The sequence below is a fragment of the Bacillus rossius genome, chromosome 11 (genome assembly GCF_032445375.1).
Source record: "Bacillus rossius redtenbacheri isolate Brsri chromosome 11, Brsri_v3, whole genome shotgun sequence".
NCBI classification, from domain to species: domain Eukaryota; kingdom Metazoa; phylum Arthropoda; class Insecta; order Phasmatodea; family Bacillidae; genus Bacillus; species Bacillus rossius.
The window spans coordinates 13230233-13751308 of record NC_086338.1 but is presented as its reverse complement, the minus strand read 5'-3'; the positions used below and the strand labels follow the sequence as shown (position 1 = coordinate 13751308).

Genomic DNA, 521076 nt, shown 5'->3' with positions numbered 1-521076 from the left:
GAAAATACAGTTATTACAATTACATTAAAACCAGTTTAAGATGTACCCGCATGATAAAATTTCCCGTTCAATAAGTCAAATGTTTCAGTCTCGCCATTTTCTCAATAAGATAAACTTTATTTGTTCCCATGTAAGATGTTGCCCAAAAATTTCATTTCCAGTATAAAACAATGTATTTTAACATTTAAATATATATATATATTTTTTTGGATATTATTTCTTATTTAATTAACTGAAATACGAAGCTGTCCAACGTGTAAATTTTGTTTTAAAGACGTTTTTGTTAATTTTACACTTTGTGACAGCGAGTTTTTAACTTCTATTGCACAGTAGCAGAGGTTCCATCTTGTACTAATCTTAGTAACACTGCGCATGCGCCAGTATAGGGTGTACAAGAGCACAGTTAACATAATAAACACACACTGTACCATAAGCAAGTACATTAAATATTTCACACCCCCTCTCAATTTCAAGTCCTCTGCAAGATTCACCAATAAATTCAGTCTTCTGTAGTCATTACTCACTTGCTATGACTCAAATACTTAAAGTTATCGTAACTGAAATTGTATACATAAGTTTGCTAAAGATAAAAAAAAATTATAAATGTAATTAGAGTTTTTTTTAAAAATGTATATTAAAAAAAATTCTCTTATTAAACTAAACCAAGATACTGTCGGCACTGTATGAATTTTTGCTTTCCCATTGGTTTAGTGAAGAAGTTTGCTATATTTCTACCAGATTCCATATACTCAATATTTATCATTTGTGTGGCTACCATATCTTTAAGAAAATGATACTTTATGTCAATGTGTTTAGATCGTCGTGTGTTCTCATAGTTGTTTGACATGTGAATTGCACCCTGGTTGTCTACTAACAATGAGCCCTGCACTTGCACTCTTGTGTCTTCAACAAACTCTGATTAGAGACCTTTCATAAAAAAAAGTTCAGTTGCTGCCATGCTACATGATGTATACAGTGAAACCTCTCTGAAACGACCCCTCACGGTTCCCAGGAATAGGGTCGTAATAGAGGGGGGGTCGTAATAGATTTTTCCCGAAATTTTCAGTTGATTTCGACCCCCCCCCCCCCCTTCCCCCACCATCAATTACTCGTCAAGAAACCAGCCGTACAATGGCAGGATGCTGTCACTCACAATGCCAGTCGGCTTGCTTTAAACCCACTTCAACCTTCATGACAAGTCCGTCGCCCTACAGGCCACCTCTAAAGAAAAGACAGTTTATTTTTAGTGATTAGTTTACATGTACGTTTTCTTGCTTTCCGTAGTTAAATAGCTATGCAGCAAGCTTTAAGGTCAAAATTATTAAATTAATAAGTTTCAAAAAGATGGTATTTTCAATGCGCTGGATTTAAGAGATGATATTCTAATGTAGAACACAGCTTGTCTCTGGAATGAACAGCGCTTTTATACGGCTGCAGTGACTCATCGGCAGCATACGTCTTAGCTTGGTTTGAGGGAGGGAAGGGGGTGGCTTGCTGCAGTCTGCTGTTCCTCTGCCAACTATTAATACTATTAATACCCAATTTTATGAACCCCGGATTTTACGAAGCATCAAGATTACGAATATATTCTCAAGAACCGTAAAAAAAAATCGGAAATTTTGACACTAGGTACAACCAAAATCTGTAAAAAAAAAAACTCATAACAAAAGCTTTTAAAAAGATATTATTTACCGCACAGCGTATATTTTGTAAGGGCTTTTCATATTCTAATGTTCGTATAAGAAGAACAAAAAAAATCGGACATTCCTTTTAAAACACGACGGCCGTAGCTTGTACGACGTAAGTGGGAGCGCGGGAAATTCGTCAAACAGGCTGGCTGCAGCTCTCCTTCCTTTGTTCATTCAAGGTTCATCCCTCCCAGATTCCACAAACCATCCTATCTCGCTCTCTATCTCTCTCTCTCTCTCTCATCCCCCACCCTCCTATTTTAACTTCTCCCACCTTCTGCGTGAGAAACTGTGTACAACCTTATCCCCTCGACCCTTCCCACCCCCTCCTCCCCCCTCGTCACCTCTTCCTCACTCCGTTGCTTTGTGCGATGAAAGCCAGGTTGTATACTCCATTCCCGGTAAAATAAAAACATTTTGAAGACCCCTCGGCACCTACTCACCGTTAAGACTGTATGTAGTTATGGTACAATTTGTTTATAAGTCACAGAACAGTATTTCTGCTGGAAAATCACCGAAACTTAAAAAACTTCTTGTATGGAAACATTTAGTAGGACCATAAAAGTATTTATTTACCGCAAAAGAACTATACTCACCATTCCCTCCGTTCAACAATACGGGTGGGTGACGCATGGCTACGAAGCGTTTCCCTGTCAACATGTTTCACACTTCAAAAAAAAAAACTTTTTTACCTTAAAAAGTGTCACTTAGGGTGGCTGGATGGATTCAATATTCACCATAACATCAATGACCATAAAGCGAAAGTAATTCTGTTCGTAGGGTTAACTAGCCACGATGTTTTTTTTTTTATTTAAATAGTTTTTAGGCTTAGTAAATATGTTTATACCAATTTTTTTCATAATGTTAAATGTATGCTGCAGTGAATGGTGGAAAGTGTTTTAAATTTGGCTTCTAAGAGCACAATGTACGGTAACAGCCTATAATCCCCTCAGTAGTAAACTGGCACGGTAAAAATAAAAATAAAGATAGCGCCCCTCAGTAGCAAGCTGGCATGGTAAAAATAAAAATAAAGGGTCGTATTATCTGCTCTCCACAATCTACACCAGCCACGGCAGCAGAGTAAAAAATAAATTCTGCCTGGACAGCGGATAAAAGAGGCATAAGTGACACAGACTGGACTTGTCAAACTTGTACTTTTTGCTCTACAATGCTGTTTCAAGACCTAGAACCACAAGGACCGCAGTTTAAAACATAATACCCCACAAAAGCAATCTAAAACATTCTTGGCCACCTACCATCTCCCCTCTAATTTATCAAAATAAAAAGTGGGTGGATGTATTACGTGGTTGTATACGGTAAACAAAGATGTGATAATAAGTTAAATTTGTTTAACTTCAAAAATAATTTACGATTTTGAGAAGCGGGATAGTATATTTTACCGTGCTGTTTAGATAAAACAGCATTTATCTTTTAAATATTCAGTGCAACCGCCCCATCATTGTTTTAAATAATTTAATTTATTTTAAAATTTACACAAGTAAATTCAGAATTTTTTTTAGCAGTAGACTAATGCAATGCAAACTTAAAGAGTTCTGCTTAACGTTTAACATAAAAGTAGGCCTTTTTACAAAACCATCACCCATACAATGGCAACATCCAGCACTGAATATAACTCACCCGTTAAGTCATAATATCCAACAACGTAATTGACGTGACAGCTGGTCATTATGTTGTAAACACTAATACGTGCTCTACATACGTAACACACCAACGTATGTTTTAATGAACATGTAAGTTAAGTTACATATTCCACACTGTTAACTTTCACTTCAACAAAGAAATGTTTTAATGTACGAGGGGGAAAAAATATACATGTAAACTCATTTAATGAAAAAAAATCAAGTTATATTAAAACTGCCCTACTTTTTAAAAAAGTCCTTAATTGAGGTCTGTTTCTGCTTAATGGCAGCTTTCTCGACAAATTCTTTCAATTTTGTAAAGTGAGACCACATCTCCTCACTTGCACCATGATGTCGTAGCATTGATGCATAGACGTCTCCAGCTTTGAGGACGTCTCTCGTTGTGGGAACGTCTTCGAGTTCTTCCATTTCTCCTTCCCCCTCTTCGTCACTGGAGTCTTGCTGTAATTTTCCGGCATCATCAAGGGCACCGCAAACTGCGACGTCATCGTCCACTCTCACAAATTCCTCAAATGTACAGTCTGGGGCCAAATGCTGCCACATTTGATCGTCGCAAGGCCTAGTAACAGTGCAAGGGGAAGGTGTCAACACTGTCACAGGGCCCAGCTCCGGTTCCGTTGAAGGGCCTGGCTGGGGTTCGGCATCCATTGTCGGCGGGTCGTCCGGGTCTTCAGAGTTGGCAGCAGCAAGAGGCACATGGACGGTAGCCTCTTTGTCGACTGGTGTGACAAAGTGGGCATGTCGGAAGCAGTTGGCGATAATTGTAGGCTGCACGGCCCTCCAACTAGCAACAATTGCTTCTATCCCTCTAAATACATCCCACTTCTTGACATCTTTGCCAATTTCCATTTTTAAAACCATGCTCCGCACGAGCATTTCGCGGAACTTCAGTTTCACTTGCTGTATTATGCCTTGATCCAGAGGCTGAAGCACACTGGTGGTGTTCTTTGGCAGGAACACCAGTTCAATGTTCCTGAGGTTGTCGACAGCAGGATGTGCTGGGCAATTGTCGACAAAGAGAACAACTTTTCGGTTGGCTGCGCCCATCTTTGCATCAAAGCCGCGAAGCCATCTCATGAACACCGTTGAAGTCATCCATGCCTTTTTATTAAAATCGTAATCACATGGAATTACATTGCCCTTGAATCCTCTGGGTTTCTGGAATTTTCCTATCACGAGAGGCTTCATTTTGTCACTGCCGTCCATGTTGCAGCACAGAAGGACGGTGAGGCGCTCTTTGCTTCGCTTTGCACCCTTGCACATGTCACCTTTCATAGCTAGAGTACGATCTGGCATCAGATTATAGAACATCCCCAGCTCGTCCGCGTTGTAAACATCGCGAGGCGGGTATCGGCAAAGGATGTTTCCAAGCAAGGGCAACCATTCGTTCACAGATTGTGGGTCGACTGACGCACTTTCACCAACGATTTTACGACTCGATATGCCATGACGAACTTTAAAACGATCCAGCCAACCGTTTGAACATTTGAAGTTCTCAATGCCTAACTTCAAGCTTAATTCGTCTGCCTTTTTCAGCATCATGGGTCCGCTTACAGGCAGGTTTTGCGCCCTAAGCTGGCCAAACCACTCCAGCATTGCTTCCTCCAGATTCGCATGTGTCACGCCCCTCAAATTCTTCAGCTGGACGTTGCGGCCGTCCTTCAAAACGGCATTTACTATTTCTTCCCTTTTTTTTATTATTGTGAAAAGAGTTGATTTCGGAATGCCATGTCGTCGCGCGATATCCGTCTTCGACAGCTTCTTCTCATCCACTTCCTGTATTATCTCGTACTTCTTAATGAGTGACAAGCTGGCTCGTTTAACACTCATTTCGTCAAAACCGCAAATCCGTATGAAATAAAACAAATGTGTAAATCGCCAACAGTCGTCACAAAACCCAACCTTTCAGGTAACCAAATCGGGGGGAAAAAATTTGCATAAGTCGTCAACAATAGTTCACAAATTCAAGCCAGAAAATATACCAAGTCGCGACTTCAAAAACTAAACATTGTTAACCAATAGTAATTAAAATCAAGAGAAAGCCAGCAGGTAGCTTTGCCTAATTGGGTATGACATTAGACACTCGCAAAAAGCTAAACGTAAAAACGTCGCCACAAAAATCTTTAACTGCGCACCCTGCCAGCAAAAGGACGTGGAATGGGGGTTGTCAAGTGCTGACAGCGGTCGACAGGAAGTGGTATCTATTTTTAGATACGCGCTGCCTGCAGCAGTACAGCACTCGGCAAGAGAAACGCAGTAACACGCTACTAACTACAAAAAATTTATTTTCCATCCGATTTTCTTCGGATTTTCGGCAATTTTTTCACGGTTCCTCGAAATCGGGTTGTAATAGAGAGGTGGTCGCAATAAATGGGGTCGCAACAAAAAGGTTTTACTGTACTCTACTTCTGCGGTACTTAGAGCTACAACTTGTTTTCTTCAGCACCAAGAAACCGGGTTGCCATAGTGTAATGTTACCATGCCACTGACACTCTTCCTATCCACCTTGTCTCCTGCCCAGTCTGCATCTGTGTAGGTAGTTATTTTTGTGAATTCATCAGGATTTCTCTCGTACACTAATTTCTTGTCCCTTGTTGCCTTCAAATACCGGAGTACTTTTTCGCAGCGGTCCAGAGTGTTCTGTTTGGCTTATCTAGATATCTGCTAAGGAAAGATGTAGCAAAAACTATATCCAGTCTTGAAGTCTGGAGATAGATAAATCAAACTTCCTACAAGTTCCCTATATGATACATCTATTATGGGCTCTGACTCATCTACATCTATCCTATCTTCCATTGGAGTGTTGCATCCTTTACAATCTTGAATATTAAATTTAGCCAACATCTTATCAATGAGTTCACCTTGGCTGATTTCTATCTTATCTGTGGATATTTCTATGTCAGTTCCAAGGAAATGCTGTACACTACCCATATCTTTGGTGTTGAATTCTTTTTTCAGTTTCTGAGCAACCTCTTCCATTTTGCATTTCTCTCCAAATAACAGGATATCATCAACCCATATTACAAGCCAAACACCTTCACCCACATACAGGCATACATCGTACTTTGATCTTCTTGGACCGATGTCTTCAGCAAACTCATTGAATCTTTGATTCCAGCACCTAGGTGATTCTCTGAGACCATATAATGGTAATTGAAGCTTCAGTACTGGTTCTCCTTTCACTCTTTCAGGTCTGTGTATGTATATATCCTTATCAAGGGTCCCATTGAGAAAAGCTGTGGGAACATTCATTGTTTTGTGTCCCATTGTTTTTGCAGTGCACATGACAGGACTAACCTAATGGTGGACAGTTTTGCCACAGGTGCATACACATCATTTGTAGTTTCTTTTTGGTAACCTCTGGCCACCAACCTTGCCTTTTTTGTTCCATCCGATTTAGTAGTAAATACCCACTTAGTTTCAATTGGTGTTGTACCATGTGGTGGATTTTTAACTGTTGTCCATGTCTGAAAACGGTCGTGTGCTTCCAGTTCCTTCTCAACTGCTTTTCTCCAGTCATCACTCCTTTCCACAGCTTCTTTGTATGACTGGGGCTCACCTCCACTTAGCAAGCAATAATTTATGTACAGTCAAACCTCTATCTATCGAACTCGCATGTATCGATTGTCCGTGTTTATCGTATACTTTCTACGGTCCCGCCAAAATTGCCATACAACTAAGGTTAAAAAAGTCTGCTTGTACCGATGTTCGAATTATCGTTTTGTCCGCATTGATCGTACAAAATATGTGGTCCCGTCACTATAAATTATAATAAATGATCGTTTAACCATAAATATTTTGCAGAAATAACCATTTCTTAGACAGAAACCGTCATAAAAACAGTAACGATTGTATAAGTAAAAATCACCTTAAATCTGCAGCCGAGTAATGGAGCACGTAAACATGAAGAAAAGACAAATGAACAACAAACTACGAAGAAATATGGATGATGTACCATAACTACAGTACAAACCCAATTGTTATCTTACGATAATTACCATAAAAAGAACAACAGATTCTTTGTTGATACCATAATACTACAGAAGCACGATAGCTACCACATTTGCACTATAGTTACCGTAACAACCGAAATGTATATTTACCGTGATGGTAATGTACGTATTTATTTAAGACATATTAAAATTAAAGAACATTACTGAAAAAAAAGCATGTTAAATATTTATATGTACGGTTAGCACATGTTGCGAAGAAATAATGCGATCTGAAAGAATGCAGTACTACTACGAAAAGTGAAAAGGGTACTCGTGGATTTTTAGGTTATGGCAGTCTCTCACGTTTTTTCAGTAATATCGGCCGAAAATTAACAAGCGTATCGGAAGTAGGCAGAAATGCCGATTCAACTAAATATTGGCAAAATCGGCTTCTTCAGTACACATCTATATTTGATGGCATGAGTAAACATTTCAGACTTCAGGATATTGAAAAAGACTTTAATTTCCATGTAGGTTTATTGTGTGTATGTTTTTTTTTTGCAAGTGTAAATTGAATTAAGTAAAATGCTTCCATTTTTATTTTTTTCAAATGATTAAACTTTAATGACAAGTAACTGATATATTTCTGACACTAATTTTGAGGTTGAAATATTTTTTTTCAAAATCTAAGAGTGAAGTCCACATCTATTGAATGTCCGCATCTACTGAATTTTTTTGTTGGTCCCCTGAAAAACGATAGATAGAGGTTTGACTGTAATACAATTCAAAGTTGTCTAGATGTCTTGGTTTTGATATATTTCTCTTTGGTTTGTTAGCATCTACCTCTTCGTTATCAAAACCATGAAAATCTTCACCTTCATTGGTGCTACCATCCTTCGATGTCATATCATTCACCACTTCTTCATTTTCTATGTTCTCCCTGGACATCTGTTCTCCAACCACACCATCTTTATAATGTATTCCCTCTTTCGCTTTTTCTTTAACTCTGTCTTCATTATCTAGACTGCTTTCTTTCACATTGTAGGTGGTATTGGTCTCATCAAATGTTACATCCTTGGAGATTACAACCCAACGAGCATACAATCATTCTGAAAGAGTGGAAACTCCCATGTTAAACGCGTGTCACGATAAGCAGACTGCTATCATGGCTGCTATGGAGCGTTTGCAGCGAAGTTGACGCTGGCACGGACAAAATAAGAACTAACAATTTGCGCATGCGCAGTGGGAAGCTGTCACGCACGCACACATTCATGTTTTTTTTGTTTGTTTATGTTTGGTAGCGGTAACGTAACCATGAAAATGTTTTTTCTTGTCAAAGCAGAATGGAGTTTGGATCAGCTTCGGATGTAATACTTATTTGCTGCTAATCTTATGACGTGATGTACATGTGGGTTCTAACATGTTACATAATTAATTGCTGCCGCCTCCGTATATTAAAATTATTAAGACGCATCGTGACATTGTTTCAAGTTGCAATAGATTTGACATAGGATATTGATATATTCCTTTTGTAAAAACTTGTGGATATCACGAGAATTTTGCTTAAAATGTAAATTACATGCCATAACATAGTAAACGAAATTATTATTAAATATTCTAGAAACTCTCATACAAAAGTACACAACTTTTTATCCCAGATTTACAACTTTAATTTACTTACAAATGCTAATTTTAAGGGGAAAGGTTTGGGGAGAAAATAACACCTCTGTTAAAAAGTTTCCCTAATGAATATAAAAACATGTTTACAAACATCAAAAGGGTATACCATATACTAAAAAAATATGTTCTCATCTGGGAATATGAGTTAGCATTCTAATTGAATTGGTATGTACACTATTTAATTAATTAGTATTTTTATGAGTTATATTATCTTGTTTTAGCAGAAAAACCTATATGTGCTATTATTTTAAATATTAATTAACAGAAGTTTTTAACAAATTAGTGGAGCAAAATATTCTGCTTGTCAGGTTACACTACAGGATGATAAAAAAAGGAAATTAGATTAATCAAAAAGTTTTAATGCATGTGTAGAGAAAGTTTATTTGCAATGTGACACATCAACAATGTAAGAATTTCTGACAGCTATATTTGTGAAGCACCATGGTCACCAATGCAACTACAGTTCAGAAACGACTTTTATCACTCTGATAAGACAAAACACAAATATTTTTAGTCAGGCAGCAAGACACTGAAATAAATAACATCTTCATAAGTCTCTGTAGTATATACACTCATTTAACAAGTTCTATTAAAACATGAAAATGCAAGCAAAAAAAAACCATAAGCTCTCACAAATGAATAATATGTTAAATGAAAGAATAGATTTTACAAAAGTGGCTTATAAAAGTTAACATGTGAACATATAAACTTGACAAATTTAAGCAACCAATATTACACATAATCAATACATGTGTAGGGAAACATGTTGAATATACAATCTCAGAAACAGGATGGTAACAATTAAGGATATGATTCCAGAATAGCAACCAAATAACCAGCGTCATCTTTACCCCTCTTCATAACACAAACTACGTAACCACAAAAAAAAAAAATTTTTATTTTAAAAAATATATTAACACCAATGTCAAGTTATAATAAATGTTGATCAATGTCATAACCTACAAAAACGTATAAAAAATGACAAGTGACTTCAATTAAACTTTAGTAACCAATTGAGATTTTTGAAAAAATAAGTTTAGTTTCAAGTGACCTACTTGGAGGTATGTTATACGAAAAAATAAGCATAGAAAAAAACCAATCTTCACATAATTGGGCCCCTACTTAGAACCTGTCATAATAAATCCTCCATGTTAGTGAGGGCTGGGTTGTACATGAACTACAATTTAAATTTCAAATATATTACATTTGTTTCTGTGGTTGGCAGTGTCGAACAGTTTCTTAAATATTAACAAAACAAAAGTTATACTGGGAATTTTTCTTTACCTACTTAACATTAAATTGAATACGGACTATTCCATTGTTTCCGCAAAACACAATCCATTTTCCATGCTAAATATTACAATAAATGTGTCAAAATATCATGGGGCTGAACTATAGTGGCAGGCTAATATAGACTATGCACATTTATCTGTAAAAAGGTATACCTTTTCCGAAATTTTAAATAACTCTCAATTGTCCTGTTACATACAAATTTTGCACAATTATAATCGAGTGTGAAAATAACGGTATATGTTTTACCCATATGTATCTCGCAAACCTATCCTAAATTTCTGCCCTGCACATAGGCACATGTGGAAAGTATCATTAAAAACAAAAGTCACCAATAAAAATCCACATGTGACAAAAAGTTATATTCTCAAAGATCTTGATATATATGTACATTGATTGTTTCGCAGAAGCTGCTAAATTAATGTCTACAAAATTACTCCCGCAACAATTGCCAAGAACTTGTACATAAAAGTTATCATTTTTGTAGTTACTATGAAATTGGAAATCTGTAAACATTTTTATAAATGTTTGTGTTTTCATAGTACTTTCCTCAAGAATTAAATTTTACATATGCAACATAGGATAAAATTTTTCCCAGCACTAAATGTAATTTCTTTTCATAAAGGTCAATGGAATTTTTCATTTCTTGTCCGTAGGTATCGTCTATCAACAAGAGCAAAGAAATGAATACGAATGGAACTATTGGATCATTCCCCTTGAGCTAGGGTCGCAGACCGTGGCTCGCAAGCCGCATGCGGCTCTTTTCATAGGATATTACGGCTTTACAATTCACTGCTCTGCCAGAGCACAAAAAAAAGCCTAGCCAAACCAAACGGCACAATCACAACGCATGTCCTCAACCTGCATGCCACTGCACTCGCCTCCCTCTCCATGCAAAGTCTGGCTTTAGTTTCATGTTTTATCAGTAGGTATATCTCCATTAATGAACATAATTTTTTTACAAAAAAACTGTTTAGTGTAGAATGTGAGAAATAAATATTTTAATTTTGTCATTTTTTATTACTTTAATATTCTGTGTAGACACAGATAAAATATAAGGTTGCCGCTCACTAAAAAAAAAATTGGAGAATATGTTTACTTAATATTTAGCTCATCTCACTTGAAAGTCTGCCAACCCCTCCCGTAAAAGCGTCAAGAATACGGCCCCAGAAGAAGCACATGCTTCACACAAAAACATATGTACCATGTTCAATTCCCCTAAGAAACATACACAAATGTGTAGAGGAACTAGGATTCACAAGTATCTCCCTAAACTCCTACGCCGGTATACTGGAGCTTCTACATTGCTTTTATCACATTCATCTGCTTAGAAATTCTAATAGGTTATTGCTTCAACAAAAATAAGTGATATGCTTATTAAATAGATGTACGTTAATTCCAACTTACAAACACAAACAAACACACTACTATGACTACATGTGTCAAATATATAATTACAAGATTACTTATAACTTAAGTAAAACATAGTTTTGAATTTAAAAATAAAAATTATTAATATTTCTGTTAAAAGCTACTTATTTACGTTAATATGTAAAAATATAATTGTCAAAAGTCTCCAGTATGACCTAATATGTTACAACTAGCGATAGTTTCCGCTGGCACGGGAATAACAGAAACTACCAAAAAAAAGGCTACATAACATTGCAACCGATTCCTATACCAGTTTCCTCCCCATGTTACAACCTCATCTGTAAGTGGATCCCATATTCGATAACCTCTAGGACTGTAGCCTACCATTCTTCCTGGCCTTGCTCTAGGTTCCAGTTTATCCTGTTTTGGGAGTTTCACCCACCATGCTTTTGCACCAAATACCTTCAATTTATGAAAATCAGTTTTTCCCAAAAATATATCTGCTGGAATACCTTCGTGAAGTGCTGCTGTTGGCGATCTGTTTAACTGGTAGGCTGCTGTCCGAATTGCTTCCCCCCACAATTGTTTGGGTAGATTGGTCTCAACAAACATGGTTCTGACCTTATCCAGTAGTGTCCTATTCAGTCTTTCGCATTTCCCATTACTTTGGGGAGAATATGGTGCTGTATACTCCAGTTGTATACCCTTAGTCTTACAAAAATTTTTCAACTTTTCACTCTTAAACTCGCCACCATTATCACACCTCACACGGTTGGTACAGTTCTCTCCCAACTTAGACTCAAGGTATCTTTCAAAGTCAATCAAATTATCAGCAGCTTCACCTTTGTTTTTTAACAAATAAACTACACAAAAATGTGAATAATCATCCATGATGGTTTGATAATATTTTTCATTTTCACCTTTACTGGTTGGGGTGCTTACAGGTCCACCAGTATCAGTATGAAGAAATTCACCAATCCTAGTTGACTGTATGGATGAGCTCCTAGGAAAATGTTGTCTACTGGCTTTACCCTGATGGCAAGAATCACATACTTTATCTGAAAAAGGGAGACCCATCAACTTCAGTCCTTTCCTGTTCAAATGCCCAAGCCTATGCCATAGGTCATCTATTGAGGTTAGGTTACAATTCTCCATGTGAAGATTGAATTGACTAAAATACAGTTTTCCTGAACTGTTAAAAATAATTCACAAATTATCACTTCCTACTATCTCTGCTCTATTCTCAGTAAATATTATCTTTTTTCCAGAATTAACTATTTTATTTACAGACAACAGATTCAGTGTAAGTCCTTGCACAATGAGAGCTTCAATCCTAATCACACGTCCCTCCGTATGTACTCTTAAAGTACCCTTTCTACCTGAAACCATCTCTTCACCATTGGCTACACTAATTTTCACTGGGCTAGCCATTACATTTATATCAGTCATGAATTTTTCAATATCTGGTGTCACAGGATGATCTGTACAGCCCGAATCCAAAATCAATTTAACTCTCCCTTCGTGCATTTCATCTTTCATAACCGCACTATTACATGTTGTCGCAATAAACATAACCTCACTCTCATTGTCACACATATGACTAGACTGACCTCGAAATCCGAAATTATACTGTCTGGTAGTGACTCCTTCCCCTTCATCCTCGATTGGTACCTCTCGTAAATCTCTTGGGACAGTCAGCTATAAAGTGTTGACTGTCTCCACATTTGTAACATCTTCTGATAGGTCTGTTGACATGATGCATTGTTCTTGATGTGCCGAAAGATGTTTCTCCTTCTTGTGTTTCTTGCAAACTACATGTGTTTTTCTTTGATGCTCCGAACTGTTAGAATTCAAAACCCGCTTTAGTTTCACTACTTAATATTTATTTTCCACAGAATAAACAGGCATTAGTTATTTATACAAATACTCCAGCATCTTTACTTGAACATACTAACTAGACACGGACGCCATACTTTTTCTATCTTCTTTTGTTTTGTCTTTCAGAAGTACAATGTAAACAACACGAAAAACATAACCTAACACAAGTCTCACGATTGAGAATTATTTTTCATTACTTTTGTTTTCCAACACTCCCCCGTAATTCTCATCATGAAACTATCTCATTTGCGAGAAGTCCAAATCTTACTTTTGATAATGGTTTTGTAAAGATATCTGCTATCTGTTTTTCACTTGAGCAATAAATACTTTCAGCAAGCCTTCTGTTACCTTTTCGTGAATGTAGTGAAACCTAACATCAATGTATTTTGACCTACGGTTGATCACCCCATTCGTCACTAGAGTTCTTTGATTATCAATTAACAGTTTAGTTACTATTTCTTGACCTAGAATTTCTTCAAGGATAGTTTTCAGGTAGGTACATGAGTTCTTTTGTTCATTCAGCGGCCGCAGTGTACTCGGCTTCTGCAGTAGAGAGAGCTACTACAGGTTGTTTTCTTGTGCCCCAGCTGATTGGTCCCCCACAGTAGTAGATGACATATCCAGTAGTACTTCTTCTTGTCTTTTTGTCGCTTGCAAAGTCTGAGTCACAGTAGTCTATCAGTTCTGTTGATGAGTCACCTGCGAATCTAATTCCTAGGCCAGCGGTCCCTTTGAGGTATTTTATTACCCTCTTGATTGAGGTTACATCATTGTCAGATGGTTTTTCAGTTTTTCTGCTGCAAATGTTCACTGCACACGAGATATCTGGTCTTGTTTTATTTGACAGGTAGAGAAGTCTGCCAAGTAGTTCCCGATATGGAAAAACCCTATTTAATTCTGTTTCGTCTTCATCCACTGCATTCATAGCAGGTGTGGATACAGCTTTGGCATCACTCATATTAAAATCCCTCAGCAGTTGAGTTATTTCCTTGGTCTGGTTCATGTGTAGACTGTCTTCTGTTCTAGTTGCCGTCGTCCCGGTAACGGAGCCTGCGTTAGCGGTTGAGCCTAGTAGGGAAGTCGGCTGGTGTACTGTTCGGTCTGGATGGTCGCCAGGCTAGCTTGCAGCTAGGCCACGGTGGGTGTGGGTCGTCAGCCCCTGTGCAGCTCACTAGGCTCGACGGCGGTGCAGAGTTCGCGTTCGGAAAACACTCACATATGTCACTACTCACGTCTCACATCTCACGTCTCACGTCTCGGGGTCTCACGGTCTCACGTCTCCCGGGGTCTCACAGGGTCACACGTCCGTCCTGGGTCACGCGCGGGCGAAGACTGGCTCTAGCGATGGTGACTGCACGGAGGAGGAGTGTGAGGGTGCGTTCCGCCAGTGGGGGCTGGTGCTGGTGGGGTGGGGACCGGGCTTTACTGCCCACGGAGGTACAAAGTCAAATGCCCCCCCCCCCTCTGAGAAGCCCGGTCTTACCCCGCGCTCGGGCCCCCGCGGTGTGTTTGCACCCTCACTGCTGGCAGCAGGTCCAGGTGGGAGGCTCCTGTGAGAGCTACCGCTGGTAGGGTCTGCACTCTGCTTCCCCCTGCGTCCCTCGTGGTGTACCTGGGGGCGGCATCTCCAGACGAGGGCCCCTGGGATGTTTCCCATGTGGTATGCCTCCAGGTACCTGGGTGGCCGTCGTACTCGGCGGGGGTGGTCAGGTTGACCGTCTCCTGCCCGACTCCTCAGAGGTTGTGGGCTGTCATTGGTCTTTACGGTGGTTACCCCATTTTCAGGTTGCCCCCGCGTTTGTTGCAGATGGCATGGACTCCTTTCCTGCTCTGGGATTCCTACCGAGGGGCCCATCTGTGGGTCCATTGATGCAGCTGTTTCTCTCTCCGGGCCGATTTGAACTGACGATGACTGGTAGGGCACCCTCTCCCGCTCAGGGATACCTGGTGACATGTCTACATTGTTGGTTTCACCAGCCTGATAGCGCTGGGGACTCCCTGTTTTGCCACCGTTCGCGAGCCTCGGGCCTCGCCATGGGCAGCTCGGGTTTTGGCCTCTTGGTGCGGCTGTTGTGGGCCGGTCTCCTGCATAGTTCTCCACGAAGGGGGAGGGGGGTGCGGTGACTGTCGGTGTTGTCCGATGGGTGGTTCTTCATCCGGGTCGCTCACATACATTGTGAAGGTGGCTCCTTCTAGGGGCGCAAGGTGGCCCCAGGCACCACGAGTTGGCGACTCCAGTTTTTCTGGGTCTAGCTCCTCCGGCTCAGTCACGACTGGTAGGGTGGGCGGCGTGCCATCAGCTTCGGGCTCAGATTACTCTGCTGAGACATCTGTGATGCTGAATTGCCCCAGGTTTTCTTGTTGAGACGACGATCGGCACGGGGTTTGTACATCGGGTAGTTCGCTATTCCTCCCAGCGGAGGGTGTTTGCGGTTCATCCGTTTCCCCCTGTGACCTCGTGTCGATGGATGGGCAGTTGGGAGTCGGTGTCCCCGGGAGCCTGTCTCCTGGGAGTGGGGCGAGTCGTAGGTCATCCCGGTGTATTTTCTTCACTCGGCACCCACCTAGGCATACCTGGTATGTATTCTGGCCGAGCCGTTTCTGAACGGTGTAGGGCCCGCCCCATCGCGGGGCTAACCCCGCGCAGTAATTGCGAGGGGCAGCTAACAACGGGTGGACCCGGACATAAACTTGATCGTCGGCCCGCACCCCAGGAGGTGGTTGATTTGTTATAGGTGTGATCTCCTACGCGTATGCCCATTGCCTCTGGCGTGCGCCCTCGTATGCGAGGTTGCGACGCTGGGCCCGTTCCTCTAAATTTTCCGCTGTATACGAAACCCCATGAGTGGTCCACTCCCCGGGCATTGGCAGGGTGCGCCCCTGGACCATCTCGGCGGGTGTCATACCGGTGGCGGCGTTCGTCCGGCGCCGGACACAAAAGAGTGCGTCTGTGAGGTGTTGGTCCCACTGGGCATGGTTCTGGTCCAAACGGATGCGGAGTTGCACTCTCAGCTCCTGGTTCCTGCGTTCCGTGGGGTTGGCCCGCGGGTGGTAGGCAGGTGTAGTGTGGTGTCGGATTTGTTGCTCTCCACACCAGGCCTTCCAACACCGGCCCAGGAACTGACTGGCATTGTCCGTGAGAACCGACTGTGGGTAGCCCCAACGTGGCAGAACTCTGTGCTCAAGATCTTGGTGATCGTGGCCGCCCACATGTTCCGACATGGGTAGGCCTCTGTCCAGCGTGTAAAGAGGTCGGTTACTACGAGGATGAAGCGGTGTCTTCTAGGAGTTCGTGGGTAGGGACCCATAACGTCGAGCGCTAGTGTTTGGAATGCCGTGGTGGGCTCGCGGGACTGCTGTTGTTCCTCCCCGTCTCGTCTTCGAGCCTTCCACGACTGGCATATCTCACACTCACGCATGTAATCTCGTACATCGCGGGTGACTCCGGGCCAGTGGTAGAACTGACCCACTGCCCGTCGCCTGTACCTCAGAAGTGTCAGGCCACATCACTGTTGGAATATCATTCCTCACATTCATCACACTCTGACAAGCTTGTCATTATGTATTTAAATAACTTACTCTTTTGCATTAGAATTGACTCAACACTTTCATTGTGTGCCTATCTGCGACAATACAATTATATGTGACATTGCACTCTTAACCTAGCATTACTGAACTGTCGTTTCAGTTTGAGAACAAAATTCTCTCAGTCCAGGTCTGTTACTTCTAAACTCTTACACCAAGGCAATGCATTCTTTTGTAAATCTGCAGTCACCGTCTCCCAGCTGTCCATCATCACTCCAGCTCAATGGAACCTGTCTCACAAACGACATTGGGTTCTCATATGTCATCAACTTAAAACTCGGTAGCAACACAGGGCTTACTTGCTATGAAAGGGGTTGCGACATGGCTGTGTGTATGCTTGTCACAAATTTCCCCATCAAAACCAATATCCTGCACCCTGACAAAATACTTAGTTGTATTTAAATTATTGACTGTCAGTTGCACCACACCATGTTGCATTCGCCTATGCACTAATTTTACCCCCTAGGACATTTATGGCCAATTTCCGTAACTTACTTTCTCAAATCACAGGTTTCTACAACAACAAAATTCCTCCAGTAAATAGTCTATGGAAGCATGCCCTGACAATCTAATTCACTCATGCTATGCCATGACTTAGCTTACCTTTGAAAAGTTCAACAGTCATGACTGAAGCATTATCAACCATATGCCTGGTGTCAAGTGTATGTGCGTAGGAGCGAGGTGTCGAACACCCTCTTCTGATTGGCCATGACGTAGGCCAGTCGCTGGTACGCCACCACACAATAAACGAACACATGGTATTAAGTGTGGAATGACAGGCATAACAAAACAGACAACTAACAGGACTTTCCCTCTCCGCGCACTCGAGTCCAACTAACAGATTTTGCATGACCAAAAAATCACGGTGACAATTCCACTGCCTATGCGAAGTATTCCTTCTCTCCACAGCTGAGTCACCATGCATCGCTTCACTGTCTCTCGCCTCCTCCTACTACAGGGATAGGAATGATAAGAAGCCATTCACAGGTGGGAAAAGAAGGCTGAGGGGTGGAAAAGAATATTAGTAACCGTAAGGAAAGGTTGTATTTACGAAATTAGTCATACATTACACCCAGCGAGGCAGGATGTTAGGATAGTATCGAAGGACAGATAACGCTGGCATTAAGAGAGCAGGTCGCACCAAGATAAAATTGTATCGCTGCGTCATTATGTCAGCTGCTGTTGCCACAATGTATTGTCATATTGCTGTGTCCTCTTTCCAAGCCGCCATGCGAACACTCGTGCATATTGGGTTACCTGCACCTTGAACCTGAGCTGTTGCAGCAGTGTGTCACGCCAAACTATTCTACTGCTAATTAAGCTTGTTATTAAATTCTTGAGTGACTAAGCCTAAATTCTTTCATGTATTACCTTAAAATAATAAAAAAATAGCATTTTATTTACCGTAAAACAAGGCCTACCGGGATGAATTCATCATAAACAGATTCTTACTACCAATGATGTTGTTTCACTCTTTACCTCGCTGAAACCAAGCATTTCAGATACTTAATGAAGATCTTCTAAAGGAAAGAACTATAAATAGTGAAACACACTAATTAAGAAGATGCTGCTTGTGACCAGAACTTAATTAAAATTCAAAAATAACAAGATGGGTGTAGTGTATAAGTGTAGGGAAAGTGACTGTGCAGAGATACTGTAAGGAGGGCCAGGTTGGCAGCACTGTAGAGGGTGGGCAGTAGGCATGATGGTGGACAAGAGCTGTGAATGTGTGTGGCTAGTGTATGAAAATAAATAAAGAAAATACAAAATTGGCGACGAGGATAAAAACAAACGTTATATATAGGTCAACAAAAAAAACTAGCATAAACGATGGGGTTGATAGGAAACATCGGGGAATTTGATCCTGATAATGAAGATTTCGGGTCATACATAGAACGAATAGAACAATTCTTTTTTGTTTACAACACAAAAAACCCTGACAAAGTGCTGTTGTTCATCATCTTGGTAGGTTCAAAAATGTACGAAATTTTGAAAAATGTGCTTCTCCCGGCAGCTCCGACATCAAAGTCGTTCGTTGAATTAGTGGAAGTGCTGACCCGCCATTTTTCGCCGGCGCGGATGATTATCGCTGAACGCTATAAGTTCCACAAACGTGACCAGCAGGCAATGGAATTGGTGTCGCAATACATCATGGAACTTAAGAAGTGTACAAAGCCATGTGATTTTGGAACGTTTCTGGACGATGCGCTGTGTGATCGCCTTGTTTGTGGGTTAAGTTGTGACATGACACAAAGGAAACTGTTCACTGAGCCAAACCTCAACTTCGAGAAGGCATGTACTATTGCACGCAGCATGGAGTTAGCTACTTCACAAACGAAACTACTACAACCAGCAAATGCAGTAAACAGTATCAACGAGACTCCAGACGAAAACAACGCACGAGGCATCTATCAACCGAACATCCATGCCTTAGGCCATGGCAAGGCAACGAGGCAGGTAAAATCGACAGAAAAACCGCGGTGCTCCCGTTGTGGTCGGAAACACGCACATGAGCGGTGCCCAGCATTAAATTGGAGTTGTTTCCAGTGTGGAAAAAAAGGACACATAGCCCGTGTATGTCGGAGTAAACAAGTTCATAAAGTAATCGAAACAGACAGCTCTGGTGAAGGATCAGTGGTAATAAAACACCTGCACAGACAGGTGCGTGGTAAAGGGGCGCAGATGAATGCTGTGAATAATCCGCTCACAGTAGTTGTCCCGGTTGATCACCATAGGTTAGAAATGGAAGTCGATAGTGGGGCAAGTGTGTCCATTGTGTCAGTACCAACATATAAGGCTATGTTTCCCAAAGTCAAGTTGCAGCACTGTGACTTGACACTTAAAGCGGTCACTGGAGATTGTTTGAAAGTAGTAGGCAAAATCCAAGTAAATGTGGTAGGCGAAAATGGACAACAGCACAGTTTGCCTCTTGTAGTGACAGCATCGCGCCAAAAAACGGCCCCACTTTTAGGTAGAGACTGGCTAGATAAAATATTACCCCATTGGAGAAAACAGTTGTGTATGGGTGCAGATAAGATCATTAGTGAAGAAGCACTGACACCTCCGAATAGCAGTGCCAGTGTAAACAAAACTGTAGGTCTAACATCGAAGTCCTGGGAACAAGAACTACAAGAAAAGTTTCCTGTAATATTTTAAGAGAAGTCGACGAGTGCTATACAACAGTTCCAGGCGCACCTAGTGCTAAAGAAGGATGTAACACCTGTCTTTCACAAAGCCTACTCAGTACCTTATGCATTGAAACAGCAAATGGAAGACCAACTGAGGGAACTGCAGAAGTTAGAAAAAATTGTGCCAGTGAAACACAGTCAGTGGGCGAGTCCAATTGTAATGGTGAGAAAGAAATCTGGGGCTTTTAGGCTGTGTGTTGATTGCAAGGTGTCATTAAACAAAGTTTTAAATGTAGATTCATATCCACTGCCAAGGCTAGATGATGTTTTTTAAAAGTTGGCTGAAGGACAGATATTTACTGTGCTGGACCTCAGTAATGCCAATCAGCAACTATAATTTGGGCAGGAATCTAGGAAATACCTCACAATAAACACACACCTGGGTCTCTTTCAATGGACTCGTCTACCATACGGTGTTGCAAGTGCACCTGCAATCTTCCAGTCTGTGATGGATAGGGTGTTACAAGGGTTGGATGGGGTGATGTGTTATATGGATGATGTCTTGATTATAGGTTATTCATATGAAGATTGTAAACATAAGGTAGAACAAGTGTTAGAGCGTATCAGTAGCTTTAACATTAAGGTCAATATGTCAAAGTGCCAGTTCTTTAAGGAATCAGTAGAATATTTAGGGCATAGATTGGACAAAGATGGTGTGCATCCAACCCCTCAGAAAATTGAGGCGGTGGAAAGGGTAGCGGTGCCTAAAAATGTAGAGTAGCTAATATCATTTCTAGGACTGATACAATTGTACCACAAATTATTTTCAATGTTGTCAAGTAAGCTAAACCCCCTCTACGAGCTGACACAATCAAACAGGGTATGGAATTGGACTGAGGAAAGTCAAACAGCATTTGAGTGGTCCAAACAAGCACTAACATCTGCAACATTGCTAACGTACTTGGATCCGACCCTACCGATAGTAGTGGCTTGTGATGCCTCACCTTACGGAGTAGAAGCGGTCTTGAGTCACCGGGTAAACAGAAAAGAAAAACCAGTAGTATTTGCTTCCAGCACCTTATCCAAGGCAGAGCAAAACTACTCCCAAATAGATAGAGAGGCATTGGCCATTATATTTGCCATAAAACGATTTCACAAATATTTGTATGGACAGAAATTTACGTTGCTCACAGACCACCAACCCTTATGAAGGCTTTTGGGACATGATCAGGAGATCCCTACATTAGCCAATACTAGATTACAGCATTGGGCGGTCATACTAGCATCATATAACTATGTGATAGAGTATAGAAGGGGGTCTCTGATGGCAAATGCGGATGCCCTGTCCCATTTGCCAGTGTTGAATGCAGCAGAGGAAGGGGTGTATTCGTTCAGTGTAACCTTGACTAGCCCGGTTGATGCGCAGGCAGTGGCAGAAGCCACAAAAGTTGACCCAGTACTGTCCAGAGTATTGAATGCAACAAGATCAGGTTGGCCTAATAGCGTTGTTGACCTAAACATGAAGCCCTTTTTTCTAAGGAAGCTGGAGTTAGCCTGTCAAGAGGGATGTTAAACCTGGGGTGATCGGGTTGTTATCCCATTCGGGCTCCAACACGAAGTTATGAAACTCCTACATGCCGAACACCCAGGTATCGTACGGATGAAAATGCTGGCTCGTTCTATGGTATGGTGGCCCACTTTAGACGATGACATAAAACAAACAGTGGAGAGATGTGAAGCTTGTCAGTGTGTGATGAATGTGAGGAATGATATTCCAACAGTGATGTGGCCTGACACTTCTGAGGTATGGGAGAGGATCCACGTGGATTTTCTGGAACATGAATGAAGTAGCAATGTTGATTTTGTGTGATCAGTTTTCCAAAGGATTGAAGCTTGGGTAATGCAGAATACAACTGCAGGTTGTGTCAATGAAAGGCTACGATCTTGCTTCGCCATTTTTGGAATACCATTGACTCTAGTGTCTGACAATGGGCCACCGTTTAATTCGGGAGAATTTAGTACCTTTTGTCGAGAAAATGGCATTCGGGAAATGAAAAGTTCACCGAACCACCCACAATCTAATGGGTTAGCCGAAAGGGTGGTGCAAACCCTTAAAAAAACTTTAAAAAACAGGTCATCGACAGCAAAAAATGCAGTCAAATAGTTGACATGCAACACAGATTGCAAAATTTTATATTTGCATATCGGAATACTCCATGTTTCGTAGCCAAGTAGAGTCCTGCAGAAATCATGTTCAAACATAAACCTCGCACACGGCTTACGATGTTAAAACCACACAGGAAAATGGCGGCAAAGGAGACAAAAAGGCAAAAGAGTAGACAGGGATCTCGACATCCAGTGCCACTCTATGTGTCAGGGGAAAAGGTCTGGGTACACAAGGTGTAAAAGCAAAAGGATAAAAAATGGTTTCCATGTCGGGTGGTGAAAATCTTAAGTCCCATGACATACATAGTGTTGCATAGAGAACAGCGCCAGAGAGTGGTTCATGTAGACCAACTGCGGAAGTCACAATTGACAGAGGAGCGTCGTCCTGGGTCTCCGTCAGCTAGAGGCCCGGTTGGCCTTCCCACAATAGACTTGGCGGGGACTTGTGGTACTGGGATGAAAAAAACTCTCCTCCTCACAGTAGTGTGTTAGAGAAGATAGGGAGCAGTGAGTGAAGTGGTAGCAGCTCGCCCACTAGAGGAAGGAGGTCAAGTAGTAGGGCTGCTTCGCCCTTCCGAGGATGGGGTAATGGTAGCACACCTGCTCCACCTTCCCAAGGATTCTCCCACGAGCTACCACAAAGGGGTGTAGTCAGGCGTTCTGGCAGGATGGTCAAGGCTCCGTATAGGCTTGATATATAAGTAGGGTATTTGACATGATAAGGCGTGAGTTCTGCATTGGAGTTGCTGGTATTAGTGTTGTACTGTGTTGTTAAAGTTTTAAGAGAAGATGGAGTGTGGTGTGTAAGTGTAGGGAAAGTGACTGTGCAGAGAGACTGTAAGGAGGGCCAGGTTGGCAAAACTGTAGAGGGTGAGCAGTAGGCATGATGGCGGACAAGAGCTGTGAATGTGTGTGGCTAGTGTATGAAAATAAATAGAGAAAATACAAAAATGGATGATATCTAGGCAGACTCCCATTCACTGACACGAATGAGCTAGGTAAATATCCGCTTCAGGCCACAAACAGTCCAGGAAAATTTCACCATTTGGAGCATTGGTTACGCTACTACTCTCAATTCTTAAGTTACTATGAAACATTAGGACACTTAAAGCATCTAGAACATAATCGTAAGTCACCACCTTAGTACTTTATTCCCCACCATTTACACCAAAGAAGTAGTTCAACCACCACATTGCAGGTGATCTATATAAAACACAAAAATTTAATTCAACTTTAAAAAGAAAAACGAAAACCATGAGTTGGAACTAATGCATAACTATCATCGTAGCAGGGTCGGAAAAAACCCGGGCTTTTTTAAAAAAACCTAACCCAACTGGGTTTTATAGGGTTTTAATAAAAAAACGGGTTTTATTGGAAAACACTCGGGTTTTATTGAAAGAATTTTTGGATTTTTTTTACGTGTTGACAAGTAGTGTTTTACACATACATATCATGCTTTGTGGTTGCACCATAATTTTTATTAGTAAAATTATATAATTTGAGAATAATTTTTAACATAATTTAAGAGTTTTTAACTCACAATGTCCTACTTTGAAATCAATATTATATTGTGGAGATGTGACATGTGAGAGTTACTGATAACACTCCATGTTGCCAGAATCATGTGTCATCAGTTATCTTATATTTCCTTTTGTTTGTGTGGTTTAAAAATAAAGTTTCTGTAGCTATCACCTTTCACCTTCACCTGTTGTAGTTTATTTCTAGACTCCAGTCAGTCAGCAGCTAGAGCCTGCTGGTGTTGGATCATTCAGTACTAGTTGGTGCCATATTTTTTGTCATGTTTTGGTGTATGCTGGTAGGTTCAGGTTGAAATAAAATGCCGTTTGTAACAAATTCGGGAAGAAAAAGTGCAACAGAATGGTCTGAAGTGCTGAAAATTGACGGCATTAGTAAAGTTAAGTGTAAACATTGTCTGGGTGAAATTTCTGGGAAGGTAGAAAGAATTCGTGTTCATCTTTCTAAATGTGTAAAGAGAAGTTCTAATTATTTAGCAGCCCTTGAGCTAAATAGTGAGTTTGTGGATGATGTAGGGTTTAGATCTACTTCAAATCAATACTTTTAATTTTTAAATAAATAAAAAAAAACACTTCAATAAAACCCGCCTGGGTTTATTCAAGTGGGTTTTATCAAAAAAACCCTACCCAAAACCCGTGGGCTGGGCCCAACACTGCCAACCCTGCATCGTAGCTTTGAATATATATACTGTATAGAAGTCGCGAGTGGATAGGATTTACTCTTCGTTTATCAGAAGCGTATAACAAGCAGCTTGGGAACTTCACCGCTGCAGTGCGCTGCCGTAACGCCCTGTATCGTCTTAGTTGTTATTTATACGTTAGAGCGCAGCACTGTCGCCCGCTGTCATTCCCCGCACCCCTCAACCATCATTCACTGCAGCTCAACGTCGTTCAACGGGAGGGGGAAGGGGTGTCTGAAGAGTTGGACACTTGTCCGCTAGGGACCACCACAAGTCGATGCCCTAGAGATGGTGGCGATTGCGGCGGTGAATTAACCAACTACCTCAAAACCGTATTAGAATTTTTAACCTGGGCTGGCGACTTCTATACAGTATATATATTCAAAGATCGTAGTCATACTAACCACGAAATGGAACCCGCGGGTTGCATACAACCGGCGAGATATTAACATTCGATTACGGACGCACACTCTATACGGGCATCAACTTAACTGAACATGAATGATGCCAACTTGCACTGGCTACATTTTTGTACATGCTACACAATGGCAACAAAGACAAATATATAAAGGTTATAATGTTTTAAAACTGTGAAATATTTAATGTAAGGTACCTGAGGGTATTATGGCCCGGCTGGTAATATAGCCCGTTTGTCATTGCGGACATAGTTTCCGTAGAAACCGCTAGATAGCAGTCCAATATTGTTGGGGAGGCACCCAAGGACAGATGTAGGCGGAAGGCGGCACCAGCGATTGCTCCTTCTCATCGTAAGCGGCCATTGTTTGACAGTTCTTCGTCGTGGGAATAAAACTTATTATTTTTCGAACAGAAAGTAACATTAAATTAATGCAGCTAACCAACATATTACTTAAAATTAATTTTTATAGTGCTTTACTATTTAATGAAGATTCGAATGGAAGTATAGTAGTTTTTGTAAATGTTATATTATAATACCATTATGAAGGGTTTTTGTCTACATCAACATTGTGGGTAATATGGCCACGTGTGGGCCATATTGCCCACACATGGGCCATATTGCCTACACTTACAGAAATAATTTCTATATTGCTTTATTTTTCATTTTACTCTTACGGAAATAATTGTTATAGTATTTTCTCTTTGGTTTTACACTTATGGAATGGATGTTTATAATGCTTTCCTTTTTTCGTTTGACATTTATGGAAAATATCGTTATAATGTTTTATCCTTCTTTTTAAACCGAGCCAACGGAGCCGGCCACACCATCACATCATCACCACCAAATGTAAATAGACACTTCACCTCACACAAATCACCTGCCCCCAAGGACTTGAATGTTGGAAGGGACAATTTATGTATGTATCTATAATTTATTGTAATTCTTTTTGATGTAAATGTACCAAATGTTCCCCTTCATGTAACCATTTGTATTCTCTTTTTAAAATAAAGAGTCTTTTTTTTTGGCGGGGGGTCCCCCATTCAAAAAAAAAACCTACAGAAATCATTGCTTTAACATTTTGTCTGTTTAGACTTGCGAAAATAATTGCTATAAGGATTTCTTTTTCTTTTCAGACTTCAATATGGAAAAAAAAGATGGAGTTAAGAAGCGTTGACTATGGAATCAAGAAGCCTTGTCTGAAGCTGTCTGTGGGGTAAAAGAAAATGGTTTGTCTGTTCGTGAAGCGAGTCACAGGTATGGTGTACCCAGGCGAACCCTTCGCCGCTACATTTTTGAAGGAAAAATTTATAAATCAAAATTGGGCTACAAGCCAACCCTTTCAGCAGAGCAAGAACAAGAACTGTGCTTGCGTATATTTTGTTTATGTGACTTTGGTTACCCATTAACTTCAAAGGTGCTTCAGCTGAATATTTTTTGATACTGCAGTAATATAGGGATTCCCAACCAATTTGTCAAAGGCAAAGCTGGTCGCTGCAGGTTTTTTTTTAAATAGGAACCCCGAAGTTGCAAAACGCAAGGCTCAGAGACTGAATCCTGCTCGTGCTGAAAAATTGAATAGGTTCATTGTAACAGATCACTTTGAGAAATTGAAAGAAATACTTCTCTGTAACAATTTGTTGGATTTTCCTTAGAAAATTTATAATGTAGATGAAAAAGAGTGTAAGTTGCAACTTCGCAAAGAACCTACTGTGTTTGCTAAAAAGGGGGTGAAACGTGTTCATGTGGTTGCTAAAGAACATGGCGAGAGTGTCACAGTTGTAGCATGTGGTAGTGCTACAGGGTCTGTCATCACCACAAAACTCCTATTCAAAGGAGTGAGGAAAAACTCGGCTTGGGAAAAATATTTGGCCACTGGATCAGTAATCGAGATGACTTGGAAAGGTAGCATGACGGCCGACACATTTGTCCAGTTTTTGAAACACTTTACTCGATTCAAGCCTAGCGGAAAATGTCTTCTAGTTTTTGACAGAACCAAATCTCACTTGGACTATAAAATTTGTGATTATGCTGGATGGATGACCAAAGCCGCGGTGAACCAATTCCACCAGACCCACTCTTGGCTCACCCAACACCAGGCACCTCCAGGTAGTCGCAGCTACCCCTCTGCCGAAGTACACCAGTGACATTGTCATTCGAATGCCGTAAACGTCATCGCACTCTATCGACATCATCAACTGACTCTGATGTCTTCTCCAGCAGATTCTTCAGATTCTTACGGCATCGAGGATCATGGAAAATCCCTAACGCCAGATTCGTCAGCGAAGTCGTCTTCTCGTAGCTCCTTTATCGAAATGTTACCAATGCCATTGAGGAAGAGGAAGACAGCTGTTAACAGGAAAGCAGCTATGAACTCACGTGGGCTGCTGTTGAGCACAGTGGCGGATTTACAAATTTTCCAGGTATAGGCTGCAAAGTTTTTGCCGCCCTTGCCTCTACAATTTTCATGTCCTAGATTAAGTTCGTTACAATCCCTTTTTGCGCGATTTTTTGTTGGCAAAATCATCGATTATATCGTCGTAAGTAATATTGTTCATTAATTCCGACTCTATGCACAAAAGTGCTAAAGCGTTTAATTTTTCTTGGCTCAAGGTCGATCTCAGATAATTTTTTACCCTTTTTAGACAAGAAAAACTTCTCTCACCCGAACAATTTGTCGCTGGTGTACATAAGGCCATACGAAGGGCTATGTCCAAGTTCGGATAAACGTTCTGCAAACTTTGTTTTCGCAGAAACGAAGATAGACTCTGTAATGATGTAAAATCTGGTTTTACCAGAATGCTTTGCGAAGATATGTGGCTTTGAAAATGTATGCATTCTTGAACCAACTCAGTCTCTAAATCATTAGGATACATTTTTTCTAAGGACAGAGCCTTTTTCGTAAGGGTTGATAATGATAACTCGCTCATTTTGGTCAGAAATGAAAATTTTTCATTGAAATTGTCGTATGCCTTCTTCCTTTTTTCTAATTCGGATACGAGTCTATCAATGATGACGAGAAATGTATTAACCCTGAAAGTATCGCTAGTATCACTCGCTGTCATACTCATTTCTTCATCGGGTGTTTCATCAGCAAATTTTTTTCTTTTCAGTTGTCTTTTTCCCAAGTCTTTTGTGTACTGCTTCGACGCACTTAATTCCATTGCCATTTCTTCGAAATACTTGAAGTTTTCTCGTTGCTCTACGAAAAACTTGCGAAGAGATTCATAAAGATCGGCTACAGTAATCAAATCTACGGTAGAAGCCTGGATTTGAACATTTACTTTGTTTATTCTTTCCAAAAAAAAATTCCACACAACAACCATTAACGCTGTTTCCAGTTTTTTTAATTTTGAAAGAATTCCCATTGCTTCATTTCTTGTGACAGGCTTTTCGGTGCAGTCATTCCTGATTGTTTCCAAAGCTTTAATTACTTCGTGCCACGAATCTCTCAAACTTCTGCATGCATCTTCTCTAGCTGACCAACGTGTGAGGTTTACTCTCTTGACTGTTTTGCCTTCTCCGACTTCAGTCATCAATATCTTCCAGCGTTGTGTTGAACTTGAAAAAAAAACGTATATTTCTTGGAGCAACATGAAGAATCGACAAGCTTCTGTGCAAGATTCAGCAGTCGCAGTTGCCACTAAATTTAAAGAATGGGCAGAGCAAGGAACGAAAAAAGCAAACGGTGCTTGACTTTGAATTTTAGCCTGTAAGCCATTGTATATGCCAGACATATTTGCGGCATTGTCATACGATTGTCCACGGCAGTCTTCAGTGTTCAAACCCAAGGTTTTTAGTTCCGAAGTAATGGCAGCAAACATTTCTTCAGCTTTATGTCCCACTGAGGGCAAAAACTTGAGGAATCTTTCACAGGGTTCTCCTGTTTCTAAAACATACCGAATCACGAAGGTGAGCTGGTCCACATGTGCTATATCCGGTGTTGAATCGATGATTAAGGAAAAGTATTTCTCCCTTCTTATCTCGTCTCCAATTTGCTTCAAGACTTTATGGCACATCAAAAGTATAAATTCATCACAAACGGTCTTCGATAAGTAACTGGTACTTCCGGATCCTTGATTCCCAAATCGTTCAATATGACTGGCTAAGAAAGGATCAAACTCAGCTAACAGTTCCAGAATCATAAAATAATTTCCGTTGTGTGGATCACCGAACTTTTCACTTTTTCCTCTAAAAGCGAGACCTCTTGAACACAGCCGCTTCACTACAGCAACAACCCTTTTCAGAACATTTCTCCAATAAGTAATTTCTTCATCAATTTGCAAATGCAGTAAATTGTCGATTCGACCATCAATCGCACTTCTAGCTTTCAGACTAAGGATACTGGATTTATGACGCGCAGAGTTTTCATGCTGAGCTACTCGGTGTTCTGCATTTTTCCAGTCATTAAATCCTTCGTTCTCGAACTGAGTTTTATTCTCCAATGGACCGAATGCTAAACATGGTCCGCAATATACGGAACTCTTACTTTCAGAGTAAACCAGCCAATTTCGGTCCTTCACTTCATTGTTTTTCATTTTTCTTTGAAAGATACTCACTGGCAAGAAACGACGTTGATCAGCATATAGTTTTCCACTTTTAGAGAAGTCAGAAGACTTGTTTTGATAAAAGCCGCATCTTGCAATAATTTCCCTTAAAGTATCGTTAATTTCCCATAAAGCTGGATCTTTGTTTTGATATACAGTTGTTTGCTTTTGGTCATCATTTAACGATTCGGTCTGAGAGGCATCTTCAATTTTGGAGCACTCGTCGTCAAGAACATAATCATCAGTTTTTTCTTTAGTCGATAGTTCAACAGATGACAGTTGGGCAGCAGAATTAAAGTCCGTTTCATCCTTTCCAGATTGCATTGTTGAAGTTCCCGTTTTTTCGACCCAATTTTCATTTTTAAAAAAACTGTCAATTTTTGTGGTTTTTCGTATAATTTGCTCTTGTTCTTCTTTTTTTATTTTGGCCTTCTTTTTGTACTCCGCTCCACTAAGTCGCTTTCTCCCATCACTCATTTTCACAATTTTTTCTTCAGGAACTGAAATGAAAAGGATTAAATTAACAAGTTTATTTTTCGTACACAAGCAGCGATAGGGGAGGGCAGGGTAACGTAGCCAGAGCGAGCAAAGTGGCCATTGGCTGTTACTCAGCTGGAGAGTGATGAAGTTTGGTAGCGAGGATGTGAAACATTTGTAAGAGACGCCATTAGTGTTCTGAGAGCACCCGGTCTGTTTGCAGTGAAAGTTATTTGTTTTATTAAGGTTTTACTGGTTTTACTATTTCTGATGTAACATGTAAGGTAAGTAATAATTACTGTTGATCATTATTAAATACACAGTAATGCCATAATTATTTAATATAGCCTATCCAAATTAGCATGTTTTAAACTTTAATACCACATATTAATAACTGTAGAAGATGTCTTTTTTTTTGCTAGTTTTTTTGTAATGGCGTCTCAGAGGGCAAAGTGGCCAGCCACCACCGCATGTTCACTTTGCCCGAACTGTATATACTTAGCTCTATTTATGTATTACTAAATAATAAAACAAACTATTGAACATTTTACATTTTTTTTTTAATCTACACTGTAAATTTCTAACGTGTTTTGCAATGTGTGTGTTGTTTTCGTGTGGGGAACGACCTTACACAAAAATTTGCCAGCAGGAGAGGCTTGGCAGATAAGGTGGCAGTATCTCAAGGACGGCTCATATTTCACAAACAAGTGCAGGTGGCCGGAAATGGTATCCCGTGATTTAGTTTCCTTAAGATAAAAGAAAAATGAAAAAAAAAATGTCATATCATTTACCCGATTAGTGCGACGGGCAAACAAAAAACAAACATGAGTCGCTCCAATATTTACATTTTAATGGTGTTTTGATTGTACGAAAACTATATTATTGAAGGGTTATTTTATATTTTGATTTTAATTACAATATACAATTTATGTATCGTTTTATCTTAGGATGGCCACGTTACCCTGCTCACCCCTATCCTTCATTCAGAATTCACATAATAAATAGTTAACGTAAAAACGTATTTTTTTAATGCTATCATGAAAAAATTAAAATTTCTTTGCATGGTTTCCGATGAATTGTTTATTGTGAATTATTATTTCTATTTTTTGATGTTTGCTTCATTGAAAAAGACAAAATGACAAGATAACCATGAGCAATCTTTTAGAATACTATTTATAGTTAATATGAAAATGTTCTAAATTTAACGTGACCATGTTCCAAGCTTCAAAATGAAAAATATTATTGCAGGGCTTTTTCAATAAATTTATTCGTTATCGTTACAGATGCTTTATTATAATGTATTATGATTATAAAAAGTTTTTACTTACCGGTGCTGTGAAAATATTCATACAATGATACAATTCACGAAACACTTCGAAAAATAACAGTCCACACGACACACCTACGTAGAAATATCAATTCGTTATGCAATACACGCGTAAGACAACTGTGGTCCCGACTCCCGAGGTAACAGCTCTAATTGCCGCCCCACCCGCGACATGACGCGGTTCGACCCTTGAGGCGGACTAGGAGAAGGGAGGGGACAGTCTGGCGGAAGGGATAGCGGCGGAGGGAGGGCGGAGGGGCCCTTCTGACCTTGGGTAGTCACATTTTTCCCGGGACCATAGTTGTCTTGGGCGTGTAGTGCCAACCGAGGCCTTGTCCATTAAAATTCGCATTTACTGACTAGCGAACTAGCTGTTTTACTCTGGAATATGGAAGTTTGCTACACGGATTCACGGAACGTACAATGACAAGGGAGAGGGGAAAGTCATCGGCAAAATTTGTTGCAGACTTCTATTTGTAAAACATCAGAAAACAGAAAACCGTCATGCAGAAATATTTTTGATTTCTATGAGGTAGCAAAAAAAAAAAAAAAAAATCGGTCCCCAAATTTGCCGCCCCAAAAATCTGCCGCCCTAGGCTCAAGCCTACTCAGCCTACTGGTAAATCCGCCACTGGTTGAGCAAGCAACTTTTTTCAAGATATCGAAACCAGCAAAAAGAAGAACAAGACCAAGAAGAATGCCAAGAGAGGCAAAAAACCAGTAACCAAGAATAAACCCGATGATTACAATAAAAATGGAGGAAAAATTAAGGGAAAACTGATTCCAACATGAACTGAGAGCTGGTACTGTACTGTGTGCGACGAAGACGAGGTGAAAGACATGAGGCGTTGTGCAGTCTGCAGTGAATACATTCACGAAGAGTGTGTAGGTTTGACGGAGATGGACAAGGAGGTGTTTGTTTGCCCTAAATGCCATTTGTGATGTGAAATTTTTATTAAGGTCGTTCAGATTAGTGTAATGTAATGTGACTTGATTTTAAATTTGTATTCTTATTAAAATCTTGCATATTTTATTTATTTTAATGAACTTTTTTATCGCAATATTTTTTTTTATACAATGCTACTTTAAAAACTTGGATAGTTTCGCCAACAAAGTGCTTTATGTTACGTAAAGTTTGAACCATTTTACTTTATAAAGAAATATAAATAAGTGGGCCATATTATATACATATGTTGGGAATATGGCCCGGAGGTAGAGATTTGCAAAACAGTTATTTCCAAAAAAAAAAAAAAAAAAAAAGCATTATGATTGGAAAACATTGTAATATTTTTTTCCCCTGAGAGTTAAGAAACTGTACCATAATTTTGTACAGTTTTTGATTATTTAGTTTACCAAAATTTCTGTTGTAATAACTGTCAAACCTTAAGTGGGCCATAATACCCTCAGGTACCTTACTTGTTTATGGCACAGTATGTGTTTATTATGTTAACTGTGCTCTTGTACACCCTATAGTCGCGCATGTGCAGTGTTAGTAAGATTAGTACAAGATGGAACCTCTGCTACTGTGCAATAGAAGTTAAAAAAACTCGCCGTCCCAAAGTGTAAAATTAACATGTTATGGACCCAGACTACGAATACACCATAAAGAAAATAAAAATCGGAAAATGGAAGATTGATAAAAATATATATTGACGCGAGCGGTGAGTCGGGAGATGTTTACGAAGATTTAAGAAAAACAACAGTGCTAATGGCGACGAACACAAACGTTTGTCCCTTTCCTCAATTAACAGACATAAATTTTATAAATTGGAAGTTTCATGTTTTGGCCTTATTGGAGGAAAAAGGACTCAAGGTAATTGTCGAAGATGAGACATGGAAAAGTAAAGAGGGTAAGGAGTTGGAAAAAGCAATTAAGATGGATCGAAAAGCAAGGAATGTAATTATTAACTGTGTTACAGATCGACACATTGATTATGTGAGAGATGCGAAGACAGCATTTCAGATGTTATCGTCACTGCGGAATGTTTTCGAACGAAAAAGTGCAATCTCAAAACTTTTTGTGCGCAATAAACTGCTGACATTAAAGTGTACCACATCGCTACAAGGTCACTTCAACAGATTCGACTGTTTAGTGAGGGAATTAGAAGCAATGGGTTCCACACTGGAACAAGATGATCTCGTGTGTCATTTATTGTTAAACATACCAAATCAATATGAAAATATTGTGACTGTTTTGGAAGCATTAGACACTGACCTTACACTTGAATTTGTGAAATCAAGGCTACTGGATGCTGAACTAAAGGCAAGTCATGTTCAAGACAACAAGGAAAATGAAGCAAAATCGTTCGTGTTGGAAAACAAATGTAATGAAAAATAATTCTCAATCATGAGACTTTTGTTAGGTTATGTTTTTCGTGTTGTTTACATTGTACTTCTAAAAGACAAAACAAAAGAAGATAGAAAAAGTATGGCGTCGGTGTCTAGTTAGTATGTTCAAGTAAAGATGCTGGAGTATTTGTATAAATAAATAATGCCTGTTTATTCTGTGGAAAATAAATATTAAGTAGTGAAACTAAAGCGAGTTTTGAATTCTATCAGGTTATGGGCCCAGAGACAAAAGTGAAAGTTTTGGTTAAAATATAAACTCGTGTGTGCAGTGGTGCAACAAATGTCCTTCAACTTTTGAAGAGGTCAAAGGAAACAACTAAGAAGATGGATTCTCGTGAGATAAGTGAACTTTCAATTGTAGATAAACTTAAGGAACCTGATGACTTTCAGTTATGGAAATTTAAAGTTAACATTTTGTTTAAGTCCCAAGGGAAGAAGGCACAAGTGAGTTTTCCAGTTTTGCAGAGAAAGATGCCAAAGCTCAGAAAATTATAATCTCCACAATTGACGAAAAAACCATCACACTCATTCTGACCTGTTGCAGTGCCTCTGAGATGTATACCAGACTTTGTGACATATATGAGCTTGATGCTTCACAACAGAAATTTGACTTGCTGCAAGATTTCTTTGACTATAAGTACGCTTCTGGTACTGATATGGCAACACACATAAGTAAACTAGAAAACCTGGCATTCAGACTGAAGACATTAAACAATGACATTCCTGAACCTATGCTCATCTCTAAAATTCTGACAACTCTGCCTGAAGCCTACAATCATTTTCACACTGCATGGGAATCTACTCCACTGGTTAACAAAACATTGGCAAACTTGACTACAAGACTGATCGCAGAAGAGAAAAGATGTGCCGCCAGCAGTTCAAAGGACGAAAGTGATGTTCTTGCATTCAAAACAACCATCAGGAAATGCTTCCAATGTGGATCTGATAGACATCTGTCCAACTTCCACTTGAACACTAAAACAAACACTGGACACAGTAACTCAACCATTAAGTGTTTTACTTGCTCTGGAATAGGTCATGTTGCAAGAGAATGTGCAGCATCTGTAAGAAAAATAATCATGAGGACAGGGACTGCTACTTCCGTAAAAGGAAAGAGACATCATCGGCCGTGTCCTTTCTCATGGGCATTTCGACTCCAGGTACAAGCGAGTGGATTCTAGACTCTGGATCAACGTGCCACATGACCAATGATGACAGCTTCCTGTTAAATGTGATATCTATCAATACAGACATTGGACTGGCAAATAGGATCGAGTATCATGTTAGCAGAAAAAGTGAGCAAGATTGTTACTGATTGCTGTGATCTAAAAGAGGTTATGCATGTGCCAGAGCTTAGTAAGAACATTCTTTCTGTAGATGTCATCACTCGCAATGGCGGTGAAGTGAGCTTCACAGAAAATGATGTCACAATCGTAAAAGACAGTGAAATTGTTCTTAGAGGTAGCAAGACAGCAAATGAACTGTATACTATCACAACTGGCTTAAGGGTCTTGCGTCCCACAGGGTTTCCCGTCAACCTTGTGGGATGAAGAGCGGACCTATGAAGTGTCGGAGCTGTAGTCGGCTCTAGTATCTGAGTGAAGCTCTCAGTAAGATCCAAAAAAGGGCGTGCGATGCGAATATATAGCCTCTCCTGCTTACGGCAACCCATAGCCTTCTCGTGGCGCCAGTGTTTAAAACAAATATGGGAAATGCCGGGGGTGTCCACTCCTCAGACTTCCTCGGTGTGTCGGAATGGGAATTCTGGTGGATTAGTAAGCTGTGAGTAGGTGACTACGACTTTCTCCTGCAGAAAGTCCACCGGGGGGTTTTGGACCCCCAAACCCTAGGTGGTGTCGCAAAGCATTGGATTCAACGTGAAGAATCCAGGATGCATATGGAATAGCGAAGGGCGGTAGCGTGGCGGGGTTTCGCTCCCTGTCCGGTCACCCGGGCTCTGGCAAAGCTGTAACCTTCGGGCAGTGGATAGTCTAAGGGATGGTAATTAAGGCAATCCTTGGTTTGGTGTTACCATACCTACCCGAGCTCTGGCAAAGCTGTAACCTTCGGGCGGGGGATATGCTGGTATTGAAGTACCCAAGGACATCCAAGTCCGGATTAGGGGGTGCTCTCCCGCTATGAGGCTGCCTGGGAAAGCACTATACCTGAAGATGAAGGGTGCCATGGGACTGATCCTTTAATGTGATAGTTCCCTGCTGAGATTTCCTCTAATGGCTCAGGATCAGGATTGGAGTAGGAAATGTGGTGGTAGTGGTCCTCCTATGCTTGGAGAACACTCCGAAGGGTCCCCGCCCTGTTGACGAGTGGAAGTGTTGAGCTACTTAAGCTCGGGTACTAGCCTGCTGAGCTAGTAGAGGTTGGATAGGCCTCAGCTGGATCACGAGTAACTGGGTGACCGAGGGGTCCCAGGGATGTGAGTGGTATGGTTCCGTGTCGTTGCTACTCAGATCCCTCAGAGGGGGCTGGCTCTGTTGGAGGTCTGGGGGTGGACGGCGGAGCTGGGGGTGTATCGGTGGGGCCGAAGTTGGGATGGGTCTCCTCAACCTCTCGACCTAGCCGGGCGCTCTCCAGTAACATACCGCGATTGGAAATGGCGAATCTATTTCCCGGTTCTAGGAACCCATGTTAGGCTCTGGTAACAGTGTCTGGCATGTAAAAGACCCATCTTTCTTCTAACCAGGATTATGCCCTAACAGGATTACCTGCCTGGGGGAGTATTGATGCAAATTTTGAGGTGTGAACCTAATGTACATGTATACTATTACACTTGACTTAAAGCCCAAGCCAGAAGCCCTAACCATCGACCATGCAAAAACACAACATATATGGCACAGAAGGCTAGGTCATATAAGCCATGATTACCTGAAGAATCTGTCTGGAACAGTTGATGGTATCAACTGGTCTGGTGAGCATCACGTGAGTCCACCTTGCAAAATTTGCATTCAAGCGAAACAAACAAGGCTTCCATTCAGCAGCGAACGAACAAAGGCCAAATGGCCTCTAGAAATATTTCATTCTGATTTCATTGGCCCCATGACTCCGACTTCGTGGAATGGAAAGAGATACATTATGTCTTTCATCGATGACTTCACTCATTTTTCAGAAATATATGTTTTGGAGTCAAAAAACCGAAGTCTCAGCATTGGTTATTCAGCACATTAAGAAAATAGAACGAAGTCAAAACATGAAGACTCACAAACTTCGGATTGACAATGGCAGAGAATATATAAACGACAGACTCAGGAGATGGGCTCACAATGAGGGAATAGTGCTTGATACTTCCTCACCGTACACTCCTCAGCATCAGGGAAAAGCTGAACGCTTTAACAGAACTTTGATGAACAAGACAGGGACACTGATGCTCGATTCTGGTATGGATGAAAAACTTTGGAATGAAGCAGCACATACAGCCACATACCTCATCAACAGAAGTCCAATGAAGGGGATTGAAACAACACCAGCTGAACTCTGGTATAACAAAAAACCTGACCTGAGCAACTTGAAATTTTTTGGCTGTGAAGCATATGCAAAAATAAACAGACACCAACCAAAACTGAAGCCAAGAAGTGAAAAGTTGATCTTTGTTGGATATGCAAACACCACACATCGACTCTGGGATCAAACAAAAAGAAGTAGTCATCCGAAGGGATGTAGAATTTGTGGAAAACTGCAAGGGCCACAGTGAAGAAGATTTCCCGGTCAAAGTTCTGGTATTAAAGCAAGAAAGCAAGAGTGACAATGAAACAGTGAACTCCCAACAGCTGCCAAAGTTGCAAGGAGGAGATAATATGGAAGATTCAAGATACGGAAAAGAAACTGTTGACGACTCTGATGATGAAATGCCATTCCATGGTTTTGAAGAAGCTGGAAACATATCTGAGACAACATCTGCTGGTGAAAAAAAAAACCAAGACCTCGAAGAGACAAGAAACCACCACAAAGATACGAAGACTATGTAATGCTGACCTACAAAGAAGCATTGTCAAGACCAGATGGGGAAAACTGGAAAAAAAGACATTGAAGAGGAGATCGCATCACTTCTCGACAGTAAAACATGGACTACAATTGCAAGGGATGAAATTACTGAAGGAAAGAAAATACTAACAAGTAAATGGGTTTTCAAGACAAAAGAAGATGACCACCGCAAGGCAAGACTTGTCGTGCGAGGCTGCTATCAGGAAGCAGGTATCGACTATTAAGACACATACAGGCCAGTGCTGAACAGTGGACCTATGAGAGCTCTGCTTGGTATGGCCCAAAGTAAAGGCTATGTTCTGCAAACCTTTGACATAAAGACAGCATTTCTATATGGTCATCTAGAAGAACCCGCATACATGTATCCACCTGAGGGTATCAAGATATAAGGCATCTGTCAACTCGATAAATCTCTGTATGGTATGAGGCAGGCTCCTCAAAGATGGAATGTCAGAATAACAACCTTCCTAACAAGTAAAGGACTTAACTTAAATCAGAACCCTGCATCTTCATAAACAGTGATAGTTCGCTGATTCTTGGGTTGTATGTGGATGATGGCATAGTCATAGGTACAAACCAAACAAACCTTGAGAAACTGTTGAAAGATCTTCAAGGGGAATTCAAGATCAGGAATTCGAGAAACTCTTAGAGAATTCCTTGGAATGGAGCTCACTATGACATCGTACCTCCGTGGGCAGTAAAGCCCGGTCCCCACCCCGCCAGCACCAGCCCCCGCTGGCGGAACGCACCCTCACACCCCTCCTCAATGCAGTCACCATCGCTAGAGCAAGTCTTCGCCTGCACGCGACCCAGGACGGACGCGTGACCCTGTGAGACCCCGGGAGACGTGAGACCGCGAGACGTGAGACGTGAGTAGTGATATATGTGAGTGTTTTCCGGACGCGAACTCCGCACCGCCGGCGAGCCTAGTGAGCTGCACAGGGGCTGACGACCCACTCTCACTGTGGCCTAGCTGCAAGCTATCCTGGCGCCCATCCGGACTGAACAGTACACCAGCCGACTTCCCTACTAGGCTCACCCGCTAACGCAGCCTCCATTACCGGGACGACGGCATTTGGCGCCCCTGCGTGTGGCCAAAATCAAGAAAATTTCAGTGTTCTACAGCAACTTTTCAACATCCAAGCTGAGCGGTATGCGGGAAACGGCCATTTCGTGCGCGCGACGTGATTAGGGTCAGACAGGCCGGCGCGACCAGCGCAGCGAACAAAGAGCACCCCTCCCCACCCTCGCAACATTCCAGCGGAGCGAGCGACGCAGCTGGGTGATGTCATGACCCAACACCTGTCGGAGCTATCGCCCTTCTCTTTGTGTGGTTATCCGGGCAGCTTTAACTTTTTATTAAACATTTCTTAAACATTTTCGACTGACCATCTCACCTCAGATCTGATAGTAACACCAACACAATGTTACCCCACACAATGACCATCTTCTGTGCGAAATGCTCCTTGCCAAAAAACATGGATCTACTGACGGGAACATTACCATGGCACATGTGCCTGTGTGCACCGGACATGGGAAAAGTCTCAACCAAATGTGAGACCATGGCCAACGCATGGGACATACCAGGGAACCCAATCTGGAGAGGGGAGACAGAGGTGAAGCCACCACTTCCTTGGCAACCAACCCAAGGAAACTCAAACACTGGTAACCCCTCCGCCGGGACACCACCCGTCGACACGAAACCAACTCTATGTAAAAATTGTGCTCAGTGTGGCTCCGAACAGATGCCCGTGCAACAGTACTCACCACTGGTCGACCTGAGCCCACCATGGGTAGCAGCACCACATGTGGAGATTAGTGCCGGAAGGACCACGCTACCGGAGTTCAGCGGACTATCACACGAAGACACAAGGGCCTTCCTGCGACAGTGCAACACACGCTTGGTGCGAGCGAGAGTACCGGTTGACGAGTGGGCACAATGGATGGGCGAACAGCTACGAGGCGCCGCACAGCAGTGATGGAGCCTTTCGGGCCAGTTCGACATGCCGTGGCACGAGTTCGTGGACCGGTTCACACGGCGGTTTAACACCGGCCAAGCGGTGGTACTCTGCACATCCCAATTATACGGGGAACAGCAGCAGGACGGGGAGCAAGTGGTGATGTTCATCGCCCACAAAGTACAGTTGTTCCGGCGGATCGCCCCAAACACGGATCTGACATATGCGCTCCCGACCATCACCACACTGCTACGTGACGAGCTCCAGCCTTTTCTCCACAGCAGCCAACACCTCTCAGTAGAAGACTACGTGCAGCAGGCAGTGGCCACGGAGAAGAACTTGCAGAAAGTCTGGCGGCGAGGTGGGCCAGCCCCAGAGCGGGCAAACAGCAGCCACTTCACAACACAGTGCAGCCGGCCGACAAACCAACCAGTCAGGGCAACCAAGTGACAAACCGCGCCCAGACAACAGCGGGCCATCGAGGGCATGACAGCACCACCAATGGCACTCAACCCACAGGGCTACCGTGAACACTCGCAGCCACGTGAATATGACCGGCCACCACAGTGCCAACGAGGCTGTCCCAGCGGAACATACCACTGGCATTCTGAGTGCCCCCTCCCTCCATCGCAATGCCAGCACCAGACGACACCCTCATCGGGAAACGGGCCACCGGGGGCATGGAACTGAGGAGCCCACCCCCCACAAGACCACCATTCGCACCACCAGCCATGCTGGCACCACCTACCACAGACCCAGCACCATTAACATCATCGGCACCACCTGCCACAACACTCTCCCAGACACCAACTGCCCCACCACTGGAGGCCCCGCTGGCACCACTGGAGGCCCCGCTGGCACCAGGCCAACCCTGGGCCAGCTGTTCCAACTGCAAGACCGCCTGCTGCGCATACCGGTGGAGGTGAATGGCCGGCCGCAGCGCTGGTGGACACAGGCGCCAGCCATGTGTTCATCACCCTGAGCCTCGTACCGCCAGGGGCGCTCTGGCCTCACCGTGCGGAGCTGCGCCTAGCGATTACCACACGACCAGGAGTGATGGTGGGCCAGGCGGAGATTGAGGTAAGCCTTCGGGACCTTACGACCAGTGACTGCCCTTGTTGTGGAAGATTTACACAAGGCCCTTGTCCTGGGACAACCTTGGCTAGCAGCACATGATGCTGTAGTGAAGCTAAAGTCGGGCCGCATCCATGTGGGAATACCGAAATGCTTCACAGTGTATGGCATAGGCTTCACACCTGAACCACCTAGTGAGCCGCTGACTCTGAGACAGTTACACCACTATGTCCCCCTACAGTATCAAGCTGCCATCGAACAGGTACTCTGCGAGAGGCAGGGTGTGTTCGCCATGGCCAGCCCACTCCGACGCACCACAGTAGTGGAACACCAGATCCCCACCTCCCATGATCGACCTATCCACCAGCCACCTAGGGGGTATGGCTTCAGTGAGCAGCGTGCCATCCGGGAGCAGGTGTCAGAGATGCTGCAAGATGGCGTCATCGAACCATCCAGTAGTCACTACAATTCCTGTGTAGTGTTGGCCCCCAAGAAGGATGGCTCATTACAGTTTTGCGTCGACTTCCGGCCCCTAAACACCATCACTGTCAGTGCTCCCCCCCCCCCTCAGATCAGTGTCAAGGCCGCCTTAGCTGGGCTAGGATGGGCCAAGGTGTTCAGCACCCTTGACCTGAAGGCCGGCTACTGGCAGGTGCCCATACGGCACGGGGACAGGGAAAAGACGGCCTTCACCGTCCCGGATGGGCGGCGCTTCCAGTTTAGAGCCATGCCTTTCGGCCTTAAGTGTGCGCCTGCAACATTCCAGGAAATGATAACACGAGTGCTGGAGGGCTATTTGGGGCAGTTTGCCATGGCCTACCTGGACAACGTCATTGTGTTTTCTGAGACATGGGAAGACCATGTCCAACACCTAGCACTCGTCCTGGAGCAGCTGGCCACTCACCACTTAATGGTAGCCCCGCTCAAATGCCACATCGGTGCTTCAGAAGTCGAGTTCCTGGGACATGTCGTGGACACAGCGGGCAACCGCCCACAGCCCAGCCACCTGCGGAAAATCGCAGAGGCCGAGGTTCCCCAGACCCACAAGCAATTGCAACAGTTTATCTGCCTCATCAACTGGCTGAGGAGTTATGTGCCGAACTTCTCTCACGTCATTGCCCCCCTGACTGACCTCCTGTCCCCACAACACCGCTACCCGTGGGATGCAATTGCTCAGAAAGCATTCAGCCAGGTAAAAATGGTGTTCACACAATGCCATACTCTGGCACGGGTCGACCCAGAGCGTCATTTGTACTTGCAGACCGACGCCAGTACCCTGGGGGTAGGGGCCATACTGTTCCACCTGGACCAGCATGGGGGTCGGCAAGTTATAGATTATGCCAGCGCGAAGTTCGGCTCGGCAGAACGTCGTTATCATAGTAATGAGCAGGAGAGCCTGGCTGTCGTGTGGGCGATGAAGAAGTACCACCCACACTTGGAAGGGAAGTCCTTCACACTTCGCACAGACAACCAGTGCCTAACCTGGTTGCATACAATTCAGGGAAGGAAGGGCAAACTGATCCGGTGGGCATTGTTCTAACAATCCTTCGACTTCAACGTCGAACACGTCCCCGGAGCAGACAACCAGCTGCCCGACCTGCTGTCCCGTGAGCCGGACAAGTGCAATGAGCTGGTCGACCCAGAAGAGTGGAAAGACATGTTGCCCCCCAACAGCCGAGACAGGCTACCTCACCCAGATGCGACTTGCACTCGGATCACAGCCGACACACTGGAAGAGGGCGATTCTCTGTGTACCTCGAACGACATCCACCGACTGGTACTAGAGGCACAAGAAGTCTCACCAGAAGCTGCCCGTCGGTGCCAGCAGGTGACCGAAGGAGATCAGGAGACCTGGAGTACCCAGGACGGGACATTGATGAACTGAGCACCCGGGGAACAGGTCAAGTGGAAAACCTATGTACCACCCGAAGCACGGGAGGCTGTGCTACGTTTCCACCATAACCATGACTTGGCCGGCCACCCAGGTACTGCGGTACCCATCGTCATTTCGTTGGTGCAACCACAGATGTGTCCATTTTTGCAGAGTGCCATTATGTGTGACTGAGACATGTTTTTGATGTGACGTCTAATAAATGAACGCCGGCTGCACGCACGAAAAATTGTCCAGTAACACACATTGTCCCATTACGCTGTGTCCTGTTACGCTCATTGTACGCTTGCGCCGCATCTATCTCTCTTCCACTTGATTGGAACAACCATCGATTTGACTTTTTCGAGGCACATTAAACTTGAAACACTCCCATTCGTTTCCTACTTTTCCTATCAGTGTCCTATCCTTGCAGACCCGGTCAACGACACGCTGGCCACCCCCAGATGACACAAAGGGGTAGTCTGCAACAAAGCCAGCTTGATGACCGGGATCCAGATCGGTTTCCACCAACGCATGGAGGGAGTAGAGGGTACCAGAGACTGGACAGTCAACCATACAGGTGCCAGTATTGTTTGTCATCAGGAATCATTGGCACAACGACAAGCAAAAGACAGCCCAAGCAAGAGGAGCAACCCATCCCGTAGCTGTTGGGAAACGAGTAACAAGGTGTAAGGGCTGGTTGTCTCACGCCTCCTGCACACATACCAGCCAGCGACTTCAGCCTTCCAGAGTCTTCCACAAGCTACATGTCGCACACTGGCGAGTGCTAGGGACACGTCGGATCAACTGACGATGGTCCTGCAGAAGGCGTCAATGGCGGCAGCTCATGTTCCATATCGAGCCAGGGTGGGTGGCCTCTGCGGAGTTGTTGGTCCTCATGAACCCTTTTACCAGAAACCACACAGAATCGGGTTACATATTGATGGCACCTGGTCTTTGTGACAAGTTTAAAATGTCAAATGAAATGGTGACAACCACTTTACTTGGTGTATTAGGGGTTTTGGGAAGCTGTTTAGCCACGTTATAGTGAGGATGAATTTTGACAACAAAACAACAGACAGTGAATACGAATGCACTGTCATTTTTGCAATTGGCGGTAAGTGATTATTACTTAGATATAGGAAAATTATCAATAGCCAAATGTGTAGTAACTCTACCAAGGAGGATTGGGTGGATGTGAAACACATTAAGGTTTATGAAGTCAACTGAACACCTGAAGTTAGTGTATGAAAAAACGGAAGATCAAATTCAAGTGTACATAGATGTGGATTGGGCAAATGGTAGCAGTGATTGCAAATCAATCGGTGGTTTGGTCATTTTGCTGGAAGGGGAAGTGTTGGGAATATGTTTTTGTTGAGTATCACCAAATGCTTGAAGGGTATTATTTTGTGTATGTGGTAGTATGTTATTAATGATGGCCATGAAAGTATACCTTGAAAGAAATGATACTGTTAACCTTGGTGGAGTTGTTTGTGTTTGCGAGATGAAAGCATGCCGCAGAAGAGAAGCGATTAAAAAATTGGGTTAGAATATATTATTATTATTTATTTTACTATATTATTAAAATGTTGCTAGCTTGAGAGTCAATAGCGCAGGAAAGGTTGTCTTCTATAGCACTGCATTCACCTCATCTTTGATGTGCATTCCTTAACATGGTTTGAATTGAGGCAGTTAAGAGACAGATTCATTGTTTTCATTAGTTCACATCTTTCAACCAGAGATCCGCCTAGCAAGGCTGGGCATGATGAGTTCTTTGACATCCTGTTCGAAGTTACAATAAATAGTTTTTAACATTAGAAACAGACCAAATGAGAGGATGCTTGTTCCCAGGAGGAAAGCCTTGCACTGACCCTCAAGAAAATATAACAGTGGGTTAGTTGTAAGCATCTGGACATGCTTATGGACCAGTGAACTGATTATAAGTTTCTTATCCAGTTTGGGAAGTACAGTATTTAGAATAACATGGCTTCATTTACTCACCCGAAGCTTTAATACCCTCAGCGCATCTAAGATTTTATTTTATTTATTCACCATGTTTCTAGCTTTTCCGGGATGTTACCTGGCAGTTTTGAGAGGTGCGTAATATTGTCCCAATACATAGTCGCTGTAGCTCTCACATCTTGATAACATTTCCTTCAATGATGTCTATGCTAAACTATAATCCTCTTTTGTGCCGGGAAGTGCTTTTATTAGGCTGGTTTTACGGACGGCAAAGACAAGTGTGTATTCATTGCTAATTGTGAGGTCTTTTGGCGCACAAATGACTGTAAGTTCAAACAAATGACCAAAAATAGACAGACCACTCTGTAATTACATCCATTATTTGGTTGGTTTCTGTTATAGAGGATTTTGTTGTTTTCAGTTGTAATTTAGTGACTTCTTTGTGTTCTGTTGGTTTTTGTTAGAAAGAATTTCTTTTGAAGTATTTTTTATGGGTTTTCATTGCCTTTTCTTGGTTTATATTGGTTTCTGTTGTTTGCTAGTGTTTTTGATTGTATTGTGTTGGTTCTTGTTGTAAGTCACTCTGTTGTGATCTGTTTTTTACTAGTGTTTCCAATTGTCTTCTGTTGTATTTTATTGGTTTCTTTTGTAAGGAGTTCCATTGTTTCAAGCTGTATTTTAGTGAAATCCATTGTTTTTGCTGGTTTCTATTGTAAAGCATTCTGTTGGTTACTGTTGAAAAAAACACTCTGTTCGGATCTGAAGTTTTCTAGTGTTTTCCATTGTATTCTGGTGGTTTTGTTTTTGTTGTTCTGTTACAAGCCCTTTTTTATATTTATAGTATTTTTTATTCTATTACCTGGTCATTTGTTTATTCTGTAAAGCATTGTGTTGTTTTGTAGTTTGTTTTCTATTTTTGTTTTTGTTGGTTTATGTTGTAATACATGCTATTAGTTTGTGTTGTAGGCATTTGAGTGTTTTCATTGTAATCTCTTGCACTTTATTATTTTTTTCTGTTGGGATTTCTGTTGTTTCTTTGTTAATTTCACTGATTTCTATATTAATTTTTATTATTTTGTAATGTTTTTGTAAAACTATTTTTAGTTTTCTATAATTTTTATAGTATTTCTATTGGATTGAGTTAAATATTTTTTGTTGTGCAAATAATTGTTGGATTGTCTTTAATTTTTGTGGGTTTCATTGGATTATTATATTATTATTGGTACCTATCTTACCTAATAATTTTTATATTACTTAATAATAAGTAATAAGCTCAAATGAAACAATAACAAAATTTATGAAAAATAAATTAAACCAGAAAATCTAACCGAATCCAGAAAAACATAAGAGAAAACAAGAATAAACTAGAAAACTAGTGGACTGTTTTACTTTGCAAATGCATACATTGGTATATCTTCTGTTTACATTGTTTGGTTTTGTGTACGAGCGGTGCTGTAGTGAAACTCAGAAAAATGAGAAGCTGTTTGAACTAACTAAATATGAAAACTGACCAAGGCAGATTGTATGGGCTGATTTATTAATTAATTGTGTTGTATTATGAACAAAAAATTATATATTACATATTTAAACAAATAGAAAAGTTGATGTGGGAAAAATGCACAGTTATTTCAGTTGATTTTGATTGTACCGCATCAACACACAGCAGGGAATTGTATTTTGAAAAATATTTGTTATCTTGCAGAGATTTATGTAGGCTATAACACCGTCTGAGGAGGCAAGGTTACACCAAAGTTTAATAAGGTTAATACACACATTCTTCTTTGTAAGTATGTATTTTATTTTATCACAAGAACACATAAACAAAGCATTTCTGTAGTTGGATTACGATCACATATGCAGGTTTTAAATTAATTGCATTGAAAAAGAAAAGTTTCTAAAATAATGCATAACAAAAAAGCAATAACAATCGAGGAACATTTTATGCTAAAATAAAATAATTATGTTGACTGATTTTGTTTAAAAATCACAACACTAGCAACTACTATCACATTATGTGTATCACATACAAAATATTCTCAGAAATTTTAATTTAATTTTTTTTATTTCCATGATTTATATAAATTATTAATTCAAGTATTACTGAAAATACTTTTCAAGTGTGACTTTATATGATTTACAGTGTTTTGCAAACAAATAATATTACTTAATTTGATTTGATTGGAGGAATAGTTTTTATTTTTTGTGCTTAAGTGGATAATTTTTGAATGTATTTCACTGTTGTTGCAGTTTTAACTGCTGTTCCATTACGTAACGTGCATGTTCTTGTTCCAACACGAGCTACGTTAGGCTGTGTCAGTGTTCATGCTCATTGACAATCTCTCTGGGCCAATGTCGTTGCGAGCTACTCTGGCCCGCGCTGCGCCAGGCTGCTGCTAGGCTTCAGTGCTAGTGTTTATGAACACAGTCGTGTGAATTGGACACCACTAGTGTAGCCTGAATGTGTTTCATTACCAGGCAAAATTGTTGGATCAATTACTGCAAATATTAAGTTACAGCTAAACAGAAGTTAATGCACCATTTAACATTAAAATAATTTTATCGTAAATTTTTTATTTAATAGGATTGAAGCACCTATAGGAACTAAAATATTTGTTTCACTACGTAGTTATATCTAAACTAAAATAAATATTATTTGTGAAAACTTTTATGCTATGGTAGCACTGTAAACTTTTCTATGAAGTTTCTGAGTTTCCTAGAAATTTTGACTACTAACTAGGAAAAGTTATTTTAAAGGTACAACTACTTGTCATATTTATAGGCCATAAGTGTACATTGTTTTTTGGTTATATTACCATTCCAGCAATAATCACTGAATACAAAAATAAAAACAATGACACCAAAATCCTTTTATTTTCAGATAACTTTTTAAAACCCTAAAACGTATGATGTATTTATGATTTGGTAGTTTCTACCCTGCTTGAAGCTCATTCATAATTTATAGTACTGACTTCAATAACAAATGAAAATATCAGCCATTTAGAAATGGATATCATTATTTACATCACTGATTAGAGTTGAGAATTCAAATGGGGGTGTGTACTGCCACACATCACTGTTGATAGATAGATGATGCAGCCTAACTCTTCTTGTACATGTCTTGATTATTGTTTTTCTCACATAGGATGTCTCACCACTCACAATCCATCATGTGGGAACATGGAATGTTTTTTTTCTATTATACAAGTAGGATCTAGAAAGAGTTATTTTTCATATTTTAACAGCAGTGTTCTTGAGTTTTTTTTAGGAAAATAAACCATTTTCATTATTTTTATTATAATACAATTTTGGTGGTGTAAATTATTTTAAATTATTAATTTTTTATGTTTGATATTTACAATAAGTAACACTAAAAATGTCATAACATTTTAAATGTGATTTTTGTCTTTTTGTGGTAACAGCTGCGTGGTTTTAACTGTGCTTACTCAATTATTAATAACTTTACTAAATATTCTTTGATGTTGTTTTGGTTTGTAAAGATAGTCTTAGTTGTGCATCGGTTTTATTTCCGAACAGAAACTGTTCTTAGAGTTTTGGTTCATGTTGAGTGAAGGAAACTGCAGTTTGCCCACCAATAGCTTAGAACAAAATACAGTTTTGTTATTTGTTATTCTTAGACGTATATTAAACTTTTACTTTTAAATTATTTTCCAACATTTTTTATTGTTCAGTTGATCTGGTAACATATATGTAGGTAAAGTATATATAATTTAATAATTTTATCAAACATTCATTACAGTTAACCAAATACACATGTGCATACATAAAACTATTGTAAACATTTACTTTTATACATATATTTATACTGGTATTCTTTAATTACATGAACACATACTATTTAGGTCGGTGTACGTACAAGCTGGGAAATTTTTATTCTCCCTCATCTTCCATAAACTATGAGGAAACAGCTATTGTTTTTCCTTATCCTGTTATTTTTTACTCAACCTTTTGGGTCTGAATCTGTTTCGGTATGTGCTACTGTCACGTGAAAGTTGCTGGCAACTGCATTGAAAAACAGGAGCACAATGAAGTGTGCGGCAGGTTTCAGGATTGATTGAATGTAAAACACTGTCAGCAACATGTTAGCTAGAACCATAGACTAATGATACAGATGGCACGTGCAAAGCTGCATGGTAAAATATTTTTGATCTCAACATCGTACTGTTCAGGTATATGGCGTTGCTTGGATCAGCTGACTCGAACAGTCCTGTTAGCCCTGTCAGCCAAGGCCTCATGTGTAGAAGACAGAGTATGGTGGATATCCATCATTAGTAGAGTCACGGAATTTTCGCGCATTCATTTAGTCTCAAGCTAGAATGCAAACCTCCACACTGTCGCACTGTGTTCATGATTGGACCGCAGTTATCTGGACACGCCCCTCTACGACCGTGAGCCAACGATGTCCAGCTAGGAGAGAAGTAAGCGAATCAGGTAGTGCCAAATAACAAGTAAAAAAAATGTTCTCGCTAAGAAATCAACCAAAGGGAAAGTAAACATGGGTCGAGAACACCTATAACTTTGAATTCTATCCTGAGACCAGAAGAATCCGCGAAATCTCCGGGACTCTAATCAGTAGTCTACGGCAGTAGGAGTCCCTCGGTGGACGGCCGGGAGCTCGTGGCGTGCTGGTCGCGACTGCAAGAAGAGGGCGGTGGCATCCCCGGGAGGAACGCTGCTCGCAGTTAAGCCCTTCTATCCGCTGGAGCCCCTCAGCTGGGGCGAGATCACCGGCTCCCCCAGGAACGGTGAGGCCACGGTGCCAACCTGCAGGGCCGTGCGCTGAGCCCGCGCCTTCTCAAGCTGCAACACGCACCAAGTAGCAGCAGGTCCGTGCCAGACACGTAGCTCGGTCTCGCTTCACTCACTTTCAGCTCAACCAAATATTTTTTTTTGAAGTTAGTAAGGGCCGACATCTTGCTTTCAATAGTTTTTATGTCATGTCAGTTTCCTTGTCACTTATTTTTTAAAATTTGTGTTCATCGAAGCATTGTTTACATGTCAATGGAATGTTGAAAGAAACTGGCTACAAAAAATTTTACCCTGTGAATTAATTGGCCTTTAGAACTGAATTAATTTTTTTGAGAATGGCTACAATTGCCAATGCTGTAAGCTATGGGCACAATTGAAAAAATAACAGTAACAGTAGATCGTGTGCACAATATTTGACCACTGTGTTTTTGAACATGATGTGTGGATACTTCACCTTACTGGTAATAATCAAGCAATACCATATTTAGAAGTTTTTAAGAGAATTTAAATATCTTTTAACAGAAGCTCTGTTCAACATTTGGTGACCAAACCAGGCAGCTATCATAGAATCAAGTCATTTTCAGGCAATAAGTTGGTATGTAAGCTTCAGTTTTGGAATCGTGAGTTCTAAACCAAATCTAGGAAAAAAACATTTTTGGTTTTCAAATGTGTGCCCCACTGTACCTCATAAATGAAAGCCTGGAGATTTTTGCAGACCAAAAATTATACAATAATCTTCTCCTAGAAATAAATGTTTGTACAAAATTAGCATTGTAGAAAATTTATAGAAATTCTAACACTTAAAAGAGATATAAACTTTAAATCATTATTTTTTTATACCTACTGCAGTGTTTTAGTGAATATCCTAAGAATATTTTAGTGTAGAAAAATATGAAGATAGGATCATAAGTAATTCTTCTAAGAGGCAATAAATTAATTTCAAATCCTAACAGTGGTATTTTGTAATTATTTGCAAGGCATGTCTAAAATTAATCCATTAAGCCTCACATGATTTGCTTGATCTGCACATAATAGGAGTTAAAAGCCCATGTCAAATGATTTATTAAAGTGCAATAGTTATGACAGAGTACCAAACTGGAGTTAAGAAGTTAGTGAGAAGGTGTCTGGCGTGGTGCTGAAGCCATTATCGTTTGGGGACACGCCCAGCCAGGCAATGTAAACAAACGGGGGTTACAACCTTCATATAGTGATTTTTAAGAAATAAAAGATGTGAACAGTAAAAATGCTATGTTGGGCTTAATAAGGTTACCTGAAAACAGAGTGGAATTATATTTGACACACAAACATTTTTTCAGGATATCACAGTGTAATAAACTGCTGATTGTATACCTACACAGTTTATGGAAACTTTCATATAACGTGGTTTTCGTTAATTAATAAGTATATGCAGTTTCTTCAGTACTTCCTGTTTTCCAGTTGTCTTTCCCATGATTTAAAACTAGCATAAATGTCCTCAACTTATTTATTAGTACAATCATGTGCTAGTTAGGTACTTGTTTGTGTTGTACCAAAGCCTGAATATTGATGAGATTTTTTTCATATAATATTAATATGTACTTCCTTCGATGATCCCATAATGTTTATTTTTATAACTACGACTGGAGTCTTAAGAAACTCGGAACTGAGAAAGTTAAGACTAGGTACCTGAAAATTTAGTAGAATAAAAATTATTAAAAAAAATTAAATTTTAAATGGAAAAGTACTTTTAAATCTTTATAGTGAAATACTTCTTACCATGAAATAAGATACCTGACAAACTTATTCATAAATTTATCTTGCCCTACATTCATTAATAACAGTTATTGATTACTGAAATTACAGTTATATATTCCAAATTTGGTTTAATTAACGTTTAATTATTTTATCGTATTGTGACTAATTATAACATGAAGTTCTTAAATAACTGAAATGTAAACACAAATGTTATAGTATAAAAATCATTATGGAATTGGCTTTATAATGCTAAAGCAGCCTGGCTAAATACTGATTTGAGTGGTAAGTGATAAGTTTTCTAATCCAACTGGTCAACACATATTTCATGATTTATTGCTGTTTTTGTATAACCAAAAACAATTTATCATTTCGAAGAACAACATTAAAGTTTCATTTCATCTACCCAGCAAGATAAAATAGCACATGCACATTGTTTCCTGCCAATATCGGACAAAAAAATTACCGCTTTCTGCATTTAACTACATTGTAGTTCATTGTGGTCGTTCTCATTTTGACTTCCATTTGTAAACACGGTTAAGATTACAAATACCCACTCCATAATTTTTTAACTCCATGATAAAATCATTAAAATTAACTACATATACAAAATAATATACCTATTTATGTACACTTTTCTTTTACTACTAATGAAAATCTTGAATGAGAGAGAGTCGGGTGGGACAGCTAACAGGACTTTGCTCCTTTGACTGTAAAATTGGGAATCAATCGGTTAGCAGGCGCTCTGTATTTACAGCAAATTTCAATGCTAACCGGTAGAGACCTGAAAAATTCTCGGATTCATTTCGTGTTATGCTAAAATTAAAATAATTATACCTTAGTGCTGCTTCTGCCATTGGTTCATTGTTAATCTGGAGGACTGAGGGCCAATTAGAGACCCTCACTCATAGAAGTGTCGAATCACCGGCCACCCAGTCGAGACGACTCACAAGTCAGCAGCCAGTGGACAGTTGGCATTTGCCCGAGTGTGTAGAGGATATTGGAGTCTATCCTGAAGGTCATTGAACCCGCGAACTTTTCCGGTCTCTATTCACCGGTCAGCAGTTTCGTGGCTGAACTGGGGAGAGAGCACCACGGGAGGGCAGGGTACAGGAGGCAAGGGCCGGGGTGAGATGTAGACTGCACCTTCCTGCGCCTCTGCCTGTGCTTGCAGCGACACTTGCCATTGCGCCGCTTGCCCTTGCCCTTGCCCTTCCTGCTGCGCGGCTTCTTGGGCAGGTCGCCGTGGCGCACCCGGCTGTAGGCGGGCTGCACCTGGTTCGAGTCTGCCGCGCTGCGACACACACCCACCCGCGCAGCTGTTCAACCCAGCATCTTTACAAATGTCTCGTCTAGAATCAAAACTGGAGGTTATGGGCCGCATTCCGCGGGCCTCGGGGTTCGATGCCAAGTCCAGGCACTCGGCCCTTAGGCCCGCCGTGGCGATGATGAGATCCCGGTCAGCCGGTCAGCAACGACTGCTGGGGATTGCTTCATTGAGCGAGAATTCTGAGCCTACCGCCTCAAGGTGCTGCATGCATTGCCATGTTCCTGCACTGTTTCAGACACACGTATTAATAACGTGGTGCTGTTTTGGCATGAGCAACTAACTAAATATTTTCTCTGTAGAAGTGAAACCTATTATTATTACTACCCTAATGAAACACGTTGCATACATTAATCTTTACTGTACTCAAATCTCATGACAATAATACAAATGAGGCTGGTATTGGATGTTCCCATAAGGATAAGCCTAGTAACCAGTGAAAGGGAAAAGGAAGGCTTGAGACATGGGCATAAACAAGGTTTATGTGGTGTGTGTGTGTGTGTGTGTGTGTGTGAGGGGTGGGGGCAGTTAGATGAAAGACACAATAAAAATGTATTTTTGATGGTCGGGTTTGTTGGGGCATGGAGTTTCCCAATTTCAAAACCTGGAATTCTCAGATAAAAGTGTTACAATTGAGTGGTAGGTCCTTCCACTGATAATGTCCTAATACATATTTAAAGAGAAGGCCGCATAGTCGGCAGCCATAAATTGAACATTATTTTAGTCAGTTTATGCATACTAATGAAGTGCATTGTTGTTGAAAAGAAATATCGAGCTGTAGGGGCATGACCCGCCCCTGACAGTGCACTTGGCACGAGGTTGCACAGATGTGAGCCATGTCTTTTGTAGGGGAGAATGTCGTACCTAGGGCGTAGTGTACCCAGGAACACTTTAGTTTTCTGAATAGTGCTGCATTCTAGCCAACTGTCATTAAAGCACGTTGTGAAATCATCACTAGAGCGCAGCACATACTAGTGATTGTTTTGGCAGTTGGACATGCATTGTGGTTTTCAGAAATAATTTGTAATTCTACTCGTGGTTTTTTAAAATTAATATTAATGTTAAGTATTGTAAATGAGTTGAATTCAGTGTAATGAATAACATCGTTGATTACACATCTGAAATATGTGTGTATTGGTGAGTACAATTTATTGTTTGTATGCCGATATTACAATTGTCCGTAACCTACAATGAATTATTTATAAAAAGTGGTAACCTATTGTACCTAGGAATATGTTCCTTGGAATCACATTCAAATTCAATACGTTTTTATTAATCACAAAATTTTCACTTTATAGATTTGGTATACCTATTTACGAGACACTCCAGCACTCAGTGTTCTTTACATATATATACACAGTTTCTATTGGGGTAATTTTTAAACATGATTTGGATAAAAGGAAAATTATAATATGTACATCATTTGTTATTTTAACCATGTTTTCTAATGATATGTAGTGTTATTGACACGTAGTTTTATCCGTATGTACTAGCAATGTGTGTATGTAAACCATTGGTTATACAGAAGTGCTATTCGATACATACTCGGATCCATTTTGTCCTGTCTTTCAGTTTTTAAATCGACAAAAGTATATTATTTGTTCTTATGTCACAGCTAAAATAGATTTTTCCCCTATTGTTTTTTCTTTGGAATCTGATACTACCTGACATTTTAGGGAAAGTTTGAACAACTTTTAAATGTTGGCTACAACTTATCAATAGCTAATAAATGTTTTTTTATTTTATTTTGTATACAGTGCATTTTCATGTAGTGTATAATTAATTTCTTATAAACATGAAACTTCTCCGTATTTGTTAGACCTACAATTATAATAATTAACAAAAAAAGTGGGCAATTTAAATTACAATGTAGGAAAGTAGGCAAAATTGTGTGTTCTGTCTAAACTTGTTGTTTCAGATAAAATGCCTCGCTCAAAATTTGGTGTGAAAAGAAAGCCTGCTGATCCAGATGCGATGAAAAAGTCCATCGAATCAGTCACTGCAACTGAAGTTAAAAGAATTTCTTTGAGAGAGACTTGTAATGTTTACAATGTCAAACTCACAACCCTTTCAAGAGCACTAAGTTGATTTAAAAACTCCTAGGTTAATACCTACACCTACTCATTAAATTTTGATGTGAACAGAGTTTTCAATGTCAATGAAGAAAATATTCTCGTTGAATACATTCAAACCATAGCTAAAATGAACTATGGTCTCTTGAAAAAAAGGTGTATGTCAGCTAGCTTACAAATTTGCCAAAGCGAACTCAAAAATATCCAAAGAAATGGGAGCAAGAAGAAATCGCTGGTGGGCAATGGATGCGATGTTTCATGGCAATATATCGAGAACAATTATCTATCAGGAAACCTGAGGCCACCAGCTTGTCTCGATCTACAAGTTTTAACAAAGAAAAAACATATATATTTTTTTTTTTTTTTGGAAATTTGGAAGATGTGCACAAAATATTTGGCCCCATAACCCCTAACAGGATATGGAATGTAGATGAAACAGGATTACCTACTGTGCACGTACCCGGCCCTACAGTGGCTCCTAAAGGCATCAAGCAAGTAGGTGGTTGTACTTCAGTGAGAGGGGGAACTTAGCGACAATGATAGCCGGTGTTGATTTTTCCACAGGTGTATTTCAAAGACAGAATGTTAACTGATGCTCCTGTGGGGACTATTGGAGCCGTGACACCAACAGGATGGTCAAACGAAGATGTTTCTCGAGTTATTGAAACATTTGATGAAACACGTAAAAAGCTCAATGGAATAATGTGTTTTGCTCATCATGGACAAACATGAAACTCATTTGTCTGTGGAGGTCTTATAACGTGTGACGGCTAATTGCTAACTAAACACTGACCATATTGACCACTTAAAAGACATGTTTTTGTATGAAAACGAGTGAATACATTTAGCATTATTAGAGGGGAGAAAAACTATAGCTACCGTGCAACTTTTTAAAACATTTGTAATAAATCTTACATTCAAACGCTTCAGCACTACCCACTGAAGAGGCTTAATTTGCTTGTTTTTTTTTATTTTCATGTCGTTGAGAATTTTTTTTTAATTTAAGCAATATTATATTCTAAATGTTACGACAGATGTTTCGAGTTGAGAGCATTTATTGGCAGATAATCTTGTACAGTAAATTCGTTACCGTGCTTTGGTGTCAAAGGAAATTTTGATTGAACATAAAAATGAAAAATATACAGGTTTGCAGTTAATTATTTACAAGTGTATATAATCCATGTGTTGCCATCTTTGAGCTTACATCCCGGAGTAACAGCTAGCATTACCGTCGGTTATTAATGTAGAGTATTTAATTCTTACGGAACGAGTGTTGCGTACAATCCAACGAGACGTGACTTATGCGCGCACGGATACCGGAGATGGCTACACGCCTGTGTTCACGAGAGCGGGCATTGTAGTCGTGCCAAGAAAATGATAAATTAATGAATTTATCAGAGACGGAAGCTTACCGCGCGTCTGGAAGAGAACTGTGTACTAGGGGTCCATGGAAGCCAAGGATTAACTGGCTCAGAAACTACTAGACACTAGAGTCACATAATACCGCAGAGAAAATAAGATCAAGACTGAAAGTGAAAGGGGATATATAATCAACACTTGTATCAGAACCTATAAATAAAAATAGACATAACGATTTTTATTGTGCCTTAGAGTTTATTATTTATCGGCACATTAGATTCCAAAGCCTACATACAAGCTTAGTGGACCACGCTGGCGCCGTCGAACCACGACAATCACTGGTTAGACGCACTGAGCTAGCCTGGTTTCCCCTGGACATTTTAAACTGAAGTCATATCCAGTAGAAGCACTAGGCTCATTTCGAGCCTCGTACATAAAACCTTGGGTGTTGGTGGGTAGATTTTCTGATCGCGGATATTTAGGAAGAAATATCTCGGGAATGGTATTAAATAAGACAAATTTTATACATTTTTAAGCTATTGCAAAAAAAATAATAACTAGTTTATATAATTTTTTTTTATTTATACATAGTTATCTTGATTCAATCCAGCTATGGGTCGTGAAACCTACAATAGTAGTAGTAGAATTAAGTCTAGAAAAATACCAGCCAGAGCAGCATAAAGATTGCAGGCTTGTTGCGGCCAATGTCGTGTAGCCTACAAGGGAAAGGAAATGGATGATACTATCCGACACGACATGTCACTTACCTCTATTAATAACCGTCTTGTTAAATCAATGTAAGTTCAACACCATGTTATAATGATCTATTTTAAAAATAAATTTATTAATTTAATTATTTATAAAACAAATATTTCAATGTATTTATGGATTGGATTTAAAAAATAACTTCCACCTCAAAACATCCAGAAAACGACTCTCTTCTCATTTTGGATGGTTACTTCATTCATGCTTAAAGAATTGATCTGTTTGTCCAAGCCAGAGAGTAGCCTGTTATAATTTTTTTTTGTTTGTATTACCACACCTATCACAAGATGCACTACATTGATTATTTATAGGTTCGCACTTTTAAAATAATTGTCCTTTGGCTCTTATAGCAGGGGTTAAATGTACCTCTAAATGGTATCTAGGCAAATTCAAGGCACGTTCTGTACTTTCAACATTCACTAATCAATCTTTATCCCCTTAACAATTGTTTGGCCCCAACAACCTACAAAGCTCTTACAGAGGGTTCAGCTGTACAAGTCCTCCTAGTCTTCTTTCTACGGAACCTATACACTTCCAGCCATCTAGGATTCACTGTAAGCAACTCGTCTACATTCGTATACATTAAACATCAACATCCTCTTCAGCAATAATTTCCCTTTATTAGGGGCAAAATCAAAATACTCAGTTGTGTTTATATGCACTAGGTGTAAACCAGTCATTTGAAACATGTTATGTGCATTTGTTGTTATCATAATTTAGCGATTGCATTTTGGTTCGCCGCAACGATCTTCTCCCTCACGATTTTGTTCCCCTGAAGGCAGATGAACCGTCCGACATCCAATCGTTGAAGGTGGCCTAACCCCTCGGCAAGCTTGTGCGACACATGACATGTGACAGGTCACTTCGTCACCTTCCGCCCGCCCGCCGTCTGCAATGTTGCGGAAAGGCGGAGGGAAGTGGGCTGGACAGTACATATAGGCCACTCGGGCGGACGACAGGCAGATCAGGCGGACCATCAGCGAGGAACAGACCAGCAGAGAGAGAACATGTGGCCGTGCCGCCGCTTGATACTACAGCGTCACGCTGCCGGACCACGCGCAGCACGAAGACATTGGTCTTAGCCTCTACACCGGGTAAGAAGTTGAACACTTATATTCTCGACTTAAGGCTTAGACCGATCGAGGAGGACAAAGCAGTGCCAGTCATAAGGGACTAAGTGCAGCGGTGGAGCAAAGTGTGCCGCGAATCAATAACCTCTTGGCATAATTAAATGTTTCACATCAATTGAACCGACGAGAACGGCTGTGACGAGTCGCGTCATCCTGGGCCGACCCGACGCCCGAACAGTCCAGAAAAGCAGCGTCAATTCGCGCCACTACACGCGGCGGTCCGCAGAATTCCCGAGGCCGCTCAGCAAGACGATGCATGGACGGGTGCCGGGGGGGGGGGGGGCAGGCGGGATGTGGTAGCGAAGACCCTTGTAAGCCGGTCTGGCACACGTGGCATGCCTTACGTCAGTAGACGGCACACGACACGGCGCGTGACGCCAGTGGCCGTGCTGGCCCGCAACCCGGCGCTTGTCACGTCCTGCGTTCGTAACACTATGATATACAGGTTTGATCTATATGACATTAATTAAATACAAGTACTAATAAAAGCTATTTTCGATTTCCACAGAGAAAACATTTGAAGTCTGTGAGCTCTTTAAGGATGTACAAATACTGGCCAAATTGCAGCAAGAACCTTGAAATATTAGGATTCTCAGAAATCAGTAAAATTTGTCACTGTGACAGTGCATTATTATTGCCAAATATGGCACTGTTCACAGAGAGCAAACTAACGAAGGTTAAAGATCAGGCACTGGATCACACCAATTGTAAAGTATATTAGAAGGTATCTGACATTCCTCGCCCTTACAATGTGAAATTTTGGCAACTATAACACTCTACAGCATCTTTGTGGTGCCCAAATTGGTAACAAAACACAAAATATAGTACTTAAAAAGAGAAAAATCTGCAGAAATTGTCATGATGAAAATAAAGTAAATGAAATTTAGTTAATGAATGATTACAGGCGTGGCGGATTGCGAGATGGAAAGCTGGAGGGCTCACCTGTGCGCCTGCGCACTGGCCGCCGGCTCGCAGTACTGCTCCAGTGTGCTGTAGGGGCACACCGCCTTGCAGCACTCGTCCACCACGCCTCGCCGCGCCCTCGAGCCTCGCTGCCCCGCCGCCAGGGGCGCTGCGCACAGTCACAGTGCACCTGCACTCTCGCGTCTTCAATAAGTGTCATTATAGATGTTTTTTAGAATGTTGTATATCTGAATTTGGTTGTTATAGGTGTTCAAGCAGGAGAAACCTTTAAAGACTTAATAAATTTTGTATATAAAGTTTTCAAATACTATTTTTTAACTAAAAAGTTAATTATGGATTAGATTTTGCATACAAATAAATAATAATTATGATATTACTCTCTCAAAAAACCAATAATAACAGGTATACGTTTAGTAAAAAATTTAAGTAAACCATAAAGATATTTCTCCTATAAAAGTAAACATATTAGATCAATATTTTATTAACTAGTTAAATGACACATCTTGTTTTGGAACTTAAATTTTTTTTATAAAATATTTCATGTAGGATTGTTATAATTATTATTTTATTCGTACAATATCATTTAATTTAGATCAAACTTTTTGAAATATGTTTATAGTTATGATTCTGACGAAACAGGAAGATATAGAATGCAGCATCCTGGAAAAGCACACCAGAACACACCCAGTACTGCCTGGGACTCATGAGGGTTTCCTGCTGAGCGACAGCCTCTTCAACCAAGGAGTGGGTCCTGTTATCACACCACCCGCCAGTGCCACTCTGTCCTTGGGCACATGGACGATGTCGTCATATGTCCTGCAGGGTCTCCTGGACTCTGTGACCCGAGTGGTGCACTGAGCGGGCCACTCTCACAAGTACCAGAGGCGTACTGCCCTTCCCATCGACTACCGGGGATAATGACACATATTTAATTGTTACCAGTATGCCCATCTGCACGCTGGCAGAAGGAGGCACATACTGTCATCTTGGCGTCCCCACCAGCTATCGAGTTGAACAAACTCTTTAGACAGAGCTGGTGCGCCTTGCTAATGATCTAACCAAGGTGACAGAAGCCTATTGGCCCAGTGGCAAAATATCGATATGTCTCGTGTATCCAGCCTTTTCTGCAGGGCAATGATGACAGTTTCACCAACTTTAAACGATGCCTGCACACTGTGGATGAACCTGCCTCACAGAGAAACTCCTCGCTTGACACAGATCGCCTGTGCCATTGATTGGTACCAGCCTCTTTCATTACTGACGAGGCGGACATCACCATGGTGGCACAAACCTTACAATGACAGGCCATTTTATTTTCCTGACAGATGGTTCGTCCTCTACTCCACGCACCCGCCCGAAAGAGAAGTTAGTTCTCAAGAGAAGTTACTTGCTTGCACACGTTTCGAACATAATACAATCATAAAAGATTTAAAAGCCATTTTTCTGTTACCATCGAATACACTCTGTAAAAGCTGACACAGTTAATTTTATGCTTATCCCGGGCATCGCACCCAATCCAGATGTGGCTCGCGGTCGTGGTGCCCCTGAGAACGATGCTCTGAGGACCCGAGAGTTGAGACAGAGCATGCTGGCGATGAGCGTATGAGACCGAGACTTTTGCTCATGTCCTGAACTACTGTTATCAACATGCTGCGGCTTGGAAGCAGCATCACAAAGCAGTGATAGACGGACTGCATAAAGCCGCTCACCCATAAGAGGTCATTGGGGTTCGAGTGAACCAGCAGGTACTTCGCAACACCTCGGCTCTCTGACCCGATCAGCTCCTTCTCAATGCGCCATGTCGATCGGCCCTTCTCGGGACATCACAGGGACTTTTTATGACAGACACATGTCACCGGAGGTTACCCAGGAAGAGTAAGAAACAAACTCTTTGATAAGCTCTGAATGCGTGGCTACAGAGCTGAGGAAGAGGCCTTTGTGATTGCGGCCCTCCATTGTTAGGATTCTGTGAACGAGAGCACAATCTCCGTGCTCTTTATTTCAGCTGGCAATACACCAGCATGATGAGTTACCTAATTGTCAATGACACTGTTCGGTAGATATCTCTTGTTTATGTGGAGCCCATCACCGCGACAGTACGCCTTTGACATAATCAAAAGAACGGGTTTTCGGATGCTGGAGAACAATCGGCATTTCTCCACTCCTTAGCGGATCTAGATGCAGAAGGTCGTGTCTTACGTTGAGGAGATGACTGATTTCCCGATAACCGGTGATAGCCACCACCTAGGCGACTACAAGATGGCTGTGGTCAGCCTGCGACGCGACCCAGCACCTATAGTGGCAGCCTTGATGTGTTTGCTGGAGCGGGGAGCCTGCCACAATGTGGTTGCATCGAGTGTCCGCCTCTTGGTCACTCGCATGAGGCTCTGCTCTTGACGAGAGCTGAGCGAAAAAGGTAGTCTTCTCGATGGAACCTGGCTTGCCAGAGCGCCACCAATGGACCAGTTGGGGAGAGGGAAGGTCTGAAAACACCTACAGCTGTAGCCAACTGGCGCACCAGCACCTCACAGATGGGCCAGCGGTGGAAGGGACTCCTGCTAAAGCTGCCTGGTGGATCAGCAACCAACGCTAGATCAGCCATGTAATGAGGGCTGTTAAACCCCTCCTGCTATTGTTTGCTGGTGCACAAGAACTTCACTGCTATAAAAGCAGTGAAAAAATGGGCTGAAAAATGTGCCACATTGACGGTGCCTGACACCCTAGCGTCCCACCGCTATACCAGTAGTGGTCCCCTGCTACAGCTGCCTAGCGCACCAGCATAGCTTCGATAGACCAGCAGTGTTCGGGTATTCATGACCTCAAAACAGCACTGAAAAGCAAAAAGCATTGAACCAGGCTGGGGTTTAAGTTCCAACCCAAAATATCTTAAAAATTAGAAAGATAAAATTATTTTAAACTTATTCATTATCAACGTCGAAGCAATGTCATAATTAGCAAAGACAACAACAAAAAATAATGTGAATTCTGTTATTTAGGCAAAGAAAAAAGTTTAACCCAAAAATTTATTCGTAAAATCAAAAAATGTACTTTTTTAAAACCACTTAAAAAGCTGTGCTCAGCAAGGCACATATCCCTGCAAAACGCTAATATTGTATTACTATGAATACCATAAAATTTTTTAGGCGATAATGGGAATGATTATCAAAAAGAATTTTGACAATACAATATCATATAAATGTACCATATTCATATATGCATTTTCCTCTGAAAAATATTATGCTCTAAAAAAAGGATACTGTTCCTTACAAAAATTCAGTACACAGAGAGATAAAAAAAACACACACACACCTCCTTAAATAATGCAAATCAAACACTCCAGAAAAAAATTATAAAAATTTGTTAAAGTTCGCGAGCTCCATAATTATCCTCTTGCAGTTGTAATTTCTTCGCTACGTGTCCAATAAAGATATTCAAAAGTTTGGAAATTTACCAAACCTCAAAATTCACTTCAAAAATATACTTGATTAGTACTTGCGAAAGTATTACTTTGCATTATTATCATTTACATCCAACGAAGTCACCTAAGTTGATTTAGCTGAAATTCATTTTCATAATACAGCATGACAGATACTGATAAAGGCTCGGTCATGACTGACGAAAACCCTTTTACACTTCATGCCCTGAAAACTAATTGAGGGAATGTTTGAGTTCAATCAACATTTCGTTAAAAGTCAGGTGTTTATTCCCCACGCCGATTACTAAAAACCTTTGCCGTAATGAACTTAATAAAAGTTCGTGCCGAAATTCAAATAGTGTCTTTGCGAACAAGACTGCACGCTACAGCTCAATAAAGTTTATCTATTCTATGGTAACCCATCAAGAGGATACTATCCTTTTGCATCATATTTGTTAATATTTACAATCATAAACATAGTTATTTAAGTTATGATGGATAAGGGATTAAAAGTTTATTCTGTCTCATTACATTGGTGCTAAAGTGTGTTCCTTGTAGGATATGAAAAATTAACTCCTTTTTACAAGTTCGGTATTATTTAATTATTTTAATAAACTAATTAATATTTACTTATCGACGAAGATTCTGATACGTCCTACATCGAAGGACAGCTATATTAAACAATTTTTTTGGAACAGGGTGAATTGCTATGGGCTTTCTCAAACTCTGATGCAAGTGAGCCTGGTATTTTAGTACAACCAGGATCAGCCCATCAAAAAAATATAACCAGTTAAAAAACTAAACTAAGAAATTAATAAATTCTTTAAATATAAGTAGTTGTGTTGCTGACTTTTTGTGGTGCCGTGCCACCGAAACAATGACAAAGTTTCTAAGAGTATATTTCATAAGTGTAAATTGAGTTTTTTATTATGTTACCTATTTGTTAGCCGTGTACGTATAAAGTAAGAAACTTATAGTTAAAATTTTGTTTCATAAAAGCATGTGCGACATGGGTGCCAGGTATTGCCATATGGGTGATGTTACAGATATATTTGACGCCACAGTTTCCTTGTAACAGGTATCAAGCTAGATCTTAGAGCGCGATGGTGCTATTTAGTGTTCTTACAGATATATCTGACAACACAGTGTTGCCAAGTGGGTGAACTTAAGCTATATCTGTCGGCAAACTATTATTATAATAGTGAAATCACAGGTAGATTTGAAAGACCGGTGTTGTCATGCAAGTGTTCATAGAGTGAGAACTGGTAGACACGACTTTTTCACATAAGTGTTCTTACAGCTTAGAACTGGCAGTCCAGTGTTGCCACATGAGTGGCCTTACAGCTATATCTGGCAGCCTGGTGTTGTAATGCAGTAAGTTTACAGTTAGATCTGGCATTCCGGTGTTGCCACATGAGTGGCCTTACAGCTATATCTGGCAGCCTGGTGTTGTAATGTAGTAAGTTTACAGTTAGATCTGGCATTCCGGTGTTGCCACATGAGTGGCCTTACAGCTATATCTGGCAGCCTGGTGTTGTAATGTTGTAATCTTACAGTTAGATCTGGCAGTCCGGTGTAGCCACATGAGTGGCCTTACAGCTATATCTGGCAGCCTGGTGTTGTAATGTAGTAAGTTTACAGTTAGATCTGGCATTCCGGTGTTGCCACATGAGTGGCCTTACAGCTATATCTGGCAGCCTGGTGTTGTAATGTTGTAATCTTACAGTTAGATCTGGCAGTCCGGTGTAGCCACATGAGTGGCCTTACAGCTATATCTGGCAGCTAGGTGTTGTAATGTAGTAATCTTACAGTTAGATCTTGCAGTCCGGTGTTGCCACATGAGTGGCCTTACAGCTATATCTGGCAGCCTGGTGTTGCCACATGAGTGATCTTACAGTTATACCTGTTAGTCCTGAAGGTTCTGCAAATGCAACATTACTGCAATAAGTAATTAGTGAGATCTGGATATTTTTGTTTTGTTTTTAACTGTTAATTTAGGGTGTTATCTTTAAATTTGATGAAACTTTTCATGGATTGATTATGTTGGGCAATACACATTTTGAAATTTTTACTTACTATGAATGTAAATGTAAGCTACTTTTATATTTTATCTTAATTAGCTGATATGGTGAATGAAGCACGCGGTACAACAACAACAACAACAACAGAAACAACATCTTATTAGGTTCCCTGTCTTTGCTGTGTTACTGAGTTGAATTTAATAAGATGATAATTTTATAGAAAGAATAAATAGGCTAACCTTATCTTTATTTTGAGTAATCGATTATTATGCTTTATAATTTATTTGCTTTATTCTTGTATATGTTTCTTCATTTTTTAAATTTATATATTTAAAGCAAACTTGCTGACTATAAGTCAATAATTTTTTTTATAATTAATTAACACACACATACATTTTTTGAAGAACAGTTGTAATTGTACAAGAACTCCTTAAGTTCGCTAACTTGATTTGCCTATCTTGGAATGCGATACAAATTGTTATTTATTTTCCACAGCAATTGTTCAAGGTTTATGAAGATTGTTCAGGTGCAGTAACAAGCCATGGTATAGGTATACTGATCTGAAATGCAGTGGTATCCGGACAATGAGAGAGAGAGAGAGAGAGAGAGAGGTGCAGGTGCCTGTGAAAGCAGCCAACGCGTGAAGGTGAAAGTGGGGGCCTCGCACCAGACACGCCGAGCCACTGACCTTGGCCCGGTTGCGCGGGCAAGGCGAGGCACGCACCTGGGTGCAGGGGGTTGTTGAAGCCGCGACCCTTGCACACCACGGCCAGCAGGTCGGCAAGATGGCGGCCGCAGCGTGGCGCGGCGGCTCCCAGGGTTCCGCGGGTCGCCGCCGCCAGCAGCACCAGCGCCAGTGCTGCCACGGACCGCATCGCGCGCAACCTGCCGCACACCAGCGCCATAGAGCAAGAGGGCGATATAGAAGTGCCTTTCTTACAGGGGGGCCCATAACTACTAGAAACTAAATATTGGTTTAGAGGTTCAAATCCAAAGTTCTAGGTTTGTAATGTTAATCTAATTACTTGACGACTAATTGCTTAGTAAAAAATTTTAAATTATGTGAAAAACAATTAACGCTCTTTTGTTATAAAGAGGCAAGTTTTATATAAATGAGCAGGGTATGCAAAATTTCTGGTATTTTACACCACATAGTATGTGGTCACCAAAATTAAGTGAATTAATTTTCACTGTTTTGTTTGCCTGATAATAGCGTATGCATTACTTCTCACAGTCAATGTAGCTGTGCTAGAAATTTATTGTGAAAAATACTATCTAGCAGATGGACACAAAAGAACTTGAAAAAAAAATCTAGGTCTTAGTTTCGGCAATTAGAGTTCCTCCCCCATGGACAACACCGCGTCAACACAGCATGTCTGCTCATGTGTAACTCTTTTCTTCACTTTCCATGCCTCCACTGTTCCAAGTATATTTTGACTTGAAATATAAAGCTTTTTTAAAGCTAACTTTGGTTATTATAAAACATAATTGCATTCGCAAGTTTGCAGGCATTCTTAGTTAGCTCGTAATGGCTATCTTGATTCAGCCCATGATGCAAGCTTTATTCAAGCGTGCAGGCTTGAAATGGCTGGCTATGATTGCTGGAACTTGAAGTATTTTGCTGGCGATTGTTACGCAATGGCGTGCGGGGGTTTGCCGAAGTACGCCACGTCGCGAGGCGGGGAGAAAGCCGGCTCGGCTCAAGAGGACGAGCAGAAGGGAAAGCGGCAGCCGTCTGCTGCTTCTGGATGCAGCTTACGAAATATCCGGCAGCTGCAGGCGTTAAAATCTGCTTCAACTCCTGATCCAGAGGATTCGCGACCCAGGAATATTGTGGATTTGTTGCGTGATAGAGCAAAATTTCCAATTCTCTGCATAATTTACCGATATTTTTGTGACGACTTCTTTAGCGTCGTAACTGGATTGAGTGCTGGTGGCGTCGCTGCGAGATCGGGGATGTTCGGGTTAGTTCGTGTATCCTCGGAGCATTGCACAGGGAATGCCGTGTTGTGAGGTTGGTAGTGTAGCTGCTTGTTTTTTTTCTGCTCTCCTTATGGTCGTTGTTGTGATCTAAAAGACGACTGTGTGATGTCAGGCGAGAGGGATTGAAATATTGTTCCCTGCCGAGTAAAGTGCCTTTTTAATATTGAAGATGTGCTATTTTACGCTGATTTGTGCTCGACAGGTTAGCATGGGGAAACATGCACGAAGAATTAAACAGTGATTATTGACGTTTACTCCGGTATAAAATGCGAGCACAGGCGTATGAAAAGTTCGACGTTTTACTGCTGTTTTGCCAATTGTAATTATTTTCCTTTTGTACACATTTGCATGCTAAAAAGACAGAATTGACAAGATTATTGTACAGGCCAATATGAGAAGCTCAAGTATTTGATACAGTTTGTTGTGGTGCAGCTGTTGAGCTAGTTAATGAACGAAAGGGGGAGGGGGGTACCGAGGCAACGTCGAGGCCCTCCAGGTCCTTGGCACAACCTAAGGGTCATGTCTAGTCAGGGCTTCCGTGGTCGCCGCCGGTGGGGTCCAGGCACGTTCGGACCTTAACCGACTGTAAACCTGTAAAACTGAGTATTTATTAAATTTTTTAAAGTTTGATTGAATGTTTATTTCACCAACATTATTTATAATATTACTCTGGTCATTTTACAATTTTATTTTTATTAGTTATTTGCATGTAAAACTAAAGTTGGTTTTTTACTACACCAGGTAAGTGTAACTTCTAAGTGTGTACATAAGTACACGAACTGACTTTTTTTCATCAACGTGCTCGCATCACGCCGCATTCGCGATGGATGGTTTTCGCGCAGCCCGCGACCGCACATGTTGGGGATGTTATTCCTGTGCATGACTCTAGGCGCCGCGAGGCAGAGACCGGGGTTCGTTTCCCAGCGAGACACACGGGCTTCCAACACCCGCTGTGATCAGTGCTTGCGTCCAGAACTGAGACCTCTACTTCTCTTGGTAGCTGCAAATTTCGCCTCAAACGTTGCTGACAGATTTATCAGGATCAACCCGAAGGCCCACGTTGCTTAACATGCAGATTTACTGGCATATGCTCCCTGGTGTGGGCTGAGTCCTACTGCACGAGCTACCTAGAGCCATACATCAATTCAATGCGGTCCGGTGGCGTCGGAGAAGGACTATGTCGAAGAGGCTCAGGAGACCCATTCCAGCATCGACACCACCCCACCCCTAGCCCATTCCGCAGCCAATAGCTTCCCTGGTGGCTGAGCCCCTCCGGCAGACAGTGAGGGCGACTATCCTGGGACTCCTCAGAACACACGGGGAGCCCGAGATCCGGCCGAGGAACTGCGCGGTCTCTGCTAGCTCCAGTACGCGGCTCACAGCGGACTCCGAGCTACCACACCAAGTGCGAGACAGACTCCGCACGGCCCTGGCTCTCGAGGAACTCCAGGGAGAGTCTCCCAGTCAACGACTGGCTGCCCCGCTCTGCTACCACTAATGTACATATTCTTTAAGTACATATCTGGTATTTTGGATAAACCATTATTTAACTAGGAGCCAATGAGAAACTCATAGCAAACATGTGATCGAACCGTGAGCGACCCTGAGAGAAATGAGAGGTGGCAGCAGCCAATGAGCACAAGACATCGACTTGATCATGGAGTCTAGTCTGGTGCCGGAAAATAAATTCTCATTTCTCCAGTCATAAAATACACTGAAATTCAGGCCAACATGCGATTGAAATGAAAAAGGAGTGTCGCACTGAAGTGACAGTGAGTGCCGAAAGGAATATGCTGGACATGAGATGTTCAGATAAGCATGTGACACTAAGTCCTTAAATAAATCTGTAAGGTTCAATTGACTGAAGCAATCGTCATTAAATGGTTGTTAAATAATACGTACTTGGAGCAAAGTGCGATAATGTTAAAGTAGGCATTTTTTAATTCAGCTTTAGAAAATATCTCAAAGTGTTATATAAAACATTTTAATGTAAAAATAACTGTTTATGCATAGTTAAGGTGGAAAACTAGTTTTATTTGTTGATACGGAAGTTAAAAACATCCCCTATTAATACATATTCATTGGAGCGTTGTTAAAATTATACTTATAATAATTATCTGGCTTCTATACATTATTTATAATTGTAATAAAAAATATTTATGGCTTGGCGATTTCAATACATGTTTATGTTGAATGGTAATACTTAGAGAATAAATTGGTTTGCTTAAGGTGGCTATCGTTGAGTTGATATATAATCCACGTGAGCAAAGATAAACGATACATATGGGTGGAACAAGACCCTTTGTGACGCTCATGTATGACTTGTTCGCGCTTTTCACAGCAGAAACTACAACTTATAACACGATAATAGTAGGATTTAGTTTGGAAATAAATAAACACCCTCACATACATTTTGTTTCTCGGCGTAATCTGACCAATATCTTTAAAGATAAAAAATTATATATTTTTTATCTTGTTTAATTATTATGATTATTTAAGTGCGGAAATAATTTGTTGTTAATTTTTCTTATTTAAAAAAATTACCTCAAAATAAAAATTTAATATAAATCGACGCGGCTTTCGAGGATGTACAACAAGAAAATCTCATATTTATAAAATTCACAAATCAAAATTTTGTCTCTCTTGAAACACCACGTGCCTAAAACAGGATAGCGCTGAAAGAAACCACGTGTGGGAAAGAGACTACTATCCATTACACTGCACATAGGAATCAATACAACAACAACAACAACAACAACAATCGTAGTTCATGAAAACAATGCATGTGTTTCGTACATATCAACTTCGATAACAGCTTAAAAATTATTCGTTTTACCCAGAAAATATAATTTTACAATATTGTTTATGAAAAAACAAATTTTCTGATTCATTTGTGATTTCTTTTAAGGTTTTACATTAAAATTTTATTTTTAAAACACAAATAGTTAAATCAGAGCTGCACACCAGAGAATTGGTTTATTTATATGAAAATTATTGTGCCGCAAATTCAGGCATTTCTATCGGCACCATGACTCAACCTTTTGTACTTTGATCAGTATATAGAGGCCCTTACTTTTTTTTTTGACTGTTGTATCCTATGGGAACATTTTAACTTAAACTTTAGCTTGGTAGTAACACCTCAGGGACCTGCCAAGGTTTCTTCTTCACAAGCTGTGTTAGCAGCCTATTTTCCTGCAAGTCCCGGAGTGTAATATCTCCCGTCCTCGCCAACAGCAGCGCACTGCTGCACTTGAGCGCCTGCGACTGTCTGTCTGTGCACTCGGAGTATGGGCATGGCTAAGACATCGGCTGGGCTCTGCATCATTCGCCAGGGCACTCATTTCCTTTGTCGGCCTGTAAGAGCAATCAGGCATTGCATGTCTGTCAGTGGCAGCATTCTCCCCACACCCCTTCACCACCTGTGTTTTCCGCTGTGCTGCTCGGAACCCAGATCTGGCCAATGGCCGGATCCCCTCCTCAGCATCTCCCTTTCTTGGATCTTCTAACTCACCCAGATGGCCTCCGAGCGCAGCTATCTCTCGGTGCCCTCCGGAACCAATGTTAAGCTCTTTAACTCCGCTTTGTCCCGCCAGGCAGTGCCCTCTCCTAGACCTCGTTATTCAAGCGGTATTATATACCGCGGCATCTCTGAGCGCCACCTAGCAGCATGGTTGCCAACTATGGTTCGGCGATACTAAGTTTAGTTCGTCTTTTCCGCCACTGAGCGCCACTGCACAGACGGTCCTCTCTTAACCCTCCCACCAAAAAAAAAATGCCCTTCAGGCTTGGAGGCTTTTCATGGGGGCCCTACCTCCATAACGTTTCGCTATTCGACTGTCTCCTGGCCGGCCTACTTTTATACCTCCGTGGACACACTTCTATGTAAATTTGCCCCTCCCCCTTTTTTTGGCCTACATTCTGGCAATGCATGTACATCCAGCCCTCCGGCACTAATTTCACGTCTAGGCGGAATGATACACAAGACCCTCTATTCCTCTCGGCCCTCGGCCGGATCTCAGGAAGAATCCTCCGAATCTCATGTGACCGCCGCTCTCGTCTGAACTGCTCTTCGCGTATCAGTGCTCAGTGATGAGTTTCGATACCAGATGCTAGAAAACTACGGGATAGGCTCCCAAAAGCTAAGTCTCTTTTAATATGTAGTTTTCGTATACTGGTCTTTGCTATATTTTTCTCCTTTTGGTAATCTACCCACGTGTCGTGCTATGCAACTGAGCATGAACTTTGTTGTGTTTCACCATCTCTCATCATGACTTGATCACTCGTTTGGCTACCCACTTATTTAGTAAGTGGAATGATTTTTTTATAACCCCGACATCCCTTTAAATTTGGTTCAGTTACAAGTTTGAGTTATAGCAATTTTAATTTGTATTGTCGCTAATCACACTGCATTGTTTTTAATGCTGTGTGTCCAAGTTTCAGCCTTCTGCAATGGTCTCTCCGGTATCCTGGCCTTTTGAGGGATTCTCTGGTCGGCGCGTCCTGAGGATGTCGCCTCCCAGGACATCCGATAGACTTAGTGTTTATAAAGTTTATCACCTTAATTTTTAATAACTTTCACATGTCTCTCAAACTCCTTAAACTCAGTATGTTTTACAACAATTTATTAATAAATACGATTCAAATAATGAGAGATGTGACGATATTTCATTGCATCTATAAATGAACATATTGTTGCTGAAACTTTCCATAATTAAAAATTTAAATTATAAATAACGATTTAAATATGTTTTTGAAAAGATTTCTTCAGAAATTTCTAGGTTGGATGCCCCATCTACAAAAGCATATGACAGACGTTTCGACGTACATTGTTTAAATCAAAGTTAGTGACTGGTGTGGTATACTGGCACAGACATATTAAAGGTCATCCAAAGAAAGCTTTGATTATTCCAAGTGGAAGTCCATGCTTGGAGGAGGATGTGACCAATCAGTATGATCAGTACAAAATAGTTATTTGTGACAAAATTTTAAAAGGTGACCATTCGTGGTTGTGGCAAATTACCTCGTGACTTCTGCATTTCTTAGAGAGCTTAATATTTCAGCTACATTGTAAATTGTATAACTTATCATAACAATAGCAGTAACCCTAAAAAAAAGAATACTTTCCCGCGCATACTGCCGAGTTGTTCCTCGCGTGAGGACAAGGACTCGTGGCAGATGCGCGCTATTGTTTACCTGAGCAGGGCGTGCTGGCGTCCTCCAGGTCACGCGGGGTCACTACGTCACTCCTCCGCCTCCGCACCGCCTTTATAAGGCGTCTGAAGGGCGCCACGCCACGCCACGCCCAATCAGCTGCCGTATCACTGGAGCCCCTTCCCCCCAGTGACGCCTGCTAACGACCCCTGAAGCACGTCGCGTCGCACTCGCTTACGGTAACAGTTGTGACGGCGGATAACAAGCCCGCCTTTCTTCCTCGCTGATCGATGTGGCGCCGTGGTCTCCCCTGCATTGTTCCCGCGACCCACCATTTCCTGTTTACTTTATTGAATAGGCTCGGCTTCCTGGGGCAATCCAACACTTTGAGAAACAATTACCAAATGTCGCCCATCTTTGCAAACCAAACACTGGATTGAATTCATTTACTCGAGGTTAATGTTTGGACACGTTTTATAACATGGCATTATCACAGGCCTCGATGTGCACTGTTTGTCTCGATGTTAGCTGTAATAAATTTCTTAAACACGATAACGTTATGTCAAATACAATTTCATTCATCGTAAAGAGTATTTTGGAAATTTACAAAGCAATTCTTTGGTAAATAAAAGTGTCAAATTTTATATTGGTGAAAACTGAGCAAGGAATACCTGTCGAATACACAAACCAAATGGTTCATCTGGGGAAGACGGAATCGTAGTCTCCCAGATTGTGACAAGCACCACTGTTGGGGTGCGGCCATCAGGAACAGCTCGCCTGTTCTGCAGCCTACAGGATATACACCCTGCTGATTGGCTGCTGACTGGCGAGAGACTCGGTCTGTGATAGGCAGCAGACATCCACTATAGTTGCAGATGCATAGGGACTGGAAGAATTAACTGTTACAAAGATATATAGGGCGGACTCCAAAGTCCTATGCACACTTGGGTAAGAGTCCCTGCTCATCAGTCGCTCACTTGAGAGATCACTAGGGGCATGCATATTTCGCGAAAAGATTCCGAGACCAGTTGAAAGTTAAAACACTGTAGCATCATCTGTGTTTCGTGATTAGGTAGTTTCTTTCCAACTTATGTCGATAGTTTCATAACCACGCACAGTAATTCAGTGCACAAGAAAACGCGTCCTGAGTGGCTCGGTCAAATATGGCAATGACTTCTCTTGCAGACGGCCGCCAATCACAAGTAAGAAACCGCTGGTGCGGGTACACCTTTTTGCAGTCCATTAGGCGTTGAGATTTTTCCGCGAAAAATGCCTGCCCCTAAATATCACTAACATGGATGGCCTGTGATTCAATAATTTTATTGTTGAGAGTACTGGCCCAGAGTCCTTAACATAAACTGTGGACCAATCATAGCAGCCGGTCTAAGGTGAAACGGTTTTCATTCTGGTCTAACTTGAAATGAATCCGTGAATTTTTCCGGTCTCTGCAGATAACAGCATTGTAGAGGCACAAGTATTTCTCCTGTTAGCTCGGTCCTCTCGTAGACCTGAAGAGCTCACGGCCGGCCCACAGCGCAGAGGTCACGTGGTGGACCCTGAGTCAGTGAACAGGGAGAAGCGGCGTGGCCCAGCCTCATGTTCCTGATTGCGGTGTCGCCCAGTGAACACTCTGCAGCTGCTAGAGTCTGCTCTATGTGCTCTGCCGTGGCCAGGCATTCGTGAAGGAGACAGTCTGGTTTACTCATTATATTATAATTTATGAATACGTTTTCATTATAATAGAATTTTAAAAGATAATTGATCGTCACAATAAAATCTCGGGAAATATTGGTCTTTTAGAGCTCCAATGTTTACATAAAGAAATTAAATACATAATTTGGCTTGAGAAAAAAAACGGAACATTTTATATTTTGGTTTTTATTTATTTTTTAATACTCTGTTCTTAAGTCTAATTTTTTTGAATATTTCTATAAAATAACCAATAAATACATGAAACACTCAAGCCAAGTTTGTATGAAAAATAAATGCTTACAAAAACACGCGTGCAAACCGGTATTAAATATAGAATACTTAGAAAAACAATTTCTACCGCTTTTGTGCGTGTGTGTGAGGCATATTGGGTTGCTCTACACGCAACACAAACATACTGTTGGAATATTGATCAGATTTTTAATCTTCGCGAAAAAATGAAGTCTTCGGCAAGTAGAAATTCCACTTTCGTGCATATTCACAACGCAACAAATTTCTAACACAAAACGTCTTGTGCGCAAACGGCACTTTGCTTGGAGTCAAGTCATTGTAACAAACTTAAAATTATTTGTTCACTTCACTATTTTCATCAAGTAAAAAGTAAGAAAAAGATTCTTGATACATTTGTTGCGAACATACCTATAACGACAGTTTGAAGCCGGAATAATGATGAGAAATTTATCTTCGCCTTAATTAGGTGTTTATTTTTTATGTCCTCTTTGTTAAGTTTTGCGCTGTGTTACTTTCGCGGTTGTTTTTCACATGCCCAAATGGTGCCAGTGGGTACCCTATTGGTACCAGTGGGTGCCCAAGTTGTGTCAGTGGGTACCTTATTTGTACCAGTGGGTGCCAAAGTGGTGCCAGTGGGTGCCCAAGTAGTGCCAGTGGGTGCCAAAGTGGTACCAGTGGGTACCCAAGTGGTACCAGTGGGGGACCAAGTGGTGCCAGTGGGAGCCCGAATGTTACCATTGGGCGCCTGAGTACCTGAGTGGTACAGAAGAGAAGTGACGCAGCAGCTGCTGTGCTGTCTTCCAGCAGCGCGGGTCGGACTGCGAGGATCTCCCATTGGTCGAGACTGCTCCTGGCGAGTCCAGGCCTGCGCGCGCACCGCTAGCGACTGGCTGTAGGTCAAAACACTGTGGCTCGAGACTGACAGGGCTCATTAATGTGTTCTGTTTAATCAAGCCGCTCCGTGTCTGAAGGACGCGACCTTGCAGACGGCTGCAGCCTAGCGGGCGGCTCGGGCATAGCGTGTTGCAGTCTAGCGAGAGTTTAAAGAGCTTCACGAGAAAACACGGGCCATATGATTGTCAGAGAATGGAAACATTTCTCGTGTTTCACGTTCTCCACGATTGACTTCAGCAAACGTCACCAGTTCATTGGCTGCTGACTAGTCACACATATCAACTAGGTTGTCTATGATTCGACGCTTCTTTGGTTGAGAGTTTTTCATTGGCCCAGAGACCTCCGGATATACCGTGAGCTGAGTCTCGGAAATGTTGCGTATTAGTCTGGCCTCAGGGTAGAGTTCAATTCATAGATGTGCCCAACCCGTGTTTTGCTTCCCCATTGGTTGGATTTCTTAAAGAGAAAATTTTAATTCTTGATTATTAACATTACCTGATTCGCTTACTTCTCTCCTAGCTGTGCATCGTTGGCTCACGGTCGTAAAGGGGCGTGTCCAGATGTCTGCGGTCCAATCACGAACACAGCGCGAGAGCGCGAGGTTTGCATTCTAGCTTGCTACTAAATGAATGCGCGAAATTTCCACCGGAAGCAAAATCAACTAGAGTAGTCGAGGTATTTGAAAGTTAGCTGGGGACATTTTTTTTTCTCTTCCGTGAAATAATCTGATCGCCTGTTGGGCTGCAATAAGGCGGCCGTCTGCAGGAGGAGACATTGCCCTATTTGACCGAGCCACTCAGAATGAAGTTTATTCTGTACTGAATTATTTAGAACGGTGTTCCAACAGAAGACAGGCAGGTACCTGGAAGAAACTCGCCCAATCACGGAACGCAGATAATGCTGAAATGTTTAGACTCTCAGCAGTTCTAGGAATCTCCCTGCTTCAGTACAAGGCCCTGACGCCAGTCCACGGCTAAGTGAGGGAGTGAGGGGGGGGGGGGGGGCTACGCCACCAGGAGCGGGCACAATGGCGGTCTGGGACCGAGCCAGGTGTTCGTTACGCGCGTATCGCGAGCCTGCTCCTGTTTCCCTCCGCCTGGCACCGCCCCCTCCCCCCCACCCCCTGCAGCCCTCCCCCGCGGCCCGCGACTGTTTTCAATTAGCGCTCCACTTACACCGCAGATACGCGTTTCTTACATGCAGCTGATGACTTGCGCGTCTATAACCAACAGTAAGATTATAAATTACTACAAAACTACCAAACGAATCACAAAATACAATCTGAGTTGAGTGTAATATGGAACAACACATTTGATTAAAAATAAATAAATCCTTAGACTATAATTAAATTATGCTTAATCAAGTTTTTTCAATGATTAAGAAATTATTTTCTCTTTTATCACTGGAATCATTATTATGCATACGTATAAAAATAATATTTGTGTTTACGCGATAAATAAAATACAAAATGGAAAATGTAAGTGAGACTTTCAGTACTTGCCAATGATGTGTAAATATCTAACCTCAGTAACGAGGAAATTATTTTTTTTTTCATGTTGAATATATATATATATATATATATATATATATATATATATATATATATAATTGGATGTTGATATGTATATATGACGTCGATAAACTCCAACATCGTTTGACCGATCGCCATGAAAGTTGGTACATCGAAGTGTTTTATTTCATGGAGAAGGTTTTTATCAATTTTTTGTAACTCGCCGCTAGATGGCGCTGCAGCGCACCAACTTCTAAACCGTTCACCCGGTCGCCATGGGTAAACAGAAAATCATAGGTCGTAAACATACAAACAACAATTGTGTGTAATTTCTCTATGTCCTTCACACTGTCACATAGCGCTATCACCCTGTGTTCAGCCCGGGCAACGCCGCTCCGTGTACTGCAGCTATGAATAACTATTATTGTTTTATTTGTAGGCAAATTACATTTGTGTCACACGCGATTAAACTATCTTTGAAAGTCTTATAATGTCAATTACTTATACAATATCTATTTCGCTATAACTCAGGGAAAATAAAATATAGCAATAAATAATAACAAATACTGATTGTGAGTGTTTAGTAATTGGTTGGTAAGTAGAGGTATTAATAACAAACAGTGATTGTGATTTTGATTAATGATTGGAAAGAAAGTATAAAATGTAAGTGCTATATGAATAACCATGATTATTTTAATTGTAGGAAAATGAGATTTGTATCACACGCAATGAAACTATCTTTGGACATCTTACCTGTCAATAAACATTAAATACTAGCAATTATTTGAAAATAAAATAAATATATATGGGCAGGACGTCACGGACAAAAAATTTATCGCAGAATTATTAAAAATAATTCCGAGAGTTATAAATAGAGGGAAAAACGGTAAATGTTTTGCCATTTTTAAAATCTAACTATAATTCTATTTATCAAGATGGTAGGCCTACTATTGCCTAACAACAGGAGTACCGAACGCGTCTCAGGTAAATGCCTCAATACTAGACACGTGACATTTACCCCTAGACCGTAATTATCATCGCCTGTGTTTATGAGGTTATGCTTCTTTAGACGCTTTGAGAATGAAATTTCAGTATGCACCAGAAATGCAATTAAATAAGCGCACGTTGCAATACGGAAATTTTAGCACGTTGAAAGTCCAATGCGCACGCATGCAGGAAATGCTATAGCTACGAGCCAAAGTCGTCTTATAATCTTAACAAGTTATTGTCAAATATTATATTTACCAGGAAAATTGTGTTGGAACAAAAAAAATGTAATCACAAGCACGTTAGTTTGCGTTTCAAATATGGAGACCACAAAAAGTTACTGTAAATTAAATCGTTCTTAAAATCCCTTATGTGTAAAAACAAAAATAGTAATGACATCACACCAATTTATAGAATATTATCCTTTATACAGCTACGATTTGTTATTCTGTCTAATTGCTAACCAGTTGACTTCAACTGCAGAACAGACAACCACCCCATAGACTAATAACTCCATAACTAGGCACGGGTTTTATATAAATTTTATTGCATTCGTTAATTACATTTTTACGCATTAAAAAACTAATGAAAGTAAAATGGATACCCAAAAACTTGTACTAATATATATATATATATATATATATATATATATATATATATATATATATATATATATATGAAGAGTGGAAATGTCAAACGTTCTAAGTGCCATCTTAATAATTTTACAGGAGAAGCAAAAAAACCTTCTGAGTCTGTTAATACTTAACATTGTACTGCCACAATATGAAGGAAGATTCTTCAGCATTACAAGTAATAAGTTGTATAGTGCGCCATTACCAGAAAAGCAATGCCATAGAGCAAAGAAAGCAATAAAATAAGAACGTTATATGTGCCAAATGAAGTGATCATCGGGTCCAAGTGCCATTATGATTGCCGTATATATTCAGGGTTGAATAATAAGTTAATTCGATTATTAGTGTGAACACATATTTAAACGCAAAACTTCATTTGGAGAAACCAAACATTACTGGTAACCATTAGAAAAACATTTTACAGGTAGTAGAACAAACAACAATAGGATAATACACGAATGCTGTGTAGTCACAGAAGGGTAGGCTGTAAAATATCACTTTATGGAACATATACTAATGTTACATGTAACCAGTGTAACAGAATGCGTATTCCATTTTTACACAGGTGTACCAACTAACTGTCTATAATAGTCCCTGTGTTCTTCAGGAAGAAATGGTATCATTGTTAACAGGTCTTTTTTTTTCTCAGCTGACACACTGGGTAGCTCTTTCACAGTAAGCACAGCATTCTGTAAATCAACCACGGTTTTTCCTCGCTTTAAAATAGGGAAAGCTTGCCACTCTTCCAATTCAGAGTAAGTGTTTTTGATAGCTATTTGAGTTGGATGGGTTTGAGCAACCTTAATCATTGTGGACTTAGAAATGTTAAATTTACTCAATGTCAGCAATGAGTTTGCAACATTCTTCAAATCAAAGAAGTCACATTCATCCATTGCAACTACATGAAAAGTATTTACAGCTTTCGCTGACTCAACAATCTTATGTAAATCGTGGGGAACGAAGGCGTTGCTTACCTTCCTTCGTTTATCTATAATAGCGAAGTTTCTATCGCAACTCAAATAACTATGACCACTTACCAAGAATTTGTGTACAATTTCTTCAAACCACCCTAGACTCACTAGGAACATAATTAAAAATACAATCGTGCTGTTTTTATTCTGGCCAGCACAGTTGTCTGACCATATTATAAATTTTTTACGTTTCAGATGTCCCAAGTTGAAAACTTTCAGTAAGCATGACGCAACCTTGGAGCTACCGCGTGAAGCAATGCTTTCGTTCCACATAAATATGAAAGCATTATTGTGGTCACTGACATGAACCCCGAAATTGTAACAACTCAACTGCCTGCAGTAATACATATTGCCGTAAGTTAATGTCGGTACCGACAATACTTTCTGCATGTCAATGGACATTACTGTGCTGTCGCAGGTGGGCAGTTTGGCATTAGCTGAGTCAATGGCCATCAATCCCATAGCACGTTTGTATTTTTTGTGATGTACCTGCTGTAAAATTTTAGCTTTTGGTGAGCATTCATTACTAGCCTGAATCTGTAAATGTAACATGTCACACTGTTTGCATGTGTCTGTGCGAGGTTTATGAAACGACACGTGTGCAAACGATGTTTTAAACACTGACATGTAAAGTTTGCAAGATACGAGGCTGTCTGGATATAAAGATTTGTAGTACTCATAAAGACGTGATACATTCAAATCTGGGCTCAAATACTCTTTACATGACTTAGCGCGACCGTAGTGACTTTGGTCACGTGGGAAACTGTTTATGTGATCTTTAATGTTTTGTCAGTCACAGTCACTCAATGTGTTTCGACGGGGATTCTTACCGCGGTTGTCTATGTAGATGGATACCCCATCTTTTTATCTGGCTTGAAGTGTTTGTAAAAATCTGTGTCTAACCCCAAAAATGTCTTCGAATGTAGTTTTACAAACCGGTTTTGCGGTACCATTTGTGTCCGGTATTAAATAGCACAACGTGCACTGACGACGACTGTTTGCTGGATCGTCATACTTATCATGTCTGCGTCTACCTATTTCAGTTACCTGCATTATTCCTAACAAGTATGTTCCTTGTTCGTTTTCACTTGGTAATCCATGATAATCATTAAACAGTTTTAGCTTCCACTGCCAAGGTATATTACTGCATTGATAACTGCATTTAAAGGTTGTCTAAAACAATATTACATACACAATTAGAATGTTTCACGTAACAGCATAAGCTGTATTACACATAACATTGTAACTTAACTGAAATGTAGTAGTCTTAGTGATGCATTAAAGTTAAGCCCCAAATCATTATTCTTGTATCACTCTGAATGATTACTAATCTCATTCTTCGGCGATGGTTTCTCAAGAATTACAGTTTTTGTTTTCTTCCTCGCATAAGATTGTCCCGATATTCGCCTTTTGTTTTTATCATCTCTCCAAGTGCATTTATTCTTTCCCGTACTGCTATTACTTACTTCCATTACAAATTATTCAATTTGCATTCACTCAAGCACATATAGACACAACAAAATATCATACATGCTTGTAACTACGCATAACAACAGAACGGTAATGATACACTAACAATCCATGCTGTTTGGCACTTAGAACACCGAACGGCAGCACCGCTTGGCACATAGGCCGGCGCTATTTTTGTTGTCGAGTGTTTGAACTACTTCCAGGGTGTATTGGCACTTGTAACATTGCTGGGATACGAAACTAGGCACATAGAACAGTACTGTGAGATAAAACTATTTTTTCAGAAATCGGCACTTAGAACGTTTGACATTTCCACTCTTCATATATATATATATATATATATATATATATATATATATATATATATATATACATCTCTAGGTGCAGCTGATGTCACCAGGATTACTTGTCAGCGACATTCATATATTAACCTACTACAATATTTGACTGTAGGCTATCCTTGAATCACGATATTATATATACATATATGTATGTCATTTCCCTTGGCGTGACCCGACTGCTGAGTGAAGCACGTGGTGACAAGCGAACGGCAAATATTGTAGTAGGTTAATATAGGAAAGTCATCGAAAATCCGCGAGACAAGCGATGCTAAGCGATCCTAGTAGAATGAGCTGTACCGAGCGTTGTAAACAATATTTTAGTACGAGATTTTTAAGTTTTTATTTAACTGCGTGAATAGATTACTAACAAATGCATTATAAGTGTGTAGAAATTTGTTTATACGAGCGTTTTTTTTCAAACTCCGATGTCCTATGAAAGAAAGACATATTAACATAACATTATAATTTTACTACCAAATGTTCAGTCGGGCCTTACTTAATTTTCTACTTAATCGCCAAAACGATCGAGGCATTTCGAAGAAGTTAGCCGCTAGTAAGAAGAGACACAGGGCCAGCGCCTGGACTCCCTCTCCCTCACGACGCCGCTGTGAGGCGGGTGGACTAGTCGCGAGGGGCATTCTGCCCCCATTATTCGCAAATCTTGCGATAAGTGTTGACCCCGGAGCCAGTGCGCCGAGCGACTAGTTTTTATAGTATCACTCCAGTCATTTTATTATTTAATTTATATTAATTATTTACATGCAGACTTAGAGTTAGTTTTTTTTTACTACGCCATATAAGTATAACTTCTAACGCGCGTACATAAGTACACGTACCCTCCTTTTTTAAATTAATTTGTTGAGCTTGTATATTAATTAATTATTTTAATTTATCCAAATAAAAAAAGTGATATATTGTAATAAGTGGGAATAAAGGGTCCGGAAAGAATAACCGAATGAAGCGAACTGTAGTTATATTTTTGGCGTAGGTTGGCAGGGCTAACTGCACACGTCTGCGCCAGGCTCAATGCCTTCTTCGCGCAAAGCCACTGGACACCCCTGCGCTAGGTACGCGCGGCGTCCTAGCCGCTGGACACCCCTGATCGCGACAGTCTGTTCCCACCCTCTGCTCGGGCCTAGACTTAGCAGGGTTCCGCTCACGGCATTATGTTCCTTAAGAGAAACTGCTGGTTTTAGCATTCCCTGCCACCCATTCAATTTACGTCCCACAATTTCCGAACATTCTGTACTCAATAATTTCACACCATATGTCACGTGAATTTAAATGAAGCCAATAATACTTCTATAAATATATTTTACTGAGGAAGTTCTAATGAAACACAAATATAAGATTTTTTTTGTTAATCTGTTGATAAAAACAAGAATAAATTTTTATATGAATATTTGATATTTGTGTTTTATTTTCCATGTTTCTATCATAAAGGTTTTTTTCACACTAATTTGTAGTTCATATTAAACAAAATGATGATTATTTGTATAGTTCCTTAAAAATGGGGAAAAAATCTTTTCCACAAAATCCAGGATCTTTTAATCAGCTACAGCTTCTCTTCAATGAAATGAAATACAATCTCTTAAGTCAATATCACTCACTAGCTTCGTTAATTAATCAGAATTCTTAACACAAGCTCCGTGACGCTTCACGGGATATCAATACTGAGCTCAAACAGCACCCTCCGAAGCAGCATATGGCAGTATTGAGCCGAATATCTATGGGCTATAATAGTCCTACTTACAATTATAAATTCGCAAATGTGTTTGTTAGTTTGTTCTTCTCTTACGTAGCAACGAAACGGATCGACATGATTTCTTGCACAGAGATAGTTTATAGGCCGGAGACTGTCATGGGCTTCGTTTCATCCCGGGAAAACACTCAGTTCTTGTGGGATAGACCTGAAGCGTAATTATGTAGCGTTGTTGAAGCTGTAATTGTATTCACGGTAACGGGCTTTTGCGTTGTTGATGTCTCCATGGCAACCGCCATTGCATAAGTTGGCTTCAGTTTGGGTTGGATTCGTCTATTATTTAATACTAGCTGCCCGACCCGGCTTCGCACGGCTATACTAATGGAAAAAAATTAAGCCCCATCTCCCATTTACAGTAATGGTAAATAAATAAAAAAATTCAGTGAAAATTTATTACAATGCTGTATAATGTACCGGAGAGAAAATGAATAGCACCGATGGTTTCCCGACTCGTGCACGCAACGTACAACTGATGTACCCGTACTTCGCTACGGCAGTCTACAGGCAGATCAATCTTGCGCCGCTCATTATACATGCCCCTCCTTGTGGGTACGCCCCTGCCGCGCGATGCCCGTTGCCATGGAGACGCAGAAGGCATGAACAATGCAAAATCCTGTTCTCATGCAAAGTACCCACTGTTGCCTGGTTTTAACCACCCATGGGATATAATTTTCGAAAAATTTCATCCTGCGTAACATAAGAATCATTACTGTGAAGTTGCAAGTCTGTAAAATATATATACTTGGAAAAAAGGGCAATTTTTGATATTTAAAGTACCCGCAAAATTTCAACGGTGATGACTGCACTAACAATGAAATAGTCGTTGCCATAGAGACGAATGAAGCATCACAGCCGTTGCCATGGTGATTTCCTACCAAAAACTGTAAATTTTGATATATTACGCCCTCGAAACTCACCTTGGGATCGGATTTACGCAGAATCCGTTCTTAGTGAGCGTCTGCATCACAAAATGAGTAACTATGCTAAATTTCAAGTCAATCGGGTGCATAGTTTTAGAGGTCTCGTGATGAGTGAGTCAGTGAGTGGTATTTCGCTTATACACACACACACACACACACACACACATATATATATATATATATATATATATACATACACATATATATACAAGTCCTTGTCAGAATTGTAACGGGAGAGGAAAATTATTGATGGTCTAAAAAATGAAAATTAACTAAAAATAATAAAAATAATTCTAGTAAAAGAAAAAAAAACAAATTAAACACAGAGAGAGGAAAAAAACAATAATTTAGGTTTGCGATTTAAAGTGATAAAAAGTATTAAAATACTAATTGAATTCTTATGAGGGTACTGATTGCTTCGTTGTTAATATCACACGGGTGTTTTTTACTTGTATGGGAAAATTAAGAATGATAAGGCATCTAGTGCGTGGCAACAATGTTAATAGGCAATAGGAAATAAACTTCTAGCGCCTGCGGCATTGTCAATACACACTTCGTACGTGTACTGCATGTTGTATCTAACCCCCTCCAACGCATTTGATTCTAAATTGGACTTTTAGTAAGGATCCCTAATGTTATTGATAATATAATATAGCCTATAGCCTTCCTCGATAAATGTACGATCCAACACTGAAAGAATTTTTGAAATCGGACCAGTGGTTCCTGAGTTTAGCGCGTTCAAACAAACAAACAAACAAACTCTTCAGCTTTATAATATTAGCATAGATTCTTAGTCAATTTTGACTTTCAATGCCTCTCAAACATAAATGAAGTCTTTAGAGGGTGCCATCCTAAGGACAGGTAAAAAAGACTTGCTCGATCGCTAGAGTCTATGGAAGATACTGAACATATACGTTGTCAATATGAACATTTGCTAATGCGTTGTTGATGCTGTCTCCGCGTCCCGGCGACGCATATTGCATTGTTTCATTTTTTCTCTTCATTCGTGGCCTCGGCAGTGGCGTGCTTACAAAGAGGGACGTGTGTGATGAGCTGTGTGTGTTCTGCCTGTGCCTGCCGGAGCGAAGCAAGGGTACTTCAGCTAGTCAGTATCAATGATATCAATGTGAAAGTGTATATGTTGGTTTGTTGGATTGTCCTTCCACGCAGCAATAGATCGACATGACGTGTTGCATATAGTGTGGGTAAATATATATTAGCACATATGCTGATAGATATAAGCAACATATCACTCACTGACTCACTCCTCACGAACTCTCCGGGACTATTAGACCTACAGACTTGTAATTTAATATGTATATTCCTATTTCTACAAAGACATTCGCTAAGAACGAACTTTACGAAAATCAACTTCCATTGGGCGTTGCGAAGGCTTTAAAGATCAAATATCCCGATTTTCAAGTATACCTTTATGTCCTACCGACTCGTTATGGATGTTTCTTATATTACATAGTTATCAACTAAGAACGTAATTTTCAAAAAATAATCTCGCAAGGTGTTTGTGAGGGCGTAAGAAATCATAATTCCACGTTTTACAACAACTCCATTGCAACGGTTATTGAATTGTTGTGTTAAAAAACCTTTATTTGATTTATTTATTTGAAAAAAGGTTCTTGACGCTGGGTACTTCAGCTGGTCAAGAATAAAGATGAGAGCATTATGCGAAATTATTTGAAGTATTTAAAAAGGAAACTAAAACTTATGTAAAACAAAAATGTAAAATAAAAAAAATGGTTGTCTGTTAAGTTCGTTTACGGACGATAGTTTAACGTGAATACGTCATAACAAAACATTGATGAAATTATTGCATACTCATATGAATAAAATTGAATCATTTTTATTGAATTATCACTATTTTGTACGGATACAAAGGAGTAAAATGAAATCTACAGTTATTTAATTGATAAATTTACTTTTATTTGCACTCATCAATTCAAATATGTTTATTATTTTAACGAAGAGATTATTTTAACTATAACTTTTATACATGTTTGCTATTTAACTTCTTCCAATCTGTGTTATTCTGTTAAGGATATGACGATGATAGGAAAAGTAGGAAACGAATGGGAGAGTTTCAAGTTTAATATGCCTCGAAAAAGTCAAATCGATGGTTGTTCCAATCGAGTGGAAGAGATATAGATGCGGCGCAAGCGTACAATGAGCGTAACAGGACACAGCGTAACGGGACAATGTGCGTAACGGGACACTTTTTTCGTGCGTGCAGCCGGTGTTCATCGATTTATTAGACGTTGTCACGTCAAAATACGCTGGTTGTGATATTTTTCATGTAGAAAACGGTGGTATTAAACTTGCACTAGATATATTAGTTAGATAAATTAAAGCTTTTTGGTTAGGCAAATGAATAAGATTTTTTTGAACAAATATAATAAGTTGTATAAGTGCGCACGCATGATACAAGTTATTTAAATATATAAAAGAGAGTAAGAGATTAAGTGATATATATATAGAGTGAGATAGAGATGGAGAGATAAGTTGAGATAGAGCGAGGTATAGAGAATAAAATGAGTTAGATAAAGAGATATACCGATAGATGTATAGAGCTATATAGAGACTTATATATAGAAGATATAGAGATAGTGGGAAGTATATATGTAGATATAAAGAGATAAATAGATAGATACATAGATGTATATAGATGTAGATAGAGATAAATATATATAGAGAGATGGATAGATGATTTGTATAAGTGGAACTACTTCAAACTTATTACAAAACAAAACTGAATGAGGCATTGCAATGCAGGCCGAGCATTAGCTAGATAATGGAATCTTTTCAATATTAGTAATCTTTTATTTTTCAGCTTTTTTCTATATTGCTTTGTAAAGTCTAAATTACATACAGACCAGGTAAATAACTATAAACTGGCAGAACAACGTCTGTCGGGATCTGAAAGTGATATAAATTAATTTCCACACTTGACATTCAAAATTAAGAAGACAATTACTAACTACATCTGATTTCGAAAAAGGTCCCCTTCACCCTGTGTTCAGCCCGGGCAACGCCGGGTATTGCAGCTAGTACATAAAAATTTCCTTAAGATTAGCTAGCCGAGTTCCATAAAACAAACATCAACTCCCTTTTTTTATTTGGCTGTCCAATCCTTTGTACCTGTAATCATTAATGAAAAAATATGTTTAATATTAAATGGGTTTTCACAAATACTAGCATCTGAATTAATTAACATAAATGTTTTCTGCACCCAAACTAAATACGATCCAAATTATTTCCGGTTGCTCCTACATGACAATTTATGTTTATCGTAACATTTTTATACCTAGTGTTATTTTAAGTGTATGGACGCCGTATTGGCGATGTACGGCCTGGCATTTATCTTCGAAGCCTGCGAGGTAGACTTCCGGCGTCGCAGTTGATGCCTGATGTTTAGACCACCTGACGTACGGGAGCAGAAGAAGTTATCCGCTGTATAAAAAACCCTCCAATGGCAGAAAGCGACGTCATAATAAGTCGGCCGGTTGCTTAAACATTCCAGATTGTTTGAGGTTTGCGGAGCTCGCCTGAGAGGCACGGAGCAGTCTGCCTCAGAGGAGAAGCCAGGAGTCTTCTTGAGGCCCGACGACCGACCACCAAGAGTCACTCTGCCCGTCATCGCCACCACGTGACACTGAGATGTCAGCCAGAAGCTAAGTCCTCTGGAGTTAGAATTTCTTTAAGGAAAGCCACTTGGTGATGGAATATTTTCAGGGGATAGTCTCGCAGCCCTAGCTATAACATATTCAAAGTATGGAGCGGACTTAAGCTCTGGACGAGAGCCGTTTGGTACTTGTGAAATTGTGATATACGTGGGGAGATAGGAAAGTTGAGGATGGCTTGTAGTGACTATTGGGGTGTCTGGTCGTTGAGCTTGTCGGGGGTCGGTGTTGCTGTTGGTGATGTTCATCCTGGCTCGGACTTCTTTTCACGGCAGAGACAACGGCGCTACCATGGTTTACGTAGTTTACGTAACAGCACTTACGGTTACGTTTTTTTGAAAAACCACTATGCTGATATGGCTCTAGCATGAAGGGGCAACATGGCAAAATAATTTTGGGTTGGGGAGGGGGGAATTCGAAAGCGCACACTTGTGTTTACGATTAGATACGTAGATACGTATCGTGTCACGCCCAAGGGAAACACATGTTCTGTACTCTTTTATCACTGGGGTATATATGTGCGTGTGGTTGATGGACGTTGCACCAGGTGTTGCGATGCCTTTTTAAGGGGCTGAATGCAACCAGATCCCTCCCTACCAGACTTGAGACATCGAGGGGCGACCCCGTACGAGTGCCGCAGCGAGTCTGCTCCACACTCGCTGCGCACCTCGCCGGGGGAGCGAGTAGTTCTGCAACTCGCCCGCCGAGCCGCGGACCGCAAGGCAGGGCCAGTCACTGCTGGCCGCTGGTGACGAGTACCGCTAACTCACTCGCCCTTTCAGTTTTGGAGACTGTAGTTGTAGATCACTATTCTTTTAATACTTGATGAGACATTACAGCCTGATAGTGCACCTATAATCCGTGCTTCCACAAACTATGTTCTTAGCTTTAAGGTTACTAGGATAAATTATTTAAAGAATTTGAATAATGATGCAGTGTAAATTCTTAATTTTGGTCGGTAAGGCTTAACTTTTAAATCATTATTGTTTTTTTTGTTTTGATACCTTCATTTGTGGTTAATTATAAATTTTCTAGCTTGATTATGCCTCCTAAAAATTTTTTGGGTGTATGATAATGTTAGCAGATATATTTTAATGTTATAAGCATAGATATGAGGCTGGCAAATGATTTTGGTGCACAGCAATAAAGTAAAGTGCAGGGAAACAATGTTTCATTACATTGTGTTAGTGTAACAGATACGTTAATGTTTGCAATCTTTGTTACAGTATCGCTTTGGACACATCCTGACGTACAAGCAAATGTAATAGTCAGAAACTATAAGAAATTTGTGAAGCAAGAGTTTTATTTTGTGTTTTGTGTGATAAACTACACTCTTTGTTTATCGATGAATAAATTTGTGCCTGTACATAACGCGTACTTTTTTTATTTTGAGGTTTAAGTAAACCCACCCTGTTACCGGGCTTGGTAACAATATTTTGCAGTAATATATCTGTTGTTAATGATGATTTTGCTACTTTTCGCTATTTTTTGCTTTTTTCGTTGATATTTTGCTCATTTGTGCGTCTTTGTGGTCCGTTTGTAATTTATATGTTCATACAATTTTTTTAATTTTATAATTTCATGCCTTATTGTATCTCCATCTCTTCTTAGATTTTTTCATTTTGTCATAAGACAATTTATTCCTTCCTTTTGTCTTGTCTTTGTTCTTTATGCTGTCTCATGTTTTACATTGAAAAAAGTCAATTTAATTTCACGTATTATCCACACCATGTAGTGTTATAACCTTGCACAGTTAGGTTCTGACACTTCTACTGAACCAGGGGCTTATTGGTACAAACAAAGCCTTCAGACCTGATGTGATTGGCCGGGAGGGGAAGTCCCGGTCACCGACCTCACGTCTGATTGGCAAGGTCGAGTTCCACAAGGTCTGCTTGTTTGTGGGCTGGTGCCTGGCAACTTAACTGCAGAGTGCAAACACTCATTGCCAGGTGAATGCTGTCGTTCAGACACGCATTCGGCTGGCTATGGCTTGACGGAACACATTATGACCTTTTCTGTTTTCATCCTCCTATATCCTGTTATAATTAGCTCCTCTTATTCCAGGGATTGTTAATATTTTAAAATATTTTTACTTCTATGACTCTCCTAGTATCTAAGTTAACCGATTATGAATACCTTTAATATGTTCAACCAGTCGATCACACACACACACACACATAAGCGATTATTTCAGTGCTTCAGTGCAGTATTTCAGTATTCAGATGTGTCACATCTAGCCTCGGTAACGAGTAAATGCATGTGGTCTCATGTTGCAAATACACTTGTAATACGAAACTCCAACACCAAATTTAACGTAGGATTATTTACAATAATGCCGAGCGTGATACAAATACGTATACGAAAAATGTGTTTTGAGCTACATTTATTGTTGAGAATCACACGTAGTTACCGCACCAGCAGCTAGAATTCTGGTAAAATCGAAAAGGCCTGAAGGAATACTAAACAACGGCTTTATACCTAATTTCCGACCAGAATTTTTTTTAAATATTGCCCAACTTGTTAAAATTCAATAAACAATTAATACTTTTAAGATTTCATTTGGCTTTGTGAACTTTGGTTCACGCCATCCGCCACAGATGGCAGCACCTTGGTTACACATTTCCGTTTCATGCAACTTCCGTCCCATTCACTAAATTACTCTTACCAAATGACGTACCTATATCGAGAGCTAAGATATTTTACATAAAATGTATTTTTCCAGAAACTACTACTCTTCCTACAGGTACTGGTACTATTTTTGTTGCCCAATTTACTGAGAAAAAGCATCCAGAATAGTTTAACTACCATAAAGTTTACTTTGGCACACCAATACGCTAATTTTTATTCCCTGATTTCGCGAAAGCTAATATATACTGGTGAATGTCACCACACGTGGGTTCACCATCTTGATGACTTCGGCTCGTGGTTATAGCAGTTTTGCATGCATGTCATTGGACTATTTCAGTGCATTTCTAGTGCATTCTAAAATTTCACCCTCAACGCACCTAAATAAGTATAATCTCAAAAACACAGGCAATGATAATTCCAGTTTAAGGGAAATGTCACAGGTTCACCGTTAGGGCAATTACATGCAACGCATTAGGTACTCCTGTTGTTGGGCTAGACCTGAGAAATAAATAGTACCATATTGTCAAACAGAATTATAGCACGGTTTTAAAAAGAGGATTTTTTTTAAACGTTTTTCTTTCAAATAAATATGTTCGTAAATTTATCACGCTCGGCATCATTTAAAAGAATTCTACGTTAAATTTCATGTCCGAGTTTCGTGTTATAAGTTTACTGGCAACATGAGAACACATGAATTCGTTCGTTACCGAGTTTAGATATGTTTACACATCATTGAAGAGTATTAAAAAACCGATTTCATTTTTTTACGTGGAATGTCTTTGAGCGTGATGAGAGTAAAATTTCAAGGCCGAATTTTAAGCAACGCTTTCGTGAAACATTGTTGTAAAACATTTCTGAAACGAAAAGGATCGAACATAGGTTCTTGGCCAAAGAGATATAAAGAGAGCACTATGCTATATATGTTGCTGGGGTCGTTTTCGTTCTTCTCTTTGTGCGATGATTCATCCTAGGTGCCCCTCCCCCCCCCCAAAAAAAAAAAAGAACCGAGAGAAATAGATGAACGAAAACATAAAACGGAGAGTGTGCGCATAGCACTAGTTTCATTATATATATATATATATATATATATATATATATATATATATATATATCCTAAACAGTCAGCTGTAAATGCCTTGAATGTTATATTTGCTACCAGCGCGCTCGCGTTCCTCCTTGTTCAACCAGCAGCGTAGAGAGCGCTGTTGAGACAGTCCCTGCATTTCCCGCATAGATAGCACTACCTGTTATGAATTTCATATTTCGGTCAGAGATTTGAGGTGTTCGAAATGGCCGAATTGTTTGAAGAAACAGTAACATGCACAGTTTTTTTTACGGTATATTTCAACAGTGAATAATATTTTTTGTTAGTTAATCATTACTGATTGATCAATATTTATTGATACCATGAGCAGTTATTTCGAAGTGAATGATAATTTTGTAAATTCATATTTATTTAGCAAATTGTCCACTTTCGTTTTCTCTCTCTCTCTCTCTCTCTGCCGTTTTACCCCTCATGATATACTTAAGAATCGAGGTTAGAATTTCTGACGAAGTTTTACTTCTATCACGAGTACTGAGTTACAATTTTTTTTTAATTTTCTGGTTTTTTTAAGGGCTTATAAATGTCGCGTTTTCGTTATTATATTATTATATTTAATGTCTTCGCTTTCTGATATAATTGAAGACGGACATTTGAAAGTTTGGAGGTGACGTAGCAGTGGTAAGTGGACGCCATTATTAGTTTCTTATCACCATTTGTTTTTGCTCTTTCTTCATTTCAGTGTTATTTACCATAATTTATGTAATAAAATGGACCTAATTATATACCTTCGAAAGATTTTTTAAACTTGTTACAATCTAATTGTTTTCAACCGGCTCTAGTTTGTAGCTCCTAGGAGGTAACAGTACAGTATATCATAGAGGTAGCGTGACGGTAAATGTAAAACCCGAGTGTTCGCAGCTGGCTGTGTGCCTCGGTGATGCACGGCAGCTACCGGCACAGCCAGAGTGGCTTCATGTTTAAATGTATCGGCGGCTGCTAGAGGCCAGGGCGGCGCCTCGGGCAAGGCCGTGAGGTCGCGCACCCCTCAAGGTCGCGCGCCTGTCGAGGAAAACCTCACCCTCGAACAGACAATCCCGCCTCCTGACTTGTGAGGTGCCGCTCGGCGCATTAGAGCTTGCAATCCGACACACACTTGGTACCGATAGAGTGTTCCCTTGCCGCGGTGTCTCTGTCCTCTTGGCATGAGTATACCCGAGCCACGGTGTCTCTGTCTACTTGGAGCTAAGTATACCCAAGCCACGCTGTCTCTGCTCAATTGTCTTGAATTATACCAGAGCCGCGGCATGTCTGTTCATTGTTTGTCGAGTATATTCGAGCTGTGATATCTCTGACTACTTGGCGTCGATTATTCCCGAGCAGTCATGTCTCTGTTCACTTGGTGCCCTGTATAATAAGCCACTGTCTGTGTGTCTGTCTTGTCACACTTGTGCCAAGCCTTCGTTCTCGAGCGATGCGCAGACATTAGTGCGTAGTACTTCTCGCTATCGTCATTCTTCCCTTCATCCTAGTTACTGTAGTCCCAGGGTTGCTCTTGGTCTTAACGCGTTACTTCCATTGTATTTGCTGTTCTGCAGTAAATATTTTTAAAATATAGTTTTCACTTAGTGTTTTATAATGACTGTGGATTTTTTTTGCACAAGTACAAATAATTACGAAATTTTGTGCGTCGTTTTACACCCATTAAATGTTGACTTATTGAATATCTGTTAAAAATATTCGGGGAAAATCATTATGTACAAGGGAGGTATGAATTAAAAATATTCAGAAATAATTGTTTAATGACATGATGACTAAAAAAAATGAAAAAAGAAATGTATCAAAAATCCGTGTGACACTGAGACGTAAGGAAAATAAATGCAGGGTCGCTTGGAGGGGATCTTTCCACAAAACGAATAACCTATTAAACATAAAGAGTCCCTTAAAATATAATATAAATTACAATTTTCATATTTTGTACGTTGTTTTCCTATATTATGTAAACTGATTTTATTGAAGACTTTGGTATGACATCTTTCGAGCAGACTGTCCTTATTTACCACGTGTAGCGTCACGTGGACGAGGGACACTTGCGCCTCTACCTGCCACCTAATTCCTGTTTCGTGCCACCACGAAGTACACTAGAACAATACACGGCATCGTGGCACCAAGCGGGGTAGCACCTTATCAGGTGACGGTGTAGCTGCGAGTCTGCGGCGCGCACGCTCCTCCAGTTGACCGCGCTTCAAGGCATCTAGCGACCGAGAGGCGTAACACAGCGTCTTTAAACAAACATGAGCGATTCCTCATCATTAGAGACAGGAAAAATTCGCCTATTCAACGACCGCCAGGATAGACTCCACGATCCTGTGCACACTCGGGCAAACGTCACCTGTTCATTGGCTGCCGACTTGTGAGGCGTCTCAACTGGGAGACTCGTGATTCGATACTGCTTTGAATGAGGGTCTATAGTTGGCCCACAGTCCTCCAGTCAACAGTGAACCAATAGCAGGAGTTGCACAAGGGTACAATTATTTGCATTTCAGCATGTCGCGAAATGAATCCCCGAATTTTTCCGGTCTCTACTCATCATTGCAATAAGTAACCTGTTGACTTTGCATTTGCCACGAACTCGTGAATAGGAACGATGTTTTCAGAACCATCAAATAAACTGGAAAATGCAACCAAATGAAATGCAAAGCGGCGTATATGGGTTTTGCATGGAATGGTCGTGCCTCAGACCTCCAGGGTCTCACGGCTTGTTCCTACTCCCGTGGAAGCTGCTCAGTGCTCATATATTCCAGTCTCGCCGAGGAGTTTGAAATGAGCACAACACACTCGCCTCGTGGCGGCCATTAAGCGCTGCAAAAACCTGATGAATTTTAACGACTTTCTAGGCTGGTTTAGGGATGATAAAAATTCTGTATCCATTTTTAAGCTTAAAAAAAAAATTATTAATGATCGTTTTTTCTATCGAAAAAAGTATAATCACATACTATAACTAGGGACTTAAAGATTTCGATTAAATCAATAATTAAATTGACGAAGAGTAAAAGAATTGAAAGAAAAAAGATCATCAATACAAAAATCTCCTAATGAAAGGCTTGTCGTGTAAGACGAGATGTTAAAAAAAAACCTTCCCCAAAAATATCACTACAAACGAGTGCATCATCTGTGTGGCTGGCGACACGCATTGCAGTCAACTGAAGTTTCTTACCGAATACGGCGCAGAAAATCCGAAGCTATGTATATTAAAGCTAATAAACTATATGTGCTCTTATAAATCCATGGTGTGATAAGTAGTTCAGTCACAGTATATAAGTATATTTGTTTATCAGAAACACAACTTTAACGTATAACATTTTCACCTATTTCAACAACCATAAAAGTGATATTGTTTACTGAAAGGACATTTAGGATAACCTGACTTTGTCATTTTTTTAACACTTAAGCTATGTGAAACAAAGAAATTTTAAATGTTCACGTGCGTGTATACACATAATGTGTGTGTGCATATATACATATAAATACACACACTTACCACTGTGCGTTTGCGGACTACAAACCGTCCGGGAGGTGATTACTTATGAGAAAACAAGCCAATATTTCTTTATAAATTGAGATTAGAGAAAGTAATTAGTTTTATAAAATTATTTTTTTTGAAAATAAATTTCGAAGAAATATCGTATCTTACTTGCAACAAAACAGCAAGTTGGAAAATAATTTTTTAATGACTAATATGTTACTCTAATGTAAAAGCGGTTTCCAACGTAATTTGCCTTAAGGCAAATTTATCTCAATTTTAAAATTTATCTCAAGTAATATTTTAACATTTTAAGGCGGTTATCAAATTTATTTGGAGTACCACCAACATCAGACCGTCGATTCTGAACACTAAACAGTTTTTGCGAAATCATATCCTACTAATGTATGAATACGAAGGTTTAAATATTTGCTAGTTTGTTACGCAGTCACGGCTCTGTGGATGTTTCTTGAAAAATAAACATCCCACGCATAGTACCTGTATGAAATCAGATAGTATATACTTTTCATCCCTTATTATTTTCCTTAAGAGTAGTAGGTATATAAAAGTAGGTACATATTTCCTACGGCATGGTGCAGGTACCGGTGACCGCCATATTGTATTGCAACGGCACAGTGGCCAGCCTAGATGATTTTGACCTTGACATTTCACTCTAAATTTAAAATTTGCAAGCATATGCAAAAAATTCCCAACATTTTGCAAAAATCCGGAAAAATTAATTAAAATTTCCATTTTCTAGGAAATCATCAAAATATCAACATAGAAAAATTCTTAAAATGATTATATTTTTATTTTCAAGAAAAAATTTCTCATTAAAGATTCAAAAATTCTCAAATACAAAATTCTTAAAGAATTTTTACCTATAAAAGAACTAAATTTCCCAAAGAGACTTAAATTCACAATTTACCAGTCTACAGTAAATCTCTGGAAGGAACCTTTGACTATGACATTGTACCCTGCTTACATTTTGAATTAAGATGTCTCGACCACCATTTTGGTATCCGCCAATTTTTTTTTAGAACTTTTCACCTTTTTAAATTATAACACAATCTTGATTTCAGCCTTTTGGTATTATGATTTCATGTCCGCCATACTGAAAATCCGTTATTATAATAATTTAAAAAAAATTAAATATATATTTTAATACAATTTTAATAAATAAACGCACTAACGTCATAGTACTTAAAGTCCTCGGTTCTAACCCGGTGAGGCAAATATAAATAATATTTCCACCACGGAGGCTAAAAGCAGACTGACCCCCGACCACTAATAACAAGGAATATATATTAAATACCACAACCAATATGACAACATGAAGACCATCTAGTTTCCGTTATTTTATTTTCGTCTGCTAGAGTTCAATGCTACCATATTCGTTTCATTTTTACCCGCTAGAATGCAGGACCCTCTTGTCGGCCATCTTGGCAGCCAAAATGTAAATATTAACATTAATTAATTAATTAATTTTGAATCTAAAATATTGAAAAAATATCATTAAAAATATAACATATTAATATGAAAATTGATTTGATCGATTCCTGTCGTTGTGTGATCTTTGGCCGGGGCTAGGAAATATATATTTAGACTGAAATACTTACATTTATATTTTATTTAAATAAAATAACTTATATTTATTTATTCACTATAAAAGTCTGTTAAGTGTATACATAAAAAACTTAGAAATATTATTTTTTACATGAATTATATTTTACTACCCTAACACTTGCAAAAGTAAGTAGTATAATAACAATTTAATTCTGCATTCGCTCGTGGATTTCCCCCCACATTATGTTCTATAATAATGTTTTTAAGATGATCAAAATTTTTGTATTTATTTTTTTGGTTACAGAATAATTTTAGATGATTTTGCATCTATTTTAACAAATTTTAAAGTTTATTACAGTTTTTGTTCCTGATTGGCTGATAGGCTCTGTCCGAAGGCCACCGCTTCCAGAAAGTATTAGCTGTCTCTAGAATTTGGATCAAGTGTAAGCTTGTAATACCTAAAATGTTGGCATTAAATTTTATTGATTTTTTTAGTAACTTTACATTTGTAATTTTGTGCTACGTATATATTAGGACTTTAAAGGTTTGGACAGTTACGATAAATTAATCTGACTCAGAACTTTGAGTTCGCCGATGGCGGTTAGAGGGCGTGACGTCAGTGGCGGTTGACCGCGGCAGTGCAGACAGCGATGGCTGGGCCGGCGAGCTGGACGCGGCGACTTGTTTTGGCGCTACCAAATATTGAGAATAAATTTTATGTGAAAGTTGATGCGTTGAGCGTGGAGTTAGAAGCTATGTTAATTCAAGAAGATGTGAAAGGATTCCAACCGGCCATGTTCGCCAGTAGGACCCCTAATCTTCATGAGCGGGCTTATAGTGTATATGAAAAAGATGCTCTATACTGTGCTCGCGGTAAAACGCTTTGAAAATATCAAAGAACACAACTCGTTAGAACTATGAACTGATAATCAGGCACTCGCCTTGTTATTCTCTCACCCCCGTCAACTAGGGAAGATTGGGAGTTTGGACCATGCGGCTAACACGGTTCAAGTTTACTATCAAACACATCAAGGGTAGTGCAATCGTAGTCTCTGATGCCCTATACGTATGTTTCAACCGCAGGAATGTAGTGAAGAGGAAGTAAGCATGTTTCGAAGTTTTGGGGTCCACGATGGATGATAGGGAAATTGGAGAATTGGAGGAACTGGGAATGTATAACATGTTAACGGAGTTTTCGAAAGGATTTAAGAGTATACAAGAGTGGCAAGAAAAGGATGCTAGGATTTGTGACATCAAGGGGCAGATGCAGCAGGAAGGAGTTGAAAATTACAATTTGGTAATAAGGTTCTTATACCTGGTGACGGATGAGATAAAGAAGGTAGTAGTTCCAGAAGGAGTAACAGAAATGGTCATTATATATTTTCATGATTATTTGGTAGGGGTCTATGGAGGGATATAAAAAACCTTGAGCAATATATCTCACACATTCTTTTAGCCGACAATGAAGAAAAATGTTGCAGAATATGTAAAACATTGTCATTTAGGCCAATTGGCGAAGCAACCTGCCAACACTAAACTAGAGATGTACTCCATTGAAAAAATTAATCGTCCGTGGGAACGAATATACAAAGATATATTTAGCCCTCTGCCCCGATCATTGAAAGGGAAGAATTGTTTGTTGGTGTGTGTTGATGGGTTTAGCCGTTTCTGTAGGTTATTACCATTAAGAGATATAAAGAGTGCCCCGGTAATTCGTGCCTTGGTGGAAAATGTGTAGTTCCTTTTTGGAAGTCCCGAGCAATTGGTGTCAGATAATTACAGCTATTTTACTAGTGCAAGTTTTCAGAATATGTGTTTAGCATACGGTGCCCGTATTTCCCGAATCCCAATTTGATGGAGAGGCTTAACAAAAATATCAATGTAGCCCTTACAGTTTTTCATCAGTGGGACCAGGGGATATGGGATGAATTCTTATCTTTTTTGAATGTTGGTATCAATATGATGGTGCATAGTGCCACGAAGTTTACCCCTGCCCAGATTTTCTTAGGGAGAGAGTTGTGCCATCTGTTCTTAAATGTTTGGGGGGGAGGAGGGGGTTGATCCCGCGAATTTGGAGGTATTTAGCCCCAGGAGTTTGGAGAAGATTTGCATGGATGCTGCGCAAAATTTGGATAAAGCGCGCAATGAAGTCTGCGCTCAATATAATAAAAGGCGTATTACTAACCCATTTGAGGTGGGGCAAGAAGTACTATGTCGCCAATATTGTGCGACGCTCTAAAACTGAGAGTTTCATACCAGGTCGCTGGTTATCAGTGTGAGTTGTTAACTCTATACGTCTTCTCTCGGTTAGTCACCTGTCTTTCCCACTCGGTGGAGTGACGCCTAGTTTCATGCGGAATTCAAATTTGTTTGCTTCTGTTTGTACCTGCAACTTTGCAGGTTGCGTTTCTGAACACATATCTCTGTTTATGGGCTTATTTGTCATATAAAATATGCCCATCAATTTCCGAACACTCTTTTTATGTCATGGCTCTATAACTTCGCGGTATATTAGACAACCGACCTGCTTTTAATGTGGCAGTACAGCCAGAACTTTTACTGTGTAACTCGCAGCAACTGCGTTCTCATTGGCCAGCGAGGTGCGACACGACACGAGCTTCTGTCACTAGTGTCGGACTCACAGTCGGTTGCGGAAGTGAAGCTGCAGAAATGAACCAAATGTTTTGATTGTCAACTAACAGCGAAATTAATATGCAATAAACTTGTTTGTGTCTCTGAATTTCAGCTCAAGTATTTAGATAACTGTACAGTCCGGAATTTAAATCACCGAAACAACGAAATATTCCTGTCTTTACAAATGAAGTTCATAGACTATTTTTCGAAGTATAAAAGGCTTATGAAATCATCATCATGCCTCTGTGTTTATGTATTAGTGTGAGTACGAAGGATTGTGTGTTCCTCCCGCTTAGTTATGGGTTCTCCCTTTCAAACGATTGCGATACAATTTAATTTTTAAGAATTATTCAGCATTTGGACTGACATTAATTATTTTGGCTGGTTCATATCAAGAACCCTTTTCTCTAAATTAAAAAAAACAATAACTCGCATACTATGCATCGCATTGAAAAAAGACACGCAATTAATTTATTTTACAAAATTTACTCTATCAAAATATAATTAAATGTTTGTCGCATGTTCTAACCATTTACTACATCTGAACGAAACACGGAGCTTTAACAATTTTCAATTTTATTACTTTTAATTAAATGTTTCTTAAGATTTTTGATGAAAATAAACATTCTTAAGTTTTGGTAGGCATATAGTTTTATTAATAACTACATTATTTGAAAAAATCACTGAATAACTAATATTTATACGAGGAAATGTATTGATATTTATATCATAATTTTATTATAATATTTCAAAATTTTGGTTTTCAATAAAAATTAAATATTAATATTTTCTTAGTAAAAGTTTTATTGCAATGTTGTAAATACTGCTGTACCTTCTCAGCCGTACAGGTGTTATATAATTTGCAAAACCTCTAAATATATTCATTGCATCAAAATACATTATCCAAAATAATTGGATATTCGGTACCATTTTAGAAAATCTAATGAACGTATTTAATACTTAAATTTAGTAAAATATCGTTTGCTTTATTAGCTTTTTATTTTATACATAGGTAAAGTTCTTAATCAGCTAATCTCCATAAATATTCGTAGCATCGAAAAATCTCATAGATAAAATGTAAACAATGTAAATTTTTTGTGATAATATTCAACATATTTTATAGTGGATTGAAAATATTTATCCTTTTAGAAATGCGGTTTTTAAACTACCAAACCATTTTAATTTATATTTAAATATTACATGGTCAGTCTTAAATAATTGTTGGTATAAAACGTATGTTGCTGAATGTTAATTGATTATAACTAGCATTGTTTTAAACTGCTAAACTTTAGATTCGAAGGAAACGTAGTCTAAAATTTTATATTAATGTTTATGTTGTCAGTTGGCAAATTTTTTAGTGCAATTAATTATAGTTACTTGAAAATTTTAAAATGATTATTACTGAGAAAAAAGAACAAAAGATTCTTAACAGAGGAAACAAAAATAAGATATTCAAATAACAAACTTAAGAAATGAATAAGTATATCTGAAAGAAGTTTTAACAGACAATATAATAAATCCCCGTTTTCCTTCAATTAGCCAGAAAAATTATTTTAGGTTTTCGAAGACAGGCTATGATGTAGGGTACACCATTATACACTTGTTAGAAATTATCATCAGATCATTATTAGTTCATCACGTCATGAACGCAGGGCCGCCGCAACCAGGTCTGCCACTCTAGGCACCTGCCTCCACTCCCATAACTAAGGTGACCACCTTTGTGAATCCAAATTACCGACAACTGAAGACAAGAAAAAAGTCACACTCTCTCATACTAATTCATATCCCCACTTTCGATAAAAATGCTAACTCAGATATCAATTAAAATACGTAGAGCTATATAATTTATTGTGTAGCCAAAGACTATGAAAATATATAAAATTCAAATATCATCAATTAATAAAAAAATATATATATTTAACTAAAATAATATGACATTATAGTGTTATCAACTACCGATTACTTATACATACTGCACTAGTAGCTACTGTAATTTATCAATGACAGCTAAACAAGAATTGATATTTTCGTACCACGCCACATTGAAGTCAATCACATTTGTTATAAGAAGCGAAAAGCATTTGTATTTGTTCCCCTGCCTGTTATCCGCCCGACTCGACCAGTGGCAATGAGACAAGAGGACAGCCGGCGGTGCAGTTGCTACGTCCAGCCACGCGGCCGGTGCGGGCCGCTCGGAAGCAGCTGTACAGTCGCGAGTCGCTGACCCCGGGAAGTGTGGTCGTGCACACGCGCCTTAAGGAAGGTTAATTGCGGCGGTCTCAAGGCCGCGAGGCCGGACATGCCGACGTGACGTCACTGGCGGGGTCGCGGCACTGCTCCCGTCTCTCTCTCTCTCTCTCTCTCTCTCTCTCTCTCCCCTACTTACTGGAGTCGATGTACGGACCCACTGGTGCATCTGTGCGTCCGTGCACTCAGAGAAAGGCTTGTTTGCCTCAACAAAATATTTGTTTGTATATGGCGAAATAAATATATTTTGTTAATTCAAACAAATATTTTGTAGTAGGAAAGATTCTGTTGACCCAACAAAAAGATTTTGTCAACTCAAACGTATATTTGGTTAGGTGTAACAAATCATTTTTGTTACTTACCGAGTTTGGCTAAGCTAGCAAAATATTTTGTTCCACCACGTAAACATTCGTTTCGCCATATATAAACATATATTTTCCTCTGTGTGCCGCCATCGTCACTGTGTTGTCCAGATTATCCGCGGGATTCGTCCGTTTGACGCCGTGTCGTCTGCATTTACTGCTCTCGTAACAACTTGTCCCGTCCTTGTCAACCACCTGTGTTTGTCAGCCGTGATATCCTTCCGCAACATTTTCTGTGCTGTTTGTGAATTTGACTTTTGATATCGGCTGATTTTCGCTTGTTTATTCCGTGTGTTTGTGTGTGTTCACGTTTCTTGTCCGTTCTTGTGGTTTCTCGGTGACATACGGTGAAAATCAGCAAAGACGCGTGTCCATAAAAGGGCTTTGATTCATTTGACTGATGCACTCTTAAAACATTCACCTTAATTTACGAAGAACACAGGTTACAAACTATCGGGTATTTTCATTAGTTTACGGATATCAAAGCAGCGGTTACGGGTACTGAAGTTACTTATTCTGATCAAAAATCATAAGAACAATGTTACAGTTATATCATATATATATATATAAAATTCTAAAAATATAAAACCAATCACCGATTTATGATATAATTGATTAGATTTACTTCAGTACTTGGTTCAATCTATGGTTGATACAAAAAAAAATTATATTATAAATATTAAAGAATTCACCCTCTCTGCAAAAAAAAAATCCCTTTCCTGACAGCCTACAGGCGCACGTAGATTTCGAAGTACATATGAATTATGGTACAATTTTGGTATCTTCTATAAACTTCTGGAACATTTAAATACATTAATGTACTGTTACGATTTACCGCGGGTTCGTAAAGGATAGCCCAATTAAAGATTTTATTACACTACACAGCTTTATTTATTGCCACTACTAATGTTACTTACAAAAATCTTCTAAAATGTCAAATAATTAATTACACTTAAAGAAAGGTCTATCCCCCAGTCACTCGTTTCACACACCTCGCTGGGCCGCACCTCTGGTGCAACTCTCGCCGCAGCACCCCTCGTGGGTCTCCGCCGCGGGACTCCGTCGCCGCACTCCGCCGCCGCCGACGCACTTCCTTTTCGCCGAGGATCCGCTCGACTCCTCGCTCGCAACTTCACTCGGGACTCCGCCGCGCCCGCGACTCTATCGCCCGGAAACTCCGCCGCGGGAGAACTCCCGACTGAACACTCTGATCTGACTCTACTCCGGCCGGCGTCCTCGGGCATATATATATAGGCCCCGGCGCAATTCCAGAACTCACGAGAGCGGCCGGGGCCAGTCGCGTCATCGCGAGCCGTCCCGACGGCAGAAATCTCTCGAAAACACGTGTCGGCGGCTCGCGTAACTCCGCAGCTGGCAGGTTTCGGATGTCAAACTAACAGTGTCGCGCAGGGTGAGCGGAGGGCTGGAGGGAGATAAAGCGGTGACCCAGGTGCGCACAGCACATCTCATGTTACGGTGTCATGTGATGCAACCCAGCTAGCTCTGCACCCGCGCGTGACGTGGCCATGCTAACGTTCGTAACATTACATACAATATTTATGTTCTCAAATATTTCAACCTGATGGATTAAATATTTGCTCATTTTCCATGCTGAGATAATATTACGAAATTTTTAATTATATGTATTAACCATTGAATAGCTCAGAACGAATTTCATATTATATGGCAACTAAGATAATTAGTATTCAATTTTTTTGAACTTCAAACACCAATTTTTATCCCTTGCACTAATAACGTGGTTGTATGTAAAACATTTTTGCACCATGGTTTAAGATAATATTAAGATGGTTTAAAATAAATTCAAACAAATTTGATAATAAGAAAGTTTTTTTTTAATTTCAACCCATGCATTTACGGTAATAATTCGTTTAATCAAAAATTGTTTTAGCCAAAGTTTTACATGAAGTTTAGGATTTATACAATAAATTTTAACGGATATGATATAATACATATTAAAAAAGTAATGATTATTTTTTTACTTTCAAGCATTGTTATTACCATCCCTTGCAATAAACAATTTAATTTAACAATAGTTTTAGTTAATATTTTGACAGTTAAACAAAAATATGAATGGATTTGATAGTGTACCGGGCTGGAAAGTTTTATTTATTTTCTCATTCCAACCCAAGGTTTTTTCAAACCCTTCTAATAATATAATTTTTTAGACAAATATTTTAGAAAAAATATATATAAGATTTACAAACAATTTGAACGGATTTTATAGTGTACCTACTAAGGGAGTTATGAATTTTTTGTTATTCAACTCCTGTTTAAAACACCCCTTGCAGTCATGTAGGTCGTATAAAAAATATTTCAGACAAAAGTTGTTGACAATAATTCAAGGTTTTACAATAAATTAGAACGAATTTGATAGTGTACATGGTACGGATATTATTATTATTATTATTTTTAAATCCTACCCTTTTTTTCCACCCCCTGCGGAATTGTTTTAAACAAAAGTTTTAGATAAAAATTATAATATTAATACACAATTTGTACGAATTAGATGTTATGCCTACGAAGGGTGTAACGATTTTTTTTGTCCTCCAAACAACTCTTGTTTTTTTCAACCCTCTGCAGTTATGGCAGTTATGCGGGAACTATCAGGCTGCCAGTTACTGGCTGGGCTGCTGGCTCTTGTCACGTGCCGGCTCCTGGATGGCTTCCGGCTAGCTGTTGACTTGTGGCTTCTGGTAGGTGCCAGCTACAGCAGGCTTGCCAGTTACTGGAAGGCCGCCCGCTACTGTAAGGAACGGCTACTGGTCGCCCGCTGGCTACTGGCAGGCTGCTGACTACTGGCAGTCTGTCGGCTACTGGAAAGTGCTGGCTACTGGAGGACTACCGTTACTAGCCGGTGCCATCTACTGGAGGTCTTCTGGCTACTAGAGAGCTGCAGGCTTTAGTTGGGCTGCCGGCTGCTGGAGTCCTGCCGGCTACTGGAGTGTTGTGGGCAACTGGTTTAGCCATTCGGAGGGTCCCAGATTTTTGCGAGTTTTTTTGCTGCTGGCTGGCTGCTAGCTACTCACGGGTTGCCAGCTTCTTGCAGGCGGCCGGCTACTGACAGGTTTTTCGAATTTGGGAGAGCCAGTTACAGATGAGCTGCCGGCTAATCCTAGCGAGCTGCCAGATACTGGGGGTTGCTGGCTACTGCCAGTTGTCGGCTACTGTAGGGCTGCGGCTAGAAGCAGGCGGTTGGCTACTAGCGCGCTAAAGGCTATTGGCAGGCTGACGGATACTGGTGGGTTGCCTGCTACTAGAAGTTTTCTGACTACTGGCAATTTTTTGGCTACTGGCGGGATGTTGGCAACTGGTAGGTGCCGGCTACTTGAGGGCTGCTGGGTACTATTGGGCTACCGAAAATTGGCTGTCTTCCGGTTTTAGGCTACTGGTATGTGCCGGCTACTTGTGGGTTCCCAACTACTGGCAGGTTTCAGGCTACTTAGGGGTGCAGGCTACCCTGGCAGGCTACCAGCTACTGGGGGTTTCCGGCTACTGGCTCGATGCCAGCTACTGGCAGTTTTTTGGTCACTGGGGAGGGGGGGGGGGTTGTTGGCCAACTACTTGTGGTGCTGGCCACTGGTAGGCTGCCAGCTACTTTTTCCGACTAGTGGTGGGTTTCAGGCACTGGCTGGTGCCAGCAACTGGCGTTATGTCTGCTACTAGCAGTTTTCTGACAATTGGCAGGCTTCAAGCTGCTGGGCGGCTGCCGGCTACTTACGGCCTACAGGCTACTTGGGAGTGCCGGCAACTACTGAGTGCCAGCTGCTGCGTGGCTGCCGGCTACTGGGGAGTATCGGCTGTTGAGGGATGCCGGCAACTGGCGGGTGCTGACTACGGGCGGTTACTCCAGGTGTCGCGTGGTCGCAGGAGGGTGACTACTGGGTCCCTCTCTGCCTGCGGCACCCTCCGAGGCCACCCCGCCTCCTGTCTTCGTGCGAGCTACAGGCCGTGTGCGGCGCGGGCCGTTAGTCCAGCATCACCCATTAGCTTGCACAGGCGAAACTGCGAAGAGGTTGTCGAGGCAGAGCGCGGGCCAGTCTGTGTGGCTAGCACCAACCCTGCCTCAAACACATCTGCGGTGACACAGCAGTTGCCTTATTGGTTTGAATCACTTGTGCCCACGGAGGAAACTAGGTATGGTAACATGACCGACCACATGTTACCACGTCTATAGGTAGACACGTCAGTGGTGGATTCATCAAATTTTTTTCGGTTAATGGGAAGGTGGATTATGTACTAAAATATAACATACATAAAATTTGAAAATGTGTACTGATAACAAGTACCTTAATTTCGACACTGACACACTGAAACATGGGTGCACAGTATAACCCGTCAGCGATGTGGCATCCCACACTGATATGTTGCAAATGTTGTCATAACTGCGGCCCTGCGGCGGGAAGGGGGAGAAGACGTCACGAGGACGGCTGGAGGCGGCGCCGGGGCGTCGCGGCGCAAGGCGACACCGCCGCCTCCAGCCGGCTATGAATAGCCGCGGCGGCCGCGCGGTCTGCAAGGCGACACCACGCGACGGGCCAGAGGCTGCGGTCGAGTTGTCTCGGCGCGGTCACACCCCCTCCACCCCTCCCCCATCGCTCTGCCAGAACACGGCCACAGCTACTTGTTGCCTGCAGCCGGCCACACGCACATGCCAGCACCTCGCATATCAAACACCCATTACACCATATCAGTTCCAACCACAACATATATTTAACATGCCATCATTAAGACAAGAGGTCATACACTAAGCTATTTATAAAGCTTTACCACAGTAATACAGGATGTCCATACAAGAATATCCCAGTTTTAATGGTATATTATAACAGTTAAATTTAGACTATACATAAAACTGAAGGTTAACTAACATAGTTTTTCGAACAAATGTTAAATATGAAAACCTTTAGTTATACGGCACACATCTAACCTAAAGTCCATTTCTTCCCACACTTTGATTAAAACGTCCACCTTTAGTTATACGGCACACATCAAACATAAAGTCCATTTCTTCCCACACTTTGGTTAAAACGTCCGGAGTAATGGAAGCAATAGCCTCTTCAGTTCTGTGTCTCAAATCATTTATTATGTAGCGACGAAACGTAGACAAGATCTTTCGTAAAGCCCCAAAGGAAAAAAAAATCGCATGGCGTTATGTCAGTTGAAGGTGGAGGCCAAAGAAAATAATATGTCTATCGTCTCGACCATTACAACTAATTAAACGGTCAAGGACTTCGACGTTCAACCACTCTCGTACAATGAGATTCCAATGGGGAGGAACTCCATCCTGAAATTACAGATTCACTCTTAGCAAATTGCAGAACACGAAACGCTTTACGCTCAGGAGTCGTAATTTTCGTAGGTGAGGCTGTATGTGAAAAAACATCAAAGCATTACTCAAGCATGCGCTTATCTAAAACTATTTGAGTTACTTTTTAGTTGTGACCATTGAATTAAAATTCTACAACGCTTACAATTGATAGAATTAAAATTTATAACTCGGACATTATTTAATGAACATTCTGCATTACAGTTTTTTATTCCCAAACATCAAGTATTAAGAGCCAATAGTTTCACAACGTAAATAGTTTGTAGTAATTAGTCAATAATACATGAAGAATTGTATTATACTATAAACTAGCTTAAACTGAGTCAAAATTTTAAAAATCAAACGATGGTTAATTGTTGTGGCAATAAAACTGTTGAGAAAAATATGAAGTTTTTATATTTTTACCTTTTGCACTTTAAGCACGGGATCATGGCATACAGACCATTATGTGGAACAAACACCACGAGAATTGATTTGGCTGGAGGTTAAACTTAAAACATGTGTAATATTGCTACGATTGCAATTTGACCATACTGTAAGCTGCATCCAAATCCACATCTGGGCAGATAACATTAGAGGACAATGCCCTGCATGTCCTACGATTCACGTGACAGCAATTACGTGAATGATGTATCTGTGATTATGTCTGTTCTTCACGTGATGAAGGGGCAGGGAGGCTCAAACGCTCCGAAGGTTCCAGACCGAGCCATGCAGTGTGTCGGGAAGCACCTCAGTAGTAGGAACTACCAGTTTCAGGTAGTCGATGGCTAGTTGTGGCCTGTACACCCCTACCCCCGACATTTTCTCTTGCTGTGCGCTTTTTCCTTCTAGGTTATGCGGGAGCACAACCCGAAGCCACTGCGACTATGCAAGTCTACAGCCAAGTGAGCTCATTCCACACGAGCGCCCGGAGCACTATACTGCTGACAATCATTCTAGGCGCCAGTTTGTCGAGAATGGATTCGGGTACGCCTGCAGCATATGCGATAGATTATTATTAAAAAAAAGAAATAAACCTGAATGCGTGCTCGCCGTGTGCTAGCACATCAGCGGATTGCTGTCAACCTTTTAGCGTATACCTAAATAAACAATCCAGGCTTGAGCTTAACAACGACCCACGTGAACACACTTCACTCGCCGAGACCTGAACGGGATCTGACCTGTGCGCGCGACACGCTTCTGATTTGCAAACCATACGTGTCATATTTCTCATTTCACTACTTCGTTTTAAATCTATTAAATGCGTAATAAACTAAATGTTCATTTACTCTTGATAAAATATAAAATTTTGTTACGCTTTATATAATGTTGTGGGGAAGACTTGGTTCGTAAGGGATAGCCCAATAATGTTTTTTTTTCTTCACAGTTTTATTGATTACTAATAATTATATCAATAATAAATAATCTTACTTAAAAATGCCTAATCACAAATTAATCGCACTTAAAAATGTTTATCCCCGAGTCACTCAGTGTCTGTCAGGTTCTTAAAGTCCACACTCCTCACTGGGCCGCACTCTTCACGGAACTCACGCAGGACTCCTCGCGGGCCTAGGGTTCGATGCCCAGTTCGGGTGCTCGGCCCCTGGGTCCGCCACTAGTGATGATGATGTCCCTGTCAGTCAGTCAGCAATGGCTACTTGAGGTCGCTTCATTCAGCTGTTGATCTGAGCCCCGCGGAACTTTGTCACCAAACTCCGTCGTCGAACTCTTCGCCGCACTCGCGGCACTCTCGCCGCCCCAAGAACTCAGTCGCCGAGGCCGGCATCCCAGCTCGAGTAGTCTCCGGCGCCCTTCTAGAACTGACGAGAGCAGCTGGGGGCCAGTCGCGTCATCCCGCGCCGACACGACGCCCGGAGCGTCGAGAATAGCGGAATTCTCAAGGCCGCTCAGCGATAGATAACGGCGCCGAGCAGAAGGATTTTAGTTGATTGGAGGGGGGTAGGGGGCATCGATGGCACTTGTAATCAGGCCAGGAACGCGTGGCAGTGCGGGGCCGCCAGCGTGCTCCGAACCTGGCATCGCGGTCTGGTCTCTTGCGTTCGTAACAATATCATTTAAAAATAAAACTGAAAAAAAAAAAAAAATAAATACATTCATAAAAAAGTGAGTTACATTTGTTTCCACGAGAGACATTTTCACGCAATAAAGAAAAGCTAACACGGTAGTGTAACAAAACTACCCACCACGATTTTTTTTCTTCTTTTTGCTAGTAGTAATAGACCCACCCAACAGATAGCGTCACATTTTGCGCAAAACAATGGTTTCAGTTTCCACTGCAAGAATGAAACTTATATAACTCCCTCCTTGTTCAGTGCCGTCCAGGAGACTGCTGCTTCATAGTACGTAACATCTGCCGCCCCTTCCCCCCAGAAACCAGGCCATGCTTCCTCGCGCGGTCTCTCGGCCAATAGAGTGGCGCGTCATGGCTGGAAGTTACATTTCTGTTCGCGCCTGCGACATCACAGGGTTACTTTCCCGAACATGTGAGTAGCATGGAAAATGGTTTAATTCGGGAATCCTTGCAAACAATTAAATATATGCCTTGTTGTTCGCGAACCTTTGTATGTATGTATATCTCAAAGCTAAATGTTTTTAGGTGATTCATAATTACTCTGTAGATCTATTGTTGTTTTTCGGTAGGCTTGCAAAACACCTACTTGCAGAAAAAACGCAAACTTACCTGAGTATTATAGTAGAGGAATTATCCGTGTGGCTTTGGTTCATGTGTCTGGAAAGTCGCATAAAAAATAATCGGAATGTGTAATTACAGTCAGAGTCGGGTAGAAAGTGACGTTATTTCAGCGTGTAATTGTATAGCGATCCAATACATACTTTGAGATTTATGACGACCATGAAGTCTTTCCTTTGGAACAACAACAGCCTAACTCTAAGACTTAGCAACGGTTGCTTGGCTGACTAAGAGAACACACACACACACACACACACACCTACACACACACATATATATGTATATATATAATTCCTTTTTGGCACAACCTACAGGCGTAGGTAGATTTCGAAGTACCTATTTGTTCTGGAAATATTATGGAAACTTATATACACTACTGTAAAATTTTAAGAACTTAATGTACATAACATTTTTATGTTCTCCAATATTACAAAATGATCAATTAAATATTTTCCCATTTTTCCATGCAGAGAAAATATAACGAATATATTTATCTCAATGTATCCAGCATTGAACAGTTTGGAACGAATTTCATATTATATGCCAACTAAGGTAAATATTTAATTTTTTTTTGACTTTCAAACGGGTCTTCATCCCTTGTACTAATAATGTGATCGTATAAAATTTGGTTTTGAACCAAGGTTTAAGATAGTTTTAAAAAAATTGGAACAAATTTGGTACTAAGAAAGTTTTGAATTTTTTTTAACTTTAACTCCTGTTTTTACGATAATAAGTCATTTCATCAAAACATTTTCCAGCCAAAGTTTTAGATGAAGTTGGGGATTCATACAATAAATTTTAACGGATTTGATAGTACACAAATATTTAAAAAAAATGTAATCATTACTTTTACTTTCAAACCTTGTTATGTCCACCCATTGCAGTAATGGATGATTGAATAAAATTTTATTTTAACAGTAGTTTTAGACAATATTTAGAAAGTTAAACAAACATACGAAAATAATTATAGTGTTCATGGTGGAAAATTTTTATTTATTTTTTTATTCTAACCCTAGGCTTTTCTGTCTATGCAATAATGGATCGTATTATCAAAATTGTTTCAGACAAAAGTTTTACATAATATTTATACTGTTTACAAACCATTCGAACTGATTTGTTAGTGTGCATAATAAGGGAGTTATGAATATTTTTTCCTCCAACTCTTTTTTTACACCCGATTCCATTAATGATTGGTCATATAATAATAATTACGGATGAAAGTTTTATTTACAATAAAATGGAATGGATTTAATTGTGTACAAGGTACGGATTTTATGATTTTAAAAAAAAATTGTACCCATTTTTCCACCCCCTGCAGTTGGGCGTATAAAAGATTTTTCAGACAAAAGTTTAAGATAATATTTAAACTTTTTAACAAAAAATTCAACAGATTTAATATGGTGCATATTAAGGGAGTTATGAAAATTTTGTCATTCAAATCTTGTTTTTTCCTCACCTTGCAGTTTGGTTGGTCGTATCAAAAATGTTTTTAGACAAACGTTTTTGGTATTACTCCTACGAATTATAATATGTCCAACGGATGCGATATTCATCATATTATAGAAGTTATAGCTATTTTTCTGTTTTTTTTTTTTTTTTTTTTTTAACCGTCCCCATTTCTACCCCTTCAGTCGGATATTGCCCGTTAACGAACTTGACCGAGATATTCCATGTTTATTTTTTATGTATCAGTTTGAAGTATTTGTGAAAAATTACGGCAGTTATTGTGTCCACAAAAATGTTATATATATAATGTATATATACATATATATGTATATATATGTGTGTGTGTATATATATATGTATATATACATATATATGTATATATATGTGTGTGTGTATATATATGTATATATACATATATATATATGAAGGGAGAGAGAGAGAGAGAATGACGACGATGGTTTTGGGGTCTATGAACCATGAAACGAAAACTGTATAAATTTTTCCCGAAGTCGCACCATGGTAACGGCAACTATAGGTAGTGTTTCTTCGAAATCTACATACATATACATATTAACCAATAAAAAGCAAATAGACTTATTTAATAGGTTATGTTGTGTATCTACATGCATTTAGTAATAGTTTGGTTTTTAGAAAACTTTGTATAATTTTTACCAATGCTTTTACTAATTTCAAAATATTTCCCTAGTACTACAGACTTGAATTGCCCTTTGTCAGCTTTAATTGGAATATTTCATGGAACTCCCAAGTGTGTTTAAACACTTGCAAACTTAATATAAAAGCATTATTTAAGAACTGATGTTTAAAATATGTTGGCATTAGGTTTTATCTTTTCTCTTAATAATGTTTTTAGCGACTATCAAAATAATATCTAACCTACTGGACTTAAATTGTGCATTACATAGTTACTTCAGTTTCTATCATATCTTTACGTTTTTGATATTTTAAATGATAAAGTTTTTTTCCTGTTTTCATACACACAAAATTAGGAAATTATTTTAATGACTAAATGCATTGTTAACTACGAAATATTTCGCTGTAGTTTTCGGTCAGCTGTAAGCTATCAAGGCTGAGGAGAAATGTAAACACTGAATAAATGCTACAAAGATATATTTAGGTTTACACAACGGTCAATCTGTACAGAACTTGGAGTTAATATAGCGATGATTTATGTTCGAATATTTAATATCCGGGCCTCAATAGGGTTGGCAAGACATAATGCTCTACTTTTACCATACGCAAGCATGCCCAAAGTCCCAAGAATAAACTTGACGGATTGCCTCGCTTCCTGTCAGATGTCAGGTTCCATCGGTCCAGCAGCTAGCATACTGGAGATTCCAGTTCCAGCGTGACCCTGGCTCACCAGAGTCGCGCGAGTTCAGATTTGTATCCAGCAGTGTTCATGGCAATCGGCTCTGCTACATTCGAACAACATGCCCTGACCATCACAACAACCACATACACTGGTTGGATTTGTTCGTTTACCTCGGGCTGTTCCCCGAACTCAACACAGCTCACGAGCGTCGAGTTTGTACCCGCGTGTTTTGGAGCTTGCTGTAGGCTTGGCGGCGTAATCCTCACTGCATTATCTTGAGACGTAAGGACCCATATGTATCCTTGTTTACATCACACATAGCAGTCAACTCCATTACATGCACACATGATGAAATATCGTTGATGAATTATTGATCAATCGCTAGAGAATGTTTTACTTATTTTTGTTATCCGACTTGAAGTTTTCACTTCAGAGTCTCCAAAATACTTATGATTTGATAAATTCAGTGGTTACTGTGGAAAATGATCTCATCTTTTCGCAGTTATGTTTGGTGGTTGTTGAGAGTTACAACTGTAGTCATGACGTAAAGTGTGGTATACTATTCTTTGGCCTAATGCCGTATTAAGTATCGAGTTTTTACCACGCCCAGATATTACCAGGAACTAGAAAAAATCGCGCGTTCACGGAACTCTTGGCTCGACTCCCAAACCTTTCACATACTTGGGCACTGGCTGCTGACTCGCGACACACCTTCGCGGTGTTATCTGTGATTGATTGTTTCACATCGACCCACAGACATTCAGTTCAACCGTGGGCCGAACACACACCGCAGCAGAGTGAACGTGTCTGAGGTTCGGCCTACCGGGGATCAGATCAGCCGAGACGATAAGCGATGCTGGCGACGTGTGACGGCGGCGAGACTTTCACGTCACCGCACTGGCTCGAGCGACCGTCTCTTGGCCAATGGGGTTTCCCGCCTCCCGTGACGCGCCGGCCCCGCCTGCGCACTGGGATTCGGGCGCGGAGTTCCGCTTGTCGTTCCTGCTGAGTCAGCGGCGCCGGGCGTGACAGCCTAGCGGCAGCTGTCACTCGCCGCCGACTGCCGTCACAGTCCTTGACAGGCGCTACCGTCACGGTCCACCGGCGTAGTACGCATTCCCCACCAACACAGTGGTTCATGTACATTTTTACTTGAAGAAAACTTAAAAACATGGACTTAAAGCACTTGCCTGCATGCAAACATAAGTAGACCTAAATACGCGCAAAAATAACCCACCCGTTATTAAAATTTGCATATATACATACGTAAACATACATACATTTATACGCGTATGTATACTGAATTCCGTAATCTGCAATAACACACATAAATATAGTCTTCATTTAACGGGAAACTTCATAAAGCTTTTAATCAAGCCACCCGACCGTCCGATTATGGAGACAACACGTGTTAAGGGGGATTAGTACACACCTTTTTGGAGTTTTTCTTCTTTCTTCTAGAATTTGAACTATTTATCTCAATTTTTGGCATGTCAAGCCATGAATCATATCTTCCAGACCTTCTATACCTTGTTGCAACCACATATTTACTAACAGGCTCTAGTGGTGCGAAATAATAATTTATTATTTCACGTGGGAACTACAACTGTCATGATATTCAGACCAGTTCACAAGTGTTGACTTCAAAAAGTAGCCAAAGCTAATTGCTTTACCTGATTAAATTAAAAATTTATCTACGGAAGCTTTATTGCAAGCACTATCAAAATATTTAAAATTGCAAGATGGCTTGGCCTAATTCCCTTTAAACAAATAAGTTGAAAACAATCATCATGTTACCTGTGTCCCCTGTCACAGTAACGGAATCTTACTTTTACTCTATACACCTATTCAAACTAAGTTACTGGAAATGACCCGAGTCCCGAGATCCGTGAGCCGGGACCGATGACTGGTGACTCGTGAAGTGACCCGGTAGAGTAATGGTTGAGACCGAAGTCGAATGAACTGGAAGCGACCCGGTTCAGTGTGCCGTGACCCGTGACCCGGATCACCCGAACCAGGTTACACGCATCTCTCCCAGGAACAACAGTGACCCGGTTCCGTGACAGCTGGGACCACTGAGACCCGTACACACATGGATACACATATGGATTGTGGATATAAGAAATGCCAGTGTAAGTACTGTATTGTTATTTATTTTCTGTATTGACGTGTAAATGTAAACTTAAGTTGAAACCCTAACATACAACTACCGAGTTGCATACTTTTATAATTGTGGAGATAATGACATACCTGCCTGGCCAATCAGCCGCGGTCTACTTGGAGGTCTGCGAGTCGGCAACATATGAAGATGAGGAAAGACTGTGCGAGCGATTCTCGGCTTGTTTGTCGTTATTATTTGTTTAGTTGCGTGCGCGTGTATGTTATTACGAGGGGAAAAAACTGATTGCGATCATAACATCAGGGGTTATGCGGTGAAAGCGAACTCGTGATTACAGTTCTGTTCAGAACCGTCGATCTGACGATCATAAACGTTGGGTAGCTACGGGGACATGACATATGAGATCTCGCGGAGGAGAAACAGCTCGGAGGATCCTTGATGAAGTTACCCGGCTGCTGATTGGCTGCAGCTGTAGCCTCTAGTCCGCGCGACGGTAGCTCCCGCCTATTGGCCCTGACAGGAAGGTCGCTTCTCACAGCGCTGACCCGTGTCACTAGCGGCTGCAGTGGTCTAGGAATATGCTAGTTCCGCTTTCCAATGCTTACGCATTCTTTGCTATAGTGATGTCGGCTACCCAGTAGGGTGAGAAATACAGGCAATAACTGTCAGTAGAAGCGATATTCGTGGTTTACTTTCAGAATATTCATACTGTAACATCGAAAGACTTCATACTTGCCGACTGTGAATGTATAACTCGAATAATAGTAATAAGCTTTGTATTCGTTTGCTGTTTTACCATCGTGCATGTCAGTCCTGAACAAAGAGCGAAGAAAGCTTAAATCCTATACGTAGTTACGCCCATCACTGACTTGATCTTGTAACGCTGTGAGACGGCGCCTGCCTGCAGAATGCCAGCGTGCGACGGGAAGTCTACCACCAGGGGTCTGAGGCCGGCACTCTGCAGGTAGCCGCACTGGCTGTTCTACACACAACAACACCTTCATACTTATTATATCTTTCAAGAAGTGCATTTGCATTTTTCATCAAAAGTTGGTGTTAGAAGTTAAAGAAGAGCTTTTATTTTTATTTAATTTGTGAGATTTTATTAATACTTTTATAATTAGAATAATTAACTTCGCAAATTAAGTAAATATTCAATTTAACACTGAAAATCAGTTTAAATTATGTGAGTATGTCGTTATAATTTATTAAAGATTATTGCATGAGACGATTCACACGCAATGTATTTTTGACGTGACAACGTCTAATAAATCGATGAATGCCGGCTGCACGCACGAAAAAGTGTCCCGTAACGCACATTGTCCCACTACGGATGTCCCACTACGGATGTGTCCTGTTATGCTCATTGTACGCATGCGTGGCATCTCTCTTCCACTCGATTGGAACAACCATCGATTTGACTTTTCAATCATATTTTCGTCGTTTGAATTATTAATATTAGGTATGTAATTTAACGATCGTCCACCGATTTTTAGCACAATCGGTACGGTTATTTAAAAGTAATTTTGGATATTCAAATACGTTTTTAACGAACAGTGGTGTTTTACAGTTACACATAATAATTCAAATTACACCCGGGATCTTTTGCACGATGTTTTAAAAAAATATTGTAACACATTATAAATAAGTTTGGTGTATTTGGGATGTGTATTTGTTATAAAATCGTGTTATAAAAACGGGCGGACTACATACGTTTTTAAAATTTCCACAAAACAAAACAAAATTTTTATAAATAAATATATATATATATATATATATAACATCTGAAACAATTGTTTTCAATATGGCCTCGTGTCCGTGCGGTTAGCATCGCTGACTATCAATCTAAAGGTTGACGGATAGAATCCCGGCCGCTGCGATATCTTATTTTTTGTACTTGTAAAAATAAATACGGCGCGCGTGACAGTACAAAAGTAATAAATTAATTTGAATTAATGAATGCAAATAAAAGTAAATTTATAAATTAAATTGTAGATTTCATTTCACTCCTTCTTTGTATCCATACAAAATAGTGATAATTCAATAAAAATGATTTAATTTTATTCATAAAAGTATGCAGAGGTAAATTTTATCATACAAAAGATAGAAAAATTAAAAAAAAATTTCTTCCTCAAAGAATATAATATTTTTAATGCCTAAATGGTTTGGTTGCAAAAAAATATTACGGCTTAGTCTCAGGCCGAATATGATATTTCATTTTCTTCTGGATCAATCATTTCATCAATGTTTTGTTATGACGATGTCACGTTAAACTATCGTCCGTAAACCGACTTTACAGAAAACCAATTTTTTTCAAGAGGTTCTTCATTGAAAACCATTTTTCGTCAAATACATTTTTTATCACTATAATTATATGTAAATCTGAAATAATTTTCATTTGGCAAAATATTAAAATAAATTTAAATTTTAATAAATATTTCGTGTATATTAAATTGTGCCTTAGGCGCTTTACAACCAGCTAGTATTAAAGTACTAGCTGAAGTACCTGGCGTTGCTCGGGCTAAATACTTCATAACATAAGGATAATCACACCCGATTTTCAAGTACATATGTAGGGCATGCACATAAAAATGAGAATATTTGATTTTAAAGTCTCAATGATTGCACAATCTAGATGCAACAAGGCTACGCATTAACAAAACCTAGACACCAATCTTCAGCTTCATTTTGTGGGAAGGCAGGTAACCTCTAGGCAAGACGTGACGGACACACCAAACGATAGCGCGTTACTAATTCCAGTCACCGCAATATATTGATAAGTTCTAAGATAAACTACTGTTATTATCAGAGCCTTTAGTTCGCTAGCAGCCGCGAGCTTCAATAAGCGAATGGGTTTCACTAAGAAGGATAGGAAGTTGCCAGACCTTACTATGTGACCGTATGGCGGACATAGAAAAATGACACAATCTCACTTTTTGTGTGCGCGTGTGACCTACTTCCTACAATTTTCTATTATAAAACTGAAAGTACCCCTTTTTCACTCACTTAGAGATTACATTTTATAGTTACATGAAGTTTATGTCACTGTCTGGCCCATAAAATATCTATATGCAAAAAATTCTTGTTGATCCGCTGCTCTGTTGCTGCGTGAAAGAAGGACAAACAGCCAAACACACTTTCTCATTTATAATATTAAATACTAGTGGGTATAGAGTTTATATTCCTAGCCCCCAATTAGCAGTATTCTACTGTCACGTGTTAACAGTCTGTCCTGTCCTGTCCTGTCCGGGAGTAGTTACTAGTTACAGGCTTGGAGAGTGTCATATGGATGTCGAAGACAGACAAGTCACACGAGAACCCAAAAAGCGACAAACTCAGCGACGGAATCGAGTTTCCAAGACGTCGCGTCTTCGTTTCGTGAACATTCATGACTACACATACCACTAAAGAGTACCTAGGTGCGAGGATATCCTAGGTCTACCATAGTCGTAGAGTGAATTTGTTTGGTTACCGGTTGAAACACGAGTTGGAGAGTTGGTAGCAGTGGTCGAATGTTCAAAAGTTTGCATTTTAACATTAAATATTCCTGGAGTAAACAATTGTATGGAAACTCGGTCTATACTAATGATGAAAAAAATATCTTTATCCGTAGCAAAATACTAATTGAAAAAAATTTTCAAATCATGTTTATCGGGTTGCCATTCACGGTATTTAACTTTTAAAAAACTAAGTACATTGCCATGTAATATCATTGCACACTGTTACACTAGCTACACGTAACCTGATTACAGAAACGTGAAGAAACTTCTGTAAATGTTTAATTTTTACGAAGTGTCTACAACAGTAGGTACACATAATTAGGTGTACATAAATTTATTGTGAATTTTGTAGAATGTTTGATCATTATTTCATGTAAATACGGTGATATTTAAAATTTTTGGCGAGAGGAAGTGAAAAAAGGGGGGGGGGGGGGGGGGGGGGAGAGGAATTCGGATCAGAGGCTGTTCTGTCACCCGGAGTATGTTACTGGTTGAGACTTCAGGTGCAGGTAGGTAATCACCTTTACAGTTTGGTGCAAGTTTTATTTTAACAGAGAAAAAATATTTAAGATAGAGCACTGAGCGTTTGCATTATTTTATTTATTTATTTATTTAACAAACTTATTGAATCGCCGTGAAACTCGTCACTGTCTTAAATTACTTCTTGTGACTGCTGAGGGCGGGAAGAATGCTCGGCGATGCAGCGACTCCGAGACGACTGTCCGAGAGACACGCAGATGCGTGTGACGTCAGCGCTGCCACGGCGACCTTGTGGTCGGCGGGACGGGAACACAACAACACCACGGCTAGCTTGTGTCTTTGCACAATACACCATGCTGGGCAAGGGCGCCCATACCCGGGGGCAGGGGGGGGCCGTGGCCCCCCCCTAGCTTTCAGGGAAGGAAAAAAATATAGTGTAGTCAGGTGTTTTACTTTAAAGAAAATTATTTAAATTCGGTATTATGTAGAAGTGATTCAACACGAAGATATTATTGTATATCGTTTTTTACATGTCTATTTCATTTGTTATGTTAGTTCAAGCATTAGTTTCTGCTGCTGCGATATAAGGTGTTGTGTACAGGGAGAAAACGCTGTTCAAGCGCAACGCCCGTGGCGAGTCATTCCCCTTCGTATTCCTACCCAAGCTCGCGCGATAACACAACACAACAGATTTAGACCAGTCAGAGTTAGACGACGCGACAGTTGACATGTGCTTGTAGACGGCGAAATGTTTTGCTACTTTTTCGTCATAATAATGTGTATGTTCACAAATAACATCTCAAAACAGAGATTTTTCAATAGTCTTTAGGTCTACCTACAGTTTTATGCATCTGGTCTAGATTTAGTTTAGTGTATTCAGTCAGTATAAATAACTTAAGTGCAAATAAATAAGTGAAAAGTGTAAAGATAAAAACCATTGTTATTATGTAGTGTTTCTTAGTTTTCCTCATTCGTCACATCCGCTCAGAATATTCACAATTTTTAAGGTAAGCTAACACCTTTAAAGTTACTCAAATAAGAATTATTGTTCAGAAAAGTCTACAACGTAAAATTTATGTTGGAATTTTTAATTTAGAGGAAAACCACTTTTTCCCTTCAAAAGTGTTTAAAGGGATAAGGATTCCGCTACCTTCAGTAGACTCGAAAGCAATTTACACTGGAATCTCGATTTTACGTATGCTCACAGTCGCTTGGATTGCATTCGTAAAATCGTTATCTTCATAAAATTTCAAACACCCCACCCTGTGAAGATACATGTTATAATTTATTGAACGGAATATATATAATATTATATAGTAAAAACAATGACTGCTGTCTGCCCTCTGCCCTCCCCTTATTTTTTTTTTTAACATTCCACAACTTGCTTCATTGCACGAGTGATATAAAAGCGACATCACAGCGACTAAACACAGTTGCACCACGCATTGCATCATGTTAACTTTTGTGTGGTGACAGTAGGTTGTCCGACATGCCTTTCTTGGATATCTTTCCTTTTCGTAAGACGCGTGTTACTAAAATAAATTTATATTTGAGTTTGCAAACTTGTCCACTCCTTGCCAGAGACGACTGAACACAGACGAGACTATCCAGGGTCGGGTTGATGAGCTGGAAGAATTCCCTGCCTTGCATTTTTATGGACTTCACCTTATCATATTTATCAGTTAATCTTTAACAAATCAGCTTGAAAAATATTAATGAACGCACTTTTAGTAACATAATCGAGGAGAACAAGCACACAGTTCAGTGTACACCTGTACTGTTTCATAAAAGTGATCATAGGTAGGGACTGGAAAAATTCGCGGTTTCAATGACCACTAGGATAGACTAAACGATTCTCCTATGTACTCTGGCAACTATCACATGGTCATTGGCTACCGACTCGGGGAAACTGTTTACTGCGATTCTTATGATTCGATACTTCTTTTGTTGAGTGTTTGCCATTGGCTCAGAGTCCTTCAGGTAAATTGCGGTCCAATCACTGACGCAGCATTAAGCTAAACGAGTTTGGATTCCAGCCTGTCTCGAAAGGAATCCGCGAATTTTTACGGTCTTTAATCATAGGCTTATTTGGTGAAAAAAAACGCTGCTCTTTAACGACAGACATTCATTAAAAACACAGTACATTTTAGTGCGAGAAGCCCTTGAATTTGTGATAGCCATAGGGAATTATTTGTTTGTATAGTAAGTTAAAAAAAAGCTTAGTTGAAAATCCGCTCGTCACGTCTACTTGCTGCGTCACATACCATTTTTGAGCGTTTTTTACTGGGAAACCGATGCAGCGAAGGTAATTAATGCGAAAATTGTCAAGATAATGCCTAATGGCTTGGGTTGCTGGATATTAGCGGAAAGGAGAGGAAGTAGCTACTCAATATCGTTTCTTTCTCTCACGCTTCTCAAGGTTTCAAGCTCAGTTGCTATGTTCACGAGCTGGAAATGTTGGAATGGGTAAGGAATGTTGAGTATAGTTCATTTGCGGTAAAATAAATATTTTTACAGCCTTGGCATAATTTTTCAATCTAAGAAATTTCGAACTTTGCGACAAATAAAGTGTACCTAGTCCATTTTTTCTTTTCGATTTTGAGTTTGATGCCGCAATAACTTATACAATATTCACTAACGGTAAATGGCTGTTGTATTAGCTTTAAAATATGAATACGCTGTGCATTAAAAATTAATATCTTTATATGTTTTCATAGTGTTTTTTTAATTTTTTTAAAAATATATTTTGGTGTCAAATTTTCCGAATTTTAGATGGTTCCTGAAAAAAATGTATTCGTAAAATCGCGGCTTCGTTCAGTCCGGGCTCCGTAAAATCGAGGTTCTAATGTACTCTTAATTCTGAAGTTAAGTTCTGAACATGTTATTTAAGGGTTTATCAATGCCGTATTTACGCGCAGGCTATCTAGGCTGTAGCCTATGGGCCCGCACCACAAATGGGGGCCCGCACCACACGACACGAAAAAAAAAAATTATACTGCGATGTGGATCTTCTTATATTCTTAAAATACGCGTCGACATAGTATGTCCAGTTGTTTTGTGTGGATTAATTGCGCCGAACTAAACTCTTCTGTGGAAAGCTGATATATGAGTTATGTCAGCATTTAGAAATTTTCGATTATTTTCATTGGTTTTGGTGTCACTTAATTCCTTAACATCTAAATACTGTTTGGTTAAATAGTCTAGTTTAATAATAAACTAATTTTTTCTGTGCTTTACTACTGAATCCATCTGTGCTAATTTTAAATGATAAGCAATTATGATTCATATCGAAACATAGTAATATTCATTTAATTGTGAAACAATTTTTGACTGTAATTATAAGCGTAGTTCAGGTGTTACATTTAAAAACAACTGTTTTCTGACTGTGATAACATACTCAAATCGTTTCTCTCCCAAAGTTGAATATTTTGATCAACACGTTTTAAACTTTATAATTATTTTAATTTAATTTGTACGCGACATTTATTTAGGGGTAAAGAGAGCAATTAGTTGAAGGACTGTATTCTTGATATCCGTGTACCCGAGACGCTTCAAAAGTATAAGGACTCTATTCCTGCATTTGTGTTTCTAAAAATTCATTTGTTTCAATAAAATAGTTAATATTTAATTAATAAAGTAGCCAATAAAGATTTTTTTATGGCGAATGAGTACTGTGGTCTATTATTTTAGTAACAGGACAAAAAATTTTAACAGGGTCAGAACTGGAACTATTTTATGGCTAGTAACAAGCCGCAGTTAAGTCTTCCAAAATATTAAAAATACTTCATACCCCTAAGTCTGGCCCCCCCCTACAAATTATCATATGGGCGCCCTTGATGCTGGGGGAAAAAATAATATATTTTCGTACGTCTCTGGTTTGATCTAACAATTGGTTATCGTTTGCGATTTCGAGTGGAAAATAAATGCGTGCTCACAATCATATTAAGTTGAAAATGGTTAAAAATAATCTAAAATTTTTCGGGAAATATAATGCAGACTTACTTTAAAAAAAATCCAAATTCCAATCGGAACACAATTTTTTTCGATAGCTAAAGCAATAATTCTTTACCAGTGAAACCCGTAAATGTTCGGTCCCTTTTCAAATCACTTGAATCTGCATTTTGAAGTACATAAAGTGCTACAAACTCTCGTCAATTTACCATTCATTTGGTTTAAGAGTCATAGACTAGGTGACAATTTAACTTTAAATTTCAAAACCTCATCACATAAAATTTAATAAATATTTCTGCTTATATGCATTATACATTTTTTTTTAGCCTTTTTGTTTCTCAAAATTCCACCATATCAACAATATTAATGATAATAATTTTAATAACGAGATCATGAAATGAGAGTGTCTTTCATTTTAGTAACATTTATTGTAATATTACAGAGTTACCTGAAGAAACTGTCACGTAGTTTCACAGATACATGAACCTAACCACGCAGTGCCAAACCTTATTCCCTCCAACAACTTATATAATGCACACGCGCAGTGGCGAGTAGATCCACTGTTGGAAAATACAATAAAATTACGGGCTTTTCGACGAAGAATTCACTTGAAATAATTGAAGATTTTGAACTGAATTGTCGTTGAAACTAGTCCGTGTTCTGACTTTAGAGACCCGTGCTCTGTCCTGACCGAGGAGAGCAGGTGGACGCGAGCAACTAGGCCGTTCTTGCTGCTCACTTAACAAGTTTGGCTTCTGGGTTGTAGCCGCGACACGGCTACTGCTCAGTAGGTAACTGCTTCCTGATGATGGCGACTGCAATGTCGACCGAAACGTCGGTGAATTATCCGCCAAGGACACGGCTACAACCCAGAAGCCAAGCTAATTCAGACAATGGGCGTGAAAGCCTGCGCACAAGTTTCTGAACGCTCATGTTGGTTTCGCGGATTCGACAAAGATGACGGTAAATATGTGAAGATCCCTGTATTCAACATTCGTGACATTGCAGGAAGGACCGCAGGGAACCGAAGTGGCACGGCGCACTCTGCTCCACTTGTGGCGACCTACACTTGCCACATGTGGAGGGGTGTGGGAGAGGGTGCCGCCTACCCTCCTCCATGCAAGTCACGTGTGGGCCAGCGTGGCTTTCGCGCTCCTTTCAACAACTACCTACACTGCTAGGACATGCTCTTTAACCAAGTATCAACCTGAAACAAACTAAGAGCTCTGCTTTGTTTCAGATAACAACACGCCGTAATTCGGCTCCCGAGTCCCGATTATCGTAATAAATAGAGTTAACACACAGGGGGAAGAAATAATAGAGTTTTGCAGTAGTCTTACGAAGTTTTCGAATTTTTTTCTTATATGTCTAGATTATATTTATGATGTCATTTTTGAAGTGAATTTACTGCCAGAAAATCTACGATAATAACCATAAATTTACAAATGATTCCTGGATAATTTGTAACCATTCTTATTCGTAAATTTAAGGTGAAAATTTTAACACTGTACAGGCACAGGTAGAGTCCGCAGGTAATCTTTCGGTAAATTTCAAGTAAAGCCGCTTTTCCTTAAAAAAAAACTCTGTTTCCAAACTAATTATGCACAATAAAGGTGGTAAAAAGACTATGGCTGAAACGGACGTAACGCACTGATATTAAACATCCCTGTATTTTAGAAAACAGCCTTGGCTACGGTAATATTTACTAATTATATAACTGTTTGAGGTAAAAAGTCTGTACATTGTATGGAATTTCGAAGGAAAAAATACTGGTGAAGGCTAAAAACATTTTTAAGGACTCAAAAACAATGTTAAATTTATTTTGTATTTTTGTATGTCTGTTTGTTTGTCCGTCTGTTTGTTCAGGCATCACTCGAAAACTACTTGACAGATAATGATGAATTGTTTTATTATTAAGGTCTTTGACTATCTTAAACACTAGGCTAAATTATTGAAGAATTCCACCACTAAAAGGATGAAAATGGGAAAATATGTTTTTAAGATAAATATCTTCGAAGTTATTCAATAATGATAAAATATACTGGGTACCACCAGCAACAATTTTACATTTTTGTGAAATAGAAACCTAAGCTATAAAAAATTGATAAAAGTTTTCTAAAATAATTAATTATGTCTCCAAATAGAATCATTATAAGAAAAGTTATAGGGTCACAAAAATAATCGAAAACTCCCAAATACAATTTCACCATTTTGCAAAATAAAGCTCCTAAGGGATGAAAAATGACGAAATAAGGTTATAAGATAGATAATTAAATATCCTCACTAAAAAAGAATAAATATATGTTAAGGTTCATTAATAAATATACAAAAATACCAACAACAAATACACCACTTGGCAAAATCACCCCTATGGTGTGAAAAAAGAGTATATCTGTTTATAAATTAATTAAATCTCCAAAGCAAATCGAGATTATAAAACGACATTGGGAATAAAAAAACATATGAAACTACTTACCACAATTTTACCATTTTACGCAATTCTATCCATAAGGGAGAAAAAAATGGGGTGAATATGGTTTTAAGTATATACGATAAACTATTACATCTACGAATCTAAACCAGTATAATAGTTATTTAGTACCAATAATTAACATATTAAACTACTAATTAAAATTTTATCAATTTGCTAAATACAACCTTTAAGGAGTGTAAAAGGGGTACACGTAGTTTAAAAATATAAAATGAACGCTTAGAATCAATTAGAACTAGAGGAAAGAAACTATAGGGAACAACTTGCAACTTACAGAAATTTAGAGACCATGAAATGCAAACTAGGTAGGAATGTTTCGAAAGACGCGCGATGCCAACGACTTCAGTAGATGGTCTTTCTTCAAAATCAACCAAAAAATTTAGAAATAAATTGACCTACTTAACTTTAAGCAACAAATACTACATATACATGAGAGAAACCCCAAATTACGAGAAACCAGAGTTACGTAAGACTTCATTCAGGCAATGTGATGGGCAAACGAAGATATAGGCAGCCTCAATATCTGTTCAATAATCTGTTCATACCAAAGTGATTAGTAGTTTGTTTCGTCAAGTCAATCTGCCTTCAATACAGGCCAATCGTAGTTTAACATTACAAAAAACTAGTAGTCGTTTTTAGTATCGTTCCCTATGTGTTTGGGGCGGTGAATCCGAATCTGGAGTTATCCAACAACATTTCCTTGTACGTTTTGAGATATTCGCAACAAAAAAAAAACAGAAATATTTGCACTTTTTGGTTTTGTTTTTCACTTATAATTTCTACAGTGTATTTGGTAGCGAAAAACTCAAACTTTATTTTTAAGAACTTATACTCTCACGCATCTGTCATTTACGATTCGCCACGAGCCAAAATACTTCTCTCCCGATCCTCGGGTTATCGAGTCCTTTCAAAACCTGCACAGACTTGTTTATAATTATTTTTTTGCAGAACAATAATGAAACACAAACAAATGACTCTAATTACACACAATTAGATTTTTCATGGCGAAAACTTCGAGAAATTTACTCTTAGTTTCTTGACCTCAGCTCATACTTCAGGAAGCCAAAAAGCATATTATAACCTCCGGTTACTTTTAGATTATTTTATCGAGACAAGTACGGAAATTAACTTCTTTTTTTTTCGAAACTAATAAACAGCTTTTCAAGTATCCCGAAATGAGACGCCAGCACTAGTACAGTATGTCTCATGTAAAAGTCTCAAATTTTAAAATTCTAAAAAGTAAAATTTTTCCTGGTGTCACCTACAAAGCAACACATTATGCTTGTTTCCGAGCACTGACATCCCTTGACAACGCTGCTGACATACCGCAGTGGCAGCTGCATTATTATCTTTGAAAGATTTGCGCAATGGGAGTGCATGACTTGATGTAAGCTTTTGGACATACGCCATTGCTAAGCACTTTTTCTGTAGAAGAAAACTAAAAAGTACCCAAAAGACAAAAACACAAATTAAGCAAAAAATTTCTGTTGTCAACAGGATATAAACACCACATAATATTCCATAACAGGAATATGGTCAACAAAAAAACAAACAAAAAAAAATGGACTAAGAGAACGAAAAAAAAACCACAAATGATGACAGCACAAAAATATTGAACCCAAAAAAATTCAACACAACAGTTGAAACGAGACAAAAAACACGACAAAACGAAAAGACGAAACAAACACAATAATTTTCCAAAACAGAAACAAGCAGTTACATCGCTACTACTGTTGAGAACTGTCAGATGTCAGCCCGTGCCTGAGGCCTGCCCGCAGCTGATCAAGGCGGTGACTCAGACTTAGCTGGACAGCTGCACCGGAAGTGGTTTCCTAGCACCACGTGACTAGGACTTCCGCTCCACGTGAGCTGTGCAGGAACGAGATGAGCAAGACGCCGGAGTTCGTCCCGATGCTATGCCTATACTGACCTCATTCCCGACAAGACGTACCCGCTGGCTGTAGCGAACCTACCAGCCGCTCTGGGCTCCAAGCACCAAACCTGTTCAATTTGACTGATTACCAGAGGAAACCTGTTCTATTTATTTTATTTTAACACGTGAACTCACTTGGTTTAAAGTTTTCTCTATTCATATACGAAGAAAACTGCCTAAACAAAATTGTGAGCGAGTCTTTCAGAGCTCGCCAGAGATGAGTGAACATATGACGTCGGTAACGAGAAAATTCACGTGTTCTCATGTTGTTCATGATGCAAATAAACTTGTAGGAAGAAACACAGACACAAAAATTTTACGTAGAATCCTTTAAAATAATACCGGGCGTGATAAACATAAAAATTGATTAATTTTAGGGGAAAATACTAAAAATATTTCCCCTTTTTCCTTGTACTTTATGCTTTTCGTGCACTGGTGTAGGCAGAATGGCTTAAAGAACAAAAAGTGGAGTTAGTGCACTTGATCTGCTACAGGTAATTTCGGAACAGCTACGATGCATTGGTGTGAACAGAATCCAACCCAACCTAACCCAGGTTAGGTTAGGCAAAGTTTTATTTATTTCCTACTATTTTTCTACAACAGTTATGATGATTTTATTTAATAATATGTACCATGAACAATTATCATGTTCAATTTTGAATCACACTCTCATTTTTCGTGATTTCCTTTTGATCACACATTATGACCAACTGACCAACTGCAAAATCTTAAGAATTGTACATCACATTTTTTAAACCAATTTGGCTTCCTTCGGTTTCTTTATAAAAAAAAACAGTGTTTGTGTTGTTTCAAATGTCATGGGTTTGGCAACATTGACCATTGCTTCTCTCGTGAAGTACGTTGTCATACATAACCTAAAAATTCGATAAAGATTTTTACGTCCGTAAAAACTAGGAATTAATTAATTAAAAATATGTTTGATAACATTGAATACTTTATTTATTCAGATGTGTTTTTTTAACAGCGTTTAGTAACGAGTGTTGAATTTACGTTTCATGTGTGTTTTTGTGATATCTTCGCGCTTTGTCTGTCCATTACATGTACAAAGTTGTTGTTTGTTATGTGATAGCATTTAATATTTTTATAATAAAAAAATTAGTTTGCCGGAGGTTTTTATTATTAAAAAAACATTGTTTTTCCCGAGGTGTTATCCCAAGGAAAAAAATTATTTTCTTGATGTTCAGGAATGATCTCTTTCCAGACTCTTATCTTGAGCTTCGGGATTCCGTCCATCTCTCTCACTCACTCTCTCTCTCTTCACACACACACCTATATATATATATATATATATATATATATATATATATATATAGACTCTTCGAAAAGATGATGGACCCGCGTAATTCATTCGTGTGTGTGTCTATATATATATATATATATATATATATATATATATATATATATATATATATATATATAGACACACACACGAATGAATTACGCGGGTCCATCATCTTTTCGAAGAGTCTGAGACTTCTGCGCAGGCGCACCGTTGTTACTCATTTGTTCCATTGTTCCATTCACGAAATTAGTCGTACCAAATGCATTATGCGGAGAGCTAAAATGTTTTCACAATAATAATATCCAGGTTTTTTTTGTATATTTGCTGATATCTTCACCAATTTTCAAATTTTCAGCGGAATAAATTTGAACACGAACTCACACGGATTATCATGGAGCAAACACAATATCTTTGAGTATGTGTTAACTCTACAGCAAATACACACGTGCGTGGTTACTTTGCTTACAACTGCCCACACGACACGGCAGTTGGGACCAGTGTGTCTGCGGAGATCTGGTCACCTGGAACTGCGAAGAACTGTTGGTTTATTTGAGGCGAATACTTCTTTGAACACTCCGTAGATTAATGGTGATTTGTAACATTGTTCTGATTTACAGTGCTTCGAAAATAATTATCAAATCACTACATGAGTAGCCTACTTTAAAAAGTCATAAACTATCATTGCGAATTAATTTCTCCGTGGAGTGCATCATACATCAAACGAGCATAGGCTTGAGGCTTGATGACTTATAATTGAGCTAGAGTTATTCTAACTCGCCTTCTAAGCCCCACCCGACCAATCATTTCAGAGCGAGCAACTGTGGGGGAGCCAGACGGACGTGGTGTCACTACATGAGTATTATCACGTAAGGTTTTATCATACTTGTGCGAGAGAACAAGCCTACCACTACCACAGTTTTTACTGCATTTAGAAGGTTATGGAATTGTGTGGGTGACCCTCTCTTTGGAATAATAAGACTTACAAACTTAAATGTGGGCAGGTATTTTCTGATGCTGTGTGGGCATCCACTAACAGTTTTATTTGCCGGAAATCCACTTCCAAGGGAGTGAGTGAATGGGTGTGGGTTAGGATTTATTTTTAATTATATTCAATTTACTTGAATGTACGAGCAGGACGATCTGTTCTGCCTGTAGACTCCTGTAACGAACCCTGGGTAACCAGCTTTTATTTATACGTATATAAACATACATACACATATACCTGCAAGTAAGCGGATAAATACTTAGCTTGGTGTAGCTCTGGTCGCTTCTCTGTTCATATGCATTACAACAGACATTTGCAAGACTTGAAAAAGTTTTGTGTCAAGATATTTCTAAAATAAAATGGTTATTTAGTTTGCATATGTGGTTGGTGTAGTTATGTTTAGCAGAGCGAAGTAATATATAGGAAGATCACAAATATCTAGTATTGCAGCCATCCCGACCTTTTCATCCCAGTCAGGTGCAAAAACAACTTCTCTATCATTTAATGACCAACGAAGAAAAAAGAATCATTAGTTAATAACAAAGCGTGTTAATATCAAAAGAGCAGTCAAATTTTCCAGTGAAATATAATAAGTAGAGCCACTATAACTGTTACTCTGGGCTAGACGTAGCTAGCTATCGTATACACAATCCAGCCACTACCTACTCCGATTCCATTAGCCAATAGAAATTCAGAACCCTTCAACCATTTGAATTAGGCTAAAAATGGCTGGGTCAAGCTACTTCTCCCTATTGACTACAGGCCTATGGTCTACCAGGGCGACACAATAGTATTGAAGTATTGCCGGATTATGTGCGTTTCAAATCTATATAAGTATTTAGACCGAATGCATACCCAATAAGGTCGAGCACCTAGGATACCAATACGTTATTTTCTGGCTCCTGGTTGGTCTCCTCAAGTGTATGAATAATCAGGTCGATAAAAGGTGCTCGTCTGCTAGTCTTTATCTCCTCTCCGCGTAGCATGATTTTTTAATGTTAATTTCTATTATTTTAGGTGTTTGGCATTGATTCTAGTTGTTCAGGGTGCGTCTAGTAGCCTGTGAACAAATGTGATGACGATTCATTTATTTTTTAAACCCTGAAAATATAGACTGCTGCAAAATAATACCAGCAATTATGCAGGTAAATGCCATTAGTGAATGAAGGCAGAAACAGAGGAGACCACTGTGCAGGCGGGCGGACCACTCACTCAGTGTTGTCATAGCGGCGGAGTGCGAGTGGGCAGGGCCCAGGTGACGGACCGGCCTTCAGCAGTCCGTCACTGCGGAGTGGTCGGCGCGCCCACCGCCAGAGGTCGGCCGTGTCCCAACACGCGCCGCCTTGCGACTGCCGCGAGCCGCGCCACTCGGGGTCCAAGGCCTCGCGCCACTCTCAGGGCCTGCTGCCTCCGGAACACTCCCGCTCGCTTGTTCGTGTGCATGTCAGTCTCCGTAACTCCAGAACCAACACATCGATAGGGGCAGGCATTTTTCGCGAATAAATCTGAACGCCTACTAGACTGCAACAAGGTGTACCCGCACCAGTGGTTCCTTCCTTGTGATTGGCGTCCGTCTGCAAAATAAGTCGTTGCCTTTTTTGACTAAGCCACTCAGGACGCGTTTGCTTTCGCACAGAATTACTCTGATTGGTGTTGTATCAATCAACATGTACCTGAAATGAATTCACCCAATCACGAAACGCAGACGGCGCTACAGTGTTTTAACATATAACTAGTCTCTGAATCTTTTCGCGAAATATGCATGGCCCTATTCATCGAGTATAAAGCTGGGAATTATTGATCGCATTCGTTAATGGATGACAATCGGACAAAGAGTGTAAAAATGGGAAAAATATTATGAAGCCCTTAAAAAAAACTATAAAACACATTTAATATGAAAAAATATTGCATATGTTCAAAGTTACTAAAAGTAAATTTGTGTGGAATTCTTTTTGGTAACACCAACCATTACCTCAAGAGGTATAAAAAAAAAAAAGGAAGTTAAAGAACGAAGAAATTCATAGCTCTGTTAGTAGGCACAATATCAAATCCTTTCTTAATTTTGAAAACCTGCTAACATTTACTTAAAACTCTTTCTTGGTAAAATATTTGATAGGATCAACCCTTACTGCAAGGGGTTACATTGGTTAAAGTATACTTTGGTTCCTTCCGTTCCAACATACAGAAATAATAACTTCAAAAACTAAGTCGAGATTATTTGTGTGAATCTTAGAGTTATTTTTATTTGGTGGTCTATATGAGATTCACATCTTTTACTGAGAATTAATCATAATTTTTTTCTCACAAATGTGAATAATCATGTAGATATAAATAATCTCAACCTTATCCATAACTAAATGCAAAAATGCAAAGGTTTGTAACTATATACGACCAAACAATCTGCGAAATCACCAGGTCTTTGCATCACCGTGTTACGCACACAACGAAACTATCTACGACACACAGCACTAAGACGATCACTGAGGATCCTTGAGGGGTTATTGAGTGAACTATTCTAGTTCACCGGTGTTTAGTTTGAGGCACATGTAGTTGCTGGATTAATTTAAAGGTTTGGAAGCACATTTATTTACACTTACTATGCTGATTGGTTCATAAAAGTCTGTGTCACGTAACTCGTGTCAAATTGGACTGTTCTCAACAGAAGTACCGATGGTAACCAGTTGTTAACTATCACTAGAAAAAAACAAGTGTGTTCGTGGAGTGCACGTGCAACATAAGTGAAACTTCTTGCTTATTAGGTGTAGATAGAGGTATATTATTAGTATTTCTTTATTGACACAGGGATAATAATTTTGAGTAGTAAGTAATGTAAAAAAAAGTCAACATGTTTGCATTAATCATTAGCTGTTACGAAAACTGAGGAGTAGACCAACACAAGCAGCGTTACAAGATTTACGTAGCATCACTGCTGCGTCATTTCTGCCTCTCCCCTGCCGTTTCATCAGGCCGTTAAAACTAGCATATAGCATGCTACGCTACGTACCTATCTGCCTACCCCTATGTTCCCATCTTCCATATCGACCGCCATTGATGTGTTGTAGTGGCGTCGCCGCTGACGCACTCTCCTCCTCTACCGGTTCCCCCACCACGTACATAACAATTCCCCTCATAGAATCGCTATTTTAGAACATTGTAGCCCCCTCATCAAAGAAGTTTCACTTCAGAAACACATGATGTTGGTTTACGAACACTTGCAAAAACACTGTTGGCAGAAGGATTGTTCGACCTAGTGGTGTTTGTGAGAACTGTCAAAGGTGAAATCAGTGCCACGGCGCAGTGACAGGTCTGGTAGACCCTGAGCCAAACAACTAACGGGATAAGCTGTGTGACACGAACCAGCGGAACTCAGCACAAACAAGATAATCCTTTCACCTCGGCAGCTGCCAGTGAGCTCGAACGTTGTAAAGCAACTGCTCTAAATGAAATACAATTCACCGAGTCTAGCATGGAGCCGGAACATAAATGTGCAACTATCGCTAGAGTCCAGTAGTTTTATCGCTCCTAGCAATATTCTATGTTGACTCAACCCACTACCGCACATACCTGCATTGGCCGATACCAAGGTCAGATGTTAGGTTTTGTCAACTCCTACGAATGTGTTCTAAGCATCTAAAGTGGTAAGAGATGATCTGGCTCCCATAGTGTAATATCAGCGCAGTGTAGTTTGGGTGGCGGCCCGATGGCCAGAGAGTTCATTGGACGTGTTACGTGAGCGCCACTGGGGAGGTATGTGTGAGGGACCCGGCCAACAGAAGTCGTGATGAGGAGAGAGGGAACTACTCGGCAAGCGAGTTGTCGCACACTCGCTCCGAGCCAGCACGAGAGCGCCGAGCGAGTGCCGAGGCAGCGGCTGCTAGGGAAGCAGCGAGTGCGGACGGGTGAGTCACGCACTAGGTGGAAGTCAAGGCGACGAGTCGCGAGTGCAGACTCGCGCGCCGACAGCGAGTGACCCTGGCCGAGCGTGCAGGCCCTGAAGGCCTGAAGCCTGAAGCCCTGAAGCCTGGAGCCTGAAGCCTGAAGGCCTGAAGGCCACGACAAGGCACTGCAGCCCACCGAGTCGCTCGTCTGCAGCGAGTCGTAACTTCGTTTCTATGTTATGTTTGATAGCAATATTGATATAGGACCGCAGCATGTCCGTGGATAATTTTGATAGAGACCGGTTTATTGTAATCTTGGTTGTGCAGTGATAAATATGTATGCGAGGCTCATTGGTTATTTTTATGTGTAATATAAGGAGAATGTGTGCAGCGGAATGTGTAGCCATTGTAACGTCAACATCACGTCGATGATAATCAATTTAATCATCTGTAATATTCTGTAATAAATCTTTGTTACCAGTGAAACAATTTCCGCTGTTCCATGTTCCCAACATGGACTTACTTTTTTGGCTTCACTGCTTCTACCTGTGCTACTCATTAGAGTAAAAAAAAAATTATGGCGAATATTGGTTCAAATTATCCTTCCCCCCCCCCCCATAATGGACCTTCTACTCACTACTTACACCATCAAGATACTTAAACATTATTATTTACCCCGGCCTTATGCCTCTCACTCCACGGGCCGCGGTTCTTATACGAAGTGGCTCTTGTTCTCTTGACAAGGTTCACGGCGATACAGCCTCTTCATTTCTTGTCCTTTCAAGTTTACAGTTGCTGGCCGTGACGTGTGAATGTAACACAAATTGCGTTCGTTGACCCTTCACTTCCTTCCAGGGCCGCTGCAAGGTAAATTGGTGCCCTAGGCGAAAAACCTTAATGCTGCCCCCCCCCCCCTCCCCCTTTCCCCGCCCGGACACCCAAAAAAAAAATTTCCTTGCCTCAAAATACATCACGTAAGCCTAAGATTTTGTCAACAATCAAATGTAAGCAGGCTTGTGTTATTTTTTACTTTTTTACTTATTACTATTACATATCATAAACAGGTCAACGTGGACTTTAATAATTACTTATATCAATATAAACATTCCAAACTGTTACAAAAATCCATTTTCATCTAGTTTCACTAATCGTTAAACATATCATATGGACGCGCCGGCCCTGCTTCCTTCCACATCTAAGTAGCCTCACCTTCTGCGCGTGTTCGGAGAGAGAATGCTCAGGAATGGAGGGACTCCAAGTCCCGTAGCGACGTGTGACGCCTGTTGTGGCTCGAGAGTGCACATAGTAACGTTTCACCTCGGTCGAATGGAAATGCTAGATTCTTCCACGGGTTATCGTATGAATCAAAGAGTGAGAGTAAAATTTTTTCATTTATTTTTAGGGACAATATTTTTTTTTAAAGCTTCAGAATGTCGGATGAATTATTTATAACTCCATTTCAACATCGCTGAACTAACAGTTACCTTCAGTAAAATAATATTCTGTCCGAAGAACACTAATGGTTAGTTGTTTGAAGTAACTCGGTGGTAATGGAGATCTGTGACACTGAGGCAGGGTGTGTACGCAGCCACAGGCCACGCGCTAGGAACTACGGAAGAATCTCAGGACACAGAAAGTTCAACAATGAAGTTTTCAAATAACTTTATAAATTATGCAACATACGCAACACGCAAAATAGCAACACAAGTGATAGCCAACTTTCAAATTCTTGCGTTTCGGTTTGCGAGAGGTGAAGTGTTCCGAAAATGTTTTTAGACATCGACGTTAAGTGCATGAAAGGAAACGACAGTACTGTACATTGGTTCCTCCTGGCCGTAGAGTCGGAGTGAGGTACTGGTGCCGGTGTCCACCATCTTGGATTGTGACGTCACGACTGTCATCATGGATGATCTTGACCTTGAACTTTGACCTTGAGCTTAAAAAATTGCCAAACATTTGACAAAACTGTGACAAAGTTTGCCAAATGACTAAAAAATTTCCAGATTTTAAGAAAGTGAGCATTCAAAAAATATTTTAAAAATTTACAACTTTTCGGAAAAATTTTCTTTCCCAACTTAGTATTTTTGTCTTTAGAAGAACTAAAAACATATAAGAAGCTTAAATTCCTTAAAATGGTAAAAACTAAAGCCTCTTACGTCATGGCCTTTACCAATTGGATGATGTTATGAGCACCATTTTTGTATAACACACTTTTGTTTTTTAGACACTTCCGTAATTTTCTTTTCTATGAAATTCCGTCATCTTTGATGTTGACGCAAGTACGTGTTTTTATTCAAATTGGGGTTGAATAATTTTTTATATTAATTTTATTTTTTTCCCGATTTTCGGAATAATGTTTACCGATTTTCAATATGGCGGGCGTAACATGGTAAATAAAATTGGCGAAATATAAAATGGCAGAGGTGAAGTCATAATACAATATGGCAAAATCCAAGATAGTATAAATATTCTAGAAAATAAAACGGAGGCAATTTAGAGAAAACAATATGGAGTAATAGAAAATGGCGCTCATGATATTACCCAAATGGTCAAGGTCATGACCTAACAAAGGGCTTGAGTTTTACCATTGTAAGAAATTTAAGTCTCGCTTAGATTTATTAATTCTTTTAAAGGCAAAAACATATAGAATAATTTACAATTTTTAATTTTTTTTTGTGAAAAATTTACCCTCGAAAATTGAATCTTTTTTTAAAAAAAATGTTTTGATTTTTATTAAATTAAGTTTTTCTTAAAAACTGAAATATTTCAGCATTTTGGTATAATTTAATTCAATTTGGGGAATTTCGTGGAAATTTTGAAGTTCAGCGTCAAAGTTAAAGGCCAAGGTCATCTGTGATGGCCGCAATGACGTCACAATATAAGATGGCAGACAACAACACCTACACCTCACTACGACTCCCGGCCCAGGATTAACTATTTTATACTACTAACGATGTAATTTGACTGTTTTATATGTTTTCATGATAAAATTAATTTTGATAAGAAGTTTCGAGAAGAAATCATTAATGTGCATCTTGTTAGCTCTCGGTATACAGCATTTAGTAGGAGTGATTTCGTGAATGGAACGAAAGTCGCATTGCATGAAAATGTGTAACATTGGTGCTGTCAGCTGTGGCTGATGGTGCGAACCTAAGTTCACAAAGCCAAAGGGAAACTTAACAGTATTACTGTTTAATGAATATTAACTAAAAGGTCAGTATTTAATGAAATTCATTATCGAATATCAGGTCCAAAGGCGGGGTTTAGTATTATATTCAAGGTAATTTTACTTTTATAGGAGCTGTTTCATAAATATGTTTAAAATTTCGCTCTGCAAATCGAATGATTCGATAGTCGATGTAGCTGCGTCGGCAAAAAAAAAAAAAAAAAATCTAGCAGCGAGTGCAGAAACTAAGTGTATTCGTGCCCAGAAATTTATTTGGAAACATAATTTGCGTGTATTTATCACGCACTGCATTATTTTAATAGAATTTTTACTTGTGATTTCGTGTCCGAGTTTCGTATTATAAGTTTATTTGTGACATGAGAATACAGGAATTTGCTCGTTACCGAGGTCAGATTTTTACACATCTCTGGCGAGTACTGAAATACGTATTAACAATTTGAAGTGAAACTTCTAATACGACTTCCAACAAGGTTGCGTTAAACGTTTAACGCTCCTGGGGAGGGGGAATAGAAAGAGACAGAGCGAGAGTGAATGCGTGGCGCTCGAACGAATGCGCGAGCGTTAGCAACGAGTAGCGTCCAATATTCCAACGCAAGAGGGAGAGAGACAGAAAGATACACAAAGGTAGAAAGTAGGAGAGAGAAAGAGAGAGAGTCGGTAGATCCCAAGCACATGCGCGTGGTATTCTTGCTATGCAGCGAAGTAAACAGTGTGAGCGTCGTGAAAACCAAAGGGGGAACTACCATTGATGCAGTTTTTGCAAGAAATATTGAAAAAATAGAACTCAAACATTTCGTATCTTACTTTAGTTATCATAATCCCATTGTAAATGTTATAGATTTGGATATTTCTCCACTCGAAAATGATAATTAAAAGATACGATCAATTGTGAATTGTAAGCAATGTTAATAAAGTTTGTCTTAAGGAAACAATATGATTTCACTAAAAGCAATTTCTACCCGTTCCTATTTTCATTTCCACATTAGGAAGTTTCACTTCTTCCGCGCGGAGAGACTCCACGCACTATTTTTTTATATTAAACTTCAGGCAGTAAGGGTAAGGCTCTTTTGCGTCTTTCGTGCCTTATGCTCGACCATGATTTCCTCGCGGTGTTTGTTTGCGCGTTGCGTCGTCGTGTTTGTTGCGCAGGTTTTGAGCCCGGGGCCGGTGCGGCTCGGCCATACGCACGTCGCTGGGAGTGACGTGACTGGCGTTTATCGCGCACGTGGTCGGCCCCTACCCCTCCTCCTGACCGCGTGCACTCCGGCGGGGACGCACCACAACGCCCAACGTACAATAACGCCGAAAACCATAAAGCCGAATGCCAAATTGACTACAACGCCGACAGCTAGAAAACTGCTGTATACCACAACGCCGAAAAATGTCATTGCAGGACTGCCACAAAGGTTAGGTTAGGTAAGGTTAGGGTAGGTTAGGCTAGGTTAGGCTAGCCTAGGTTAGGTTAGGTACACAAATACATCCAGTTGTTTTTCATTTCGCTCCTGTGGCCCTCCCCCCCTTCCCGCAGCAACATTTTTCGGCGTTACTGTATTTCGGCGTTGTTGGTACACAGCAGTTTTCTAGCTGTCGGCGTTGCGGTCAATTTGGCATTCGGCGTTATTGTACGTTCGGCGTTGTGGTATCTCGGCGTTGTGGTAACGACCCCACTCCGACACACTTCACCTTCCGCTCGGTCCGAGCCAGCGAGGAACTACCACTTCCGGGACCGCCTCGCGAGTATCTGTCAGCTGCCGCCAGCTGCCTCCAGCTCGTTCAGTATAGTTTATTGGACATACGCCACTGCAGTTTTGCACTGTTTGTCACGGAAGAAAACTTTCAAGGACGCAAGTTAAGAAATAAAAATGAAAACAAAAACCCACAGATAAGCCTGAATCAGCCATGTCCAACGGATAAACTCAACGATGTACCTAAACAGGTATTATGGGCTACACAACGACGACAGTACAGACAAACAGATTAAAACTTAATATCAGAAAACGCAAGAACTCCGTGGAAGGAATTTAGTGATGAAAAAATAATAAAAGCACAGACGAACGCGGTATCTTAGCAACGACAGAACAGCTTCAACAATGGCAGTAAATGCAGACGAACAACAAACCTGGACAACGCAGCAAATATACGAACACAAAAATGAAAATTAACAGATATTATTGAAACATAACGATGACAACATCGGTGAACACAGTATGTTACCTTTGAAGAAACAGTGGCGGTGTTTCGAGATCTTGTATATGTTTCTAACATCAAGCACAAACAGGCTGTAATGTCGTAAGTCCAAGAACGTGCCTCGATCTATTGCACGTTATGGGACTCGCTCTTGAACACTCCCGGCCAATCTTACTCGTAGCGTTTAGATGTCTGGTCTGTCGAGGCGAATAAGCACGCCAATAGCAGGAAAAAAAAATAATCCTAGGAGGTTATCACATCTGTATCTGTGAAAAGTAGATACATATTCCAGTATAAAATATCCAAAGAAATATATTTGTTTAAATAAATACATTAAATCAATGATAATGTAACTAGTGCTGTGAAATATAGTTTAAAAAGTTCTTAATTTTAAGAGTTTACAATAATTTGTCTATTTATTTGTACTTGTAAACAGTTTGAGTTTGAATTTGACGCATACATTTTGGCTGCAGGATCAGTATAACAAAAAAACTTGGAAACATAATACGACTTAAGTTCTAAAGACCGTTCGATGTCTGGTTTACGTATTTGAAGATGGAGCTAAGCAACATTTTAATTTAAATGTGAGTCTGGATTATGTTTAGTTAAACGAAGTTCTACAACCACCGTAACTATGGTCGCAAAACCAAATAATTTCATTTAAATAATTGGGGGCAACACATTGATTTTACACATATATTTGTGAAGTGTAATCCTCCCCAAATTTTTCAATGAAATCATTTTACGACAGTGACAAAATGCGGGGTATTTGAACAATTTTGTTTAGTTAAACATAATCCAGACGCTTACGGGTCTAGCTTAAAAACATAATCTACTATTTATAATAAAGCTTATGTTCAACTTCAACATCAAAGACCTATACCAGACTTGGGAAGCACTTTATAATAAGTCTTATATAAGTTTCAACTTATTTTGTCATGATAAAACTGCAGCCGAAGTTTATATATATATACCAAGAGTCTGGCTTCCACCTATAAACTTCGGCTGCAGCTTTATCATTTTATATTTTAATTTTAAAGGAATATTCAACTGTCAAATTTGAAACATCTGACAAACCAGTCTCTAACCTTATCTTGAAAAAAGTGAACATTGTTGCCATGGAACAAAGTTTTACCAGTGGCAGTCCTATGAGCAGGGGCGAAGGGGGCAATTGCCCCCTCTCTTTACACCTCTAGATCTATACAACAAAAATCTATTTTTGGCCACACCTGACTTTTGAAATTAGTTAATTTTTTTTTAATAAAAATAATTAATATTTTACATTTTTTAGTGCTTCTGTACTGTGTGTAATATTTTAAAATTTTTGGGCTCTAAAAATTAGACAAAATCACAGTTTTGATAAGAAATTTTCAGGATGTCAGAAACGGGTTAAAATTAAAATTTTTTTGGGGTTATTATTTTTTCTAAATTGCAAACTCCCCATTAAAGTAGGAGGTATTCACATACTACCCAAAACCCTTTGGTACCATCCATTTGCTGCCCCCCCTCCCCCCCCCCAACCCAAAAAAAAATTTGAGAAGCCGTGTCCGCCACCAAGTTTTACAAGCAATAAAGAAAATTAAACTCACTATATATATATATATATATATATATATATATATATATATACACATATACATACACACACACACGCACTAGCTAATATCTGGCATGCGTTGCTAAGCCTCTTTCAATTTTTCAATTTGTTTTGTAATTTGTTTGAAGTGAGTACACATTAACAAAATATCTCTCTCTCTATCTTTATGTATCTCTATATACCCCTCTATAAATCTCACTATATTTCTCTTTATATATCAATCTTTCTATATTTCTCCATATCTCTATCTTCTCAATCCATCAATATAACTTTATCAATATCTCTCCATATCGCTATATTCTCTTTATATCTTTATATATGTTTATATCTTTATCTCTCTGTGTATATATGTTTCTATCTATATCTAACTCTATCTCCCTATCTACATTTATATACATCTTTATATATATCCCTCGCTCTATCTTTCTATATCTCTGTATATGTGTGTATATCCCACTTTCTATATCTATTTATTTAGCTTCCCAAAGTTGGTATACGTCTCTGAAGTTGGAGCTGAACAAAAATTTTAATTCTAAAAAATAGAGAACTTGGTTGAGATAGAACACGAAGCTTCTGGATCGTGGTTAACTGAATGAAGTTCTACAACCACTGCAAATTTTGTCAATGTTGATAAATGATTTCAGTAAAAAAATTGGGAGTAGAAACACGGCACAAAAGTATGTTCAAAATAAAGGTTATTACCCCCATTTATTTCAATGGAATAATTTTTCCAGCGAAAAAACTCACGACGGTTGTAGAAGTTTACCAGGCGACGTACCACGGTATACCACGTGCGAGGGAACATGTTTGCTATGCCATAGAAGGCACACACCGTAACTAAACACAATCCAGCCTCTATATCGGATGCGAAAATTATTTTAAGTCCAATATACATATTTGAGGGTTGCTCTTTCCCCACTTCCACAGAGTTTTAAAGCACTCTATCCCTTGGATACTAAAAATATTAGGGGAGAGAGGGGGGTTTGAATTATGAATGAAATATTTGTTCTTGAATAATGAGTTTGATTAAAGGGCAATAAACATCCTGAAATGTCTTAACATCACTGAAAAGATAGCCTATACGTAGGGGCAGGCATATTTCGCGAAACAATCTGCACCCCTATTAGACTACAACAAGTTATACCCGCACCACCGGTTTCTTCCTTGTAATTGGCGGCCGTCTGCGAGAGTTTAAAGTCGTTGCCTTATTTGACCGAGCCATTCAGGACGAGTTTGCTTCCGCACTGAATTACTGTGATTGGTGTTGTAACAACTGACCCAATTGCGAAACACAGACGATGCTACAGTGTTTTAAGTTTGAGCTAGTCTCGGAATCTTTTCGCGAAATATGCACGACCCCACCCCTTAGCTATAAGTAGGGACTAGAACAATTCGCGGGTTCAATGACCTCCAGAAAACTCTCCTTCATCCTCTACATACTCAGGCAAACGTCGCCTGTTCATTGACTGCTGACTTCTGAGGCGTATAGACAGTGATTCGATACTTCTTTGATTTGCCAAGATTCATCCAGATTAGCGGAGAACCAATCGAAAAAGCAGCACAAAAGTATAATTATTTGAATGTTAGCACATCACGAAATTTATCCGCGAAATTTTCCTGTCTCTTCCTCCTTTTTGTTATTTTTTTTTAGAAATGCATTTTTTGGATTTCTGTTACAATCACTTAAACTTTGTAGTTTAACACATGCTTGCCGGACCTAAAATGCTCGATCATTGATTGTTTTGCAGTGAGACGGTACTTGTGTCTTTGTCATGAGTGGGGAATCAGTAACCACTCTAAAGTAATGGGCGGTCTCTTTCCCATCTCTCTGTTCTCACGCCGCATGACCTGAGTCGGTGATACGGTGTGCTTTAGTTAAGAGGCATACATATGATCTTAAATACTTAACTCTTGTGTGACAGGAAAAAAATTTTACGCTTTTCAGTTTATGGTTATTTTTATTTATATCAGAATCCCCTTAAAAAAATTGGTAAAATTGGGGCAAACAGATTTTCGACAAAATTAACTATTACTGTTCATAGTAAAAAAAATATTATCCTATAGTAGGTTTATTCGGTTTAACTCCATTATTCTCATTTACAAAATTTTAGTTAGATTTAAAATTATAACGCATAAGTTTGATTATATATATATATATATATATATATATATATATATATATATTTTTGAAGCAAATGAGCAGAGACTGGAAAAATTCGCGAGTTCGATGACCTCTAGGGTAGACTCCACAATCCTCTACACACTCAGGCAAATGCCACCTGCTCATTGGCTATTGACTCGTGACACCTGTCAACTGGGACGCTTGCGTTTCGATACTCTTTTGGTTGAAGGTTTTTCATTGGCTCAAAGTCCTTCAGATAAACTGCGAGTCAATCACAGAAGCAATATAAAGATACAGTTGTTTGTATGATAGTATATCATGTCATGACTTGAACCCGTGAATTTTTCCGGTCTCTACAAATGAGTAGAAACAAATAATGTTTTTTTTTCTCAGCGATTAGATTATACATAATCAACTAGACCTCTGGGCTGGTTCTGTTACTGGCTCACAATTATAAAAAAAAGCTGTAAACACAAGTTGTAGAGAATTATATACTTCTCAGTTAAGAGGTCTCACCATTCATTCAGCATATTGCATGACATTTTTTCTAGTTATAAAGAAGATGGTGGAGTCCATCCTGTAAGTCAGTAAAACCATGAATATTTACAGGACCTATACAAAGAGACCGGAAAAATTCGCGGGTTCAAGTCATGATATACTATCATCCAAACAACTGTATCTTAATATTGCTTCTGTGATTGACTCACAGTTTATCTGAAGGACTTTGAGCCACAGGCTGCTATGTTGGGACGTCTCACAATGCAGCAGACAATGAGTGGGTGACATTTGACCGAGTGTACGTAGAACTACAGAGTTCATCCTGCAGGTCATTGAACCCGCTAATTTTTCCGGTCCCTACACATTGCACTCCCACTTCAACTATCTTCTCTGACGATTCTGACACTACCAACCACTTAGCATAAAACCAATTTTTTTTTCCAAGATCTAGGCTTTCAACGAATTCTTAGGATTCAGACTCTAGGTCCATAAAATAAAATTGTACATTTTAATAAAATAAATTCGAATTTTTATTTTTATGTCTTGATATTATTTACATTAATTATTAAGGATTTTCATTAGAATTTATTACATATGGAATGTAGTGTTCTTTTATGACCTGAAAGAATGTTATCTTAACTTAGTTGTTTCACAATACTTAACCATTTAGGCTCGAAGATCGCGATATTCATTTACGCTAATGTCCATCTAATGCAATACATACAATCTGGCTCTATAAAATATGGTAGCTATAAATATCGCAAATACGCAACAAATTAAAGTACTATTAACTAGTGCCTTCAAGAAAGAACTGATAAATTCAAACATGCATGGACATACAAAAATTAACATAAGTGTTGGTGTTTAAACACAGACGTTTACTGAGGTCTCCGAATTCCTTTACATTTAGGCGCTACTCATTTTAATACAGCTATGCATCACATTATTATTTTAAATACTTCATACAGGCATATTCAAAACACAACGATCTTTTGACGAGCGCGATTTAAAATTTCAAGGATGCCAACCTGACGGTGTAAATTTTTATTCACTACTCTAGTTAAATAAAAATTTTTTTAAATGGTTTTGTCAACACTAGAACTTTTTTGAGTGTATAATAATCATATTAAAAACGTAAAACAACTTATTGTTAGAGACCAGAAAAATTCGCGGGTTCAATTACCTCCGGGGTAGACTCCATTATCCTCTACAAACTCGGGCAAATGCCAACTGTTCATTGGCTGTTGACTTGGGAGTCGTCTCGAATGGGTAGCCTGTGATTCGACACTTCTATGAGGGAGGGTCTCTAATTGGCCCTCATAACTCAAGATTAACAAAGAACCAATGGCAGAAGCAGCACTGAGGTATAATTATTTAAATAATAGCATTTCACGAAATGAATCCGCGAATTTTTCAGGTCTCTACTTGTTGTTCAAAAGCCACGGTATTAATAATGACTTATAGTTCAGTTGAGAATGTGAATAACATGCAGGTGTCGGCACAGGCTGAGCTACCCGAGGTACCTGTCTAGTGACAGCCCCCGGGCACAGACGGGAGGGCGACCTCCCAGCATGACGCGCTGTGACGCCTGCGTCTGGCCGGCCACAGCGCGGCTGTGTCATGTCTGCGCGCCGCAGCCCGGGTCAGGTCGCCACTCGGCCGATGTGCAGGACTACGAGCCAGCGTCGCATGCACGGGACTGTTCTTCCAGGCCCTCGTAGCGACTAACATCTCTGATTACTAGCTCCAACACATGCAGTCCACAATCTCTTACAATCTGATGCACACTCAACTAGGTGTCATTTGTATTTTGGCTGCTTACATTATTTATCTTTTGTCTGTGTTATTTAGTCTGGCTGACTTCTAGACCACATTTGAGCATAAAAAGAACTATCCAATCGTATAAAATATTTAAATGTTAGTCCAGATTGATACAAAAAAATATTTTTACGAAATTTTTCTAGTCACTTTTAACACAACTATGCGATGTTAAAACATATTTATGCTACACAAACGAGTGGGAAGTGATACTGTTTAACAAACTTACTAGGTACAAAACGATTCCCGATGAATCGCCATCTCTAGGCATATCTGATTCCTTCGTGAATACCAGTGCCTCTGTTCGGTGAGACCGCCTCTTGTTCATTGGCAGCGACTCTCGTGAGGAACATGGTTCAGTCTTGGCTGGTCGCATGCGACTGGCTTAGAGTAACTCATAGTGCAGAAAACAAACACGATTATATTGCTGAACTCACATACCCATGCAGGTGTTTCGAGTTGGCCTTGTTAAATGAAGCTGCGAATTGAATTGGTAAACCTGCGAGATGAGGGTTATCATCAGTGCAGTCCCGCTTGAAGTTGTTCGCTACACTTGAGCAACACTCCTCATTGGCCGACGGGCCGAGTGACCAGCGCTGGAGAACTAGCGACCAAACACCAACTAACAAGGAAAATAAATACAAGACACGGAATCAAGCCCGACTCGGAGTAGGATAAATGAACACATCAGGGGACAACTTTGTGGAGTCCAACCTGGGAACGTTCCAAGTTCCTCCTGTCAGGGGACTGTGTCCAGATACCCTGCAGTCCAGGACGAGCCACGGACGCCCTCACGAGTGCAAGTATGCGCGCTGTGTACTCGAGCCCCCGACACCACCACTGTTACCTGGAGGGGCGGCCGGCTGGCGGAGCGGTGCGTCTGGAGCCGGCTGGAGTCTGCTGGAGACTGGCGGTGGCGCTACGAGCCCGCCGCACTGCCCCACACCCCCCTCCACGCGAGAGGCGGCCTTGGCCGCGGGGCTCGCCGTAGGGGCGACATCAGCGCGCGCGTCGCGCCACACCTCGCCCTTAACGCCCGGGGCGACGTGTTGTCCGAGTCGGTCGCTCTGCTCGACGCGGCCCCCGCTCTCTCGCACTCTTGCACGCTAGCACTCTTGCACTCTCGCACACTCGCACTCTCACATTTTCGCACTCTTGCCTTCTCGCACTCTTGCCTTCTCGCACTCTTGCCTTCTCGCACTTTCGCACTATCGCACTCTCATACTATCGCGCTCTCGGACGCTCGCACACTCGCACTTTCGTAAACTCATAATCTCGCACTCTCGCACTCTCGCACTCTCGCACTCTCGCACTCACACTTCCGCAATCTGGCACGCTCGCACTCTTGCACGCTCGCACACTCGCACTCTCACATATTCGCACTCTTGCCTTCTCGCACTCTTGCCTTCTCGCACTTTCGCACTATCGCACTCTCACACTATCGCGCTCTCAGACGCTCGCACACTCGCACTTTCGCAAACTCGTACTCTCGCACTCTCGCACTCTCACATTTTCGCACTCTTGCCTTCTCGCACTCTTGCCTTCTCGCACTTTCGCACTATCGCACTATCGCGCTCTCAGACGCTCGCACACTCGCACTTTCGCAAACTCGTACTCTCGCACTCTCGCACTCTCACATTTTCGCACTCTTGCCTTCTCGCACTCTTGCCTTCTCGCACTCTTGCCTTCTTGCAGTTTCGCACTATCGCACTCTCACACTATCGCGCTCTCGGACGCTCGCACTCTCGCACACTCGCACTCTCGCACTCACACTCCCGCAATCTTGCACGCTCGCACTCTTGCACTCTTGCACGCTCGCACACTCGCACTCTCACATTTTCGCACTCTTGCCTTCTCGCACTCTTGCCTTCTCGCACTCTTGCCTTCTCGCACTTTCGCACTATCGCACTCTCACACTATCGCACTCTCGGACGCTCGCACACTCGCACTTTCGTAAACTCGTACTCTTGCACGCTCGCACACTCGCACTCTCACATTTTCGCACTCTTGCCTTCTCGCACTCTTGCCTTCTCGCACTTTCGCACTATCGCACTATCGCGCTCTCAGACGCTCGCACACTCGCATTTTCGCAAACTCGTACTCTCGCACTCTCGCACTCTCGCACTCTCACATTTTCGCACTCTTGCCTTCTCGCACTCTTGCCTTCTCGCACTCTTGCCTTCTCGCACTTTCGCACTATCGCACTCTCATACTATCGCGCTCTCGGACGCTCGCACACTCGCACTTTCGTAAACTCATAATCTCGCACTCTCGCACTCTCGCACTCTCGCACTCTCGCACTCACACTTCCGCAATCTGGCACGCTCGCACTCTTGCACGCTCGCACACTCGCACTCTCACATATTCGCACTCTTGCCTTCTCGCACTCTTGCCTTCTCGCACTTTCGCACTATCGCACTCTCACACTATCGCGCTCTCAGACGCTCGCACACTCGCACTTTCGCAAACTCGTACTCTCGCACTCTCGCACTCTCACATTTTCGCACTCTTGCCTTCTCGCACTCTTGCCTTCTCGCACTTTCGCACTATCGCACTATCGCGCTCTCAGACGCTCGCACACTCGCACTTTCGCAAACTCGTACTCTCGCACTCTCGCACTCTCACATTTTCGCACTCTTGCCTTCTCGCACTCTTGCCTTCTCGCACTCTTGCCTTCTTGCAGTTTCGCACTATCGCACTCTCACACTATCGCGCTCTCGGACGCTCGCACTCTCGCACACTCGCACTCTCGCACTCACACTCCCGCAATCTTGCACGCTCGCACTCTTGCACTCTTGCACGCTCGCACACTCGCACTCTCACATTTTCGCACTCTTGCCTTCTCGCACTCTTGCCTTCTCACACTCTTGCCTTCTCGCACTTTCGCACTATCGCACTCTCACACTATCGCACTCTCGGACGCTCGCACACTCGCACTTTCGCAAACTCGTACTCTCGCACTCTCGCACTCTCACATTTTCGCACTCTTGCCTTCTCGCACTCTTGCCTTCTCGCACTTTCGCACTATCGCACTATCGCGCTCTCAGACGCTCGCACACTCGCACTTTCGCAAACTCGTACTCTCGCACTCTCGCACTCTCACATTTTCGCACTCTTGCCTTCTCGCACTCTTGCCTTCTCGCACTCTTGCCTTCTTGCAGTTTCGCACTATCGCACTCTCACACTATCGCGCTCTCGGACGCTCGCACTCTCGCACACTCGCACTCTCGCACTCACACTCCCGCAATCTTGCACGCTCGCACTCTTGCACTCTTGCACGCTCGCACACTCGCACTCTCACATTTTCGCACTCTTGCCTTCTCGCACTCTTGCCTTCTCACACTCTTGCCTTCTCGCACTTTCGCACTATCGCACTCTCACACTATCGCACTCTCGGACGCTCGCACACTCGCACTTTCGCAAACTCGTACTCTTGCACGCTCGCACACTCGCACTCTCACATTTTCGCACTCTTGCCTTCTCGCACTCTTGCTTTCTCGCACTTTCGCACTATCGCACTCTCACACTATCGCACTCTCGGACGCTCTCACATTCGACTTTCGCAAACTCGTACTCTCGCACTCTCGCACTCTCGCACGCTTGCACTATCGCACTCTCACACTATCGCACTCTCGGACGCTCGCACACTCGCACTTTCGCAAACTCGTACTCTTGCACGCTCGCACACTCGCACTCTCACATTTTCGCACTCTTGCCTTCTCGCACTCTTGCTTTCTCGCACTTTCGCACTATCGCACTCTCACACTATCGCACTCTCGGACGCTCTCACATTCGACTTTCGCAAACTCGTACTCTCGCACTCTCGCACTCTCGCACGCTTGCACTCTCGCACACTTGCACTCTCGCACACTCTCTTACTCACACTCATACTTTCACACTGGCACTCTCGCACTCTCACACTGTCACACACTCGCACTTTAGCTGCCGTCGCGTCGGCGAGAGATGCCATTATAATTTTTGGTCGGGGATGTTCAGAAATTCTTTCGTTTCCAAACTGCGTTGCTGTAATTCGTGTGTTGACACTAGACATGCGCTAGAAAGTAACTCAACCAATTACGAAACACAGAACGCTACAGCTAGTATAGAATTATCTTCGCGAAAAATACATGCTCTCACAACTATTCAGGCTTTAAATCCCCGAGAGTTTAAACAATTAAACTCTTTAATCTACGAAATGCTTTTACGTTCGGTCCATAGCAAATGTTGAGGACTCTGTCAGAACCAAACCGAATTAGAAACAGTCAACCAAAGATGTATTATGTAATGGTTCCATATAAAAAATCTGTCAAGCGAGCATACAGTGAACAAGTAAACATTGAACGATTGGAGTGTGTACCAATATTCATAAAAACATCGCAAGCTTGTCGTGACAAACTCGATGCAAGATTACTTACTCTGCTATGAGGGCAGTGTCGTGCGGACAAGACCGTGGATTCCGTTACAAAAGCGAGTTAGGGCTCCATTTATGAACGACGAGCCAGGTACTACCTCATCTGCGAACAGTCACACGACCAAGGCCTTGCCTTATTCACCATTATCCTGCTCCACACAGACACATTTATTTATCATTCTCTCATCTTGACTGAGTAATTGAATAACTGGTGTGTTCGTGAGTGGGAACATGGCGGACGTTTCCGTTAGCAAGTGGGTTTCAGGAGGTTGTCTCTTGGCCCTCCCATGAACCTCGCCACTGCTTCACATTTCGTCATAGTAACTTTCATGTCGACGAGACCTTAAACCATTAAATTGTATTCATTAATGCTCGTACTCGAACCCAACATTTCTACAAACCGAAGTCATGAACAAAGACATCTCATGCAACTGTCTATTTGACCATAATATATAAATCAAAGTAAGATGAAGGATGGTAAGCTGAAAACTGCATGTCAGGGGTTGCATTGCTATTCCACATGGGATTCGTATGACTTACAACAGAATAACTGCCATTAGCTTGAATCAAGCCCGTCTCATACTCCAAAAATAATCACATGCTTCAGTCGAACGAGTCGTAAGAAAACACTATCATATGGTAATTTTTTATAATATTCGCAACTGAAAATAAAGTGAATTAATCATGCAATATTAAAATCACTTTTGCTTTTTAAAACGAAATTAGGGTTAATACAGGTTATATTATATGTGTTTAAATATGCTGAGGAAAATATAATGGTGCAATAATAGAAGAATTACGATCGAACTTCAGTAGTAGGCTACATAGAAAAGACTATTTTAAGGTGAAATCTGTGATACTACATCAGATCACAGAACACTGAAACTTTAATTTAAAATAATTTATTTATGTTTTTCAGTATTTTTTTACATTTTTGTTTGTCACAAATTTATATATATTTCACGTTAATTAACTTCTATATTTGTTTTGGATAATTGCTTTGAGCTTCGCAACCTTTCTCTATGTTAATAATGTTAAATGTAATATATTTTAAATGCTTAATTCAAGGCCGGTGATTGGCCGATAGATCGGCGGATCTTTTAAAGACATTGTTGGTTATAGACGCTATTAATTTGGTAATAGAAGAGAAAAAAAAGCTTCGGTGTGCCATCTTGTGGATTGTGTGTGTGGTCGCATCGGGCTTTGCCGACGTGACATTTTAAATATTATATAGCATCGTTACGTCTCTCAAATTGGCGAGGAAAATACGCCCGAGCTTCGGCGAAGCTCTGAGTGGTTTTATTGTTCAGGTATGACTATATGCTATGTTGAATCCTGGGCAGTCGCGTCACCGAATCATAGCACTATTTGAGGTAGTGATCATCTGCTGTCTGATTATTCTAATTGTTTTAAATCTATCGCCTTTGAAAAATACTAAAGCCTCTAGTTTTCTTGGAATTATGGCACGATTAATATGTTGTACGACTTCACTCAGAAGTCTTGAAGGATATTGAATTTCATGCGAACCGACGAATACTGAACTAGCTAAATTTATTTTTATCTCCTAACAAATGAACTTTTGTATCTGTTGTGCCCAACGTAATATTATTAGCTACTTAATATGTTGTTTTCTTTTTATTCGCAAGTGTAAGCAACCGTCTTTGTCATTTTATTTTTTAAATGTTAAACAATAAAATTATTATAATTAGTATTAAATTTATTTTTCTATCTAATAAATAATTAAGTTGGGTACCTTCGGGTACTGGCGCCCATTAAAGATTCAGAAACGCATGACAGGGAGAATTTATTAATCTGTAACTGTGAAAGGGCTCATTTACTGTGACAGTAAATTGTGTACTCAGCAGGGGGCATTACAACTCAAAAAAGGTAATAGCAGCAGGAGGTAGTATATCCTAGGTGAAGATGCTATCAAGCTAACCGCAAATACACAAACGGAAGCGCCTGCTATGTGCTCAAGGACACAGTGGTAAGAACGACAGCAGCAGACTAGCACCTAGTCTGACATGGAAGTCAGTGATCACTGGGGATAAAGGTAAGCACTGCAGCAGCAGACTAGCGCATAGTCCGACCTACAGGTCACTGAACCCCAGGCACAGAGTCAAACACTGCAGTACATCCCACCTTACAGTTCAGCGAACTCTTGTGGCATTGCAGCAAGTTTAGCGAATGAGAGGACGTTTCTACAAACATTTCAGCCTCCAGTCAATTTTACGATTGGTTAGCAGAGTTTTATATTCCTTGCAGCGCTAAGAGTTTTATCGTTATGTTTTTAGTTTTTCTGCTAGGTATATAGTAACTTTATGTTCATTTATCTGCAACTGCTTTATTGGTCGTTAACAGGCAGTCTTTTATTATGCTATTTAACTTTCTAATACATTAACGTGAGCGGAATGACATTTACAGCGTGGTTACCTCTGATTACTTCCTTACGAGCGGCATAAAATTAATTACATTTAACTGAGTAGTTACCTGTGATGAATACTAAAAGTAAGGGTGAAACATTTTCAGGTATTTCTCAGTTCAATAACTTCCACATATCCCACTTATTAAAAAAGTCAATATATTATTTATTAAACACGATATCAAACTTGGATATAAATACTTTAATCCTTGTCATTAACGTTTTTAATACTCAAACATAAGGATTAATGCTGCAAACCCAAATGAAAATACTCTTTTACTGATAAATATTATATTCCACTTAGCGCAGAAAATCATTAAGCAAAAATTTTAATATAAGTAACTTTCTTATAAATAAATTTGATCAGCATAAAATAATTGTCTATTCCTAGATGAATATGTTACTTTTTAGTTAAGGATCAAAAACATTCTGTGGAAATTATAATCCTGCAATGTCAAAGAAAAGAATTACTATCGAACCTCAAGAAATGGGCTAACATAAGAAGACTATTGAGACATTGATAATGTCAACTCAAACAAGTATAAGTACATCAGGTGACTGTAACCTGGGTGATGCTGTCGTAAGTATAGCAGCTAATCCTTTTAACAACCGGCAAATAGGTTAATTGATAAAAATATTAATAATTGACAAAAAAGTTGATATATTTAATAGAATGCTTAGTAAAATACTATATTTAGATTTTAATAAAAGAATGTTATATACATTTTAAAATTATGAATCAGTTTTCTGAGCCTTTAAAATATAATAGTGATATTTCAAATAGAGTCAAACATTAAAGTGTATTCTTAGGTATAGCCTAGTCTTTTTTAGGACCACATATATTTCAGATGAACTTCGTTGTTTGGTGAGGCTCACTTAAGCTTGTCCTTTGACGTAGGTGTTAATACACTAGACGATAAATGTTTATTTACATTTATTTACTAAGCTTCGGTAGCTTGAAAGTTATAAAATGTAAATTCAATATAAAACGGTACAGATGGCTGAAAATAATTGATTATTTTTAATGGGATCTTGGTTTCCCTACTGGTGAGTCAGTTTCAATAGTCACTTATTTTAATTTTTTTTAACGTATGAATATTTTTATTGGAAATAAACATGACTACATACAGCGACATAGAAATATTGTGTTAAAAAATATGGTATAAATACATGTTTATAAATTTAATTTGCAATGGATCTATTGATAAATATCAAATTTATAAATGAAATATTTGAAATTTTATTAATGAATAAAGTTTTAGGTTTCTAATGCGCTTTGTTGTTAATGTTGGTTAACTAACGTTGAGAACTAAGAATAAATGAAAATAAATTATGAAACACGCCTGCACAGGCATTATTGTCGGCCGGAACACATAATATCTTGCATAGAAGTTCTGCGGCGCCTCAGCTTGTGGACGTTCGGAATGGGAAACAAAGGTGAATGTAAGAGCGAACAAAAAAAATCTGTGTTGTGAGAGACGCTACTTTTACTATCAGGATACTGCAATAGAAAAAGCTAATTGTGATGCATTCACAGCATAATTTCGAACACTCATGTATTTTTGACGAAAAGGACATTCTTCGGATAAGCGCAGTTACTCTAAGACAGCGAAAAGCTATTAAAATTATAAAAATATAAGTTTCAGCCTTAGATGAGATTAAAACAATTGTTTAGAGAAAACATTTACATTCACCAGGTATATTATACTGGAGCTCTTTGCAATACAAATAATAACTCGCTCCATGTATTGAACAACAAAATGAAGAATTGACTTCATTTAATAACAACCATTTAACAACATTTAACACGGTACAACTGAATTGAAAATTATGGTAGCCTTTAATAAATAATTTAAAAAACTCGCCCCAACTAAATCAAAAGTTCATCAAGATTAAATTGTTTATTCTTGGGTTACATTTATTATTATTGCAATATAAACTTTACGCATTATGGCATTAAGTATGTCAATTGGTAAAAAAAATGAATTAAAAAAAACTCTCGGAAATATGTACAGTGACTGGTGGAACACTCGCCTAACAGTTCGTCAGTGGTCGCCCAGTCCAGGGCCCCTGGCAGAGTTGCCTCGTGGAGTTGACTCGCCCGCCGAGTGGTGCTCGCCTTCCCCAACAGCACTCGGTCAGGACTTCGAGGGCGGTCATGAAGACTGGAACTCCAGCTCCCAGTCGCGATGCAGACTCCTGGGCGAGAGACTGGTCACTGGCCACTTTACCAACTCGTCGGACGTCCACCCTGTCGCACTCGTTCGCAGGTATTTATGGTTTAATATAATAATTATTTTAGTAAGCTATTTGCAAGAGATCACCAACATGCAGAACCGAAGACTCTTTAACAGTTGCGATGAAACATAAGAGACGGTATGGGTTCGTCACTGTTCGGCCATGTCGACAAAAACTCGTTGTCGAAGTCAAAATCAGGTTAAGTTACACTGCCACCTCAGCCTGCCTCTGTTCAACTGCACTAACAAAACTGCTTGCAGGTTACCAACGACCTGTGCCCTTCTTGTTTCGACCAACTTACTCGCTCACTCGCGCTCGCCCGACGAGTAAAATTGTGAAAGTCGTTAGCGGGTGTTTTATGACCTCAGGCCTTATTACCACAAAAATTAAAGGTCCAAATTCCGCATGGTTAGTTTCTAGAGACTACCCGCTCAGCGAGTCCCAACACGTGGAACGAGTTCCTTGAGCGAGTACACTCACTTCATCTCTGGCCTGTAACCTCTTCGACAGCCACAGGTCTCCCAGTGCTGATCGTGCCAAGTCCGAACTGAACCAGAAATAATTAAAGTGCACATTACTAGTTTGCGAGGCTAACAATAAGTCTGTGACGATCTTACAGCGTGCGTCACTCCTCCTTCCTACTGGGTGGAGGGAGAGGGAGGGCAGGTCATGTGATCGGTCACACTTCCGGCTGCATGCGCACAACACCAGGTAGCTGCATGGTAGTCTTGCTGGGAGGATAGGCAACCAGGCACACCTCCACGTCTAGCGGTTGAACACTTTTCAGGGGTTAAATCACTCATTGTCCCGAAAACTGCAAAACGTCGCGGGCCTCAAAAATACAACCGCAACAAGCTTACAATAATGTTATCTGCATTAAAAAAGTGGGGCCATTAGGGATAAAACCACCTGTGCAGGCTTCGGAGATAAAACCAAAGCCCTTAGAACGAGTCAATAATGATAATTTTCTCAGGCATTCTGAATGCTGCTAGTTATGTTTTAATATAATAATTTTCTAGTAGACTTTTACATAACTGCAGCAATTTTCGGAAATATGTTTGAGCTGTTGTGATCACAATAGTAACAATTGCTTCTACACGATGCATACATAAGTGATACCCACGAGTCAACTGATGAAGAGTAAACATTAATTACATTAATTATGCTAAAAAATTATTTCACTAAAACAGTTCTACAAGAACAATTCTATAAGAACTAAGAGCGTGTTTTATAATTAACTTAAACTATTCTCAAAAAGAATACGTATTTACTTGAAATAAATTTTTTGATAATAGGTTTGGTTTTTTTTTCTAATATTATGTTTTATTAAAATAAACTTCTCATTTGTTATTGTGTAGCATCAAAATAAACAAAAAAATATTTACAACCACAACATGTTGGATATTTATATGTTAAATATGTTAAATTATTAGTTTAATTATAGGCAATTTAATTTAAAAAAAACAATCTTTCAGAGTTTTCTAATATGAATACCACAAATGTTAATTCGAAAGTATATCCATTTATCAACATCACGATTGGTTTTCTTGATACCAGTACAATGTGAGTAGTATAGTTTGGGGGTTCCGGAAACTGGGTTCTGGGTGTGGAGCTGTGTGTCCGATCCGCGATTTTGTATTGTGACGTCACGGCGGCCATCTTGGATGGTTGTGACCTTGACCTTTGACCTTGACCTTGAATTTGACCCTCAAAAATCGCCAAAATCCGCCAAAATTGGGCAAAATTTGCCCAAAATTCCTCAAAATTCGCCAAAATTTCCATTTTTGTGGAAAAAAGTTCCACCAAAAAATCTCAAAAAATTCCACAAATTAAAAATTTCTCTTTTCGAGGGAAAAATTTCCCGTTTCGAGGGAAAAATTCCCGTTTTTAATCCTTAAAAATCCCAGGGGCTGAAAATTCCTAAAACTGGTTTAAGCATCCTTAACTCAAGCCTCAGTTAAGCCATTTCTAGGAATAAGGATACCATGATCGCCATCTTGGATTATGACGTCACCGTTGCAATTTTCGTTACGGTCGCCATCTTTAACTTTTTAATTATTATCCGATTTTAATGAAAAAAGTTTTTAAAAATTATAAAAAAATTTAAATAATAAAATTTTAATAAATTATTAATAAAAAATTACTTTTTCGACACGGAGCTCGGAGTCCTCAGTTCGAACCCGACGAGTGCAAAAAAATAAAAATGACGACCAATCCTTCCCTCGTGGTGGGTGCTGGCAGACTGACTCCCACCACTTTTTTTTAAAGCATATATATCGTCAGCTGGTATGACGTCATGACCGCCATCTTGTCTTCGATGCTGGAAGCCATCATCATTGTATCGTCGGCTAGAGTGCACCGACGCCATGTTAGTTTAATTCGTATCCGCTAGAGTGCAGTAATCATTTATTATTGCTGTGACACCCACCATATTGTCATTTGGCCGCCATCTTGAAATCATGTAATAATGTAGCTAGAAATTCGGGAAAAGTTCCAAAATTCATTAAATAAATCACTCATTAATTTACATATTGATTCGATCGATTCCCGTCCTCGGTTCGATACCCGAACGTTGCAATAATGTTTAATTTTATGTAAAAAATAATTTCAATAAACCATGTTCCTCATTCGTTAAGAGACTCTAAATCCTCTACGACCACCATCCTATCAGACATCAAGACCACCATCTTGGAAAATTCGTAATATATTGCTAGAGATCCGGGAAAAAGTTCAGAAATCATTAAATAAATTTCCGATCAATATACTGATTAATTAGATCGACTAAGGTCCATGGTACGATCTAGGATGATGCAAAAAAAATTAAATATAACATCAATTTAACATAATAGTAACAGGTTCGAGGAATTAAACACCGCAAGTTCTTTTACAAACATAATATTTATTACATAATTTCTATTCTACTACAGGATCATTTACGAAAGCCAGCAATCTTATAATCATTTAGTTCCGCAGCGGTGTGAAATGACTAATTCTTAGCTCCAATCGGTTTATACTAGACAGAGTCCAGCCAGAACCTTTACAGACATAGTCCACCTCTTCTTGACAGAGTTTCTGGATACCGTTTTTAACAGTTTGCTTCACATCGTTAGAACTGTAAATTACTGCAGCCGATTTCTTGAATGCACACTTCTTCACTTTGTCATCGAACGGATATGGCTTTCCATATATACAGTCCAACCACAAGTTATATTTCAAAGGTCCGTTTGTTGCTACATCATCAGTAAGCTGATTGATTATCTTCTGTCTGATATCGTCAAGAAAATTACAAATGTCCTTCGACTCACCGAACATATTTAGATAATAGTAGTCTTTCAACGTTCCACGAAATGCAGACTGCGCCAAGTAGAAGCTATTATCGTTCACTTGTAATGCTCCGAACACAGTCTTAGGTTTAGTTCCATGTTCAGACGTCATAACAATCGGTTGCTGGGCATCTGTTTTTTTGGTTGTACGCTTTCGTGTCTCCAATCTAAAGCGAGGAGTCGAAATGTCGGCAGGTAGTTCAGCAGTAGGAGCACAGACTCCACCTTTACATTTTTTCGCATGATGTCGCAAACTGTCAATTCGAGTAAACCATTTAAGGCACTCATCACATCGAAACTTCATGCGAGAAGGATTCTTCGTGCATTTTCTCCGCTCATGTCTTCGTGCATCATGGGAAAATGCGAACGACGTATCGCAGTAGCTGCAAGGATACCGTGGTGATGAAGACGATCCTTTCAGACCTGATCCAGATACAGGCGTTGCAACAGTAGTACCATTTCCAGGCATTCTCTTATGCACATCGATGCATCGTTGTTGCGCCGAAACCTTTACTTTCTGCCGCACAGCAGGACCTTTGCATGCCTTCATGTGCGATTTCATATTATCTTTTCTGGCAAACTGCTTATGACATTTCTCACAAACAATCGTTTTACGATATAGGTTCTTGGCACATTCGCTCCTCTCGTGTCGCCGAGCATTGATTTGTTTGAGAAAATCTTGTCGCAGTAACAGCACCGGTGTTCGCTAGTTGTCAAATTAGCATCCATTGAAGTCTCCATCGAGGTCGTATCGTCGATCGTCGTGGTTTCCTGCACATCCAGCTCTGTAGTCATTAAGCTATCTTCTGCTGGTGGTATCACATCTGTTGAAATCTCCTCCAATGTTGACGTCGTCGTCGTTGCCAACGGTATCTGCTCCACCATTGTCGTCGCTGACGTCAAGGTTCCCGTAGACGATGGTACAACGTCCATCGAGTTCGATGTTAAAGTCGGTAAAGATGCCATCGAGTTCTCAAGAACAGGTAATTACGCGACTTATGCACCAGATGAAATAATCTAGGCGATCCTTACACCGTCGACGACAGTAACAAACTGAGCGACCTGCTGTCTAGGACTCACTTATATACATGCACCGTATGGAATAATACGCAAGTCAAATCAAGAACCATTTACAATAATACTAGAGTCAAATATACAAATTAAAAAAGAGGATCATTTGATCGAAAAAAAATTCGATCTCTCCAATATACGCCAGGCTCCAAGAGCTACAATTAACGTCATCAGATCCATCTACATTTTGCTCATATGCTTCAATTGACCATTAGCTTCAAGTGCTCCAACAGCTCCATCAGCTCCAACACATAATGTACGCAATGTACGCACAATACATGCAATTTACGTGCAATAAAAGTAATGATCACACAGTACACACAGGAAACTAAACGGACACACAGTACACACAGGAAACTAAACGGACACACAGTACACACAGGAAACGGAACGTACACACAGTACACACAGGAAACAGAACGTACACACAGTACACACAGGAAACGGAACGTACACACAGTACACACAGGAAATGGAACGTACACACAGTATACACAGGAAACGTAATGATCACACATACAGTAGCGGAAACACACACAGGCTTAGTTGGAAATCAGAATACAAGAAATAAAAACATTAAATTTTTACTTTCAATATTTTATTACTTCTCAACATTACACAAATACAAGTAAAAGAAGCCATTATTGTATGTAGCCAGCTTTCCTCAGTTCTTTGAGTCTGAAGGATATTTCTTTGATGCACGAATAGTTTCCTGCACAAAGCGAGCCATGTAGAAGTCTTAGCCGGTCAACCAATATGTTTGGATCTTTCCATGATGTGTAATCAATCTCTTCTACCACCATCTTACTTGCTTGTTTATTATAAATACTGTTAATATCACAATCGTCCCAGTGATCATAATAAGCATTATCAGATTTATTTATTATAACACGACGTTTCCATCGTTTCGGTCTCAGGACATCGACACATTCTTCGATCTTGTCAGCTCTAGGTGCTTCATTACAGTCTATGCCTTTGTCAACAGCCTCAGAGTCACTGTTACAATCACTGTAGAAGACATCCTCTTCACCCAGATTACCGTATGAATTCGCTATCGATGATGTCGAAGTGTCTTCATCGTCTTCATGCTTCTTTTTTAGGAGTCCATCATTTTTACAAAGAATGGAGGATCTACTGAATATAGGCTTGAATGTATTCTCACTTTTCACGGTGTTGATACTTCCATTAGTTTCAGTCTTCCCGAAGCCATTAGCATCCTTCAATTTATGTTCTTCCTCACGATCAGGTGAGCTAATACCATCACGCGCAGGACAAGAAAAATTATTGTCGTAATGCAGATCACTCTTCTTTAGTCTAGTGGATCCATCGGTGTCCTCTATGCCGTAAGTAGTCTTGACTTTACATGTTCTACCATGTCTTTTTAAGCTGTCAATTCGTGTTAACAACCTGCTACAACGATTACAGCTTAACATGTTGCGTAGTGGGTTTCTAGCACAATCATTCTTCTCATGACGTCTAGCATTCCTTCTCATGGCAAAATCCTTGCCACAGTATCTACAGCGGCTTCCTTCCGATTCAGCTGCAGATAACAAACCACGATCCATGGTAGCTTCGGTGACTAATGTTAGATACAAACTGTCAGTTTTCTCCAATTGGAACCATTTCTTAAATAGAGTTTTTGAAATATTTCATCAGCGAGAGTTAAGTTATCTAATGCAAAGCAAATTGATGCAAGTAGTTCTGGCTGTCGTCAACAGATGTCGCCGCGTGTTGCTTACAGGTAAATAATATCTATTTCATTAATGTGGGATGCGGAACGCTCACTATCGATCGCAAAGGAAGGTTGGCTTCGATAGTCTCCAAGGAGAAAAAAGTTCGTCCTTCCTGCTAGTGCTTCTCAGATTTCTCACGGTCCGCCATCTTGGATTGCGACATCACGGCGGCCATCTTGGATGGGTGTGACCTTGACCTTTGACCGAAACCGCAGGAATGATCGCAAGCACACGGATTAACCATCAAAATATTGATAAGAATAATCAGGAGCACACGGAGAAAACCATCATAATATTGGCAAGAATAATCAGGAGCACACGGAGAAAACTGCCACAAGTTTTCTTTGATATCAAAAAAATACAAAAAAAAAAATTAAAAATTAAAAATAAAAACGAAAAAAAATTCAAACATTCTGCTAGCTTGTGAACTTCTCATTGTTGAGCAATGATAGAGTTCCAGTACAAGCCAGAATGTTTGAATTTTTTTTCGTTTTTATTTTTAATTTTTAATTTTTTTTTTTGTATTTTTTTGATATCAAAGAAAACTTGTGGCAGTTTTCTCCGTGTGCTCCTGATTATTCTTGCCAATATTATGATGGTTTTCTCCGTGTGCTCCTGATTATTCTTATCAATATTTTGATGGTTAATCCGTGTGCTTGCGATCATTCCTGCGGTTTCGGTCAAAGGTCAAGGTCACACCCATCCAAGATGGCCGCCGTGATGTCGCAATCCAAGATGGCGGACCGTGAGAAATCTGAGAAGCACTAGCAGGAAGGACGAACTTTTTTCTCCTTGGAGACTATCGAAGCCAACCTTCCTTTGCGATCGATAGTGAGCGTTCCGCATCCCACATTAATGAAATAGATATTATTTACCTGTAAGCAACACGCGGCGACATCTGTTGACGACAGCCAGAACTACTTGCATCAATTTGCTTTGCATTAGATAACTTAACTCTCGCTGATGAAATATTTCAAAAACTCTATTTAAGAAATGGTTCCAATTGGAGAAAACTGACAGTTTGTATCTAACATTAGTCACCGAAGCTACCATGGATCGTGGTTTGTTATCTGCAGCTGAATCGGAAGGAAGCCGCTGTAGATACTGTGGCAAGGATTTTGCCATGAGAAGGAATGCTAGACGTCATGAGAAGAATGATTGTGCTAGAAACCCACTACGCAACATGTTAAGCTGTAATCGTTGTAGCAGGTTGTTAACACGAATTGACAGCTTAAAAAGACATGGTAGAACATGTAAAGTCAAGACTACTTACGGCATAGAGGACACCGATGGATCCACTAGACTAAAGAAGAGTGATCTGCATTACGACAATAATTTTTCTTGTCCTGCGCGTGATGGTATTAGCTCACCTGATCGTGAGGAAGAACATAAATTGAAGGATGCTAATGGCTTCGGGAAGACTGAAACTAATGGAAGTATCAACACCGTGAAAAGTGAGAATACATTCAAGCCTATATTCAGTAGATCCTCCATTCTTTGTAAAAATGATGGACTCCTAAAAAAGAAGCATGAAGACGATGAAGACACTTCGACATCATCGATAGCGAATTCATACGGTAATCTGGGTGAAGAGGATGTCTTCTACAGTGATTGTAACAGTGACTCTGAGGCTGTTGACAAAGGCATAGACTGTAATGAAGCACCTAGAGCTGACAAGATCGAAGAATGTGTCGATGTCCTGAGACCGAAACGATGGAAACGTCGTGTTATAATAAATAAATCTGATAATGCTTATTATGATCACTGGGACGATTGTGATATTAACAGTATTTATAATAAACAAGCAAGTAAGATGGTGGTAGAAGAGATTGATTACACATCATGGAAAGATCCAAACATATTGGTTGACCGGCTAAGACTTCTACATGGCTCGCTTTGTGCAGGAAACTATTCGTGCATCAAAGAAATATCCTTCATACTCAAAGAACTGAGGAAAGCTGGCTACATACAATAATGGCTTCTTTTACTTGTATTTGTGTAATGTTGAGAAGTAATAAAATATTGAAAGTAAAAATTTAATGTTTTTATTTCTTGTATTCTGATTTCCAACTAAGCCTGTGTGTGTTTCCGCTACTGTATGTGTGATCATTACGTTTCCTGTGTATACTGTGTGTACGTTCCATTTCCTGTGTGTACTGTGTGTACGTTCCGTTTCCTGTGTGTACTGTGTGTACGTTCTGTTTCCTGTGTGTACTGTGTGTACGTTCCGTTTCCTGTGTGTACTGTGTGTCCGTTTAGTTTCCTGTGTGTACTGTGTGTCCGTTTAGTTTCCTGTGTGTACTGTGTGATCATTACTTTTATTGCACGTAAATTGCATGTATTGTGCGTACATTGCGTACATTATGTGTTGGAGCTGATGGAGCTGTTGGAGCACTTGAAGCTAATGGTCAATTGAAGCATATGAGCAAAATGTAGATGGATCTGATGACGTTAATTGTAGCTCTTGGAGCCTGGCGTATATTGGAGAGATCGAATTTTTTTTCGATCAAATGATCCTCTTTTTTAATTTGTATATTTGACTCTAGTATTATTGTAAATGGTTCTTGATTTGACTTGCGTATTATTCCATACGGTGCATGTATATAAGTGAGTCCTAGACAGCAGGTCGCTCAGTTTGTTACTGTCGTCGACGGTGTAAGGATCGCCTAGATTATTTCATCTGGTGCATAAGTCGCGTAATTACCTGTTCTTGAGAACTCGATGGCATCTTTACCGACTTTAACATCGAACTCGATGGACGTTGTACCATCGTCTACGGGAACCTTGACGTCAGCGACGACAATGGTGGAGCAGATACCGTTGGCAACGACGACGACGTCAACATTGGAGGAGATTTCAACAGATGTGATACCACCAGCAGAAGATAGCTTAATGACTACAGAGCTGGATGTGCAGGAAACCACGACGATCGACGATACGACCTCGATGGAGACTTCAATGGATGCTAATTTGACAACTAGCGAACACCGGTGCTGTTACTGCGACAAGATTTTCTCAAACAAATCAATGCTCGGCGACACGAGAGGAGCGAATGTGCCAAGAACCTATATCGTAAAACGATTGTTTGTGAGAAATGTCATAAGCAGTTTGCCAGAAAAGATAATATGAAATCGCACATGAAGGCATGCAAAGGTCCTGCTGTGCGGCAGAAAGTAAAGGTTTCGGCGCAACAACGATGCATCGATGTGCATAAGAGAATGCCTGGAAATGGTACTACTGTTGCAACGCCTGTATCTGGATCAGGTCTGAAAGGATCGTCTTCATCACCACGGTATCCTTGCAGCTACTGCGATACGTCGTTCGCATTTTCCCATGATGCACGAAGACATGAGCGGAGAAAATGCACGAAGAATCCTTCTCGCATGAAGTTTCGATGTGATGAGTGCCTTAAATGGTTTACTCGAATTGACAGTTTGCGACATCATGCGAAAAAATGTAAAGGTGGAGTCTGTGCTCCTACTGCTGAACTACCTGCCGACATTTCCACTCCTCGCTTTAGATTGGAGACACGAAAGCGTACAACCAAAAAAACAGATGCCCAGCAACCGATTGTTATGACGTCTGAACATGGAACTAAACCTAAGACTGTGTTCGGAGCATTACAAGTGAACGATAATGGCTTCTACTTGGCGCAGTCTGCATTTCGTGGAACGTTGAAAGACTACTATTATCTAAATACGTTCGGTGAGTCGAAGGACATTTGTAATTTTCTTGACGATATCAGACAGAAGATAATCAATCAGCTTACTGATGATGTAGCAACAAACGGACCTTTGAAATATAACTTGTGGTTGGACTGTATATATGGAAAGCCATATCCGTTCGATGACAAAGTGAAGAAGTGTGCATTCAAGACATCGGCTGCAGTAATTTACAGTTCTAACGATGTGAAGCAAACTGTTAAAAACGGTATCCAGAAACTCTGTCAAGAAGAGGTGGACTATGTCTGTAAAGGTTCTGGCTGGACTCTGTCTAGTATAAACCGATTGGAGCTAAGAATTAGTCATTTCACACCGCTGCGGAACTAAATGATTATAAGATTGCTGGCTTTCGTAAGTGATCCTGTAGTAGAATAGAAATTATGTAATAAATATTATGTTTGTAAAAGAACTTGCGGTGTTTAATTCCTCGAACCTGTTACTATTATGTTAAATTGATGTTATATTTAATTTTTTTTGCATCATCCTAGATCGTACCATGGACCTTAGTCGATCTAATTAATCAGTATATTGATCGGAAATTTATTTAATGATTTCTGAACTTTTTCCCGGATCTCTAGCAATATATTACGAATTTTCCAAGATGGTGGTCTTGATGTCTGATAGGATGGTGGTCGTAGAGGATTTAGAGTCTCTTAACGAATGAGGAACATGGTTTATTGAAATTATTTTTTACATAAAATTAAACATTATTGCAACGTTCGGGTATCGAACCGAGGACGGGAATCGATCGAATCAATATGTAAATTAATGAGTGATTTATTTAATGAATTTTGGAACTTTTCCCGAATTTCTAGCTACATTATTACATGATTTCAAGATGGCGGCCAAATGACAATATGGCGGGTGTCACAGCAATAATAAATGATTACTGCACTCTAGCGGATACGAATTAAACTAACATGGCGTCGGTGCACTCTAGCCGACGATACAATGATGATGGCTTCCAGCATCGAAGACAAGATGGCGGTCATGACGTCATACCAGCTGACGATATATATGCTTTAAAAAAAAGTGGTGGGAGTCAGTCTGCCAGCACCCACCACGAGGGAAGGATCGGTCGTCATTTTTATTTTTTTGCACTCGTCGCGTTCGAACTGAGGACTCCGAGCTCCGTGTCGAAAAAGTAATTTTTTATTAATAATTTATTAAAATTTTATTATTTAAATTTTTTTTATAATTTTTAAAAACTTTTTTCATTAAAATCGGATAATAATTAAAAAAGTTAAAGATGGCGACCGTAACGAAAATTGCAACGGTGACGTCATAATCCAAGATGGCGGTCATGGTATCCTTATTCCTAGAAATGGCTTAACTGAGGCTTGAGTTAAGGATGCTTAAGCCAGTTTTAGGAATTTTCAGCCGCTGGGATTTTTAAGGACTAAAAACGGTAATTTTTTCCTCGAAACGGGAAATTTTTCCCTCGAAAAGAGAAATTTTTAATTTGTGGAATTTTTTGAGATTTTTTGGTGGAACTTTTTTCCACAGAAATGGAAATTTTGGCGAATTTTGAGGAATTTTGGGCAAATTTTGCCCAATTTTGGCGGATTTTGGTGATTTTTGAGGATTAAATTCAAGGTCAAGGTCAAAGGTCAAGGTCACAACCATCCAAGATGGCCGCCGTGACGTCACAATACAAAATGGCGGATCGGACACACAGCTCCACACTCAGAACCCAGTTTCCGGAACCCCCAAACTATACTACTAATGTGAATTTAACCAGTTTCGCCAAAATAATTGTTATGGTCAAATACTTCTTTAAAAGAAACATTTTTGAAGTTAGTGGTGAAAGCAAATGTAATCCGAATTGCTATTATCAAGTGTTCACAAGAATAACTAATTAATTTTTAAGACCTTAATTAACTTCATTAAATACATAATAATGCCCAAATCATTCTGAGGTATTATTAATCATGAGATAGTCCAAGAAAATCACCTGAAATCTCACCAGATCTGCTATGAAATGCACTATGAAATGACGGAAATCTTTTGAAATTTAATAAGAGAAGTAATTTACGGATGAATAATAAAGTTCTAAATTCTTTTTATTTCTCTGGTCTCAATTGATATATTTGTTAGTTTTAGTCTCACTGTATTTTAGAAATATTCTCCTCCGACCTTTCTGTAGACATTGTAATCTTTATCTCCAAGGAAACAGAGTTGGTACTTAAAATAGTTACTGTAATTTCAGTAGAAAAGTCGGAGATTATTGAACCAAACTTGATGCAGCTTAAAATTAAGTCAATTATTAACAAATATAGAGTTACGTTATTTTTGATAGCTTAGAGCATGCACAAACCAAGACCATTAACTTTTAGTGTTTGACTTGCTGATATACCCTTGATATGATACGGATGTCAGCAGGCAGAAAACTCTCGTACTGCCTATTATATATATGAATAGCGCGAAATTCCCCTTGTTAGTGCTGATATTCAACCTGCGATGAACCTGTGTACCTATGTTAGCAAATTAAGCATTTTGTGTTTATGTAAATACTGAAATTAATCATTGAGTAAGTGGTTTTTGGATTTCATAGTTAGCCTATAAAATTATACTTGGTCCTTAGTGTTACCATGTTCTCAAAACATAATTCTATAGTAAATTATATTTTAGTTAACCAAAATAATAGAAAAAGCTTCATTAGTTAGTTTAGATAATTACTACTTCAAAGGCTAGACTTCCCCTCCATATTCTGTAATATTTTCAAGACGTTCTTATTCTGTGATTTTGTAATGCGCTTTAATACATAATAGAATGGCGAGAAGATAAAATTAAAGAAAAAAATTCAAACTAAAAAAATCAGTAAATATATTAATCAAATTGAAATTTATTTAATTGTACTCCCCTAAACGAGACATACATAATTATGTAAATATCGTCGTTTGAAAATTATACAAGTGGAGATAGTTGGGAAATTGTGGGTGCACCACTGTTTGTCGTAGGTCAGCTACTGCAATGTATAAAATGAAAAAAAAAAAAATAATGGAAATTTTAAAAACCAACACATGGAATACAATAATTTAAACTATGATTAACGATAGTGAATAATATAAATATGCCATCCTAATAGAAGACATTTTTTTGAAATGTTTAAATGTTATTTTTAAAAGGAAAAACAAAATCAACACAAAAATAACAGATGGAATTATAACGTTAAAATACAAACTATTTTATTCTAAACCTGAAATAATGCTGAAAGTTTAACCTAACACACGACTGCAGCAAAGGAAGGATTGAATGTAAAAGTGAAATATTCTGCAAATAAACTTTCACAATCGTAACAAACATGACGACAAATACCTGCATAGAATTTGAAAGTATCGTTTTTGCCCGGATACCTAACCGTACGTGCCGTAGGTGACTACACAACTATTTCAGCAAGTCATGATATTTTTTAACCTCGGTCACCATGAGTTGACATGTTTCGGAGACTGTTCCTGTAAGGTTGCCCACTTACCCAGCCCAATACAATCCCACCCACGGTATTTTGTTGTAAATGCTGACGAGCACAACCTTATGCGCAGTCGCTCATGAGCACACTCCTTTCTCAGGGTCCAAGGGAAGCTGTGTGGGCTGTCGCTCTCCCTGGAGCCTCGTGACTCAGGCCGCGAGAGCTGGCCTTCTGCACGAGTCGTGGCGCTTACAGCGATTCTCATATCATCAAGAAACATAAGGTTCGTTTCATTATCTGCTGCAGATATGCTCGTTTACTATATACTACACACAAATGAAGATTAGATATCTGCCGATTCGCATCTATTCGGAGCCAAGTTTGCCTGGAAGGTTTATTCATTCTGCAGCTCATGGCAGAAAAATAGCTCGGGGCTCTTCTTACGAAACAATTACTACATGTCGAAACCATTTTCTGTCCTGGTGATCGCTAACTTAATAAGAACTGACAGTGACAAACAACTTTACTTCCTCCAGGACATTCACAATACTATTAATGTTTAAATATTTTGAAGAGAATGATTGCACAGTTGTAATGTTTACCCTTTTTTGTGTGCTAAATTTACGTTTTCTCATAGCCTATAAAATATGTTAGTTTGATAAACATAAATCAATAATTAATAACTTTTAATGAACATTTATTATAGTTTTATTTCACGTATAAGTGATATTATTTTTGACGTGATAACGTCTTATAAATCGATGAACGCCGGCTGCATGACTCATTGTCACGTTCTGCCTGTGCCGAGCGTGCAAGCGAGAGCGCGGAACAAGCGATAGAGAGGCAATGACAAGTTGAACCGGCCAACCACCGTGCGGGAAAATCTTCTATAATATCAAACAGTTTAAGGCGGAATTTTAAAAACAGCAATTCAAAAAATTTGTTTTATTTGTCCAATTTCGTAATTTCAAATTAACAATTTATTGACATTGATTTGATTTCAGTTTATTTCTATAATTAATTGTTCGTGATTATATTTAAACAAATTATTTAAATTAAATTTGAAAAAAACTGTAAATAATATTTGAAAATTAAAAAGTATGCAATTTTTCATCAATATTTTCTTAAGACGTTATCACGTAAAATTATCGTCCGTAAACCGACTTAGACAACCCCTTTTTTTTTTAAGTAAAAAGGGCTTAAGCGGTGGTTTTCTGTATCGTTTCAAGGCAGCAGACCGACAAGTTTTATCTAGCACTCTACTATTGCAAGTGAAAAGTCACCAGAGATACTCCTCACTGGTTCACAAGGACGATGAATGGCCTCCTGCGCGGGACAGAGTGGTCCTTGCAACCACACGCTAACACACTCCAGCTGAATGTCTCGCGAAACGCCTGGAGTAAAGGCAACACGCCGTCCACGTGTGCGCTGCAGGGTGCCGACACGAGGCCTCTGGCTCTAGAGGCGAGAGACACCCACGACAGGAACACTATTATTGACACTGTCGGAATAATTCCGCTAGACAGCTATGAGCGTGTTCTTGAAACAGCTGTAGAGGGTATTAGAATCAACATTGTCAAGTTAAAGATTATTCTATGGAAGTGTGGCAACGTTGCTTTTAGTGTTGACTTCACTGGTAGAAGACCAAACTCAATGAAGGAAGGAGAAAATCTCTGGAAAGTGTGTTATTTTTTTCATTATGTTTATCTATTTTTTCTAGTTGAAAGACGTGAGAGTTATGTGTATAAATTAATAATTAATAATTAAAAATGAGTTTTATAGTTAAGCCCAAGAAACGGAAAATTTGTATGACTTAATGATAAAAATAAATACTTTTTAAGCAGGGAGAAATTTATCATGCAATGCAAATGTAAACTATCTTTCTTGTAGAAAACGTACTAAAAAAAACAACAAATATTTAGGAAAATGTTTACATATTCATGTTCTTTTTAAGCATTCAAATAACATTTTTATTATTTAAAACACACTTTTTTGTATATAGGTTTTGCTTAACTGGCACCAACTCGTATCATATTTTTGTGTATACTTTCAGGGTAAAATTAATTTTATTTAGTATTTGTTGGTTCAGCAAATCATTTATGTATATGCACATTAACATTTTCATAATCACTGAAATATATTACAAAATGATAAATTCATGAACAATTACATGACAATTATTTCGGGAGGAATTTTGTAATTATTTGGAAACAATCAATGTATTTATCAAAATATTCCAGCAACTGTATTTTATGTCATTTATTTAATAATATTTGTGAGGGTTTTTATTGTTGTATGTGTCTACCTACATGGTAGGAATGTTGATTACAAGTGCAAGATAGGGAAGGGGAAAAGGATAACATTTATTTTCAATATCAATTGTAATCGAACAAATTCATATATAACTGGACTAATTTTGAGTGCATTTCATTTTTAAAATAGATATACTTTTTAATAAATGCGCATAGTATATATAAGCCTACCACTATAGTTCTGATCCAATAAAAATGATCCATTTTTGCAATATTGAGGGTCTAAAACGAATGATGTTATACAGAAACTATGTAAAAGTACTTAACATAAAACACAATAAATATGTATCAGACCTATACACAGCAAAAACTTCCACATTTTGCATGTAGGTACTGTAGGTAAAATTTTAAGTAACGAGAAAATGCAAAAAAAAAAAAAAAATCGCTAAATTTATAAGTAGGTATGTTTGACATTGCCAATCATAGAAAAAATGTAATAATATTGGACTTTACATTGCAGTTCAATTACAAGCTATTTCTCACGAACGAAGGTTGGAATGGCACTCGTGTTGCAATTTTAAATGCAGTAAATTGGACATATTTTTAAACCCATGGTTTATGAGTTTATATAAGTAATGTTTTTGTTTCATTTAGGATTAAATTACATTTCAATCAAATAAACTACGACTCGGTGATAGACCTACCAACAGTATCACCATTCGTACTATTTTACAAAATTTAAGTGTAGCTAACCTAACGTAAACAACCATCCACATGATTTAATGTATTTTAGAAACACAACAGAGTCTCCATTCTCAACAAATCAAAGTTCCGAAGAACAATAAACTCTAAATTTTCGAACAAAATTGAAATTCCGCCAGGAAAGGAAGTCACGGAATAATTCTGACAGTTTGTGATGAATATCTATACATATTTCCGCTAACGATTGTTCAAGAATAGGGCTTAGCAAATCTCTATCGAATTTCGGTCATTTCTCTAGCGGAATTATTACAAGAATAGGGCTCCTGGAGTCGGCTGTAGGTTATCGATCATAACAGTGGTGTTTTTATTTATTTCGACAGTAGTATATAAAAGGGGTACCTTTGCAAGTTACAGGTTGAGGTGTGAGGTGGGGTCAGTGACCGATCGACGTCTGACGTCATGATGACCATCTTGGTGTCAAAAAAACATTAAAGTTCCTCAAAAATGACTCAAAATATATGAAAATTCCAAAAACAATTCCCTATTTGGACGGAAAATTTTCAGTTTTAAGTAAAGTTTCTCCTTTTTTCCCTCAAAAAATCCAGAGGGGCCAAAATTCCTGATTTTCCTGATGAAGGAATAGTTATCCTCAGGAAGGGGCAATTTTTCTCAAAAGCCCAGACCTGAATCTCATAAAATATTTTTTATTTTATGAATTTCTAAATAATCCTTAGAAAAATATTTTCCACATTGAAATAATTATTTTACGTTCTTTAACTTATAAAAGCTTCTTATATATTCAGTTTTGAATTTTTTTACAAATGCTTAAATGCTTATATTTAGTATATATTTTTGTTTTGAAAAAACAAGCAAATTTTTTTTATCTCTCCACATTTTTTACAAATTTTTATTACATCTTTTTATTTTTTTGTTGTAAATTTATCAAAAGATGTTTTTTTTAACTTATGATTTTCTTGTTTATTTTTTGATTATTTTATGATTGTCGTTATAAAACTTTATTTGTTATTATTAATAAAGAAAATTGAGTTAATGCTCAAAAAATTAAACTTTACATTTGAATTTATTAAAATACATGTGCTTGAAAAAAAAATTAAAAATATAAAGCTAATGATTATCCAATGATTGATTTAAATTTGGATTGAAACATAATTGTATTTTAAATGAGAAATATAAAATTTACATAACCATATATTTATGTTAAAATATTTGATGAAAAACTTTTAAAAATGAATGAAAACAATTTATTCTAAAATATAAATTTTTAAAACAAATATAATATCGAAAATCTATGCAATATAAAAAGCGCTTAGTGCTTCTAATTTAAAACTTAGTATATTAATTTTCTTACTTTTGTATCAACCTTACTCCCTATTTTGGTAGATTGTATTTTTTATTTTAAATTTTTAAATGGTATTTTTTGATAACATTCCAGAGCCTTAAGAACTAAGATATCTGATATACGAAATTATTGCAACATAGAAGTTTATTAATAAATACACTTTATGTAACAAAGAAATTACCTCAGTTCATTTCATGATTGTTATGAAAATAAAATAAAAATATTAAAATTAAAATAACTTATCCTATTAAAAAAATGTTTATTATTTAGATTGAGGTGATGTCTGGGTAAATGTGAGCTAAAATATATATGCTTCAGATAATACTATATATATATATTTATATATACATATATATATATATTTAAATTGTTATTGTGTTTAATATTAAATTGAATAAAATTGAAGTTAATTGATTTTTGTGTGGTTTTTAACTCGTTGGCTCACTTTTGATCAATACGTGGCCTTATGAAGAATTCGTTGAGATTGAGTTTTAGTCATCTTTTGTACCATTTATAAATTTTTATGTTAACTTATTTTGATTTTCTATTTTCAAGTGAAAAAAACGTAAAACCTTGCCGTAAAAGCGTTACATTTTACGTAAAAAAAAGAGTGAAATTTTGAGTGTTTGAATTAACAATTTAGTGATTTTAAAAAAAATTAGTTTTTCTTGTGTTTTTTATTTTAATTTTTTTTTCAAATGTATTTATTTTGATAGTGAACCAGATGTCTCAAATATATTTAACTCACATGAATTTTAATTTAATAGTATAACAACTTATTTGTGAGATCTACTGCATCTAATAAGTTATAAGTTTTGAATATGTATGATTATTTTTACTTTGTGATGTCAGCAAAAAAATAAATATATAGTTACGTAAAGTATCGCTTCCAACTCGTAGCAATCAGAATGTAAGTCTGATTATCAATCAAATGAAATTTATAATGGGCAACTATTAGGTTAGTTTGCCAATAATTATCATGCTTTAGATAAAATCTAGGGGAGACAAGAAAATAAATTGAAAATTACAATGAATTATTTTTGTTTTATACTGTAATTTCAATGTACTTATTAAAGTATTCTACATAGTAAAAGTAATTAAATAAATTTTCAATTGAATACATATTACAAATATTAATAGCATATACAACAATTATAGAAAATTATTTAAGAATTCGAAACATTTAATGATTTATATCATCAAATACATGCTATGTGTTCTACAAAATTGGTTGACATTTGTATACAATTTGAAAATATATGTATCTTTTAAAAATTTAACTCTTTACATATACAAAACAAAAATACATTTTGTAAAGTGTTTGGCTTGTTATTAGGCCTGAAATTGGAGTTACATGTTTACAATCATTTATCGATTATCGATTATCGATGTTCTTACATTATAAAGCTTTAGTTCAATGCATGCAAATAGTTAAATACTATTATTCTGCAAAAGTTTATACAATATCAATATATATTCACACTGTAAACATTCACAAACAGAAAAAAAATAATATCCTTACACTTAACAACAGGTACATATTGAATAATAAACATAAGTGAGATATTATATTATTCAGGGAGTCTACCTTTTGGACTACACATAACCGTTTAAACTCTGACCAAACTGTTGGGATTGTTAAAGAGTGCGACGTAAGTGGATCCATCACTTTAGAACAATCCAGCTGTTGTTAGTCAGACAGGAATGATTGGTTTTCGAAAGTATTATTAATTGCTCAAATAGCAACCACCCAGTACGTTGTAAAATGTTCCTGTTTTCATAGGTGTGCCAGATATATATATATATATATATATATATATATATATATATATATATATATATATATATATATATGTCCTTAACTCCTAGTTACGACAGTGCTCAGTTGTTTAATGTATTGAAAAAAAATTTATTTATCATTTGTCTGGTGGTACACAAACGGATGTCCCAAAAATTAAAATATAATAAATTTATAATTGGGATAAGAAAGTTTGTAGTATAGTCAAGGAAAATACTACTGAGATAGGCATGAAAAAATTGCTAATATTTTTTTGCATAAAAGTTGTTATTGTCTTAACAAAGGACTCTTTTTTGTGAGCACATAGGGTCTAGTTAAATAATTATAATTTAAGTTAAAATTTACTTTAAAAAATATAATTAATTCGAAACTACAATCTACTTAGCCTCCAAACCTACAGGTCAATAACAATAAAATGCATAAATACTTCTGTAACTTATTCACGTGGAATGCTGTAAAGTATGATTAAATTGTCTGTAAATACATTACAAAATATTTAAGTGTGCATTCAATATTATTTAAAATAATTAGTAAAAATATCTGCAATCTCCAGAGTAAAACAAAGAAGAGTCATAAAATATATTCACAAATATAAGTAGCTGGCGTTGCTACAATGCGGCACTCTGTGCAAGCATGGAGTGAGTACTGCAGCTTAGAGGACAGCTCGCTGTGTGTGTACTTCTAGTGACAGTGGGCAGGTTACAAGGGGACTGTACGGATATGCTTGCGACTGCAGTGGTTTTGAGCGCTTCACATGGCAAGAATTAGAGTTTGCAGCGGGCCATCAAGTAGCTGGCATTGCTACAATGCGGCGCTCTGTGCAAGCATGGAGTGAGTACTGCAGCTGAGAGGACAGCTAGCTGTGTGTACTTCCAGTGACGTAGGCAGGTTATAAGGGGACTGTACGGAGATGCTTGCGACTGCAGTGGTTTTGAGCGCTTCACATGGCAAGAATTAGAGTTTGCAGCGGGCCGTCAAGTAGCTGGCATTGCTACAATGCGGCGCTCTGTGCAAGCATGGAGTGAGTACTGCAGCTGAGAGAACAGCTAGCTGTGTGTACTTCCAGTGACGTAGGCAGGTTACAAGGGGACTGTACGGAGATGCTTGCGACTGCAGTGGTTTTGAGCGCTTCACATGGCAAGAATTAGAGTTTGCAGCGGGCCGTAAAGTAGCTGGCATTGCTACAATGCGGCGCTCTGTGCAGGCATGGAGTGTGTCCTGCAGCTGAGAGGACAGCTAGCTGTGTGTACTTCCAGTGACGTAGGCAGGTTACAAGGGGACTGTACGGAGATGCTTGCGACTGCAGTGGTTTTGAGCGCTTCACATTGCAAAAATTAGAGTTTGCAGCGGGCCGTCAAGTAGCTGGCATTGCTACAATGCGGCGCTCTGTGCAAGCATGGAGTGAGTACTGCAGCTGAGAGGACAGCTAGCTGTGTGTACTTCCAGTGACGTAGGCAGGTTACAAGGGGACTGTACGGAGATGCTTGCGACTGCAGTGGTTTTGAGCGCTTCACATGGCAAGAATTAGAGTTTGCAGCGGGCCGTCAAGTAGCTGGCATTGCTACAATGCGGCGCTCTGTGCAAGCATGGAGTGAGTACTGCAGCTGAGAGAACAGCTAGCTGTGTGTACTTCCAGTGACGTAGGCAGGTTACAAGGGGACTGTACGGAGATGCTTGCGACTGCAGTGGTTTTGAGCGCTTCACATGGCAAGAATTAGAGTTTGCAGCGGGCCGTAAAGTAGCTGGCATTGCTACAATGCGGCGCTCTGTGCAGGCATGGAGTGTGTCCTGCAGCTGAGAGGACAGCTAGCTGTGTGTACTTCCAGTGACGTAGGCAGGTTACAAGGGGACTGTACGGAGATGCTTGCGACTGCAGTGGTTTTGAGCGCTTCACATTGCAAAAATTAGAGTTTGCAGCGGGCCGTCAAGTAGCTGGCATTGCTACAATGCGGCGCTCTGTGCAAGCATGGAGTGAGTACTGCAGCTGAGAGGACAGCTAGCTGTGTGTACTTCCAGTGACGTAGGCAGGTTACAAGGGGACTGTACGGAGATGCTTGCGACTGCAGTGGTTTTGAGCGCTTCACATGGCAAGAATTAGAGTTTGCAGCGGGCCGTCAAGTAGCTGGCATTGCTACAATGCGGCGCTCTGTGCAAGCATGGAGTGAGTACTGCAGCTGAGAGAACAGCTAGCTGTGTGTACTTCCAGTGACGTAGGCAGGTTACAAGGGGACTGTACGGAGATGCTTGCGACTGCAGTGGTTTTGAGCGCTTCACATGGCAAGAATTAGAGTTTGCAGCGGGCCGTAAAGTAGCTGGCATTGCTACAATGCGGCGCTCTGTGCAGGCATGGAGTGTGTCCTGCAGCTGAGAGGACAGCTAGCTGTGTGTACTTCCAGTGACGTAGGCAGGTTACAAGGGGACTGTACGGAGATGCTTGCGACTGCAGTGGTTTTGAGCGCTTCACATTGCAAAAATTAGAGTTTGCAGCGGGCCGTCAAGTAGCTGGCATTGCTACAATGCGGCGCTCTGTGCAAGCATGGAGTGAGTACTGCAGCTGAGAGGACAGCTAGCTGTGTGTACTTCCAGTGACGTAGGCAGGTTACAAGGGGACTGTACGGAGATGCTTGCGACTGCAGTGGTTTTGAGCGCTTCACATGGCAAGAATTAGAGTTTGCAGCGGGCCGTCAAGTAGCTGGCATTGCTACAATGCGGCGCTCTGTGCAAGCATGGAGTGAGTACTGCAGCTGAGAGAACAGCTAGCTGTGTGTACTTCCAGTGACGTAGGCAGGTTACAAGGGGACTGTACGGAGATGCTTGCGACTGCAGTGGTTTTGAGCGCTTCACATGGCAAGAATTAGAGTTTGCAGCGGGCCGTAAAGTAGCTGGCATTGCTACAATGCGGCGCTCTGTGCAGGCATGGAGTGTGTCCTGCAGCTGAGAGGACAGCTAGCTGTGTGTACTTCCAGTGACGTAGGCAGGTTACAAGGGGACTGTACGGAGATGCTTGCGACTGCAGTGGTTTTGAGCGCTTCACATTGCAAAAATTAGAGTTTGCAGCGGGCCGTCAAGTAGCTGGCATTGCTACAATGCGGCGCTCTGTGCAAGCATGGAGTGAGTACTGCAGCTGAGAGGACAGCTAGCTGTGTGTACTTCCAGTGACGTAGGCAGGTTACAAGGGGACTGTACGGAGATGCTTGCGACTGCAGTGGTTTTGAGCGCTTCACATGGCAAGAATTAGAGTTTGCAGCGGGCCGTCAAGTAGCTGGCATTGCTACAATGCGGCGCTCTGTGCAGGCATGGAGTGTGTCCTGCAGCTCAGCGGGTACTGCAGCTTGGTGGGCGGGCTGGAAGGGGACATGCGACTGGAATGATGCCGGCAGGTCCACGCGGCGAGGAGCGGCTAGTAGCTGGCGTTGCTGCCGCGCATGGAGATGCTCATGCGGCGCTCGGCGCGGGCGCTGAGCGGGTACTGCAGCGGGGCGGGCGGGCTAGAAGGGGACATGCGACCGGAATGGCGCCGGCAGCTCCACGCAGCGAGGAGCGGCTAGTAGCTGGCCTTGCTGCCGCGCATGGAGATGCTCATGCGGCGCTCGGCGCGGGCGCTGAGAGGGTACTGCAGCGGGGCGGGCGGGCTAGAAGGGGACATGCGACCGGAATGGCGCCGGCAGCTCCACGCAGCGAGGAGCGGCTAGTAGCTGGCGTTGCTGCCGCGCATGGAGATGCTCATGCGGCGCTCGGCGCGGGCGCTGAGCGGGTACTGCAGCGGGGCGGGCGGGCTAGGAGGGGACATGCGACCGGAATGGCGCCGGCAGCTCCACGCAGCGAGGAGCGGCTAGTAGCTGGCGTTGCTGCCGCGCATGGAGATGCTCATGCGGCGCTCGGCGCGGGCGCTGAGCGGGTACTGCAGCGTGGTGGGCGGGCTGGAAGGGGACATGCGACCGGAATGATGCCGGCAGGTCCACGCGGCGAGGAGCGGCTAGTAGCTGGCGTTGCTGCCGCGCATGGAGATGCTCATGCGGCGCTCGGCGCGGGCGCTGAGCGGGTACTGCAGCGGGGCGGGCGGGCTAGAAGGGGACATGCGACCGGAATGATGCCGGCAGGTCCACGCGGCGAGGAGCGGCTAGTAGCTGGCGTTGCTGCCGCGCATGGAGATGCTCATGCGGCGCTCGGCGCGGGCGCTGAGCGGGTACTGCAGCGTGGTGGGCGGGCTGGAAGGGGACATGCGACCGGAATGATGCCGGCAGGTCCACGCGGCGAGGAGCGGCTAGTAGCTGGCGTTGCTGCCGCGCATGGAGATGCTCATGCGGCGCTCGGCGCGGGCGCTGAGCGGGTACTGCAGCGTGGTGGGCGGGCTGGAAGGGGACATGCGACCGGAATGGCGCCGGCAGCTCCACGCAGCGAGGAGCGGCTAGTAGCTGGCGTTGCTGCCGCGCATGGAGATGCTCATGCGGCGCTCGGCGCGGGCGCTGAGCGGGTACTGCAGCGGGGCGGGCGGGCTAGAAGGGGACATGCGACCGGAATGATGCCTGCAGGTCCACGCGGCGAGGAGCGGCTAGTAGCTGGCGTTGCTGCCGCGCATGGAGATGCTCATGCGGCGCTCGGCGCGGGCGCTGAGCGGGTATTGCAGCGGGGCGGGCGGGCTAGAAGGGGACATGCGACCGGAATGATGCCGGCAGGTCCACGCGGCGAGGAGCGGCTAGTAGCTGGCGTTGCTGCCGCGCATGGAGATGCTCATGCGGCGCTCGGCGCGGGCGCTGAGCGGGTACTGCAGCGGGGCGGGCGGGCTAGAAGGGGACATGCGACCGGAATGGCGCCGGCAGCTCCACGCAGCGAGGAGCGGCTAGTAGCTGGCGTTGCTGCCGCGCATGGAGATGCTCATGCGGCGCTCGGCGCGGGCGCTGAGCGGGTACTGCAGCGGGGCGGGCGGCTCGCCGGGCGGGTACCTCCAGCGACGCGGGCGGGACAGCAGGTGGCCGTCAGTGGACGCGCGCGCCCGGAACGGCTCTGCTCGCTCCACGCGGGTCGCCTCGCTCTCGCCCGCCTCGTCAGCCTCGTCCAGCCCCTGCTCCGTCCACTGCCGACCTGCGTCAGTGTACACGCTGTAGTATTAGTCTGCACGTGTTACCTTAATAAACCTGAGTTATAGATAGAGACCCGGAAAATTCGCGGGTTCATTTCGTGTTATGCTAAAATTCAAATAATTTTACCTTAGTGCTGCTTCTGCCATTGGTTCACTGTTAATCTGGAGGACTGAGGGCCAGTTAGAGATCCTTACTCATAGAAGTGTCGAATCACCGGCCACCCAGTCGAGACGACTCTCAAGTCAGCAGCCAATGAACAGTTGGCATTTGCCCGAGTGTGCAGAGGATTTTGGAGTCTCTTCTGGAGGTCATTGAACCCGCGAATTTTCCGTGTCTCTAGTCATAGATAGAGACCGGAAAAATTCGCAAATTCATTTCGCGACAGGCTAAAATACAAATAGTTATGCCTCAGTGCTGCCTCTGCTATTGGCTCACAACTCACCTGGATGACTCTGGACCGATGAGAAACACCCGACCAAAGCTTTATCGAATCACAGGCTGCTATGTTGGGACGTCTAACAATGCAGCAGCCAATGGGTGGGTGACATTTGACCGAGTGTACGTAGAACCATGGAGTTCATCCTGCAGGTCATTGAACCCGCGAATTTTTCCGGTCCCTAGTAAAGGATCATTACTGCTTCAATATATTTCTCCGTACACCTGGTGATTTTACACTTGTTTGGTCTACATCTTGCTATTTCATATAATCCCTGTCTGTTCAAAAATAACAAAACCACTATTTTTACATCCCTTTTTTTAAGTCACCCATATTTAGGAAACATAAATGTTCAGTGCTAGAAATATCCCAATAAAAAATATTTATTCCTCACATAATACAATTTGTGTGCATTCATTCTTTATTTAGGTGAACTTAAATTGAATGGAACATATTAATTCAAATAAATGCCATTTACAATTACACAAAAAAAAACCACTGTTTGTATAAGGACATAAAAATGAAAAAAAAATCAAAGTACGTTTGAAAGTATAATACGCACACAAATATTCATTTTCAGCATTTAATTTAGCTAACAATTAGGTCTTTACATTCTTCAGTAGTCTATTAATATGTCAAGAAAACATACACATTTCTATATTTTTATAATGCACAGTAAAAGTATAAATTTTTCAATTTTTTAAATACCTTTCAAGTTTCATTTTTTCAGTCAAATAGCTCAAGATTTTTTCCCAAGAACTATTTAAATTTGGAAGATAGATAATCATCAAGCTATCTAACACTTTATAGTGCTAAGATTATATGTTATTAATGTTACGAGGAAGCTAGCTACAGGGCTTGCCAGCCAGCGGCCGCTACTCAACAAAGGTTAGTAGTGGAATAAAAAGATTTTATTTGTAATTCAAAATTGCATCAAAAAATCGTGAAAAAACTAACGAGAGGCCACATTTAAAATTTAAGCTCCTATATTAGTATATAACCATGCCTCTTAGACAATCCTAAGCGTGGTTTAAGCGTTTTTTTAAAGAGGCGAATATGCACTGAATGAATACAGCATTAACAAGTAACAATAATTAGAAGCTGTGTCTCATGGAATACAACTTGTAACTATTTTGCCAGTTGAACAGGTGAACGGCAGGTTCACGGCGCTGGCACACACATCAAATGTAAGGAGCCTGTGATAGTCACCGATGGCGGCGACGGGCGAGGCGCGGTGCGAGCCGTTGCCGCAGGGCTGGGCGGCGCTGCAGTCGGGGCTGGGCTTGCCGTTCTGCAGGTCGCTGGAGGAGCGCCGCAGCCGCGGGTACTTGCTGTGCACCTTCCAGAAGCGACACACGTCGCGGAACACGGACCACACCTGCGCACCCGGCAATACTCACACACTCGCAACCTCAGCGACACTCTCTACGTAGCATCAGAAATCCTCACAAACTCAACCTAAGCAAACCCCACACTCGAAACTTCAGCCACACTCTCTATGTAGCATCAGCAATCCTCACAAACTCAACCGAAGCAAACCCCACACTCGAAACTTCAGCCACACTCTCTATGTAGCATCAGCAATCCTCACACACTCAACCTTAGCAAACCCCACACTCGAAACTTCAGCCACACTCTCTACGTAGCATTAGCAATCCTCACAAACTCAACCGAAGCAAACCCCACACTCGAAACTTCAGCCACACTCTCTATGTAGCATCAGCAATCCTCACAAACTCAACCGAAGCAAACCCCACACTCGAAACTTCAGCCACACTCTCTATGTAGCATCAGAAATCCTCACAAACTCAACCTAAGCAAACCCCACACTCGAAACTTCAGCCACACTCTCTATGTAGCATCAGCAATCCTCACAAACTCAACCGAAGCAAACCCCACACTCGAAACTTCAGCCACACTCTCTACGTAGCATTAGCAATCCTCACAAACTCAACCTAAGCAAACCCCACACTCGAAACTTCAGCCACACTCTCTATGTAGCATCAGCAATCCTCACAAACTCAACCTTAGCAAACCCCACACTCGAAACTTCAGCCACACTCTCTACGTAGCATCAGCAATCCTCACAAACTCAACCTAAGCAAACCCCACACTCGAAACTTCAGCCACACTCTCTACGTAGCATCAGCAATCCTCACAAACTCAACCTAAGCAAACCCCACACTCGAAACTTCAGCCACACTCTCTATGTAGCATCAGCAATCCTCACAAACTCAACCGAAGCAAACCCCACACTCGAAACTTCAGCCACACTCTCTACGTAGCATCAGCAATCCTCACAAACTCAACCTAAGCAAACCCCACACTCGAAAGTTCAGCCACACTCTCTATCTAGCATCAGCAATCCTCACAAACTCAACCTTAGCAAACCCCACACTCGAAACTTCAGCCACACTCTCTACGTAGCATCAGCAATCCTCACAAACTCAACCTAAGCAAACCCCACACTCGAAACTTCAGCCACACTCTCTACGTAGCATCAGCAATCCTCACAAACTCGACCTAAGCAAACCCCACACTCTAAACTTCAGCCACACTCTCTATGTAGCATCAGCAATCCTCACACACTCACCCTAAACTAACCCCACCTCAGCGACAGTCTCAACACAGAACCAGCAACCCTCACACGGCAGTAGCCAAGATATTCACGTCCAAGTAAACAGGAACCAAACACCCATAGAAACGCACATATCACATATTTGGTGATGATGCAGCTTAAAATATATTGTGTGCATCAAATAGAAAAACTTTTATTTTATATTTGGTTTTTAATTTGTCTTAAATTTTAATTTAATGTAGAAAGTTAAATTTAGCAGTTAGAATACTTTTAATAATTTCATAACTGCAGTAGAGAATGTTTTTTCATTTATATGAAACACTTTTCGATGCCCTGTAAAGATACAAATAATTTCGTCTCAAGAACTATTACTTTGCTTCAAAACATTATTTAATTAATTTTGAAATAATATTTTAATTAAAATAAACAATTACTTGTGTAAACAATTAAATCATTGATATCATATAATGACAATAGTTATTATTTCTTTTAAAAATTTAACTTACCAACTTAAGTTCAAAAAATTAACACATTAATGCCCTTCCTCAAAATAAAATAATTAAAAAAATATCATTGTACAATTTTTGTATAGATTGTTATAAATTTATATTGTTTAGTTACTATATTCTAGTTTTAATTTTTGAAAGATTTTTTTTTGGCTCTAAGATGGATTTTATAAGTTTTATATCTTAAAATGCCTTATTTTTTAAAACATATTATAATTAAGACCAAGAAATGCATAAACATTTTTTATAGTCTATGGAATAAATAGTTTTAAAATTAATATTCATGAATAAAACAAAATTCTCTTATACAAAATCTTTAAGTATATCAGTTTTCTTAGCTTTTTGCAAAAAAAAAAAAAATCAGTTATTTATAAATTCTTAAATATATGATTCCTACACACCAGTACACAAACATACGCTAATTTTAAACTGTACACTACACGAGTATGCTGTGATTAAATTATAAAATGTGTATTGATTTTATCGAAACATTTTAATAATACCTTATTATGCAACTAATAAAATAATAAGAAATTAATAAACTATAACAATAATTATTTTAAATCAGAAAAATCCCATAGTTTTCACTACTTTATAGAAACTCTCACTTCACTTACCGACACGATAATAAGGTTGGCACCGACGTACCTGCTCGACGCTCTCGCGCACGGATATCTCGTGGAAACAGACACAGCCGATCTCCTTGCTGCGCCGCTGTCCGTCCTCGGCGCTGACCATGCGCTCGCCCCATTGGTCGGTCTTGTTGCCCACCAGCACCACAGGCACCTCGGCCAGCCCCTCCTGGCGACACGTATCCCGTGGGCACAATGGCCAGGAAATACAGGAAAAAAAATTGGTTGTCTGTAAAGTCGGTTTACGGACGATAGTTTAACGTGACAACGTCATAACAAAACATTGATGAAATGATTGCATACTTTTGTGAATAAAATTGAATAATTTTTATTGAATTATCACTATTTTGTATGGATACAAAGAAGGAGTGAAATGAAATCTACAATTTAATTGATAAATTTACTTTTATTTGCACGCATTAATTCAATTATGTTTATTACTTTAACGAAGAGATTATTTCAACTATAACTTTTATATGTGTTTGCTGTTTAACTTCTTACAATCTGTGTTATTCTGTTAAGGATAGGACGATGACAGGAAAAGTAGGAAACGAATGGGAGTGTTTCAAGTTTAATGTGCCTCGAAAAAGTCAAATCGATGGTTGTTCCAATCGAGTGGAAGAGAGATAGATGCGGCGCAAGCGTACAATGAGCGTAACGGGACACTTTTTCGTGCGTGCAGCCGGCGTTCATCGATTTATTAGACGTTGTCACGTCAAAAAATGGTACCCACTTCTTTGGCACACGTCCACACCGAGTTCTCGTGATGGAATACACAAGCCCTCATCTTGCTCCACCACTGTTTAACCTCAGTGTTACCATGCGCTCTCCCAATTGCCCACCAGCACCAAGGACTCCTCCGCTAGCCACCACTGGCAGCACAAGGTTCACACTCACTTGCCACATGTCCACACCTGGATCTCGTGGAAGCAGACAACAAGCAATCCTCTTTGCCATTCCACTTTCTGACCCCGTCGATGACCATGAGCTCGCCCCACAGGTGGGTCTTGTTGTCCACCGGCACTACCGACATCTCGGCACACGGCTCACATTTACTCTCCACGTCCACGCATAAAACTTGCCTTCCTATTTCGTACGCAAACATTCCCTTGTTGGCGTTTGTCCCCACGAGATGTCTTAATGCGAGGTCTTAATGGTCTGTAACGAAGTGGCCGGGGATGGCTGGAGTAGTGCGATGGTTGCGATTATCTTTGGGGAAAATCCAGACCTCTCGAGGAGCAGGTGCCACGCTGTTGACTCCCATTCCATCATCTACCACTACCTGGACCCTCCATTAGTGTCAACACGAACCCCTCCGCCAGCCCGCTGAGTTCGGGTAGCAGGCCGTCCAGTTGATTCTGCGGGTTCCCAGGTCACTGTGGCGTGAAGTGGCGTAACTAGGACTCCATTGTTCTCACAGCTTTGAGTATTAGGCCGGGGATATTTATTACGCAACACTACGGAGGGCTACGGGTTTTATTCATGGAAGGATCGTACAGATGTTAAAGACGGGCCCCTACCTGCTGCTGGGGATAGAGGCTGGTGGTGGTGCCAGCGGATGCTAGGAGTGACACAGGATTGGAGTGCGCTCGCGAGGTGCACATGGCGCAAACGGCGTGCGACGCAGTTGAGTGTGCGCGTGAGGTTGCGAGAGGTCCGGGCGGTATATTTCCTTAACCTAGGTTGACTCGCCGACTGCCCCCTGAAGCGCGCTGGGGTTTGTTACGGCTTTGTTGGATGAAGAGGAGGGGGTGTTGGCAGTTTGGTTGACCGCGGCGGGGGAGAAAGGTTACACCATGGCCCAGATTTATGATGTTAAAGGTTGTTATGAATTGGAGGGGGACGCGAAGAAAGATGTCGCCATAACCTTGTGGAGAAGCACAAGCCAAAGGAGACTGGGGGGAAAAAAAATACAAGTTTACGTATCGATTGGAGTAGTATAGTTTGGTATGCCCTGGGACACGGGTACTGGGTGTGGAGCCGGGAGCCGACCGCCATCTTGGATAATGACATCACGGCGGCCATCTTGGATGATCTTGACCTTGAACCTTGACCTTTATGTAATATAACATAAATTTAGCTTAATAGTGGCAGGTTCGAGAAATAAAACACCACAAGTTCCTTTACAAACATAAATTTTATTACATAAATTCTACACTACTACAAGTACAAAAAAGTTATTAAAGTCTTGAGCAATTCTCGATTTAAACAGTCTTCTTAGAGTACGAAGTAAGTCCTTGACATATCTTTGAATGATTTTTCAGTTTATCAGGTCGACTCATTGGTACACCACACTTTTCACACAGAGACGAATTATTGATTTCATTTAAAGGACAGTGGCATATTTCATGCTGTTTTGCACTTGGAATATTTGCTAATGTTTTGCCACAGAAGATACAGCTTGATTCTGATGAATGTTCAACCCGTCCTTTGCAAAACCACATGTGTCGTTTTAATCTTCCATTGTCTATAAACTGGCTACAACACCTGTTACATTGATATTTAATACATTCAGAGTTGTTATTATTACAATTATGTATTACATAATCTCGTAATTTCAAGTTTTTGATTTTTTCACAGTATGTACAGTTGGGTGATGGAACACCGTTGGATGCTCCTTCCTTCATCAATGTCACTGGCACTGTTGACAACCATTGTAACACTGCTGAAATGTTAACTACAGAAGACTTCGAAGTCTGCTCTGCGGAATATGTTGCACGAGTTGAAATCTCCTGCTGTGCTGAGAGAGTAGGTGTAGCTGTTGACGACGTTGTCATCGGGCTCTGCACTGATGATGGTAGGCCTTCCATCCAGGTCAGTGTTAATAATGGTAATGATGCCATCGAGTTCTCAAGAATAGCTAGATACTGGTTTATTATGTTATGCAAGTCTAACTATACGATCCGCACGACACCGCGGCCGGAGGTGAACTGAGGGTCCAGTCGTCAGAACCTCACTTATATATTCTCATTGGCTGGATCAATACATGTGTCAAAACAATAACTATGATCATTATTCTTGCACTTAAATTTCTCGGAGCATTTTTTATAATGACGATGTAAGCTATCGAGACGTGAAATTAGTTTATTGCACTTGTTGCACTGAAATTGTATTCTTTGAGCATTATTAGAACAACCGCTTTTTTAATGTCTGCGAGCATTTGAAGTTATAGTGAATGATACACCACAGTATTTGCACTGACGCAATGAACGCTCGTCATCCATTGAAGTCTGCAATGTTGCTGGCGGAACAGCACATATCGTTCTCTCCTCTGCAGTCGATGGTACCGATGTCGTCAAGATCTCCGCGACTGTCGACACCGCTGTCATTGAGCTCTGCACTGATGATGGTAGGCCTTCCATCCAGGTCGATATTGTAACAGCAACTAAACTCGCGAAACTAACTGAAGATAGCCGGTCCGTACTGCACCGCGGCCAGAGGTGGACTGAGGGTCCAGTAATCTGAACCTCACTTATATATGCGAGGCCTACTGGTATACTACATGAGTCAAAGTATTGACTTTATTTAAATTAATTATTTTATAGAAAAGGAAGCACATTTGGAAGCACCATCTAACGAAAAGGAAGCACAAGCAATGAAAAGGAAGCACATTCGGAAACACAATCAACCAAAAGGAAGCACAATCGGAAGCACAAGCAATGAAAAGGAAGCACATTTGGAAACACAATCAACCAAAAGGAAGCACAATCGGAAGCACAATCATCAAAAAGGAAGCACATTTGGAAGCACAATCGCAAAAAGGAAGCACATTCGGAAGCACAATTACAAAAAGGAAGCACATTTGGAAGCACAATCAACAAAAATGAAGCAGAATTGGAAGCACAAACAACCTATGGAAGCACATTTAACGAAAAAGAAGCACATTTGGAAGCACAATCGCAAAAAGGAAGCACATTCGGAAGCACAATCACAAAAAGGAAGCACATTTGGAAGCACAATCACAAAAAGGAAGCACATTTGGAAGCACAATCGCAAAAAGGAAGCACATTTGGAAACACAAACAACTAAAGGAAGCACAAACGGAAGCAAATTCAACAAAAAGGAAGCACATCTAACGAAAAGGACGTACATTTTCACGAACATTCAACTCAGTAGGTTGCGTTCGTTAATTTCACGTTAGGATACAATACCTTCATCAGTCATTGGCTACAACAGTGTTTTGGCTCCAACAATCAATGACGTCAAACTTATTCGACTCCAAATAGTCTTAGGCCTAACTCTTTTTGACTACAAGGCTACGTGGCTTCGAAGATTCGTGGCTCCAAACTGCTACAACAGCATATGTTATAAGATTACAAGGTTACTTGGTTACGTAGCTACAAGTCTACGAGGCTCAAAGACATCATGACTACGTGACTACGAGCCATGAGGTTACGAGACTATGCGATTGCGAATCTACAAGGTTACATGATCGCGAGGCTATAGGACTACGAAGCTCCAGAACACAAGTTTACGAGACTGCGAGGCTACAGCACTACGAAGCTTCCAGGACACGAGGCTATGTGGCTACGAGACTACTAGGCTCTAACTGACTACAATAGCACCATTAAGTGGTGAGATTTAATTTATCTCACGCAAAATAACCTGTTTAAAGTAGTGTCGATTCTTGTCAACAGATGTCACCACATGATGCTTACAGGTAAAAATTATTTAGTTATTTTATGTGGGATGCAGGATGCTCACTAACGATCGCCAAAGAAGGATGGGTTCGCTAAGCACCAAGGAGAAGGAACTTCGTCTTGCTTATTAGTGATTTTCAGATGTCTCACAGCTTATTATATATATGACTGAGTAATAGTATTGTTGTTTGAATTCCACCTGATAAAATTATTGCAAGTGATGATTTGGTAGCATAAATTCAATTAATTAAATTTAACTCTGAATTAAATGACATGTCTGATTAATTAAAACATCATTCATGCAGATATATATTTCTTACACATGACTAGAAGCACTTGGAGAAAACCATCAGATGTCTAACCAGGAATAATCAAGAGCACTCGGAGAAAATCATCAATAATATACTGTCAGAAAAAAATCAGGAGCACACGGAGAAAACCTTCACACATATTTCTTTGATATCAAAAAATCACAGGAAAAATAATAATAATAAAAATAAATAAAATAAATTGAAAGAAAAAAAAATACAAAATATTCTGGCATGTACTGGAACTCTATCCTTGTTCAACCAACGAGAAGTTCACAAGTTGGCAGGATAAAAAATCACAGGAAAAAGTAATAATAATAAAATAAAAAAATTGAAAGAAAAAAAATGACAAAATATTCGGACAAGTGTATAGTGCGTAGTAGTTGGTGTGTTACACCGAGTAGCGTGAACCACTGATGGGAAAGTAAATAGTGGATCTAATAAAGTGTTGTTAACTTGTAGACAGCCATTAGAATGTTACAACTTAGTGAAAAATTGTATATACTATTAAATAAATATACCTTTCATAGTTGAATGTTCATGAAAAACATTTGCGTGAGAATTCCTTTTGTAAGACCTGTAGTAAACGCTTTTATAAGTTTTGTCTACATACATTAAACTATATACGAGCTGTATTTACAGTACACTTCAACATCGTGGGAAGATATGTAGGACGTTTAGAAGAGGTTAAAATGCATCAAATGTCAATTTACCATGGTAACATTATGATTCCATTCCTTTCTAAATTCGTAATTGTGTACAGGTTCAAAGAAGAAGGAATCACCCAGAGCTTTTATGAGGAAGTATCATATGAAATTGAAGAAACTATGGACATCTAAGGCATAGTGGCCAGAACATGATCTATACCCGGTCTCTGGAATGCTAGGGCAGTGCCCTAACACTGTGTCAACTCACTCCATACAGAGACACAGTCGATACCTGTCATGTGGGATGTCATTACGGCCAACTGAACTACTGACTTATGTCAGTAAACTTGCCGTAATTGATATAAACGCCTTCTGGTCTTGTGCACCGCACCTAAATGTGGCAACCCCAGGACGGAATTACTGGAGACTACAGACACTAATGGACATGACAGCCTGGTGAAGACTGGCCCAACTCAGTCCCAGCACTCAGACTATCTAGCACCGGGGCGCGGCCAGGAGTTTGTTGCGGCGGCAAGGTACTTATTACGCTGGCATACGTAAATACTTGTATGTAGCGTATTGTAAGACCACTGAAATATTTATTGGAAAATCATAAATTATAAAATTTGGCAAATGTAGGCAAAAAAAATTGATTTCGCAAAGTTTTTAATAGGAAAATTGACTGAAGTTTTATTATACATTAATTATATAACCTTTTTTTTTGATGTAAAGACCTATTACTTACTAGTTGTGAAATAACTGTTTGGTAAAATTTTTAAGAATTAATCCGGCAGCCATCCAAGTTGGATGTATATTGTGAGTGCTGCTAATTTATCTATTCCCAGTCCGTCAAATTATTGAACAGTGGTAACCAAAGTCATGGTTGTTTTACTACGTGAAGTATTATGAAAATCATCTTTGAAAATTGTTTTTTGAAATTGTATATGAATAGGAAATATTATTAACAATAATTATTTATTAACAAAAATTGTTAAATAATTTTTATGTCAGCGAAACCTTTATTATATTTTTTAATTAATCAGTCCTCAACTTATAAAAATAATAAGGAATACCACACACAATATTGTTGTATATAAAATTCGTGGTTCCCTATTATAAGTACATTTGATTACGCTTTATTGAGATTCCCCTCTGATTGCAAATGCTGGTGCGCACAGTTTCGGGCTACACAGGGAGACAGGGAGAGAGTGGAGTACCACAGAGGGTCGAGCGCTATCTGTCCCCTGGCCCCCCGCCATGCCTCTAGTATCCTCCTCACACTATGAGCACACCCAGCCTACCAAATCATCCATACCCTTTTCTGAAATTATTCGCCTGAAAGGGAAAAATGGGTAGGTGTAAAAAAATTAATAAATCTCATATTACTGAATAGAAAAAAGCTGAACATGAACTCTCAACACAAGGATTCACATTTTGAGTTTTTGACGTGACGTCTAATAAATTTATGAACGCCGGCTGCACGCACGAAAAAGTGTCCCGAAACGCACATTGTTCCAATACGATGTGTCCCGTTACGCTCATTGTACGCTTGCGCCGCATCTCTCTTCCACTCGATTGGAACAACCATCGATTTGACTTTTCAATCATGTTTTCGTCATTTGAATTATTAATATTATGTAATTTAACGATCGTCCACCGATTTTCAGCACAATCGGTACGGTTATTTAAAAGTAATGTTGAATTTTCAAATACGTTTTTGTACGAACAATGGTGTTTTACAGTTACACATAATTCAAATTACACCCGGGATCTTTTGCACAATGTTTTAAAAAAATATTGTAACACATAAATAAGTTTGGTGTATTTTGGATGCGTATTTGTTATAAAATCGTATTATAAAAACGAAATAATATTATTCCCCTACATTGCTTCCATCTACGGTGACGGACGCGAACCGAACGAATCGCGATATCTAGCCGCTTCCGCGGCAACCAGGAACTCGTTAATACATATTTTCCTTTGTTTATCGTGAGGGGCGTTATTATTACTGAATTATAAATAAAATTTCGTGCCCGGGGCCACAATTGCATATCATTTTGAGCACTGGAATACATAAAAACGTAAAATATTCTCAAAGAATTTTAATGTGTGGTTTTCATTGCTTATTACAACAATTTCGGCAATAAAGGTTAACTATTCTTGCATTTAAAAAATCTGATTACTAGTATAATTTCAAGTATTTATACTTTTATTATTAAAATAAAAATGATTCAATTTTATTTATAAAAGTATGCAATCATTTCATCAATGTTTTGTTATGACGTTGTCACGTTAAACTATTGTCCGTAAACCGACTTTAATGACAACCAATTTTTTTTATTTTTATTTTATTTTTCAAATGTCAACCTCTTAAATAATACAAAATTTTAGAGTTTTATAAAAACATGTACATATATTTCTGAAGTTATCTAGCACATTTTAAGATATATCATATACTGAATTATATCATAATATTATGCAAAGTTACGAAAATTTATATAAAACCATAAGTTAGATTCACATGGACCGCAACAGCGATCGTATGTAGCGAGTGTTTATTAATTTATATATGTAGCCAGTTGGCTGTGTTAAAATGTACAATTAACTTCTTTGGTATTAATGTTTTTATTTATTGATATTGAATAAAGACAATTACGAACAATTTTATTTCTCCCTACATTTAAATTGTGATGATACTGCGATAAAAATTATTTTTATAGTAATATATGCATATATAACTGAGTGTATCATATGGCCTTGTGACGAAACAAAATCTAGCTGTCAACAACGGGTGCCACAGCCACAAATATAAAAATGAAGTGACATCAAATTTATTGTTTGGGTTATTTGGTATTGAGTTGTTAAAGTACATTCTTCTAGGTGTAAAATATCGAAGAAACCCAATTTACTTTATGTAACTCTGTACTGACTTTACTAGTAGGTAATTGGTTATGCTGTTCTTTAAACGTGAATATACAAAATTACATATACATAATCCGGTTCTTCTGCCGGGAGGTATTTTCTGACATGGGATAATGCAAACACTGCATTAAAAAATGAAAATTATAGTTTAAATGTTAACATAAACATACTATCTTGGTTTTGTATTATTTAAGTAATCATTTACCAGTATTAAGCTATAACAAATTGCATCGTATTACTTGTGTGAGAATGCGTGTGCTTGAAAGATAAGGAACTGCAGTGATTTGTGATTTCCTGGGAGTTGAAATGATGTCAGGCGTGTGGCTATATACTTCAATATTGCGCGGTAAACCTTATCGACCGTTTCATGTAATAAACGTCTCGATTAAAGCTTAAGGATAGTTGTTATCACACTGATGGGGGTTATAGGCTTTATACACTATCTAGTTGGCAAAACCGATACCACTCTGACGTTACAGACTACACGCAGGAATGTGAAGCTAAATTTATTAAAAGAAAAATGTTTCTCCTATAGAACTTATTGTTTGTTGGTATTTTGCAAAGTTTTGATTGGAAACGTGTGTACTCAGGGTTACTGTAGTTTAACGTTTATTTGTGTGATAAGTTCTTTTTACAACCAAAAATTTAACTTTTTTTATTCATCGCAGATGATTTAGTAATAAAATATGCTTAATTAAAATAGGTTATTTTTGCAGTAAGTTAGTTTGTAAGCTCATTATCAGCGTTTGTGTCTATCTATTGTTAATTTACTAACCTATTTTGAAAATGTCATTCTACACTTCTATACCAAGACTGTAGTGCTGAATAAATAAGTACGCTATATATTAGTTTATTTTGTAAAGCATTGGTTTGTGCGGAATGTAACTGTTGTGGGAGCTAAGCGCCCCCCAACGAACCGGTTTACTTGAAGTGACTATTGCACCTGAAGTGACCACGACCCGCGCTACTTCCCTGTGTAGCGGGTGTACAACCCAACAGGCGTTCCACATTGTACCCAGTGCGCACGGGGCAACATAACTAAAGCAATGTTTAAATAGTAGGATGAACATTAAGTACTTTAAATATACAATCAAAAAAAATAATTTAACGCATGTTGCACAAAATCTTATAATTTTTGAACGTATACGTTTTTAGGCACGTTGAAGGAGAAATTTTAGCGTGAAACGAAAATGGAAAGATCTGCGCACGCACCAATGACGGAAGTTCAAAAAGTTGAAGTCTATCAGGCGCATGCGCATACAAGACGAAGTCGTCCCGATAGCCAGCTAACTACATGTGGCGGCATTAACATGCATATATTCATTTTGATGACGTCTTGGGACGTACCTTTCGTATCGGTGTACCGAATAAATCTTTATGGTAGCCAAACTATCATGGTACACATTTGATGCGTTCAAGGTCAAGGATCAAGGCCAAAGTCATCATATATGGTCGCCGTGACATCCCAATCCAAAATGGCGGACCCCATCCACGATTCCCGTTCCAGCACCAGAGCAGTGAGGGACATCCATACATTACTTGCGTTAAATAAGATTTCACAGTAACAAATAAAGAATGTATCTCATTAATAATAATATATGCAATTGATATAATTTATATATTTTATATTCGGCAAATATTTAACACTTCTTAAGAAATTGAAAACATTTTGTATTTTATACAACGTGTTTTGGTTCTAATTGGCACAATTTTAACTGCCAGACCAATGTAGTTTATTCCGTAAATGTGTCACTGTAAAAATATTTTGAAAAATTATTTTTCTTAGTCTTGTCTATTAAACAGTTACGTATTAGATGTGTTGTTCTGAATCCACGGTTTAAACCTTTAAGTATATATGTTTGGAGCATCGTAAATAAATTATTTAGAGCATTATTTTAATTTTAATATATTAAGTTATAGCCTATCACATTACTGCAAATATTTTTTTACAGAGAAATATTTTTTTCTTAGTTTTTAAAATCCACCCGTAGACAACTCATATTATCTACCAACACTGATTAAAATCACTTTAGCTAAATATTTATTTATAAACCCTCCACTCAGAATAATGGAGAAAACAGTTTTTTTTTTTGACGTGATAACGTCTTATAAATCGATGAACGCCAGCTGCACGCACGCAAAAGCATGACTAATTATCACGTTCTGCCTGAGCCGAGGGTGCAACCACCGTGCGGGAAAATCTTCTATAATATCAAACAGGTTAAGGTGGGCTTTTTAAAAGCAGCAATTTAAAAAATTTGATTAATTTCGTCAATTAAAATTAACAATTTATTGACATTAATTTGATTTCAGTTTATTTCTATAACTAATTGTTCATGATTATATTTAAACAAATTATTTAAATTCAATTTCAAAAACTGTAAATAATATTTGAAAATTAAAAAGTATGCAATTTTTCATCAATGTTTTCTTATGACGTTATCACGTAAAATTATCGTCCGTAAACCGACTTTACAGACAACCCCTTTTTTATTTTATAAGTAGTATCGTTTTATCTAAAAATAGGGGGGGGGGGGGGGTTTGTCTGTAAAGTCGGTTTACGGACGATAATTTTACGCGATAACGTCGTAAGAAAACTAATGAAAAATTGAATACTTATTAATGTTCAAATATTATTTACAGTTTTTTCAAATTTAATTTTAATAATTTGTTTAAATATAATCACGAAAAATTAGTTAAAAAGCCCGCCTTAACCTGTTTGATATTATAGAAGATTTTCTCGCACGGTGGTTGGCCGGTTCTTGCACGCTCGGCTCAGGCGGAACGTGACAATTTGTCGTGCGTGCAGCCGGCGTTCATCGATTTATAAGACGTTATCACGTCAATAAAACTACAATGGTGAAAGTAAGGCGGAGGTGTTCTTGAGACGCTCACCCCAATAGTGGGCGGGGTGTCGAGAAAGAGTTGCTTGGATTTAGTTACACACTATTTGGCTAGTGATGAAGGGAACCACCCTTGATATCTCGTCCAATCTGACTAACACGTATGCTTGTTCGATGTGAAAGTTGCGTGTCGAAGAAGAATAAAGTTGTAGTGGGGACCTAACACATCCACCTTGGTTCTGGGGAGAAGGGAGTTAGTTGTTGCAACAGGAGGAGGGGTGAGAGGGGTTAGATAACTTAGAGCAGATAGTAAATGGGAAGGGAAGAGGGAAGAAAGATTGGGAAAGTGGGAATTGTAGATGTTTGATGAGGGTGGAACGGAGAGAGGGGGTATACAGAGGGGTGAAGGGGCCAAAAGAGGAAGAGGGGTGGGAGTAGGGGGAGAATGGAAGGGCCTGAGTGTGAAGAGTGCAGAGGGGATAGTGCAGAAGAAGAAAGGGGAAAGGACGGGCTTGGCGGATGGGGTGATCATGGGGGGCACGCGGGGTACCGACCTTGGAGACATTGGAGCCGAGTCGCCGCCGCCGCTTGTTGTAGTTGATGAGGAACTTGAGGCGGTTGCACTCGTCGAAGGAGCACTTGTCGGTCACCGAGTACATCAGCACGAAAGCCTCCGCCCAGCGGATGTTGGCTTCCAGCGTCAGGCACTCGCTCTCCTGCTCACACACACACACATGCTGCACTCACAACTAGCATTGGGAATGTCACTGTGAGGGATGCACCAGAGGCCCCAGGCACGCATCCCGGTTTGCCATGATTTAGTTCCAGTATTGTTCGCCAGAATCCCTCCCGACAGTTACAGGTGTTGTTACTTACCGCAGTCCATGACTGGTTTCTATCCCAACATCCCCGGCTCTGAGTAACCTACTATTTACAACCTCGCAGTGGACTGGAAGTTCAACTCCAAAAAAAAAATTGTATCCAAACGATTACAGTACACTTGTCACCTTACATGGTTCTTGCATGAATATCATATGAACTGCAGCAAGTCGGACAGGTAATGACGCTCCTAATATGTGCTATTCGCCACCAGCTTGTATCTTTCAGATATGGAGCAACAGCTACAAAAAGCTGCTTGTTGGATCAGTTTCTTGCAATTGCCGGCGATGAGTCACCTGATGAGTGAGTGTAGCGCCCGCCCAAACATTGCTATCACACTAGTCATGCAGCTGACAGCTTATTAAAGTAGTTTTGTATCTCATCATAGTGAAAGAGCAGATGGTATCAAATAAATAAAAGCCTTAACAGTTATAAAGTAGAACTAAGACAATTTCCTTTATTTCACATAAATTTGTTCTTGATAAATGTGATTAGGACTACCTGAATCAAACTGTTAACATCCAATGAAAGAATACAAAACTAAATGAAACTATTTTTTGAACACAGCTCTCAAATGACGGGAACATTTTCTGCTAATGGCGATATCGATTTCTCAAAACTAAAACTGATTCACAAGTGACGTCACGAACCTGGAGGGACTTTGGAAGGTAACTGGGTGGTGGTTCACCAATCACTCCGCGGTGTGGAGGTGTGGAGGTGAAGGGAGCACAGAAAGCTATTATTAAGCTATAAGGAAAACATTGTTTTATCTGTAAATCCACAACCCAACTTGCCAGAATGCATTAAACACCGTAGGTATTAATTCTGCATCTGGGCCACATCAGTAGGAATTGAAAGGAGTGTAATGTTTTCCCAAAATCAATTCTCGAAAAATCGGCTTGGAAAACATTCGGTATTCACAACCTCCCGATCAATTCCACTGGCAAATATTCCATTCGTGCATCTGGACACTGGCTTGTTAGTGGTTAGCCGCCTACCTATAGTACTGACAAGCCTCGTGTTTGACAGATCGTTCAGTGGGATCAATGGCAGCTTCTTGGTTATTACCGTAAAAGAGCTCTTGGCACAGGCGTCAGAGTATGAACTGTCGATTGTCTTAGCTATCCTAGATAGTAACGCTGTGGCGGCCATTTCAGTGTCAAAAATTACTCAAAAATTCTAAAAACTTACTTTTGTCAAAAAAATTTCCTTTTCGAGGAAATATTTTCCATTTTATTCATCAAATATGCCTTTGGCTTTTAATGACTTAAAAACAGCTTAAGACTCCTAAAAAAAGCTGCCAGTAACAGCTGAGGACCATTAACCTTGACCCGGCGGACATATTAGATCACCTTCATCCCAGTGGCCATCTTGCATTCCGGAATACATTTTTAAGAACTATTTCATTTTTCCTAAAGAAGCTTATTTTAATCTATATGTAAAAGTTAAAACACCTATCACTATTATATTTATTCAAAGCAAAATTTTACTGTATTAAATATATTATTAAATAATAAAATAAAAATTCACATTATAAGCATGTATTTCGGGTACCTACACCCTTGGTTTTCAATACTTAGCAAATATATAAAATTTAAATACCACTTTAAACTTAAATATTGTTGTTTGTCCTTTTCTTTGAAAATATATTGCCAATAGTTCCTCTGTATTATTTTTTTTATGTTTGAGGTGGAGAATTAATTTATAAGACTGCCTTATTCTAAAATGTTTTCCATCATTCTTTTTATAAGAATTAATGTTTTACTTTAATAATTTTTATAACTACTGTATTTGCCCGTAGTCATTACGAAAGTTGGTATCAGAGTCATGGTTACATTATAAATTTTGAGTTAGCAGTCATTTCAAATTTGGTAGCAGAGCATGGCTACTTTATACGATTCTTTATTGTTTGTAATGATACTGTAAGTAATTATATTTTCAGTATTTGCCCACAAAGTTTATGTGATGAAATAATATTTTTATACATTTTGATACAAGTAAAGATACAGTATTATTAATTTATATTTTATTATGTGTATGTTAAACAATATATTTTATTGTTAATTTTTATTATTTAAAATCTTTTTGTGTAAATGTGACAAAACAACACATTAGTTAAATCTTAATTAATTTAGAAGTGCTGTGAATGTTTTGTCTTGCATGTAGAAGTGCTAGGTGTAGGTTCTTATCTCAAAGCATATTGAAGGTCGCATTGTGGCCATAGGCGGCATGGCCACTTGATTTTACATTTATTTTAATTAATTAGAATTATGGCTGTTACGTAATTTAGTTTTAATATTTGCCCCTTTCCTTTTTTTAAAAGAAAGTATTGGTTTGTTATAAGTTTTGTAAATCTTATTTTTAAAAATGTTTTATATTATGTTATTTTTTACGTTAATGGTTTAGTTTCTTAATATTTAATAATAACGCTTTGGACTTTTAATTAAAATACTGTGTGCGACGCTTCCCCGCGGTGAACATGCAAATGGACTGTTCCAAGGCTATAAGGTGGTGGGGGAAATACGTCAAGGGAGGACAGAATGAGCTGTGCGGGACTCGTCAGCTGATCGCCGGGTGACGCGTATGCGCTTCGGGCGTAACGAGCGCGATGATGGCTTGTGGTATTGGGCCGGCGCGGACTCGCGAATACTTTTTAAATAAAATCAGCTGACGTGTATTGAGCATTGGGAAATACTTACGTTGTCACGGGTGCTGCCAAGAAGAAGAAGAGTTCACGCTACATTTTCCGTTGAATGCCGAGTTAATATGAAGCATTTAGCACCTCTGCTAAATTACAGCCCGCTAAACTCCGGGCCAGGAGGTGCGGGGTGTGATTCGACGTACATCGTTCATCCAAGTAAGTGATTCCGGCTCCGAACTTTTGCCCCTGTAACCCCGGGGCGTTGATTTAGACTTTGCCAAAATAAGAGTGAATAATCCGAAAAATAACTTCTGCCAAAAGACCCTGATCACAACTTCGAGTGTATGTTCCATCGTGGTACCCATTTTTAACGAACCTTGTATCATGCTTGCCGCGAAGCGTCGTAAATTAAAAATCACCCGGGTGTAATTAAGACATTTTAGAGTGACGTTTATTTTTATTAACTTTTATTTAAAAAGAATTGTAATTCATTATTTATATACATATATATATATATATATATATATATATATATATATTTGGAGCTGCTTGTCATTAATGTTTGATTTTATTACAGTATTTATTTATTGGTATATACTAAAACGTGGCTCTATTAAAGGCCTCTGTAGCACTATAGGGCAAAAGGTTATAGGCATTATTGTAATCTTTTTGAGATTTTGTTTTCAATTAAATTGCCTGCCATGTTCATGCGCAAGTAGTCCCATTAAAGTTGTTGGCATTGCAAGTAATTACGTGTTTTTCGTTTTAAATACTATCACTCTGTTCTCTTCCTTTTCCAAAAGGTCTTTGAATAATTTACTTAAGAATTTTGGGGCACTCGTTTATTGGAGCAGCGCGCAAAATAATAATTTGAAACGTGGAGTTTTTAAGTCTGTTCCCAGACGGGTGTCTGACTTGTGGTGGTGTGACACAGGGGGTGTCAACCACGACAGCATCACATCTGCATGCGCATCTGTTTTTGTTATGCTTAACAGTTAAGTGTTGCATGGCTGTCTGTAAGGTTTAAAAAAATTATTTTTATAAAAGAACAGTAATTGTTTATCAGTGATCATTTTTATCTTTTTATTATCTCGCATTTAAAGCAGTTATTCTTACTTTTTGTTTTTTGCTTATTTCAAATGTGTTATCCCCTAATATGTGGATTACAATATCAGCTATTGAAATAATTTGAAGGTGTATTAGAGTCAATTTTTGTTCTGCAGTAGATATTTTATTTTTAGTTGTCTAATATTTTTATCTGACATGTTGTGTCATTATTTTGTTTATTGTATTCATTTATTTACTAGGGGATCTATAGAGATCTAATATTTAATTATTAATTTAAGGTGAGCACAAATATTCATTAATAAAAATTGGTTTCTCGCTGTTTGAATTCCTGGTGAATGTTTATGTTCTTCATGACAAAAATTTCCTATCCAAAATGTCATCCTTCGTAGCACAGTGCTTCCAACCTTCATTTTTTGTACTATCATGATGTCCCAATTTTGCAATTTTCATGTGCTTTTTGCCCAATTTTTTATTTTTATGTGCTTCAGTGATATTTAATTACATTTTTTAAATTTTCTCATGTAAGTAGTGTATTTATCTTTATTTTAATGTTTGGATCATGTGAACATCGTATTAAGATAAGTTCAAGAAGATTATTTCATACATTTGTTCTCTTCTGATAAGTTTTTGATCAGGTGTGGTTATCACTATCATTTGTGGATGATAATTTTACGTGTGTTTATGTTAATATAATTGACCATGTTTTATTAATATAAAATAATGTAAATATGTATTCTAAATTACTGAAACTACACGAATTAGTAACGTCCACGGTGATTGGTTGGAAGTTAGATAACAATTCTGAGTCGGTCAGACTAGCAGATGTATCAAAGTATTGATCGCCGCTTAGAACGACCAACCAAGAACAACATCAGGAAGTTTTATTTTTTGTCAGGACTATGTACGAATAGGAAGCTTTGAATTTAAGGTCCAATTTGCATCAGTAAAATAGGCAAGAAGAAATATGAAATTGACGACTGCTATCATGTTCATCAGAATCTGGAAATACATCGGAGACAGGAACGTCGATAGTATTATTTTGAGATTTTAACATTTTGTACTGAGCAGCTAAGTCGTCGATAATTGGAATCAAAATACGATACAAGTCGTAATTGACTACCAACTGCTGAAACCAACAACGGAAAAGGAGAAGAAGCACAAATCCAGAGTCGCCAGCTGATGAATGCGAGAGCAACGGTGATTTCCCCTGAAGGAGCCCACGTCGACAGCTTATCATTTCGGGATCAGTAACGACTTTCCCGAACGAAGGAAGGAAGGACGTTACTATCATCGCTGATTCCACAGTACGTCCAATTACGGCTCGTCTTCGCTGGTGATATATCGTTGGACGAGATTCGTCTCCTTCGGTACGGTTTTGTTACGTTGAGGTCAGTTACGTATAGACAGTTGCAAACGTGTTACCTATATATAACAAAAACATTCTGATACTTTATATTTTTACCGCAAAGTCAAATCCGAGGGTAGTTACTAATTTGTTGTAGTTAATTTCATGTAAAACATAGGTATTGTATGTCAAACTAATGATATTACACCGTAAAAATGACTCGACATAGTTTTGCTGCTAAAACTTTATGTAAATATTAAATATATTTGGTACTTGAATTTGTTTGAATATTCACTAACATGTAACTTTAAACCTAGTGGTAAATGCTCTACCTTTTGAAGTCTAGTCAATGTATTTGCATGAACCAGTGGTATGACTTTTATACTACTTGAAGTAATTTTAAATTTCACTATTCTTCCTTATATTTGATGATTACATTTTGTTTTTACAAATAATATTTTGTAATATAAATATAATAAGTAATTGAATTTAACATTTTTGAACTCTTATATGTTGTTGATTAATTGTTGCGCAGCATTACTAGTTAATTCATTCTAACTGCACTGAATATTAGAGTCTTAAGCTGGCATAAAATTTTGTGAAATTAATTCATTACATGATGTTAAAGTGAATGTTCATTACATTGAAAATACATATTATAAGATATGTATGTGACTGTTGAAATTATTTAAGATTATTAGTTGGAAAATGGCACCACCAAGCATAAATAAATACCTTAGTGTAATTTAAGAAATGCCAGGATTAATTCAGGTAAACATTTGTTCAGTAAAAGATACAGTTACTAGCCGTAGAATAAGCATAACTATGGAACAGTTACTATTGAGATAAATGAATTTATAAGCTATTTGATATAATACTAAGTAGTCCCATAAATCTGTCGTCTAACGCGATAGCTAAAAAGTTACATATCTATTCTCGTAGATCTAGCGAACATGTTAGTGTAGTTACTACAGATCTGACGACAAAGTGAGAGGCAGTTACCTCTCACTTTATAGCAAGGACTTGAGAAAATGACAGGTATTCAGTTCAATATTTGTAAAATACTTACCGAGAATCAACAACCAAACTTCGGCTAAATATTTAAAGTTATTTTTTATAAGTAGATTTATATTTCTATTAGATTTGTTCTTATTGTTTCCATGGGGCGGCTTCCAGAAAATATTTGAATAGATTTTCGTTTCATGGTTCACCGAAACCACCGCGAACACAAAAGTTTAAACACACACACACACACACACACATATATATATATATAAAATTCTTATGGACACGATAACTGCTATAATGTTTCACAATTCGCTTCCAAACTGATAGGTAAAATAAAATAATTGAAAATCACGTTCGAGATCTTTAATGGGTAATATACGACCAGAGAGGAGACTTTTTTTTTGAAAAACAGAAAAATTGCTATAAATCCTTTAGTATGACGAACATCACATGAGTTTGAAGGATTTATAACTCGTAGGAGTAATACTAAAAACTTTTGTCTAAATAAATTTTTCATATGACGAACCATAACTGCAAGGGGTGGGAAAAATAAGGTTTGGAGGACAAAAACCTTGTTAACTCCCTTCGTAGGCACACCATCGAATCCGTTCAAATTGTTTGTAATCTTACAATATTTATCAAAATCTTTTGTCTTGAAACATTTTTAGATAAGGAGAACGATTGCTGCAAAGGGGTTGAAAAATACAGGTGTATAATTAATATATATATATATATATATATATATATATATTATATCCATACCCTGCACACTATTAAAACCCTTATTAGTTACTGAGATATTTAAATTGGAAACATTACTTAAATATAATTTTTTTTATTATTTCATCCGGTAAAGTTAATTAATCTCATCCAAAACAACTTGTTGCAAGTAGTCCCGATTCTTGCCAACAGATGTCGACTCGTATTATGTTGATGTAAAAAATATTTATTTCCTTTATGTGGGATGCGGGATGCTCACTAACATTCACAAAAGAAGGAAGGCTTCGCTATACAAAAAGGAGAAGGAAGTTCGTCATGCCTGGTAGTGCTTCTTAGCTGTCTTGATTTAATTCCACTTGATAAAAAATATTTTTAGTGATAATTTGGTAGCAGAAAATCACAATTTAAATTTTACTCAAAATAGGACTGCGTGACTCTTTAGGTGAAAAAAAATTCGTGCAGAGATCTATTTCGCAGAATATCGGCAGAAGTTTCGACAGGAATAATGAGCACACGAAGAATACCATCAAAATATTAGCTATATTAATATACTGATCAGGAGCACACGGAAAAAACTAACGCACGTTTTCCTTAATACCAGAAAATCACAGCAAACAATCAAAAATAAAAATAATATAATAATAAAAAAATTGAATGAAAAATTACGAAAACATCTTCTGCCAGCTTTTGAACTTCTACTTTGTTGACCAAGGATAGAGTTCTAGCACAAAACAGATTTTTTTTAAAATTTTTAATTCAATTTTTACTTTTTTATTTAAAATGGCGGATCCAAGATAGCTACCGGTGTCATGGTCAAAGGTTAAGGTCAATGTCAAGGTCAAAGGTCAATGTCATCCATGATGGCTGCTGTGACGTCACAATCCAAGATGGCGGACCCCGGCACTGGTACCACAAGTCGAAGCCAGGGCTTGGAGCCTCTATTTTACACTACTGACTATATCATAAATTAGTGATGGAAAATATATTACAAATCATATTGTTATTACTGATAGAAAATGTAAGACAAATTATATCAAGCAACCCACGTTTTTATTTATATAGAGTTGTGGTACATTATTCGACGGTTGGACAAAATACTTAAATTTAAAAATATTTAATTTTTTATTTATTTATTTTTAATTATACGAAAAAAGTGACTTTTTTATTTTTTAGTTGACATCTGCGGTAAAAAAGAGTGTTGAGTTTGGTTTTATTTGGTTAAAGTATATTGCCATATTTAATTAGCTCTGAATTTATTCTTCGGCAACCCTGTGGGAAAAGAGGTTAGGGTTAAAAATTAAGAAATTTTTTAAAAGTATTACAAAGCATAACAAAGAAATAACTTAAACTTTAGTTTCGAACATTTTATCTGTTATCTTCATTACAAACAAAGATTCGATTGTAATAAATCTTTTAAAATAATGGAAGTATTTGTAATAAGGGGAAATTATTTAATTATTCTAAGTTTATCTTTAACCGTAATAATTGAAATTTTTTCGTGTAAAGATTGTATAATCTTATTTAAAAAAATATAATTTTGTGTTTAATCATTTTTTAAATTGTCTACCGCATGAAATGTAAAGGATGCAATTATGAGGTCATCAATGTAAAATATATCCTCGAACACAATAAAACAAAAGTTTATACAATATGATAGTTAATTTTTACTAAAAGTTAAAAAGGCTATTGCAAACGTTTTTGAATGAAATATTTTCTTCACCTGACAATGTATTGTGTATATATTTCTTTAGTAAAAATGTTTGGAATAATCACATATGTACATTTATTTCGACGGTCAGATATCAGTAATACCATGAATTTTCTCGAGTAAAGCCGTGAGTTATTAGATAGTATGAATAAAATATTAATCGATTTAAATGTAAAATATTTTTTGTTACAAATACTATGTTACAATAGGGATAATTTTTGTAACTATTTATTAAAACAGATTGTAATGTAATTAAATAAAAAAAGTATAACTTCTTATTAGCGCACATAAGTACACACACAATTGTTTGTTATTTTATCATTAAATAAAAAAAAGTAAATTGGTTTACACATTCCTTAACGACGTTTTTGTAAAATGTTCACCATTCATGCTTTGTATTTTATTTAAAAAAAATGCATATAGTCTAACAAGACATGTTTACAAACATATAAGAATTGGTTACCTGATCTGTAATGGCATTTCAATGCAAATCCACCCGGCCTCGTGTGAACTCCTAGGAACTCTACAGTCATCTTGCTACGCCACGCTGCAGCCTGCTCAGGCGTGCCTCAGCCTTGAGGCGCAGTCAATTACCCTCAGCGAGCCCAAGCTGAATAATGCATAGCCACAGAACCTATTAGCCTGAGGAAGAGTTCACGTTAGCGGGAGAGGCTGATTTTTTAATAAATTATTCATGCCAGACTAAGCATTTAAAAATGCCATTATTAACGCCTGTCGCGTAACATCTAAAAAAAAAAAAAAAAGGGCCAGGAATATCTAATCGCTAAAGCGCTCTGTGATCTATGAATTCTGCATACTATTGGTTTAATTTTCTTTGCTTATGGGATTTAGCCTCGTCAAGGGCGAATGATCAACCAACGTTTCGTTCGACATTGCAGTTGTCATCATCAGGTGCTGCTCGCCAATCAGTAGCTTCCTATATGATGTTTGGCTCGGCCATGTTTCCTGTTTATATTTGATGTCTGTTATAATATTGTTACGAACGTTAGCAAGGCCACGTCACGCGTAGGTGCAGAGCTACCTGGGCTGCATCACATGCCGCCGTAACATGAGATGTGCAGTGCGCACCTGGGTCACCGCTTTATCTCACTCCAGCCCCCCCCCCCCTCCTCCCGCGCGGCACTGTTCGTTTGACATCCGAAACCTGCCAGCTGCGGAGTTACGCGAGCCGCCGACACGTGTTTTCGAGAGATTTCTGCCGTTGGGACGGCTCGCGATGACGCGACTGGCCCCGGCCGCTCTCGTGAGTTCTGGAATTGCGCCGGGGCCTATATATATGCCCGAGGAAGCTGGCCGGAGTGGAGTCAGTTTGGAGTGTTCAGTCGGGAGTTCTCCCGCGGCGGAGTTTCCGGGCGATAGTGTCGCGGGTGCGGCAGAGTGGCGAAGTCCTTGGACGAAGGTTCCAGGGCAGGGAGTGAGTTCAGTGGAGTCGGGAGTTTTCCCGCGGCGGAGTTTACGGGTGATAGTCGAGGGCGCGGCGGAGTCCCGAGCGAAGTTGCGAGCGAGGAGTCGAGCGGATCCTCGGCGAAGGGGAAGTGCGTCGGCGGCGGGGGAGTGTGGCGACGGAGGACCACGAGGGGTGCTGCGGCGAGAGTTGCGCCAGAGGTGCGGCCCAGCAAGGCGTGGCCCAGCGAGGTGTGCGGGACGAGTGACTGGGGAATAGACCTTTCTTTTAGTTTAATTAATTATTTGCCATTTTAGATTATTTGTAAGTGACATAAGTAGTGGCAATAAATAAAACTGTGTAGTGTAATAAAATCTTTAATTGGGCTATCCTTTACGAACCCGCGGTAAATCGTAACAATATTTTCATTAATTCACGAATGTATCTTGTACCGGGGGAAGTAAGCTATTTTATAATATTGATCATATTCAACGCTGTAACTTGTTTACGCATAATGTTCTCCTACGGGTAAAGTGAGTTTTTAATATTATTTGTAGTCGTTGATGTGTTCTATGATCCTGCCAGTTTGTCCTCTGCACATTTGCTTCATGAACATGGAATTCTGTAAACACCAACAAGATTTTCATCGGAAGTTTGGTATTTTAATGCTGTCAGAGTCACCCCAGTATTATTAAAAGCAGACCAGTCATTATTAGGATCCAAGAATACATCATTAACTTCAAACATGAAAACTTTGGATTTTAGAAGAACACTCCATGTGAACCATTCACAGCATTGAATTGGATTAATCCCAGAATATACCCAATGACAAAAATCTATACATTCGTGAACATATAAAAAAACCACCAAACATTAACGAGGAGGATGGTTACAGATTAAGCAGAATTTGGTAACCTCTTCTGAAACCTTCAAAACCAATACACAAAAAAACAAATAGCTTTTAACTAGCCAGATAGATGGCGGATCATGGGGGTGGAGGCGCAGCATGGTGGTGGAGGAGTGACCTGACCACCACACCACCAGTTGGTGGACAGCCGGACAGGAGAGGGCATATTGGAGTTCATCAGAGGATTAAACTGAAATATGAGCTGCCTGATCAAGTGCCAGGACTATATCAAACAGCTTGTTACCGTTTCACGCGAACGTGGCGCGAATCGGAAACTGTCTCGCTTTAGTTAGGGTTTATTTTGTTAAGTTGGTAATTATTTTACTTTGATTTATTTATTACTACTTTATTTGGGTTATTTCTTTATGTTAAGGATTAATAATTGTATAAATATTTTAGGATGGTTAATTTTTTTTAAATCCGTTATTTTGCGTGCGAGTGCTGTCGGTGCTGGCTCGGGTGTTTCCGGACTGGGCAACGATGCGGGCCGACCGGCCGAATGGAAACAGCTGACAATCGCGCGAGAGTGAGGGCGGGACTGCTGTTCTGACTGCCGACGGGTCAACATGGAACTCCTGAACTTCTACAAACACCAGCCGCCGTCACGGGCCTTGACGATGGTGGAGGGGGGGGGGGAGGGGGGGGGGGGGGCTCGCCGAATGTCTCAAAGTAAGGAGTATGCTTCCCGTCTTATTATTTGGGGCCTAGAGGCCGAAGAATTTTTAGTACTTTTTGGATGATAGTACAGAACTGAATAGGCACTTCCTCATTGTGATATTCATCAAAATAGTCAATGAATGGATTGTCGTGCAAGCTAATTGATTTTGTGTATGTAGCCCCACGCATAGTTATATGAAGAGGCGTGTGAGTATAAATACGTTGTGCAACACTAAAGCTAATATTTAAAGGATTTCTTGAAGTGATTTTTGTGCACAGAACTTGTACTATTTTTTTTGAGTAACTACTCTTTGTAACTTACCTTGTTGGAAACGTTTACGCCCTTTTCGGACTTGTGAAGTGAGAACTGATTGCCAGCACTCGAACGATTGATTTTTATTTAATATTTTATGGGGACCCCTTTACCTATTTATGAACTTTAAATAAATCTATATATTTATATAGGCTAGCTTTTCTATATGTATTTATTGTTAGGTAATATTTTTTGTGTTTAAAATATCAGCTTTTGGTAGTTGGTTATTTAGCTGGAATGAGTCATAATCCATATCATAACTATTTTGCACAATAAATAAGACAGTATGTTTCCGTTTCTACTCTATTATTTTTGCTCTGCTAATTTTCTTTTTCCTTCAGCACGCACCGCTGGTAAGGAGGGGGGTTGGTTTACTGACAGGACAGGTTTTGATGTTTTTGATATAAAATGATATTTGGCCCTCTCTGGCGAGCGTGTGCACGGTTGTCAGCCCTGGCCTTGAACGTAGAGGCCAGCCGGTGACAAGACTACTCTATTATCATCCAACTGACTTCCGAAATGACCTTGCGGTGAACAATTGACTGAACAAGTTAGTGGATAGATAAACGTTTTAGCATTTATTCCACCTACAAACCGCAACGACCATCATATTTAGTAGTATATAATAGAAGCTCCGACGGCAGGCTTTAAGGCTGTGGAGCTGTGTGTCCTTTCCGCCATCTTGGATTTTGACGTCACGGCGGCCATCTTGGACGAGCGTAACGGGACACAGTGTAACGGGACACAGCGTAACGGGACATAACGTAACGGGACAAGTAGATCACGGCGGCCATTTTGGATCCGACATTTTGGATCCGCCATCTTGGATGACGTCATTTTTTTCTCGAACTTTCCGTCATTTTGTTTTCCGCCATTTTGAATTATGACGTCACCGTTGCAATTTCCGTTACGTCCGCCATCTTTAACTTTTTTATTTATTATCCGATTTTAATGAAAAAAAATTTAAAATTTATAAAAAAATTCTATTAATAAAATTTTAATATATTTTTTTTTAAAAAACGTACTTTCTAGACACGGAGCTCGGAGTCCTCGGTTCGAACCCGACGAGGTCAAAAAAAAAAATTAAAAATGGCGACAGGCTCCTTCCTCAATGGTGGCTGCTGGCAGACTGACTTACCCCCACCACTTTTTTCAAAGCATATATATCGTCATCTAGTATGACGTCATGTCCGCCATCTTGTCTTTGATGCTGGAAGCCATCATCAATGTATCGGCGGCGAGAGTGCGCTGACGCCATGTTAGTTTAGTTCTTATCCGCTAGAATGCAGTAATCATTTATTACTGTGACACCCGCCATCTTAAAATTTGGCCGCCATCTTGAAAATATGTAATTATTTAGCTAGAAATTCGGTAAAAGTTCCAAAATTCATAAAATAAATCACTCATTAATTTACATATTGATTCGATCGATTCCCATCCTCGGTTCGATCCCTTGTCGATACAAAACAAAATTATTATTTTAAAAAAGTACCACTAAAGTGTAAGGTTTGAGAAAATAAAAAACACCGCAAGTTCTTTTAAAAAAACTTTTATTACATACATACTACACTACTACAAGTACAAAAAAAATACACAGACATAGAACTAAAGTCTTGTGGATTTCTCGATGTCTGCCTCTGCCACCCACGAATTAAAGCGAGGTGGAAAGCCCCACCACTTGACGTAGGACAGTCCGTTTCTTCGTTTTATAATCTTCTCCACCAAGTACATATCAGGATACAACGTAGGCTGAATCTCTTCGGCATAGAAGCCACCACGGATAGGTTTGTGGTCCAAATCTTCGAGGTAGTAGGTCCTAGGCTCTGATTCACGAACATGTGTCACACGGAAAAGTTCGGGACTCCAGTTCGCAGTGAAACCTTTCTCGAAGATACCTTTCTGCTTGGAGATTCGCACAATGTCACCGACGTTAGCTTTACGCTTTCGTGGATCTTTCTTCTTCATGTTGGAAAACACTGTTTGAAGCAGGCGATTGTCCCTTACGTCCTTTGGCTTCATTTTCGTGGTAGAATGCACCGCGGAATTATACTCGTTTATTAGTTTCGGCAAGATGTCAAGCCACTTGTAATTTCCGTTAGCCGTGAACTGCCGCCACATCTTGGAACGCAAAGTTCTGTTAAACCTTTCGACAACGGAGGCTTTGACGTTACTAAATGTAGAGTAGTGTTTGATGCCATACTTCATCAAAGCCTTGAAGGTTGCATTGTAGAATTCTTTCCCGAGGTCCGTTTGCAGGTGCGACGGTACACGTCTATCACGCAAAATATTGTTCATGGCCTTGGCTACTTCAGTTGCAGTCTATGATTTGACAGGTCTAGCCCAAGCGAACTTGCTATAAACATCGATGACTGTCAACATGTACTTGAAACCTTTATTCAATCGGGAATACGGTATCATCTCAACAAGGTCCGCCTGGATTAAATCATCAATTCCACGAACTATGACTTTGCGACGAAGGTATTTATGTCTAGCAGGAGCATGAAGTTCGTGAGCGATTCCGGTTCGACTCATTGTATGTAGCCGGCTTCCCTCAGTTCTTCAAGTATGGAGACTATTTCGTTGATGTGCGAATAGTTTCCTACGCTAAGCGAAGCATGTAGAATTCTAAGGCGATCAACTAATTCATTAGGATTGTCCCAATATACATAGTCAAATATCTGACCACTTTCTAGCTTTTTTAAACCTTCGCCATGTATTGTTAGTTCACTGAAGAGATTAGCGAGAATGTCGATTTTTTCATGATCTTCGTCTTTATATACACCACTATCTGGATCGTTATCGCGAAAATGTGCATTGGTTAGCTCTAGCAGTTTTATGTACTCTTGTAAGTCTTTGTGAGAATATCCTTTAGGCTCCCTGCGAAACAGCAATTCGTACAGACCCGGAGTCCCGCGCGTTTTGAACTCTTCTACGCGAACGATATTTCCTGGTAGAAAGTCTATTTCTTTAGCACCGAGGAACCATTTATTATATTTTATGTACACTCCGTAGGTCGTGTCATTATTCCGACTCGTAAATGATATCAGGTATGGTCGGACCATTGCATTCACTTGATGTCCCTTTTTCGGTATTTTTTTCTTGTGCATGGTCTCTGTACTTGTTAAGTCTTCTTCTTCTCGATCTGGTTCATACTTTCTCTTCTTTACAGTTGGCATTTCATCTTCAACTTCTGTCTTCAAAATGATAGCTGGTTCTTCCATGTTTTTAAGTTCGTCGAGGCGACTAGTGATTGGTTTAAATATCTCCTCATTTTCCATCTCACGTGCAAGTCTGGTTCGTCTAGCAAGTAAATATTTTTCACGAACAGACTGTATAGCTCGATGAAGGTCACTGGCCAGGTCCGACATTGTACTGGCTGAAAACTTATTGCAAGACCTCCTTATATACGTTTTTATTCCTTCGCAGAAACTTCTTTCTTGTGTGTGGCAAAATCTGAAATGGTTGACAAGTGAGATAGTGATGCTTTCAGACTACTTTGAAAAGTCCTCAAATCGTCACGTCTTTGTGCATTCGATACTTCGATCATGTCGCGAATGCGAGAATCCGAGGCTTCCACACGCTGGTCGATGGCAACGAGATACTCAAGTAATTCCTTTTTCACACTGTCTACTTTTTGAGCCAGTAGCGAAATGTATTTGCAGATATCAGAGTCGGGGCATACAGTATGTCTGCTGCTACGACCGAATTTCGAAATGCTATGACTCATGTTTGACGATAAACTGATCGAAACCTCGTCTGTACCTGCCCTTATATAGAGGCCAGTCCTTTACGATGACTATGAATCCGTGCTCGTCTTTCCAACACAAGGAACACATGTCTTTGAATTTCTGAAACGACATGTCGGTGTTTACGTGGTCGTCGTAGGCGTGACGTAAATTAAGTTCGTCCATGCGGAAAAGCACTATAACATTCGCATTATCTCGTAGGAGATGTTTGGGTATTCTACTGTACGTCTGACACAGGTATACGCAGTCTACCTTGGCGTGCCTGCCCATGGAAAAGTACTCTTGTATAATGCCCTGCTTCTCGCACATTACATCGTCGAACACAAACACGGAATTAGGCTTTGCTTCGTCGGTAGACACCACATCGGTATTATCGCTAAACGGAAAATACTCCAGTCCTTCCACCGAGCGTAGAACAGTTGCTAGGCGCTTGTACTTTGGCTGTTGCAACGACTTGGAATACAAGTAAACGTTCTCGAACCGAAGACCGTTTGGCTCCTCCAGTAAACTCAGTAGAACGCACGTCTTGCCACAGTTTGACGGTCCCGCCATTATGCATCGTACAGCAGAAGGCAACAGTAAGCCATGTCGTGATTCGCGACCGCTAGTTTCATTGTCTTGCGTAATGCGCACGGCCAAACAAACATCTTGCTTGACGACCTGCATTGTACTAAATAAATTGTATAAAATCAAACACATTTATACTTTCTGGTCAGTTGCGCGTAATGACTCGAACAGGTAAGAACAAAAAACACAGCGGTGCAGGACTCGTGAACTCGCTGATAAACAATCTGCCATTCGAGCTACACATTCCCGGCTACAGATTTTGCGGCCCCGGCACCAAACTAGCGAAAAGGTTAGCTCGCGGTGACGTGGGCATTAATTCTCTCGACGAAAAGTGCAAGCAGCACGATATTGCGTATTCCCTCAGCAAGGATCTGGAATCCAGGCACCGGGCCGACGAGATATTGGCACAGGAAGCTGAAGATATTAGTAAATCGTCGCACGCGGGTCTAGGAGAAAAAATCGCGGCCTGGGGCGTATCTAAAATAATGAAGGCAAAGACCAAATTAGGACTGGGTGCTCGTCGAGCCAGCTCCATCAAGTCAAAGACTAACTCACGCAAGACCAAACGCAAGACTGGAGCAGGCATACAAAAAGCCAAGCAAAAATTACAGACTCTCGACAAGAAGATTATAGGAGGATTTCTTCCTTTGCTTTTGCCTGCATTGGGTGCTCTCGGCGGTCTCATCGGTGCAACGAGCGGTATAGTGCGGGCAGTCAACACTTCGAAGAATGAGCGAAAGCAGTTAAAAGAAGCACAGCGACATAATGCAAGCATGGAAGCCATTGCCATGGGTAAAACTAACGGCGCAGGACTGTACTTACGTCCTCACAAATCAGGCCGAGGCATGAAAAAGAAACGAAAATCCTAAGTTCTCTGCCAAAACGACCGCTCACCAACGTAGATTTAATAAAGTACGCACGCAAACTGAAAATACCAAATTTCCGCGGCGTGTTTATGCGAGACACTTTGCCCAGTAAGCCAAAGACACGTGAGTGCGCCATAATTAATTTAGACACGTCAGCGGGTCGAGGCACGCACTGGGTAGCGTATATAAAGTCTGGAAAAAAAGCTACTTACTACGACAGTTTCGGTAATTTGAGACCTCCGCCTGAACTTAGGCGGTACCTGGGCCGGACCACTACACTGTTCTACAATTACGAAACGGAACAGATGCCTAATCAAACCAACTGCGGACACTTGTGTCTTCGCTTTTTAACTAAAAAAAAAATTTAGCTGACAAATAAAAATTGCTACTTAAAGGATGTGCAGTGATGATAATTTATTAGTCATGTCGATGACACTTACATTGACAGGTCACGCATCTGAGCTGCGGGCGGTTCATTTCCCGCCTCTGGATTTAGACGGAGAATGGTGTATCGGTCTCGTAGATTTTCAAACGTATAATGCCATACCGAATATCGACGAAGAAAACTGCAAGATCTGCTTCCTGAAAAGCGATGGGACCGCTCATGAAATACAGTTACCTGTTGGATCTTACGAAATTGACGACATTGCAAATTACATCAGGGATATGTTACCACAGGATGTAGACTTTCAACTGCGTGGAAATCCAAACACTTAAAAAAGCATTGTAACATGCAGTGAAATTGTCGACTTTACGAAACCTGGGCACATAGGTTCGATGTTAGGATTCGAATCAAAGGTGTATGATGCAGGAAGAACGTACGAATCTACGCGCGCAGTAAACATTTTGCCTGTGAATGTCATAAGAATAAACTGTAATTTGGCAAGTGGAACGTATCTCAACGGAAGACTAAGCAACATGCTGCACGAATTTTCGCCGATGGTCCCGCCAGGATATAAACTGGTCGAAGTACCGCAAAGTATCATTTACGTTCCAGTCGTCGTGAAATGCGCACACGAAGTCGTCGTCAGAATCGTTGACCAGCGAGGACGATTGGTGAATTTTCAAGACGAAGAAATTACATTACGGCTGCACTTGAAGCGATGGGCATACAGTTCGTAACACCAAACAGTTATAAAAGAAGTCGTATTGACGTGAATAAGAACAGTTCTCTACCAGACATTGGTGCATTAACAGCTGACAACATAAAGTATCTTCTTAGTATTGGGCAAGTGCCGAATAAATATGGAAGACGAAATCCTCAACGTGGAAGAACCGGTCATTTTTGATGACAGCATTACGAAAATGGAATTGCACGAGTACCAGCCTTTCCTGCTCGGGCCGTACGCACTACCATCGGAAGTACGCATTGCAGTACAGCACCAAGATATTTGTACTTTACCTTCGCAGTCATTTCTACGTATAAGAGGCACGCTTACAAAAACGGATGGTACGCACCCGACAACGACATCAATATCCTGCAATGGTATTCTTCACCTAATCGAGCGCATTACATATGTACTCAATGGCGTCGAGGTAGACCAGACGAGAGATGTAGGCATAACATCTGCTATGAAAAATTACCTTTCGCTCACGCCAAATGAACTGTCTGCTGCAAAGATGGCCGGTTGGGCTCTCGAGTATGAATATAAGCTTCCGGTTTATGCCGAAGGGAAGTTCGAAGTTTGTGTTCCTCTGTCCATTCTTCTTGGATTCGCTGAGGACTACAAGCATATAATCATTAATTCGAAACAAGAGCTCGTACTGCTTCTAGCCAACACGCACATTAATGCAATTGTCGCCGCTGCAGAAAACCCTCAAGATGTCTCGCTAACACTACAGTCTATCGAGTGGATGCTGCCCCACATCCAAGTGAGCACCGTTGAACGAGTCAAGATGTTGAAGAACATAGAAAATGGCAAGAACTTCGATGTGCCATTCCGATCCTGGAGCCTGGAAACTTATCCTGGCTTGCCTCATAGTCAGCGTATCAATTGGATAGTAAAGTCCAGCTTCGCTGCGGAAAAACCAAGATACATCATCGTCGGGCTTCAGACCGGAAGACAGCTCAATGCAGGAGTAAGTCGCTCCTTATTCGATAACTGTCAATTACGTAATGTAAAAATATTTTTAAACAGCGAAAGTTATCCGTACGTTGATATGAACATGGACTTTGAAAGTGGAAGATTTCTTCTCGCATATCAAATGTATGCCAAGTTTCAGCAAGCTTACTATGGTCGGAGACAGTCACCGATACTGAGTCCCGACAGTTTCAAGAACAAGGCTCCGTTAATGGTGTTTGACGTTTCCAAACAGGATGATCGTATAAATTCAAACATCATCGACTGTAGGATCGAGATAACGACTAGCGGAAATATTCCACCAAACACCTATGCTTTTTGTCTGATACTTCACGATCGGCTTGCATCGTACAATTGTAGAGACAAACTTGTGAAAATTCTGACTTAAATACCGTTTCGTTTGCGATAGTAATTCAGTTACGATCGAGCATTGCTAGCGACAAGATGTACTGCAACCTTCAAGGTTTCCAGAGCCAAAACGGCTTTGTTCTCAAAGAAATTGCTGTTACCTCCGGAGACAAGACTCGAACCCGCAGCTTCCGACCTCCGTATCCGTGGAAACTACTAGACGAAAAAAGTAAACGGTCGAACGAATGGCTATGTAAATATTATCACGGACTAGAGTGGGACGAAGTAAAAATCCCATACCACCAAGTGAAAAACACACTGCAAGATTTACTAGTTCAAAACGAAATAATCTATGTTGCCGGACCCGAACAGAAGAAATGGCTACGAGATCTGTGTGATGCGTCAGTTGTAATTGTAGACGTACAGACCGACTACGGCTGTCCTTCCCTGCGCGAGCTTAGTGCAATATACGATGTGCAGCCAAGTGACAAGTTTGAACGTGTCTGTGCCTGTACAAACTCGCAGTTAATGCAGAAATGGCACACACAGTGTTAGTAGGAGCCTGCATATATAAATGTCGTACATACGTATGTGCCTTCAGTTGACGTTCGATCTGCAAGAAGATGTTTACGTTTCATCCTGCTAACGTGTACGTGAGCGCAAGTCCTAGCTTCAGCAGTGTCGAGTACAGCTACGTACATATACAGAAACCTGTGATGGAGGCGCTCAGCATTGGCGGTTAGCGCACTTTCCTGTGTCCTACGAACCGACTCAGCAGCTGGTAGATTGTTGCGAACCTGGAAACTGTGCCGTCTATCACATGAGACCACACACAATCCTTCCTGCTAGCATCGCTGAGGTAGTCGCCTCGTCTGCATATGCAACACCAAACATGGACGTGTTGCAACCTGTTGCGACCTGTGATGCTTCTACGCAGATTTCCAAACGGCGTGCATCTCGTCGTCGCAGTTCAGGCAGTGAATCTGTCCCAACTAGCACTGAGCCTAAGCCCAGGCGTAGACGTGGTCACAGACGTCACCGACCATGTCTTGTCGGAGTTGACGATGTCGCAGAAGATGACCAGCTGGAAACCTGTGTTCCTGATACCATGACCGGCGAACCAGTTGGAACCGGAACAACGAACCAGTTGGAACCTGAGTCGACGAGTCAGTTCGTGCGGCATTAAAGACTTTGCTTGTGAAAATGCTTGATTCCTTAACCTAATATGTATTTGTGTACTCTTTATAAATAAATGTGTAAAACTTAAACTCGTGTGTTTTTATTTCTACAATTTTTAGGTACCTAATAAAAAAAATTTAAATACAGACAATATTTTGACTCATGTAGTATACCAGAAGACCACGGGTATATAAGCGAGGTTCAGACGACTGGACCCGCAGTTCACCTCTGGCCGCGGTGCAGTACGGACTTGCTCTCTCCATTAAGTTTCGTGAGATTTAGTTATGTCGACCGGGATAGACTGTTTACCGACAGCAGCAGGGACTCGATGACAGCAACGATGATGGAGTCGGAGATTCCGATACCGGATGCAGAGGAGACCACGACAGCGGTAGAGATCCCGATACCGACTGCAGAGGAGACAACGATACGTGCTGTTCCATCATCAGCTGAAGTATCACCATCTGCATTCCAGACTTCAATTCATGAAGATCGTGCATCGCATCAATGCAAATATTGTGACGCATCATTTACTAGAACTTCAAGCGCTCGCAGACATGAAAGAAGCAGTTGTCCGAATAATTTACTGAAACGAATACAATTTCAGTGCAATAAGTGTAAAAAACTAATTTCACGCCTCGACAGCTTACATCGTCATTATATAAAATGCTCCGATAAAGTTAAGTGCAAGTATAATGAACATGGTTATTGTTTTGACTCATGTGTTGTACCAGCTGATGAGAATATATAAGTGAGACCCTGGTGATATGAACTTTAGTCCGTCTCTGGCTGCGGTGATGACTGAATCGGATAGACATTTAAAGTCATGTAAAAGGCTTAGTCCGTACAATAAGAAGACTGTTTCAGTCGAGGAATCCACAAAACTTTAGTTCTATGTCTGTGTATTTTTTTTGTACTTGTAGTAGTGTAGTATGTATGTAATAAAAGTTTTTTTAAAAGAACTTGCGGTGTTTTTTATTTTCTCAAACCTTACACTTTAGTGGTACTTTTTTAAAATATTAATTTTGTTTTGTATCGACAAGGGATCGAACCGAGGACGGGAATCGATCGAATCAATATGTAAATTAATGAGTGATTTATTTAATGAATTTTGGAACTTTTCCCGAATTTCTAGCTAAATAATTACGTATTTTCAAGATGGCGGCCAAATTTCAAGATGGCGGGTGTCACAGTAATAAATGATTACTGCACTCTAGCGGATAGGAACTAAACTAACATGGCGTCAGCGCACTCTCGCCGCCGATACATTGATGATGGCTTCCAGCATCAAAGACAAGATGGCGGACATGACGTCATACTAGATGACGATATATATGCTTTAAAAAGTGGTGGGGGTAAGTCAGTCTGCCAGCAGCCACCATTGAGGAAGGAGCCTGTCGCCATTTTTAATTTTATTTTTTGACCTCGTCGGGTTCGAACCGAGGACTCCGAGCTCCGTGTCTAAAAAGTACGTTTTTTAAAAAAATATATATTAAAATTTTATTAATAGAATTTTTTTATAAATTTTAAATTTGTTTTCATTAAAATCGGATAATAAATAAAAAAGTTAAAGATGGCGGATGTAACGGAAATTGCAACAGTGACGTCATAATTCAAAATGGCGGAAAACAAAATGACGGAAAGTTCGAGAAAAAAATGACGTCATCCAAGATGGCGGATCCAAGATGTCGGATCCAAGATGTCGGATCCAAAACGGCCGCCGTGATCTACTTGTCCCGTTACGTTATGTCCCGTTACGCTGTGTCCCGTTACGCTCGTCCAAGATGGCCGCCGTGACGTCAAAATCCAAGATGGCGGAAAGGACACACAGCCTTAAAGCCTGCCGCCGGAGCCCCTATTATATACTACTATATTTCCCACACAAGTACTTAGCTTTGACCTTATCCGTCCGCTTAAATGTATTTTTTTGAGACTATTTAAGCCAAAGCCTATTTAAAAAGTGGACCAATCAGGAAAATAAAAACGGTTTAAAGTTATTTTATTATTAGAAAGAAAAACTTCTAGAGGCGGGAACCACACCTATGGCACAGAGGCGCTGCTTCAGACACTCACATGCGGCTGTCCGGCAGTGTCCAGGATCTCGAAGAACACCATCTCGCTGTCCATGACGGTGTGGAAGGAGTACATCTTCTCCAGCGTGGGGTCGTACTCTCCGATGTAGCGGCGCGTGATGAAGCGCACCACCAGCGCTGCCAACACACAAGCACCATCGCTGCCACAACCTGCACGGCTCCTCCACTGTGGGGTGGTACTCGCCGATGTAGCGGCGCGTGATGAAGCGCACCACCAGCGCTGCCAACACACAAGCACCACCGCTGCCACAACCTGCACGGCTCCTCCACTGTGGGGTGGTACTCGCCGATGTAGTGGCGCGTGATGAAGCGCACCACCAGCGCTGCCAACACACAAGCACCACCGCTGCCACAACCTGCACGGCTCCTCCACTGCGGGGTGGTACTCGCCGATGTAGCGGCGCGTGATGAAGCGCACCACCAGCGCTGCCAACACACAAGCACCACCGCTGCCACAACCTGCACGGCTCCTCCACTGCGGGGTGATACTCGCCGATGTAGCGGCGCGTGATGAAGCGCACCACCAGCGCTGCCAACACACAAGTTCCATCGCTGCCACAACCTGCACGGCTCCTCCACTGCGGGGTGGTACTCGCCGATGTAGCGGCGCGTGATGAAGCGCACCGCCAGCGCTGCCAACACACAAGCACCATGTGTACTTTTCTTGACGATATCAAGTAGAACATAATCAACCAACTTACAGATGAAGTAGCAACGCACCAATCTTTATAACTTGTGGCTGGACTGTGTATATGGCAAACCACATCCTTTCGAACACAAAGTGAAGAGTGCGTATTCAAGACAGTGAATACTTCCGTTTAAAATTCGGACGACTACGAGTAGTAGTCTGATAAACATAGTATTGAGAAACTCTGTCGGAAAGAAAAAGACTAGGAAAAGGATATGGCTGGTCTCTGTCTATTACCACGTTTAGGGTAAAATTTCAATCCAGATTGAACCTGGAGTGGAGTGAACTCGGAGTGAATGTGTAACGAACATAGACTGACAAAATGCGTTTATGGTAAATATCACAATCCAGATTGAAATGTAAACAAGATCGAAGTTGGAGTCAACATGGACTGAAAATGTTGTCCTTTCCATTTAATTATTATCTGTTCTGTTGTTCTTTTGAACCCCGCACTGTCTATTTCTGCCATCACCAACTTAAATATCTCACCTTTCCTATACTTTTTTCCTTCCAGCAATCTTAAAATATGTTTTTCAATCATTACGTCCAAAAATAACCCTACTTCCATCTCTGTACACACATTCCTCTGTTTTTTTTGTTTTTTTTTGCCATTTTCACAAATTATGCTTGAAATGCAACGAGACCAATAACAAACAATGCAATATGGCGGCGGCTTGCTCGTGCGTATTTTCTTTTCACTCCAGTCCGTGTTTAAAGTAAAATCTCAATCCGGAATCTTCAGTCCAGTCCACCTCAACAAGTGGAGTGGATTATCTCACTTCACGCCAACTTCAGTCCACAACAAAGTGTTTTAAGTAAAATTTCAATCTAGATTCCTCACTCCACTCCAGGTTCAATCCGGATTGAAATTTTACCCTAAACGAGGTATATATTAAACCGTTTGGAGTTGAGAATTAGTCAGTTCAAGCCAATGCAGAACTAAATGTTTATTAGATTAATAAGTTTAGCAAGTGTTTCTGTAGTTTAGAATTTATGTAATCATTTTATTAATAAAAAAGTTTTATTTCTAGAACCTGATACTTTTATGGTAAATTGATGTGATATTTAAATATATTACTTTTTTGCATTGACCGAAAATTAAACCGAAAACAAGTATCGAACTAATTAATCAGTAAATTAAAGAGTACCTAAACCATGATGTTTGAATCTTTTTTAAATTTATATATATAAATTACGGAATTTCAAGTTGGTGGTCAGTATGTCATCATTGACTTACTGGAGGCTGGTAGTAGAGGAATTGAACCCCCTTTTAGGACTTCCACCATATTTATAGAAATAATTAATTTTAGTGTAAAATTAATTTTTTGCATAGATAAAGTTTTGAACCATGGGCATGAATATATCTAATCAATCAGTACATTAATGGGTGATATTTTGTGATGATTTTTGGAAGGTTTTTTTCTCGAATTTCTAGTAAATAATTACGAATTTTTAAGATAGCGACCAATAAGACCGACAAGGTGGCAGGCACATTGGTAATAAATACTAATGCACTCTTACGGTTTAAAATTAAACCAATATGGCAGCATTGCACTCTGGCAGACGATGTGCGTACTACGTGAAGCTAGCGCTCCTTGTATCGAGTACTGAAACCAAGATAGTAGCAGTGCTCTCCAGCAGACTATGTGTGTACTACATCACACTAGCGCTCCTGGTGGCATGTACTGAAAATGAAAATGGCTGCTTCCATCAGATGAAAACAAGATGGTGGGTATGATGTCATAATCCTAGATGAGACCTGTAGAAGACGAAAACCAGATGGCGGCTATGATGTCATAATCCATTATGGCGGCCTCCTGCAGACGGTAACATGATTATGATTGTGATCTTATAATCCATGATGGTTGCGTCCAGGAGATGAAAACAAGATGGCGGACGTGACGCCATACTAGCTGCCGTAATATATGCATTGGCATATGTGCTGCAATGTTAGTGTGTCGGTGGCCTCCATGGGAGAAAGGATTAGTGGCAATTTTTAATTTGTCCTCACTGTGTTCGAAATGAGGACTCCGTGCTCTATGATGTGAGTACGTTTATTAATTAAAATTTAATTGAATAATGTTTATATATTTTAACATTTTTCCTGATAATCTATTATAATAATTAAATATTTTTAATAATTCGGGCGTAACGAAAATTGTAACGATCATGTGTCAATTTTATATGGTGAAATGTTTCTTATTTAATCTTTCATTAATTAATTTTTTTTTGTGTAAATTATATAATTTTTTCAACTTTTTCTTTTAATAATAACGGATTTTCAAGAAGATGATTTTAACGATAATAGCAACGGTTACGTCTCAATTTAAAATGGTGGCCATGACATCCTTATGGTCTAGGTCATGACCTCGGTGGCTTAGGGCGGCTTGTTTTTGGGAGTCTTAAGTCATTTTTAGGAATTTTCAAGTCTCGGACTTTTTTTAGGACTAAAACGGGGAATTTTTCCTCAAAACGGGATATTTGCTTAGAAATAGGGAAGTTTTAATTTTTTGAGATTATTTAGCGGATATTTTCCTCCAATTCTGTACATTTTGGCGAATCTTTTGTGAAAGTTTGACCAATTTCAGGTAATTTTTGTGCAATTTGTGGCTTATTTTGAAGGTAAAGGTCAAAGTCATCCAAGATGGCCGCAGTGACGTCAAAATAATAAGATGGCTGACCGGCACCTTGCACCTCGCTCCGGAACCAGCCAAGAGACATAGATTTATATACTACTGGGATGGATAGTTCATAATTATAATTATAGCAAAAAGACAAAGAAAACACGATGGCGTTGAGTGAGGAGTCGAAGTGAAGCAGAAGAAGCGACCTCACGGGGCTGGCCACAGTTTCAACAATGAGAGGTCAGAGTAAACACACCCACACCATGAACTGGCATCACTGAAGGGCGACAGCACAGTAGGAACTGGCCTCTGAAGGCACCCGGCCCGAAAAAAACATTCACCGTGATAACTAGGGACCGGAAAAATTCGCGGGTTCAATGACCTGTAGGATGAACTCCATAGTTCTACGTACACTCGGTCAAATGTCACCCACTCATTGGTTGCTGTCTTGTGAGACGTCCCAACGTAGCAGTCTGCGATTCGATACAGCCCTGGTTGGGTGTTTCTCATTAGCCCAGAGTCATCCAGGTGAGTTGTTAGCCAATAGCAGAGGCAGAACTGAGGTATAACAATTTGTATTTTAGCAGTAGTATGTAAATGGACATCCGGGCACACGGCTTCTGGCTGTGGTGTCTGTGGTGTTTTCCGCCATCTTGGATTGTGACGTCACGGCGGCCATCTTGGAGGAGTGTAACGGGACACAGCGTAACGGGACAAGGTTGACCTTGACCCCGGCGGCCATATTGGATCCGCCATCTTGGATCCGCCATTTTGGATGACGTCATTGTGTGTTCTTGAAAATTCCGGCGATGTGTTTTCCGCCATTTTGAATTATGACGTCACCGTTGCAATTTTCGTTACGGCCGCCATCTTTAACTTTTTTATTTATTATCCGATTTCAATGAAAAAATTTTTAAAATTTATTAAAAAATCCATTTAATAAAATTTTTAATAAAAAATATTTAAAAAATATACTTTTACGACACGGAGTTCGGAGTCCTCGTTTCGAACCTGGTGAGGGCAAAAAAAAATTAAAAATGGCGACCGATCCTTCCCCCTAGGTGACTGCAGGCAGACTGACTCCCACCACTTTTTTTCAAAGCATATATAACATCATCTAGTATGACGTCATGACCGCCATCTTGTCTGCGATGCTGGAAGCCATCATCATTGTATCGTCGGCTAGAGTGCACCAACGCCATGTTAGTTTAATTCTTACCCGCTAGAGTGCAGTAATCATTTATTACTAAGGTGTCCGCCATCTTGTCATTTGACCGCCATCTTGAAAATCCTCAATTATTTAGCTAGAAATTCGGGAAAAGTTCCAAAATTCATTAAATAAATCACTCATTAATTTACATATTTATTAGATCGAATAAGGTCCTTGGTTCGATCCCTGGCCGATACAAAACAACTTTCATTTTAAAAAATACCACTAAAGTGTAAGGTTTGAGTAAATAAAAACACCGCAAGTTCTTTTAAAAAATACTTTTATTACATACATGCTACACTACTACAAGTACAAAAATAATACACAGACAAATTACTAAAGTTTTGGTTAAGATTTATTTCCACATTTAATCCTGTGCTGTTCAAGACACTGTATAGCTGTGAGTCCTGATTTTCGAGGTCGATTAGCGAAATACTTAAAGCACATCTTACACATATAAATCTTCTTTTGATGTTTTGTAACCTGGGGTCTCACAAGTCGGGAGAAGTTTTTGATGTAGCAGTAGTGTGCAGAACCGCTTTCATTTGTCACAAGCAACAAATCGAAATTATTTTTTCTTTCTTGTTTGGTTACCCGAATCGGACACACCTTATTATCCTCATTTAGCGCATACACATTAACTGAGACTTCAGAGTTATTTTTCTCAAAAACTTTTATCTGATTTAATGGTGTCGGATAGCACAGTCCATCGAAGTTGTACTTATTCTCCAAAGCATAATACCTCTTATCAACACGGTTTTGATGACTTCCCTCGACAAATCTTGCCAAAATACTCCATTTAAAACAAAACTGGTCCTTCAAGTTTTGGCAATTGACTACTGCTCTTTTGTTGACTATCGCCTCAGGTAAGGCAATAAATGATGATGTCTGATGGTATGGAAGCATACTATCCCTTGATTCGTTTCCTATACACATAATCTTGTGACTGTCCAGACTGTTACAATGCGAAAAAACCTTATCGCATTTGTCGCACTTATATGTCTCTCGAGAGATTGTCAGAGACCTACTGCAGGTTATTGATGCACCACTATATTTGCATTGACGCGATGTACGCTCTTCATTAATTGATGTCTGGAATGCAGATGATGACATGTCAGCTGATGGTGAAACAGCACGTATCTTTGTCTCCTCTGCAGCAGGTATCGGAATCTCCACAGCTGTCGACACCTCAGCCATTAAGCTCTCCGCTGCCGTGGTCTCCTCTGCAAATGGTATCGGGATCTCCGACTCCATCATCGTTGCTGCCATCGAGGTCCCCGCTGCTGTCGGTAAACATTCTATTCCGGTCGACATAACTAAATCTCACGAAACTTACTGGAGAGAGCACGTCCGTACTGCACCGCGGCCAGAGGTGAACTGCGGGTCCAGTCGTCTGAACCTCGCTTATATACCCACGGTCTACTGGTATACCTCAAGAGTCAAAATATTGTCTGTATTTAAAATTATTTTTTTATTAGGTACCTAAAAATTGTAGAAATAAAAAGCATACGAGTTCAAGTTTTACACATTTATTTATAAAAATTACACAAATACATATTAGGTTAAGGAATCAAGCATTTTCACAAGCACAGTCTTTAATGCCGCACGAACTGACACGTCGACTCCGGTTCCAACTGGTTCGTTGACTCCGGTTCCAACTGGTTCGCAGGCCACAGGATCAGTAACACAGGTTTCCAGCTGGTCATCTTCTGCGACGTTGACAACTCCGACAAGACATGGTCGATGACGTCTGTGACCACGTCTACGCCTGGGCTTTGGCTCAGTGCTAATTGGGACAGATTCACTGCCTGAACTGCGACGACGAGACACACACCGTTTGGACGTCTGCGTAGAAGCATCACAGGTCGCAACAGGTTGCAACACGTCCATGTTTGGTGTTGCACGTGAAGACGAGGCGACTACCTCAGCGATGCTAGCAGGAAGGATTGTGTGTGGTCTCATGTGATAGACGACACAGTTTCCAGGTTCGCAACAATCTACCAGCTGCTGGGTCGGTTCGTAGGACACAGGAAAGTGCGCAAACCGCCAATGCTGAGCGCCTCCATCACAGGTTTCTGTATATGTACGTAGATACCCGGAATCCCAGTAGCTGTACTCGACACTGCTGAAGCTAGGTCTTGCGCTCACGTACACGTTAGCAGGATGAAACGTAAACATCTTCTTGCAGGTCGAACGTCAACTGAAGGCATGTACGTAGGTACGCCATTTATATATGCAGGCTCCTACTAACACTGTGTGTGCCATTTCTGCATTAACTGCGAGTTTGTACAGGCACAGACACGTTCAAACTTGTCACGTGGCTGCATGTCATATATTGCACTAAGCTTGCGCAGGGAAGGACAGCCGTAGTCGGTCTGTATATCTACGATTTCAGCTGCTCTGTCGTCACACAACTTGCTCAGCCATTTCTTCTGTTCAGGTCCGGCAACGTAGATTGTTTCGTTTTGAACTAGTAAATCTTGAAGTGTGTTTTTCACTTGGTGGTACGGAATTTTTCCTTCGTCCCACTCCAGGCCATGGTAGTATTTACATAGCCATTCGTTCGAGCGTTTACTTTTTTCGTCTAGTAGTTTCCAAGGATACGGAGGTCGGAAGCTGCGGGTTCGAGTCTTGTCTCCAGAGGTGACGGCAATTTCTTTGAGAACAAAGCCGTTTTGGCTCTGAAAACCTTGCAGGTTGCAGTACATCTTGTCGCTAGCAATACTCGATCGTAACTGAATTATTATCGCAAACGAAACAGTATTTAAGTCAGAATTTTCACAAGTTTGTCTCGACAATTGTACGAAGCAAGCCGATCGTGAAGTATCAGACAAAAAGCGTAGGTGTTTGGGGGAATATTTCCGCTAGTCGTTATCTCGATCCTACAGTCGATGATGTTTGAATTTATTCGATCATCCTGTTTGGAAACGTCAAACACCATTAACGGAGCCTTGTTCTTGAAACTGTCTGGACTCAGTATCGGTGACTGTATCCGCCCATAGTAAGCTTGCTGAAACTTGGCGTACATTTGATATGCTAGAAGAAATCTTCCACTTTCAAAATCCATGTTCATGTCAACGTACGGATAACTTTCGCTGTTTAAAAATATTTTTACATTGCGTATTTGACAGTTATCGAATACGGAGCGACTTACTCCTGCATTGAGCTGCCTTCCGGTCTGAAGCCCAACGATGATGTATCTTGGTTTTTCCGTAGCGAAGCTGGACTTTACTATCCAATTGATACGCTGACTATGAGGCAAGCCGGAATAAGTTTCCAGGCTCCAGGATCGGAATGGCACATCGAAGTTCTTGCCATTTTCTATGTTCTTCAACATCTTGACTCGTTCAACGGTGCTCACTTGGATGTGGGGCAGCATCCACTCGATAGACTGTAGTGTTAGCGAGACATCTTGAGGGTTTTCTGCAGCGGTGACAATTGCATTAATGTACGTGTTGGCTAGAAGCAGTACGAGCTCTTGTTTCGAATTAATGATTATATGCTTGTAGTCCTCAGCGAATCCAAGAAGCATGGACAGAGGAACACAAACTTCGAACTTCCCTTCGGCATAAACCGGAAGCTTATATTCATCCTCGAGAGCCCAACCGGCCATCTTTGCAGCAGACAGTTCATTTGGCGTGAGCGAAAGGTAATTTTTCATAGCAGATGTTATGCCTACATCTCTCGTCTGGTCTACCTCGACACCATTGAGTACATATGTAATGCGCTCGATTAGGTGTAGAATACCATTGCAGGATATTGATGTCGTTGTCGGGTGCGTACCATCCGCTTTTGTAAGCGTGCCTCTTATACGTAGAAATGACTGCGAAGGTAAAGTACAAATATCTTGGTGTTGTACTGCAATGCGTACTTCCGATGGTAGTGCGTACGGTCCGAGCAGGAAAGGCTGGTACTCGTGCAATTCCATTTTCGTAATGCTGTCTTCAAAAATGACCGGATCTTCCACGTTGAGGATTTCGTCTTCCATATTTATTCGGCACTTGTCCAATACTGAGAAGATACTTTATGTTGTCAGGTGTTAATTCACCGATGTCTGGTAGAGAACTGTTCTTATTCAAGGCAATACGATTTCTTTTATAACTGTTCGGTGTTACGAACTACATGCCCATCGCTTCAAGTGCAGACGTAATGTAATTTAATCGTCTTGAAAATACAAAAATCGTCCTCGCTGGTCAACGATTCGGACGACGACTTCGTGTGCGCACTTCACGACGACTGGAACGTAAATGATACTTTGCGGTACTTCTACCAGTTTATATCCTGGCGGGACCATCGGCGAAAACTCGTGCAGCATGTTGCTTAGTCTTCCGTTGAGATACGTTCCACTTGCCAAATTACAGTTTATTCTTATGACATTCACAGGCAAAATGTTTACTGCGCGCGTAGATTCGTACGTTCTTCCTGTATCATACACCTTTGATTCGAATCCGAGCATGGCACCTATGGTGCCAGGTTTCGTAAAGTCGACATTTTCACTGCATGTTAGAATACTTTTTTGAGTGTTTGGATTTCCACGCAGTTGAAAGTCTACATCCTGTGGTAACATATCCCTGATGTAATTTGCAATGTCGTCAATTTCGTAAGAGCCAACAGGTAACTGTATTTCATGAGCGGTCCCATCGCTTTTCAGGAAGCAGATCTTGCAGTTTTCCTCGTCGATATTAGGTATGGCATTATACGTTTGAAAATCTACGAGTCCGATACACCATTCTCCGACTAAATCCAGAGGCGGGAAATGAACCGCCCGCAGCTCAGATGCGTGACCTGTCAGGGTAAGTGTTATCGACATGACTAATAAATTATCATCACTGCACAACCTTTAAGTAGCAATTTTTTTTATTTGTCAGCTAATTTTTGTTTGTTAAAAAGCGAAGACACAAGTGTCCGCAGTTTGTTTGATTAGGCTTCTGTTCCGTTTCGTAATTGTAAAACAACGTAGTGGACCGGCCCAGGTACTGTCGCAGTTCTGGCGGAGGCCTCAAATTACCGAAACTGTCGTAGTACTCGGCCATGTTTCCAGTCTTTACATAGGCCACCCAGTGCGTGCCTCGACCCACTGACGTGTCTAAATTAATTATGGCGCACTCACGTGTCTTTGGCTTACTGGGCAAAGTGTCTCGCATAAACACGCCGCGGAAATTTGGTATTTTCAGTTTGCGTGCGTACTTTATTAAATCTACGTTGGTGAGCGGACGTTTCGGTAGGGAACTTAGGATTTTTTCATTCGTTTCTTCCTCATGCCTCGTCCTGTCTTGTGAGGATGCAAGTACAGTCCTGCGCCGTTTTTTTTACCGATGGCAATGGCTTCCATGCTGGCATTGTGTCGCTGTGCTTCTTTTAACTGCTTGCGCTCATTCTTCGAAGTGTTGACTGCTCGCACTATACCGCTCGTTGCACCGATAAGGCCACCGAGAGCACCCAATGCAGGCAAAAGCAAAGGAAGAAATCCTCCTATAATCTTCTTGTCGAGAGTCTGTAATTTTTGCTTGGCTTTTTGCACGCCTGCGCCAGTCTTGCGCTTCTTGGTCTTGCGTGAGTTAGTCTTTGACTTGATGGAGCTGGTTCGTCGAGCACCCAGTCCTAATTTCGTCTTTGCCTTCATGATTTTAGATACGCCCCACGCTGCGATTTTCTCTCCTAGTCCCGCGTCCGGCGATTTGCTTATATCTTCGGCTTCCTGTGCCAATATCTGATCTGCTCTGTGCCTAGATTCCAGATCCTTGCTTAATGAATATGCGATATCGTGCTGCTTGCACTTTTCGTCGAGAGAATTAATGCCCACGTCACCTCGAGCTAACCTTTTCGCTAGTTTAGTCCCGGGGCCGCAAAATTTTTAGCCGGGAATGTGTAGCTCGAATGGTAGATTGTTTATCAGCGAGTTCACAAGTCCTGCACCGACGTATTTTTTGTTCTTACCTCTTCGAGTCATTACGCACAACTGACCAGAAAGTATAAATACGCTTCTTTTATACAATTACTTTAGTACAATGCAGGTCGTCAAGCAAGACGTGTGTTTGCCCGTGCGCATTACGCAAGACGATGTATTTAGTGCACGTGAATCACGACATGGCTTACTGTTGCCTTCTGCCGTACGATGCATAATGGCGGGTCCGTCAAACTGTGGCAAGACGTGTGTTTTACTGAGTTTACTGGAGGAACCAAATGGTCTTCGGTTCGAGAACGTCTACTTGTATTCCAAGTCGTTGCAACAGCCAAAGTACCAGCGCCTAGCAACTGTTCTACGATCTGTGGATGGTCTGGAGTATTTTCCGTTTAGCGATAATACCGATGTTGTACCTCCAAGCGCAGCAAAAGCCAATTCCGTGTTTGTTTTCGACGATGTAATGTGCGAGAAACAAGGCATAATACAAGAGTACTTTTCCATGGGCAGACACGCCAAGGTAGACTGCGTTTACCTGTGTCAGACGTACAGTCGTATTCCAAAACATCTCCTACGAGACAACGCAAATGTCATAGTTTTGTTTCGCATGGACGAACTTAATTTACGCCACGCTTATGATGATCACGTAAACACCGATATGACATTCCAGGAATTCAAAGACATGTGCTCCTTGTGTTGGAAAGAAGAACACGGATTCCTAGTTATAGTCAAAGACTGGCCTCTATATAAGGGCAGGTACAGACGAGGTTTCGATCAGTTTATCGTCAAACATGAATCATAGCATTTCGAAATTCGGTCGTAGCAGTCGAGACTTACGTACTGCTCTCAAGTCTCATGACGACGTTATCCGCAAAAACATTTCGCTACTGGCTCAAAAAGTAGACGGGGTGAAAAAGTAATTACTTGAGTACCTCGTAGCCATAGACCAGCGCGTGGAAGCCTCGGATTCTCGCATTCGCGACATGATCGATGTTTCGAATGCACAAAGACGGGACGATCTGAGGACTTTTCAAAGTAGTCTGAAAGCATCACTATCTCAATCGTCAACAAATTCAGATTTGGCCAAACACAAGAAAGAAGTTTCTGCGAACGAATAAAAAAGTATAAAAGGAGGTCTTGCAATAAGTTTTCAGCCAGTACAATGTCGGACCTGGCCAGTGACCTTCATCGAGCTATACAGTCTGTTCGCGAAAAATATTTACTTGCTAGACGAACCAGACTTGCACGTGAGATGGAAAATAAGGAGATATTTAAACCAATCACTAGTCGCCTCGACGAACTTAAAAACAAGGAAGAACCAGCCTTCATTGTGAAGACAGAAGTTGAAGATGAAATGCCAACTGTAAAGAAGAGAAAGTATGAACCAGATCGAGAAGAAGAGGACTAAACAAGTACAGAGTCCATGCACAAGAAAAAAATACCGAAAAAGGGACATCAAGTTAATGCAATGGTCCGACCATACCTGATATCGTTTACGAGCCGGAATAATGACACGACCTACGGAGTGTACAGAAAATATAATAAGTGGTTCCTCGGTGCTAAAGAAATAGACTTTCTACCAGGAAATATCGTGCGCGTAGCAGAGTACAAAACGCGCGGGACTCCGGGTCTGTACGAATTGCTGTTTCGCAGGGAGCCTAAAGGATATTCTCACAAAGACTTACAAGAGTACAAAAAACTGCTAGAGCTAACCAATGCACATTTTCGCGATAACGATCCAGATAGTGGTGTATATAAAGACGTAGATCATGAAAAAATCGACATTCTCGCTAATCTCTTCAGTAAACTAACAATACATGGCGAAGGTTTAAAAAAGCTAGAAAGTGGTCAGACATTTGACTATGTATATTGGGACGACCCTAATGAATTAGTTGATCGCCTTAGAATTCTACATGCTTTGCTTAGCGTAGGAAACTATTCGCACATCAACGAAATAGTCTCCATACTTGAAGAACTGAGGGAAGCCGGCTACATACAATGAGTCGAACCGGAATCGCTCGCGAACTTCATGCTCCTGCTAGACGGAAATACCTTCGTCGCAAAGTCATAGTTCGTGGAATTGATGATTTATTCCAGGCAGACCTTGTTGAGATGATACCGTATTCCCGATTGAATAAAGGTTTCAAGTACATGTTGACAGTCATCGATGTTTATAGCAAGTTCGCTTGGGCTAGACCTGTAAAATCAAAGACTGCAACTGACGTAGCCAAGGCCATGAACAATATTTTGCGTGATGCACGTGTACCGTCGCACCTGCAAACGGACCTCGGGAAAGAATTCTACAATGCGACCTTCAAGGCTTTGATGAAGAAGTATTGCATCAAACACTACTCTACATTTAGTAACGTCAAAGCCTCCGTTGTCGAAAGGTTTAACAGAAGTTTGCGTTCCAAGATGTGGCGACAGTTCACGGCTAACGGAAATTACAAGTGGCTTGACATCTTGCCGAAATTAATAAGCGAGTATAATTCCACTGTGCATTCTACCACGAAAATGAAGCCAAAGGACGTAAAGGACAATCGCCTGCTTCAAACAGTGTTTTCCAACACGAAGAAGAAAGATCCACGAAAGCGTAAAGCTAACGTCGGCGACATTGTGCGAATCTCCAAGCAGAAAGGTATCTTCGAGAAAGGTTTCACTGCGAACTGGAGTCCCGAACTTTTCCGTGTGACACATGTTCGTGAATCAGAGCCTAGGACCTACTACCTCGAAGATTTGGACCACAAACCTATCCATGGCGGCTTCTATGCCGAAGAGATTCAGCCTACGTTGTATCCCGATATGTTCTTGGTGGAGAAGATTATAAAACGAAGAAATGGACTGTCCTACGTCAAGTGGTGGGGCTTTCCACCTCGCTTTAATTCGTGGGTGGCAGATGCAGACGTCGAGAAATCCACAAGACTTTAGTAATTTGTCTGTGTATTTTTTTTGTACTTGTAGTAGTGTAGTATGTATGTAATAAAAGTATTTTTTAAAAGAACTTGCGGTGTTTTTATTTACTCAAACCTTACACTTTAGTGGTAATTTTTAAAATGAAAGTTGTTTTGTATCGGCCAGGGATCGAACCAAGGACCTTATTCGATCTAATAAATATGTAAATTAATGAGTGATTTATTTAATGAATTTTGGAACTTTTCCCGAATTTCTAGCTAAATAATTGAGGATTTTCAAGATGGCGGTCAAATGACAAGATGGCGGACACCTTAGTAATAAATGATTACTGCACTCTAGCGGGTAAGAATTAAACTAACATGGCGTTGGTGCACTCTAGCCGACGATAAAATGATGATGGCTTCCAGCATCGCAGACAAGATGGCGGTCATGACGTCATACTAGATGATGTTATATATGCTTTGAAAAAAAGTGGTGGGAGTCAGTCTGCCTGCAGTCACCTAGGGGGAAGGATCGGTCGCCATTTTTAATTTTTTTTGCCCTCACCAGGTTCGAAACGAGGACTCCGAACTCCGTGTCGTAAAAGTATATTTTTTAAATATTTCTTATTAAAAATTTTATTAAATGGATTTTTTAATAAATATTAAAAATGTTTTCATTGAAATCGGATAATAAATAAAAAAGTTAAAGATGGCGGCCGTAACGAAAATTGCAACGGTGACGTCATAATTCAAAATGGCGGAAAACACATCGCCGGAATTTTCGAGAACACACAATGACGTCATCCAAAATGGCGGATCCAAGATGGCGGATCCAATATGGCCGCCGGGGTCAAGGTCAACCTTGTCCCGTTACGCTGTGTCCCGTTACACTCCTCCAAGGTGGCCGCCGTGACGTCACAATCCAAGATGGCGGAAAACACCACAGACACCACAGCCAGAAGCCGTGTGCCCGGATGCCCATTTACATACTACTTTTAGCCTATCACGAAATGAAATCGCGAATTTTTCCGGTCTCTAGTGATAACATCTCTGATACTAAACCCTTTCCGGAAATATAAACAAGTATTTTTTATTTTAGTAATAGTGAATTAAAACATAGAATTTGGCAAGCTTTTATAGACCTCAAAACTTGCAAGGACCCGAGCAGGATAAATAACACACACGAACACATAACATTTGTTTGCGAAGATGTGTACAGAAGTTTGTTTACGAATCTAAACAGTTGTTTGTAACTTGAACCACTGATATTGAAAAAAAAAAATTTCTCGCTGTTTTATTGTGTTGCAATTTATCACGTTGTACAGGTCGTTCAGTTGCAACAACAAAGCACGAAGCCTTAAAAGCGAATGCCCTCCCATGCGTATATATAACGGCGATGAAAAAGATTCAGCAATAGTTATTTCCAATGGAACTCGAGTGTTGGTAACTCCATTACGTAACATGGTAACTGACAGGCTACGTTTTGGAATATATTGTGTGATAAACAAATAATTAACCTTCGTACTGGATATCGAAAGCATTCAACAGCGTTGATCCGACTTGACACGAGCAAGACACATATCACGCTCGTGGTATACATGAGCACCTAAACAGTAATAATTAAAAATCAGCGGTGCGAGCATTCATAAATATCACAATTTACGGCTAGTTCTGAAAGCGTACTTGATTGCCATAAAAAAAGAATGCATCCCACAGACAGATTATTAAAAAATGTAGAAGGGGGGGGGGATTTACCACCTAGCTTTTCTTTTCTAACCCAGCTCTCGTAGCGTAAGCCTTCCCGCCCTGGGGCCCTCGTGGACCAAGTTAACCTCATTGTATTGAGAGGATTGTCACGGAGTGACACTGTGGATCGAGGGGGCGCGGGGGAAAGAGACGGGCCGAGGTTGGCGGGCCTGCAGCCTTGTCAAGCCGGCCGGCGCAGTATCGATCGCGCGGCGCAGGGCACTGCGCAATGCGCTTGTTCAAGCGGCCGGTCAGCAGGAGGCAGGACGCAAGATGGCGGACTGGCAGCTGCCGAGCCGCGCCTTCGTGCGCGAGTTCCTGCAGCTGTACCGCTCGCTGCCGGCGCTGTGGCAGGTGAGCTGCCGCGACTACAAGGACCGTGCGGCCAAGACGCTGGCCTACGACGCCATGGTTGCCAAGCTGCGCGAGATGGTGCCCGGCGCGACGGCGGACTGCGTGCGGCGACGCATCAACATCCTGCGCACCAACTTCCGCAAAGAGATGAAGAAGTGCGTGGAGGCGGAGAAGCGGGGAGGGCGCTACACGCCCCGGCTGTGGTACTACGGCGACCTGCTCTTCCTCAGAGACCAGGGCGCTCTACGAGACTTGCACGAGGGGAAGGCTGACACTCATCCACAGGTGCGTCGACACTCCTGCCTTATAGGCCAATACTACTGAGTCAAGGAGGGGTGGAGGTCAGTATACTTCCAGGCTGTGGTACTACGGCGACCTGCTCTTCCTCAGAGACCAGGGAGCTCTACGAGACTTGCACGAGGGGAAGGCTGACACTCATCCACAGGTGCGTCGACACTCCTGCCTTATAGGCCAATACTACTGAGTCAAGGAGGGGTGGAGATCAGTATACTTCCAGGCTGTGGTACTACGGCGACCTGCTCTTCCTCAGAGACCAGGGAGCTCTACGAGACTTGCACGAGGGGAAGACTGACACTCATCCACAGGTGCGTCGACACTCCTGCCTTATAGGCCAATACTACTGAGTCAAGGAGGGGTGGAGGTCAGTATACTTCCAGGCTGTGGTACTACGGCGACCTGCTCTTCCTCAGAGACCAGGGAGCTCTACGAGACTTGCACGAGGCGAAGACTGACACTCATCCACAGGTGCGTCGACACTCCTGCCTTATAGGCCAATACTACTGAGTCAAGGAGGGGTGGAGGTCAGTATACTTCCAGGCTGTGGTACTACGGCGACCTGCTCTTCCTCAGAGACCAGGGAGCTCTACGAGACTTGCACGAGGGGAAGACTGACACTCATCCACAGGTGCGTCGACACTCCTGCCTTATAGGCCAATACTACTGAGTCAAGGAGGGGTGGAGGTCAGTATACTTCCAGGCTGTGGTACTACGGCGACCTGCTCTTCCTCAGAGACCAGGGAGCTCTACGAGACTTGCACGAGGGGAAGACTGACACTCATCCACAGGTGCGTCGACACTCCTGCCTTATAGGCCAATACTACTGAGTCAAGGAGGGGTGGAGGTCAGTATACTTCCAGGCTGTGGTACTACGGCGACCTGCTCTTCCTCAGAGACCAGGGAGCTCTACGAGACTTGCACGAGGGGAAGACTGACACTCATCCACAGGTGCGTCGACACTCCTGCCTTATAGGCCAATACTACTGAGTCAAGGAGGGGTGGAGGTCAGTATACTTCCAGGCTGTGGTACTACGGCGACCTGCTCTTCCTCAGAGACCAGGGAGCTCTACGAGACTTGCACGAGGGGAAGGCTGACACTCATCCACAGGTGCGTCGACACTCCTGCCTTATAGGCCAATACTACTGAGTCAAGGAGGGGTGGAGGTCAGTATACTTCCAGGCTGTGGTACTACGGAGACCTGCTCTTCCTCAGAGACCAGGGAGCTCTACGAGACTTGCACGAGGGGAAGACTGACACTCATCCACAGGTGCGTCGACACTCCTGCCTTATAGGCCAATACTACTGAGTCAAGGAGGGGTGGAGGTCAGTATACTTCCAGGCTGTGGTACTACGGCGACCTGCTCTTCCTCAGAGACCAGGGCGCTCTACGAGACTTGCACGAGGGGAAGGCTGACACTCATCCACAGGTGCGTCGACACTCCTGCCTTATAGGCCAATACTACTGAGTCAAGGAAGGGTGGAGGTCAGTATACTTCCAGGCTGTGGTACTACGGCGACCTGCTCTTCCTCAGAGACCAGGGAGCTCTACGAGACTTGCACGAGGGGAAGGCTGACACTCATCCACAGGTGCGTCGACACTCCTGCCTTATAGGCCAATACTACTGAGTCAAGGAGGGGTGGAGGTCAGTATACTTCCAGGCTGTGGTACTACGGCGACCTGCTCTTCCTCAGAGACCAGGGAGCTCTAAAAGACTTGCACGAGGGGAAGGCTGACACTCATCCACAGGTGCGTCGACACTCCTGCCTTATAGGCCAATACTACTGAGTCAAGGAGGGGTGGAGGTCAGTATACTTCCAGGCTGTGGTACTACGGCGACCTGCTCTTCCTCAGAGACCAGGAAGCTCTAAAAGACTTGCACGAGGGGAAGGCTGACACTCATTCACAGGTGCGTCGACACTCCTGCCTTATAGGCCAATACTACTGAGTCAAGGAGGGGTGGAGGTCAGTATACTTCCAGGCTGTGGTACTACGGCGACCTGCTCTTCCTCAGAGACCAGGGAGCTCTACGAGACTTGCACGAGGGGAAGGCTGACACTCATCCACAGGTGCGTCGACACTCCTGCCTTATAGGCCAATACTACTGAGTCAAGGAAGGGTGGAGGTCAGTATACTTCCAGGCTGTGGTACTACGGCGACCTGCTCTTCCTCAGAGACCAGGGAGCTCTACGAGACTTGCACGAGGGGAAGGCTGACACTCATCCACAGGTGCGTCGACACTCCTGCCTTATAGGCCAATACTACTGAGTCAAGGAGGGGTGGAGGTCAGTATACTTCCAGGCTGTAGTACTACTGAGACCTGCTCTTCCTCAGAGACCAGGGAGCTCTACGAGACTTGCACGAGGGGAAGACTGACACTCATCCACAGGTGCGTCGACACTCCTGCCTTATAGGCCAATACTACTGAGTCAAGGAGGGGTGGAGGTCAGTATACTTCCAGGCTGTGGTACTACGGCGACCTGCTCTTCCTCAGAGACCAGGGCGCTCTACGAGACTTGCACGAGGGGAAGGCTGACACTCATCCACAGGTGCGTCGACACTCCTGCCTTATAGGCCAATACTACTAAGTCAAGGAAGGGTGGAGGTCAGTATACTTCCAGGCTGTGGTACTACGGCGACCTGCTCTTCCTCAGAGACCAGGGAGCTCTACGAGACTTGCACGAGGGGAAGGCTGACACTCATCCACAGGTGCGTCGACACTCCTGCCTTATAGGCCAATACTACTGAGTCAAGGAGGGGTGGAGGTCAGTATACTTCCAGGCTGTGGTACTACGGCGACCTGCTCTTCCTCAGAGACCAGGGAGCTCTACGAGACTTGCACGAGGGGAAGGCTGACACTCATCCACAGGTGCGTCGACACTCCTGCCTTATAGGCCAATACTACTGAGTCAAGGAAGGGTGGAGGTCAGTATACTTCCAGGCTGTGGTACTACGGCGACCTGCTCTTCCTCAGAGACCAGGGAGCTCTACGAGACTTGCACGAGGGGAAGGCTGACACTCATCCACAGGTGCGTCGACACTCCTGCCTTATAGGCCAATACTACTGAGTCAAGGAGGGGTGGAGGTCAGTATACTTCCAGGCTGTGGTACTACGGCGACCTGCTCTTCCTCAGAGACCAGGGAGCTCTACGAGACTTGCACGAGGGGAAGACTGACACTCATCCACAGGTGCGTCGACACTCCTGCCTTATAGGCCAATACTACTGAGTCAAGGAGGGGTGGAAGTCAGTATACTTCCAGGCTGTGGTACTACGGCGACCTGCTCTTCCTCAGAGACCAGGGCGCTCTACGAGACTTGCACGAGGGGAAGGCTGACAATCATCCACAGGTGCGTCGACACTCCTGCCTTATAGGCCAATACTACTGAGTCAAGGAGGGGTGGAGGTCAGTATACTTCCAGGCTGTGGTACTACGGCGACCTGCTCTTCCTCAGAGACCAGGGAGCTCTAAAAGACTTGCACGAGGGGAAGGCTGACACTCATCCACAGGTGCGTCGACACTCCTGCCTTATAGGCCAATACTACTGAGTCAAGGAGGGGTGGAGGTCAGTATACTTCCAGGCTGTGGTACTACGGCGACCTGCTCTTCCTCAGAGACCAGGGAGCTCTACGAGACTTGCACGAGGGGAAGACTGACACTCATCCACAGGTGCGTCGACACTCCTGCCTTATAGGCCAATACTACTGAGTCAAGGAGGGGTGGAGGTCAGTATACTTCCAGGCTGTGGTACTACGGCGACCTGCTCTTCCTCAGAGACCAGGGAGCTCTACGAGACTTGCACGAGGGGAAGGTTGACACTCATCCACAGGTGCGTCGACACTCCTGCCTTATAGGCCAATACTACTGAGTCAAGGAGGGATGGAGGTCAGTATACTTCCAGGCTGTGGTACTACGGCGACCTGCTCTTCCTCAGAGACCAGGGAGCTCTACGAGACTTGCACGAGGGGAAGACTGACACTCATCCACAGGTGCGTCGACACTCCTGCCTTATAGGCCAATACTACTGAGTCAAGGAGGGGTGAAGGTCAGTATTCTTCCAGGCTGTGGTACTACGGCGACCTGCTCTTCCTCAGAGACCAGGGAGCTCTACGAGACTTGCACGAGGGGAAGACTGACACTCATCCACAGGTGCGTCGACACTCCTGCCTTATAGGCCAATACTACTGAGTCAAGGAGGGGTGGAGGTCAGTATACTTCCAGGCTGTGGTACTACGGCGACCTGCTCTTCCTCAGAGACCAGGGAGTTCTACGAGACTTGCACGAGGGGAAGGCTGACACTCATCCACAGGTGCGTCGACACTCCTGCCTTATAGGCCAATACTACTGAGTCAAGGAGGGGTGGAGGTCAGTATACTTCCAGGCTGTGGTACTACGGCGACCTGCTCTTCCTCAGAGACCAGGGAGCTCTACGAGACTTGCACGAGGGGAAGGCTGACACTCATCCACAGGTGCGTCGACACTCCTGCCTTATAGGCCAATACTAATGAGTCAAGGAGGGGTGGAGGTCAGTATACTTCCAGGCTGTGGTACTACGGCGACCTGCTCTTCCTCAGAGACCAGGGAGCTCTACGAGACTTGCACGAGGGGAAGACTGACACTCATCCACAGGTGCGTCGACACTCCTGCCTTATAGGCCAATACTACTGAGTCAAGGAGGGGTGGAGGTCAGTATACTTCCAGGCTGTGGTACTACGGCGACCTGCTCTTCCTCAGAGACCAGGGAGCTCTAAGAGACTTGCACGAGGGGAAGACTGACACTCATCCACAGGTGCGTCGACACTCCTGCCTTATAGGCCAATACTACTGAGTCAAGGAGGGGTGGAGGTCAGTATACTTCCAGGCTGTGGTACTACGGCGACCTGCTCTTCCTCAGAGACCAGGGAGCTCTACGAGACTTGCACGAGGGGAAGACTGACACTCATCCACAGGTGCGTCGACACTCCTGCCTTATAGGCCAATACTACTGAGTCAAGGAGGGGTGGAGGTCAGTATACTTCCATGCTGTGGTACTACGGAGACCTGCTCTTCTTTAGAGACCAGGGCGCTCTACGAGACTTGCACGAGGGGAAGGCTGACACTCATCCACAGGTGCGTCGACACTCCTGCCTTATAGGCCAATACTACTGAGTCAAGGAGGGGTGGAGGTCAGTATACTTCCAGGCTGTGGTACTACGGCGACCTGCTCTTCCTCAGAGACCAGGGAGCTCTACGAGACTTGCACGAGGGGAAGACTGAAACTCATCCACAGGTGCGTCGACACTCCTGCCTTATAGGCCAATACTACTGAGTCAAGGAGGGGTGGAGGTCAGTATACTTCCAGGCTGTGGTACTACGGCGACCTGCTCTTCCTCAGAGACCAGGGAGCTCTACGAGACTTGCACGAGGGGAAGACTGACACTCATCCACAGGTGCGTCGACACTCCTGCCTTATAGGCCAATACTACTGAGTCAAGGAGGGGTGGAGGTCAGTATACTTCCAGGCTGTGGTACTACGGCGACCTGCTCTTCCTCAGAGACCAGGGAGCTCTACGAGACTTGCACGAGGGGAAGGCTGACACTCATCCACAGGTGCGTCGACACTCCTGCCTTATAGGCCAATACTACTGAGTCAAGGAGGGGTGGAGGTCAGTATACTTCCAGGCTGTGGTACTACGGCGACCTGCTCTTCCTCAGAGACCAGGGAGCTCTACGAGAATTGCACGAGGGGAAGGCTGACACTCATCCACAGGTGCGTCGACACTCCTGCCTTATAGGCCAATACTACTGAGTCAAGGAGGGGTGGAGGTCAGTATACTTCCAGGCTGTGGTACTACGGCGACCTGCTCTTCCTCAGAGACCAGGGAGCTCTACGAGACTTGCACGAGGGGAAGACTGACACTCATCCACAGGTGCGTCGACACTCCTGCCTTATAGGCCAATACTACTGAGTCAAGGAGGGGTGGAGGTCAGTATACTTCGAGGCTGTGGTACTACGGCGACCTTCTCTTCCTCAGAGACCAGGGAGCTCTACGAGACTTGCACGAGGGGAAGACTGACACTCATCCACAGGTGCGTCGACACTCCTGCCTTATAGGCCAATACTACTGAGTCAAGGAGGGGTGGAGGTCAGTATACTTCCAGGCTGTGGTACTACGGCGACCTGCTCTTCCTCAGAGACCAGGGAGCTCTACGAGACTTGCACGAGGGGAAGACTGACACTCATCCACAGGTGCGTCGACACTCCTGCCTTATAGGCCAATACTACTGAGTCAAGGAGGGGTGGAGGTCAGTATACTTCCAGGCTGTGGTACTACGGCGACCTGCTCTTCCTCAGAGACCAGGGAGCTCTACGAGACTTGCACGAGGGGAAGACTGACACTCATCCACAGGTGCGTCGACACTCCTGCCTTATAGGCCAATTCTACTGAGTCAAGGAGGGGTGGAGGTCAGTATACTTCCAGGCTGTGGTACTACGGCGACCTGCTCTTCCTCAGAGACCAGGGAGCTCTACGAGACTTGCACGAGGGGAAGACTGACACTCATCCACAGGTGCGTCGACACTCCTGCCTTATAGGCCAATACTACTGAGTCAAGGAGGGGTGGAGGTCAGTATACTTCCAGGCTGTGGTACTACGGCGACCTGCTCTTCCTCAGAGACCAGGGAGCTCTACGAGACTTGCACGAGGGGAAGGCTGACACTCATCCACAGGTGCGTCGACACTCCTGCCTTATAGGCCAATACTACTGAGTCAAGGAGGGGTGGAGGTCAGTATACTTCCAGGCTGTGGTACTACGGCGACCTGCTCTTCCTCAGAGACCAGGGAGCTCTACGAGACTTGCACGAGGGGAAGGCTGACACTCATCCACAGGTGCGTCGACACTCCTGCCTTATAGGCCAATACTACTGAGTCAAGGAGGGGTGGAGGTCAGTATACTTCCAGGCTGTGGTACTACGGCGACCTGCTCTTCCTCAGAGACCAGGGAGCTCTACGAGACTTGCACGAGGGGAAGGCTGACACTCATCCACAGGTGCGTCGACACTCCTGCCTTATAGGCCAATACTACTGAGTCAAGGAGGGGTGGAGGTCAGTATACTTCCAGGCTGTGGTACTACGGCGACCTGCTCTTCCTCAGAGACCAGGGCGCTCTACGAGACTTGCACGAGGGGAAGGCAGACACTCATCCACAGGTGCGTCGACACTCCTGCCTTATAGGCCAATACTACTGAGTCAAGGAGGGGTGGAGGTCAGTATACTTCCAGGCTTAGGTACTACGGCGACCTGCTCTTCCTCAGAGACCAGGGAGCTCTACGAGACTTGCACGAGGGGAAGTCTGACACTCATCCACAGGTGCGTCGACACTCCTGCCTTATAGGCCAATACTACTGAGTCAAGGAGGGGTGGAGGTCAGTATACTTCCAGGCTGTGGTACTACGGCGACCTGCTCTTCCTCAGAGACCAGGGAGCTCTACGAGACTTGCACGAGGGGAAGACTGACACTCATCCACAGGTGCGTCGACACTCCTGCCTTATAGGCCAATACTACTGAGTCAAGGAGGGGTGGAGGTCAGTATACTTCCAGGCTGTGGTACTACGGCGACCTGCTCTTCCTCAGAGACCAGGGAGCTCTACGAGACTTGCACGAGGGGAAGACTGACACTCATCCACAGGTGCGTCGACATTCCTGCCTTATAGGCCAATACTACTGAGTCAAGGAGGGGTGGAGGTCAGTATACTTCCAGGCTGTGGTACTACGGCGACCTGCTCTTCCTCAGAGACCAGGGCGCTCTACGAGACTTGCACGAGGGGAAGGCTGACACTCATCCACAGGTGCGTCGACACTAATGCCTTATAGGCCAATACTACTGAGTCAAGGAGGGGTGGAGGTCAGTATACTTCCAGGCTGTGGTACTACGGCGACCTGCTCTTCCTCAGAGACCAGGGAGCTCTACGAGACTTGCACGAGGGGAAGACTGACACTCATCCACAGGTGCGTCGACACTCCTGCCTTATAGGCCAATACTACTGAGTCAAGGAGGGGTGGAGGTCAGTATACTTCCAGGCTGTGGTACTACGGCGACCTGCTCTTCCTCAGAGACCAGGGAGCTCTACGAGACTTGCACGAGGGGAAGACTGACACTCATCCACAGGTGCGTCGACACTCCTGCCTTATAGGCCAATACTACTGAGTCAAGGAGGGGTGGAGGTCAGTATACTTCCAGGCTGTGGTACTACGGCGACCTGCTCTTCCTCAGAGACCAGGGAGCTCTACGAGACCTGCACGAGGGGAAGGCTGACACTCATCCACAGGTGCGTCGACACTCCTGCCTTATAGGCCAATACTACTGAGTCAAGGAGGGGTGGAGGTCAGTATACTTCCAGGCTGTGGTACTACGGCGACCTGCTCTTCCTCAGAGACCAGGGAGCTCTACGAGACTTGCACGAGGGGAAGGCTGACACTCATCCACAGGTGCGTCGACACTCCTGCCTTATAGGCCAATACTACTGAGTCAAGGAGGGGTGGAGGTCAGTATACTTCCAGGCTGTGGTACTACGGCGACCTGCTCTTCCTCAGAGACCAGGGAGCTCTACGAGACTTGCACGAGGGGAAGACTGACACACATCCACACGTGCGTCGACACTCCTGCCTTATAGGCCAATACTACTGAGTCAAGGAGGGGTGGAGGTCAGTATACTTCCAGGCTGTGGTACTACGGCGACCTGCTCTTCCTCAGAGACCAGGGAGCTCTACGAGACTTGCACGAGGGGAAGACTGACACTCATCCACAGGTGCGTCGACACTCCTGCCTTATAGGCCAATACTACTGAGTCAAGGAGGGGTGGAGGTCAGTATACTTCCAGGCTGTGGTACTACGGCGACCTGCTCTTCCTCAGAGACCAGGGAGCTCTACGAGACTTGCACGAGGGGAAGACTGACACTCATCCACAGGTGCGTCGACACTCCTGCCTTATAGGCCAATACTACTGAGTCAAGGAGGGGTGGAGGTCAGTATACTTCCAGGCTGTGGTACTACGGCGACCTGCTCTTCCTCAGAGACCAGGGAGCTCTACGAGACTTGCACGAGGGGAAGACTGACACTCATCCACAGGTGCGTCGACACTCCTGCCTTATAGGCCAATACTACTGAGTCAAGGAGGGGTGGAGGTCAGTATACTTCCAGGCTGTAGTACTACGGCGACCTGCTCTTCCTCAGGGACCAGGGAGCTCTACGAGACTTGCACGAGGGGAAGGCTGACACTCATCCACAGGTGCGTCGACACTCCTGCCTTATAGGCCAATACTACTGAGTCAAGGAGGGGTGGAGGTCAGTATACTTCCAGGCTGTGGTACTACGGCGACCTGCTCTTCCTCAGAGACCAGGGAGCTCTACGAGACTTGCACGAGGGGAAGGCTGACACTCATCCACAGGTGCGTCGACACTCCTGCCTTATAGGCCAATACTACTGAGTCAAGGAGGGGTGGAGGTCAGTATACTTCCAGGCTGTGGTACTACGGCGACCTGCTCTTCCTCAGAGACCAGGGAGCTCTACGAGACTTGCACGAGGGGAAGACTGACACTCATCCACAGGTGCGTCGACACTCCTGCCTTATAGGCCAATACTACTGAGTCAAGGAGGGGTGGAGGTCAGTATACTTCCAGGCTGTGGTACTACGGCGACCTGCTCTTCCTCAGAGACCAAGGAGCTCTACGAGACTTGCACGAGGGGAAGGCTGACACTCATCCACAGGTGCGTCGACACTCCTGCCTTATAGGCCAATACTACTGAGTCAAGGAGGGGTGAAGGTCAGTATACTTCCAGGCTGTGGTACTACGGCGACCTGCTCTTCCTCAGAGACCAGGGAGCTCTACGAGACTTGCACGAGGGGAAGACTGACACTCATCCACAGGTGCGTCGACACTCCTGCCTTATAGGCCAATACTACTGAGTCAAGGAGGGGTGGAGGTCAGTATACTTCCAGGCTGTGGTACTACGGCGACCTGCTCTTCCTCAGAGACCAGGGCGCTCTACGAGACTTGCACGAGGGGAAGGCTGACACTCATCCACAGGTGCATCGACACTCCTGCCTTATAGGCCAATACTACTGAGTCAAGGAGGGGTGGAGGTCAGTATACTTCCAGGCTGTGGTACTACGGCGACCTGCTCTTCCTCAGAGACCAGGGAGCTCTACGAGACTTGCACGAGGGGAAGGCTGACACTCATCCACAGGTGCGTCGACACTCCTGCCTTATAGGCCAATACTACTGAGTCAAGGAAGGGTGGAGGTCAGTATACTTCCAGGCTGTGGTACTACGGCGACCTGCTCTTCCTCAGAGACCAGGGAGCTCTACGAGACTTGCACGAGGGGAAGGCTGACACTCATCCACAGGTGCGTCGACACTCCTGCCTTATAGGCCAATACTACTGAGTCAAGGAGGGGTGGAGGTCAGTATACTTCCAGGCTGTGGTACTACGGCGACCTGCTCTTCCTCAGAGACCAGGGCGCTCTACGAGACTTGCACGAGGGGAAGGCTGACACTCATCCACAGGTGCGTCGACACTCCTGCCTTATAGGCCAATACTACTGAGTCAAGGAGGGGTGGAGGTCAGTATACTTCCAGGCTGTGGTACTACGGCGACCTGCTCTTCCTCAGAGACCAGGGAGCTCTACGAGACTTGCACGAGGGGAAGACTGACACTCATCCACAGGTGCGTCGACACTCCTGCCTTATAGGCCAATACTACTGAGTCAAGGAGGGGTGGAGGTCAGTATACTTCCAGGCTGTGGTACTACGGCGACCTGCTCTTCCTCAGAGACCAGGGAGCTCTACGAGACTTGCACGAGGGGAAGGCTGACACTCATCCACAGGTGCGTCGACACTCCTGCCTTATAGGCCAATACTACTGAGTCAAGGAGGGGTGGAGGTCAGTATACTTCCAGGCTGTGGTACTACGGCGACCTGCTCTTCCTCAGAGACCAGGGCGCTCTACGAGACTTGCACGAGGGGAAGGCTGACACTCATCTACAGGTGCGTCGACACTCCTGCCTTATAGGCCAATACTACTGAGTCAAGGATGGGTGGAGGTCAGTATACTTCCAGGCTGTGGTACTACGGCGACCTGCTCTTCCTCAGAGACCAGGGCGCTCTACGAGACTTGCACGAGGGGAAGACTGACACTCATCCACAGGTGCGTCGACACTCCTGCCTTATAGGCCAATACTACTGAGTCAAGGAGGGGTGGAGGTCAGTATACTTCCAGGCTGTGGTACTACGGCGACCTGCTCTTCCTCAGAGACCAGGGCGCTCTACGAGACTTGCACGAGGGGAAGGCTGACACTCATCCACAGGTGCGTCGACACTCCTGCCTTATAGGCCAATACTACTGAGTCAAGGAGGGGTGGAGGTCAGTATACTTCCAGGCTGTGGTACTACGGCGACCTGCTCTTCCTCAGAGACCAGGGAGCTCTACGAGACTTGCACGAGGGGAAGACTGACACTCATCCACAGGTGCGTCGACACTCCTGCCTTATAGGCCAATACTACTGAGTCAAGGAGGGGTGGAGGTCAGTATACTTCCAGGCTGTGGTACTACGGCGACCTGCTCTTCCTCAGAGACCAGGGAGCTCTACGAGACTTGCACGAGGGGAAGACTGACACTCATCCACAGGTGCGTCGACACTCCTGCCTTATAGGCCAATACTACTGAGTCAAGGAGGGGTGGAGGTCAGTATACTTCCAGGCTGTGGTACTACGGCGACCTGCTCTTCCTCAGAGACCAGGGAGCTCTACGAGACTTGCACGAGGGGAAGACTGACACTCATCCACAGGTGCGTCGACACTCCTGCCTTATAGGCCAATACTACTGAGTCAAGGAGGGGTGGAGGTCAGTATACTTCCAGGCTGTGGTACTACGGCGACCTGCTCTTCCTCAGAGACCAGGGAGCTCTACGAGACTTGCACGAGGGGAAGGCTGACACTCATCCACAGGTGCGTCGACACTCCTGCCTTATAGGCCAATACTACTGAGTCAAGGAGGGGTGGAGGTCAGTATACTTCCAGGCTGTGGTACTACGGCGACCTGCTCTTCCTCAGAGACCAGGGAGCTCTACGAGACTTGCACGAGGGGAAGCCTGACACTCATCCACAGGTGCGTCGACACTCCTGCCTTATAGGCCAATACTACTGAGTCAAGGAGGGGTGGAGGTCAGTATACTTCCAGGCTGTGGTACTACGGCGACCTGCTCTTCCTCAGAGACCAGGGAGCTCTACGAGACTTGCACGAGGGGAAGACTGACACTCATCCACAGGTGCGTCGACACTCCTGCCTTATAGGCCAATACTACTGAGTCAAGGAGGGGTGGAGGTCAGTATACTTCCAGGCTGTGGTACTACGGCGACCTGCTCTTCCTCAGAGACCAGGGAGCTCTACGAGACTTGCACGAGGGGAACGCTGACACTCATCCACAGGTGCGTCGACACTCCTGCCTTATAGGCCAATACTACTGAGTCAAGGAGGGGTGGAGGTCAGTATACTTCCAGGCTGTGGTACTACGGATACCTGCTCTTCCCCAGAGACCAGGGCGCTCTACGAGACTTGCACGAGGGGAAGGCTGACACTCATCCACAGGTGCGTCGACACTCCTGCCTTATAGGCCAATACTACTGAGTCAAGGAGGGGTGGAGGTCAGTATACTTCCATGCTGTGGTACTACGGAGACCTGCTCTTCCTCAGAGACCAGGGCGCTCTACGAGACTTGCACGAGGGGAAGGCTGACACTCATCCACAGGTGCGTCGACACTCCTGCCTTATAGGCCAATACTACTGAGTCAAGGAGGGGTGGAGGTCAGTATACTTCCAGGCTGTGGTACTACGGCGACCTGCTCTTCCTCAGAGACCAGGGAGCTCTACGAGACTTGCACGAGGGGAAGACTGAAACTCATCCACAGGTGCGTCGACACTCCTGCCTTATAGGCCAATACTACTGAGTCAAGGAGGGGTGGAGGTCAGTATACTTCCAGGCTGTGGTACTACGGCGACCTGCTCTTCCTCAGAGACCAGGGAGCTCTACGAGACTTGCACGAGGGGAAGACTGACACTCATCCACAGGTGCGTCGACACTCCTGCCTTATAGGCCAATACTACTGAGTCAAGGAGGGGTGGAGGTCAGTATACTTCCAGGCTGTGGTACTACGGCGACCTGCTCTTCCTCAGAGACCAGGGAGCTCTACGAGACTTGCACGAGGGGAAGGCTGACACTCATCCACAGGTGCGTCGACACTCCTGCCTTATAGGCCAATACTACTGAGTCAAGGAGGGGTGGAGGTCAGTATACTTCCAGGCTGTGGTACTACGGCGACCTGCTCTTCCTCAGAGACCAGGGAGCTCTACGAGACTTGCACGAGGGGAAGGCTGACACTCATCCACAGGTGCGTCGACACTCCTGCCTTATAGGCCAATACTACTGAGTCAAGGAGGGGTGGAGGTCAGTATACTTCCAGGCTGTGGTACTACGGCGACCTGCTCTTCCTCAGAGACCAGGGAGCTCTACGAGACTTGCACGAGGGGAAGACTGACCCTCATCCACAGGTGCGTCGACACTCCTGCCTTATAGGCCAATACTACTGAGTCAAGGAGGGGTGGAGGTCAGTATACTTCGAGGCTGTGGTACTACGGCGACCTGCTCTTCCTCAGAGACCAGGGAGCTCTACGAGACTTGCACGAGGGGAAGGCTGACACTCATCCACAGGTGCGTCGACACTCCTGCCTTATAGGCCAATACTACTGAGTCAAGGAGGGGTGGAGGTCAGTATACTTCCAGGCTGTGGTACTACGGCGACCTGCTCTTCCTCAGAGACCAGGGCGCTCTACGAGACTTGCACGAGGGGAAGGCTGACACTCATCCACAAGTGCATCGACACTCCTGCCTTATAGGCCAATACTACTGAGTCAAGGAGGGGTGGAGGTCAGTATACTTCCAGGCTGTGGTACTACGGCGACCTGCTCTTCCTCAGAGACCAGGGAGCTCTACGAGACTTGCACGAGGGGAAGGCTGACACTCATCCACAGGTGCGTCGACACTCCTGCCTTATAGGCCAATACTACTGAGTCAAGGAGGGGTGGAGGTCAGTATACTTCCAGGCTGTGGTACTACGGCGACCTGCTCTTCCTCAGAGACCAGGGAGCTCTACGAGACTTGCACGAGGGGAAGGCTGACACTCATCCACAGGTGCGTCGACACTCCTGCCTTATAGGCCAATACTACTGAGTCAAGGAGGGGTGGAGGTCAGTATACTTCCAGGCTGTGGTACTACGGCGACCTGCTCTTCCTCAGAGACCAGGGCGCTCTACGAGACTTGCACGAGGGGAAGGCTGACACTCATCCACAGGTGCGTCGACACTCCTGCCTTATAGGCCAATACTACTGAGTCAAGGAGGGGTGGAGGTCAGTATACTTCCAGGCTGTGGTACTACGGCGACCTGCTCTTCCTCAGAGACCAGGGAGCTCTACGAGACTTGCACGAGGGGAAGACTGACACTCATCCACAGGTGCGTCGACACTCCTGCCTTATAGGCCAATACTACTGAGTCAAGGAGGGGTGGAGGTCAGTATACTTCCAGGCTGTGGTACTACGGCGACCTGCTCTTCCTCAGAGACCAGGGAGCTCTACGAGACTTGCACGAGGGGAAGGCTGACACTCATCCACAGGTGCGTCGACACTCCTGCCTTATAGGCCAATACTACTGAGTCAAGGAGGGGTGGAGGTCAGTATACTTCCAGGCTGTGGTACTACGGCGACCTGCTCTTCCTCAGAGACCAGGGAGCTCTACGAGACTTGCACGAGGGGAAGGCTGACACTCATCCACAGGTGCGTCGACACTCCTGCCTTATAGGCCAATACTACTGAGTCAAGGAGGGGTGGAGGTCAGTATACTTCCAGGCTGTGGTACTACGGCGACCTGCTCTTCCTCAGAGACCAGGGAGCTCTACGAGACTTGCACGAGGGGAAGGCTGACACTCATCCACAGGTGCGTCGACACTCCTGCCTTATAGGCCAATACTACTGAGTCAAGGAGGGGTGGAGGTCAGTATACTTCCAGGCTGTGGTACTACGGCGACCTGCTCTTCCTCAGAGACCAGGGCGCTCTACGAGACTTGCACGAGGGGAAGGCTGACACTCATCCACAGGTGCGTCGACACTCCTGCCTTATAGGCCAATACTACTGAGTCAAGGAGGGGTGGAGGTCAGTATACTTCCAGGCTGTGGTACTACGGCGACCTGCTCTTCCTCAGAGACCAGGGCGCTCTACGAGACTTGCACGAGGGGAAGGCTGACACTCATCCACAGGTGCGTCGACACTCCTGCCTTATAGGCCAATACTACTGAGTCAAGGAGGGGTGGAGGTCAGTATACTTCCAGGCTTAGGTACTACGGCGACCTGCTCTTCCTCAGAGACCAGGGAGCTCTACGAGACTTGCACGAGGGGAAGTCTGACACTCATCCACAGGTGCGTCGACACTCCTGCCTTATAGGCCAATACTACTGAGTCAAGGAGGGGTGGAGGTCAGTATACTTCCAGGCTGTGGTACTACGGCGACCTGCTCTTCCTCAGAGACCAGGGAGCTCTACGAGACTTGCACGAGGGGAAGACTGACACTCATCCACAGGTGCGTCGACACTCCTGCCTTATAGGCCAATACTACTGAGTCAAGGAGGGGTGGAGGTCAGTATACTTCCAGGCTGTGGTACTACGGCGACCTGCTCTTCCTCAGAGACCAGGGAGCTCTACGAGACTTGCACGAGGGGAAGACTGACACTCATCCACAGGTGCGTCGACAATCCTGCCTTATAGGCCAATACTACTGAGTCAAGGAGGGGTGGAGGTCAGTATACTTCCAGGCTGTGGTACTACGGCGACCTGCTCTTCCTCAGAGACCAGGGCGCTCTACGAGACTTGCACGAGGGGAAGGCTGACACTCATCCACAGGTGCGTCGACACTCCTGCCTTATAGGCCAATACTACTGAGTCAAGGAGAGGTGGAGGTCAGTATACTTCCAGGCTGTGGTACTACGGCGACCTGCTCTTCCTCAGAGACCAGGGAGCTCTACGAGACTTGCACGAGGGGAAGACTGACACTCATCCACAGGTGCGTCGACACTCCTGCCTTATAGGCCAATACTACTGAGTCAAGGAGGGGTGGAGGTCAGTATACTTCCAGGCTGTGGTACTACGGCGACCTGCTCTTCCTCAGAGACCAGGGAGCTCTACGAGACTTGCACGAGGGGAAGACTGACACTCATCCACATGTGCGTCGACACTCCTGCCTTATAGGCCAATACTACTGAGTCAAGGAGGGGTGGAGGTCAGTATACTTCCAGGCTGTGGTACTACGGCGACCTGCTCTTCCTCAGAGACCAGGGAGCTCTACGAGACTTGCACGAGGGGAAGGCTGACACTCATCCACAGGTGCGTCGACACTCCTGCCTTATAGGCCAATACTACTGAGTCAAGGAGGGGTGGAGGTCAGTATACTTCCAGGCTGTGGTACTACGGCGACCTGCTCTTCCTCAGAGACCAGGGAGCTCTACGAGACTTGCACGAGGGGAAGCCTGACACTCATCCACAGGTGCGTCGACACTCCTGCCTTATAGGCCAATACTACTGAGTCAAGGAGGGGTGGAGGTCAGTATACTTCCAGGCTGTAGTACTACGGCGACCTGCTCTTCCTCAGGGACCAGGGAGCTCTACGAGACTTGCACGAGGGGAAGGCATACACTCATCCACAGGTGCGTCGACACTCCTGCCTTATAGGCCAATACTACTGAGTCAAGGAGGGGTGGAGGTCAGTATACTTCCAGGCTGTGGTACTACGGCGACCTGCTCTTCCTCAGAGACCAGGGAGCTCTACGAGACTTGCACGAGGGGAAGGCTGACACTCATCCACAGGTGCGTCGACACTCCTGCCTTATAGGCCAATACTACTGAGTCAAGGAGGGGTGGAGGTCAGTATACTTCCAGGCTGTGGTACTACGGCGACCTGCTCTTCCTCAGAGACCAGGGAGCTCTACGAGACTTGCACGAGGGGAAGACTGACACTCATCCACAGGTGCGTCGACACTCCTGCCTTATAGGCCAATACTACTGAGTCAAGGAGGGGTGGAAGTCAGTATACTTCCAGGCTGTGGTACTACGGCGACCTGCTCTTCCTCAGAGACCAAGGAGCTCTACGAGACTTGCACGAGGGGAAGGCTGACACTCATCCACAGGTGCGTCGACACTCCTGCCTTATAGGCCAATACTACTGAGTCAAGGAGGGGTGGAGGTCAGTATACTTCCAGGCTGTGGTACTACGGCGACCTGCTCTTCCTCAGAGACCAGGGAGCTCTACGAGACATGCACGAGGGGAAGGCTGACACTCATCCACAGGTGCGTCGACACTCCTGCCTTATAGGCCAATACTACTGAGTCAAGGAGGGGTGGAGGTCAGTATACTTCCAGGCTGTGGTACTACGGCGACCTGCTCTTCCTCAGAGACCAGGGCGCTCTACGAGACTTGCACGAGGGGAAGGCTGACACTCATCCACAGGTGCATCGACACTCCTGCCTTATAGGCCAATACTACTGAGTCAAGGAGGGGTGGAGGTCAGTATACTTCCAGGCTGTGGTACTACGGCGACCTGCTCTTCCTCAGAGACCAGGGAGCTCTACGAGACTTGCACGAGGGGAAGGCTGACACTCATCCACAGGTGCGTCGACACTCCTGCCTTATAGGCCAATACTACTGAGTCAAGGAGGGGTGGAGGTCAGTATACTTCCAGGCTGTGGTACTACGGCGACCTGCTCTTCCTCAGAGACCAGGGAGCTCTACGAGACTTGCACGAGGGGAAGGCTGACACTCATCCACAGGTGCGTCGACACTCCTGCCTTATAGGCCAATACTACTGAGTCAAGGAGGGGTGGAGGTCAGTATACTTCCAGGCTGTGGTACTACGGCGACCTGCTCTTCCTCAGAGACCAGGGCGCTCTACGAGACTTGCACGAGGGGAAGGCTGACACTCATCCACAGGTGCGTCGACACTCCTGCCTTATAGGCCAATACTACTGAGTCAAGGAGGGGTGGAGGTCAGTATACTTCCAGGCTGTGGTACTACGGCGACCTGCTCTTCCTCAGAGACCAGGGAGCTCTACGAGACTTGCACGAGGGGAAGACTGACACTCATCCACAGGTGCGTCGACACTCCTGCCTTATAGGCCAATACTACTGAGTCAAGGAGGGGTGGAGGTCAGTATACTTCCAGGCTGTGGTACTACGGCGACCTGCTCTTCCTCAGAGACCAGGGAGCTCTACGAGACTTGCACGAGGGGAAGGCTGACACTCATCCACAGGTGCGTCGACACTCCTGCCTTATAGGCCAATACTACCGAGTCAAGGAGGGGTGGAGGTCAGTATACTTCCAGGCTGTGGTACTACGGCGACCTGCTCTTCCTCAGAGACCAGGGCGCTCTACGAGACTTGCACGAGGGGAAGGCTGACACTCATCCACAGGTGCGTCGACACTCCTGCCTTATAGGCCAATACTACTGAGTCAAGGAGGGGTGGAGGTCAGTATACTTCCAGGCTGTGGTACTACGGCGACCTGCTCTTCCTCAGAGACCAGGGCGCTCTACGAGACTTGCACGAGGGGAAGACTGACACTCATCCACAGGTGCGTCGACACTCCTGCCTTATAGGCCAATACTACTGAGTCAAGGAGGGGTGGAGGTCAGTATACTTCCAGGCTGTGGTACTACGGCGACCTGCTCTTCCTCAGAGACCAGGGCGCTCTACGAGACTTGCACGAGGGGAAGGCTGACACTCATCCACAGGTGCGTCGACACTCCTGCCTTATAGGCCAATACTACTGAGTCAAGGAGGGGTGGAGGTCAGTATACTTCCAGGCTGTGGTACTACGGCGACCTGCTCTTCCTCAGAGACCAGGGAGCTCTACGAGACTTGCACGAGGGGAAGACTGACACTCATCCACAGGTGCGTCGACACTCCTGCCTTATAGGCCAATACTACTGAGTCAAGGAGGGGTGGAGGTCAGTATACTTCCAGGCTGTGGTACTACGGCGACCTGCTCTTCCTCAGAGACCAGGGAGCTCTACGAGACTTGCACGAGGGGAAGACTGACACTCATCCACAGGTGCGTCGACACTCCTGCCTTATAGGCCAATACTACTGAGTCAAGGAGGGGTGGAGGTCAGTATACTTCCAGGCTGTGGTACTACGGCGACCTGCTCTTCCTCAGAGACCAGGGAGCTCTACGAGACTTGCACGAGGGGAAGACTGACACTCATCCACAGGTGCGTCGACACTCCTGCCTTATAGGCCAATACTACTGAGTCAAGGAGGGGTGGAGGTCAGTATACTTCCAGGCTGTGGTACTACGGCGACCTGCTCTTCCTCAGAGACCAGGGAGCTCTACGAGACTTGCACGAGGGGAAGGCTGACACTCATCCACAGGTGCGTCGACACTCCTGCCTTATAGGCCAATACTACTGAGTCAAGGAGGGGTGGAGGTCAGTATACTTCCAGGCTGTGGTACTACGGCGACCTGCTCTTCCTCAGAGACCAGGGAGCTCTACGAGACTTGCACGAGGGGAAGCCTGACACTCATCCACAGGTGCGTCGACACTCCTGCCTTATAGGCCAATACTACTGAGTCAAGGAGGGGTGGAGGTCAGTATACTTCCAGGCTGTGGTACTACGGCGACCTGCTCTTCCTCAGAGACCAGGGAGCTCTACGAGACTTGCACGAGGGGAAGACTGACACTCATCCACAGGTGCGTCGACACTCCTGCCTTATAGGCCAATACTACTGAGTCAAGGAGGGGTGGAGGTCAGTATACTTCCAGGCTGTGGTACTACGGCGACCTGCTCTTCCTCAGAGACCAGGGAGCTCTACGAGACTTGCACGAGGGGAAGACTGACACTCATCCACAGGTGCGTCGACACTCCTGCCTTATAGGCCAATACTACTGAGTCAAGGAGGGGTGGAGGTCAGTATACTTCCAGGCTGTGGTACTACGGCGACCTGCTCTTCCTCAGAGACCAGGGAGCTCTACGAGACTTGCACGAGGGGAAGGCTGACACTCATCCACAGGTGCGTCGACACTCCTGCCTTATAGGCCAATACTACTGAGTCAAGGAGGGGTGGAGGTCAGTATACTTCCAGGCTGTGGTACTACGGCGACCTGCTCTTCCTCAGAGACCAGGGAGCTCTACGAGACTTGCACGAGGGGAAGACTGACACTCATCCACAGGTGCGTCGACACTCCTGCCTTATAGGCCAATACAACTGAGTCAAGGAGGGGTGGAGGTCAGTATACTTCCAGGCTGTGGTACTACGGCGACCTGCTCTTCCTCAGAGACCAGGGAGCTCTACGAGACTTGCACGAGGGGAAGGCTGACACTCATCCACAGGTGCGTCGACACTCCTGCCTTATAGGCCAATACTACTGAGTCAAGGAGGGGTGGAGGTCAGTATACTTCCAGGCTGTGGTACTACGGCGACCTGCTCTTCCTCAGAGACCAGGGAGCTCTACGAGACTTGCACGAGGGGAAGGCTGACACTCATCCACAGGTGCGTCGACACTCCTGCCTTATAGGCCAATACTACTGAGTCAAGGAGGGGTGGAGGTCAGTATACTTCCAGGCTGTGGTACTACGGCGACCTGCTCTTCCTCAGAGACCAGGGAGCTCTACGAGACTTGCACGAGGGGAAGGCTGACACTCATCCACAGGTGCGTCGACACTCCTGCCTTATAGGCCAATACTACTGAGTCAAGGAGGGGTGGAGGTCAGTATACTTCCAGGCTGTGGTACTACGGCGACCTGCTCTTCCTCAGAGACCAGGGCGCTCTACGAGACTTGCACGAGGGGAAGGCTGACACTCATCCACAGGTGCGTCGACACTCCTGCCTTATAGGCCAATACTACTGAGTCAAGGAGGGGTGGAGGTCAGTATACTTCCAGGCTTAGGTACTACGGCGACCTGCTCTTCCTCAGAGACCAGGGAGCTCTACGAGACTTGCACGAGGGGAAGTCTGACACTCATCCACAGGTGCGTCGACACTCCTGCCTTATAGGCCAATACTACTGAGTCAAGGAGGGGTGGAGGTCAGTATACTTCCAGGTTGTGGTACTACGGCGACCTGCTCTTCCTCAGAGACCAGGGAGCTCTACGAGACTTGCACGAGGGGAAGACTGACACTCATCCACAGGTGCGTCGACACTCCTGCCTTATAGGCCAATACTACTGAGTCAAGGAGGGGTGGAGGTCAGTATACTTCCAGGCTGTGGTACTACGGCGACCTGCTCTTCCTCAGAGACCAGGGAGCTCTACGAGACTTGCACGAGGGGAAGACTGACACTCATCCACAGGTGCGTCGACACTCCTGCCTTATAGGCCAATACTACTGAGTCAAGGAGGGGTGGAGGTCAGTATACTTCCAGGCTGTGGTACTACGGCGACTTGCTCTTCCTCAGAGACCAGGGAGCTCTACGAGACTTGCACGAGGGGAAGACTGACACTCATCCACAGGTGCGTCGACACTCCTGCCTTATAGGCCAATACTACTGAGTCAAGGAGGGGTGGAGGTCAGTATACTTCCAGGCTGTGGTACTACGGCGACCTGCTCTTCCTCAGAGACCAGGGAGCTCTACGAGACTTGCACGAGGGGAAGACTGACACTCATCCACAGGTGCGTCGACACTCCTGCCTTATAGGCCAATACTACTGAGTCAAGGAGGGGTGGAGGTCAGTATACTTCCAGGCTGTAGTACTACGGCGACCTGCTCTTCCTCAGGGACCAGGGAGCTCTACGAGACTTGCACGAGGGGAAGGCTGACACTCATCCACAGGTGCGTCGACACTCCTGCCTTATAGGCCAATACTACTGAGTCAAGGAGGGGTGGAGGTCAGTATACTTCCAGGCTGTGGTACTACGGCGACCTGCTCTTCCTCAGAGACCAGGGAGCTCTACGAGACTTGCACGAGGGGAAGGCTGACACTCATCCACAGGTGCGTCGACACTCCTGCCTTATAGGCCAATACTACTGAGTCAAGGAGGGGTGGAGGTCAGTATACTTCCAGGCTGTGGTACTACCGCGACCTGCTCTCCCTAAGAGACCAGGGAGCTCTACGAGACTTGCACGAGGGGAAGACTGACACTCATCCACAGGTGCGTCGACACTCCTGCCTTATAGGCCAATACTACTGAGTCAAGGAGGGGTGGAGGTCAGTATACTTCCAGGCTGTGGTACTACGGCGACCTGCTCTTCCTCAGAGACCAAGGAGCTCTACGAGACTTGCACGAGGGGAAGGCTGACACTCATCCACAGGTGCGTCGACACTCCTGCCTTATAGGCCAATACTACTGAGTCAAGGAGGGGTGGAGGTCAGTATACTTCCAGGCTGTGGTACTACGGCGACCTGCTCTTCCTCAGAGACCAGGGAGCTCTACGAGACTTGCACGAGGGGAAGGCTGACACTCATCCACAGGTGCGTCGACACTCCTGCCTTATAGGCCAATACTACTGAGTCAAGGAGGGGTGGAGGTCAGTATACTTCCAGGCTGTGGTACTATGGCGACCTGCTCTTCCTCAGAGACCAGGGCGCTCTACGAGACTTGCACGAGGGGAAGGCTGACACTCATCCACAAGTGCATCGACACTCCTGCCTTATAGGCCAATACTACTGAGTCAAGGAGGGGTGGAGGTCAGTATACTTCCAGGCTGTGGTACTAAGGCGACCTGCTCTTCCTCAGAGACCAGGGAGCTCTACGAGACTTGCACGAGGGGAAGGCTGACACTCATCCACAGGTGCGTCGACACTCCTGCCTTATAGGCCAATACTACTGAGTCAAGGAGGGGTGGAGGTCAGTATACTTCCAGGCTGTGGTACTACGGCGACCTGCTCTTCCTCAGAGACCAGGGAGCTCTACGAGACTTGCACGAGGGGAAGGCTGACACTCATCCACAGGTGCGTCGACACTCCTGCCTTATAGGCCAATACTACTGAGTCAAGGAGGGGTGGAGGTCAGTATACTTCCAGGCTGTGGTACTACGGCGACCTGCTCTTCCTCAGAGACCAGGGCGCTCTACGAGACTTGCACGAGGGGAAGGCTGACACTCATCCACAGGTGCGTCGACACTCCTGCCTTATAGGCCAATACTACTGAGTCAAGGAGGGGTGGAGGTCAGTATACTTCCAGGCTGTGGTACTACGGCGACCTGCTCTTCCTCAGAGACCAGGGAGCTCTACGAGACTTGCACGAGGGGAAGACTGACACTCATCCACAGGTGCGTCGACACTCCTGCCTTATAGGCCAATACTACTGAGTCAAGGAGGGGTGGAGGTCAGTATACTTCCAGGCTGTGGTACTACGGCGACCTGCTCTTCCTCAGAGACCAGGGAGCTCTACGAGACTTGCACGAGGGGAAGGCTGACACTCATCCACAGGTGCGTCGACACTCCTGCCTTATAGGCCAATACTACTGAGTCAAGGAGGGGTGGAGGTCAGTATACTTCCAGGCTGTGGTACTACGGCGACCTGCTCTTCCTCAGAGACCAGGGCGCTCTACGAGACTTGCACGAGGGGAAGGCTGACACTCATCCACAGGTGCGTCGACACTCCTGCCTTATAGGCCAATACTACTGAGTCAAGGAGGGGTGGAGGTCAGTATACTTCCAGGCTGTGGTACTACGGCGACCTGCTCTTCCTCAGAGACCAGGGCGCTCTACGAGACTTGCACGAGGGGAAGACTGACACTCATCCACAGGTGCGTCGACACTCCTGCCTTATAGGCCAATACTACTGAGTCAAGGAGGGGTGGAGGTCAGTATACTTCCAGGCTGTGGTACTACGGCGACCTGCTCTTCCTCAGAGACCAGGGAGCTCTACGAGACTTGCACGAGGGGAAGACTGACACTCATCCACAGGTGCGTCGACACTCCTGCCTTATAGGCCAATACTACTGAGTCAAGGAGGGGTGGAGGTCAGTATACTTCCAGGCTGTGGTACTACGGCGACCTGCTCTTCCTCAGAGACCAGGGAGCTCTACGAGACTTGCACGAGGGGAAGACTGACACTCATCCACAGGTGCGTCGACACTCCTGCCTTATAGGCCAATACTACTGAGTCAAGGAGGGGTGGAGGTCAGTATACTTCCAGGCTGTGGTACTACGGCGACCTGCTCTTCCTCAGAGACCAGGGAGCTCTACGAGACTTGCACGAGGGGAAGACTGACACTCATCCACAGGTGCGTCGACACTCCTGCCTTATAGGCCAATACTACTGAGTCAAGGAGGGGTGGAGGTCAGTATACTTCCAGGCTGTGGTACTACGGCGACCTGCTCTTCCTCAGAGACCAGGGAGCTCTACGAGACTTGCACGAGGGGAAGGCTGACACTCATCCACAGGTGCGTCGACACTCCTGCCTTATAGGCCAATACTACTGAGTCAAGGAGGGGTGGAGGTCAGTATACTTCCAGGCTGTGGTACTACGGCGACCTGCTCTTCCTCAGAGACCAGGGAGCTCTACGAGACTTGCACGAGGGGAAGCCTGACACTCATCCACAGGTGCGTCGACACTCCTGCCTTATAGGCCAATACTACTGAGTCAAGGAGGGGTGGAGGTCAGTATACTTCCAGGCTGTGGTACTACGGCGACCTGCTCTTCCTCAGAGACCAGGGAGCTCTACGAGACTTGCACGAGGGGAAGACTGACACTCATCCACAGGTGCGTCGACACTCCTGCCTTATAGGCCAATACTACTGAGTCAAGGAGGGGTGGAGGTCAGTATACTTCCAGGCTGTGGTACTACGGCGACCTGCTCTTCCTCAGAGACCAGGGAGCTCTACGAGACTTGCACGAGGGGAAGACTGACACTCATCCACAGGTGCGTCGACACTCCTGCCTTATAGGCCAATACTACTGAGTCAAGGAGGGGTGGAGGTCAGTATACTTCCAGGCTGTGGTACTACGGCGACCTGCTCTTCCTCAGAGACCAGGGAGCTCTACGAGACTTGCACGAGGGGAAGGCTGACACTCATCCACAGGTGCGTCGACACTCCTGCCTTATAGGCCAATACTACTGAGTCAAGGAGGGGTGGAGGTCAGTATACTTCCAGGCTGTAGTACTACGGCGACCTGCTCTTCCTCAGGGACCAGGGAGCTCTACGAGACTTGCACGAGGGGAAGGCTGACACTCATCCACAGGTGCGTCGACACTCCTGCCTTATAGGCCAATACTACTGAGTCAAGGAGGGGTGGAGGTCAGTATACTTCCAGGCTGTGGTACTACGGCGACCTGCTCTTCCTCAGAGACCAGGGAGCTCTACGAGACTTGCACGAGGGGAAGGCTGACACTCATCCACAGGTGCGTCGACACTCCTGCCTTATAGGCCAATACTACTGAGTCAAGGAGGGGTGGAGGTCAGTATACTTCCAGGCTGTGGTACTACGGCGACCTGCTCTTCCTCAGAGACCAGGGAGCTCTACGAGACTTGCACGAGGGGAAGACTGACACTCATCCACAGGTGCGTCGACACTCCTGCCTTATAGGCCAATACTACTGAGTCAAGGAGGGGTGGAGGTCAGTATACTTCCAGGCTGTGGTACTACGGCGACCTGCTCTTCCTCAGAGACCAAGGAGCTCTACGAGACTTGCACGAGGGGAAGGCTGACACTCATCCACAGGTGCGTCGACACTCCTGCCTTATAGGCCAATACTACTGAGTCAAGGAGGGGTGGAGGTCAGTATACTTCCAGGCTGTGGTACTACGGCGACCTGCTCTTCCTCAGAGACCAGGGAGCTCTACGAGACTTGCACGAGGGGAAGGCTGACACTCATCCACAGGTGCGTCGACACTCCTGCCTTATAGGCCAATACTACTGAGTCAAGGAGGGGTGGAGGTCAGTATACTTCCAGGCTGTGGTACTACGGCGACCTGCTCTTCCTCAGAGACCAGGGCGCTCTACGAGACTTGCACGAGGGGAAGGCTGACACTCATCCACAGGTGCATCGACACTCCTGCCTTATAGGCCAATACTACTGAGTCAAGGAGGGGTGGAGGTCAGTATACTTCCAGGCTGTGGTACTACGGCGACCTGCTCTTCCTCAGAGACCAGGGAGCTCTACGAGACTTGCACGAGGGGAAGGCTGACACTCATCCACAGGTGCGTCGACACTCCTGCCTTATAGGCCAATACTACTGAGTCAAGGAGGGGTGGAGGTCAGTATACTTCCAGGCTGTGGTACTACGGCGACCTGCTCTTCCTCAGAGACCAGGGAGCTCTACGAGACTTGCACGAGGGGAAGGCTGACACTCATCCACAGGTGCGTCGACACTCCTGCCTTATAGGCCAATACTACTGAGTCAAGGAGGGGTGGAGGTCAGTATACTTCCAGGCTGTGGTACTACGGCGACCTGCTCTTCCTCAGAGACCAGGGCGCTCTACGAGACTTGCACGAGGGGAAGGCTGACACTCATCCACAGGTGCGTCGACACTCCTGCCTTATAGGCCAATACTACTGAGTCAAGGAGGGGTGGAGGTCAGTATACTTCCAGGCTGTGGTACTACGGCGACCTGCTCTTCCTCAGAGACCAGGGAGCTCTACGAGACTTGCACGAGGGGAAGACTGACACTCATCCACAGGTGCGTCGACACTCCTGCCTTATAGGCCAATACTACTGAGTCAAGGAGGGGTGGAGGTCAGTATACTTCCAGGCTGTGGTACTACGGCGACCTGCTCTTCCTCAGAGACCAGGGAGCTCTACGAGACTTGCACGAGGGGAAGGCTGACACTCATCCACAGGTGCGTCGACACTCCTGCCTTATAGGCCAATACTACCGAGTCAAGGAGGGGTGGAGGTCAGTATACTTCCAGGCTGTGGTACTACGGCGACCTGCTCTTCCTCAGAGACCAGGGCGCTCTACGAGACTTGCACGAGGGGAAGGCTGACACTCATCCACAGGTGCGTCGACACTCCTGCCTTATAGGCCAATACTACTGAGTCAAGGAGGGGTGGAGGTCAGTATACTTCCAGGCTGTGGTACTACGGCGACCTGCTCTTCCTCAGAGACCAGGGCGCTCTACGAGACTTGCACGAGGGGAAGACTGACACTCATCCACAGGTGCGTCGACACTCCTGCCTTATAGGCCAATACTACTGAGTCAAGGAGGGGTGGAGGTCAGTATACTTCCAGGCTGTGGTACTACGGCGACCTGCTCTTCCTCAGAGACCAGGGCGCTCTACGAGACTTGCACGAGGGGAAGGCTGACACTCATCCACAGGTGCGTCGACACTCCTGCCTTATAGGCCAATACTACTGAGTCAAGGAGGGGTGGAGGTCAGTATACTTCCAGGCTGTGGTACTACGGCGACCTGCTCTTCCTCAGAGACCAGGGAGCTCTACGAGACTTGCACGAGGGGAAGACTGACACTCATCCACAGGTGCGTCGACACTCCTGCCTTATAGGCCAATACTACTGAGTCAAGGAGGGGTGGAGGTCAGTATACTTCCAGGCTGTGGTACTACGGCGACCTGCTCTTCCTCAGAGACCAGGGAGCTCTACGAGACTTGCACGAGGGGAAGACTGACACTCATCCACAGGTGCGTCGACACTCCTGCCTTATAGGCCAATACTACTGAGTCAAGGAGGGGTGGAGGTCAGTATACTTCCAGGCTGTGGTACTACGGCGACCTGCTCTTCCTCAGAGACCAGGGAGCTCTACGAGACTTGCACGAGGGGAAGACTGACACTCATCCACAGGTGCGTCGACACTCCTGCCTTATAGGCCAATACTACTGAGTCAAGGAGGGGTGGAGGTCAGTATACTTCCAGGCTGTGGTACTACGGCGACCTGCTCTTCCTCAGAGACCAAGGAGCTCTACGAGACTTGCACGAGGGGAAGGCTGACACTCATCCACAGGTGCGTCGACACTCCTGCCTTATAGGCCAATACTACTGAGTCAAGGAGGGGTGGAGGTCAGTATACTTCCAGGCTGTGGTACTACGGCGACCTGCTCTTCCTCAGAGACCAGGGAGCTCTACGAGACTTGCACGAGGGGAAGGCTGACACTCATCCACAGGTGCGTCGACACTCCTGCCTTATAGGCCAATACTACTGAGTCAAGGAGGGGTGGAGGTCAGTATACTTCCAGGCTGTGGTACTATGGCGACCTGCTCTTCCTCAGAGACCAGGGCGCTCTACGAGACTTGCACGAGGGGAAGGCTGACACTCATCCACAAGTGCATCGACACTCCTGCCTTATAGGCCAATACTACTGAGTCAAGGAGGGGTGGAGGTCAGTATACTTCCAGGCTGTGGTACTAAGGCGACCTGCTCTTCCTCAGAGACCAGGGAGCTCTACGAGACTTGCACGAGGGGAAGGCTGACACTCATCCACAGGTGCGTCGACACTCCTGCCTTATAGGCCAATACTACTGAGTCAAGGAGGGGTGGAGGTCAGTATACTTCCAGGCTGTGGTACTACGGCGACCTGCTCTTCCTCAGAGACCAGGGAGCTCTACGAGACTTGCACGAGGGGAAGGCTGACACTCATCCACAGGTGCGTCGACACTCCTGCCTTATAGGCCAATACTACTGAGTCAAGGAGGGGTGGAGGTCAGTATACTTCCAGGCTGTGGTACTACGGCGACCTGCTCTTCCTCAGAGACCAGGGCGCTCTACGAGACTTGCACGAGGGGAAGGCTGACACTCATCCACAGGTGCGTCGACACTCCTGCCTTATAGGCCAATACTACTGAGTCAAGGAGGGGTGGAGGTCAGTATACTTCCAGGCTGTGGTACTACGGCGACCTGCTCTTCCTCAGAGACCAGGGAGCTCTACGAGACTTGCACGAGGGGAAGACTGACACTCATCCACAGGTGCGTCGACACTCCTGCCTTATAGGCCAATACTACTGAGTCAAGGAGGGGTGGAGGTCAGTATACTTCCAGGCTGTGGTACTACGGCGACCTGCTCTTCCTCAGAGACCAGGGAGCTCTACGAGACTTGCACGAGGGGAAGGCTGACACTCATCCACAGGTGCGTCGACACTCCTGCCTTATAGGCCAATACTACTGAGTCAAGGAGGGGTGGAGGTCAGTATACTTCCAGGCTGTGGTACTACGGCGACCTGCTCTTCCTCAGAGACCAGGGCGCTCTACGAGACTTGCACGAGGGGAAGGCTGACACTCATCCACAGGTGCGTCGACACTCCTGCCTTATAGGCCAATACTACTGAGTCAAGGAGGGGTGGAGGTCAGTATACTTCCAGGCTGTGGTACTACGGCGACCTGCTCTTCCTCAGAGACCAGGGCGCTCTACGAGACTTGCACGAGGGGAAGACTGACACTCATCCACAGGTGCGTCGACACTCCTGCCTTATAGGCCAATACTACTGAGTCAAGGAGGGGTGGAGGTCAGTATACTTCCAGGCTGTGGTACTACGGCGACCTGCTCTTCCTCAGAGACCAGGGAGCTCTACGAGACTTGCACGAGGGGAAGACTGACACTCATCCACAGGTGCGTCGACACTCCTGCCTTATAGGCCAATACTACTGAGTCAAGGAGGGGTGGAGGTCAGTATACTTCCAGGCTGTGGTACTACGGCGACCTGCTCTTCCTCAGAGACCAGGGAGCTCTACGAGACTTGCACGAGGGGAAGACTGACACTCATCCACAGGTGCGTCGACACTCCTGCCTTATAGGCCAATACTACTGAGTCAAGGAGGGGTGGAGGTCAGTATACTTCCAGGCTGTGGTACTACGGCGACCTGCTCTTCCTCAGAGACCAGGGAGCTCTACGAGACTTGCACGAGGGGAAGACTGACACTCATCCACAGGTGCGTCGACACTCCTGCCTTATAGGCCAATACTACTGAGTCAAGGAGGGGTGGAGGTCAGTATACTTCCAGGCTGTGGTACTACGGCGACCTGCTCTTCCTCAGAGACCAGGGAGCTCTACGAGACTTGCACGAGGGGAAGGCTGACACTCATCCACAGGTGCGTCGACACTCCTGCCTTATAGGCCAATACTACTGAGTCAAGGAGGGGTGGAGGTCAGTATACTTCCAGGCTGTGGTACTACGGCGACCTGCTCTTCCTCAGAGACCAGGGAGCTCTACGAGACTTGCACGAGGGGAAGCCTGACACTCATCCACAGGTGCGTCGACACTCCTGCCTTATAGGCCAATACTACTGAGTCAAGGAGGGGTGGAGGTCAGTATACTTCCAGGCTGTGGTACTACGGCGACCTGCTCTTCCTCAGAGACCAGGGAGCTCTACGAGACTTGCACGAGGGGAAGACTGACACTCATCCACAGGTGCGTCGACACTCCTGCCTTATAGGCCAATACTACTGAGTCAAGGAGGGGTGGAGGTCAGTATACTTCCAGGCTGTGGTACTACGGCGACCTGCTCTTCCTCAGAGACCAGGGAGCTCTACGAGACTTGCACGAGGGGAAGACTGACACTCATCCACAGGTGCGTCGACACTCCTGCCTTATAGGCCAATACTACTGAGTCAAGGAGGGGTGGAGGTCAGTATACTTCCAGGCTGTGGTACTACGGCGACCTGCTCTTCCTCAGAGACCAGGGAGCTCTACGAGACTTGCACGAGGGGAAGGCTGACACTCATCCACAGGTGCGTCGACACTCCTGCCTTATAGGCCAATACTACTGAGTCAAGGAGGGGTGGAGGTCAGTATACTTCCAGGCTGTAGTACTACGGCGACCTGCTCTTCCTCAGGGACCAGGGAGCTCTACGAGACTTGCACGAGGGGAAGGCTGACACTCATCCACAGGTGCGTCGACACTCCTGCCTTATAGGCCAATACTACTGAGTCAAGGAGGGGTGGAGGTCAGTATACTTCCAGGCTGTGGTACTACGGCGACCTGCTCTTCCTCAGAGACCAGGGAGCTCTACGAGACTTGCACGAGGGGAAGGCTGACACTCATCCACAGGTGCGTCGACACTCCTGCCTTATAGGCCAATACTACTGAGTCAAGGAGGGGTGGAGGTCAGTATACTTCCAGGCTGTGGTACTACGGCGACCTGCTCTTCCTCAGAGACCAGGGAGCTCTACGAGACTTGCACGAGGGGAAGACTGACACTCATCCACAGGTGCGTCGACACTCCTGCCTTATAGGCCAATACTACTGAGTCAAGGAGGGGTGGAGGTCAGTATACTTCCAGGCTGTGGTACTACGGCGACCTGCTCTTCCTCAGAGACCAAGGAGCTCTACGAGACTTGCACGAGGGGAAGGCTGACACTCATCCACAGGTGCGTCGACACTCCTGCCTTATAGGCCAATACTACTGAGTCAAGGAGGGGTGGAGGTCAGTATACTTCCAGGCTGTGGTACTACGGCGACCTGCTCTTCCTCAGAGACCAGGGAGCTCTACGAGACTTGCACGAGGGGAAGGCTGACACTCATCCACAGGTGCGTCGACACTCCTGCCTTATAGGCCAATACTACTGAGTCAAGGAGGGGTGGAGGTCAGTATACTTCCAGGCTGTGGTACTACGGCGACCTGCTCTTCCTCAGAGACCAGGGCGCTCTACGAGACTTGCACGAGGGGAAGGCTGACACTCATCCACAGGTGCATCGACACTCCTGCCTTATAGGCCAATACTACTGAGTCAAGGAGGGGTGGAGGTCAGTATACTTCCAGGCTGTGGTACTACGGCGACCTGCTCTTCCTCAGAGACCAGGGAGCTCTACGAGACTTGCACGAGGGGAAGGCTGACACTCATCCACAGGTGCGTCGACACTCCTGCCTTATAGGCCAATACTACTGAGTCAAGGAGGGGTGGAGGTCAGTATACTTCCAGGCTGTGGTACTACGGCGACCTGCTCTTCCTCAGAGACCAGGGAGCTCTACGAGACTTGCACGAGGGGAAGGCTGACACTCATCCACAGGTGCGTCGACACTCCTGCCTTATAGGCCAATACTACTGAGTCAAGGAGGGGTGGAGGTCAGTATACTTCCAGGCTGTGGTACTACGGCGACCTGCTCTTCCTCAGAGACCAGGGCGCTCTACGAGACTTGCACGAGGGGAAGGCTGACACTCATCCACAGGTGCGTCGACACTCCTGCCTTATAGGCCAATACTACTGAGTCAAGGAGGGGTGGAGGTCAGTATACTTCCAGGCTGTGGTACTACGGCGACCTGCTCTTCCTCAGAGACCAGGGAGCTCTACGAGACTTGCACGAGGGGAAGACTGACACTCATCCACAGGTGCGTCGACACTCCTGCCTTATAGGCCAATACTACTGAGTCAAGGAGGGGTGGAGGTCAGTATACTTCCAGGCTGTGGTACTACGGCGACCTGCTCTTCCTCAGAGACCAGGGAGCTCTACGAGACTTGCACGAGGGGAAGGCTGACACTCATCCACAGGTGCGTCGACACTCCTGCCTTATAGGCCAATACTACCGAGTCAAGGAGGGGTGGAGGTCAGTATACTTCCAGGCTGTGGTACTACGGCGACCTGCTCTTCCTCAGAGACCAGGGCGCTCTACGAGACTTGCACGAGGGGAAGGCTGACACTCATCCACAGGTGCGTCGACACTCCTGCCTTATAGGCCAATACTACTGAGTCAAGGAGGGGTGGAGGTCAGTATACTTCCAGGCTGTGGTACTACGGCGACCTGCTCTTCCTCAGAGACCAGGGCGCTCTACGAGACTTGCACGAGGGGAAGACTGACACTCATCCACAGGTGCGTCGACACTCCTGCCTTATAGGCCAATACTACTGAGTCAAGGAGGGGTGGAGGTCAGTATACTTCCAGGCTGTGGTACTACGGCGACCTGCTCTTCCTCAGAGACCAGGGCGCTCTACGAGACTTGCACGAGGGGAAGGCTGACACTCATCCACAGGTGCGTCGACACTCCTGCCTTATAGGCCAATACTACTGAGTCAAGGAGGGGTGGAGGTCAGTATACTTCCAGGCTGTGGTACTACGGCGACCTGCTCTTCCTCAGAGACCAGGGAGCTCTACGAGACTTGCACGAGGGGAAGACTGACACTCATCCACAGGTGCGTCGACACTCCTGCCTTATAGGCCAATACTACTGAGTCAAGGAGGGGTGGAGGTCAGTATACTTCCAGGCTGTGGTACTACGGCGACCTGCTCTTCCTCAGAGACCAGGGAGCTCTACGAGACTTGCACGAGGGGAAGACTGACACTCATCCACAGGTGCGTCGACACTCCTGCCTTATAGGCCAATACTACTGAGTCAAGGAGGGGTGGAGGTCAGTATACTTCCAGGCTGTGGTACTACGGCGACCTGCTCTTCCTCAGAGACCAGGGAGCTCTACGAGACTTGCACGAGGGGAAGACTGACACTCATCCACAGGTGCGTCGACACTCCTGCCTTATAGGCCAATACTACTGAGTCAAGGAGGGGTGGAGGTCAGTATACTTCCAGGCTGTGGTACTACGGCGACCTGCTCTTCCTCAGAGACCAGGGAGCTCTACGAGACTTGCACGAGGGGAAGGCTGACACTCATCCACAGGTGCGTCGACACTCCTGCCTTATAGGCCAATACTACTGAGTCAAGGAGGGGTGGAGGTCAGTATACTTCCAGGCTGTGGTACTACGGCGACCTGCTCTTCCTCAGAGACCAGGGAGCTCTACGAGACTTGCACGAGGGGAAGCCTGACACTCATCCACAGGTGCGTCGACACTCCTGCCTTATAGGCCAATACTACTGAGTCAAGGAGGGGTGGAGGTCAGTATACTTCCAGGCTGTGGTACTACGGCGACCTGCTCTTCCTCAGAGACCAGGGAGCTCTACGAGACTTGCACGAGGGGAAGACTGACACTCATCCACAGGTGCGTCGACACTCCTGCCTTATAGGCCAATACTACTGAGTCAAGGAGGGGTGGAGGTCAGTATACTTCCAGGCTGTGGTACTACGGCGACCTGCTCTTCCTCAGAGACCAGGGAGCTCTACGAGACTTGCACGAGGGGAAGACTGACACTCATCCACAGGTGCGTCGACACTCCTGCCTTATAGGCCAATACTACTGAGTCAAGGAGGGGTGGAGGTCAGTATACTTCCAGGCTGTGGTACTACGGCGACCTGCTCTTCCTCAGAGACCAGGGAGCTCTACGAGACTTGCACGAGGGGAAGGCTGACACTCATCCACAGGTGCGTCGACACTCCTGCCTTATAGGCCAATACTACTGAGTCAAGGAGGGGTGGAGGTCAGTATACTTCCAGGCTGTGGTACTACGGCGACCTGCTCTTCCTCAGAGACCAGGGAGCTCTACGAGACTTGCACGAGGGGAAGACTGACACTCATCCACAGGTGCGTCGACACTCCTGCCTTATAGGCCAATACTACTGAGTCAAGGAGGGGTGGAGGTCAGTATACTTCCAGGCTGTGGTACTACGGCGACCTGCTCTTCCTCAGAGACCAGGGAGCTCTACGAGACTTGCACGAGGGGAAGGCTGACACTCATCCACAGGTGCGTCGACACTCCTGCCTTATAGGCCAATACTACTGAGTCAAGGAGGGGTGGAGGTCAGTATACTTCCAGGCTGTGGTACTACGGCGACCTGCTCTTCCTCAGAGACCAGGGAGCTCTACGAGACTTGCACGAGGGGAAGACTGACACTCATCCACAGGTGCGTCGACACTCCTGCCTTATAGGCCAATACTACTGAGTCAAGGAGGGGTGGAGGTTGCTACACGCCCCGGCTGTGGTAGTAAGGCTACCCATTGATCTTGAGATACTGTAAGCAGTGGGTGACTAGCACGACTTGAAGCACGATCATCCTCCTCAGGTATGTCTGTATTCCTGTATTATTGGCCAGTTGTACTGTTTATCAACTAGGTTGAGTTTTGGTAAGTTTCTTTTAAAGTTCGTGTTTTAATAACATTAGTTTTTAATGTTTCATTGTAAGCTTAATCAAGTATGTCCATTATTAAATTATTTAATTTATTTTATGATTCAAAAATCTTTTATCTGTAAGAGTACAATGTTTTACGTGACCACACATGCCTTTTTAAACATTAGCTTAATTTTACTGTTATTTCGGCAAATCTTTACAGAATTGTGTACTTGTGTGCAGAATAGTAGTTACGTTTGTATTTATTATTAGGAAATTGTTTCAATATTGTTGACTTCATCATTTTCCTTATTAAAATTAAGTTTATTTATGTAATTACATTTTTGGCTGAAAATATGCTTTAAAAACAGCCACCGTTTTACGACTACCATCTCCCTTTTGTTTGGTACCTATTACAGCCACGTGTATTGAGGTGCTTGAAGTTCACATTTATTTTACAAAAATCTATTGAGCGTATTTGCAGCCTACTTTCAAAAGAAAGAAAAAAAATAATTATGATTCAGTCTGAGCAGAACCCATATAAAGGCAATTGGCCATTCGGTTTTGATGAAAATAGCATACTAGAAAATAAAGCTAAATATTACTTTTTTGTTAAGTTGTTTTGGTTTTTCACGAATACGCAACGCGAACATCAAGTCCTGTATAGTTTTCCTTAAAAATGGTGCTTACAATGAGCTGTTTAGCTTGTAGACTGTCTAATGTTTGAGTCGATACAGTTGATAGTAAGGTAAGAATTTTTTTTTAATTCAGTGAAAATCTCCTTTTCTCTCTTAAATAATGGAACCAAATAATGTAAAGTTCCTTGGAACTAAACAAAATAATCGGGGCTTTACCTTCTCTCTTTTTGAACAATCGTGATGGTAAGTTTTCAAACGAAACATAACATTTAATAAATTATATTTTATTGGGAAAATTAATTAAGTTTAAGTTGAATAAATATTATAGCTTATTTTACGACAGCAAGAAAATACATTAAAATTAAATTAAATACCTTAGGTTCAAAAAAATAAAGACTATACTTAATAATTTCTGTTTGGGCGACAACTTGCTTATTCAAAAGACTTCGTGTGAAAGCTAAAAACTTTTTTTAACTTAAATTACTGAGGTACTTATAGGATAGGAGCCATAAATGTCTGTCCCATGCATGATGTCTCTGGTGGGAAAAAGTAAATTTAAATAAATTAACATGAATTTATAAAAAAATTACAATTAAAAAAAAAACTAAAAATTATGAGTCATAACTATTTCAGTTACAACTTACTCCTGTTTTTGTCAGTAATCAGCTATATAATGGATCAGGATTTTAAAAAAAATGTATTTATAGTTCATAGGTAGAGTGTGTCAGCGACACTTCTATTTAAACACCAGGTCGTAATATTAAGACTTTTCTTAAACGTTAAACTAATATTATTTAATTCCTTCATAAATAAAATTACTTCTTTGCTGTATGTAAGACACACTATTTCCTTCTGATTGTGTCTCTACATACAGATTGACCTGGGAAAGCATATCTTCCGGGCTGTTCAGATCTCTCCTGGGGACGACACACCAGAAAACTTCATATTTACTCTCTCGGAGGCCTCGTCTTCCCAAGAGAACACAACACGACTTTTGGCTTTGCACACGCTCGTGTGTTCTCGTTTTCAACATCAGTTCATCAGTTCAGCACACGTTTCAATCGCAGTTCCACTTTTGTCAAAGCAATGCTTTTTTTAAATGTGTCCGTTAATGTCATCGCCTGTTCATATTAGCTGTTACCTTGAAGTGGCGGATCCAGATGTTTACTTTGGAGCAGCCACTTTTCTATTGTAGGACTGGATGTTGGGTGAGGACAATATAATTGAATTTTTACATTATTCACACGTAAACAGCTTTTATTTTGGTCAAATGCGAGTGCTGTACCTACTTCAATATTGAACTGAAACTTGGTTTCAGTTTTAATAACAAAAGCAGCTCTGTCAAAAAATTTCTTAATGCCACAAATTATATACAGACACTGTCACACAAAATCTAAGTTTTAAATACATAAAACGTTTTAGTAATAATAATTATGTATAGCAACAATTTTAGGAATATGCAATTCTATTTGCACAGTAAACTCCAACCATCTTAAGTCAAGCTTTCTAAAACTTTCTCATTGTCAACATTTACATCACGTTGGACAGATACAGGCTCAGCCTTTTTAACCTTTCCTCTTCTAATCGCGCTGTAAGCCATGATTTTACGAGTTGAATTATGTCGAAATATCTCTCTGCACTCGCTACACCGCCAGGCAAACTGAAAAGGATATCAAGAAGATTACATCAAGCACATTTCGCTATATTAAGTTACTTTTGAATCTTACAATTTTACCTCAAAATGCACATTTTACCATCCAAAATAGTAAATATAGTTATTTTTTTTTTGAACTCAGTTACCACCTTGATTTAAGGGACTGTAGAAATCAAAAAGTTCACTAATCCTGGTTTTACATTTCTAGTTGCTTTCCTTCAATACGAAAAGAGAATTAAGTCTTAACATCGTAATCCATCATGTGAGAAGCATTGTTCCAGGTCATTTATGAAATCGTCCAAAAATGGAATGTACATAGATCTTCTGTAGTGTTCCTCGGTGCTGTTTACATCATAGATAAGTGAAAACATATTCCTCGCGGAGCGGCGAAGAGAAGTGAGGTCAGCTCCCAGCTGTTCAGACGTACTTGCATTACTGGGAAACAATCTTCATTATCACGTTGCATTAAATGTCGTGTAGCCAATGTGTCTTGTATATCAAATGAGGCTTCTCCGAGATCAAGTGGAGGAGAATGTAAGGAGATGGGTAGACTAAATATATCATTACTGTGCTGCAAACGGGGTTTGTATGACTAGCAGATTTTTTTTGTCAAAGATTCAGACCACTTACTGATTTCTGTGAGGTTTCTACAATTTTTAGCAAGGCATAAGTAAAGTATAAAACTGTAGCAAGTTCGCATAAGCGTGCATGTTGGAAACCTACATACCCTTACAAGACTGACTTCCTTTTAGCATAAAAAATTATAAAAGAAATAATTTGTTTCATAAGAGCGGCAGCGTTCTTACTTTCTCACCTTATGAAGGTGTGGCTTTCTTCAGCCCCTGAATAAGTATTCTTCTTAAATTTTCTCGCATTTGTTTGAAAAGCATAATCTCTAATTTTTTATTTTTTATTTCACTGCAAATATGTCCATGTTAAATTTGCATAACAATCACTTTTAGTGCATTCATTTTTATTTTCGTGTAGCAATTTTTACACAAAGTATCTCACAAAATTGACAGTATCACATGATACGCGTTGATAAAATATTGAGTAAATGCTTCAACTGAAAATAAAAATTAATTAAGATAGAAATCATTTAACTTTAATATAACGACATTTGTAAGAATGGTTCAATCTAAATAATAAAATGCTATATATTTTTCTTTCTTAATGTCAAGTTGCTTATAATAACGCTTGCTGCAGTTTTGGATGATGTTGTAAGATAAATAATAGTAAGTCAAGGAAATAGTTTAATTTATAGCAAAAAATATTTAAAGATTGAAAATTTTCCACAAATATTTTGCGTGATAAATTAAGTTGTATTCAAAAAAAAATATTTTTGATTATTGTGCATTTTAAGATTCTTAACGTAGATTATATAATGATGGATAAATTATATTGAAAGAACATTTTTAATTGGTAAAGTTAATTAATACTATGATACACAAAATTATTTAGCCTCAATATTACTGGATTAATAATTTTAATATAAAAACATAACAAAAATTAGGCAAAGAAAACGTTTCCATCAAGTTATTTCAAACGAAATATTTTTACATATAGCCTAAGTGGTTTCCATCTTTGTTGAAACTATATTCGTCGCGAGTTACAACCCTACATCAGTGCCTGTCTGTTAAAAAACATTATACTGTGAAGTTAATGTTATATTAATGTGAGATGTTGGATAATGTGAGATTAAAATTAAAAATTGCTTGATATTTATAAAATAAAAATACATTGTTTTTTTTTTGTATAGACCTTTAGCAAAAACACAGATACATTGTAGTTGCTACTTTAATATTTGATCAAGAAAATTACCCATAGCTTAATGCTAAATTTCTCCGCCAATTTTGGAGTAAAATAGCACTGAACCAGTAAACAATCATTATTATATAAACTAGAATTTGTCACAAATGTTTCCGTTTTTTATGGTACATGCTTAGTATTTAAATTTAAAAAAAAACAATGACGTAGCGTGTCTTTACACTGTGTAGAGGATTAACACAACAATTTGGGTATGTTTAATATTGGTAAAATGGTGTGGTATTTTACCTATTATTTTGGTTAAAATACAGTTGCGATGTAGTAATTCGTATAAAATTAATCATAATTCATTGACAAAACTGTCGTCAGTTTTAAAGTAAAATGACAGTGAAGCAAATAAACAATTATTTTGACAAGAGATTTAACAGCTAGAACTAAATGAAGTGATTCGTGTGTCCCTGGCAGCTGATTCTGGAAATAAAAATATTGCGGCTGGAATGACAGAGATAAAAAGAATGAGTGTGAGTTATAATAAAAGTAACTGCTCTAAGCAGTTGTCAACCCTCCAGTAATCACAATGTTCTCAATGACCTATCTATTATTTGAAAAAAAAAAACTATTTTAAATTATATTTTATTCCTCATTTGCATATTTATAGTGACGTGTCCCAACCAGAGACCGTAGGTGATGGAGGGTTTTAAGGTGGGGGTGAAAACCCCCGAGGTGTAGCGGGTTCAGGCGCTACCGAAGAGTTCCTGCAGGCGAGCAGCGAGTCTGGCCGAGATGGGCTGCGGCCGAGGGTCCTGGGGCTGGCTGCCCTCCTCGTAGGGCTTGGGTGGCCGCCGGTCCGGAAGGGGGGGAATGTTGATGAGGAGGAGGGGGGGGGCCGGACTTGATGGGTGATATCAGATGGGGAGGATGAGGGAAGAGGGGCGCTGTAGGGGGTAGGCGTTCTGGGGAATAGGGGACAGATGGAAAGTTGAAGGAATGGAGGGGACTGTCGATCGGACTAGGCGCCACTGGGCCTGAAGAGAAGTAGCCCAGATGATATTCCTGCCCTGGCTTCACCTTCTGGTCCGGCTGGTGATTGCCCTGCCTGGAATGTTGTCTGCCTGCCCTCTTGCTTGGCATGAGTGAAGATAGGGGAGAAGGGGGGAAACAGGAGCTTAGAGCGAAATCCCCGAAGGGCCGCTCCAAGGGGGGGGGAGGGAGTTTAGAGCGTAATCCCGACGGCCGCTCCAGGGGAGGAAGGATGCTAGAGTGTAATCCCGAAGGCCGCTCCAGCAAAAGATTCCAGAGCGTAATCCCGAGGGCCGCTCCGGAGGAAGAGGAGAGAGAGAAAGAGAGAGAAGGGAGAGGAGAGGAGAGCAGTAAGTAATAACAAACACCAATTCAATATTACTGCTATATTTCCCCAGATTTCTCTGGGGTAAGGATCTCTGGCTAGGCACATTTCGACCTAGCTTAAATACAGCTCCTTCAAACATTGGTCACTGACAAAGTGACAATCTTTCCCCAATACAGAAAAACAGGCCATCCTGTGCCCTCCACAGTAATTCACACACTAGGATATTATTTACTTATAACATATATAGCACTGACACACATTTTATATTATACAGTCCTTAATAAATCCATATGCACTGCTATAAACGTTCGAAAAGATGCGTGCTGCCATCTATGATATGTTTGCGGCACCACTCGTAGCCTATATCCCATGGCTGGTGTAGAGAAGTCTGTTGGGATACAGCTTTCCTTGTGAAGCGGCCATGTTGGTTGCAGAGAGAGGAGGCCGAGGTCAAATATAGGACACAACAATTCGCCCCCTCCCTCTGTGGCCTCGGCCTGGATCGTTGTACCTGCCAGAGGTCAGCACGCTCAGAGGCGAGGCGTCCATGGAAGCTGTGGAAGCGGCGCTTCCCTTCCATTAACCAGTAAACAACAATAAAAATATTTAATTTTTATATTATCTAGAAAATGTAATAAGTAACAAAAAAAATCATGGGCAGTGTAGATGCATGTCACAATCTAACCGTACGAGCAGTCCGCCCATACTAACAACGACCAGCTGCTATCTGCGCGCGCAGCTGGACTGGTGCTTCTATCTAGGAGGGATAAAAGGAACTACGAACTGGGCTTGCGGGAGTTGCCGTTGGCCTGGAAGCGGCCTCGCCTGCAGCTTCCAGTTGTGCAAAAACAGTATAAGAACCACGTGTGAAATATAAAGGATAAAACATTATACGTATGTTTTAACGTTAACTAATGAGTATCGATTATCTTAAAATATGCTTAAACGTTTTGTTTTGTTAAAGTGAATAGTTGTGGTCTATAAATAAACCGTAAACTTTTCTTTCAATACACGAGCTGCGATATGCATGCGTAGTGTGGCGGGCTATAGCGGGCTGGAAGCTGTGGTGAAGAGAGCTTCCACGCCAGAATAATGGCGAGTAGTGAGGTTTCTCAACCTGGATTTTCAGGTAATGCTTTTTTGTTGGACTCAGAGGAATCATGCGTCAATAATTGTAAATGTATTATAGAAAAACTAATAAACAGTCCGTTTAGTGCTTTAACTTTTGAACAAAAAAATGAAATAATCCTCAGTGGCAGACCTATACCTCCGTTAGCTCTGGAGACAAAAGTAAAAGCATTTACTAGGCATTTTCATCCACGCACTTACGAACATATAACCTGGTTATGTGGCTGCAAGAAACTGATGAAACTTTTTTGTTGGCCTTGCTTACTCTTTTCAAAAGAAAATTCAGTGTGGAGTACTTCCGGTTTTTGCGATTTAAATAATCTTCAGAAAGCAGAAAAACGGCACAAATTATCCCACAGCCATATTATGTGTTTGAAAGAACTCAAACAGTTCGGTAAAACACGTATTGAATTCGCGGTAAGCAGTCAGTATCGGCTAGGCATTGAGATGCATAATGAGAAAGTGCGGAAAAACAGACGGATCGTGAGCCATCTGATAAGAGCAACTTGTTTTTTGGCTAAACAAGAACTGGCCTTTCGTGGTCACGATGAGTCTACTTTGTCACTTAACAAGGGTAATTATATAGAATTTCTTAATGAATTGGCTGAATATGACAATGAGCTCAAAGCTCACCTTGAGAACTCAACAGTTTTCACAGGTTTATCGAGTGACATCCAGAATGATATTCTGTTTTCTCTGTCTGACTTACTGATACGTGAAGTAAAAAAAGAAATATCGGAGTCACCTTTTGTGGCACTGATTTTGGATGAGACAACCGACATATCAGTCAAATCTCAATTATCCTCAGTACTACGATATGTTACAAGAAATGGGGATGTTGAGGAAAGATTTTTAAAGTTCGTGGATGTCAGTGATGATAGAACAGCTAATGGACTTTACCAACATGCCATACAAATTTTAGAAGACTTTAAATGTGTCGATAAATTAGTAGCGCAGACATATGATGGAGCTGCAGTGATGGCTGGAGAGCATGGTGGACTACAAACAAAACTTAGAGCAGTCTGTGATCAAGCTATTTTTGTTCACTGTTACGCCCACAAGTTAAATCTTGTTCTTTCGCAGTCTGTAAGTTACATCAAACAGTGCAAGGTATTTTTCATCTCTCTAACAGCGTTTGGCAGTTTTTTTGGAAAATCAACGAAGAGGATGCAGGCTCTAGATGCAGAGGTGAAAAAGAGGTTTCCCGCGCTTGCTCCAACTCGCTGGAATTACAATAGTAAGCTTGTAGAAACTGTGAACGAACACAAGGAAAATATAGCAGATCTTCTAAGAGCTATGATAGAAAATGCTGACAAGTGGGATTCCGAAACATTATGTTCTGCCCGTGGTCTTTTATCACATTTGAATGATTTCGATTTTAATTTCTTTCTTGTCATATTTTCGTACATTTTCCCGCATTCTGATTCAATTTTCCAAATACTTCAAACTAAAATCAGTGACATAAATTTCTGTATGAAGAAGATTGAAAACTTTAAAACCTTTCTAAACGATTTGAGAAATGATTTTGACCGAGTGTGGGGAAATGTTTGCTCAGAGTGTGAAAATACTCTCCCAACAGCAAAACGCGCTCGTGTAGATTTTTCCTCGGGTGAGGATAGAAAAGTTATTTACAGAAGACTTTTTTTTCAAATTGTGGATGCCATTATTGTGCATGTAAATCAAAGATTTTCAGAAGTACCCAAGCTAAAATTCGTAAGCTTGTTGGATAGCAAACTTTTCCTTCAGCATTCACAAAACTTCCCAGAAGAAGCTTTCGTATCTCTGAAGAAAAACTACGGGAAATTCTTTGATTTACCAAGCTTAAGAAGTGAGTTGTACGTTTTATTCACGGACAGTGACATGCACAAATGTACTGTGTCAGATTTCCAATTGTATTTGGTAGCATCCGAACTAAGTGACGTATTTCCAGAAACACTAAAACTGTCAAAGCTTATCTTGACAATGCCAGCTACAAGTGCTTCAGCTGAGAGATCATTCTCAGCTTTGAAGCGAATTAAAGACTACTTGCGGAACAGCCAGCGTCAGGAAAGATTGTCTGCCCTTGCACTACTCAGCATTGAAAAAAAACTTCTGCAGAAACTACGTCGTGGATCATCTTTTAATGATGATGTGATCGATATCTTCGCAACTAAAAACCGCAGAATTGAGCTGAAATATAAAATTTAAGGTAAGAAGTACATTTTTATGAGGTTCTTCTCTTTATTTTAAGTACTTACTTTGCCATGTGTTGTCTGTTTATATATTTTGTACCAGATATCGATGATACTACACTCCCAATTAGTATATAAGTAATGTAGAGTAGGTATTTTACTATCAGAATAATGTAAGTCAAACATTATTTTTTAAAAATAATTTATTTAAAAAAAATGTCAATTTTTCTACCTGTGGAATAGTCAATGTTCAGTAAGAAAACTACATAAATAGCACCCTTTTGTACCTTGAAATCCATATTTTCCCGGGGGAGGGCACCCGGATCCCCTTCCCCCCCCCCCCGACATGTTTTGGGGTGAACGGAGTTGTTGCTTCCCCTCATGTAAACCTCACGCCTCGCCACTGAGCACGCTGGGCTTCAGTCCCAGGGCTGACCTCCCTACACTGGCCACTGCACTATGGGGAGGTTAGTAGGTAGCGGGCTGGTCTGACCAGCCGGTCCCGTGGTCTGAGGGTTCTGGAGGCACACTCTGGACCTGGTGGGGAGGGACTAGCAGGTTTCTGGGGTTGCGGGATTTCTGGGAGGTTGTCGTCTCGCGGTGCGTTGGTAGGACAGTCCTTTTGGGGTACACCGGATGATGGGTCTTGATCCCCCTGCAAGGCCTTATGAAGTTCTTGCTGGTGGACCTTGATGATTTTCCCCGGTTTCTGCTGCAGATGGAAAACCTGCCCTTGTTTTCCCACTACTGGGTATGGACCTTGCCAGCGTGGAGCAAGGCTGGCACAGAAGTTGTCATCCTTGGAGGACAAGTGGTGGGTTTTCCAGTATGCGAGGTCCCCTACTTGGAGAGATGAGTCCGACTTGTCTCCGGAAGTTGGGGCTTGGGTCCGAACGTGGTATTGGGATTGGTGCTCTCTGGCTGCTTGTTGTCTCGCTTCGGCTTGGGAGCAAGGACATCCCGGTGAAACCCCCTGATTCACGTTGGTTTGGACTGCTGGTAAGTCCCACTCCCCGGGTCGTCGGAGGTCTTGTCCCATCAGTAATCTGCTGGGACTGCAGCCGATTACATTATTGTATCTGGTCCGGAGGGTGAAGAGGATGGCAGGAATGTGGCGATCCCATTGACGATGGTCCTCCCGGAGTCGGAGGCGTATGCCCTTCTTGATTTCTTGGTTTCGCCTTTCGGTTGGGTTTCCCTGAGGGTGGTACAAGGCAGTTGTCCATATTTTGACCCGCCACCGTTGGCAGGCCTGGTTCCATTGTTCCCCGGTAAACTGCTTCCCATTGTCACTGAGGATTTGCCTGGGGAATCCCCAGCGGGGAAAGACCTCGGTCTCCAGGACCTGTACCACCTTCGGTGCCTTAGCGGTCTTCATGGGAAACGCTTCTACCCATCGGGAGCATAGGTCAGTCACTACTAACAGGAATCGGTTTCCTCGGACGCTCTTCGGGTAGGGTCCCATAAGATCGACTGCCATGGTTTCCCACACTCGTTCCGGTTGTCGGGGTCGTAGTTGCCGATGTCCGATTGGACGGTGTGCTTTGGCGATGTTGCACCGGCGGCACCTTGCCACGTATTCCTCAACGTCGCGTTTCATTCCTTCCCAGATGTAGCCCTTGTGTATGGATCGTCGGGTTTCGGCCATGCCGGGGTGGCCGGCGAGGTCTGTGTCATGGTATTCCCTCAGAACCTTTTGCCGTAAATCCCGGGGAACGATTATTTGTGGCGGGTCTCCATTCTCGGGCCACCAGACTAAACTACCCGAGTGGAGGCGATGAGTCTGGAAGAAACGTTGGTCACCAGGGGTCCGTTCTGAAGGCAATCGACATTGCAGGTCCTGCAGGCACTGTACCAAGGTGCATATCCTGGGATCAGACTGTTGATTCCTTATTACTTCGTGACAAAGACTTTCCCCGGGTACCTCGGTCTGTTGGAGGCTTATCCCTGAACCTCCTGGGTCTTGGAGCTCGTTAGGGTCCACCAACATTCTATCGCAATCCTGAAAATTGTTTTCCAGTAGTGGTCCGGTGGCGTTTCGGGATAGCGAGTCCGCGAGTTCATTCTCCTTCCCAGGGCAATGTTCGATGGTGAAGTTGTATTCCTGCAGCAGCAGTGCCCAGCGTGCGAGCTTGGCTTTACTGTCCTTCATGGAGCCCAGCCAGGTGAGTGCCCTGTTATCCGTACGTAGTGTAAAGTGCCTGTCTTCAAGGTATGGCCTGAATCGTTTGATTGCCCACATGATGGCCAGAAACTCTAACTCATTGCTGTGGTATTTCTGCTCAGTGGGGGAGAGCTTGGCACTGGCGTAGGAGATGACTCGTCTATCTCCGGAAGAGGACACCTGGTATAACACGGCTCCCAACCCTCGCTGACTGGCGTCTGTTTGAAGGATAAACGGCTGCGTGAGGTCGGGTCTACTCAGCTTTTTGAGGTTAGAGAATCTTTCTCGAAGATCTGCCAGAGCCTGAGCCTGTTCGCTGCCCCAGTGGAAGCGTACCTGTGGGCTGAGTAGATGTTAGATGGGTCCACAGATACTGGAGAAGTGTGGAATGAACTCCCTCATCCAATTGCATAGTCCCAGAAATTTTCGGACTTGCTTCACAGTGCGGGGAGTTTCTGCCTCCATTATGGCTTGGATTTTCTCCGGGTTGGCTTCGTTCCCCTCAGCTGACACCAAGTGCCCTAGGTATTCTAGCCGTTCCTTTCCGAAATGACATTTATTCAGATGGCAAGTCAGGTGATGTAGTTGGCACCGCTCCAGTACCTGCGCCAAGTGTTGGAGATGTTCCTCCCAAGAGTTGGAGAACACTATTATATCATCTAGATATGCAAAGCAGCACCGGCCGATGAGGTCCGGCAGTACGTCTTGAGTCATCATTTGCTGAAAGGTGCTAGGTGCGTTCTTAAGTCCAAAGGGCATAACCTTAAACTGGTATCGCTCTCCGGTGGGTGTGGTGAATGCAGTAAGAGGTTTAGAGTCTGGGTGCATGGGGATTTGCCAATAGCCAGACTTGAGGTCCAAGGTTGAGAAGACCCGCCCCGTTCCGATGTCCTTCAGTGTCTCGTGAATGTTCACGGCGGGTGGTGCAGCGCTGATGGTTGCATGGTTCAGCAGTTGAAAATTTATGCAGAATCGGGGTGTCTTGTCTTTCTTCTCTACTATTACAATTTGTGAATTGTAGGCTGACCGGCTGGGTTCTATGATGTCTGCTGCTCTCATTTCTGCTACTTGGTCCATGATCAGCTTTCGCTTGAGATGAGATGGGGCGCGGGGTTGAATGTATATGGGTCGGTCATCCTTCAGGATCACCTTGTGGCACGCGCTGGCGGTTCTCGGTAGGTTTCCATTGGGTTTAAACACTGTCCGAAAAGGCTGCAGGGTCAGCAGAAGTTGCTGCTGCAGTGGTTCAGGGAATCCCTGTTGGAGGTCTTTCAGTGTCAACGCGGGGACCTCCTCTTCGCAACCCCGCTTGGTCACCCAGTAGAGGGACTGGCGAGGTGCTTTACCAAAGCATATTCTCTGGGCCTCGAAGTCCATGATGGCTTGTTGCTCGACCAGCCAATCTTGTCCCAGGATTAGATCCTCATGTAGATCCTCGGCTACTAGACAGCTTATCGTCACCTCCCTGTCTCCGATTTGACATTGTAAGCCAGTCCGCCCTTGTAGTGTCAGTCGGGCGCCTTGCTGTGCCAATTGGGCCTGTTGTATATGGGTGGTGATGGATGCGCCAATGCGTCTGACCAAGCTGGCTTTTACATAGCTGGTTGTAGCCGCTGAGTCTAACAGGGCATAAATTTGTTCGTGCACCAGCTGTACTGAGAGGCGGGGAAGAATCTGAGGTAGATTTTGGAGGATGCTGGTTATTTGTCCAGCCTCCTGGTTGCCCCTGTGACTGCCATGAGGCTTTTTATTCCTATCGGGAAAGATGATGGGGGCTGCATTCCTTTCCCTTAAAGGTTTTCCTGGTTGGTCCTCGGGGCCCGGGGTGTTGGTCCTTGGCCTCGGACCGGGCAGTCTGCATTCAGGTGTCTTCCAGGGCAGAACCAGCACTTCGGGATCTCTCTTTGAGCAGCAGTCTTCTCCTTTTCCCGGGGTGGTGAGACATTGTTCTTGTTGGTGCTCATGTTTCGAGTTTCCTGGTAGTCTCGTTGTACCGCCACGGCTCGGCGACATAGTTCTGACCAGTCTTGTAGTATTGGGTGCCGTAGGAATGGCCGTAGATTGGGCCTCATGAGTTCTAGGACAGTCGGGAGAAACTCCTTGGCATCCCTGTTGGGGTGCAACCTCTTAAAGAGCCTCTTCTTCCGCGTGATAAAGCTCTCTATATCTTCACTTTCTCTCTGTTTGTTACCAAAAAATTGTGACGTGAGTTCAGCTATCCGGGTTTGACTGCCGAAATTGTCTATGAAGCTGGTGGCGAAGTCTTCCCAGTCGTCATATAGTCCTTCGTGGTTCTTCCACCACCGGGCTGCCTCCTCTAGTAGTAACTCTCCGATATGGTCAACCCATTCGGCGTGGGGAATTCCTTGTGATCGTAGTGCCTTTTCCCATTGCCTGATTTGCTGATGCGGATCCTCGTGGTCTTGCCCCCTAAAAGGTCTGAGGGTGACCTTGGTCTCCGTCCCCTTCAGTGCTCCAGGACTCGGAGGGTTCCTGCACTCTTCACACCTGAATGATAGTTCTGCCAGTTTTAGTGGGACTCCTTCCCAGCCTAGACAAGAAAGATGGTACTCCCGAGAACAGCTCTGGCATGTTGTCAAGAGGATTGCAGTCTGTGGACACCCTGGTGCGAAGCATCGCCAGGGTACTACTGGTGTGGGCTTCTGATCTCGTAATTGCTCTTGACAAGAGCGGCAAATATAGAAAAAGTCTTGGGAGTTGTTGTCGAGCTCGGCCTCCCTTACGCCGGGTTGGTGGAGAGCGGTTCCGCAGCATACGCAGCTGATGTTGGCTCTTTCTTGGGTGCTGCCATCGGATGCGGTGCTATGTGATGATGCCATCATAGTAGTGGGTGGGCGCCAACAGGTTTTTGCTGCACTCCTGGAAGTGGATGTTGGTCCGGCAGTGATGCTAAGCTCTAGCAGCGGTAGGTCGTGGTCCTCAGCCTATCCATACTGTTGCTGGCCCCACGTTGGGCGCCAAATTGACGTGTCCCAACCAGAGACCGTAGGTGATGGAGGGTTTTAAGGTGGGGGTGAAAACCCCCGAGGTGTAGTGGGTTCAGGCGCTACCGAAGAGTTCCTGCAGGCGAGCAGCGAGTCTGGCCGAGATGGGCTGCGGCCGAGGGTCCTGGGGCTGGCTGCCCTCCTCGTAGGGCTTGGGTGGCCGCCGGTCCGGAAGGGGGGAATGTTGATGAGGAGGAGGGGGGGGGCGGACTTGATGGGGGATATCAGATGGGGAGGATGAGGGAAGAGGGGCGCTGTAGGGGGTAGGCGTTCTGGGGAATAGGGGACAGATGGAAAGTTGAAGGACTGGAGGGGACTGTAGATTGGACTAGGCGCCACTGGGCCTGAAGAGAAGTAGCCCAGATGATATTCCTGCCCTGGCTTAACCTTCTGGTCCGGCTGGTGATTGCCCTGCCTGGAATGTTGTCTGCCTGCCCTCTTGCTTGGCATGAGTGAAGATAGGGGAGAAGGGGGGAAACAGGAGCTTAGAGCGAAATCCCCGAAGGGCCGCTCCAAGGGGGGGGGGGGAGGGAGTCTAGAGCGTAATCCCGAAGGCCGCTCCAGCAAAGGATTCCAGAGCGTAATCCCGAGGGCCGCTCAGGAGGAAGAGGAGAGAGAGAGAGAGAGAAGGGAGAGGAGAGGAGAGCAGTAAGTAATAACAAACACCAATTCAATATTACTGCTATATTTCCCGAGATTTCTCTGGGATAAGGATCTCTGGCTAGGCACATTTCGACCTAGCTTAAATACAGCTCCTTTAGACATTGGTCACTGACAAAGTGACAATCTTTCCCCAATACAGAAAAACAGGCCATCCTGTGCCCTCCACAGTAATTCACACACTAGGATATTATTTACTTATAACATATATAGCACTGACACACATTTTATATTATACAGTCCTTAATAAATCCATATGCACTGCTATAAACGTTCGAAAAGATGCGTGCTGCCATCTATGATATGTTTGCGGCACCACTCGTAGCCTATATCCCATGGCTGGTGTAGAGAAGTCTGTTGGGATACAGCTTTCCTTGTGAAGCGGCCATGTTGGTTGCAGAGAGAGGAGGCCGAGGTCAAATATAGGACACAACAATAGTTTAGCATGATGATGGTGAGTGCATTCGGAGCATGAGATGAGATGACGTCAGCGCTCTTGGAGCGAACTCGGGCCACCGCGACCGGTAACTTAAATGTTATTAAAAAAGGTAGCTGCACTAGCGACTCCTAGCGGTGAACTTCGAAACCTTCTGTGACAAGTTCTAAGGTGCAAACTTACATAGGTAGCATATATATTCATAATTTTACACAATAAATTATAGAAACAATACTCATCAATGTAATTTTACAAAGAATTTTACATAAAAAACATTATTTGTAACATGCATACACTGCATAATTACATAAACAGTGTATGTGTTAGTTCTAATAAGTATAGTTCCTCATTCAAACTTTGTGAAATCTCGCAAAAAGTGTATATGAGATATTTAATTCTATAGAGTTGAATTACCTGTAAGTGATCGCTAAATTAACACCTATTTTTTGGTGTTATTTTTACAACAAAGCTATATTCCTTATACAGACAAAGGTGGGATTAAATTAACTGCAAATGTGATGTAAAAGTAAACCTACTTCGCTGTAAAATTACACATTTTTTACAGCATGTGGTAATTTTAAAAACCGTAGCTAATTATCATCTGTAATATTTCCCATAAACAATGACTCATTAAAATTATCGAAACCAAAGATAACTTTTAGCTACACATTATACTACATACCTCTGAATTCAAACATCAATAAAATACCTCATATCATAAGAACTTTTCTTCACGGAGAAAACGATTAAACCGCGGCTCGACACGGCAGCGGTGTGTGGCGAGCAGAGGAACTACTTGGAGATGTCGCTCAATCTCTCCAAGCAACACGCGAGAAGAAATACAATTCCATGAAAGTGTATTTCGATGCCAAGGACGAGAATAATAATTACTATTTTTTTTAAGACGCACACTTTGTGGTTTCCTGAAATATTGACGAGGTATCGGAAGTTAAATATGTAACATCAAGGATGCAGAATTTTTTAAAAAAAGGTGAAAATTGAATGAGCCGTTCAAAGATGCTTGCCAGGAGCGAGTGGTGAAACATAAGTGCCTGTCGCAGTGTTGCGTCGTACGATCATAGGCCCAAATGGCGGCTGTGTCCGATTAGTTTAATCACTAAACGATACTCATAATGTCTGTAGATGTGGATGGAAGTTTTCACAATTGAGATGAACTGCGACGAAATGCATTGGTTGTAAACAGGTAACTTGCCTTTAATAAGGGAAACTCACCGGCCGACGGCAACTTCCACTTCGTTATACAATAAATTGCCCAAAAATGTTGTGCTTTTCTACGGCGGGAGTTGGCCAGTCTTGTTTCAGAAGTCCGTCTCTGAAACAGTGCCTCAGTATTTTTTTGCCCTGTGATAGGTGCGGCCTGTCTGACAGATTTATGGCTCATAACTTTGTAATTCTCTCTCTTATCTCGAACTGCGCGTTTGCACTTCCGCCTATCTTCCCCCTCGGCCATGCTTTATAGGCATTCATATACGTGGCGCAGTGGCGTACAGGCCATTTTCACGGGGACACATTTATTCCTTCATGTTTGTTGGCTCGTTCGTGATAGTTTTGGCTTCATGTCAAATGCAATTTTTAGTTTTATCATACTTCTTCAAACTCTGAACATAAAGTAGTAAGTAAATTTTAAAAACCTAAATTTTTAAAACAGTCTATAACTAAAAGAAAAATGAAGATAGTTTTTGCGCCTAATAAAATATTTAATTTGCAGATATGGCGCACAAAAAAATGGAGAAACATCTGACGCCGTCGTCGGTGCTCCCTCTGAGAGCACAGGCCGTTATGTGTCCTCAACACCTGATCAGTGCCGCGCCTTGAACACGCCCTTGCGGGCAACGTAGTGCAGTGCCCTGAACGGCGTGACGTCAGTCACGGCCCCCTACGTGTGCAAAGCGCCCGGCCGGGTGTGGCACTGCGCAAGGGTATTATTATTCATGCATTTGATAAGATAAACAGAAACTAATAAATCTAAAACCATCAATAATTAATGTTAATGTAATAATCATGTTATAAAGGGTTATCATTCACAAAACTGGCCGAAGTCATCTTCCCGCGCTCCGCAGTTTTCCCGCGGAATTTCCCCCCTCCCTGGCCCCGGCGGCCAGGGAGGTTAGTCAGTCGCCATCCAGCACTCGCCCGGGCCGGCAGCCCACGCACGGGGAGCCTTCAACTTTCGCGCCAACATCCAGTAACTACAATAGGTAATTATAGCCAAATCGTTTTTAACTCAGCTCCCCGGTCAGCCCGAACCGGCCGTTCGCGATTTCGCACGGTCCTTTAATATAATGTGTAGCCCGCTCTCGGGCTTTTTCGTGTGATACGTAATCCATTAGGTGACCCCTCGTGGCACCTGCGCCTCACGCCAGTGAAAAACCCCTCTCGGGGAATAGTTCTTCGCCCACGCGGGGCGGCACTGTGCCAAACGCGTACCTAAGTGTAAGGAAGAGTCATTAACTGGGACGTGCCACGGTCGTACGTGTGATATCTGGCCAGATTCCACTACGCCCGTACCCAGTGTAACGTGGCCCTCGCCACCAGGCGGAGTAGCCGCCTTTGAATACCCATCTGTGCGGGACTAACCACAGTGATTATAGTGTAATGTGTTATCTTAAGTAATTTGGCGGAACCTATCGTCCACGCATTTCACGTTGCGTCCATGTATTTTCACATAAGCCGGAATAGGTTCATCGTGCGCGGAGCTTAGGTCGACGATGAAGCGGCCAGTTACGTGAGCGTGTAACGTGTAGATTGTGCGACGGAATAAAACAGCTAAAGATACGTGTGTGTTTTATTAATAAGGCGTCCTGGGAGGCCATAACAGCCCGGGGGGCCCTTTATCGAAGCGTCTCTGCCTGCAGCCACGAGGCCAGGAACCCCGCCCTTGAGACCCAAAATTAATTAAACAGTTTAAATTCACGTAAAATTCAGATCAGGCAACGGGGACGGCGTCACATCTTAAATTATATATTTCAGACAAACCGAAGATGTATCACTACAGCTGAAAAGAGATTCTGACATCAAGAACGAAAGTGAGTTACAGGACGAATGTAAGATGTATGATGATCATGTTGAACGATGGTTTGAAGACTCTGAGACTGTACAGGAAACTACTTCTTCAGAAGTGAATCCTGTTTGCATGAAAAAAAAAAACTAATTATTTATTGGGAAGGAAAAATCAACAAAATTGAATATATGCATATAATTTTTCACGACATGTGAAATAAAAGAATATAAACCTATTAGTGTATTTGCCAGGCTTGATATAACATGCAAAATATATGTGATTGCGGGCAATGTTTCATGAGTAAAGAAATAGTAATGATTATCGTGCAACACACAGATTGATAACTGTTGGAGAACTTGGAGCACTTGGAGCATTTGTAGCTCTTGGAGCTGATGGAGCAATTTGAGCATTGGAGCACTTGGAACAGTGGGAGCAATTGGAGCATTGGAGCACTTGGAGCAGTGGGAGAAATTGGAGAAGTTGGAGTACTTGGAAAAACTGGAGCACTTGGAGTACTTGGAGTAATTTGAGCACTTTGAGCACTTAAAGCATTTGGAGCTTTTGTAGAATTTGGAACAATTGGAGTACTTGAAGCAACTGGAGTAGTTGTAGTGGTTTGAGCTTTTGAAGCAATTGAAGCAGTCGGAGCCTCGTTACCATTTAGCCAATGTCAAAACTGAGTGATTTATCTCAAATTTATAGACATGTTTTCACAAGATCTATTGGCTGTGCGCACCGGGGCTCCGCACCTGCTCCCTAATGGGCTGAATCGGAAGAACACCGAGGTGGATCTGTTTTACATTGCAGGAGTGAGGTGACCCCACACCTCCCATGGGCCCCACAGGACCTGGAATATTTACGTTATTCAGACGCGGCACAGTTCTGAAGGCCAACGGCTACGCACAGAGGTTGAGGAATCCATTCCAACATGAGTAGTATGTGAATGGGGCGCCGAGGACAGGCCTCAGGCGGTGGATTGAAGATTGTCGACCGCCATCTTGGATTGTGACGTCACGGCTGCCATCTTGGATGGTTGTGACCTTGACCTTTGACCTTGACCTTGAATTTGATCCTCAAAATCCGCCAAAATTGGGCAAAATTTGCCCAAAATTCCTCAAAAATCGCCAAAATTACCATTTCTGTGGAAAAAAGTTCCGCCAAAAAATCTCAAAAAATTCCACAAATTAAAAATTTCTCATTTAGAGGGAAAAATTTCCCGTTTCGAGGGAAAAATTCCCGTTTTTAGTCCTTAAAAATCCCAGCGGCTGAAAATTCCTAAAACTGGCTTAAGCATCCTTAACTCAAGCGTCAGTTAAGCCATTTCTAGGAATAAGGATACCATGACCGCCATCTTGTATTATGTCGTCACCGTTGCAATTTTCGTTACGGTCGCCATCTTTAACTTTTTTATTATCCGATTTTAATAAAAAAAATTAAAATTTATTAAAAAAATTCAAATAATAAAATTTTTAATAAAATATTTAAAAAACAAACATTTACGACACGGAGCTCGGAGTCCTCGGTTCAAACCCGACGAGTGCAAAAAAAATAAAAATGGCGACCGATCCTTCCCTCGTGGTGGCTGCAGGCATACTGACTCCCTCCACTTTTTTTTCAAAGCATATATATATATCGTCAGGTAGTATGACGGCATGTCCGCCATCTTGTCTTCGATGCTGGAAGCCATCATCATTGTATCGTTGGCTAGAGTGCGCTGACGTCATGTTAGTTTAATTATTATCCGCTAGAGTGCAGTAATCATTTATTATTGCTGTGACACCCGACATCTTGTCATTTGGCCGCCATCTTGAAAATCCATATTTATTTAGCTAGAAATTCGGGAAAAATTCCAAAATTCATTAAATAAATTGACAATAAATGTACGGATCGATTAGATCGACTAAGATCCTTGGTACGATCTAGGACGATGCAAAAAAATTAAATATAACATCAATTTAACATAATAGTAACAGGTTCGAGGAATTAAACGCCACAAGTTCTTTTACAAACATAGTATTTATTACATAATTTCTATTCTACTACAGGATTATTTGCGAAAGCCAGCAATCTTATAATCATTTAGTTCCGCAGCGGTGTGAAATGACTAATTCTTAGCTCCAATCGGTTTATACTAGACAGAGTCCAGCCAGAACCTTTACAGACATAGTCCACCTCTTCTTGACAGAGTTTCTGGATACCGTTTTTAACAGGTTGCTTCACATCGTTAGAACTGTAAATTACTACAGCCGATGTCTTAAATGCACACTTCTTCACTTTGTCATCGAACGGATATGGCTTTCCATATATACAGTCCAGCCACAAGTTATATTTCAAAGGTCCGTTTGTTGCTACATCATCAGTAAGCTGATTGATTATGTCCTCTCTGATATCATCAAGAAAATTACAAATGTCTTTCGACTCACCTAACGTATTTAAATAATAGTAGTCCTTCAATGTTCCACGAAATGCAGACTGCGCCAAGTAGAAGCCATTATCGTTCACTTGTAATGCGCCGAACACAGTCTTAGGTTTATTTTCCTGTTCAGACGTCATACCAATCGGTTGCTGCACATCGGTTTTCTTGCTTGTACGCTCACGAGCCTTCAACCTAAACCGAGGAGTCGAAATTTCTGCAGGTAGTTCAGCAGTAGGGACACGGACTTCACCTTTACAGTTTTTCGCATGTCGTCGCAAATTATTAATTCTAGTAAACCATTCATGACACTCATCACATCGAAACTTCATGCGAGATGGATTCTTCGTGCATTTGCTCCGCTCATGTCTTCATGCATCATGAGCAAATGCGAACGACGTATCACAGTAGCTGCAAGGATACCGTGGTGATGAAGACGAACCTTTCAGACCCGATCCAGATACTGACATTGCCGCAGTTGCACCATCTCCAGGCATACTCTTATGAACATCAATGCATCGTTGTTGCGTCGAAAACTTTACTTTCTGCCGAACAGCAGGACCTTTGCATGCCTTCATGTGCGTTTTCATATTATCTTTTCTGGCAAAACTGCTTATGACATTTCTCACAAACAAACATTTTACGATATAGGTTCTTGGCACATTCTCTATTCTCATGTCGTCGAGCATTGCTGTTGTTTGAGAAAATCTTGTCGCAGTAACAGCACCGATGTTCGTTAGTTGTTGACGATTCGCCATCCATTGAAGTCTCCATTGATGGCGAACCAGCGTTCGCCGAGTTTCCCTGTGCAGCCAGCACTAGCGGCATTAAAGTCTCTTCTGCTGGCGGTACCACGTCTGTTGAAGTCTCCTCCAGTGTTGACATCGACGTTGCCAACGGGATCTGCTCCACCATCGTCGACGCTGACGTCAAGGTTCCCGCAGTCGATGGTACAACCTCCATCGAGTTCGTCGTTAAAGTCGGTAAAGATGCCATCGAGTTCGCAAGAACAGGTAATTACGCGACTTATGCACCAGAAGAAACAAACTAGGCGATCCTTACAACACCGACGTCAGTAACAAACCGAGCGTCCTGCTGTCTAGGACTCGCTTATATACATGCACCGTATGGAATAATACGATAGTCAAATCAAGATCAATTTACTAAAATACTAGAGTCAAAACAACATTAAAAAATAGAAGCACCATCAACAAAAAAAGGAAGCACAATTGGAAGCACCTTCAAAAAAGGAAAAACAAAAGGAAGCACCGACAACGAAAAGGAAGCACCATCAACGAAAAGGAAGCACATTTGGAAGCACCGACAACGAAAAGGCAGCACCGCCAACGAAAAGGAAGCACATTTAGAAGCACCGACAACGAAAAGGCAGCACCGACAACGAAAAGGCAGCAACGACAACGAAAAGGAAGCACATTTGGAAGCACCGACAACGAAAAGGCAGCACATTTGGAAGCACCGACAACGAAAAGGCAGCACATTTGGAAGCACCGACAACGTAAAGGCAGCACATTTGGAAGCACCGACAACGAAAAGGCAGCACCGACAACGAAAAGGCAGCACCGACAACGAAAAGGCAGCACCGACAACGAAAAGGCAGCACCGACAACGAAAAGGCAGCACATTTGGAAGCACCGACAACGAAAAGGCAGCACCGACAACGAAAAGGCAGCACATTTGGAAGGACCGACAACGAAAAGGCAGCACCGACAACGAAAAGGCAGCACCGACAACGAAAAGGCAGCACATTTGGAAGCACCGACAACGAAAAGGCAGCACCGGCATCGAAAAGGAAGCACATTTGGAAGCACCGACAACGAAAAGGCAGCACCGACAACGAAAAGGCAGCAACGACAACGAAAAGGAAGCACATTTGGAAGCACCGACAACGAAAAGGCAGCACATTTGGAAGCACCGACAACGAAAAGGCAGCACATTTGGAAGCACCGACAACGTAAAGGCAGCACATTTGGAAGCACCGACAACGAAAAGGCAGCACCGACAACGAAAAGGCAGCACATTTGGAAGCACCGACAACGAAAAGGCAGCACCGACAACGAAAAGGCAGCACATTTGGAAGCACCGACAACGAAAAGGCAGCACCGACAACGAAAAGGCAGCACATTTGGAAGCACCGACAAAGAAAAGGCAGCACCGACAACGAAAAGGCAGCACATTTGGAAGCACCGACAACGAAAAGGCCGCACCGCCAACGAAAAGGAAGCACATTTGGAAGCACCGACAACGAAAAGGTCGCACCGCCAACGAAAAGGAAGCACATTTGGAAGCACCGACAACGAAAAGGAAGCACCATCAACGAAAAGGCCGCACCGCCAACGAAAAGGAAGCACATTTGGAAGCACCGACAACGAAAAGGCAGCACCGCCAACGAAAAGGAAGCACATTTGGAAGCACCGACAAAGAAAAGGCAGCACCGCCAACGAAAAGGAAGCACATTTGGAAGCACCGACAACGAAAAGGCAGCACCATCGACGAAAAGGAAGCACATTAATTTGTCATTGACTCCAATATTCATTGGCTCCAATATTCATTAGCTCCAATATTCATTGGCTCCAATATTCATTGACTCCAATATCCATTAGCTCCAATATCAATTGGCTCGAATTGCTCCATAAGGTTCCATCAGCCTTTTGGCTCCAACAGTTTTTTGGCTCCGATAGTCATTGGCTCCAATAGTCTTTGGCTACAATATTCATTGGCTCCAATAATCATTGACTACAATATTCATTGGTTCCAATATTCATTGGCTCCAATATTCATTGGCTCCAATATTCAATGGCTCCAATATTCATTGACTCCAATATTCATTGGCTCCATCAGTCATTGACATCTACAGTCTTTTGGTCCCAAAAGTCTTTTGGCTCCAAATATATTAGGCTAGAATTCTTCGAGTCTAAGAGACTATGAGACCACATGGTTACCGAACTACGTGACTACGAATCTTCAAGTTTACGAGACTGCGAGGCTACAGAGCTACGAAGCCTCTAGTACACAGGTTTACGTGACTGCGAGGATACAGGACTACCAGTCTGCATGAGTACTTGACTACGAAGCTACTCGTCTACAAGGCTACAATTACAGCATCTGTTTTCGTCAGAATTTTCTCTTTTGCTCCAACTGCACCACCAGCATTATGTTATAAGATTACAAGGCCGCCTGCTTACGTAGCTTCAAGTCTACGAGGATACTTGGATACGTAGCTTCAATTCTACGAGGTCCTAAGACTTCATGACTACGCGACTTCGAGCCATGAGGTTACGAGATTACGTGACTACGAATCTTCATGTTTACGAGACTGCGAGGCTACAGAGCTACGAAGCCTCTAGAAAACGAGTTTACGTGACTGCGTGGATACAGGAATACAAGTCTGCATGAGTTCTTGACTACGAAGCTACTCGTCTGCAAGGCTCCAATTGACACATCTGTCTTCGATGGAATTTTCTCTTTTGCTACATCTACACCATCAGCATTATGTTATAAGATTACAAAGCTACTTGCTTACGTAGCTTCAAGTCTACGAGGCTCCAATACATCATGACTACGAGACTACGAACAATGAGGTTACGAGACTATGCGATTGCAAGTCTTCAAGGTTACGTCATCGCGAGGCTATAGGACTACGAAGCTTCCAGAACGCATGGTTACGAGAATGCATGACTAATTGACCGCATGGCTACGAAACTTTATGTCTCTAACTGACTACAATAGCACTATTCAGCGGTGAGAGTTAAATTATTTCATGCAAAGGTACTTGCTGCAAGCAGTTCCGCTTTTCAACATCAGATGACGTCATGTTTTGCTTGCAGGTAAAATAATATTTATTTATTTTATGCGGGATGCGGGTTGTTCACTATCGGTCGCATAAGAAGAATGGCATCGATAGTCTTCAAGGAGAAGGAAGTTCGTCCTTCCTGCTAGTGCTTCTCAGATTTCTCACGGTCCGCCATCTTGGATTGCGACGTCACGGCTGCCATCTTGGATGGGTGTGACTTTGACCTTTGACCGAAACCGCAGGAATGATCGCAAGCACACGGATTAACCATCATAATATTGATAAGAATAATCAGGAGCACACGGAGAAAACCATCATAATATTGGCAAGAATAATCAGGAGCACACGGAGAAAAACGACACATGTTTTCTTTGATATCATAAAATTACAGGAAAAAATTATATTTAAAAATAAAAATAAATTAATAAAAAAATTTAAAATAAAAACAAAAAATACATAAAATTCTGGCTTGTACTAGAACTCTATCTTTGCTCAACAATGATAAGTTTACAAGCTAGCAGAATCAGTTTATGTATTTTTGTTTTTATTTTAAATTTTTTTATTAATTTATTTTTATTTTTAAATATAATTTTTTCCTGTAATTTTATGATATCAAAGAAAACATGTGTCGTTTTTCTCCGTGTGCTCCTGATTATTCTTGCCAATATTATGATGGTTTTCTACGTGTGCTCCTGATTATTCTTATCAATATTATGATGGTTAATCCGTGTGCTTGCGATCATTCCTGCGGTTTCGGTCAAAGGTCAAAGTCACACCCATCCAAGATGGCAGCCGTGACGTCGCAATCCAAGATGGCGGACCGTGAGAAATCTGAGAAGCACTAGCAGGAAGGACGAACTTCCTTCTCCTTGAAGACTATCGATGCCATTCTTCTTATGCGACCGATAGTGAACAACCCGCATCCCGCATAAAATAAATAAATATTATTTTACCTGCAAGCAAAACATGACGTCATCTGATGTTGAAAAGCGGAACTGCTTGCAGCAAGTACCTTTGCATGAAATAATTTAACTCTCACCACTGAATAGTGCTATTGTAGTCAGTTAGAGACATAAAGTTTCGTAGCCATGCGGTCAATTAGTCATGCATTCTCGTAACCATGCGTTCTGGAAGCTTCGTAGTCCTATAGCCTCGCGATGACGTAACCTTGAAGACTTGCAATCGCATAGTCTCGTAACCTCATTGTTCGTAGTCTCGTAGTCATGATGTATTGGAGCCTCGTAGACTTGAAGCTACGTAAGCAAGTAGCTTTGTAATCTTATAACATAATGCTGATGGTGTAGATGTAGCAAAAGAGAAAATTCCATCGAAGACAAATGTGTCAATTGGAGCCTTGCAAACGAGTAGCTTCGTAGTCAAGAACTCATGCAGACTTGTATTCCTGTATCCACGCAGTCACGTAAACTCGTTTTCTAGAGGCTTCGTAGCTCTGTAGCCTCGCAGTCTCGTAAACATGAAGATTCGTAGTCACGTAATCTCGTAACCTCATGGCTCGAAGTCGCGTAGTCATGAAGTCTTAGGACCTCGTAGAATTGAAGCTACGTATCCAAGTATCCTCGTAGACTTGAAGCTACGTAAGCAGGCGGCCTTGTAATCTTATAACATAATGCTGGTGGTGCAGTTGGAGCAAAAGAGAAAATTCTGACGAAAACAGATGCTGTAATTGTAGCCTTGTAGACGAGTAGCTTCGTAGTCAAGTACTCATGCAGACTGGTAGCCCTGTATCCTCGCAGTCACGTAAACCTGTGTACTAGAGGCTTCGTAGCTCTGTAGCCTCGCAGTCTCGTAAACTTGAAGATTCGTAGTCACGTAGTTCGGTAACCATGTGGTCTCATAGTCTCTTAGACTCGAAGAATTCTAGCCTAATATATTTGGAGCCAAAAGACTTTTGGGACCAAAAGACTGTAGTTGTCAATGACTGATGGAGCCAATGAATATTGGAGTCAATGAATATTGGAGCCATTGAATATTGGAGCCAATGAATATTGGAGCCAATGAATATTGGAACCAATGAATATTGCAGTCAATGATTATTGGAGCCAATGAATATTGTAGCCAAAGACTATTGGAGCCAATGACTATCGGAGCCAAAAAACTGTTGGAGCCAAAAGGCTGATGGAACCTTATGGAGCAATTCGAGCCAATTGATATTGGAGCTAATGGATATTGGAGTCAATGAATATTGGAGCCAATGAATATTGGAGCTAATGAATATTGGAGCCAATGAATATTGGAGTCAATGACAAATTAATGTGCTTCCTTTTCGTCGATGGTGCTGCCTTTTCGTTGTCGGTGCTTCCAAATGTGCTTCCTTTTCGTTGGCGGTGCTGCCTTTTCGTTGTCGGTGCTTCCAAATGTGCTTCCTTTTCGTTGGCGGTGCTGCCTTTTCGTTGTCGGTGCTTCCAAATGTGCTTCCTTTTCGTTGGCGGTGCGGCCTTTTCGTTGATGGTGCTTCCTTTTCGTTGTCGGTGCTTCCAAATGTGCTTCCTTTTCGTTGGCGGTGCGACCTTTTCGTTGTCGGTGCTTCCAAATGTGCTTCCTTTTCGTTGGCGGTGCGGCCTTATCGTTGTCGGTGCTTCCAAATGTGCTGCCTTTTCGTTGTCGGTGCTGCCTTTTCTTTGTCGGTGCTTCCAAATGTGCTGCCTTTTCGTTGTCGGTGCTGCCTTTTCGTTGTCGGTGCTTCCAAATGTGCTGCCTTTTCGTTGTCGGTGCTGCCTTTTCGTTGTCGGTGCTTCCAAATGTGCTGCCTTTTCGTTGTCGGTGCTGCCTTTTCGTTGTCGGTGCTTCCAAATGTGCTGCCTTTTCGTTGTCGGTGCTGCCTTTTCGTTGTCGGTGCTGCCTTTTCGTTGTCGGTGCTTCCAAATGTGCTGCCTTTACGTTGTCGGTGCTTCCAAATGTGCTGCCTTTTCGTTGTCGGTGCTTCCAAATGTGCTGCCTTTTCGTTGTCGGTGCTTCCAAATGTGCTTCCTTTTCGTTGTCGTTGCTGCCTTTTCGTTGTCGGTGCTGCCTTTTCGTTGTCGGTGCTTCCAAATGTGCTTCCTTTTCGATGCCGGTGCTGCCTTTTCGTTGTCGGTGCTTCCAAATGTGCTGCCTTTTCGTTGTTGGTGCTGCCTTTTCTTTGTCGGTGCTTCCAAATGTGCTGCCTTTTCGTTGTTGGTGCTGCCTTTTCGTTGTCGGTGCTTCCAAATGTGCTGCCTTTACGTTGTCGGTGCTTCCAAATGTGCTGCCTTTTCGTTGTCGGTGAATCCAAATGTGCTGCCTTTTCGTTGTCGGTGCTTCCAAATGTGCTTCCTTTTCGTTGTCGTTGCTGCCTTTTCGTTGTCGGTGCTGCCTTTTCGTTGTCGGTGCTTCCAAATGTGCTTCCTTTTCGATGCCGGTGCTGCCTTTTCGTTGTCGGTGCTTCCAAATGTGGTGCCTTTTCGTTGTCGGTGCTGCCTTTTCGTTGTCGGTGCTTCCAAATGTGCTGCCTTTTCGTTGTCGGTGCTGCCTTTTCGTTGTCGGTGCTTCCAAATGTGCTGCCTTTTAGTTGTCGGTGCTGCCTTTTCGTTGTCGGTGCTGCCTTTTCGTTGTCGGTGCTTCCAAATGTGCTGCCTTTACGTTGTCGGTGCTTCCAAATGTGCTGCCTTTTCGTTGTCGGTGCTTCCAAATGTGCTGCCTTTTCGTTGTCGGTGCTTCCAAATGTGCTTCCTTTTCGTTGTCGTTGCTGCCTTTTCGTTGTCGGTGCTGCCTTTTCGTTGTCGGTGCTTCCAAATGTGCTTCCTTTTCGTTGATGGTGCTTCCTTTTCGTTGTCGGTGCTTCCTTTTGTTTTTCCTTTTTTGAAGGTGCTTCCAATTGTGCTTCCTTTTTTTGTTGATGGTGCTTCTATTTTTTAATGTTGTTTTGACTCTAGTATTTTAGTAAATTGATCTTGATTTGACTATCGTATTATTCCATACGGTGCATGTATATAAGCGAGTCCTAGACAGCAGGACGCTCGGTTTGTTACTGACGTCGGTGTTGTAAGGATCGCCTAGTTTGTTTCTTCTGGTGCATAAGTCGCGTAATTACCTGTTCTTGCGAACTCGATGGCATCTTTACCGACTTTAACGACGAACTCGATGGAGGTTGTACCATCGACTGCGGGAACCTTGACGTCAGCGTCGACGATGGTGGAGCAGATCCCGTTGGCAACGTCGATGTCAACACTGGAGGAGACTTCAACAGACGTGGTACCGCCAGCAGAAGAGACTTTAATGCCGCTAGTGCTGGCTGCACAGGGAAACTCGGCGAACGCTGGTTCGCCATCAATGGAGACTTCAATGGATGGCGAATCGTCAACAACTAACGAACATCGGTGCTGTTACTGCGACAAGATTTTCTCAAACAACAGCAATGCTCGACGACATGAGAATAGAGAATGTGCCAAGAACCTATATCGTAAAATGTTTGTTTGTGAGAAATGTCATAAGCAGTTTTGCCAGAAAAGATAATATGAAAACGCACATGAAGGCATGCAAAGGTCCTGCTGTTCGGCAGAAAGTAAAGTTTTCGACGCAACAACGATGCATTGATGTTCATAAGAGTATGCCTGGAGATGGTGCAACTGCGGCAATGTCAGTATCTGGATCGGGTCTGAAAGGTTCGTCTTCATCACCACGGTATCCTTGCAGCTACTGTGATACGTCGTTCGCATTTGCTCATGATGCATGAAGACATGAGCGGAGCAAATGCACGAAGAATCCATCTCGCATGAAGTTTCGATGTGATGAGTGTCATGAATGGTTTACTAGAATTAATAATTTGCGACGACATGCGAAAAACTGTAAAGGTGAAGTCCGTGTCCCTACTGCTGAACTACCTGCAGAAATTTCGACTCCTCGGTTTAGGTTGAAGGCTCGTGAGCGTACAAGCAAGAAAACCGATGTGCAGCAACCGATTGGTATGACGTCTGAACAGGAAAATAAACCTAAGACTGTGTTCGGCGCATTACAAGTGAACGATAATGGCTTCTACTTGGCGCAGTCTGCATTTCGTGGAACATTGAAGGACTACTATTATTTAAATACGTTAGGTGAGTCGAAAGACATTTGTAATTTTCTTGATGATATCAGAGAGGACATAATCAATCAGCTTACTGATGATGTAGCAACAAACGGACCTTTGAAATATAACTTGTGGCTGGACTGTATATATGGAAAGCCATATCCGTTCGATGACAAAGTGAAGAAGTGTGCATTTAAGACATCGGCTGTAGTAATTTACAGTTCTAACGATGTGAAGCAACCTGTTAAAAACGGTATCCAGAAACTCTGTCAAGAAGAGGTGGACTATGTCTGTAAAGGTTCTGGCTGGACTCTGTCTAGTATAAACCGATTGGAGCTAAGAATTAGTCATTTCACACCGCTGCGGAACTAAATGATTATAAGATTGCTGGCTTTCGCAAATAATCCTGTAGTAGAATAGAAATTATGTAATAAATACTATGTTTGTAAAAGAACTTGTGGCGTTTAATTCCTCGAACCTGTTACTATTATGTTAAATTGATGTTATATTTAATTTTTTTGCATCGTCCTAGATCGTACCAAGGATCTTAGTCGATCTAATCGATCCGTACATTTATTGTCAATTTATTTAATGAATTTTGGAATTTTTCCCGAATTTCTAGCTAAATAAATATGGATTTTCAAGATGGCGGCCAAATGACAAGATGTCGGGTGTCACAGCAATAATAAATGATTACTGCACTCTAGCGGATAATAATTAAACTAACATGACGTCAGCGCACTCTAGCCGACGATACAATGATGATGGCTTCCAGCATCGAAGACAAGATGGCGGACATGCCGTCATACTACCTGACGATATATATATATATGCTTTGAAAAAAAAGTGGAGGGAGTCAGTATGCCTGCAGCCACCACGAGGGAAGGATCGGTCGCCATTTTTATTTTTTTTGCACTCGTCGGGTTTGAACCGAGGACTCCGAGCTCCGTGTCGTAAATGTTTGTTTTTTAAATATTTTATTAAAAATTTTATTATTTGAATTTTTTTAATAAATTTTAATTTTTTTTATTAAAATCGGATAATAAAAAAGTTAAAGATGGCGACCGTAACGAAAATTGCAACGGTGACGACATAATACAAGATGGCGGTCATGGTATCCTTATTCCTAGAAATGGCTTAACTGACGCTTGAGTTAAGGATGCTTAAGCCAGTTTTAGGAATTTTCAGCCGCTGGGATTTTTAAGGACTAAAAACGGGAATTTTTCCCTCGAAACGGGAAATTTTTCCCTCTAAATGAGAAATTTTTAATTTGTGGAATTTTTTGAGATTTTTTGGCGGAACTTTTTTCCACAGAAATGGTAATTTTGGCGATTTTTGAGGAATTTTGGGCAAATTTTGCCCAATTTTGGCGGATTTTGAGGATCAAATTCAAGGTCAAGGTCAAAGGTCAAGGTCACAACCATCCAAGATGGCAGCCGTGACGTCACAATCCAAGATGGCGGTCGACAATCTTCAATCCACCGCCTGAGGCCTGTCCTCGGCGCCCCATTCACATACTACTAACATGCTACGCCACCGGAGAACCTCCAGCCGCCGAATACCCCAGGAAACCACCAGTGCAAGCCCCCCCACTGTGGGCCTGGTAAGTACCGTCACGGCCCATACATCTCACATCACTGGGACCCCTCGGTCACCCAGATGCTCGTTATCCAGCCGAGGTTACCCGCCTCTGCTAGCTTTGTAGGCTAGTACCCGAGCATTAAAGTAGCTCACGACTGCCACTCGTCATCAGAGCGGGGACTCTGAGTGTGCTCCAAGCGATAGGAGCACCACTGCCACCACGAGTCCATCTCCATAATCTGATCCAGGGCCGTATAAGAAAACCTCAGTGGGGAACTGTCACATCAAAGGTTCAGTCCCATGGTATGCTTCATCTTCAGGTATAGTGCTTTCCCGGCACCGCCTACAGTCCCAGCGACCGCCGCCCTCAGCCGCATGGATATCCTCAGTTACTCACATTGAAATCTCCCCCGCCACCGGGTTACAGCCACTTAAGGCTAAGATCCTGAGTTTCTCGCTAGCGGTCAAAGACACGCGTAGTTATCTTTGTCCTCAACAGAGCGCACTAGCAGTACGGTTGAACGATGTAGCGACGCGCGGAAAAAGGAGGGGGGTGGGCAAGAGGACGCTGTTCTCAGAATTCTTATCGCCCAGCGGGGTGTCATGTTTACGACCGGTCTGGGAGAGGGGGGTGGGGAAGGGTGTACTCTTCCTCGGCGAGCATTATATTTCCAATCCGTTTGCCTATCTGTCCCTTTTCCATACACCCATCCAAGACTGCTCGATCCTCAACAAAGCGCAAGAGAATAAATATGACTATTTTTGGTACATTTCAGTTAGAAACCCGTACGTAACCGAGTGCAACCCAAGGTAATTATAATAAATATTAATTTGGTGCACTACACATATACGATATACAAATTGTATGTTTTACTGCGGTGATTATGTGGCCAAAACTATCAAGATTTGGTCTCTTTTCCAAGAACGCTTGTTCACAGCTAACCGCTACATTCAAATAAGTTGGCCAGTAATGTAGTTTTCCTGCCCCCGTAAAAAAAAAAAATAATAATTTTTAACTGTGTACTACAAAGGTTTTGCGCTCCTACAAATTTTATTTCTTTACACATTTTGTCACAGGTGTGTGCGTATGTGTATTACACAAACAGTTGAACGTTGACCATCTAATAGCATGACGTTATGTTGCAAAGAGGTATTATTTGCTATATTTGATATCTCATTAGGACTGTATTTTTCTTTGCAACTATATATACAGGTGAACTTTTTATACTATCGGAGAATATTTTGTAGCTGAATATCTGTCTTCAAAATATTGCAGGTTATTGCATTAATTTTAGTGTTTTAAATGTATTATGTTTTTAAGCATGTATACATGAGGCTAGAGCTAGAAAAATGTTTGGTTTCCGTTTTTAGCTGACCTTCAGCTTATGGCTTTTGATTACACTTCCTTTTTTTATATGTGATGTTTAAAAACGATGTTATTTGTAAATGTCCTGGCATTCGTACTTCTTGTAAAAGAACATAATCATATTTTCGAAAAATAAGCTATCATTTAGTAATTTATTATTGCAATATAAATACGTGTGTATGCCAGTCGCGTCTGGCGAAATGAGGAGCTCCTTCACGCTATCCCTACTGGTGACGTCAAGCATCACTGGTAGTTTGTCTTTTATGTATGAACTGGAAGTCAAAGAGGCTCGAAATAAACATCAGTTGTAACTAATAATAATAATTTAATTCTGAAAGGGCCACATACTCGAAGAATCGCCTTCTCTACGCAATCAAACGTGTTGGAAGTAAAATATCTAAGGAGTAGGCTACACGTCATAGGTTGTATAAGAATATTTCGGAGGGAGCTAACCAAAGGATATTTTATCAAGCATACAGATAAAGTGATATTTTAAGAGTAGTAATTCCCCCCCCCCCCCCAACACCACCAACAAACTGACGGATTTATTGACACATCCGTACATAAAAAAACACTGCTCCACAATCTGCACCTGAATCGTCTTAGTGGGGAAAAGGTGTACATAAATTACGATCACTGACTGAGGTTATACAGAAGGTAATCAACCAGAGTAAGTGATTAGGAGCAAGGAATACTAATCCAATAAATATGCCATTGATATAATTTTATGATAATTTTTACTCACGTTTTAGAATTTGATATTGCTGAATAGCAAATTTACATTTTAAAATATTGTAACAATGAAAAATTGCGAACCAATAAATATTTTTTGCTGAGTGTATAATTTGATTATGTCTTAAGACAAATAGAAACTAGATATTATGAGTACAAAATATTTGTAAGTAATAAAAATTTAGATAATAAAATACTTACATTCATACAAAATACAAATATTTTTTCTTGGATATACAAGTATAACTTCAATTCATTTTCGGCCAACGAACATAAAGTTATGCTTTGGGCCCTGATAATAAATAATACCTACATAATTACATTTTCACTTTTCACCAAAAGTACATGAGGTACAAAAGTCAACAAACCTTAAAACACAATAAAAATATACCCGGTATACATTATATTTTAATACAAACACCAATACAATATTAATTTTAACTGAACATTTTTTGGAGGTATGCATAATTTTATTAAAATTAATCAGAAAGTAATGCAGTTACATGTTTACAACCTTGCGTACTTCACTTGCCTTTGACGAATCCGGATAGGTTCAATGTTTAGCCAGCCGAAAAGGATGTTTGGATTTTATTTTTGAACACATGTGAAAATAGTCCTTTCTTTTAACACTTCATCGCTGTCACGTGAATTTAAGGCATCTTACATTATTATTGTACTTTTGTTTTGTAGTAACGATCGGTAGGCTAAATATATACATGTGTTTGTTGAAACTTCGTTTTAAACATCCATGAATTAATTTTGTCAATTTATTTATTGATACCAGTAAAATACAAAATAAATGATATTTATTTTACGACCTCTTAAATTATTTAAATGATATATTATAAAATATGACCAAATTTTTTTCAAATGAAGGCGTATTTTCAACTGGAAGTACGCGAGAATTACACAGATTCATTTACTTGCGTATTGCATAGCATACTTCACGTCCATTTCTGACAGCCTTGCGAAGTCACTTCCAAAGTATCTACAAGTATATTCTTCAGGCGAATTCGGACACGGCATTATAATCTTCCATTATATCTAGAAGACGTGTTCTTACATTTGCTTGGAGTTTTCAATTTTTTTTTGAAATAATAAAGGCAATTTTAAAGTTTAACTCCATTTCAGAAACACTTACGCAATATATTTGGTGGTTCTCTGCAAGTGTATTTTGTGTTTTATTCTATTTCGATAATGAAGTCAATCTGAATTTATTGCCTTTTTTTTCAGATTTGTTTATAAATTAGATGTATTTAAAATGTATGTGACAGGATGAATCTTATATGGTTTGAACCATTATCTATAATGACTTAGTTGGTTTGTTCATTAAAAGCCTTTATTTTTTACTGTTCAAGTTGGATTCCTTTATAAGTCAAAATAAATTATCACGTAACTAAAAAAATGAATAAAAGAGCAAACTTCTGTTAGTATAAAGGTGTTAATTTTATGAACATAATGTAATACAATTTGTTCTCTAGATAAGTAGATTTAGAAGTAAGACTTCATATATCAGTCGTTACCGTGGTACGACTTCCGGAAAAGTTTTACACACACACACACACACACACACACACACACACATATATATATATATATATATATATATATATATATATATATATATATATATATATATTTTTTTTTTTACAGAAGGTACCGGAGCTTGCAGGTTGCGCAGTAAGTAATTGTATTGTTTGCGAGAGTTCTCTGTTGGCAGTAACACCTATGATATATGTTTGATGTTCTGTTTCCAACTCATCGTTAAAACTAAATTTTACAGACTGAATATTATCCTTTGATTTAAAATCTAAGTTATTTACAGTGTTTAAAATATGCTTTCTTGCGTTTAAGAATATTTCGTATTGTTTGTATGATGTTTGAGTTACCCGCAAAGATAATGAGATAGTTATTTTATACTGATTCTTTCGCGTTTTTTTTTTAAATTTTAGTCTTGACAATAGGGAATGAATTATTCAGGCTGTGGTAAATAGATAGCTTATGCTTTATGTCATTAAGATCAAACTCTTCTGTTTTTGTGCATTGTATAGTATTCCTAGTTTAGTTAATTTATCCAACAATATATTTATACAGTCAAGGGCTTAGATGCTTTATAAAAAAAACTCAAGTGATTCATAATCAGTTGCCGTGTATAGATATAATTTGTAGAAAATAAGCAGTATATGTTTTACTGCTTAGAGTTGATATAAAACCATGTATAAAATTTGAAAGTATTTTGTACTTTTCATACTTAAAATTATCATTCAATGTTCAAATATTTTTCGATATAAGTAAGGACACATGTATAAAGCGAATACATGTCGTGTCAGGCTATTTCACACATAACTGTAGTTTTTTTCTTAGAGGTTTGGCGAATTGCGGGCGTGCAGCAGTACGGTAACTACGTCCTCATTGGCCCCGTCAAGTGCGGGAAAACAGCCTTCACCGACCACAGCCAATAATTACAAGAAAAATCTACAGTGTTTTGTAAAATACCTTGACACGAAATGTATTCGCGAAATACAAGTTTCCCTAGATATAAGACGTAATTGCTCTCTGACGATAATTTTCTTTACTGGTATTTGGCAGGAGAATAGTTTTTGTAGTCTTGTGATATACATTCTGAAAGAATTCCAATAATGGAATATGTGTTTATTATAATTAATGGAGAAGTGTATATACTATTAGCAAATGGATCATTAAAAATTTGAAAATAAACTATAAAAAATTACAATTTAGTCTACTGCACATAAATCACAGATTTTAAAAAACCAAATTTACTATAACATTCAAAATATTACAGAGCGTGCCATGTAGAAAACACGGACGCATGTTGTTGTCTAAATGAAATAAATAAAATACAAGTCTGCGGCTTTAAATATCAAAGAAATAAAATGTTTCATAAATATTCAACGCTTGTAAGAGTACAACCATACATTACACTGATAGGACTATTTTTTCTAGTACATCATACTGATTCCTAACCAGACACACATATATAAATAATTTGTGTTACACTTCAATTAATTTGGCCATGAATTAAACCTGATAAATAAACAATGCAAACAAGCGAAACTCTACAGAGTATCGTCAAATAAAACCTGGGCCAAAAGTAAATCAATATTTTAGTGCTCAATACAATTCGAAGGAAATGGAAGATTTTTTGTAGTATTATAAATGATCATACAAGGATTGCTGATTTGGTTTTGTATTAGTTTTGAGCGTAAAACTACCCCGAAAATATTGAATACATTTTTCAGTTAAGCTGCATATAAACTGAACTGGTTTGCTAGCTGTCTTGCCATCGTAAACATGACTACGAGTCTGATTGGCCATGTTGGTGATAGGCACGATTTTCAAGGCAGTCTCCCGATATCTCTCGATATTATATGAAATGTGTTTTATTTTTATACAAAATAAAGCACGAATATGTTTTATATTTATTGTGTGAGATACCAGTTGCAAAGACTTTGCAGTTTGATTTTATGGGTAGTGAATCAATGGTATAAAATAACTTCATTTATTTTTTCCCGATAACATCTTTTTGACATTAGTATAATTGAATCACTCGCCAAGCAGAGAACCTTATTTTTTGTAGTCACGAAAAAAATTGTTTGTATTCAATATCAGCTAGCAACTAACTATTGCTTATGTCATCAAATACATTTACAGTACTGCTCAATTTGTACAAGCATGAGAAGTAAACAATAATTTCTGCAACAACGTTCTTCCGAAAGAAGGTATAAACCGATTTTAAAGGTGCGTCCCTATTTCTTAATTTTATTTTTTTAGTAATTAGAAAATAAAAATCGGTACTTTTCCGAATTTACTCATTGAGGCTGCGACCCAAGTTTCAAGTTTCCAGCCCTTTTGGTAGTGAGTTGGAATTTTTATAGGCCAGTGTGTGAGCGAGTGAATTACTTTTTGCATATTCGAGCAATTCAAAACTTAGGCAATAAAGTTTAATTATAACAATTTCACGTAAGCTAGAAAGCTCAAAGGCTGGTAAAACAATAGAATTTTATTTCATATAATTCTAGATCAATTTCATCTAAGTATAACACACCCATTTAAACACATTTTATATACATAATAATTTTACTTCAGCAAGGTCTTCGGTTTCTTGTAACACAAATAAAATTACCTAAAAAAATTACTGGACATACTTACAAAAATTTTTAGATTGTAATATTTGCCAAATAATTTAAATAAATCTAACTGAAAATGTAAGAACACAATATAAAGGTCTTTAAAATTGTATTTTGGAAAATTACCTGAATGTTTATTTGCTAAAACTCCTCATTTCACTTGTTCAAAAGTATTTACATGTATACATATGCGTGCGTGTGTGCGCGCACTTGGAACTTATGTTTCTTTGATAATTTATAGTTGCAAATAATGTAGCGGAAGTTAAATTGAAAAATATATAATTCTTTCTGGCCAATATTTGTTTACAAACATAATTTTACATGACCCCAGAAGAAAAAAAAAAAGAATCGCCACTGCTTTGTAATTGTGTTTCTAACGAACTTGTGTAACTAACGAAAATGTTTAACTGCTCAAGGTTAGTGGTACAATAAATGCTTGGGTAGTGAAAAATCTATTGTTAAAAACCAAAGGTAATTTTAAACGACTTTTAGTTAACCATTGTTCAACGACAGCATCGAGAGATTGGCCCTTATTTTTGTATCGTTATATACATAACTAAATCATTACGGGAGGAAGTTGCCATAGGCGGCTGGTCCTTCAGTTACTATTTTTTTTTAAACATCTCTATAGAGTTGCAATAGTAACTATTAATATTTTGATCATAACTCATTTATGTAACATTACACCCAGAGGTATAGCCCATTCTACTAGAGCTAAAGTCGAAGTACAAATATAATTAAAGAAACACAATTAAATAAATATAACTAAAGAAATATAATTAAATAAATTTATAGAAAATCATTGTCATTTCCAAATAATTTTTTTTACAATAATTGAAATATTCTAATAAAATCTTAAACATTATTTATTTGTCTTGAATGTACGATTCTTGAATAGAAGTATAAATAATAATTTAATAATTTAAATTGATTTTGGAAGTTATATTATTATATGAAACCATTTTGCTATTATTGTAATACACCGTGATTGCAGGATTCATTCATGTGTTAAGGTAAAGAGTCATATCAAAATACATAATGAAGTCACTAAGATAATATGTGAAATAATGTTGTAATAAAATGTAATGTGCGACGTTCACGTAGATGCCCGTAAACGAAACAGGTTAGATATTATAATCATATTTAGCACTTTAGTATTTCCAAAATAAGTTTTTTTTTAAGACGCCCAACTATTATAATAAATCTCTATCTACTAAAACAATTCAGTAATTGTAGTTAGATGATTTTAAATAAAAAATATTCTATGAATAAATTTGTCACGACAAGTGAAGCATATTAATAATAATTTACATCGCTGAAAAGCTGACAAATATATCTATAGAAATTGTCGACAACGTGAGACGGTTTTCAATTCATTGATTACTATTGCTGATACTAGTGTTGTGTTTTTACCGTTTCGAAGCGATAATATTCCCGCCTGAACTCCTGCGATATTAGAGCCATCTAGTGAGTAAACTCGGAACTAATCGGAGCTCTAGCGGCAAACTGTTGAACTCGTTCCTTTCATCAGCGGCAAGTGACAGTTAAATCACAGTATTTAATACTCAGATTATTTAAATTCTGTACGTTGTATTAAAAAAATTACTAGACAGAATTGTTCATTGTACCTCCTTTAAGTTGTGTGCAAAGTAACAGCCGTGTACCGTTAAAAATCTACCTAATATTTAGTTTTGAAAATTTCAAAATTAAAATTAAATAAGAAAGCATTTTTTGAAAAAAAATTTTATCGTCATATTTACAAAATTCAAAATTTTATTTACAATTCTGTCTAGTATGTATTTTTTATCTACTACGATATTCATGGGAGAAATAATTTTCTTGGAGGCTGCAAAACTAAGGATCTTAGCCTTAAGGCCCGAGCTGCGCCTGACCACGGCGACCCTCAGGCCTCTCAGCGGCCCTTCGCTATTCCATACACACCTTTGGTTCTTCACAGCGAACCAGGTGCCTTGAGACACCACCTAGAATTTTGGGGTCCAACATCCCCCGATAGATTTCCGGCAGGTCAGGGCGCAGCCACTCGTCCACAGCCTACTAGTCTATTAGAATTCCCGTTTCGACACACCGAGGAAGTCAGAGGAGTGGGCACTCCCCCGGCATTGCCCTATTTGTATAACAACACTGGCGCCACGAGAAGGCTATGGGTTTCCGTAAGCGGGGAGGCTATGTATTCGCATCGCACGCCCGTAGCGGTAACTTGGCGAGAGCATCACTCAGATACTAGAGCCGGCTACAGCTCCAGCACGTCGTAGGTCAGCAATCATTCCCCGTATGGACCCAGGCATCTTGACCAGACAATAAAAATATTTAATTAAAAAACTCATTAAATCTGACTTATTTTGACTCGGATATTCATGGGAAAAGGTTGCTGTTTTGACTCGCGCCTTAAAATAGTTGCCGTGAATATTTATGTGATGTTCGGACGAAGGAGCCTTCAGCCCTCCTCTGACCGCGGTGCAGTGCGGATCGACACTCCAGTTTTTTTTTTTTCCTGAGCTTTAGTTCTTGTTCGAATGTCAACCTTGATGGACAGTTTAACATCAGCAGTGCAGAAACTGGTGGACTCCAGCAGACGAAAACAAGATGGCGGATGTGGCCCCATACCAGCTGGCAATGTACATATATACCCTGGCATTAGTGGTGGTAGGTCAGTCTGCCTGCGGTATTCGTGGAGGAAGGATCTGTTGTAATTTTTTTATTTCTGACCTCACCGGGTTCGAACCTAGGATGTAAGTGCGTATTTTATTAAAGATTTATTATAATTTGATTAATTAACTTTTTATATCATTTTAATTTTTTCCCGATATTCTAGCATAAAAATTACGGATTTTCAAGATGGAGCATAACGAAATATTCAAAAATCAGAATCCAAAATTGTGTCCATAACGAAAAGCGCAACGATTACATCATACATGTCCAAGATGGTGGGTTTGAACAGAGTACTCTGAACTTCATGACGTAAGTGCATTTTATGAATATATTTTTATTAAAATTTGATTAATTAATAGTCCAGTCAATGAAAAGTTGTAGAGGGAAATGGAAGGAACACAATTTTTGACTTTAGGACTTTGTTTGGACAGGTAAGGAGGTAAACCTACTAAACATCCCCACTTCTAGGTGGCGAGTGGGGCATGTAGAAGGTCCCTTTTTTCGGTTTTTCTCTTATATCTCGGAAATTATACGTTCTAGTGAAAAGACCAATCCATACTAAAATAAAGCTAATAAAATTTTCAACAAAATTTATTTGATTCAATTTTTCTCTATCTCACATAGTTTATGAGATATTTGCGTTCAAAGTCGCTAATTTTTAGGGGGGGGGGGGAATGTTTTTTCTTACATTTTTTGCCCTATTTGACTAGATAATATTTTACTCGTTCGTCGTACGTAAAGGTCATGCAGGAATAAAGTTGTAGAGAATTAAATTTTCTTTAAGAAAAACCAAACATTTTTATTTTATCTTCAATCGTTAAGTTAGAGCAATTTCACCTTTTTGCGTAAATCGCCAGATTTTTCAGAATAGTTTAACTTCCGTATTTTTCGCTATTCCAGTGCTCTAACTATATATAAGTTAATATATACATATTTATGCGTATAAATAGTATGTAATACATATATAGTATATATAAGTGGCACATAAATAAATTATTTATATATGTATATATAATGTATTTTCAGGTTCATATGTAGTTCTATTTTTGGCACCGGGAATCGAATGGAAGAACTTTCAGGGCTCCTTTGTAGAGATACAGTGACTGACTGTATTAGAGATTCAGTGACTGACTGTATCTCCGGTCATTTTTGTCCGACCTTGTAAGTTCAGACAGCGTGATATCCTTAGGGTCGGCCCCCAGGCCGTCCACTCGAACCTCGCATACAATGGGGACCGTTATTACCACCCCTCACCGCCCTCAGGAATTCCGAAGGGCTCGCAAGTTGGGGGCACAACACCAGATTCAGAGTGAATTGTACACTTATGAAAAATATTCCCCTAGTGATGACTTCCTAAAGAATGCAGAAGCTCTCCCTCGAACCTTACTAACCTTTTTAGAGGATGTGATGATGAAAAAAACAAAAAGAGTCAAAGAAACAAAGACAATGTGTATTGCTATTGGGCATGCTATCGCCTTGATTGTCAGACCACGCACATTCACGTCTTCAGTAATGAGCAGCCTTTCCCTCTTTATCCACAGGAAATATGCCTCTAAAAGACTAATTGATGTTCTAGCGAATTTGGCTTTTTGTTCATCGTATTATGAAGCCCAAACATTGGAATTGTCTGCTCTCATGCATGCTCAACCAACTTTCAAGTCAGACTCATTCAGCCAATTCATGTTTGACAATGCTGACTTTAATGTGTGCACCATCGACGGGCTCAATTCTTTTAATGCTATGGGTGGTATCAGATGTATTACACCGTCCAGTTCTGTGGAGAAAGGATCCGACATTCCTAGACTGATCAACATGCCAACATCGCGGGAGACAGGAAAACTCGGGATTATTCCACTCAAAACATTCCACGGCAAGGAAGTGGGGTTGCGAACAATCATGGTGCAAGAATTGGTGATCCCAGATGAACCAGAACATCCTTATCCTCATGAAACCTTGTGGTTTGTTGCTAAACATCAAGGTATTTCAATACCAGAGTGGAAATGATACATGCAGTACATTACAACAGGACACTTCAGCGAGAAGACAAGAGTTGTTACTCTTCCCTTCATAAACTCTACTCCCTCCAGCTACGATACCATATAATCAGCATTACAATATGCAGCTAATTTATGTGGAAAACTTATTAAGCAACAGTGCTTGATCGTCATGTTTGACCAGCCTCTTTATTGGAAGGCCAGAGAGATTGTGGCAGCTGCTCCACCTGACTCAAAACTTTCAACATGTGTGGTGCGTCTTGGGGGATTCCACATCCTGATGTCCTTTTTGGGAGCCATTGGCTATCTGATGTCTGGAAGTGGTCTGAGTGAACTTCTGATTGTTGTCTATGCTCCTCTGTCAGTAGACAAAATGCTGCAAGGCCGTGCTTTTGCCAGGGTAGTGAGAGGACATTTGCTCGCAACCACAGCTTCATTAACCATAATATTAGAAAACATCCAGTTGACAGAAGAAGAGCAGACATGTATTGAAGAAGTAACATCAAATTTTCTTAAAAGCCTCCCTCTGTGCTTTCAATAAATAAAAACTCTCACCTTAAAGAAGTGTCCATTAAATTCAGAGCTGCACTCGATCAACTCAGTGATAAGGGACCAACAGCAAAACTTTGGGTGCAGTACTTCAAAATGGTATGCCTGATAAAAGAGTACATTCATGCTGAGAGGTCTAGGGATTGGAAAGGACATCTTGATTGTGTGAAGCGAATGATCCCGTACTTTCATGCTTCAGGGCACTTTCCCTACGCCAAGTCGTGCCATTTATACATCCAAGATATGGAAAATCTGTCTTCAAAACTGACAGCCGAACAATACAACAAATTTGTAACTAGCAGTTACTTCAAAATGCGCCAATCTGATAGCTTTTGGTCAGGGGTGTGGTCCGATATGACCATTGAGACCACCCTCATGCGAGCATTTTCTAGCCAAGGTGGCATGACTCGTGGTAGAGGTGTGACAAATAGTACACTCAGCAAATGGGTAGTTGGAATGAGTGCGACCCATGATATTTGCACCTCCATAGAAGAGTTTTGTGGGGTTCTATTCACAACAAGTGAGCAGCACAAAGATTTTGGTCAAGCCCGCCAAATTATGGATGCCGCTGATGTTACCAAACTAATTCAGTGGTTTGGGGAATATTTTCCCTTTCCGACTAGTAGCGACATCATATCCATTGCGACCGGGGTGGTTGGTGACAAAACCATCACATGCTACAATGCTGTTACAGTTGGTAAACAAGCAATAGCTAAAATGGTGAGTTGCCCATTTTCTGATATTAAACTGTCTCGAAAAAAATCTAGCACTCCCCCTTTGGGCTGTAAGCTCGTCAATCAAGATCAATGACGAAAATGTGTTGGTGGATCCTTTTTTTGCTATTCCAATGCATAGCCATAAGCAAGATAACTGACCAAGATTTAAAAACTTATTTGCAATATGAATTCGCTCCTTTCCCTTTAGCTTTCTTCATTGAGGGTGGGATGAGGAAAACGAGGAAGTCGGTTCTCTACAAACAGCTCAAACAAACAATCAAAGAAGTACATGTGACACACTTTGACATTGTTATGGACAGAGGACTTCTCCTCCACAAAGTTACATGGCAATCAGGTTGCACAATATCGGTAATTTGTGATGGGTATGCCAATTTCGTGAACAGCCACTATCGTGAAAGGAGTTTTACTGTATTGTTTGATGGGTACACAAGATCATCAAGTACCAAGGTCGCTGAGCAGCAAAGGTGGTACCATCTCAGAAAGTCAGCCGACATACATTTCAATCAGAGACAGTCACAACTGTGAAGCAGGAAGACTTCCTTTCAAATGTCTACAACAAAAGTCAACTGATTAACATGCTAAAGGTCACACTACACGCACATGGAATCAGTACCCTTCAAGCACAGAATGATGCCGATGTCCTCATTATAGACACAGCTGTAGAGTTATCACATACCACTGCTGTTGCTTTTATAGGTGAGGATGTCGACCTAATAGTCCTGTTGATGGCAAAAACACCTGATGACCAGGATATATTTTTCGTAAAGCCTGGATGTGGAAACATAAATCCTTCATTGTGTTCTACCCAGGAGCTTCAGACCCAGGGGCTGCGAGATAAACTTTTTCTACATGCCTTCACTGGGTGCGATACCACCTCAGAAGCCTTCCGAAAGAGTAAGCTTGGATTTATCAAAATGTATTTGAAGTCTCCAGATGTCCAGGGAGCTGCTGCAGTTTTCTCAGACCTTTCCTCAACAAAGGATGATATAGAGGAAGCTGGAAAAAAGTTTATTTTGAGGTGGTATGGGGCCCATCCTAAAGAGAGGTCTTTAAATGTTTACCATTACCAATCTTTTGTTAAATCGGTAGCCAATATCAAACCGGACATCTCATGCCTCCCATCAACTGAGGGGGCAGTATATCTTGAAACCATTTCTTGGGTTCTTGGATTCGTGGACCCTGCCTACAACAGAAATCATTCTTGCGAATAAGACCTGTTTGCAGACAGTCCCGAAAAACATTGACCCAAAATACCTAAAAAGGGTGTGGGGGAGGGGGAAAATTTAGCGAAGTAGAAAAAACACTCACCAAAGCAGGGTGGATGATGCCATCACTCCGGACGGTGCCGCGTCTTGGCTGGCCAAATCCCGACGCAGTAGATAAAGAATAAGTTCATAATTTAATTTAATTTACATAGAAGAAGAAGAACTGAAAAGATAACTCTACTTTTCACTACTGGCTGGCTATATTATACTATCTAATCTAGGGATCTCATCCCTGGTAGCATATTGACTACATAATGCGACGATCTCCGCTGGAACCCGCGTGGACGATTACCGTATACCAGCCATAAAGAGGTCGCGCGCAGAAGTGCCCGGGCGCGTGGATAGTGTCTTAATTAAAAACAGGGTTCAGCCCTGGAACAAAGGTTGGGGGGGCGGGAGTGTACCGAAGGTATCCGAAGATGCCCGAAGGGGTGGGGCGAGAACAAAACACAACCCGAGTGGTTAACTTGAAGTTCGTACAATCACTGCGCTCTCTAGAGAGACACTCCGAAAACAACCGCCTATCGACTCTAGCCAGGTCGAGATGGTGAAACCTGTGTTCTTATGCTGTAGCCAGTGCTGCGCTCTGGTGGCCTAACTGAGAGGGGGAATGGAAGTACCCATCTCAAGTGCACAGGGAGCGCTGGAGGCTTTTCTCTGTCAGCCACGAGGTGGTTAGTTCTAAAGGAGCTCGTTAGATGGTGTGGGTGTCTCCAAATCGCACCGCAGTTCTGGAGGCTGAACGGCCTTGACTCAGGTCACTCGCCCTGCTGGGTTCATGAACTTTCGATGACACTCGCAAGGGGGGTGGAGTAATAGGGGGGGGGGGGGAGGGACTAAACGACACCACTCGGCATGGGAAAACGCGCCCTAATGTGACTTTCTATGAGTAAACCTAAGATGCGTGACGGGAAAAACTGCTCTAAGCTGGGCTCTGAGAAGTGGTAACCACTCGTCCAGAGCTGTTGTATGCAAATTTAGTCATGTAAGGAATTAATGTTACAGGCCCCAGGCGTGACTGCAAGCGGGAGAAATGTCATCCGGGCTGCTAACGTCATCTTTAGACTTGCAAAATATCAGATTGGCCCCTGAGAAAAGGTGCCTCAGGCTACTGCAGCAAAGTTTAACTAAGTAGAGTACACCAGCCTAACAAAGTGTAACTCACCCTTTTGTAACCAATTTATATGGAAAATAATATTTCCAAAAAATAATTTTAAAATTATGACAAAAATTTTAATATACGTGCCTAAATACCTAATTTCCAGCACAGTATTATGAGTTTCCCCGAGTTTTCTGTATTTATATGCGAGGACGGCGTTCTTAATGCAAGTTATAATTTTGAGTTATTAATAATAACGTGAATAGCGAGGCGGTGATGGAGCCAGCAGAGCGCTGCACGTGTGGCCGCAGGTGCGCTGCGTGGACCAGGCGGAGCTGGGGCTGCCCGCGCCGCAGTACAGGCTGTCGCCGGTGGACGTGAAGAGCGAGGCAGTGCTGGCGGAGGAGCTGGAGCCCCTGGCCTCGCCCCGGGCCCCGGAGGTCGACGCTGACGAGGAGCAGGACGAGGAACAGGACGAGGAGGCGCTGGCGCGCCACGTGGCCGCCAAGCTGCGGCGCCTGGACCCGCTGCAGAGGATCTTCGCCGAGAAGCTCATGCACGAGGTGCTGTTCGAGGCGCAGCTGGGGACCTTGACGCGCGCTGCCAGGGTGGTCGTGGAGCCCCCGCCATGAGGCTCGCCGGCCCGCTGCTTCTTTGGGTCAAGTCTTAGTTCAGGGGAGAGTAGAAACAAGGAAGACTCCATCTTGGTTTCGACATTTTAAACAATAACATTTATATATTTTTACTAAAGTAAAAATTCCTACATAGCTGATTAAGACCACATATTTTCTAATGATATTGAACAATATCAATTTAATGGTACTATTATATGTGTATTCAACCTTAAAAAATAAATTATATACCTAACACCAATGCCTTCACAGGGGAAACTATTCGTCGTAAATATGCATGTTATTTTAAGACACTTAATAATAAAATGTACTATGATTTAACAAAGCCAGATATTTTTATTGTATTTCACTTTAAAAATAACTATGGCTTACAAACTGTTGAATCCAAGATGGATATTCCGGTTTATATTTCTCACCCTAGATGCAACTTACAAGATCACAGAATATCTTTATACACTTAAAAGTTTTTAGAAGTAATGTAAATAGTTTTTGTATATTCAAAAGACTTTTGAGTGAGTTAATTATGTTTGTGGACAACTTAATTCCTACAATTAAATACCCTAGTTATAATCTTAGTAACGAGTATTAGAAATATGTCTTTGTTTGTGAGATTTTGTTTGTATAAAATAAATGTGGTTTTATTTTACATTTAAGAAAAAAATATGTGTTATAAAAAAACGGTATTTTTCTTAAATAAACATATTTATTTTTCCCGGATACAAGATAATAGTACAATAAGGGATAAATAATACAATTTACAAAATATGGTTGTCAACATTTAAATTTACATATATAATTAAATTTTCAATGAATAAAGTGATTCATAAACAACCTGGCTAGAGTTAGTAAAAAATCATTTTTTTTTCTTTTTGCTATAAACAGTGAATCATAATACAAAATGGGGCAATATTATCTACATCAATCAGATATGACAATAGGCCTGAAGGGATTTCTAATCGCCTGCAGCATTATCAAGGTTGGAGAGGTTGTGCCAGTAAGGGTGCAACCTCGTACCACAAATGAAAATCAGGGCATAAGATTAGATAACTTTGAAGCAGAATTTTTGGTTACCAAGGGTGAAGTTACTCCAACTCACGATCGCACTCTTCCACCACATAGCACTGAACTATAGCGATTATTAAAGCGATTTCAGGAGAAACTTGCACTTTAATAAGTAGGAAAAGCTTTTAGGTCATCTGGTATAGCATTATGGATTACGAACAGAACCTGAGAATATCCAGTCCATCAACGAGTGGCCTCAACCTAAAAATAATCACGAATTAAGGAGTTTATTAGGACTTTGTACCTAATATAGGTACTTCGTGTCTGGTTTTGCAGCTATTGTCAGAAAACTACACTAATAGACTGAGAAAAGTAGGTAGTTTTTGTGGACCTCAACGTGTGAGCTGCATTTCAAAATCTTATGGAGATACAGTGTTCTAGCCCTGTACACACCTAATACCATTAGCATGGAGAGTATATGCTTGACCCAAATGGAAGCAGAGATGGGCGGGATGCTTTACATTTTCAGGTTCAGAATATAACTGAATGAGTCATCGGATACTACAGTAAAGCATCAAAAGAAAAGAACTTTTAGCTGTAGGTAAGTTCGTTTAGTGTGTTTGCAAGAATTGATATGAGAAATAAAATTACTTGTAAGAACAGATAAAACTGCACTAAAGTGGCTGTTGCAGTTCAAGAACCCTAAATAACAGCAATGTTGACACTCTCACCGACCATGTAAAGTAGACTGCAACCACTGCAAAAGAGCATAGAAGAATGAAGGAATCTAAGATAACCGACTTACGACTATCGTTAACAGCGACGATAAATGGGAACATGCCAGCCTAAAAGTGGCCTGTCAAGACCATGACTCAGGGTACAAAGAAGGCTGGCTATAGAGGGGTTCACAACATCTATCATTGCATGACATATCCAGTGACTAAAGAGCTGTGAAAGCGTATTGAGCAAATTGGAATACTTTTAGAATGGTTGATGGGTTATTGATGAGGGTTTATGATAGTCTAAATGGGTAAGTAGTTACTATGCAGCTTCTCTTCTCGACAAAATTAGTACTAAAAGTAGTACTAGTACTAGAACTCTATCCAAGTTTTTTCAGTGCTACTACTGATTGAGGTGCCGTCAGTATGTAGAGGCTTGGTGTAAACAATGTGACCCATATTCAGCCAGAAAAGGCCACAGTATCAGAGTAATGGAAAAATTAAATTCTACAATGTCGGAACTCCATTTTGTTAAGGTAGCTATTGATATTTTTTGGCATATCCCCAAGACTAAAGATGGTAACTGGTATATCCTGGTGGCAATTGATTATTTCAGTAAATGGCCAGAGGCTTATGCGTTTCAGAACCAGGAATCCATCACCGTGGTGGAGACACTAGTCAGGCAACCTTATTTACATATTCGGGGTACCGATGCAACTGCACTCAGACCAAGGCTGCAATTTTTAATCGTTTTATTCCAAGTGGTGTGTCGGTTACTGGGGATAAAGAAAACCAGGACAACAGCCTTACATCTTTAGTCTGTTGGCATGGTGAAAAGGTTCAACAGGACCCTAGAATAGCACCTTGCTAAGGTTGTGGCTGTACACCAACACTATTGGGATCAACACATCCAATTATTCCTGATGGCATACGGGGTGGTCAAAGATGACTCGACTGGACCGATTCTTGTTAGTATTGTGTTATTGCAGGAGTTGAGACTACTCTATGATGTCAAGTTTGACCATCCTCGTCAAGACCAAACCAGCTTTAACTACTGTATCAGCCCAGGAGTGCACGAGTCCCAACAGACTACAAGCCAATTTTCTGGAAGAAAGTATAACACTCTATACGATGAGGCTTTTAAAAACCAGTGATTAGCATTGAACCATATGTCAAAGTACAACCTAAAAACTAACTCGGCTGGATTTCATAAAGGGTATTTGGTGTAGCTATACAACCTATAATGAAAGAAAAAACAATTGCCCTAAACTTCAAGTGGTGTGGGAAGGCTCAAATGAAGTATTGAAAAGACTAAATAATGTGGCCAGACACATGCAGCGAAGAAAGAGGGGATGTATCCTTAAATACCTATCAGTTTCAATTATTGAAAATTATTGGAAAAATGAGTATATTCAGGTTATACTGAATTCAGTTTGGCCGTAAAAGAACATCTTAATAACTGAAAATTTGTTTTCTTATTTTATAATTATGCGTTTTTAAACTTACATAAAAATTCATGCTGCACATAATTTCTACTATCCGATGTTGATCACTGCAAGTTTAGGAATATATATTTTTTTTAAAGGTAAGAAATGAAATATTCCCTAATGAAAGTAAAGTTATTTATAATAGTGCTTGAGACAAAATGTTTTTTTTTGTTCTCATACTTTCATAATTTTAAAATATAAAAATCACAATAGGATTTATTAAGGTCTATTATAAAATAATGATTATTTTACTGGCGATAATTATTATTCATGTTGGGGAAGAAGGCCCTTTATATATGATTGAGTTTTGTATAGAAAACAGACATTAACACAAATGAAGATGTTAATAAAGTTGTTAAGAAAAGAACAATTATAATTTTTGGTTCAAGAGGATCCTTGGAGACAGAAGAAGTCTGTCACTCACCGACCTTCCTTCTTCTCCATCCCCCCTTCAATCCTTCTCCTCTATTCCCCCTCCCCCCTTCCACCCACCTCCTCCTTAGGGCGTTATGATTTTGTATATGCGCGCTGGTGTTCTTTCCTCTTCCCCTCTCGAGCTCTGCGCAGGCGCACTGCCACTCCGCAGGGCATAAGAAGGCTGGCAGACTGTTCCTCGGCCTCATTCTTCACGGGTGGTTCATTAGGAGAGGCTGACCGAGCATCGAGTCCCGATGTGCGACGGCAACCCTCGGCTTGGCCAGGCACAGGTTATGTGTGAGTGCCGTCGTCTTCGGATTGCTGGTGTGTGGTGGCCACAACTTTTCGTAGTAAACGTAAATGTTAAAGCCAACAGAGATTTTGTGATAAATTTGCAACAGTAACCCTCACAAATATGTTACAGTTAATTGAAATTATAAACACTGCGTTTGCGCCGTCCCATAATACGTTCATTTAGTGTTAATCATGTTTGTTGTATCTCATACCATTGTGCTGTTTCATATTTAGCAATGACAAAGATTTTTTTCTTTAGTTAAGTAAATTGATTCCGTAGTTCTCTCCTTCAAGGGAAACCGCCGCCCTGAATGCACTCGGCTCGTTGTTCCCGCCAGGGCGCGACTGCCCCAACTGATCCTGGGGAGATGCTAGCAGCCGGGGACAGCGTAGGGTGAGGCAACATTGACTCGTGCTGTTTTGGGACGGTCGAGGAGTAACGTTTTGGAACGCAGCCCTGCGGCACACGTGACGTCACAACTATGTCACGTCGGAGAAACTGTTCGCAGTCTATAGTTTCTTCATATACATACATGACTTTTAGATGATTTTGTAATTCATATGTGCAAGTGCACTTCCGTACTTCAAAAAAGTTGGTTTTGTTTGAACAGTGAACCGGTTATAAAAGTGTAAAACACTATAGAGTAGAGAATACTATAGTTACCAGACATCTCTTTCCTCTCTTACTATTGCTTCAAGTAGTTCAGTATACTCTAAATATGTTACTGTGATTATTAATGAATAAACAGATTAATCTCTTAGCATAATTCAAATATTAGAGTGCCCTAAAAATTTCCTATCACTCTTATCTGTGTAGCTTCATTTATCCCCCAATTGGAGCCACGCACCATGTTCTGTTATCATAATATAATAATGCCTTACCTAAATACCGCACGTAGATATAGTTTGTTACAAAGTATTTTATTTTATAGATATTTTTTTTAAAAGAATATAAGTAAATTTTAAATTAAATTTTCAACAAGCACATACACAAGAACTATTTTTACATTATTACTTTTTATATGCAAATTAAATCTTAAGGTATAATATAAATATTTAAAAAAAAATGTTATTTATATTTTTACTCACGCGTTTCATTGTCTAAATTAAATTCATAGCCATAGGCAACTCTTAAAAATTCAGTTTGGTGGTTTTGAAAATTTTCAAAATATATCGCTTGGTTTCACTTTGTTCGGGTAGCTGAAAGAGTTTCAAACTATTAATATTACGTTTAAAATAATCAAAGAAATATTTTGTTATTACTTCAAAATATATGGCCAATTCTTCAAACAATTCTGCATTGATAAAAAAAAATAACATTGAAGCAAATATATGTTTTGACGTGGTTTTTGAAGAAGAATGTTTCGCCAACCAACCAGAAGCAATCCTGCCGACATGACAGTACTGATACTGGTCGCCAAGCCGCAACAGAGAAGCGGCAGAGCGCATGAGGGCTTCCAGGCGAGTGAGCACCTACCCACGCTGGCCTCGTCAGACCTGGCTGAGTCAAGAGCCCAGCTGCCTCCTTCACTCTACTCACAACGGGAAAAATATACCTCGTATAATATTTACAAAAAATTATACTAACCTATCAAAATGATATATAACAAAAAATTCCGGGTGTGCTGTATTTTGTAACTACAGCCGCCAGGGGTTTGTTTTATTAATTTCCGTCGTTCTGAACGGGAACGTTGTGTATGAAACAAATGAGGCTCGCTGGAGCGCAAATTTCGCGCCTCGTTCGGGGGCTCGTTTTGCCCCACTGGCTCATTTCTCTCGGCCACATTCGATATCTATGACACTTCTCTGCAGTTTTAATTGCTTCTGCTCGGTGTATTTTGCTTTTTTTCTTTCTTTTTTTCCAAAATAACCCGTTTTCGCTTACTCATTTGGCGATTAATGGCTCCAAAACCAAAATTAGTAACTTAAAAATTATTACACTCAACTAGCACCACTCAGAGCTCACTCACGAGCCACTTAATGTTTAAATCACACCAATGGGTCTATAACTCTCGCATTTATTTGTAGCTCTCTCTGACTGCAGTTCGACGCTCCCAGCAAACGCTCATTACGTCAGCACTGCAAATTTAACCTAGTGAATTATAGGTACGTAATGACCACGAGCAAAGTCTGACCTACGAAGATATACTTACTTAAACTCTGTAGTTTTCACAGTTTACGAGTTTTAATTGGTGTCTAATTCTCAGCCGAAATGACACCGAACCCGAGATTAAATACATTTATACTCCTGTCGGAAATTCATGTCAAAAAATATTCTGAAATATCTTGCGCCTCTCTCTGGGTAAATCGTGCGCACGCCACTAGTCCTTGAACACTTGTTGAACAGTAACGAACCCACGCTACTTTGCAGTGTTAGGTCTGGCGATGACCCTGTCCCAACACGTCAGCTATGTCGCTTTCGGGTTTACGACGTGGTCCGTGGCGTCACATATCCGTGAATGTTACAAGCAATAAACACCGAAGCAGCGGGTTTACTCAGTAGTCGTGGAACGCTTCAGAATGTTTAAACAATAAAGTTACAAACCCATGAGTCACATTTATTTACGAACAAAATTGTTCCAAAAATACATTTTTGTTTCACGCTACCTACCGCGCCATCTCTCGCACTAAGTTCGCGACACGGCCTTTATTTTGTGATTATTAGAAAAACATGTGATTGAACGTTTTACACTTTATTTTAGATTATGACATCTGTTAACACTTTTCTTTCTTTTAAATTCGTTGTCCGTACATAATTATTAAAATTAAGCTTCCCCCTGCATCATTTCATTAGTTACCTACATTAATTAAATATATTTGAAAAGATTTTGCAACGTAAAATAACGGCATCAAATTTCTCATACTACTTAAAAGTATTTCAAAATCGTAATCCAACGCGTCTGTGACGGGTGCTACCAGGAATATTGCAGACGTTCCCACACAACCGCGTCTCACGAGGGTAGCTTAATTAGCCGACCCAGTAATACCGACGACTTACTATCTATGACACTACACTTCCTTGTAAATTCTCCCTGACAAATCACGCTCAACTTGGCTTCAAACAAATACATTTAAAAAACTTCATTTCGTGTGTTTATAATGCAATAGAGCTCTGGCGTGTAGGTACTATTATCACGTAAAAATATAAAATATCACGAAAACACATTTAAAGTTTGTATATTTATAATTATTTAACAATAATTGTGATCAGATATAAAAAAAATACAAAAAAAATAATTTTCCGATTTCTGCATCGCATGAAAACGAAACAAAACATTTTTCGTTAAATCATTTCTTGGAGAAAAAACAATATCAACGAAAACACTACGCCTACATGGTAATCCCAAAATCATGGGGCTATTTGAATTACGTATTTTGTTTCTCAAAAGTTCACATTTTAACGCAATAATACATAATAAATAGTCTTCAAAAATTTTCTAATATCTACCACAAAAAAATTGCCCCCACTTTTTTTCCCCTTCTTATAACCACCAACACAATTTCGCGGGACTGTCCACATCACTTTTGACAACTTAACCAGCACATTTTCTCTGTAACTTTTCTTCCAAATATTAAACACCACAGAAGTCACATGGTGTATTGTCTTCAGTTGATGTTTCTGACAAAATTTCGTTGTAGCTCGTGGAGGTCTCAGTTTATTTACTCATTCTGCGCTGTCGCTTATGCTTTATATCAAACTTGGCTTCTTTTATGTCAGTGATGATTTATTAAATGTTAGTTTCTTTTTAGGTCTTGTGTTTCAGTGTAGTCTTGAGTGTGCACTGCAACAGACAACTGCTGCTACATTTTCTCCACGTTCCAAATTTCTCAACGATACATTCTCTCTATTGCCCCTTTCACGTACAACCTTCAAGGGCCTGATGTTCATTGGGATACTGCTCGCATGCACATTGTGCATGTTCTGAGGCTGGTCCTGAATAACAAACTAGGCTGATACACTTCTAAAATTGCCATAAAAATTATCAAAAAGATCTTTATTAAAAATAATAGCCCGAGTTTTAGAAAACCTTCTGGTGCCCTCAAGAAAATGTCATTTCTAAAAGCAGAAGTGATTTAAAACGCAGAGAAGTGTTGCAGGTATCGAATGGGGAGAAACGTAGTCGAGAGAAATGAGCCAGTGGGGAAAAACGAGCCCCCGAACGAGGCGCGAAATTTGCGCTCGACCGAGCCTCAGCCGTCTGCCTCGCGATCAGTTACGGGGAATGCAGGGAATTGTTTGATAATGGATGTGTATGTGCACTCTGATTATTCTGATGTCGATATGGAGTCAGATGAGCCAGCGGTTGTGAACGACGGACTGAGTTTGTCGTGGTTTTTTTTTTTCTATTTTTTGTCAGCTGCCAAACTCTTAAGAAAGAGACCCGTAAGGCAATGGAAAAAAGGCTGATATATAAAGTCCGCAACAAAAAATTGGTTGTCTGTAAAGTCGGTTTACGGACGATAGTTTAACGTGACAAGGTCATAACAAAACATTTATGAAATGATTGCATACTTTTATGAATAAAATTGAATCATTTTTATTGAATTATCACTATTTTGTATGGATAAAAAGAAGGAGTGAAATGAAATCTACAATTTAATTGATAAATTTACTTTCATTTTCACTCATTAATTCAAATATGTTTATTACTTTAACGAACAGATTATTTTAACTATAACTTTTATACATGTTTGCTATTTAACTTCTTCCAATCTGTGTTATTCTGTTAAGGATAGGACGATGATAGGAAAAATAAGAAACGAATGGGAGTGTTTCAAGTTTAATATGCCTCGCAAAAGTCAAATCGATGGTCGTTCCAATCGAGTGGAAGAGAGATAGATGCGGCGCAAGTGTACAATGAGCGTAACGGGACACAGCGTAACGGGACACCGTGTAACGGGAGAATGTGCGTTACGGGACACTTTTTCGTGCGTGCAGCCGGCGTTCATCGATTTATTAGACGTTGTCACGTCAAAAAACAAGGGGAATGCATGTTTCGCGAAAAAGATTCCGAGACTAGCTCAAACTTAAAACACTGTAGCATCGTCTGTGTTTCGTAATTGGGTGATTTTCTTTCAGGTACATGTCTGTTGTTACAATACCAATCACAGTGTTTCAGTAGAAAAGTAAACTCGTCCTGAGTGGCTCGGTCAAATAAGGCAACTACTTCTCTCGCAGACGGCCGCCAATCACAAGGAAGAAACCGCTGGTGCGGGTATAAAATTGTTGCAGTCTAATAGGGGTGCAGATTGTTTCGCGAAATATGCCTGGCCCTACATATAACTAACAAATAATTCGTTCAGTCTTCAAGGCCACCTGGAAATTCATGATACAAACCCCTGGCTGCTGTAGTCCAACGCATGCACCAGCGGTCGAATGGGAAGATGACAAAAAAAGGGAAGGATAGGTATATTTCGTAGCAGGCTATATACTAGTTGTAATGGCAGGGGAGAGGTAAAAATGACGCAGCAGTGATGCTTAGGGACCGGAAAAATTCGCGGGTTCAATTACCTGTAGGATGAACTCCATAGTTATACTCGTACGTACACTCGGTCAAATTCCACCCACTCGTTGGCTGCTGTCTTGTGAGGCGTCCCAACGTAGCAGCCTGTGATTCTATAAAGCTTTGGTCGGGTGTTTCTCATTGGCCCAGAGTCATCCAGGTGAGTTGTGAGCTAATAGCAGAGGCAGCACTGAGGTATAACTATTTGTATTTTAGCCTATCGCGAAATGAATTCGCGAATTTTTCCTGTCTCTAGTGATGCTACAGAATTTTCGTAACGCTGCTTGTGTTTGTCTGCTGTTCAGTTTTCGTAACTGGTAAATATAGATGCTACCAGATTTATTTTATTTTTTTAAAGCATTCTAAAATTTCTTTATTCGTTAGGAAAAGATACATTGATTTATACAATTAACTTTATAAGTATGAAAACAGTTTAATTAAAAATGTAAAAAAAAAATACATACAGTCTTTAGATGTGAACACTGTGATTTGGAATGTCAGAATGACTTATAGATAAGGGGAGGCATTTTTCGCGAAAAGATCTGTAAACTTATTAGACTGCAACAAGGTATACCCGCACCTGTGGTTTCTTCCTTGTGATTGGCGGCCGTCTGCGAGACAAGTCGTTGCCTTATTTGACCGAGCCACTCAGGACGAGTTTGCTTCCGCACCTAATCACTGTAACTGGTGATCTAACAATCGACATGTACCTGGAAGAAACTCGCCCAATCACAAAACACAGACGATGCTATAGTGTTTTAACCTTCATCTAGTCTCGAATTCTTTTCGCGAAATCTGCACGCCCCTACTTATAGACTTGTGAAATAGACTTTCTGATTCTAATTTATGTTCGATCGGAGTGTTTTTTTCTTCTTCATTTTATTCAGTTGGAGATCTTGAATTAACATTATGCCTAAAAATAATAAAAATCAGAAGCAGATAAGAAAATTTAAAAAAGCCAAAATTAGAATAAAATGCCAAAAGAAGCGGGCGCGGAATTTTTTTTTTTCAAATCATATCCGCATCTTTTCTATTCTCAATTATTATCTCTTGTTCATTAAGAAATACTAATATTTATCTCTGTCTGTACCTAATAAGCACGTGGATCCGCGTATTTTTTTAGGTTTTGTTAACCTAAATATAGGACTTTACCGTGGCAGTGTACGGACATCCACTGTAGAAAGGATAGCAAAAAACCGGAGACCTTGTTTATATTTAAATAATTCGTTGGATTTGAAGCGGTTTAATGCTGGAGAGGACGAGTAACTTATCTCCCTACTTGGTATCACTATGCAGTGGTGAAATGTTTTTGCGAAGTAGCCAAGTTTGAAACTTCTTATTCGGATAACAATCTATATATATGTAGTTACGCTCATCGCTGGCTTGATCTTGTAACGCTGTGAGACGGCGCCTGCCTGCAGAACGCCAGCGTGCGACGGGAAGTCTACCACCAGGAGTCTGAGGCCGGCACTCTGCAGGTAGCCGCACTGACTGTTCTACACAGCAACACCTTCATACTTCTTATATCATTCAAGAAGTGCATTTGCATTTTTCATCAAAATATGGCGTTAGACGTTGAAGAAGAGTTTTTATTTTTATTTAATTTGTGAGTTTTTAATCATTCTTTTACTTTTCTAATTTGAATAACTAACTTCGCAAATTAAGTAATTATTCAAATTATAGATTAAAATAATTTTTGACTACGTGAGTACCTACATCGTTATAATTTACTTATTAAAGATTATTGCATGAGACGATTCACACGCAAATTTTTTCAAGAGGTTTCTTTATTAAAAAACAATTTTTTGACAAATACTTGTTTATCATTATATATCAGAAAAAAATATTCATCTGTGCAATATTGTAATAAATTGAAATTCTAATAAATATGTCGTGTGTATTAATTGTTTGTTATATTCGTCATTTTTCAACGGGTACCTTGGGCACCTTACAACTAACTAGTAAATAATAATAATAAAGTAAGTGCAGGGGCGCAGCACGACACCTCCCCTCCTCCCCTCCCTCTTCGCGGGATCACGTGGTCTCCACGCGCCGCCCACTCACGGCCAAGAAGAAGCGCCACTGATTGGTTGAGGGGTTTGACTTGGGCGGGCAGTGGAATTTCAACAACTTTTTATTTTCTTTTGTGTTGGTTGTTTCGTCGGTTTGCGTTAAATCGTGAAGTTTTTTTGAATTTTCATTTATTTTTGAAGTTCACAAGTGATTATATATTCAAAGTTTATTCTTAGTATTATTATTAATTTAGGTTGTAAGTTTAATTCAGTTAGAAACTGGAGCCATAAATAATCAGGATTTTTTTTTTTTCGATTTGTAGTTGTTTATGCATTTTGGTGTGTGGAGGAAAGGCGCCAGAAAAAAATATTTTTTTTGAGAATTTTGAATTAACCAATGCAATAAATTTTCGGGGAACTTATTTATTTCGGTCAGTCATGTTTTGAAACGATCATACTACCTTCATTTCTGTATGGTTCTGCAAATGATTTTTATGATAACATTGAGCATTAATAAACTATTGCTGCGCGATTGCGAGTAATAAACAATTTTGGCATGTTCTAAACAATTTGTAACTATTCCCAGCTGGGTGGTTAATATTCCGTGTCTCCCGGGAAAGGGGACCAGCAACTAAACGTCGAGAGCAGCTCTGCAGATACTACACGGCGGCAATTAATAACAGTCGTGTTTGCAATCGTTGTGAAACTGTGTTAGAAAAACAATAAATATGTCACCTCGCGAGCTGACGGGCCGGCCAAAGCTGGCTCCCGCCTCCGTGTCCACACCGCGTCGCGGTATTTATAGCCTTCGGAAACACATCAACGGCCGACAGTGCCAGCGTTCTAAAAAGGATGGTTGATGGTTTGCCACAGAGCCGTAAAACAAAACATAAGTGTGCTTTGCTAACACAAGAGGTATTTGACCTTGGGCTTGCACAGCAAAACACTGCGCCAGAAGTATCCACCTCCAAGATGACAGCCCACTGACAGCTGGTAATGACAGAGTGTCAGCTTGCTTATTGCCCGCGGCGAGGTGTTGGCTTCGGCTTCAGCACCGAGTCATCTCAAGGGTAAGTAGTTCAGCATATACGTCCACCATGCCATGTTGAACCCTGCCATTGCTAGAGACCGGAAAACTTCGCGGATTAATTTCACGATATGCTATAATCCAAACAACTATAACTTTATATTGCTTCTGTGATTGGCTTACAGTTTATCTGAAGGACTTTGAGCCTATGGAAAACCTTCAATTAAGGAAGTATCGAATCGCAAGCGTCCCAGTTGACAGGTGTCACGAGTCAATAGCCAATAAGCAAGTAGGGGGTTGTGGAGTCTATCCTAGAGGTCATCGGAAGCGCGAATTTTTCCAGTCTCTAGCCCTTGCCTATCTCTGAAGCCACACATTCCCAGTGAGACTTAGAAACCAGTTTCTTGTTAGTGCCAGACACTGACTCATGCGCATATTTTGTCTCGTGCAGAACGTGGCGGACGTCTCTCCAGAGCCCCCGTGGGCGGCGGGCCTCAGAAGCCTGCCTCAGATGGTAGTAGTAGTTCTGGGAGAGTTACCTTTCTTAAAATTTTAATCCCCCGAAAGGTAAATTTTAGCAAGCAGTAACCTTTTTCCTGTCAAAAAATAATAATAATAATCAGATTACTTGTTACTAGATTAAATTTGTTAACATTTCAGCGTTGATGGAATAAAATTGTACATATAAATATTTTAAAAGAAAATGTAAATTCGATTAGTGTACTTTTGTAAAAATATTGTTAAAAATGTGGAATAATAATTTTATGATTATGTTTGAAAAGATAATTCAGAAAAAATAATATATTTAATAGGAATAAAAAACATTATTATAAATCTAGAGATAGGTATGAAATATTCTAGACAATTTGTTAATGCTGTAAAATCATTTACTTCATTCATTCATATAAAAATTTAACTTCAATTAATCCTTTTTAAATAATTATAAAATATTATCCTTTAACTTTTCTACAAAACCACGAAGCCTTTGGGTTGCCACATCCAGCGAACATCCAAATTTTGTACAAAAAAATAACGTAAAATTAGTACTCGTTCTGATACGAGTAATGCCAAGCGCTAACGCGCGTGTGTGTGTAAGATTCAGAATTATGTCCACTGGAAGTAATCAACAGGCACTCAATAATAGGCACCCGGTAACTTGCAATAACCATGTCTTATTCTCATTGCAAATTTCAAATTATGGATACACATAACCTTAACGCTCGAGCAAACAAAAATTAAAATAATAGCAACAAATAAATAGGTTTACATGTTCCAAAAAATATGATGATACGAGACTGAGTCAAATTCAAAAAAGTGTACATAAAATTACACGTTAAGTTCCTTATATGGCAACGCAAGAGAACACCTGCTTCTCATACAAAATAGGCATCGCTCGTGTGAACATCATCTTCAACATAAAAAAAAACGTAGAGTTGTAATACCCCTGGGCAAACATAGCTGGGCACATTAACAAGCGTCATCACGTGCGTTCAAGGCAGTAATTTACTTAAAGTTTCGTGAATATCAGATTTTTTTTTTTTGACATCTAATAAATCGATGATCGCTGGCTGTCCGCACGAAATTGTCCCACTACGCATGTCCCACTACGGATGTTTACGTAATGCGTGGCATCTCTCTGGTATGTTGCGGACGGTACAGAAAACTCGGCCGGGGTTCGAGGTTATTGTTGTGCACTGCGCCACGGGAGTATATTCGCCAAGAAATGGCGTTCTTACAAGTACGTATTATTTTAATTACTAGTGTAAATCTGTATATTTAAACAGTGTTGTATGAGTATTGTTTTAGCTGTGTAACTAAATATTTATTGCTGGTATGATACTTTTCACGCTTTAGTTTGACATTGGTAATTATTTGTCATGAGTTATTATTTGATCAACTAAATCACACACCGTATTATAGTTATGAGCCCACGAACGTGTAAATATTTCGAGTCCAACAGAGAATATGCTAGTTAAAAGAAATTCAAATAAATATCGTGCGTGGAATATTATTAATTTATAACATCTGAAACATTTATTTCTACATGACCTCTTGGCCGTCCGGTAGCATGGCTGACTTCCAATTGAAAGGTGGTTGGTTCGAATCCCGGCAGCTGCGAATTTTTTTTTGTACTTGTAAAAATAAATACGGCGCACGCAACATTTCAAAAGTAATAAATATATTTGAATTAATTAATGCAAATAAAAGTACATTTAAAATTAAATTGTACATTTATTTTCACTCCTTCTTTGTATCCATACAAAATAGTGATAATTCAATCAAAATGATTCAATTTTATTCATAAAAGTATGCAGAGGTAGATTTTATCATACAAAAAATAGAAAAAATTAAAAAAAATTTCTTCCTCAAAGAATATAATATTTTTAATGCCTAAATGGTTTGGTTGCAAAAACCTATTACGGCTCAGTCTCAGGCCGAATATGATATTTCATTTTCTTCTGGATCAATCATTTCATCAATGTTCTGTTATGACGTTGTCACGTTAAACTATCGTCCGTAAACCGACTTTACAGACAACCAATTTTTTTTGCAGATTCCAAAATCTACCGCAAGTTTACACACGTATATATGAGTGAGAGAGTGAATCATGACAGAGTAAGTGTGTCCGAGGAAAACCTGGCGTAGTGGCGACATGCTTCACTGCAACGTGTCTCAGCACGCAAACAAACTGACAAACCAGCAACTCCAGTTCATGACAGTCGTGACAGGGAATACAGCTCAGAGAGACGCGCACCTCGCTCCAGTTAAACGGATGCGACCAAAGAGTTGTCATTCGAGAGAGCAGTTTAATCTCATCAGCCTGGCAGCCTCTCCACCTGTCGCACTTCATAAACGCCTTTCGAGTAACTGCATGTTCCCCTCCGCTTCTGGCAGATATCTGGCAACACTGCGCAGTATGTTCTCGGATGAACTGCTCACAACGGGAGGGTACGACTTGGGAAATTCACTTCGGAATGAGACTCAGTGTATTAGTAGTATACCTTTAGGGTGTTTACCCTCTTAAAATGTAATAAAGCGCACTCGGCTAGCCAAAAAAAAAAAAGGCAATGGAAATGTTAGAGTACCACTAGTTAAGTATTCCTATGGCCAATGGTGCAGCTGTCTAGTTTGTAACGTACTCGCTTCCTGTTCAGGAGCTTGGGTTTTGAGTCTCGTTGATGGATACTGGTTTGTTTTGTAATAAAATTAATTTACTGTTTGCAAATTTTAATGACTTAAATATAAATATTTTATGTATCAGATATTAATTTATATTAAAATTACAGATTTAATTTAATCTTCAAAATATAAAATAATCACGGGTTTAATATATATTATAAATAGTTCTTATATTAATTAAAAATTATATTTTTAATATCAATTTTATTTATATATTTGGTTTTACAAACAAGAACATGGTAGATGATTATCATGAATACATTGCTTACAAATTATATGCACAATTAATAAAATATGATTGTTTACATGAACAACGTTGTTAAAGAAGATCCGTTGAAAAACCCACTTCATTAATTCAAGAATAAACTGGCACGTTTGCTCAAAGATTTTAGAGAGATAAAATCATCAAACTTTAGAAAAATATCATACAAAAGTGGCGTAAGCAAAAGAATTTACCCCATTATCATTTTCAATAGAAACCATCGTAACTGATATAAATGCAACTGCTCAGTTCAGGTACAAACCGGTTTTAAGAGTATTAAATGTTTTAATAGATTATTTATAAATTTTTAATTGTTCTATTATAAAATTATATTTGAAATATTGAATTATTATTGAAATTTAAATATCAAGTAATATGTAATAAATAAATTATTAATATTTAAATTTTAAGTTTTGAAAACTGAAGATTTATTTAAGAAATTAAATTATTTAAAATAAAGTAACCGTCAGCCATAATCTAAACACGAGCGTCTCGGCCACAAGCAAGTACGTCACCACCTAGGCTACTGCGCCGTTGGCCAGAGTGAAATTTAAACAGTACATAAATAATTCTTAAATTTTCAAAGGCATTTTTTATCGATATTGTCTGCATGTTGCGTTTTTAGAACAATGGTCGCCCACGTATCAAAATATAATGCATGGATTTCCTGACCTTCGAAGAATGTTGCCTATGCAATCCTTAGGCTACGGCCAGACGAGCGTTATTTGCAGCGGCTCGTGCGCTGCAAAATGTAGCCAGAAAATGCGTCGCATGGCAGCAAGCGTGGCTGACCGGACGCGCCGCAGCAAGTGAAGCGAGCTGCGACACGCGCGTCACGCAGAACGAATAGGACCGGACCCATTTCTGGGCGCGTCAATTGCGGCAGTATACCGGCCAGACGTGCGACATTTGCAGCAGACGGAGGAACGAAGAGCCACGCACGGTCATCTACGTAGCGCGCAATGGATTTTAGTTATATTGACAGTGAATGAATTATACTGGAAATTGAAAGTCGGCCATGTTTATACGATACGAAATGCGAAACATACAAGAATCATACCTTGAAAATGGATTCGTGGTTGAGCGTCGCAAAAAATGTTGTCGGCGAGAAATGGAACGACATGATGAATGAAGAAGAAAATGCATGTGGTAAGTGCAATAGACGTATAATAGTATCTCATAATATGTGCATGTATGTTTGTAAACAAATATTGTTGGTACGTTTATGATGTAACAGTTATAAATTAAATTCAATACAATACAGAAAGACGTGGAAGTTTTTCCTAACACCGTATAATATATATTACAGGACCTCTGGCAATATGGATGTAGAAGAGTCACATCCTTCACCTGACATGGATGGATCAGGGCATAGGACGGAGGACGAGCAAGGGGATGTTCAAGTGATCGGGCCTACAGTCAGCAGGCCGACAAATTCTCACCAACGCAAAAGAGGTGCCAACACTTTTGAGCGGGAACTCATAGATGTTCTTCGGAGTAACAAGATATCACGAAATATTAGTGAAGAACTTGAACGCAACGTAGATAGAATGTTTCTATTGTCTTTGCTACCTAGCATACAAGCTGTCAAACCTGAGTATGAATTGGACATGCAGATTAGGATGCTGGAGGTAATGAAATCATTCTCCAGTGCACCACCTCTGGGTTTCTATCCACAAGCTTCATCATCTTATGGTGCCCAACCATCATTCGTCCAGTGTACCCAAGATACATCATTACAGTCGCCTACGTCTGTGGCATCACATGAGTCAGACGAGTCTATCATGTCACTGTTTAAATTGCCTTGATGCACAACGGTTTAGTGCTTTCTAGCTTTAATTTTATATCTTGTAACACTGTATTATCACTACATTAAACTTACCTTGGTGTAACTGCTAGTTTTTCTTCCACTCCTATACAGTCCCGCATAACAGTGTTCTGTTTTGCTAACATACCACTCACAGTCAAAGCTGATAGCAGGTAAATAAATGAATGCACCGACATACGGTAATATTCATGAAATTTGTTGGGGTACTGCTTCAGTTTTTCATGCGGTAGTATATACTTCCCCTTTGTTGGACGTTCACTAATTAAAGGGTGTACCCACAATTTCCTTCGACGTTTTCGTCGTCGATGTACAAGTGCTGCTACTACTGCAGCTTCCTCCACGACATCCATAGTTGGAACACTACAATCAACTGGCTGCAGTGAGCGCTATTTGTTGCACGTGTGGCCGTGTATCGTTTCACTTGCGACATTTCACGCCGTTTATCACGCGACATTTGACGCTCGTGTCTGACCATGTGCTGCGACTTTTAACGCTAGCTTTATTTGTCGCGCTCAACATTGCTGCAAATAACGCTCGTCTGGCCGTAGCCTTATGGGTTAATTATTTTTATATGTACCAGTTTTATTTCAAAACATATTTTACAGAAATTCTAATGATGATTTTCCATGCTGCAAATATGGTTTTTCTTTAATTTATTTGCTTTAACAAAAACTTTTAGGAAAAACTCATGTAATAAAAACGTCAACTGTCTCTTTGACTTTCAACCAAACAAGCATTTGAGTGAGCCGCTGACTGCATTCACTTTCAAGTGGTTGGCTTTTCTCATTCAACGGTTAACCAACCATCGAAAGACGTCCCTACAGAGCGGTTTCTATTAAAAAGCCTTTCGGTGAGTTGATAATCGTCGAAAGACGACTCCAAATTTGGCACACGTGGCTCACCTAGGCCTGCATAACTAAGTCAGAGACACAAAATAGTACAAAATCCAAGGGCTTACGAATGCAAAAATTGCATTACAAAATACGCGCATGTGGTGTTTATTGGCGTTCGGGATACCTCCCGACGTCGCATGGCCATAAAATAAGCCCGTCCATCACAACTCAACAGAGGAATGTTATCGTGCAACACCACTCAAAGAATTGAAAATGCAATTAAATTTAGAAGGTGGCAATCGAAAAGATAAATAAATGGGATTTATGTGCCGTTTAAAATTATTGCCACCCGTCGTATGTTTAGTGTTGTTTAACAGTTTCTAAAGTCCTGCTTGAAAATAAAGTTAAGTAAATATTCGGTAGTGAATTATTAAACGAGACTTGAAATGCAAGAGAGCCATAAAGCAGGATTAACCCTTACATAAACATTATGAAAGGGAAAAAGAAATAATCTTAATCCGCAGGAGATCGAACATTTTATTTCTACCGACGGACAAAGTGCTTGTAATTTGTGAACGTTTGTGGTATTAAAGTTCTTTCTTCGGTAAAAACGTTTAAAAAAACATTTTTCTTGAACATTATAGGCCTTGGCTAGTATTTCTGTGAATAAGTAAGCATTCGACTAACACGCATGAGCAAATATGTAACATGACGGGGCCTACACAATGCAAACAGAGTCATGCCTGGACCAGGCAGATCAAGACACGGCCCCGGACCGGAGCAATAACAGCTGCAATATCCTGCAGTCGGTTGTAAAGGCTGTAGTCCATCGCACGCTCCAGAGGATCGATGTCGAAGTCGTTGCCCACGCTGCGAATCTCGGCACGATACTGCACACTGGTTTGTCCATTCCTGACTGTTTTGCTGGCTGTGAATGGGTACAAAAAAGGGCGTATTTCCAACATAAAATTTAAAAAAAAAACTTAAAAATAGTAAATGATCCCATGATTCATGAATTTTTTTTTCTATATTGTAATTATCACATATCTGAAGTGTATTTAAATATTTGAGTGCAGCAATCGTTTGTCGTGCGTAAGTTAACAGAAAATGCGTTTGTTATAATTGTGTTGGTGTTCTCTATGTGCTAACTGTTATTTCTGAGTAAATAATCCTACTAAAGGATATTAAAGTGTATTTTGAATATACTGTGAGTGTTGGTTATTTCGTAGGTTTATGTTACTTTATCAGTAACTTATACTTTACCTAGGCAGCAAGCAAAAAATCATTGCTAATTCTTTTTAGAAATACAAAAGACTACACAATACGCGTTATTTCTTTCTTGAGACCTAGCGATGCATTACTTTTCCCGCAACCGTAGCAGATTATTTTACCACAGGACGAGTTATGGTTGTTTATTAATTTATTATTGTATGCATTATTAAATTTAAGGCTTGATTTCAGACCCCACGTTATTGTGTTAACTGTATTGGAATTATAATTTATTGTTTTCCGCTCCACATTGATGAGCCATCTGTAATTAAATATTTTTTTTTGTGATGTTAATGAATGAGTGGTATCTAGTATCAAGTCAACGTGAAGGAATATCATACGGGATTATAAATTTACCACATTTAAATTCATCATAGTTTATTAAGTAATATTATAGGAGATAAGACAAAAAATGATAACTTTGATAACTCAAAATTTTATACAAATTTTCCTAGCACGCGACGACCCATTGATACCGATATCTAATTCCAGTAATGTTCAGGGTTAAATTGAATTGCATGAGCATCTAGCTAATAAATAAGTTATTAGTAAGAAAATAATCCAGCTTAGTTCAGGGGAGGGCAGTTGAAACTCCGTTACTCTTGGACTTCTGATCTCGTCCTCAGCTTTCCAGGATATACGATCAGTCTTGCTGTGAAAGAAAGTCTAAACTACGATCCAGTAGAAATACTGATGACTACAGCTACTGTTGACGCCATTCCAGGTATGCTGAAAAATCTTTAGATTGGGCAGGTCTCACCAGCGCAGACAGGAACTGCAGCATGAAGATGATAGGAAGTCTTGCAACACACACAATGGCGGATATTCGCCCGACGCGGTAGTAAAAGTAATTGCGAAATGCGACTACCTATAGTCTGTAAGACGAAGAATCAGACTTCCTTCACTTAAGACTTGCAAAAATAACTAATTACGCGTTAGCCACGTATCTTCTTGTCCTCTGCGCGCAATTCCCGAACCCAGGAACTGTCACACGCACAGAGAACGTCCATTCGCGCCGCAGTCCAAAACTTAAGTCCCTCTAAGCCGATCAACGAGCATCTAAGCTAGGAAGAATAATTAAACAACCTCTTTTCTTACCTGGCGAGAATTCAATACTCGAAGACCATAGCTAACAGTGCCTACATGCGAAGTTAGTAATAAACGGAACAACACATCTCAAATAAATGTTCAACAAAGAAGAATAACATCCCAAATATCAATTTCAACTGATGAACTATGGAATATCTCTGGGTCGTCGCACCACGTACAACTTAGCATTTACATCTTATATATAAAATTCTCGTGTCACAGTTTTCGTTGACATACTCCTCCGAAACGGCTTGACCGATTTTGATGAAATTTTTTGTGCTTATCCGGTATCTATGAGAATCGGCCAACATCTATTTTTCATCCCCCTAAATGTTAGGGGTAGTCCACCCCTAAATTTTTTTTTAATTTCCAGTTTTTGGTAGGAAATCACCATGGCAACGGCTGTTGCTTTGTTGATGCTTCATTCGTCTCTATGGCAACGGCTATTTCATTGTTAGTGCAGTCCTCATCACCGTTGAAATTTTGCAAGTACTTTAAATATCAAAAATTGCCATACTCCTCCGAAACGGCTTGACCGATTTTGATGAAATTTTTTGTGCTTATCCGGTATCTATGAGAATCGGCCAACATCTATTTTTCATCCCCCTAAATGTTAGGGGTAGTCCACCCCTAAATTTTTTTATTTATTTTTTAGACAAAATTTTTAATTTCTATTTTTTTATGATACAACATACAAAATTACATACAATCCTCAATTTTCACCCTTCTACGATCAACCCTTATTTTTTAATAGCCATTTTAGTAATTTAATCATTTTTCCTCTCCGGTCGAAAACTGATCAATCGTCATTTAATTAGTTATCCCCGCCAGATGTCTACAGGTGTCACTTCTGACCCAGTAAACAGCACGGAGTAGGGATGAGAACGAAGCCGGTCTCCTTTCTTTCTCACTCCCTACACAGTTGTCGGCCATCATTATTGTTTATGCATCAAGTGTAGTAGTAACGTTGACAACTATTATTTTGCTATTTCAGTGTAACTCTCATATTAACTTTTAATCATTCCTATTTTATCAATAATAATTAAATTATCAATTTTGAGTGTATTTTGCACGATTAGTTAATCAAGTGATTTTATAACCTCAAAAGTACTCAACACGTGACACGAGCTTCCAATAACAACGGATTTTGTGTTGTAAGTATACTTTTTTTTATTTATATCGAAAATGTTGTTGATCTTATAAAAATGTAATTTTAATTTAATTTTATTAAAACAATGTAATTGAACAATTAAGATTTTCATAGTTTCCAACAAATCAATCATTATAAATCTTTATTTTGAAATGTCAATGGAAATATTGGTTGTATGAAAAAATTATCTCCGGTCGAAAACTGATCAATCGTCATTTAATTAGTTATCCCCGCCAGATGTCTACAGGTGTCACTTCTGACCCAGTAAACAGCACGGAGTAGGGATGGGAATGTTTTCATAAAATTTAATTTTTTACAAACAAAAACATGGCTCACCAGTTGCTGCATGTCTCAATTTATTTAAATCAAACGCCTTGGGGCGATTATTTACAGTCAATCCAAGACACACGGAGTGCTTTTATCTTCGACTGTTGTTGGTTAATGTTACTGGCCCATTATCATTTCAAGATATACGTAAAGTGAATGGGCAACAATATCCAACGTATAAAGATGCATGCCTTGCACTCGGCTTGCTGGAAGACGACAACCAGTGGGAATGCATGCTTGCTGAAGCTGCATTGAACTGTACAGCAATACAAATTCGTCTACTATTCGCTATAGTGTTGACTACATGTTTCCCAGCCCGAGCACAGATATTATGGGAAAATCACAAAGATTCAATGACTGATGATATATTGCATCAACATCGTATACGGTGCCACGATCTAACCATAACATTCAGCGACGAAATGTACAATGAAGCATTGATTGCTATTGAGGATCTTTGCATTGTCATTGCCAACTTACCACTTAGTAATTTCGGTATGAATTCGCCAAATCGAACTGCATCTGATTTAATGAATACTGAAATGAATCGTGAACTGCAGTACAGTACTGTAGAAATGGCAGCGATTGTTGCCCGCAATGTCCCACTAATGAATGAGGAACAAAGAACCATTTATGATCGCATTATGCTCGCAGTTTCAGCTGGACAAGGTGGGTTCTTCTTTTTGGATGCACCGGGTGGAACTGGCAAAACATTCGTTATTTCGCTAATTCTTGCTGAAATACGATCAAATAATGGCATCGCATTGGCCGTTGCATCATCGGGCATTGCAGCAACTTTATTGGATGGAGGTAGAACAGCTGATTCAGTATTTAAGCTGCCACTAAATATTCAGAATAACCCTGACGCAGTATGCAACATTAAGAAACAATCGTCCATGGCCACTGTGCTGAAACGGTGTAAAATTATTATTTGGGATGAATGTACTATGGCACACAAACATTTACTTGAGGCGTTGAACAGGACATTGAAAGATATTAAAAACAATGACAAACTATTTGGCGGAACTCTGTTGGTCCTTTCAGGTGATTTCAGACAAACACTTCCAGTCATTCCACGTTCAACATACGCTGATGAGATCAACGCTTGCTTAAAATCATCTCCATTGTGGCGTAATGTTGAAAAATTACAGCTAAAAATAAATATGCGCGTTCAAATGCTTCAAGATCCATCCGCTGAAACATTTTCAAAACAACTCTTAGATATCGGTGATGGAAAAGTTGCTATAGATGAAACTGGATACGTAAAATTACCGACCGATTTCTGCACAATCGCTGATTCGCAAGATACTCTCATTGAACAAATATTTCCCGATGTACACACACAGTACATAAATCATGAGTGGCTTGCAGAAAGAGCGATTTTAGCGGCAAAAAATGTAGACGTCGACAATTTAAATCTGAAGATACAAATGTTGTTGCCAGGGAACTTGGTATCATATAAATCTATTGATACAGTTTGCGACGACAGCGAAGCAGTAAATTTTCCCACAGAGTTTTTGAACTCACTGGATTTGCCAGGCATGCCACCGCATAATTTACAATTAAAGGTTGGATCTCCAATTATCTTGCTTCGTAATTTGAACCCGTCCCGGCTGTGCAACGGTACGCGATTAGTCATTCAAAAATTAATGAAAAACGTGATCGAAGCCAGGATTTTAAATGGCAAGTTCAGAGGTGAAAATATACTCATACTACGGATTCCTAATATACCTACAGATGTGCCAATTCAATTCAAACGTATTCAGTTTCCGATTAGATTGGCATTTGCAATGACTATCAACAAATCCCAAGGTCAAACGATGTCTGTTTGTGGATTAGATTTGAGAACACCATGTTTTTCACACGGACAATTATACGTGGCATGCTCTCGAGTGGGTAAACCATCCAGTTTGTTTGTGTTAGCTAAAGATGGACTAACAAAAAATATTGTTCACGCTATAGCATTAAGAGATTGATATTGTTTAATAGTGTTACTGTCGTAATTGTTTAATTAATGATATATAATTTTAAGGAATAAATTATAATAACTTAAAAATAATGTTTGCCTTTTGTTATTTTTATATTTCCTCATCGTTCACAGCGCTCCATGCTTATTTCACGCATATACCACATTCGTACATACATTACAATAAGTAAGCTATTTTATGTCTACACTAGAAATTACTAGGAAATTATCTATATGGCAAAACAACGTTTGCCGGGTCAGCTAGTACATTACATAAAAATGTATAGTTACTCTTACTTACATCACAAAATACACATAAAGCTAAGATACAACAATAATTATAAACATGTAAATATGTCCAAATGTTTACAGCATTTTTACTAATGCTAGGTTGGATTAAGAAAATGTTTGAGTTCATTATTTCTCGAAAACTCACTTTCAACGTGACATTAAATGACATGTGTTGATGAAAGCAGAACTACTGTGAACATATATATATTTTTTTTTAAGAAAAATAAATTATCACTGATGGAATTTTTTAAATAATATCAAATAAAAGACAAACGAGTCAGAAAACATTTTTCTCATAATTGAGTGTCCAAGCTATGAATAGTACATGCATGATAACAAAATCTATATCTCAATCTAAACGATGGTGTAGTTACAGCATAAATATTTTGTTATGAAAATTACAATACTCGAAGTCTTGAGAATGATTGTAGTAAAAACCCACTACGAAAAATGTTAAGTTGTGATAGTTGTGGCAGGTAGATTACACGGACAAAGACCTTAAATTGACGTACCGAAAATAATATCTGAGGTTACAAAAATTTTTTGGAACATATTTTTTTCATATGATAATATTTTTTTAAAGTATAAGAAACAATTCTATTAATTTTACAACGTAATTTAAAAAAATACACCGGAAATGCTCAAGTTTACAAAGGCGTTTGTGTTTTTTAGTAAGTACTGGAACCAAGGAACATGTTACTTGAAGTATCGAAATTAACATTTTAACCTACTGCTAGTTGGTGAGACTTACAGGAAAAGTTTTGCCATGTCACAAATCACAAGTCAGAAGTCAGAAGTCAGAAGTCATAGAGGAGTCACTCCCAGGAGGGAGGGTGCGCCCTCTTGATGTAAATTGAATAGCTACAATTTTTCTTGCATCAATTTTCTTCTCAGTTTGCCACGGAAAAAAAAAATGCCAAGAAACTTTACATTTGTTCGACTCATGCACATCAGGAAAATTGTAGTTAAAGAACTGGAGAGTGCATCACTCAATAACTTTTCCTTGCGTGTCCAGGGACGAAACAAATAGTTACACGGTGGTTGGGTTGGCGTCAAGCAAATCAGATTGCAACAAATTGAAAATAAGACTGTCTGCATCGTATTTAACATTAAGTGTCATCTATCAACAGATTCTCAAGTACATAAGCTCTCATATAAGTTCTATAGCAATAGCAAAAATCTTTTTGTAATACTACTGTTACAAGGAAGCAGCATCTATACGAAAAGAGATAATACATTCGAAACTATTATTGGTTGACTCTCCGAACATTGGCAGAATTATGGACACTTATCATGGCTGCTCAAAAGCTTCAACAACAAAGATGTCGAAATATTACAGCAGTTTAGACAAAGATGGCAGTTTGTATGTTGGTGATGATTTTGATAGCTGCGATGATGACGTTGATTATGACTACGGGTCTGGTGATAAAGCATGAAGGTGTAACGATTTTCAGAAAATTGAGAGTGAATGTGTAAAGGAGATAATAAAGCATAAAAGATTGAACACGCATCGTAACGACCAAAATAAATTGGAGTACAGGCTTAGACAACTCTTGGACAAGATATCCCATATTCTTGAGGTACTAAGCGAAGCAGGATCAGTGTAAATAAATATTGATATGCTGAGAAAATAATTTTAAGAATTAATTTTAGTATCTGTGATAAACGTTTTCTTAGTAAATCCACAGTATATATATTTCAAATGTAAATATAGTTAATTTTATTAAATTTAAATGATAATTTTTTCATGGCTTAGTAATTGTGTGTTACGTGTGTGAGTTTTTGAATGTAAATCTATTTGTTAATGTATACCGAATCATGCGTCTATTATGGTGAATGTGCATCAAATTGGGCACTGATAATCACGAATTTTCGTCGAATTGTGCAAAGAATTGTGTAGGGTATTGATTAATTTGTAACTTTGTTTGACGCAAAAATTTTATATGTGTAGCCTGAGATGGAGCCAGGTTTCGAAGGATTCATGAATCAGAGCCACTTGATTACACACAAAGCGTACAGATTACTCATTAACTAACATTAAAGTTTCAGTGACTTTGCTCTATGTTCATACTATTTCATATAGTAGAGGTACAGTATTCTGAGTATAACACTGTATTAGGCATAATACGTACTGGTACGGTCGCTGAAGGGTCCACTCTTTGAGGACTGTTGGGTACTACTACGAGTATGGTCTTATGGCATTTGTGAACATAACCGAGTATGGCTGTATATTAGGCCTTGTGCTTCGGATAATCTGGTCTTATATGCTTGTTATACGCGTTTTAGTAATCGTTAAATGTAAAACGTTATGTCCATACATTAAGCCTGCTGATATTGTTTCATATACAGTTGTATGGCATGATAACAATTATCAGAAATGAAGTTCTCGTGGTTTGGAGTTGCTGTATCCAAATTCTTGTGGTTTTCCTTGTTGTGGTCGTATAACACATAATGTATGGACTAACGATTTTATAATGTTACGATGGTATCAATACAGAATGTCCATTAAAGAGTGTCCCAGCCACTCGGTGGCTTGTCCATGCCACTGCGTGGCGCGATCAAGTGGCCGGTTTAGAGTTTTGGTTCAAGGTTAAAATTAAAGAGTAACTTAAAAAGTTTTAAATAAGCGCATGCGCGAATACTGCTTTGTGGTTTTCTCGCTTGCAGCGTGAAACAAATGGCTATTTCCTCAATTAGTAGAGGTGAACCAGTAAACTTTATTTGACAAAAGGATGGAGCCCCTCCCCATTGAAAACTCTTTGCACGAGAGTGGTTGAACGCTGAAATTCCTGGCCATTGGATTGGTCGTAATGGTCGATGGTCTTTTTCGCTGACATAACACCAAACGATATTTTCATTTAAGGGTTTATAAAATATCGTGTCAACCTAATGATTTGTCAGAGGTGAGACACAGAATTGAAGAGGCCATTGTTTTAGTTACTTTGGACGTGTTCACCAAAGTGTGGAAAAAATGGGCTTAAGGTTGGATGTTTGCCGTATAACTAGAGGTGCACATATTAAACATTTGTAGAAAAACTAGTTTAGTTTACCGTATTTTGGGTGACCTTGGCCCTGGACGCCATATTGGATACGACCATTCTGTTATATAGAACCTTCCACCATTTTTATTTATAGAAATTTCCGCCATTTTGTTTTCTAAAATTTATGCCAAATTGGGTTCTTGCAAATTTTTATTCTGACGTCACATCCGCCATTTTGTACTTCGCCATTTTTTTTATTTCTGATGTCATATCCGCCATTTTTGTTTTCTTTGGCTGGTGGTCGCCATTTTGGATGACGCAATTCCGGCCATAGTCTTTTCGCCTGCTGGAGGTCATCATCTTGAATTCGAACATCACATCCGCCATATAATTTTTTTTTTGCTGGAGGTAAACCATCTTGGATGACATAATGTTCGCCATCTTTGTTCCTGCTGTTTGTTCCTGGAGAGCGCCAGCGTAACTTTTGGCTCGTGCGCGTAATGAGGATGTTCCACTACCTACAATGACAGCTCGGACCTCTGGTATGGATGACGTATGCCTTTGAGCACATGCCCACCGAGGCGTTCACCAGACCGACATATAAATAATGCATGTACGTGCGGACTGCGTGGCATCCCCGGGACCCGGGAGAAGCGGGGGGTCCCAGCTCTGGACTAATGACCGCGGCCGGCCCCGTGATGCGTGGCTTTTACGACCCGACCAGTCGTGCGCCGAGCCGCCCGTCACGAGTTAATACCCTTTTATGGTCCTCTTCCTCCCGCTTACAATTAAACTTGGAGTTACAGTTTAAATTGAACTGACGTTAAAGCCTAACATTCATATAGCCTACTAATGATAAAACTGTACGGGGTAAAATGTCAGTAGATTTAATGAAAATGTGAACAATATGGCATGTTGGAAATTACTCTCAACAGTAGTAGTAGGGTAACGGTGATTCTGGCGCAGGCTTCAGGCTGGGGTGAAGGGTGCAGGTCCATGACCCCGTCCTCCATCTTGGATTGGGTCGTCACAGCGGCCAACCTGGATGAACTTTTACCTTTTAACTCGGCCGCCATTATGTTTTCTAGAACCTTCCCCCATCTCACTCACTAAAGTTGCACTTTTCGTTACGGTGATCCACTACAAGAACGTTATAATTTTAATTACGATGACCATCTTTGAGTGCCACACTCCCAGAACGTCTCACTTTTTGTTACGGTAGTTACGCCATCGAGTGCTTCTTTCCCAAAAGTTGCACTTTATTTATGGCCTTCCACTATTTTGAATTACGGAGTCATGTTGGCCATCAGTAAATAAGGAAAAATTTTAAATTCATTAAAAGTACAATACGCCTTAACTTCGTCACATAAAATAAGACAGTAAATAAAAGTTATTTAAATACAATTTTAATGATTTTTTATAAAAACGCACTTACGTCACGGAGCTGAGAGTCCTTGGTTCACACTGGGAGCGGGGAAAAAACGGCAATAGGTTCTTCCTCCACTGAGACAACCAGCAGAATGATCCCCACCATTTCTCTTAAGGAATATATTACATCAGCCAGTATGACGAGATGGCAGCCATCATAAATTATGACATCAAAATCGCCATTTTGAAAAACTGAATTTTTATTATCTAAAATTAATGCAGAAACCTTTTAAAATTCATAAATATTATATTTAAAAACAAATTTAATAAAATTTTAGTAAAACTTCATTTACGTCTTAGAGCTGGGAGTCCTCGGATCAAATCTATAGAGAGCGAAAAAAATTCCTAATATTTTACGTCCATCAGTATCAAGACATGGTGGCATAATTCAAAATGGCTGAAGGCTGTACATAAAAGTGTAATGTTGGGGGAGTGTGGCACTAAATGGTTGTCACCGTAACGAAAAATGCAACGTTTAAGAGTGAAGTATTCGATTTCAAGATGGCGGAATGTTCTATTAAAAAATTGTGGATTCCTAGTTGTTCGAAGGTTCCAGAAAACCAAATGGTGGCCGAGATCAAAGTTCAAGTGAATCCAAGATGGCCGCCGTGACATCACATTACAAGATGGTGGACGGAATACACCTTCCACCCCAGCATGAAGCTACGCCAGACTTGCCATTACCCCACCACTGTTAATAATATTTAGAACTCAAAAATTAGATATTTAAAATATTTGTCTGATTGTATGTTTTTTCGTTCGTTTGTGTGTTTGTTTGTTTGCTCCGGGAGCAACCAAAATTTTACAACGTACCGGGTCTTCTCTGAACCCAGTATGTTACAATTCTGTCCAGACAAGAAATAAAAGTCAAAATGATTCAGTGCTCCATTGCATGGAGCATAAATAATGTGTAATTACGTATTATTTAATGAAAATAACAAACAGCATGAACATTGGTGGATATGTAGAGTCAGCTGTCGAATGGCAAATACGCACAAACGGACAAAAACGTTCTTAAGCGCAAAGAAAGCGCAACAAAGCAATAACAGCGATGGTTTGAAAACCAGGCAAATAATCAAAGAGGTTAAACGGAACTTGAATGCTAGTTCAGCAAACACACGAAAAATATCACAGAGGCAATCAATCCCCTTCGTTAAATATATACTTTAAAAGTTAATAAATTTCGTATGAACATAATTGATGTGCAATATTGAATGAATATAGAAAAACAAGAGAGAAGTGCGTATACGATGTGCGTGCACGCACCTTAAGGGGTCAGAATTACGTCCCACTCTAGAGTTACAAAACTACTCTGTACAGTAAAGATAAAGAAACTAGGATTGGCAGTTCACGCAGCTGTGAGCTCGAGCGAATACAGCTGAAACCAGGCGAACCCATCGGGGAAGATGGATGGAAGGAGATTGCGTTAACGGCCATGCAGGCACGAACAACGTTGAGCTGACATCTGGAAGGTGGAAACTAGACAAAAAAATTTGGACAAGACACAATTACGTAACGGGCATTTCCACCATGTACCAGGCTGCAAAAATAAAAATTCAACCCAAGACACTGCGATGACCTAAGTGACTAAATTATCAACAGTAATTTTAAATCCTAGTGAGGGCGGAGCGAAACATAACACGTACCTTCACAGGAGAAACAAGGCACCAAGTGCGCACGCGCTAAACCTCTGGTTCAGGGGAGAATTAGGTGGTGAAGAGCCACGGGAGGTGGAGGAGGAAAAGGAGAAACACAGGGAGGATGGCGAAACGCCACCGAGGACACATCTTCAATTTCAGCACTTCGCGCCCCGTGCATAATTTATTTTGTACTAAATTTTTTAGCTAACTTAAACACTAAGTTATATATTATCTCAGGTCCTAACCCCAAGAAAGTTTCTTTATAAATTGGTTCTATGATTTTTTAAAAAAATGTATTTCATGTTTAAAAATGATATCAATTATATCTTTTTTAATTCAATGTTTATTACAATAAACAACTTTTGTTTTAGTAATTTTTCGTTTAGTTGAATCATAATATATGTTTTTTAAAAATAAATTTAGTTAATTTAAAGATATATACGCAAAGAAAAACGTATCATATACCACAATGATATGACACGATAAACTTCACATTTAAAAAATATAAATAGAATTTGAATAACTATGATGGCAAAAAAATTTTAAACAAGGAAAATATTAATTTCAAACAGTTTTTTTTTTTTTTTACTTTTGTCGAGCTTCTAGTGGAAATAGAACGTTTAAGGACGTCAGGTTTTCGAGTATAAAACATATTACTGTACCTATTGCAGCGACAAACGACCACAATGCACGAGGATGGTAGAAACGAAAGACGTCTCGAAGTGTAATTTCACAGTTGCTCTCTTCTATGGGTTCCATAAGGTTTAACAAAAGAACCTTTTTGCTTCCACTGTGCGTTGAATATTTGAAAGAAACGGTGGAAGACTGATAACAAAATTGCTTACCACCAGACATGTTTACGAATAAAATTTATTTTTGATCTCAAGATATTAAACAAAGAAATGCATAAATACATATATATGTATATTTATCACTATACGGTCCAAACACATTTATTTTACATACTGGTCATTATTTTCAATGTTTTATATAAATTTAGAAGAATTTTCTTTAAACTAACATTTCTTCAACAATTAATTTTCATTCATGCAGATATAGGTGTTGCATAAGATATACGAATTTTTTTAATATCCTTTTTTCAGCAGTGGATATTTGACATAACATCATAAAGTCTGAAGTATTATTCAAAAAAATTCCACACCACACCAGTTGTCCCTGAAGGTAGGCTAACTGTGCGGCAGCCTAAGTTCATTCAATATTACTGACCGGCCTCCCGCCCGCTTCACCTGGCCAATCAGGTGTCACCTTACTCTCCCACCACCTTTCTGTGACCTGCGGGGCGTTTAATTACACGAGCGACTAGTCTTTCGGGAGAGAGACTAGCCTCTCGTGCCATCGGCCTGATTGCCTTCGACTAGAGAATCTCCCTCGTGTGCTCCTGCCCTGGTTAGAGTTCAGTCCCGGCGACTGACATAAGAAATGTAGACCCGGTGGCTGAGGGACACTTTCCTCTAGAGAAACTCCTATTCCTTCCAGTGGTATAATCTAGTTCGGTCTGGGCTTTTTGTTCCGTGCTACTCGCGAGTGTTTCCGCATCTCGCGATGCTGTGACCTCTGGAGTAACCTCATCAAGGTTCAGTGAGACTATATCTTCATTCTTTTCTTCTCCTTTGCGACACTTGTTATTGTCAGTTTTTTATCACTTCTTTTTTGGCTTATCTTCTTTTCTGACCACTGTGGACCGTTTGTTCACAGTGGGGTTCTTGGAATCACCTCTCCAAGTTCTTCTTCGTGCTACTCCTTCAAGATTCTGCTGAATGAGATGACCGGCTGTTACTGAAGCCGTCCCCCACTCCCTGAACAACCATACTGGAGGCGGAGGACTGGTTATGTCCGTGTATTCTGCCACCAGCTGGCGGTAAATATATGAAGATAAAGTATAGACTTTAATTATTACTTTGTTTTTGGACTTTAACTTGTTGATTTATAAAATGAAGATTCTGTCAGCACAGCTAATGTAACTTTTTCCTAAAGATGTATGGTTAATCTTTGTCATTGCTGTGGCATAATCAATGTATAAAATTTGCATCATGTTATCTTAATTCTACCCGGCCTGTGAAGCTTCATTGTAAATACTGGTTGAAGAGATAATTTTAAGTCAAACTAAAACAACTAACTCTGTGATACAAAAGGCTATTTAGATAAAATAAGAAAATAACAAAAATCAATTACTGTTTTATAATAAAGCCCTATTTCAGTGGCCCAAAAATCTTGAGTTGTTATTTATTAGCTACTTTCCGATACATATTATTCTCTCCCTCCTAGGAGAGTTATAATAAATTGGTTTGCTCAATGCTCAAGCTCGTCTCTGTCAAGATTTACTTAACGGAAATGGTTTTATACCCAGCACGCCTTATAGTACATTCCTTAGGCCGCAAAGGGAGCAATGATTATGTCCTAAAGAGCATGAGCATGGTAGCAACATTTACTGAAGTCATTAATTTTGACATTTTATGTAGGCAATGGACATTTCAATTTTGTTTTAAAAAGGTATATAAAATGATTTAAGAAAAATACTCATTGCTGAAATAGCCTACAATGCAAAGGTTTTTTTCCCACCACACTTTGAAGTATTCAGTGGCAATGACACAGCGCCTGGATATAAAAAAAAATTACTGTGCGCAGAAGTGAGCGTAGTATTTTCTACGTTTAATCACACGCACACTCATTGTATTTATAACAAACATACAGTAAAGAAAATGTGTTATTTGTGTCGCTCGTTTATATTACGTAAAGAAAGAGTAAGGGGGTTACAGTATGTTTATTGGTGCTTGTGGTAGCTCTCGGAACACCCTGCTGCATGTGGGGAAGTTTCGCCCGCGCGACCCTCACTGCTAGCCGCGTCACGTGAAACACGTGCAGCCGGTCTAGTAGTGACTGCTGGAGTGGGAGATCAGTGGCAGTTGTAGGCATCAGTGCGCGAAGCGCTGCCTAAATGCAGGTGATGGATCACTGCCGCTCAAAGTTACTATCTTATTCCTGGTACGCAGGGACGCTGCTTCCTAGGCAGTTGCAATGAGCAAGTACAGGTGCAATTTTTTTAACTTTGCTAACTCATTGAAGATTTCAGTAAAGTTAAACACCATTTTTGGAATAGTTTTTTTTTTTTTAAAATAATTTTTTCCCGCATTTTTTTACAAACACTGTTTCCATGTTTTAATTTCAAGTTTGAACATCGCCGTTAGGAATTGAGTCCGAATGAAAGTAACCTACATTTAATCACCTCGATTTAGACGAGGAATTGCTTCCCAGAACTGTCCAAGTGAGATTAGGAAGAACCTGGATATTTGCAGAAAGCAAGGTCATTAGTGAATATGGAAAATTTGAGAGAAAACAAACCTTTTGTTTATATTCTATAATTATGAGTTAGAAAAAACAAATTATTTCATTCAATCATAATTTAGATATATGTTTACCTAACTTCGTTTCGTAAAGGCATAATATTTTTTGCTGAATACAATTATAACTTGTATTTCACCAATTAGTAGTTGCATGTCCACGTATGAAACGTGTGTGCTGAGTGCACACTGGCTGAGAAGTGAGCCAGCGGTGGCTGGCCCGTGAAGGACGGGACGAGAGAAGGCCGGACGGCGGGTGTCAGAGCTGATGCCTGTCAGTCTGGCCACCGCGACATTCACAGCCAAAGGTCGGCCCGAGAGACTCGCGATAGAGCCAACTCAACCTTTCAAAAAGTGGAACGAGCTTCTAATCAGCTATATCGAACTGAACCGCTGCAATCAGCTCGATACCCTGTGCTCGGGAGTGCAGTGGTTAGCACACTCCACTCCTGGTCCATGGATCACGGTGTCAGGTCCCTCTGTGCTAACGAGCTTCTTCAGGGATACTTGCTTAGTGAAGCAATGCTTCAGTCGACCTTCCTTGCATTTCAAATAAAAATTACATGATATTAATGTTATTCGTTAGGTTAGGGATGAGTTTTTCATATATGCATACACATACAGTATCCTGTCCAGGTAAATTTTAGTGTAGTGCACTATTGTATTGCTTATTTATTCCCTATCCTGAAAGTTACTCTTTCGTAAAGTGCGTATAACCAGTCCCGCAAGATGTATCTCACATCTTAGGGTGGACAAAAAGGTTTAAACCTATATCTTGATATATAATAACCTTAAATATTTAGTGGACTGTATTGTAAAACACCTGCACTATAAAAGTAATAATATTTTTCATATTTTCTCAATTAATCTAGGCAGAATTTTCTGAAATACAGAAAGCAACACTTTCTAACTGACTTACAGTTATGTTGACTCAAATCGTTGAAGATTTTTCCACATACCAATGTCGATGCTTTTGTAACGTGTGTACCTGCGTACACATGCCAAGAATAGTGCCCCTGACTTGTCGATGGATACCACCCGCGCACCAGCGAGCGCGCGGGCGCTCAAACGCCGCGGCAGGAGGTCGGCCGTCGTCGGACGAGTTCGTGCGCAGTCGGCTGCGCGCGGATCTCGACGGAAACGGAAGTTGGGCTGGCTTCCCACGAATAGACGTGACTGTTCTTCTTCCAGCTCGTCAGGGAAGGCAGCGAGTATAAAAGGGCATGCGCCAAGTCAACCGAAGAGCAGAACTGGGACTTCAGCGGGCAGCCTTTCACGCTGCTCCGACACCGCTTTCCGGCCTACACCGTCAAACTACCACGGAGTTGCTGCCGCCCGAGGACCAAGAAGACTTCGACTGGGTGAGACCTCTTCAAGTTGTAAACCAGAATTTGGACAGTTAATATTGAAGCGTTGCTGTATTTGGCATAGAATTCTTCGAAGGTCCAACGACAAGAGCAAGAGGGCGCGCGATAGCAACCTCCGTTAGGGCCGAGCGAGCGGGTGTAGTGACACTATCACGACCCGATCACGTCACTTAAACACTACACGGACTTTAACTCTACCACTTGTAATGAAGAATCGTAGTCATAACGACCCGAAGATTGTATGTACCGCATGACTATTTGCGAACACAAGGGACGGCGCGCACGATAATAAATTACGTGTTACGGAAGCAATGTGTAGGCGGCTTCACGTGGTAGCGGCGGAAGAGTAACCTAAAACAGATGGAATAAACATAGACTCGTGCTATGTTACATCAAGGGTTGTGTGCTATAATATGTGTAAAAAAAGAAATGTAACCACTTGTAAATTACAATGTACTAATTACGTGTATTTGATTTTACGAGAATAAGTTATTAAGCTTATGGATGTTCAGTGTGACTAACATTTTGTATGTTTTCAAGCCTTTGCGGTTTAGATTGACGGCGTACTGGTCGTAGGCGGTGACGAGCTCACGCCTCGACAGAATTAAGGATATTGTTTCTACATGTTCAATAATCATTCACAGAGAGTTAATTCGTATGTCTTGTGTTGTAGTGGGATCATGTATCAGCCGTACGACATCACAATAACCCGGCTTATTTACGTCATATGTCAGTTTGAGAATCAAAGAAATACTTGTTTGTGTTATTGAGTTTGTTAATAAATTGTTATTGGAATTATTTCAACTTAGCAGCTAATTTCAGAACCAGCCGCAAACGTTATTTTTCCTCCTTGTTAGGGCTTTCCTATGCTTTTAGTAAAACCCGTGGCACTTTAATAAAACATAAAAATGCAAATAGTACAGTGAACAAAAAAAAAACGCTCGTGGTCTCTTTACCCAAGGTCATTTAACTCCACTCTATGCGGGCCTGTGCCAAAATATTGACTTGCAATTCGAGCATTATTGTTTTAAAATAAAACCCACAGTATACCGTAGGAGACAGTGGGAAAGGTAGAAAGGCAGACGGACGAGTAGAGTGGGAGAGCGACAGATGTGGGAGACAAGGGAGATGGAATTAAGGTAGAGGTTGGCCGAGGAAGTGAGTAGAAGAGAAGATGTGCGCAGAGAAGAAAATGGGATAGAGGTAGAGGTGGGCTAAGGATAAATGTGGGAGAAAAACACAGATGGCTGAGTAGAAGAGTGAGAGACCGACAGATTTGGGAAGAGAAGGGAGATGGAAGTAAGACCGAGGTTGGGGGAGGAGGGTGTGGGATGAGAAGGGAATGGGATAGAGGCCGAGGTGGGCTAAGGATAAGAGTGGGAGAGAACCAGGGAGGTGGGCTAGAGGCAGAGGTGGGCTAAGGAGAAGAGTGGGAGAGAACCAGATGTGGGCAGACCAGGGAGGTGGGCTAGAGGCAGAGGTGGGCTAAGGAGAAGAGTGGGAGAGTACCAGATGTGGGCAGACCAGGGAGGTGGGCTAGAGGCAGAGGTGGGCTAGGGAGAAGTGGAAGAGAACAGGGAGGTGGGCTAGAGGCAGAGGTGGGCTAAGGAGAAGAGTGGTAGAGAACCAGCTGTGGGCAGACCAGGGAGGTGGGCTAGAGGCAGAGGTGGGCTAAGGAGAAGAGTGGGAGAGTACCAGATGTGGGCAGACCAGGGAGGTGGGCTAGAGGCAGAGGTGGGCTAGGGAGAAGTGGAAGAGAACAGGGAGGTGGGCTAGAGGCAGAGGTGGGCTAAGGAGAAGAGTGGTAGAGAACCAGCTGTGGGCAGACCAGGGAGGTGGGCTAGAGGCAGAGGTGGGCTAGGGAGAAGTGGAAGAGAACAGGGAGGTGGGCTAGAGGCAGAGGTGGGCTAAGGAGAAGAGTGGTAGAGAACCAGCTGTGGGCAGACCAGGGAGGTGGGCTAGAGGCAGAGGTGGGCTAGGGAGAAGTGGAAGAGAACAGGGAGGTGGGCTAGAGGCAGAGGTGGGCTAAGGAGAAGAGTGGGAGAGAACCAGGGAGGTGGGCTAGAGGCAGAGGTGGGCTAAGGAGAAGAGTGGGAGAGAACCAGAGGTGGGCTAGAGGCAGAGGGGTGGACGCAGCTCGGACTGCCACTCACCCGACTTGCCGACGCCGGCCTGGCCCAGCACCATGACGCGGAGCGGCTTCTGGCGAGGACTCAGGCCAATCTTGCAGAGCGAGCCACTGCTCATGCTGGCCGGCGCGCGGCTGCGCCCGCTGCAACACAGGCCTCTGTCTATCTCGCTGCTGTCACACGCACTCACACGCACTCACACGTTCGAACATGTCAACATAGTCTCTTCATTATTACAGAATCTTTGCTGGACTGAAAATTCTGGATTCTGTGCTTCACTGTAAATACTTAAACAGGCACGTGGGGGAAAAAAATATTAGTTTATTCTGTAAACTTAAATAACAAGGTAATGAGGTATTGTGGTCTCATCCAATGCCATCATCTGTCAAAAACTGGTTATTTTCTTCTTTGTCAACAGTCAGCCACTTGCTGTCGTCATCGCTTGTCAATACATCAGGAGAGGCACTCAAAAGTCATATCAGTAAAAACTGAAAATGCTTACTTCTTATCTAGGGCTTGCAGCAATGTTTATACCTCATATATATATATATATATATATATATATATATATATATATATATATATATATATATATATATATACATATATATACATATATATACACGTAGAGAATATCAAAAAGTCAACCAATGAAAACTCTGTATAAATGTAACTAGGTGGAAACTATGAGCTCCACCGCAACTGGCAGCGGCAGCTGTTAGCCCTCTTACCCTCCCCCAGTAGGGGCGCGTGCGCCTGTGGATCCTGGTGTGCTTCTCCCGTGAGACACCACTGCTTGGCGGGTGGACTACCTGTCGCCTTACTCCTTTTCCGGTCTGCCCTGAGGGCGGGCGGTCTCACTTCTCGCGTCCTCAGTTAAAGCTTTATTTTCATACTTCTGGGTGAAATCTTACACACTAGACAATCATTAACCACGTCTTATTTTGGAGGATCACTCTCGAAATAAAATTTTTATGAACCAACCCTTCCTAAATTCCCAACAATCATAAAGAAATGGTACTTCTTGATGAAATTTTGCCCATTTAAAATTCAAAATATTACAAAAATTACTTTTTACGTCTGTTCTTGATAAAAAAAAACATATTTTTATCCCTCCAAGCACCAGTACTTTAAATGTCTGAAATAAAACTTTAATTTTTTGAATATCTATTATTCTCTCTCTAAAATATTTCTTTTTACATTAAATTTTGTCAGAATTCAATTTTCCATACATTACGATGATTTTAAGATGTAAACATGTAAGCCACAGGTGTTAGTTAGAACGGAAATAATCATCGATCACTACTGAATGGTCTATTTGCCATCTCCCTGTGCACGAGGCTGCAGCCGCCGGCACTGCCAGTGCGAGGGACAGGCTCGCGTCTGGGATTCTCGCTAGATCACCGCGTGCTGCTGGGATGCCCGTGGCTGTGTGGGCAGTGTTCCAGAGTTCCCCCCCCCCCCCGGCAGGACGTATCCCGGGTCAGAACCAGCGACCGTCAGCACACAGCTCGCTCCCAAAACCGTATCTGCACAATAGCAAGTTCTAAAATGTTACCGTACATTTATTTGTGAATGTTTCAGTTACGGTGCTCCAACACGTATAAACTAGAAATCCAACATATAAAAACATTTTCTTTGTGTTTCTTCGCGTGGAGATTCATTTCCTTTAAAATAAAAATTTGGTTTTTATTTTACAGCAATTTTGGAATATGTGTATAAGTCATGACTTAAGTTTTATGTGGGAAACATCGTAGTACACTGTCGGGTCACCAGAATGTTTCTGTTATTAAGTACTAGCTAATGCACGGCATGCCTCATTCAATTATTTGGTAATTAGTTTTAAGTAGGTACACGTACACAAAGCGAGAGGAGATAAACTCAACGAGGTTCGTGTATTAATACTCCATAACTATCATTGAAGCTCTGTGTCTAGTTATATCTACACTGTTAATAAATGTTTGTACTTTTTACAAGGCAAATACTTGGAATCTCAGATTGACAACAGTATCTCTTGTAACGCTGCAAAGGCAGAGATATGTAAAACTGATACAAAGCTCTGACTTGTAATTTTACAAGTGATATCGTTGACAACTGGGTTTCCAAGGACGATTCTTTTAAAAGTACAAAAAATATTACAGTTTAACTTTTATAATTTATTGTTAAGTTTCCTTCTGTTGTAAAACGAAGAAACAAAAATGGTGATGATAATCTAATATAAAAGACCTGAAATCTATTTAAGTCTTGCTTTAATCAAACTCAGAAATCATGTTTATGTTAACACAAAAATGTAACTAAAAAAAAAATAAAAAAACTTTTTCTAAAATCCTAATTTACACGATTTAAACCTAAATGTGTTACTCCAACCCGCTACTTTGTTAAACCTCTGTGACAATAAAAGCACAAAACTAAGATAACCAACACAACGCACCATGCACTTACGGAACTGAAGTAAAAGGAACCTAACCACGTGATGTGTATATGAAAATGGACTACCTTTCATTACAGTATCAAAAATAATTCAATGGCCCAGGAGAAATAGCCAAGTAACTACAGCCTAAGGTACTGAGACCTCAAAATTTCTTTGCAAACACAGCAGTTAAATGTAGTGGTAAACCGCACCTCTGCATTAACTGTTCTCGCCGTAAATAATTTTGAATAGTTTTCCGATATAAATATTGCTTCTCAACCACGGAGGGCATTGCCTCTCCCGACGGCAAGCAGGAAATGGAAGGACCTGTGTCAGTGTTGTGGTGACGGCGACACTGGGTAATGAAGTGGACAAGCTTGCGAGTAGCAAACGTAACGCGCGTACACGTCATGGATATTCTGCGAGATGAGACGATCAATCTGCGGCTGAAACCACTTGCGCAGACCTGACAGCTCTGTCGCGTGGTTGACACGGACTGTGATGCGCGCAGAGCGGCGTGCAGGACACAGAGGCGGTCCCCTGGCGACAAACCAACAACTACTGTACATCTGGTGGGCCAACTTGTTGAATAAAGCATGCCGTCTGGGTTTCATTTAATATTCCCAATTATATGACGTTAAGGGGCCCGCCTCGTCAGGGGTGTATGTGTGTTAGTGAGGCGGGGTGATAAGCGCGACGCTCGCTGGTGCTTCCAGCGCGGTATAGCCTCTAAGCGCAAGGCTCTGAACTGGCGCGCATTCGTCTCGTCGTCACAGGATAACTGTGAAATTTGAGCGGTGACCGTAACATTATATGGCGGAGAAATGAAGATAAAGATGTTATGCAAGCCCCTTAAGTGCTTTCAAGAATCTGTACTGATTGTTTTATGCCTAAAAATTACTCTGAAAACACGCGTTTTAGGCATTTTAACGCTTCTAAAAATACAGTTTAAAAACTTAAACCGTAATTAAAAGTACTTTTCGGTCATCAGCGAACTCTTAAATGCTATTCGTAAATAGGCCCCACTCGGATATCTTGAGTAGTTTTGAAATCGCGTTGTTTTTCCTGAAGCTCTGCACACCGTATGTGTGCCTAGGTAGGCGGGCCCCTTAATATATTCCAAGAAAAACAATAGAAGTGTCATTTATTACAAAAAAAATGGTTGTCTGTAAAGTAGGTTTACGGACAATAGGTTAACGTGACGTCATACAAAAAACATTGATGAAATGATTGCATACTTTAATGAATAAAATTGAATCATTTTTATTGAATTATCACTATTTTGTATGGATACAAAGAAGGAGTGAAATGAAATCTACAATTTTATTGATAAATTTACTTTTATTTGCACTCATTAATTCAAATATGTTTATTACTTTAACGAACAGATTATTTTAACTATAACTCTTATACATGTCTGCTATTTAACTTCTTCCAATCTGTGTTATTCTGTTAAGGATAGGACGATGATAGGAAAAGTAGGTAACGAATGGGAGTGTTTCAAGTTTAATGTGCCTCGAAAAAGTCAAATCGATGGTTCATTCAATCGAGTGGAAGAGAGATAGATGCAGCGCAGGCGTACAATGAGCGTAACGGGACAATGTGCGCAACGGGACAATGAGTCATCCTTTTTCGTGCGTGCAGCCGGTGTTCATCGATTTATTAGACGTTGTAGCATTAAAAAACCTGTTGAAACTACATCACAAATTAAGTATTTAAAAATATTTACCTTTTTAATACAAATACTCCACAGCTATTATTTCAAGATTTACTTTTATTCAATTTGTGTGCTGTTTGTGAAAGTGCATGTTTCGTAACAAATGTCTTACGCGCAAATGTGTGATGTATGGCGAAACGCTTGTCTTGCTGATAAAGCTAATAGGTTGTTGGAATACACGCACGGAAGTTTGGCAACACCGGGTAAGATAAGCAGCCGGGAAAACTATGAATCGGTCTGCCATGGACCTTCGCCGTTTTCAGTGGCGGATTTACCAGTAGGCTGAGTAGGCTTGAGCCTAGGGCGGCAGATTTTTGGGGCGGCAAATTTGGGGACCGATTTTTTTTTTTTTTTTTGCTACCTCATAGAAATCAAAAATATTTCTGCATGACGGTTTTCTGTTTTCTGATGTTTTACAAATAGAAGTCTGCAACAAATTTTGCCGATGACTTTCCCCTCTCCCTTGTCATTGTACGTTCCGTGAATCCGTGTAGCAAACTTCCATATTCCAGAGTAAAACAGCTAGTTCGCTAGTCAGTAAATGCGAATTTTAATGGACAAGGCCTCGGTTGGCACTACACGCCCAAGACAACTATGGTCCCGGGAAAAATGTGACTACCCAAGGTCAGAAGGGCCCCTCCGCCCTCCCTCCGCCGCTATCCCTTCCGCCAGACTGTCCCCTCCCTTCTCCTAGTCCGCCTCAAGGGTCGAACCGCGTCATGTCGCGGGTGGGGCGGCAATTAGAGCTGTTACCTCGGGAGTCGGGACCACAGTTGTCTTACGCGTGTATTGCATAACGAATTGATATTTCTACGTAGGTGTGTCGTGTGGACTGTTATTTTTCGAAGTGTTTCGTGAATTGTATCATTGTATGAATATTTTCACAGCACCGGTAAGTAAAAACTTTTTATAATCATAATACATTATAATAAAGCATCTGTAACGATAACGAATAAATTTATTGAAAAAGCCCTGCAATAATATTTTTCATTTTGAAGCTTGGAACATGGTCACGTTAAATTTAGAACATTTTCATATTAACTATAAATAGTATTCTAAAAGATTGCTCATGGTTATCTTGTCATTTTGTCTTTTTCAATGAAGCAAACATCAAAAAATAGAAATAATAATTCACAATAAACAATTCATCGGAAACCATGCAAAGAAATTTTAATTTTTTCATGATAGCATTAAAAAAATACGTTTTTACGTTAACTATTTATTATGTGAATTCTGAATGAAGGATAGGGGTGAGCAGGGTAACGTGGCCATCCTAAGATAAAACGATACATAAATTGTATATTGTAATTAAAATCAAAATATAAAATAACCCTTCAATAATATAGTTTTCGTACAATCAAAACACCATTAAAATGTAAATATTGGAGTGACTCATGTTTGTTTTTTGTTTGCCCGTCGCACTAATCGGGTAAATGATATGACATTTTTTTTTTTCATTTTTCTTTTATCTTAAGGAAACTAAATCACGGGATACCATTTCCGGCCACCTGCACTTGTTTGTGAAATATGAGCCGTCCTTGAGATACTGCCACCTTATCTGCCAAGCCTCTCCTGCTGGCAAATTTTTGTGTAAGGTCGTTCCCCACACGAAAACAACACACACATTGCAAAACACGTTAGAAATTTACAGTGTAGATTAAAAAAAAAATGTAAAATGTTCAATAGTTTGTTTTATTATTTAGTAATACATAAATAGAGCTAAGTATATACAGTTCGGGCAAAGTGAACATGCGGTGGTGGCTGGCCACTTTGCCCTCTGAGACGCCATTACAAAAAAACTAGCAAAAAAAAGACATCTTCTACAGTTATTAATATGTGGTATTAAAGTTTAAAACATGCTAATTTGGATAGGCTATATTAAATAATTATGGCATTACTGTGTATTTAATAATGATCAACAGTAATTATTACTTACCTTACATGTTACATCAGAAATAGTAAAACCAGTAAAACCTTAATAAAACAAATAACTTTCACTGCAAACAGACCGGGTGCTCTCAGAACACTAATGGCGTCTCTTACAAATGTTTCACATCCTCGCTACCAAACTTCATCACTCTCCAGCTGAGTAACAGCCAATGGCCACTTTGCTCGCTCTGGCTACGTTACCCTGCCCTCCCCTATCGCTGCTTGTGTACGAAAAATAAACTTGTTAATTTAATCCTTTTCATTTCAGTTCCTGAAGAAAAAATTGTGAAAATGAGTGATGGGAGAAAGCGACTTAGTGGAGCGGAGTACAAAAAGAAGGCCAAAATAAAAAAAGAAGAACAAGAGCAAATTATACGAAAAACCACAAAAATTGACAGTTTTTTTAAAAATGAAAATTGGGTCGAAAAAACGGGAACTTCAACAATGCAATCTGGAAAGGATGAAACGGACTTTAATTCTGCTGCCCAACTGTCATCTGTTGAACTATCGACTAAAGAAAAAACTGATGATTATGTTCTTGACGACGAGTGCTCCAAAATTGAAGATGCCTCTCAGACCGAATCGTTAAATGATGACCAAAAGCAAACAACTGTAGATCAAAACAAAGATCCAGCTTTATGGGAAATTAACGATACTTTAAGGGAAATTATTGCAAGATGCGGCTTTTATCAAAACAAGTCTTCTGACTTCTCTAAAAGTGGAAAACTATATGCTGATCAACGTCGTTTCTTGCCAGTGAGTATCTTTCAAAGAAAAATGAAAAACAATGAAGTGAAGGACCGAAATTGGCTGGTTTACTCTGAAAGTAAGAGTTCCGTATATTGCGGACCATGTTTAGCATTCGGTCCATTGGAGAATAAAACTCAGTTCGAGAACGAAGGATTTAATGACTGGAAAAATGCAGAACACCGAGTAGCTCAGCATGAAAACTCTGCGCGTCATAAATCCAGTATCCTTAGTCTGAAAGCTAGAAGTGCGATTGATGGTCGAATCGACAATTTACTGCATTTGCAAATTGATGAAGAAATTACTTATTGGAGAAATGTTCTGAAAAGGGTTGTTGCTGTAGTGAAGCGGCTGTGTTCAAGAGGTCTCGCTTTTAGAGGAAAAAGTGAAAAGTTCGGTGATCCACACAACGGAAATTATTTTATGATTCTGGAACTGTTAGCTGAGTTTGATCCTTTCTTAGCCAGTCATATTGAACGATTTGGGAATCAAGGATCCGGAAGTACCAGTTACTTATCGAAGACCGTTTGTGATGAATTTATACTTTTGATGTGCCATAAAGTCTTGAAGCAAATTGGAGACGAGATAAGAAGGGAGAAATACTTTTCCTTAATCATCGATTCAACACCGGATATAGCACATGTGGACCAGCTCACCTTCGTGATTCGGTATGTTTTAGAAACAGGAGAACCCTGTGAAAGATTCCTCAAGTTTTTGCCCTCAGTGGGACATAAAGCTGAAGAAATGTTTGCTGCCATTACTTCGGAACTAAAAACCTTGGGTTTGAACATTGAAGACTGCCGTGGACAATCGTATGACAATGCCGCAAATATGTCTGGCATATACAATGGCTTACAGGCTAAAATTCAAAGTCAATCACCGTTTGCTTTTTTCGTTCCTTGCTCTGCCCATTCTTTAAATTTAGTGGCAACTGCGACTGCTGAATCTTGCACAGAAGCTTGTCGATTCTTCATGTTGCTCCAAGAAATATACGTTTTTTTTTCAAGTTCAACACAACGCTGGAAGATATTGATGACTGAAGTCGGAGAAGGCAAAACAGTCAAGAGAGTAAACCTCACACGTTGGTCAGCTAGAGAGGATGCATGCAGAAGTTTGAGAGATTCGTGGCACGAAGTCATTAAAGCTTTGGAAACAATCAGGAATGACTGCACCGAAAAGCCTGTCACAAGAAATGAAGCAATGGGAATTCTTTCAAAATTAAAAAAACTGGAAACAGCGTTAATGGTTGTTGTGTGGAATTTTTTTTTGGAAAGAATAAACAAAGTAAATGTTCAAATCCAGGCTTCTACCGTAGATTTGATTACTGTAGCCGATCTTTATGAATCTCTTCGCAAGTTTTTCGTAGAGCAACGAGAAAACTTCAAGTATTTCGAAGAAATGGCAATGGAATTAAGTGCGTCGAAGCAGTACACAAAAGACTTGGGAAAAAGACAACTGAAAAGAAAAAAATTTGCTGATGAAACACCCGATGAAGAAATGAGTATGACAGCGAGTGATACTAGCGATACTTTCAGGGTTAATACATTTCTCGTCATCATTGATAGACTCGTATCCGAATTAGAAAAAAGGAAGAAGGCATACGACAATTTCAATGAAAAATTTTCATTTCTGACCAAAATGAGCGAGTTATCATTATCAACCCTTACGAAAAAGGCTCTGTCCTTAGAAAAAATGTATCCTAATGATTTAGAGACTGAGTTGGTTCAAGAATGCATACATTTTCAAAGCCACATATCTTCGCAAAGCATTCTGGTAAAACCAGATTTTACATCATTACAGAGTCTATCTTCGTTTCTGCGAAAACAAAGTTTGCAGAACGTTTATCCGAACTTGGACATAGCCCTTCGTATGGCCTTATGTACACCAGCGACAAATTGTTCGGGTGAGAGAAGTTTTTCTTGTCTAAAAAGGGTAAAAAATTATCTGAGATCGACCTTGAGCCAAGAAAAATTAAACGCTTTAGCACTTTTGTGCATAGAGTCGGAATTAATGAACAATATTACTTACGACGATATAATCGATGATTTTGCCAACAAAAAATCGCGCAAAAAGGGATTGTAACGAACTTAATCTAGGACATGAAAATTGTAGAGGCAAGGGCGGCAAAAACTTTGCAGCCTATACCTGGAAAATTTGTAAATCCGCCACTGGCCGTTTTCCTGGGATCCTTGTCGCGCCTGCTACCCTGTTAGCACATCAAGCATGCGACATGCCGGCGCCACAAGCCTAAACCAAGCTTCAATCAAACATACCAGTCGCCACTTGTCTAGCTGGCCGCCAGCTTGAATCAAGCTGGTACAAGATTATACCAGGATAAAATTAAGTTTTATAAAAGCTTAAATAAATCTTATAACAAGTTTGAATTAAGGTTGCAATATAAGTCAACTTTGATAGCCTCATTCAAGCTCATTACAAGCTTGCGAATACAAGCCTGTCTCGAAGTCATTAAAATTTAGCTTGAAAAGTGCTTGAAGCCTGCTCGAAGTTGCGTGCATGTCTACGTGATCATCCATTCAAGCGGCTGGAAGCAGTTTGACTTTTATGGCATCGTGCGAGTGAGAAGGCTCCAGGTCAGGCTTATACTTTCCACCGAAGCGTAGGCTATTTACAGTTGGTGGCCTATTGGCGCAAATTATCCGTGCAACATAACTACAGGAAACGATGCTTGTGAAGTCAGTTCACTCGCGTCCTACTAAGGCGACTCGTGTTCTATTCCCATATTCCTCTCAAAAGCGTGTTTCTTTCCAGTGGGAAACTTGGCGGACGTTACTGAGAGCGGGTGAGCAACCCCGCTTCTTCAACCTGATCTGGCTTCGTCTGAGGCAAGACTTCACGAACAGCAAGCCTGTGTCCACGTTGTCAGGGTCGACCGCAACTACCTAGGCCTTGTCTCCGATCACCTCTATGTGCATTTCTCGGAGGCCCATGCGCCACCTACATCTTGCTGTTAACCGTGTTTTCTAGCATTCGCCTTAATGTCGTTTATTTAAAACCTTAATACGTTCGCAGAAAGTAACTGATTTTATTTGAAGTAGCTAAAATATTTTTACAAACATTTTTCAATACATTTTTGCTATCAAGAACACATTATTTTAATTTTGTGAACCTACGCCTTAAAACGACCAGATAAACTTCTTGACCTAAACTTTTTTTGAATAAAACTTTAATTCTACTAGCTATTTAACCAAACTAACGTTTTCCTTAAGTAAATATACATTTTTATAGACATTAAAATCCAATGCGCAGAAAAATAATTCTAGAGCTCACAATGATCCCATATCCACTCATTTATTGCAGTCGCCTTTTACAATATTGCAAGCTAGCTAATATACATTAACAAGTAACTTAGAGGTTGAAATCAAACAAATGCTACCATCCACTACACACACTGCATCTCTGGAAAGATCTAAAAAGGTGGAGTGTTGTCACTTGCGAGCAAAATATTGAGGAAGCAGTTCTGGAACAGCCTCATTAACTCTACTTTGTCCGATGCAGTAGTTGTGAGAGAGACACCTCAACGAAGACATAAGCCAGAAATCCGAAAAGCGTTCAGAAATCTCTTCAAGCCACACTTTACGATCAACGTACTGCCACTCAGGAAAGAAAGCCACTATCCGTGGGTTTCTTAAAAGGCTCAAGACATTTGGCTTAAATTTATACTTAACTGTCGGTGAACTACTTGGAAAAGCTTTCGAAAATCGTCGCTTAGCTGCTGCGGGTGCAAATCTAGCAGCTTTATTGCTGCGCGGCCAAGTTTAAACTCTATAATCTGAGATAGAGTTCAACGAAATTCAAACAAAATTCTTGATGTGGAAACAGATTCATTTTAGATTACTAAACCAAGGGACAAGTAGACACCACACTGCCGGAATAAATCATTATTGCTGCGATTCCAGTAATTATCTAATAAGTGTTCAGGGAATATTCTTTCGAATAATCTAACACAGCTATTTATATAAAAACGACTTTACATACTTGCAATGATTAAATAAATACTTTTCGCAGCTTATAAAGATAAATATGCTTCCTTAATTTGTTATTTAAAATGCCTTGGACTTCTCCAGATGACTTGGAAGTATCTGGTATCCAGTATTTTATTTATTTTTTTATGTGGAACGTCTTTGCTGAAGGGGTATAAATTTTAGATCGTTACGAAAACTCCGATCGCATAAGGAGATTAGTAAGGTGCGTGGTGGGGGAACACATAGAACAGGAGAGTGCGTCAGCGACGACTCCACTCCAGCGCATGCGCTAGCGGTCGAATGAGAAGATTGCAGGGAGGGGGGATAGGTATGTAGCGCAGCACGCTATATGCTAGTAGTAACAGTTGGAAGGGGAGAGGTGGAAATGACGCAGCAGTGGGGCTATGGAATTCTCGTAACGCTGCTTGTGTTTTTTCTACTCTTCAGTTTTCGTAACGGCTGACAATTGACACTGTCATAATTCTTCTATTTCATTTAAATAATCTACAATTTTTTTTATTCTTGTGGAAAAATATTACTGATTTGTGCAATTGACTTTATAATTATTATTCATTTTTATGTGGGTATTTTGATCAAAAATAAAAAATAATGTATATATATATATATAATGCAAGTTTCAATTTAATGAAGTTTTTTGGACATAGGCCATTGCAGTTTTGCACTGTTTGTCATGGAAGAAATTCACAAAATTGAAATAAATAAATAAACATATGAAGATAAAATAATTCACAGAAAACAAGACTGAACCAGATTATGTCGGACAAACAGAACCAACAATGAAACTAAACAAGTACTGTGGACACCACAACGACGACGCTGGAGGTGAAGCCCGCCAGGCGGGTCGCGCCCTTCAGGCATAGGGAGTCAGCCCTAACAACACAGGCGGTGAACCCGAGGGAGTTGAACCTACACCTGCGTGCTTCGGACCATTTTGAATTGTATAGGCCGTGTAAACTTTAAACTTTGAGCTGTAGGCTCCGCGCGGTGTGAACACGCCCGGAGCTGGAGTGTGACTGCCTTGGGGTCGGGCGGATAAACAGTTTTGTTTGGAGGCCCTCAGCGCCCCGACCAATCAGAGAGCTTCTAGGCCCGTGATTGGCCGGGGCCCCGCAGGCCCCCGCACGAGGTGTTCGGAGAGCTATTTTATGTAAGTTGAAAGTTATTGAAGACTATTTAATACCTGAATCGATGTCGCTTTCGTTTTTAATATTTATTGTTTTAATTAAGTCGAGGTTTTTTATGTTTACGTTGCTCGGACGGGTCGTAGATCGCTATTGAGTTTATCAGGGCGTTTTCCTGCTGTGGGAAATCTAGATACTATTTATTGTTATTCTTTGAGATTATTTCGCGTATGTGCGGAATTTTAAGTGCTTTGTGAATAGTTTCGTTGCTCGCATATCTAGTGCAACCTACTATGGCCCTTAGGAAATTATTCTGCTTGACTTGTAGCCGATTTATATGGTGATTTGCAGCATAGCCCCAGACCTCGCATCCATATAGCAGCTGCGGGCGTACAATTTTAGTTTATAGTTGGAGGTTTTTCCTACGTGGTAAATTAGGCGCTTTTAACATTGGGTACAGGTTCCTTAAGGCGATTGGTGCAGGGTGAAAAACAGTCATGCGTCAGAATAAGCTGAAAATTGGCTTATTTGCTTCATAAACGCTTGCTTATCAATACTATATAGTCAGCCGGATCGTATATAAGCTAGCGGGTGAGATATCACAATTTAGTGGCGAGACAGCTCTCGTGGGTGAGGGGTGTCGAAGTTGCTCCGCGGCCTGCGATCTAGCGGACATCGCTGGAACGTCTTGCAAAACTATCGTAGTCTCTCTCTCTCCCCACATTTGTCCGCGGAGAGGACAGAGGGAAACAAGCCACGAAGGGCCTTCTCCCCCATCCCCTGTCAGAATCCTCGCAGCGCACAGCCGTGATGCGATAACCGGTTTTAGCCAGCCTTACTTTCGTTCGACCCTCAATGGCAAACGAAGACATAAACACAACCATTGTAAAATTCTGAACATATGAAATTTTTAACTTATTTAGAGTCGACTATGCTTGTGTTATAATATAAATACCTATCTATTTTTAATATAAAATGTATATATAGTATATTATAATATATGCCTATGTTTACTGCTGTAGACATTGTGCGTATCACCAAAAACGCGCAGTAAAGTCATCAGTCACAAACAGACTGATAATGGGAATAGATCAGTGGCGTAGCATTTGTGTGTGTGGGGGGGGGGGGGGAGGGGGGGCGGAGAGGGCGGCACTTTGGCCGGGGCGGCATTTCACAGGTGGCGGTAACATAAAGTTAATGTTTTTCAAGGTTTTTCCCCGTAAATTTTTTATTGTTATTCCCATATATCCATGTACAATATTCAATGCATGGATATTGCAAGGTTTCTCAATAACTAATACTTAGGAAACTTATTTGGTTTCAATTTTAATTTAAACGAACATCTCTCCTTGCCAATTCTTTGTACTTCGCCGTAATGACTGAGCGTATCTCTTTATTTTATTCAATCGTGTTTCAATTTGATACGTCTTACAAGGTATCGATGACTTTGAGAAAAAAGCGAAAAACGAACACAAACTATTTCGCGGCCTTCATATGAAACTATACGTAGCGTACATATTGAATTTCTGCGTATCTAGTTTGCAGAGCTGTTCGTTTTATGTAGGCGATTTCTCTTTCTCCTATCGTTATTGCATTACGTTTTCTCTGTAATTTTTTTAATAGGTATTCTGCCATCTCTGTCATGTTTGTTTACCTGTAGAATAAAATGCAATATTATAAATTAATTTTTTTACAAACATGTTGTTCATATGTCAAAAAATGTCATTTTCAAATTTAAGGTTACTGTTATTCAATAATTACCATGCCCCAATTTTTTATAATCAATTAGAAAAATAAGAGGACGGCAAATCTGGGATCCGCACCGGGTGCTAGTGACCTGTGCTACGCCTCTGGAACATAGGCCAGTTCCCGAAACGTCGCAACAGTTTTGTCATTGGAATCCTACCGTGTTAGTCGGTGTTGTCGTTATGTTGTCCATATTACCTTTTTTTTCCATCGTTGTTCGTATGTTTTGATTATATTTAGAATATTAAAACAAACATTTAAATGGCTCTAACTGTATGTACTAAGGGCGTAAAGGTGTTGTTTCGCGTGCGTATTATGGTCACCCATAGCAGTAAGGGTTCAATAATTGTGTCAGACAATATTTTTGTATAATATTTAGAACGTTTAAAAACTTTGGATGGATTTGCTGAACTATACCTGCTAAGAGGGTTAGAATTTATCAATCTCTCAAAACTTATTTTTTCATTATGTACAGCTAAAATGCGCGTATCGAAAATTGGTTTAGAAAATTTTTCGTGTTAATATTTTAAATGATTAAAAATTTTAATTGATTTGATACTGTGTCTAATAGTGGAGTTACGTTTTTTCCTCCACCCTCTCTGTTTTCTATCCGTACAGTAATAGTTAGTCGTACACAAACATTTTTTGGAAGACATATGTGGATAATATTTAAAAGGTCTGCATGAATTTTCAAAGCAACTGTTACTGTGGCTACTACGGTAATAATATTTTTTATCGTTTTCCTTTCGTCCATATTTTTTGTCTTCCCGCTGTTATTGTTGTTCGTTTAATAATTGTTTCAGACCAATTTTTTTCATAATAATAGCCAGTTTACAATATTTAACACCAATTGCAAAAGTCTACAATTAAATGAAATTAATTTAGAAATATAAAAACTGTATGCAACTATTGTTATAAAGCTATTAGTATCGAATTCAAGAAATATGGGTGAGAGCTAAGAAATTTGATATCGTAAATGAGCTCAAATATTGTTACCAATTCCTCTTTAAAGACTTTATATTTATATAATATATAACACTTGAAGACTAAATATCGAAAATAAAGGATGTTTTTTCTTTCTCACTATTTTTCTATTCACTTAACTCTTTTTATGCATAGACATAAAATGATTAGTCATAGTGGTTAAAGTTAATCCTTTGCGTGAATATTCACTTGCACCTAACTCGCTGAGCGTCGGCAAGTGTAAAATAAGTACATATTTCACTAGAATTTGATTTACTCATAATAAAAATTCATAACTACACTCTTAACCTAAAAAATTGTTTCTGTTATTGATCCATCATTAAATTACCAAACTGCGGAGGATACACAATCACTATGTTGGGTTGGAAGGTTGTTAGCGTAAAGCTTTTTAATTTACTATTTTCTTTTATTGCTAACAACATTGGCATTCACAGGTTACAATAAATAATTAATATTGCACGACAGGTACAAAACTTGTACATAGGTATATATGCCATACACTGCCACGCATTACTAACAATTAAAAATTAAAGGACATACATTATATGAACATGAACATAAATTGAATATATGCAAGCACTCATTTTCTTTAGCCCATAGAAATATATTTTCCATGATCAATTTGTAATTTATGAAGTACTTATTTGACATTGTTGAAAGTTAGATTTATTAATTAATATTGAAGGTATGCACAATTTGCATAGTAAAATAGATATTAATTATTGTATTTAAAGGCACACACGTACTTTGACATGTATAGGAATCTTAGCTTACCACAAAAAGTCGAAAATGTCATTCGCAGCATACCGCAGAGAAAAAAGTGTGAACCTCTATTAATTTATCAAGCCTTCCAAAAAATACAGTGCAGTGGTTACATAATGACATTACAATAAACAGTAAAATAAAGACTCATGTGTACTTAAATTAAGAACAGTTTTATTTCTAATTTTGTTAAAGCATTTTAATATAGTGTGCAGCACTACATGTACATCCCAAGACTGATAACACACCACTTCCAAATGTTTGTTTCTGTTTCTCCACCTTCTAGAAATTTTACATAGAATGAACTTACTTTCAGACTGTTATTTTTAACTGTAGTCTGGAGATTACACCACAAGTCCATGGAAAACATAACGTATTTAAAAGAGAAATATGTATTATTAGTCTGGATTGCTTTCTCTAAATTACTGATTAAATTTTCAAATACAACCAATTATATACTAACAATAATAAAACTAATTAGATTCAAGAACAAAAAGTGTCACATAACTAATAAATTTTAAAATGTCTTCACTTCTTTGTTAAGTTTCTTTGACTTTGCTTCTTCTATGTATTCAGGATCTCTGCATTTCAGTCCACGAACATTCCTCGGGTCAACAATCTCAGGAAGAACACAGTTAAAGTAAAACCGTTCTAACTTCGGAAGCATGTCTTTTTTCCAAAAGGTCTCGTCGCACTGAACGTGGACGAATTCGGTATCAAAGTCACAAAATAAAATCAGCACACACTGCTTCCTTTTCGAAATATTCAATTGTCCTTGAATTTGGTAGAAAAAAGGATGTGTTCTTTTCAGTTCCAACATGTCTTCACTGTTAGTGTGAACACCTATGTTTTTTACTTTGGAAGCCTCTCGTATAGATTTTACAGGAGAATTGTTAACTTTAAGGTTGTTGATGGAAGGGAAACATTTAACTTCAATGATAGTGTCGTTCTCAACTGTTCCATCCGGACTTGCTCCAAGATAAGGGTACGATGGGTGAACAAAAAGTCCACAAGGGGACACTTTTTTTTGGAACTTATTTTCGTAAGCTTTAATTGCGGTACTTTCATGCATACGTCCGTACCGTATTGCGCCTGTGTTGATATCCTTGGGGTGCACTATTGAAACCACCATATTGTGGCAAGATGTGTCACATCTCATTTTGCAAACTTTAGAGAATGACGATGCAGTCAGTCTGTTTAGTCTTGCTTCCCTCCAAACAACATTACAATGTTGGCCGACCGTATTTCTCTCCAGTTCATGACACAGATGTTCGGAAGAAACTGAACTTTCGAGCCGCTTCAAGACCTTCGTTTTCTTTCTCTCCATTTCCTCTGTAGAAATATCGGGTTGGGCAGCTTCGGGTCCATAGTCACAATCTGGCTGAGAAAATACACATTTTCTTTTGGCAGATCTACGACTGTCAGATAACCTTCTTTTGCGATTCCTTTCAACAGCTGTCGCGCGTGCATTTAAAACTCGCTTTGTCACTGAACCTGGGCTACGACCTAATAGAGTTTTTACTGGTGAAAGGTGCCAGTTCGGACCTTTGATGTGTGACAGACTAGCACCCAAGCAGCACCTTTTGTACCGACCACTTTTTGAGACATCTGTCCGTTTGCCACCGGAAAATTTTGAAATCAAACTCATGAAGCGTTCTGCTTGGTTAGTTGTTTTATTACCTAACAACTTGTCAGCCTTGGTAATGAGTGGGTCTAGTGCTTTCATTATAGCTGGCCATATAGTTGTTGCAGACATAATTGGAACATTGTTTAGCTCGCCCGTACCTTTCCTGACACAAAATGTGTCTCGACAATTCTCGTGATCGCCAAATACGTGGTAAGGACCATTCTTCAAATCTTTTTGCAGCATAGTACTATTGCACTCTTTATTTGCAGAAGCAATAGCTGCTCGTGCCCCTCTCGTCAATCGAGGAATTAACTGGGACAATTGACGCCTTGCAGTGATGACGTGAGTGGTATCCTTGGTAATGGCATGTAGTTTGCTAGTGTAGTTTCTTATCATATGGTTGGCACATTCCAATTTCACTACATGTCTACCATATGAAACACCTCGCTGAATCTTCAGATACGAACTTGAATCACCGTCACTGATAATGTACAAATAACGTACCCCATGCATCGATTCGCTTTCTTTAAAACCTTGTACAATAATTTCTTGTTCCATTCCTGTTGAAGTTCCTTTATAATTTTTGTAGCATTTATGTGGCCTGGATTTGCTGCCTGGTTTTTCTTGGTTGTTACATATATAACAATACTTGTTGCGTATTCCAACGTACAGCAAACCATTAGTTTCGGCTCCAATTATGCAAGCCTGCAAAAAAATGAAATATAAATAGGAAATATATAAAAAATACAAACATTGTCATTAAGCTCTTTGTTTGGAATAAACAAACAGAGGCGAAAGTTGCGTAAAAAAATTCATTATTGCGGCTTGTGGTACTAAGAAAAACAGATGTTTCTGTATGTACATGTGATAAAGTTTCAATTGCATAGTTCAATTAAATAACAATGCAGTTCTTAAGATTAAGTGTATGTATTGGTGTTATACAATTAATGTAAGATTAAGTGGTTACCGACTCCGTCCTCAGTAACTTTTTGAGTCATGGCTCTAACATTGAGGCCGTGACTCTATTCATATTTGTGTGAAGCTCTGGAGCCGTCGCTCTGGCCCACTTGCGAATGATTTGCGACGCCCGCCGACAGCTCTCTACCTGTGACAAACTCAATGGAAACGCATTATGTTGGGAAAATGGAAAAAAAAGGTTGAAAACAGTTTTTGTGTACCTTATGTGCGTAATTTTATTGTTAGAATGCAGGAATATAGTTATATATATATATCCAAGTCGCAATTTGATTTAATTATTAAGAAGTGATATAATGATAAATTATAACGATGTAAAAGTTATAAATCTACGGAATGACTAGCATAGAGCTTTCATATGACACGAATTTCCCTTAACATTAAACGTATTTATTAAATTAAATATTTGGTTTGAAAAAAAATTAATAGGAAACCTTTATCACATAATAGGCTATAGTCGTGCAATGAGTGTACTGTAAAGTGTCTTCTAGTGTGGAGTTTGAGATGGAGGGAAAGAGTTTTCACGAGTTTAAACACGGCTACCACCACCATTGGTCTTCACGCCGCATATGTTTAGCTATCAGACACGCCTACATTTAACACTCAGTGACCCTTCCTTACTCCGTAAGTAAAAAATATAGTTTACCTTGTTTTAAAATAACATATACGATTAAAACCAGAAATAATAATGCTAGTATTATTTTGAGCTGACCTGATTCTTGACAGTAACAGCAGGAAAATTCACAGGATAGCAACAAATTTTAATTGTGTACAGAAATTTTTTAGCTTATTGCATTTGCAAAAAATATGTATTTATTACATTACAAAAAAATGTGTACGAAACAGGCGTATAAATGGGTATTTGAAATTGTTTTATTGTTTTAAAGTATGTGGATTCGAGTTCTGGGTAGTAAACACATTGAAATTAGTTAGATTTATTTCCTACGAAACTTTACTTGCATAATTTTGGCAGAAACATTATAAGCCATTACAAATAAACACTAACAATATATATAAAAATTCTAACAAATACTTACAACTCCTGATTTTGCAGTAAAACCATGGCCGTATGATCTTGTACACCAACCGCCATCTTGATAGACTGTAATGTAAGGGATTCCATCTTCATCTATGTTGCCCTTCTTTAGAGCGATTTCACGTTCTTGGACTCCATTAGCAAGCATGTATTTTTCCAGTTTGTCTTCCCATGCCTAAAAATATAAATAACAGGTTAGTTGTTGCTGTTACCTTTATTTTGATTCATTACAGCCAATGACAAAAAATATTTATTTCTGCAGAAAAATCATCTAATATGTACTATTAAATGAGCAATTATTGTGTGTGTATGTGTATATGTAGGCCCTATATATAGACACACATATGGGCAACTCCGAATCGGCTCTAACTATTTGATGAAAATTTATATTTAGTAAACGTGTTGCCTTTAAAGTTTATCTTAATAGGTATCTTCCCTGAATAAAAGCGATTTTAAAGCAAAAAATATAAGACGCGAACGATGCTCGGTCGCCCAGGTACCAATATTTATATTATGCAAAATAAAAAACAAACCATAGTGCTTTTTCCTACCTTTTCAACTCGCTGTTCATGTCTCGTCCATTTCCGTTTACTCATTACAGGGACTTCCATTACTGCCATCATTTCTTCTACTTGTTGGTGTCCAATCCCAACTGATAATGATCCCCACACAAATAAATCATTTAATTCCTCTTCTTCTTTTTCCGTTGAAATTATCCTTGTTTTTTTCACACATCATGCATTTATAAGTGAAGTAGCTGACAATGCCAATTCTTTTTTCGGACTGAAGTTCAAAGCGACCTGTTGTGCACTGTAGCACATGAGTAGCTAAAGATGTGAGTTGGTTTAACATGTGACTCATATTTACAAAACGACGTCCTTGAACGATTTTTTCTTTCATTGTCACAGTTTCAGCAGTTTCATTTGGAAGAATTTCAACATTCGATACTTCTTCACTTGGAAAGAATGAGCAATCCAATCCAGAAATATCCTCGCTGAAAAAAAAAATCAGTTTAATCACACGTCTGTCATTTGAAACTTTTATTTATCACAGTGAACTGTTATGACAACATACAATTTAAAACGAATTTTACTTAGTCTGTGTCACTCCACGTTTTAACACTATGTTTATTTTAATACGCCTTGCGAGATACAGTTGTCACAACATCCGATTTCCATGTGCCTGCTTCTCTAAGTACAGTGAACTTTTTTGCTGCAGCTTAATTACTTATTTATTCGTTGAAAAAAAAAATGCTAATAACCAAAAAACAACTCTTCTTATGCGTAACCGACTCGCAATTCATTGCTGTCTAAAAATTGGTTTTATTGTGTTGGCGAGGGTGGCAGACGACTGTGCTAGCTTGGTGTCATCAATGAGTGAACGGCTGTTGTTATTACATTCTTACCCAGCTTCCCACCAAAGCTTTGTATGATTTCAGATGGTTACTTTGAATATTTTAAGTGTAGTGGAATACCAGGTGATTTAGAGAGTTGGTGCTTTAGAACACTGATAATGAATTTTATAATGCTACTGTATGTGATCACTAGGAACACGATAAACTGTGAAAAAGTTGTGTAAATTTACACAATAGTCTGCGGCAGCAGAGATTCCACCGATGTTAGTGTCCTTTTGCACCTACAAAGTTCGTGAATTCTTTCACTCTATGCAGAAGTAAAAGTTCCATCAAAAGTGTTAAATTTCTATGAATGGGTAATTTTACCAGACTATTTTTATATTAACGAGTATATGTTGATACATATTTAATGCAGGGGTGAATTTCATTTTCGGCTAGTAGTTAACTTACATGAAGTGCATTTATACAGACAGTGTATGCTATTTTTTTAAACCGAGAATAAATCACTGTCAATGTATGACAGTCAACCATGATTATGAGGTTCTCTAACATTTTGTCACCGGATTATTTCATAGTTATATAACGCGATAGGAGGTTTGGAACCCACAACCACTCAATAAGTTACCTAAGAAGCATTCTGACAAATCGACCAATCTATTTACATATAAATTAAATTGCAAAATAGGGAATTAAAACATGTACAACAAAACACTTTTTTCTTTATAAATAAGTCTATGCATGAACAAGTTTGAACGAAAGACATTTAGATTTTCTTGATACATAAGGAATTTTTGAGTAAAATTACACAACCTGCAGCATTTTTTTGCATCCGCTTCAAATTTTTTTTTTTGCTTGTTAACTTCTAATTTATAATGCTGATAAACTAATTGTAAGATGACTTACACACTACACACTGACTTTATCTGAGGGAGCCTCAAAATCCTCAGTCAGAGTGGTACTCGAACCCATCATCTGTGCCTTACATAACACTAACAGCACGATCCTCGCATCATGCTTAGGTAACAAGCACTATACGAAATTATGTAATTAAATTACTTACTCGGTTATATTTTGGACGTTACCGCTGGTGGTGTCGTGATCGCCCTGGCATACAGGTGGTACGTAGGCAGACGTTTCCATCTGTGTAGCAGCAGCAGGAGCATAATCTGTTAAACTGGAAGATGTCCTGTGGAATTAATTAATAATATTAGCACTTTTGCACAGCTAAAAATGTGATTTTATAATACATATATGTTGTGCTGGCAGAATTTTAGTGAAGATGAACACACTCAAAAGTTTGCAATCTTACCTTTCCACAGAGTTGAAACCAGCATTAACAAATTCTTTGTATTTTTCCTTCAGTCTTCTTATGCACTTCGACCGTTTAGTTCTTTTACGGATCTTGCTGAATGGTGTCTTTTTCGGCATCGTGTTGGTATTTAACTTCTATCAAAAATGTAACAATTAAAAATAATTTCGCTACACGAATTTTTCTCCACGAAAACCTATTCCTTGCTTGAGCGACAATAGCCTCCATCCACTACAGAGCGTAGCCTTGTCTGACAGTGAGACGCGGTGTCATCGCCCGCCTCAGCCTGCCTCCCTCTACCCCCGTTATTCTGTCCCTTTTACACTCCATTCTTCTCCCTCCCCCCTCCCTCATTACAGCGGCTGCCGGCCGGATCTCCGCCTACGTGGTTCCAAGGAGCGCCACCAGTTTGCGCCACGCCGCAGGGACATTCTTCCCGGCAAATGAAGTTTTCACGCGCAGTGCTAGGAATATCACTCCAGCGTATGTGTTTTGAGTCAGGTCATCTCAAAACCAAAAGGATACGAGAATACATGCGTGACTCAATGGTGTGTCAGATAGTATCTTTTAAACTTCATTGCAATTCTTTCGTAAAATATATTTTAAAATAGACCGGCAAAGAGCCATGGAAATTTTCAAAACTCAAATGCAAATTTAACAATTAAAAAAAGAATATTCTGTATTTCTTGGTCCGACAAATTATTTGTACAATCATTACTTGAACTATACTTAAGATAATCATTCTTTAAGTTTTCTCTTTTTTTTTGGTGGTTCGGCAAGAAAAAAAATACGTTTACAAGAACATAACTTAGTAAAAAAAAATATTAAAAAAATAGGTAATTTTCATTTTAACTTAAAAAGAAGATTAAAAAGTAAATATGTACTGTTCAATATGTTTTGTCGTAATATTTTCCATGCACCAATCGCCTTAAGGACCCTGTTGCGATGTTTGTTGCTCTAGCGATGTGTTTGTCCCACAGTTATGATCTGTCTAGCATGAGTCCTAGATATTTTGCCTGTGTAACATTAGGGATAGGTTGTTGAAAAATTTCTAATTCCTTGTCTGGTCTGCCTCTACGTTTTGATATTACAAGCGTGGTTGATTTAGCTGCATTTATTTTTATTCGCCACCGAGTGTAAAATTGCTCAAGTGCTGTTAGCTGCCGTTGGACGCATATCATGGCATATTTTAGGTTTCCAGATTGTTTAATGATGGCTGTATCGTCCGCATACATCTGTACAAAGGCATTTGCATGCGGTATGTCGGCTGTGTATATATTATAGAAAAAAGGAGAGAGTGGGGAGCCCTGTGTCACCCCAGCTGTAAGTTCGCGAGTAGTCGATTTAGCCCCGTCCAGAGCAACATAAAAGTTACGACGCCATAGATAGTGGGCCACCAGGTATATATTAAATCCGTCGGTAGCATCTTCAACGATTTTAATTAAGGGGTGGATTGTTGAGTGACTTATCCTGAAACCAAACTGAATGTCTGGAATCACGTTGTGTTACACTGCGTGTGTTTGAAGGCGCGAGAATAAGGCTTTTTCAAATATTTTACTCATGCTGTTTAATAAGCTTATAGGGCGCCTGTTTACGGGAATGGCTGGGTTTTCCCCTGGTTTAGGAATTGTGATTATTTTTGCTGGTTTCCAGGAGTCAAAGTAAGTTTTATGTGTTACTATAGCGTTGAATATCGCCAGTAAATATTCAAGTGCCTCTAGAGGAAGTTTTTTAAGTGTTTCGTAATTTAGTGCGTCCGTGCCGCCTGATGTATTGTTCGGACTGGCTTAAATTAGCTTTAATAGTTTTCTCAATGTTATGGGTTCAGGGACAGTTTGCGTGCCTCTTTGTAGAAAGTTATTTACCGCCTGTGGTGTTGTTAGGGTGAAATTTCTGTCATTTACGTCGGTGTTCGGGGAGAAATGTTTCTCCAGTAGGTCTGCTACTGCGTTTGCCTTGTTCTCTGCAGTGTATTTAGCCCCGGTGGCTGTTAAAATAGCTGGAGTTGAGATGAATTTTTTGTCATCGCCGAGCCTGCGAGATAATTTCCACATTTCCTGTGGTTTGGTGGCTACTTCGTTTATTAAGTTTCCGAATTGGTTTATTTTTTCCTGTTTTAGTTTGCGCTTTACAAGATTGTTTAGTTTGTTGTATTCATTTATGGCTTCTGGTGTGCGGAGTCTTTGCGCCCTGTTTCTGGCTTGTCGCCTTAGAGATATGTAGTAATCCATATCGGGGTAGTGTGTTCTAGTGAATTGCCATTTTGTTTCGAGGCGAGAGTGTTTTTTACGACATTTTTTTTATTGTGTCTGTGAATACTTTCACCTGTGAATTAATTTCGTCAGGTGAATTTATTTCGGGGGGGGGGGGGGGGGGGGGGGGGGTGGTGGTTTAGGGTGTATATGAGTTCTTCCTTAAACCCGTCCCAATCTGTGATCTTTAGGCTATTATTAAAGAGCTGTATGTTGGAAGTGGCATTGAATGTTAGCTGTGTTAGCACCGGTAATTGATCGGAGTTTAGTTCGTCTAAAGTTTCTGCATTTATCTGAGCGTTTGGTATGTTTTTTAGGGCTATGTCTAAATTTTCTGGAGTGCCGCCATTTGTTGGATAAATTGTCGGGGAGTCAGGCGCAAGAATGACGTAGTTTCTGCTGCCGAGTGTCCGTGTAGCATGTTCCCGTTGGCGTTTGTTTGGGTGCAGCCCCAGTCAGTGTGTTTGCTGTTTAAATCCCCTGCTATAAAGAATTGATCCTCAACTTTCATTAATTTATTGAGGTCCTGTGGTGTGAGTGGGTCTTGAATACCGCAGACATGCAAACATGTGAATTATTATTACGAACGTTTATGCTGGTGGCCTCAATGTGTTCTAGTCCATTTATAGTTACCGGGTGGTGGTGGATTCCGTGTTTAATTAGTATGGCTGTACCGCCGCCGCGGAGTGCGGGGCGGTCTGTTCTGTATATTGTGTAACCGAATATGTAAGCTTGCATGTGTGGTTTTAGAAAAGTTTCGGAAATGAAAGCGACATCGATGCCGTAGACAAAAAGTAACTGTTAGAGTTCGTAGGTTTTATTTTGGAGGCAGTTTGCATTGAATATTAGAACCTGTAAAGACTTCCCCGGGTTCTGTGCCATCTTAAGGTGTTGCGAGATTCAGAATTGCGGATCGTAAAATGATCGGTCGCTTTGACACGTCGAGTTCAGCTCGGATGGCGGCGTAGTGTGGTGATAGTGTTGCTATCAGCTGCGAGAAATTACAGAGTTTTAGAATTTCAGCCAGCTTGAATAGATCACCTACGGTGTTTCCCTCTATTCTGTACCTGCGCCGGAGTGTGAGTGGTGCGTGGTTCTCTAACAGCTTCCGAGTATTTTCTTCCCGGTTGTGTCAGCTCGGTGGTTGTTGTTTGCGGCGGCAGCTGTGGCTTGTTGACCACCTGGGCTCGCGGCTGTGCTTGAGCGGGGCGGGTGGGGGGAACTTCACCTGGCTGTGCGTGGCTGGCGCTTGTTGTTGTGTCTGTGCCTGTGTCTGCACGGCTTGTCTTTGCGTCCTACTCGCCACCATTTTCAGGAAAATTGGACACTGCTTCCAGGCTGCAGTGTGTCCCCACACTTTGCAGTTAAAACAGAACGTGTCTGCGTCGTCAGACTTCTGGCAGTCCTTGCGGGCGTGGTATTCGCCGCGCCTGACGCATCGTGGCGGCTTACTGCAGCGAGTGTGGGTGTGATCGAATTCGCCACAGCGCTTGCTCTGGGCGATGTCTTGTGGGCGGGCTTGGTACTTTTGAATAGTTACCGATGTGCAGTGCAACGCTCGTACGGCGAGGATGTTGTGGTTTGAGGCAGCGACGGTCGCGCAGAACGTCCCTGGCCTGAAGCGTTGTGGCTGCCCTGTGGCGTCTGTCCGGGTGATTTAGAAATTACGGACGTCATGCAATACGAAGCCCTTTTCCGTCAGTTCCGTGGTGACGTCCGCCTCTGCGACCACTGGGTACAGTCCCTTTATCACTACTATTTTGTTGCGCTCGTCGGGATGCGCAAACGTGTGGTGTTGGATGGTGTTTGTTTTCAGGTATGAGAGGGCTTGTGTGTAGCCCTCTCTGTCGTTGAATGCGAGTCGCAGCTCTCTCCTGCGCGTGATAGTTTTGCGGAAAGCGATACAGTGCGTGTTAAGGAAAGTTGCGATTTCCTTAAGTTTCGCAACTTCCCTGACCATGATTGGTACGCCCTTGTACCTGTTTCCGGTCGCGGTTGTGGTTTGTGGTTGTGTCTGCGGTTTGCCAGTGCGTCGTAGCTGTTTTTCAGCGGGATCGCGAATGTTCCTGCTGTCTGTGATTGTGTGGAGTCGCGCCTAGCTGGACGCGCATCTTCATTGTTACCCAGCACCGTCTCCCGTCGCCTACCGAGGGAGTGGCTCCGGTCACGTGTGTTTTTGGTCCGCAAGACTTCCCCCCCCCCCCCCCCCGACTTGCTGGAACTCGGTGTCGTCGTCGGCTCGCTCTCGCTTGGCGTTCGCCTGTTGCGTCTCCATGGCTTGTTCGGTTGCTGTTGTGCTCGCCATCCCTGTCGCGGTTCGCGGGCTATCCGACCCGCCGGGGTCGCCTGAAACCTGAAGCAGTGGTGGCTGTCAAACGCTGGTATGAACAGCGAAGCCAGGCCTTGGAGAGGCTGTCCTCTCTGCACCACTGCATGGTGCGAAGTGAGCTCCGCTCGTCGGGCGCAACTAGTTTTGTTAAAGTGAGGTCGCGCGCAGTGCGCTGTGATTGGCCGGCAGACTGCTCAGCCAATCACGCGGCACTACGGCGGGCGGTGAGCCAGAAGGGATTTCGGGCGTTTGTACCACTATTCCACGTCTGGGTCGTAATTCCCTAGAGAGGAAACATGTGGGTTTAAGCTATTTACACATTTATCGTAAAAATCATGTGTTTTTCGGATACGTTTCTGAGTAGGTTTCACGATGCAATGATTCTACTGTGCAGTATAATGGGGCTTCTGTAGCGATTAAAATATATTCTGAATTCACTGCAGTTTTAATAAATGTGTATTAGCTGCAGTTTCCCAGACAGGGGCTGCATATTGTTATGACTCGCTCTGAGCACTCTGGCAAGCGGCTTCGAGGTTCGCCCTAAGTCAAACACGAGGTGTCAGCAATTTCAACACCGCCAGCGAAACAGCGACGCGGGTCGCCGCTGCGAGAGAAAAGAGGACAACACGGAACATCAACACGGACGCGGACAGAAGGATAAAAACGACAGCCACCGCCGAGAAGGGGCTTCTTCTGGTCACCGGCGACTGGACGGCTGGAGTCGCGACATCTGAACCACGGAGCGCCGTGGTCCTCGGCCGCCGCAGTCCGTCGTCGAGATCCTGCCGCGAGCGCGACCCAGCACAGCGTGGGTAAGGAACCTGCCGAGGTGTGGTAGCGAGGCTCCCTCATTATTGTCGGAATTAGGTGACAGCTAACTCTATAATAGTACGTGACAGTAAATCAAGTCTCTATATTGAATTGTCTTTCATTGTTAGTCTTGAGCCCCCTATCACCCTGTCTTGGAATAGTCAAAAATTGAGATCCATCTTAAGGTTGAATCATAACAATGGTGGAGGTGCCTTAAGTTTCCCACCTCTTGCTGCGAGCTACGAGTTTATCACCCCATCGCCCACCCTTTCCGTAATATTTTGTTTTACGGGTGTAGCCAGACCTATCACACCTATTAAATAGACATAGTGCTTATATAAAATTTGCATGCAAACTAACCTCTTTTAATGCTGCCTTGCTTATACTAACTCTAGTATTAAGAGTGTAATTTGTTAGTAATGTTAATATATGGCGAATGACGAGGGACTACGACCTATTAAAAGTGCAGCCAAGCGATTGTTTGAAACACTGTCAGCAAACCCCGGCTACAAGGCTAGCTCCTCGCAAGTACGGCTGAGTCAGGATACAAACACAAATGCCACACATGATTTTAACTCGTTAGTCGCACGAGCACAGCAGCTTGTTACCACTAATCCAGAGGTGGTACAACAGTTGGATCACACAGGGAGACGTATTACTCGAGCATTCCTCAGTAAACTTGTTTCACAAGGAGTAGAACCAACACAAAACACTGACATAGAGTATGACGACGTTCTTAACCAGATAGATTCAGGAAAGTCAGCCGGGGAAGACAACGGTAGGATCACTGTAGACATAAAGGACAAACACATGGAAACACACACATACGAAAATAACATGGCACAGCAACCAATTAAAGTTTTCCTAGAGTCTCAAATACCTATAGGTACATTCGAAGGCAAAGCGTTCGAAGATATAGAAGAGTTCCTACACAATTACAATACAATTGGAGAAATCAACAGATGGACAGACCAGGACCGACTACAGCGGTTAGGACTATATCTACGAGGTACAGCCAAGAGGGCGTATGGAAACTTACAGACAGCACAGGACTCAACCAGGACGTGGCAACAGACGGTCGAAAGATTAAAAGCCTTGTTTACGCCGCCAGACAAAATAATAGACGCAGACAAGAATTGCTCTCTCGAAGACAACAGGCAGACGAAAGCAGTCTCTTGCATGTCGAAAATATAGTGTACCTAGCAAAACGCTATAAGGCAGATATGAAGGACGAAAAGATTTTGGACATTTTGTGGAAGTCACTTTTACCATCTGTCGTGGACAAGTTGATCTTGCAAAACATTCATACGTTAGATGACATGAAATCATGCTTGAGAAAAATAGAAATAGGAAATAGTAGATACAAAGCCAACATTGAAAACACAACACTTAATACAGGATCATTAGAAAAGGAAATAAGTAATTTAAGAGAAGAAATACATAATTTAACAGTCAACAAAGCTAGCACGAAACAAAACATACAGCAACAAGACACCCACGAAAAAACAAGAAAACCACAGTACAGGCCAACGGAAGTAAGATACAGGGACAGGACATTTATAAACAATATATCGGGATATGGAAGCAAACCTCCACAGTATGCTCTTAGTAATAGTTGCGCACAGTGTCAGCATGCTCAACACTTTATGCGACAGACGCATTACAGGCAGTCGCCGAGCCAAAATAACAGTCATAGAAGAGAGCAGCGTGCGAATTATGACAAAGCTGAGAATATACGAAGAACTGAAAAGAGAAACGAAGTTTTGAATGGGAGAACGTTCAATAAACGAAGACAGTACGAAGACAGACAATGGAGGAATAACAATGACGATGATAGGAGCAAGAGCGGAGAAAGAAACAGGGATAACTGGCAATACAGAAATAAGGGCAGGTCGTATGAGCAACATTCAAAAAACGAATATTGCAGGGAGTGAAAACAGTGATTCCCGCGCTCCCAAAGCAGAAAAAAATAAACGGAAATCAATCAAGAATAAAAAGTAGTTACGCCGAAATTAGCAAGCGAAATGCTACGCCTGATAATAAATGCATTTCGCTGTATAGAAACCAATATAGAGCAATTATTAAAAAGACGCCTAAAAGAAAAGAACACGAAGAGCCAAGGTGTGAAATAAAAATTTCAAGAACTTCAATAGCACAAGAGAAACAACACTGTGAACGTGCAACAAGGAGAAAGTCAAAGGATAAGGAAGGTCAAGAAATTAATGGTCAAGCGCAAATAGGATCTTATAACCGAGGCACAGAACAAGAAGTCGGAATAAATGTAACAGAGAACGACAGATTTAAGAAAGTAGCACAGGTAAGAGGACCAAACAAATTCCAGGATACATGCGCAATGTGTTTTTACACAGGACATCATTTAGATAAATGCCCATTATTTACCAATCAAGATTTTGAGTGGCACACAAATGTGTCCGAAAGGTTCAAGGAATTTCAACGTAAGTTTGGTTTGCAAAATAAACAACCCGTGGAGAGAGAACAATACACACAGGAAGTATCGCAGCAAAATTGATGACGCGGCGACAGCAGGCGCGCGTGCACCGCTACAAATGCAGAGTAAGTAGGGAGGTGGCGTAGCTGACAAACAAGGTCGTGACGAGAAAGGAAGAGAATCAGCTGACCACATGCGGGAACAAAATATAACAAGACACGAAGAACGCCCAAGGTCGCTGTAAAGATAGGAGAGGCCACTAGAATTGCATTAATAGACACAGGAAGTACGCGCAGTTGCATTGCGTCTACTATCGTCACCAACCAACCACTAGAACCATTGAAGGAAAAAATCACACTTGTGGGAGCCACAGAATCACTCCCGACTCCGACACACCAGGTGAAATTAAAATTTAGTATACAAGGATATTCATACACACATACATTCCTGGTCATCGAACATTTAAGTTTAGATATAATACTTGGGTGTGACTTTCTACAAAAGTATAACGTGGTCCCATTTATGAAAGAAGGCATAATTGTCATGGAAACAGCAAAATCCCAGAAAATTATTCAATTAGAAATGATAAATGAAAACTTCCAAACATATGCAGGTTCGATTCAAGAATGTACTCGTAAAGTAGAAGAGATGCAGGACGAACAAGCGAAGTCACCATATGAAGGAATAAATAAAAAGTTATCTCAGCAGGAACAAGCAAAGTTACGACGACTTATTAAAGAAAACGAAGATCGCTTTGCATTTAAAATACAAGACATAACAGAAACTAAAAATTATCAAATAAAAGTCGAACTGACAACAGACAAACCGATCCACACAAGACCATACAGAATCGCGCCAAAAGTTAGAGAAGCTTTAATGGCACAGGTGCAGCAAATGGAGGCAGCCGGAATTATCGAGAGGTCGGACAGTGCGTACGCAGCACCATCACTGGTGATACAGAAGAAGAACGGAGGAATACGCTTCTTAACATACTTTCGTCTCTTAAATAACTACGTCAAGAGAATGTCATATCCGTCACCACGAACGGACGATATATTACAGACGTTACAGAACTCGCGATACATAACATCACTGGACCTATTTTCAGGATTTTACGCTATACCCGTAAGGAAGGAAGACAGACATAAGTTAGCCTTCACTATTGACAAAATAGGGTTATATCACTACAACAGAATGCCAATGGGACTTTCAAACTCACCAGGTTATTTTCAAGAGTTTATTCATATTTTATTAGGACCACTGAGGTGGCACTCTGTGATAGCATACGCAGACGACATTTTTGTTATGGGAGACTCATTCGAGGAACATCTATAAAATTTACAGGATGTATTTAACAGGTTAAGGCAGTTTCACGTAAAAGTCAACCCTGCAAAGTGCAAATTTGCACAGGATTAAATAAAAATATTGGGACATTGTATAACACCGAATGGAATAAAACCAGATACAGACAAGGTGGAAGCCATAAACCGTATGACACAACCAAAAAACATTAAGCAGTTACGGTCATTTCTGGGCATGACTTCATACTTAAGGAGATATATAAAAAACTACGCAACACTGGCAGAACCATTAATAGAGCTTACAAAAAAACAAACGAACCTCCATTGGGGGGTAAAACAGCAAACTGCTTTTCAACAGTTAAAACAGGCAGTCTTGGAAGTACCACTACTAGAAAAATTTGTTGAAAACCGAGAAACAATTTTAGCATGTGACGCATCCCAAACGGCAATAGGTGCAACCTTAATGCAAAAGGATGAACGCGGAAACCGTCACATTATAGCTTACGCATCAAGGAAACTAACATCCAATGAAACTCGTTGGTCAACAACAGAACGAGAATTAGGCGCCATAAAATATTTCTGCCATCTGTTTAAGCAATATTTATATGGCAGACATTTTATTATTGAGACAGACCATGCTAGCCTGAGATACTTAAGAAGCATGGCGGAACACAATACGCGAATACAAAAATTTGCCACATCAGTTGCTGAGTTCGATTTCGAAGCAAAAATAGTGAAAGGTGCGAACAATAAAATTCCAGACGCTCTATCCCGTGTGCCGACGACAGATGAGCAATACATAAATAAGCGCGTAGGAAACAAGGAATATATAGTAAGAGCATGTCACGCTCGAGATAATTCAATTTTTCACTCTCTTGCTGACGCAATATTTCCGGAAGAAAATAAGGAAAGTGAAATACAAACAACCATTGCTAAACACATCCACAAAAACTGGAGTGATTACAAAACATTTTACGAAAACCTGGGTAGCCCTATATTGAACAAAGGAAAAATTCTACTAATAAACATGAGTAAGGACGAGGTATTAAGTGAGCCTATATTACACGCAGCCGTGGAAATTTATCAGATCAATATTAAGATAATTGATATCGAAACATGTCAAAAGAAAACATTCGAAACTAAAATGCCTACTCAAACAATAGTGCTGCTCAAACATAACAAACATAATAAACAAGTATTCGAAACAGTAGTGTTGAACTCCAGGTACGATATAGGTATTGAACGAGATGAAGATTTACTATTTTCAGTGAACGACATTGTAAACACATCACCCTTTCAAGGAGAATATAGCGAAGACCCCCATATTCAAAAATTAAAAGTAGCCCTTACAGACCCGGAACATGCGGAGGGAAAATACATCAAATTAGCTCGGCGTTATGGAATGAAAAAAAATGGGGAAATATATTATAAATTAAATACACCGGGAGGAGAAATTCATCTGACATTAGTCCCTAAAAATTTTCAACGGGAAATTATACAAGCCCACCATGATGCACTTTTAGGAGGCAGCCATTTCGGCATATTAAAGACAATTGCAAAAATACGCCAGGAATATTATTGGGATACAATGAGTAAGGACGTAACAAATTATGTCAAATCATGTGAAATTTGTCAAAGAGCTAAACAAGGGCGTGAAAAACCATCGGGTCAATTGCAACCAATTGAACAGTGGGCACTGGATGCCAAAGGTCCACTTACTTGTACCAGGAATGGCAACAAGTATATTCTTGTTATGACAGAATATGCGTCAAGATTTGTAGTTGCTAAGGCAGTACCAAGAATCGACGCCGAGACCTGTGCAGAATTTATCAAGGACGTTATTCTACGTTTTGGATGTCCAGACAAGCTGCTGACGGACAGAGGAACGTCATTTAATAACGAGTTAGTAACAAAACTTTTACAAAAACTGCAGATCAAGAAGCTCCAGACAACAAATTTCAATCCCTCTTGTAATGGATTGGTGGAATCTATTAACCGTGTAATTGGAGAACAACTGACAATATGGGCAGCTGAAGACCCCCGCGGATGGGATGAATATCTCCAATACATAATTTTTAATTATAACACGACAGTAAATTCCAGCAGTAAATACACACCCTTTTTCCTTGTACACGGGGTTGAGGCCATGCAACCATCACACGCTGTGCTTGGGAAATTTCCACGTCGGCCGGTAGATTGGGAAAAACACTTACGTAGTGATAGAGAGCAAGCAAAAATAAATATCATGCACAGTCAAAAAACACAGGAAACCAATTTTAATAAGAAATTTAAAGTAAATACATACAAGGAAGGTGATTCCGTATGGCTTAGACGTAAAGCTCGGCATAAGTCATTATCATTTAAATACATAGGTCCTTTCCAGGTTGTCAAGGTGTTGGGGCCAGCGACAGTAGTGTTGAGAATGAAGAAAGGTAATAAAATGATCAACGACACAGTGTCAACACGTCATTTAAAGCGAGCATACATAAACCGACAGTTCGTACTGTTATCAGAGTGATAATGCTCGGCCTAGTAATAAGAATAACGATAACAATAAGACAGTAAGGCAAGACAAATATATAGGATACTGATATAGCATAGTAGATTATGTATGAACCTAATGGCATGTTTTGTATTACAGGGGGAGGAGCCAATCATGGAGTTCTTTTAGGGAATTTGGCATCTAATAATACTCAGCATGTTTGCAGTCAGTGTCGTCAGTAACAATATGCCTAGCTTTCGTACTTATGCGGGTGTGTATTGGGAGAAAATATATATAAGATATATAAGAGTAGGTAAGTATAAGGATACAACAAGACGGCTGCAAACCCGTTCCAACCTTCTAGGGAAAAAGCAGCCAAGGTACAAGTCTATATGGAAAAAAAACGCACCCATATAGGTGTAGGTACAATAGTAAAAAAAAACCTTATGCTATAAAATTCCCTCGCCATGGTACCAATTTTCACTCCCGGGAGTTCACGTTATGTAGCGCTACAGTGGACAAGAGTTAAGGGTCGACCCGTTTTTGTACAATAAAATAATGGTATAAATCGTGTAGATAAGTGTCCATGTCAATAAGTTACTGAGATATAGGATATAAGGAGTAGTTTAATAAAATAAATTATGATATTAGTAATAGTTAATACAATAAATTATAACTTACAGCTTATAATATAGGAGGATGGCATATGCTATAGATAGTAGGGAAATGTTATTAATTAGATATAAGAACAAAAAGGATATGTATGTGTATATATATATATAAAATAAGAACATAATTATGTGGAAATTATTTTTATGACTCCATACAAAACTTAATTTTATATTCCATTTGTGTCAAAGATATGTTCCTTTTAGATGATATAATTATTTTTCATTCCTTTATCAATGTGTCTGTATATTTTGTTGTCCAAAGTGGTTTGTATTGTAATTTGTATATTTTGTTATAAGTTGATATCTTAATGTTGTTTTTGTTTGTATTTATATTTTATTTCACTTTATTATATATTATTTTGTATGTAGTAGTTGTCTTGTATGTCGTGCACAACGTTTAGACTCACTTGAGTGTTGCTGTGAATGTAACAATGGATAAATAAATAAATAAATAAATGATAGAGTAAAATTACAGAAAAAAAAAATCTGGTTACCATACATATAGTCAGAGTATGTTCATATGAATTGTATTGATGTATTTATAATACAACTAACATGTATCAAGTTGTTAACACGTTGATTATATTAAATTGTGTTTTGTTATGTTATATCGGTTGTAAAGAATCAATGTAATCACAAATCGGTACCCTCAGAATACTAAATAGAAATGTTATAACAACTATAGAAAGTCTCGCTGTCACACAACGTCAGAAAAGCGAGTCGATCCGCGTAACCGACCGCGAAAGAAGAAAGGACACGCGGCGCTCCGAGCGTGAAGGCACCTACAGGAATATCGAGTCCGCGGCCGATGCATCAAGACACCTACGTCCCGCTTCAAGATGCAGTTACCAGTGTCCTCTTGAACTAGGCTGAGGACAGCCTCTTGATCCAACCAGGGGGAGAGTGTTATGACTCGTTCTGAACACTCTGGCAAGCGGCTTCGAGGTTCGCCCTAAGTCAAACACGAGGTGTCAGCAATTTCAACACCGCCAGCGAAACAGCGACGCGGGTCGCCGCTGCGAGAGAAAAGAGGACAACACGGAACATCAACACGGACGCGGACAGAAGGATAAAAACGACAGCCACCGCCGAGAAGGGGCTTCTTCTGGTCACCGGCGACTGGACGGCTGGAGTCGTGACATCTGAACCACGGAGCGCCGTGGTCCTCGGCCGCCGCAGTCCGTCGTCGAGATCCTGCCGCGAGCGCGACCCAGCACAGCGTGGGTAAGGAACCTGCCGAGGTGTGGTAGCGAGGCTCCCTGATTATTGTCTAATTTGGTGACCGCTAACTCTATAATAGTACGTGACATTAAATCAAGTCTCTATATTGAATTGTCTTTCATTGTTAGTCTTGAGCCCCCTATCACCCTGTCTTGGAATAGTCAAGAATTGAGATCAATCTTAAGGTTGAATCATAACAATATGTTATTATTGGACGTATGAGCGCTTTGTAGAGCAGTAAGCCATTTTTTTACTGTTTCTCCACATCGCCTTCTTGTTACAGGGTATAGTGTGCTCATTCTATACTGAGCCTGGCCTCGCTTGGTGTCAATATGGTGACGCCAGAGTAGTTTTCTGTCCATGTAGAAGCCTAAGTATTTTACAATGTTTTTTGCAGGACAGGTGTGAAAACTATTTAAAACATAAAACTTATCATATGGATCAATTTTATCAATATCTGCAAGATAATTTTGGATTTAATATCTGCCAAATGAATTATTTTTATTAACGGATTTTTCCATATTTACTAAATCTGTAAGTCTGAGTTTTTAAAATGCTAACCTGTGGGAAAAGAAGAGAGGGGTAAAAATATTTGGATATTTGTTTAATTAATACTAAGCATAACTAAGAACCAACAAATACGTTCAAAAATAAATTTGATACCTTTACTCTACATTTCAAAGAAATAAGTGATTTTATTTAAATATTAAAATAATGTAATTATCTGCAATAAGATAAAATTATTAATAATTTTGAGAATGGATATCAATAAAATAAATTAAATTGCAAACGATGGCTTAATCTTAATTAAAATTAAATAGGAACGTCAGCTACATAATGAGATGAATAAACGGAGTGATTTCATCAAGGTAAAATAAATCCTTGAACACACTTGAACATGATTTACAAAATCAGGAACTTTATCTATCGTTTTTTAAAAAAAGATTAAGCATAACCACTTCAGAAAATATCATTCTTCAATGGTTTTATTGTGAAAAGCATATTTTTCACACCTGACAATTTATTGTGTCTATTACTTCAGTAAATATTTTATGAATATTTTTTTCAATAGTTTAACATCAGCAAACCCATTAAATTGTGAAGCCACGGGTTATTAGCTAGGAGTTTAAGAAAACAGTCAACTCATACCACATAGTGTGTGTGATTTATATATATTTTAAAATTATATTTTGCTAATATAAAACCAATTGCCACAGACGAGCGTTTATAAAGCACCTTGTAGGAAAAATGTGCTTACGCATTGAAACGGCACATCCACGGGTTTGCCATGCTTGACGTGTACAGACACTGCGTGAAGCGGCTATCTTCCCAGCTGAGGGCGAGACACCAAAAACTAGGCACTGTTTGCTTGTGGAAACAGTTATAACAGATTGTATTTTATGAAATTCCAATCATAGTGGGTAACCATTATAAAACGCAGTCATGCACAATTTCTGCAATTTGGGTGTTGCAATACATCTATACCAATAATAAAACTCTACGAGGCAAAAATTCTTTTCATTGGTTAAAATGATGAAAAAACTATGGAAATTTGCTATATACATTATTGAGAACAAAAATATAGTTTTAAAAATATTTGTCTGTTTGTTTGTTTGTATGTGTGTCTGTCTGATAGTCTGTTCATCTGTTATTTTTGTCTGTCCATCTGTTTTTACGAGCATCAATCGAACATTACTTGATGGCATTTGATGAACTGTTTTTATAAGAAAGGTCTTTGGCTCACTTAAAAACAGGGTTATATATAATTACAGAATTCCACCCCTAAAGGGGCAAAAAATGGGTTCAGTATAGTTTTGAGGAAATGAATTAAATCTCTGAAAGTAATCAAGCATAAGAAAATATACTGGGTACCCATAATTAACATACAAAAACTAGCAACTACTTTTTAATGTTGAATATCTAAGTAGTGAAAAAGATGTAGGTATGTTTTTAAGAATGGTATTTATATCTGTGAACTTAATTAGGCGTGATAAATGATGTTGGGCACCACCAAGGCTGCAGATGGCTGTGACGTCAGAGAGCCAGCGGAAGTGTCGCTGCCTGCACGCAGATAGCAGCACCGCTGCCGGAAGAGATACACGTCCACCCCCCACCACTAGCAACCCCGCTCCACGCCACTGCGCGCGGCCTCAGGCGCGACTGTGAGAGTTGTCCCAGCTCCCGGCAGACACTGTGCGGTGTGGACCTCCAGTTCATGCCCAGCGGTGCGAGCAGCGTACTCACAGATGGCACGCTAACACGAGACGTGTCCACTTCGGACGGACGGATAAGAATGTGTCCCACTGCCAAAAACAACACCCAGGACATTTCCACACATTTCAAGGGGATTATACATCTAGGCATTTGCCGACTTAATTAAGAAAAAAAGATACACACATTGGCGATCATACGAGGTTAAAATTGTTTCCGTGACATAAATTAAGTTTTATTTCGGAAGGGTAAGCTTTTGAATTAAGTAGGCTAATCACTGAACAGAATGGACGTCTTATCGTCATGGACATCATTGGAGACTGATGAGGATGAGATATTTCGTTTGCGAGAAAACACATCAATCATAGAAACTGCTTCCTGTCTGTAACAAAACAATAATGGACGGGTAACCTCACTGTAAATTACATGGTGGTAAATTATGGTTGCCACAAAAAAAAAGTTTTAAAGAGAGAACTATCTATGCAAGGGAGAAAACATATTTATAAAAACATAGTTTTAAAAAGCATCGTTTCTGAGATTTTCGTAAAGAGTGGTTTTCTGTTGCACGATGTTGGCACGATAAATAACAAGAGGCAAAAAAATTATAATAATAAAATTGTAAAAGTTTCAAGTTTCGTGTTGTGTTTAAAAAGTTTCAAACTCATTCTAAAAAATTTCAGATCTTTTCATCAACACTGAAAACGTTAAATTCCCGGGGGGGGGGGGGGGGGGGGGGATTTCACAGGAATTTTAAGTTATTTATATGTGACAGTAATTTAAAATATTATTTATTAAAATATTTTGAGGGGTGAGAAGTAGGTTATTTTAAAATGAATTATGTTAGGCACATTAACAAATTCACTTAAATGTTTATGTTAAAATTAAAATTGTTTGTGCAATGGGATGAAAAAGATTAAAATTAAAAAATCTAGATAAAGTGTTTCATTGTATTTTTGTCACACGACGATATTATTTTACAAAATTTTAAAAACTTAAGCAAATTTAGCTTTTTGAAATTTATTTAACAAAAATGTTTTGTTAATATTTGTTTCTGTGAGTAAATAAAAAAATATATATGTATCCGCTGGAAAGTATCCTAAAAACACAATAATAAGTGCATTCTTGTGTAAATGTCACTGATGATTATTTTTGTATTCAATTACCTGACAACAGTGCTACTGATTTTAGACCAAGTTTCAATGCTTGAGAGCAAAAAATTACTTATTTTATCTTACATATCGCTGTTTACATGCCACTCACACATAAAAAAAATATTAATACTATGTTGGTATAATGCCAGTGATAACATATAAACATATATTTTCATTACTGTAACAATATCGTTTCTGAGATATATTATTTTATTATATGATGCAATCACTAATAATTCTAAATTTTACACATAGTGCCAGTATTTCACGCGAAAGGTTGCAAGAAAATAAACCTAATGACATCATATATATATATATATATATATATTGTTTTTCTGATTAGCAAACATATTGCTACAATATAACTGTGTCTGACAGCGGACAGCTAGCTCTAGCAAGGCTGTAGCTCTAGCAACTGTAACTCGGTCACGGCTGTTTGCGGCCCCGGCGGCATTGTGCGAGGACTCGGGAGAGAACCATGCCTCATGCGAACCGGACGGTAATCCTCGCGGATTGGCCGGTGGACCATAACCACGCTCGTTCCCCCACTAACACGCGGGCCGCAGTCTGGTGACGCAGGCCGCAGTACGTGATTCCCGGGCAACAGAGTCCACATCTCAGCGGCTCGATGTCTGCTTCGCTGCTGATGGCAGAACATAACCCTTCCTGGTACAACACCAGCCCAGCGCGGGTCGGGTGGCGAACTTGTTTTGATCAAGATTTAGCGGAATATAATGTGCTTGAACCTCGGTGGAAAATATTTCCTATCTTAAGGTATTGTAAAAAATAAAAGGAAGGAAACTTAACTAAATTAAATGAATGCACACAGGTCAATTATACTGCATACAAAAAGATTTTTAAAAAATACAGTGAATTTTAAAGCAACTTAAAAAGTTTCAAACTCTACTAAATTTGACAATTTGTAATCAAATAACTGATTAGTTAGAAATTAAAAATTATATATATTTATCGGTTCGCAACTGAAAATGTAAAACAGTTCACAAATTTTAAATATATAGGCCTATATATGTTTAGACTACTAAAAAAAATTATTTCTCTAGTATTCGTAAATACTTGGCAATTGTGAAAGAAATCAAATAAATAAAGCTAGTAATGAAAGATGATTGACCGAAATATTTACAGTGATAGCTAATTCAAAACTAGTTTTTGATTCTTAATATAATATTCACTATTTAATTGCATTGATCATATTGTAATTAGTGCATCAGTACCAGATATATAAATAAAAATTTGAGAACAAAATTGGTTAATTAACAGAATACTTATTTCCAGTAAATGACTTTTGAAATATAGCATTGTACATTACATTGTAAATCAATGTTACAGGTGTCATATTTTTTTTTATTTACGAAACATCATGTACATAATTTCGAAAGAAAAAAATTGACTTTGTTAAATTTAAATAATTAAAAAAATTAGTTTCATATGTTACTTGTCTACTTGCGAGTACTATACTTGTTTCAGAAACAACTAGGTAAGCGAAATTCTGTAAAAACAAAATTCGATATATTATTACAAATGATTGTGAAACCCAACCAAGCCACTGTCTTTGTTCAAGGAAATAAAAAAAATATACATATCAACAACGTTTAAGTCCTGTTCTCACATTCACAACTCTTCATCATTCGACAATGCTCTGTATTCAACTTCAGCTTTCTTGAAAGGAATATTCTTCTTCTGCATGTGAACAACGAACGGGTTTTAAGTTCAAAATATAAAAAAAAATAATTGCATTGTGGACTTGATGACTTATATATGATCTTGAAGAATTTAAAATTACGCATCATTTATTTTCCGTTCTAATTGGGTAGAGATGCTGAAGTGTAATCACACTTTTCCGGCCAATGCATTGCTGAGCATAGGTAACTATACCAAAAAAAATATTTTAATTGAATGTTTCCTAAATGGCATGACATATGGATTTAATTTCTCAACTAAACCAAGATACATCTAATTGATTTTGCTTCACAGTCGTCATTCTTGAAAGCTTATGTACACAAATGAAAATAATTATGAACTTTTGTGTGAATACCAGTTGTGTAAAACATTTGGCAGTGAAATGATATTTGAAAGAAATGAACACCGCGTGTGTGACATGAAGTAACGAGAACGGCACGTGATACCGAGAATGGAGTAGCGATAGGGAGATCCCCGAGACATCAGAGCTGTGACATCAGAGCGGCCACACACCGGGGTTATCACAGCACCCGCGACCAAGAAGCTTCTGACCCCACCAGCTATTCCTGAGCCTCGCGGAAAGCTTTATACAAGTAAACAAAGCCTCCCGTCTCCACAGCTACTGCTAAACCTCAGGCAAGGGTTAAAAAGTACATATTAATTTTTTTAAGGTTTGTTACTTGAACCCAGTTTTGGTTAGAAATTATATCACGGGAGTTAAAACGCAGGTAAATTAACTTATTATTATATGTAGCCCGAACGTCTTTGGTTATGGTTTATGGCTTTTTGCGTCGCAATAAGAACCCTTAACCTGTCACCAGTATGTAAGGATATCCCTATGACGTGTAGTCAATCTCTTATGCTCTGGTCATATTATTTATATTTAGATTATTATAAATGTTTTATTAATCTCAGCTATCATCTGTTTTATAGTCTACCTCAAAATCATAGTTGTCATAATCATAGTAATAGCATCTTTAACAATAGCACGGTCATTTCCATTAATTTTATCATATATTTTCCACATATTTTGACTTGTACCCTCACCGCTCGCCATTTTGCAGGAAGCTGAGCTAGTGCAGGGAGCCTGCCTGTTGACGCAGGCAGTAGCTCAGCTCCCCTCCACTGGTAGCAGTAGTACAGGCCTGATTGTCCAGCGCGGCAGTCTGTAGGAGTCCTCGCTGCGAGGGGATAGTCATGTACCTACACTGCTCGCCATACTGCAGGAGGCTGAGCTAGTGCAGGGAGCCAGCCTGTTGACGCAGGCAGTACCTCAGCTCCCCTCCACTGGCAGCAGCAGTACAGGCCTGATTGTCCAGCGCGGCAGTCTGTAGGAGTCCTCGCTGCGAGGGGATAGTCATGTACCTACACTGCTCGCCATACTGCAGGAGGCTGAGCTAGTGCAGGGAGCCAGCCTGTTGACGCAGGCAGTAGCTCAGCTCCCCTCCACTGGTAGCAGCAACACAGGCCAGATTGTCCAGCGCGGCAGTCTGTAGGAGTCCTCGCTGCGAGGGGATAGTCATGTACCTACACTGCTCGCCATACTGCAGGAGGCTGAGCTAGTGCAGGGAGCCAGCATGTTGACGCAGGCAGTAGCTCAGCTCCCCTCCACTGGTAGCAGCAGTACAGGCCTGATTGTGCAGCGCGGCAGTCTGTAGGAGTCCTCGCTGCGAGGGGATAGTCATGTACCTACACTGCTCGCCATACTGCAGGAGGCTGAGCTAGTGCAGGGAGCCAGCCTGGTGACGCGGGCAGTAGCTCAGCTCCCCTCCACTGGTAGCAGCAGTACAGGCCTGATTGTGCAGCGCGGCAGTCTGTAGGAGTCCTCGCTGCGAGGGGATAGTCATGTACCTACACTGCTCGCCATACTGCAGGAGGCTGAGCTTGTGCAGGGAGCCAGCCTGTTGACGCAGGCAGAAGCTCAGCTCCCCTCCACTGGTAGCAGCAGTACAGGCCTGATTGTCCAGCGCGGCAGTCTGTAGGAGTCCTAGCTGCGAGGGGATAGTCATGTACCTACACTGCTCGCCATACTGCAGGAGGCTGAGCTAGTGCAGGGAGCCAGCCTGTTGACGCAGGCAGTAGCTCAGCTCCCCTCCACTGGTAGCAGCAGTACAGGCCTGATTGTGCAGCGCGGCAGTCTGTAGGAGTCCTTGCTGCGAGGGGATAGTCATGTACCTACACTGCTCGCCATACTGCACGAGGCTGAGCTAGTGCAGGGAGCCAGCCTGTTGACGCAGGCAGTAGCTCAGCTCCCCTCCACTGGTAGCAGCAGTACAGGCCTGATTGTCCAGCGCGGCAGTCTGTAGGAGTCCTCGCTGCGAGGGGATAGTCATGTACCTACACTGCTCGCCATACTGCAGGAGGCTGAGCTAGTGCAGGGAGCCAGCCTGGTGACGCAGGCAGTACCTCAGCTCCCCTCCACTGGTAGCAGCAGTACAGGCCTGATTGTGCAGCGCGGCAGTCTGTAGGAGTCCTCGCTGCGAGGGGATAGTCATGTACCTACACTGCTCGCCATACTGCAGGAGGCTGAGCTAGTGCAGGGAGCCAGCCTGGTGACGCGGGCAGTAGCTCAGCTCCCCTCCACTGGTAGCAGCAGTACAGGCCTGATTGTGCAGCGCGGCAGTCTGTAGGAGTCCTCGCTGCGAGGGGATAGTCATGTACCTACACTGCTCCTCATACTGCAGGAGGCTGAGCTAGTGCAGGGAGCCAGCCTGTTGACGCAGGCAGTAGCTCAGCTCCCCTTTACTGGTAGCAGCAGTACAGGCCAGATTGTGCAGCGCGGCAGTCGGTAGGAGTCCTCGTTGCGAGGTGATAGCCATGTACCTACACTGCTCGCCATACTGCAGGAGGCTGAGATGAGTGCAGGGAGCCAGCCTGTTGACGCAAGCAGTAGCTCAGCTCCCCTCCACTGGTAGCAGCAGTACAGGCCTGATTGTCCAGCGCGGCAGTCTGTAGGAGTCCTCGCTGCGAGGTGATAGTCATGTACCTACACTGCTCGCCATACTGCAGGAGGCTGAGCTAGTGCAGGGAGCCAGCCTGTTGACGCAGGCAGTACCTCAGCTCCCCTCCACTGGTAGCAGCAGTACAGGCCTGATTGTGCAGCGCGGCAGTCTGTAGGAGTCTTCGCTGCGAGGGGATAGTCATGTACCTACACTGCTCGCCATACTGCAGGAGGCTTAGCTAGTGCAGGGAGCCAGCCTGGTGACGCGGGCAGTAGCTCAGCTCCCCTCCACTGGTAGCAGCAGTACAGGCCTGATTGTGGAGCGCGGCAGTCTGTAGGAGTCCTCGCTGCGAGGGGATAGTCATGTACCTACACTGCTCCTCATACTGCAGGAGGCTGAGCTAGTGCAGGGAGCCAGCCTGTTGACGCAGGCAGTAGCTCAGCTCCCCTTTACTGGTAGCAAAAGTACAGGCCTGATTGTCTAGCGCGGCAGTCGGTAGGAGTCCTCGTTGCGAGGTGATAGCCATGTACCTACACTGCTCGCCATACTGCAGGAGGCTGAGATGAGTGCAGGGAGCCAGCCTGTTGACGCAAGCAGTAGCTCAGCTCCCCTCCACTGGTAGCAGCAGTACAGGCCTGATTGTCCAGCGCGGCAGTCTGTAGGAGTCCTCGCTGCGAGGTGATAGTCATGTACCTACACTGCTCGCCATACTGCATGAGGCTGAGCTAGTGCAGGGAGCCAGCCTGGTGACGCAGGCAGTACCTCAACTCCCCTCCACTGGTAGCAGCAGTACAGGCCTGATTGTACAGCGCGGCAGTCTGTAGGAGTCTTCGCAGCGAGGTGATAGTCATGTACCTACACTGCTTGCCATACTGCAAGAGGCTGAGCTAGTGCAGGGAGCCAGCCTGTTGACGCAGGCAGTAGCTCAGCTCCCCTCCACTGGTAGCAGCAGTACAGGCCTGATTGTGCAGCGCGGCAGTCTGTAGGAGTCCTCGCTGCGAGGTGATAGTCATGTACCTACACTGCTTGCCATACTGCAAGAGGCTGAGCTAGTGCAGGGAGCCAGCCTGGTGACGCAGGCAGTAGCTCAGCTCCCCTCCACTGGTAGCAGCAGTACAGGCCTGATTGTGCAGCGCGGCAGTCTGTAGGAGTCCTCGCTGCGAGGGGATAGTCATGTACCTACACTGCTCCTCATACTGCAGGAGGCTGAGCTAGTGCAGGGAGCCAGCCTGTTGACGCAGGCAGTAGCTCAGCTCCCCTCCACTGGTAGCAGCAGTACAGGCCTGATTGTGCAGCGCGGCAGTCTGTAGGAGTCCTCGCTGCGAGGGGATAGTCATGTACCTACACTGCTCTTCATACTGCAGGAGGCTGAGCTAGTGCAGGGAGCCAGCCTGTTGACGCAGGCAGTAGCTCAGCTCCCCTCCACTGGTAGCAGCAGTACAGGCCTGATTGTACAGCGCGGCAGTCTGTAGGAGTCTTCGCTGCGAGGTGATAGTCATGTACCTACACTGCTTGCCATACTGCAAGAGGCTGAGCTAGTGCAGGGAGCCAGCCTGGTGACGCGGGCAGTAGCTCAGCTCCCCTCCACTGGTAGCAGCAATACAGGCCTGATTGTGCAGCGCGGCAGTCTGTAGGAGTCCTCGCTGCGAGGGGATAGTCATGTACCTACACTGCTCCTCATACTGCAGGAGGCTGAGCTAGTGCAGGGAGCCAGCCTGTTGACGCAGGCAGTAGCTCAGCTCCCCTCCACTGGTAGCAGCAGTACAGGCCTGATTGTGCAGCGCGGCAGTCTGTAGGAGACCTCGCTGCGAGGGGATAGTCATGTACCTACACTGCTCCTCATACTGCAGGAGGCTGAGCTAGTGCAGGGAGCCAGCCTGTTGACGCAGGCAGTAGCTCAGCTCCCCTCCACTGGTAGCAGCAGTACAGGCCTGATTGTGCAGCGCGGCAGTCTGTAGGAGTCCTCGCTGCGAGGTGATAGTCATGTACCTACACTGCTCGCCATACTGCAGGAGGCTGAGCTAGTGCAGGGAGCCAGCCTGTTGACGCGGGCAGTAGCTCAGCTCCCCTCCACTGGTAGCAGCAGTACAGGCCTGATTGTGCAGCGCGGCAGTCTGTAGGAGTCCTCGCTGCGAGGGGATAGTCATGTACCTACACTGCTCCTCATACTGCAGGAGGCTGAGCTAGTGCAGGGAGCCAGCCTGTTGACGCAGGCAGTAGCTCAGCTCCCCTCCACTGGTAGCAGCAATACAGGCCTGATTGTGCAGCGCGGCAGTCTGTAGGAGTCCTCGCTGCGAGGGGATAGTCATGTACCTACACTGCTCCTCATACTGCAGGAGGCTGAGCTAGTGCAAAGAGCCAGCCTGTTGACGCAGGCAGTAGCTCAGCTCCCCTCCACTGGTAGCAGCAGTACAGGCCTGATTGTGCAGCGCGGCAGTCTGTAGGAGTCCTCGCTGCGAGGTGATAGTCATGTACCTACACTGCTCCTCATACTGCAGGAGGCTGAGCTAGTGCAGGGAGCCAGCCTGTTGACGCGGGCAGTAACTCAGCTCCCCTCCACTGGTAGCAGCAGTACAGGCCTGATTTTCCAGCGCGGCAGTCTGTAGGAGTCCTCGCTGCGAGGGGATAGCCATGTACCTACACTGCTCGCCATACTGCAGGAGGCTGAGATGAGAGCAGGGAGCCAGCCTGTTGACGCAGGCAGTAGCTCAGCTCCCCTCCACTGGTAGCAGCAGTACAGGCCTGATTGTGCAGCGCGGCAGTCTGTAGGAGTCCTCGCTGCGAGGTGATAGTCATGTACCTACACTGCTCGCCATACTGCAGGAGGCTGAGCTAGTGCAGGGAGCCAGCCTGTTGACGCAGGCAGTAGCTCAGCTCCCCTCCACTGGTACCAGCAGTACAGGCCTGATTGTGCAGCGCGGCAGTCTGTAGGAGTCCTCGCTGCGAGGTGATAGTCATGTACCTACACTGCTCGCCATACTGCAGGAGGCTGAGCTAGTGCAGGGAGCCAGCCTGTTGACGTGGGCAGTAGCTCAGCTCCCCTCCACTGGTAGCAGCAGTACAGGCCTGATTGTGCAGCGCGGCAGTCTGTAGGAGTCCTCGTTGCGAGGTGATAGTCATGTACCTACACTGCTCGCCATACTGCAGGAGGCTGAGATGAGTGCAGGGAGCCAGCCTGTTGACGCAGGCAGTAGCTCAGCTCCCCTCCACTGGTAGCAGCAGTACAGGCCTGATTGTCCAGCGCGGCAGTCTGTAGGAGTCTTCGCTGGAGGTGATAGTCATGTACCTACACTGCTCGCCACACTGCAGGAGGCTGAGATGAGTGCAGGGAGCCAGCCTGTTGACGCAGGCAGTAGCTCAGCTCCCCTCCACTGGTAGCAGCAGTACAGGCCTGATTGTCCAGCGCGGCAGTCTGTAGGAGTCCTCGCTGCGAGGTGATAGTCATGTACCTACACTGCTCGCCATACTGCAGGAGGCTGAGATGAGAGCAGGGAGCCAGCCTGTTGACGCGGGCAGTAGCTCAGCTACCCTCCACTGGTAGCAGCAGTACAGGCCTGATTGTGCAGCGCGGCAGTCTGTAGGAGTCCTCGTTGCGAGGTGATAGTCATGTACCTACACTGCTCGCCATACTGCAGGAGGCTGAGATGAGTGCAGGGAGCCAGCCTGTTGACGCAGGCAGTAGCTCAGCTCCCCTCCACTGGTAGCAGCAGTACAGGCCTGATTGTCCAGCGCGGCAGTCTGTAGGAGTCTTCGCTGGAGGTGATAGTCATGTACCTACACTGCTCGCCACACTGCAGGAGGCTGAGATGAGTGCAGGGAGCCAGCCTGTTGACGCAGGCAGTAGCTCAGCTCCCCTCCACTGGTAGCAGCAGTACAGGCCTGATTGTCCAGCGCGGCAGTCTATAGGAGTCCTGGCTGCGAGGTGATAGTCATGTACCTACACTGCTCGCCATACTGCAGGAGGCAGAGATGAGTGCAGGGAGCCAGGCTGTTGACGCAGGCAGTACCTCAACTCCCCTCCACTGGTAGCAGCAGTACAGGCCAGATTGTGCAGCGCGGCAGTCTGTAGGAGTCCTGGCTGCGAGGTGATAGTCATGTACCTACACTGCTCGCCATACTGCAGGAGGCTGAGATGAGTGCAGGGAGCCAGGCTGTTGACGCAGGCAGTACCTCAACTCCCCTCCACTGGTAGCAGCAGTACAGGCCAGATTGTGCAGCGCGGCAGTCTATAGGAGTCCTCGCTGCGAGGGGATAGTCATGTACCTACACTGCTCGCCATACTGCAGAGGCTGAGATGAGTGCAGGCAGCCAGGCTGTTGACGCAGGCAGTACCTCAACTCCCCTCCACTGGTAGCAGCAGTACAGGCCAGATTGTGCAGCGCGGCAGTCTATAGGAGTCCTCGCTGCGAGGTGATAGTCATGTACCTACACTGCTCGCCATACTGCAGGAGGCTGAGATGAGTGCATGGAGCCAGGCTGTTGACGCAGGCAGTACCTCAACTCCCCTCCACTGGTAGCAGCTGTACAGGCCAGATTGTGCAGCGCGGCAGTCTATAGGAGTCCTCGCTGCGAGGTGATAGTCATGTACCTACACTGCTCGCCATACTGCAGGAGGCTGAGATGAGTGCAGGGAGCCAGGCTGTTGACTTAGGCAGTACCTCAACTCCCCTCCACTGGTAGCAGCAGTACAGGCCAGATTGTGCAGCGCGGCAGTCTATAGGAGTCCTCGCTGCGAGGTGATAGTCATGTACCTACACTGCTCGCCATACTGCAGGAGGCTGAGATGAGTGCAGGGAGCCAGGCTGTTGACGCAGGCAGTTCCTCAACTTACCCTACACTAGGTAGCAGAAGTACAGGCCAGATTGTGCAGTGCGGCAGTCTAAAGGAGTCCTCGCTGCGAGGTGATAGTCATGTACCTACACTGCTCGCCATACTGCAGGAGGCTGAGATGAGTGCAGGGAGCCAGGCTGTTGACGCAGGCAGTACCTCAACACCCCTTCACTGGTAGCAGCAGTACAGTCCAGATTGTGCAGCGCGGCAGTCTATAGGAGTCCTCGCTGCGAGGGGATAGTCATGTACCTACACTGCTCGCCATACTGCAGAGGCTGAGATGAGTGCAGGGAGCCAGGCTGTTGACGCAGGCAGTACCTCAACTCCCCTCCACTGGTAGCAGCAGTACAGGCCAGATTGTGCAGCGCGGCAGTCTGTAGGAGTCCTCGCTGCGAGGTGATAGTCATGTACCTACACTGCTCGCCATACTGCAGGAGGCTGAGATGAGTGCATGGAGCCAGGCTGTTGACGCAGGCAGTACCTCAACTCCCCTCCACTGGTAGAAGCAGTACAGGCCTGATTGTCCAGCGCGGCAGTCTATAGGAGTCCTCGCTGCGAGGGGATAGTCATCTACCTACACTGCTCGCCATACTGCAGGAGGCTGAGATGAGTGCAGGGAGACAGGCTGTTGACGCAGGCAGTACCTCAACTCCCCTCCACTGGTAGCAGCAGTACAGGCCTGATTGTCCAGCGCGGCAGTCTATAGGAGTCCTCGCTGCGAGGTGATAGTCATGTACCTACACTGCTTGCCATACTGCAGGAGGCTGAGATGAGTGCAGGGAGCCAGGCTGTTGACGCAGGCAGTACCTCAACTCCCCTCCACTGGTAGCAGCAGTACAGGCCTGATTGTCCAGCGCGGCAGTCTATAGCAGACCTGGCTGCGAGGTGATAGTCATGTACCTACACTGCTCGCCATACTGCAGGAGGCTGAGATGAGTGCAGGGAGCCATGCTGTGTACGCAGGCAGTACCTCAACTCCCCTCCACTGGTAGCAGCAGTACAGGCCTGATTGTGCAGCGCGGCAGTCTGTAGGAGTCCTGGCTGCGAGGTGATAGTCATGTACCTACACTGCTCGCCATACTGCAGGAGGCTGAGATGAGTGCAGGGAGCCAGGCTGTTGACGCAGGCAGTACCTCAACTCCCCTCCACTGGTAGCAGCAGTACAGGCCTGATTGTCCAGCGCGGCAGTCTATAGCAGACCTGGCTGCGAGGTGATAGTCATGTACCTACACTGCTCGCCATACTGCAGGAGGCTGAGATGAGTGCAGGGAGCCAGGCTGTTGACGCAGGCAGTACCTCAACTCCCCTCCACTAGTAGCAGCAGTACAGGCCAGATTGTGCAGCGCGGCAGTCTATAGGAGTCCTGGCTGCGAGGTGATAGTCATGTACCTACACTGCTCGCCATACTGCAGGAGGCTGAGATGAGTGCAGGGAGCCAGGCTGTTGACGCAGGCAGTACCTCAACTCCCCTCCACTGGTAGCAGCAGTACAGGCCTGATTGTGCAGCGCGGCAGTCTGTAGGAGTCCTCGCTGCGAGGTGATAGTCATGTACCTACACTGCTCGCCATACTGCAGGAGGCTGAGCTAGTGCAGGGAGCCAGTCTGTTGACGCAGGCAGTAGCTCAGCTCCCCTCCACTGGTACCAGCAGTACAGGCCTGATTGTGCAGCGCGGCAGTCTGTAGGAGTCCTCGCTGCGAGGTGATAGTCATGTACCTACACTGCTCGCCATACTGCAGGAGGCTGAGCTAGTGCAGGGATCCAGCCTGTTGACGTGGGCAGTAGCTCAGCTCCCCTCCACTGGTAGCAGCAGTACAGGCCTGATTGTCCAGCGCGGCAGTCTGTAGGAGTCCTCGCTGCGAGGTGATAGTCATGTACCTACACTGCTCGCCATACTGCAGGAGGCTGAGATGAGAGCAGGGAGCCAGCCTGTTGACGCGGGCAGTAGCTCAGCTACCCTCCACTGGTAGCAGCAGTACAGGCCTGATTGTGCAGCGCGGCAGTCTGTAGGAGTCCTCGTTGCGAGGTGATAGTCATGTACCTACACTGCTCGCCATACTGCAGGAGGCTGAGATGAGTGCAGGGAGCCAGCCTGTTGACGCAGGCAGTAGCTCAGCTCCCCTCCACTGGCAGCAGCAGTACAGGCCTGATTGTCCAGCGCGGCAGTCTGTAGGAGTCCTCGCTGCGAGGGGATAGTCATGTACCTACACTGCTCGCCATACTGCAGGAGGCTGAGCTAGTGCAGGGAGCCAGCCTGTTGACGCAGGCAGTAGCTCAGCTCCCCTCCACTGGTAGCAGCAACACAGGCCAGATTGTCCAGCGCGGCAGTCTGTAGGAGTCCTCGCTGCGAGGGGATAGTCATGTACCTACACTGCTCGCCATACTGCAGGAGGCTGAGCTAGTGCAGGGAGCCAGCATGTTGACGCAGGCAGTAGCTCAGCTCCCCTCCACTGGTAGCAGCAGTACAGGCCTGATTGTGCAGCGCGGCAGTCTGTAGGAGTCCTCGCTGCGAGGGGATAGTCATGTACCTACACTGCTCGCCATACTGCAGGAGGCTGAGCTAGTGCAGGGAGCCAGCCTGGTGACGCGGGCAGTAGCTCAGCTCCCCTCCACTGGTAGCAGCAGTACAGGCCTGATTGTGCAGCGCGGCAGTCTGTAGGAGTCCTCGCTGCGAGGGGATAGTCATGTACCTACACTGCTCGCCATACTGCAGGAGGCTGAGCTTGTGCAGGGAGCCAGCCTGTTGACGCAGGCAGAAGCTCAGCTCCCCTCCACTGGTAGCAGCAGTACAGGCCTGATTGTCCAGCGCGGCAGTCTGTAGGAGTCCTAGCTGCGAGGGGATAGTCATGTACCTACACTGCTCGCCATACTGCAGGAGGCTGAGCTAGTGCAGGGAGCCAGCCTGTTGACGCAGGCAGTAGCTCAGCTCCCCTCCACTGGTAGCAGCAGTACAGGCCTGATTGTGCAGCGCGGCAGTCTGTAGGAGTCCTTGCTACGAGGGGATAGTCATGTACCTACACTGCTCGCCATACTGCACGAGGCTGAGCTAGTGCAGGGAGCCAGCCTGTTGACGCAGGCAGTAGCTCAGCTCCCCTCCACTGGTAGCAGCAGTACAGGCCTGATTGTCCAGCGCGGCAGTCTGTAGGAGTCCTCGCTGCGAGGGGATAGTCATGTACCTACACTGCTCGCCATACTGCAGGAGGCTGAGCTAGTGCAGGGAGCCAGCCTGGTGACGCAGGCAGTACCTCAGCTCCCCTCCACTGGTAGCAGCAGTACAGGCCTGATTGTGCAGCGCGGCAGTCTGTAGGAGTCCTCGCTGCGAGGGGATAGTCATGTACCTACACTGCTCGCCATACTGCAGGAGGCTGAGCTAGTGCAGGGAGCCAGCCTGGTGACGCGGGCAGTAGATCAGCTCCCCTCCACTGGTAGCAGCAGTACAGGCCTGATTGTGCAGCGCGGCAGTCTGTAGGAGTCCTCGCTGCGAGGGGATAGTCATGTACCTACACTGCTCCTCATACTGCAGGAGGCTGAGCTAGTGCAGGGAGCCAGCCTGTTGACGCAGGCAGTAGCTCAGCTCCCCTTTACTGGTAGCAGCAGTACAGGCCAGATTGTGCAGCGCGGCAGTCGGTAGGAGTCCTCGTTGCGAGGTGATAGCCATGTACCTACACTGCTCGCCATACTGCAGGAGGCTGAGATGAGTGCAGGGAGCCAGCCTGTTGACGCAAGCAGTAGCTCAGCTCCCCTCCACTGGTAGCAGCAGTACAGGCCTGATTGTCCAGCGCGGCAGTCTGTAGGAGTCCTCGCTGCGAGGTGATAGTCATGTACCTACACTGCTCGCCATACTGCAGGAGGCTGAGCTAGTGCAGGGAGCCAGCCTGTTGACGCAGGCAGTACCTCAGCTCCCCTCCACTGGTAGCAGCAGTACAGGCCTGATTGTGCAGCGCGGCAGTCTGTAGGAGTCTTCGCTGCGAGGGGATAGTCATGTACCTACACTGCTCGCCATACTGCAGGAGGCTTAGCTAGTGCAGGGAGCCAGCCTGGTGACGCGGGCAGTAGCTCAGCTCCCCTCCACTGGTAGCAGCAGTACAGGCCTGATTGTGGACCGCGGCAGTCTGTAGGAGTCCTCGCTGCGAGGGGATAGTCATGTACCTACACTGCTCCTCATACTGCAGGAGGCTGAGCTAGTGCAGGGAGCCAGCCTGTTGACGCAGGCAGTAGCTCAGCTCCCCTTTACTGGTAGCAGCAGTACAGGCCTGATTGTCTAGCGCGGCAGTCGGTAGGAGTCCTCGTTGCGAGGTGATAGCCATGTACCTACACTGCTCGCCATACTGCAGGAGGCTGAGATGAGTGCAGGGAGCCAGCCTGTTGACGCAAGCAGTAGCTCAGCTCCCCTCCACTGGTAGCAGCAGTACAGGCCTGATTGTCCAGCGCGGCAGTCTGTAGGAGTCCTCGCTGCGAGGTGATAGTCATGTACCTACACTGCTCGCCATACTGCATGAGGCTGAGCTAGTGCAGGGAGCCAGCCTGGTGACGCAGGCAGTACCTCAACTCCCCTCCACTGGTAGCAGCAGTACAGGCCTGATTGTACAGCGCGGCAGTCTGTAGGAGTCTTCGCAGCGAGGTGATAGTCATGTACCTACACTGCTTGCCATACTGCAAGAGGCTGAGCTAGTGCAGGGAGCCAGCCTGTTGACGCAGGCAGTAGCTCAGCTCCCCTCCACTGGTAGCAGCAGTACAGGCTTGATTGTGCAGCGCGGCAGTCTGTAGGAGTCCTCGCTGCGAGGTGATAGTCATGTACCTACACTGCTTGCCATACTGCAAGAGGCTGAGCTAGTGCAGGGAGCCAGCCTGGTGACGCAGGCAGTAGCTCAGCTCCCCTCCACTGGTAGCAGCAGTACAGGCCTGATTGTGCAGCGCGGCAGTCTGTAGGAGTCCTCGCTGCGAGGGGATAGTCATGTACCTACACTGCTCCTCATACTGCAGGAGGCTGAGCTAGTGCAGGGAGCCAGCCTGTTGACGCAGGCAGTAGCTCAGCTCCCCTCCACTGGTAGCAGCAGTACAGGCCTGATTGTGCAGCGCGGCAGTCTGTAGGAGTCCTCGCTGCGAGGGGATAGTCATGTACCTACACTGCTCTTCATACTGCAGGAGGCTGAGCTAGTGCAGGGAGCCAGCCTGTTGACGCAGGCAGTAGCTCAGCTCCCCTCCACTGGTAGCAGCAGTACAGGCCTGATTGTACAGCGCGGCAGTCTGTAGGAGTCTTCGCTGCGAGGTGATAGTCATGTACCTACACTGCTTGCCATACTGCAAGAGGCTGTGCTAGTGCAGGGAGCCAGCCTGGTGACGCGGGCAGTAGCTCAGCTCCCCTCCACTGGTAGCAGCAATACAGGCCTGATTGTGCAGCGCGGCAGTCTGTAGGAGTCCTCGCTGCGAGGGGATAGTCATGTACCTACACTGCTCCTCATACTGCAGGAGGCTGAGCTAGTGCAGGGAGCCAGCCTGTTGACGCAGGCAGTAGCTCAGCTCCCCTCCACTGGTAGCAGCAGTACAGGCCTGATTGTGCAGCGCGGCAGTCTGTAGGAGACCTCGCTGCGAGGGGATAGTCATGTACCTACACTGCTCCTCATACTGCAGGAGGCTGAGCTAGTGCAGGGAGCCAGCCTGTTGACGCAGGCAGTAGCTCAGCTCCCCTCCACTGGTAGCAGCAGTACAGGCCTGATTGTGCAGCGCGGCAGTCTGTAGGAGTCCTCGCTGCGAGGTGATAGTCATGTACCTACACTGCTCGCCATACTGCAGGAGGCTGAGCTAGTGCAGGGAGCCAGCCTGTTGACGCGGGCAGTAGCTCAGCTCCCCTCCACTGGTAGCAGCAGTACAGGCCTGATTGTGCAGCGCGGCAGTCTGTAGGAGTCCTCGCTGCGAGGGGATAGTCATGTACCTACACTGCTCCTCATACTGCAGGAGGCTGAGCTAGTGCAGGGAGCCAGCCTGTTGACGCAGGCAGTAGCTCAGCTCCCCTCCACTGGTAGCAGCAATACAGGCCTGATTGTGCAGCGCGGCAGTCTGTAGGAGTCCTCGCTGCGAGGGGATAGTCATGTACCTACACTGCTCCTCATACTGCAGGAGGCTGAGCTAGTGCAAAGAGCCAGCCTGTTGACGCAGGCAGTAGCTCAGCTCCCCTCCACTGGTAGCAGCAGTACAGGCCTGATTGTGCAGCGCGGCAGTCTGTAGGAGTCCTCGCTGCGAGGTGATAGTCATGTACCTACACTGCTCCTCATACTGCAGGAGGCTGAGCTAGTGCAGGGAGCCAGCCTGTTGACGCGGGCAGTAACTCAGCTCCCCTCCACTGGTAGCAGCAGTACAGGCCTGATTTTCCAGCGCGGCAGTCTGTAGGAGTCCTCGCTGCGAGGGGATAGCCATGTACCTACACTGCTCGCCATACTGCAGGAGGCTGAGATGAGAGCAGGGAGCCAGCCTGTTGACGCAGGCAGTAGCTCAGCTCCCCTCCACTGGTAGCAGCAGTACAGGCCTGATTGTGCAGCGCGGCAGTCTGTAGGAGTCCTCGCTGCGAGGTGATAGTCATGTACCTACACTGCTCGCCATACTGCAGGAGGCTGAGCTAGTGCAGGGAGCCAGCCTGTTGACGCAGGCAGTAGCTCAGCTCCCCTCCACTGGTACCAGCAGTACAGGCCTGATTGTGCAGCGCGGCAGTCTGTAGGAGTCCTCGCTGCGAGGTGATAGTCATGTACCTACACTGCTCGCCATACTGCAGGAGGCTGAGCTAGTGCAGGGAGCCAGCCTGTTGACGTGGGCAGTAGCTCAGCTCCCCTCCACTGGTAGCAGCAGTACAGGCCTGATTGTGCAGCGCGGCAGTCTGTAGGAGTCCTCGTTGCGAGGTGATAGTCATGTACCTACACTGCTCGCCATACTGCAGGAGGCTGAGATGAGTGCAGGGAGCCAGCCTGTTGACGCAGGCAGTAGCTCAGCTCCCCTCCACTGGTAGCAGCAGTACAGGCCTGATTGTCCAGCGCGGCAGTCTGTAGGAGTCTTCGCTGGAGGTGATAGTCATGTACCTACACTGCTCGCCACACTGCAGGAGGCTGAGATGAGTGCAGGGAGCCAGCCTGTTGACGCAGGCAGTAGCTCAGCTCCCCTCCACTGGTAGCAGCAGTACAGGCCTGATTGTCCAGCGCGGCAGTCTGTAGGAGTCCTCGCTGCGAGGTGATAGTCATGTACCTACACTGCTCGCCATACTGCAGGAGGCTGAGATGAGAGCAGGGAGCCAGCCTGTTGACGCGGGCAGTAGCTCAGCTACCCTCCACTGGTAGCAGCAGTACAGGCCTGATTGTGCAGCGCGGCAGTCTGTAGGAGTCCTCGTTGCGAGGTGATAGTCATGTACCTACACTGCTCGCCATACTGCAGGAGGCTGAGATGAGTGCAGGGAGCCAGCCTGTTGACGCAGGCAGTAGCTCAGCTCCCCTCCACTGGTAGCAGCAGTACAGGCCTGATTGTCCAGCGCGGCAGTCTGTAGGAGTCTTCGCTGGAGGTGATAGTCATGTACCTACACTGCTCGCCACACTGCAGGAGGCTGAGATGAGTGCAGGGAGCCAGCCTGTTGACGCAGGCAGTAGCTCAGCTCCCCTCCACTGGTAGCAGCAGTACAGGCCTGATTGTCCAGCGCGGCAGTCTATAGGAGTCCTGGCTGCGAGGTGATAGTCATGTACCTACACTGCTCGCCATACTGCAGGAGGCAGAGATGAGTGCAGGGAGCCAGGCTGTTGACGCAGGCAGTACCTCAACTCCCCTCCACTGGTAGCAGCAGTACAGGCCAGATTGTGCAGCGCGGCAGTCTGTAGGAGTCCTGGCTGCGAGGTGATAGTCATGTACCTACACTGCTCGCCATACTGCAGGAGGCTGAGATGAGTGCAGGGAGCCAGGCTGTTGACGCAGGCAGTACCTCAACTCCCCTCCACTGGTAGCAGCAGTACAGGCCAGATTGTGCAGCGCGGCAGTGTATAGGAGTCCTCGCTGCGAGGGGATAGTCATGTACCTACACTGCTCGCCATACTGCAGAGGCTGAGATGAGTGCAGGCAGCCAGGCTGTTGACGCAGGCAGTACCTCAACTCCCCTCCACTGGTAGCAGCAGTACAGGCCAGATTGTGCAGCGCGGCAGTCTATAGGAGTCCTCGCTGCGAGGTGATAGTCATGTACCTACACTGCTCGCCATACTGCAGGAGGCTGAGATGAGTGCATGGAGCCAGGCTGTTGACGCAGGCAGTACCTCAACTCCCCTCCACTGGTAGCAGCTGTACAGGCCAGATTGTGCAGCGCGGCAGTCTATAGGAGTCCTCGCTGCGAGGTGATAGTCATGTACCTACACTGCTCGCCATACTGCAGGAGGCTGAGATGAGTGCAGGGAGCCAGGCTGTTGACTTAGGCAGTACCTCAACTCCCCTCCACTGGTAGCAGCAGTACAGGCCAGATTGTGCAGCGCGGCAGTCTATAGGAGTCCTCGCTGCGAGGTGATAGTCATGTACCTACACTGCTCGCCATACTGCAGGAGGCTGAGATGAGTGCAGGGAGCCACGCTGTTGACGCAGGCAGTTCCTCAACTCCCCTCCACTAGGTAGCAGAAGTACAGGCCAGATTGTGCAGTGCGGCAGTCTAAAGGAGTCCTCGCTGCGAGGTGATAGTCATGTACCTACACTGCTCGCCATACTGCAGGAGGCTGAGATGAGTGCAGGGAGCCAGGCTGTTGACGCAGGCAGTACCTCAACACCCCTTCACTGGTAGCAGCAGTACAGTCCAGATTGTGCAGCGCGGCAGTCTATAGGAGTCCTCGCTGCGAGGGGATAGTCATGTACCTACACTGCTCGCCATACTGCAGAGGCTGAGATGAGTGCAGGGAGCCAGGCTGTTGACGCAGGCAGTACCTCAACTCCCCTCCACTGGTAGCAGCAGTACAGGCCAGATTGTGCAGCGCGGCAGTCTGTAGGAGTCCTCGCTGCGAGGTGATAGTCATGTACCTACACTGCTCGCCATACTGCAGGAGGCTGAGATGAGTGCATGGAGCCAGGCTGTTGACGCAGGCAGTACCTCAACTCCCCTCCACTGGTAGAAGCAGTACAGGCCTGATTGTCCAGCGCGGCAGTCTATAGGAGTCCTCGCTGCGAGGGGATAGTCATCTACCTACACTGCTCGCCATACTGCAGGAGGCTGAGATGAGTGCAGGGAGACAGGCTGTTGACGCAGGCAGTACCTCAACTCCCCTCCACTGGTAGCAGCAGTACAGGCCTGATTGTCCAGCGCGGCAGTCTATAGGAGTCCTCGCTGCGAGGTGATAGTCATGTACCTACACTGCTCGCCATACTGCAGGAGGCTGAGATGAGTGCAGGGAGCCAGGCTGTTGACGCAGGCAGTACCTCAACTCCCCTCCACTGGTAGCAGCAGTACAGGCCTGATTGTCCAGCGCGGCAGTCTATAGCAGACCTGGCTGCGAGGTGATAGTCATGTACCTACACTGCTCGCCATACTGCAGGAGGCTGAGATGAGTGCAGGGAGCCATTCTGTGTACGCAGGCAGTACCTCAACTCCCCTCCACTGGTAGCAGCAGTACAGGCCTGATTGTGCAGCGCGGCAGTCTGTAGGAGTCCTGGCTGCGAGGTGATAGTCATGTACCTACACTGCTCGCCATACTGCAGGAGGCTGAGATGAGTGCAGGGAGCCAGGCTGTTGACGCAGGCAGTACCTCAACTCCCCTCCACTGGTAGCAGCAGTACAGGCCTGATTGTCCAGCGCGGCAGTCTATAGCAGACCTGGCTGCGAGGTGATAGTCATGTACCTACACTGCTCGCCATACTGCAGGAGGCTGAGATGAGTGCAGGGAGCCAGGCTGTGTACGCAGGCAGTACCTCAACTCCCCTCCACTGGTAGCAGCAGTACAGGCCAGATTGTGCAGCGCGGCAGTCTAAAGGAGTCCTCGCTGCGAGGTGATAGTCACGTACCTACACTGCTCGCCATACTGCAGGAGGCTGAGATGAGTGCAGGGAGCCAGGCTGTTGACGCAGGCAGTACCTCAACTCCCCTCCACTAGTAGCAGCAGTACAGGCCAGATTGTGCAGCGCGGCAGTCTATAGGAGTCCTGGCTGCGAGGTGATAGTCATGTACCTACACTGCTCGCCATACTGCAGGAGGCTGAGATGAGTGCAGGGAGCCAGGCTGTTGACGCAGGCAGTACCTCAACTCCCCTCCACTGGTAGCAGCAGTACAGGCCTGATTGTGCAGCGCGGCAGTCTGTAGGAGTCCTCGCTGCGAGGTGATAGTCATGTACCTACACTGCTCGCCATACTGCAGGAGGCTGAGCTAGTGCAGGGAGCCAGCCTGTTGACGCAGGCAGTAGCTCAGCTCCCCTCCACTGGTACCAGCAGTACAGGCCTGATTGTGCAGCGCGGCAGTCTGTAGGAGTCCTCGCTGCGAGGTGATAGTCATGTACCTACACTGCTCGCCATACTGCAGGAGGCTGAGCTAGTGCAGGGATCCAGCCTGTTGACGTGGGCAGTAGCTCAGCTCCCCTCCACTGGTAGCAGCAGTACAGGCCTGATTGTCCAGCGCGGCAGTCTGTAGGAGTCCTCGCTGCGAGGTGATAGTCATGTACCTACACTGCTCGCCATACTGCAGGAGGCTGAGATGAGAGCAGGGAGCCAGCCTGTTGACGCGGGCAGTAGCTCAGCTACCCTCCACTGGTAGCAGCAGTACAGGCCTGATTGTGCAGCGCGGCAGTCTGTAGGAGTCCTCGTTGCGAGGTGATAGTCATGTACCTACACTGCTCGCCATACTGCAGGAGGCTGAGATGAGTGCAGGGAGCCAGCCTGTTGACGCACGCAGTAGCTCAGCTCCCCTCCACTGGTAGCAGCAGTACAGGCCTGATTGTCCAGCGCGGCAGTCTGTAGGAGTCTTCGCTGGAGGTGATAGTCATGTACCTACACTGCTCACACACTGCAGGAGGCTGAGATGAGTGCAGGGAGCCAGCCTGTTGACGCAGGCAGAAGCTCAGCTCACCTCCACTGGTAGCAGCAGTACAGGCCTGATTGTCCAGCGCGGCAGTCTATAGGAGTCCTGGCTGCGAGGTGATAGTCATGTACCTACACTGCTCGCCATACTGCAGGAGGCAGAGATGAGTGCAGGGAGCCAGGCTGTTGACTCAGGCAGTACCTCAACTCCCCTCCACTGGTAGCAGCAGTACAGGCCAGATTGTGCAGCGCGGCAGTCTGTAGGAGTCCTGGCTGCGAGGTGATAGTCATGTACCTACACTGCTCGCCATACTGCAGGAGGCTGAGATGAGTGCAGGGAGCCAGGCTGTTGACGCAGGCAGTACCTCAACTCCCCTCCACTGGTAGCAGCAGTACAGGCCAGATTGTGCAGCGCGGCAGTCTATAGGAGTCCTCGCTGCGAGGGGATAGTCATGTACCTACACTGCTCGCCATACTGCAGAGGCTGAGATGAGTGCAGGCAGCCAGGCTGTTGACGCAGGCAGTACCTCAACTCCCCTCCACTGGTAGCAGCAGTACAGGCCAGATTGTGCAGCGCGGCAGTCTATAGGAGTCCTCGCTGCGAGGTGATAGTCATGTACCTACACTGCTCGCCATACTGCAGGAGGCTGAGCTAGTGCAGGGAGCCAGCCTGTTGACGTGGGCAGTAGCTCAGCTCCCCTCCACTGGTAGCAGCAGTACAGGACAGATTGTGCAGCGCGGCAGTCTATAGGAGTCCTCGCTGCGAGGTGATAGTCATGTACCTACACTGCTCGCCATACTGCAGGAGGCTGAGATGAGTGCAGGGAGCCAGGCTGTTGACGCAGGCAGTACCTCAACTCCCCTCCACTGGTAGCAGCAGTACAGGCCAGATTGTGCAGCGCGGCAGTCTATAGGAGTCCTCGCTGCGAGGTGATAGTCATGTACCTACACTGCTCGCCATACTGCAGGAGGCTGAGATGAGTGCAGGGAGCCAGGCTGTTGACGCAGGCAGTACCTCAACTCCCCTCCACTGGTAGCAGCAGTACAGGCCAGATTGTGCAGCGCGGCAGTCTATAGGAGTCCTCGCTGCGAGGTGATAGTCATGTACCTACACTGCTCGCCATACTGCAGGAGGCTGAGATGAGTGCAGGGAGCCAGGCTGTTGACGCAGGCAGTTCCTCAACTCCCCTCCACTAGGTAGCAGCAGTACAGGCCAGATTGTGCAGCGCGGCAGTCTAAAGGAGTCCTCGCTGCGAGGTGATAGTCATGTACCTACACTGCTCGCCATACTGCAGGAGGCTGAGATGAGTGCAGGGAGCCAGGCTGTTGACGCAGGCAGTACCTCAACACCCCTTCACTGGTAGCAGCAGTACAGGCCAGATTGTGCAGCGCGGCAGTCTATAGGAGTCCTCGCTGCGAGGGGATAGTCATGTACCTACACTGCTCGCCATACTGCAGAGGCTGAGATGAGTGCAGGGAGCCAGGCTGTTGACGCAGGCAGTACCTCAACTCCCCTCCACTGGTAGCAGCAGTACAGGCCAGATTGTGCAGCGCGGCAGTCTGTAGGAGTCCTCGCTGCGAGGTGATAGTCATGTACCTACACTGCTCGCCATACTGCAGGAGGCTGAGATGAGTGCAGGGAGCCAGGCTGTTGACGCAGGCAGTACCTCAACTCCCCTCCACTGGTAGAAGCAGTACAGGCCTGATTGTCCAGCGCGGCAGTCTATAGGAGTCCTCGCTGCGAGGGGATAGTCATCTACCTACACTGCTCGCCATACTGCAGGAGGCTGAGATGAGTGCAGGGAGACAGGCTGTTGACGCAGGCAGTACCTCAACTCCCCTCCACTGGTAGCAGCAGTACAGGCCTGATTGTCCAGCGCGGCAGTCTATAGGAGTCCTCGCTACGAGGTGATAGTCATGTACCTACACTGCTCGCCATACTGCAGGAGGCTGAGATGAGTGCAGGGAGCCAGGCTGTTGACGCAGGCAGTACCTCAACTCCCCTCCTCTGGTAGCAGCAGTACAGGCCTGATTGTCCAGCGCGGCAGTCTATAGCAGACCTGGCTGCGAGGTGATAGTCATGTACCTACACTGCTCGCCATACTGCAGGAGGCTGAGATGAGTGCAGGGAGCCATGCTGTGTACGCAGGCAGTACCTCAACTCCCCTCCACTGGTAGCAGCAGTACAGGCCAGATTGTGCAGCGCGGCAGTCTGTAGGAGTCCTGGCTGCGAGGTGATAGTCATGTACCTACACTGCTCGCCATACTGCAGGAGGCTGAGATGAGTGCAGGGAGCCAGGCTGTTGACGCAGGCAGTACCTCAACTCCCCTCCACTGGTAGCAGCAGTACAGGCCTGATTGTCCAGCGCGGCAGTCTATAGCAGACCTGGCTGCGAGGTGATAGTCATGTACCTACACTGCTCGCCATACTGCAGGAGGCTGAGATGAGTGCAGGGAGCCAGGCTGTGTACGCAGGCAGTACCTCAACTCCCCTCCACTGGTAGCAGCAGTACAGGCCAGATTGTGCAGCGCGGCAGTCTAAAGGAGTCCTCGCTGCGAGGTGATAGTCACGTACCTACACTGCTCGCCATACTGCAGGAGGCTGAGATGAGTGCAGGGAGCCAGGCTGTTGACGCAGGCAGTACCTCAACTCCCCTCCACTAGTAGCAGCAGTACAGGCCAGATTGTGCAGCGCGGCAGTCTATAGGAGTCCTGGCTGCGAGGTGATAGTCATGTACCTACACTGCTCGCCATACTGCAGGAGGCTGAGATGAGTGCAGGGAGCCAGGCTGTTGACGCAGGCAGTACCTCAACTCCCCTCCACTGGTAGCAGCAGTACAGGCCAGATTGTGCAGCGCGGCAGTCTATAGGAGTCCTCGCTGCGAGTTGATAGTCATGTACCTACACTGCTCGCCATACTGCAGGAGGCTGAGATGAGTGCAGGGAGCCAGGCTGTTGACGCAGGCAGTACCTCAACTCCCCTCCACTGGTAGCAGCAGTACAGGCCAGATTGTGCAGCGCGGCAGTCTGTAGGAGTCCTGGCTGCGAGGTGATAGTCATGTACCTACACTGCTCGCCATACTGCAGGAGGCTGAGATGAGTGCAGGGAGCCAGCCTGTTGACGCAGGCAGTAGCTCAGCTCCCCTCCACTGGTAGCAGCAGTACAGGCCTGATTGTGCAGCGCGGCAGTCTGTAGGAGTCCTCGCTGCGAGGTGATAGTCATGTACCTACACTGCTCGCCATACTGCAGGAGGCTGAGATGAGTGCAGGGAGCCAGGCTGTTGACGCAGGCAGTACCTCAACTCCCCTCCACTGGTAGCAGCAGTACAGGCCAGATTGTGCAGCGCGGCAGTCTGTAGGAGTCCTGGCTGCGAGGTGATAGTCATGTACCTACACTGCTCGCCATACTGCAGGTGGCTGAGATGAGTGCAGGGAGCCAGGCTGTTGACGCAGGCAGTAGCTCAGCTCTCCTCCACTGGTAGCAGCAGTACAGGCCAGATTGTGCAGCGCGGCAGTCTGTAGGAGTCCTGGCTGCGAGGTGATAGTCATGTACCTACACTGCTCGCCATACTGCAGGAGGCTGAGATGAGTGCAGGGAGCCAGGCTGTTGACGCAGGCAGTACCTCAACTCCCCTCCACTGGTAGCAGCAGTACAGGCCAGATTGTGCAGCGCGGCAGTCTGTAGGAGTCCTGGCTGCGAGGTGATAGTCATGTACCTACACTGCTCGCCATACTGCAGGAGGCTGAGATGAGAGCAGGGAGCCAGGCTGTTGACGCAGGCAGTAGCTCAGCTCCCCTCCACTGGTAGCAGCAGTACAGGCCAGATTGTGCAGCGCGGCAGTCTGTAGGAGTCCTGGCTGCGAGGTTATAGTCATGTACCTACACTGCTCGCCATACTGCAGGAGGCTGAGATGAGTGCAGGGAGCCAGGCTGTTGACGCAGGCAGTAGCTCCGCTCCCCTCCACTGGTAGCAGCAGTACAGGCCTGATTGTGCAGCACGGCAGTCTGTAGGAGTCCTCGCTGCGAGGTGATAGTCATGTACCTACACTGCTCGCCATACTGCAGGAGGCTGAGATGAGTGCAGGGAGCCAGGCTGTTGACGCAGGCAGTACCTCAACTCCCCTCCACTGGTAGCAGCAGTACAGGCCAGATTGTGCAGCGCGGCAGTCTGTAGGAGTCCTGGCTGCGAGGTGATAGTCATGTACCTACACTGCTCGCCATACTGCAGGAGGCTGAGATGAGTGCAGGGAGCCAGGCTGTTGACGCAGGCAGTAGCTCAGCTCTCCTCCACTGGTAGCAGCAGTACAGGCCAGATTGTGCAGCGCGGCAGTCTGTAGGAGTCCTGGCTGCGAGGTGATAGTCATGTACCTACACTGCTCGCCATACTGCAGGAGGCTGAGATGAGTGCAGGGAGCCAGGCTGTTGACGCAGGCAGTACCTCAACTCCCCTCCACTGGTAGCAGCAGTACAGGCCATATTGTGCAGCGCGGCAGTCTGTAGGAGTCCTGGCTGCGAGGTGATAGTCATGTACCTACACTGCTCGCCATACTGCAGGAGGCTGAGATGAGTGCAGGGAGCCAGGCTGTTGACGCAGGCAGTAGCTCAGCTCCCCTCCACTGGTAGCAGCAGTACAGGCCAGATTGTGCAGCGCGGCAGTCTGTAGGAGTCCTGGCTGCGAGGTTATAGTCATGTACCTACACTGCTCGCCATACTGCAGGAGGCTGAGATGAGTGCAGGGAGCCAGCCTGTTGACGTAGGCAGTAGCTCAGCTCCCCTCCACTGGTAGCAGCAGTACAGGCCAGATTGTGCAGCGCGGCAGTCTGTAGGAGTCCTGGCTGCGAGGTGATAGTGTTGTACCTACACTGCTCGCCATACTGCAGGAGGCTGAGATGAGTGCAGGGAGCCAGGCTGTTGACGCAGGCAGTAGCTCAGCTCCCCTCCACTGGTAGCAGCAGTACAGGCCAGATTGTGCAGTGCGGCAGTCTGTAGGAGTCCTGGCTGCGAGGTTATAGTCATGTACCTACACTGCTCGCCATACTGCAGGAGGCTGAGATGAGTGCAGGGAGCCAGGCTGTTGACGCAGGCAGTAGCTCAGCTCCCCTCCACTGGTAGCAGCAGTACAGGCCAGATTGTGCAGCGCGGCAGTCTGTAGGAGTCCTGGCTGCGAGGTGATAGTCATGTACCTACACTGCTCGCCATACTGCAGGAGGCTGAGATGAGTGCAGGGAGCCAGGCTGTTGACGCAGGCAGTAGCTCAGCTCCCCTCCACTGGTAGCAGCAGTACAGGCCAGATTGTGCAGCGCGGCAGTCTGTAGGAGTCCTGGCTGCGAGGTGATAGTCATGTACCTACACTGCTCGCCATACTGCAGGAGGCTGAGATGAGTGCAGGGAGCCAGGCTGTTGACGCAGGCAGTACCACAACTCCCCTCCACTGGTAGCAGCAGTACAGGCCAGATTGTGCAGCGCGGCAGTCTGTAGGAGTCCTCGCTGCGAGGTTATAGTCATGTACCTACACTGCTCGCCATACTGCAGGAGGCTGAGATGAGTGCAGGGAGCCAGGCTGTTGACGCAGGCAGTAGCTCAGCTCCCCTCCACTGGTAGCAGCAGTACAGGCCTGATTGTGCAGCGCGGCAGTCTGTAGGAGTCCTCGCTGCGAGGTGATAGTCATGTACCTACACTGCTCGCCATACTGCAGGAGGCTGAGATGAGTGCAGGGAGCCAGGCTGTTGACGCAGGCAGTAGCTCAGCTCCCCTCCACTGGTAGCAGCAGTACAGGCCTGATTGTGCAGCGCGGCAGTCTGTAGGAGTCCTCGCTGCGCAGTGGCTGTACTGGACTTGTACTGTCACTCCGGCTATACTGCTGTTCGTCCAGGAAGGGTTAGTAATCATGTGTGTTTAGGTCTGTTAATTTTTATTTGTGTTGTTTATTTTTTTTATATTTACGCTTGTATTAAATATATTTCAAAGAAATATCCGATAGTGTAGCCGTTACCTTGTTGTGACAACAGGAAATTTTTTATATAGTTTTTTTCTTTCATGTTCATTAGACCCCACACCAATCTTAAACATAATTATACATATATGTTTATTTATACCTCAATTTTAAGGACAGAAAATGTTTTCACATTTCACTTTCAAACTACTACATAAAATCTAGATGTGAAAAATTTCTGTAGATATTTAAAGTTTTTTTTTTTTTTTAAACACATTAATCGTTTTAACGTCCATAATGTGGTAAATGTCACATCCGTTCGAACATATTATAATCTACGGAGTAATACCAAAATCTTTTGTCTGAATACATTTCTGAAAAAATCACGATATCTGCAAGGGGTGAAATAGCAAGTGTTGGATAACAAATAAATAATAAAAACTCCCTTTGTAGGCATAACATTGAATTCGTACATATTGTTTGTTTATCTTATAACTTAACAAGGGATTGAAAAGTAGGTGTAAAATAAAAATAAATCATAACTCTCTTAGTGGGAACCCTATCATATCCGTTAAAATTTTTTTTGTAAAACTCTTTAATTATCTAAAACTTTCTTCTGAACAATTATTGGATAAGACGAACCATTGTTCCAGGAGGTTGAAAAAATAAAGGATATATAAATAGATAATAACATAAATTACGTACCATGTACGTTTCATAAAAAATATATATTTTTTATCAATTAATTATGTCTGAAATAATTTTTTATATGACCAACCATTACTGTAAGGAGTAGAATAAACATGGTTTGAAGGACAATATAATCATAACTCATTTTGTAGACATACCATCAAGTACGTTCAGATTGCATGTAAATCTTATAATTTTTATCTTAAATTCTTGTCTCAAAAATTATTAGTTAAACGAACCATTGCTCCAAGGGGTTGGAAAAAATATGGCTAAAATTTAAGAAAATTCTAAATATCTTAGTAGGAACACTATCAATTCAGTTCAGACGTACCATTGTTTCAAGAGGTAAAAATAGAAGAATTTTTAAAAAATTCAAAATTTCTGTAACATTTACACTATCAAAGCCATTCTGTTTTATTGAAAAACCTTAAATTGCTATATACAAAATTCGTCATTAATAATTTTTATACGACCAACCTTTAATACAAGGGGTGATATAATCAAGAGCTGAATTACAATATATATATATATATATATATATATATATATATATATATATAACTCTCTTGTAGGCACACTATCAAATCCGTCCAAATTGTTTGTAGATTTTATAAATATTTAGAAACGTTTGTCTGAAATAATTTTTTGGTACAGCCAACCTTACTGCAAGGGGTGGATCAAGATAGGTTAAAATGAAGAAATAAATTAATTTATTCCATTAGTAGGTATACCATTAAATCCGTTCACATTGTTAGTAAATCTTATAATTTTTATCGAAAACTTTTGTCTGAAACAATTTTTGATAATACCAACATTACTGCAAGTGTTTAAAAAATAACTGCAGTTCAAATAAGAAAATAAATAAAAAATTTCTACCAAAGTACTATATTGAATTAATGGGTAGAAAGACCAAAAAATCATTACTTTTTTAAAATAAATATACTTTCAAATCCATTATAATTTATTGTTTAGTTCCTACACCATTTTGACGTGATAACGCCTTATAAATCGATGAATGCCGGCTGAACGCACGAAAAATTGTCACGATCCGCCTGAGCCGAACGTGCAAGAACCGGCCAACCACCGTGCGAGAAAATCTTCTATAATATCAAACAGGTTAAGGCGGTTTTTTTTAAACTAATTATTCATGATTATATTTAAACTAATTATTTAAATTAAATTTGCAAAAATTGTAAATAATTTTTTGAAAATTAAAAAGTATGAAATTTTTCATCAATGTTTTCTTATGACGTTATCACGTAGTAAAATTATCGTCCGTAAACCGACTTTATAGACAACCCCCTTTTTTCTGATGAAATAAACAATTACCATAAAACTAGAAGTTAAAATTTTAAAAATTTTAAACTTCATTAGTATCAAATTCTTTCGAATTTATCTTTAACCATCTTAATATTACCTTAAATCTTTATCCAAAAATAAAATTTATACGACCGCGTATAAGTGAAAGCGATGAAAAATTGTGTTTAAAGGTCAAAAATAATTGAAAAACAACCTTTGTTGGCATAATATGAAATTTGTTACGACATTCAATACTGGATGCATTGAGTTAAATACATTCATAATAATTTCCCTGCATGGAGTATGAGAACATGTTTAATCGATCTTTTTTGAATATTGGCAAACATACAATATGTTATATACGTACATTAAGATCTTAAAATTATCCAGGAGTTTATAGAATTTTGCAAAATATTTCTAGCAGAAATAGGTACTTCTTAATCTACCTTCGCCTGTAGGCTGTGCCGAAAGGGATTTTTTTTACTTATATTCAGTTTATTACATTCTAAGTGCTTCTTCAGTTCCAAGTCCAGCGACAGCATACATGTAAAGACTAAACATTTTAAACAAAACATATAACTTATAGTTTCATAAAAATATTATTATTATATAGACATAGTGCATAAAATTAAGAAACTAGAATAAAACTATACAACTTTTTTACTTAGAAGGTTGAATAAAATTCCTATCCTTATTTGCATTGGGAAATAATTTTTTTCTTTTCTTTTAATAGTTAGTTTTAAATGTTTTAGGTAAAATATATACAACTTTCATTTACACCAAAAAATCTATCTGCTGATAATCTTTATAAAATAAATCATCTACGTTTATTAAATGTATTTTTACTAATTTCAATAATAATTTTAAGTATTAATATTTTTTGCATAATAATTTATAAAATCTTATAATACAATATTGTATTTGATGTAACAGATGATTCGACGTGCTTAAACATTATATTAGTTATAAATAAATGTTTTCTCTAATTCTGATTGGTTCTTATTGGTTATCTGAGATTTAATAACAGAGTGTTAGCAATGCTTAAAACAGAAATTTTGTTATTATGATGATAAATATCGTAGTTTTAAGTTAAAAAGGTTATTACAAAACCTATTAAGTTATTTCAAATACGAGCATTTTTTTTGATTGGTCTAGCATGATATTCAGGTTAAAAAGCTTATAAGTATTGATAAAAATATAAAAATTTGTTATTATGTCTTCACAATAATAAACGTAATCTTAAAAATCAGTGCATGATGTATTATAACATGTATTAATAGATTTAAAAGGTTTGTCATTTTTAAGGTGACTTGAACATTAATTTTTTCTATAAAAATTGAGTTGATTAAATAATATTAATTAACAATCAAAATTATTTATGATAAGAGATTCACATTGGGGCAACGTTGAGATATCATAGTCATGTATAACATTATGTATTAAAACTGAAAATGTTATGTTGGTGTAGTAGCGTTTTAAATATATATATATATATATATATATATATATATATATATATATATATATGTATGTATGTTTTAGTGAACAAAATTAAATAACAGAGAAAAAAACAAAATTACATATTTAAATAAAACCAATATTTATTCCCTATATAATTACATTAATGTACTAAAAACTAGGAACTACAAAAGGAAACAATACGCCAAAATATATTATAAATATATTTTAACTATTGTACAAGGCACTTAATTTGAGGTTTGTAAATGTACTTCGTATTTTGGTGCGATTACGTTAATTTCTGTAATTTTTTCGATAGCTATTTGAATAATAGTTTCTCTTGTTTACTGCGAGAACTGTACTGTTTTTGTTTTGTAATATGGTTTTTACTTTTTGTTGTCCCTTATGTTAAATTTGTGTTTTTGTAAGGAAATTAGCATTTACACATTATTTTTTAATGTGTCAACATGTTAACTCTCGCTATACGGCATTTCGCAGAAGTAATTTCGTGAATGGAATGGAAGTCGTATGGAAGGAAATGTGTCACCTCGGTGCGATCATGTGTAGCGGATGGCGCCACAGGGACATAGCGACTAAGGGAAACGTTATGGTAATAACTTTTTTTGTGAATTAAACAAGATATGAAGTATTTTAATAAGTTTCATTGTCGAAGATCTGGTCCAAAGCAGGGGTTTAGTAATTTTTCAAGTATTTTTCTTTTTTATCGGAACCGTTTCATTTAATAAATTAATTTTTCGCTCCACGAAACGAATCATTCGACAGTCGACGTAACTGCTCCGGCAGCGAATTCTAGTGCAGGAGCAGAAACTACGTGTGACTCACGTCAAATAATATAGTCGAAAAAACATCTTCCGTATATATTTATCACGCTCGGCATTATTTTAAATAATTCTATTACATTTCGTGTCCCAGATTTATGTTATATGCAACATGAGAACACGTGAATATGCTCGTTACCGAGGTTAGATGTTCTCACATCATTGGCGAGTACTGAAACACTCGCTCACAATTTATAATTAAAATAACTTTAAATAATTAATATCAATCATGGTGAAGAACATTTTTCATGTAGAAGAAAGTCTTGAATATTCCCGCTGAATTCAAGCAATGTCTTTCTAAAAACATTAAGTGATGTTACTACAGAGGAAAATGTTTTCATATATAAAAACATTGAATCATAAATACCAAGAAAATCATAATGTGTTTTACTGTTATGTTATTTTAATGCTATAATTAAGCCCTGCCCTTTGGTTGTGTGGTCTGAACATAAGAGTTTTTTTTTTTTTTTTGTTTATTGGAAATAAGGTACACGGATCGATTATTGTTTTAGTATAAATGGTTTTGAACACATGACAAATTTTCTTTATCTGTCATGGACTGTTTGTGATGATGTGAATTGCAAATTATTGTGACTTCAGTGCCACGTAGGCTACAATAAGTTACATAAGGTTATAAATCATAGGCTTCTGCCAAATCGTAAATCCACTTAACGATTGGCTGGAAAACATGTCATTTTAATACCTTATGATTTAAAAACGCATAAAACTTACCGTGTTATTTACAAATGAAATACACAAGTATAAAACAATCTAAAAATATTTTACACCTCATTTTGTTAAGAATATATTTATATAATGTTTTAATCACTTAAATATCGGCGACCGATACAATGCATTTTTTAATATAGAAGATACAGCATATTATTTCCTACCAGTTAATACTTAAAGTAATTTTGTGTTTTAGGTTGATATCCGTAGCTTTAATACTGCTTTGAAGAAAATTAAAATTTTAAGTCCTTGTGGGAGGAGAACATAATCTTATTCCACTGTTACTCTATGTTTAAATTTTTAATGTATCACAGATTATTTTTACTAAACCAAAATACTTAACAACAAAAGAACCACTTAAATCTGTTTTGGTTGCAGGTGTCCAAGTTGTTTGCAATATATTACAAGTAAGTAAATATATTTTAAAGCTTTTATGTTTTGGTTTCCTCTGTATTTGAGAAAAGAGATATGATAGAAAGTTTGCTCGTAAACCAAAAGGATAAAGTTTGAAGCAGATAAGAGATGACACAATTTAGAAATGAAATAAACAAACAGATTTGTGAGAAAAAAAACTTATTTGACCTTAGCGACACTCGGGTAGCAAATAATCGGACAAAAATTCAGCTATCTTATTTATTCTTTATTATCAAATTGTTTAATGAAACAATTTTATCAATACATGTTACATAGTCACAAATATATAAATATAAGTTAGAATAATTAAACTCTGCCAATCTTATATTTCACACTGTCGTAAAATCTGAATTAATTACTTCAAAATGAAAGCAACATATTGCATTAAGTCACCACAAGCAAAAAAGTACTCTATTTTACTAAGGCATCATTAGTAAAGTATACGAAAAAATATTTGAAATAGGGTAAAAACAGCAGTGAAAAACTTTCATTCAAAAGGTTCATACTTCAATAACATGTCAAAAAAAAATTATATCACAACATATTTATAATTACTGAACCACTTCCAATTTAAAAGAACTGTTTTATTAAAGGCAATATTTTACTGTATTAAATCATAAAATTAGAAATTCTTTTTTTACTTTGACATCTAGCAATAGTAGAGGGAAGGGGCTCCTGGGACCAGCTGCAGGCTGTGGGCAGTGGACCCAACTCTCATCTTGGATTTTGACGTCATGGCACCATTTTTGGTATCAATTTTCCTCAAAATTCCTAAAACTGGCATTTAACATTTCTAAATAATACCCTGTATTGAGGGAGAAATTCCCGTTTTGTGGGAAAATTTTTACGTTTTATTATTCAAAAATTCAAAACTTCGGAAAAAAACCTCAAAAGAACTTTGCCTTAAAAGAACCCGATTTCCTAAAAATGGCTTAAATTCCCCAACGATAAGCCGCCATAAGCCGCTGATATCAAAACCTTGACCATTACCTTAACCAAAATATTAAAAATCTTCAACTTTTTACCAAAAAAAATTCTTTCTTCTAATGTTAAGTTACTTTATCGATATCGAACCTCGGTTGGTTATTAATGATCTTCATTATGTGCTCCTTATTATTCCTGTCAATACTTCTGCATGTATTCTGTGAGAGCTTCTGGTTATTTCTAAGAAATGTATCTCGGCACAAAAAAAATATATTTTAATTAATTAGTCACGTAATTTTATTATAAGGTTCATTGAAATTGTGATTTTCTGTAACAAAATTATCACTTAAAATATTTTTTATCATGTGGAATTCAAACAAAAAGAAATCCTTTACTCAGTCAAATTAAATGCTTTGAGACAGCTGAGAAGCACTATCATGAAGGAAGATCTTCCTTTTCCTTGGTGTCTAGCAAAGCCTTCCTTCTCTTGCGATCGTTAGTGAGCATCCCGCATTCCACAAAAAAGAAATACATTTTTTTTACCTCAGCCCAACACGTGACGACATCTGTTGGTAAAAATCGGGACCACTTTGCAGCAAGTTATTGTGTATGAGAGATAAATAAGTCTCGCCACTGAATGGAGCCAAAGACAGTTAGGAGCCATGTAGCATCGTAGACATGTAGCTTCGTAGACTTGTATAAATAGTCTCTTAGCCTAGTATACGTGTAGCCTCGTTGCCAGTTGAAGCCTAAGAGTTTTGTAGTCCGGCAGATTCGTAGCTTCGTAGCCGTGTAGCCTTGTAGCCAAATAGCTGGAGCCAATGACTGCTGGAGCCAAAGACTGCTGTAGCCAAAGACTGTTGGAGCCAAAGACTGATGGAGCAAAAGACTGCTGGAGGCATTATATCCTATCGTAAATTGGCGATCGCATCCTACTGAGTGAAATGTTCGTGAGAAATGTACGTCATTTTCGTAAAAAAATGCTTCTTGTTTGCCGAACTTTCGTTAAAATGCGCGTCGTGTTTCGTGAAATGTGCTTCCTTTTAGTCAGATTTTCGTCCAAATGATTGCCCTTTCCGTTGAATTTGCTTCCTTTTTGTAGAATTATTTTCGTAATGTGAGTTCTTTTCGTTGATTGAGCTTCTTTTACGTTGAATGTGCTTCCAATTGTGCTTTCTTTTAGTCAAAAGCGTGTCCTGTATGTGAGTGTTGTGTGTACTCTGTGTCTATTGCGTGTACTGTGTGTCCAATGCATGTCAATTACATGTCCAATGTGTGTACTGTGTGTATTGTGTGTTCTGTGTGACCAATGTGTGTGTACTGAGTATACTGTGTGTCCAGGGTGTGTATTGTGTGTCCAGTGTGTGTACTCTGTGTCCATTTCGTGTCCTGTGTGTACCGTGTGTCTAATGTGTGTCATGTGTTCTGTGGGTCCGGTGTGTATATTGTGTGTCCAATGTGTCTCATGTGTACGTACTGTGTTTCCAGTGTGTGTACTGTGTGTTCAATGTATGCACTGTGTGTACTGTGGGTACAATGTGTGTACTGGGTGTCCAGTTTTAGTACTGTGTAGGTATCCAGTGTATGTACTGAGTGTTCTTTTATTTTGCTGAATGTGTGTTTTGTTTAAATACATGACACGGTTTGGGAAATTATGACACCGCAATTTAATTTCATATTACTAGGTTAGCAATATGGCTGTCAACAGTATGTTTATAGCAGATATATTTCCTACAGACAAAAGATTTGAAATTGGACAAAACTTGACGTCACTATAAACAGAGAAAATTCTTAAAGGCATTTCAGTCATTTAGAGACAAAAAAAAACTTTGTATAGAACAATTGTTTGTGTTTAAGGATTTAATTAATTATTTGTAATCATGATATCAGGTTAAACAGTTTAAAGTTATTCATAATGCAATGAAACAGTTTTCCGTCGGTGTTATTTAATATGAACACTAGTGGAAGCAGTGTGAACAAAATACGGAAGGCAATAAAACAAAGTGTTTGCGGCAGCGTGGCGGCTAGTGCTACTGTCGGACTGCGAGGTGGACTCGTGTTATCTCTGAACCGCGCCTATCAGCAGTCGCGGGTCGGGTCATCCAGGCGCCGGACAGTGCATCCCCCCCCCTCCCAACCGGCGATCCTCTGCGCTGTGGCCAGTCCACGTGACCTAACTGCAAAGCCCGCGACAACACGCCACAAGAATGCCGAGTGGGCCAGTTACGCCTTTGTTCCTCGAGCCATGTTTACATGCTTATTCCTTATGTCATAAAAATTGCGTTTCGAAAGTGAAAAGTTTTGAGATCGGCTTGTTTTAAATCGTACTAGAAGGAAAACACCTGTTGTTTTTACGTCACCAATAACGATTTTAATTTTACATATTATAGAAAACTGCAATAACATCAGATAACGAAATTATAACTACAGCCATCTTGAAAATCCGTAATTTCAATGCTAGAAATTCGGGAAAAAATCAAAAATTCATAAAAAAATTCACTCTTTAAAGTAATGATTGATTAGAGACTTGGTTCGATCCCTGGGCGATACAAATAATCTTAATTTTTATGTAAAAATACCTAAAAAATGACAGGTTCGAAAATAAAACAACACAAGTTCTTTTACAAAATAAATTTTATAACTTAATTTCTATTTTAAAACAGGATCAACTATCAACTGCGAAGGTTAGCAATCTTACAAACATTTAGGTCCGCATAGGCGTGAAATGACTAATTCATAGCTCCAGTCGGTTTATACTAGACAGAGTCCAACCAGAACCTTTACAGACATAGTCCTCTTCTTGACAGAGTTTCTAGATACCGTTGTTAACAGTTTGCTTGACATCGTTAGAACTGTAAATTACTACAGCCGATGTCTTGAATGCACACTTCTTCACTTTATCATCGAACGGATACGGATTAAAATAAACGATAAAATACAAAGGATTCTGCTAGCTTGTGAACTTCTCATTGTTGTGCAAAGTAAGAGTTCTAGTACAAGCCAGAATTATTTGTATTTTTTCGTTTTTTTAATTTTTTTATTAATTTTTTCTGTAATTTCATGTCATTAAAGAAAACTTGAGGTGGTTTTCTCCGTGTGCTTCCGATTACTCTTGACAATATTGTGGTGGTTTTCTCAGTGTGCTCCTGATTATTCTTGTCAATATTTTGATGGTTTTCTACGTGTGCTACTTATTATTCTTGTCAATATAATGGTGGTTTTCTGCGTGTGCTTCCGATTACTCTTGTCAATATTATGGTGTAGTTCTCCGTGTGCTCCTAATTATTCCTGACTAGACCTCTGATGGTTTTCTCCGAGTGCTTCTGGTTACAGATGAGAAATTGATCTCCGCATGAAGTACTTTTTACATAATGAGTTATGTCATTTTATCCTGTGATTAAAATAAATTGTTAATTTCTGGTACTAAATCATAACTGACAACATTTTTCTATAAGGTGGATTTCAAAAAATAAAAAACATTACTCAGTCCAAAAATATCTGATAAGACGGAAGAGAAACACTATCACGAAGGACGAACTTCCTTCTCCTTGATGTCTAGCGAAGCCATCCTTCTTTAGCGATCATTAGTGAGCATCCCGCATCCCACATAAAATAAACAATATTTAGCTGCAAGCAAAAATTTGTTGACATCTGTTGTTGACAAGCAGAACTACTTGCATCAATTTGCTTTGCATTAGATAACTTAATTCTCGCTGATGAAATATTTAAAAAATTATGTTTAAAAATGGTTCCAATTGGAAAACTGTCAGTTTGTATCTAACATTAGTCACAGAAGCTATAATGGATCATGGTTTGTTATCTGCAGCTGAATCGGAAGTAATCCGCTGTAGATACTGTGGCAAGGATTTTGTCATGAGAAGGAATGCTAGACGTCATGAGAGGAATGATTGTGCTAAAAACCCACTACGCAAAATGTTAAGCTGTATTCGGTGTAGCAGGTTGATAACACGAATTTACAGCTTAAACAGACATGATATAACATGTAAAGCCAAGCCTACTTACGGCATAGAGGACATCGATGGATCCACTAGACTAAAGAAGAGTGATCTGCATTACGACGATAATTTTCCTTGTCCTGAGCGTGATGGTATTAGCTCACCCGATCGTGACGAAGAACATAAATTGAAGGATGCTGATGACTTCAGGAAGACTGAAACTAATGGAAGTGTCAACACCGTGAAAAGTGAGAATACATTCAAGCCTATATTCAGTAGATCCTCCATTCTTTGTAAAAATGATGGACTCCTAAAAAGGAAGCAAGAAGACGATGAAGACACTTCGACATCATCGATATCGAATTCATACGGTAATCTGGGTGAAGAGGATGTCTTCTACAGTGATTGTTACAGTGAATTTGAGGCTGTTGACAAAGGTATAGATTGTGATGAAGCACCTAAAGCTGACAAGATCGAAGAATGTGGCGGTGTCCTGGGACCGAAACGATGGAAACGACGTGTTATAATAAATAAATCTGATAATGCTTATTATGATCACTGGGACGATTGTGATATTAAAAGTATGTATAATAAACAAGCAAGTAAGATCGTGGTAGAAGATATTGATTACACATCATGGAAAGATCCAAACATATTGGTTGACCGGCTAAGACTTCTACATGGCTCGCTTTGTGCAGGAAACTATTCGTGCATCAAAGAAATATCCTTCATACTCAAAGAACTGAGGAAAGCTGGCTTCATACAATAATGGCTTCTTTTACTTGTATTTGTGTAATGTTGAGAAATAAATTAAATATTGAAAGTAAAAATTTAATGTTTTTATATCTTGTATTCTGATTTCCAACTAAGCCTGTGTTTCCGCTACTGTATGTGTGATCATTCCGTTTCCTGTGTGTTCGTTCCGTTTCCTGTGTGTACTGTGTGTACATTCCGTTTCCTGTGTGTACTGTGTGTACTGTGTGTACGTTCCGTTTCCTGTGTGTACTGTGTGTACGTTCCGTTTCCTGTGTGTACTGTGTGTACGTTCCGTTTCCTGTGTGTACTGTGTGTACATTCCGTTTCCTGTGTGTACTGTGTGTACTGTGTGTACGTTCCGTTTCCTGTGTGTACTGTGTGTACGTTCCGTTTCCTGTGTGTACTGTGTGTACGTTCCGTTTCCTCTGTGTACTGTGTGTACGTTACGTTTCCTGTGTGTACTGTGTGTACGTTCCGTTTCCTGTGTGTACTGTGTGTTGTACGTTCCGTTTCCTGTGTGTACTGTGTGATCATTACATTTATTGTACATAAATTGCATGTATTGCGCGTACATTGCGTACATTACGTGTTGGAGCTGATGGAGCTGTTGGAGCACTTGAAGCTAATGGTCAATTTAAGCATAGGAGCAAAATGTAGATGGATCTGATGACGCGAATTGTAGCTCTTGGAGCCTAGCGTATATTGGAGAGATCGAATTAATGAGACGAGGATGTACCATAACTCATCGAATTTTTTTCGATCATATGATCCTCTTTTTTAATTGTAGATTTGACTCTAGTATTATTGTAAATGATTCTTGATTTGACTAGCGTATTATTCCTTACGGTTCATGTATATAAGCGAGTCATAGACAGCAGGTCGCTCAGTTTGTTACTGACGTCGGTGGTGTTAGGATCGCCTAGTTTGTTTCTTCTGGTGCATAAGTCGCGTAATTACCTGTTCTTCAGACCTCGATGGCATCTTTACCGTCTTTAACGTCGAACTCGATGGAGGTTGTACCATCGACTATGGGAACCATGACTTCAGCGACGACAATGGTGGAACAGATACCGTTAGCAACGTCGTCGTCAACACTGGAGGAGACTTCAACAGTCGAGATACCACCAGCAGAAGAGACTTTAATGTCGGTAGTGCTGGCTGTACAGGAAACTCGTCGAACGTGTTTCGTCCTCGATGGAGACTTCAATGGATGGCGAATCGACATCAATTAACGAACATTGATGTCGTTACTGCGACAAGATTTTCTCAAACAGCAGCAATGCTCGTCGACACGAGAAGAGAGAATGTGCTAAGAATCCTCCTCGCAACATGTTTGGTTGTAAGAAGTGTCATAAGCAGTTTTCCAGAAAAGATAATATGAAAATGCACTTGAAGACATGTAAAGGCGCTGCTGTGCGGCAGAAAGTAAAGGTTTCTATACAACAACGATGTATTGATGTTCATAAGAGTATGCCTGGAAATGGTACTACTGTTGCAACGCCAGTATCTGGAACAGGTCTGAAAGGCTCGACTTCATCACCACGGTATCCTTTCAGCTACTGTGATACGTCGTTCGCATTTTCCCATAATGCACGAAGACATGAGAGGAGTAAATGCAAGAAGAATCCTTCTCGCATGAAGTTTCGCAGTGATGAGTGCCTTAAATGGTTTACTCGAATTGACAGTTTGCGACATCATGCGAAAAAATGTAAAGGTGAAGTCTGTGCGCTTACTGCTGAACTACCTGTAGAAAGATCGACTCCTCGGTTTAGATTGGTGACTCGTGAGCGTACAAGCAAAATAACAGATGTGCAGCAACCGATTGCTATGACGTCTGAACATGAAAATAAACCTGAGACTGTGTTCGGTGCATTACAAGTAAACGATAATGGCTTCTACTTGGCACAGTCTGCATTTCGTGGAGCGTTGAAAGACTACTATTATCCAAGTACGTTAAGCGAGTCGAAGGACATTTGTAATTTTCTTGATGATATCAGACAGGACATAATCAATCAACTTACTGATGACGTAGCAACAAACGGACTTTTGAAATATAACTTGTGGTTGGACTGTATATATGGAAAGCCGTATCCGTTCGATGATAAAGTGAAGAAGTGTGCATTCAAGACATCGGCTGCAGTAATTTACAGTTCTAACGATGTCAAGCAAACTGTTAACAACGGTATCCGGAAACTCTGTCAAGAAGAGGAGGACTATGTCTGTAAAGGTTCTGGTTGGACTCTGTCTAGTATAAACCGATTGGAGCTAAGAATTAGTCATTTCACGCCTATGCGAACCTAAATGTTTGAAAGATTGCTAACCTTCGCATTTTATCCTGTAGTAAAATATAAATTAAATAATAAAATTTATTTTTTCAAAGAACATGTGGTGTTTTATTTTCGAACCTGTCATTTTTTAGGTATTTTTAAATAAAAATTAAGATTATTTGTATCGCCCAGGGATCGAACCAAGTCTCGAATCAATCATTACTTTAAAGAGTGAATTTTTTTATGAATGTTTGATTTTTTCCCGAATTTCTAGCATTGAAATTACGGATTTTCAAGATGGCTGTAGAAATGAAAAGTGCAACGGTGTTTTTTAAAGATTTTTATTATTTAATTCGATTGATTATTTTTTTTGATTATTTTTAAAAAATTTCCTGAATTTCTAGCTAAATAATTACGGATTTTCAAGATAGCGGGCAAATGACAAGAAGGCGGGTGTCACAGTAATAATAAATGATTACTGCACTCTGGCGGATAAGAATTAAACTAACATGGCATCAGCGCACTCTAGCCGACGATACAATGATGATGGTTTCCAGCAACGAAGACAAGATGGCGGACGTGACGTCATACTGCCGGATGATATATATGCTATTAAAAAAGTGGTGGGGGCGAGTCTACCTGCACCCACCACAGGGGAAGGATAGGTCGCCATTTTTAATTTTTTCGCACTCGTCGGGTTCGAACTGAGGACTCCGAGCTCCATGTCGTAAATGTATGTTTTTTATTAATTTTTATTAAAATTTTATTAATTAAATTTTTTTATAAATTTTAAAATTTTTTTCATTAAAATCGGATAATAAATAAAGAATTTAAAGATGGCGACCGTAACTGAAATTGCAACAGTGACGACATTATCCAAGATGGCGGTAATGGTATCCTTATTCCTAGAAATGGCTTACCGGAGGCTTTAGACATGGATGCTTAAGCCGTTTTTAGGAATTTGGGTTCTTTCTAGGGCAAAACGACTTTTGAGGATTTTCGAAATCCTAATTTTTGGTTTGTGGAATTTTTTGAGAATTGTTTCCATAGAAATGGATATTTGGGCGAATTTTGAGGAATTTTGGGCAATTTTTGGCCAATTTTGGCGATTTTTGAGGGTAAAATGTCAAGGTCAAGGTCAAAGGTCAAGGTCACAACCATCCAAGATGGCCGCCGTGACGTCACAATCCAAGATGGCGGACACCGGCTCCCGGCTCCACCGCCTGGAGCCTGTCCCAGTATGCCCATTTGTATACTACTTTCGATTATTATTCATGTTTATTTTATCGCCACGTACCTATACCTATTCCATTTTCCAAAAAAAATAAGTTTTAATGGTATTCAAACTATTATATATTTTTATCAACATACGTATGTGGTAAATGCTCCCTAGCAAAGTAATATATTCATTTTAATTTTAAAAATTTGCAAAAGACAAGGAATCTCTCTACAATGTGATTCTATTATAAAAGAAAGAGTAGTTTTTGGTTACGCTCATACAAGAAACCCTCCTTGCTACACGAAGCAGCAGGTTAAATTTTAAATTGGTTTTGGAAAGAAAGTTTTCTACCAACCAGTTTACTTATTTAGTTTCCTGTGCGGATAATTTAATTTCAATTAAAGTTATTGTTAAAACTGACTTTTTGGCTCTTAACAGTAGATTTAACATTGTCAGAAACAATGACATTTAGTTGTTTTTTACATGCTTTATATTAGCTTCACCTGTATGTTTGTCTGTCCGTCTGTAACTCTTTCGACTAAGTTTTCTTTTCTTGCAAAGCACATACTTTTACCAGTTTCAATTGTTCCTTCCTCTGTGCTAGCCTTTCAGCTTGCTTAACCACGCCGAAAAAAAAATATGTTTTTTTTTTTCCGGTAAATTCTAAGATTATATCCATACATCTAACTGTAAATGATTCGGAGAGACTTTACCATTTCTTTGTGACGTTGCAACTCCAAATAGTTATCTCAGATGGTAATAGTAGTGTCGGTAACTCATTTCCCTATGATAATTATACATAAATATAGTTTAAAAAACTAAAAAAACATGCTTTTAAAGAATATCAAACTAAAAAGTTAAAAATAAATATAGTTTAAAAAACAAAAAAAAACATGCTTTTAAAGAATATCAAACTAAAAAGTTAAAAATAAATATAGTTTAAAAAACTAAAGAAACATGCTTTTAAAGATTATCAAACTAAAAAGTAAAAAATAATTTTAAAATTTAATTTATGACAATAGTATATAAGCAATACTAGTATAAATCAGAAAAAAAGCATGGGGCGCTTAATATACAAAAAATATGGCTTGAGGCGCTTTGTGCCATATTTTTTGTATATTAAGCGCCCCATGCTTTTTTCTCATTTATACTAGTATTGCTTATATACTATTGTCATAAATTAAATTTTAAAATTATTTTTTACTTTTTAGTTTGATAATCTTTAAAAGCATGTTTCTTTAGTTTTTTAAACTATATTTATTTATAAATACATATAAAAGTGCTGTGGTAATATCTGTTTGAGCTTAAAGATAAGTTTTAACGGTTTCATTAAAAATTTAACACATAAAAATCCTGCTTGACTATTCAAGCCGGCTTAAGCATCGGCTTCATCTTCCTTGTATAATTTTTATTTTATTTTTATCGTATCGCTGCTTTCTACGAAAAAGTATATAAAGAATGACGTGATGGAAGCAAACCTAGAAAATGAACATTATGTTGGGATATAAAACTTAAATTAAATAATTTCATGACATATTACAAATTGATGATACAAAGTAGCATCTGCTGATAAATATTTCCGAAGAACACAAAATGATATGCTTATACAGTGAAACATAACAATTACATTATCCTAGATGAGGAATATTGGTATGAAAAGCAATAACTTAACATATCGTGAGTAACCAGGCTTCAAGACAGATTGCTTGTATTTTATTTCCCCTTTCCATGATATACGCATTCAATTTTGAAAGTGTTTTCATCCATTTACATGATATTACATAAGCTGGAACTGAATGAAATAAGGCTTTGTCACATACATCTTAGGATCACACTAATATACAGCGCGTCTCAAGATTTAGCGTTAGTTTATCACAAACAATCTCAGTAAAACCTTGGCGCATTTACCTATTGAGACATTTACGACTACACTTTACTGTTATGGACTCGTAACCCGTAAACAAATAAAAACGTGAGATGACGGAGCAGAACACTCATTAACTGCTGGCGTTGACTGATGATGCGGTATTTTCACACGGTATTCGCATTAGGTTAATTTAAATTACGACTAATAATATATTTGGACCTGCGGGTTACATTCCGAACTGTGTTTAGATCAAGTTTATAAACGTACGAAAGTGTTATCATTAACCATTCAAATTTTTTTATTAAATTACAAATTTTATGTGAAACCGAAATAGGCCAACATTATTAAGTAACTAAGATTAGAATTAATTAGAGAGAGTACATTTTTAAACAATAAACACTCCCAAAATGATTTAACAGTGGGAACATATTTTTGTTATGAATATTATGTTTCTAAAAAATGTAGGCGATATCTATAGTAATGAACCAGAGAGTAAGATTGTATGTAATTCGCGTAATGTGGAGATGCAAAGGCCTAAGACAGTGAAAGTTCATGCTTTAATGCTTCAGACGAGGTCCTTGAGCATCTCAAAGCCATCTTTCCAAAATATATTAGTTTAAATTAAATTAGCATTTTTCTACCTTTACTAACCCATGCGAAGAATTTTATTTATTTACAGCATATAAATATGTTATATTTCATTCTTTTTTTTACTGCAATGGTGTGTTGCTGATAACATTGCTTTTTCGATAAAGTTAGGAATGAAATAATGCGAATTATATACTTCTTATGTGCTAATTTTTTGATATTTTAAATGAGTTCTTCCTTTTAAAGAGTAAAAGGTAAATATTCTTAAAACTTAAAAACTGTTGACTCCAGAATTTATTCCTTTAATCTTATTTCTATTTTTTTTGTTTAAATTGTTGATTTTAAAAAGTTCGATAAAGTGTTTTTATTCAAGGCGTTGCAATGGCGTACTCACGGGGAGGGTCATGTATATTGAGTAGAGTGAGAGTATACTTCCGTAGGTAAGCACGGGTACACACGCCCTTGCTCAAGAAAGCTATCATTTCGATGCGAGACTCGGCCCTCGGTGAACTCGCTCCACCAATCAGAATCAGCCATTAGCCACCACCACCCACGAAATGAATTAATTACAAGCTGTTAATATGTCGAACTGACCTGTGTCCTGGCCAGATGTGGTGTCCGTGCAGGATACAGTAACATGGAGCCGCAGGTATCACTCCTGGCGTTGCCACTCCGTCTTTAATTCTTTTGAGTTTCACTTTATAAACACTTATTTCCCCGCAAACAGAAAGTTTTGGTTTCTAATAAAAACCTACAAACTGAGAGATCGGAATAACTTTGGCCGTTCATACACGTATCTGCCACACTTGAGTTGAGCCTATACTTTTAATGGAGATCAATAAAGTTAAGAGAACGTAAGCACTGTGATACAGAGTGTACATGTCGTGTCCATAGTTGAGTTGACGATTTCCCAAAATTGGGAGACCCATCGTTCTTTGGAATAGTTTGCGCATGACTCGATCACTTTACTGTTTAGTGTTTGTAGCGGTTGATGGTCGTCCAGTAAACTCTCGCGCCTCTAAAAATAGGTCACTTCCGGTTCTTGCCTCAACATCCCTGACCTTGTCGTCGAGTGCTACAGACTAATGTCCATGTCGAGAAGATGTAGAGCACAACAAATAGTCTCGTAAAGCCAGACTGGGAGCTGCCTTCAGCTGGAGGTCTAGCCGAGCGGGGTCGCTAAGGTTGATATTGCCTGGTACATCAGAGCAGCTGCACCTCTACGCACGAGGCTCTGAGCTGGTGTACATTCATCTCACGGCCCCCTCTTGAGACCCTTTAACTCATCACTTAGTAATTACGTAGACAAGAGCCAAAAAAGGCATTACCATTATAACAATAACAGTTTCATGCATTTTATTGTTAATTAGAAGAAATGGCTTCATTCTTGAACTGTTTTTAAAGGAATTTGGTCTTCTGAAGTCTAGTATAAATGATTCACGCACAACATCAAAACATATAATAACTAACGTACTACGTGTAATCATTATGATCCTTTCATATTCAGCATTTATGGATCTTAACAACTCAAATTTGTTGGTATCCCAAGTACTTCTGTAAAATATAGAGGTCATTTCCGTAGGCTATCCCACACGGCCTCCAATATAACTGAATATATTTGGCAGTTGTTAAATAATGTCTTACATATACTTCATACAAATAAAATTATTTTTTCAGCCAGTTATTTGTTTGTATTCATATTCTTAAACCTTTTAAATTAAACATTCAGTTTCAGTAAAACAAACTTAAAATATGCAGAATTTAAAAAATATATATATATTTACACTTTGGCATTTTTAAGTCTAATAAAGAAGACAAAATAACCAACAGAGGAAAATATTTATTATTGCGATATATATAGGTATATCTGGCTCTCATTCCAGGAGGCACCAGTAATTGGTTTGACCTCCTTTCTCATTACATCATGGGGCCTAATTTCAGAAAATGTTTAACTTTAATACTATAAATTATAACCAGTAACCATTAAATCCAATTAACTTTTTTATGTAAATGAGGGCTTAGGCCGTACTTAAACACAATTCCTGAAACACCATGATCTAAAACTTTACTGAAAGTAAAATTGTTTTGAAAAAATGTATATTTTTACGCAACAAAAGCACAACTTAGCTTTAAATTTCAATCCGTTTGAAATATTTTTGGTTAACCATTGTTATTTACCTTTGTTATTGGTCAATAAATATGATTGCTCTTTGCAGTCTGGTATTGTTTAAGGTCTTTAAATTAGTTGTACGACCATTTACCTGAATTGACCATGAATTTACTTAACATATTATAAATAATGGTGTTATCATAAACGGAACATTTTCGGTGCACAGCGCTGGCCTTAAGAGTGCTTCCATTGCGACAAGCCACATTCGTGGTTGCAGAGAATAGTGAGAACTATACTTACCAAACCTCGGGTATTTTTAACTAAGACACTCGAAAGAATAAATATACAGAGATGTTCGTGTCGTCCCACGTTGTAGTGATATTGTTATTGAACTGTTCAGGGTGACGCGTATTAAGGCGCACTTCTACACAATGGTTTGAAATTGATTTTTGCAAGTTCCTGTTTGGTGCGGCCGTGTGTGCGTCAGGAGGCGTCTGTCTCGGCTACCGTCCAGCAACCTCCTTCAGCGCCGACAACAGGCCGCATGAGGAGCGGCCTGGTAGCCCCAGAAGAGTTCTCCTAGACACGTGGGCAACTATCCCGTCACAGGTACACGCCTCGCTACAACCGGCCTCCGCAGCTCAGCTCGCTGGGGCCAAGGGCGCGGGTCTATAAGTCCAACATGAGGAACATAGACTTGTGCAGCGAATATTCCATCAGTTCTACCCCTGCTGAACGAAGGATCACTTTCTTGCCTGTGTGTAGGTGTGCCCCTATTTCGCGATCATCTAGCTGAAAATATTTGGAATCAATTTCACAAGTTATTGAGGCTGTTTCTGCTTCTATATATTTGTTTTACTATTGGTCAATTTTTTTTAAATATAGAAATTTACAAAACGTACGAAATAATAAACTCTATAATCAATCACAAAATAAGAATAGCAGAAAAAATTATTCTACAAAAACATTTCCTATTTATATTTTAATTTTATATTAGATATTTTTTTCAAAGTTTAGAATGGATCTAAAATAATTCTTCTTTTAAGTAAAATATGGAATTTGACACCTATTTTTATTAACTTTAATGTTGATTCGTGTAAAATATGTTTAACGTTTTATTAATAAACAAATATTTTGTAATGAAACGATTTCAAATAATTTTTATTTAAACTTAATACAAAGATTTTATTTTTTAATGCAGTGATGGTTTGGAAACCACAGAACATTACTTAGACTCTTATTGAGTAATACTGAAAAAATCTGATAAAAACTTATAGTATTAAATTAAATGAAATTTCATGATAGTAAAATTAAGTGTTACCTAAAAATTCGGTAAATTTTGACATGAGGTTTATAAACTTTTTGTTGGTTTTTGAATAACTAGTATAGTTTTACTTTAGTTGAACCTTTTTCAGTAGAATTTTTAAAAAATAATTTCGGGAAAACTTAGTAAAAAGGATTTTCGTGAAACAATCATAGGTCTACACAAACTATTTACTGTATAAGAAAATTTTAAAAATAATACAAATTGAAATCCCGTTTAACGAAAGCTTTATAATTTTTAAAATATTGTTTGCGTTACTAAAATTAGTTGAAAATAATTTGCTAGATATATGCTAGATATAAAGAAATAAATTAACAATTATCTTAGAATCATTAGCTACCATTTGATTGTCAACAGAAAAAAATGAAATAAATTTAATTAGATATGAATTTTTTGAGATGCATTTTCGTTCCAAATTCAACCAACCATGTTTGTTTCTATGTAATTCAAAACCTAAAAGTCTCCTCAGCTCTTAAATACTTACAAGTTAAGCATTGATTTCAAATATTAAAATAGCACTCTATGTTTTCATTTGACTAAAGAAAAATATCCGTGACAATTATGATTTGAAAAATTAATGGGGCCCTAAATCACGGAGTTGCATATTTTCCCAAAGATTTCAATTAGTTTATTTGTTTCTGTCATAATAAAACTGCATTTATATTTCACGGCTTCACATTGATTAGATCCCTCGTGTGTTTCGGTTAGGTTATTAGATGATGCTTCTTAGGATATGAACATTTGTGGTCATGTGATATACGTCGCGAGTTCGATCACAAGTCCCAGTATAATTAAAACTTATGAGCACTAAGTAAACAGGTGGTTGGTGCCCGCCTAAAGATTAAAGTTTCTTTCATCTTAATCAAATAATGTAAAAAAAAAAAAACAACTGTGTCATGTTAAATTATAACTATTTTGCTAAAAGTAATATCAGTAACATTAAAAAATTATTATTTTCAATAAAATATTAACTTTTCGTTATTTATCATACTGGTTATTCATACAAAATTTGCTAGTTTTGCAGCTAAGAATGTTGTTTCTATAATTTTGATTGTATGTTGTTTTGCTGACACAGATGGCGAGCTGTTTCCTGGGAACTTGCTGCCTCGTAGTCTTCGTGGCGAGGTTGGCGACGGCATGGCTTATCCCAGGCGCAGTATTATGCCCTGAGGAGTGCCAGTGCAAAGGGTTCACCTTCCAGTTTGTAGACTGTGTCAAAACTAGCCTGCAGATGGTCCCCACCAACTTTCCCGAAAACGTGTACATGATTGAAATGTCCCACAACAACTTCTCCAAAATTCCAGAGAAGTCCTTCTCGGGGCTGAAAAGGCTATTTCGATTAGAAATGCATAACTGCAACATTCGTTACATAGAGAGCGGTTCTTTTAACAACCTACCCAATCTGGCGTATGTGTACTTAAGTAACAACAAGTTAACTGCTATTACACCAAAAATGTTTAATAGTTTGGAGAGTTTGACCTGGCTTGACTTGGAGAAGAACAATATAGGAGAAATTCAAAAGGGATCATTCTCCAACCTGTCAAGTTTGAATTGGCTGGACTTAGACTCAAACCAAATAGTTAACTTGGAGGATAACACTTTTCTTGGACTTACAAACCTGACGCGCATGTTTCTTAGCTATAACAAGATAGAGGAAATAAAAAACAACACTTTTTTGGGCTTGACCAGTTTGATGACACTTACCTTAACGAAGAACAGAATAAACCGCATAGAAGCCGGATCATTTGAAAGTTTGGCGAGTCTAACAACATTAATCATGGACTATAATATGATGAGAAAGATTGATAAAGATACATTCTTTGGACTAGGAAGACTTGAGTCACTTAGCATGGACAACAACAATATAGGGTTTATACAAAGAGATGCTTTTGTTTACACTGTAAACCTAACAAGTTTGTCTCTAATTAACAACACCATTAAAGAATTAGAAACTGATACATTTAGAGGGCTGAAGAAACTCCAGCATTTAATGCTCTCCAGTAACCAAATAACCCAGTTGGATGAGCATTGCTTCGAAGATCTCGGAAATCTGGTATTTCTGGACCTGAGTCGCAACAGAATCCATACTTTAGTGCCAGATAACTTCAAATACCTAGTAAGTCTTGTGACACTGTCCCTCGCTGGTAACCATCTTCGCTGCATCCACCCAGAATCCTTCCTGGACAACAAGAGGCTGATCACTGTCAGTCTGGACAGCAATGGGTACCTGAACCTGCCCACTAACGAGTCTCTTCTTATATCTTCCAGCATCGAGAACTTGTACCTCTCCAGCTGCCACATTAGTTACCTGCCACCCAAGATATTCGAGCAGCTGCCCTCGCTGGAGTCTGTGCTGCTGCACAGAAACAACCTGCAGTACTTCAGCAAGGCCTCGTTCAGCCCGTTGAAGCGCCTCACCCACCTGGACCTGTACGACAACCCTCTACTGTGCGACTGCGCGCTGCAGGACGCGTGGTCCTGGGTCAACAGCGCGAACATCACCTTCAGCGGCCGGTGCGCAGGTCCTGGCGCGCTGGCGGACAGGCCCTTGTACCGGCTGGAGTCCTTGGACTGCTCCGGCACCGCCGGCTCGCGCAGGACGACCGGCCGCGTGGAGGACTTCAGCTGCCGCTCGTACCGGTACGACAGCTCGCTGTCAGACCCGGAGGACCTGGCAGGCATGGCTGCTCCCGCGCAGCCGGACCCGGCCACGATGAAGCAGCAGTTCCGGGCCTACCAGAGCCCGCACGAAGCCACGGCGTCGGCCGTCGTGAGCGTGCTCGTCGTGCAGTGCGTGCTCTTCGCGGCCGTCCTGCTCGTCCTGGGCTTCGTGTACTACAAGCGGAGGCACCGCGGCAACCTTTCCTACGACCCGTACTCTCAGGCGAGCGTCGATAACGTTCCTTTGTGCGCGACCGCTTAGTGTTGCAGTTACTATCGATAACATTAACAGATTCAAAGTAATATGTCATTTTTGTATAAAGACAGCCTCATTAAACTGTATTTTTATTTTTGATAAAACCAATACTTAATAAACAAAACGATTGTTTTTTTTGATAAATATTTTATAATATAATAATTAAAATTTCTTTTGCTGTTTTGGATAATATATTGAACTATTAATGTATTTTTTTTTATATAATTCAATACACTGACTATGTGATATTAGTTGTAAGAAACTCTCACGCTATTTAAATATTAAAATTAACTGTTATAGATGTATTCGTAAAATTGGGCAAATTTGTAACAATGAAAAATATTGTAATTTAAATGTAAGATATATTATTTGTTTTGCTGGTTACATTATGATTTTATTTTGTTGTTTAATCTAATATAATTAATTTTAATTGAAGGTTACTTTTGATGTTGTTTCGTGCTAGACAGTTTAAAAGTTTGAATTTATCAGGATATTGTTTTTCGTTCATGTACACTTGAGTAATATTATTTATTTACGAAAAAATATGTATACATAAAAATGTATAAAATATTTCTGTTATTATTTATGACAAAGTCACATTTTTATCACATAGGGTGTTCCTAAAAAAATAACTGAATGAGTAACACAGTTTAAATTTTACCTTAAATAAATGCTACTGTTAACTTGAAAACAATTAAAATTATTTATAAGACAAAAGTGGTGTGAATAAATAAAATTAAAGTAAAATCATAAATTATCCCTTATAAGGGAAATATACCTAAATATATTTTTTTAGTCGTTTTTGATGAATATTTGAATATCATAGCTAGTTTACAAACGAAATTTTACCAGAGTTCTTTTTTTTCTAATAACAATAAGATAACATCACTTAAAAAGCTTATAGGTGTCAAACACCTTTAAGATAAATCAATCCAGTGAACAAAGTATTGAGGTGTTTTTATATTGACTGTATTTTAAAACCTATTGCTGTTCAGAGAAGTCCATAGGTTAAGAGTACTCTGCACATAATGACAGTACACATATGGGTGATGTCTGAAAGTCCGCAAACCTTTAATAGTAGGAATGCACGCATGACTCATTGCCTATCGATATGTTTGAGTTGACGATGGTTTTGGGGTCTACGGACAGTGAAAAAAAAAACTATATAAATTTTTTTTCGGAAGTCGCACCATGGTAACGGTTCCAATAGTTAGTACCTACTTCATCGAAATCTACCTAAAATAGCAGCTTTTTACAAACAATCACGCTAAACGAAATGACATACAAATGCATATTTTATTCCCGAAATATTGACCATACGGTAGCCAACTTGGATTTCACCATCTTGGATTCCACCATCTTGAATTCTCGTTCATCTGCTAGAGAGTGCTGTCGACACATAAGTTTTTTTTTTCACATCCTAGAGGACACGTGTGTCAATCACCTGATTGTCAACCAGAGACGGCCATCTTGTTGATTATCTTTATCACCATAGAGAAAACCAGCTACTTTGACAAAAATATTAAAAAATTCCAATAATCATAAAAAAATCTTATTAGCATAATGATTAATTTAATCTATTGTGTTCCGAACGGCAATCACTGGTCCATGCGTAACATATCTAAAAATATCTACTTAAACAGTTAAAACCCATGGTTAAAATCGACGCGATACAAGAAACAAAACACTATATAAACACGCACCGGTATCAACAATGGTCGTCCCGCACCCCTGCCTGCATGTGCGGTCTGTCAGCCCGGGAGCTAGCACGGTAGCTGCCCCGTGAACTGGTCTGATGGGGTCGGCCCCACGGGTACTCCAGGTACTCCGCCTGCTCCGGCCTTCCACGCCCGGTTGCGTCAGACTGTCAGTGGTCCTTCCCGAGGGCCAAGGCCTGAGGCCCGGCAGTGCTGTTTCCGAACCTCGCCAGATACCTCTTTCCAGCGTCCAGGGATATCGAGGGACGAAGACTCCCCGACAGACGTCACTTTAGTAAACACCCAAACTGAAATGTGTTGAATATATTCATAATTTTTCTTCAGTGTGTTTCTCATGTGGTCGAACGTGGATAGATACTCGTGGTAGTTATTATATATATATTTTAATAAATACCATCATTTTTGATGGCTACAGTAGCATCAATACAAAGACCTGGATGGCATTCGTACTGTTACGATCGCGCTTGGCTGCAGTGCTTGGCGTCGCCGCGCTCGTTCGGCCTGTCTGCGCCCCCTTCCACCCGCATCCTCTCCCTGGTATCTCGTGTCATACTGTCTCGCAACATCCTGACCGTCGCAGCGCGCACCTGCCTCAGATCGAGTTACTTAAAAGAGGCCGCACTGCGGAATAAAAGGACTCAGACATGTTTATCGGCGTGTTTTGTGGGAACCCGATGCTTGTTGCGTTTATCGGCGTTCTTTGAGCAGCCGCCGCATCCTTCGAGGACTCACGACGCGTTTCTGGGCATTTCGACGGCGAAGGTCGCGCGATATCTCGGAGACATGCCCGATTGTTCTGGACGGGAACCCAAGGGCTATATAAGGAGGTTGGGCCGACCTTCGAGTTGAGTTCAGTGGGGAGTTCTCCCGCGGCGGAGTTTCCGGGCGATAGAGTCGCGGGCGCGGCGGAGTCCCGAGTGAAGTGGCGAGCGAGTCGTCGTGTGGGATCTCGGCGAAGGGTGTGACGGCGGCGGCGCAATGCGGCGACGGAGTACCGCGGCGGAGACCCACGAGGGGTGCTGCGGCGAGAGTTGCGCCGGCAGTGCGGCCCAGCGAGGTGTGTGAAACGAGTGACTGGGGAATTGACATTTCTTTACGTGTAAATAATTATCTGCCAATTTAGAAGATTATTTGTAAGTGACAAGTAGTGGTAATAAATAAAAATGTGTGCGTGAAATAAAATCTATTAATTGGGCTATCCTTTACGAACCCGCGGTAAATCGTAACAGTACCATCTGCAATTACAAGCTTCTTCAGGCCGTTCTGACTTACCCTCCACAACTTCGTTGGTAGACGGCAGGGACGCCGACTTTCTCGGAGACCTCGATGGTATCTGCATCGTCAACTACACAGGAGACTTGAACGTGTGCAGTTAGGCCGGCCGAGGGAACCTTCATGCATACAGCACTGGCAACACAAACTATCACTCTTTCGCTATCATCGCCAAAACTTAGGTACTTTTGCATCTATTCTGATAAGACTTGTTTTTACACTGTGGTAATCGCAAGCGCTTCAAATACCCGACTCTTTTGCGTTAAAAGTGTGGCAGGTTTTTTTAATGAAGTGTCACGAAAGGATGCTCTAAAAAAACATTCCAAGGCTTGCAAAGGACTGTGGAATTACAGGAATTGATGATTATTTTGTCTATTATGTGTATTTTTTCCGTTAATTTTTTATCTTCATATATTTTGTTCTTTTGATTTGCGGAATTTTTCCTTGAGAAACAGTGCGTAACTGCAATGGCGTATGTCCAAAAATATTCATTAAATCAAAATTTACCATTGCATGAATCATTTTAATTACTCATGCATATACTTTTAACTGATTGAATTTTAATATGTACAGAACATACATATAGGCCCTACACACTAATCTCTGGCTGAATTTTAATATGTACAGAACATACATATACGCCCTACACACTAATCTCGAGGCACCCGGAAACCTGAAGACACGAGTGAAAATAGCACCGCACCCGTAAACTTTATAGACATGAGTTAAAAAATTATTGTTATTAAGTCAATTTAAGAAATTGTGGTTATGATTCGTTTCTTTTGAGTAAAATTAGGTGACTTGTAAAATTGGCAGTGTGTGATTTAAATGGGTAAACATCATTATTTAAATTAAAGTCATTCAAATGGAGTTAAATTTTTTTATCTAAATAAAGTCTCTATAAAACATAATCAGTTTTCAGAACCTTTTTTACACAAATTACGCTTTTCTCAATGCGGAGTCTCCTCCATTCGTATATATATTTTGTTCTAATGGGTATTTTACAATGGATAGTAATTTTCTCTTGCTTTTATTTTATTCATCGCTTTATATGTATACAGTAATAAGAGTAAAAATCAAGGCGCAACACATTCCTAGCACTTATAGTGGTTTAAAAAATTATATAAAATACTAGCGACCCACCCCAACTTCGCACGGGTGCAATGCTGATACTAAATATACTACAGAATGTCTTTATATACAACGTTCACAGTTTTTTTGTCATTAGACAATACAAACATGTTTTCTTTAGATGTTACTCTTGAAAGATAACATTATTTCTCGTAAAAATTAAAGGATAAAAAATAGTTATTGTGGGTTATCCCTAAGAGATAGACATATAACATCGCGGACTTTAAGGTCTACAATACTGTAGAACATTATTTTGATCTATCTCGTAGGGTTCAGCCAGCGTTTGCAATGTAAGCGCAAAAAAATGTGTTTATTTACATCACATTAGAAACCTCTAAAATTTTCAGTGTTTCTCTACTATATTATGCATGTATTATACGTATAAACCTTCCTCCTGAATCACTCTATCTATTAAAAAAACCGCATCAAAATCCGTTGCGTAGTTTTAAATATCTAAGCATACATAGGGACAGACAGACAGACAGCGGGAAGCGACTTTGTTTTATACTATGTAGCAAAGAGCCAAAGGGAACTTGTTATAACAAATAACAAATAATTTGTTTCCACTAAGGTAAAATTAATTAGTTAGGAAATCATCATATTGGAGGTTTCAAAATGAATTATATCTCGCAATAATTGAAGATCCATAGGTAACCTTTACGCCTGTAGGCCTATTTACCAACGATTGGGAAAACCGCAGAGGCAACATGGGAGAGTTGCAAAATATTCTAGGTATATGTTTATTTAATTATAATATATTATATATATTATAATATATGTGATTAATTTATTAGTCTCGACGCAAGGCTGAAGCCGCACTTCAAACAAATTCAGCTGACCCATGGTCCTAAATGAACATATCCAATCCATAAAATCACCAATAATCCTCAAGGACACACTTAGCATACTATTAAAATTACGTCTAAAATCACGAGGCCTTTAATCAAAATAATAAAATGGCAAAGTTTATGCTGTGTCATCTAACAGAGTTAAACAAATGCAAGGCGAGAACCGCTTATCTCAAAATTATTAGTTAAACAAGTTTAATATTTATTTAAATTGTTTTTTCCCTTCTGAAAGTTATATGCAAAGTCATTATTGGCTATCAAGAAGACGTCGAGTGCCAAGTGCGTCACTCCTCTAAATATCAATACTCATTATGCACGTCCCGAACGAAACTACGTGGTCTGATCAGCAGATACGGACTCGCTGCTCGCCTCGGGCAACTCGCTGCTCATCTCCTACCCGGTCGCTCAGGCGAGTAGGGACTCGCTCCGCCTCCTCCAGTGCTAGCGGGACACTAGCTGCCGTTCCTCGCGGCTCGCCCCCGCTTGGGGCCCGCGCAGCCAGGGGTAGCGAGTAGCGAGTAGCGAGTGGGACCTCCCAGTCCCGACGATCCCCCGTGCTGCGCTACGACTACAACTCGCTGTCGTCCTCCCAGCGAGTCGATCAGTGCTCGCTCTCAGCGCCCGACGTCGTCTACCTTCCTGTTGTCGTTTGCATTCGCTGGCAATGACGACCAGTAGCTCGCGATCATTCTTGCTGGTTGCGATTCGCTCAGACCTCCCGTTCCCATGAAACTTACAAATACACTCTTCTTGGTTCGTGCACACACGCTGTATTCATACTCCCCTGGAGGGCTGACGTCACGTAACTGGGCCAGCGCCCAAGTAACATGGCACCAGGTTTAACTAGGCGAGTCTATTCACCTTCTGACATGCTTGTAAAACCAATCATCCATGTGAGCAGCTCCTAACGGACGTACGACATGTTACACTCTTTTTAAGAGAAATTTCGCAAGTTGTTCGTAAAGTAAATACTACCCATTTTTTGTGACTTTACTAATGAACAGTCAAAAATTTCAGTGAAAAATAATTTTATTCAGCTTTATTATAAAATATAATGCAAGTACGTCAAAAATCAATTTGGACTTAAATGGAATAAAATGTGTGTACCATATTCCTGAAAAACCTGCTTACATTTATATATTTTTTATTTTTATTGTAATCAGATATTATGATAAAAAAAATAGGCTTCAGTACGTGAACAATAATTTTTTTATAGAGATAAATACCCAGCTGTAACACAAATATTCACTCCACTAACACAAGTCACGCTAACAGATAGTCCGCGCAGGTCCGGCACGCCCGAGGCAGGCTAGGCCAGGCGGGGACTGACGGCATCCTTGATGTATGCAAACACTGACCGCGAGTCCTGCCCGGGCCCTGACCTGGGTCACTCGAGCCACCAGCTCTCCTTCACGCGCCACTGCGCGGCTACCTGCTGACCGCAGGCTGCGGCCCTGCGCCTCGTCGCCAGAGGTTGCCCGAGCAACAATTGTGGACATGCGCCATCCCACAGCGCGTCTGCACTAGCGGGCGCTACGTCAAGCAGGGAGGAGTGAGGATACGTGACAGAAGTAGAGGGAATGTCATTGTCACAGAGGCTGGCATTTTATACCCGCCATAAATACATACACACACTACAAGCGAGCTGATGCAATGGCAAAACATATGACTCATTTGGGATGATTCGGGTTTGAATCTAATTCAGGAATCCTGAAACCGCTCCAGCCTAGTGCTCGGAGGATTCCTGACCTTAAATCATGATCAATATTGTTCGCCATTAACGACATCTTAGGTGTAAGACGTAAAGCCCAAATAAGGGAAAAATAGCTATTTACATTCCTAATGTTCCCACGCGCATGCCTGAACACACGTGCGAAATGTCTAACTATGCACAAACATTAATAAGGATATAGGCTATAAATATCATTGTAAAACTGTTACCAAAACAGCTTGAAGATAATACAATGACTTAGTTTAATCTGGTTTTCTGTAAAATTTCTCGAATTTGCAATAGTTTCTTTTAGTGTATGTGAAGTGTTAGCATTTTTTACCACGCTTTTATTAGCTTGACCTGAACTGTATGTAATAAAATATTTCCATTTAATATTCAACATCCGAATTTGTTGAAATTCTGCATACATATAAAGAATCTTTGACAATGCAATATTTTTAAAGCTTAAAATCATTTGTTAGAAGGGGGAGTGTCAAAACACCACTGATTTCGAGCTATGGGTAATAACTATGCTTTATGTGTTGAGGCCGGTCCCATCTGGTCCCAAATCCCTGCAAGCACCACTCTGTTTACCAAGGTAATGATACATAAGGTAAACTTGCTTGCCCAGATGGGGCCTAACCTGCATATTAGAAAAATCATAAAGGAAATATGACCTAAATGTTGAACACTTTGAAGGTGGCAGAACATCAACAAGACAAGTTAATTAAATTCATTGATACTTTTATTCTGATTAATCATATGATCTTTGGACAAAATTCTCGAACAGAAAATATGCATTCCATAACCACAGCCATATAAATACATAAATGCATACAAAATATTTATAAAACTCTTATTTAGGTACAAGAAAATGTGTCCCAAAAACACTTTATCTCATTTCAAAATACTAGCATATTTACTTTATTACATAACCTTCCAAAGGATATGCGATTATTCGAAACAAATATCCTGAAAACAAACCTTATGTACTTTGGTAAATTATGGTAATTTCAGGCCTTGGAGAGCTATGGAAAATTATCTGAAAGAAATATGGCCGCCACCAGTTTAAGGCATTGAATCTGGCAATTACGAGCACTCCGATTCAAACACTGATTCAACAAGGTGCATCGCACAAACAACTTTAAAAAAGCCACATAATCCAGTAAAAATACAACAAACATTACAAAATACACTTAGAAAATATTCTACTGGCCATTACTGAACATACAAAATAAATACATAGCTCTCCAATAACCTGTATCGTCTCGGGCTATTCTCACTCTCTATCTGTTGAGGAATCCTTGTTGAAATTTTACTTTTATAATTTTTTAAGTGTGACAACTTACTCTCAGAATACGGCATTTGGTGGGAGTAGTTTCGTGAATGGAACGAAATTAAAGGAACGATGCTACCATCTGTGCCTTATGGCGCGAACCAAATTTTACAAATACAAAGAGAAAATTTATGGTATTCATTTTTTTTTTATGAATTTGGAGATGGGCAGTATTTTAATAAATTTATTTTCCGAAAATCAAGTCAATTGTCAGGGTTAATATTTTTTCAAGACTTTAACTTTGATCGGAGCTGTTTCATTATGAAGTTTAAATTTTCACTCTCCGAGTCGAATGATTCGATTGTCGAAGTAGCTGCTTCAGCAGCAAATTCAAGTGGCGGATGTGAAAACTACGTGTGATTCGTGCCCAGAAATGTAGTTGAAAATACAATTTTGTACAATAATCACTCTCGGCATTTTAAAATGAATTCTAAGTTGAATTTCAAGTCCGAGGCCCAAGTTCCGTATCGTAAGAGTATTTTCAACATGAGTACATATGACTTTCCTCGTTACCAAGGTTACATGTTACAAATCACTGGCAAATACTGAAAGACTCACTTTTTTTAATTTACTGAATATCGGCGAATATTAAAGTGATAAATATGTACGTTTAAAACAAATAGATCACTACTATAAAGATTTTTTTTTGTTAATGAACGCACATCAAATTCTTGACTTCTTGAAGACCAGAAGAGAAAACACACAATATGTGTGTATTAAAGTGTTTTTTTTTTCAAAGTTAACATTTATAACCAACTTCAGAACAGATTTGATTTTCTTCGCTTGTGTTAATAAGAGTGTGCTTTTCCGGAGCTATATACAAAATGAGTTGAAGATCTTTTGATAGTTACCTCTTACAAGTAAATGTAGTTTTTTAAAGGAGGGAAATTTAATACCAATATACTTACCAGAAACTTACCTCACATAAATGAATTTTTTTCCTTTGTTAAATACAAATTGGTGGTAGTTAAATTAAAATCCCCATAATATTATTGTTATAATAATTGAAACAACAGTACAAATAAATGTTTTTTTATGAATAGTTCAATGTGTTTTAATATATTTAAAACTTGATTATTTTTTTCTGTCATAACGAATAATGGTTCGCCAAGAAAAAGTTATAATAATATGATTAAATATAATTAAAATTAAAAAAATTTCTAATAAGATAAAAATAAATCATTTTAGTATTTTTACGAAAACCAAACCGTCTTATAGTAAAGGCACCTATAATGGGACCCCTTTTAAATAAAATTCATATATTTTTATAAAGTGAACATAAATTAACATGTAACGTATAATAAATCACTTGATATGTTTAGCTACAAAATGCAATACATACATATTGTTTTAAACTAATAAATGTATGTCCTCTGCAAAAAAGGAAGACACTGCACTTTTCCAAAGGAAAAAAAAAGGTTCCCTAATATGGGACACATTATTTCTTTATCCTCTTTTGGCACTGAGGACACACAAAATGACTATCAGTGGCACCACCATGTTCATGAGCCCAACGACAGCAGACAGTACACTGCATCCACAGAAGAGGCACTCAGCATCGTTGTATTCTTCACCAAAGCTATCTGATAAGATGTCGAAATCATCATCCGACTCGTCGCTGCTGGATTGTTCCATTAATCTTCTTGTACAACTTCGTGATATTGACTTTTGTGTGATGGCAGAAGGTTTTTTCGTCAGGGTTTTATGACATTTCCCTACAGCTTCTTTTTTTATTTTTTGCTGTTGTAGCTCTTTCCAAAATCTTCAGTAGATCGTATTTGTAAGGCGATGAGGTTATTACAGATGCTTTGCCACATCTTCGGCTTTGTAAATTTGCTGAAAGACTAGGAAGTTGCTTAATGTCTTTAGGAGAGATAGGTGTGAAGTCCATAGTTTGAGCAGGACTAGCATCAGAAGGCCCTGAGCCAGAAAAATGTGGGCGATCCATAGGCAGAACATGGTGAGAATTAGATGGTCCTGCACCAGTTGATGTGTCATTCGAAGTGGCGATGATAGTTGCACTGGTATGAACATCTCTATCAGGAATTTCTCGACAACTGTGAATTACAAAGTCACAATCACGAAACGCATCACTGTTGAATGGGTACAATCCTGTTTTGCGGAATGCATTGACTGCTATTTCCATTGTTGCAGCTCATTGATATGCTGCACTGAACAACTTTGGAATCAAGAGTGGTGTTACAATACGGTTAGTGTTGTTTCTTAAAAAAGACTGTATTTCTGAGGCATAATAGGTTTTCAGTGGCTTCATGAAGCCTACATCCAGTGGCTGCATTTTGTGTGAACTGTGAGGAGGGATACAAATGATTGATACGTGGTTCTCTCTAGCCAATCGTATCACATCAACATTTCTGGTGTGTGAGTAGTGGCCATCGAGAACAAGAATAACAGGGTCTTCAAGTGATGGCTTTGTATATTAAATAAAATGACCAAACCACTTTGTGAACAAATCCCCCTGAATCCATCCAGAAGGGTGGCATCCCCAAATAGAACCAGTTGGTGCCCCATCCATGAGTTCTATTTTCATAGTCTTCCTTGGCCACACTATCAATGGAGGGACAAAAGAACCAACTGCATTTATGCAAGAAACGACTGTTATGAGTGACCCTCTCTCATTTGATGTCAGTGCAGCTACTTCTCGTTTTCCTTTCAGCTTATTATCTTCTCAGCTCTGTGCTGTACCACAGTTACCCGTCTCGTCAACATTGTACAACCTGTGAGGACGGCCTTTAATTTTGTCAAATTCAGTTACATAGAGATCAAATTTTTTTTCCAAATTTTCAGGACTGAAATCTTTTACTCTGGCGTGAGAAATGCCTTGGGGAACTCTTAACGACAACTGTGGATGACGCTTTAAGAAAGAACCCATCCACTTCTTACCAGCTGATTAATTTTTTTCTGAGAATGGATGTTAGATACCATTAGCAATGGCGAGTTGGAAGGTCATCCTTTTAATATCACATTTCCTCAACCCATAAAATCTTTCATCCATCTCAATGCAGTATGTTACGAGTTCATTTTCTAGTTTACAGCTTAATGTAGGCCTTCTTCCTAATGGCACATTTACCAAATCATCAGAACGCAATTCAGTATTTTTCACATACCTTTCCACTGTGCTTTTTGGTACCCCAAAATGTTTCGCTGCTGACTTGTAACCCATAATACCTGTTTGTACAGCTTTGACAGCTAGGATCATCTGCTCCTTGTTCCATTTCTTCCTTTTCGGATTTCGGCTAGGATCCATCTAAAAGTAAAACATTAATATGAAAGGTAATAATAAAGTTCATATCAATGTCATTTTAGGCAAAGAAAACTGTTAATTTATGCCTATGAATTTATATTCTAAGTCCAGCATTACTTATGAAATATGTCATTACAGTTTGTTAATAACGAGAATTATATTGCTATACATTAGATATGAAGCAATTTAATTACATTATAACATAATAAATCATCATTGTATTGTAACAAGGCGATAGTTAAATGATACTCTGATGTTTAAATGCATAACACTTTATTTAGCAGGAAGCTCTTAACATGAGACCCGGTTCCTAATATGAGATAGTATCCCATAAAAGGGTACTCTGTAGGTCTCATAATAGGAGCCATCAATACGCAACAAAAGTCATTGTGTTGCGGATACAAAAAGTGTACGAAACACAATCTCACTAGCATGCACATAACCACTCATCTATATAGCAATCAGCGTGCATGAATGTTATAACAAGTAACCTTACCTTGATTTATATGTAAGCCGTTTCTGTTATCTCGGTGGAAAACTCGATAGCTCGTAAAACACAAAATCGGTAACCACGCTTGTCTGCACATTCGCTCCCTAATGAAAACAATACACACGCAATAAAACGTTCCCTACACCGAGTTAGTGTATTGTCCGCTAGAGTTCAGGAGCTCCCAGCTGAGAAAGTCAAGGGTCTCATATTAGGAAAGGTCTCATAATAGGTGCTTTTACCTTATATGTTGTGTAATTTTAAGAAAACATTTTTGTTTCATTTGGATTGTGCGAATTATATCCAAAAAGTTCAATTTTGTTTAAGTAAAATAATTTTATTATATATTTCTATGTAGTTATCTCTAGTTGTGCCTGTTATAACATCATGTCACATTAATATTGCATTTATAACATGATGTCACATTAATTTTAATAAAACCACTTTTTAAATAAAAATATGTGGCAATACTTAGGGAAATTTTTTTAAAGCATTAAATTTTATAGATAAGCATATTTATAAAATTAAAACAGTCAAGATTTATGAAATTTGGTTTACTACTATGTGTTCATTTTATTTGTGTAATATATATATATATTGGAATAGATTTTTTTACAAAGCAAAATTGGTTGAACACTATAACTTCGAACTACTTTTTCATTAAGAACCTGCTGCTTCTTTGTACACTAAGACTCGCTAACACGGAAGCAAGACGTTGAACAGCCTTTGTTCTAAACCATTTGTGCCCACTTGAGCCACTTACATACCATCATTCACCTGTATGTCTGTCTGTCGTCTTGCTTCGAGGTAATGTCACCTGGAGTGTCTTTGTTTAGAAGGTCAGTGCTTATACTCGAGGTGTGTACCAGCAGCTCCTGAGAGTGGCGGCAACCTGTACTACGACACTGCTGTGCATGTGAATTACGCGCAACGGGGCTAGGCTGTCTGCTGTCCGCCTCGCCCGGTGTGTAGTTGTGTTGGTGCTATGTGCAATGCTCGCTTGGCACTGAGTTAAATTGCTTCTAGCTTCTAGCGGTAAAGCTCTGTAATATTACACACTCTCATCTTCATACATAAAGCAAATCTGCGACTGTGAATTGTAAGCATAGCATTAATGACATTTAAAAAATTAGATAAAAGTGTTATTCATTGTTGTTAGTACGTTATGTGCCTGTCTATTGTTAATGTAGTAAAAGCGTCTGGCATAATTTAAGTAGTCTAGCATACCCGAGCTCTCTTCTATGCTGATGATGTATAATATATACTACCAACAGAAAACCAAGTGATTGTATATTGATACAAGAATATATAAATATGTAATGTAACTAAAACGTGCCAAATTAATGGAATGAAAATTAATGTAAATATTATTAAAATTATAATATTTTCTCCGGATACTTATACAGAAAGTATTAATTGTGTAATAAACAACAACATGAAAGAGAGAACTCAATGTGTGCTTGAACTGGGTATTCTTGTTTTACTCAAAATTTTACTTTAATCACCAGGTTTACAATTAAAATTCTAGTGAAAAAAATTTAGAGCTTCTAAAATATTTTACTTATTTGGCTACCTCTCCTGAATCTGTGCTTAGTCTTTGTTTCTCATTAGTAAAATAGAGATTATTGTGTGGCTCTGTCATATGGAACTCACTAACTACAACTGATTCAAATATACTTTAAAATACACAAAAAAGATTAATTATGTATTTTTTAAATATTTAGTCAAGAATAATACAAATCAATTTACCTATGACCTAAACTTAGAAAACCTGAACACTGATATATTGCAGTTCAGGAGACAATTGGCAGATACAGTTTATGTAATAAATTGCTTCACAAATGTTTATCACATGAGCATAATATTAAAAAAAAAAATGGGAATCAAGAGTTCCTTAGTTCAAACATGGAACATAATAATTTTTTCGTACATATCACATAAAAAAATGAGCTGATAAATCTTTATACAGATAAATGCAATGATTGTTTCAAAGATTTAGTCCTGTTTCATGAGTCAGAAATCTTAATGAATAATATTTTGAGCTCTTAATTTTGATGCGGGTAAGTAACTATTTCATGTAAATATTTTATTGTTGTTAATTTATTAACTTAAATTAATTTAAAATTTATAATGTTAATGTTAACGTTATAAATATAATTGTAATGATTGTTTTAAAGGTTTAGATCCATTTATAAAGTTTATAATCTCAATTAAATTCATTTAAGCTCCTAATTTTTATTCAGTAAATATAACTATGTTATGTAAATATTGTAGATTTGTTAATTCATTAGTTAGAATTAATTTAAAAATATTAATTATAATATTTTGGTTTACTTTATTTCGGATTTATTTTTGGCTTTGTCATATGTTTGTTTTCTCATATTTTATATTTGTGTTGTCTTTTCTTGTGATTCTCTGTGTACTATTATGTGTGTATTATGTATTATTTAATGTAATATTTGTTAAGTGCCTGCCTGTTGACTGTTGCTTGACTGTTGGCAGGCACAAAAATTAAAGAGTTTTAATGATAATAATATATAAAAAATCATTAAAAAGCGTTAAAAACTGCAAAAGAGGCTTGCTCTGCCTGCAGGCTTATTCTGCGGCTTCGCTTAGCGTGGCATACTGCGTTACTTCGGCTAGGGGGATATTCATTACTCTAAGATTTACTTTTGTGCAAATTATTTATTAGAGGTAGTATACAGGAAACTTTTGTTTCAACGGTAGGAAACTGCATACCGCCATTTTGTAATAAAATTTAGTAAAATTTTTACATTAATATGAAATGAATTCGTATTTCATACGTTAGCGGCTTCGTTTTTAGCTGATTTATTGGGTTGGTTTCTGTTGTGACGACCGAAAACAAACTTCATTTAATTTTTACGGCAATGGCAGAATGTGGACCTACATCGTAATTTCTTTGGCTTGTATTTTGTGTTTTTATGTGATTGTATTATTGGAAATAATCATGCACATCAACTACTAGTAATGTTTGTATATTGTGTATTATGCTGGGTTGAAACTACGTGGTCAGTTGTCTCTTAAAGAAGTTCTTTTGTTGCTTGATACTTACTTTTGTTTAATATCTATTACTTGAAATTGTAAAAACGCCATTTAAATTTAGATTTATATTAGTGTAGACATTTTTTAAAAGCGCAGTTGAAATATTTCCCTTCTTATGTTTGGTATATAATTTAATTACAAATGTTCGAACTCTTCAGTATATGAATTTTTATATGCTTTTTGGTAAATTTTTTATAAGTAAATAAAATGTCCCAAATATAGTATTTTTCCTTTCAGTCTAGTAGCCAATCAGGCTACACCATGAAATATCCACGCTAAAGGTGACTTAATAAGCAGGTCCTTGAATGGAATCCGTGTATTAAAAAATTGTAAACATTACAAATACTCGTATATTTATCTACATCAAGCTTAAATTGTAATTTTTGGGCCAAAAGTTAGGATTTCACAAGGCGAGTAAAACTTTTACACTTTCTTATAATACGTTTATCATAGGATGATATTTTAATGTTTTATTAATGGTAATTTATTGATATTTATTATTTTAAAAACTGATTACGAAACCAATTTATATGCATTTTTTTATAAAAAAAGCCTAATTGAGATTACAAAGAACATTAAAAAATATAGTAATGGCAAAGTGTTAGCGAGAAAACTAAATAACTTGGTATTTAAATTTCCTCCTGTATTAAAATAATAACAAGGCAACAAGTATGCATTTAACAACTGATTTAGCTCTCCAGTGAGCTGCTATCAAACTATATCAGTGTAACTGAGGCCTACGACAAAGCCGCTAATGCAAATCTGGTAACAAAAATGTTAAAAACGCGCTACACAAGTCTAATACTAAACGTAGTAAAACTAAACGCCTACAGTGATTTTTAACTGTATGGAATACAAATTATGATGTATAATAATGTGAAGAGTACTGTTTGTTTAGGTATTTTTAATCAGTGTTGGAAAAAGGAACGTACCAAAGCCAAACTCACAAAATGTCAGGAATGTCTTGGTATTTTAGGCAAACGTACAGTTGCGTAAATGGAATTAAATGATAACGTGTAGTCACAGGCGGTAAGTGACAGGGATTATCTCCGGCAGCCTGAGGAACGCGCTGCCTGTCACGTTCAGGCTGGTGAGCTGGGGACAAGTCAGGAACACAGTGCAAAGCAATACAATTATGTCAGACTAATTTTTCAATTTCATTGTGCTGCCGTGAGATTAAACCCATTAAATTCATGTGAAACTTAGTAATTATCTATTAACGTAAGATCCAGTCATTTTTCACAACACAGCGCATAAATTTAAGTTTCATGCAATTGTTACGTTGATGCTGTGAATTTCGACGACAGAATGGTTAAAAGACAGACATAGGACATGGGAACATACTGACCAGGCATGAGAGAGAGAAGGTGGGGGGGGGGGGGGTGATCCTCGTGTGATGAATAACGGACGTCGAGTAGCATGGAGCGCTACTCGTTCCATCCTGGAAGTGAAAACAAAGACCAGTTACGTACGCGCAAGTCTTCGCCCATTGCTCAGAATGTGACGAAACAAATGCTCACAATTGTTGTTTGTACCGACACACGCGTTTGTTCATAACAGAAGCTCCAACTGTAGCGCGGAGTGGTTCGCCAGAGCTGTGAATGGACTGCGGGTGACCGCCGAGTCGCACGGGACTGCACGGGAGAGTGGTTGCGCCACGGCGCCATGTTGGGAGTCGGCGCGGGAACCAGTCATCAGCGCGCAGCAGGCGCCTTGACCCGCTGGCACACCCACCCCGCCGCTAGTGGAGTGGTCACCGCGACATCCCTCCCCAGTGGCGCTCTGCGGCTGTGTCCCAGCCCCGGCTTCTGGATGGTTGATGCCATCTTGGATTATCACGTCACGGCCGCCATATTTGATGACCTTGACACTGACCTTTGACCTTCAAAATTTGCCAAAAATGACCCAAAATAAGCCCTAAGTTTGTCAAAACCCGCTAACATTTCCAATTTTTGGAGAAAAAAAATTATCCATTTTAAAGGAAAAATTCCCGTTTAGAGGGAAAAATTTCCCGTTTAAGTCCTCAAAAATAAAAACGGCTTGAAAAAACCTCAATGAGGCTAAAGAATCCATATCTAAAAACATACCTAAGCCTCCGAGGTCATGACCTTGTCCATTAGGATACAATGACAGCCATATTTAATTATGACGTAACTGTTGCAATTATCGTTACGACCGCCATCTTGAATATCAGTATTATGTTAAAAATTAGGGAAAAAATTTAAAATTCTTAAAAAAATTAATTAATAAAATTATAATAAAATATTATTTAAAAAACACCGTTGCAAATTTTGTTACGGTCACCCACTGCGATTCTAGAAACGTGGCACGTTTCGTTACGCCAGACATCTTCGATGTGTGTGAGGTCATCGTTGCAGATTTAATTACGACCACCATCTTGGATTCTAGATGGTTGCAATTTTCGTAATGGCGGCCATCATGAAAATCTGTAATTAATATTAGAAAACTCTGGAAAATTAAAAAATGTATAGATTTTTTAATTATTAAAAATTTAATTTAAAACACTCCGCCATTTTGTATTTTGACATTATAGCCACCATCTTGAAAATTTGTAACTATTATCATATTATAATGGGGAAAAATTTCAAATTTATAAAAAATTAATTAAATTTTAGTACATTATTATTTTTAATACGTACTTACGTCATGAAGCACGGAAACCTTGGTTAGAAACAGGTGGGGGGACAATAAAAAGAATGACAGATGCTTCCTCCACGGAAGCCACCGACAGCCTGACCTCCCACCACTAATGAAAAGGTATGTATCACCAGCTACATAACGTCACGTCCGCAATCTTGTTTGCATCAACTGGAAGCCGCCATTTTGGTTTCGTCTGCTAGAGTGCACTGCCGCCATGTTAGTATAATTTTTACTCACTAGAGTGCAGTAATCATCCATTATTACTGTGGCACCAACATCTTGAAATTTGGACGCCATATTGGAAATTCGTAACTATTTAGATGTAAATCTTGCCAAACTTTAATTCACAATCAGCGTACTAGCTTTTTTGCTTGGTTGTATTACTAATGTTTACAGTGAAGCACTGCCTTAATTTATGCACTTTAGCCAATAAGTCAATTTGAATCAATAATTTACCCTTGGTTAACGAAACTCTATATTTAAAATAAAATTATCAACTTTTACCAAAACATCATGAAACAAAGATACTGATAATGAAGTGCGATTTTCTTAACACAAGGATAAACATAGTTTAAAATAATTTTTAAGAGTAAAAAAAAATTCTTGTTCTTCTTGCGCCAGGAATCGACTGTCCATCATGTTACTTTTCCCACCGTCAAGAATGGTGTGAAATTTAATAAAAATTGTAGGAACTCTGAATGTCCACGCAACAAGCTACGCCGTATGCGAAAGAGTTTTCTTGAAGGTAAAGACGTTGGTCGGGGAATGCCGATGTTGCAGAGGCAGCACACTGATATACCTGGTCGGCGAGGCCATAGAGCAAGGAGGGAGATATAGACGTGCGACTCTTACAGAAACTGAAACCATGCTTCACGCTACATGTGACACTATATGTGTGGTAGAGCCATAACTAATAGGAATAAAACCCAGGCTGGATGTTCAAAGTCCAAAGATTTCAAATATATTTTGTTAATTTTAATATTTTAAAATAATTGAATAGTATAGGATACTTACACTTTCCAAAAATTAATTAAAATACGTTTTATAATGTTAAAGCATGTTCTATGTAAAAGAGTAGGTGATGACAAATATCCGGTATGTCACATCTCAAAATATGTGGCCACCAAAATAAAGTGAAATAATTTTTCGCTGTTTTGATTGCCTCATAATTGTTTCTGCAATACTTCTCACAATAAATGTGGAAATGTTGGTAATATAAAATAAAAGCTACCAACTAACGAGGGGACCCAAAACTACTTCAAAAAAGCTAGGTTTCAGTCTCGGCTTGAACAGTTTCTTCCCCGTGCGCAGGCCCGCAGTCAACGCGAGGCCGCAGTGCTGCAGGTCAGCCGGACGTCGGCAATCTGCTGCTCAACCAGAGACGAGCCCCATGCCATCAATGCGGCCGTGCTTCTAAACAGCGGGATCGGTCCTGTGCTTAACACTGCCGTGTCTCTTTAATAGGCGGGATCAGTCCAGTGCTTGAAACGGCCATCTCTTTAATAGGCGGGATCAGTCCAGTGCTTAACACTATCTCTCTAGTAGGCGGGATCTGTCCAGTGGTTAACACTGCTATCTCTCTAGTAGCCGGGATCAGTCCAGTGCTTAACACTGCTATCTCTCTAGTAGGCGGGATCAGTCCAGTGCTTAACACTGCCATCTCTCTAGTAGGCGGGATCAGTCCAGTGCTTAACACTGCCGAGTCTCTAGTAGGCGGGATCAGTCCAGTGCTTAACACTGCCGTGTCTCTAGTAGGCGGGATCAGTCCAGTGCTTAACACTGCCGTGTCTCTAGTAGGCGGGATCAGTCCAGTGCTTGAAACTGCCATCTCTTTAATAGGCGGGATCAGTCCAGTGCTTAACACTATCTCTCTAGTAGGCGGGATCTGTCCAGTGGTTAACACTGCTATCTCTCTAGTAGGCGGGATCAGTCCAGTGCTTAACACTGCCATCTCTCTAGTAGGCGGGATCAGTTCAGTGCTTAACACTCTATAGTGGGCGGGATCTGTCCAGTGCTTAACACTGCTATCTCTCTAGTAGGCGGGATCAGTCCAGTACTTAACACTATCTCTCTAGTAGGCGGGATCTGTCCAGTGCTTAACACTGCTATCTCTTTAGTAGGCGGGATCAGTCCAGTGCTTAACACTCTCTAGTGGGCGGGATCTGTCCAGTGCTTAACACTGCTATCTCTCTAGTAGGCGGGCTCAGTCCAGTGCTTAACACTATCTCTCTAGTAGGCGGGATCTGTCCAGTGCTTAACACTGCTATCTCTCTAGTAGGCGCGATCAGTCCAGTGCTTAACACTCTCTAATGGGCGGGATCTGTCCAGTGCTTAACACTGCTATCTCTCTAGTAGGCGGTATCAGTCCAGTGCTTGAAACTGCTATCTCTCTAGTAGGCGGGATCAGTCCAGTGCTTAACACTGCTATCTCTCTAGTAGGCGGGATCAGTCCAGTGCTTAACACTGCTATCTCTCTAGTAGCCGATATCAGTCCAGTGCTTAACACTGCCATCTCTCTAGTAGGCGGGATCAGTCCAGTGCTTAACACTGCCATCTCTCTAGTAGGCGGGATCAGTCCAGTGCTTAACACTCTCTAGTGGGCGGGATCTGTCCAGTGCTTAACACTGTTATCTCTCTAGTAGGCGGGATCAGTCCAGTGCTTAACACTATCTCTCAAGTTGGCGGGATCTGTCCAGTGCTTAACACTGCTATCTCTCTAGTAGGCGGGATCAGTCCAGTGCTTAACACTCTCTAGTGGGCGGGATCTGTCCAGTGCTTAACACTGCTATCTCTTTAGTAGGCGGGATCAGTCCAGTGCTCCACGTGGCGGACGAACTTAAACATGGCCGGAAATTAGCGAGAGACAAGCCTTAAGGCAGAAAGCCTTAAGCAGAGATTAGGGAAATATACAAGTGGAGCATAAGGTTCGTTTTTTTTTTTGACGGAGGGGGAGATATAAATGCACAAATGGGATGAGATTTCAGTGTAATACAAGTACCAATATGGCGGCTGTTTGTTTACAAATGTATCAGCAGTACCTGTCAACTCATATCATTACATTTGTATTATGAAGTTTCGTTTTGGTCTTTTTATATATATAATTATATAAAACAGTATTATTACGATAAAATTTTCTTCTAACAGCTTAACTACAGTCTTTAATGAAAGCAGACTAGAACAGCTGTTACAAATATCAACAAACGTTGGCCATATTGGTATGTAAAATCAGAATACATGGGTAAATAAAGGGATTCACGTCTGACGATTAATGCTTCATTTATATCCTTTCCTAATTCTGGCCTCAAGGTACATTACCACATTAGAATAAAAAAAATTACTATTGCAATCGTATCGTTAATTCTACTGGTTGCTTTTATTAGGTTTATTTTTCAATGGCCTCGCCGACGAAACATACGTGAAACAATAACATAATTACACACCATCTAACACACACACGCATTCTCTCTCTCTCTTTCTCTCTCTTCTCTGCCCCACCCCCCTCTCTCTCTACTGCCTGCCACTCCACGTGGCCTGGGGCACTCACACACATTAAGCCACGTCTACATAGTTTACTGAAATTCTGTATCTACAGTGTTGTTGCTTTGAAACGAATATAATCAAGTACTTATTATTAAAAATTATATTACTTTTTAAATGGCAATCAATACCCTACTGTTCATATTATTCCTACCAGAGTGTCCAAACATGTAATGAGCAAAACATTTACAATTCAAGAGGTTACCTTAGCAAAGATAATGAAGACAAAAACTGTATTCAATCACAGTCTTAATACATGAAATATCATTTTTGAAAATGCTTAAATGTTATTTGGTTTCTCTGTCTTCTTCCTTAACCTTGTTTTCCGAATTAATAACTTTAAGTTACTGAGCTGTGTGATGACTTAATTATTTAATCACATTGAATACGATAGAATAATTACGTAAGGAAAATATAAACATGTTTAAAGTTTGAAGGTAAAGAATAATATAACGAAATTCGTAACCATTTTTTTAATTTTCAATTTTAGTTTATGTGTACCAGCCACATTCTTGAAAATCATTTTGTCTCAACAGCTCTTCACTTAAAGTGTGACCTAAGTTTCCCCTTCATCTTAATCTCGTTGTGTGATCCAGCAAGCATGGCTACAACAAGACGTTGCCAGCCCATGAGCGGGTACCGTAAGAAACAAATAACAATATAGAAATACTTCCTGGAAGAGGAACTTTTCCGCTGGGAGCTGGGATTTATTAAATCCCAGCCAGCAGTGACGTCGAAGATGGAGCAGTTGTGATGTAATAAATACTTGAGCCGCTGTAAGGGGCCGAGAGAAGGGGATACTATCTCCTGCAGCTCGCCTCATTATAGCTCAAGCATTTATTATGATTTTTATGATTGAACCATTTCAAAGGCTTTATTTGTTCATATTTTTTATTTGAAAAAACTGAATAACAAATAACAGGTTTAGAGAACGGAATATTTTCTTTCATTTTTGTTATAATTGATGAACATGAATCTTTATATAGTCTTCTAAAGAAAAATAAATATCTTTAGCAAATAAAAATAACTATTTTAAAAAGTAGAAAAAAAATTTAGTGACTGGAACATATATAAAATTATTATATAAAAATTATGTATTTCACGTAAACATATTAAAAACGATAATGACACAGCAAAACAAATCACAACTTGTATGAAAGTATTGACCCAAAACGTGGTTTAAAAAAATTCCTCTGCTCCTGTATAAAGTTTTTATTTTCAGTTTTAGGCTATTGACTTAACTCATTGTATTGATATTGTATCTCTGCCAGTATATATTTTAGCAACATATTTATGTCATTTTTCATGTTTGTAGGAATTTTGCCAGTACAAGCACGTGGTATGTGGAAACGGCGGAGCATTGACAACTCGTCTTTATATTGCACATATTGCTAACAAAAAAACCGTAACATTCTGGTTATAGTCATAGCCTGTGCAGCTACCTGTAATAGAATACCTCTAGTAGGAAAATGAGATACTGGCATGTTTTGCATAAAGTCTACGGTAATAGTAATAACATCATTTTGTTGGCACAAGTCTTACATTTGTTTAGTTTTTTTTATACAACGCTTTGAGCTGCTTTTTGTGGTCTAGTAGTTAACATGACACTCTTTTTGCTTTTTTTCATTTAAATGTAAAACTTATTGTTGTATTATGAACACTATATTTTATGTTAATTATGTCAAATATGGTAATTTTTTTAACTAACTGCTATTATAACTTCTAATACACATCTCTGTATTTCCAGTTCGTGTAAGCGAATATATACAGGTTAATGCCACAACTTGCGATGGCTAAATCACTTCGGCTCGTTGGCGCATGCGCATTGGACTTAACACCTCTTAAACTGCTGATGCGTGCGCATAATTCTGTATTTCCGTTGCATACTAAAATTTTACCCTCATTGCTCCTAAACAAGTATAGAACTTAAAACATGTATTTTTAAAGTTTTTTGTCATACGCAAAAACATTTTAGTATTTGAAGAATACTCTGAAAATATTTGGTACCCAAAGTTCTTCAGTCTATCGTATGCAATTCAAAATGAGCAAGAGTCACCATTTCAAGTCCACTTAGGCTGGGATTCATAAGACTCAATACACCGTACATAACACCAAACTGTTGTCGTGTTGTTGTGGTTGAAGGAGGTTCACTACACTCAGTGCTATTTTGGCACCTCAATTCCCACCGGCCTTGCCCCCCTCACCCAAACCAGCGCGCGTGGTGATTGCTGTCTCCTAGAGAAGGCCCTGCGGGAATACTGGAGGTGGCTTTCGGCCGGACGCAGCAAGCCCTGTGATTACAGCGTTGCCAAACATGGGCCCGCACCCAGACCACCAAGGCGCCGCCGCAGCACTCACAGCTCCATTCTGGCAACGAGGCGCCCCTAGTCACTACGCACGTGCTCAGATTCACTAACGTCAGGGACAGCGTCTACTGCATGTTTTTGCTCCGTGTGTAATGGGTACAACATTAGCAACAATGCTAAATTACCGGTTCATTACAATAGCCTCACCTAGCGAGTATAAATCATTCATTGTCTTGCATTCGTGAGGATACTATTACCAGAATTATATTTTGGACTTTATGAAAAAATTTCGGAAAAATTAAGAGATGACTGAATACTTGCTCAATTATTAATGTGCATTGTTTATTTTGGTTGTATATTCGTCTCTGTTAAGACTCTCACAATAATAAATTGTTTTATTAAATACAAAACTAAATTCTTTAAAAAATAATTAAAAACCAGCTCCATCTTAAGGAAATTTGATTTTATCCTTTTAATGATAAGACCACGAGACGATTTCCTTGACGTGGTTTACTGCAATCATAAAAGCCCAGACTATGCATCATTATTCCGGACTGCTCTTCACGCATGTTATCGGATCTCCGTTAATAGTGTTTGACGTTTCCAAACAGAATGATCGAATATATTCAAACATCATCATTTTTTAGAATCGAGATAACGAAGAGCGGTAATAAACAAACAAACTCTTATGACTTTTTGTCTGATAATTCGCGATCGACTTGCATCGTGCAACTTCCAAGAAAAGCTTGTTAAAATTCCCTCATAAATACCGTTGTGTTTGTGAGATTAATTTATTTACGACCGAGCATTGCTAGCAATAAGATGTACTGAAACCTGGAAGATTTCCAGAGCCAAAAAGGAATCGTACTTAAGGAAATTGCCGTCATCTGCGGAGACGATGGCAAGACATGAACAGGCACCTTCCGGCCTTCATACCCTTGGAATATTCTGTGAGAAAAAAAGTAAACGGCCTAACGAATGGCTATGAAAATATTACCATGGCCGGGAGTGAGACGAAGGTAAATTTCCGTACCACCAAGTGAAAAACACACTAGATGATTTGCTAATGCAGAATCCACGTGGAATCATTTACGCCACCGTGCCCGAGCAGAAGAAATATCTGAACAAGTTGTGTGACGGAGTCGCTGAAATTATAGACTTGCAGACCGACTATGGCTGGCCTTCCCTACGCAAGCTTATTGCAACACATGACGGACAGCCTCAGTTTTGTGGCAAGTTTGAAAGAGTATGTGCGAATAATGGAAAAATTGCACTAGCAGTGCGAATATAACTGTCTGAGACTGCATAAATAAAAATGGTGCAACGGTTCGTGGCTTCAGTTGTCGTCTGACCTCAAAGTAGATGTTATTGAAAAAACCTGGGGTTGGAATGAGTAAACAAATAAAACTTCTACACTTGGTAAACTAACTAATTCATTCTTATCTTTGTTTAACTGTTAAAATATTGACTAAAAATATTGTTAAAAAAATTTTTTGTTTACCCAAAAATTACTGCAAGGTGTGCGGATAACAAGGTTTAAAAGTAGAAAATAGTCATTAATTTTTTATAGATATGGTTTTATATTCGTTATAATTTATTGTATGAATACTAAACTTTATCTAAAACTCTGCCTGACAATTTTTTTATAAAACGAATTATTACCGTAACTTATGAGTTGAAATTAAAAGAAAATTCAATACTTTCTTAGTATCGAATTCTTTTGAATTTATTTTAACTCATCTTTATATTATCTTTAAACTTTGGTGCAAAAAATATATAATACCACGTAAATAGTGCAAGGGATAAAAACTACCCGTTTAACTGTCAAAAAATTAAATAATTACCTTAGTTGGCATATAATATGAAATTTGTTCTAAGATATTTAATGCTTCGTTCTAAACCATTAAATTATGGATACAGTAAGTTAAAAATATTCGTAATATTTTTGCTGCATGGAAAATGAAGAAATATTTAATCGAACTTTTTTTTAATATTGGAGAACATAAATATGTTATGTGCATTAAGTTCTTAAAATTTTCAAAAAGTTTATGGAAGTTTCCCAAATATTTCCAGAATAAATACATGCTTCAAAATCTACCTACGCCTAACGGCTGTGCCGAAAGTTTTTTTTTGTGTATTTTTTAGATTTTGATTAAAATAAAAATAAATAATTAACCTTTATTAATAAAATCACTTCAAAATAACTGCTCTGAATAACAATAATTATTATTTAATAATTAATGACTATTAACAATAAATATTACTTACTATTGAAAAAAGTTCTCTTAAATATTTTGAAACATTCGTATTTTATGACAAATGATGCATGTTTTTTTATAAATGTTTGGTGCTAAAATTACATAAAAAGTACCTACGTATATACTTTCTACAAAGATAACTTATCCTCTTTGGAGGTAACTGGAAAGGTTTTTATAGTAAATTGTCATTTCTTAACATATTCATTCACCTTATGAACGTGTAGTCGGTTGCTTGCCAGAGCGAGGACCACCGGGTTCAGAGGGAGTGCCCGCTGCGACACAAATCACTACATTCTTTAAGGGCATTTTGATTAAAAAAGAAATTTCATCACAGCTTTAAATGACATTTCCTATTAATTTCCCGCTCTTTGGCATACAACAAAACCAAAAATAACAATAAGCAGTTTTTCTAAAACAAACTTTAAAAAAAGGCAAACAAACATGTGCAAAACCAGAATGAAAAACAAAATATTTAACTAAATGAATTATATGTAAAAAAAAAAATAGGTATGGAGTCATCTTACATTATATAATTTAAAGTTTCAAGACTGACCGGTCACTATAAGTTTTAAGTAAACCTTTTAAGTCTATGTTTTATCAGCTAGTGGCCCCTGAGCGTTACCTGAGAAGTTGTTATAGTTACGGGCGCCTGGTCCCCGAACATCAACAAGTGTGAGCCCCTGATGCCTCGTCGGGGGTCGGGGAACTTCGGCAATCCTCGGAACTCCCGCCCGGCGGCCGGAAGCGGAAATGGAGCTGATCGAAGGTGGCTGTCCAGGCTCATCTGGATGTTTCGATGAAGTTATCGAACTCGTCTGAAGGTGGTATACAAACCCCCAGTCAGCTCGTTCAGCGGACGACGCCTAAGACAGCCACGCTGCCGGAACACCTCGCTAGCTACACCGCCGCCCCGCCGATGTGACGTCGGGAGAAGATGGACCTATACTCCGGTGAGCCCCATCGCCTACACCATGCTTGAGTCGAAGAAATAGACTGGTAGCGATTAGTTGGAGAAACACCACAGTAATTGGGAGACTGTGGGAAGTCAGAGGTACAGGTACTCGTTTACTAAAGTTGAGCGCTCAAGCAACTACGTAGTTAAGGTCACGAGGGCAGACTGCAGTGATGAGGTTCGCGAGGTGCAAGAAATCAAACCCTATTAGACATTACCGGACCTAACATTGTTTCCAGTGGAGTTGCAGACAAACAAGAAATACGTTTGTTCGTATGCAGTTAAATTTACGTCTTGGTTGTAGAGTCACAGACAGCGAGTAGAAGTTGCAAGAGCACAGAAACTTGGTAGTTTCAAGATTTGAATATCGTAGCGAGTGTTGCGAAACCGGAGGGAGGTTGTTTTCGTGAGGAACGAGTGTGCAACTCGTGCCGCTGGTCTCCCAGTGGCGAGCTGGGTCCGCTACTCGCTGGAGGCGCCGAGATCAGGCGAGTCCACCGTCAGCTCGCTCACCCCCTGCCAAAGAACATCAATGATGACAGTAGCCACCGCTTTCTTTGGTGAATGTCTCCTGCGATAGCCAAACATTTTTGGGTTGGAGAATCTGCAATAAGTTTGTTAACAGCAGTAGACGAGATAGTAGGATCCTCTCTGCCACCACAGATGGTATCAAAAAGGAGGTAGTCCTTAAATGTGGCAGTTTACAAGCTTAGGACTAGGTACACTACGACTAAATTCAATGGCGCAGGAAAATAACATAGGAGGGATATTGCATTAGTAAGCATGCCTACAATTGATTAATGTGAAAGATATGCCAGCAGTTCAGCTTGAATCCCACCCGCTCCTGGTGCTGCAGAACATCGCAGTTTCCCTAGAGATGAGGTTCCCAAGTGCCTGGGAGCACTGGGGATAACGAGGTTGGCTGCCAGTGTATCAGCTTGTGTTGGGATTGAAGAGCCACGCGCTGCTGCTTGTTCGCGGGCGGTACAGCAGCGAGTGTAAACTGCCGCTAAGTATAGCCCGCCCGACCTCACCCACGGCGCTGGCCGCAGTTCGGTCGCCGTGGACAGAGGTCAGGTCGTCCGCCTCGCGCCGGGGCGCACAAATGTTCAGAACACAATCATGAACGTCCAACACCGCAATCTTCACACTATCATGTCACAGTCGAGTTAAGAATTCTCAAAGTCCGCGGAACCGACTGCCACGTTACCAAAACCCCTCGAACTTGTTGCAGGTCACCCAACTGAAAAAGTGATGTCGCTTGCAATGTTGTAAGTCAAAAGCACCTCCGACATTCCACGAAAATCACGCATCTTCATCATTTCAGCTTGGGTATTTCCGACGTTAACCCAATCATGTTTTACTCGAATAGTTAAGGTATAGAGCAAACACTCTTCAGACCATATGCAAGACGTCGATGTTTATCCTTCACACAATATTTCAGCTAACCACAGAGAAATTGTGGTGAAAAAAGTAAATGTTATTCTCTTTGGCGTAGAAGGACACACACATGCACACATATAAATAAATATTTGTTTGTTTGTTTTGTTTGTTCTCCCGTATGCGTTCCTAAGCCATTAATCCGATTGCGATGAAACTTTGGTTAGTTGTTGAGCGCACGACCGCCAAGGTTTTTGAATCAGTACAACGATTGTACATTATATGGGGCCCACGAGTCGTTTCAACAAATGTGTGTATTTCATATAATTCAGCAGCATTTCGTGTGTTTGTGTGTTCGAGTTCTATTTTGTTCGTCTTATATGCGTTCGTACATCGTTCATCTTATCTCGATGAAATTTCGCACACTTGACCTCTGAAACACGGGGAAGGTCGTTCTCTAGGTGAGATTTCGATAAAACCAACCCTAAAAGCAGAATTCCATTATTCTTGATGAAATTCCGCCATTGCATTGTTAACACATCGTTTATCCGATCTTGATAAAGAGATAGAAAGAGAGGAATGGATATATATGAATAGAGAAATATATAGATATATAAAGATGTGTATAGAAATAAAGAAATATGGATAAAGAGAAAGAGATATATATATAAAGATATAGAGATATATAGATGGTGAGAGATAAAGACCAAACAAGATGTATAGATATACTCATAGAGATATATTGAGCTAAATAGAGAAATATTTATATAGTAGGATAAGACGGAGAGATATATATATAGAGAGATTTAGGGATACAGAGATAGAGATTGATGCTTTGTACATAAACAAATTACAAAAAAAAATAGCCAGTCATGGGGAATGTTAACAAAAGTGTAAACTTAAAACTTTGTTTTTAAATGTGTAATATGACATCATTTCTACGTCAAATGTACGTAAGAAAATGATTTTGGTATTATATCAGTACGATGTCAGCATGATATCATTTATTCTTACATCATTTTTTAGTCACAACAGATGTCAGTGGTATGTCAAAATTACGTAAAAATTCATTACCTAGATCATGTATTCACGTGGTCAAATTAACTTCACTTACTGCTACTACAGCATGTCGGTGACGCGAACTCACAAGATTTTATCCATCCAAAAAAGAGTCCAACACGCACATGATACAGTCGAGTATATACAATGTTATAGTGTCTATATGCGTATACATGTACACAGGCCGCTGCGCGTCGCCAATCTGGCACAACACGTCACTAGCATGTCGGTGACGCGAACCCATAAGTTTTGTCTTTACAAAAAATCTCCCAACGCAGCTAAAGAAGTTTTCACTTCAAAAATTTAAAGAGTCATTGCAACGCATGTCGGGCACTAGCTAGTTTTATTATATTTTTCCACTGCCGTGTTGTTTGGACAGAGAGAGCGTTCGTTCTTATCCTCACCACACAAGACGCCAACAGCTTGACAAGGCGATTACAAGACCATCTCGTGTCAGACTTCCCTAATTACATTCAAAGGTGCAAATAAAATGGTTTCGGCTTGCAATTTATAAAAATATTATCTTTATTTATTAGTATTATTAAATTGTTAACCTGTTAACCCAGATCGGGTAACAAAAATATTTTAAAATGTATAATGTGGAATGTAATTAGAACGGTTATCGATAATTTATTAATAACATCTTAATAAAATAGCACTGACTGAAACTCTTGATAACTATTTTTGGGTATTCGTATAAAAATTGTAAATCTATTTTTTTCTTATTTTTTAAGATGCTTCTTATTTAGAATAAATTACTGTTTAACATAATTCAGTTCTGGCAAATAATTGAACTACTAGACAACCTATTTTAATAAAAATAATTTTATTGTAATTAAGTAATTAAAATTATGTTAAACATTAAATATGGATGATAGCAACTTTCTGACGGCTGGCTGGTAAACTAGGAATTTAACCACTTTTATGATTTTCACCATACTTAATTAAATAATTTTTTTTTTACCTGAAATAATATTTTTTGCTCGAGCAAGAATCAAACCGAGAACTTAAAAAATCGAATCAATCAATAATTTAATGTTTGAATTGATAATTTGTTTGAATTTTCACTGAATATCTAGCTAAATAATTACGAATCTTCCAATATGGTAGTCAATATGTCATCACCAGCTTACCTAAGCTGCTTTTAGGATTTTTAACATGTTTTATTAAATCTTTGATTTTTACCCAGAATAAACATTTTTGCAACGAGTAAGGATCGAACCAAGGGCAGGAACCGATCCAAACATTCAGTAAAATAATTTTATTTAGACTATTGAGTTAATTGCATTTTTACTGAATGCAAAACTTTTTACCTATTACTATAAAACGAAAATCTATTTTTAATAAAAATTAAAACTTTTTTTAAAATATAAAGTGAATTTTGCAGCTAATTTGGTTTATTTTTTCTCCTCACAGTCTTAAATACACTTATTATTTTAATTTGTAGTAAAATTATATTTTTATTAATTATTGAATATACTATTTTTTTTTTAAAATAAGCATGTCTAGACTTGACGAGTTTGAAGCTAACCTTTCGAAAAGAATGCTTATGGTAACGCTCATTTTGGCGAGAAACAGAAGGTTGCAAAACCAGCTAAAAAAGGTGATTTCCAACAGGTTTTTTCTGAAAGAGCGGAGTTTCGCGCGAGCCGACTCGGGACAGTGATTAGCAGGGCCGGCTGATTGGCCGGGCGACGCTGGCGACGCTAAGTGACGCAAGTGACGCAAGTGTCGCGGGGTGACCGGCGTTGACGAGCTCCTTGTACGGCGCGACGCGGCGCCGGCCGCGAGGTGGAGCAGCGACAACACTTCACACGTCTCCCAACCTCAGCCGTCGCCGCGAGGTGGAGCAGCTACAACACTTTACACGTGTCTCAACCTCAGCCGTCGCCGCGAGGTGGAGCAGCTACAACACTTTACACGTGTCCCAACCTCAGCCGTCGCCACGAGGTGGAGCAGCTACAACACTTTACACGTGTCCCAACCTCAGCCGTCGCCGCGAGGTGGAGCAGCGACAACACTTCACACGTCTCCCAACCTCAGCCGTCGCCGCGAGGTGGAGCAGCTACAACACTTTACACGTGTCCCAACCTCAGCCGTCGCCGCGAGGTGGAGCAGCTACAACACTTTACACGTGTCCCAACCTCAGCCGTCGCCACGAGGTGGAGCAGCTAAAACACTTCACACGTCTCCCAACCTCAGCCGTCGCCGCGAGGTGGAGCAGCTACAACACTTTACACGTGTCCCAACCTCAGCCGTCGCCGCGAGGTGGAGCAGCTACAACACTTTACACGTCTCCCAACCTCAGCCGTCGCCACGAGGTGGAGCAGCTACAACACTTCACACGTCTCCCAACCTCAGCCGTCGCCGCGAGGTGGAGCAGCTACAACACTTTACACGTGTCCCAACCTCAGCCGTCGCCGCGAGGTGGAGCAGCTACAACACTTCACACGTCTCCCAACCTCAGCCGTCGCCGCGAGGTGGAGCAGCTACAACACTTTACACGTGTCCCAACCTCAGCCGTCGCCGCGAGGTGGAGCAGCTACAACACTTTACACGTCTCCCAACCTCAGACGTCGCCGCGAGGTGGAGCAGCTACAACACTTCACACGTCTCCCAACCTCAGCCGTCGCCGCGAGGTGGAGCAGCTACAACACTTCACACGTCTCCCAACCTCAGCCGTCGCCGCGAGGTGGAGCAGCTACAACACTTTACACGTGTCCCAACCTCAGCCGTCGCCACGAGGTGGAGCAGCTACAACACTTCACACGTCTCCCAACCTCAGCCGTCGCCGCGAGGTGGAGCAGCTACAACACTTTACACGTGTCCCAACCTCAGCCGTCGCCGCGAGGTGGAGCAGCTACAACACTTTACACGTCTCCCAACCTCAGCCGTCGCCACGAGGTGGAGCAGCTACAACACTTCACACGTCTCCCAACCTCAGGCAACGACCACAGTCGCGCGGTTTACCTGAGCCACTCACTGTCCACTCCGGGGATAGTGATTGTGCGGGCGCGTAGCTGGTTCTGAGATCTTGCCAAACGTAGAGGTCTCCTTGGTGCGTTCATCTTTAAATAAGTCACATTTAACCTAAAAATTGTGCAGATTAGTTCCATTGTGTCATATCGGTAGAGACCGGAAAAATTCGCGGGTTCAAGTCATGAAATACTATCATACAAACAACTGTATCTTTATAATGCTTCTGTGATTGACTCACAGTTTATCTGAAGGAATTTGAGCCAATGAAAAACCTTCAACCAAAACAGTATCGAATCGCAAGCGTCCCAGTTGGCAGGTGTCACGAGTCAATAGCCAACGAGCAGGTGGCATTTGCCTGAGTGTGTAGAGGATTGTGGAGTCTACCCTAGAGGTCATCGAACTCGCGAATATTTCCAGTCTCTACATATCGGTATCTATTCCAGATATATTCCTCGACTTATAACAGCATAATGCATTCCAGTAGTATATAATAGGGCATCCGAGGACTGGCGCTGGCGCGTGGAGCCGGAGCCGGTGTCCGCCATATTGGATTGTGACGTCACGGCGGCCATCTTGGATGAGTGTAACGGGACATAGCGTAACGGGACAAGTTTGACCTTGACCTTTGACCCTCAAAATTCGCCAAAATTGGGCAAAAATTGCCCAAAATTCCTCAAAATTCGTCAAAATTTACATTTCTGTGAAAAAAATTCCGCCAAAAATTCTCAAAAAATTCCACAATCCAAAAATTAGAATTTCTAAAAATCCACAAAAGTCGTTTTGCCCTAGAAAGAACCCAAATTCCTAAAAGCGGCTTAAAACTCCTAAGTGCTAGCCGCTCTAAGCCGCCGAGGTCATGACCTTGAAAACTAGAATGCCATGACAGCCATATTGGATGATGACGCCACCGTTGCAGTTTCCGTTACGGCCGCCATCTTTAACTTTTTTATTTATTATCCGATTTTAATGAAATTTTTTTTAAAAATTATAAAAAAAATTAAATAATAAAATTTTAATAAAAAAATATTTAAAAAACAAACATTTACGACACGGAGTTCGGAGTCCTCGGTTCGAACCCGGTGAGGGCAAAAAAAAAATTAAAAATGGCGACCGATCCTTCCCTCGTGGTGGGTGCTAGCAGACTGACTCCCACCACTTTTCTTAAAGCATATATATCGTCACCTAGTATGACGTCATGTCCGCCATCTTGCCTTCGTTGCTCGAGACCACCATCTTGTTTTCGTCGGCGAGAGTGCGCTGACGCCATGTTAGTTTAGTTCTTATCCGCTAGAGTGCAGTAATCATTTAGTACTGTGACACCCACCATCTTGAAATTTGGCCGCCATCTTGAAAATCCGTAATTATTTAGCTAGAAATTCGGGAAAAGTTCCAAAATTCATTAAATAAATCACTCATTAACTTACATATTGATTCGATCGATTCCTGTCCTCGGTTCGATACCCGATCGATGCAATAATGTTTAATTTTATGTAAAAAATAATAATTTCAATAAACCATGTTCAACATTCGTAAAGAGACTTTAAATCATCTACTACCATCATCCTATCAGACAACAAGACCACCATATTGGAAATTCGTAATTGTAATGCTAGAGATTCGGGAAAAAGTTCAAAATTCATTAAATAAATTTGTAATCCATATAATGATTGATTGGATCGACTTAGGTCCTTGGTTCGATCCCTGGCCGATACAAAACAACTTTAATTTAAAAAAAATACTAAAAAAGTGTTAGGTTTGAGAAAATAAAAACACCACAAGTTCTTTTAAAAAAATTTTATTACATAAATTCAATACACTACTACAAGTACAAAAAAAACACTGACAAATTACTAAAGCCTTTTGGATTCCTCGATTCAAACAGTCTTCTTATTGTACGGACTAAGCCTTTTACATGACTTTAAATGTCTATCCGATCCGGTCATCACCGCAGCCAGAGACGGACTGAAGTTCATATCACTTATATAGTCTCATTAGCAAGTACAACACATGAGTCAAATCAATAACCAGGTTCATTATACGTCTCGGAGCATTTTTTATAATGACGATGTAAGCTATCGAGACGTGAAATTAGTTTATTGCACTTATTGCACTGAAATTGTATTCTTTGAACATTATTAGAACAACCGCTTCTTTCATGTCTGCGAGCATTTGAGGTGATAGTAAATGATGCATTACAGTATTTGCACTGATGCGAAGTACGCTCTTCATTAATTGAAGTATTCAATGCTGATGAAACTTCAGCTGATGGTGGAACAGCACATATCGAAGTCTCCTCCAGTGTTGTCAGAGGCGTTGCCAACGGGATCTGCTCCAACATAGTCAGCACTGACGTCATGGTTCCCGTAGTCGATGGTACATCCTCCATCGAGTTCGACGTTAAAGTCGGTAAAGATGCCATCGAAGTCTCAAGAACAGGCAATTACACGACTTATGCACCAGAAGAAACAAACTAGGTGATCCGTACACCGTCGACGGCAGTAACAAACTGAGCGTCCTGCTGTCTAGGACTCGTTTATATACATTAACCGGTTTGATCAATACGCTAGTCAAATCAAGAACAATTTACTAAAATACTAGAGTCAAAACAACATTAAAAAAATAGAAGCACCATCAACAAAAAAGGAAGCACATTTGGAAGCACCATCGAAAAGGCAGCACATTCGGAAGCACCGACTACGAAAAGGCAGCACATTTGGAAGCACCGACAACGAAATGGCAGCACATTTGGAAGCACCGACTACGAAAAGGCAGCACATTTGGAAGCACCGTCATCGAAAAGGCAGCACATTTGGAAGCACCATCGAAAAGGCAGCACATTCGGAAGCACCGACTACGAAAAGGCAGCACATTTGGAAGCACCGACAACGAAATGGCAGCACATTTGGAAGCACCGTCAACGTAAAGGCAGCACATTTAGAAGCACCGACAACGAAAAGGCAGCACATTTGGAAGCACCGACAACGAAAAGGCAGCACATTTTGGATGCATCATCGAATAAGGAAGCACATTTGGAAGCTCCATCAACTAAAAAAGGCAAAAAGGAAGCACAAGTTACGAGATCTAAGTCTTAGTAAGAAATCATAATACAAGAAATAAAAACATTACATTCTTATAATTTAAATTATATATTTTATTGCTTTACATTATACAAATGCAAGTAAAACAAGTCATTATTGTATGTAGCCAGCATTCCTCAGTTCCTTGAGTATGAAGGATATTTCTTTGATGCACGAATAGTTTCCTGCACAAAGCGAACCATGTTGAAGTCTTAGCCGGTCAACCAATATGTTTGGATCTTTCCATGATGTGTAATCATTCTCTTCTACAACCATCTTCCTTGCACCTTTATAATAAATATTATGATCTCTGGTGTCTTCCGTTTTACCACCAACCGCATGGTAACTTTCATGTTTGAGACGGTGATCATCACAAGCTTGATCAGATTTATTTAATATATCACGTCGTTTCCATCGTTTCGGTCTCAGGACACCACCACATTCTTCGATCTTGGCAGCTTTAGGTGCTTCATCATAGTCTATGTCTTTGTCAACAGCCTCAGAGTCACTGTAACAATCACCGTAGAAGGAATCGTCTTCACCCAATTTACCGTAATAATTCGATGTTGATGATGTTGAAGTGTCTTCATCGTCTTCATGCTTCCTTTTTAGGAGTCCATCATTTTTACAAAGTAGGAAAGATCTACTTGAATTCGGCTGGAATATATTCTCACTTTTCAAGTTAAGGATTCTTCCATTGTCTTCATTCTTCCGTAAATCATCAACCTTCTTCAATTTAAGTTCTTTGTCGAGATCGGAAGAACCAAGAAAATTATTGTCGTAATGCAGATCACTCTTCCTTAGGCTAGTAGATTCATCGTTGTCCTCTAGCTTGTACGCAGGCTTGGCGCTACAAGTTCTGCCATGTCTTTTTAGGCTCTCTCTCCGCGTAAACGACTTGCTACATCGAACACAACTTATCATATTGCGCAGGGGATTTTTAACACAGTCATTCTTCTCGTGTTGTCTTTTATTCTTTCTCAAGATAAACTCTTTACTGCAAAACTTACACCTATGTTCTTTCGATACAGCGTCAGATCCCAAATCGGAATTCATATTAGTTACTGAGACTTATACCAGATACCAATTGAGTGTTTTAAATTAGATTCAATACTTAAATAGAAATTTTTTCAAATTTCATCAGCGAGAATTAATATATCTCATGCAAAAGTACTTTATGCATGTAGTTCTGCTTTTCAACAACAGATGTCGCCACATGTTGCTTGCAGGTAAATAATATTTAGTTCTTTTATGCGGGATGCGGGATGCTCACTAACGATCGCAAAAGAAGGATGGCTTCGCTAGACTCCAAGGAAAAGGAAGTTCGTCTTGCATGTTGGTGCTCCACAGATGTCTCATGGCGCAATATTAATTTGACTGAGTAATGATATTTGTTAATTCCACCTGATAAAAATATTACAAGTTTTGATTTAGTAGCAGAAATTATCAAATTAAATGTAACTCCAAATAAAATGACATGTCTCATTAGACCAAAAAAAATCCATGCAGAGAGCGGTTTCTCAGAATAGTCAGAAACACTTGAAGAAACCACAGGAATGATTGCAAGAACACGGGAAAAACTATCAAAATATTGTCAAGAATAATCAGGAGCACACTGAGAAAACCACCATAATATTAACAATAATAATCGGAAGCACACGGAGAAAACCATCATAATATTGACCAGATTAATCGGAAAAACACAGAAAAAACCACCACATGTTTTCTTTGATATCATAAAATTACAAGAAAAAATATAAAAAATAAAAATAAATTAATAAAAAAAAAATAAAAAAAAAAATGCATAAATTTCTGGCTTGCACAAAAACTCTATCTTTGCTCAACAATGATAAGTTTACAAGCTAGCAGAAACTGTTTATGCATTTTTATTTTTTTTTATTTTTTTATTAATTTATTTTTATTTTTAAATATTTTTTCTTGTAATTTTATGATATCAAAGAAAACATGTGGTGGTTTTTTCTGTGTGCTTCCGATTAATCTGGTCAATATTATGATGGTTTTCTCCGTGTGCTTCCGATTATTATTGTTAATATTATGGTGGTTTTCTCAGTGTGCTCCTGATTATTCTTGACAATATTTTGATAGTTTTACCCGTGTTCTTGCAATCATTCCTGTGGTTTCTTCAAGTGTTTCTGACTATTCTGAGAAACCGCTCTCTGCATGGATTTTTTTTGGTCTAATGAGACATGTCATTTTATTTGGAGTTACATTTAATTCTATAATTTCTGCTACTAAATCAAAACTTGCAATATTTTTATCAGGTGGAATTAACAAATATCATTACTCAGTCAAATTAATATTGCGCCATGAGACATCTGTGGAGCACCAACATGCAAGACGAACTTCCTTTTCCTTGGAGTCTAGCGAAGCCATCCTTCTTTTGCGATCGTTAGTGAGCATCCCGCATCCCGCATAAAAGAACTAAATATTATTTACCTGCAAGCAACATGTGGCGACATCTGTTGTTGAAAAGCAGAACTACATGCATAAAGTACTTTTGCATGAGATATATTAATTCTCGCTGATGAAATTTGAAAAAATTTCTATTTAAGTATTGAATCTAATTTAAAACACTCAATTGGTATCTGGTATAAGTCTCAGTAACTAATATGAATTCCGATTTGGGATCTGACTCTGTATCGAAAGAACATAGGTGTAAGTTTTGCAGTAAAGAGTTTATCTTGAGAAAGAATAAAAGACAACACGAGAAGAATGACTGTGTTAAAAATCCCCTGCGCAATATGATAAGTTGTGTTCGATGTAGCAAGTCGTTTACGCGGAGAGAGAGCCTAAAAAGACATGGCAGAACTTGTAGCGCCAAGCCTGCGTACAAGCTAGAGGACAACGATGAATCTACTAGCCTAAGGAAGAGTGATCTGCATTACGACAATAATTTTCTTGGTTCTTCCGATCTCGACAAAGAACTTAAATTGAAGAAGGTTGATGATTTACGGAAGAATGAAGACAATGGAAGAATCCTTAACTTGAAAAGTGAGAATATATTCCAGCCGAATTCAAGTAGATCTTTCCTACTTTGTAAAAATGATGGACTCCTAAAAAGGAAGCATGAAGACGATGAAGACACTTCAACATTATCAACATCGAATTATTACGGTAAATTGGGTGAAGACGATTCCTTCTACGGTGATTGTTACAGTGACTCTGAGGCTGTTGACAAAGACATAGACTATGATGAAGCACCTAAAGCTGCCAAGATCGAAGAATGTGGTGGTGTCCTGAGACCGAAACGATGGAAACGACGTGATATATTAAATAAATCTGATCAAGCTTGTGATGATCACCGTCTCAAACATGAAAGTTACCCTGAGGTTGGTGGTAAAACGGAAGACACCAGAGATCATAATATTTATTATAAAGGTGCAAGGAAGATGGTTGTAGAAGAGAATGATTACACATCATGGAAAGATCCAAACATATTGGTTGACCGGCTAAGACTTCTACATGGTTCGCTTTGTGCAGGAAACTATTCGTGCATCAAAGAAATATCCTTCATACACAAGGAACTGAGGAATGCTGGCTACATACAATAATGACTTGTTTTACTTGCATTTGTATAATGTAAAGCAATAAAATATATAATTTAAATTATAAGAATGTAATGTTTTTATTTCTTGTATTATGATTTCTTACTAAGACTTAGATCTCGTAACTTGTGCTTCCTTTTTGCCTTTTTTAGTTGATGGAGCTTCCAAATGTGCTTCCTTATTCGATGATGCATCCAAAATGTGCTGCCTTTTCGTTGGCGGTGCTTCCAAATGTGCTGTCTTTTCGTTGTCGGTGCTTCCAAATGTGCTGCCTTTTCGTTGTCGGTGCTTCTAAATGTGCTGCCTTTACGTTGACGGTGCTTCCAAATGTGCTGCCATTTCGTTGTCGGTGCTTCCAAATGTGCTGCCTTTTCGTAGTCGGTGCTTCCGAATGTGCTGCCTTTTCGATGGTGCTTCCAAATGTGCTGCCTTTTCGATGACGGTGCTTCCAAATGTGCTGCCTTTTCGTAGTCGGTGCTTCCAAATGTGCTGCCATTTCGTTGTCGGTGCTTCCAAATGTGCTGCCTTTTCGTAGTCGGTGCTTCCGAATGTGCTGCCTTTTCGATGGTGCTTCCAAATGTGCTTCCTTTTTTGTTGATGGTGCTTCTATTTTTTTAATGTTGTTTTGACTCTAGTATTTTAGTAAATTGTTCTTGATTTGACTAGCGTATTGATCAAACCGGTTAATGTATATAAACGAGTCCTAGACAGCAGGACGCAAAGTTTGTTACTGCCGTCGACGGTGTACGGATCACCTAGTTTGTTTCTTCTGGTGCATAAGTCGTGTAATTGCCTGTTCTTGAGACTTCGATGGCATCTTTACCGACTTTAACGTCGAACTCGATGGAGGATGTACCATCGACTACGGGAACCATGACGTCAGTGCTGACGATGTTGGAGCAGATCCCGTTGGCAACGCCTCTGACAACACTGGAGGAGACTTCGATATGTGCTGTTCCACCATCAGCTGAAGTTTCATCAGCATTGAATACTTCAATTAATGAAGAGCGTACTTCGCATCAGTGCAAATACTGTGGTGCATCATTTACTATCACCTCAAATGCTCGCAGACATGAAAGAAGCGGTTGTTCTAATAATGTTCAAAGAATACAATTTCAGTGCAATAAGTGCAATAAACTAATTTCACGTCTCGATAGCTTACATCGTCATTATAAAAAATGCTCCGAGACGTATAATGAACCTGGTTATTGATTTGACTCATGTGTTGTACTTGCTAATGAGACTATATAAGTGATATGAACTTCAGTCCGTCTCTGGCTGCGGTGATGACCGGATCGGATAGACATTTAAAGTCATGTAAAAGGCTTAGTCCGTACAATAAGAAGACTGTTTGAATCGAGGAATCCAAAAGGCTTTAGTAATTTGTCAGTGTTTTTTTTGTACTTGTAGTAGTGTATTGAATTTATGTAATAAAATTTTTTTAAAAGAACTTGTGGTGTTTTTATTTTCTCAAACCTAACACTTTTTTAGTATTTTTTTAAATTAAAGTTGTTTTGTATCGGCCAGGGATCGAACCAAGGACCTAAGTCGATCCAATCAATCATTATATGGATTACAAATTTATTTAATGAATTTTGAACTTTTTCCCGAATCTCTAGCATTACAATTACGAATTTCCAATATGGTGGTCTTGTTGTCTGATAGGATGATGGTAGTAGATGATTTAAAGTCTCTTTACGAATGATGAACATGGTTTATTGAAATTATTATTTTTTACATAAAATTAAACATTATTGCATCGATCGGGTATCGAACCGAGGACAGGAATCGATCGAATCAATATGTAAGTTAATGAGTGATTTATTTAATGAATTTTGGAACTTTTCCCGAATTTCTAGCTAAATAATTACGGATTTTCAAGATGGCGGCCAAATTTCAAGATGGTGGGTGTCACAGTACTAAATGATTACTGCACTCTAGCGGATAAGAACTAAACTAACATGGCGTCAGCGCACTCTCGCCGACGAAAACAAGATGGTGGTCTCGAGCAACGAAGGCAAGATGGCGGACATGACGTCATACTAGGTGACGATATATATGCTTTAAGAAAAGTGGTGGGAGTCAGTCTGCTAGCACCCACCACGAGGGAAGGATCGGTCGCCATTTTTAATTTTTTTTTTGCCCTCGCCGGGTTCGAACCGAGGACTCCGAACTCCGTGTCGTAAATGTTTGTTTTTTAAATATTTTTTATTAAAATTTTATTATTTAATTTTTTTTATAATTTTTAAAAAAAATTTCATTAAAATCGGATAATAAATAAAAAAGTTAAAGATGACGGCCGTAACGGAAACTGCAACGGTGGCGTCATCATCCAATATGGCTGTCATGGCATCCTAGTTTTCAAGGTCATGACCTCGGCGGCTTAGAGCGGCTAGCACTTAGGAGTTTTAAGCCGCTTTTAGGAATTTGGGTTCTTTCTAGGGCAAAACGACTTTTGTGGATTTTTAGAAATTCTAATTTTTGGATTGTGGAATTTTTTGAGAATTTTTGGCGGAATTTTTTTTCACAGAAATGTAAATTTTGACGAATTTTGAGGAATTTTGGGCAATTTTTGCCCAATTTTGGCGAATTTTGAGGGTCAAAGGTCAAGGTCAAACTTGTCCCGTTACGCTATGTCCCGTTACACTCATCCAAGATGGCCGCCGTGACGTCACAATCCAATATGGCGGACACCGGCTCCGGCTCCACGCGCCAGCGCCAGTCCTCGGATGCCCTATTATATACTACTCATTCCACATATGAATGTGATACCTGTTGCCTCAACAGATATACTTATAATAATTCCGTGTATTAATTTTAGAACTAATTTTGGAATTTAAATACTGCAAGAGAAAGTGCGATGTCATAATTACTAATGGCAGGAAAATTAACTAGTATGAATAAAATCTATCTTTTTAACTTACGTGGAATTCCCGTGAAATTAAAAAAAAATAACTAAAAGTTAAGCTGGAGACTGGCTAAAAATGACTGAATTTAAAAAAATATATCAACCTTAGAGAGAAGCTAGATAAAGAAACACTATTCTACCTGGATTGTTAGGCAATCGAACCTTTGTAACGATTTGTACAAGTGGCACAAACAAAATTAAATTATTTTTAAGGTCAGGACAGTTATACATATTTAACAATGAAATAACAATTAACTGTCGCACCAAATATTTCCAAACTCTCAAGGCTTATTATCTACATGCCGTGCTCAGTTAACTAGCGGTTCTTGAGTTTAAAAGATAAACAAAAAAATATAACATGAAATGTTGCTGATCAGGTTTTCTTTCTTTAATAAGTATTCCAAATAAATGTATTTATACTTAACTGTCACTTAATAATGGAAACGGGCCTTCTATAGCTTCTCACCAATTTCTTAAGTTCTGAATATATATATATATATATATATATATATATATATATATATATATATATATATATATACATATATATATATACATACATATATATATATAATTAGGCTATACGCTGTATTATCATTTTTAGAAAATGATTATTTTAGTGGCATATGGCGATTGTAATCACAGATCAATATATAGCGAAACATATTGTCATTGTAATACGTAATAAGTGCATGCTTCTTTCGTATTAGTGTGATTTCCAGAAATGAAGTAGATGTGATCGACTAAGGAAGCAAGTTGTTTAAACGAATCGGTCATACATCGTAAGGCAGCTATCTTAGGCGAGTTCTTGAAATGTTTCTTGCAATGGGGAATATTGCCAGTCTGTTTGTGCCTCAGTTCCCGAAAAGTGGAAACTGTTGTGTTAGGAAGCCTACTGTGTTTCGTCTGTGCTGTTGTCGTTGTGGTGTCCAGAATGTCTGTTTGGCCACACGACTGGGTTCACCTGTGGTTCTCTGTGTTGTCGTTGTGTTGTACACATTATCGGTTTAGTGTGATCGTTGGGTTTGTCAGTTTGTCGCTGTGTTGTCCAAGATTGTTTTTTGACGTGACGTCTAATAAATCGATGAACGCCGGCTGCATGCACTAAAAAGTGTCCCATTGTTCCGTTACGCTCGTTGTACGCTTACGCCGCATTTATCTCTCTTCCACTCGACTGTTTATAAAGTGAAGTGAAAAGTTAATGTGGTTTTCATTGCTTATTACAACAACAACTTCGGCAATAAAGGTTAATTATTCTGGCGTTTTAAAAATCTGATTACTAGTATAATTTCAAGTATTTATTCTTTTATTATTAAAATAAAAATGATTCAATTTTATTCATAAAGTATGCAATCATTTCAGCAATGTTTTGTTATGACATCACGTTAAACTATCATCCGTAAACCGACTTTACAGACAACCAATTGTTATTTTTACTGTTCTTGTTGCTACTGTCTCGTCTTTTTAGCTCACTGTGTCCGACTGTGCTGTAATAATGTTTTAACTAATTCCTTCTATGGAATTTTCTGTGTTGCTTATGTTTTTTTTAATTGTTGTGACATCCGCTGACTTAAGCTGTTTTCTGTATGTTTGCATGATTTTTTTTATATATATTTTTATGTTATCTGTTTTTTGAAGTGAAAACCTTTTTAGCTGCGTTGAGCGATTTTGGTAGGGGAAAGTTCATTTATGAGAGGTAATGTTGATTATTTCTGGATTTAAGTTCTTTTTTTTAATTCTGTTTTAATGATAAAACTTCATTTCTTCTAATTTTAAAGTTATTATTGTAGGGGCAAAACTAAATGGTTCGCGTCACTGACATGCTAGTGATATAATACCAAAAACGTTTTCTTACTTACATTTGACGTAAAAATGATGTCATAATTACACATTTAAAACCAAAGTTTTAAGTTTTCACTTCGTCGACAGTCCCCATGACTGTTTTTTTCCTTTTTTTATAACATACAGTGTAACCAGCTATGTCTTATGACCAAAACAACAACTTGCATCGGAGGTGTGTCTACAATTCGATTGCTATGTTATCATCGATACTTCAAATTTATTGAAGCATTTTTCATGTCCAGCAAATGTAGAAAATTCTTCTGGGTCATTATCCATCGCAGGATATGTATGCTCTCGGACATATTACCTTAACTAATAATAACTACCGAGCTAAGCTGGCTATGACTTTATTTTCACTGTCAGAGCCCTTGTATCTTTGTTGGAGGCGCGTGTCACTGATGCGTGTGCTTGCCTGGAGAGTGGCCGCAGACAGTCTGCGCGCGCAGCATACATTTCATCAAATGTATGCATGTTACAAAATCCAATGGAACATAAAGTAATAAAGCTGAAATCAAATCTAAATATTAAAAAAAATTGAGCGTGTTTTTTGTTAGTTGCCAAAATCGCTCCATAATGAAATTTAAATGATGGTCGAGTGACGTTTTCTTGCAAATTTAATATTCAATGAAAAAAAACTTATTGCTTCACTATAAATTATAACATTTTATTTGGTAAATGAAACGATCTAAAGACCTGAAATTTAATTTTGTTTATTGCCGCAGGTGGAATAATACTATAAATATTTCAGTACATGACAATAGGAAGGCCTATCATTTATTAAAGTTGTAACAATTCACTAATTCTAAATTTAATATGTAATTGTTATCGTTGCAGCCTTTAGTGCGACGCTAATTTATTACTGTAATACATAAAAATTCAATTTTTTTGTGCTCTAAACAATCACTTGTCTTGACTTTGGAGCAACCACAGCATTTCTACAAGACATCAGAGATTTTTGGGCGGGTATAGAGAAGTAATACTTGCCATTTGTATATTATTTATAACTTATGATCAATACCTTAACTTATATTTTTATTTCAAAACTTTGCCAAATTTAGTCTAATTAATCCCCGTGGGATGAAACTGTAGACTAATATATGGCATATATGTATGTGGGCTAACATAATCTTTGTTGCAAATATCATCCAAATCTAATAAGTAATAGAGACTTTTTGATAACAAAATCTAACACTTAAAATTCCATATTTATGCATATGTAAGAAAAATTAAGAAGGAAAAATACAAAATTAAATTATAATGATTTATGTGATTCATTTCTTGTCATTTTAAAGCACGTATAATAATCATAGCTTATGATTGTAAAAAAAAATAATTATGTATTGTGTTATAGTTAATATTGGTATCACTATTCATACAAATCATTAAAATAAATATTTTAGAATTTAGATGATTAACTGTAATATATTTAAATATGTTGCAGTATGCTTTAAAATAAAATCTATTGAAAATATTCTTCTAAATGTTTTAATGTTTTACAATAGTTTAAAAAAGAAACAAAAAATATAAAAATACAATTAATATTTTAATAACAAATCAATTCTTCTTCTTGGTATCGATTATCAAGTGTACTTGTAAATTTTATTTAACTATAACATTTTTTTTTAAGAAAAAAGAAAACACTTTCGTGCCTGTTTTTAATATATTTGTGTGCTGATATGCATGTTTTGGGGATCAGCTTTCGTTGATCTAGTCAGTGGTTATATAGCATCTCGTGTTTGAACGCCTGAAATTAGGTTACCAATTCGAACTTTCTGTAGCCGGGTTGCAACACAGAAAGGATCGCATATACTCGTAGAACGAGATGGAGCTATTCGTAATACATATTTTCTGTGTTAGTTGTAGTTTAAGGTAGCTAAAATCCATGGTCACGTTCATTATTTGTCTAGCATCATGTGTCTGCGTGTGCTCGCTTTTCAAAAAGTCAATAAATAAAAGTCTAGTTCAATGGAGTTTATAGGCACATTAGCTACATCAAGCTGATTGTTTTTTGTTTTTTTTAAATAAGACGCTACAAGTTTTAAACAAAGGCCATTATATAAAATGTTTAGTTATAGTCTCCTGAAAAATTATTTAATATGATATGAGCTACAATTTGTAGCTTAATAATAGAAAGGCAAAAAAAAATTGTTGCAGAGTAAAAGGTAAACAAATGTTCTACTTCATTATGAACAATATATATTTCTTTAAAGATTTAATTTCTAAAATTAAAAAAAATAGTAGCAGAAATAACCTCCTATGGTAATATACAAAAAAATCTTATCTTAATATAACAAGCAAAATATATTAATAAAGTACTTTTTTGACAATTCTGATTCAATTTGTGTTCTGTGCTTTAAATAAAACAGTAGAAAAAATGTTTATACCTGTAAAACCGTTGAAATCTGTTATTTTATCGTCATTTGATAACAAAAATTGAATATCTACAGGTATAAAATATTTTTACCGTAAATGTTTGTATTCAACAAGGTTTGTTAGTTAAAACTATTGTATATACGTATTCGGTGCTAGCAGAAAAAATTTTTGGTAAAATTTTTTTGTGTTTTATAAATTTGTCGCAATGAGTTTTAGTTATTTATTTATTCTATACAGCTCGTGTATCAGTAAAAGCAGACAGGTCTATTTTCCTGTTGGCGCGCACAAGTGGGTTATCCGCTTGCAAGGCAAGCAAGCAAAGGAACACGGACGTATACTTAACGCGCCGTAAGAGTTCTCTCAGCTGACGAGCGGGGGCGCTGTAAGGCCAGCAACTGGGTTAAGTACTCGCGGCGCCGCTGAGAGCTCCCCGCTGCTATTGGTGCGAGGGAGGGGGAGGAGAGAGCTCCCCGCTGCTATTGGTGCGTGCAAGGGGAGGAGATACTCCCAGCTGCAGGCCGCTCAACTGCTAAACTGCTGCCCATTCCGGACTGCCTGCTTCCAGTGGCTGCCCTACATGAACGAGGCAATTTCCCACTTCCCACATTTTTATTAACTTAACTCTCCTAGAACAAAAAAACAACGGAAAGGCAGTCATGGGGACTGCCAACAGAAGTGAAAAATTTAAACTTTGTTTTTAAATGTGTAACATGACATCATATCTACGTCAAATGTACGTAAGAAATTGTTTTTTTTTTTTTTTTTTTTTTTTGTATTATATCACTAGCATGTCGGTGACGCGAACTCACAAGATTTTACCCATCCAAAAAGAGTCCAACACCCACATGATACAGTCGAGCATATACAATGTATTAGTGTGTATATGCGTATACATTTACACAGGCCGGTGCGCGTCGCCAGTCTGGCGCAACACGTCACTAGCATGTCGGTGACGCGAACCCATAAGTTTTGCCCCTGCCAAAAATCGCTCAACGCGGCTAAAGAAGTTTTCACTTCAAAAAATCACTCGACGGATAAAAAAAACAATGTAATCTACTTGACCACTGAAGTCGGATCAATTTGTTTAGGAAAATATGCATTACTTTACAGTTTTGTTGCTACTATACTGTGTGCAATTTTTTTTAAACTTTGGTAAAACTTTAAATATAAGATACAGCCCTCGTCTGTGACATGACTTTTAGAGACTTTAGACGAGGGTTAAAATCAATATTTTAATGTTATATCATTTAAAATTTCGGAATCCACGTTCAACTAGGAGGCATTCCGTACAACCCAAACTCTCTGGTCATTCATCAGCCTTTTCTCCTTCTCCTTTCTTCACGGCCTTCGCTGGTCTCGGAGCTCAGCCTGTTAGGTGCGTGTATGCGTCCGTTACATACTTCACAGTGTTACAAGTATGTGCATATCATTAATTATATTTAAATATTCAAATAATGCAACACAGTTGGAAGGACATGTACAGTTTTAACCAAACAACTATTTACATTTAGAGCTTGAAAAACGCATTCGAGTGGCTATAGACTTTACAGTCACTAAACTATATCAATATTGAGTTTAATTATTCACAAGTATTGACAATATTTTGCTTTTCCTAGTTAATTTAAGGTATTTTCTCAAAGATTCCTTGCTATCGCAGCCAGTAAACTCTTAATTTTAATATATATCTTGTAGTTATAAATTATATTTTTTCTAAACAGAAGTACAGCATATTTATGTATTGGGTCAATTATCTCGAATAGTTTTAGCAGTTGGGCTGCAGTCTCGTGTAATCCCTTTGTTGAACAAGTTCACGATAAAAACTACTGTGAATAAATAGCATGTCAAAAACTAAAAATATACGTCTCAATGTGAATAATTTTGAAAATAAAATCTTTAAAAAAAAGTAATTGTCCGGTCACAGTGAATTAATGATATTGTACACTTCCTGAAATAAACACGGTGAAATTTACAATGAGCTGATATAAGTATGCCAAGCTTTAACACTTTATTAAGTAACAAAACGTTTGTTTACCAGTTAGAGAATTACATCATTTATTTCAATTTTTATTGGAATGAGAAGTGACAAACAAAATTAAAATGACTTTTTTTTTAATAATTCAGAGTTACATAGTGTATGAACAGTAAAATTATAAAACAACTGCAAATATTTATTAGTTGAGATTGAATTTGTTAAACCCTCTTCGTTTAACGTGATAAAGGGGTAAATATAACATTATTATAAAAAGTAAAATTTAAAATATTTTCTAAAACAATTTTGAATATTTCATATTTTTAAAGTACGATATAAGTCACTTAACATTTGTCAGTGTAAGAATAACCCTATGTTTAACTGAAAAGATATTTAAAACTAGTCTCCCAATATTGCTCATAAAAACAAATAATTTTTTTTATGTTTTCGGTGGCTTAGTAGACTCGGTTTGTTTGTTCGCGAAGTTGGCAGGTAAGCAGTGGATAACTCGAACAAATATTTTCCGTGTGGTGTGTCTGTTCACGGGACTACTTAATTCTCCAGCAGCTTTACTGGTGGCCTTAACATAAGACAGCCTACTTTACAACACACGTACTTTAATTAGCTGAATCACGAATGAAACACGAGGAAGGCAACCCACTCTTCCTGCCCCATCCAGCTTGCTAGAGCAACTAGCGGGACTCCCCTCACACTAAGTCTACAGGCGGTACTAATTTGGCTCTGCTCTTGGCAAACTATTACATTCCCCTACATAGGAGATATGCCTGAAACAAGGAGGTTTTAAGACATTTATAAGATGAACATTAACATAAGGAACACGATTGTCCATAATATAATTAAATAAATACAAAAGTGGTGCAAGTGTAGTTAATAAATAAGGCTCCGAGTGAAGGTTTCAGGATGTAGCGGTGCGTCTGACCTCGGTATTGGGTTTCAGTGGTCAGAATCTTGACCTTGATCGTCAGCCATGGCCTTGGTTAGCACACCTCAACAGGAAAAAAAAAAACAATTTCATGGGAATGTTACCACAATTATATTTTTTTCCTGCAAAATAAAAGGAAAAATGTTTAGTAAAATAGAAGATATTTGTTAAAAAAAATACAAAGAAAGTTTAAAGTAAACAATTGTCCACGGCTCAAGCCTTGGCCCGTGAAAATATGTAATATCCGAATTTAAAAATTTTGAAAATTATGTCTTAAATTTTAATAAATTTAAAATTTTCTAAATAAGTATTTATCAAACAAAATCCTTATGAGTAACATAGATCCACCTCCCACGTCGTTGAGGAAAAAATAACACGAAAACTTTTATTAAAAAGAAATTAATTCTTTGGAAACATTTGTTGTCATCAATTTCATGAAATTGGAAAGATATAGCAAGCAATCCTCAGTTTGATTCCTGATGTACGCACTCCTAAAAAAAGGCATATAGCAGACTGTCACAAACCGTAATACTAAATGGACTGATTTACAATAAAACGTCTTGGGGGGGGGGGGGGGAGTATTATAAATAATATTTTTTTAATATTTCTGGTTTTCCCACTGATTTTCCATTAATTCATAAAACAACAATATTTAAAAGATAATAAATGTATTTTTCTACTAAACAATCCCTTATTTAATGGGTTTTATTAAATAAAAGGTAAATTTTCATATCGTTACTAGCATGTAAAGAAAGCATAAAATCACGACGCATATATTTTGGACTACCCATTAGTATGTAGCATTCACCTTGAAACACTTTTATTCTCATTATGCAATTCATTAAAGCAGTTAAAATTAAATCTTCCCCTATAGACACTTAATTTTTTCAGGGTTTTGGTAAACCTATTTTTGTTGATTATGAAATATTTACTAAGTTTTATTATGAAGTCTACATATGAACGGTGAATCAGAAACTGTTTACCTCATGATTTTATGATTTCATAACCTGATATGACTGATAATATATTTTTTAAGTTCATAAAAACTTTTATATGAGATCGCTTTTAATAGAAAAATAACTTTGACATGGTATTTCAAGTGGCCACGTCATGCTCGCCAAAGACGCGCGGCAGACTCGTGTGACGTGGCGGTCAAATGTGCTGGAATATTCTTTAGTAGCCGCAAACAAGCTTCGCCGGTCCTATAACTTGCTGGCGTATTGACGGCGTTCTGTATGAGCATTGCTGGTGGCGTTCTAACAGAGGTTAGTCACAATAAAGGGGAGAAACACGTCTCCACAACGGCACATGACGGCAGGGTGGAAAACCCACCTGTGACGTACTATAGAACATGTTATGAACTTGTGTAGATATCTCCAAACCTCGAAAAGTTTTACAGAAAAAATAAGGTAAACCATATGAATATTACACGCCCAATTCCAAGTAAGTACTAACTAAGCGTCTCTGAACTATAAGACCAAGAGCCTTACAACTATACAAAATGCATTCAGCAATTATTAGGGCTTCAAGTAAGCATAATACAAATAACATAAACCAAAACAGCCATGATGTCACTAAAATGTGAACGTATTCAGATATTCGAATGCACACTTAGCTGAACAGAGTAATTCGACTGCAACACAATATTCGCAAACATTTTCCCGCATTGTCAGACATCCTCTCACTCGACACCGCACACTTACGAAGCTTCTTGCACTCATAGTCGCAATTTCACGAAAAAAAATTGTCATTTCGCGGTTGTTTTGTAGATATTCAGTTCAATCAAACTATCTAATGCTATTGATATCGCACTATTGACATGTATATCTATAGCAAGCATAGCCTATATTCTGTCCACCTGTCTGTCCTTGGAACAGTACGAATGGGCATAAACATGGATAACTCGGTTCATCATTGCGATTACCATCGGGTTGATTGGTACTCCAGAAAGATATGCACTCTTCCTAATGAGGACGTAGTTTTAAGTGATTGGTTGTTATACTTATGGACAACTGGTAAAGTGTAATATGTGCTGCTTATTTCAAACTGACAATGCAAAAACAAATTTTCCACCCGGTTTTAATGATTGGAGGCACGGCTACGAACTACTTAAAAACAATGACCATAGGCGTAATTTTCTTACTTATACCACGAGACAACACAGTATGAAGAATAATTAAACTGTTGTCAGATATTTGGCAGTTAGTGGTTTACCATTCCAAGAAGATAATGAAAATTTTGGATCAAATTCAAGCGGTTCATTTCTTGGATGCCATGAGTCACTTAGTGAATATGATCCATTCCTTACCCAGCGCACTGGAAACTATGGCAATAAGGGTCAACTGCACACCTCACACTGGTCTGCTCAACATGCAATGAGTTGATTGAAATTATAGGTAACTATGTGTTTAAAACCATAGTTGAAGTGAAAGAACGTAGATACTACTAGCTCATTGTAGATTCTATCTGCCTTATTATTCTCACATTTACCAGTTAGTTATAATCTTACGCTATATAATTCAAACAGCTCAAGAAGAACCACAACCTGTAGAACGACTTGTTAAGCTTCTGCCTAGAATATTGCATACGTCTTCCGCTATAGAAAAATCTTTATTCAGAAGTCATGGATTTTTGTAAATCAGTATCGGTAATAAAATACGGTATTTGTATGAGCCGTCTGAAATTATAACAAGCATTTATTCAATTTAAATAAGAAAAAAATGCAAACAGCCTACGTATCTGAAAAACCTTAGTATTTAGTTGAATAATTTGCTGATTTTAATCTTATAATAAAAAATATTGAATTTGTACATTTTTCTGATATCTGGGGGACTGTAAAGGAAGGAAGTGGCTAAAGATTGTATCTACCCAGAGCGCTGACTGCCTTGAATCAAGCCTGGGTGTAGTCACAGATATGTAATGTTTCAGACTTGATCGGGCCAACGGGAATTTTTTTTCGGTACAATAAACGTCTACATCGCCTTAAAAGATTACACTTTTTTGAACATTATTTTTCCAGCACTCAATCCGTGAAAGCTCTGCAGTGTTTTGAGGAATATCCTTACACGGAGCGTTTCTGTGCTAACACATAAGGACTGCTCCCTGCATGCAGGCGGGTGTGGTCTGATGTTTGCAATACTCCTCCTTCTTTGCTTCTGGAACCGTCCGGCTCAGCTCAGTGATTGTTCAGATCTAACACAATCCTGCCAACAGAATACCGGGAAGAATGTTTATTGTAAAAAACTTCTGCTAGATTCCAAACGTAGTGTCCTTGTAACGTCATGTCGGCAGTATCATAGTCTTCAGATTGTCTTGACCAATGCTGGGAGATTCTGTTTAACTTTTATGTATATGTACGATTGGAAAATACAGCTTTCAGTTCTGAACGATCAAACAGCTTCATTTTCAATTATTAAAAAAAACAACTGAGGTAGCTGCGGGTAGTAAGGCCTGTCGCCTAGTAAGTCCTACGTATCATTAATAATACTTAAAATGAAGCTCGCGTCCAACTGACGTGCACACGAAGTACAGAAGGTGGAATGGTCTCAGTGTCACACACGTGCGACGCCCCCCCCCCCCCCTTACCCGCCTCATGAGGCGATAAGTAACAGACCACATTCCGTTGTTAATTACCCACGAAGTATTTAAAAAGAATAAAATGTTTGTTTTTTTGGTGGGCTTAAAAGCTTTTTTTGACAACATTGGACATGAATTTAAATTGAATCTAGATATTAACGTCACACATAGTGGGAACCGTCCAGGTATTCCTAGGCTTGAGACAAGCCGAGATGTCGGGGTCGAGCCAACGACCAATGACAAATGAGCACGAAGTGTTGGCTAGCACTGCCACTGACGACACTAACTTCGTGTAAATAAATTATGTATGAACTGCGTGTATTTTTATGATTCATTGTTACAATTTAACATATTTTGTTTAATAAAAATTTTTACCTATCCAATTTAATAATATTTGACAGGTTTTCAAACATCCGACATTATCTCTCCAAATTTATTCATTATAAAATTTGAAAGCCATAATTTTAAAACGTTACCCTCCAAACTGTACGACCTAATAGAGTTGAATACCTAATGAATTTTATTGGTATGGCGGGATCTGAAGACAAGAGTTAAAAATATTTATATAATTGGACAAGTATGGCACTTCGTTAGTGCTTGTTCTGAGGTAAGCATGGATATTACACAATATGTCTCTCTCTCTCTTTCTCTGTTTAAGCAAAGAGCGAGCCAAAATTAAACACGTAGAATGAATTTATATCGCAAGGAGGACAGTTATTCATGTTTTCAAGTTCCTTGCTTTTAAATCCACAGAATGAGCCTAGGCGAGACGGTTATGATATGCAGAAACGAGATAGCCGGTTGGGTAAGTCTAGGCAATGACTCATTAGAGTGCAACTATAGCCCGTCCCACTCTTAGATTGCAGTACACGGCTTATGGCGCGCGCTGTTGCCAAATCTCTTAACACATTACGAATTTCAGGAGATGCGTGTCTTTGTAATTTGGATCGAACAAGAAGCATTTTAAGAAACCATATCGTAATTTATAATATTTTATACTATTACACATATAAATTTGTAATAATGCCACTTTTATGTAAATTTCAAATAAAAACTACCTATTGTAGACGAAATTTTCTTATAGTTTTCTTTTCTGTTCTAAAAATCCCATATATATATAATTATACATATATATCACATTTTCATGAGCCCGATAAATGCCGTATTTTTGGACAAGTCATGTCCAAAATGATAAATAAAATATGGTAATGGAAATTCTCGGTCGAGTAAGTTATGGGAAAAATCCGAACAATTGGTTCGAAATGGGGAAGATTTTTTGAAAAACAGAAAAATCGCAACAACTCCCATAATATGAATAATATCGAATCCGTTTTAACGTATGATAACTCGGATTACCTAATGCCGAAAAATGTTTTCTAAATACATTTTTGATACGACCAGCCATAACTGCATGGGTTCGAAAAAAATTTTCACCGGACAAAAAAAGTAACTGCCTTAGTAGACACCTTATCAAATCTGTTTAAATTGTTTGTAATAATATCATAATTATTTTCCAAAACTTTGTCTAAAACAATGTTTGATAATATGCTTGGTGAGAAGGATAGAAAAATAATTCAAAATTTTGTACCATGATCGCTATTAAATTCCTTCGTATTTATTTCATACATTTTAAATATTATGTTCAAGAATCGATTATAATATTTTTTTGTTGACTAAGGCAACGCTCAGGAGTAGGGACTCAGATGGCTTGAAAATGGGTCGCCCGGTGAGGGCAAGGGGAGGGGTACTATTGAGTGCCCCACTCCTCACTCTCGGGAAAGCGTTGTTGAAGTGACGCTAAAGTACTGCATTTTTGTTTCACTGGTAACGGCAAACTGCTTTCTTTAAAAAGGTATGGTTTTCACTTAGAATGGTAAACTTTTGTAGACTCAGTTATAGATTTTATAAAACCATTTATTTATTTTAAAATTCCAATGAAAGAAAATACTCTGATCAGTGAATATAATTATATTTACAACACATAATTGCATGTGTTTCAAATACTTTTCTACACTGCAGAAACCCTTTTCTTCTACCTCTGAAGTATCACTTCTAACACACGTGAGGTCACACATCCGCGCGCATTTGTTTTTTTAAGAACAACAATTAAAAGACAAATATCTGAATAAAAAATTAAATTTTAACATATAAAATAAATAATTTGATTGCAGAGAGATGAAGGGGTTTAATACTCTCATGGTGAACTGCACAAAGTCTTAGTTTCAACAGGAATAAAACAACTAATTTCTATTAAGTTTTGAAAGATTCACTTTCATGGCCGAAACTTTTGGGCGTTATTCTATTGATATCACGATTTACATGTTTAGAGACGTAGTAGTAAAAAACTGTTTGCGTTTTTAAAAAAACATATTAAAATACGTAGAATAAAACTAATTTTAATTTACACTAAGTAAAGTTATAAATGATAGGCAAAAATAATTACAGTGTTACAGATGATAAACATAGTCTGTTTCCTGAACTTCTCTTTAGTAGCGGCTTTATAACTACACATAAATTACTACATTCTCGTAAACCAAATGACACAATTTTTAGGAGTCTATAAAACGTCTTTCTTTTGATTATTTGAGATATTATTTATATCATAGTGCTTTTTCACCAATTATTCAAAATACATGTTACAAATTATTTTATCGTAATTCTCTTTATCGTTTCCCTGTTCAGATGTAAAAATTTGTCAGACCTGCATACAAAAAAAACTGTGTAGCTTCAGAGTTTATCAGCGAACAATTCTCAGGGAGTCTAAAATAGATTCTGCAAAATATGAATTAAATATTTTAAAACTATTATTAAGTGTTTTTAAAAAGCTTTTATATATATATGCTAATTATTGTTGTGCATTCATAACAAGAATCTAAGGAGAGATATGATACTCTGTATTTTCGGAATTGACATATGTTGCTATATTCGAAAAAAAATCTTTAAAATATGTTATAAATTTTAAGACAACCCACTACTAAACGATTTTATAAAATCAATTTCTTTGGTTATCGTTACGATATGAAAATATATTTCCATTCTTTATAACCTAGTGACAAAACCGTTTCGGGAAACGCCCTAACAGTTGCACATTTGAGTATTTTTTGTTTAGCGAAAGAAATGAAATACGATCTGGGATCACATGGTTTTTCGTAAGGCTAAGTCAGTTTAAATCATGATTTTATTCACGTTTTAACATAAAGTTCATTATTTTCACTCGAATGGAAATACAGGCTAGTTATACAAATTATGAACAATTTTTTCTTGGCTGTAATGTCCAATATATGACTAAAATATCTTGATTAAGAAGCTTTAAAGAAAACAAGTTTCCAGCCAAGCTGTCTTTTTATATCACTATGTCGTATAAATAAATCTTATATTGTGAAAAAATTAGTTTTACATATTTTTTCATATCGGTTTGTGTTTGTTATGTGAACTTTTAATTTTTCGAATTACAGGTAACGAGATCTTCAGCCACAAAATCTGTAGAAGATAAACTTAAGCTGCTATAAGTTGAATAAGATTATTTAAATGCAAAACAATATTTAAATCAATGAGTGATTGCGTTGGATTTATGTGTAACAAATTCTGTTTTTTTTTTTTTTTTTAATGTTATGATGAAATTTGTGGAGGTCTTCTACCCTCTACATTTGTATTGCCCAGTTTAAAGTTTAAATCTGTTAAATCAATGTTGCATCAAAAACACAAACATTTTTTTTTTATGTGTTGCCGTTGTAAGTATAAAGTAAGTCGCAAAATGGAAAGCATCAAAACTCATGCCATCTAACACGACCTCAGATATCCCAAGGAAGAGGCGGGTTGCTTTTCCCGTGGTATATTTAGTGCAGGGCCATTCACAGAAACCAGTAACAGTCACATCTAAGACGGAAAGGAAACGACGGAATCGTGAGATGCTCGTTTGCCCTGCCCACCGCAAAAAGGCGTCACCGGCTTGACGAGACGATTACAACGTATCTCCTGTCGGGCAGACTAACTAGCGTTCTAAAGTGCAAAAGAAATATGTCTTGGCGACTTCTATAAGTATCATTTATATTCAACTAGCTGCAATACCCGGCGTTGCCCGGGCTGAACACAGGGTGAAGGGGACCTTTTTCGAAATCAGATGTAGTTAGTAATTGTCTTCTTAATTTTGAATGTCAAGTGTGGAAATAAATTTATATCACTTTCAGATCCCGACAGACGTTATTCTGCCAGTTTATAGTTATTTACCTGGTCTGTATGTAATTTAGACTTTATAAAGCTATATAGAAAAAAGCTGAAACATAAGAGATTACTAATATTGAAAAGATTCCATTACATAGCTAATGCTCGGCCTGCATTGCAATGCCTCATTCAGTTTTGTTTTGTAATATGTTTGAAGTAGTTCCACATATACAAATCATCTATCCAACACTCTATGTATATATTTATCTCTATATACATCTATACACATCTATGTATCTCTCTATATCTATTTATCTCTTTATATCTACATATATACTTCCCACTATCTCTATATCTTCTATATATGTCTCTATATAGCTCTATACATCTATAGGTATATCTCTTTATCTAACCCATTTCATTCTCTATACCTCGCTCTATCTCAACTTATCTCTCCGTCTCTATCTCACTCTATATATATCACTCTATCTCTGTCTCTCTTTTATATTTAAATAAATTGTGTCAACAAAAACAGACGAAGTGTCGCTATATAAAATGAAATGAACACATTTTTTGACACGATTCGTGCTCCAACTATTGAAAAATAGTAATACCGTCTCAGTAACCTTCATGGGCATGCGCATAACAAATCACCAACATTTCGTCGCAATCGAATGAATGGTATAGGAACGCATACGGCACAAACAAACGAAAATTAAAGACATGACAAACGCATCAAACGATGGTACGTTTAAAATTCAAGGCAACTCTATCTAATGACGAAGTAAAGAACAAAACTATTATTAGCGCCTTTATTTTGCTAGCCGCTGCGAGCTCCACTAAGCGGACTGGTCTCACCAAGGAGAATAATATTAATTTGCCAGACCTTACTATGTGTATGATCGTGTGTCATACATAGAGAAATGACACTCACTCACTATTTGTATGTCTATGACCTATGATTTTTTCTGTTATAAAATGAAATTATCACTTTTTCATTCCCTTAGGGATGGAATTTCATATTAATATGGGGTCTATGGTGTTACCCCAGGTTATAAGCTAGCTGTAGGCCAAATTTCATTCCAATACATTCAGTAGTTTTTACGTGAAAGAGTAACAAACATCCATCCATCAATACTCACAAACTTTCGCGTTTATAATATTAGTAGGATATTGAATGGCGCACGGACTCTGCAACTATGCCAGGAGAAATAGGTTGGCAGAGAGAAATGAAAAAGTCACACTGCATTGCACGTAAACAATATTTACAGTTGCTTTAAAATACACAAATATTTATAATAAATCGATGAAAGCCGGCTGCACGCACGAAAAAGTGTCCCACTACGGATGTGTCCTGTTTGCTCATTGTTCGCATGCGTGGCATCTCTCTTCATGCTCATTGTACGCATGCGTGGCATCTCTCTTCCACTCGATTGGAACGACCATCGATTTGACATTTCAATCATATTTTCGTCGTTTGAATTATTAATATTATGTAATTTAACGTTCGTCCACCGATTTTCAGCACAATCGGTAAGGTTATTTAAAAGTAATGTTGAATATTCAAATACGTTTTGAACCAACAATGGTGTTTTACAGTTACACATAATAATTCAAATTACACCCGGGATCTTTTGCACAATGTTTTAAAACATTTAAAACACATTATAAATAAGTTTGGTGTATTTGGGATGCGTATTTGTTATAAAATCGAGGTTATAAAAACGAAATAATATAATTCCCCTACCGTGAACAAAATTTTTATAAATAAGTATATAACATCTGAAACAATTATGTTACAAGTACGGTCTCGTGGCCGTGTGGTCAGCATCGCTATCTTCCAATCCAAAGTTTGACAGTTCAAATCCTGGCAGCTGCGAGATATTTTTTGTACTTGTAAATATAAATACGGCGCACGCAATATTTCAAAAGTAATAAATATATTTGAATTAATGAATGCAAATAAATGTAAATTTATTAATTAAATTGTACATTTCATTTCACACCTTTGTATCCATACAAAATAGTGATAATTCAATAAAAAATGATTCACTTTTATTCATAAAAGTATGCAGAGGTAGATTTTATCATACAAAAGATAGAAAATTAAAGAATATAATATTTTTAATGCTTAACTGGTTTGGTTGCAAAAACCTATTACTTACGGCTCAGTCTCAGGCCGAATATGATATTTCCTTTTCTTCTGGATCAATCATTTCATCAATGTTTTGTTATGACGTCACGTTAAACTATCGTCCGTACACCGACTTTACAGATGGTTTTGAAAGCTTGTTTGCTTACGACAGCGATGGTAATTAAAATTTTGATTATTGCAACCACTTAATTTTAATGAGAAACTAATCGCAGGCAGGCGTGGTATTGCCTCCATTATTACGTTATCAGTGATCAGTGTGTGGAGAAGACAGGGTGGAATTGGTTGGTTCTGCGATTGTTCCCTGTAATTGTGGATTATTGGATTATTGTTCGCACTAGTACGCGACTGTCTGGAGGGCCGCACTTACCATTAGTTGGGGACGAGGTTCGGCGCGGCTCCGCTGCGGCGCTGCTGACACAGAGACCAGGTTCCCGGCATGCACCGCGCGCGAGGCCCGCACGTGTCCGTGTAGCCGCGGGAGAGAGACACACACACCTGGCTACTGGCCGGCGCGCCGCGGCAGACTGGCCGCCCACTGCCTGTCCCGGGGGGGGGGGGGGGGGGGGAGGGGTGGGGGCGTGGAGAGCTGCGCGCGCAGCCTCCGGCCCAGGTGCGCGTCTCTGGACCACACGCCGCGCTTAGCTCGGCTCACATCGCTCCAAGTTTATATACCTACTGTTTGAAGTGGTTCAAAACTATTATAGTTTTAAAAAACCATTGAAACCAATTTATTTACAAACCTGAAAATAAATGACAACATAAAAACGTTATTTGCAGTTTTGTTTTAAATAATAGTTGGTGTGTGGGTTTTGTCGTATTATGCTTGATCGTAGAAAAAAAAACATATGTGTTTTTAAATCATATACCTATTTTAGTGGATAATATAAAAATACTAGTTCAAAAAAAACCTTCCTTTATTGTGAATATTAGTGATAGAATTTGTGTTTATGAATTATTTCCAGTGTAATTTCAAGTGTATTTATATAAGTGATGTTATGTTCTTTTAAGTACATATTATTTATTTACATTACAAATAATAAAAGATTACATTATTAATTAAATTCAGTGTTTTTATTGATTTTTAAATAATTAAAATTAATCTCGATTATCTAGCTAAATTATTTAATTAAATTTATACACGGATTTCTATTAATCCAATCTATATATTTAATGTAGTTCTTTGGACATATGCCATTGCAGTTTTAATGGCGCCTGTCCAAATACTGCATTAAATCCTAATTCCCCACTGCATGAATCATTTAAAAACTAATCCCATATATAGTTGAGCTCTTCACTGACTCACTGACTCTGTAACGCCAAAGAGATATGTGTACCTTGGAGACAAGCGTATCATGAAGCACAATTATTAGCCTACTCCATAGAGATGCGTAGGAAAAAAGTGTAACAATATAGTGTCACTGGAAATACAGCTATATAAGAGGAACACGCCTTAGTTATTACATTACAGTGTTCGTTATATTCATAATTTTTAAATGGGCACCTTAGGCGCGTTACGAATAACTGTGCTTATAATTATTACTTAAAATTCTTATATCTCAGAATGTTTAGCTCTAAACGAAAAACGGTGATTTTTTTTCTTTCCATTTTTGAAATACAAGTTTGCACCGCTGGGAATATTTTAGTGATATTTAGAATTTTGTACTTATGCCCTTTCGAAAATATTTGTTTTTTTTTTTAAATACACTTATATCTTAATTTGATTAATAACATTAATTTTTCGTCTATTATGTAAATAATATATGTTTGAATGCTCTAACGCATTTTGGTCTGATTTGCTTTTTTTTTTGTTATTACGGCTTTCTGATTTTTAAATTATAATCTTATTTTTGTTGGTCACTTCATTTATTACTGCTAAAATTATCGGTAATGAGCATTAATGAACTTTATATAGATATAATTTTTTGTCGAATATTTTTTCTCAGTCCATATATATATATATATATATATATATAATTAGTATCGATATATTAAATTAAAGTGATTTTTTTAGTCATCATTTTTCAACGGGCGTCCTAGGCGCCTTACAACCTCCTAGCACACACACACACACACACACACACACACACACACACACACACATATATATATATATATATATATATATATATATATATATATATATAAAACTGCGAAGTGACACAAACATGTCAAGACGGAGGAGACCTGTTCGCACTGAGAGACTGCTCCCCTGAGTTGCACAGCTTCAGAAATACACGTTCTATTTTCAAACAGTTAAAGATAATTTATTTTTATTTACGAAAAACATTAATAAAATTTTACAGTTTAGTCACTCGGGAGTGAAGAGCGAGTACTTTAGCGTTCTTAAGTGGAAACGTTTTATGTGTGGGAAGAGTAGCCACCTGGCGAAAATCTGCCACTATCGTGATAGACGCGGTGATAAAAGAGGAGATGATAAAGACTTTAAATATGATAGTGGAATATATATTTTAATGTCAGGACAGCAGGTCTCTAAGACGACACCACAACACAAGCAAATAAGTCAGATTATTTGTTTTGGTTGTGGCGCAACAGGCCATAACAGGGCTAATTGCCCAAATCATAGAGTAACATGCGTGAAGAAAGTTTCAGAAAGGTTAGCGAGCGTGAACATACGTATTGGGGGACGTGAGGACACAGGTTTAATTGTCACCGGATCTACATGAACCTTGATGCGTCAGGAGTGTTGTAATCCTAGGGCAACCTCAGAGTATCCGGTGTAAATAGTGTGACTTTTAGCATGGCCAACGGAGGTGTGGTATCAGCTACATCGCAAGTAATCACGTGTTTCAAAATTTATGATTTCTGGTGGAAATTTAACGTCGGAATAATTCCTGAACTAGCGTTTGACATTATTCCAGGTGTCGATATTTGCGTCACAAGGGTGCGCTTGTTGATGCACAACAGATTGGTTAATTTTTTCTCTGAGCACAGACTTCTAAATTATGACTTCTAAATTATGACTTCTAGAGGAAGCATAGCGTAGGAATGTGCTAGATGAAGATGAAATGCGATAAGTTTTGAAAGTAGGTTTGAGTCAACTTCAATAACGTCGGCCGAGGAGAGTTATTATTAATGTTAAGGGTTCGTTCAAATCACAGACATCGGAAATATCTCCTTGTAATAGTAGGGTATATTTATAAAATATTTGTTTTTTCCCCCCAGTAGATGTATTTGGTTCATTCTAGGGCAGGGGAGGAGGGAGGGGGATTCGGGGATTATGTCACTTCCTTCGACCATGCGCACACGAAAAAGTGTGGTCCCGTTACGTTCATCAGCCATGTACGCAAAAAAATGTCCCGTTACAGTAGATGGAAATAGCCGATTCTAGGACAGGCGCAGGATCCAGGATCCGACCTTGACATTTGACCTTGACCTTGAACATTGACCTTGACCTTTGACCATGAACCTTGACATTTAAATTTGACCTTGACCTTGAAATTTGACCTTGACCTTGAAATTTGACCCTGACATTGAAATTCGACCCTTGAACCTTTAACTATGACCTTAACCTTTGACCTTGACCTGAACCCTAAACTTTGACCTTGACCTTGAACCGAGTCCTTGACATTTGACCTTTGACCTTGAACTTTGACCCTGACATTGAAATTCGACCCTTGACCTTTAACTATGACCTTGAACATTGACCATGAACCTTGACCTGGACCTTTGACCTTGAACCTTGACCTTTAACTTTGACCTTGACCTTGGAATTTGACCTTGACCTTGAAATTTGACCCTGACATTGAAATTCGATCCTGACCTTTAGACTTGCGACCCTCGATGTTGCCAACCTGATGACGTCATCTAATCCGTATGCTAATCCATATGCTAACCTAACCTAACCTAACCTAACCTAACCTAACCTAACCTAACCTAACCTAACCTAAACTAACCTAACCTAACCTTACCTAACCTAACCTAACCTAATCCATATGCTAATCTATGCTAACCTAACCTAACCTAACCTAACCTAACCTAACCCATGCCAATCTATGCTAATCCATGCAATCTATGCTAATCCATGTCAATCTATGCCAATCCGTATGCCAATCTATGCTAATTCGTATTCCAATCTATGCTAATCTGTATGCCAATCTATGTTAATCCATAAGCCAATCTATGCTAATCCATATGTTAATCCATGCTAATCCATACGCCATTTTGTATTTCTAGAAATTTCCACCAACTTCGAATCGTGACGTCACCGTTGCACTTTTGGTCACGGCCGCCATCTTGGATTCGAATTTTTTGTCGAACTTCAACTTTTCGAAATTTGATGTAAACGTCAGCCGCCATCTTTTGCCTTCCTTAATGCATACCTAAGGCGTCACATTTGAAATTAAAATTATTATACAGCCGCCATCTTTAATTCCAGCACAGACTACCAGATGGCGCTAAATTCAAAAATTAGTTACCATAGGCGCCGCCATCTTGGTCCTCAAGTTGGTTGGTAGATGTCGCTAGTATCGCGCGCCAAATTCAAAAATTAGTTGCCAGAGGCGCCGCCATCTTGGTTCTCAAGTTGGCTGGTAGATGTCGCTAGTATCGCGCGCCAAATTCAAAAATTAGTTGCCAGAGGCGCCGCCATCTTGGTTCTCTAGTTGGCTGGTAGATGGTGCCACCGTCGAAATATTTTAGTTCATATAATCGATACCAGATGATGCCACCGTCGCCATCTTTAGTTCCTAGTGTTGCTACCAGAGTGTGCCACCGCCGCCATCTTTAATTCTTAAAGTTACCGCCGGAGCACACCACCGTCGCCATCTTTAATTCTTAAAGTTACTGCCGGATGGCGCCAAGTGTTATGTAGTCAGTCGAGACAAGTCGGGAACGAGTCGAGACAAGTCTAGACAGTCGAGACAAGTCGGGGGGGGGGGGGGGACAAGACGAGACAAGTCGGTAGCCCGAATTCACCAAGTTCTCCGTTGCCACCATCTTTAATTCATAAAGTCGCTACCAGATGGCGCCACTGTCGGCCATATTTAATTCAAGGCATTGTCGCCGGATGATGCCAAGTTTGAATTTAAAAACCTACAAGTGTTATGCAATGTGTAACCAGACGAGGCAAGTCGAGATAAGTTTGGAACATGAAGCCATATTCTAAACTACGTTTATTATATATATAAATGCCTTTATATGTTTAGGTTTGATGATAGAGTAATGCAAGGGAATGGCTTTTCATTTATATTTGCGACAAACAAACCATCCATCCGATTACATTATTCCAAGTGGCCATATTGGATGATGACATCACCGTTGCAATTTCCATTACGGCCGCCATCTTTAAATATATTATTCGAGTTTAATGAAAAAATTTTTAAAATTTATAAAAAAACAAACTTTTACGACACGGAGCTCGGAGTCCTCGGTTCGAACCTAGTGAGGGCAAAAAAAATGGCGACCGATCCTTCCCTCGTGGTGGCTCCAGGCAGACTGACTCCCACCACTTTTTTTTTTTCAAAGTATATATAACGTCATCTAGTATGACGCGATGTCCGCCATCTTGTCTTCGATGCTGGAAGCCATCATCATTGTATCATCAGCGAGAGTACGCTGACGCCATGTTAGTTCAGTTCTTATCCGCTAGTGTGCAGTAATCATTTATTACTGTGACACCAGCCATCTTGAAATTTGGCCGCCATCTTGAAATTTGGCCGCCATCTTGAAAATCCATAATTATTTAGCTAGGAATTCAGGAAAAAGTTCAAAATTCATTAAATAAATCACTCATTAATTTACATATTGATTCGATCCGCTCCTGTCCTCGGTTCGATACCCGATCGATGTAATAATGTTTAATTTCATGTAAAAAATAATAATTTCAATAAACCATGTTCAACATTCGTAAAGTGACTCTAAATCCTCTACGACCATCATCCTATCAGACATAAAGACCACCATATTGGAAATGCGTAATTTTAATGCTAGAGATCCGGGAAAAAGTTCAAAATTCATTAAATAATTTTGTAATCTATATACAGATTGATTAGATCGACTTAGGTCCTTGGTTCGATCCCTGGCCGATACAAAACAACTTTAATATTTTAATAAAGTACCACTAAAGTGTCATGTTTGAGAAAATAAAAAACACCGCAAGTTCTTTTTAAAAAACTTTTATTACATAAATTATACACTACCACAAGTACAAAAAACACACAGACAAATTACCAAAGTTTCGTGGATCTCTCGATTCAAACAGTATTCTTACTATACGGACTATGTCCTTTACATGACCTTAAATGTCTATTCAGTTTATCAGCTCGACATATTGGTACACCACAATTTGCACACAAAGTCGAATTATCGACTTCATTAAAAGGACAGTGATATATTTCATGTCGTTGTGCACTTCGAATATTTGCCAATGTTTTGTTACAAAATATACAGCTTGATTCCGATGAATGTGCAGCCAGTCTATTACAAATCCTGAGGTGCCGTTTTAATCTTCCATATTGTACAAACTTGCTTAAACACCTGTTGCACTGATATTTAATGCGTTCAGAGTTATTACTACAATTGTGTATTACATAATCCCATAATTTCAAGTTTTTGATCTTCTCACAGTACGTGCAGTCGGGTGATGGAACACCGCTGGTTGCTCCTTCCTTCATCAATGCCACTGGAACTGTTGACAACCATTGTAACACTGCTGACATGTTAACTTCTGAAGCCGTTGAGGTCTGCTCTGAGGAAGATGTTGCACGCGTCGAAATCTCCTGCTGTGCTGAGAGAGCAGGTGTAGCTGTAGACGTCGTTGTCATCGTGCTCTGCACTGATGATGGTAGACCTTCGATCCAGGTTGGTGTAGATAGAGGTAATGATGCCATCGAGTTCTCAAGAATAGCTAGATACAGGTATATTATGTTATACAAGTCTAACTATCCGTGACATGGCGTCAGCGTACTCTCGCTGATGATACAATGATGATGGCTTCCAGCATCGAAGACAAGATGGCGGACATCGCGTCATACTAGATGACGTTATATATACTTTGAAAAAAAAAAGTGGTGGGAGTCAGTCTGCCTGCAGCCACCACGAGGGAAGGATCGGTCGCCATTTTTTTTGCCCTCACTAGGTTCGAACCGAGGACTCCGAGCTCATGTCGTAAAAGTTTGTTTTTTTATAAATTTTAAAATTTTTTTCATTAAACTCGAATAATATATTTAAAGATGGCGGCCGTAATGGAAATTGCAACGGTGATGTCATCATCCAATATGGCCACTTGGAATAATGTAATCGGATGGATGGTTTGTTTGTCGCAAATATAAATGAAAAGCCATTCCCTTGCATTACTCTATCATCAAACCTAAACATATAAAGGCATTTATATATATAATAAACGTAGTTTAGAATATGGCTTCATGTTCCAAACTTATCTCGACTTGCCTCGTCTGGTTACACATTGCATAACACTTGTAGGTTTTTAAATTCAAACTTGGCATCATCCGGCGACAATGCCTTGAATTAAATATGGCCGACAGTGGCGCCATCTGGTAGCGACTTTATGAATTAAAGATGGTGGCAACGGAGAACTTGGTGAATACGGGCTACCGACTTGTCTCGTCTTGTCCCCCCCCCCCCCCGACTTGTCTCGACTGTCTAGACTTGTCTCGACTCGTTCCCGACTTGTCTCGACTGACTACATAACACTTGGCGCCATCCGGCAGTAACTTTAAGAATTAAAGATGGCGACGGTGGTGTGCTCCGGCGGTAACTTTAAGAATTAAAGATGGCGGCGGTGGCACACTCTGGTAGCAACACTAGGAACTAAAGATGGCGACGGTGGCATCATCTGGTATCGATTATATGAACTAAAATATTTCGACGGTGGCGCCATCTACCAGCCAACTAGAGAACCAAGATGGCGGCGCCTCTGGCAACTACTTTTTGAATTTGGCGCGCGATACTAGCGACATCTACCAGCCAACTTGAGAACCAAGATGGCGGCGCCTCTGGCAACTAATTTTTGAATTTGGCGCGTGATACTAGCGACATCTACCAACCAACTTGAGGACCAAGATGGCGGCGCCTATGGCAACTAATTTTTGAATTTAGCACCATCTGGTAGTCTGTGCTGGAATTAAAGATGGCGGCTGTATAATAATTTTAATTTCAAATGTGCCGCCTTAGGTATGCATTAAGGAAGGCAAAAGATGGCGGCTGACCTTTACATCAAATTTCGAAAAGTTGAAGTTCGAAAAAAATTTCGAATCCAAGATGGCGGCCGTGACGAAAAGTGCAACGGTGACGTCACGATTCGAAGTTGGTGGAAATTTCTAGAAATACAAAATGGCGTATGGATTAGCATGGATTAACATATGGATTAGCATAGATTGGCATATGGATTAGCATAGATTGGCATACGGATTGGCATAGATTGACATGGATTAGCATAGATTGGCATAGATTAGCATTGATTGGCATGGGTTAGGTTAGGTTAGGTTAGGTTAGGTTAGGTTAGGTTAGCATAGATTAGCATATGGATTAGGTTAGGTTAGGTTAGGTAAGGTTAGGTTAGGTTAGGTTAGGTTAGGTAAGGTTAGGTTAGGTTAGGTTAGGTTAGGTTAGGTTAGGTTAGGTTAGGTTAGGTTAGCATATGGATTAGCATACGGATTAGATGACGTCATCAGGTTGGCAACATCGAGGGTCGCAAGTCTAAAGGTCAGGATCGAATTTCAATGTCAGGGTCAAATTTCAAGGTCAAGGTCAAATTCCAAGGTCAAGGTCAAAGTTAAAGGTCAAGGTTCAAGGTCAAAGGTCCAGGTCAAGGTTCATGGTCAATGTTCAAGGTCATAGTTAAAGGTCAAGGGTCGAATTTCAATGTCAGGGTCAAAGTTAAAGGTCAAAGGTCAAGGTCAAAGGTCAAGGACTCGGTTCAAGTTCAAGGTCAAGGTCAAAGTTCAGGGTTCAGGTCAAGGTCATAGTTAAAGGTCAAGGGTCGAATTTCAATGTTAGGGTCAAATTTCAAGGTCAAGGTCAAATTTCAAGGTCAAGGTCAAAGTTAAAGGTCAAGGTTCAATGTCAAGGTCAAAGGTCAAGGTCAGATCCTGGATCCTGCGCCTGACCTAGAATCGGCTATTTCCATCTACTGTAACGGGACATTTTTTCGTGCGTACATGGCTGATGAACGTAACGGGACCACACTTTTGAGTGTGTGCATGGTCGAAGGAAGTGACATAATCCCCGAATCCCCCTCCCTCCTCCCCTGCCCCAAAATGAGCCAAATACATCTACTCCCCCCCTAATTTTGTGTGTAACGCATTCTGTGTATAAAAACCCCTGTGTTTGAGTGTCTGTCACAATCTGGCAATCTGCGGTAAGTAGGCGGAGTTAGGCCCGGTGCACACGTGCGGACATTGTCCGCGCGGTGCCGCTGCGGCGCCGGAGATGCCTTCTCGGAAGGCTTGACTGATAAGAAGTAATGCACACTCAGCAGCGGCGCCGCAGTGGCACCGCACGTCCATTGCACGTCCACTGTGCTTACATTTTTGTCCGTAGATCCCACAGGCACGCTGCGGCGCCGCACGTCCAACTACGTTCCTTAGTACATTGGTGTCAATCGAGCAATGCACACGTGCGGTCGGTTGCTGCAAAGTGAGATGGCAGCATCACGTGAATTTGAAGAGATATTAGATGTTGAACTCTGCATCGCAGAAGTTAAAAGTTATCCAGAGATATGGAACGTAGCCGTTGAAGAATACCATGATCGTAATAAATAAAGAAGTGCGTGGATCAACATGTGCCGTAAATTTTGCGAATCGTTTGACGAAAAGGATGACAAGGAAAAAAACGAAATTTATAAGTATACATTATACTTTATTTTAATGAATGCCTATATGTTAATCTATATAAATACAGACAAGAAAGTATTGTAGGCCTATCCAATAAACATTTGTATACTAGGTACACAAAGAATACCCGTTTACGTTTGTACACATCCATCTCGTTAGTCGGCATCATTCAGAGTGTGCGGTATTTGTCCGTACTGTGTGAATGTGTTCCTGCGGCAACGTTGCGGCGCCGCAGCGGCTCCGCGCGGACAATGTCTGCACGTGTGCACCGGGCCTAAGTAAACCTACGACATAGAGTGTAGTGAAGTTGAAGCTGTTGACCATCAGTGGTGTAGGCTGTGGTCACCGAGCATGAAGCATGACCTGCGGGACATTTTAGAAAGGGTATAATGGGACCTACGCTAACGCTGCAGTGTTGTGAACACGCAGAGAGCCAGGAGGTGGTTCGGTTCGACTCGCGTGTTGTAACGTCGTGCAGTGTAACTTGGGCGGCGGCCCAGTTGCCTCACAGCTAATGCGCAGCAATTAGTTCAGCGTGTGACGTCGGCCCCGCCAGGAGAGTAAATACAGGGACAGTCGTCAGCAGAGACTCGTAACCTGCCAGTGTCAAGACTCAACCGCCGGATGTGATGGAGCCAGAGACGACCTTTGGACGAGACAACTCGGAGTCAGCCCGAGCGAGTGGTAGACCGCGCACGACGGGGCAGATGGAAACAAAACCTGGCAGAGCGTGCAGGTCGTGACCTGCTCGAACATGTCCCAGCTTGCCGCGGCCCCAGAACTGCCCTCCCCCCCCCCCCCCCCCCAGCTGATCTGCCTTGTCAGCCAGACCTACGCGTGGACCTCCAGCTTCTCATGTGTTTCAGTGGGAATTTTGCAATTATATATATATATATATATATATATATATATCCTGCCATGGCATCTTCAAGTTCAGGTATGGGGTGTTATTATAATAGTAGTAGGTAACTGCTCCCTGATGATGGCGACTGCAATGTCGACCGAAACGTCGGTGAATTAGTCACCAAGGTCGAGGCTACAACCCAGAAGCCAAGCTACTTCAACATTGGTGTCGTTAGTAGACTCAACACGCTCTGTGATTTTTATTGGCCATTTTTCGTCGTACAAGGAAGATCTGTCTCACAATGTGTGGTAGTAACAAACCATTTTCGATCCAATCATGAAAATAAATAAACATACCTTACAGTAATTTCTAGCTTGACACCAAATAAATATGCGATATTTTCAGACTTCCATGTAAAAATATGACTAAGAATAAAAAATGTAAGCATAAAATTACATAATAAAATAACACTTTAAACAGCTCTGTAATAGTATAAGCAATAATGCCCACCTAATTGAATTCCGCATTTCCAAACTATTTCTACCCTTATTTCGATTTTTAGTCTTGTGTCAAAAAATGATCTATCATACAGCAGTAAATGAATATGAAAATTAACCTTCTGTTTATTCGATTTTTTCTTCGATGTTTAATTGTTAATGCAGCCTTACTGTTCAACATTTTAGTTTCGTGCACCTGTATGAAGGGTGCTGGGTTCAACTCCCACCAAGCAACCTCCAGTCCAGCGCTCAAGTATCGGTATCATACAGCACTTTATTAATACGCACAGCTTCAATCAGAAGTTCTTCTGTTGATGTTCCTTCCATCTTGCCTGCCAAAAGTGAATGGAGTCCGGTCCCAGAGCCTACCTGAGCCATGTCTCCACTGCAGTCGTGGCTGGCCTGTCTGGTCGCGGTGGCGCTGCGCCCATAGAGAACAACCAAGTAGGATTCCAGGCCAAGTCAACTCCAGTCCACTCTACGTGGCTCCTTCGCTCCCAAGCCCACTTCTTGGTCCGGGGCGAGGCGAGTTTTTGTGAAACACAATGGCGAAAACAACAGCTAATGAATGGGCACACGCAGGATGAAGTGATTCAGTTTTCACTAGTGACTGCGACGGAGCGCTCGGAGTGAAAAGTTTTGTTTTTCGAAGAGAGTTCCGCGATTTGGAGGAGCTCTTCGAGACAGTTCGAGGGAGAAAGCCTTTGTACGACACTTCAAATGCTGACTATTTTTCAAATCAAATTAAACAGTAGATAAGGAAAGAAGTAGTGGAAGTGATTGGATTTAAATTTGGTATTTATATATTATTTGTTTGACGAGCAATATTATTTAATTATATGTTTTTTTGTATACTCTACCGCATCGGAGTTGCAAATGTTTTAAACTGTTTATTTTACTTGCAAAGACAGTTTCAGCTATGTTGATATATTTTACACGGCAGTATATATATACACATAAATCAATTGCCGCATAGTAGTATATATTGGCCGGTACTGGCACTGAGTTTCCGGTAAGGAGCCGGAGGAGCCGTCCGCCATCTTGGGTTGTAACGTCACGACGGCCATTTTGGACTCAAAAATTACTCAAAATTCCTCAAAACTTACTTAAAATTACTCAAAATTCATAAAACTTTCCCAATTTCGCGGGATAAATTCCCGTTAAAATTTCCTGTTATTTTATCCTCAAAACAGTCAACGACATTAAATGTCCCCAAGACGGCTTGAATTCCTTATCGAGGCTTAAGCATCCATGTTTACAGCCTCGTATAAGCCTCTGACGTCATCTAGGATTAATAAGTAACCGTTGCATTTTTTGTTATGGGCGCCATCTTGAAAATCTTTATTTATTATCAAATTTTAAATAAAAAAATTAAAATTTAATGAATAAAATTTTAGTAAAATATTACTTAAAACACCGGTGCACTTTTTCGTTATGGAAGCCATCTTGGATTCTAAAACGTTGCACTTTTCGTTAGAGTCCCCATATTGAAAAACCGTAATTTTTATGCTAGAAAATAAGGAATTTTTTAAAAAACTATTAAAAAAAATTATTAAACAAATTTTAATAAAAATATTTTTAAAAAGCACTTACTTCATAGAGTCATTGGTTCGAACCCGGTGAGGTCAAAAAATACAAAATGGCGACAGATCCTTCCTCCACGGAGACCGCCGCGCCGGCAGACTGACCTCCCGCCACTAATACCAATATATATATATATATATATCGCCCACTAGTATGCCGTCATGTTCGCCATCTTGCTAGATAAAACTTAAATTTTAAATGACATTAAATTAGTTTTGGGTAGCGGGAAAAATAATATGTTTTAGAGAAAGAGATAAGAACATTTGGTAACACATAGCTACATATAGAATCACACATGTACATAGACGAACAGGTGATTTGTAATATATATTTGAACTTCGATTAATTAAATAGAATATTTAACTCATTTGTTTTCCCACTAGCATGTATTCTCGTTTTCCCATTACCTTACCTGTATCATTGGCTTTGAAACCGAACACCTGCAGAACGCAGTGTGACCACGCCACTCGCAACTCGGCCAGAAGAAGCCTCGAGAGCGCTAGCGCAGTTCAGCTCGGCGCCGAGAGATGGCGCGGGACGAGAAACTGCAGGAAAGCGCGGCTGGTCCAAGCAACGAGGCCCAGCAGGCAATGGCAGCGCAGGTGGACTGCAACTCAGCAGGGTCGCGACTGGGTGGACGGAGAGAGGTATTATATTTCGCTCAACGCGGGGCGGGTGTTGGAATGGCGTCGCAGGAAGCCGGTTGTTATTTACGAGTCGCTGCACCGAGCAATCAAGCTGACAAATTACTTCCGGGCTCGCCGCTGCCTGCCGACACGGATTGCCCTGTCGCCCCCCTGGTCACTGGAGGAGGTGTTTCCTTACTCTCCTTTTGTGAGGGGTAGGGGCAGGGGTGTCCTTACTCAATACAGCTAGTTAACTGATCCGAGAATATTTTCAGGATTCATTCACCGCATGTTTGAACAAAATTAATCTTTATCCTAATGACAAACCCGCAGGATTCCCAGGCCGTAATTTAATAATTAACTTAATGTGACGGTGCTGCGCGTAACAAAGTTTGCTTGAAATAGTCACATGCGGGCTACCGTGAGAATATCTTAATAAAAGAACTGTTAGGTAAAGTTACAATTGTGATGATAGCGACAAAACACCTTATGATAAGTAACATATAAAACCACATTAAAATCTGGATACGAGGAACAGGCAATGAGCGTCGACACTGTTGCCAGGATTACTCATTAGGCTACAGTTTACAACTGCATGGATGCTCTTGCAGACGTCGAATCTTCTCTGTGAATAGTTTCTCCCAGATAATATGAAATGTTTTCTAAGGCTTCTTATTCCATTGAAGACTCACTCGAGGATAAACCACGCGGAAAGTTGCTGCCGGAGTGTTGGCGAACCTGGCCCGGGTGCCGGCGGGTGGCGGGAGGCGGGGAGTGGAGCAGACACGTGACAAGACGTGCTGACCGCCGACTATCGGCCGCGCGCAGGCCTGCCACCCTGCCCGCTTCCAGGCGGCTGGACAGAACAGCTGACAGCCAGTCCCCGTGCTCAAGGCCTTCTTGCACTGTCCAGCTCTGTGTCAAGCTGACGGGATCGGATTTCAGTTTCACTCAAGTTACGTTCGCAATGCTTTTTGTTGTAGTTCAACGGTTTTTTTAAAACTGTGAATTACACTCTTAAAGCTCTCATATCTTTTTTACTACTAGAGTATAATAAAGAGCGGACTAATTATGATTATTAACAAAAGTACATACTTTAACAAGAGTATTAAAATATATTATGGCCATAATAAATATGTTTTGTCACACAAAAATCATCATTATGCTAGGGGTTTCAAAATCATGTAAACCTTAAATTGTTATTGTAGAAACTATCATAAATAAAATTAATTTTGATCATTTTCTTAATTGTTCGTAACGCATTGCAAGACCTTTTGTAAAATAAAATAACGCATGCCGCTATTTAAGAAAGATTATATCAGCGAATTTCAATTTTATTTACTTTAAAAATTTATTAAATCCCATACGCAGTAGCTGATGGGGTTCATACTGAGAAGATTCTGGATATTTGTAACCAAAGCTCATTAAAGAATAATTAGAGATAATTCAAAATAAAATTAAAATGGCTTCCACTTACTTCCATACAAGATTTATGACATTTCGGTAACGTCACTCACCATCAATGTATCTATTGCAAGAACTTATTGCAATTTGAGGAATATTCTATAACGTTATGGGGCCTTTAGATTTCTTTAATGTGAACAACTACAGGCACACTGCTCCTGAAAACGAACAATTAAGATGTACGAGTGAGTGTATATTAATAGGATAAATGCCTACTTATATAACTAGTACATACTCCAAAATTCATAAAATTATTTGAAGTTTACTAAGCACAAAATTTATATAGCCTTAGTTGTAAACTAGGCATAAAAGTGTTTAGACTCGAGCATTCAAGACTATAAAATGAAGACAATACACAATGATTTTGAAAGCCAAATAGAATATTAAATAACTAGGTCCCTAACTTTAACACTCATTATGTAATATATATTTTTTAATAATTAAATCAATTGAAAACTTCTGATGGCTTTCATTCATTGTTTCTTTGTTGTACAAAGTTTGAAAGGTAATTAGACTTCCTTGGTCCCAGTTCCCAGCAATCCTTTCTAAGAACAAGGGAGAAATAAGTGGGTAGGTCAGTGAGCGAACATTTTAACCCCATTCTTATACGGAGATACAAAAGAAAATTAAATGGGAATACAATTAATGAAAAACCAACCAATGTACTAAAACCGCCATTCAATATTTATTGCAACGTTTATCAAGAACATTTATATATTAAATGTTGATTAAATGGCGAACAGTAGAAAAGCAGTCATATGGGCGATAATACAAGACACAAAGAAACGAGAAACGTTAAATCTTTCAGTCCAGAAAACTCATTATTATAAAGTTATAAACTACGAAACTTTATAAAAAATTATAAAGAACTTCCTCATGAACACGAAACATACATATACGCTTCCCGTTCAGTACAATCCAATACACATGACTACATACCAGCCGCAACAGAATGAAAATTTAAAACAAATAATAACGTTAAATGCTTAAGAGCCCTACAAAAATACAGAGGAATTAATATCACAGCGCCCACTCTCAGGTATAACTACACCAGACAAGCGAGTTCTTGATCACAACAAAGATTGAGTCAACGTTAACTTCAGAAACGACCCCTCAAAAAAACAGTTACTTAGAGACGGTGACGAAGCAGTAAACCGCTTAGGGAAAACAAATCCTGAACGTAAGCAAGCAAACGTGACACCAGGACGCATACCGTAGATCATCATGAGTATTTGGAAACTGGGGGTTTGAGCACAGGCGGTGGATCGTGGATCCGGGGGCCATCTTGCGACGTCATAAGTTAATTCTTCCGCCATCTTGGATGGCATCTGTTTATCCGTCAATCCGTTCGCCATTGGCTGGACAAGACAACTGGCCAGGCCCCAAAGCAGGGCGAGAAGGGCGGGTTCGGGGCTGGCATCGGTGCACCCGCCTACGTCAGAGAGGCGGTTCCTGCCCACTACTCCAGAGAACATCACAGTAGCATCGGCCGGAACAGTCAGAACCATGCCGCGGTGACGAACCATCAGGCATAAGGGAATACGAAGCTCGACACCGTGCAAAGGGTGCAGGATGTCCCAAGCGGCGTGGCATCGACAGACCCGTCAATCTTCAGTTCTTGGTCTCACAAGAGGGGAGTATATGGGGGAAGGCAGGGAATATAAAACTCTGGATGCAACAACACATGACGCAGAAAAACCGAACGATTATGCCCAAAAACCAACACTTTGTTTAATCTCACCACATAAGCTTTCCTAAATTTATTATATTTACACAAATGATTAGTTTTAAAATTTCAAAATCTTTCTTTCGTGAAAGGCCAAAAGTAGGACACAATTTATTGTTAAACTTATCACCAAAGTATGGCAGGGTTATAGTGCATGCATAATAGAAGATCAGTAACATTAAAAATGTGTTCCTACCTTGACCCTTTATAATGCTGTGCCACCGTTTTGTGGGCTTTCTCAATGTTACATTCAACTTTAGGAACCACAGCATCTAACGAAATGTTATCGAGTGACGAATCCAGAGGAGGAAGGCTCCACACACTTAGGAGGCGGTAATATCACTACCTAGGAAAAAAGAGGGCGGTGAAAATCCGGTCGCTGAAGACAGCGCAGAATTAAGTCCTATATTGATGAACTCCAACTCTGAATACTAGAGTGTCTGATCTAAGCGGTCAGGATAACTTTGTGAACTTTGTTTACTAGCTCGGATTGGTTCCCATGTGGGAAATACACACAACTATAAATTGGCTTGATTGCCGTCTCGAAGCACATGTTCCCGTACAAAGAAGACTAAAAATACTTATAATTGTCCGAAACAATCACACGAACACTTTCCACACACGTTCCCTTAGGCCTTTTGTAATAGTGAGAGCCTTCATGTTTTGCAGTGGTAGTAAAATAAAAAAACGTAGTTGATACGTCCAGCATCACCATTGTTACTCTTGCGCAATCGTATAAAGGGACCAATGTTCTTAACATGCCATGGAGCAACCAGCAGTTCCACACAATATTTTAGTCACAATCCCAATCCACAACCTTGGGCTCGGACCGACCGATACCTACTACTTACAAGGCCAGAATAAGTTATGTTCTAGTTGCATTAATATTGTATCATGCTATTTTTTCAATAACTGCTCATATACAAATATAAATTATGCATAACTGAATATTTAAAGATTTATTTTTGCTCGAAATATTTTTAACCTTTTTTTTATAAGCTTTTATCCTTTAATGAAAACCTTCTAAGTATTTCAAACTAAATTAAATAAATGGAATACAAACATATTTATTTCAATACCTAGTACCACGTCGAGGTTAATTTTGTAATCACGTGTCCAAGGCATGCATCAATAAATGTATAATTAATAATTCAAGAAAATTTATTTGATTGAAATTAAATGGTCGTATCATTTAACGAATAATATTACTTTAAATGAGTAACATTACAAAGTTACATCATTATTGTAACATATAAGAAAATGATTCCAGCTTTTGGAGCAGTAAATCTGGGTTTTTTTTCGTTGATTTATACTTGCTAAAAAATATTAATTTAAAAAAATTAAACGAGTCAATTTAACCATCCTTAGTATTAAAGTTATAATTTTTTGACGTGACAACGTCTAATAAATCGATGAACGCCGGCTGCACGCAACACTAAAAAGTGTCCCGTTAAGCATATTGTCCCGTTAAACTCGTTGTAAGCTTGCGCCGCATTTATCTCTCTTCCACTCGATTGGAACAACCATCGATTTGAATTTTTCGAGGCACATTAAACTTGAAACACTCCCATTCGTTTCCTACTTTTCCTATCATCGTCATATATTTAACAGAATAACACAGATTGGAAGAAGTTAAATAGCAAACATGTATAAAAGTTATAGTTAAAATAATCTCTTCGTTAAAGTAATGAACATATTTGAATTAATGAGTGCAAATAAAAGTAAATTCATCAATTGAATTGTAGATTTAATTTCACTCCTCCTTTGTATCCATACAAAATAGTGATAATTCAATAAAAATGATTCAATTTTATTCATAAAAGTATGCAATCATTTCATCAATGTTTTGTTATGACGTTGTCACTTTAAAATATCGTCCGTAAACCGACTTTACAGACAACCAATTTTTTTTTTTTAAATTATGAATGAATGAAGTTTAAGATTAAAGTTATATTTGACGACTGTTTCTAAAATATTAATATTTGTTTTTAATTTTACAGCACAGAAACATTATTATTATAAAAATGATGAAAATAATTGTTTATATAAATTTATATTCAAGTCCACGTTTCAAAGGGCGCGAAAATTCGAGCCACCATTTATCACGGAGTCCACGATACAATTGAAAAGGTTTGTGGAATGAACACGGCCTCGTGCAGGCTGTGACGCAGGGAGATGGATGCGAGCTACAGCCCCTCCCGAGCCACAGCTACGAGCTACGAGCCAGTTGCCCCGCGGAGCGACACAGCTCGTGTGGGGCACGACCAACTACGGCCGCTAGGAGCTCCCGGGGCGAGAGTCAACACCGTCCCTACTGCCCTTTCATCTCACTGCCCTTCGCAGTCACACAGACCTTAGTTCGGCTAGTCACGTCATGCAACAAGGAGTCATGTAACATTTGGCAAGATATGTTGTCAGTAGTATATATTGGTTCCTCCGGAAACAGGCCTCAGGCGGTGGATTGAGATTGTCGGTCCGCCATCTTGGATTGTGACGTCACGGCGGCCATCTTGGATTCTGACGTCACGGCGACCATCTTGGATTCTGACGTCACGGCGGCCATCTTGGATGAGCGTAACGGGACGTAACGTAACGGGACATAACGTAACGGGACATAACGTAACGGGACAAGCAGATCACTGCAGCCATCTTGGATCCGCCATCTGTAAATCGAGCGCCCCACTCATGATGAAATGTTCGTCTCTGTAGCCATATTGATTTTTTTCTGTTCCGCTGCAGGCCGCCATCTCGGATACCGTCGACTTTGTTTCTGTTGTTTGTTCCTAGATAGCGCCAGCGTCGCTCTTGATTTTTTTCTGTTCCACTGGAGGCCGCCATCTTGGATACCGTCGATTTTGTTTCTGTTGTTTGTTCCTAGATAGCGCCAGCATCGCTCTTGATTTTTTTTGTTCCGCCGCAGGCCGCCATCTTGGATACCGTCGACTTTGTTTCTGTCGTTTGTTCCTAGAGAGCGCCAGCGTCGCTCTGTCTCATCACATAAGGTCGATGTTCCATTACCTACCATAGTTATTAAGAACCTTATCGACTTTAAATTTTATTTTTTATGAAATATATATTGGAAACGCTGTGATTCGAACCATCGCAGCTCTGATCTCTAGGTTGGAAAACATACGCCTTTAACCGCTCAGCCATCGAGACATTTACCAGACCGAAGATTAAATAAGGTATATATAAAAATAACATGCATATTTGGACTTGTAATTTTTTTTAATTTAAAGTAATAATAGCACCACCTGTTCGAGACGGACCCACCATCTTGTCATTTGGCCGCCATCTTGAAAATCCGTAATTATTTAGCTAGAAATTCGGGAAAACTTTCAAAATTCATTAAATAAATCACTCATTAATTTACATATTGATTCGATCGATTCCCGTCCTCGGTTCGATCTTGGATGATGCAAAAAAAATTAAATATAACATCAATTTAACATAATAGTAACAGGTTCGAGGAATTAAACACTGCAAGTTCTTTTACAAACATAATATTTATTACATAATTTCTATTCTACTACAGGATCATTTGAGAAAGCCAGCAATCTTATAATCATTTAGTTCCGCAGCGGTGTGAAATGACTAATTCTTAGATCCAATCGGTTTATACTAGACAGAGTCCAGCCAGAACCTTTACAGACATAGTCCACCTCTTCTTGACAGAGTTTCTGGATACCGTTTTTAACAGTTTGCTTCACATCGTTAGAACTGTAAATTACTGCAGCCGATGTCTTGAATGCACACTTCTTCACTTTGTCATCGAACGGATATGGCTTTCCATATATACAGTCCAACCACAAGTTATATTTCAAAGGTCCGTTTGTTGCTACATCATCAGTAAGCTGATTGATTATGTCCTCTCTGATATCATCAAGAAAATTACAAATGTCTTTCGACTCACCTAACGTATTTAAATAATAATAGTCCTTCAATGTTCCACGAAATGCAGACTGCGCCAAGTAGAAGCCATTATCGTTCACTTGTAATGCTCCGAACACAGTCTTAGGTTTATTTTCCTGTTCAGACGTCATACCAATCGGTTGCTGCACATCGGTTTTCTTGCTTGTACGCTCACGAGCCTTCAACCTAAACCGAGGAGTCGAAATTTCTGCAGGTAGTTCAGCAGTAGGCACACGGACTTCACCTTTACAGTTTTTCGCATGTCGTCGCAAATTATCAATTCGAGTAAACCATTCATGACACTCATCACAACGAAACTTCATGCGAGATGAATTCTTCGTGCATTTGCTCCGCTCATGTCTTCGTGCATCATGGGAAAATGCGAACGACGTATCACAGTAGCTGCAAGGATACCGTGGTGATGAAGACGATCCTTTCAGACCCGATCCAGATACAGGCGTTACATCAGTAGTACCATTTCCATGCATTCTCTTATGCACATCGATGCATCGTTGTTGCGACGAAACCTTTACTTTCTGCCGAACAGCAGGGCCTTTGCATGCCTTCATGTGCGTTTTCATATTATCTTTTCTGGCAAACTGCTTATGCCATTTCTCACAAACAAACATTTTACGATATAGGTTCTTGACACATTCGCTCCTCTCGTGTCGCCGAGCATTGCTGCTGTTTGAGAAAATCTTGTCGCAATAACAGCACCGATGTTCGCTAGTTGTCAAATCAGCATCCATTGAAGTCTCCATCGAGGTCGTATCGTCGATCGTCGTGGTTTCCTGCACATCCAGCTCAGTAGTCATTAAGCTATCTTCTGCTGGTGGTATCACATCTGTTGAAATCTCCTCCAGTGTTGACATCGACGTTGTCAATGGAATCTGCTCCTTCTCCGTCGTAGTTGTCGTCAAGGTTCCCGTAGACGATGGTACAACCTCCATCGAGTTCGTCGTTAAAGTCGGTAAAGATGCCATCGAGTTCGCAAGAACAGGTAATTACATGATTAATGCACCAGAAGAAACAAACTAGGTGATCCTTACACCGACGACGTCAGTAACAAACTGAGCGTCCTGTTGTCTAGGACTCGCTTATATACATGCACCGTATGGAATAAAACGCTAGTCAAATCAAGAACCATTTACAATATTACTAGAGTCAAAACAACATTAAAATAGAAGGACCATCAACGAAAAGGCAGCACATTTGGAAGCACCGACAACGAAACGGCAGCACATTTGGAAGCACCGACAACGAAAAGACAGCACATTTGGAAGCACCGACAACGAAAAGGCAGCACATTTGGAAGCACCGAAAACGAAACGGCAGCACATTTGGAAGCACCGACAACGAAAAGGCAGCACATTTGGAAGCACCGACAACGAAAAGGCAGCACATTTGGAAGCACCGACAACGAAAAGGCAGCACATTTGGAAGCACCGACAACGAAATGGCAGCACATTTGGAAGCACCGACAACGAAAAGGCAGCACATTTGGAAGCACCGACAACGAAACGGCAGCACATTTGGAAGCACCGACAACGAAAAGACAGCACATTTGGAAGCACCGACAACGAAAAGACAGCACATTTGGAAGCACCGACAACGAAAAGGCAGCACATTTGGAAGCACCGAAAACGAAACGGCAGCACATTTGGAAGCACCGAAAACGAAACGGCAGCACATTTGGAAGCACCGACAACGAAACGGCAGCACATTTGGAAGCACCGACAACGCAAAGGCAGCAAATTTGGAAGCACCGACAACGAAAAGGCAGCGCATTTGGAAGCACCGACAACGAAAAGGCAGCACCATCATCAAAAAGGCCGCACATTTGTCATTGGCTCCAATATTCATTGGCTCCAATATTCATTGGCTCCATTATTCATTGATTCCATCAGTCTATTGATTCCATCAGTCTAGTGACTCCATATGTCATTGGCTCCTACAGTCATTGGCTCCTACAGTCATTGGCTCCAACAACTGTCTTTTGTCTCACCAACTCCAAATATATATATTTGGCTAGAATTCTACGAGTCTAAGAGACTATGAGACCACATGGCTACGAGTCTAAAATGATCTAGCTGGTTACGAGTTATACATGGCTTGCGAGGCTACAGAGCTACGAAGTTTCTAGTACACAGGTTTACATGACTGCGAGGATACAGGACTACAAGTCTGCAAGAGTACTTGACTACGAAGGTACTCGTCTACATGACTCCAGTTACCGCATCTGTCTTCGACGGAATTTTCTCTTTTGCTCCAACTGCTCCATCAGCATTATGTTATAATATTACAAGGCCTCTTGCTTACGTAGCTTCAAGTCTACAAGCCTCCAATGCATCATGACTGCGAGACTACGATCAATGAGGTTACGAGTCTACGCGATTGCGAGTCTTCTAGGTTACATGATCGCGAGGCTATAGGACTACGAAGCTTCTAGAACGCATGGTTACGAGACTGCGAGGCTACAATTCTACGAGGTCCCAAGACATCCAGGCTACGCGACTACGAGCCATGAGGTTACGAGACTACGTGACTACGAATCTTCAAGTTTACGAGACTGCGAGGCTACAGAGCTACGAAGCCTCTAGTACACAGGTTTACGTGACTGCGAGGATATAGGACTACGCGACTTCGAGCCATAAGGTTACGAGATTACGTGACTACGAATCTTCATGTTTACGAGACTGCGAGGCTACAGAGCTACGAAGCCTCTAGAAAACGAGTTTACGTGACTGCGTGGATACAGGAATACAAGTCTGCATGAGTTCTTGACTACGAAGCTACTCGTCTACAAGGCTCCAATTGACACATCTGTCTTCGATGGAATTTTCTCTTTTGCTACATCTACACCATCAGCATTATGTTATAAGATTACAAAGCTACTTGCTTACGTAGCTTCAAGTCTACGAGGCTCCAATACATCATGACTACGAGACTACGAGCCATGAGGTTACGAGACTATGCGATTGCAAGTCTTCAAGGTTACGTCATCACGAGGCTATAGGACTACGAAGCTTCCAGAACGCATGGTTACGAGAATGCATGACTAATTGGCCGCATGGCTACGAAACTTTATGTCTCTAACTGACTACAATAGCACTATTCAGTGGTGAGAGTTAATTTATTTCATGCAAAGGTACTTGCTGCAAGCAGTTCCACTTTTCAACATCAGATGACGTCACGTTTTGCTTGCAGGTAAAATAATATTTATTTATTTTATGCGGGATGCGGGTTGTTCACTATCGATCGCATAAGAAGAATGGCATCGATAGTCTTCAAGGAGAAGGAAGTTCGTCCTTCCTGCTAGTGCTTCTCAGATTTCTCACGGTCCGCCATCTTGGATTGCGACGTCACGGCTGCCATCTTAGATGGGCGTGACTTTGACCTTTGACCGAAACCGCAGGAATGATCGCAAGCACACGGATTAACCATCAAAATATATATAAGAATTATCAGGAGCACACGGAGAAAACCATCATAATATTGGCAAGAATAATCAGGAGCACACGGAAGTAGTTGAAAATAGGGGGTTCAAGCACAGGCGGAGGAGCCAGGAGCCCGCCATCTTGGATGACGTCATCGGCGGCCATCTTGGATGACGTCATCGGCGGCCATCTTGGATGACGTCATCATGACCTTTGACCTTGACCTTTGACCTTGCTAATCTATGCTAATCTATGCCAATCTATGCCAATCTACGCTAATCTATGCCAATCTATGCCAATC

At 41.3% G+C, this 521076-nt stretch overlaps 5 protein-coding genes across 9 annotated transcripts; 2 read left to right on the top strand and 3 right to left on the bottom strand.

Annotated features, from left to right (window-relative positions):
• Positions 1 to 46346: 46346 nt before the first annotated feature.
• LOC134536657 (bombyxin B-7-like) lies at positions 46347 to 144100 on the bottom strand. Of its 4 annotated transcripts, none has more exons than XM_063376463.1 (5): positions 144045 to 144100; positions 64805 to 64965; positions 58663 to 58792; positions 52214 to 52361; positions 46347 to 49387 (listed from the first exon to the last, which is right to left on the bottom strand). In XM_063376463.1, the coding sequence occupies exons 2-5, from the start codon at positions 64953 to 64955 to the stop codon at positions 49280 to 49282; spliced, it is 537 nt and encodes a 178-aa protein (XP_063232533.1). In that variant the 5' UTR covers positions 64956 to 64965; positions 144045 to 144100; the 3' UTR covers positions 46347 to 49279. The 4 variants fall into 4 exon arrangements, with proteins under 4 accessions (XP_063232533.1, XP_063232535.1, XP_063232532.1 ...); XM_063376465.1 differs by having other exon boundaries at positions 52252 to 52361; XM_063376462.1 differs by having other exon boundaries at positions 64769 to 64965; positions 144045 to 144096.
• A 27596-nt stretch (positions 144101 to 171696) lies between these two features.
• LOC134536654 (ras-related and estrogen-regulated growth inhibitor) lies at positions 171697 to 497377 on the bottom strand. The gene is made up of 7 exons (XM_063376461.1): positions 497241 to 497377; positions 350009 to 350127; positions 215743 to 215879; positions 192786 to 192947; positions 180888 to 181040; positions 178365 to 178533; positions 171697 to 176720 (listed from the first exon to the last, which is right to left on the bottom strand). The coding sequence occupies exons 2-7, from the start codon at positions 350100 to 350102 to the stop codon at positions 176479 to 176481; spliced, it is 957 nt and encodes a 318-aa protein (XP_063232531.1). The 5' UTR covers positions 350103 to 350127; positions 497241 to 497377; the 3' UTR covers positions 171697 to 176478.
• Positions 231085 to 313254, top strand: LOC134536497 (uncharacterized). Its single transcript, XM_063376218.1, has 2 exons — positions 231085 to 231465; positions 312103 to 313254. Exons 1-2 carry the CDS (start codon positions 231100 to 231102, stop codon positions 312421 to 312423), a joined length of 687 nt encoding a protein of 228 aa, XP_063232288.1. The 5' UTR covers positions 231085 to 231099; the 3' UTR covers positions 312424 to 313254.
• On the bottom strand, positions 365028 to 371050 carry LOC134536644 (uncharacterized). The gene is made up of 3 exons (XM_063376448.1): positions 369594 to 371050; positions 369044 to 369217; positions 365028 to 367736 (listed from the first exon to the last, which is right to left on the bottom strand). The coding sequence occupies exons 1-3, from the start codon at positions 369663 to 369665 to the stop codon at positions 365922 to 365924; spliced, it is 2061 nt and encodes a 686-aa protein (XP_063232518.1). The 5' UTR covers positions 369666 to 371050; the 3' UTR covers positions 365028 to 365921.
• Positions 414825 to 438467, top strand: LOC134536643 (leucine-rich repeat-containing protein 15-like). Of its 2 annotated transcripts, none has more exons than XM_063376446.1 (3): positions 414825 to 414931; positions 434559 to 434711; positions 436502 to 438467. In XM_063376446.1, exon 3 carries the CDS (start codon positions 436502 to 436504, stop codon positions 438347 to 438349), a length of 1848 nt encoding a protein of 615 aa, XP_063232516.1. In that variant the 5' UTR covers positions 414825 to 414931; positions 434559 to 434711; the 3' UTR covers positions 438350 to 438467. The 2 variants fall into 2 exon arrangements, with proteins under 2 accessions (XP_063232516.1, XP_063232517.1); XM_063376447.1 differs by having other exon boundaries at positions 414827 to 414931; positions 434590 to 434711.
• Positions 497378 to 521076: the final 23699 nt, after the last annotated feature.

Coding starts and splice junctions, on each gene's coding strand:
- LOC134536657 (XM_063376462.1), bottom strand. CDS start 64,955: ATGCGGTCCGTGGCAGCACTGGCGCTGGTGCTGCTGGCGGCGGCGACC. Junction 52,362..58,662: donor GCCAGTGCGCAGGCGCACAG/GTGAGCCCTCCA, acceptor TGTGTGTCGCAG/CGCGGCAGACTCGAACCAGG. Junction 49,388..52,213: donor ACAGGCAGAGGCGCAGGAAG/GTGCAGTCTACA, acceptor TGCGTGTTGCAG/CTTGAGAAGGCGCGGGCTCA.
- LOC134536497 (XM_063376218.1), top strand. CDS start 231,100: ATGGCGGACTGGCAGCTGCCGAGCCGCGCCTTCGTGCGCGAGTTCCTG. Junction 231,466..312,102: donor AGGCTGACACTCATCCACAG/GTGCGTCGACAC, acceptor GTGTGGCCGCAG/GTGCGCTGCGTGGACCAGGC.
- LOC134536643 (XM_063376446.1), top strand. CDS start 436,502: ATGGCGAGCTGTTTCCTGGGAACTTGCTGCCTCGTAGTCTTCGTGGCG.
- LOC134536654 (XM_063376461.1), bottom strand. CDS start 350,102: ATGAGCAGTGGCTCGCTCTGCAAGATTGGCCTGAGTCCTCGCCAGAAG. Junction 192,948..215,742: donor ACACTGCCGGACAGCCGCAT/GTGAGTGTCTGA, acceptor GTGTGTGAGCAG/GAGAGCGAGTGCCTGACGCT. Junction 176,721..178,364: donor CTCGCCCGTCGCCGCCATCG/GTGACTATCACA, acceptor ACACTGACGCAG/GTCGGCAGTGGACGGAGCAG.
- LOC134536644 (XM_063376448.1), bottom strand. CDS start 369,665: ATGATGGCAGTAATGGAAGTCCCTGTAATGAGTAAACGGAAATGGACG. Junction 369,218..369,593: donor ATGAACAGCGAGTTGAAAAG/GTAGGAAAAAGC, acceptor TTATATTTTTAG/GCATGGGAAGACAAACTGGA. Junction 367,737..369,043: donor TTACTGCAAAATCAGGAGTT/GTAAGTATTTGT, acceptor ATTTTTTTGCAG/GCTTGCATAATTGGAGCCGA.